The sequence below is a fragment of the Brachyistius frenatus genome, unplaced genomic scaffold (genome assembly GCF_029030835.1).
Source record: "Brachyistius frenatus isolate BFR_SWC_R1_liver_20210118 unplaced genomic scaffold, ASM2903083v1 Contig_136, whole genome shotgun sequence".
Lineage (NCBI taxonomy): Eukaryota > Metazoa > Chordata > Actinopteri > Embiotocidae > Brachyistius > Brachyistius frenatus.
This window is the reverse complement of record NW_027210735.1, coordinates 482,314-1,046,448: the sequence shown is the minus strand read 5'-3', so window position 1 is coordinate 1,046,448 and position 564,135 is coordinate 482,314. Positions and strand designations below refer to the sequence as shown.

The 564,135-nt window shown below is 42.7% G+C and overlaps 43 protein-coding genes across 71 annotated transcripts in view; 21 read left to right on the top strand and 22 right to left on the bottom strand.

The window, feature by feature from the left end:
• The window catches only part of prkcha (protein kinase C, eta, a), a 19,495-nt gene extending 13,431 nt beyond the window's left edge, over window positions 1-6,064 (bottom strand). For both annotated transcript variants that reach the window (XM_069714947.1, XM_069714946.1), the window contains exons 1-2: window positions 5,409-6,064; window positions 1,014-1,077 (exon numbers count right to left, since the gene is read on the bottom strand). In XM_069714947.1, coding sequence (XP_069571048.1) covers window positions 1,014-1,077; window positions 5,409-5,759 — 415 coding nt within the window. In that variant the 5' untranslated portion in view covers window positions 5,760-6,064. The remainder of the gene's footprint in view (window positions 1-1,013; window positions 1,078-5,408) is intronic.
• A 5,596-nt stretch (window positions 6,065-11,660) lies between these two features.
• slc38a6 (solute carrier family 38 member 6) lies at window positions 11,661-24,067 on the bottom strand. Its single transcript, XM_069714938.1, has 16 exons — window positions 23,781-24,067; window positions 21,533-21,663; window positions 21,348-21,421; window positions 21,003-21,055; window positions 20,857-20,896; window positions 18,712-18,790; window positions 16,740-16,825; window positions 16,602-16,660; window positions 16,449-16,520; window positions 15,918-15,974; window positions 15,377-15,456; window positions 15,176-15,276; window positions 13,839-13,963; window positions 13,257-13,401; window positions 12,857-12,951; window positions 11,661-12,773 (listed from the first exon to the last, which is right to left on the bottom strand). Exons 1-16 carry the CDS (start codon window positions 23,868-23,870, stop codon window positions 12,690-12,692), a joined length of 1,371 nt encoding a protein of 456 aa, XP_069571039.1. The 5' UTR covers window positions 23,871-24,067; the 3' UTR covers window positions 11,661-12,689.
• Window positions 24,068-24,177: 110 nt separating this feature from the next.
• On the top strand, window positions 24,178-27,119 carry trmt5 (tRNA methyltransferase 5). The gene is made up of 5 exons (XM_069714953.1): window positions 24,178-24,208; window positions 24,360-24,922; window positions 25,324-25,448; window positions 25,574-26,213; window positions 26,820-27,119. Exons 1-5 carry the CDS (start codon window positions 24,201-24,203, stop codon window positions 26,870-26,872), a joined length of 1,389 nt encoding a protein of 462 aa, XP_069571054.1. The 5' UTR covers window positions 24,178-24,200; the 3' UTR covers window positions 26,873-27,119.
• A 7-nt stretch (window positions 27,120-27,126) lies between these two features.
• On the bottom strand, window positions 27,127-58,079 carry mnat1 (MNAT1 component of CDK activating kinase). Its single transcript, XM_069714954.1, has 9 exons — window positions 58,064-58,079; window positions 56,552-56,648; window positions 50,754-50,906; window positions 50,307-50,380; window positions 49,551-49,654; window positions 49,197-49,337; window positions 47,669-47,800; window positions 39,319-39,440; window positions 27,127-27,412 (listed from the first exon to the last, which is right to left on the bottom strand). Exons 2-9 carry the CDS (start codon window positions 56,638-56,640, stop codon window positions 27,292-27,294), a joined length of 936 nt encoding a protein of 311 aa, XP_069571055.1. The 5' UTR covers window positions 56,641-56,648; window positions 58,064-58,079; the 3' UTR covers window positions 27,127-27,291.
• A 164-nt stretch (window positions 58,080-58,243) lies between these two features.
• six4a (SIX homeobox 4a) lies at window positions 58,244-65,010 on the top strand. The gene is made up of 3 exons (XM_069714952.1): window positions 58,244-59,114; window positions 60,729-61,429; window positions 62,575-65,010. Exons 1-3 carry the CDS (start codon window positions 58,381-58,383, stop codon window positions 63,186-63,188), a joined length of 2,049 nt encoding a protein of 682 aa, XP_069571053.1. The 5' UTR covers window positions 58,244-58,380; the 3' UTR covers window positions 63,189-65,010.
• A 5,986-nt stretch (window positions 65,011-70,996) lies between these two features.
• On the top strand, window positions 70,997-73,365 carry LOC138630536 (homeobox protein six1b). Its single transcript, XM_069714950.1, has 2 exons — window positions 70,997-71,849; window positions 72,672-73,365. Exons 1-2 carry the CDS (start codon window positions 71,290-71,292, stop codon window positions 72,964-72,966), a joined length of 855 nt encoding a protein of 284 aa, XP_069571051.1. The 5' UTR covers window positions 70,997-71,289; the 3' UTR covers window positions 72,967-73,365.
• Window positions 73,366-90,311: 16,946 nt separating this feature from the next.
• Window positions 90,312-94,052, bottom strand: six6a (SIX homeobox 6a). The gene is made up of 3 exons (XM_069714939.1): window positions 94,020-94,052; window positions 92,067-92,899; window positions 90,312-91,043 (listed from the first exon to the last, which is right to left on the bottom strand). Exons 2-3 carry the CDS (start codon window positions 92,636-92,638, stop codon window positions 90,878-90,880), a joined length of 738 nt encoding a protein of 245 aa, XP_069571040.1. The 5' UTR covers window positions 92,639-92,899; window positions 94,020-94,052; the 3' UTR covers window positions 90,312-90,877.
• An 18,955-nt stretch (window positions 94,053-113,007) lies between these two features.
• On the bottom strand, window positions 113,008-134,939 carry ppm1aa (protein phosphatase, Mg2+/Mn2+ dependent, 1Aa). 3 transcript variants are annotated; one of them, XM_069714874.1, is made up of 6 exons: window positions 134,511-134,939; window positions 132,604-133,447; window positions 132,379-132,496; window positions 131,141-131,252; window positions 130,927-130,984; window positions 113,008-116,301 (listed from the first exon to the last, which is right to left on the bottom strand). In XM_069714874.1, the coding sequence occupies exons 2-6, from the start codon at window positions 133,438-133,440 to the stop codon at window positions 116,266-116,268; spliced, it is 1,161 nt and encodes a 386-aa protein (XP_069570975.1). In that variant the 5' UTR covers window positions 133,441-133,447; window positions 134,511-134,939; the 3' UTR covers window positions 113,008-116,265. The 3 variants fall into 3 exon arrangements, with proteins under 3 accessions (XP_069570975.1, XP_069570977.1, XP_069570978.1); XM_069714876.1 differs by lacking the exon at window positions 113,008-116,301 and adding an exon at window positions 121,157-126,293; XM_069714877.1 differs by lacking the exon at window positions 113,008-116,301 and adding an exon at window positions 126,302-128,770.
• Window positions 134,940-137,647: 2,708 nt separating this feature from the next.
• Window positions 137,648-142,199, top strand: dhrs7 (dehydrogenase/reductase (SDR family) member 7). The gene is made up of 8 exons (XM_069714889.1): window positions 137,648-137,879; window positions 138,994-139,146; window positions 139,275-139,381; window positions 139,697-139,936; window positions 140,115-140,237; window positions 140,322-140,537; window positions 141,890-141,991; window positions 142,023-142,199. Exons 1-7 carry the CDS (start codon window positions 137,750-137,752, stop codon window positions 141,929-141,931), a joined length of 1,011 nt encoding a protein of 336 aa, XP_069570990.1. The 5' UTR covers window positions 137,648-137,749; the 3' UTR covers window positions 141,932-141,991; window positions 142,023-142,199.
• A 24-nt stretch (window positions 142,200-142,223) lies between these two features.
• Window positions 142,224-150,720, bottom strand: pcnx4 (pecanex 4). Its single transcript, XM_069714887.1, has 11 exons — window positions 150,573-150,720; window positions 149,241-150,015; window positions 148,967-149,146; window positions 147,790-148,325; window positions 147,594-147,694; window positions 147,344-147,466; window positions 146,530-146,890; window positions 144,891-144,994; window positions 143,708-144,813; window positions 143,432-143,618; window positions 142,224-143,250 (listed from the first exon to the last, which is right to left on the bottom strand). The coding sequence occupies exons 2-11, from the start codon at window positions 149,936-149,938 to the stop codon at window positions 142,999-143,001; spliced, it is 3,648 nt and encodes a 1,215-aa protein (XP_069570988.1). The 5' UTR covers window positions 149,939-150,015; window positions 150,573-150,720; the 3' UTR covers window positions 142,224-142,998.
• A 254-nt stretch (window positions 150,721-150,974) lies between these two features.
• On the bottom strand, window positions 150,975-169,730 carry lrrc9 (leucine rich repeat containing 9). 5 transcript variants are annotated; one of them, XM_069714925.1, is made up of 33 exons: window positions 169,276-169,730; window positions 168,615-168,833; window positions 168,167-168,307; window positions 167,919-167,982; window positions 167,753-167,823; window positions 166,513-166,695; window positions 166,056-166,211; window positions 165,697-165,914; window positions 165,465-165,596; window positions 165,206-165,379; window positions 164,985-165,093; window positions 164,539-164,674; window positions 164,291-164,431; window positions 164,077-164,195; window positions 163,320-163,508; window positions 163,110-163,229; window positions 162,761-162,952; window positions 162,521-162,646; window positions 162,218-162,358; window positions 161,841-162,018; window positions 161,481-161,701; window positions 161,223-161,345; window positions 161,006-161,136; window positions 160,775-160,883; window positions 160,548-160,687; window positions 159,950-160,086; window positions 159,304-159,521; window positions 158,405-158,473; window positions 157,333-157,458; window positions 156,148-156,331; window positions 155,599-155,704; window positions 155,410-155,485; window positions 150,975-152,829 (listed from the first exon to the last, which is right to left on the bottom strand). In XM_069714925.1, exons 1-32 carry the CDS (start codon window positions 169,330-169,332, stop codon window positions 155,452-155,454), a joined length of 4,464 nt encoding a protein of 1,487 aa, XP_069571026.1. In that variant the 5' UTR covers window positions 169,333-169,730; the 3' UTR covers window positions 150,975-152,829; window positions 155,410-155,451. The 5 variants fall into 5 exon arrangements, with proteins under 5 accessions (XP_069571026.1, XP_069571029.1, XP_069571028.1 ...); XM_069714928.1 differs by having other exon boundaries at window positions 156,181-156,331; XM_069714927.1 differs by having other exon boundaries at window positions 164,985-165,090.
• Window positions 169,731-170,351: 621 nt separating this feature from the next.
• Window positions 170,352-190,845, top strand: rtn1a (reticulon 1a). Of its 3 annotated transcripts, XM_069714933.1 has the most exons (9): window positions 170,352-170,655; window positions 178,360-179,103; window positions 179,491-180,180; window positions 187,833-188,040; window positions 188,140-188,278; window positions 188,383-188,452; window positions 188,879-188,925; window positions 189,021-189,079; window positions 189,990-190,845. In XM_069714933.1, the coding sequence occupies exons 1-9, from the start codon at window positions 170,442-170,444 to the stop codon at window positions 190,030-190,032; spliced, it is 2,214 nt and encodes a 737-aa protein (XP_069571034.1). In that variant the 5' UTR covers window positions 170,352-170,441; the 3' UTR covers window positions 190,033-190,845. The 3 variants fall into 3 exon arrangements, with proteins under 3 accessions (XP_069571034.1, XP_069571035.1, XP_069571036.1); XM_069714934.1 differs by lacking the exons at window positions 170,352-170,655; window positions 178,360-179,103; window positions 179,491-180,180 and adding an exon at window positions 182,472-182,878; XM_069714935.1 differs by lacking the exons at window positions 170,352-170,655; window positions 178,360-179,103; window positions 179,491-180,180 and adding an exon at window positions 185,895-186,000.
• Window positions 190,846-191,715: 870 nt separating this feature from the next.
• On the bottom strand, window positions 191,716-211,210 carry tdrd9 (tudor domain containing 9). Its single transcript, XM_069714958.1, has 35 exons — window positions 211,083-211,210; window positions 208,278-208,309; window positions 204,837-204,904; window positions 204,029-204,250; window positions 202,650-202,772; window positions 202,253-202,333; window positions 202,012-202,176; window positions 201,831-201,934; window positions 201,609-201,728; window positions 201,365-201,449; window positions 201,233-201,290; window positions 201,040-201,144; window positions 200,854-200,951; window positions 200,613-200,744; window positions 199,847-200,009; window positions 199,617-199,680; window positions 199,206-199,269; window positions 199,045-199,089; window positions 198,694-198,747; window positions 198,429-198,545; window positions 198,147-198,254; window positions 197,472-197,572; window positions 197,199-197,369; window positions 196,301-196,412; window positions 195,944-196,159; window positions 195,186-195,275; window positions 194,817-195,074; window positions 194,270-194,437; window positions 193,783-193,853; window positions 193,589-193,698; window positions 193,277-193,373; window positions 193,054-193,192; window positions 192,382-192,500; window positions 192,183-192,255; window positions 191,716-192,070 (listed from the first exon to the last, which is right to left on the bottom strand). Exons 1-35 carry the CDS (start codon window positions 211,208-211,210, stop codon window positions 191,972-191,974), a joined length of 3,960 nt encoding a protein of 1,319 aa, XP_069571059.1. The 3' UTR covers window positions 191,716-191,971.
• On the top strand, window positions 205,890-209,405 carry rd3l (RD3 like). Its single transcript, XM_069714941.1, has 3 exons — window positions 205,890-206,220; window positions 206,961-207,303; window positions 207,952-209,405. Exons 2-3 carry the CDS (start codon window positions 206,990-206,992, stop codon window positions 208,313-208,315), a joined length of 678 nt encoding a protein of 225 aa, XP_069571042.1. The 5' UTR covers window positions 205,890-206,220; window positions 206,961-206,989; the 3' UTR covers window positions 208,316-209,405.
• Window positions 211,211-211,726: 516 nt separating the features above from the next.
• kif15 (kinesin family member 15) lies at window positions 211,727-222,575 on the bottom strand. The gene is made up of 35 exons (XM_069714961.1): window positions 222,513-222,575; window positions 222,191-222,221; window positions 221,819-222,005; window positions 221,233-221,309; window positions 221,089-221,126; window positions 220,885-220,982; window positions 220,610-220,789; window positions 220,311-220,520; window positions 220,083-220,208; window positions 219,830-219,952; window positions 219,579-219,720; window positions 219,356-219,447; window positions 219,046-219,255; window positions 218,612-218,777; window positions 218,377-218,518; window positions 217,319-217,460; window positions 217,026-217,193; window positions 216,806-216,934; window positions 216,567-216,672; window positions 216,293-216,458; window positions 216,053-216,203; window positions 215,860-215,945; window positions 215,660-215,738; window positions 215,467-215,553; window positions 215,279-215,383; window positions 215,001-215,123; window positions 214,702-214,848; window positions 214,495-214,584; window positions 214,185-214,349; window positions 213,287-213,390; window positions 213,131-213,197; window positions 213,008-213,045; window positions 212,755-212,887; window positions 212,417-212,548; window positions 211,727-212,320 (listed from the first exon to the last, which is right to left on the bottom strand). Exons 1-35 carry the CDS (start codon window positions 222,544-222,546, stop codon window positions 212,267-212,269), a joined length of 4,128 nt encoding a protein of 1,375 aa, XP_069571062.1. The 5' UTR covers window positions 222,547-222,575; the 3' UTR covers window positions 211,727-212,266.
• Window positions 222,576-223,410: 835 nt separating this feature from the next.
• tacc3 (transforming, acidic coiled-coil containing protein 3) lies at window positions 223,411-230,291 on the top strand. 2 transcript variants are annotated; one of them, XM_069714932.1, is made up of 18 exons: window positions 223,411-223,502; window positions 224,538-224,703; window positions 225,161-225,288; window positions 225,372-225,409; window positions 225,497-226,556; window positions 226,665-226,707; window positions 226,804-226,957; window positions 227,054-227,112; window positions 227,212-227,342; window positions 227,485-227,572; window positions 227,674-227,793; window positions 228,374-228,441; window positions 228,534-228,577; window positions 228,675-228,835; window positions 228,940-229,046; window positions 229,134-229,254; window positions 229,360-229,433; window positions 230,217-230,291. In XM_069714932.1, exons 2-17 carry the CDS (start codon window positions 224,539-224,541, stop codon window positions 229,423-229,425), a joined length of 2,553 nt encoding a protein of 850 aa, XP_069571033.1. In that variant the 5' UTR covers window positions 223,411-223,502; window position 224,538; the 3' UTR covers window positions 229,426-229,433; window positions 230,217-230,291. The 2 variants fall into 2 exon arrangements, with proteins under 2 accessions (XP_069571033.1, XP_069571032.1); XM_069714931.1 differs by lacking the exon at window positions 230,217-230,291 and having other exon boundaries at window positions 229,360-229,570.
• Window positions 230,292-230,424: 133 nt separating this feature from the next.
• Window positions 230,425-259,472, bottom strand: LOC138630524 (fibroblast growth factor receptor-like 1). The gene is made up of 7 exons (XM_069714937.1): window positions 259,240-259,472; window positions 258,423-258,518; window positions 239,429-239,701; window positions 234,234-234,308; window positions 233,646-233,930; window positions 232,584-232,937; window positions 230,425-231,966 (listed from the first exon to the last, which is right to left on the bottom strand). The coding sequence occupies exons 2-7, from the start codon at window positions 258,505-258,507 to the stop codon at window positions 231,530-231,532; spliced, it is 1,509 nt and encodes a 502-aa protein (XP_069571038.1). The 5' UTR covers window positions 258,508-258,518; window positions 259,240-259,472; the 3' UTR covers window positions 230,425-231,529.
• Window positions 259,473-261,028: 1,556 nt separating this feature from the next.
• On the bottom strand, window positions 261,029-283,214 carry zfyve28 (zinc finger, FYVE domain containing 28). Of its 3 annotated transcripts, none has more exons than XM_069714884.1 (14): window positions 282,909-283,214; window positions 269,732-269,872; window positions 267,549-267,686; window positions 267,145-267,347; window positions 266,929-267,018; window positions 266,701-266,790; window positions 266,516-266,617; window positions 264,911-266,428; window positions 264,571-264,666; window positions 263,909-264,072; window positions 263,701-263,817; window positions 263,311-263,415; window positions 263,070-263,173; window positions 261,029-262,983 (listed from the first exon to the last, which is right to left on the bottom strand). In XM_069714884.1, the coding sequence occupies exons 1-14, from the start codon at window positions 282,942-282,944 to the stop codon at window positions 262,852-262,854; spliced, it is 3,036 nt and encodes a 1,011-aa protein (XP_069570985.1). In that variant the 5' UTR covers window positions 282,945-283,214; the 3' UTR covers window positions 261,029-262,851. The 3 variants fall into 3 exon arrangements, with proteins under 3 accessions (XP_069570985.1, XP_069570986.1, XP_069570987.1); XM_069714885.1 differs by having other exon boundaries at window positions 263,311-263,412; XM_069714886.1 differs by lacking the exon at window positions 264,571-264,666.
• A 1,221-nt stretch (window positions 283,215-284,435) lies between these two features.
• cfap99 (cilia and flagella associated protein 99) lies at window positions 284,436-288,649 on the top strand. 2 transcript variants are annotated; one of them, XM_069714923.1, is made up of 15 exons: window positions 284,436-284,732; window positions 284,820-284,961; window positions 285,058-285,152; window positions 285,249-285,355; window positions 285,448-285,625; window positions 285,711-285,791; window positions 285,983-286,051; window positions 286,364-286,450; window positions 286,544-286,632; window positions 286,737-286,941; window positions 287,082-287,223; window positions 287,308-287,459; window positions 287,547-287,752; window positions 288,165-288,345; window positions 288,453-288,649. In XM_069714923.1, exons 1-15 carry the CDS (start codon window positions 284,619-284,621, stop codon window positions 288,522-288,524), a joined length of 1,920 nt encoding a protein of 639 aa, XP_069571024.1. In that variant the 5' UTR covers window positions 284,436-284,618; the 3' UTR covers window positions 288,525-288,649. The 2 variants fall into 2 exon arrangements, with proteins under 2 accessions (XP_069571024.1, XP_069571023.1); XM_069714922.1 differs by having other exon boundaries at window positions 284,817-284,961.
• Window positions 288,650-289,731: 1,082 nt separating this feature from the next.
• LOC138630531 (proprotein convertase subtilisin/kexin type 5) lies at window positions 289,732-295,953 on the top strand. The gene is made up of 9 exons (XM_069714944.1): window positions 289,732-289,938; window positions 291,524-291,697; window positions 291,882-292,020; window positions 292,105-292,193; window positions 292,379-292,442; window positions 293,616-293,704; window positions 293,799-293,911; window positions 294,012-294,168; window positions 294,899-295,953. Exons 1-9 carry the CDS (start codon window positions 289,890-289,892, stop codon window positions 295,054-295,056), a joined length of 1,032 nt encoding a protein of 343 aa, XP_069571045.1. The 5' UTR covers window positions 289,732-289,889; the 3' UTR covers window positions 295,057-295,953.
• Window positions 295,954-297,814: 1,861 nt separating this feature from the next.
• mrpl35 (mitochondrial ribosomal protein L35) lies at window positions 297,815-299,231 on the top strand. Of its 2 annotated transcripts, XM_069714894.1 has the most exons (4): window positions 297,815-297,878; window positions 298,077-298,248; window positions 298,731-298,875; window positions 298,967-299,231. In XM_069714894.1, the coding sequence occupies exons 1-4, from the start codon at window positions 297,848-297,850 to the stop codon at window positions 299,153-299,155; spliced, it is 537 nt and encodes a 178-aa protein (XP_069570995.1). In that variant the 5' UTR covers window positions 297,815-297,847; the 3' UTR covers window positions 299,156-299,231. The 2 variants fall into 2 exon arrangements, with proteins under 2 accessions (XP_069570995.1, XP_069570994.1); XM_069714893.1 differs by lacking the exon at window positions 297,815-297,878 and having other exon boundaries at window positions 297,907-298,248.
• Window positions 299,232-299,294: 63 nt separating this feature from the next.
• Window positions 299,295-307,732, bottom strand: reep1 (receptor accessory protein 1). The gene is made up of 8 exons (XM_069714892.1): window positions 307,614-307,732; window positions 306,067-306,139; window positions 305,887-305,963; window positions 305,629-305,749; window positions 305,106-305,219; window positions 304,673-304,838; window positions 302,895-303,154; window positions 299,295-301,471 (listed from the first exon to the last, which is right to left on the bottom strand). The coding sequence occupies exons 1-8, from the start codon at window positions 307,643-307,645 to the stop codon at window positions 301,400-301,402; spliced, it is 915 nt and encodes a 304-aa protein (XP_069570993.1). The 5' UTR covers window positions 307,646-307,732; the 3' UTR covers window positions 299,295-301,399.
• Window positions 307,733-310,239: 2,507 nt separating this feature from the next.
• chmp3 (charged multivesicular body protein 3) lies at window positions 310,240-312,179 on the bottom strand. The gene is made up of 6 exons (XM_069714899.1): window positions 312,034-312,179; window positions 311,556-311,616; window positions 311,134-311,313; window positions 310,888-311,009; window positions 310,687-310,801; window positions 310,240-310,581 (listed from the first exon to the last, which is right to left on the bottom strand). Exons 1-6 carry the CDS (start codon window positions 312,076-312,078, stop codon window positions 310,442-310,444), a joined length of 663 nt encoding a protein of 220 aa, XP_069571000.1. The 5' UTR covers window positions 312,079-312,179; the 3' UTR covers window positions 310,240-310,441.
• A 1,081-nt stretch (window positions 312,180-313,260) lies between these two features.
• hspa4l (heat shock protein 4 like) lies at window positions 313,261-321,551 on the top strand. The gene is made up of 19 exons (XM_069714902.1): window positions 313,261-313,686; window positions 314,758-314,815; window positions 314,961-315,101; window positions 315,308-315,430; window positions 315,507-315,606; window positions 315,871-316,004; window positions 316,090-316,334; window positions 316,428-316,504; window positions 316,601-316,752; window positions 316,880-316,986; window positions 317,153-317,286; window positions 317,673-317,869; window positions 318,289-318,360; window positions 318,744-318,887; window positions 319,421-319,546; window positions 319,678-319,785; window positions 319,914-320,033; window positions 320,348-320,509; window positions 320,598-321,551. The coding sequence occupies exons 1-19, from the start codon at window positions 313,580-313,582 to the stop codon at window positions 320,784-320,786; spliced, it is 2,496 nt and encodes an 831-aa protein (XP_069571003.1). The 5' UTR covers window positions 313,261-313,579; the 3' UTR covers window positions 320,787-321,551.
• Window positions 321,552-324,330: 2,779 nt separating this feature from the next.
• Window positions 324,331-331,010, top strand: plk4 (polo-like kinase 4 (Drosophila)). 2 transcript variants are annotated; one of them, XM_069714960.1, is made up of 15 exons: window positions 324,331-324,518; window positions 325,407-325,502; window positions 325,835-325,930; window positions 326,800-326,914; window positions 327,014-327,992; window positions 328,080-328,168; window positions 328,300-328,604; window positions 328,695-328,799; window positions 328,936-329,038; window positions 329,135-329,284; window positions 329,378-329,606; window positions 329,720-329,798; window positions 330,132-330,269; window positions 330,360-330,466; window positions 330,643-331,010. In XM_069714960.1, exons 1-15 carry the CDS (start codon window positions 324,489-324,491, stop codon window positions 330,752-330,754), a joined length of 2,733 nt encoding a protein of 910 aa, XP_069571061.1. In that variant the 5' UTR covers window positions 324,331-324,488; the 3' UTR covers window positions 330,755-331,010. The 2 variants fall into 2 exon arrangements, with proteins under 2 accessions (XP_069571061.1, XP_069571060.1); XM_069714959.1 differs by lacking the exon at window positions 324,331-324,518 and adding an exon at window positions 325,148-325,262.
• A 200-nt stretch (window positions 331,011-331,210) lies between these two features.
• Window positions 331,211-362,727, bottom strand: itpk1b (inositol-tetrakisphosphate 1-kinase b). Its single transcript, XM_069714865.1, has 11 exons — window positions 362,643-362,727; window positions 361,920-362,075; window positions 358,013-358,037; window positions 348,301-348,426; window positions 343,067-343,184; window positions 337,160-337,258; window positions 336,900-336,940; window positions 336,359-336,524; window positions 334,581-334,648; window positions 334,332-334,494; window positions 331,211-333,981 (listed from the first exon to the last, which is right to left on the bottom strand). Exons 2-11 carry the CDS (start codon window positions 362,012-362,014, stop codon window positions 333,713-333,715), a joined length of 1,170 nt encoding a protein of 389 aa, XP_069570966.1. The 5' UTR covers window positions 362,015-362,075; window positions 362,643-362,727; the 3' UTR covers window positions 331,211-333,712.
• A 2,500-nt stretch (window positions 362,728-365,227) lies between these two features.
• LOC138630491 (putative E3 ubiquitin-protein ligase UBR7) lies at window positions 365,228-368,795 on the top strand. The gene is made up of 11 exons (XM_069714873.1): window positions 365,228-365,435; window positions 365,752-365,885; window positions 365,990-366,050; window positions 366,136-366,234; window positions 366,311-366,364; window positions 366,448-366,553; window positions 366,640-366,764; window positions 367,590-367,802; window positions 367,955-368,111; window positions 368,237-368,298; window positions 368,424-368,795. Exons 1-11 carry the CDS (start codon window positions 365,319-365,321, stop codon window positions 368,505-368,507), a joined length of 1,212 nt encoding a protein of 403 aa, XP_069570974.1. The 5' UTR covers window positions 365,228-365,318; the 3' UTR covers window positions 368,508-368,795.
• btbd7 (BTB (POZ) domain containing 7) lies at window positions 368,727-391,105 on the bottom strand. Its single transcript, XM_069714872.1, has 11 exons — window positions 390,734-391,105; window positions 384,125-384,345; window positions 380,372-381,514; window positions 375,615-375,823; window positions 374,989-375,064; window positions 374,368-374,528; window positions 374,116-374,259; window positions 373,471-373,660; window positions 373,146-373,324; window positions 372,553-372,957; window positions 368,727-372,356 (listed from the first exon to the last, which is right to left on the bottom strand). The coding sequence occupies exons 2-11, from the start codon at window positions 384,204-384,206 to the stop codon at window positions 371,580-371,582; spliced, it is 3,366 nt and encodes a 1,121-aa protein (XP_069570973.1). The 5' UTR covers window positions 384,207-384,345; window positions 390,734-391,105; the 3' UTR covers window positions 368,727-371,579.
• Window positions 391,106-393,045: 1,940 nt separating this feature from the next.
• Window positions 393,046-394,188, top strand: LOC138630535 (cytochrome c oxidase subunit 8A, mitochondrial-like). The gene is made up of 2 exons (XM_069714949.1): window positions 393,046-393,207; window positions 393,931-394,188. Exons 1-2 carry the CDS (start codon window positions 393,091-393,093, stop codon window positions 394,036-394,038), a joined length of 225 nt encoding a protein of 74 aa, XP_069571050.1. The 5' UTR covers window positions 393,046-393,090; the 3' UTR covers window positions 394,039-394,188.
• A 361-nt stretch (window positions 394,189-394,549) lies between these two features.
• On the top strand, window positions 394,550-426,916 carry LOC138630553 (protein unc-79 homolog). Of its 9 annotated transcripts, none has more exons than XM_069714972.1 (51): window positions 394,550-395,335; window positions 396,934-397,054; window positions 400,335-400,648; window positions 401,388-401,558; window positions 401,750-401,845; window positions 401,935-401,990; window positions 402,518-402,647; window positions 402,767-402,831; window positions 404,048-404,136; window positions 404,479-404,519; window positions 405,014-405,039; window positions 406,250-406,479; window positions 406,693-406,864; window positions 406,993-407,223; window positions 407,376-407,566; window positions 408,338-408,461; window positions 409,191-409,331; window positions 409,844-410,059; window positions 410,414-410,641; window positions 410,914-411,052; window positions 411,380-411,459; window positions 411,562-411,710; window positions 411,832-411,989; window positions 413,318-413,499; window positions 413,771-413,972; window positions 414,065-414,247; window positions 414,903-414,971; window positions 415,275-415,576; window positions 415,675-415,857; window positions 416,056-416,218; window positions 416,619-416,768; window positions 416,902-418,185; window positions 419,739-419,840; window positions 420,418-420,534; window positions 420,932-421,034; window positions 421,117-421,257; window positions 421,384-421,422; window positions 421,548-421,660; window positions 421,808-421,893; window positions 422,285-422,458; window positions 422,778-422,846; window positions 422,930-423,040; window positions 424,226-424,330; window positions 424,429-424,506; window positions 424,628-424,717; window positions 424,816-424,991; window positions 425,324-425,507; window positions 425,593-425,796; window positions 425,962-426,039; window positions 426,128-426,169; window positions 426,253-426,916. In XM_069714972.1, the coding sequence occupies exons 1-51, from the start codon at window positions 395,314-395,316 to the stop codon at window positions 426,439-426,441; spliced, it is 8,109 nt and encodes a 2,702-aa protein (XP_069571073.1). In that variant the 5' UTR covers window positions 394,550-395,313; the 3' UTR covers window positions 426,442-426,916. The 9 variants fall into 9 exon arrangements, with proteins under 9 accessions (XP_069571073.1, XP_069571074.1, XP_069571072.1 ...); XM_069714973.1 differs by having other exon boundaries at window positions 405,011-405,039; window positions 410,914-411,043; XM_069714971.1 differs by having other exon boundaries at window positions 405,011-405,039.
• A 2,759-nt stretch (window positions 426,917-429,675) lies between these two features.
• On the bottom strand, window positions 429,676-442,017 carry LOC138630495 (proline-rich membrane anchor 1-like). Of its 2 annotated transcripts, XM_069714883.1 has the most exons (5): window positions 441,313-442,017; window positions 440,323-440,464; window positions 437,752-437,884; window positions 431,841-431,917; window positions 429,676-431,232 (listed from the first exon to the last, which is right to left on the bottom strand). In XM_069714883.1, exons 1-5 carry the CDS (start codon window positions 441,634-441,636, stop codon window positions 431,222-431,224), a joined length of 687 nt encoding a protein of 228 aa, XP_069570984.1. In that variant the 5' UTR covers window positions 441,637-442,017; the 3' UTR covers window positions 429,676-431,221. The 2 variants fall into 2 exon arrangements, with proteins under 2 accessions (XP_069570984.1, XP_069570983.1); XM_069714882.1 differs by having other exon boundaries at window positions 429,676-431,917.
• Window positions 442,018-446,290: 4,273 nt separating this feature from the next.
• On the top strand, window positions 446,291-447,992 carry LOC138630494 (protein FAM181A-like). Of its 2 annotated transcripts, none has more exons than XM_069714881.1 (2): window positions 446,291-446,588; window positions 446,690-447,992. In XM_069714881.1, the coding sequence occupies exon 2, from the start codon at window positions 446,805-446,807 to the stop codon at window positions 447,585-447,587; it is 783 nt and encodes a 260-aa protein (XP_069570982.1). In that variant the 5' UTR covers window positions 446,291-446,588; window positions 446,690-446,804; the 3' UTR covers window positions 447,588-447,992. The 2 variants fall into 2 exon arrangements, with proteins under 2 accessions (XP_069570982.1, XP_069570981.1); XM_069714880.1 differs by having other exon boundaries at window positions 446,292-446,588; window positions 446,747-447,992.
• A 279-nt stretch (window positions 447,993-448,271) lies between these two features.
• On the bottom strand, window positions 448,272-453,046 carry asb2b (ankyrin repeat and SOCS box containing 2b). 2 transcript variants are annotated; one of them, XM_069714879.1, is made up of 8 exons: window positions 452,888-453,046; window positions 450,504-450,673; window positions 450,195-450,350; window positions 449,861-450,106; window positions 449,599-449,770; window positions 448,779-449,382; window positions 448,528-448,681; window positions 448,272-448,402 (listed from the first exon to the last, which is right to left on the bottom strand). In XM_069714879.1, the coding sequence occupies exons 1-8, from the start codon at window positions 453,007-453,009 to the stop codon at window positions 448,272-448,274; spliced, it is 1,755 nt and encodes a 584-aa protein (XP_069570980.1). In that variant the 5' UTR covers window positions 453,010-453,046. The 2 variants fall into 2 exon arrangements, with proteins under 2 accessions (XP_069570980.1, XP_069570979.1); XM_069714878.1 differs by lacking the exon at window positions 452,888-453,046 and adding an exon at window positions 450,977-451,278.
• Window positions 453,047-454,450: 1,404 nt separating this feature from the next.
• ccdc197 (coiled-coil domain containing 197) lies at window positions 454,451-457,914 on the top strand. The gene is made up of 9 exons (XM_069714903.1): window positions 454,451-454,710; window positions 454,803-454,848; window positions 455,201-455,377; window positions 455,495-455,652; window positions 455,743-455,825; window positions 455,926-456,098; window positions 456,181-456,291; window positions 456,368-456,484; window positions 456,575-457,914. The coding sequence occupies exons 1-9, from the start codon at window positions 454,604-454,606 to the stop codon at window positions 456,758-456,760; spliced, it is 1,158 nt and encodes a 385-aa protein (XP_069571004.1). The 5' UTR covers window positions 454,451-454,603; the 3' UTR covers window positions 456,761-457,914.
• A 360-nt stretch (window positions 457,915-458,274) lies between these two features.
• On the top strand, window positions 458,275-461,815 carry LOC138630483 (ubiquitin thioesterase OTUB2-like). Its single transcript, XM_069714864.1, has 6 exons — window positions 458,275-458,383; window positions 458,450-458,533; window positions 458,621-458,739; window positions 458,997-459,081; window positions 459,852-460,043; window positions 460,139-461,815. The coding sequence occupies exons 1-6, from the start codon at window positions 458,378-458,380 to the stop codon at window positions 460,343-460,345; spliced, it is 693 nt and encodes a 230-aa protein (XP_069570965.1). The 5' UTR covers window positions 458,275-458,377; the 3' UTR covers window positions 460,346-461,815.
• ddx24 (DEAD (Asp-Glu-Ala-Asp) box helicase 24) lies at window positions 460,603-464,978 on the bottom strand. Its single transcript, XM_069714861.1, has 8 exons — window positions 463,837-464,978; window positions 463,280-463,750; window positions 463,024-463,177; window positions 462,295-462,807; window positions 461,657-461,732; window positions 461,194-461,382; window positions 460,975-461,104; window positions 460,603-460,868 (listed from the first exon to the last, which is right to left on the bottom strand). The coding sequence occupies exons 1-8, from the start codon at window positions 464,747-464,749 to the stop codon at window positions 460,603-460,605; spliced, it is 2,712 nt and encodes a 903-aa protein (XP_069570962.1). The 5' UTR covers window positions 464,750-464,978.
• serpina10b (serpin peptidase inhibitor, clade A (alpha-1 antiproteinase, antitrypsin), member 10b) lies at window positions 464,974-467,595 on the bottom strand. The gene is made up of 5 exons (XM_069714862.1): window positions 467,538-467,595; window positions 466,709-467,344; window positions 466,301-466,574; window positions 466,001-466,148; window positions 464,974-465,917 (listed from the first exon to the last, which is right to left on the bottom strand). Exons 1-5 carry the CDS (start codon window positions 467,572-467,574, stop codon window positions 465,726-465,728), a joined length of 1,287 nt encoding a protein of 428 aa, XP_069570963.1. The 5' UTR covers window positions 467,575-467,595; the 3' UTR covers window positions 464,974-465,725.
• A 136-nt stretch (window positions 467,596-467,731) lies between these two features.
• Window positions 467,732-472,252, bottom strand: atxn3 (ataxin 3). Its single transcript, XM_069714951.1, has 11 exons — window positions 472,196-472,252; window positions 471,525-471,689; window positions 471,353-471,397; window positions 471,171-471,256; window positions 471,018-471,084; window positions 470,851-470,938; window positions 470,640-470,769; window positions 470,382-470,545; window positions 469,999-470,140; window positions 469,799-469,863; window positions 467,732-469,663 (listed from the first exon to the last, which is right to left on the bottom strand). Exons 1-11 carry the CDS (start codon window positions 472,217-472,219, stop codon window positions 469,617-469,619), a joined length of 1,023 nt encoding a protein of 340 aa, XP_069571052.1. The 5' UTR covers window positions 472,220-472,252; the 3' UTR covers window positions 467,732-469,616.
• A 157-nt stretch (window positions 472,253-472,409) lies between these two features.
• Window positions 472,410-489,647, top strand: ubr1 (ubiquitin protein ligase E3 component n-recognin 1). 2 transcript variants are annotated; one of them, XM_069714867.1, is made up of 47 exons: window positions 472,410-472,477; window positions 473,155-473,414; window positions 474,242-474,320; window positions 474,704-474,814; window positions 476,789-476,916; window positions 477,007-477,145; window positions 477,274-477,336; window positions 477,447-477,570; window positions 477,704-477,811; window positions 477,922-478,010; window positions 478,090-478,188; window positions 478,687-478,844; window positions 478,957-479,056; window positions 479,191-479,319; window positions 479,709-479,889; window positions 479,982-480,034; window positions 480,173-480,283; window positions 480,385-480,450; window positions 480,537-480,638; window positions 480,730-480,793; window positions 480,879-481,003; window positions 481,108-481,160; window positions 481,247-481,349; window positions 481,429-481,477; window positions 481,599-481,753; window positions 481,860-481,956; window positions 482,075-482,178; window positions 482,292-482,372; window positions 482,538-482,719; window positions 482,825-483,033; window positions 483,128-483,227; window positions 483,370-483,522; window positions 483,605-483,705; window positions 484,732-484,831; window positions 484,918-485,066; window positions 485,150-485,205; window positions 485,296-485,392; window positions 485,496-485,563; window positions 485,803-485,950; window positions 486,082-486,169; window positions 486,518-486,654; window positions 486,738-486,846; window positions 486,943-486,999; window positions 487,093-487,170; window positions 487,247-487,417; window positions 487,556-487,657; window positions 488,620-489,647. In XM_069714867.1, the coding sequence occupies exons 1-47, from the start codon at window positions 472,433-472,435 to the stop codon at window positions 488,759-488,761; spliced, it is 5,223 nt and encodes a 1,740-aa protein (XP_069570968.1). In that variant the 5' UTR covers window positions 472,410-472,432; the 3' UTR covers window positions 488,762-489,647. The 2 variants fall into 2 exon arrangements, with proteins under 2 accessions (XP_069570968.1, XP_069570967.1); XM_069714866.1 differs by having other exon boundaries at window positions 481,860-481,959.
• A 1,473-nt stretch (window positions 489,648-491,120) lies between these two features.
• prph2la (peripherin 2-like a) lies at window positions 491,121-492,935 on the bottom strand. The gene is made up of 3 exons (XM_069714945.1): window positions 492,355-492,935; window positions 491,583-491,829; window positions 491,121-491,393 (listed from the first exon to the last, which is right to left on the bottom strand). Exons 1-3 carry the CDS (start codon window positions 492,933-492,935, stop codon window positions 491,121-491,123), a joined length of 1,101 nt encoding a protein of 366 aa, XP_069571046.1.
• Window positions 492,936-495,346: 2,411 nt separating this feature from the next.
• Window positions 495,347-503,033, top strand: LOC138630542 (uncharacterized). Its single transcript, XM_069714957.1, has 20 exons — window positions 495,347-495,387; window positions 495,688-495,789; window positions 495,892-495,978; window positions 496,218-496,361; window positions 496,451-496,609; window positions 496,699-496,780; window positions 496,901-497,090; window positions 497,189-497,332; window positions 497,664-497,854; window positions 498,273-498,354; window positions 498,439-498,493; window positions 498,579-498,708; window positions 498,792-498,963; window positions 499,066-499,405; window positions 499,485-499,569; window positions 499,653-499,708; window positions 499,793-499,965; window positions 500,045-500,345; window positions 501,121-501,218; window positions 502,628-503,033. Exons 2-20 carry the CDS (start codon window positions 495,699-495,701, stop codon window positions 502,736-502,738), a joined length of 2,691 nt encoding a protein of 896 aa, XP_069571058.1. The 5' UTR covers window positions 495,347-495,387; window positions 495,688-495,698; the 3' UTR covers window positions 502,739-503,033.
• A 3,102-nt stretch (window positions 503,034-506,135) lies between these two features.
• On the top strand, window positions 506,136-508,968 carry LOC138630504 (transmembrane protein 179). The gene is made up of 4 exons (XM_069714898.1): window positions 506,136-506,486; window positions 506,998-507,135; window positions 507,212-507,290; window positions 507,384-508,968. The coding sequence occupies exons 1-4, from the start codon at window positions 506,185-506,187 to the stop codon at window positions 507,555-507,557; spliced, it is 693 nt and encodes a 230-aa protein (XP_069570999.1). The 5' UTR covers window positions 506,136-506,184; the 3' UTR covers window positions 507,558-508,968.
• On the bottom strand, window positions 508,460-522,270 carry cunh14orf180 (chromosome unknown C14orf180 homolog). Of its 2 annotated transcripts, XM_069714895.1 has the most exons (10): window positions 521,809-522,270; window positions 520,829-520,859; window positions 517,714-517,800; window positions 515,941-516,061; window positions 513,933-513,963; window positions 513,714-513,822; window positions 511,615-511,778; window positions 511,337-511,469; window positions 510,729-510,755; window positions 508,460-510,295 (listed from the first exon to the last, which is right to left on the bottom strand). In XM_069714895.1, the coding sequence occupies exons 1-10, from the start codon at window positions 521,959-521,961 to the stop codon at window positions 510,090-510,092; spliced, it is 1,062 nt and encodes a 353-aa protein (XP_069570996.1). In that variant the 5' UTR covers window positions 521,962-522,270; the 3' UTR covers window positions 508,460-510,089. The 2 variants fall into 2 exon arrangements, with proteins under 2 accessions (XP_069570996.1, XP_069570997.1); XM_069714896.1 differs by lacking the exon at window positions 510,729-510,755.
• Window positions 522,271-564,135: the final 41,865 nt, after the last annotated feature.

The window sequence follows — 564,135 nt, the reverse complement described above, 5'->3', positions numbered from 1 at the left end:
GCAAGCCCCTGCAAACATCAGCTGTGGTGGTATGAAGAGGGGGCTTATAGTCACTGCAAGACCTTTATTATATGCACAACTACTCCAGCTTTATTTGTTGCGTTGATTTTTCTTTCAAACATTGGACATTACAGAAGTTATATTATTGTGACAGTATGAACATAGTGTGTTATCATTTAGCAAAGTTAGACTTTACAAATGAATGAATCCAAGGAATCTTTTTGGATTTGGTTTTACTTGAATATTCATTTAAACATGAATTTGATCATATATGTAATGTTGCAGACATTTGCCACATGATGATACACTGTATATCAGTGTCAAAATATATTTTATTAATATCATGATAATGATTCCACCCACATTGCCCAGCTCTATTACTAACAGCATGAGCTTGCGATTTCTATCACTGTATGTTCTGCGGCTGTTGGGAGCACCTGACAGGATCAAATATGAAAAGGAAATATTGGGAGAGTCTTTGTTTCAAAGTGTATAAGAGTAGTGCAACGGATTAGAACAACGTAGCATGCAGGTCATTGTAAAGGTAACCAAACTTCACTTTAAACAGACCTGTGTGGACGGGTCCAGCTCGTCACATTAAAAGGCTTCATGTCATTGGTTAAAGGATCCTCTATGTACTGTATGTTAGCCCGTCAGTGCTGACATGAATAAAGCAAAAACAATTTTTCCTCGAAACAGATTAGCTCCATGGAGCATACCTGACACATACCAGCCTATTGAGACAGCCAAGAGTCCACATTTACATATCCATGCATGCACATCTATTTTCAAAGCCACTGCTATTACATCAACACAGGAATTTCTAATGACTCGCGGATAGTATACGGGAAACAGACGGCTGAGTTTCACCGACGAAAAAAAGAAAAGGTAGTGAGTATGAGTTGGTGTAAATAGCTGCTGTTGTTGAGGAGTGTGAAGGAGAGGTGCCGAGTCAATATTTGCGTGTGAGGAGGAACACTGGGCTGAATTTCAATCCAGTGCAGCAGTCATACCATCAGTGAAGGATCCAGTGAGCGTAATGAGAACATAGACTTTGCCGTCCGGCTCCAAGTCCATCTGCAGACACAAAAACACAACGCACAATTATTTGTGTTCACTCAAATAACAAAACCAAAACCAAAATTCATTCTTAGAAAAAATTTGAATCAAATCAAAATTAAAGATATGAAAAATGCATATTAAACAAAAAGTGACTCCCCCTAAAAAGTTATCAGAAATATGTTGCATTTGAGGGTTTTGAAAGTATATTTGAAACTTGGAGTTGTTTGATTAAAATGTGCTTTAGTTTCAGTGATGATGCTGTGTGACATTTGACCTTCTTTGCTACACTGAGGACGCAGCTATGTGACGACGTATTTTTGCATTCCTCAGTGTACATAATGTCGAAGGAATCTGGACACCGTGGCAAAGACGGGAAACCAGGTGCAGCAGGTTGGGCTGGTTTGCAGAGGTTGCCGTGACCTAATAATCAGCTGTGACTTCTCTTTTAAACATAATCACCTGCATACAGAAGAGGGTATCTTTGAAGGTGGACAGTGACAGGCAGAGCAAGACATTTCCTGCAGCAACCGCTGAGTGGAAACTTAAGTCAATGTATGTTTAAACTAAGACCTGTTTATCTTCCATACACCCCTTCCTGGAAAATCTCGACAGCCAATCAAATGCTTAAATACAAAGTAAAAGATGTCAAGTAAACTGTGACAACACAGTCAACACACTTTAGTGTAAAAATCTCATTTCAAGGAGATCATTTCACTTCATTTCAAAGATCTCTGCATTTGTTTTCAGTTACCTGCTCATATCCTGTTTCTACTGTCTAGACAGCAAGTTTGACATACCTTTGCTATTTACACACTTTCTTACTTTAGACAAGGAACTACAAAGCTGCAGCGCATAAATAGATTTCTGAAATTTCTCTCTCATCTGTTGAAACAGCTCAACTGGAGAGGGAGTCGCTGGAGAGCGATTGGTTGTTGTTTAAATCTATCTTTGAGTTACTATCCCTCCGCTGCAGCTCGGCAAAGGAATTTGTGATTAAAAAGACTTGACTTTACATTTCTAATTATATAATTTAAAAAAAAAGAACTAATACTGTGACCAATAACTCTTTATGTCTAGTGAGCGTTGCTTTGAGACCGATCTGAAGAAATGTGGACTCACGATGGAGCAGAACTGATCTAAAATAGATGTATGCAATGGAAGCTTGATGGTGTTGGTGAAAAGCAGAACATGTATTGCTGTATCATAGAGGAAGACGTTTCTTTCCGTCTTTCTTTTTTAGAATCACAGGCAGGTGATGGGGCCCTTTTTCCAGTCGAGCATGCAGTATACGAGACCTTAGTGGAAAATGATAAAGGGCCACATTTAACCCACTTTCAGTTTCATCACTTGTAAGTCTGAGTAACCACTCCACTAACACAGACCCACAGATAATTCAACATGGATGAGAGTTAACTTAATATAGAATAAATAGCTGCTAAATAATTGAGTAGCAATTGAAAAATGTCATATGTTCTATGTTGTGTTAGCATGTGGGAGGCAAAGGAAATGGCCTTTCTGTCTAAATGTCATGTGTTGAATGTCTCATACCCGAGATGATGTCAGCCCTGAGAATAAAACACTTAAGGTTCAAAGCAGTAGTTGAGTAACTTCCTGAGAAACTTTGTTTAAGTTGTGCTTATGTTGCTTAAGCATGTTGTGGCCGGTGAACTGTACTTCTCTATGGTCTGCTGGGGGAGCAGCATTGGAGCCGGAGACACCAACAGACTTAACAAACTGGTTCAGAAGGCCGGCTCCATCGTCGGCTGCAAACTGGACAGCCTGGAAAAGGTGGTGGAGAGGAGGACGCTGAGGAAACTATTGTCCATATTGGATAATCCTGACCACCACCTGCTGCAGGGACAGAGGAGCACTTTCTCCAATAGACTCCTCCAGCTCCGCTGTCACAAGGACAGATACAGGAGATCATTCCTGCCCACCGCTATCAGACTATACAATAACTCATCCATCACACAACAATGACACCTTTGCACTGCTGTTTTGTTTTAATTCATTGCACTGTTGTTTAGTTTAGTTTATTTGATATTAATTTATTTCATTTTATTGTATAGAATGTGCATTTTTTATTTTTTTATTATATTCAATATTTTTGCCCTGTATATGCTGCTGGAACATACAAATTTCCCTCTTTGAAAGTATATATCTATCTATCGCTCTATTTTATAGTCCACTAAACAGCAGCAGGAAAGACATCCAACGTTTTGTGAATGGAGCAGAAGGAGTTTTACTTCTCGGAGAGGGGTGGACACACTGACAAAAAGGTAAGAGAGGGCATCTGGATGAGAGGCAACAGAGAGGGAGTCTTATAGCAGAGAGCCCTTGAGCAGTGATCAGGTGGTGGGAACACTGCGATAAACAGCAGCGTGGGCGTGTGGAGGCTTGCGTCTTCATGAAAGAAACCAGGCCAGCACATCTTCTGCACAACAAAGCACAAAAACCTCTTCACAGTTCAGATCGAGCCGATAATAACTTGAAGTGAGAAAGCCAACTTCACTAACCAATTGCTTCTTGTAAAACTGCAGGCCAAGCTGCACTTTCATACCACTTCCCCTTAATGCCTGGGGTCTTGTGAAAATGTGTTCAAAGCCGTCGTGAATGATATTTGTTGCCTTAGGTTTTTCAATTGATCTGGCACTCAGCCGGCTCAAAAGTACACAGAAGTACATTGAGGAGTCTTTCTCATGCCTGCACAAAATGAACTAGTTTACTAATTATTGCTTCATAGAATCTGCAGGGAGTGACTGCAATGAAGTGGTGTAAGTATTTATTTAAAAAAAGAAATGTTATAAGAGACTTGGCAAGAGAAAGTGACAACTAGTAAGTTGTGGTGTTTAAGTTACATATTCATTTCTACAAAACTGTACTAATATAATTTGTGGTATTGCGGCATTTGTTTGTAAACTGCTGTTTCATTTTATTGGTCTTAGATTACTGCCAACTCAATTGTTGTGTACTTTTTGACATAGACATAACATTCAGACAAATTGTACTTTGAACAAATGTGACCTGACAGACAAGTAACAATACTGGTTGGAGGATGTGTAAACACCTGCGGTGGCTTACAGTCCTGGAGGGATGAAAGTAAGTCACAGGAGGGAAACTCCAGATTGAAGGGGCAGTTTATGTCTGGAGTGAGACAAACCTGGTACTTTACATAAAGCTGCAATAAGATCAACTTTTTTCATTCACTTGTTCAAATGTGCATGAACACTGTCAAAACGTTAACATTTACAAAGACTGCGAGTTGCTTCACATCTCAATCAACCAAGTGTGAGCAACCTGGAAATCTGGAAACTTGTGTTATAATAATTGGACCATAATAGGTCATAAGGGTACATACAGCAAGCTGAACTCGTTGCAGGCGTGGGCAGCGTGTTAGCCTGTGCACCAAGTGTTCACGAGTAAAATTAACACCTCTTCACAGCAGTGGCATGCTTGGTTTCACACCATGTTTGCTCTTTATCACAGCAACCGCCTCCAAGCCAGCGTTCCGGTCCAGTGCATGCCTGAACCATGCAGATGTGACGGTGTCATGCTTCAGAAAAACCTGCGCACCGACACCGGTTTGATCTCCTCTCACTGAGCAGCAGGGATGTTCAGTGTGTCTGTGCCGACAAGATAGTGTTTACAGGCAGAACAACAGAAAGCTACTCGCAGGGAGACGTCTGGTGAACATCACTCCGAGCTTCGTGACATGTTTTGTTTCATGAAAATACAGTACAGGTGGAAACGGTCTCGGAGAAACTACAATACTGCTGTGAAGGGAAGAGAGTGTTGCTCCTTAGGGAATCTACACCTTTTTCCAATTCTGACTTTTTTTGATGTTGACTATTTTAATCTAAACCTATTTATAGGAACTACATTTTTAGTTGCAGTGTTGGCTCCCCTACAAAATAGTGTTTAGTGGAGCAATTGCACTTATAAAATGTCGTTTTGAAATTAAAACATATTAGTGTGGATGTAGCCAAAGTCTGGGTCGATTTGGGGTGTCTTTGGTTCCGAGTTGAGCCACGTTGCTTGGACTCTGGTATTGAACCCACTTGTAAGTCTAAGTGTACCATTTCAATGCACGTGATGCAATAATAATCCACCTCATAAATCATGACATACTGCTTTACCCTGCATGATATACACACCCATTAATGATAATAAGTATCAGTGGTTTTGTGGTATTGCTCAGCCCAATTCTCATGTCATGTGTAATGAGGTGGGGATGGATGAACCTGCGCCCGGCAGTAAAGTTGTGCCCCATGGCGGCCAGAATTGTTATTCCGGCCATGTTTACGCATGAAGGTTGGAAACATATTGACATGATAGTTTTTACTCACCCAGCCCTCAAACGTCTCCCCTGTGTTGGAGGTTTTGATGAGGTTATCGAACTGAATGGTGCAGTTGGCCACAAAGTCATCATATCCGATTGGAGTGTCGTGGAAAACGGCCAGCTCTATTTGTTTCCCGTTGTTCACGTTGAGGCAGAACTCCTCGTTGTAAGTGGGCATGTTGGTTTTCTGTTTGGTGTGAGTCTGTCCTATTTTGTAGTCGTCCACCTTCACAACCATGTAGGGGTCCAGAGCTGGAGGAGCTTTGTTGAAGATGACAGAGTGGCGGAGGGAGAACTTTGTTGGTTTGAGGTCCACCGCCTCGCCGATCCGGACCTTCAGATATCCATTAAACTTCATTTTAACCGAGCTTATTTACGCGACAATAATAAAAAATTTAAAAAAAAATTAAAAATAATAATAATAATAATTCACAAGAATCCAAAAAGTAAAAACAAAATGCCTAAAAAGGCATTGACGTCCACTTCATATCAACACCGACCAAAGCAGTGCTGTGAGAAAATCATAGTTTACAGTCTCTCCGGTTTTCACTCCTGTACCCGTTGACCTCGCGCCTCTGTCTCCGTACACGCACTTACAGTCAGCGCCCAAAATGCTGAACACTCTCGCTCTGAACCTGTTTCAAAAAGTTTCAGTAAATAGGAAACCACAACATGACATGCAGAGGAGGAGACTCAAGTTCCGCATAACTTGTCACGCAGCCGTGCACACACACACACACACACACACACACACACACACACACTTGATAAACACACTAACTCGCGCACACGCACGCGCGCGCGCACAAAACCTAGCAGCAAAATCTGCAGTTGTTGTTTAGAGAGAGGAGTATGGCACTACACTAACCATAATGCATTGCTCTGTTCATTGTAGGCGTTGTGGCGGCTCACCTGTCATGGGTGAGAAAATAGCGCTCTCTGGTGGCTGATACAGTAAACTACACGATAAGTCTAACAACAAAGTTTACGCCTGAATACAACAAAAATTGCCCCAAAGGATTTGGCATTTTGTCTCATCTGGCAAAATCCTGTGACAGACAAACCAATCACTAATTGGGAACAGGCCTTGCTGGTTTTTAATGGGTCCAATTTGTCAAGTAATCAGCGAGTCTATTGTCACAAAATTCATTGACAATTATTTTGAAAATTAATTAGGATTTTTTTTTTTTGTGAACTGAGCAAGCAAAATGCTCATATTTACTGTTTTTGTCTGATTTATGTCGATGTAAATGTAACCATACATCTTTGACGGTTTGGTTCTAGAAGATTACGACTTATTTTACTAGACCAAGCGTTGAATGAATTCCTTTCAAAAACATTCAGCAGATTTAAACGAATTAGCCAGAGGAATTGCAAATGGAGAATAAATCCTCAAGTGAAAGTAAAAGCTCAACAACTTAATTCCTTTCTTTTTTTTCTTTTTCCCTCACTTCTTTTGAATATATATATTATTTTTTTAAATGCCATTCTCCTCAGTTCTTTCTCTCTGAGGGTGCTCTGCTTGCTCCATCCATAAATGCCATGATCAAAGTCTCCACTTTATTGGTGTTGGACTTGACCTCTCACCCCACTCTGCCAAATGTCAGTGCTCCACATCTCTCTGCTCCAGCTGTCATAAATAAAGAGACGGGGTCCCAGATCCTGCACATCTCTTAGATCCAGCCTGTCTTGTAAACAACCTCTCAGACATGACCTTACTGAACAGAGAGGGTCGTAGTGATAAAGCCTGGGTGCAGGAGTGTGAATACACTCTCTGCTATCAGCAGCAAGGCTTTCTGGCAGAGCTGATAAATTAAAATGAAACATTTTGTCCATGGAATTTATGCTGCAGATCACTTTGACCTACGAGAGCAAACCGTGCTAGAATATGTTCACACTCACTGCCTGCATTATTTGTTAACTGATGCCTTACAGTATTTTAATGGTATTTTTGTGCCTCGGCAGTATAACAAAGGTCAGAAGAGGGTTCCTCTTTTCAGTAAAGCTCCTTTCACATGATGTTATTTTGTTGAATTGTCCAACAGAGGGCAGAGTAAGACCACTAAATTCAGCCTTTTTTTCTCCTCACCTTCCACCCTCCCTCTTCTTCTCTGCTTACCTCTCTCTTATGATGGAGAAACTTTCAAAATCTATATATTTTACCTTTCAGTCTGTCTTGTTTAACTCCACAGCCAAAGTGGCATTTTTACAATCCAGGATGATTTGTTTTGTTTCTTTGTTCTCGCAGCAGCTCCCTTCCTGCATCTCTGCGGCTCTTTGCCCTGCATCGCTTCCTCCTCATTCCAGTCTAACTTTCTCTCTGTAAGTTGTCACGGCCAAATCTGGAATTTATGCACCCATGGGAGGCGTCTCCAGCTCCAGACTGAGAACACACAAACTTGTGAGCTTCATGTGTCCATGTACACATGCAGACACGTGCATGCCTTGGACACACGAGCATGAATACACACTGCTGATGTATCTCCTCAAGATGCCAATATTTTATTGCACACAAGCACAAGGCCAGCTACCAAAAGCCCCCATATTTCAAAGCAGACTGATTCTCTATATACAACTTAATTTCAGCCACCTGTAGAGTTTCCACATTTGCTTCACAGTCACAGCCCCAATTTATGTCTGTGTAACCCAGGACAGCTCAATCCTCTGGCTCCGTGCCCAGGTACACCCTATAGCTGCAGCTAATGAACCATAGCATTGGTGCCAAACAGGGGAGCAGGGACTGCGGAGAGTATGGCCCAGATATGGTGAAGCCCGTTCCTAGCTCTTTTGACCTCGGTGAGAGAAATCCTGCGGGGCCCATATACACCCCCACCACGCCTCCTGCACCAGCACAAACTCAATTACATCCATCAGTCATCGGGTCCGAGCACCAGGACTTAACCCCCATCCTCGAGTCCAGTCACAAGACCCCAACCTCTCCTTAGGTAAGGCTGTGTAGAAACATGCATGCTGAACACACACACACACGCACACACACGCACACACACACACACACACACACACACACACACGGCGCTCCTGTGTGGAAGCAGAGGCACTCCATAAATCACATCTGTAAAAGCTGATTTGGTGCTAAATGTGCTTTATTCACAAATGGTGTTTACTGCCAGCAAAACAAGATTTAAGATGTCACTACTCTGCAGAAATTAGACCACAATAAAGTGAGAGCGCCAAATGAGTTTGTGTGCTATGCTCTTCTTCTTGGAAAAAGCATTTTTGCCATTCTTTTTTTTTATTTGCCTTTATGAGTAGATAGAGTACAGATGGCATCAAAAGGAAGTCCTCAGCCAGAACTAAACAGGGGACAGTGGGATTATTTGGTGTTGCATGAAACCATTATGATCGAATATTCTTCTTTATCAGCTGATTAGATGCAAGAAAAAAAGAAAGAAAAAAAAACAGCTAGAGTGGAGGATATATAAAAAAAAAAAGAAAGGGGGACTGACAAAAATAAAGCATGGTGTTGTGAAAACTGGAGGAATGCAACAGAGTGGTCAGAGCTGCTTTGGACAAGAGGAGCAGAGCGTAGAGGATGGTGGGGGTGGGGGGGGTGGGGGGGGCCTCTGTCACAGCCCCTCCAGTGTAATTGGCTCCAGATGTGAGGCAGCGTGGCCCCTGCGCCAGAAAGGCGTCAGGGCCGTATTAAGAGCTCAGCCCAGGGTTGATGGGATCGCACAGACACAAGCTCACCCCAATTCTCCACTGAAAAACTCAAGAGTCTCAAACTGATGCTGACTGCTATGCCTCGATCAAACCTTCCTACCTCTCAACGCCATAATCTGCCAAAGTAACCAAGCACTGCAGTACTTCTTGAAACATCAGTAAACTCCTCGTTTATTTACAGAAAGCTGCTTTCTCTCTTGACCTTGATTTTGACTCCAACAATATAAATTCACTGTCATTCTTGGTGACAATGGAGACAGCAATCTAGGAGTCTTTTTTTATCCTCTCTGTGTTGCTGCTTTTGTTTTGGCCCTGATTGTGGATGGACAGGTGATGTGCGCGTCAGTCAATTCTTCCCCAGGTTTAAAAGTCTCTATTCAAGATGGCAACATCCTCGCTGCACACAATGGTTCAGCACTGGCAGCTCTGTGCACAAGTCCACAGCCAGAGTAATTGAAGGAGATTGCTCATCTATACATTCAGCAGGGATCATCATGAGACAAATTAAAAAGCAGGGGCCGATCATAATATCAAATCATGCAAAGATCCCTGAAGAGGAGTACAGTCTTGATTATGCTCCTTTTTTTTTTTTTCTCCCGTTGCAAACATTTCTCTCATGGTTTGGTTGGTTGGTAGATAACTAATAGGAAACGTCCCTGCTGATTTTCTGGCCTTTTCATTCTGATTTCACAAAAAGCATGAAGAAATCTGAGTGTAAATAAGGTACATTCTACTCTGACCGGGGCATCTGCTGTCTCAAAAAGAGTCCTCAGAGCGAGGAATGCTCTTACTGTGACACAAAGAGCATGTTTACTGATAGAGCGTGGAAATCGATTAAAAGCAGAAAAGCAGCATGGAGCGAAGGTAGACTGAGGGAACAGAGAGAAAGGCAGGAAAGAAAAGAAAATTAAATGGAGAGCACTTCATCAGTGATGACACATGCGTATCGATGACATTTGCCGAGTTGCAGTCCCTACCATGACTAACATGGAAAACCACTCATCATGCCAAGCAGCATTAAAAAGCTTATGTGAAAAGACCCTTGAAGCACCTTTCAGGGAGGAATGCCTGTTGAACAAGATTATGTGGGTAAACAGAAAGCAGATGTCGCGCATGTGTTCGGCTCTGCTGCAGTTTCTGACATCCACTACCTGCGAAGGCTTGTTGAACTGATGTTGCTGTTGAAACACAAACAGGAAGAGGATGTGGAAAGCTGCACTGGCTCTGCCTTCTGCCAATACTAATCTCTGGCGGGCTGCAATCACCTCACCGCAAAGTCAAACTGGACAACTGTAAATGATGTTTTCCACTGGTTCCCAACCTTTTCTGTCTCCACAAAGACAGGGCCATCAGACAGATAGTAAAGTATGTCAAAGGTCAAGTAAGGACATTGGGATCAGAGCCAGCTGCTATCCTGATTTCCAATAACAGAAAATAATTTTCAAAGAACACAGCCGACACCTCTTAAAACAACACAAAAAGCGAAGGCTGCCAACAGGGGCTTAATTTCAGCCCACCATCGTTCCTCCGCCTCATTCCATCCTTTAACCCTGGGAGATGGTGTTGTCATACTGCTGGACATGGGCCCAGGGTGTGAGTGAGTTTAACTAAACAAAAACACTCCCACCCGCGGGCCGAGGACTCATGCCGCCGTCAGGCCTCCATAAAAGCAGCTCTGGTCTGTGTTAACGTGCACGTTCCAAACACATGATAAAATTGGGAGAAAATTGGAGCATCTGGTTATCTCTTCCCCGTTAGGTTTTCATGAAGCAGGAGGGGAACGTGCATGAAGCGATGGCCGTTGTGAGCACAGTCGAACACTAGGTGGTAATCTTGTGCTGCATATGGGTTTAGCGCGGAGGTCGTCATCTGGAGGAGTGTCTGACTATTCGAATTTATACTTCTACATTTCAGAGAGAAATACTCTGCTTTTGTAATCAACTATTTGCACAGCTAGAATTTCTCATGTTCAGACATTAAAAACAAAGTGTGATAAGCTTAGAGGCTTTTCCTCTCTGAACTTCTTTAGTTATATTTAAATTACAAGCCTGAATGGGTCAAATTAGTCCAAAAAGTTTTAGACAGCATTTCCTCCTTGATCAGTTTGCATTGTTATTTTGGTACTTTTGCTGATGCATCTGTGCACTTGTTCCACCAGTAACTACCAAATACTGTATATTTTCAACATTGACAGTTATGCCCTCTCTTTATGGGATTGTCCCTCAGAGGAGGGGACAGAGGCTGGTGATATTTCCTGCACTGGGGGAACCTCGTTAAGGGGGGTGGGGGCGTGAAAACTGGGCAGCTCCTGCCTTCTGCCGGGACGGCGGGCCGACCTGCCTAATTCCTGAGATTAAAAGCAGCAGTCGGGTGGCCGCAGGTTCCCGAGGCAGCATGAAGACTATCTAAACAGCATCATGATTAGAAACGTACAGGGCATGTGGCTTTCATTAGTTCCAGACCAAACCCACAGCACAACACGGAGGGTCTGAGCGTCAGCGCTTTGCCTGCCAATCAAACACACAGACATGTTTTGACTGTTGAACTCAGATAGTTAAATAGGCAAACTTACATGTAAATACATAAATAATTTCTTTTATTAAATGCTAGAAATGAGAAAAGTGACATCATATTTTACATTATAGACACACGAAGAACATCGTAATGAAAAACAAAAACTGATCATTCAAGTTTTTATCACATTCATTCAAGCAGACAGCGAAGCAGAAACAGTTTTATCTAAAGATTGGACGAGAAGGAGTGTTACATGACTGCATGGATGTAAGGAGAAAAACAAGCTGCTTAAAAGACAATTCCACCCAAAAACTCAAGAGGAGGAAAGTTTTTCATTGTGTTTGCAAAACTGTGAAAATGAACTCTTTTTGCATTAAAGTTCACTCAGCCACTCTGAAAGGTGGACCAATCAGTGACCAGTGGGGCTGGCTAAGTGAAGCTATATGAAGAGTTGTAGCAAATATCAAGCACCTGCAACCAGAGCTAGAAAATAGTGACACGCTCTGGTCAGACTAGGAGAGGGTCTTCGTTGTTTACAGTTTGGTGAGGCTGCATATCAAAATGAACGTGAGGTCCGCAGCCAATAGGATGCAACAGCTGAAAACAATCTCCAATGGAGCGTGGACAGACTCTGGTATTGGATCAGTGGATTTGGGTCTGGGATTAGCAGGCTCAAAATCTATGATCCAGACTTCATCAACAACATTGCCTGTATTTGTAGTTGGTCGTTTACATGATCAGTCACATAAAAACAATACAATAGCAAAGAAAAAGTCTAAATGAAAAAGCAAGCATGTATAATCAACCGGAAGCTAAACAGCACTTTCCACTATCGTTCTGACAAAGTAAACATCACTTATCTTTTAAACATTTGGTCGGCATGTAGAAGAAGTAAAAGAAACTGTGTACATTTTTGGTTTTTGTTTGTGTGCAAGTGCAGAGAAACACCAAAGTACTGTTGAGAACAACTTCAGTGTAAATATTGTGCCTGAGGTGATGCTTGATTCAGTTTCTTTGGTGTGTGTTTCCCTTTGTTTGCTCAAGTTCTTGGTTTGGGAACGGCAGGGGTGGGGGGGGGGGCAGAGGAGGATTAGGAGCTCTTTATCCATGTGATGACAATCAAAACGAAACTGATGACGCCCATAATCAAGCCGAAGACCACAAGTAGTACAGCCTAGAAACAAAAGGAGCATATGCCTAAATTAAGAACTATTTGTAGTTTAATCTCCAAAGATACATTGAACAGTGAGCATTTACCCCAATAGAATCAACGGATCTGAGAGGTTGGCCGCTGATCTTGAGGTAGAAGATGCCCGGAAAAACAAACAACAGGCAGCTGGATGTTGTTGCTCCTGAGGAACAAACAGGAAGGGTATTACTGCTGCAAAGGCAGCATACTGCATGTCTGATAATAAGAGCTTCACAAACTATCTGAGCAGCACTGCAGCATTAATTATGTATGAGCAGATACTGTGATTTAAGACAATCAATAATTGTGGAATACAGACATAAAGGCTGCTTTTAAATGTCTGTAGCAGCTGCAGACATATTTTAAAAGCTCACAATAAAGCAAAATATATACTTTCTTAATTGATAATGACCATTATATGCAGGAAAACAAACATGTATCGTCCCGTGTATCTAAAGTATCACATACCTACTACTCCAAACACATTTCTGATATCCGGCACAAAGATGGCCAGCAGCAGCACCACGCTCAGGATGGTTAGCGTTGCAGTGATGTGGATCAGCCAGGAGAAAGCACGTCCTCCCCACAGCAGCAAAATCACAGCCTTACGGGCCTGCAGTTCACACAAACACAGCTCATTCAAGCCAAAAGTACTCTCAGAGGATTAACTGGAACGAGAAGAGGAACTGTTGGGAGGAGGAGACGAGCGTGAAAGGGTTGTCTGTTTTCCTGAAGTTGTGAAACAGCACAAAACACACACACACACACACACAGATTTAATGTGGAATTTCTTATCATTAATTCTTGCAAATTCATTTTCAAGGCAAGACTAACACTTTTTTTTTCATAATAATTGATAGAAATATTTAAAAAAAGGAATAAACTTAATAATAAATGTAAAAAAGCAGAGCTACAACCAACAAAATCAACATCAAAATGTAACAAATTAAACCATTTCTTTTCAGGTTTATTGAATTAAGGCATGAAATCAAGAGGAAGTGGAAGTACTTACAGAAGGATTCAATAATACACCAGAGCTGGTCTACTCACAGGGAAATGTATTAGTGGTACCGTCAGCAACACAGCGAGGAGGATGGCCAGCCGGACCGTCATCACCATGATGTCCCGAGGCATGTATGCATCGTAACCCAGCAACAGCTCCGAGTCCACATGAGCTACAAGGAACGAGAGTGAAGTTACACTGAGAAGCAGCAGCACAGGGCGACAGCTTCTCTGATGAAGCAGCTTTCACTTCAAGGTTTTTAAGGACAGTAAAGTGAGAAAGAAAAAGAAAAAAAAGCCCAGATATCATTGGTGGCCGTTTACTTGAGGTAAACATCTACGTCCTGTGCTACGTAGTGTCTTTAAAGGATCACTTGCCAAAACAAGGCACAATGGTGCCGACCATTACACATGAAACATGAAATGACCTCAGGCTCTTTACTAATGAAATGTTTTGCTAAAACAAAGAACCTTTAGACCACAACGACGTATCGGAGATGCCAAAACAACTCTGCTGAAGACATTACTGACGCTCTTGGAAGGTAGGAAGACATGTTGGCTGTTATCTATGGATTTTATATCTGCTCTCAACACCGCACGCATACCGTATTTTAGCAGATTAATTCATTCCTAATTTTGTCCTTGGTGTTAAAAAACAAGCAGGCCAGGTTTTAACTTTGAAACAGAAAAAACTGCGAGTGTAAAAATAAATCCACAGGCTCACATCAAGCCCGTGTCCTCTCAGTCCTATTAAATATCTAATACTCAAACAACTGCGCGAGCAAATATAATAATAGACATTCATTGAAATTTACAGATTTACACACAAAAAAAAAGGTGAGATACTGAGTATTTGCAGCAGAATACATTTAAAAAAAAAAAAAGAGAGACGATGATGGATTTTAGAAGTAAAGTTCAAACCATCGAGCTCACACACTTTAAAGGCCAGAAGGTGGAGAGCATGAAACGGTACAAATATTGGGGAAGAACTGTTCATTGTAAACACAGAGGGGTTGCACTTAAACTGTCAAACAAAGAAAGAAGCCTGTTTCTGTTTGACAGAAATGTTTAAAAGCTCTGACTGTGCTCTCAATCAGCGATCACCTTCTGCACCCAGAGTTCACGCTGCAAACTACCAAAGATTAGAAGTAGTCATTTCAGATGCTCGTTTTGTTCCCATTGCAATCGGATTATTAAACCTTTATTTGTTATTTTACCCTCCTCTGAAATCTAAAGGAGGGTTGAATTATATTTATAGTGAAAATCTAGACCATCATTTACTCAGAGCTTGCATGTTTTCTGTGCCGTTTTCACTGTTTCTTAGATGTTTTTCTGTCTGGCACTGAAGGACTTTTACTCCCAAATGTGTGTCCCTGCAGGCTTACCGTAGAAGGTCAGGTAGCCAAACAGCGCAGAAATGAGGTAGAGCAGGAAGCTGAGGCTAATGCCTACATTTGAGACATTCTGCATCCTGGCCTTGGTAGGCCTGAAAGACACAAAGAGATATAAAATGAGCATAATGTTCACGTGTGTCCAGCAGGTTTCGTGACTTTAAGCGGAAATAACGATAAAGCTGTGCTACTGACCGGTCCAGTTCACAGTAGATCGGCAGGACAGCCGTGTGACAGAGAAAGGAGAAGGCCATGGTGGGGATGGCGTAGGCACTCTGCAACAGATCAATCAGAACACAGCTGTCATTCACAAATTATCAGCTTACACTGTTACACAGGAGTGGGTCGAGGTGTGGTTTGCATAGTTGTAAATACCATCTACGTTGCTAAATGTGTGATGATGTAAGAAAAGGTTCCTGAAACCTCCTTTAAATGTAGCCAAAACTACAAGTAAATACACCCAATACCATGTAAACAGCTAGAAGTTCATTTTGCTACGTGTGCTAATTTCTGCGTGTCATGTGTACATACGGCTTTTACATGCAACGTGAATGTGAATGGCAGCTGCACAGTGCGCTCAAGTTCCACATACAGACCAATCCTTCATAGGTGAGAGTGTGACCTGTCACCAAGAGTCAAACAACTGCACCAGACCAACGTTCAACAACTTCTCACCGACACCTCGAGGCTTCATGCGAGTGCAGCGCAGAGAAAAATACCGCATTCATATACGTACCGTACTGGAGATGACGAAGAGTTTGGGTGTACATTCAGAGTCCGAGGAATTTGATATCTGGAGGAACAAGCAGAACAAGAGGGAGCATGTTTTTTTTTTTTCAGAGAGGAGATGACTTCTGCAGTGCTGCTGCAGATAGAGAAGTTAAATTTAACTCCTGGACTTTGTAAAAAAAAAAGAAAAAAGAAAACAAGTTAATCCATGCCAGATCTGATGTTATAATGTGGTCTGTATAATTCCTGAAGGTCAGAGTTCATTTCCAGGATCAGGCAAGGTCACCTGGACTTCCTTTCCCTCAGGAATGGCTTCATTCACCAAACAGAGCTCACTGCAGCCAGAACTGACACAATCAGTGAAATCAATCTCCTGGGTTTGCCTCCTAATCGTGTGGCCATGACCGTCTGGTCCAGACCGCCTTCCTCAGACCGCCTTCCTCAGACCGCCTTCCTCAGACCGCCTTCCTCAGACCTACGCTATCTTGTGTATGCGCGTTTCTGTGCGCTGGCTGAAGGAAAGTCTGTTTATTGTTACCTGTAAAGCAGCTGACCGGGTCGTAACATTGTGCGGCAGTGGGCAGGGGATGGACCACTTCTTCACCACCACCTAGAGACGGGACGATGCAACACGTCAACAAACGGAGCCGATATTGTAACTGGACATTTGGAGGTTTAAGTGAGAGCTTACCACAACTGCAAAGTACAACATGAAGAGGAAGGCGAGGCTACTGGTGTAGCCCAGGAAGCCTGTAGAGAGAGAGAAAAATGCAGCGATTCAAACCAGTCAGAGCAGAAAATGAAGACACTACTAGATCAACTAACTTACTAATTTTAGGCAACATCGAGAGAGGCAGAACGATACAAAGTGTGACAAGGATGAGAAGCAGCCTGCCGTCTTCATACCAGGCATTTCTAAAAAACACAGTGAGCACATGAATTATTAAAAAGGTCGATGTTGATCGTTGTCTGCGGGTCCTGAAATGTCAGGGACAGCATACATTAATCTTCCATGCTTTAGGATGGACCGGCTCTGGAAATTTGTCTCCATTTCGTGCTCAAATACAGAGCGACAGATTCATCATGTGGTACGAATTAAGGGCTTTAGCTCTTGCAAACCATAACAATTATGTAATTCACATGCAAACGTCGTGTCGCTCCATCAGATGAGACCACATTTCACTTGCCGGGTTTTTGGAGAGGGGGAATAATATTTTCCTTCGCTGAGGGATAGCCTTGGCGGTTTATTCGGGATTGGGGAGCTCTAAGAGGAGGAGGGGCGGTGTTCGAGGTGACACATGTGGAAGGCATGCCGGCTCCGCTGGGGTCGGGGTCGGCTGGGAAGGGTGCTGCCTGGCGCTGCTGTATATATTGGACCGCAGCGTGGGGTCATCAGGGACTGGCTCCAACGCTCTTTATGGGGCTCCCAGAGTCAGCCGCACCTGCTCTGACCACATCAACACCCAGTGACCCCTGTTTGGCAGTTTCACAGCTGTGACGTTACTGTAGGCGCTGAAGGATTTGTCTCCGCGTCTACACGGTTTCTGGTCTGTAACTGGATGTCAGGGAGACCTCTGCTCCGACCACGACCCCCTCTCGTCCAATCACTTCTCCTCGAACCTAAGTTTAGATGACTGCAGCATAATTTACTTCCTTCTCCACTCTTATAAACATGGGGATGTTTAAAAAAAAGAAAAAAAAAATCTCCATTAGTATCGTTCCTCAGGAGAATCCATGCTTACTGTAAAGGCGCAGGATACCTAGAAGACCCATGAAATGTGGAACATTTCACGCTCTAACAAGCTGCAGGATGGCTCTCAGTTAAGGTTGGAGTGTGACTGCCAATGAGTCAATCGCCACACAGCGCTGAGGATCAGTATATATCTGGCAAAAGCAGCACAATCCTAAATCCACAGCTGTCCAAGTCTTTGGCCTTGTTACTGGATTTAAACACAACATTCAGTCGGTTAGTATAAAACACAAAAAGGCTGAGCGCAACTTCGCTCTGCCGTACGATGATAAACGAGCCATAAAAAAGGGACTCCTTTTAATATAAAACAACTCGTTTATTTAGGCTTTGATGGAATTGAGTGTGTGTCTGTTAACATCCCAAAGCCGCTCATTAACAGAAATGTTTTGTTTCCCTCAGCAGCAAGCTGTAATTAGAATGGCAAAACTGATATCCCCTTGTATCAGTCTGATTCCGGGGAACATGTGTGAGAGATTTGGGGGTGAAAGGAGAGCACTAATGCAAAGCAGCTGCGTTTGGAAGAGTCAGATGTTGACGGATCGGGCGGAGAGCTGCTACAACTCTTGCTTAAACCAGTGTGGCCAATAATAAAGTGATAGAAGTTACATTCTTGGCCAGGGACTTCTCTGTGAGGGCGAGGAGCTGCAGGCTCGTCCACGCAGACCAATGAAACACGCAGCCTGCTGCTGATAGGTGATGAATGGCTCGCTGTCATGAAGACATTTCCTGTGGGCATGCTTCATGCTATACAACAGACAGAGAGCTTTTAGTAGTCTACTGTGGTTTGGAAAGAGATCTTCTTCCACCGCATTATTCATACATTTCTGGATGCCCGACTAATTCCAGTTTGTGTAGTTTTGCGGTGCAGAAGTGTCAAATTTGACTTATTTGAAGGGCAAAGGTATAATCCACAACATCATGGGAACAGGAATGACTCATTCGTTATCTTAGTGCTGGTAATTTAAAAGAATGACTCGGTTCTAGCCGCAGCTGTGACAGATTTTGGACTACATTTTCTTTTTTGGCAAAGCAGAGAGCTGCATAAACCCACCCTGTGCTGTCTGGGCTCAGGAGGCTGTTGATGGCTGCAGGAAGCTCCGACTTCAAGATGAACAAATAGGACGACATGGCTGAGGGGAGAGAGGGTGAAAAAAAAAAAAAGGTTCAGAAAGTGCGTTTTCTACATAAACAGAAAAAAAGAAAGGAAAAAAAAGAGCCCACAATCATACTAAACTACTAAATCATAAACAAAGAAGATGACTGTACGCTGCCACAAGTAATCCAAAATTGCTGTGTAAGAATGATGCGTGTTTTCCAGTGTGAGGACCACTGCTCTAAATTAATGCAAATGGGTGGGGCATGGCAGCTGAAGGGGATCCCCTACAAAGCCCTCGGTGTAGAGAAGCAGACACAATGCAGGAGACCGAGAGTAGCAGCCAGGATGAAGAAGTGTGAGGGGGGAGGAATGCTAACAATAATGATCTCTGACGCTAATCCAGGTACTTCTCCCCCTTTGTCCACCTCGCTAGGAAACAGGATACTTCCCGGTACGCTCAGTCAGCCAATCAGAGAGGATGAGGGTCACTTCCTGACAGTCATACCAGCCCCCTGAAGAAAAAAAAAACTCCAGGAGGAAAATGAGAAAAGGGAGAGAGTGCTCTGAGAGAAGGCAACATGTTTGGTCTTATAAAAGGGATTCAGATGCAGTGTGTGGTCAGTCATGAAGGGAGACAATGTTAAGGGATTTAGATTTATGAAGCCAGGCATAGCCAGAGTTGGCTGGGACCTCATTGCCCTGGAGCAGGTCTTGCACTCGCCGTTAAATAAGCCTAGCCATAATCCCTCAGATCCTGTATTTGTTTATAAAAGAAAATTCCTCCAATAACCCTCCAGCCCACACAGACACAAGGACACTCTCTCCGAGAAGAACTGCTGCTTTTTTTAAGCCCTCAAATCTGTCAATAAGAGCTTATTCAGCAGTTGCTTTAGTGTCTTCGTCAAAAAAAAAAAAAAAAAAAATTCCTTGCAAAAGTATATCGATCAATTTAAACAAACCTTGAACACAGGGGAGGGGAAAGAAAAAAGAAAAAAAACTTTTAGCAACAACAATGAATGAAGACACACTGCCAGGGGTCACACAGCAGGCGTGATGCAATGGTTTAGTTTCATGCAGTTGGTGACTGTAAAAACAACAACACTTCTATATCCTGGTGGGAAAATACTTACGTGTCTAAACAAAAAAGGGCCCTTGAGTGAAGAAAAATAATTATTATTGGCCAAGTGGTAAGAAAGAATATTCTGATAATAAATATGTATGAAAAGTTCAAGGTAAATTGAGGTAAATCTTGTGCGTGTGGTCAGCAAACAGTGTGTTCAACATAAGACAGAATCGCTTTCATTTCATTAAGAGCAAAGGGGAGAGGCGGGCTGTGAGTGCCCTGGGCCGGCCAGTAATTAAGGTCAATTGGCCCATCAGCCTTTGGCAGTGCAGATGAATGTTTACCCAGAGTGAGGCTAATTGCACTCTTATAAAAGGGGCCCGGGGTATAGACAGATGCATGCTGGAGTGCTGGCTCTCACACTCTGGCACATACTGCCCCCATGCTGAGAAAACCACAAACATACCAGAGGGCACGGCAATAATCCACTCAGCCGTGCCACTAATGACTGCAGAGGAGCCATCACCTCAGCTCTCGGCTGTTGGAGGAGCCCAGTTTGTGGCTGAAGAATGAATGGATGACAGTAGGAGAGATATAAGTAAGGGTGTGTGTGTGTGTGTGTGTGTGTGGGGGGGGGGGGTAAAGGGAGGGTCCCATTAGGTTACTCAACACGCAGAGGGTGGGAGTGGGTTTACCATCACGGCGATCAATTAGAGGAGAAGTCATGTTTCAGGCCCAGGGGAAGGGGCTGAGAGGACAGCGGCTGCAGGGTCAAAGGTTATCAGGGAACCCAGATAATAGCCTTACAGGAGGGTAAACCTCAGCACAGAACGGTCTGACCGCCAGCAGGGGGCACTGTCGGCCTCCAATATAAATTGGCTACAGCCTGACCCTGCAGCCCTCCTCGCCCTCCTCTCCCTCCTCACCCTGCTCTCCCTCCTCTCTCTCAGCCTCTATTAAAACCACAAAATCAGTTTCTGTCCAACATGTCAGAAATAACGTATGTAGCTGCAAATTTGAAATGAAGGCAGACTCACCACCGATATTTTGGATAAGGATAGCAATTCCAACCAAAACCTAAAATTAAATTTGAAAAGGCTGTTAGTGTCCCGGTCATGTTGAAAATACAAGCGTGTGAACTTTTGGACTGGAGGAACTCAGCTATCCAAAAGGCAGCACTTACTTTTCCTGGTTTTTGCAAGGCTTTCCCTCCAAGTTCTTCATATGAATTGATCCCTGGAGTCAAATCAAAAACAATGAGACATGAAAATCATAATTCAATAGCTCATATCCTACTTTTTTTTTTTTTTTTTTTAAATCTCCTTTCTGTCTCCTTTGACCCTCTTTCAAACATAAAAAAAAAAAAACATAAACATAAAACAACATATCAGCTGGCTTCCCTACACACCATGAATCATGAGTAAAGTAAGCGATATACTTCAGGGTGTGCAAACAAAAAGAAACCTAGATAAACCCACAGGGATGTGGTATCTAAAGTTAGACAGTGTATCCATTGTTAGTCTTTCACCTGTTTGGTCACAAAGCTTCAGAAGAAGATGAATGGAGTACGCTGCCAGACTGGACACCAGTACCAACAGGATGCTACGGAGGAGATGGAGTATAAATTACACGCAGCAGTTATGATTATGTCTGAAAAAGCTGTCAAATATTTAAAAAGCATTGAGGTAGAAGGTGCAATGAGAGCACTCTCACCAAAAACCAACTATCCCAGTACTAGCCATAGCATAGGCCAGACCCAGTATACCGCTGCCCATGATTGCATTCATCAGGTTAAACACGGAGGAGGTGAAGGAGGCTCCTGCCGCTCTGGTTCGCACCGCTTCCTGCACACACAGCAGACATGACACATGGATTAAATATAAAGAGGTAAAACTGTGAGTATGACGACAAGGCAGCAGCAGAAACATGATTATTTTTGTTGAAGCCGTGGCAGAATTGCTCATGACAGTATTAAGAACAACTGGTCGGCCCTGATGATGGATGTCATGCAGTGGCACGTAGGATCAGGGAATGGAAATGGGAATGGATGGGGTGGGATTTAAGCTGCTGGCTGTGGGACAGCTGCCTGAGCTCAGGATAAGGGGAGCTGCCCAAACTGCTTGACCTCTCTAATGGGGGATATCCTGGACAGAACGACTGGCAACTCTGGTGTCAGTGTCACAACAAGCTCGGATTGACCTGCAGCCGGCCGCCGAATCGGGTACCCGATGTGTACAATACACAGGCAGCAAATTAAATTCCACAGATTTGGAAAATATCAACAATCTCGAGAATATCTTTGAAAATAAATAGATCAAACATTTTGATATTCATGTGACATATAAAAAAAAATAATAATAAAAAAAAAAATCAATGAATGCATGCAGACATATTTTTAACCAGGAAAGCATAACACACGGTCTCCAGTTCAGCACAGTGCCGAGCAAAACAACAATTAAACTGCTCATTTTGTTTCTAATTTATGTCTTGTGATTGGTGTCAGATTGGTTATTAATCTAGATAACAAGTTCATTGTAAAGTTAGTTCAGATGCGTTTTCCCATGACTCATTCCCTTAAGTACAACAACATGGCAATGAATCAATTAATGCCTCTTTCATCGTGCGTTTCTGGACAAATTAATACAGTAAATAATGCTGGATGACCAATCCACCCACACGATGTCAAAACACTCATCGTTGCTGACGAATCCTGATAAAACTCTACATGGATTCACATTTCTTTACTTCTGTAAATCTTCTGAATGTCTCGTGTTATTCAGGAGAAAATCCACCCAACAATACAATTTCCAGATGTTTTTATAGTCAAAACAGCCTTTGAACCATTTAGTATTTTGTTTGTTCAATATCAGATACAGACTATACTTTATAAACAATTTACGGTCCAACGCTGAAGCTCCTGTACATAATGAATAATGGAACAACTCTGGTACACACTGAGAACACGCACAGAAAACACACAAAAACTCAACTCAATAATTTATGTCGGAGTCTTTTTTTTTTTTTTTTTTCCAACCTCAAACGGCAACTTTTTGAGCTTCAACCACTAATATGGTGTTATTGGAAAAACTACAAAAAGCATCTGAGTCAGTGATTGTGGCATCTGTGATACATGTTTTGAATGAGATGTAACTTCAACTGAGAGCACCAAGCTTACGGCTGGTAGGTTTCTTTAGAGATGCAATGATTAGTCTATTCGTTTACCGACAGAAAATTAAACCGTCTTTGGTTCATAAATAAACTCCTGATTCATTTTTTTTTTAAACGTTTTTATTTTTTTATTCTCAGAATCCAGCTTCTTAAATGTGTTTTTTGTTGTTGTTGTTGTTGTTTTTGGTTTCTTTGATCCTCAGTTAGAATAAACACAATATTTTTGGGAAACACCGGTTGTCATCAGTTTCTGACATCTAAAAGACAAACGAAGTAATCGATTAACTGAGAAAATAATTGACAGATTCATTGTTCATGAAAATTATTCATATTTGTCACCTTAGTTTTCTTTATTTCTTTATTTTTTTTTTACAGGAACAGAAAAATGACACGATGTTTGAGGCAGGTTCTGGTGGTCTTTAAATGTGACTCTTTTCAGGCAAAACTAATCCGAGTGAAATTGAAATAAAATGAAGGAATTTACCGTTTAGACTTTGGAAAGCTTATGAGGCTTAAAAAAAAAAAAAATAAAAAAAATCGGCGAGGTAACTTTGCAAATAATCAAATGACATGCAGAATTGATCTCCAAATTGCATAATAATTAAATAAAAACTTAAGTGCCATTTCCAGTGTGTGTGTCTGGTGGACTTTCAACGGGAAGTGCTGACTTGAGGCAGAAACTGAACACGTGACGTTGAGAAGGATCACGTGACGCCTTGTCATTACGTAACACGATCACGACGGCGTTTCGTCGCAGAAGTTCACCGTTTTTCTGAAGGTTTTAATTACGTACGTTTCTCAACAGAGGTGCCGCCGCGTCGTCGGTGTCTCCGGCGGCGTTTTCACTGCCAAAGTTTGCGTTTGTGCTGTTATTGATGCTCATCGTCAAAAAAAAATCTGCGCGCCAACTGCGAGAAACAAAGAAACAAACATGTCCCGCCTCACGAGCGCTCCTGTCAGCGTGGCAGCGGGAGAAACTGCGGAGTTATGACACCATTTTCTATTAAAACGAACTCTCCTCCAGTCAACTTGTCAGCTGCTGACTTTTGTTTGTTGATTACCTACGTCACGTGCCTTCTCTTTTCCGTCGCACTGTAACCCGTCAGAAAGAAAAGCGTCCAATCGGAATCGGAGTCTTCGCGCTTTTGACCAATCACCGATCGGCTCTGGTCCACCGCCGATGACGCAGTTCAAGCATGCCTCGGGACGGAGGATGTTGAGGTGAGCGCTGCATGCGACTTTTATTGACAGTAATAGCATGTTTACCATTTTTCAGTGGAACCTAACACTTGGTTTAAGGTTAAGATGCGTGTGTTTACTTTTCTACCTTCTAATATTATTATTATTGTTGTTGTTGTTGTTTTTTTTGCAGGACCCTCACCAGATTCTTTGTATACGTACAAACTGAAAGCAACCTAAAACGTCTGAGCCTCTGCTCTGCAGCCCGTACTGGTTCCGCCATGACGGAGCCCAAACTGTACCGGCCCCCCGCAGAGGTCCGGGGTATGACCTCTCTGGACAAAGACGCCTTCACGCAGACAATCACAGTCCCAGCTCTACGGGTGCCCACTGGGGTCTTAAATAAAATAGTGAAGAGCCTGAAAAAATCGACCATCCAACGCCCTGGTGTTCCCAGAGTAGTTCAAGAGAAAGAGGAGGAGAGTAGTGACTCCCGTCTGCTCCTGCTGGACCCCAACAGGGTCGCCACTCCGAGCTCCTTCAGTGAGGCTGAAGCCGAGGCCCTGAGGTCATTCGGCGTGGCCGAGGAGCTGCACCACTATGAGCTGAAGTTGACCTACGACAACCTGAAGAGTGAGGAAGTGCTGGAGGCCGTGCTCCCCCCGGGCCAGGACGTGACCTCCGCGTTCAGCCGGGTGGGACACATCGCACACATGAACCTGAGGGACCACCAGCTCCCGTACAAGAACCTCATAGGTGAGCGTGCCGAGAGATTTCACTCCAAAACAATGCAGAGATGGCGACAAATTCAAGTTTCTACAGCTTCCGTTCTTCTTCCAAAAGAATCGGATCATTTGCGACCAAAACACAACAAGCAGCTATGTGGCATTAAAGCGGAGTATGAATGGAGATCATAAGAAGTCAATGTGTTTTAGATTTAAAGTTACAACTTAAAAATAAAAAGCATTCAATCCTCGGGCCCCGTGTCTAAACTTTCATGAATAATATATTACAAACTGGTCTATGAATGATTTACCACGAACAGTTGTCAGCTTCCCGGCAGAAACAGTTGGATGTATTTTAGTATTTTTATAAATTGACATCGGCGTTATGACGTCATATTTATTTCCACTACTTCTTTGCTGCTTCCGCTGTAGGTCAGGTGATCATGGACAAAAACCCTGGCGTCACCTGTGTGGTCAATAAGCTGAACATAATCGACTCCACGTACCGCAACTTCAAGATGGAGGTGCTGGCTGGAGAGGAGAACATGGTTGCCAAAGTATGTAAAAAAAAAAAAAAAAAAGGATCTCAAGCATATGTACACTGCCTATTTTCACAACTATTCTTACATGTATTCTGAACATTAATTGATTTTAATGTTTGTCGTCGGTCCCCTTGCTGCAGGTGAAGGAGAACGGCGTGACGTACGAGTTTGATTTTTCTCGCGTATACTGGAACCCTCGACTGAGCACGGAGCACCAGCGGGTGGTGCAGCTCGTCAAACGGGGCGACACGGTGTTCGACGTGTTTGCCGGTGTCGGACCCTTCGCCGTCCCGGCTGCCCGCTCGGGCGCCAGCGTGCTGGCCAACGATCTCAACCCGGAGTCCCACAGATGGTTGCAGCACAACTGCAAACTCAACAAGGTGGAAGGCAAAGTCCGAACCTTCAATCTGGACGGCCGAGCGTTCATCCAGGGACCTCTGAAGCAGGAGCTGCCCGGGCTGCTGCGGGGAAAAGCCAGCGTTCACGTGGTGATGAACCTGCCTGCGTTGGCTCTGGACTTCCTGGATGCGTTCAGAGGCCTCCTGCACCAGGAGCCTCCGTGTGACCACAACTTACCCACAGTGCACTGCTATGGCTTCTCGAAGGACGACAACCCCGACACGGACGTGGTGAAGAGGGCTTCCCGCAGCCTCGGATTACCCCTGGAGGACCGATGCTCTGTGCATTTTGTGCGTAACGTGGCACCCAACAAAGATATGTTGTGTGTAAGATTCACACTCCCCAAAGAAGTCCTCTTCTGCAGCGACGAAGAACACGCAGGTGAGAAGTTGATCATGAAAGCCAAAAACCTCGCAAAAAAATGTAAACATCCCGTTTATAGCAGAAGGCCACTGAGCCATCGGGAGATGAACTTTAACATCTTCAGCTTCTCCTGGATTTTGTGTTATTTATACATTTGTCATCCTGAAAAAGCACAGAAAAGCCATAAATACAGAAGGAACAGACATTAAAAGGGGAACAGAAGCAAATTCAAGCACATTTGTTTTTCATTATGAAACAGTTTCCTCCATCTTCTTTCTTGTTATTTTAAGTTTTCTGTTAAATTAAATACTATTTGCTTATGCATGCATGTGGATGATTTCTGGAACCACAATTTAGTCAAGAGTTTGATAGCAAAAACCTTTACAATTTCAAATTAATATAATTTAAATCAATTTTTGTATCAATTATCACCATAACTTTCTCCCGGACTGTCTGCAGCATGTGACATATAACAGGGTTAGGGTTTGTTTTTTTAATTTACATTTTTATTGATATATTTAGAGTATTCATTCTTTTACTGTTTGTGTGCATTAACTGATATTCCAAAGCCATTTTTTTTTTTTACTTGGTGGACAGTAAAAGTGTTGTTTTTTTTGTCCACAGAGGAACCAGCATCAAAGAGGCAGAAGTGCGAGGACACTACAGATTCAGCGTAATAATTGTGCTGACCTTGCACCCCGAGGAATGCAAGGAAACATTTGAGTTTACTTATTTTTTTATAAACTGACTTTTACTGTGCTCTTATTACAGATTTGTGTCATCGTGTCATAAGAAATCATGAATGAGTTTTAGCTCAATATACAAGCTCCTTTTTGTTTGGGCCAAAATCTATTATGTCCTGCGCTGTACATCTTACATCGTGAGCGGTTTATTTTTAAATAAATCTGTAAAATGATGGACAGACACTTGATGTTATTTGTGATTTATTTAAATTAAAAAATTGACAAAAACTATAAAAAAGTCACAAACACCTTGACCACAGAGGAGTCACAGCACTACCCACCTCAGCAGCATCGTGGTAGCACAGCTATATTTATAGTCCATTCAGTCCCATTTCTACGTAGTGTGGGTGGGTTCAGGCTCTCTGAGGGAACAGCCCACTGAAAGCATCCTGGATGGCTCGATGGCAAGCCAAAGCTGAAGTGTATCCTCCGGCTGTGTCCTGAGGCATAGCAGCCCGCACGTGGTTCAGATACCTGAGAACACAGATACCAGCAGTCAGATATTTGGTAAATAATTTGAGCCTGAAAGCTGCTTTTCAAACTAGTCCCTGTGACTGAATCTCCAGTTTAAGTTTTAATCTTAATTAAATCCTCACTTGAAGTAATTTTTTTTGGGCTCTCCGGGACCCTTTGGCCCTTTGACGAGATCAGCAACGACAGACGTACCCGTACACTAACAGTAGAACACCTTGTGCCTAAAAGCCTCTCCAACATGGCTCTATTAAAGTATTATAGGAGTCTTTTATTTTTTAAGTGCTTACAGATGTATCCTGCCAAAGCCTCTTTTCAGTTTCTTAAACAAAGCCAAAAGTCACTGTTTATTTTCATATTGGTGCACAGACAAAAAAAACAGTGGAGCTGTTAATTTAGTCTCCACATCTTGTCCGCTGTGATAGCTGCCCCTCTACTTTAGCATGGCATGTGTTTATTGGGGGGGGGGGTTTGACCTGTGTCCCCACTCCCTCTAATCCGTTCTCCAATGTTTTTGTGCATTCAGAAAGTGGTCCGTGTGCTGCTTTCTTGACGTTTCTTACTACAAAGCTAAAAAAGCAAAGTCCTGTAGCAACCGAGACAACACGTAGCCTTGCCCATCAATATTTCTCCTACCCCCCCCCCCTTCCTACACCCACCCCCTGACACCATAGTCCAGGCTGAGAGGTCTGAAGCCCTCACAAGAGTCGGGCTTCGTGGCCCCTGTTCCTGTGAGCCGGGGAAACATCAAAGTGAAAAGGGAATCAAGAGCACAGACAGCACTCTGTGATTTCTATGCCCATTCAAGCTGCTTTACAGAGTAACCTAACACCTGTGGGGAGGCGCAGACAGACTGACAGAGTGGAGCTGTACGTGAGTGAGGGATGGATAGGGGAGGAAAAGGTGTTGGTGAGACTACATGATGAAAAGATCATATTTTGCTTTGGTGTTTTATGATCCTACGAGGTGCTTTGGTGGTTTTGTTGTAACCCGATAAAACCTTCACTGAAAATAAAGCTGAAACACATTTGCTGCCATGTCTGTGACATAAACATCCACAAAAAACAATCGAGACGCTTCCACCAGGTCGTGAAAGTGAGAAGACGAACAGCGCAAAATGTCAATCAGACTTCGCACACAAAGACCACTCATCACCCACTAAAGAAACAACACAAGTTCAAAACAGGAGGCCCAGTGATTAATAATAACTTCATTAGGCCCAAGCTGCTGTAGCCTGTCCTTCAGAGCACTTGAGGGAGGTCTTCTCATATGGCTTCCTGCATCAGATGAGTGCTATCTATTGATTATATTGTACTGGGCCTTTTTAATGGTGAAAAAAGTGGGCTATTTACAGCTTGGCTAAGTCTGCTCTTCCTGCTAATCTAATCCCCAAGCTACTCATGTGGTCATTCCTTCCAAGAAAGCTGAGAGCTCTGTGTAACTTTATACCTGCCTGCCCCTGAGGAGAGAGAGAGGAGGAGAGAGAGAGAAAGAGAGAGAGAGAGAAGGAGAGAGAGGAGAAGAGAGAGAGGAGAAGGAGAGGGAGAGAGAGAAGGGGAGGGGGGGAGAGAGCAAAAGAGAGCATGAAGAAGGGAGGAAGAGGGGGTAGGTGGGGGGGGGTGTTGGGAAGTAGAAAGAGGAGGGAGGATATGAGGTGAAATCACCTTTGGGTATCATCATCACAAACCCTCTTCTCTTAAACCAACCCTGTCTGCCCTCCGCTCACCCCTAACACCCGAGGTTAGTTCAGTTCTGCTCCATTAACTCAGCGGTTATATCCGCATCTTCCCATTAACAAAGGCAAGTGTGTGTGTACATATGACCGGCTATGGATGTATGTGAAGCAGAAAGATGACCTCAGCCCCCTTTTCACATGACTGTACTTGACAAGTTCAAAAGAGGACTGACAACACCAGAGACGTGCAACGGCAAGAAATGCATAAAAAAAAAATGTACAGCACATGAATCTGTCTACACACACTGCATTATTACAACACACACGGACTGTACTGCTCTGAAACAGACGCTTCCATCCCCTCTGACACTACTGTTTCACTGTGTGCACTAACGCTCTCCCGCCCCACCAAGCCCATTCGTCCCCCCTCTCTTTCTCCCTTTCTCTCCGAGGACTGGACTGCCTTTTGTTCGCAGGGCACTGAAACCCAAGCCGTGTCGGCCGGTAACATCTTTCACTCTCCGGGCCCCACTGGAGCATTAGCTGCAACTTGATATGGGTCTTTTCAAAGCTTCGTATTATTGGGTAAATATGGGTCACTTTGGACTGGCCCATTATGTCGCTTAGGGGGAGCGGGGGAAAAAGACGAGTGCAGGTGATGAAGACGACTGAATGACACATGTGTGTGTGTGTGTGTGTGTGTGTGTGTGTGTGTGTGTGTGTGTGTGTGTGTGTGTGTGTGTGTGTGTGTGTGTGTGTGTGTGTGTGTGTGTGTGAAACTGCAGTTGCCACAAGGGAGTATGACAGGGGCTTTTTCCATTAAACTCAAAGGAGTGGCATATGTTCCCTTGAAATAAACAATGCTGCAACATTCCTCTGAAATCAAGAGCAGTCAGAAGGTAAATTCTTTTGTAGTCATAAAAGCCCAGTAGCTGATAAAGTGCTTGTTACTTTTCAACCTTTCAGTCTTACCCTCTACTGACAGCCTGTTCTTTGCTTTCTGAAGAACCATGTGCATTTGGATCACAACTGTTCAGAACTAACAGCGTTTTTCCACTCGGGTCTGGAGCTGCGAATACCTGGGCAATGTCTCCTGCTTAACGCTAATAACGGTCCGAGATTTTCCTGACGGGACCCCGAAAGTATTCCCTGCTACTGCTGCCTGGAAAACCCTGCAGAGCCGCATCTCTAATTCAAAGTGAAAAGATAAGTGGCGAAATGTTCCGGCGGGTTCTGCGTGATTTCCAGCTGAGAATGCGTGGCTCCTCTTTGTGTTTGGATCTGCGATTGCCGCTACGGAGTGAAGGGTGTTTGGGTTCTTCAGGGAAATAGAAGCGAGGCTGCGACTCCGGAGGGAAAACAGCAGATACCAGACGGAGGTGCAAGGCTGCGTTGGGCCTCTTGTCTAGACTCCATGTGTTGGCTAGAATTGGATTAAGAAGGGCTGTGGAAGCCTGGGCTTGATGGAAAAGAAAAGAGGCCTGTAATGCTACAGCGGCTCTTCCAGCAAGCAGACACTTAATCAACATACAAACCACAGAGCAGAGACACAGGGCAGTGGAGCAATCTGAAGAAGTCTTAAAACAATGCTAACTGCAGAATCACTGTATGTGGTTTGGCTGCTTCCATACATGAAGGCTTTGTGTTCTTGTTCACCGTACAGCAAGTTCAAAGAAGCCACACTGGCTCTTTGTGAGGAACCGAAACCTTTCATCCGCAGCACTGACCTGAGACCAGACCTGAGCTTGGCACCTGTCTGCAGTCACAGCAGCCCCACTGATCCAGGGTCAGCATTTGTTTTTACAGCACAAAAGATCAGAGGCTTTCTGGATTCAGCTTGTCGTCAGCGTGATTCACGAGCCAAACAGGGCACAACGACTTTCGAGCTGTACTGGAGATAGATTCTCTATTCAGTTGAACCGGCAGGGGAAGGAAAGAAATGATGTCTACGAAGACAAATCAATAAACCCGATCTTGTTCCAAGGACTGAGGCTTCATTAGCTGTGTTTAGTAAAGCAAAGGGGCTTAGACTGGTGTGTTGAATGCACAAAGAGGACAAGCTCTGGGCAGGCTATATCTGAATGGAGGCTGCCCTGTACTTCCAAAAGGCCAGTCCTTTGACCAGGGATGACAGTGTGAATGTCCGGAAGTCTTCCTTTAGGAAGTCTTCGCTCCAGGAGCGATTGAGGATCCCTGGCCTGGGAATGATGGGAGCTGGAGGGAGGGAGGGAGGGAGGGAGGGAAGAGATACAGAGCCACACACCTGCCAGATGATTTGTCATTATAGAGGGGTCAGCACTCAGCTGTCACCCCCTAATCACCCATCCTACCCCTCAAGTCACCCCCCTCTCTCCCTCCTTCACCCACTAAACTCTACTCCAGTCCTCCAAAAACACCCCCTGCATTCCTCAGGCAGCTCGGGTTTCACTCACAGTGCTGCTACTCCATCTGCCCCTCCTTCCTACACTCTACCCTGAGAGGAAAATGTACCCCTGTGAGAGACGCAGCACACTGAGCGCATTGTGTGGACGTGCGATGTGTGCTCACGCCCCCCCCATGTGTGTGTCCACACAATTCGCATGTGCGTGAATACATGTTTATCTAAGGGCCGAGCTGTTTGTATCGATACCGGAGGCGAACGATGGAGCAGAATTTTTTTTTTTTTTTTTTTTTTTACCATCGGAGAATGTGTGAATTGGTCCAGGCTGCGGTCCAGAAACAAAAAACCCCGCAGACAAGCCAAACACGGAGAACTCTCACAGGTATACTATATCTGTCAACAGCAGTCTTTCATCACCAGGGGTCAGGGGTCACACTCTTTTCCATTGAATGCAGCTTCCTCTGGGACGTGCGAGTGTGTGAGAGGGATCCTCAGCCATTAGCCTACCCACTGTCCACCAGATTATCTCAAGTTGTACTCTGAGTGGGTTTGAGGTGGAGGAGGAGGGTGAGGAGGTCGCGGGGCTCCGTGTGGTTACATCATATCCTCACAAGCCTTATCCATTATCATGCGTCTTATCATCGCCACTGACAGGCTGAGTCTGCCTCTCTGCAACCCAAAAGAGGAGGAGAGGGAGGTGTGTATCGCTAACACTTACTTACTTGAGGGGAGAACATGTTTCGAGTGTTAACAGAAGGTTTGGGTGACACTTGACATTCACACTTACATACATTCTCACGTGGAGAGACTGACTATCTGTACATGTCCTTAAGTGGGCAGCTTGTTGTTACCAGGGATAATAAAGAGGTGCACTGGTTATGTTCACGAATGTAGAGGTGCCTACAATGCAGGCTTTTTGTGCAACTTGTGCCCAAATTCAACCTCACTTCCTGGTCCAAGCATCACCTGTCACTACTCATCCATGGCTTTCGCGTCTCCAACCCGCACCTCCATTTTCTATCCTGATGGGGGCGGTAGAGGCTGACTGAGTGCCTCGGCTCCTGGCACCTAATCGCAGCAGCGCCTTGGGGCATGGAGGCATCACACAGCCCTCTATGGCCACCTGACACACACACACAGAGCATCTTTCTTTCGTCTTCTGAGCTGTCACTTGATAACTTTGCCCCCTGGAAAGCCCAGAAGAAAGAGGAGGGAGACAAACTGCAGTGTAGCGGGGAGAATAATGACGTGACATCAGTGTCATCGTTAACCAAATGGAGTCGCACACAATGGAAGGACATATGCTGACCAGTGAATGGATACTTGCACAAGGCACACCCATTTACACACACACACACACACACACACACACACACACACACACACACACACACACACACACACACACACACACACACACACACACACACACACACACACACACACACACACACACACACACAGCAAAGGAGCATTGACAGTTAGATGTAACATCCAGGGAATAGATCACTGATACACAGAGGAAGAATAGAGGTTTCCCGGGGGGGGGAATCGCCTCCGCAGGTATCAGTTACCGCAGCACCTCGAGCAATAGGAAAGACAGAAAGGATTTCAATTAGGGAGAAAAATGGGAAAAGAGAAAAGATGGGGGATGGAGGAAAACAAAAGGCAGGGAAAGGTGCAGCAAGGGGGGGGGGAGGGGTCATAATTCATACATCATAGCGGTGAAGTACCTCCTACCCTGAGGTGTACATGGCAGCTCCCCACGGCCAAGCCCCACATGACGGGAGTTTGTTTTGTTTCTCTGGCTCTTAAGAGGGAAAATGAGCCAGCTAATCCCCCCTGTACATTGCTGGGCCCTTTGCCTGGAGGGGGAAGCAGGGGACAGGCAGTCGGTTGGTGTTCATGTGTCTCACACACACACACACACACACACACACACACACACACACACACACACACACACACACACACACACACACACACACACACACACACACACACACACACACACACACAGAGTGTGTGAGGCACTCAGTTTGAGCATAGTTATGAGCACCATCAGGCTCAAAGCACGCAACTCTAGACAGTGTGCGGCTGCAAACCTCTACACAGATCAGCGTGTGTTAAAATAGTCAGGAGACATCACCTCACCCTCCGCTGGGTGTTGACCCTGCTGCCTCTCGGCTGTGATACAAATAAATCTGGAAGCAAGAGAGGCTGTTATCCTTGGAGTTCCCTGCCCACTGGTGTCTCCTTCACTGGCAATAGCCTGGTTTGGCCTGGCCTGGGTTCATCTCAGGAGAAGCCAGCTGGTCTGTCTGGCACACAGCCCACAGAGGGAAAACAATAATACTAAAAGCAGGCCTCTTTCAGATGACCAGAATACACACAAGACAAATGTACATCCCATTCTGTCCTTCTGTCTCTGTTTCCACTGTTCTTTGGGTCAGAAATGACTCACCCACAAGTAAAAAGCCTCTTGTCAACTGCAGCGCGGGCTTATTTTGACTCATACTTCAAGAGAAGATCAATATTTGCACAGACCTATGGGAGGGGAAAACAATAATGATCTAGCCTGTTAATGGTCTGTTTACTGAGACAGCCGGTATATAATAGTCTGGGTGTTGGCTGGTGGACAATCAGACTGTGGCTACGCTCCTCTCTGTTTCTGATCCAGAGTGAGGATCTCCGGGGTAAGAAAGTGAGTATCAAAGTTAGAAGGTAGCTAAATGCTGTGAATAACGACATGGCATCCTGTTGACACAGAGAGGTTTGCAAGTCAAATAGCAAGTCTGAAGGCCCCACACTTGTATGGTGCTTGCACTCTCTTTTGGCTATGCAAATTCTAAATCTGTGTGCCCTGCGGCGGCAGCTAAGCTTTTAGATCTAAACTATGGAAACACCTGAATGGTCAGCGAAGCACTGCATTGGAGTCCAGAGTTACTGGCTATGCTGGCTCTGGTAACACAAGACAGTGGCACGTGGGCTGAGTGTGTAGTGTGGAAGAATGGAGGATATCAGATATCTGAGAAACCAAGTTCAGCTTTAGGTCTTGGTTATGGTGGCAACCCCGAAGTATTTGAGGGGAAGCCCTATTGTTATGCAAGAGCCAAATAAGCCATTCCCCATAAATGGTGCTACTTGGCAACATCACTGAGTATTTTAATTGGCTAAATGAGAGCAAAATATGTGCCTTTAGACTTTATCTAAATGTAGTAAAAGTAGATCAAAGACCACTGCTCTGGAAAGAGTTCATGTCAGGTCACACTAACCGGCGCCTCATACCCCAGCTCATAACTTAACCATCAAAGCTTGCTTGTGTGAGAGCGTGCAAGGAGTGCATGACTATTTGTGGCGGAGAATACAAGACCCGTATCTCCAAGGTGCCATCACTCTGCTCCTGTCAGTCTCAGCACTCTGACGTCCCGGCGCTGCACCTCAGGTCCTCTGTGGTCAGTGACCTCCGACCCTCCGACCTCCCTCCCCGTCCTTTAAGGCCCATCAGATGAATATATGCCTTGCAGGGATCAGAGAACCTGGGATACATGGAAAAGCTATTCATGGCCGTTTTTAGAGATTCCTCTGGAGTGGCTGCCCTCCCCATGTCGAGAGAAAAAGAAGAATGTCATGGCTGACTTGCATTTTCATCACAGAGTCAGAGAGGGGAGCGGGGAAAGGAAAGAATGATTTGTATGCAATTTAAACCTCATATGCTCTAATTTAGTGACGGCAGAAATGGATTCAAGAGTACTCTATGGACCATGTTTAGTGGTCCTGCTAACTTCCAGAGCCAAATCCAGGGTCACTGGTAGTGCTCTTGGCCAGTGAGGCCAGAGCTGGAGAGCTGGAGTGTTCAGACTTGGAGTGAGGCCAACCAGGCAGGGAGAGGCTAGCAGAAGCCGGCTGCCAGGAACTGAGGGCAGTGATGGCACCACTGACTCTCCTGGATATCTCCCTCGCACCAAAGCACTTAACATGCAGTATAAGCCAACACACAAACAAACAAACAGATGCACACACAATTCAAATAAACACGCCGACGCCAATGGATGCGTGGAAAGCTCAAGAACACAGGCAGGAGGAGAGCATCACTCAGAGACCCATTAACCCCTGGCTCCCAACCAGAACAGTTAGCATCCGTCCTTTAAGTACATGTTAAACATAGCGAGTCTATGTGTGTGTGCTCTAGTGATTTATGTGTTACTTTTCTGTGTCCATGTGTATGTATATATATATGTCCATTCAAACACCGATCCACTTCAAATGAAGACGTGGGGTCAGTTTTCAGGGGATGAACATGAATGGTTGTCCTCTGTGTTTATGAAAGAGAATCACAGCAAACTAGCCGTGGCTATTTAACCCTTCAGGCAGTTGTAGTTTTTTTGGTGAGAGAAAGTGCTCCGAGGGCAACTTCCTCGTGCAGAGAGGAGCATCCCCAGGAGAGGAGCTCCAGACTAAACACTCCGTTCATTCAGCTGCTCCCCTTCACCCCGCCGACAAGAGACGGATCCCTGACAAGCCCTCCCAACAGAAAACCTCACTTTTTCCACCAATTATAGAAAGCAATGCAGGGTGGGGGAGGAGGCGAAAACTTCAAAATATTATACACACTGGCATTTGGCAAAGCGCATTTAGCAACCTCTGTCAGAGAGAGATGGGCTAATTTCAGGGCGACCTGTGCCAACACAAACAACTGTTCTGGCTAGCTTTCATTGTCAGCACTTGAGGTTTGAGTCAAATTTTTCAACGCTCCGCAGCCAATTTCTCTTTCCCCTATTTTTCCCCCCGTATGATTTGTCCTTGTCCAAGATCCCAGTCAGTCTTTCATCGCCTACACAGTCAGAGCTTAAAGAGTATTCTGGTAGAGAAGTAACTCAGATCCAGATGCTCATCTAAATACTTAAAACCAAAATAGAATTGTATTTTTCATTCAGGTCACCAGCATTTGTCTACGCGAGCTCAAACCAACTTATATTTTACAACGACTTTGATGTGCTGTGTATTTTGACGTATGCTCCTCTCTGGCACAGCGGCAGCGTGACTTTAACAGCTACTGCTTCAGTCCTGTGCTGGGATTCATATCACAGCCATTTCAACGTAAACATCATATGTTTCTGTTTGTGTCTCCAAAGCAGTATTTACTTCTGCTTTCATTTTGTTTATTAAAGGCTCTTACTGTTCAACATGAAAGCAAGGAGCCATGGCAGGGCATTTGGAGTACAGGCAGTCGTGTTACATTCACAGTCTACTCATAATTCTTACAGCTCACGCACAGTTCTGGGTATGTGCCAGTCAATGAGATGGGCAGCACTGTGTTGCCGTTATAGAAACCTCACACAGTCGGGGTCAGATGCTGTGTGGCAAATCATACACACCTATGCACATCAGGGGAGGAGGGAGGAGCCTATGTGTGTGTGTAGAGGGGTAGATGTTGAGGTGGAAGCTGAATGGGCACTTTTGGAGGCCCCTGTTGCTCGAACATGCAGCCTTTACTCTGCTCCAGTATTGAGGCATCTGTCTTTAATATAAGAGCTCAGCTCAGCCCATATTTATTCAGGTACAGCTGACGGAGAGGGAGAGACAGTGAAAGAGGCGTGGCCTTTCTTTTTCCTGGCAGCCGTGCAGCGCTCCTGCGGTTTTTTGGGGGGCAAAGGGACAAGGCAAAAAGACACAGACGCTGAGACTGAGGAAGAAGGAGAGTGGTGCAGAAGAAAAGAGCGAGTTGACATAAAAAGCATGGCTCCAGTCAGTCCTGTGTTGACTGGACATCCTGTGCAAGAGACGAGCCCCGGAGGCCCCAGGGCCCACCAGGGAGGGGGCGTGTGAGCTCAACTCTCCAGTCTTGCTTGATGGCCGAGTCCAAGACAAATCACCAGTGGTGCTGCTGTCACCGTGGGCCTTCACCAAGACAAACAGCCATGTTTTAAAATAAGTACCTGCCCCCTCGCAGCCCCTTCCACCTCATCCACACTCATGCACATCCATATCTGCTCACACGTTCAGGCGTATTCCCTTCACAGGTCAGAGGACTGGAGCTGTAGTCCAATGCTGTACACAGGGGACTCACTTTTCACTCTCTCAACGCTGTCTGCATACACTCTCCTCTGCACACACACTTGTGAATATTTACCACATCACAAAAGTTCCACTGTGGCCAAAACGCTGTGACTGCAATAACAAAGCTGAGTATGAGTGTGTATGACACAAAATGCGCCGCAGATTTAAGGGACACTATGTGTGTGTGTGTGTGCGCGCGCACGTGTATGTGCAAGCTTGATCGTCTATGTACATCACAAAACCTCAAACTTAGCTTTATCACAAACTGCCAACTGCGCAGAAGTGTCAGCACTATTCCTTGCTTTTACTTAACAGCACATTGCATCTTGGGAGTTGTGGTTTGTCTAAACGGGCCTCGCTGTGTCGCTGCCTGCAGGCTGCACCAAAGGGACTGGTGTTCCTCACTGAACAGAGCCTCATTTATCTCTGTGGCAGAGTCCTTCCTCTCCAGCATCGGTCCTCCTGGACCTCTGAACTGCTGACACTGGGGGGGGGGCTCCTCTTCCTCTCTCCTCTGAGCTCCAGCATGCGGCAAAAATTGTGAGATGCGTTTCATCTGCATATTGATTAGCCTGGCCAAAAGAAGTAGGACCTCAGCACTTCACTGAATACATAATGTAAACAAGTGCCAGTTATTCAGCTTAAACTCTCCTGAAATATTTCACCTCTGTAGGTACTTTTCCAGATAATTAGGCAAATGTGATTGCGCAACAAAAGTCAATGGCAACTTTTATCTGAAGAATAAAGTACAATGAAACTACAAATCCCTTATTCTTAACATGCTGACGGTATGTTCAAATATGCACGTCAGCCAAATGAAGGTTACTATCAGGGGGAAAGCAGTGCTCAAAGTCAAAGAGCTCGCCCAAAAAGAAAACGAGCCCGTTTTGCTTCTGTCACCCAATAAAAGCAGGCGGCTCTCAGTGTGTGAGCAGACTTTAGTGCCAGCCAGTTGCAGTGCAGACGGCTGGGCGCTGGGCTGTCTGATGGATAGCTTACATTCGGCGAGGACTGGACCAATGGCGTCGTGGATTGATTGGCCCAAAGGGGTCGTCGGGGAAAGCTCTTCCTGTGTGTGTGTTAATGGACGCTCCTGCAGATGCACTGTGGCGGCTTGTGGCAGGGTGATGGTTGTTACTACCTCTCTCTCTCCCTCCCTCCCACACCTCCTCCCCCTCATTTTGCTTTCACTCTCCCAGTTAATCGTAGGAGAGTCAAGTGAAACGAGCCAGCTTCCCAGGCAGACCAAGTTTGTAGCAGCTGTCGAACACTTCACCTAAAAACAAAACCTTTCTAACCACCAGGATTTAAATTAAATTAATTATTTTATTTGATCTGTCCCATAGTTTCCTATAATTTCATAATCAGGACCTGATTCAGATCTGTAAATTGACAGGCAATTTCCCCAAAAGAACTTTTTAATTTATAAATGTTATTCTAATTTGGCACCAATTATAATATAAAGTTATATCCGAAAGTATTCCGTTCATATATTATTTTTATTAAGTCCTTAAAGTGACTGCTATTTAAAGACTGCAAGTAACCTATTTACTTGGGTTTAAATGGAGCAGGTCTTTCAAGGAAATTTCACTGGAAATCAAGTGTCATAAATTTGACTAATTCATGTGAACTATCTCTATTTATCGCCTACTAGGCAGCAAATTACGTAATTCTTTCCAGGAAACTTCCAAAGAACTTAATGAATGAAAACACATGGTACGTGTCGGGCTTGAAGGAAATTAAAATACCCCGGTGTCAACAGCTGATGTGCCAACAAGATAAATAAGTTTATACCCAAGTCTGCCCAGCTGCTCCAGTTCAGGCACCGTGGGTCCGTAGATTTCGACTGGAAGGGCTTTGTAGTGGTACAGATCTTCCTCTATCCTGGGTAAAGGCTGGAGTAAGACGTTCTGACGCTGAAGGAAAAACACAAAAGAAGCAGAACATTTAACGCAGGACAATAATCATCATTTTCTCAGTGCAGTGCAACAATGGAAACAATGCCTAGGGCAAGGACATAAAAAAAAAATACTTTGGAATTGGCTTAATGTCAATCAAACTGCAGCATTAACAACTGCTAGTTCTTGACAGACTGGTTTGGAGATATAAGTTTTTTCTGACAACATTTTCACAGACACTGCTGGTTTACTGGAAGAACAGACGCAGGACAATGACTGAGCATATTTTGAGTGGTCAACATAATTGTTGGCAACTGGACAACTATTCCTTTTGGAAATCTGACCAGTAAGAAATGAATATTTTATCATACAGGAGAACTGCAAATCTACTTTATATCAAACTGGCTATTTCCATGAAACCACCAAAAGACAAATAGAGTGATAATGTATAAATGTAGTGTGTAGGGAGTGATTTTTTTTTTGTGGGTTTAACTGAGATAATTTGCTGTTTGTCTGTCCAACCAGCACAAATATGAATGTCACTGAAATTAAGTAAATACTCAGGATTGTTCAGCTTACAAATGTTATTCTGCTGGCTCTCCAACAGTCATAAGAGCTGAACTGTCAAGCATTAAAAACTGTAGTCTGTTCTATAAAAACCTTTAGTCAATAATCACTCAAAGCTGAGATTTCAGTCAGGCTACTCCAGTTCCTAATGCTCCTCTTGACCATAGTGATCGAGTGAGAAACACGAGACTTCTTAAGGACACAGCAGAATTGTTCGATTTGGGGCTTTGCCTTCAAAGGGGAATTTCCGAACAGCATCAGACCACTGTGTTTTCTCCGGCATTAAAGTAATGAGACTCAGAACACAAGCCAGAGTCATGAAACGAACCTGGAATTAAAAAGATGATGTTTAAACAAACACGGACTATTTCAGAGAGTAGCAAAGGAGCTCAGGGACAAAAGGAAGATAAAAAGATGAGAGAAAGCAAAGAAAAAAGTAGTGGGGGGAGTATAAACAACAGAACACAGAGGGGAGCTGATGAAAACCAAACTAAACGAGTAACATGTGCCCTGCGGCCTCAGACTGCCTGCCCTCACACATGCTTTGGCCCATGCGAGCGCACACACAAAGAAATAAAGCAACCAAAGCTGAGCTGGAAGTTACAAAAGCACCAAAGCGATGCACACTGAGACGCCATTAGATGCTTCTTAGCCAAACGCAACACGGATTTATTGTCCTTGCAAGGTCAGACAAGAAGAAAACTAATAATACACACTTATACTGCTATACATTATCAATATGTAGCATTACATGCCACATGTTTATGGATTTATGCTGCATTTTTTTTTTACACTTCCTAGTAGTGTTGGCCAATATGACAATATGTACCACAAGATGCCATAAATTTGTCCATACTCAGGAGGTTCTGTCACAGCAAATTATCCACAATTCAAGATCTCCGGGGTATTAAACCATTATAAGTAAATCAATAGCAGTACTCGATTTTAGGATCATTTTACCAAAACACCTTAGTATGTCCGCTATTAAATTCACTTGTTTGAGCTTTTACAGTTGATTCTGGATTTTGTCGAAATCATACATTTCTATTTCCCAGAAGGACTTTTCAACTATTTTAACAGAACAAGTCTGAACCTGTCGCATCTAGCAGTGGTTGATACATGCAGGTGGGGGGAGCAGCAGGGATTGCAACGGTGGCAGCACATCAACAGCGAAAGAGTGTTTTGTTTTCCACTGAAGGAATAATGAAAGTTGAATGTCGACTCAGAACACAACGTGACTTTTGGCAGTGTTACCTTTTGCTGCTACGATCAGTGGAACAACACCCGACAGCGAATGGACAGATCTTATTTTAGTCCATATGTGCATTCCCAGCTTCAAAGTGGATTGCTAGATGTTACCTTCAAAACACAAAACCCTAGACACACACTTCTCCTTGGTTTTCGCTCAACCTTTAACCCTTAGGTGCCAAAGAGCCGTTATCCCATCCCATCCATTCATCCAGCACAGAGGAGCCCCACCACATGCTAATGAAACCCAGACCAACAAACCCAATCCCAGTCACTTTCCCTTTCTTTCGCACTCCTTTGGTCTGTCCATCCATCTTCTTTCAGACTTTCAGCACGGTTTAACTCCCCTACTGCGCCAGTCAAAGAGATGCACAGGAATGAAGGGGTGAAGGGAGAAGCAGCAGCAGAGGAAAAGTGCACAATGGTGGAGTGGTAGCGAAAGAAAAGCGGCAAATTGTTGCAGATGCAGATGGCTGAAGGGCAGTAAATCAGATTTTTTAAGTGACAGACAGAACAGACCCAACCCCCAGTCTGGAGAAATTTCTGTTGCATTCCTCTGCAAGGGCACCTTGAAAACTGGCACAGACACATCAGCGCTAACAATGACAGCCTAAAACATGTACACACAAAAACAGGCTTTGTGCTCCTGAATATATTTCCAAAAATGTACAACTTAATGATTTGTAGTGGATCAAAACTGACTTTGTTAGAAGACAAGCAGTCTGACTGTCCACAAACAGAGCTGTGCCCTCTCAGAACTGCTCTCCACAACACCTAATAATACTGCTGAAACTTTCAATCATGAACTCATCACCTCCTATTAAAAGCTTGCGCGAATTAGGACATGTGAAAATTGTTTTCCAAATGCTCCTGTGAAGGAAAGCAACAGAAGGGGAGAGAGAGGAGACCCCCAGCCAGGCCCAACAGAGCAGAAATGGCTAAGGGACCAGGGGCCACTGGAATAACACCACTACAAAAGCCAATACAAACATCTGCTTTTATCATCATGGAAGCCCATCCTACTACCTATACAACATTGTGTGCATTACAAGTTTGCGTATGTTACTGGTATTTAAGGCTCTTATAACACCCATGTGGCACTAAAATGAAACTCTAGGGGCCATCAGTCTTAATAAAACCACAGGGAGGATGATTTGAGGAAATCACCATCGCGCCAGTGGGAACGTTCCTACTCCTCCTGCATTTGTGCCTCTGCCTCGAGTCCAGAGAGAGTAATAGTGATCTGGTAACACCAGCATCGATTTCAAGGAGTGGAACCGCTCTAAGCGTTCAAGTAAAGCGACCACAGGTGCCTGTCCTGCAGTTGGTGGAGATGACAGGTGTGCCGGCTCGGAAAACGGCTCTACGCCTCTTGGATTGAATTTGGCTGGTGATGCACCATCACATTACTCGTCTACACATTACTACATCTGAGAAAGTGATATAGCAGAGGTTCATGTTACTTTTATGGGACAGGGGTCTCATAAAAGTCACATTTCTTCGAAGGTATGATAGGTCTGTCCCTAAGGCATAGTACAGACCGTGCCAAATGTACATTAACACGACTCGGTCAAAACCTGGTATATGGCTGAACTGTGCATGAAACACTAGAGGGATTTTAATTTGAAATGAGGGCTTTTAATTTGAAATGGATACAAGGAGTCATGGCATTCATTCAACCAATTGTGTAACTTCATCAGTCAGTCACTTACTCAAAGGCAGATTTTTGCATTCATAAGCCAGGCCAAGCTGCACAATGCAGTCTAGCCAAAAACAAGATCTTGTCGGTCTGTGCCAATTGAGTGCCACGATTTGGTATTAATTTACAAGCAAGTTTAACCTTTTAAAATTAATTCTAAGAACTTTCTTTTCTACATATTTTCATACCATATTCTTGTATTAACTGCCACTGCTTTGCATTATTACTTCTCAGATTGCTTTTATGCTTTCTAACAAAGTACTTTGAGTTAATTTTTTTAATTAAAAACTCAAAATTATAAATTGTTATTAGATCATCTAAATGCTCGGTGTTTCTCTACAAGGACTTTATCAAATCTTCAAAATGCCAATGTTGTTCGAAAACCCATTGGTCAACAGCTTGAATTGAGGGTGACCACTCAAAATGTTATCAGAAAAACATGCTACACTACACCACAGTCATCAGCACTCTCCAGGCCCACCTCCTCTCCCCTGACTTTGCAGCTCAGTAGGACACATCAAGGTTGCAGAGAAGAACCTCTCTATCAGCACCTCCCTACCTCATCAGCAAACACATACACAAAAGTACATATGGTTCCCACGGAGGCCCTCCTCACTAATGCACAAAGTGTTAATGAGAACAATGGAAAGTGGAACTGTGGTCAGCCTTGAATAGGGGATAAAAATAATAAGCCTAGTTAGGGGCCAGCCCAGTGCCATCCCATCCTCAGCCTTCACTTCCACCTTCTGCCCTGGCACTGCCAGTGCTTCTGTATGGATAAAGAGCTTTGGGCTACCCACTGGCCCACTGAGCAGCAAGTAGCAAGTGTAAAAACTGCTGCCCGCACAGTGCCTCCCCTTCTCTTACAAGTTTAAATATAACTGCCTGACCGGTGGCAGCTGCCCCAGTGCAAAGCCCCTAAAGCTGACAACTCCTTTTTCCGCTGGGCCGGGATGGGCCGGCCTGCCTGGCCTGGCAAGGATTGCTGAGGCCAACCTAAACAGGGCCAAGCCAGGGGCAGGGGTAAAGGTGTGAATGCCCACATGTGCTGGTGCCAATCAGGGCTGATGGTTCTCTTTACCCCCTGAGGTGACCCCTTCTCCCAAAGTCCCCTGCAGCGATAAACCTACATGCCAGAAATCCAATAAAAAAGGAAAAAGCTAAAGAGCAGAGGTTATGTACTCTCCAAGATAAAAAAAATAAAAATAAAAAAAAAAAAAAATCTGCCAGATTTGGTTTGTGAATGCTTTAAATGTCAAAATTACAACAAACAACAAACAATGTGTTTGTTATTTTTTTCTTCCCTCAAGACTGTTCGTCAGGGATATGAAGTTAACACTGAAAAAGAGTGAATGGGGGTTTGCGGTAAGTATGTAGTGATAAAGTCTCCGGCAGAACAGGTTCAGCCAGTTTGCCACAATAAAGTAAAGCAAAGCATTTCCTGTGCTGACGAGTATGTCTAGAAGCAGAGGTCACTGTAGAGGACATCTTTACCAAGTAAAACAGGCCTGACAAAATAAGCTCTCAGCATGTGTGTGTGTGTGTGTGTGTGTGTGTGTGTGTGTGTGTGTGTGTGTGTGTGTGTGTGTGTGTGTGTGTGTGTGTGTGTGTGTGTGTGTGTGTGTGTGTGTGTATGCGTGTGCGCGCCTGTGTGTGTTTGTGTCTTCTACATTAGTCAAATGCCACTGCCTCAGTGTAGAATAGACTGAAGCCAGAGAGAACCTGAGGTTATTTCAGCCGGCTACACATCTATGTTTAGGGATAAACTTTCCACCCACATTTGGTTGATTGTGTATGTGAGTTGCACTTTGTTTATGTGTGCGTTTGCGTCCTGCCCATGCCGGCCTCGTCAGGTATGTCAGCTGCTCTGCCGCCTATGAGGAGTGGATTGGGCCCCAGCAGTGCTGGAACCTGGGACCTTTCATTTAAGATGGCGCTGAAAGCTGCCCCAAGGTGAAGAGATTCCCCATCGGTCAACAGCTTTCAGGAATGGGACACTGTAGCAGCTGAAAACAATCCTCAACTGCACTCACACACAACGAACTTTCCTGGAACGAACAAGACAATCAAAGAGAAGAAAAAAAATACTCAAGCTAGAGGTAATTTATATGTTAATTATCTGCTTTGTTTTGATCAGAGCAGGTGCCAAGCCTAATGACGCTTGTCATCGTGACTTGTCATCACGTTTGACACTGAAGCTGGTCTTATGTGTCAGACAACAACAAGCAACCTGTTTAAACAGTGAATAGTCGCCTCCCTCCCACGCAGAGCGTCTCTTTTGATATCAGCGGACATGCATTTTAAAAGACACTTTATTCTTCAAAGGATGTTGACTCAGACTGGGGAAGGGGAAGGGGGTGTATTTATGTGTGTGTGCATGCCAGGCACCCGCACACGAGCATGTGTGTCTCTTAGTTCAATAGAGTGCCTGCAAAGTGAGGGATTAGTGAGCGATTCCAGACCATTCCTCAGGCAAGACCAGGCCCATCCCACCTCGCATCACACCTGGACTGAGACGACTTTCCCTCGGGATTGTCCAACTTCCTCAAGCGTCCATTTGACAGCAAGGTTAACACACGACCAGAAATATCAGGGTCAGGGTCGGAGTCCCTTTCGTCAACTCTGAGCAATTCTGGCAGAGAGCAGTGCCAGCATGGCTGAGATGTCCCTTTATATGTTCCCAGTACACAACATATCACAACTAGATGCTACGTTAGATCACTCTTTAAATAAACTCTGGAACGACTGGGAATCTGAGGAAGAATTGGCATCCTCGAGTTCCATGGATTGGATGGCTCAAAGACAGGCGGATGTTTCATTCCACCAATGATGGCTCACCTTGGCCTGAGGTGAAGCAGCTGCCTGGAGTGCTGTGGGGTAAGGTGGTGGCAGGAGTGGGAGTGGGAGTGGGTACAAGGGGATTAGGGAACCACAAATGACTGCTTGTGTGACTGGTGAACTTGCACGTCATCAAAAACATCCAGATGAAAGCACAAGCGGCAAAAGAACAGCCTCAACCAAAACCATTCATTACTGTCACCATCAAACTATTTCCTTTGGTGAATGCACTTCACAAGAGTTACTGAGGCTTCCACTGATGATTACTTTATTCATTAGACTTTCTAAATAGCTATTGAAAATTGTGTAGAGCTCGAAGAAAATGTTTTCAAACTGCTTGATTTGTTCGATCAACAGACAATAACCCAAAGATATTCTGTTTATAATGAAGCAAAGAAGGAAGAGACATTTTTGCTTAATAGTTACTTAAGAAACTTTATAGCACAAAATAAAATCAGGTTAGGGTAATCCGTTTTGATATAAATGAATGTCATACAAATGTATCCCAGCTTTAAAAATGTCTTCCTTCATGTGCCTCCCCCAATTTCTGCTGAAGAAAAACTGAAACTCTGCAAGGGACCGCAACCTCGCAGATAAATGAATTCCAGCAATCTGCAGGAATCTGCCGCTCTGTGCTGAAACCCCACCAAGTCAAACAGAAGTCATTCTTATGGACTCTGAGGTGAAGGGAAATCCAAACCCACACACTCCCCTGACTCAAGCCTGTCAGTCCAACAGAGCAGATGCATGGTGAGAGTTCTGCTCCAGCAACAGGAGCTCAGGGATGGGGAGATGAAGAGAAATGGGAAGAAAGAGGCAAGGAAAAACAGCCCCAGAAGAAGCCAAGAGCAACATAATCATGCTGTTTCGCTCTCCATCAGCAGGTTTAACTTCACACTGTATATCAAGGGGGAAGAAAGTTGGAGCAACACATTCTTCATCAATTCACTGCTTTTTTTTTTAAATAGCAGTGTACGAGGTCATTGTTTTTGAAAATGGGCCATTTGGTTATACCCGAGTATGTTCAAGCTTGAGTTTAGGCGAGTCCTATAAGTAGATATCTCTCCCACGCACCACTGAACTGTGGGAAGACAACCGTACCTCATGAGGGTTGCTGTGGTGGGGGTCGGGGTGATGACACAGCCTATCTCATCACAGTAAAATGAAAATAAACGACTGAAAACCTGAACAACAGCCAAGTGAAAAGGTCTCTCCAGACACGGTGTGCACAAAGCTGCAAAGCTCGGAGCGGCTGAAGCCCTGAGCCCACATGCTCTATCTGTACGACCAACCGCTCGCCCGGAGGAATGTGATGACATGACTGAAGGGGTGAGGGCCTGCTCCCACAATGAAGAAGAACCAGACACGGAGGAACATGCACGCCTTGAAGGTCTGGACTGTTATCACCGCTTTAATGTCAACAAGCACTCCACAGAAAGTATAGATTAGGACTGAACCACAAAATCATACCATGACCTCAACTGTTCAGACCCACCTTAGCCCCCGTTTTTACAACTATAGGACTTTTTCATGCATAGGCTCATTGGAACAATACGAGCCATTTGTTATTTATAGTATGTATTGCTTCATAAAGTTCTACTGTATCACTGTGTTCATGCTGCTTTCATGTAAAGCTGAAAAAGTCTGATAAATGCATGCTAACAAGCAACAGCCTTCAGGCAGGGGTATCCCCAAAAAGCACTGTATGACAAACAATTGCTTGTTTTTCGTAGCTGTTCTGAAGTTGTAAATAGGGGGAAAAACTCCCAAGAAAACTGCAGGACTTCAATAATAAAAAACGAGAGAAAAAACCCACAGAATTGGAGCTACAGCAGAGACTCAACGTTAAACATATCCACAGTGAAAAGGGAGTCATAGAGCCAATCATACTTACCATATGGATTCCAGTTGAAAATAGATTGGTAGGCTTCACTGCCTGTTTCTGCTGCTCTATCTGGGTCTCCAGCTGGGCGGCACGGACCTTGTGTTGGGCGAGTAGGATGGTGGCAGGAAGCTGAGACTGCTCCTGAAGAAACAAACAGAATTTGGGATTTTATGAGAATGTTAATCTTGGTGTGAGATACATCCAATAAAGAGCCTCATTAGGGAAAAAAAAACAATTTCTCAGCAAAAAATAGCTGACACTTCCTCACATTGTGAACAGATGAGAACACAAGCACCTCCCCCCCACCCTCCCCCGCCCCCAACCCTTTCCCTCCTCCCTCTCCAATCATCCAGACATCTCTCTATGTAACTGGATCACCATCATTTTAGGGTCCTTTCAGGGTAGCTGCCACATCACTGAACTACCACTGCCATATTAACAAAACTGTGGCACTGCAAGGGACACTACTTCAAGTGCACCGCACCGCCTTCACCTCCATTAAATGCAAGGTCGGACGTTTCAATTTCTTCAATGGAGCGGTGCCAAGCACAGAGGTCTAAGAACACAAGCTTGGACACGCTGTTCAATGAGGAGGACATTTTTTGACGGGGTGGACAGCAGCGGCAGGGCAGTCCAGACGGGTATTTCTTTAGCAGTTATTGGCTTCCCACAGTAAGTCCTGGTTTGACTGAAAAAAGTGACACCTTTCACTCACATAAGTTGCACTTATTGTGCATAGACACTGTAGCTGCTGTGTTCGGATGACAACACATAGTTAGCATACTTCTCATTTAACAAAGGTCAAAAAGAAAACAATGTTCCTAAATTTGAGAATACGAAATAATGTAAATGCGATTTTGTTTTAAGTGTGCTCCAAGTTTCCAGTGATGTCTTTTATCCATTCGTCGGCCACCGCTCTTGGAGACAGAAACATGGAATCCAAATATATGTGTTGATGTATGCGCACATTAAAGAACAGCAAGCATGTTGGCCACAGGGAGCTACAGATGTCAGCGCTCAGGAGAGTTCCCTCTGGGGGGTGAGAGCTGATCTCATCTGCCTACAGTCAACAGGCCCTGTGCCTTAAACAAACAAACACACAGCTTAGCCTGCTATCTGTGATGGTCCTTCAGCAGCCAGCTCTGCAGGAACAATAACTTCCAAAGCCTGCAGCTCAACACAATGGAGCCAATAGGCTCTGGAATCACAGAATGAGAACAATGCAGCCTGAAGCACAATGACTGGTAATAAGCTCTTAATGATCTCACTGCCATGAACCCTCAGGCTAAGTGTGTGTGTGTGTGTGTGTGTGTGTGTGTGTGTGTGTGTGTGTGTGTGTGTGTGTGTGTGTGTGTGTGTGTGTGTGTGTGTGTGTGTGTGTGTGTGTGTGTGTGTGTGTGTGTGTGTGTGTGTGTGTGTGTGTGTGTGTGTGTGTCAAAGTATGCGTGTCAGACATGGAACATCTGTCCAAATGTGATTTTCTCTTTGCATCATTGGATCACTCATTGTCTGTACATACAATATGCATGCATCTCACCAGTTCATCCAGCAGAGCCTGTTTGTTCTTCCTCTTGGTCTGTAGCTGCCTCTGCTCCTCCTGCAGCACGTCCAGCCTCCGCTGCTCGTTGCCCTGCTGCTCATGCAGCAGCAGCTCCTCCAGCTCTTCCTGCTCTCGCGTCTGAGGAGGAGAGAGACACAGGACGTTGCAAAGAATCTGTCACAGCATTGACCACACAGCTAGATCCACAGAAGCTCTAGTAATGCACTTGATCCTGCACCTCTTGTTGGAGGACAGCCAGACTAAAAAAAAAATCTAATGTTTATCTTCGAGCCTAATTATTATTATTACTAGTGATATTATTATGGAAAAATACACTTAAAAAGTACATACAAGCTTAGCTTTATTCCTCTGGATGAGATCTCTGTTATCTCTCTGGTACTGTTCCATCCTCAGCCTGGTGTCCTCCAGGTCAATGTTGTTTGTCTGGTTATACACTGCATTGAGAAGACATTAATCACCGTTAACTTCCTCAGCCCAACGGATCCATCAATTTGGAGATAATCATTACAAACTAATGTCATGCTCAAATCCAGAATATTGTCATTTTTAAATTTACATGCTACAAATTTTCAAAGGTTGGTCAAATTGGTCAAACTGAAATTGACAAAAAAAAAACGTGTATAAAATGTATTCAAGACATTAAGAGTTTTGCATTTTAGGGAGCTGTGCAGTCTTTAAAAAAACAACTGAACTTGGTAATTTCATACTTCTCTCAACTGAAGCCATTAACATCCTTGGATGGTGAGTGTTAAGGGGTTTTAAGTAAGAATGCTTGGAAAGAGCAGATAATATAGACGTACTGTACATGCTACCGTTAAACTGTGAAAGAATGTATAACTTTAAGGCTGCTGAAGGACTTTCCAGGAGACATTTAAAGGGTTAAAAATAAAGGTAAATAAATTAGCTCTCCTAATACATCAATGCTTAAAGTCCACTATGAGCTGCCAGTCAAGGCGTGATAACATTGGCAGAGCTGTTCCCTAATCCATGCTCCTGGCTGGCACTAATGCCTGTAAAACACCCCCCGAGTAGATGACAAATCATTCCAGTAGTTTAAGTATGAGGCCTGCAAGCCGGTGGTCATACCCAGTTCCTCCACTTGCTCCAGATAATCGTTATATTCTCTCAGGCTGGGGAAGTCAAAATCTCTCTTGTTGTAACTGCAGAGGAAGAAGATGATGCAAATTTTAAATCTTGATGAGAGCAAATACAGACATTAATAGCTTCCATTAAATCAACCATTTTATAATACTGTGTATGCGTACTGCCTAATAGATGCACATTAGATGTCAATTAGGGGTCTATTAAAGAACAGATAAACGGTAGAGAAAGAAGGCAGGGAGGGGCTGAGAAGTAAAGATTTGGCAGAGAAGGAGCCTTTCTGTTTGAGCCCCCCCTGGGGAGACTCATTGTCTACAAAACAAACAGTGTAATGAGAAAGACAAAGGCAGCTTAAGAAGAGGGAGGCGGTATGTGATGACACGTAAACACGCAGAACCGCACCCCTCACCCCTCACCGTGCCCCCCACTCACATCTTCAGCACCTTCTTGCGGATCTCCACCTCCTTATCCACGGTCGGGTCTTCGAAGAGCTGCACACGGAAGTTGCTCTTCCTCAGGGGCGTGTCGCACTGCACGCAGTTGCCCGAGCCGCGGACAAACAGCATCTCCACACAGTTCTCACATCTGTGTGGGAGAAGACAGCAAAACAGAAATTAGCAGCCAGCTGAGCAGGATGTTTCCAGAGAAAGGTGACCCGCCTGACAGTCAGCTGGAAGTATGCACGTGTGGGCGTATGTGACTGCAATTTTCCTCAGAGTGAAGCAAGTCTGTGCTTTTTTTTTACGTCTGTAAACCATCATCAGGCGCAATGGGTGATAATGGGGCATATGAAAATTTCCTCTGAGTGCTCAAAGATGGCTGGGATTATGATTGGAATGTCGATTAGGCTGCCTCCCACTCTCAGACAAGAGGAAATTAGTCTGACACCCCATCAGTGGAGTGTCTGTCTGTGCTGGAAAAACATTTGCTTTATTGTTTTTTCAACAGACCTCAGTTATCCTGCCACGTTGAATAATATGATAAAATCCAGCTCAGTAATTCACAGTGTAGTCTATCATTATAGGAATGGACTAAGTAATTTGGGAAAAGCAGAGAGATGGAAAACTGTAGTGTTTTGTATATTCCACGCTTTAAATACAAGCATCTTAAGCTGAATCCTCATTCATGCTTCAGGCTTTTCTTACTTGAAAATGTCACTTTAACATTTTTTTTTAAAAAGCACTGAGATGTCCTCATGCTGTTGGAACATTTCTCCCGCAGAAAATTTTGTTATTATTCCTGACATGTTGCCTAAATGAGAAGAAGCTATATTTAACCACATTTTTAAATACCGTGGAAATCTCGGCAGCTAATGATCAAAGTATTAGCTATAAATCTGTTTAATGGGTATGATTACTTTCCAAGGCCAAATATGGAGCAGTGCAGCACAGTCATGATGAGTTTTTCAGGTGGCCTTTACTTACTCGTATAAGCAAGCATGAATCACAATTGTGACATCTTCTGAACAAACAAGCAAAAACACTCTTCAGGTAATGAAGGGAAATTTTAGGTGAAGCCTGGGTTGAAACAGGAAGGTTTACTTCAGTCACCATCATGACAAATTCCATGGCAACCAATCAGTAGACCCACCTGAGGCCACAATCCTGAGCTTAGCCATCAATCACACCTTTATGCAGGTAGGCGTTGACCCATCAGTCACACTGAAGTGAGGAGTGGACACAGAAGACAATGGGTATGTTCCTTTATCTGCTCCGATGGGGTGGAGGGCCTGGATAAACGTTTGCCCAGTACACACTTTTAATTAAGTCTCTGTGGAGCTCCATTTCCACAGGAATCCACCTTCCTGCTCGAGACCACCTTCACTAAAATGGACATCTGGTTTCCAAATGGCACTATCTGCTTTAGAGCACTGACAGTTTTCATAATCAAGTATAGTCAAGCTGAGGGGAAATAGAGAGATTTTTCACCATACGTCATCGATGGTATGGTTGAGTCATTTCTTTCCAGAAGTCAAGAACTGGGCTTCAGACACTGGTGCCAAGTCAAAAGTTCTCTGGAGATGGAGCCTATTGGAATAATCATGACAGACCCATCCTGCAAGACATTTCACTGCATCAGCAGGAACTACAGCTAAAAAGCAGTTAAAGGAGAAACTGCAGAGCCACGGAGTTTGGCTGTTTACATCTAGCGTCTCAGATAAGGGTCAAACAAGCCCAACCTGCCAAGTAGGACACCGAGCTTTCACAACTACAAATAGATGGAGCACTACCAGAACATTTCTTCCAAGCACATCCGTTTCGCTTGGCTGAGATGAAGCAGCAATATAAAAATGAAAGCCGAACAACAGGCAGAAACATCTGCGTTGCCCAGTTGAGGAGCCCCTGCTCAAGTGCACTCTGGAAGAGGCAGATGTTCGCTGTGGCCTCGGGCTACAGGAGATCTATAGGCCTGGCCATATGGAGGTAGATGGAGGGATTCAGCTTGTTTCCACAGGCCCACAAAGAGCCCATTCATCAACACGGGGCGAGGAGTGGGGCGTAGCTTGCCCCCTGCCCCATAAATGGACCACACAACAGAACTCTCCAAAGGGGAAATCCTGTGTAATTCTAGAGCAAAGAGGTGACCGTCTAAAAGGGAGGGAGAAGACTTTCGGAGTCAATTTGCCATCTTTCTTCTAAAGTGTTCCTTCACTAAGTGTCAGCTTTCACATTGTGTCTGCTGCGATTTCTAATCAAAGAGAGACATTGATGTTTCCTGCCAATGCCACGCTACTTTACATAACATCCAGAACAGACACTGGCAGAACAGACAGATTCTCTAGCAGCTTGCCATCTCTGTGTCCCAAGGCTGTTGTCGCCGGGGCTGAGTGCTCCTCCTGACTCCTCCCCCTCTCACCTGTCCTCCTCAGAGCTCCAGGCTGCTATCTCTCCCATCTGCAGCTGTCAGCAGGTCAGGGAGGAGGGAGGGGGGTAAGAGGAAGGTAAACAGGGTCCTGGCTCAGCAAAGAGTCTCTGCCACCGCCACCACCCCTCATTGACATTGCCTGCATCTTTGCCTCTTCCCTTTGCATGAAAGCGCACGAACAAAACCGCAGCGTAGACAGGAGTTTGTTTGTTATAAAGCTTTTTAAAGGTTTCCGTCATGAAGTTCATGATCTTCTCACACCTATGACCGAGTCCAGACAGAGCAGAGAGGGCTTTGTATGAAATGTTGACCTGCTAAGACGCCCTGTCCTGCCCTCAGACCTACAATATCTGCAGCATCACAGAGAAAAAATGCTGAAGCCCAACAGTGGGATTGCTTACACAGGAAGCTCTGTGTGTTATCTAACAAAGTAAACCGTGGATTTGGTGTACTTCATAGAAAGCAAAGCGGGCAGAGACGGGTTCGAAAAGTATTCTCAACACTGTAAACCTGAATTTGATTGCTTTCTTTAAATAATAATCATTGAAATAAAAACACAGGTGACAGCAAACTTAACAATAGTATTGTGAAATACAGGGAGAACCCAATGCTCGTGGATTAAACAAACGCAATGGAACTTTTTAACTTCAGAGGTGTTTGTAGGTTGTTTTTTTAAACCTTTGGTCAGTGCTTCAGTCTTCAAATCTAACTCTGAGAAAGACAGAAAAATAAGTGTACTTTATAACACTTTTTAAAAAAAATTTTTTAATTTAACCATCGTATTTCAATTCCAGAAGTATCGCTGAGGTTTTACTACTGGAACCATAGTTGGCCCGGAAGACATTTCCAAGTGTACCTTTGTACAATTTTCCAACCTGGAACATAAAACTATCGTTTGCAGGAATCTGGTGTTTACTGAATGAGGTGTGTCTGTCCGGTCAGCCTCACTACGTCCACCTTCTAATCCCCATCGTATTTGCTTGCCTCTGCTCAGTGTCAAATGCCAAAGGACACGGGCTCGGTGTCATTGTGCAGAGGTAATAAATAACACACATCAAATGCCCCTGGTGACAGGGATACACAATGTGCTGTGGTGGAGTTTAAATTTAGATGCATAAATTTAGCTTAATAATGCAAAACAACTCTGAAGGCTGGTCAGCTCAGACTGGAATAGCCACTCAGCAGAGCCGAAGAAGAGACAGACGTATAGCTATTTAAATGAATGAGCCAGTGCAGAGTCCAACAGGGCTCAGCTGAGGGTTCATTTAACATGCATTCACCAAATATATATATATATATATATATATAAAATTCCCAGTGACATCTTCAAATTACTTATTTTGTCCAACATCATTGTGTCTTCATGCAGTAAAGAAGGTGCAACAGTATGTTTGCAGAGGAGGGTTTTCGAGGTGTCCAAAACAGAAAGCAAAGTTAATATTTGGCATGACTGTGTCGGGGAGAGCATCAAGCCTGATACATCTCACGGGTTTGTTTGAAAGAAAATAAATATGGCATTTTTTTACGTGACCTAATTTTCTAATTTTACAGTGTGTACATTTTGAAAAGCATTGTATTATTTCATGTCTGCATCTGTCCGAAGGACATCACGATAAGAGTGTACATACTAATATGTTAATTCCACTACAGGACAAACTTAATATGGACTACAATTGGGTGGAAATAAATACAGTATGTGCATATATTGTTATTTGCAATCAGCCAAAATATTTGGAAAACATTTTGACTATTGGGAAAATAAATCCAGTATCGTGTGCCTAAACTTTATATGTATATAGACATTTTCCTTTCTGGTATTTCCTCTTTTTTACTCACTTTTTCTGCACACAGTTGTTAATTACACCAAATGGGAAATCAGTAACTGTGAAATTGAAACACACTCTCAAGCTGGAGTACAGACCTCCATATTGTTCAGCTATTCAATAAGTGTTGCTGCAAACAAAAAGCCAAATGACATCAGCGATGAAAATACTAACACAGTTTGGGAGTCCAGCAGTTTCCAGGTGGTGCATAAATTCTGTGTCGCACCGGCTCTGAGCAATAAACCCAAGGTGACCTGGGCGAGGACATCTCTCCAAATTGCTTCATTGCAGAATCATTTTTAATTTTCAGTGTGTAGCCCTGCATCCAGACAGAGGCGTTGAGTTATGAGCCTGCTGACCTGATGACAAAGCACGATCACTTCCTGATGCTACGGTCAATAAACAGACAGGGTCGAAAAGATGCTCTCATCAGTCTGCCACTGTCACTGCATAATACTCGTGGAGAACACGTGCCCTTCGTTTAAAATGGTGAGTTTTTCCTCACAGATGGCCAAATTAAAAAACAGGGAACTGGACTGCGAAGTGTTACATGAGGATGACGGAGAGCTGCGGCTGGAAGAATAACAAGTAGGAACATTGTAGACTGTAGAGCTAAAAATAGAATTACAATATATTTGTTGGTTAGAGCTGCTGATATTTATTTGTGTATGGCATGTAAATAAAATCAAAGAGATATCAATTTAGGCTCTTGGAACATGCGATTTTCTGTTTCATGCTAAATTATGAATCTCACCAAGGTCAAAAGATCTGAAGTGCTGTGACTGGCCCATCAAACCCGACCGACCCCTTAAGGTTTGACTAGTACAAATCAAAATGGATAATTCGATTTCGATGTGAACGTGGAAAAGGTTGTTTTAGTTGTACCGTTTCCACGGAACCTGTTCTTAGCACATACTCACTCAGTTGTGCCAAAAGAAGTACACGAGTCCTATTGTAATAATGCAGCCCATCCCGATGGTAGCTCGGATTTTGTACCTTTCACTTGGCCCTTTTTAATGCCTCTGAATAATTCATACTCTTTATGTGGTAAAAACGTCAGCACACAATGCTTCCACAGCTTCATATACCTCACCATTAGTCACTCTTCTCCCTGTCTCCCTATTATTATTATTATTATTTTTTTTTTTGCTGTTTTCAATAGAAACTCACATTTCCAGGGACCGACTGAAGGAAGGTCTCAAATAACCAGCGTGGGGTCGTCTGCAAACAAATGTCCACAATGTTTGTGTGCAGCAGGCAAGCACACAGAAGTCACCACCACAATCCGTCTTTTAAAGCCGTGTTTGATGTTTGTGATGGGTGGTCATCAAAAACAGGAAGACTTTACCCACCTTGACTTTACACGAGGGATATACGAAGCTTAATACTTGCTGGAAATTGAGCTAAAAAAAAAAAAAATAATAATAACATTTGAGCATTTGCTTTGGAGGTTTCTTGCGTCTGTCTTTGCACAGTTTGAAGTTTGAACCCGCCGTCGTGTTGCGGATGAATGTGTTTACTCCCGTAAATGTAAATACTCACAGCGTGTGGCCGCAGACGTTCACCATCAGCTTCAGCGACGGATTCCTGTATTTGGTCGTCTTGCATCTCGGACAGCCTTGGTCGTCCATTTCTGTCTCTGCGACAGAAAATAATACACTTCAGGGGGGGGAGGAAAAAAGAAGAATATGTCAACAACTAGAAGCTCTTCTGTCACTTTCAAAAGCGGCGAACCGCTGCGTCACACAGAGTGTGGTCCGACGGGAAACGCTGCTAATAAGAGTAGTTCCTATTTAATGACAGCCTCGAGCAGCGGTGCACGCTGTGGTGCAGGCGCACACAGGGGTCCCCGAGGAGCCCCAGCGGGTCTGAGGGAAAGAAACGGAGTAGTTTAATTTCCCACAAAGGTTGTATTTAGAAAGAGTGTATAAAATAGCTGTTTTTGATTATGGGTTTCACTGTACTCACATTTATTTCATGATCTAAAGTAAGCCTGAAATGAAACATAATTAAGTCAAAAATCAACCCAGATGTTGTTCCCCAGAGCTTCTGACATCATATAGTTTCTGGCTAAATGTGTAACTGTTTGGGGAAAGTAATTTACCTGGGAATATATTAGTCTATGTGATTTATTAACCTATGCTGTAAATATAATAGACACACACGTTCTATTATAATATTATAGTGATAACATGAAGACATATTCAAGGGATTTTGTTGAATAATTTAGTCTCAAATCAATATTTTTTTAGCTCACTACCAGGAACTACTATTTTATCCCAATTAAGCCCAGGCCCACATGTTATATTGATTTATTGACACAAGGCAGCAATTGTCACTACAACTATATACTCCAATGCCCCAGTAGATTCAAATAATTTGCAAAAATGTTATAATTTCAGGTGAAGAAATCGGCTAGTTAAAGTGAATATGATGTTGGACCACAAGGTCAGTAGCATTTGATGTCTGTTTTACAAATATTGTACACTATTAATGCCACCATCTTAAAAAGGGTGAGAATAAAGCTCATGTGCATCTTTGAGGAGATGGTCTAAATTAGCAGAAAATTGGAGCTACTGGTTTCTCTACTGGATATTCTGGTGTGTAGGTTTTGATCTGACTTTGCTTGTTGTGACTTGATCGAGTGTGGCTTGTGGCAGATACAATCTCATAACAAACTCAGATTTGTGCTAAAACGTCAACATTTTTTCATCTGTAAAATTATTGCTTTTTAGAGGATGCACCTAACAGATGGGATGTGAGAGTGTCATAACAATAAATCTTAAATTTGTGGAAATAAAAGTGAAGATTGTGGCATTCACTGAATATGCTAAATTTGGTCAAAATTTTTACTTCAAGTTTTGTTAGTCAGTTCAAAATGGTCAAAATCAATTCACATAAAATACGTAAAAATAAACCTAGGACTCTTCACCATTGGATTTCCACACCTCGATATGAGAATACAAGTGCTTTTATGTATGTATACGGTCAAAGAAACTCCTCACAAAACAGACAACAAGGATATCCCGTTCCCACGATCCCAAAAGCACTCACCTTGCACAGGTGAATACGGGAATATGGTGGAAGTTAGATGAGTGACAGCTGGAAACCAAACATTCATGCCTGAATCCCGCTTGCTCCTCCCTAATGGGGCCCTCGGCGGCCAATAGCGTGGCTCTCTTGCAGATAGACCCCAGTGTGTCTCCCTCCAGCTCCAGTCCCCGCAGAGTAAAAGTCACGTTGGAAGGAAAAGGGGAGAGAGATATCTACTTACAGCTGCTGTCAGATATCCGATCGCATTCGCATGGCGAGGAGGTAACCTGATCGAGCTGGGAGGAGTGACTTTACCAGGGAAGGCTTGAACAAAAAAAATGTCTTCTTCTTCTGCCGGAGAAGTCACAACAGCAAATGACATCAAGAGGGAAAATGTGAAGGAGGTGGATACGCGGGAGTGCATCAAGCTTGTGGCGCTGGACGCGGCGGAGTTGTCCATGGAGCGCACGACTCCCAACACTGACGCGGTGCGCACGGAGCTGTTGGTGAGCGCCGCTTCCTCTCTGGCTTTCTCACCGGAGCAAGTGGCGTGTGTCTGCGAGGCATTGCAGCAGGGAGGCAATGTGGACCGGCTGGCCAGGTTCTTGTGGTCCCTGCCACAGAGTGACCTGCTACGCGGTAACGAAAGCATCCTAAAAGCCCAAGCCCTCGTTGCTTTCCACCAGGCTCGGTATCAGGAGCTGTACAGTATTTTGGAGAACCACAGTTTCACTCCGTCCAACCACACCTTTCTACAAGATCTATGGTACAAAGCCCGGTACACCGAGGCGGAGAAGGCGCGGGGGAGACCCTTGGGCGCCGTGGACAAGTACCGGATCCGGAGAAAGTACCCTCTCCCCAGGACTATCTGGGACGGCGAGGAGACTGTTTATTGTTTCAAGGAGAGATCGCGAAACGCGCTGAAGGATCTGTATAATCAGAATAGGTACCCCTCTCCAGCCGAGAAAAGAAATCTCGCCAAGATAACAGGACTTTCCTTAACCCAGGTCAGCAACTGGTTCAAAAACAGGAGACAGAGAGACAGAAACCCGTCGGAAGCACAATCAAAAAGGTGAGACAGCAAAAGGAACACACGACTCACTTTTTCAACCACGGATCTCTTAATGATCAAATTATTTAAAAAAAAAAAATCTCCAAGTGTTCTGTGCGTAAAAGGCGCATTAAAATGAACTAACTTTAACAAAGTATTTAAAAGTTGTATTTATGATGGAAGGACGCCTATATAGTTCACAACCTTTCACACTCAATTCAGTGACTGGCAATACTCAGTGTATTTCATTATCTCCCGTCGGGCTCACTTTGAGACTTGGCAATGTACGTCATTATCTTGTTATTAAGAAACAAAAAAGTATTGGTAAAAAGATTTGTAGCACGCTTTTAATGTTTTGAAATATGAAGCTGTTGCCATTCAGATCCGGTTTCAAGTGTGTTGGTGCTAAGGGGCATGGAAACCATAAGCAACAAAATAACAGTGAGTTACACACTCCAGTGATCTGACTGTCACGCGCGATAAGGGGGTAACTTTGATGAAACAATTCAAAAGCTGACTTGAAAGGTAACTTTAATTCCTTCTTATCTATTTGTAGTGTGTGTTCGTGCACACTAGTGCGTGCGTGTGTGTCTCCAGCCCGGAACATAAATCATTTTCATGATCAGTTTATTTTTTTTTTTTTATTTATTTTTTTTTTTATCTCTGGAACCAAAAAAGATCTCGGAGCTTCCATCAGCTCCTGCGTTTCATTTTCTAATCCTTCTTTCATGTTCCCCTCTGTGTGAACAAAGATGACGCGCACCTGGTGGAGGTGACCCCTCTGTCTCTTTCTCTCTTTCTCTAACACACATACACACGCACGAATATGCTCACACAGGCGCCCGCGCGCACACACACATTATAGTCTTTAAAACGCCACTAAAATATTTTTTAAACGATTTTTTTTTTCAAATATAAGCTGTAGATTTCTAGACCTCTTGTATACGCGTCTTCTTATCTTTTCCTGGAAGTGGGGGGTGTAGATGTTTGTGTGTGTTGGGGGAGTCGAGGGTCAAAAGGCTGCAGCTGTTTTAATCAATCTTTAAAAAGGAGGCTATTAAACAAAACAAAAAAGCTGCAACATACATGTTGTTTTTAAAATTGTTCCCTCTTGAAAACGGTTAAATAATGCTTTTTATTTAACATCTTAACTTTAGGGGGGAAAACAAACAATTACTCCGAGCCATTTGTTCTGTCGCACCACCAGTGCTGGCATTTTGTCACACCAGAATTTATTGCGCCAAATGGTTGCAAGGTTGTTGACGTTGATTGGTCGTTGTCAGTGTAGCTCTCCATGAGGTAAGAGGGCAATACATTCACAAACAACAGCCTGCTCAGCCTCAAAACTGAGCAATAACACAGCAGCAAATGTGACTGTGTCTCCTTTGGGTTATATAGGCAAGCTGTGGGTGGAAACTAAATTAATGCCATTATAAGAGTTGCTACTCTCTAACTGTAATGGTGTTTATGGAGTGTACACAAATGGGAGAAGAGCACTTAATATCTTCAACATGCACATTTGAAATCACATTCCATTTGGGCTTAAAGTCTCTTTGTAACAGTTCACTACAATTACTCCCTTTTGTTCATTGTTATGTGACACACTATTTGTAATTTTTCTGTTTTTTTCTACAGTGAATCTGATGGCAACCACAGCACAGAGGATGAGTCTAGTAAAGGCCAGGAGGAGTTGTCTCCTCGTCCTCTCTCTAATTCTTCCGATGGGGTGATAACCCATGGGACCCTTCCCATTCAATCAGGACCACTGGACAGTGGGGTGGTCATCCAACAGATCGGGGACATTAAGATGCCCCCTGGATCCAGCAGTAGTGGCCTCTACAACGGAAGTCTAGTGAGCCATAACATGTCCTCCACCGTGTTTCACAATGGTGGCTCGTCTTACCTGCACTCACCTGGTAACATCCTCTTCAACGGGCTAAATTTGGGCATCCAGCCTTTGGCGTTCAACCCTCTGAGGCCATCCGGAGGTGTGCTACTGGGGAACTCTGGAGTGGACATGCAGATGCAGACAGGACAGGAGAAAGGACTGGGCAGTGCTGAGGAGTCCACCCTGCAGTACGCCTCCTACTCTGGCTGTGTGAACGGGGCTGAGGTGAAGCTGGAGGGGGTTCACACCATGGCGGCCCAGAATGGAGGCTCCTCTGTGCTGACGTTCAGCTCGCCTTCAGGAGCTCTCCAGCTGGGTGGCTACAGTCTCGTCCAGGTACCAAGTGGAGTTTCTGACAGCGATGGCAGCTCATTACTCAGCAACGACGTAGGTCTTCCTCCCCTGCAGCTCTCTTCTGCCTCTTCATCCTCAACAATTACACAACAAGGTGGGAACATTATTACATTTTAAAAGTTTACTTATTTGCCTTTAATATATCTGTTATGATGTTTAGTTAAATAATATATAGTAACACACTAAGTTAAAATGGACAAAATGATACACTAAACTATATTTTTTAACAAATATATTTGTGCTCATAATAAGAATGGGAGATGTTGTTATAATTAAGTAGATAAAGGATAAATAGTAAAGGAGAGAAGACATTTCACTGTTCACTTTACTCATTGGATCAGTTAAATTTGCTGTGATGAAATTCTGTAACATTATTGGAGCCTTTAGACCCTAAAAATACAAAAATCACATCCGTCACTAAATTTAATGCACTGTACATTTATATCACACAGTAGATGTTACAGCTTATATCTCCTCGCTTGACAACAGGTCAGTGTTGACCTTCGCCCTCCTTAAATGTTCCAGTGCAATGCTGCATGTCCCTGGTGGTTTGTCAACAGGTCTCTACTGCGCCCACCCAATATATCTGAGCTGCTTTATTGGCTTGTCTGTGTTTGGGCCACAGCCCAAGGGGCTGATTCTACTCATAACACAGAGCAGAAGAAATAGGGAAGGGACACACGCACACGCACGCGCATGCACACACACACACACACACACACACACACACACATATATATATATATATATATATATATATATATAGAAGTGGTGGTCCTTTTAAAACCCCAGAGATGAATAAAAACAAGCTCTGAAGTCGCCATCACTCATCATCATTACACTCTTGATCTCCAGAGCACGGAGGGGAAATGTGTTTTGGACAATCAGGGGCCATGAAACACACTAACAGGGAATAAGTCATTAGAGCACTTACTTTGACATAAAGCAGAGAATCTACACTGGGATGAATACTAAGAAAAAAACCCAGAAAATTGCAGCTTGCTGTTGAGTCCTAGCAGACTATTGTATTTGTTCTCTGGGGCATTTTGGGGCCGAGCTTAAAGAGCAAAAAGTGTGCGAGACACACAACAGCAATCCTGGGGCCAAGGCCTCCTGTAAATGAAACGCATAATACTGTGAGAAGTGAAAAGGGGATCGAACGGGAGGAATGGGATCTACTGTCGTCATATGGAAGGTGGACATGCTAAATGTTTTTCTCTGTTGTTTGGTCAACCACAGGTACCATGGCGCTGAATAATGTAGCAGTGAGCTCCTCCAGTGACGACTCATTCCAGCAGCAGGACAAGCTGACCATGACATCTCTGCATCACAGTACAGTCCTCTACAGCATGAGCAACGCCGGCCAGCCCTCCATCAAGAAGGAGCCTCTGGAGGGAGGTGTTTACTCCTCGTACCACCACGGGCTCCACTTGGACCCCAGCGGTCAGATCAGCTACACCACACCCAACTCAGAGGAGATCTCCTCCAGCCAAGGTCCCACCTCCACCACCGAGGTGACCGCTGTCAGCTCGTCCAGCCCCGAGCCAGAGGTCTACACCACCCTCACTGTCAGCACGCCCCTGATGGCTCAAACAGACCCGAGCAACCACCACCTCCAGCCCTCAGAGTACCTCGGGGGCCACGAGGTCCGAGGGGCCCCGTCCTCACACCTGATGGGCCCCGGCATGAACAGCAACTACATGAACCTTTCGGGGAACAAGGTGGACAGCTCGGGTTCAGCAGGCATGAATGAAATGGTGCGGGCGATGTGCGGGGAGATGGAGGCTGCGGAGGGGAAGGAGCTGGCCAAACTACAGACAGTGCAGATGGATGAGGACATGGATGACCTTTAACCTCAAACCTCTCCCCTCGCAGAAGCACTCATGTCCGCCCGAGCAGCGATATGATGAATCTTTTTACTTTTGTGTGTGCGTGTGTGTGCGTGTGTGTTTTTTAACCATTCATTTCCTTTTAAATGTTAAATTATTTGCGTTCATTTTGACTTCTACAATGCACTCTAGTCAGCGAGGAGCCCCGTGGGTCGGCTTTATCAGTTTATCATAAAAATTTAAAAAGTCTGTTTTAAAATCCCCGTTTGTACGACGAAACATTGTGACCATTATGTGCGAACAGAAGAAGTGGCTGGATGTGTTTGAGCCATGTTTAAATGTGCATTTTTATAGGCAACACCTGCTACTTCCCATTGAGTGGATTTGATCTGCAGAAGCAGGTGCTGGAATGCCTCGAGTCATGTGACCAGGATGTTCCTCCAAACTAAATGCGTCATCTGGGTCAAACCAAAAAGGTCATTCTGTGGGGGGGTGGGGGGGGAGAGAGAGAGAGAGCCTCTATGAAAATGGTCAGTGAAACAGCAACTGCTTGACTGAAGGACTGCGCACACGTCAATAAACACACAAAGCTGCTGATTTAGAAAAACAAAAAAGTGTCCTTCAGTAAGCACTATAAATTCTCTAAATGCCTCTCAAGTCACTGCAAAACCTTGCTTTTGTGCTTTATATCATACCAAATGAAATTTAGAGAGTTGAATAAGGGAAACGAGTTAAGACGAATGTGCCTTTCTGCTACTTAACACACACAATGGCATTGCTCTGTTTTGGCATTTGCACTACCATAACAACATTACAATGGGCATGTTTCAAACAGCCTCTCTGTTGGAGAGTTTGTCATGTGTGACACAACTCAACAAATGTGCACCATCTCAGCAACGACTCCTATTTCAAGTCTCGTCATCAGCCCGTGAGACCAAGATATGAATGATGATCAGAAGGTCACGCTGCCGGTTCACATGTTGTTTATCATGCTGCAGCTCACAATATGTACTAGATGTGATGATGCTGTACTATATCATGTTTCATTTTGATGTTCTGTCCAAATGTTGGCGACCATTAATGATATTTTTCGTTAAAGCCAGATGCAAACAACTACAGTGTGTATGAAAAGTATGAAGAACAAAGGGACAGAAGTTAGACGTGACTAAGAGGACAAAGAATATTTTACAGTCCCAGCTTTAAAACAAAGAGGGATTGTAACGATTACTCTTTGCATGGTATCATAATGTTTTGGACACTAGTGCCTTTTACTTTTGTTTTGTGAATAACACTAAAGGTTAGCTCAGCTGTACTGTAGCCCTCATGTTGGTGTGCAGGCAGCAACACAGCAGCTTCAGAGATTTACCACCGCCGCCATCGCTGGCACATTTGTTGGGTGTCAGTTGAGGGAAAGACATGCGAGCGCGGAGCCCATTTGTCAAGTGTGTCTACCGCTTCTCACAACAGGAGGCTACAAGTTCTTGCTTTCATACATGACCATAATAGAACATTTCAACCTCACAGCCAACTCAAACCACACGCATTTATCGGTGCATCACATGTCTTCAGGCTGGCGGAGCAGGAACACTTTTCTTTTGTCAGGATCCATGATGTGATCCTGTCGAGTGAACATTTCAGTGAAAGTTTCCTCAGTGCTTTAATGTCAGAAACCAAAAATGAGTTGTGGGCAAATAGTCAAATTAATGGTCCTTTTTTTTTTTTTTTTTTTTTTTTTAAATCTTAGTTTGAAATATATGTTTGTTATCTGAAATTATGTGAATGTATTTTTCTAAATCTCCATACTGCAATAAAAGTTTATATTTATAAAAACATAAAACTGATATTTTTGATCACAGATTTAACTTCAAGATGATAATATTATGGAATGATCTCTTTTTTCCAAGATTTTAGTGACACAACATGCCAGTAATGGATGTACGTTTATGACAGACAAAAAGCACATGTCCTCCCAACCTTTTAGAGTCCTATGTAGCCAAATTTTGAGGATGAGGGGAGACTGGCATGCTGTAATCCAGCAAGCCTGGTGCAGCTCTCTGGAAACCTGCAGTGATCGTTTGCACATGCCCGACAACCTGGAGTTCATTAGGCCTCCTTTTCTCATCTCAGCCCCTGTAATTCAAATAAACAGCAATGAGATTTCCAGAGGTAAAGCTCCTTTTGGGTGGGGGGTCTGCAGCTCTCTACAGCTCAGTCCAATCCAATGGTCTTTTCCCTGAGCTAAGGCCAAACTCCCTCCCACCCACCCACCCAACCTACTTCAACATGTGGAAGAATGAATCTGAGGTGCTGTCACTCACAGATACCGAGTCTCTATCCAGAAAAGAGCCTCAGCTTCTCTCGTGGCTTGAGGGGATTCTCTGAGTTCATAAATTTCCACCTAGTACTTGTTCACGCAGTGGGCACCTGGTCAAACCAGCAAGGCGAGATAAGATGCAGACAAAGTTTGACAAATGGATGAACAGCGGGGGATTTTATTTTATTCCCAGCGTGTCTGTGGTGGATTATAGGAGTCGTCCTCTCGGTGGATCCTGGCTACAGGAGTTATATATGATCTAACTGATGACCTAAATAAACAGAGGCTGTTTGTCTGTGCTCACTGTTGAGGCACAGAGAGGGAGGGAAGAAAAAATGGCAGAGACTAGCGGGAAAGGGAGGGAGAGGCAGGCAACCAGGATAAAGTTACCTGAGCACAGGTGACCTCGTCGCCATGGGCAGTGGATTAGCTGATTGTTGGGTATCAGGTAACTCCTCCTGTAATATTGAAGAGGGTGAAAACAGCTTTGTTGGAGCCCGGAACAATATCCCATTTGCAGTAGGAGCCCATGGTCTGTGGGTCTCACGGGGAGGGGGGCACAGAAAACTCCAAATTCCACCTTTGTGTATTGTGCCTACAAATTAGACAGAAAAGAAGCACAACTGATGCCATGGACAATGATGCTGTGTTGTAAATTTTGAAGAAGGATTTCTACAGCGTGATGTTCACAGATTTCAAAGCTTTATTGCTTCCTTGAAAACCTGGACATCCCCATATCTAAGTGGATCATTTTGTCCACAGTTTTAAACATGCAACGTAAAACATACTCGGGTGTGCAGTAAAAAGGAGGGAACTCCCCCAGAACTCTGGCCTTATTAAAAACACTGACCTCTGATCTTTCAGATGGTTTCAAAGCTGACATTTAATGCGGCGCAGCAGACTGCAAGCCATATGTAACATGACCTGGGGAGCACGGTACTCCACTGCTCCACATCCCACTAATGAGAGGGCAGGGGTCAGCGGGTACCAGCCTGCTCACACAGACCCACCACTACTGGCCCAGCTCGGTCCTGACAGAGACAAAGTCTGTGGGCTGCAACTTCGCTATGAGAAGGACGTGGTGGTGTTTATGTGAAGAAGTGAAATAAATGTCTGTCCTTTAACCTTTTTAGTTGTTGCTTGGCAGAGTTGAAGGTTTGTGCACATGTCTGCTCCCTCATCCAGGGTGGCAAGGGGATTGTGCCCTTGCAGCATGAGGTTTGTTCCAGACTACAAGGACAGAAAGCATAATGACAGTTTAAAGTGCGTGCGTGCGTGCGTGCGTGCGTGCGTGTGAGTCTGAGTGTGATGCACTCACACACACACACACACACACACACACACACACACACACACACACACACACACACACACACACACACACACACACACACACACACACACACACACACACACACACACACACACACACACACACACACACACACACACACACACACACAGAGAGAGAGAGAGAGACACACACACACACAGGACAGCAGCTGGGAGGCAGCACCACAGTGGTCAAAGATATTTCCCAAACAGAAAAACACCACTTTGTAACCGGAGCAGAGTAGATGAGGACTGAAATGACCAGTGAAGATCATGGACACACACACCTGCTGCACAACTGTGCGACTTCACAACATGAATAACAACTCATCCTCTCAGGAGTTACATTTGGACTTGTAATGACAGCATTGTCATGGCGCCCCCTCCCTGCCAGAAGGCACACATGGTAGCTGCGCATCCCGTCTGAATTCCTTTTGTTTGTTTATTGTCTGCCAGCCTTGGTTTGTTTATTTGCACAAGCCCTGCAGCCATTAAAAAAGAGAGTTTCTCCAACATAAATGCGCTCATTTATATGCCCCAGGCGTGTTTACCGAGCAGAGCACTGTAAAAGCCAGGGCCGTAATTGCGTATTTGTGGAGGTGGTCCTCTGAGGAAATGCGTAATGATTTTGATGGGGGGCTAACCCCAGTGCACTTGTACCAGGTCTAATTTTCCAACATGACAGGAAACTCTGTTAAGCTGATAATTGCAGCTCCAATTTCATTTAACTCACTCATGTCAACAGTTGTGTTTTGTTTTGAGAGAAGGAGCTGCCTTTTTTTTAACTGCTGTTCACTTCACGAATAAACCGCTTTAACGCTTAATTAAAGACACATTTAGGACATCTTGAATTAAACAGAAACTCCAAGACAATAACAAAGTGTTGATTATATTCATTAATTTGCTGCTAAACACGGAGTTTTTCAAAATTATGGTAAAAAATGTGACTTTTCTCTGAGGCCTATACGTGAGTGTTTTTAAAATCGACTAATAAATTAAGGCTGTTGTTGATTTTTACGTTTTGAATAATATATGCTTTAAAGAATTTTTTTTTTTTTTTTTTATGTAGTGAGAAATTTCCTTTGAATATATGTCACTAAAGTCTACCCTTAAAATAAAACTGAAAGCACACGCACACCCCTGGAGACTAAATGTGACATTTTTCACTTCATTTGAACAGTATCCGCTTTGTTCCACACCATACAGCTGAAATAGCACTTTGGATTTAGATAGAGTGAAAACCAGCTGTCCAGTGAACCATTGCTCGTTTCAATTTTTCTCCATATTCAAAAAAAAAAAAAAGAACAGAAAATCTCCAATAGGAAACAAAGTCTTTTTGATGATGACATTTTTATGAAGTGTTTTCTCCTGTTTTGAGTTGAACCATTTCTTTCTCTCATTCTCTCGTCCTGTACTGGAGTGTCACCGCTTCCTTTCATGTCTTTTTCCCAAATGTGCATACATGTAGTAAATATCGCTACTATGAATATAGGCTAATGAATAAATATTCAGGTCCAAATGCAGTCTTGAGGTGGAATAATTCAAAATGCGTAAAACGGCCTAATTTCTCGCTCAAACACATTAAACCATTTTATTGACAAATGTCAATAGGTTTGTTTTTAGGGTGAAACCATTCTCACTCCTTGATTTTTACAAAAAGGCAATTACTGAAAGTTTGCGCATTTTTAGACGCCCTGAGCAGGAGACAGTTTTGGGAGAAAAAGAAACCCTGCACCCTGGAAGTTCCTTTTTGAGAGGAGTAACGAGTAATAGCTCGCCTAAGTATTGCATTACTTGTCGGGGTCTGAGGAGCCCAGCACTGGCCGTGGCAGAGGCGGAGAGTCCACATCTTGAAATAATCTCGCCCCCCGGGCTGCTCGGGTTAAAGGAGGAGGCGCGGCGCAATGTGGTAGAGATATTAGAGAAACCCGAGAGCCGCTCATCAGACAGCTCATTTACTGAAGCACTGAGGTTTTACACAGCCCGAGAGCAGCTCGAGACCTCAGCCTGTGCGTCCACCTACTTCCAAATTTATATCAGGGGCTTCTCTTTCAGCCTTTTTCCTGCAATATACCACTATTATTTACCCCATGCTGCCTAAAAAAACATGAAAATGAAGTTTAATGGCTGTTGATCGTTACGCCATAATATCCTATAGTTACGTTCTCTTTTTTTTTTAAATTTTTTTTTTAATCCTGTTAAAGCAGTAGGCACTTATTCTAAAAAGTGAAAACAATCTGAATGGAAAAAATAAAAGGTGTTAAGGTGGCTTTCAACCAAGAATGTGATGTTTCCTGTTGCTAAACTTTAATTTCAGCACGACGAGAGATCTGCAGCCCATTCAGGAGGAAATTAGCTTTATTTGTTATATCTGAACGAAATTTGCAAAAACAAAAAGTGGACATATGATCAAGTTTTCCCTGCAGTATTTAATTTTTTATATTTAGTTTTTCATATTTAGTTTACACAACTTAAAATGGACCATAGCCAACAAATAATCGTATGGCCTGATTTGAGCGGTTTAACCGACAGTCTTGATTTAAAATGTATTTTTTTCAGTAGTTTGAACATTTGCTCACATTCCCTAACATTCAAATGTTTTGTTTCTCCAACCAATGTATCCATAAATTCGTACGGGATGAATTACAAATACAATTTATTCAAAAGTGAAGCTCTTGAGACCTGTATTGCTTTGTTTTTTCAGGTGTTCGCCAGCACAAAAACAAAGGCTCAAAGCATTTTATCCTTACAATAAAAATCATTTAGCAAAAAGGCCAACCTTTAAAACGTTTAGGATGAAATTGTTTTCGGTTAAATATTCCTTTCTAAGCAGAATCTTGTTCCATATAACACATTGACGGGGAGTTCAGTTTCAGACTCTTTTGCAGATAAAGAAATGTGATCTATATGGCTCAAACCAACCACTGCCCCACCAAGAACCAGTGTCGCAGAGAACTCATTTACTAATGGATTGGTTTAGTGTTTCACCCCACAGAAAACACTGGAGCCAGTGCGGTGCCCGTCTAAGCCTTGAAATATAAATGTAGCCTACATGCTGGAGCGAGCTCTTCAAAAACATGATGCAGAAATAAGCACGAAACAAATCGAGTCTCTTATTTGTCCTGGTAACAAGACACATTTTCAAATTCACCCGGATAACCAAAATTGAAGCTTTACGCCAAAAGCCTGAATATATCCAGGCTATGTCTAAATTCTGAAACTTCCTCATTTTGTCACTTTATACTTAAAGTGTTGGATTTGTGAGCAGCTGAATTTATGTGTTTGCCTATTATTCCTCTCAATCCTTAAGATGTTTGGCAAATTTTCTTGCAAGCTTGGACCATGTGGCATTTCATATCAGCCCCTCTCTCTCTCGCGAGCGCGCGCACACGCACACGCACACACACACACACACACACACACACACACACACACACACACACACACACACACACACACACACACACACACTTAAGTGGCTGGTTTCCTACCGGTGGTCTATGGCCCATAACACGTTTGGCAGGTAGTAGGTTCCTCATATAAAAATGTGCGTAATGGCACGTAATGGACCCAGCTATCATCGGAACTTATTAAATTATATCACCTCGTAAAATAAACGGCTTCCGTAATTAATAGACCATCAAAGGTTAAAATACAACAAAACGCGTAATATGCATGTAATTATAAGGTGCTCGTCCTCCACAATATGGAGTGATGATTAAAAAAAAAAACACTCTCCAATTGGTAAAACAACACAAAATAAAAACAACACAAAATATGATTTTAAATTTGTATGAACTACTTTTTATGAAAACAGTCCATGTAAGCTGTTGTTCATTACTGATTAATATGCTGTTTGATTTAAAGGTCTTTCACTACTTACTAAACTTAAATAAACTTTCTCTTCACAAAAGCGTTGTGTTTTTGTGGGTTTACTAGTGTGTGGAGAAGCATTGTGTGGGTTGTCCCACGTGGAAAGTCTAGTCTCCATTTAAAGAAGATGTATATTCAGAATACGTTAATACGGCTTTTTAAGAGGTCTGTAATAATTGATTAGTGTTTAGGTGCTGCTCTGCTCCCTCAGCTGAAGCGGGAGAGGGACTGTGGGGGCGGGAGGTGGGAGCGCTCCTATTTCAGCCCCTGACGCACTGCCTCTGGGGAGGAAACGGAGCTGCAAACTCAGTCCTGCTCTGCTGTACAGGGTGCAGGGCAGAGGGAGAGCCAATCACCGAAACGCACAGGCTCCCTTTAAGCCTGACATATCTCCAACAGGAACAAATTGTCCCAACAATCAACATCCCAATCTGCTGCGCGCATCAGGGGCTGGAGTGGAGTGGATAGCCTATAGGCCCGTGCTGCGCGGAAGGATTGCGCTGGATTGGACTGCGAGACGAGACTATAAAACAACTATAGACGAACTGAACAACAGCCATCGCTTTGGATATCAACGTTTCGGGCGGAGCAGCGAGCTCGGACATCATGTCTATATTACCGTCCTTCGGGTTTACGCAGGAGCAAGTGGCGTGCGTTTGCGAGGTGTTGCAGCAGGGAGGAAACCTGGAGAGGCTCGGCCGCTTCCTGTGGTCTCTGCCCGCTTGTGATCACCTCCACAAGAACGAAAGCGTCCTCAAAGCCAAGGCGGTGGTGGCCTTTCACCGGGGGAACTTCAGAGAGCTTTATAAGATCCTAGAGAGCCACCAATTTTCACCGCACAACCACCCGAAGCTGCAGCAGCTCTGGCTGAAGGCGCATTACGTGGAGGCGGAGAAGCTGCGAGGCCGGCCGCTCGGAGCAGTAGGGAAGTACCGGGTGCGAAGGAAATTCCCGCTGCCCCGCACGATATGGGACGGCGAGGAGACAAGCTACTGCTTTAAGGAGAAGTCCAGGGGAGTCCTGAGAGAGTGGTACACGCATAACCCTTACCCGTCCCCGCGGGAAAAGAGGGAGCTGGCCGAGGCCACAGGACTGACCACGACGCAGGTCAGCAACTGGTTCAAAAACAGACGGCAGAGGGACAGAGCCGCAGAGGCGAAGGAGAGGTACGTGGAACTGTCACAGCCTGCAGCTTGTAACTTCTAGTGAAAACCATTTACATGTTTAAGGAGAAAATTAAAGTTTGACAGAGAATAAATATTTTCAAACTGTCTACAAGCAATCAGAATATGAGAAAGTGAATCAAAGGGTGCTCTGACAGCAAAAGAGGAGCGAGAAAGTGAAAAAAGAACCAGATGAATTCTTACACGAAACGTTTTGCTTTAAATATAAATTTGTAGCTATGTATTAACTCATTTTGGATGGGTTCTGCCAAAGTTACCAAATCAGACATGTCCTGATGACAGTGAAGGAGGGTAAACAGTAGCGTGTTGTTGTCAAATGATCAACTCTGTTCAGAAAGGTTTGCCTTGTCTCAATCTAGGTAAAGGCCTTAATTAAATCGACATTATAAGGAGTCAGATATGCAGACAATATGCAGGCTTTTGGCTAATTAATAATAATAATAATAAAAAAAATATTGGCACATTTTTGGACAACAATTGGAGATGTGCGTTAAAGGTTAAATTAGGTTACACTAGAAGAAAAACGCACGTCACACACTAGTTTTATCAGGCTTATCAGCAAATAATAATACAATATAACATCATGTGGGTAAAAGAGGAATACAAGGCAAGGAATTAAATATTACTTTTCACCAATAAGACCTATTTTTTGTTGTTATAGTAAAATAATTACAGTTGACTTTTAAGCAATCTTTACGCCCTTTTTCTAGTCACCAAAAATGTTTTTAGGCCTGCCTCGTTAATCTAATGCCATCTTCTAAACTTTGAATATTTTCTCAAATTTGTCCTCGTTGTTCTTTCCAGAGAGAACAGTGAAAACAGCAACGCAGGCGGCAACAAACAGAACCAGCTGTCCCCTTTGGACGGAGGAAAATCTCTCATGTCCAGCTCGGAGGACGAGTTTTCTCCACCTCAGAGCCCCGACCAGAACTCAGCGCTTTTGCTTCAGGGCAACATGAGCCACCCCGGAGCCTCCGCTTACCCCATGTCCGGGCTGGGGCCCCCACAGCCGGTCCACGGCATGCACGGACACCCACACCAACTGCAGGACTCCTTGTTGGGACCTCTAACCTCCAGTCTTGTGGATTTGGGCTCTTAAAGAGGCTGCCAGATTATTATGTTTTACAGAAACAAAAAAACAGAAAAACGAAGACTGATATAACATTGAATACATGTATGAAATATCACTATAGTAGCCTACCTTATAATATAGACTGACTTGTCTGTCGTTAAATTTGGTTAGAACAAAATTCCTTAATGCGCTTATATGTCCCCCTGACAGGAGGCTTTCTGATCTCCTGCACATGAAAACACAAACAGGACCTTTCTGAAACTCTTAACTCAACGAAACACTTACGTGGACTGCCCATTTGCTTAATTTATGATATTTTGTTAAAATAACAAAAGAATTATATCAACCTCCTGCGATGGAAACTAAGAGGTAACGTTTTCATTAGAGTCATGGTAATTAGTTTCCAATAAAACAAAAGTAATACAATCGTCTCTGTGTTATTTGTGTATTTAGAAAAAGAGAAATAAATAAAATAGCCATTAATGTATTTTGGATTCTGCGCCCCAAACCAAATGAACCGGGGAATAATGTGATATTTTACCATTAATTAGTCGTCAATTTAATTTTCTTATATCACAAATTTTTGGTGATGACAAATGCTGTTGTCTTGAATGATATGCCTTTTAAAGATGCAGAAATGACGTAAACAAATCTACGTTGGTGGGACATGAACGACCATCAGAAAATCTTAATTCTGCAGGAGAGATTAAATCCTGTTCTACAGCTTCTTTGTTTTTTCATATAAACCAAGAGTCATAAAAGGAAATGTAATTATACAAATGGGAGTCAATATCAGCAGCTGTCTGTCAGGAGGCTGTTGTGTACACACGAACCATCTTTGGTTCCTTTGAATTCGTCTCTGCTCATAATAGGCTACATATTTGGCTAAAAAAGCGAAGTTTTTTTTTTTTTTAAACATCATTTTTAGCCCGAGTGCCGCGGATCATTGGCTTTTTGTTGCCGTGTTTTCTTTGCTCTCTCTGAGAGTTTGTTCTGTCGGTTCCGGGCCATGGGAAAAAGCCACCACTCAACCTTTACCAGCTCTGGATTTTCAGAAAAAAATTATGTGGGCAAACATCCTTATGACCCCCCCCCTCTCTCTCCCCCTCCCCCCCCAAAAAAAAGAAAAAAAATGTTTACTGGCTGATGACGTGTAGGCTATAGATAGATAGAATAGAATGAAAAAACAAAACAAAACCAAACAAATCAAATAGGCTTTCATAATAGACTAATAGGTTATAACTATAACATATATAACTAATAATTAAACAACAATTAGATCAGGGTTAGAGTATTATAAGGTATCATAATAATCAACAACAGAAATACCAATAATAACAACAACAACAACAACAACAACAACAATAATAATAATAGTGAACCTATTTGTAGGACAGAATATGAGAATATGGTGGCCTGAGAGCAGGAACCTGGTGAAGACAGCTCTGTTGTCCCCCGCCCCCCACGCTCTCTTTGGGCTCATGTCAGGGTAAATTGTTTTGAGCAGAGAGCACCGAGGATTTCCTGAGCATAATCTGAAACAGTCGCTGCTTGCATTACTGCTTGATTGCAAAGATTGCAGTGCTGCGGTGCCCAGCTTCAGTGGAGGGAACCTCAAGGTATTCTGCATCCCAGAGGCCTCACTCTCCCACTCTTACTGTTGTTCTCTCAACATATCATTTCTACCAAAACAGCTCTCTGTATGGCTGTTTGTCTAGCTGTCCTCGTCAGACCTTCCATCAACAAGGTTTTGGTGATTATCATTGTTACATTTTTAATGTGGTAGCCTATGTGAGAATCGTTGGTGGAAGAAGCACTCTGATCATTTACTTAACTAAAAGTAAACTGAGATATAAAATATACTAAAAGCACGAAGAGTAAAAATGACTCGTCATGCAGAATGGCCCCTGATCACGTTTATTGTTGTTGATGCAGTAACATGTGAGCTAAATTGAATGTTATGGTTGGCTGAAATGAAGATAATATTATACTTAAAATGAATCATATTTTATTAACTAATCATTTAATTTGTTTGTAAAATCTTAAGGTATTGCTGTTAGACAAATGTAGTGAAGTAAAATGTGGCTACATTTTGTCAGCTTGAAATATAATGGAATGGAGGTGGAAAGTAGCATAAAATAGAAAAGTAAAGTATTTTAGTATTGGATTTAAGCATTGCTCTGTGACTCGAAACATTTATGACTAAATAAGCAAAAATAAGTTATAAAAAGTTATAACTAGGAAGATCCCAGACAGGAAATCAATTGTTTATCAAGCATTGCTCACAGTAAAGAGCTGACTGAGGAAATGTGTTTTCAGGGCAAGTTTGGTACTTCTATCCTAGTTACTGTAATAAATAAATAGCATATATAATAATATATGTGAAAAAATTCCTACATTATGAGTGATATTCTTACATTACGTTAAGACTGTTGTGTGAGAAAGAGTCAAAATGTCCATATGACTATTTACACTGTTCAAATTTTCAAATTAAAGGCATCTAGGACTTTTTTCAAATATAGTATTTTGCATTGTAGCACAGGTCAATTTGATTTATTGAAAATATGATAGATGAACATAAATGAAAATACAAAGATGGTTGATGGTATTTTAAAATGTACATATTTGCTATAAAATCATGTTACAGATTTGCCCATATGTAGCATTCAGCAGAGGTCAGCAGAGAGCAGAGGTCCTGGAGACCCTGTACAATTCTGAGCACAACACATGCTCTTCACTCTTGGCTCATAGTGTGGCTAAATATTCACAAATTAACAAACAGGTGATCACAAAGCCACCAAAAAGACTCCTCATACCTGTTAATCTAACGACAACATGTCCGGCAGAGTAGAGACACAGCAAGGATTAAACAGGCTCTGTGCCACATGACAGGCAGAGTCACCTTCAGGATGTGCAAGAGACTAAAATCAATCCGACACGGAAACTCTGACAGTGCTTTTAATCACGCTCGAATCCCTCGCTTCCGAACCAGGAGTAACAAAGTCTGCGTATATAAATGTATCTGCTGCATCAGTGTTTTCCTCCCATCAGTCGTGCAACAAGTGCAAGTGGTAGGCATGCTCCGGCCTATAGACCAGATGACAAAAACTGGAGGTAACGTCAGCCTCGAGCAGCCCAGTGCCAGTAACAACAGCTGCTGATGGCAAACAGAGTCCGAGTCATCAAAAGAGTATTTCATTTGTCATAGGCGTAAGTGGCAGTGGCTCTAAATCAACAGCAGGAAGGGCCCTGACGTGTGCAAATAAACATGGAGAGTAGCGCGCATGAGCCTGCGCCGTCTGCCTCAGCTGGGTTAATGTTTTCTCTGGCACCAGAGCCGGCAGCGAGCATCTCGAAAGAGGACAAAATCCAAAAGCCGAGGAACTTTGGGCTGAATTGCCTCTGCATGGTCTGGTGCCTGCAGGTAGCTTTACTGCACATGGGAGCCGGGTGTGAGACTGTCCCAGGTATCTATAACCGCTGCCTGTGTGTGTGTGTGTGTGTGTGTGTGTGTGTGTGTGTGTGTGTGTGTGTGTGTGTGTGTGTGTGTGTGTGTGTGTGTGTGTGTGTGTGTGTGTGTGTGTGTGTGTGTGTGTGTGTGTGTGTGTGTGTGTCAGGGGAGAGGGAGACGGGGGGAGGTAGGCGGGTGATGAGGGACAAAAGGATCTTTTCAGGTCTGCCTCAGAGGGGCGGAGGTGGTGGTGTGGAGGGTGGTGGAGGGGTGGGGGGAGGAGGGGGCAGAGAGATTTTCTTACCAATGATGCATGGATCTGACAATGTTCCTGCCTGGCTGAACCCAGAGGCAGATACAGGCTGTGTGTGTGTGTGTGTGTGTGTGTGTGTGTGTGTGTGTGTGTGTGTGTGTGTGTGTGTGTGTGTGTGTGTGTGTGTGTGTGTGTGTGTGTGTGTGTGTGTGTGTGTGTGTGTGTGTGTGTGTGTGTGTGTGTGTGTGTGTGTGTGTGTGTAACTCACGTTTACCAGACTAAGAGTGTGTGTATATGAGAAAAAAATATAAGTGATTGTAGTAAAACTCACACTGTTTCTACACGGTTAGAGGTCTACTATATTTCTAGTGAGAGTAGATATTTCAATGCCCTGCTAAAAAAAAATTAATTACAGTGATGGAGGGGCTGCGAGCCAAAGACAGATTCCACTCACAAGAGTAGGAAGCCATTCAGGAAGCTTCTATGTGACAGAGCTGAAAGAAATATTTATCTCCTTCTTCCAGTTGTCTGAGTGATGCATGACCCAGGGTTCACACACGAGGAGCAGGAGGAGGACAGTCTGCAGACGATCCCTAACTATTAGGGTGTTAAATAGCATATTGTGTGTCAAATGAAGGACGCCATCATATACATTACCTGATGAAAGGGGAAAAATTTCTAATGTGTTACGTGGAATGGGAAGAAAAAAAAGCCCTGAAAAGACAAGATAAGACGTGCGTGAAATGTCTACAAAAAAAAGGGGACTTGTGTAAAAGAAATGTGGCCAGAAGGCAGAGGCTCATATGACCAACCCTTCCTGAGACAAAACCCAGCTCTGGTTGCGGAGAATCAGATATCTATATTTTTGGAGCAGGGAGAGAAAGGTGATAGCAGCATTAGTCTTGTGTGTTTGATCAGAAAAGTGACCTCAGTTTTTGGAACACTTTTGTGAGAACTTTCTGTTAATGTCATTTGCAGACATAAATGTGTGACGGGAGGTGTGGATGGTTTATGAAAGGGAAAGGCCAAATGTAACTACGATGGAAGCAGCTCGGAGTATGGGGAAGTAGTCTCTACAAGATCCTGATGAAAGTACAGGTGCATCCCTTTATATCCAACAGAGTAAATATAAAAAGCAAATTTCTTTTAAATTGTCTCCAAAAAAAAATTGCAACCGAGTCATTATTTGATTTCATGTTACAATCCTTAAAAGTTGAAGCTGTTATGTTTATTATTGTCAACAAAAATCCACTGAAATCATCAAAACCAATTTTCTGTTCATCTACTTCTTCATACTCTGATGTCTCTTCCCTCTTGGTTCACCACTTTCAAACTTGCTGGTTTCTATAGTGAAGATGTAAATCCCAAATATATAGTCTAATTTCTTGAAACAGGTTCAGTTCTTTTCCCCAAAACCACTGTAGTTTTTTTGCAAACATTGCTGGAACGGGCGTATATAATTCATATGTTGGTGCTTCGGCAGTAGATTAATACAAATGTCGTTGAGTGGTTGAAGGTTTACAGCAGCGGAACGGCTGGTTATGTGTGTGAGACTAATTCAAATAAACTAGAGTGCCCAACATTCATCATAATGAAGGAACATGTCATCTGACATAATGAGGCTTTGGCTGCACACAATACTTCTTAGTATGATCAGTTCATCTAGTTTTGGTCTTTTCATTTATTGGCATTGAGAAAAATATTCATTATCACCAGATGGAAACTTTAAAGCAGGAAGCTCAACAAATACTTAATGCACTATTTTTGTTTAGTGGAAGTAGAAGCAGTGTTTTTTTTTTTTTTTTTCTTGGTCACATTAACAGAGGACAGATGTCTTCATACCTCTCCATTTGTCGAGGTGAAGGGAAATGCTTTGCAATTAGAGTTTGTCAGTAACACTAAATTAAAGGATAAGTCTGGTAATCCCTCTGCATTTATTTTTTCAACAAATCCAATGATACAAAAAAAACACCTAATGAGGTATCGTCTGTGTGTCTGAACCCTGATATAGTTTATTCCTCTGAGCTGTTGACTTTCGTTAGTGTCATAATTAAAATGAATTAGTAACTGTTATCACGGAGAGCAAGAAACAAGGCAGAGAAGTCAAAAATTATGAAGACACGATCAAACTAGTTTTTTTTGTCTTTTTGAGGATTTGTTGACAAAGAAAAAGTAAAGTTACCGACTTCAATTACAAAATTGCAGAAATTCACAAAAAAACAGCTTAGTTATAAATATTATTTCACTCTTGGGCATCTACTCGATTGCATGCAGAGACCCTCACAGTTTTGAATGATGCCGTCAAGGCTGATTTATGTCCAGATCCACTAAAGGAGGCAGACATAACTAGTCATAATGACTGGGTTAGGTAGTTTAGCATAGGAATTATTTCATAGCAGGATTAATAATTGATAATTCTACAGACTGTTCCCGCCCTGCTGCTTGTTCTTCTGCTTTTATGCCCAGCCAAGAAAGATCCATGGGTCTGAACACACATCTCTGTTCCAGGCTCAAGGGGCTTTGGGAGGGGGGGGGGTGTAGCAGACACAACAAGAGGAAGTGGTACGGGATATGGGATAATGAAATCTACCTCACACTCCCGAGGGGCATCACCTCACCTATCCTGGGGCTCACAAATAGCTCAAGTCACCAGTCTATTCCCAACTTCACACACATGATCCACACCCCCGCTGTGCCCAAACCACACCACAGCTACCCTCCACCAGGACTCTGCAGCTACAGTATATGCAGTTTGTACTTGATTTGTTTGCCGACGTTGGAGTGACAGCAGCCCGAATCTGAGCTGCCATCTCACTCCCCTCGCCCCTCATCTTCAGACTGCAGAGCGGGGTAAAATACCCTTCTCGGTTCCACGCTGAAAAAAAAGAAAAAAGAAAAACATTCAGGAAATGAAAGTTGTAACACGATCCTCTGTGTGCCAAACGTCTCCCTGAGCAGGGACAAAAGACCCAGAGAAAAGCTGCTGGGCCTATTTTAGCCTGCAGATGACAGAAGAAGAGGGAGGGTGGTGGAAGCACAGATAGATAAAGAAGAAAAGGGACGACATAAAATTAGGATGACTGAGGAATTCGAAGTCAGGAGGATAACATGGTTTAGAGAGGAAGAAGAGGAGCTGAGGGTGCTGCACTGATGAACTCCTCTGCTCCTGCAGCCCACTGTGCACAGAGCCCCACATCCCACAGATATGCATACACCAAGCAAAATAAACTTCCCATTCCGGCTCTGCAGTATGTTTTCTAGCGGGCCTCTCATGAGAAAAAGCTTTTATGTCTCCCCGTTCAGTGCTTCAGCTCCAGTCAAGTGTGTCCGAGATGAGGGCCGAGAGAAAAAAATAAAGACTTTTGATGTTCAAGTGGAGAAAATAGGGAGGTTTTTGCTTGCCCTGATGCAGTTGAGGGCAAAACAGACAGTTTTGGTGAAAGAACTTTCTTCCGTCTAACAAGTGGTGTGCCATGGCTGATCACCGGGGCATCCTGGCTGGCACCAGAGGGAGGGGGAAATGCTCCGCTGGTCCTCTCACTGCTGACTGGTGCATTTGCAGCATGGTGTGAGCGGCCGGTGGTAATTACCGGGCTCTCTCTGAGTTACTGCTACACCAACGTGCCACCGGCTCTGGTATGCCAGCTAAGCTCTGTTATTAGGCTTTGAGCTGCCACTGGACAGTATACTCGCTACTTCAGCAGACACGGAGTTAGTGTATCTATCTGTCTGCATAATGACTGATTGTTTTACTACTTACAAAGTACAGGCTGAAGAGCTAAATTAGTAGGAGCTTTGTCATATGTGGGAAACATGTTTATCATGTGGCAGCTGTAATTATGCACAGAAGAGTTGTCATCACACTCTACCAGAATGACTGAAAGGTCTATATGAAGGCACACTGAATTATTTCAGAGTCACTTACCCATCACAGAAGCTGCACTGAGGAAGAAGTCCCTCTCATCATCCTCCTGCTCATGTCTCCAATCAGACTGCTCGTGCCTGCAGTAGATGGAGGAGTCACACATCAGTTCGTCAGATAATTCTCAGTCCAAAAGATTCAAAAGCTGCATTCAGCAACTCGGCAGACATTCGTGTCGATACTCCATCAATAAAGCCAAATATTTTGTTTTAACAGTTGCTTGGCATAATCATCAAATGAAAGTCAATATTCTCAGAACTAGTGTTTGAAACTTTCAAATCCATGGCTCCTTTTCTTACAACAGCATGTGTGATGACTTCATACAGACTATACAGAAAATAATATACTGAAAAACATCTCAATAAAAGAAAGTAAAACAAAAAATGCATGACTGAATTTTATGGTGGTAGTAAAGTAAGTCACTAAGCCTCCGTTATACAGTCAGGTCAGGGATTCATACTTCACTCCAAACTGTGTTTATTAGCAATGATTAGAGCCTCTTGTGAAAAGTGTACATTATCTCTATTTTCTCTTTCTAATGCCAAGTTCTTCTTCACCATAAACAATAGAAACTCAATTGTGATCTGCAAGTGGACATAGCTATTAGGGTTTCCAGATTTGGGACTGAAAACTGTAATGATTTTAAAGAATGTACTGTATATGTCTTTTAATTATTTCGTGTTTGTTCAAAGCATTTACTGTGAAATGACCTGCTATTACAGATTTCTCATAAACAAGCTGTGCTGCTGTACTCAGTGTGCGTGTCAAAGACACAAAATGAGATGTCACTGAGTAACCAGAGGACTAATTATGAATTCAGATCTTTTCAAAAATACAATTTTATTCTGTAATAAATAAGAAGGATTAAAAAGCACAATTATAAATATCTGTTTTGTTGTTAAATTAAACTGACAAAGAATTCAGAAGACACGGCAGTGATTAAAAAGTGCTGTAACAGTGTTGTATTGTGTGGTTCTTTGTTGACTCAGGTTAGTAAAATAAAAGTGTAAAAGATAAGTGTGAGATTAAAGTTTTAGTTCTTTTACAATTACAGGAGGGTAATGGGAAAATTCACAGTGACACAATAAACATGGACGGAAGTGGATATTAGTTGTGGACATACACAATAACTTTTCATTGCATTTCACTGTGCATTAGTCTGACATTATCTATAGGACATGTTTAGGAATTTCTTCAATTTTCTTAAGCCTGAAGACATGTGAACTTTCGGGCAGACGAGATTCTGTGCTTCACTCTCTCCGTCTCAGAGTTTGGCAGGTTTATAACTCTGACCCAAGAGCATGACTGAGAAAGGCTCAAGGTGCTGAACTTAAACTTGGCGACAGCTGCAGAAACTGGAGACCAGATAGTTTAAATATAGAACCTTAAAATCCCAACTGGTGCCCTTACTCTGCCTCAACACTTTCTTACACATGTACATTCACACCCTCCACTTAGTAATGCTGTACACTCATTTACACAGAGGGCAGAACTCCTGAACCCGTAGTTTGTTTGTTTGTTTACACAGTCAGCTGACTGTCTGTTGTATAGTGAAAAAAAAAATATTTTAAAAGCTCTCTGGTCTTATGTTGGACCGTTTTGTAAAAAACAGAGCAAATTTGAAGGCTTCATATAAGATGAAGTTAAAAAACAACAACATGGGAAAACTTTATCTTTGTTGCTTTGATCTGTTGATTAAAGCAATTTTCTTTTTGTTTTTTAAATAAAAGCAAACATTAAAGTTGTTTTTCTGTGAGGCTTTTGATTGTACATGGTTTGTTATGCAGGCTACTTCTGCAGTGAAACAAGATAGATGGCTGCAAAGCCGGCAGCTGCAGTCTTTCCGTCTCACCGTGGCTCTTGTGCACCATCTTCTGGCCAACAGGCAGTACTACAAATATAGATGTCATGCACAGACTAACAGTAACAATGACTGGTCTTTTATTTCTTTAAATGTACTAATGAAAGTCAGCTCGACTTTTGATATTTATTTGAATTCTTTCACCATCATTTTGGTTAAACTGACAGATACAATCAGATTTTCCCAGCACTTGGTTACGGTCCCATAATCGCTCTTTTCAAATGAATTAAATGACTGAGTAGGATTTTTTTCTATTTGAGTAATGCGTAAAATGTATCATTACAGTCTTTCACGAGACAGAGAAAGGATCTTTTGAACAGGCTGAAAGAATTAGCTTAATATTGCCTCTGCATAATTATGTAGTTCATTTTGAACACATCAATATTCGATGTAATTCCATATCAACAACTGATGACTTCCACAGTGTTTTCATTCAGCGAAATCATGTCTGCATAAAGAAATATGTTAAAATGACATCTCCCCTTGTCGGGATAAAATATGGATGTCTTTCTCTGGTCACTGTCTCCATCTAGTGGTTATAAATTGTACTTCACTGACTGACCAAAGAGAAATCCATCCTTTCCTTGAGGTCTAGAGATACTGTATGTTGGAGGCTCGTTAATAAAAATGAAGTAGGCTAAATCGTCATGCACCAGTGGTCTAATCTCTATATTGCCTGTGAATAACAAAGAACAGAGAAAGTGCAATGTGGAGGTTGGTTGATGTTTTACTGATACAAACTTTCAAACTACTGAGGACAGCTTGCTAATGATTTTCTTTTATTCCACGGCATTTCTCTGATAGCAGGACAATGAGGATCCAACAAACAACAAAGATAACCTCATGACACATCAGTGGAGTTGAATCTGGCCACACACACACACACACACACACAAAAAGAGGTTTTGGCAGCGTTTGGGCAAGAATTGATACCAAGTGGGAAAAGTGGGTGACTTTTAAATTTGTGATTATAAACTGAGAGTTGAGGAAATTAAATAACGGTCCTGCGTCTTGTTTTTGCCTCGGAGTTGCTTACTTATCTTGTCCGGCATTTAGGTGAATAATATGACTGAATCTCAAGCCTGACTGTCAATTATGTTGGAGCAAGAATGGGTGGAGAGGTTCACCTGTTGGTGCACAGGGCTAGAGTTTAGTAAAGGGCAGGTTATACGAGAACTGGGCGTGTCCTGATCACAGTCTGAGGTCATGCTGCCACACCAGTTGAAAATGAATCTGCTAATTTGTTTTCAATGACTTCTTGTTTGAGTTCTGTCTACGTGCTCCACATCCCAATTCAATGTGTGTATCTGACTTCCTCACAGATCATGATGCTTTGTTTCGAAGCGGTTTAAAAGTCCTACCTCTGAGTATATGGAAGCAGAGCACACACTGTGTTGGAGCCTCTTGGTACCTGTGAGATTCAGTTAGAAACCTGATCCTGACGAAGCCTTGAAAGATTCCTTCTCTACTGCTCTGAAAAATTTAGCCCTGTTATGGTTTGCATTGACAGGTGAAAAAAACAAATCATCCATTCATCTACTCGCTCACTAGAAAATTAGTTGGATCCTTGTGTTTTGATGGTGCAGTCATCCTTATAATCAAGTAGCCTAATAGTAATCCTACATCACATGTCAAGTATAAAGATTGCAGCCTTTTAATCTTTAGTATTTTAATTCTGCAGCACTAAAGTGTTTTTTTTAATATTTATGATGCACTTTGCAAGATACTCAACGACATAGTTTGACATGAGAGGCAATTAACACAAAAACATCAATAATAGAACAATTCAAATCTTCAAAGTGTTACCAGAGTGAAGGGTTGGACTGCTTGTGGATTCCGTGAGAACGCCAGGCCGCAGGCCCGTACCATCCAGATACCCACAATGCACCACGACTGGAAAGGGAAATGCTGTCTGCTCATAATTTCCTCTTTTTTTATTTATTCTTTTTTTTTTTGTCACCTGGTGTCTGTCAAAATAAAAACTCTAAAAACGCGCAGCTCTAATTACAAGGGGGGGGGGGGGGGCTGACATTATTCCTCTTTGTGCGAACAGAGCAGCCTGATGATATGACCGCACCGCGCCGCATAATTACCTCACAGTCTGCTGACAAACACACGGGCAAGGCTGCAGGGGAGAGGTGCAGGTTGACTGACTGATTCATTGATCTGAGCCTGAACAGATGATACAAAGCAGAACTACACGGGGTCAATCGATATCTTAAATGAAGCTAAAAACCTGCAGAACTCAAACCTAAAAGAATAATCAGTGTCTGGTTTCTTCTTAAAGTTGCAGCAGTCATGAACCTACTGTAGCTTTTTACATTGATCCTGCGTTAGTCTGAACAGAAGAATATAAGAGAATCGCAAACAACTAAACAAGCACTTAGGAGTTATTATGGAGTATAAATTAGGGTGTCCAAATGCTTTCAGTTTTGTTGTGTACAAAACACTGATGTGTTTTTGAAAGGACTTTTTACACAAACTAATTGTGATTAAATGAATCTATCAAGCTGATTTGATTAATTAGAGCAATGATTGATGAATTGGTGGGAGAACACTACAGGTGCTCTGTCCGTGGTGCTGAAACGCTCCTGCGGCACTTCACTGATGATCCCGAGGCTGAGCAGATCTGATCAGCATTCAGTGACAGTGAGTTTAACTTCCATAAAACATATTCCACTACATTTTCATTTTGTTTGAAGACATGTCAGTCTCCAGTTTTACATCTAAACCGGACAACTACCAGTGGGGTACATGGTGGTAGTTTTTTTTGTGCTTTGGGGATTTTAAAGGAGTTTTACAGTTACATGTAAACACAGCTACATAAGGAACTCCACTTCTGAGGACATTTAAAAAAAAAATAAAACTTAAGACATATTTTTTTTTAGCTTGGCTTTATTGTGTTATTTATTGTCTGGCCTGTACTGGTGTTTTGCTGTTTTAATCTTTGTTTTCCAATTGCATTGTTTTTTTCTTATTGTATTTTAAAGTTAAATGAAGAGATTTCAAAGTTTTCCAACTCTGAAGGGTGAATAAATAACAGGGGAAAAACTGAGTGTTTGGTTCTTTTTTTGGGGTGGAGGAATTTGCACACATTTATTTGTTATTTTTATGACCATATAAGTCCCATCTTCTATTCTTTTTTGGAGTCTTTTATAAATTGTCCAACAGCAACAAGCTCCTCGTGAATACTTTCAGAAAGTGAGAAAGTGCTTAACATCAGTGAAACTGCATTATTTTCTTTTTTTTTTTTTTATCCTCTCAACAGAAAAAAATACACCAGTGAATCCTGCTTGAATAAAATATCAAACCCTCATCTAACATTTAATTTCACTGTAGTTTGTTCTGGATTCAATCTTTTTAGACAGCAGCCTCTCCAGCTGGAGGAAATCACCGTCACCAGGGGGCGTCGCTGGCATGTAGATTCTATTTTCAGCTGCTCGTGATGGCGATGGTGAAAAGCCTTCCGAAGGTGAAGCATCTCCACGACACACATTGTTTCTCATTTGTTTGAAAAGAAAACCTCTGAGATGAGAAGAAAAACATATTACGAAGCGTACACAAATAAATCGAAATAGTTTTATTCCCAAGGTTGGAAAACACCAGTGGGAGGAGGAGCGGTTTTAAAATTAATTATTTTTGATATAAATTCACGGACTTTGCACAATGAGCAAACAGAAAAAAAAAAAAAAAAAACGCCCGCATCTCTAGTCTAAATAAACTGTTTCGATGGCGAGTTTTGTGGGATGTGGTATAACCTTGTAAACAACAAGAAACGGGAGTAAAACATAAAAATAAAAATAAAAGTTGTTGGAGTGCAGGAGGGACGATTATTTAGTTGAAAAAACGAGGAGGGTGGAGGACAAAAGCTCCACTGTAAAGGACCCCGCTGAGTGACCTCGAACACTTGAGGGAAAATGTATCCGCGGTAATAATAATAATAATACGACATTATTATTGTTGTTGTTAATATTACTATTGTTGTTGTTGCTGTTATAATCATTACTTCTTGAGATCTCTCACTTAAATAACTACAGCAATACCCTCGTGTAGAAATACTCAAGGAATCCTCAAATACACGTTTACTTCAGTTAAAGGACCAATTAGAAGTAAACTGTAATGAAAGTAGAAGTGGGTTTACTCTTCATGCTGTATTTCCCCTTTAGGAGTAATATATACGTTAAGCTGGTAAAGTAAAAGCTAGTCTTATTTATAGTCTATGATTTGCTGCCGGGTAGTCTAATCTACAATGGCTGCTTCTACACTCAATGCCCTCTTTATTGGATGTACCTGTCATCTCCAATGCAACGGCTCTGAAACCTTAGATCTCCGGTTTCATGTTTGTTGCTGAGGTCACTGTTAAAGGTGGCGAGGACTGCAATATATTGAGAGGTGTCTCCATTTTTTAAGGGGTCACACACCTCTCAGTTTAATGCAGACCAGTGCAACACACAGTACAACACAAATTAGCCAAATTAATACCAGTGGAAATAAAGAAAACGGAAAGCTATAATGCGCATTACGCATGCCCTGGATGGCATCAGACGATACAGGTGTACCTAATAAAGTGGCCACCAAGGGAATTTTGTATTCATAATCTAACACTGCAATAAACTATAAACTGTCAGATGAAGGTACTAGTACAAAGTACAAGATTTGCTTCCACAGTCTAAAGAAGAAGAAGTGTCCGCTAAGTAGCCACCTGAAAATAGAAATAATTTAAACATACTGAAAAACATTTCATAATTGTAAACTACAGAGCATCAGAAGAATAAAATACCCCACCCAGATTATAGAACCAAATTGAACTCTATCGCCAATGTGTTAACCCCCGGATTACATTATTACATTCAGTGATGAAGGGGGGACCTGCGTGGACGCAGCAGGTCCACATCAGGTGTCCGCATTGTCCACACTGAGCTCCTGATATTTCTCAAATAATCGGCTCCTTTCCAGTAGTTTGTTTTTCCACCCAGGAAGTCAAATGTTGAGCTACAATACGATTCCATAGTTATTTTGGGTGCATTAAGATGAACACGTTTGATTTGTTAATTGAACCCAGGAGGTCCAGAGGATGCTCTGATCCGAAACAAAGACCAAAAGACGCTCGACAGGGATTTAGTTTCTGAAAACAATGATTCTATATTTTAAGATCCGATTTTAAACTTGCCTGGTTGTCAGGTTGAGCAGGTAGGCTTCATGCAGTTTATAGTTCCGGGATTACATTCATTTTGAAGCCTATTTGAAGTCTTATTGATCATCTCGTCCTGTTGCACATTAAATTCACAATTCGTGTGAATAAAAACAGGAAGACGAAAACAAAACAAAAAAAGCACAACATGGGGGGAAACGATATACCTTCACCAGTGTGGTTTGGAACAATAAAAACCTGGATTTTCAAAAAGTGTGAGTTGACACTTCAAGGACGCTTCACAGTTTTTCTTATCGCTTACATATTAAAGACTGAGGACACGGTTATTAAAAAACAACAACACACACGCACCAAAAAACAGCTGCTGAACGAAGTGTTGCCTTGGCAGTTCTCCATCACAGGTTGGCACTCAAAGACAGTTTCTACTGCATCTTTAGCCGTGACCCTCTGACTGTTTCCTCCCTGTAAGATATTGCAGATAACAGGCAACCTACCATTGAGATTTTAGGCTCCGATAGAAATAGTATTTTTATGAGTGTTGATTGAAAAAAAAACCCCGATTGTTGCACTTTTATAGTAAATACTATTATTTGCAAGTACTTGTGGACTTTAATTCGAGGCTGATGCATTTCCACGATTATAATGTTATTTAACCAGTTTGAGGCTTCATCCAAAATAGCTCGCGGATCCAATTCAATCAACTGCAGGAAGACACATAGATCTGCAGACAGATAGCTGTGATGTGCAGTCATTTATAAAGACAATTTATGCTGCGCGTCAGAGTGTATGCACGATGAAGGACGTTGACAGATTCAATCACGAGAAAGACGTATAGCTGTGAAGGCTGCGGCATGCCCTTCATGCAGCGGGCTATCACAACCACGGATGAATGAGCCTCCACAGTGCAGCACTTATATTCACATGTCAAGCTGGAAATGTTCTCCTTCGACAAAAAATATGAGTTACAGTGTCGAGGTTTAGTTAAAAGATGCGCGATTTTTGGTTTTATTTACAGTAGCCCACAGACCATGTTAAATCAGTTTTAGAATTACTGAGGCATAATCAATGTCCCGGGCCTATGAGCAGGCTACTACAAGTCAGAGAACAATCAACTGGTGATTAAATCCTTTTAATAGGCCAAGCCATGAGCTCACGCACGCACGCGCACGCGCACGCACACACACACACACATACACACGCACACGCACACACACACACACACACACACACACACACACACACACACACACACACACACACACACACACACACAGAGGAGAAGTTGTTGTGATTTCCGTGCCCCAGACTCTCCTCACAGGAGTCTTTTCTTCGGAGAGGGACCCACGGTCGCTTCCCTTCACAAAACAGCGGCAGGGCCCCTTTTGTCCGAGCTGGGACCCCAGACCCATCATTAGCGCTGATTACCGCTGACCAGTTTGACAACCTTATTGACTGCGAAAAAGACTTTTTCATCTAGTCCCCGGTCGTCCTTATTCTCAATAGAAACGGAAATATTTAGCTATTTTGTCCCCGTAGTTTGAATAGAGGAGCAGCAAAACCGATGGTAAAAAAAAAAGAAGCCTCCAAACCCCCATTTACGTCCCTTCACTCGTTTCCTCTCTCCATCTCTCCACATGCAGGTTTAGCTTCTGTTTTGTTCAAACTGAAAAGCTTTTGTCTGTTTCAGAAGTTACTGTAGCCTAATTAATTTCAAATTGGAGGAAACCAGGTGGTTGTCCCATAAAACAACTCAACTTTAAATCCTGGTCTGCTTTTGCTCACTTTGCTCTTATCCTGTTTGTTACCATGTAAAAACTTAAAGGCCGTTTGTTTGGACTGTAAGTCTATTTATAGCCCACGCATGTTCAGGCCTGTACTAATAAATAATATAATTAATAATAATAATAATAATAATAATAATCTGAAATCGTTTTCATCCTAGAGAAAAAATAAATAACTTACGTTTTGAAGGATGCTGCAAATACACCACACACAAAAAAAGCACTACACCGCCAAATAAATGAAAATTATTGTGCTGAATTTTTATGTGAACATTTAACTAAAGGGATGCCGTATTTAAAGAGCCTAAAGCAATTACAATTACACAAAAATGTATGAAACAAATATTTTGTCCAAACAGAATGTGTAATTTTAAGACAACACAGGATCAATGGTACACAAACTCATCAAATTATTCCATAATAAATCATAAAATGGGTTGAAGCCTCGCCCGTTTTATGTCAATTAATAGATTAATTTGTCCCGTGCACGGTCTGATTACCGATGTCTTGGGAAAATGGACACTTGCACGATTTAAGAAGCCTGTTTTGTTTGTTCTCCTGCATGTGCAACGCAAACCCCAGGTCTGTACAATCTGCCGGGTTTTGATCTCTATGATCTCGGATCATCCGGGTTAGTGAGCCGGCCTCTCTGTGACCTCTCGCTGTCATCCTGCATTACAGGACGCAAAGCATGTTGGCCAATTAGGCCTCGCTCTAAAACGTGTCAGAGGACACAGCACCGCGGCATTATAATCAATTTCTCTTCATGACAAAAGCCGAGAGGATTGTATATGGACATAATATTAATATTTTACCGTTTTATTCATCATTTTGAGTCTTTGTTTCCACGCTACACTCCAAAAAATACTTTAAAACTCTCTTGATCAACAATTATTTTATTAAGTTATCTTTACTTTTTTTTTTTTTTTTTTTTTTTTTTTTTTTACTGAAACACATTTTCACTAAAGCGCGCATGCTCAACAGTTTCACCTGTGCACAAGGTAAGTATTAAAAACACCAAGCAAATGAATATGAAATTCGAAGAGACAGAGCAGATCGTTTTAAATAGGCAAATAAACATTATTTATAAAACTTTGAAAGTAAAGTAAAAATATCACAGTTCTTTTCAACATGAAATACCCACAGAGAACAGCAGGTTATGCGCGTTTGGATGCCCTCATCCCTTTTCCTTGTTTTTCTTTTTTTTTTTCCTTTTGAATTTTTCTTCTTTTTTCATCTCGAAGCGTTGGTTTATTAGTCCGTGAAATGTGGTTCGTCCGTATCAAGTTCAGTTATCCAGACGTGGGTAAAACGTAAACAAAAGTACAGGCCTAAAAGGGTAAGGACGGGCAGTCCGCCGCAGATCACAGATCCCCTCATGTTTTGGCAGCCGTCAAATATCAGTTTGTGTGTGTGTGTGTGTTTTTTTTTAACTCAACGCAGGCACTATGACTTGTTTTATTAGATTGTCTTTCACTCGTCTCCCCTTTTAATTCATTAACACCCTCGATCTACCCGTCAGATGTCACATTCACTGTCGCTGGAGGTGATGGAGATGGCCGAGGCGGCTGCTTTGCTGGACAGACTGGCCTCCGGACTGGACGAGTTGCCCAGCCGGTCCACGGTGCCGTCCTCGTCCGCCAGGGAGCGAACCGAGCCGCCGGACAGGACCTGCTGCTGGAGCCTGGGCAGAGTACACAGAGAGGAGAAAGCATGACATAAAAATATATACTGTGCATGAGGCGTTTGTAATTTACACTTGAATCAAAATTATACTTTTTTTCTGCAATTTCAGCAAAACGGTTGAAAAAAAAAAATCCGGAGACAGACGGGAGTGAAACAAATAGCCGACACAAATCAAGCCGGTTTGATTTCCCTTCTTTCTTTTGTTTACTTTAACATGAAATATTAAATTAAATTACAACGTGCACGGTAGAAAATATCACATTTTTAAACCAATAGCAAATAAATGTTTAGGTAGCCTATTGTGCATCACCATAACATGATACATATTTTGTTTATAATATAACAAGAAAATTACAATTTTTTTTTTTTTTTTTAGTATAACAAGGCTATTTTAGCTTGAATAAACATGACCAAGAGCAGTGTGATTTCAAGGCCTCAACAGATACAACTGGCTACACGTGGAAATCACAACATGGTAGCATTTAAAAACTATTATTCAAAATATTATATTTGTATTGTTTTTCTTGCTATTATTATTATTATTATTATTAGGCTATTGTGCAATAATCAACCAGGCATGACATAACATATTCTAGAGGCTCAAATCGTCATGTTGGTCTGAATGCTCTCCATTATTGTGTTAATCTTACTGCTAACACTTACAAATAAAACTATCCAAAATCCAAATAATCCCAAGATTATACAGTAGAAATGATGAGAAAATCATGTAAAGTCACCACTGCTGGCCGGCATTTCAAGCCCTTTAAAATATTATCATTACACACACCGAGAGCAGCGTGTATAAATGATTTTAGGAGGATTCTGAATCTAAAATGAAGAGAAATGATGTCAGAATTAAAAAAAAAAAAAAAAAGAAGCTCTAACCGGGCTTGTTTTGCGATAAATCGAGTGTCTATTCAACCACATGACACGGAGTCCGGATGGAGGATGTAATTCTGTGTGTACAAATAATTTGCAGCTATCATGATCAGAAAGCACTTCGAGGAGGCATGCAGCTCACCTGTTCTTCGCAGCCGCCGCTCGGTCTCTTTGTCTGCGATTTTTGAACCAGTTTCCTACTTGTGTGGGTGTAAGTCCAGTAGCCTGTGCAAGCTCCCTCTTTTTACTGGGATTTGGGTAGGGATCCTGCAAATACCATTCTCTTAACAAGTGCCGGGTTCTCTCCTTGAAGCAGTGGGTTTTCTGCTCTCCATCCCATATGGTTCTGGGTAGGGGAAACTTCTTCCGCACCCTGTATTTGTCCACCGGCCCCAGCGGGCGACCGCGCAGCTTCTCAGCCTCCTGGTAGTGCGCTTCGAGCCACAGCGCCTGCAGCTTCGTGTGCGACTCTTTGGTGAACTTGTGGTTCTCCAGGATGTGGTAGAGTTCACGGAAATTGCCGGTGTGGAAAGCGACGACGGCCCGGGCCCTCAGCACCGACTCGTTCTTGTTGAGGACCTCGCAGGCCGCTGGCGCGACGGGCAGCGACCAGAGGAAGCGGCCCAGGCGCTCGACGTCCCCGCTCTCCTCCAGAGTCTCGCAGACCCCGGCGACCTGCTGGGGGCTAAAATTCAAGATGGGCAGCTGAAACATGGAGGCTTCTCCTGTGTTTCCCTCTCCCCCTCCTTTCTCCTCTCTCTCCTCTCTCTCCTCCGAGTCGAGTCCTCCGCGTCTTCTTTCCGCGCGCCGAGGCAATCCAAGACACCCAAAAAAACAAGGCAATCCCAAAGTTACCGAACCAATCGTCTGACCAGCCGTGAAAAACGCAAACACCAAACGCCGCGGAGGAGGGACGATGCTACGTGGGGGCCGGCTACCGCATCCTCGGGCTTGGCAAACTTAGCAGGCAAAGGGCTGAAATGTGAAAGAAAAATTAAAGCCGGATTGGCGATGTATTTTTCAAGGTAGTCTGGGATTGAATGTACGAAAGAATTAAAGCCGGAGCTGAGATGTATTTTTAAGGGGGGGAGAAAAAGACAGTCAAGCCCCCTCCGATGATTTCCTATTGGACTTGGCAGATTGGCTGCCCGGTTGCCATGGATGCACGTCAATCACTGTCAAGTTCGGCCAATCAGGCGGAAAGGAGATCTCAGCACCTCCCTTTTCAAAAATAATATAAACATTTTGACCTTTTTGCTTCGCGTCTCCAAACGTTTAGCTGCCCCACCGTGCTTCCCAAACACCCCGTGCTTTTGTGCGGCGGGCAGTGTTAAAGAAAGACTCTTCAGTCTATATAGTGAAGTGCCTGAGCAGACAAACACGCTCAGCCCAGTCTCCCTTAGAGCTCTTGAAACAGGCTTTACGCAGCAAAATGACACATCCCCGCTGAATATAGGCTACCGTGTCCTGCCCCGACGTAAAAAAATCACTCGATATTTTATGTACATTTTAGACAATATCACATTTACAATTATGAGTCACACTGTCTAGTGTAGAATATTTACTGTATTTTGTATTATATAGCAACTTCCTTTATGATGGCATCCTTTTAATCGTACTTTGCAGCACGTACGATCTTATGTCAATGTTGAACTGAAGAAATATATATATATATATATATATATAAAAAAGAAGAAGCTGAATATGGCCTTTATTTCAACGGGATTGTCTACTCATGAGTTGGCTGCAAATTCAGTTTCACAACCTTGAACATGTTAGTCCCACATTTTTCAGCCTCACAAAATCTTATTTTTTATTCACAATGAATTCAATCAGCGCCTCAGTCATGATGAGGCGTGCTCTTTTATATGGGCCGTGAATAAAATGCTCTTTTTGAAAACACTGGCTAAATGATTGCTGTTATTTGACAGTCCTCTCTCTCTTTCTCTCTCTCTCTCTCTGTGTGTGTGTGTGTGTGTGTGTGTGTGTGTGTGTGTGTGTGTGTGTGTGTGTGTGTGTGTGTGTGTGTGTGTGTGTGTGTGTGTGTGTGTGTGTGTGTGAGAGAGAGAGAGATGTGAGCCAAGCTTTTACGCACCTTTTATTTACATTATATTAGCGCCGACAGCGTCAGGAGCAGGGCGTTGGAGTCCAGCTTGAAATGGCTGTAAAACATAGCAGGGGAGAAATATTTGTGTATATAGGATTATCATGGCCCCGCCAGGCTACTCGGTTTTAGTATCAGACACACTCCGATTTGTGCACAGGCTGATCTGGTAAATAAGAGGGCGGATAGATAGCGCAGATGGTTTGAAGTGTCGGGTCAGATTATTTCATGGCTGGATACAGTAGTAAAGTTCATTCTGACGGAAAAGCCTGATATTATTTTCATAGATATCCCTCCGCCCCCTCCACGCACACACACACACACACACACACACACACACACACACACACACACACTCTCTCTCTCTCTCTCTCTCTCTCTCTCTCTCTCTCTCTCTGTCGTTCACGCGCATGCACGCACACACCACACACTCGAGCAGAATCCCCTTCGGGATCTTTTTGCATGAATTATACAGTCTTGATGCGGGGTTATGAAATGCCTTCTTCACAGGAAGCTGTTCATTCTCTGGCTGGTTTACTGGAGAGCCCATCTTCATTACAGATAAAATAATAATAGTCTAAATACCATCACTTATTTTGTTTATTTTTTTTGTCAGAAATATACCAGCTTTGACAAACAAATAGGCCGCGTCATCTTTATGAAACTACCACTTTAAAGCATATAGGCCTAATGGCCACGATGGAGGAGCAATGCACAGAATAGGACACTTTAACTTCTGTCGGGGTCGCCAATCACTCACCCAAATTCTAACACCAACGAGTAGCCTGAATAAAGGATAAGACCTCCATCACATGAAGCAGTGGAAGTAAATTGTGAGGGCGACTGACAAGGTGCTGGTCTGAAATATTTAGCTCCCTGTAAATATTTCATCCCTGCAGGCTTCTCGTCCCAACCTAAATTTACAAGGACTGCAATACTTTTTCGAAGAAGCGCGCATCAATAAAATATAAGCGAGTTTTGGATCTCTTAAACGGAGGGCTGGAAATAACAATTGTAGACCGTGTTGTGTAAGCAACACGTCTGGCTTATGGGCACGCGTAAAACATTTATAACATGAAAAAACGGAGCTCTGGACACGTTTTTTTTCTCTCAGTGAATTTGTGCTTTTACTATTAGTGCACAATAATTAACAGGTGTTTTACGCGTATTAATCTTGCGGGAAAATGGACCCACAATTAGACCCTTTTCCCTCATTTGTTTTTTATTGCTCACCTGCAACCTTCATCTTACCTTTTCTTCATCATTTTACCGTCTTTGTTAAATAATAAATGCAACGCAATCTTAAATATATTCAGCCGAAGTGGTATAAACTTCACTATATGGAGTCTGGGCCTGCGCCTCTGTGTCAGGAGATAGGCCTCCTGACACCAATATCTCTGCACATTCAGCACAGCAACACAGTGGATCTCATTCAAACACGTCTATGATTTCTTTCTTTTGTCCATTTTGTTTCAGGAATCCTTCAGCCATCCCTGCAGTCCTCAGGCAAAACATAATTTCATGCTATTACAGGCTCTATATTAGATCTACTATATGTGTGGACATACAAGTTCTTACTTAAATTCCCAAAGGGACTGAAGATCAGGTGAGCAAGAGTTAAAAAAAACTATGTGGAGGGGTTCAGTTAGGGTGGGAGGTGCACAAAATAACAGAAACACCTGACCATACCTCATAATCCAACCCAGTACAATTTAAACAGTGATCTGAAAAATGACTAGAGATTTAATTTGAACGCTTCTCTGACTGAGTCGCATCAAAGACTGCCCAGAAAATCAGATGGGGCTGTTGCACTGATTTGCATGGGTCTTTGTTGTCAGGTTTCATTGTTATTTTATGAACCCTCTCGAGATGTTAAAAACATAATGGTTAAGAATTAAATAAATTAAAAGTTGTATATTAAGTCTTTGAAGACGGAAATCTTCAATCACCTTTTAGAAAGTTCAAATATTTTGTCAACTGTCAAAGTAAATGATGAACTTTAGGACTGAAAATATTATTTAACTTTATATTGAAGTAAAATAACACTAGAGCCCCCTTTGTTACTTTGCACACGAGTTATTAAAAAAAACAACGACTTTAGTCCAATGAAGACGAGTGAAGGCTTTGTGGCACTTCATGGACAGCAGCAGCTTATGTCGCAGCTGTCACCCTGACAGATACACATTCACTGCATTACAGATTTTGAGAATATCACTAGCAAAGAGAAACAGCTTGATATATGTTTGTTTCTCAAGGTGCACAACAGCTCAGTGACAAACACCCACATAAAGAGGATTACAAGGCAACAGTATCCTGCTGCAGACCAGCGCTTAGTTTCCTTTCATTTTATGATAAGAGACAAGTACATTTACTTTATGTCATCATTAGCATGTAGCTGGGTCGTAGCTTGCCCTAGGCAGAGGGAGGGAAGGAGTGGGGAATAGTTACATGCGAACAGGCTGGAAATGACCCAGATTCACAGGATCACTGGAGCAGACGAGACGCTACAAGAGCCTGTCACCAACAGCAATCCTGCCACTATCCCAGACAGACCTACAGTACCTTTCTCTCTCCATCTGCTCCCCCCCCCTTCATCACTGCTGATCTTCATATCCATAAACCCACTGAGATGTATTCAAACATGCGTGCAGGCACACCAAAGAGTGTGCCCACAGTAAACATCACTGGTAAATAACAATCTGACTCTGAAAACACATAATATCACCTTGGTGTGAACCTTTCTCTGTTAGTGTAAATGTCCTCTGATCCGTCTGGGTAGGAACTGCGCCGTTTTAAAGCACTTAAACAGCACGAAGAGAAGGCAGGCAGTAACAGTGCCACACAATGCTAATGTTCTGTACACTGTTAATTGCCTGGGGCGGGGAGGCACTTCTGCTTGGCAAAGATGGAGGATGCAAACATCACTGTGTACATTCGCAGGCTGCCTGTTTGCCTTGACTACACTCTGCACGACAGACTGTTTTAACTTGGAGTCAGCTGTCCCAGGACGGGATTAACTTTCCAATTAAGATATCATGTCAGCAACACTACCAATAACCCCTGTATGACCCGGATGTATTTAAAGGGCCTTCCTCATGTGGGAGGACTTCAAGAAAAGTCACTTCACTCGTATGTTGCCTCATGGCTCTGCAGTGACAGAAGGGTTAAGCCAAAGCGCTCTCAGAGTTGTGTTTTCAGACCCATTTGCCCCGGGGCCAGTACAAGCTCTCGACGCTGCGTTTAATCTGTGGATTTGTGGTAACAGAGAAGACTTCTTATCCACTGACCCATTGGCCCCCAGTGTACGTAATCCTGTGCCTCTCAGTCACACAGCCCTGCTGACACGGATAGCAGAGAGCCAGAACAGTGCGGCAGTCAGCGTGGGGGCGCACACACATGGCCTGGCCTACCCTGACACACATACTATTCCCCCAAGCTTTTGTTTCACAGGGCATCTACTACACAGCTCAGCCGGACCGCTGCTATTACAATCAGAGCACATGGCATTTGACCTTACAACCACTAAGCCAATTCACACTGGCGAATAGTGTGCGGAGTGTATTATTCTATCATGCTAATGTCAGAGGTGAGACTGACAGCAGCACTGAATATTCCTACTGGAGTGAATGCTCTCAATGCTAATATGAAAAAAGGGAATTTTACCACCAGTGCACCACACCATGAACACTGCGAGGATACGTAAAAGCATTACACTTTGGTCCAAGAGGTTTTTTCTAGTGTAAACCTCTGCAGTGCTCCTCTATATTATTACAAAAGGCTTTACCCACCATCTGTGGCCGATAAATGTAACTTCACTGAACCCTGATATTGTCGCGCAGCATGAAAATGAGATCCTATTTGGAATGTTTTCCAGAATCTCAGTGTTTTATCTTCCCTGCAGCTCGCAAATGCAAATTGGGGGGGGCGACTACATTTGGCTATTACAAACAAACAATACAGTAAGAGCGAACCTTGAATCCTTGACAGAAAGCCATTAGGAATACCTTGAAACCTACCCTGGTTTTTCCTCAAAAAGACATTTGCAGAGCATGTTATAGAGTGCATGCAATTATTACATCCATTCCACTCTTGAATGCAGTCAATTTCTGTCCAGATAAATGGATAAATGAAACTAGGGAGAGTGCATGGTGCACACCGCAGCGCTTTATATAAGATGTGTTTGTGAGTGTTTGCGTAAGATACAGAACAATAGAGAGCAGAAATTGCAAATGAACAAATGCACGCTCCCCCTATAGCACTTGTACGACAAACTGATCTCGTGTACGAGGCAGCATTTTGCTGTTCGAACTAAAATACCAACCTGGTAATTATAAACAGTAAATTCTTTGTTTGCACACGGTCACATACAACATGCCCAGAACTGAAATTGAACACAGCAGTAAGTGCCTTTCCACATACAAAAACATACATGAAATTGGCATCCAGTGGTGCGCTTTTCTTTTCAATCACTCCTCGTTTTCAGTCACACTGAGCCGCAACCATCAAGTGCGCTGGTGAATGGAGGTAGCCTCTCCCAACTGTAGTGTTTTCTGGGTGCAACCCAAGGCGCCAGTTGTCAAACCGCAGTATTGTGTGAGAAGATATTTGACAGGAAAAAAAAGATATATATATTTTCAGTGAATATTGTACTGACGCAGCTACAAACTGTCAAAACAGGTGGGTTGATTGAATGCTTGGTCGTTAAACCTCCCTCGGCAGCCACCCACACACTAGTTCAGTCTCCCTTTATCTATTTCATTCACTAACACGCTTTACAATACATCAAGCTTACAATAGAAAAGGATTAGCAAAACATTTTTACATGACATATCAAAGATTAGAATTTAGTCTTGTATTTCAGTCTATTGTGATATCCGTATATTCAAAAGTTGAACACCTCTATTGCCAGCAATAGAGCTGCAATCTAAAAACTAGCCTCTGTGAATCATTTTCCAATTATTCAGCTTTTGTGTATGAATACATAAAGCAAACCTCTTTCTTGTTTCTTTTCTGGAGAAGCTCATCAATGTCTCCTTCCTCTCTCCTTTCTTCACTGGTGGGGACAGTGGATACCCCCAAACCACCCCCCCCACACACACACACACACCCCCCGCTCCCCCACACCCCACCTAAAATTAAGAAAAAAAAAATACTGTCCATGTCATAGTATCTTGACGACACCCAAAGGTGACAGGAGTCAAAACTCATCACGGTCAGGAGGTCCTCTGGCGCCAGGGAGCTACATGATGCGTGAGTCAGGGCACAGGTCACAACGCCGCAGCCATGCTGCCTGGGCCTCACCTCCACTTCACATTGTCTAAGAGCCCCTGCTCCTCCGAGTCAAAACACACACACACACACACACACACACACACACACACACACACACACACACACACACACACACACACACACGACTGTCAATAAATGTCTCTTCTAGCAACATACTTTGCTCTTTTGTCTGCACTATCACGTTTTTTTTTTTTTTCCAACAGTGACCTTTACACGTATCTCTTTAGGATGTGTGTAATTTTATTTGTGAGTATGAAGGAAGCTCTTATAAAAATAAAAAAATAAAAACATCTTTCTTCCACATATATACCATACAGGATTTATTCTATGTCATCCCCTGATAACCACTTACACCTGCTCAGGCAATTGGGCAGAAATAAAAAATAAAAGCAGAATCCTATTGTGTCCATTGGCTCAGGGGAATGATTCACACGAGTACACATTATAGTACTCCTGTACTATAGTACTCCTGTACTATTATGATCAAAAATACTTTTTTAGGATGGTTAGTATTCCACAAGACAGGATTGATTCTTCGACCTGGTGTTTATCAATGCCAACCAGAGATGAGCAGCAATCTGTGAGCTGCAGCGAGACTCACTTTAGAGAAAAGACACAATTACACTCAGAATCTATTGAAAACTCAGATGTTTTCATCGGCTATGGTTGTCATTTTCTAATGAAAGAGCATAGTGCATTTAATCATCAAATGTATTTTGAAATAAAAAATAATACCTGTGATCATTATATACAAGCTGTTCTATAAAGGGGAATGCTGCACAATCTGCAAAAAACAAAAACTGCACCCAGGTGAATGCAGATGACTTATTTTGGTTGAAATGTTGACTGTGATGTTGTGATGTAATACATTTCAAGTTTTGACTGCTTACCTTCAACACTCGCCATTATCCGACTCCTCCAGACCTTTTTAGACTTTTACCATCCTTCCACAACTTCCCATTCTTTACGATCTTCCTCAGCTGCTCGGCCGGCTGTCCGTGCTTTCAGACTCCTCCGTGGGTGTCAGAGCCTTCAGCTGCTCTGCACCACGACTCTGGAACACACATCACATCCGTAAGCTGGACTCTATTGTACGGATAAAATCACAGCTCAGAACACGTGTGTTTAGATTGGCACACTTTTTACAATTCAATGGGAATCTGCACCTGTCATATTCACTTTGATTTGAACTTTTCCTGTTTAATTATGTGTGTTATTGATGTACTCTAAGGTGTTCAACGGTGTTTTAAAAGGCATCAATAAAAACAACAAAATCTGTGTCAGATCAAAACTTGCATGTAATAATTTGCCTTCTTATTGTAAATGGAGCACCTTGGGAGTTATCTCCGCTCTGAAGGGCCAAGGCCGGGGATATCCTGGATTTCCGGACTCTTTATGTCTGTCAGCTGTCCTTTATTGATGGCTTATGTCAAATGCCATTCTGACAGAGCTCATTAGGATGAAGGGAAACGTCTAGGTAGAGGCAGGAGAAGGCAGAGCTGGCGAGCTGCCGGATCACTGTGTGCACAAAGCTCACCACTGTACCTAGAGGGTGATGCCTCTGACAGGAGTTAGCTGACAGGGCTGTGTGTGTGTGTGTGTGTGTGTGTGTGTGTGTGTGTGTGTGTGTGTGTGTGTGTGTGTGTGTGTGTGTGTGTGTGTGTGTGTGTGTGTGTGTGGGTGGGTGTGTGGGTGTGTGTGGGTGGGTGTGTTGCAGAAAGAAAGTATATGTGTATGTGTTGATGTCATTGCTTGAGTTACCGGGTGTCACTGAGCAGGTCCCCGCTTGATGCCAGGACTCCAAACACAACTGACAGGCCGAGAGTCATCTCGCTTTCGCCACTCACACATACTCAAATATTTATCCGTGCGCAGCCCTCTCAGTGCACTGTGTGGCATCAGCAGTCTTATGCCACAAGGACAAGGCCCTGTGGAGACTTCGGAGACCTTGAGAAGATGAGTCAAATGATTTCCTCACTGGTCCCCGCTCTTCTCCGCTGCATAGTAAATATCCTCCAAGACCTTTTACAAAGACACAAAGATGACATTTTATTAGCAGCTGAATTTTCACTCTTATGGTTCTCATATACATTTTACACATCGTCATTCAGTGATTATTCTCTAATAGCCAGGAGCCTGGGACTAATACTCTAAACAGCTGAATCCATATTTGCTATGGCCAGCGGCGTTGCTGATGAGCTCAGACTGTTATGTGACATCTTAATATACTGATTAAAAATGCATATTGGGAGGGTAAGCAGAGGGGTGCTCTGGGTTCTCCTGCCAGGGGAGATTAAGTCATTCTACTTAACAGGCATGCTGGGGATTCAGGTCAATGTAAATGAGCAAGCTATAAGACACAAAAGTCGGCTGTGGATTTTCTAGCGAGAACAAAATAATAATATCAAAGAGAAGAAGAGGATATGATCGATAGAAGGTCCAGGTCTGAGCTGCTTTAATGGTGATGTGGCAACTCAAGCAGGGTTTGAAGCATCACCGTTTTCTTTTCAGTCAGAAAAAAAAAAATCCACATTTTAAAAGAAACAAAGGTTGGATTCAATCGTGAATGGGAGGTACATTTCAAAATGTATCAAAAAGCTGAATGCAGTTGTGAAAGAGCGGGATACCAGTTTGTTTGCCGTTTCATTAATGGCTTGCCAAATACTTTGGCAAACTGCAGCACATCGGCACTGGCAGCAGCGGGGAGGCACAGCCAGTAATATTCAAGGCACTGTTAATGCCGTCTTATATTAGAAGTTGTATGGAGCCTGGCCAGAGAGATGTGGCTGCTAATCCAATCAGCCAAAACACAAGTCCATTTAGGAATCGAGCTGAGCTGATCAATAACCGCTGCTCTTTCTTTGCCAGACACACACTCACAACTGTTTATTCACAGGTAGACCAAAGACCAAAGCCACATTCAAGACACACCATACAATTAAAAACAGCGTTACGAGCATCAGTTGAAAATATGCACTCTGGTACAACCTGTTAACAAATAAAAGAAATCCCAGAAATCAAAATGAACTGTATCAGTTAATTAAATTAAACAGTCATGGGGGATAAAATAATGTTAAAATATACTGTTTTTTTTGTCATTTATTTATAATGAATTTGTCAAGTCAATTTAATTAAATATCAAATTTATTAAATATTTTCATAGTTGTAATTCTGATGCATTTAAATTACATATCCTACATTAAAAAAATAACAAAATAACACATCAAACTTGACAGAATTTAAATAAATAGCTTCAAGTGTTATCACTTAATATGAATTTTTTTTATCTGTCTGGTTTAATGAAATAGGTCCAATTAATAATTTAATTGTGTCAACTTGCAGTCTTGACTCAACAGGCTAATTTCAGAAGTTGAGGCGATCCCTAAAGTTGCAGAGAATATTTAAAAAGTCCAAAAAATATGAGAAAATGACTGCGATACGGACAGTAAGTGGCTTCACTTGAAAACAACATACAGTGTTCGGCGCTTCTTTAGCTAATGGAGGCTATATCAAGGGTTATTACACTATCAAATGCGAAGCGTATGTCTTGTACCTGACAATCTGTCAGCCTCCCAAGTATAAAGGCCGGCTATTGCATACGGTATCTTTCATCTTTTTGTACCTTGGTGGGTTCCTGACAGTTTTTAGCATCACCATTTACAATGTTCCAAATGCTTTTAGAAACACTGACTGTCATGGCCTTGTGCTGAATAATACAGCTTTAGAGAGAGCAAGGGAATTTTCCTCAGGGCACAGGTGTGCTCTGATAGTCTCATAAGCCCCTGGCAGCACAAAGAAACCAAGATGCTTTCTTGGTGAAAAGGAATAGGGAGGCATAAGGTGGAGAAACAGATCAACAATGGCTTCTTCGTTTGGGTGGATTTGGTTTTGACCTTCAGATAGAGCTTCAAATAAATGCAACACCGAGGGGGAAATAAAAAATCCAGATGACCCTGAATCTCTCCACCCTACGCCGGCTTGGAATGAATACACGATGTTCAAAGATGACTGGGGGAAGAAAAAATAAGTGTAATGTATTTTCAGACAAACAGTCCTCTCCACAATCGGCAGCACCAGCAGCCGCAGTCACTTCTTTTTATGTATTCATATCCTTGAAGACAGAAGTGCTGCGAACATATAAATGACAATGAGAAGTACATTGTGCCTATCATGCATGTGACTAACTCAATATTGACAAGTGTGCCACGTAAATCTATAAAGCTACCTACCGTCTAAAAATGATCTTGTTTAAATCAGAATCTAATCACAGAGCAGAAATATTTTCCATTACATTTAGACGACTTCCATAAACAGTTCTAGAAACAAAGCTACAATCTGCTGGGGTTTTTTTTTTTTTTTTCCGAACTCTTCTCTATCGCCATCGTTTCTACTCTTAACTTGTGTCTGCAGACGGTCCACTGAAAGGGTCAGTGTGGTCGCACACGGCTGAGATGCTTGACATGCACTGACGGGGTTGACAAGGTAAGTGGTCAGGCTGCTAAGTCAGGCAGGAGGGAGGGAGATGAGACACTTATTTAATGAGGAGAGGAGCTGAAGGAAGTGATTGCTCAGGAAAACTCAATGAGTCTGTCAAAACAAATATACAAGAACCTGAATGACATTATAGATCAGAAAGAAAGTGATCATTTGAAAATATAAGTAGGATAAGTAATCATTGCGCATATCTCCGATTGTGTATTAGTGCTTTAAATGGCAGATCTTCCAAGCAGCGATGCCTGTGGGGAGGTGGGTCCTCAGAGAAATCCTGCCTGTCCTTGTGTGTCACTTACCAGCCACAGGAAAAGACTTCTTTCTCTTCTCTTTTGCTGATAGCGCAAAGTGTCTCCAAGAAGCTAATGCTTTATGTCAGATTCTCTACTAACTGTCTCATTAGAAAGATGGGATCCACCTTTACTTTCCTCATAAAAGCATTTTTCTTTTTGCCACAACACTTGGCAGCAGTAAGGTTTTTAAGTATCGACACAGTTGAAAAGCTGATGACTGGGTTCTTAGTTGGTGCTAGAGGTGTAGTGTAGAATCCTCCATGATTCGCCCGGTTTTGTCTATTTTCTCTTTATTTTATTATCAACACTTCAGCAATGAGGAGAGCTGGACAAGTGAATTGATGGGAGGGTGGAGCAGGGAGGGGTGGGGGTTGATAAGGAAAGAAAACAAAACAAAAAGGAAAACAGACAAGGAGTGCCAAGCTCTGAAAACTGGCATGCTGCAGTTGTGTGTCAGTCACCTAGCAACAAGTCCTCCCCATCACTTACCCCCCGCTTCTCTGTCTCCCGCTGCTCTCTCTAATTCAACAAATCTGCTCAGAATGTATGGCTGCTCCTCAAACAAAACATATTCTGCGCTGGGGGCTAAGGATGTGGGCCTCCGCTGAACACGCCACTCAGCTGCCCATTGACCACCGGAGCCTTTCTCTGCACACACTAAAGAGTGAGGGACAAAGACCCTGAAAGCAGGGGCAGCTCTACAGAGAAAACATTTGCTTGTAATTGTGTTTGACTGCATAATGAAAATGATGTTCTTTTTTAATTTGGGCTTGTTAAGGCCACACTATTTTCCTCTGGTCACCTGATTATTGTAAAGAACCAACCCCTCACTTGCCCTCTGGGGCACAGAGGGGGGAAATATTGAAAATGGTCCAAAGACCTCCCCACTCTTTACTTTAACCCCTCTTGTGTTTCAAGTGTTCTCTGGTAAAAAACATAAATATGTAGACTCTGTTCATTACAGGATGAGAGAGTATGCTAGAATGAGGTTTTTTTGAGAGAGAGAGAGAGAGAGAGAGAAAGGATAATGACAGCGAGGCACACAGAGGCGCGCACACATACACAAATGGGAGCGCAGCCATGCTTGCCCTGAGTTGTGAAGCATTGAGAAGGTTAGCATTCCTGGTCCTACTTCAGTGAAACAGACCATTAGTGGGAGCATCGGGCTAGCACCCAAAAGAGTGCTTCAATGAACACATTCACGTACAGTGATTATTTGCACTACTTTTTTTTTTTTTTAGCCCCCAATTTCCTGTTTTATTAACGTGTGTTTACCACATTTATCTGGCTTTCCCCTTTTTCTACTCACCGCTGTCCTGTGGCAAAGGTGAGGCGCATTCAGGTGAATGTCTAGGCCTGGAAAATTTAAAACATCCAGTGGTTTAATTGCTGTTTGAGAAGGCTGCACATATGCCATATTTTTGCATCTTGTAAAAATAGAATACCAGTTGTTCTCTTTCATCATTTTTGCATCATGCTCCTGTATTTATTTATTTTTGGTCACGTTACATGCGATTTATGTCAGAAGCTGATGTATCTTTGAATTCCTCAAGGTTTCCATTCATCCTCCCTATTCACTGATTTAATTGGTTTAAGTTGAGATCCCATTTTCACAGTCATCCCCAGGAAAGGCCTTGATAAAGCACGAGTCTACTGAGAGGTCGCAGGTAAGAAGAAACAGGACTGACCTCTGCCCACTGATATTCGAGCGAGTGTTCTAGATTCTGTCAGGGGGATCTGGATGCAAGGTTGGCTTGTGTGACCCTGATGGTGAACTCCGACCTTCCTGACAAACCACAACACCATTTTTTTCAGCATGTGCAGCATTAGAGCATTTATAGAATCTATAGACCATGAGAACATCCAACAGCATGCTTTCGCGTAATCACATGAGGCTTTGCTAACCATCCACCACCCATTAACTGCTGTCCTGATCATCTTCATATATCAAAGATCTGAACTCTGGCCTGATGTGGTTAAAATCTTTTAAACTGCGGGAACAATAAACACTCTGAACCCTTCCTTTAAAAATTATATTTAAAAGAGGTGAGGATTCAGGGTCATTTTGGTAGCTGCTGAACTGTATTGTTATTCCTAATATTTCATTCACTGCATTGATTTAAGACATTAGAAGATTAGAAACATCTCACACAATAACTATAGCCTCCAAAATTGTCCCTAAAGTTCAATCAGCAGCCCTCTAGAACAGTGACAACTCCAACTGAACAGTACAACGTGCATAAGGCAACACATTTCACAGGGCTTTTGTATTAGACGGCATAAATATTAGCGAGAAATATCCATGATACACATTTAGTGTGTGTGTGTGTGTGTGTGTGTGTGTGTGTGTGTGTGTGTGTGTGTGTGTGTGTGTGTGTGTGTGTGTGTGTGTGTGTGTGTGTGTGTGTGTGTGTGTGTGTGTGTGTGTGTGTGTGTGTGTGTGTGTGTGTGTGTGTGTGTGTGTGTGTGTGTGTGTGTGTGTGTGTGTGTGTGTGTGTGTGTGTGTGTGTGTGTGTGTGTGTGTGTGTGTGTGTGTGTGTGTGTGTGTGTGTGTGTACTTAAAATCAGTAAATGGGAGTATTTGGTTTCACCGAATTCAGTGAATTAACCGGACAATTCACTGTTTACATGCATGCAAAAATCTGCTAAATCTAACATTGCCATAACGCAGTCCTGCTCAGTGAGTTGCACCATTTCGCCTCCAATGGCAACCAGAGATATTAAAAGAATAATTCACTTGGTAGAAAGTATGAAACAATGCCAAGCACATCACACTAGAGTTGAAACGATGAGTGGAATAATTGATTTGCAGAATAAAAAAAAAAAAAAGAATATTCAATATTCAATGACCTTTTGGTCATTTACATTTTTGTCATTTTTAATCCATGCTAAATATTAATAAATGCTAAATATTCTCTGCTTCCTGATTTACTGATATGAGGATCTGCTGCTTTTCTCTCTTATGTCGTTGCTGTTAAATAAACTTGAGTTTTCGACTGTTAGTCAGAAAAAACAAGAAATCTGACGAGGTAACCATATTTTTACTCATTCTTCGGAATCGTCTGATGTAGACTAAACAACTAATCAACAATGCTAAACGTTGGTAAATCAAATAAGAATACAAATTAATGGTCCAGGATCATGCCACCCCAATTTGGATCAAATGCACAAGATGATTTCACTGATGAGATCAATTTTGTCCTCAAGGTGTTTGGTCTGAGCAGGTGTAAAGGTTGAATAGTGTGAGGGGTCAGATGGGACTGACTGAAGTCAAAGGATCCTGTCAGACTGGAGTGGCTAGAGGGTCTGTGGTAACACCCCTCCTGCTAAAGATTAACAAGTTTCAACACCACATCGATGAGGCCGTGTTTCATTTGTCTTTTCTTTTTTTTTTTTTAAAGTGTCAACAAGTGAGCGTGCCTGTCTGTGTGGGTATTTTCAGGAGTTTCACCATAAGGACCCCAACTTTGACACCAATTAAAGAGATTATGTCTTGAAATGAGAGAGAAACTATAGACGTGTCTTACCGCAGTGATTACTTTAGACAAGGTCACAGGGTACCGTGCAACAGTGCATGACCTCAACAGGGAACTGCAGAAAAAGAAAATAATTACTTCATAGACACTGAGACACAAAATAGTCAGTGCTTAGATACGTCAATGTTCACCTTCAGTAACAATGATAATCTGATATGTCTTTGAAAACATGAACATTTGAGTAGTATAGGCTACAAGGGGATGTAATAACCAATAAAGAGTGTCTTTAAGGTTATATGGCTGCAGCTCTCCTCTCAAATGACTTGTATAAGGCACACTAAGAACATGAATTGGAATAAGATTAGTTGTATAAAACTTAATTGTATTAAAGTGAATATATCTAAATTGATTTGCAAAATGATTCTTGAAAGTGCAAAAAAAGATAAAAATATATTTTAGTACACTCTAGAATAACTTGGTGCATAAGTGAAAACTTAAAATGACTGTATATTTTCTATTTTAATAATGTAATTTACCCAAAAGGGTTTAACAGCCGTGAAGTACAGCACATGAAACCGAAAGGAAACTGACTTTAACTTCTGTCGATCATTTTAAGTAAAAATAGTAAAATCTGGTTTATGCAATCAACAAGTAAGCCCTTTTATTTACACATTAATCTCTAAGATTTCCTTGAACTCTTCCTTCTTTTAACTCGTTGTAATATTTATTGGTGGATCCTGTCGGGATGATAAAAAGACATTTCAGCACACACGGATTCATTTTTTAAAAATAAATCAAACGAAATAAGCCTATAGGCTGAAGCCAAGCAGACGGATATGACTCTTTTTTTTTTAAAGGCAAATTTGATTTAAAACGCTAAAGTGCTCACAATGGCAATTTTTCTTAAAGGGCGAAGGCAGCACATTATCAGATTCCTTTTTCAAATAACAGAGAAGATATAAAGGCTTGATATTGTAATGTAGAAAAAAAAAATCGAATGCCACTTGAGAAAAATGCTCACAACGTCATTATTAATTAAGGTATTTATTTGATTAGCTTAAAAGCGCAAACAAGATCAAGTCGCGGCATTAAATGAGCCTCAGGAGCTCTCCTACATGCTGAGACTGCGCTGGATAATTTTCCGGCCATAATCTGGAAGTTATTAATAGTTTCCGATGTCCTACCTGGATGTGGAGGGCAGGTTCATCCTGAGTTAGTTTTGGGCCAACAGGAGGAAACTCAGTGGCCTCCTCCTCCTCCTCCTCCTCCTCCTCCTCCCCCTCTGCAGACCATTTTCCTTTTTTTTTTTTTTTTTTTTTTTTTAATTCCCCTTGTTGTTACGTGTTTTCATGTTAATTGGCAGCAGTTGAACTGTGAGCCGTAAATCAAGAAGTGCAGAGTGTATTAATGAGTCGGACCACCCAGGAAAACTATTTTCTCTGCACTTTCTTAGCAGACAATGTGAGGATACTCGAGTCTGCCATGCCCCGAAAACCATGAATGAACACTCACAAGAGCAGTGCTCCCCTGCTGCCACATTTCCAGCGGGCTAATGGCTGCCATAAGTACTGCTTAAAGTATTTTTTTGTAAAAAGGTGGAACATTCTGGACAAAAATGGATTATTTTGTTGGAAAAACGTAAGTTCCCTGTATATATATTTTTTTCTGACCGGAGTATGAAGCCAAAATATATATTTTTTTTTTTAAATTGAAGCTCCATTACAGTAAAAAAACAAAAACAAATCAACGGTATTCATATTTCACCAAATCATGACATATCATCACAGAGAGAAACCCAACAACCCCTCCCTTAGCCTGGCACTCTGCAACATTGGGGAGTAAAAACTCCCTTTCAATAGAAAGAAACCAACAGAACCCGACTGGAGGTTTGCAGCCATCTGCCCGGGCCGGATGGAGTGAGAGGACTGCAGAGGAAGAAAAGGTGAGCATTGACAAACAAACAATAAACGCTGAGCAGGTTGGTGGGGCCAGTAATCAGAAACTGTCACTCTGGAGCCAGAGATACCTGCAGAAAGGTACAAGGACAGAGAGGACAGAGAGGGGAAAGCACGGACTGCCGAAGAGAAGACAAAAAGTTCATGACGTGCATCTAAATGCCACGGAGAGTGAAAGGGAGAGTGCGAGAAGTGTTCAGTGCATTGGACAGCCTGTAGGCCTATAGCAGCATAACTAAGCCTTATAGTGAAGGGTCACCTGAGCCAGTCCCAACGACAAGCTTTATAGAAAAATTAAGTTTTAAGCCTAATCCTAATCCTGCCTCCCAAAACCAAAGTGGGAGCTGGTTCCTAATACAACAGCGTCAGTTATGTCTGTGTGTAGAATTAGAAAATTACAGATCATCCAGGCATTTATGTCCAGTTTGAGTAAGTGATTTATTTAATCTGTCTGAACAAATACATTTCGCTGGGAGCCTTTTGCATAGCAATGGAGATGTATAGACTGTGTTCACTATTTCCTAGAGGTATTGTGAATAGTATTGGCCTGAGCCTACAACCAGTGGAACGCCATGACTAACCCTTGTGTGCATGGAAGAGTCATCGTTGACATGAACAAATTGGAAGACATCTGATGAATATGATTTAAACCAGCGTAGTGCATTTTCTTAAATCATATTGTCATGTCTCAGTCTCTGTTATAAAATGTCGTGATTAATGGTGTCAAATGCAGCACTGAAATCTAGCAGGACAAGTACAGAGGCGAGTCCCTTCTCTGAGGCAATTAAAAGGTCAATTGTGACTTTCACCACTGCTGTTCCTGATGCATTCTGAAACCTGCCTGAAAATCTTAAAACTAAACCATTCCCGTGTAAAAAGCTTTTTCAAGGATTTCAGAAATCAAGGGGCGTTTGAATATAGGTCTGGAGGCTTTTTAAGTAGAGGTTTAATTACAGCAACCTTAAAAGCCTGATGTATGGAACTGTTAATAAAGATAGAATAATCAGATCTTACATGGAAGGGTTAATTAAGGGTAAGACATCCTTGAGAAGCCTTGTTGGGACGGGGTCTAAAAGACAAGTTGAAGAAGCAATCGTTGAAGTTAGCTTCGAGATCTCAAGAAGTACTTCAGCCTAAATATTAAAAAGCAGGTCTTACGGACGTCTCCAAAGCTACTGGACTTGACGAGCATTTCTGTGACAGAAATGGGATAATTTTTTTCCTTAATATTTACTTTTATTCATAAAAAAACTTAGCAAAATCATTATTACTAAAAGCTAAAGGGATACCAGGCTCATCAGAGCTGTTACTCTTTGTCAGCCTGCTGAAAAGAAACCTGGGCTTGTTTCTCTTCTCCCCTCTAATGGACGATATGTGGTTATGGAGAGCTCTCTGATATGAAATCAGACTATCTGAGGTGAAATTCTTTTAAATCAGTGTATCTCCACTTCCCCCTTTTATGATGTCTGCTTTAAAGTGTGCATATGTGAACTGTATCAAATAGTTAGCCTGCTCTGATTGGTTGTTTTCTTTCCCAGAGGGTTAACATGTCGAGTGAGGCTGCAGCACTATCAGCAAGATAATAAACATATTTCGGAGTAAACTTCAGTTAGCTGCCCTTCTCTGATTTGCCACATGGCACTAAAGCAAATCGCCTAATAGTGGAATCACTTCCAAAATGTTGGTTATCAGATAGACCTCTGCTGTAATGTCTATTTTTTTTTCCCCAAGTGCTGTGAAGTCCGTTATTGTTAATTCATATGTTAATAATTGTCAGACAAAAGACGGTTTTGTGGATATACTAATGTTTAGTTTCTATGCCAAACATCAGAGCAAGCTGGAGGGTGAGACTAAACAAAATGAGTGGGTTTATTTACATTTTGAGAAAAAACAAAAGTCTAAAAATGAATTAAATGCAGTGTTAAGGCCTTTACTGTCAACATTAACATGAACATTAAAGTCACCGCAATAATTACTTTCTTCAGTATTAAGTACTAAATCAGATAAAAAAAAGTTCGTATGAAAACTCATGGGCTAATAAGAGATAAACTAACTGAACACAAAATTAGCCTACTCATCACCACGGAGTTTGGGCTCAATTCCTCTCGCTCTGAAAAAGGGATTACAATTAGGCTATTCATCAAGGATTTTTACAGAATATCTTTTGGTTTAGTTTTTTGCTGGTTATTTGACCAATAATAACCTTTTTTCAAATACAAAATAAGAGTTATTAAATCTTACATTTAGCACAATAGCCACCTGATAGCAGGGTTTATGATAAAAAAAGAGGGAAAAAAACGTTCCCTTTGTATGTCCTTTTTATAAATCTGTCAAAAAATTCTTGCTATAAATAAATGTTTTTTTTCTCCATAAGAGTGGATCCTCAGAGATGAAAGTAGTGCTATAATTGTCTTCCATTATGAAACCTCACAAAGCTAGACCATTGGCTACTAAAATACCAAGGTTAATCTTGATTAAATGTCTTTCCAGGGCACAAAAAGCATGTTTTACATAAAACATCCTTCAAGAGGATTAAAGCATGATGTTGGAAAAATATATAAAATATTGCTGATAGCAAGGCCAAGCATCCCAACTCTCAAATGGAAGGTATCAAAAAGATGAAGGAAAAACCCTTACAAATCAACATACCACTAATATGCTTGCATCTGTCCTATTATCTTCACCTCAATTCAAGTCACACCAGTAGACTGTAACTTTAATCTTTATTCCAAGTACATTTTAAGATTTCAGATGAATGTTATCAATGAATATGTAGTGCTTTAATGTTTTCTGCTTTTGCAGCTGCTGTTCCTTGTAAAAGACAACTTGGGTGGTGTTTAAGAAGCAGCTTACAACAGGCCAAATGTCATTTAAAAAGTCAAAACAGACATTATTCTCCAACCACTTAAAAACAGACTCTCAAGTTAAATATTAATTATACGTTAATTCAAACTGATTCTTCCCCTACAATTCATGTTTGGCGTTACTGGTCATTGCCCAAAGTTATTATCTGTATAAGAGCAAAGATGTGCAATTAATTCTGCGCTGTAGATGCTTCTGCACAACCAGCTGTACCAACGCTTCCGTCTCTTTTTTCCTCTGCTGAGCAAGGAAATCCTCCCGCAGGCTGAATGCCCCTTGCTACTGACTTTTGTTCTCTCACACTTACCCCACACACTACAAACGTAACATCCTTTTGCGGAGGAAAAAAAAATATATTTCCTCCCACACCTGTTGATGAATTGTTTGTGTGTAGGGCCCAGGCAGGGCAGCAACACGTGTCTTTATACAACTGCGTGAGCCCAAAATAGTAGTTTCCTCACATGAATAGTGCTGAATAGGGAAACCCTTTTCACAAAAAGGCTTGAGGCCAAATTAGAGTAATCGCCATTGACAAACAGAAAATAATTCCCAGTTTGGACAGGAAAGTCATAAGATGCCTCAATGACTGCTGCTGCTGCTGCTGCAGAGGGAAAAAGGGCTGCTTGTGCTTTGTGGCTGGTGGCTGAATGGCGCTGAATTTCTTGCCAGCACAGGCTGCCCCCCCCCATGAACTCATGCAGTTTTATTATACTATGAATAAAGAGGAACAACGTAGGGAGTCATGGTCTGTAAGTACAGTTTCTAAACTATTTCATTTCGATTTGTTTAAGTGGTATTTTTTACAGATGAAAATTATGTAAAAAAAAAAAAAAAAAATTTCCAACAGCAGTGAATACAGACTAAGAATAAAAACAGGGATTGTCATTTAAAAGAGAACCACACACACCGCATTGTAGCTGGGCTTTCAAATAACCAACTTACTAAAACAATTGTCAACTTTTCTTTTGAGAAAATGTCAAGGAAATCTGAGAAATTTAAAGAAAACTATACTGAGTATACTTCTTGTTTGCCTTAAGGCATAAAATTCACAAAATAGTTTTTTTATGAAATCAAAATATAATGCCTTTGTACAATGAGGGTATAACATCTAAGAATGACATGCTAATGAAAGGGAGACAGAAGTGGAGGTAAGTTTTGAAGTGAATGAATACCTTTCTGTGCATGACGCCGTTGCAAATTCTAATTTGTACATGTAATTGTCATTGCAAGGCTGAGAAGTAAGTGCGGTATACAACAGTAATTATTCAGTGACCTTACTGTTCAGAAAAAAATCCACCCTGATATACATGCTCTAGCAAAGAAAACTGCTTGAAATAGATTATAGGATTATTTAGCAATTTTTGAATCAGTGTGTGGCTCAGCTTTTGTTTTGTTCTAATATGAAGCTAATTAAGCTCAATAAATGAAGAGAATATTAAAATATCCTGGTATCAAAAGCCTTGATGGCACTAAAGAAACCTCATGTTTGTTATAAAAAGCTATTTTTTTCATTATGTGCTCCAAAAAACTGAGGGGGTGGATTTTTTTTTTCCAAAAGAGCACTAACTTGACTAAATAGCTGGAGTGACAATTAATTTGATATATGACTGTATTGGGGAGCACCACAGACACAGTTTACATGGAAATTGTATATGCAAGCAGGAGTTCACAGACGTGAGCATATGGCGGTATAATGTAAAGCAGGTCAGATTAAAGAATAACTTAATGAATTAGAAAACAATTTAATGACGACATGGAAATGTACACTTGCATTACTTCAGAAGTGTCGTCGCCAGGCTGCTCAGTCCTGACCTTCTCCATTGTTGCATTACGCCTAATTTAGAGCAAGCAAATTGCAATGTGATGAATGACAAAGACTGTATTGATGCGAGGTCAGAAGAAATGCAAAGTGGGAGATAATGACAGAGAAAAAGAGACTGAAGGCACTTAACCACTTAGATTTCAGCTAGTATAACATAATTCAGTGCTGACCTAAAACATATAGCTATGAATGCTCACAATAGCTTTCACATAACACAACATACAAAGGAGTGACAGTTCAAGGCATTATTTATGGACATGAATTTCACACAGAACAATGTTATGTTCCTCAGATAGTAGAGTTGTTTCTATTGATCTCTCAGGATGCGAACATGACAATGAGATACACAGTACAGTACAATGTTAACTGTTGCACTAAAGTGCTGATTGAAAGGCTGTGTTGGTTAAATGATCTGTGGTCAGACGGCAGGAAGAAAAGTACCTGATATCTTCAATTGGAGAGATTCAGCCTTAAAACCAACAACTTAGCTTAGCACCATTGTTAATCAGAGTGTTGAATGTAAAGTCGTGTGGAGAGTTCTGTAAATGACAAAAACACAACAGAGTTGTGCGATGGACGAAAAAAACTGAGGAGTACAACTCACCTGATTTCTTTTTGAGTTAAACATTGTGGCAGGCAGATGACTTGCCTTGTAAAAATTTGCTTAAAGCTTTGCTTAATGCTTAACACAAGCACCTAGAGTTTTAAAATGCTCTTTACATGATGATTGAATAAATGTCACAGAGGAAGCACTAGAATATTTTCTAACAGGGGAAAACAGCTGCAAGAGTTCACCCCGGTGCTTTGGAAAGTCACAGCAAGTATTACTGCTACGGTGTATTTACTGGTTTGATTCCTTTCATAATGAAATGTCCTGCTTGTCGCATATGATATAAAATGAAAAGCAATGTCTGTCTCCTTGACAAAAGCACCAAAAAAAAAAAAATAGAAAGCTTTTAGCAGCAAACTCAAGACTTTTAGAGTGTTAATTGCAAGTGGAGGTACTTTAAGAGCCCAACTGGTAAGATAGCTTTGAGAAAGTGAGAGGTGGTTTTAGAGCCACAATAGAGTAAAATTTAAGCTTACAGAAAAATTGTCATGAAAAATCCACCTGTGCACCTCCATACACTGAAAGGGCATTTACATAAATATCTTAAAGTCTTATGTGGTTTATTTGTCATGTGGCTAATGATAAAAAAAAAAATTAAAAAAAATTGGGGCTTATTCAACTGTTTCATGAAATGAAATGTTTCCTTGCAAGAGCATTATGCCACCGCAGGTGTCTTTTCCTTTATTCTAACTGATGCTGTCTTCTATAATTTCTATTAAACCTGTGAAATTAATTTCACAGGTTCATACTGCTAAACTGCCTCTGTCTGCGCCTCAGGCCTCTGCACCGTCCTGTCCTCTTATCTCTGAACCACATCTAACAAAAACAATCTCTAATAACTAATGTCTGCTTTGCAGGAAATATTCTGAATGTCCTGTAATGTAATGGCCAATATAAGTCAAGAAGTTAAGGCTGGCAAAACAGTTTGAAATGGAGATTCAACACAAATCTTTGTGATAAGTGGCCTGCAAGAGTAACAAACCATCTAAGGTGCAAACACTTTTATGTATAAAACTATCCTGAGCCTGTCTCAGTTGTGTTTTGCCACTTTACTCAGTTTTATATGATTCACAAAATGCTGCGCTTGATGTGTCTGTCTGGCTGCCAGCTCCTTTCCACTCAAATCCCTTCATGTGTGCTCAGATGAAATGAGCTACATGATAAGAGGAGTAGGTAAATTCCCATCCCTGCATCGTCTTCTACAAAATTTAAATTAGTACTTAAGTAACTGTTTGGAACGATGTGACGGCCAAGACAGGTGTGGAGGAATTTAAATTTTAAATGGGTCAAACTACATGGAAGTGAGTAGTTGGGCATATCAGAGGTGGATGTGAACCACATTCAGTAAATGAGGAAGTGAGAGTATACCTAATTACAGTGACGGACAACTATGTGGCAACAAATGCTTGCTTGACATCCTCTGATTAGTTCTTGTTTTAGCTGAAACCACGGAAGAAGAGGATGTCTGGGTCCTGGGGGGGAGAAAAGGAGGATGAAGATGAGGTGAAGTCCAGAGATACAGATGAAGTGAAGTGACGGCATGCGGGAGGAATGACTCAATCACCCACTGGCTGCATGCTACCAGAGGTCAGACAGCATGCAGAGGAGATGAAAAGACAGATCAGAATGAACAAAAAAAAATGATGTGACATTGTGGTTTAAAAAAGAAAAGGGCCATTAATGGTTGAGGGGCCACTGAGACGGCAAAACCTCCACAGCCAGTTATCAGCAATTCGATCTCAATGCAGTCCAATGCCAGACAAGCGCAAGCTGAGAAAAGGCTGCACAGGTAGAAAGGAAAAGACTTTTCTGTGACTCAGATTGATACAGTTTCAGAGTAAAGATCAATAGTTGGTCTTAGACAGCGGAGTAATAAAGACAAATTACTGGTATAGATTGACAGAAGACAGCGATGAAGGTATGGAGCAAACACTGTATGCTTTTTGAAACCTTTCAAAAATAACAAAAAGAAAACCTTTAAAATTGTGTTTTTAACCTCCGTCCAAAACTCCGTCTCGTTTTTAAGAGTGTATTGATGAGCTCTGAATGCTGCAAGGCTTGTTCAGACATCAATGATCACTTTTGAGGCCATACTTTGTGGTAAATAAACCATCAAGTGTTTCGGTGTAGGCATCTACTTGTAACCATTGCGCTACTTTCCTACTAGTTATCCTATTTGTCATATGTCATCATGTATTTAGAGACTTCAACCTTACTGTTACTGCAAGTAAGAGTGTAAGGAAAAAGAAAAGAGTGGTTAAAACTGAAGCACGAGACGGCAATGTAACCTTACTTTGAAGCCCATGGGTCAAATCCTAAAAATGCAGGATCCTACATTTCGGAAACTTTTATTTCATTGAATCTTTTGTCACACTACCCCTGCCAAAGGGACAACAGTTGTTGTTTTTTTAAACTCCACGCTTCCAGTTGGCAGCGAGCCGAGCCAAACCTGATGACATCTTCAGTGTCTTAAAGTGCAATACTCCTGATGGTCGCTAGGTGCTGACCCCCCCCCCCCTCACATCCCCCGACCCACCCATTCAAAAAAACATCAAGATCTCACATGAAATACTAAGTCAATGTATTTTTTTCCACAAGTCAATATGAGATCGTTAGCTAAACTAAGTCTGATATGTGTGATGGTGCTCATTTGGAGCATAATGGAGTCGATATTAGGTTTCAAAGAGAGACGGGTTTGGGGCATGATTGGCTTGATTGACATGCTGTTTGGTCGAGGCAGGCCAGGAGCGTCATTCGCCGACGAACACCAGTGACATGTTTTGATTCAGCCGTGATAAAACGTTGGCAAATTTTATCGTCATTTGTCGTCAGTTTTTGGTTCGGCGTAATCGTGGTCCGTTACTTAAATGTACTAGCAGATCCCCAAAAGATCAATTCTGATATCCATTTCGAAAAGTAAATGTTTTTCTATTTTCTTCATAGTCTCCACTTGTAATAAACTTCAAATGCAATATAGCGATTAATACAATGTGCACAATGTACCTCGCCTGTTAGCTAACCTACCGACGATGCCGGTCGCTTTACCTACGAGTCCTTTCTTTATATCCAACAAAAGACATTATTCAACTGTTTACACAGGCTGAAAAGTTCTCTCGATCTCAAGGCAAGCAAGTTTTACTAAAAAAAAAAAAAAGATAACTTGTGTTTGCCTGTTACTCAACAGCTTGTCTGTATCCTTCAGGTTTAACAAATGTGTTGAACGCGAGCAGGCTTCCTTTTCCCTGCTGTTGTTAATAAGTTGGCGTTTCATCAGTTGGAGGCTGAGCGTGTGCATCCTCATGTAGGTGCACAAATCCATACAAAACTATCTGACAATCAAACGGGCAACGTACAAGGAGACTGTTAGTTCACATTCAAAAATAGCCTTCAAGTTGAATAAAAAGCATCCTCACATCAACCAACTGGTCGACTGCAAGACTATGATGTTGTACTGAAAGACGTTCCAGTTATTTTGTCAATGCCCTGTAGCTGTGACAAACAACTAGTCAGCCACTTGCCAGACGAGTTATTCTGAGTTGGTTTTTGTTTTTTTTCCCCCCCTTCCATCACAATGAAGTATGGATACGAGTGGTGGGGATAGTGGGCAGCTGTCAACAAATTCCACAGCTTCCCGCCACCACTGATCAATCAGTTCCATATCTGGACCACAACAGCGCCGACCCGCTGGCTAGACCTGACATTAATCCTAAATCTTCCCGTCAGTGTGGAGGATTGACGGGACACAACGTGGCGGTGGGAGCGAACGCTGATCCGGGCTCTGACAAGGAAAGGTGCTGATGCTAATGAGTGTATCTGTGGCTCTTTAACGAACCCACACGATTTGATGTCCTAATTTACAACGAGCTGTGTCTCAGGGGTGCGGGATAATGAGCTGGACCGGGTTTCCCAGGGCAGGAGCTTGTGTAACCCATCTCATGCAGGGGACACTCACTCCCACCGAGCGTGAGTGAGAGACAGACGCATCGATGAGGGAGCTGGGAAGGACATGTTCCCCGTCTGCAGGAGAGAGGAGGGTGTGAGGGAGGGAGGCGGGGAGGTGGGCTACATGTCACCCCCGCTTGATATGATTGTTTGTACACACCAATCGCCGAATCGCTGCGTCCAAGTGAGAAAAGCTTGTGTTCTCTGTGACAAACTGACCTCGGGCAACGAGAGCACCCACAGAACGAGGAAATGGAGAAGGAAGGCATGGCGGGTAGGGGAGGAGAAGACGAAGCTTAAACGCTGTTCGATTTGATCCCGATAGAGACGTCTTGTCCATAAAACACCCATCTGTTCTTTTGTTTCTCCGCGGTTAGCTCATAATCAACATTTTTCTTCATTTTTACAGAGCAACCCTGAAAAAAAGCAAAGCAAAAAAAAAAAAAATCTGGCTCCTAGTGCACTCAGACGCAAATTAACAAATGTGGAGCTCGGTGACCTCAGTGCAGAGACCATCCACACAGAGTATGCAGTGTGCCCTACCACCCCCACCTCTTACTGCTGCGTCTGCATGGCTGCATTAGTCAAGCTCAAATGGGTTTTTCCGCCATGAGAAGCAGAGCATGACATGCGCTCAACAATGGCAGGCAGATGACGAGCCAGCTCCATTTGATGATGGCCTCTGCCGACGCGGCCTCTTTTTTTTTTTGATGTGGAGGAATACAAGAGCAGCGTGATTCATTATGGGTGCACAGGTGGCCCGAGATCTAATGAGTCACATTTGGTGCCGTTCGAATGTGCAAATATCCTCAAAGAGGGACGTGCATGCTGAAAAATGAGCTCGTCTCGAGACTCTTTCTCTGTTTAGTGAGGACGTGGTAGCTGTTTTTACTAATATCAAATATAATACAATGCTAAATAACAAACAGAGGAACTTAAAAGAGCATCCCGATGGGTTACCACAACCCGAACTCAAAGCTACGGGGACAATTACTTAACAGGAAATATTTGGACTATAAATCTGTGACAAGTGTGCAGCAAGATTTGATCTATTTCAGCAGGAAATTGTGTCTTCACACTTTAAAAGTCCAGAATTAAATGCTGTTACTTTAATGATCTAAAATCTGTCATCAATAATCATTGAACATAAAATAAAAAAAAAACACATGGCTGTCTTGATCAATTAACTTTAAGAAAACAGTTTGCAACAGTGAGAATTCCTCTGATGGTGTTTCCAATCAGTCTTGGCTATTAACACTGCCCCCCTCTGGCTAGCTGGTTGTCTGATTAGGATGTTTTTGCATTGATTAGTTAGAAATTAAGTACAAAGACAAATCTGTGGCAGAGGAAAACTAGAAACACGTTTTATCAAACAACAAATTCCCACTATTCTATCCCAAATGGGTTCAAGACGTATATGAATGCATTTTAAGCAATATTTTAAAAGTGACATCAGTGTTGTTAAAAAGTCTAACCTTGCTTCAGTTTTTTTTTTTAATATTTCACAAAATTATACCCTAAAAATAACTTGTTTTAGCTACTCGTCAATTCATCACAGGAATCACAACAATCCAAATTGTACCTGATCTATTAACTGCTCGCCACTGAGCACCATTTGAACGTTTGACCTTCTAGCACGGCTCATGACATTATGTTGACATTTGAAGTAATCCCTCCCACGGTTCGTAATCCCAGTGGCCGTGGACCGCCGTGACCCATCCCCTGAACTCGAGCCCCGTACATGCTCTCACCACACACTGGCAGGAAAAAAAAAAAAAAAAAGGCAGGGAGACAAACACAAGTCTGATACTCAGACCAGTCAACAACACCCCTCGTGCGCTCGAGAGCTGACGGGACTCGTAACATGCGTCGACGAAAAGGCTCGTTAATTATCAAACACAAACTGAAGCATTAAGTTACCGGCTGGCACCGAATATGTAAGGATGCAGCACCATTACATTTTAGTCAAGAGCTCAGCATCAAATATTCCTGGAAAATAAATACCAGGTTATGTTTGAAGAACCCAGAAGGTTATTCAACAACGTGTACAGCTGTTTAGGCTATTTATAGAATCCACAAAAACGCTTCTAACATCTGGATGAAAACGTATTCTGTCTGGTGCACAGTAAAAAAAAAAAAAAGAAAAAAGATTCATTTAAATTATACCTCTTTTCTTTCCTTCCAAGTGACTTCATGTTCCAACAGACTGGATCTGACTAATTTTTCTGATATTAAAGAGAGTTGTTCTTGATCTTCCAGGCAGCCTTCACTGTTTCAATAGAAACACCGCTAGTTATGTAATTCTCTGTATTTTACCTGTCACGGTCACAGAAAGTTTCACTTGGACAACAGGGCACGACAGATAAAAAGCGATGAAATGAGAGGTACAAGATGACAACCCATTTATTTAGTAATACATTCTGCAAACTAGAAATTTTATTCAAACTTCAAAGGCTAAAAAATGAAAGAAAGGAGGGAAAGAAGGGGAGAAAATTTAAGGAGCAGGGAGAAAAATGCATCTATTCACAAGCAAGGAATGCAATTTGTTCAATCGACAACACAAATAGTACAATTTAGTTCAGGGAACAAAGCTTTTTTAAACATTTCTTTTTTTTTTCTGCCATTCCTTTGGAGCTAGAACATAATACAAAATATACAGTTATTGAACTTTGTAAAATCACTCACAGAGGCCTCCGAGAAGCATTTGAATCAACATTGACAATACTTAACTACAGCACTCTAAAGCTATTCTTGAATGTAATCATAAATAGAGCAGACATGAATGTATGTATGCACATTTTGAATGCTTACGAGGTTAAACACTTGCATTTGTTAAAAGTATGACATCGTCTGCAGTGGAAATTAAATAAGCTTTCAAGACCCAGATTGGAAATGGTAACATGGAAGAAAAAAGAAAAAGAAAATAGCCTACAAACCAGCGACGGCTGAAAAGTTGTACCTTGTTGACAACCATGACAAAGTCACTTCGTTGATAGCTTAAGTACCTTAAATTGGACAAAGTTTTGTAATCTGTACAAGTGTAATGACAGCAGCATTACTCCTCTCATAGTGTTTTGTTGGACAAGTACTTTAGGGGGCAACATGAGATTGGGTAAGGCAAATCGGTGAGCTTATTTATGAGCTGAAAAAGGTCAGCAAAGTGAGGCTCGGGTCGTCCACTAAGGGGACCAGTGAGCCGCCACTGCTGAGGGTCACACAGTAAGACGCCACAACTGAGGTACATCAATATGTACAAGAGGGCGCAAGCATTTAAAATCTCTTCAACTTTTTGCCAGGTAGTCCTCCGTACAAGAATATACAGGACGTTTTCCAGGCAACCAAAGGTAACTCTGTAAATAGCTTTTATAATATTTTTTTTTCTACAATAACAATTTTCTGAAAAAAAAAATTAAAAAAAAATAGCTGATTATACAGATGATCAGTGCATATGACTATTGTCATTTAGCCACACTTATTTTCTCACACATCTCACATTTCTGAAACCCTGAACTCTCAATACAATTAAAGATATGAGCTAAGTGAGCATCACACAAGTGGAACAAGTAGGTGAAATTACACGGGTGAGCGTCTGAGGGCGTTGTTTGGGGTGGGGTGGGGTGGGGTGGGGTCGGGGTAGAGAGGGCAGCTTATAGGACAAGGCCAATAGTGTTCCTAGTTAATAAAACAAGTTGCCATTTACAGTAGCTTCTTAAATCATTACTTGTTTTGTTAACATCAGCACAATTCAGTCAAACACTGTACATGAGCGTAACCTTATCCCATTCAAATAGATCAGTGTTGAAATAATAGGGAAGAACCATAAGAAAACGGCTCTCGTTAAAGTGAACTGCTTAACAAAAGACAAAAAAAAAAAAATCTTCCTATGAAGGTTATGAGGTATTTCAGTTAATGAAAAATTCAAACAATATATGCTTGGGATCGTTGTTTGTTCAGATATGGGGAAAAAGTAACAGGGAAGTGATGGAAATTATACATAATCATACAAGGACAAATCCTAGTCAAGCCACTGTCAGTATCTGCTCACATTCCAGCTACAGCAATTCTCAATATTAGAAGGTTAATTTCTACAATTCTCACTGTGGAATATGTCTATAGTAGAAATGAATAATTCATCAGCGTCATTCAAGAGCCGCGTCACGATTTCTACGGTAAAATGTGGGACAATCCAGGGGCATGAGGTTGTCAACTGCCTGTTTGTTGTCAACTACAATTTACAAGCGAAGCAGAGAAAAATAAATAGCTTACAGATAAAATATAAACTGCTTCGCTAAATTAAACAAAAGAAGCATTTTCACATACATTTCTTTCCTCAAACACACTAAATAAATTAATTGGCTTGAAGTGTTTGACATAATGTGAGCACAGTAGGTTTACAAGTATTAGGTAAGTACTGTGGTAGAAATACAATATTGTGATGTTAAACCAAAAGATTCTAATTAAAAGACATTATCACTGTTTAGTTTTTGTTGTTGTTGTTGCTATTTGTTTTTTTAGGGAGAAAGGGAATTTAGCGAAACCATATTATCATGCAAACACAAGGAAATCAATTTTCCTATTTGACATGTTTACAGCTTCGAGTCATTTAGTAAATCTGATGACTGGTTAAAGGTACCTTATGGAGTCTCTACTGTAAATAGACCGGTTACATTCAATGCTTCTTTGCAAAATGCATTTTGCTATAAGGCCTATCATACTTTTCCATAACACAACATTTTTTATGGGCTTTTGGGGGGCTTTCTACATCATCTTCCATTCATACAGTGCTGTAATGGTTCTTTGGCACTCTTGAGCCACGTTACCATGACACCACCTGTTGATATGCACATTACTGCCCCCTGCAGTCAACAGAAGTACATTACGTCACCCCGTGTGCTTGTTTCGCACGTTTCGTTCTAGTGAGTGCACACATCCAGTGTGGGATTACTCATCAGAACATTTATCAACAACATCAATGGTCAAAAACTCCACAGAGTACCTTTAAAAGCCAACAAAGGGGAACTAAACATGTCTAAATAAAGTTAGTCTCTAATAGCTTTTATCTTTCGCAGTTTTATAGCCATGGTGACTTTGTGATGCACTTTGCAAAATCTTTGGCATTTTTGCCACAAAATCATATTAGAAAGCAGCTAATTTAGGATTTTAGTCAACATTGGTCTGTTTTGTTAACGATTAAATAATTAGCTCCCCATTCCAAATATAAATGGGGTGAAATAGTTAGGATTGTCATTTTGATAAATCAAGAATTTAGTACATTATTACTCTGTATTACACAAGTGAAACTGTTCAAATTGTCAGTGTTGATCACAGGAACACCAAAGTGATTAGAGGGAAACCTTTGCCTGCCAAAACACCAACATTAAACTAACTATCTTGAGACACACCAGAAGCACATTTTGTCCATGGCAAAAAACTAACTCAAGCGACATGATTTATTCCTTGAAAATTTAAGTCAAAAATATATACATACATTAATTTCCAACAATGCAAGATGAGAAAAAAATTGGCAGAAAATAAATCTGAAATAAAAAACCCTTTCTCTTCAAGAAATATATCGACTGTGTGGGCTAAATACGGATTTACTCAGTGACTATCTTTTCAGAGGGGAAATTAACGAAGAGAGGGGGGGGGTTAACCCACAGATCATACACTATAGCAGCAAACTGTATTGTGCTGTGGTTTGCGGTGCCGTGGGGGAGGGTTTCAAGCTTAAGCAAACCTGATGGGAATAAAAAGGTGCTATTCAACCATGAGAACTTACTGCAGTAAGCGGATTTGTTCTTGGTTTGAATATCAAAAATAAAGACCATGTGAAAAAGAAATAGCTCGCAAGTTTTACAACCAACAGTTTCTTCTATATTCATGTTGATTTTTGTCTAAAATATTCAGTGCTTTAACTGTTCACATCAGTCAAATCATCAAATGTTAAATGCAGAAGCTAAAATCCATCTGTACCACATAAAAAAAACGGAATCTCATGGAAAAAAAAAACTTGGCATAGGCTGTCATAAAGCTGCAAAATGTGATCAAAAATTATATGGCACCCACAGTGGTCACTGGTGTCGATGTATGTTTAGAGAAAGATATTTAAATTTGACACAAGAGATGTGTAAAACTAGTCAACACCCGACTAGCTGCCAAATATTGTACACCATCGATAAATTGAACTGCTTGTGTCATCTCAGGGTACATTGAAGTCGTTATATAGCTTGCAGTTGTTCAAATAGATTAACAGTGTGTAAACTCTGTTATCCGAAGATGTGTGGAAGTCGTGAAAGCCTATGTTGTGTTGATATGAAACACTGCCTGAAAAAAAAAAATAAAGCTGACAATGGGTTAAGCGTGGGGAGAGCAATTCCCTTAAACTCAAGCCTGGTTTGTTGTCTGAACCACTTTAGCAAATTGAAATTAGAGTTGCACAAACAGATCTGCCTTCCCACTAACACACGTGCGCACATACATACACACAAGCACCCACGCACGCTTGCAAGTATCTATTTGCACAGACAAACATGTTAACCTGGGACTCATCATCAGATACCTCGCAGAAATGAAAAAAAAAGAAAGAAAAAAAAGATTTTTTCTTTTCTTTTCACTTCATACTTTCAAAATGATTGAGAAACACCTTCCCGTTATTATTTGAGCATGTAAAGGAAACCACTTACAAAAGTAAAATACAATAATAATAATAAAAAAATTAAAAAAAAAGCACAGGGAAAAAATAATTAGGATTTAAATGGTTTGATATAGAGAGCTTACTGTGCTGTCAACTATACAATTTACCCGTTTCTTAAAGGAGCATAGACTAACTAAAAAAAATAAAAATAAAAGAACTAAAAAAATAAAAGCGCAGAGACATTGTGCCTGGAGGACAAGCGGTAATATTCACTGAATAGACATTTGTTAGAATTCCAGAAGAGCAGGAAAAGGCAGATAGTGCATAAAAGATTCTCTTTTTCCATTTCTTTCATTTTTTAACTTAAAATCAAGCTGCATTAAATACAGGCTGTTTGTACAGGACAATTGCACTTCACAAAAACAGAAATATACAAACACACACAAGGAAATGTGAATCAAATTAATTACAGCAAAAAAAACAAAAACAAAAACAAAAAAAAAAAAGAATCTTACTACTGAAGCCGATTATTTAACAAAAAAAAGAAAGAAAACCTTGTGGACTCACTTGTTATGGGTTACTTTAGAGGAGAATATTAAGGTGGGTGAACATAAAGGGGAGACAAGACGGTGGGGATCCTGAACTCCAGAGTGGACTGGTGCTGCACTATTCCAGGTTTGTGTGCATGCAACTCCTCTTCCTCCTCCTCTTCCTCCGCCTCCTCCTCCCATGAAATTCCCTTCTTAGAAACCAAAAGCTCAGAGTGACGGAGAGACAGACTGCTGAGCTGAGCTGCTGTGGGTCTTGAGAGGATGGTGGTTTGTAAACTCTATGCTGTGTTAGTGGTAGGAGGTTGTGTTACCACATGTCGTCTGTGGACGCAGAGTCCTTGACAAGAGAGGAGAGGAAGGAAGGAAAAAAACCCTTCAGACTCTGGCTCTATATCACGAGATCTCCATCAGGAGCTGCACAGGTTTAAGCATGTATGATACAAACTGACATAATACAAAAATCTTCCATAGAGACATTTCAGTAACACCCCCCCCCCAAACATCTGAGGATTTTGTATATGCTACACATAATCTGATGATAAGAAGAAGAAATAATAATAATAATAATAATTTTAGTGCCTCAGTCAAACAGAAAAACTAACAATAGTAATTTATACTGTACATCAAACCAAGTCTACTGATCAGCAGTCAACTTACATTCATACTCGTGACATAATAACAGAGCAGTTATATTTTGATACATAATGTGTCTTTTAAAGAAATGGGAGTTTAACAACTGAAAACAATTTGTAAGTCACAGAACATTTTGCACAATAAATATCTGTACAGTTGAGCTTTGTTTACCAGTTTGTCACACTGATTACGAACACCTAAAGAACTAGATACTACTTTCAAATACCACACAATAATTGGCCAATGATCAAACAAACAATACGGAAAAACTATGTGGGCAAATCGGCACAACAGATTTCTAACCACCAGAGAGGCAAAATACACAAATATGCCAACACTAATAAATCTGCGAGAGAGGAAGCTCCACTTTGTAACAACACTGTACAAAAGAGGGAGGCAAGTTTCTGTAGTTTCAGGAACTCCAACTGAGTCTCCTATCAAGCTCATCTTCTCACGTCAATGTCGGGAGCTGCAGTCTCCCAATTTAAGTCATATTAAACCTGCCAATAATCTTTCTGAATTGATATTTGAATCTGCTCATCACCTGGTTTTTCAATGTTTTTAATGAATACTGCTTATCTTCAGCTTTTCTATTTATACTGAGAACAAGTCGCGCTTTATCTTACCTCATTTGAGGTTGTACATTGTGCCTTAATTTATATAAATATAATTTTCTTATCTGCGCTGATACAGGCAGATACCTTTTGTTAAAAGCACTTGGATTTGGAGCAACAAATTTGATCGGGAATGTTTACAAATGCTGTGATGTTACCAAGTAACAAAGAGTGAGCTGTCTGCAAACAGTCCGGCTGCTAGTAGGACAAACTAGTGATCACCAATGCACAATATGTCTATATTTTCAGTAAACATCTATATATTATAGTGCAGTATTAGGTCTAAATAAAGCAAATAAATATGCATGTTTGTTTTGTCATCGGTAGAGCTGTGCTGCCTTAAATTTTTTTAAAAACCTGAAGGTTTCTCTGCACTCTGACATTTTAAAATGTAGTAATGTACACTGCTTTTGTTGTATGTAACTTGTTTTTAAATGTGGTTTATAAAAAAATTAATCTAAAAAAACCTTAGAATTTCAGTTAAGAAATAAAAGTTTGAGTTACATCTAATGCAACAAAATATGTGTATGAACAGACAAGTATAGTTGGTGATGTGTTATTGTCTTGTCAAAGTTAGCATGTTATATCTATCCATTTCTTTATGAATAAAATGTATTGTTTGTGTATTATTGATATTACTCTCCAAAATATTTTCATTGTGCTTTAAAAAAATAATAATTCTGTAACTGTAACTTAATAAAAACAGACAAAACTGTCGAACGTGTCAGAGCATGACAAAGATGTCGAGACAGATTTAAAAAGCAGGAGGATATTTCCATTTAAAATTCAATTTAGTGATGGTTATTTAGAAAGCTTGCCCACACAATCCGGCCATGAGGTATACCTTCTACCTTCTCTTCCATCATTGTGCTGTTTGTTGTGGACCACAACGTAGAAAACAGCCCATCTAAATCCAAGAAAATAGCTTTGCCAGTTGTTGTTAAATGTGATTATTTCTGGTTCAGACATGATCATTTTCCCTTTGAGAGGTCATATAAAATACCTACCATAGAGTCGCCAAGGTTGGTCACAGATTACATACAAAGCAACAGAAGATGTGTTCAGCTGCTAATTGCCACCTAAAACTGGATGCATTCATGTGATCTTGACTACACCACACAACCTTTCTTGAAGGTTTTAGTTACACAGTGTGCTTTTACACAATACAGACCCGTGTCAGAATGAGCTGAAGTTAACAAACCTTTCTACTTTTAGTTTAGAATTGGACCATTAGTTTTTACAGACAGGCGTCTTCATAGGCGAGTAAATTTGACACTTTTGTACTTGTCAAATATTACATGATAATATGAGGGCCCTGTCTGAAGCATTAAGAGACTGAATGAGCTTGATGGATACATACACAGACGGATCTTAAACAATTTGTAAAGTGCTGAAATTGTACAGACCGCAGCAGGCTTGATTACTAAAACTTTAGAAAGAAACAATAATGGGGCGGTTGTCTATCCAAACAGAGAAACCAGGCAAGACAAACAGGTCGGACCATGGACACAAGCACTCAAGACAAAGCAACAGATGAGAGCTAGCATGACAAATGTCACTACAGGAACTGATAAAAACACAAAAACAAAACGGCATCAAATCGGTTTGAAACGAAGGCATGTGAAGACAGAGCAGAAGGGGGGGGGGGGAAGTAATGAGGTAATGACCACAGAGCTTCTCAGTCACAATGCTAAGTGATTTTATGCATATTTCTGTAGGGATCATGTGGCTGGTTTTTTTTTTCTTTTCTGTATCTCCAGCTAACAAGAGTATTAGAAATAAATGGGGCCAAATGTAGGCAACGTCTTAATGAGAATCTTACACAGAAACACTAACTTAAGGTCAGACAATCATCCGGAGTGACGTTGGACAGTCTGATTGCCACCGAAAGAAAACAGGGGGAGGAAATTCAGGGGAGACTTCATTTTTTTCTATTATTGCTCATATAAATGTCAAAATGGCCATAAAAAAAACAGTATACTGTATGTGCTTGTATGGAGAGACACGCATACACACACACGCACTCATACTCAAACACACAGAGCAACACAACCCGATACTATAGGCACTTGGTATGCAGTTTGATCAGAAAGAATATTACAGATTAAATAGCGCACTTTTATGGATGGTCAGTTGGAAAAAGGATCGCGTATGCTTTAAATCAAAGAAGAGCAACAGCGATTGTTCCTTAAAGCTGCCGTATAGCGGAGGACGGTTAAACATACATGAACGTCGGTTACCTTCAAGCCTTTATCGAATGAGCTCACTGACACACTGATTAAGCCCATTGACACCAGTTGAATCTCTGTATTTAAAAAGGGTTTCAAAATCTGGTGTCTGGTCAGATGGATCCATACTGGGTCGCTCTATTGGCAAAGCATGCGCACCAGAGTCTTCCACTGGCCAAGCTATCTTACTTACGGTTTAGCCCTATGCTAACTTAAAAGGGGATCAAATAATTCATTTGTGCAGCTGTTCCATAGATCCAAATGTTACATCGGACTGAATTAATCAAATCTTGGTGGTGACACAAGTCTTTTTACAGGGGTTGTGATGCTGAAAACAGTTTATCCATCGTTTTACAATCACTACAGCAGCAACAGAGTTGGCTACCACGGAGTTGATGACTTGGGCGTGTCAGCAGTGTTTCTGGAATTACTATGACTGGCAGAAGGCCACTGCAGGTTTAATATAAGAGAAAAAAAGTAATCTGCATACGTGTCTTCAACCGACGATATTCAGTTTGATTGAAGCTCAAACCAAATACTAGTGCTGTGAAAAGACAGTCACATTGCACTAGTGTGGTACAGAATTTTCTTCTCACTCCAAAGGGTAAATATATTAATAAAATACTGTATGACATTTCTATTCGTCACTCTGAAAACATTTGCAAACATTTTTTAGAAGTCAATTTCTCTTTCTACATGGAAAGCTTTGTGTAGGCTGGTTGCAACAAAAAAAAACAAAAAATCTGAATTTATTAAATTTTGTATTGAAATTGCATCACATAATACGAACAAGTCTTTCTGAGGCTTTCTTAATTTCCAAGTTAACTCCGTGTGTGAAAGCAATTTTGAAAAGTCCAACTTTATACAAAACTGAAACCAAATGCCATTTTTTAAAGTCGAGGACAAGATGACACGAACAATTATAATGTGGCCGACGCGGTGAGCTTATCTGATGATATTTTAAAAGGTTGATATCTCGGTGGACATAGGCAAAAGCTCCGTGGTCTACTTGTACACAAAGAACTGATGAGCAACGTTCCCTTTGAACCGGTATGTAAAAGTCTAGAAGTTTTATTACGAAAAAAACATCCGACAATTTCAATTATTAGCTCTTTTTTGATTTAAGAAGAAGTTATGAGTGAAATCAACTCGCGCAATTGTGGTCTTTGGTCAAAAATTTACGAAAATATTGTGTGAAATTATTAGATACTAGAATACTTAAACTAGTGAAGTTTCACTAGAATAAAATCCTTTTGCGCTGGCGTCGCAGGCAAAGAGACACCTAGACGGGTCACTGTCCTTGCAGAGTCCGTATTTAATTAGATTTTTTTTAAGATTGCATTTTGAAAAATCGCAATTGTCAACGAGCCTGTTTTCTTGTTTTATCATGCTGAATACTGATGACGTGCATTAGATTAGCTGGTCACTCGTCAAAACCATGCATTCTCCAATCAAAGCATACCTTCAGGGAGTTAAAGCCCAGCTGGATACTTACTGTGTCATCACTTCGGTAGGGGTTGAGTTTGTTGTACACCGCTTCAATAACACTTCGTCTGAGGGGGGAGGGTGGGGGGTAAAAATATCAAGCGTGAGCGCGTAAATAATGAAAAAAGAAACCCAGTAATTAAAGTGACAATCACTGCGGGAGAGAAAAACTTGTCATTGTGACAATGAGGTTGTCATTTATTCTAACCATGAAGCTGACTTACTTGCTTGCCAGCTCTCCACCAGGAGGGAGGTTAGGGATGCTCTCCGATGCTAACGTCCGCATAACATGTACCAAATCAGGAACACCTTCATCCCCCTGCTTTTTGATGATCTCTGTAAAAAAACAAAGAAACAAAATCATGATTTTTAAGCATTTTGAAATGATGTACAAGGAGCTTCTGAGAAAATCTGATCGATATGTGCGATGATATTGTCTAAAGCGTGTGTATCTATGTACATAAAGGATTTAAAACAAATATTGTGATTAAAACTTCCCTCACTTACAGGTCAATATTATCTTGTTTAGACTGAAGCATAAATGTTTGAGTAGGGTGGGATCTCTTTAATACTTGGAAGCCAATTAATGCTTTCCACATATGCGTGGATCAGCGTGGCTGCCCAAATCCATAATTTCCACCAAAAAAAAAAAAAAAAAAAATCTAAATTTTTGATGACGCACGCTGCCAACATATCAATTGCGTATGGAACAAAATGTATGTTTACTTGAGGAGAGTCTGTGCAATTAGCTTCTCTGTTCAACACCTTTATAATTTCAATATTAATAGAGTTTAAGGACACAGATTGTGTAAAACTCCTGATGAAACAACTTACCATGAATATGGCACAATAACTTTTATTTTGTTTAAATTGTTTGCAATCAAAATTAATAATCAAAACTTTTTCAGTATTTTGTCATATCGGCAAGAATATCGCAAAAATACCCAGATATATCGTGATATTATTTTAGGGCCATATCGCCCACCCCTAACGTGAGATTAGATGCAAATAGAAGAAACATGGAAAGACTATAACGACTGTTAAAAAAAAAAAAAAAAGACAAAAATGAGGTGCAGTGCAGACTCTGCCAGGTAAAGCTCGCCAATCGCAATTCTACAACTGTGCACATTAATTTATGAGCCAACACCGAGTAGTAGGTCCACATCCACAAATCAACACTCAGTTGCTAGTTTTGTCATCAGACAAGTAAGTTTAATGTTAACATGCAGCGCAAACGACGGCCCTCGTCTCACAGATGATAGCTAAAGACATGCTTCTAATCAGCTTTGTCTAAGGAAAGGGTTTTAACAGTTTGATAGCATTTGTTGAACCCCAGTTTACGGCGTGAGCGAGTCTCTCTCTCTCTCTGCATATGTGTGTTTACGTGCAGTAGGTAAGAGGGTACAACGGTCAAAAGGTTCCCCACGAGTAATTTTCCCTGAAAGAAAGTAGGTCCACGTACCTTCTACTCTGCCCTCCAGATATTTGTCCAGCTCGGCCTCTCGTTTCACTGCTTCTGGAGATATCTTTGGGGCCCCGGGAAAGCAGATTAACACGACACTCATATTGTCCCGGCTTCCCTGTGAAAAATTAAGAATAAACACAGAAGTCATGTAAACCAATCATGATGCCAAACAGTGTGAAAAAGAAAAAAAACTTCAGTATAGGTTTTGTGGACATGTCATACCTTGTACAAGCAGGTGTCCACAATTTCATTGCTGACTTTTTCAAGGTCATCTGTAACCTCTAGCCTTGACCTCACAAAGTCACAGAGTTCTTCATTGGCCATGACATCCCAGATGCCATCACAAGCTAGTATAATGAATTCATCTTCCCCCTCGCATCGCTCTATTGCATAAACTTCAGGCTCTGGAGAAACAAGCTGCTCTGTTGGGCCTTTTCCATGTACACACTTGTAGTCGAAGTCTCCCAGAGCCCGAGACACAGCTAGGGACCCGTTAACTCGTTGGATCATGACTGAGCCGCCGGCATTCTGGATCCTTTCCTTCTCCAGTGGGTTGCTGGGTTTGTGATCCTGCGTGAAGAAATGCACAGCTCCGCCCCGGCTGAGGAGCCCCCGCGAGTCGCCACAGTTGATAAAGTAGATATGGCTTGGAGAAATCATCACACCAACCGCAGTGGAGCCACTGCGGTCCACACCGTGCTTCTTCTCAGAGATGGTTCGCATGTGTTCATCAATCTGCAAGAATCCTGTGCGGATCCCAGTCTTCACGCTGTCCACGGAGGTGTCCTCCTGGAGAGCGCTCTGGAAGTCTGAGTTGCTGGTGATGTGCTCCAGCAGATGCTCACAGCAGTATTTAGCCACCTGAGAGCCAGCGTGCCCGTCATAAACAGCAAAGAACGACCAGAGGTCGAGACTGTGAGGCAGACCAATCACCGCCGTGTGTGCATCTTCCATCTCAACCCGCCAACCCTGCATGCTGCTCAGCCCATACCTGAGGTCGTTACCCTCGCCGTGGGAGTTGTATTTTTCCATCTTTGGTTTGTCCAGAAAAGCACCCATCGTGTCCCTTAAAAAACAGCCTGTAACGCAAAATAAGAGACAAATCAGTTGACAAGAAATTGCAGAAATTTCCTTCTTCCATCAAAGCCAATAGTTTGAAAACCCCGGCGATATTCAGATTAGAGTTAAGCCGCCAAGCGCACGAGAATACATCTGAAACCTTCTGTAGAAAGGTAAATTAAAAGAAGGACACGCTTATTATTAAACTGGGTTCAAAAAAACCAAAACATTCAGCACGCCTTTCATCCATTCGTGGGGGAAAAAAAAAAAAATGTGGTAAATGATTAGCATCTATGGAGTTGAGTTCAGGCCCCATGCTCCTGTCTAAAAATAGTAGACCTGCGTGCTTCATATTAGGAAGTGTGGATCAAATTGAAACGCCTTCCTCAACTCCCCGAGTTTAACATTCAATTCAAAAAGGATTACGACTTAAAAACAATAATAAGTTTTTCGTATTTCCAACAATCGAGCCACCAAAACAAAACAAACCCTCCGGGGAGTTGAACGTGGGTGTTCCTGCTGTCGTCACCGACCGACCCAAGTTTTTAAACACGAAATCTCGTCCAACACAAACAACGAGATCATAGTTTACGTGGTAAAACTGAAAACAACAACAACCCTGTTCGTTCGTTGTTGTTGTTGTTGTTTTTTTTGCGGTTGGATTCACAAGACACAAAAAAAAACACCAAAAAAAAAGTTAGCCAGACTAATAAAAACACAAACCCTCCCGGAGCCTCGAGTCGAGGGCCTTGACCCTCGCAGCTAACTTTGACAGGCCTCCTCCTCCTCCTCCTCCTCCTCAACACGACACGCTTCCGTCATTTACTTTTATTTGTATTTATTTGTATTTTATTTTATTTTATTTTGGAGGCAAAGCGAAGCCGTCGGCCTTGCTAATGTTGCTACGATAGCATCGTTCACAGCTAGCTGCTCCTCGACAAAAGCTGCTGGCTTTAAAAAATAAATAAATAAATAAATTAAATTAAATTTTTTAAAAAGTAAACAACGTCCGACTTACCGAATAACACACACACACACACACACACGCGCGCGCACGCACACACACACACACGGAGATATATACCGGTTGACAGCAACGGGAGCTGCGACAGGTGACAAGAACCGTACTTTGGCCGCAGCTCGCACCAGACCAGCCGGGAACACCGACGAAAACTTGGGGAGGAGGAGGAGGAGGAGGAGGTGGAGGAGGAGGTTGTTTGCGGCGGTTTAGCTAGGCTAGGTTAGCCTAGCAACGAGCAATCGTCACTCGAGACTCAGCTGCGTGTAAGTTGAGCAAATGCCGCGGTCCCTCTTTTGCATTTACATTATCTCAGCTGGCGAGCTAAAGGATATTCTTACGGATTTTCGAGCTCAAGCCAGTCGAGGGAGGAGGCGGTCGGTTGGCTGGTCGGTTGGAGGGGGGGGGGAGAAGCTGAAACGTCTGCCCCAGCCTCTCCGCTTGACAGCTTGACAGCTAAGCGTTAGCTTCTGGTGGAGCCACAAGAGCCAGAGGACCCGGATGTTACAGGTTGCGTATTCGAAAAACATGACATCATTATTTTAAAGAGTTGTGGCTGCGCGCGCCGCATCGCCCGAACTGAACCGAACCGAACCGCGCGCAGGGAAATGCGTCTGCAAAGATGTTTTGTCACACAAGTTAATGTGTGCGGTGCAATGCAAAAATTAATCCAAAGAATTAAAATTCAAGATTAAAAACTATGAATAAATGGAAAACTAAAATGAAGTGAGATCCGGGCTAGACAAGGCCAATGATATATAAAGAAATGTGAAAGGATCGTTTGCAAATAGAAATTGCATTACATTTTTTTTCTTTTGTTGTTTCTAGCAAAAGGAGCAGAAGCACAATTTCAGACATTTTGAAGTCATTTAGAGTCCAAGCGGGTGTGAGATTCTTCGGCTTCTTCACTTTCAGCTAATGTTTCCTTGTTTAAATTAGAAAACATAATTTATTAGCTCTTCAGTGGGTAATTTTATATAATAGAAAGGTGTAAAACATGTATATATTCCCCCAAAATAAATTTGCATAAGCCAATTATAAGGCTTATACTAAAAACAAAGGAAAATTGGAGTAAATTGATGCTGCGCTGTTGTGTCAACAAATATCCCACAAAACATTACAAGTCTGTTTTGTCAACTGAAGATAGTAAATATGAGACGACATGTGCTTTACAGACTTAATGCCAATTCCTAAATTAGGTTTGACGTAAACATTTAGTTTTTAAAGTGCTGAATGCACTACTGCAACATTAGGTTGCAATAATGCAGTAATTAGGGCCCGAGCACCGATGGTGCGAAAGCCCTGTTGTTATCCAAGTGATTATTATGATTCTCCGTAAACAACTGCATTTTTGAAGGCTTTATCATATTCAATATTTTGGCGATTCGCACATGTTGTACTTTAACAAACTCCTCCTTCAGATTTTGTCGGACCGACTTGAAATTGAGTCTGTGCCCTCTTGACATGTTTGGAATTAAAAGTTATCAGAAGAATTTGTTTTCGGCGAGCGGTGTGCCCGTGGCGTAGTGGCCAAAAAGTGACCCAAAAGTCATGCTATCGCATGTCATCCAAAATATGATATAAACTTGCATGTTGTTCAAAAAATGACTGGCATTTTCAAAGTCAAAATTGATTTATTATTTTTTGTTTAAGTCATGACAAAGGTGGGGCTCAAACTCCAAACCTTCTAGCTGAGAGGCATCAGTGGTAACCACTGCACCACCAACCCTCCCAGGAGTCAAACAGCATTGTGACAAATCTTTAGCTCACTGCAACCTATAACTCCACCGTCCACAAATATTCATTAAAATGCAATCAAAATTTCCGCAGACATTCTTTGAATAGTAGATATACATGTTTTCAAGGTACATTTTCCTGTAATGTGTAGTGTATGCAAAACTTTTTCAATTTCTCCAAACGTTTCAACTTCACTAAAAGTTGAATCACCATCAACAGGTGGAATCTGAACCATTAATATCAACCTTGGTGAAGGAGAATATTTTACCTGTTGAGTTAACCAGACTGTCGGCTGAGTCACTGGAAACTCTGAGTGAACTCCTTGAACCACTTTCTCCTGCCACGGTTCATCCTCCGGCGCCGAAGATACTCCAGCGGTTTAGCACGCCAACTCCAAGCTGGAAACGCCCTCATGAAGACACGGGCTCGAGCCCCGCTGAGGTAACACACACGGTTCACGGTTTACCCGCCGAGGTAACGCATACGGTTCACGGTTTACCCGCCGAGGTAACACGCACGGTTCACGGTTTACCCGCCGAGGTAACGCATACGGTTCACGGTTTACCCGCCGAGGTAACGCACACGGTTCACGGTTTACCCGCTGAGGTAACACGCAAGGTTCACGGTTTACTGAGGGCGAGTCCCCTTAATAAGCCACGTGGTTCACAGAGGGCGAGTCCCTCTAAGGGTAAGCCACCAGGAAACAGTTTGGGTTTGTACATCATACTAATACCAAACAAAAGTGAATATTTTTTTCATATTTCAGACATGATATAGTGGTGTTAGAGCAGTTGCCTCCGTGAGAAGTAACCTGAGTAGGTTAGGTTAGGTTAGGTAGTTACTTTATTAATCCCCGAGGGGAATTTTTTTCCGCTACAGCAGCATACAGGAAGCAATAAGATAATAATAGAATAATAGAAAGCAATAAAATAGCAGTAAAAAATATAAAATATAAAATGCACAGTATATACAGTACAGTATATATATCTATATATATTATATACAAACAACCAAGAAACACAGTCAAGTGTTATTGTTATGTGAGAGTAACTTTCAGAAAAAGGTCATACTCATAAGTCATGAAAAGTCATCCAAAATATCCAAAGTATGTCGTCCAAAAAGTGACCCAAAATTCATTTTTGTATAGATTATAGAGTATAGAGTATACAGTATATAGTATAGCCAGGGCGATGTGGCTAAGTTTGATGTTTCCCCGTGACACAGGAAGTTGATGTTCAAGGTCAAACGATGCTCCAAAACTCATGAAACTTGCGTCAGGCACCAACTTTATTAGGCACCAATAACAAGGTTATTTTTGAAACAATGATCACTTATGGAGAACCACCAAGTTTCAGTGATCTACTCCAGCACAGGAACGGTTTCATGTTTTCTTCTGCTGCTACTTCCCGAGCTTTAATTTTGAAAATATTAGAGAGGAAGTGACGGTGACATCCTGTAGCTGCAGCTTCGTGTCGGTTGCAGCTCGCACACGAAGGCGGCTCATCAACTTAAATCACGCATCTCTGTGTTGTGTGCTTGATTTATTTCTAACAAATGGACTGCAACATCGTATCTGCGCTTTACTATGTCATACCGCTTTATCTACTCATTCACTTGCTGTGTTTCATTTTGGCGGATGCAGACTTCACTCTGCTGCGGGCTGCTCTGTTGGGACGCAGACCAGGTGAGTCTATAAAAACCTGTCCTCGCGTCACTAATTGGTTATTTATAAAGGCGGCTCTCTGTTTAACCATTGAATGGGTTGTGTGTAACGTTACGGACGGTGCAACCCGCTGAACAGCCGACATCGTTTGCAACTCACATTTCCCTCTGAGCTCAAGTCCAAACTCCACGTGTTGTATATTAAAAGTGATCCTGAAATCTTTCTGACAACTCGCATCAGTTCTTCACAACGTGTTCATTAATCAGTGAGTAGTTGTACTCAGATCCGGAAGTAAAAACAGCAATAGAAGCTCTGTTACCAATAAAAGTATTAAATGCAAAATACCCTAATGTCAAAATACAGAAATACCATCAAAGATATGAAAGCATTAAGAGTAAAGGTGATTCTTTTCTGTGCGAAACTAAATCTGAAAAACAATCTTGAAACTGTCGCTGTAAAATGAATGTTGTAAAGTACCAACAGTGTAATGTTTGTAATATAATGAGCGATACACAACTACATATTGAAGAACATGGAGGGAGCCGAGGTGCGAGAAGTATTCAGGTCCTTCACTTTTGTAAAAGTACTGATTCGACACTGTTAAAATACTCAACTTCAAGTAAAAGTACTCAATTCACAAACTTACTTCACCCAATGCAGAAATGGTCCCTATCAGTGATTTACCATGAAGTGTGATGTTTTAATATCAATATTACCGCTGCATTTGTGCACATTTTACAGCTGTAAAAGGTTTAGATCATTTTAGCTATTTACTGCTGGTTCGTTTAATCTGCAATAAAGCATCATATTCTTGAAGATCATCAAATGTGTGTTGTGTCGCTTTGCTTTGTGCACCAAGTGTCTCTAAAAAGTCAACTTTCCATGTGCTCAGAGAAACAGCTTTGTGAAAATGTATTTGCCAGCCAGCGTTCATTAATTATTTACACCTGTGCTTTTCCTACTTTGACTGGTCAAATGTCCTGCGTGAGAAAGTGAGGGGACATCGATAGAACAACGCGGTGTCGAACCCGTCACTGTCATCTTAATACATACTCTGCTGTTGTAGCGTGTGATGTGATTTTTTTTTTTTTTAAATTTTGAGGAAACATTGACCTTTGTGGTTTGTGTTAACCAGAGACCAAGCTGAAAGGGTTGGTGGTGTGGATCACCGGAGCCTCCAGCGGTATTGGAGAAGAACTGGCCTACCAGCTGGCAAAGTGCGGGTCACGTCTCATCCTGTCTGCTCGTCGTGAGGATGAGCTGAATAGAGTGAAGCGTCATTGTTTAGGTAGGACATTTTTTTTTTTTTTTTTTTTTAATCCTTATTTTGCTCAGAAATCTCCACTTAAAATTTACAAACATTTTAACTCGCTCACTTTTGACCAGCTAAATTCTTTTTGTCATTTATTCTTTAAGAGCACTCCGACCTCCGGGATAAAGATATTCTCGTTCTCCCACTTGATTTGTTGGAGAGGACATCGCACGAGGAAAAGACAAAAACTGGGATTGAGTACTTTGGGCATGTAAGGCCACTGCAGTTGCTCTTCTATAATACAAATTATTTCTCGCAATTACATTAATTACACACACACAAAAAAAAAAAATCTGTTTGATACGAAACTAAATCACAACCTTTAAGCCACTGGTTTTCAGTTACGTAATAGACAACCTCTGATTTGAAATACTCTGTATGTTCACTTATTTTTTATCATGCGTTGTACAGACATGATGACCAAGCCGGATTATTCCGTAAATGCATTGTTAGTTAAAAGACAATAGATCTCAAATTGTGCTTTTGTCCTATATCTGGTCCTGTCCTCTTCCCCATGTCTGATCAGATTGATGTCCTCATTAACAATGGGGGCCGAAGCCAGCGCTCTCTGTGCTTGGAGACCAGCGTCGGTGTGTACCAGGCTTTGATGGAGCTCAACTTCCTGGGTACGGTCTCCATAACCAAGCAGGTGCTGCCTCACATGACGCAGCGAGGCACCGGGGCCATTGTGACTGTGAGCAGCATCGTCGGCCTCGCTGGAGCGCCCCTGGCAACAGGATACTCTGCCAGCAAACACGCTCTTCAGGTGAAGGGATTTTCTGGATTTCAAGGACTCTTTCTTTAAAATTTGATTTACTTAACGTTATGAGCAGATTTAGTTCATCTGGATCCCTCCATAACTTTCTATTAGTTATACATGTAAAAAAAAAAAAAATCTTCAGAAATGAGTTTGTCATGTGGCTGATTGTAACTGTTGTACACAGGGTTTCTTTAACTCCCTTCGAACCGAGCTGACTGACTATCCGAAAATCCTCATCAGCACCGTGTGTCCAGGGCCGGTGCAATCTCAGATCGTCAACAATGCCTTCACAGAGGAACTCAACAAAGTAATGCATTTCATACGATATTCATTTATTTCGTGTGTGGCATAATTGCAGTTTCAGTGGTTTTTATTCCTCACATTGCCTCAGCCAATGGCCACAGTTGGCAGCCAGGAATACAAGATGCCAACCAGTCGCTGTGTGCGTTTAATGCTGGTGGGAATCGCCAACGGTGTCAAGGAAATGTGGATTGCTCAGCAGCCGTTCCTCCTGTTTTACTACGCCTGGCAGTATGCGCCCACGTTAGCCTGGTCCGTCACCAACATGTTGGGCAGAAAGAGGGTGCAGAATTTCAAAGCTGGTCTGGTAGGTACATTATGTTCTTACAGGAAATCAATGTGTGCAGAGTTAAAAATAAATGTCACCATGTCACATCAAAAGCTTCACGAGCACACGTCAGCTGTTGTCGTAAACGTGTAGATATGTAGGACCAGATGTTATGAGTTGACGTCATCATCCCTCCACCTCGCCCACAGCTCAGGGCCTCAACACTGTTTCACAGCACATATTTCTGTGCTGTCGGGTGTAACTGATGTTCCTTCTATTCAGGTTAGCCGCTTACCTTTTCCTGGTATTGTCCATGCCCGCTCACTGTAATGACTGACTGGGTCACCTAATGAAAGAGAGTCATCGTTAATTAAATTTGTTTCAGCTCTGCTAAAGCACAGGCGTAGTTATGATGGATGCGTTCCAGTGAGGGGTGGTAGAATATTTTTTGCGTATCCTGTGTCACTTTCATGGCTTCGTGGAGCACCAAATGGAACCGGCCATCATTTATTCCCCTCTGTGATAAATCAAAATGTCAGGCGTGAAACAGGTCTGTTTGTAGAGTCCCAAGAAATGCCAACCAGCTCTATGTTTACACAGTTCTACGTGCAAGTCTGATGAGCCAAAATGAACACCTGTTGTGGTGGGCCATTGGTGTATCTGAGCCTCGAAGCCAACCCTGTCCATTATTTATCACGTAGGTACAAAGTAATGTCAAGTTCGGGCGAAAAGCCTTTCTTTACTCGGAGTGCATCAGAAAGTTCTCCCATTTAATGGAGGTAGTTTCTGTAAGCTCGGCCTTGCTGCTGCTGCTTTCTGGGAGCTTGACCTTCTTGTATCAGACCTGAGACCGGCGGATTCTTACTGTGTGAACGGATTGAGAACGCTTGAATAAAGCAAAACGTGGCAGACACGATGCAGAGCTGTCTCCTAACAGCTGGCGGGTCTCAGCTTTTACTGACCTTGCTTGAGTCTAACAAGAAGGCGGCGGTGGTTGGGGTATGACAGTGAGCATGACTATTTCCCCGCAGTGCTGGCTGGTTGACTGACTGACCAGTGTGTCTGGTGGCCTCTGCTGGACAGCGACAGCTGAGGGCCATGCAGAAAGGTCATGTTGCAGCTAGCCAGCCATTGTGGTGTCACATGCTTATGCTTCAGAGGGCTGTGATGTATCCTTTAGAGACAAAACAATCGCCTATAAAACCTCACAAAATGTAAACGGTATTTCTCAACAGTGAAGTCTCTGCACTTAAAAGCAATGTCAAGTCATTTTCGTGACCACCACGCAATTACAAATCTCCATTCAATTTTCATCCTTCAATAAAAAAATATTTCGATTTCATTTTCAGAAGTCCAGATTCAATGCTGACAGCGTTTCCTTTCTTTTGTAGGATGTAGACTCAGCATACTTCACGAAACCAAAAACCTCCTGAAAGTCACATCCTCAATTCAACTGCATTCCTTATGTTGGTATTTGGATTTTTCTGCAAAATGTCTGCTTTCATCTGGATGGAAAGATTTAAGGACAAATGCTTTGAGAGCTCGGTGAACTATTGCCAGTTTTTTTTTGTAACAACTGTTCAACTTGTGGTGCATAGCCTTCACAAATATAGAACAGCGGACCTGCAGACTACATAAAGGAATGATTATGTATTAGCACTGACCTTTTGGATTCAATATTAAAATTGAGTTTAGATCAAGTATCTGCCTGGGCAAGTTTCTTCTTTTAAATGTAACAAAACCGCTTTTTATTTTTTTTATTATAAGTATATACAGATACACATATAAAAATTAACAATATGTACAAGAAACTGGACACATTCATTTAACTCTTCATTCTAAATTGTAAACAAGTGAATTGTAAACAAAACAACAGCACTAAACACCATACACATACAGCAAGACATACCCAAGGCACATCCTTGATATCTTTTAACAAAACATTAAAATTATTGTCCCTTCTTTGTGGACATGGAGGGAAAATCACAAGAAAATTGTGAAGTCTAAAAAGTACAATAAAACCAGAGGTATTTAGGAGGTCTCCGAAAGGGGAGGAGTCTAAATGTGTTCACTTTTTGTTTCAGCACAAACATCAATAAACAAACCACAAAACCTATGTGCTTTGGTGGAAACCTATCAGTGGTCAACTCTGTTGCAAGAATCGAATGCTCAAATTCCATTTTTGTTTTTGAATGTGATGTTGTAGGAAGTAGTCCACATTGTCAGATTTTATCTGGAGATGAGATTTTGCAAGTTGTTCCAGAGTCTGGTGGTGTTGCCACTGCTCCTTCCTCTATGGTGCAGGAAATGAAGCACCAAGAAGTAGATTCCCGTACAGACATTACTCTTCACAGCTTGTGAGTCAACAGATTAAAAAGTAGTTTGCGCACGAATTTTCCTAATAAACTTTGGACATTGACATTTTGCTGTGGTAGTACCGACTGAAAGGCGCGCACTTCCCTCTCCAGAGTACGGATAAAAGGGTAGATGGAACCACAGGTCAGAGGCAGGGAAAGTGAAGGGGGGCAGAAGAGTAAATTGGGTATCCTAGAGGGGGATCGGCTGCCTGAACAGTTAAGTTTCTCAGCATGAAAGGGTGTGCCTGGATACTGTACCGCTCCTCGTCGTCATTAGTAGCGTACAGCAGCTCCCAGGAAAGGTTTGCCCACTGGCCACGCACCCCCTCTCCATTCAGGCGGCCCACTTGTACCAGCTGCTCCTGCAAGGACAGGACTCGTCCTGTATAGGTACCCTAGGGACAAGGAAACACAAAATATGACCTTTAACTCAAAACTAACCAAACTTGTAGCTGCAATTCTGAAGAACCAAATTTGTATTCCAATGACAGAGTAAGAATGGGCTGTAGGTGAGGTATCACCATTATGCATATTTTGTGGCTTAAACTAGAAATAAGGACTGGTCTGTGTAAACACCATAGTGAGGTCGTGTCCTAGAGAAAATAGGAAGGGTTTCTCCTGAAGGACACTGTCATGCCAGCCTTTTTCTGTCACCAGGCCGATGAACCAGTCCCTTTCATATTCCTCCAAAGTGCTGAACAGTTCCTCAGGGGACTCCATCGGCCCCAGGCTTGCTTGATCAAACAACAGCTTGAAACTGAACCTGAGGAAAACAAAAACAGAGGTAAAACTCTCATTGATCTTCTGGCACAAAGAAGCTCTCGTGATCATAGTCTTAACTGGTGATTTTACCTGAAAGCCTGAAGCGTGAGCTGGTAAAGCTCTTTACTTGAGGACAGCCAGTCGAGTCCTTCTGTCCACGGCACATCTCCACAATAGAGCCTGTAGACGTAACTAGGACTGGTGAATGCAGACTCTGCCCCCAGTGAGATGAGACATGAAAGTGCAACCTGAACATGCAGTTCTTTCAAGGCTTCATCCTCTTTCAGGGCTTTGGTCATGTCCTCTGAGGTCTCGCCCTGCACAGCAGGCCCAAACCGCCCCAGGGTAAAACGAAACCATTCCTCTGGAAATAAAGGCCTGAGCGACAGCAAGCGGGATGGTAGTAATGGTGCTGTCCTCCACCCTGTCGGTAGGTTGAATACCTCTGACTGGGGGCAGCTGAAGTTCAGATGAGGGAGAGAGCCAGGGCTCTCTCTGAAGACCTCTGGGTTACGGCCTTTATCCACAGCTGGCATTCCGATGCCCAGTCCAAGAGGCTGCAGCGGCTGCAGGGCAGAGAGCGCCATGTTTTCAAAGAGACTGTCCGTCTCCACGGAGCCCGGCAGAGAGGTCCCTGTCTGAAGGGCTGCGTTTCCAGACTGAGCTTCTGCAGTCACTAATGCCACCGTCCGTCTGGCTGGTTGAGGTCCAAATAAGTCATCCTCATCCGACCAATCACCAAAGGAGGTCACACTGGAACTGTCCTGTCTGAACCTGAGGGAGGACACATTGGATTCCACCATGACAGCCTCGGGTGGTTGGTTACAGGTCGTCTGGGCTAACTGTGAAGACTGGGACTTCATGCCTCCAATCCCAGAACCTTCTTCACTGCTCCACAGAATTCCTTTATGTCTCTGCACACAGTATCGGAGGAGCAACCAGATCAGGGCTTTCATGAAGTCATCCTGAAGTTTCCTCAAGTTGTCGTGAGAGTCAATGATACCGGAGAGCACATTTCGGGCATCGGAGTAGACTCGCACCGCGAGTGCAGCGCAAGGTGTGAGGGCGTTGGCCCAGTGCAGGTTAAAGCCCTGGGTGAAGCCGAGCCGCTCGGGGCGTTCGAAAGCCGCCTCGAACACCTCATCCACCCTCCGCGCCTCTACGGTGTGGCAAGATGTCTCCTGCAGCTCCAGGCCCTGGAACGAACCACATCACACTATGTAGTCCTGATGTAATGAGTGACTCTTAATAGACAGCCGGGAAGATGCAGTACCTTAATGTTGACTGTGCAGTAGCCATATCCTCTCTCCAGTATCATTATCCAAACCATACGGTCCTGAAAGCGGCCAAGGAAATGAGAGCCTGGGGCAAGAGACCCTACAAATGGAGAGAAAATTAAGAGTCATCATTGCATCCAGCCTGCAAGGAGATGTGATATGCAAGTTGAGGATGAGAAAGGATTGCACACAACATATAAACACACATAAGGGGCTCTTGGCGCACACTCCTTTCATTTTGTATCAGCTGTGCGTCCCTCTGCTGACTACGCAGATAACATGGCTACTAGATGAGCTGCTTGGAGACGCGTACCGACAGAATAGTACAATAAGATCATGGTACTGTTTTAACTAGCTGACTGCACAGAGATCTAAATATTAAATCTCTTCTTGTGCCTAGCTCTCCATTACTCTCCATTACTCTCTAAAACCTCGCTCCTTCTGTACAATGTGGCCTTTTAATTTTTGGAGACAGAAGACAGATGTTTATTTCAACACAGGTAAAGAGCACTGGCAAGGTGGGGGAGGCTTTTGTCTTACGACGACTAGTGCTTGCTTGGCTCAAGGATAATGTCATGTCCCATAACGACATCTCAGAATAGTCCCAGCCGCTACCTCATGATGTAAAGTGACACACTGAGCAGATTCCTTTCCTGCTCACTGCTCCACAGCTTCCAGTGTGAGCATAGTAAAAGAACACTACAAACAGCCAGCGTTTGACTGAGTCTCAACCTAACAAGCCACTATTCTGAATTATACATCATAGCGACGGCATCCCAAGCTCAAAAAGACAAGAGGGATTATATCACCTCAGCAATTTTATTCCATTTTCATCAATCCATAAATAACGAGTTGCTACTTGCACAGCTTTTTCTCTTGCCCTTTCCTGGTCGAGCAGAGAACTAAATCCTAGCAGCAGCTCGGTTTAGCCTTGGAGTATTACACAGTTAATGTTGTGGAAACATTTGGATGTAATGAATACAGATCAGAGCTTTTATTTTTTTTGGGTCACTTCACAGAATGCTCAACTGGATCACGTAAGCTCACATTACTGCCAGTATTTGGGAAAAAGTCTGCTCACAACAGCATTCCTCCCATTATTTAACCATATCATACGAGGTGATGCTTCAGTGCTTTTTGATATGCATACAGTCCCCACTTGACCCATCAGGAAGTTCGGTTACTGCAATTACAGCCCAAGTCAAAACACACAGTCATAAAAGTAAATGTGAATAATAAGTGACCTCTGTTGACTATTTGTGCTGCTGTGGGCGGTAGGTAGCAAAATTAAAGGAAGAGAGATACTCTATATACATTAACTCAAAGCAAAATCGTCATTTAAGCGAAACTCAATACAACAGATTTAATTTTGGAAGGATATTTTGTCATTAAATTACAATAATCTGTTTAAAATCAAATGATTTATAATTAATTCCAGGCCTTTCATATAAGTACCAAACATTATTGGCAGATCTATTCATACATAAAGAAATAACACTTGAAACTGAATATCTAAATATTTTGGCATACACTTTCTCAAAGCTGCAAAGTAAATATTATATGACAAAATAGATATGCAGAAATACTTTTTTTTTTTTTTTTTGACAGAAAAGATAATAGGCATGAACAACTAACCCAGTGACCCTCTTGCAAAGGCCGTTCTCAGAGCAGAAGCCAGACTTCCACTCATTTGTTGGTAGAAGATTGAGTCCGGGCAGGGACAAGCGGTGCCCACGGGTCCTGGCCAGCTTCGCTGAGGCCTGGGAAACCCCACGAGGAAAATAGGCAGAGTAAAGAGGGGCAGCAAAGGGGCAGAGAGCAGGGCAGAGAGGGTCACCACCGCCAGCAGCAGTGGGCATAGGGAGGCGTTGAGAGCCAGGAGAGTTCCAGCCGATTGACGGCGCTGCTTCTTCTCTGTCCAAGATGTCACCAACACAGTTAGGGTGAACTTTAGCTTGGCCAGGAACTGGGTCAGTCTGTCCATCAGGATGCCCACCTGGATCACAAAGGCAAACGTGAAGAGGGCTGATCTACTGAACCACGATCAGCTGATGTCTTTGCAACATACTGAATGTTTCGTGTTTGCTTCATTCAGTTGTTTTTCTTCCTTTACATTTTAAGGTCTGCTAACCAAATTAAAATTTAACTGCAGCATAATTAACACACTTTTTTTTTTTTTTTTTTTTAATTTTATAAGAGACACCAGTGAAATTTAATGCAATATAATACAACTGCTCAGTTATAAGCGTTTTCTGGGGATTATAATGTGCAGTTTTGACAGACACTGTTAGCGATCTATTGAATCAACCATATGTTTAATTACTGAGACGGTCGTCTGCAGTAGTATTAAACTGGACTCTGATAGGTGTTTCTAATATGGTGGCCAGCCCATTTACAAACTTGAAGGGACAAAAATACAAACACAATTCGATATGAATGTTGATCTAACCAGAAGAAGCTGAACTCCCGTTCCACAGTTGTCCCACCCCGGCAGTACGTTGTTTCCAGCTGCAAGCCGCACCAAGACCACTACCACCATTTGGAGCAGAGCATCGTCTGAGCTCTGCCACACCTGCACAACAACAAAGAGCAACCACTATGCTGAACATGAGGGGCACAAATATCCTGCAACGAGCAATTAATCACTCCTCATTTTAGTAAAAGAAATGATATTTGAAGAGATATCAAAATGAGTTTACCACTCTAAAGGCTCGTGTGAATCCCACACTGAGGGAAACCGTGTGGAGGAATTTCAGAGATTTGTCCAAAGACAGGAAAGCAATCATCGCAAAAGGTGACACTGTGAAGAAAAACACACTCACATTCACATACAGGTGATAGAGATGTGAACACTGTAGAAAAGCAGACTTCAAATACACATTATAACAAGCTCACCAAGATAAAGAAGGACTCTTCTGATTGCAGCAGCAATGTACAATCCTCTGTTCCTTTGCTTGAATGTTTGCACACTGGACATGCCTTTAGGGTAAAGGGGATTGAGGAACACCCCTCCAAATACATATGCTCCCTGGACCTCTCTTAGAGCCCAGCAGAGGCAGAAGAGTACGAGGAGGAGGTAGCTCACAGGAGCCTGTGGTCCAGTAACAAAGCTCTGGGTCTGAGCTGAACCGAAGAAGTGATGCAACAGGCCTGCCTCTGCCATCGCCATCAGCAGCAAGCTCAAATATAGCAGTAGCTCCCTGCAGCCCAGGTTCCAGCCAAAGGAACTGGGAGGAGGTGGTGACACCCCTCTTTGCAATCCCCGGTCCCTAAAGGCCACCCTGGAACCTCCGCAGACTGCACCAACCTGGCTGAGGTCCAGGCTCAGCAGAAATCCCGTAGAGATAGAGAAGAGAACCACACCCAGCGTCGACGGGATGAAGTAATTACACAAAGCCACGCTGGCAGATACACCAAACATCAACAGCAGCCTGTGGGACAGTGTACACACACACAAAAAATTCAGAGCCGATAATACACAGGCGAATGTCACACTTGTCAGTTCAGTGGAACTATTAGAATCTGATGAGGACTAGTTTCTAACAGAAAATGTCCAGGACATTTCTGCTGTACAAATACTGAAGCTACTACTTTAAAACTGGCTATCCAAGTGTCAGGCTCAAATTATGTTTGGATTAATTTGTACTGTGGACACATTTAGATAATGTGCATTGAAGCATTATAAAGATTTGGCATCTAATAAAATAGAATGTTTGAAATCAGATCTCAAAATTTGCAGTGACATGACAATAAATACATTTCATAAGGAAAAGTATAATAAAGTATTACAACTGTTGTGGTACTAAAAACACAAAACAAGTAACATGTATGGACTATTATTGTCTGAGCACATGACTATAATGTCAGTATATAACCAGCACAGACACATGCAGCATATGATATAGCAGAAATGCAAAACATAGTCATACTCTTGATAAGAAACAGATAAGGATCCACTGGTTTCAATTGGAAACACAGTTGTTTATGTAGTTTACTTCTTTCAAAATGTAAAATAAACTTTTCAACATGAGTGTAAACCAGCTGACAAGAGCAAATTATATTCAATGTGTACCTGAGGTTGCTAGACATGGGCGAGCCTCCTAAGCCAAATACAAGAGCCTGCTCCATGCCCCACAGGAGCAGGGCATCCAGGGGAGGCAGTATCCCGAGTGCCCACAGAAGAGGTAGGAAGAGGAACAGCACATGGAGAACCTGGCTGGCCAGCTGGAGCTCAGGGACGGAGTCTGAGAACCTACATCACACAAAGATATTCACAATATTAAAACTGTAAGTAGTCTATAAGATGACTTTTCAGTTCAATAGACAGCTGTTTTGTTGTTGCTCACCGATCAGCCAAGTCCACAGCGATGAAAGCAAAAATATAGAGAGGCCGGGTAATAGGGGTGATCTCGTAAGTGTCCTGTGCCTGGAAAGTGGCGGTCTCTGTCGCCGTATTTACAATGAGGGAATATTGGGCTATACACAGAGTCACCCAACTCAGGACAAAGACGACAAGAGATACCCCAATGCTGCCATAGAGAGCAGTCAGCCTGCCCAGGAACACGTACCATGTCCCAAAACCACAGAGCACCCCGGCTAGTACCGCATGCAGCACCACGTTCAGCCCAAACCGCTTCCCGGGAGCAATGAACCGAACCGTCTCTGGGCTGACGCAGTGGGTAAACTCCACTTCTTCTTCATCAACCAGGACGTTGGGTGCACCGAGTCTCTCCAGCGCGCCGCTCCTCCGAGCCGCGTACAGCGCCAGGGCCTGGACGCCCGCCGCAGCCCCGAACATGAGCACACCGGAGAGCGCGGCGGCATGGAGCTCCTGGAGCAGCTGCAGCCGGCAGAGCAGAGCGCCGACGCCCCCGAAGAGCCACGGCGTCAAGAACAGCACCGCCTGGTTGACGTACACGTACGGCGGGGCGCAGTAGCCCAACTTGAAGCGGGGACCCCCCAACAACGTCTGGGGGAAGCGCTTCCAGAAGAACTCCTGCTTGTACTCGTTAAGAAGGGGCACATCTGGCCCCATTCTGACCATTCCAGAAAGGGTGGCAGGTCATCTCCATGCAGCCGAGGGGGGGTTTCCATTCATCTCCACAGGCAGGGTGAAGAACTCTGCAACGAAGGAGGACGAAGTTATCATCACTCAAACGACAGATTCACTTATATGGAAAGGAAAATACACGAATACTGCTTCTTTTACACATTATACGCATTGTTGTTGTTGTTTTTTGTTTTCTTTGCCTGTTGTTGGATGATTTGTTTTTTTTTTGTTTTTATTTTTTTTGAGGTTACAGGTGTTTTCCCTGTAAATAAAATAATGTTTTTAAAGCCATGTGTCGACCACAGCAACAGATAAAAAGAGTTGCCACGAAAACACAACAGAGCAGCCGATAGCTGTCGGACGCGCTTAACGTGGGCGGAATGTTTTTTTATTTTTATAATCAGACACAAGTCTCAACTCGTTTAAATAATAATAATAATAATAATTTTTAAAAAACCGGGAGATTTACGAAAAGTAAACTGTAACGTACAATCGGGTTGTCTCTTTATTTATTTATTAATTTTTTTTTTTTTTTAGCTAGCTCTATTATTGTTAGCTAAAGCGAAGCCAGCAAGTCTCGCTAAAAGGTAAATAACGGCAGGTTGGCAACCGTGTGAGGTAAACTTACCTTCAACGGCGGAATAGCCAACTGTAGGAACGCTTTTGTGTAGTGTTTGACGACGTGGTTTGGCGATATTATGGTGAAACGGGCGGAAACCGCCAGCGGTAACATTAGCTGCTTGCTAACCGTTAGAAAGCCAAGGCAACGTCGGCATGACGATACACGGTCGGATGGTAACCAATCAGAGTGCAGAGGAGAGGAGAGCGAGTCCTCTGATTGGACCATACTTTCTAATCCCCGCCTTTTACACATCCAACCCCGCCCATTCAAAAAAAAAAAAAAAACTATTACACGTTTCGTACAAAAAGGAAACAACACAAGTCGTTTGGAATAAAGTGCAATATTTTATGGGGAAGAAATATTCATTGTTTTGGCGCTGTAGAAACGCACCAAACTGATGAACTGCATTTAAAACCATAACACACGATAAAAAGGAATATGTATATATATATATTTAAATTGATGAGCTAAATAACTGATGTGACTCTCTCTCGCTCTTTTTATATATGAACAGTTGTCAATATTATTTAACACACAAATATACAGTATAAAACATAAAATGACGTGGTTAGCTCTCTATCAAGACACCGGGGAATGTAATTTGCGAGACTCATAATAAATTACAACAACCAGCTTTATTAGAAACTGTGTTGTATAAAAAAAAAAAAAGATGACAAATTTACATCGGTGGAGTCAACTGTAAAATGCAGATGCCTTCCCCGCCCTTTATTACAAAAACAAAGGATTTTACCACTCCGGCTTGCTTTCCGCTGAACAATGAAAAGAGCATCCCTCTTTGCAATTATAATTATAACAAATGTCACAGCCCACGGGGTTGTTTATGGTCTTTATCCCAAATAGTTGTTCAACTTGGCACTTGCCCGTATCTTTAAATCCTGATTCTAATGCGCTTATCTGACCCTAAAAAACTGACATAGGATTAAGAATATTAATATTACATTTTAAATCCTTGTTATCATGTTCTTAATGCAAAGAGGGCAAATCCTACAAGTATTTCATCATTTCAATAAATGAAAGTGATTGTGGTCAAACACGGCCCCTCCAAAATGTTTAGAAAGAAGGACGGCAAAAAGAAGGATCATGAAGTGATCACTAAAAAGGCTACAATATCAACACAAAGAAAGAGAACAATCTGGGGCAAAGGAGATTAAATTGTTGTTGTTGTTCATTGGGGCTGAGGGGATAAGAGTGGGCGAGAGGAGGTCGTGTTTCCTTGTCATCTTGAAAAGCAATTTCTACGATGTGTAGGACACAATAAACCATAACAACAGAAAAGCCTGTCAGTCCCGACAACATGTATTGCACCCTGAAATCCTCCCATAACGCCACTTATTAAAAAACATTGCTCTATTTTTGTTACAGTTGTCTGGTGAAGAATATTTGCTTGAATTAACTCTGACTTAGTCATTTAAGAAGAAACACAATGAAAATCTGAAGTATAAAAAGCTGAAACCAAATTGCCCAAAAGCAGAGAATCTTATGTGGCTCTGAAAATTGATTTCTGTTAAATTTACAAGAAAATTTGTGTATTTGTCTGTTGTTTGGTTGCTATTAACTTGTTTTGCTTTTTCAACCGAGCAATACGCTTTGTGTGATTGAAATAATGCAATAAATGACACAAGTTCAATAACGTGATGAATGACAAGTCCAGAAATGAAAAGCAGTTAAGATTTAATGCTTCTGTGAGGCGTCCAAAATGTCGACACAAAATAAGAGCATTTTCCTTTTCATTCTAATTGTCACTTTCACTCCATTCTTTTATCTGTATTTTCACTCTCTCTCCATTCGCTCTTTATTCCACAGGAAACAAATTACAGGAAAATGACAGGCGACAGCAATAACTCAATGACAGATTTCAAGAGGAGCAATATGACAAGATAGAGGATGTATTTGTGAGAATGAAAAATGAACTTAGGGCATAATATGCACCTTTTGAAAACAAAATAATTTCTATTTCGTTGATGACTTGCAGTCGACTGTCATCATCAGCCGAACAGCTCATTTTTACAACGGCAATTTCAACTCAAGTGATGATGTTGATGAAATTGTGGCTTCTATCAGAGGACTTGTAAAGTTAATAGAAGCTGGTAAATGTGTAAAGCATTTGGAGTGCAATGTTGTTTATCCATTACACATACAAACCGTAATGCTTCGATAAGCATCGCGCAATAAAGTGTTAACCTTCGCCATCAAACGTCAATCCATGTCGTCACCCCTCCAGCTTCATCCCCAACACAGGAACCTGAGTAGATAGTAGTGAAAACATGGGCCATTCAGCAATTATTCACAGAGTCTTGGACTAATGGTGCTCTGAATGCACAGACACAGAAAATGTAGGGAGTTAGTGGACCAGCAGTAATGGCCCCATACAGAGCGTGTGTGTGTGTGTGTGTGTGTGTGTGTGTGTGTGTGTGTGTGTGTGTGTGTGTGTGTGTGTGTGTGTGTGTGTGTGTGTGTGTGTGTGTGTTTGTAGTGGGGATTCTGAAGGAGGAGGGGGGGAGGGACGTCATCTATAACTGATTCACAACAAGCACAAACATGTCTAATTATGAATCCAGATTACAACCCCCACCCCCCTCCTCCATCCCTTCTCCTTCTCCCCCTCGGTCCCTCCCGCCAGAGCCGGGCTCAGTATCAGGCAGATGAAAACATAACCTGTCACATTCCATCCCATTAAACCAGCAACAAACCATGTGGTCTGCTCACATGGAGGAGCGAGGAGAGGGAGAGACACGGAGAGCCGTGCATCTGGGTTCACTCAGCAGCGATGAATTATTCACAATTTTTATGCTAATGTCATTTTAATGTCAGAAATACGGACAGATATGCAGATTTGAGACATACCGTGTGAAGTTGAATGTTTTCTATAAGCTTACAGAACACACACACACACACACACACAGCAGAATTAAAAATATAACATCCATATCACACATACTGTACACGAATATGAAATGTGTAATTATCCCCAGCAATACCTAATGCATTAGAGCACTCGCACTGAGCCCCCAAATCTGTGCTGTGAATCCATCAGCTGCCATTTGATGTCAGGCAGAGCAAGGTAATGACAGTGCACTCACTTGTGCAGTCATTAGCCCTGCTTAATGCTGGGAATTAACACAAATTAAGTGAAGTTAAGTACATGCATTAGAGGAGCTTGTTTGGGGAGAGCTTTTCCCTTTTGCTGTGTAGAGTTGGCTGTGCCTCAGATGCTGGGCACAGGCAGCAGGCGCAAAATTGAAGTATGAACTGTATATACCCCTTCAACTAAAATTACTACAGGCCAGGGCAAGAGGAAAATTCACTGAGGGATGATTAGCGGTGTTAATGGAGCTCTAAGGACACCTAGTGGTCATGTTAACGCCACTGATGTATCAACTCCACAGCTCAGACTGTCTTTTAAACCGGTGGATTCAAGTTGATATTCTTTGGGGAAATACTGAAGTCTTTGTTGTTACATTTATAGTTTAGGACAAAGAGAATACTTTACCCAGTAGTGGCTCCTCGCTCAATTTGCGTGTGTGTCTATTTGTGCGTGTGCATAAAGAAAAAGTTGTTGTGTGTTTCACCTTCATACTGAGTTATTCAGACATATAGGCCAATTATACCGACTGATATTGGCCTGTAACAGATGTACGGGTCACGACGTATGTTTATAAATTATTCCATTTGTGTTTCTTTAATTTATAGTTATTCATAATTATTACGTTCCCAGTGAAGTTCACTACTTCAATACAATGATGAGATTTTGGACTTTAAAGTTTTTTGTTAAACTGTAAAAAACAAGTATTTGATATTTCAGTTGATATATATCGATTTCAGAATTTTTTTACTTCCGAATTTGGGCATCGGCCCCCCCAAAAAATCCCATATTAATCGGGCTCTAATGTTTATTCATTACATGGGAATGGGTGTCCTTTAACAATATATTTAATGTTTTCACGTTGCGTCACGATGAAAAGTTATTTTACCACATAATACTGGACATATCGTCCATATTCAGGCTGGTGTTTTGTTAACCACAGGACTACTAGACAACACCAACAGAAAGACAGGCAGGATTATATTCAGCGGAGCGATCATCATAGATATCAAGTGGAGCAGGTTCATTTCCAGTTACAAAACACGAGATTTGCCTATTAAGAGAGAAAACTGCAGTGGGCTTTTCGAAAAGAGGCTAACATGATGAAACTGACAATCTCTGAAATCCATTTGGACCTTATTCAAGATTACATCTTTATCTGAGTGACTGCAGATTATTGTCCACAGAGAGGTGTGCTAAAGCTGGATTATCCACTTGTTGGGGATGCATTTGACCTGATGGACGCGGCATGCCAGGCTCACACGCCCTTACATCTGTGGGTGTTTTTCACTTGTTTGGGGCAAAGGATGGGATAGCAGTCGGAATGACACCAAAACCTCTCATCCTCAGATTACCATGGTCAGTGATCCACATATGTGGACAGAAAATGAAGTCACAGTCATTATACTGTAAATGCGTTTGAAAGGACTGCACTACATGCCCCCTTCAAGCAGCCTAATTTACTTTATGTCAAAGGCAGTTTTAGTTTAAACTATGGTATAACTGAGGGAGCAGCAAAATGTGATTCCTTAACAAACTGCTTATATTTTAAACAGCTCAGAGAGTCATTTATTGCCATGTCGAAAAACAAAAGTCAGGAATGCAGATGCTCATCAACATTAAAGCACACTTACAAATATGCCACCATTAAGATAGATATTAATGCCCCGTATGCCCTGACAGGACATAAAAATACTTTGCAATATGACCACACCAATCACAGCTGTCACGTGTGTTCACCTTTGGATTCCTGATCTCTGAATGCTCCACCTCTTCTGGCTGCTACATGGGGGGAGGTTTCCCACCATTTGGGAATCTGGAATACAACAAGTGTAAACAAACCGTCACCTTGCAGCCTTTTTCTGTTTTACAGATTTTCAATAGTTGAAAGAAACATGATCATATCTATACGGTTGTGTCTTCACCAACCTGCTGTCCTGCTGCTGTTTGGTAAATGTCATGATGACTCTGTTCCCATCAGATAGGACACCCGTGGTGGGCAGGGTACTTCCTGTTCTTCGCACATGTCTGAAGGCTAAAGTTATATCAGATAACTGTTTGGTTTTAAGTTGGCGCTACTTCTTCTGACCCTCTAACTCTCGCCCCTGTATTCATCCCCAACTCAACACATGCAACACAAGTATAATAATGTTTCTCGAGGCGCCCAAACTGACAACTTCAGATGCAAAGTTGAAAAGTCATCATTCTCATTGTACTAGAGCAGAAAGGGACACGACTCTTTACCAGCCTTGGGGAGCAACTAACTAGTTTGCAATTAAACATACAAAATAAAAATAAACATAAAATAAACTGTAATCTGTTACACAGTTAATGATGACAAAATATGTGATTAAATTACAGTTACAATCTCAAACATTCATTCTGTTGTTTTACATGTTGTCTGGACAGGCTGCATCCAATTGGCACAATTTTCTTCATGAAACTTAAGATCTGCAACAAGAGAAATGTTACTCTCACATTTGTACGTGTAAAAATCCTCATCCACATTACTTGGCAGGATATCGTGGCCGTGCATCAGGTTCTGTAGTCCTCCGCTTATACTCATTCCTCTCAGAGTGCTGTTATGAGGGACGAGGGGGAGCAGCCCAGGTAGATTAACTTCAGTGGTAAGAAGAGAAGCTCCCGGGTGCTGCGAGGACGGCTTTAAGACAGATGATCAAACAAGAAGCACAAGAACAATTGATGTAAAAAAACAGATTTGAAGCACAGGAGCACATATGTTCACATAATGCGTACAAATGATCTCTTACGCGCCTCCAGGGTCAACTTAAAGTCTTTGACCTCACATCCTAAGTCTGCTGCTGTCGTTGCAATGTGTCCACTCAACCCACACAGTTGCCAGAGGATTTGTGATTAGATTACTTATGGTTCCACATATGTAAGCATCTCATAGGGGAAGAGTAATTATTACTCATCAATGACAATGTTCAAATTCAAGTGAAAGCAGTTAAAGGCATAGATTGAGTGACAGCTGATAACTGGCACTCATGAAAGTCAGTAGGGGGAGGTTTGTGTTTGTGTTTTTGATGAGAAAGCCTCGGATCTCTGCTCTGTCAGTTCCATATCTACGATTAACAAGCAGAGGGGGTCGTGTTGACCTGGCTAATAGGGGGTAAATCCACTGGTGCATTATCGGCCGGGCACATTTCATCTAATCAGCAGGATGATGCTCGCAGGCTTGGACTGCTTTTAATACAGAGCTGCAGGAGAATTACTGCCCCGGTCTCTCATTACATGAACATTAAATCAGTTAGACAGACTTTGATCCAGGCTTTCCTCCTTTTTTTTCGGTGGCTGTGGTTTGGTTATTGTCAGTTCATTACTTTTAGTTGGACTACTGTACATCTTACATGATACAGCCCGCAGTGAGATTTTGTGTAAGCAATGTCTCTGTTCACTTGGAATACATGATTGAAATGCAAGAGGTATACAGGAGGAGAGTGTGGGGATGGCAGATACTTTTCCTGTAGGTTGACCTTCTACCTAACAGTGCTGTATGGGTTTTTGTATGCTGGGCAAATCCTGATAATGCATCCCTTACTATTCAGTAACTGTACTCAGTAACAGTACTCGGAACGGGGAAATATTAAAGGCTAAATTTATTTTTCTCAAGGGAGCATGTATTAAAGGTGCAGCTCTCACAGGTATATCAGCAGCGCGGAGTTCAGCCCTGGTTCTTTCCTCCAGAGTGATCATCACTCCATCTAGGATCTGCAGCTGGGACAGAAGGAGCACTACTGTTGGCCTGTGACGAGAATTTTGGGCCACCTTAAAAGAAAACAAATAAAACAGTATTGGTTATAAAAAAAAAAAAATAAATAAAAAAAAAAAAACCACCATCTCCAAGCTAAATCCCAGAAATGTTAATAGTGAAACATGAATGGAGTTTGTTTTGAGACATCTGGGATAAATATGATGCTATGTGGGTCCCAGTCTATTATCACGCTCTCAGCAGCTATTCTAGTGACCCAGCTGACAGCAGCAGATAGGTCCCTTCCCAGCTGAGGGCTCCCTCTGGCCAGGGCATAAACCCAGCCTGCCCAGTCACAGAACTGCATGTTCCTGCAGGACACTGCTGCTGTGATTAAGTTTTGAGCGCAAGCCAATGGATGTCCGGAGAGGAGGAGATAGACTTTGGCTGGGGAACACGGGTGAAGGAGCTATCTCAAACGGTCAACAGCAGGAGGTATTGTCTCCAGGGTGGCTGTTGGCCCCTACCCCCTGGCAGGATTAACCCCCTCCCCGCTATGGGAAAAGAAGAGGGATGAGGTCGAGCACAGCTGAGCATTACACTGTGGACGATAGAGAGGCCCTGGGCTGCAGGCTCTGCTCAGGCCTGATCCCTGAGCTCCAGATGGGTGATGTAACAGGGCCAACAGCACTGCCATTTGGTCAACGAATTTGTCTCAGATGCTAGTTTGAGGCACAGCAGACGGCCCATCGTGTAATCACTTAATTTGAAATCACAGAGTTAAACTGGGTTTGTGATTCGGATTATGAAAGTGAGAAACTGAGCCTGTACGTATCTCTGTGATCATTTGTTTGCGAGAGAAATATTTCCAAGTGTCCTGTGACTCACAGCTAGTGGATTCACATCTCCGTGCTACCTTATAATAGCGAAAAGAAACGGCACATGTAATGATATTTACCAGCTCACAACACCTAATTGGATTTGATGGACAAATTGTCCAGAAAACAGTGATACTGTACTCACAAGATTCCCAACAATAGAGAGCTCCTTCAGTGAAGGAAGAACTTTCAATTTGTCAAGCTCTGCGATGTCCTACAAAAAGTAGAGAAACAAAGATTATTTTTATTCTTTTTCACTCACTATACCCCTCATGTAAGTATTCTTTCCCACTGGTGTGTTGATAATGGAGACATTAGCATCAGGGCAGAACCTTTCATAATTTTGGTGTAGGGAGCATGGAAGCATCTGATGGGAGAGATTACATGTGTGAGCTCTCATTAATCTCATGAGAGAGTTTGGGCACGCAACAGGCCATGGGGGTATTTTCTCTCATTCCCAGCTTTATGCTCCAACTTGGCTGTGATTCAAGTGAGGACTGACGTTGTGGGATGATTGCTGTATTAGTCTTAATTGAATGCGTGAAAACATTAAGGAAGCGAAGTGATGAGGGAACCGGCAACAAAAGTGCAAATCACTCGCCCTGGATGAAGAGCTGCGGACTGAGAAGCTGATTACATGTTGTTTTGATTGTTCCCCTTCTTCCTTCATTCACATGGCCCTGACCTTCAATCAAACTTGATTCTCCTTAATGCTACCCTTTGCATGCCACAGTGGGTGGTAATGACTCATGATTACTATACTTCGTGTCTTACTTTGCACATGCAGGGAAAAGTAATACCGCTGCACGCTGGATAACATATATTCTTTAAACATCTACTATGTATCAACCAATCAGTAAAAGTTGGTGGTAAATCAAAAACTGCACCAAAGAAGACTGTGACCTCGGTGATGACCTCAGGAAATCACTGTGCTTTGAGTCATTCAGGCACTTTGATTGAATATGCGATTTCTATCTAAATATATAAAAAATAAATTAAAAAAAAAGATTATGTGAGAGGAAAACTGCCGCTGAAGCAGAATACCTGCAGCTTGTTCATGCCGAGGAAGAGCTTGTGGAGCATAATCAGAGGATTGAGATGATTTAGCTCCCGGATCCGGTTCCCTGCTAGGTGCAATTCTAGTAGGACTGTCTGGGCTGTGAAGGAGTTCTTGGCCAGACCTTTAATGCGGTTTTTGTCTAACACAAGCTCTCTGAGCTGGTGAAGCCCCTCCAAGCCTTCCACCTGGCTGATCTCATTACCTAGGGAGAGACCAAACCTCAGAAAAAAGACAGAAAAACCTCTCAAACAGTATTCCCATAAACAAAACAAAAGGGTAAATTGTACACCCTAAAAAATATAAAAGGCAGCATTTTAAGGCTACATAAAAATGCTTTGCGTATTTTTTGTTTGCCCCTGGTGTAAGAAGCACTGAAAATTACACAGCTTCCAAAGGGAGAAATACAAGCAAGGCTGGCTTTGTGGGACAAATCACCCTGACAAAGCAAAACTCAATCAAAAGCCATCAAAAGCTGTTGCAAAGAAGAGAGAGTCAGCCCTTATTTTCTTCAAGTCTCATCACCCACCTGGCCTCTGGTCTATGGGAGACTTTTCTCCTAGTGCGTGCCTTTTCACGGGCTCTATACACTGCACTTTCGAGAGGGAGGGGTGCTACGTCAACCATACGTACCTTGAAGTAAGAGTGCTTTAAGATTGGTGAGCCTGCTGAGCTGCAGATTGGCCATATTGGAGATGCCATTGTGACTCAAATGTAGCACCTCCAGGCTTTCCATCAGTGTTTCCAGGCTGCCAGTGGGCCCAGCATCCCTTAAACACAGTCACAGAAAGACAGTTTGCAACCTCTGCGGTTAAAACGAACGTCACAGTCTCCCTCCCGCTGCCACATTTAACTGCTCAGGCCTCACAGGTGCAGACCACCTCAAGGCAATCACAGTTCAAACTAACAAAGGAAAGCCTATCAAGCACTCTTTGTGTACTGGTTTCTACACAAGAAATATGTCAGCGAAAGATTACATTAATACGCTTACAAAATACTTTTGTTGTGTTTTTTTTAGTGATAGAAACTCATAAATTCATTATGGTTTTTTTAACCTCTGTTTAAAATACTAAGTGTCAAAATGCAGCTCATTATGGCTGGTCAGTGCTGCCCCCTAATGGTCACAGTACAGAGGATGCCTTTGCAACAGCGCAAAATGTAAAAATAAACATATTTATATATAAATATTTTTTTCAATGTAAATTACTGAAATAAAACTGCTTCGTATTACCTGTTGGATTTGGGTGGACGCTGCTGGCCATAGCCGCTGGAATGAACTTTGCTGTACAGTATCTGCCTGTGTGTCAGATGAGTCTGAGTCCTCTGCCTGGGCAGAATGGACTCGATGTGGTTGTAGTTCAGAGACAGGGCCTGTACAAAAGACCATTTAAATAATTAATTTGTATCTGGTGCCGCTACATTTCAAGTCTGCCTGCTGACATTCAGTGTGACTTGTACTTTGATTTTGGGCAGGTAGATGAGGCCTGAGAAGGAGGTGAGGTTGTTGTGGTCTAAGTTGACACGGCACAGGTTACAGAAGAGCTCTGCTGGAGACAGATCAATCATCCTGTGGGAAGGAAAGTGGATTTTTTTTTTAATGCTCTGTCATTCAGCACTTCATATTATCATCCAAATAAATACAAATTTGTAAAGTTTTGTCTTTATCTGCCTTTAGAGCCAGGGTATTACCTAATGGAGCAAGATTGCAGGGTTAAGTAGGTGATATCTTTGTAGTTTGTGTGACCCAGCTTCTCTGCTACTGTGTCAGCAGTGAGTCTTCCCTTAAACATGTGCTTTGCACTCTCACACTCACTTTTGTCCTTGAAAAAACAGAAAAGAACAGCAAATACAAAAAACTGGATATATCCACTAAAATATTGGAGAGCACTATTTTTTCGGCACCTACCACTGCATATCCATCCAGTGCTTTAAGGGAGGAGAGATGGAACACTACGTATATCCGATAGTTTTCCAGTTTTTCCACTAAAGGATTCCCATAGAGATCCAGGATGAGGAGGTTTGCCAATCCCTGCGAAGGACAAGGAGCATGTGAGCTGAGACGACACACTGAAAAGGGGTAGACACCTACTGTGATTATTTATTTTCCATGTCATGGGGTGTGACATCAAGTTGTCCTTTTTTGAAGCCTGAATTAGATTCTCACTTTCAGATAGTAGATGTCTCTTGATGTGGAAATCAGGTTGCTGCCGATGTAGAGCTCAAGAAGAGGCCGAACTCTGTGGATGCCATACAGGGAGGTGATACGGTTGTTCTCCACTGACAGGAAGCACAAGTTGGGCATCTGCTCTAGAACTGAGGGGTCCAGATCAGGCAGCAGATTCCCATCTAAACTCAGTTTATTTAGGCAATGCAGTTTTGCTAGGCCTGAAAAAACAGTGAGCAAAGACAGACAAAGGGATAATGATGGCTACTGTCCTGTGGTACTTGGTGTCAGAAGCAAACTGTTTTTTAAGTACATCTTAATGCTGTGATTTTTGATTGTCAAGTTGAGAGTGTGACTGACCCTTGAGTGTGCTGATACTGTTGTTGTTGAAGGAAAGCTCCTCCAGCTTCAGGCAGCTGCTAAGTCCCTCCACTTTAGAGATGCTGTTATCATTAAAGGAGGCCCAGCGCAGGCTCACCAGCTTATCCAGATTGATCAGCTTGGAAATATTTTGGTTGTCAAGGTTCAGGGTGGTGATCTGGTCAAACGTTTATGGGCACAAACATATTAAAGAATGTGTAAAATATTAAACATTATATCACATGCTATTCATTTCCAAATATATTTGCCACAGAGTCAACATCATGCAGCCTGGTCAGTCTCTGGAGTCAGCATTTTCCTAAAACTTTACAAACACATCTTTACAATTGCTTCTTAGCCCAAACGCTGTGGCTCACCTTTGCAGTCCAGTCTGGATCCAGTTCTCTACCGGGGCCCCAGGGTGCTGCACTCAAACGATATAGGAGATGGGCTGTTGACAGCAGCCTGAGACTCCGGGGACGGTCGCTGTTAGTACGAGCATGTGCAAGAAGAGATGCCTGCAAGTGGGTGTCAAGAGGTGTGAACACTTATCTTAATTAATAAACATTTGATTTGATTATATAAAAAAAACAACCTCTCATCACACAGATCAGCCTCAAAACATTAAAATATGAAGTATCTACATACTGTATAAACAGAAATATTTACAAAATCCTAACCTGGGTAATCTTGGACCAAGCAGCCATCTGAACAGCTTCAGCAGCTTCCTCCTCTGCTACCAGCACACCATCCAGATGTGTGAGGCTCGTCAGGCGGGCAAGTATGGTCATTCTGACTGCCTCTGGCTGGCAGGAAGAAAACACCTTGACTTCTACATGTGCTTCAGAGACCACTTACAGTACACTGCAGCATTTACTCTATGCATACGCTGAGTGGATATTTCAACTTATTTCACACACCTTCTCCCAGGGATTGTATCGGGCGTCCAGTTTCAGCAGAGCAGGTGTGTGTTTGCACAGCACAGCTGTATCGTCTCTGGCCTTGGTCAATTTGTTCCAGCACACATTGAGCTGTTTGAGCCGTTTCAATCCCCAAAGCCCTTTGAGAGTCACAAGGTGGTTGTAGCTGGAATCCAAAAACTCAAGTTTGGGCTGTGATTTAGGTTAGAGAGACAATAGATGTTAAAAGTTTCCACTCTATGCTATGGCCTAAAACACTCTCTTTCATGTGCTACTTCACTACTCAGTTTCATACAACTTTAAATGTACTGTTTAATTCAAGGTGAATAACAAAATGTTTCCTTTTTACCAAGTGGCAAATGTCATCAAGGCGTGTGAACTCATTGAAGCTGATGGTAAGATGTCTCAAGGCCAGGAGGCTGGAAATTTCCTTTATTTTCCTCAGACTGTTGCCATGAAGGTTAAGCACCTGGAGATTCGATGCATCAATGACAGGTCACAGTGAGTCTATAAAAAGGCTTGAAAACCAAAATCTTATTCAAAAAGGAAGAACACTTACAGTGATCATACAGAGGACATTGGCCCTGGCTACATTCAACAGAATTTTATCATTCAAGCTCAACAATTTGGGCACCGGTTTCAGCACAGGTTCAATGTTGAGGGTGCTGTTGTCGAGGATGATCTCATCGGGAGGAGTCGTATCTCTGCCTGTGCAAAGGCTCGACAGCGTATGTGGTTGTTTTTTGTCCTGGTAACAGCACATCAACATGTTTAGACTGTGTATAGCCAGTAGGTGCATTCTTATCCACTTGCTGTTTTTGTTTTTTTAAAGTGTGAAACTGAAGAAAAGGCAGAAGAATTATAATATTTTATCATCTGTCAGTTTTGGTTTAAGTTTTCAAAGCTCCAACACAACTGAACAATTTTTCACTATCCCGATATAACAGGAGGTGATTAGGAAATTTAGCCAGGGAAACCTGTTAGAATTTAACAAGGATTTGAGTTTTATATATGTTTGGGTAAAACAAATCTAAAATCCAACACTTCCACTGAGGTGTGGCCGACACAGAAACAGTTATAAAGACTGTGTGTGTGTGTGTGTGTGTGTGTGTGTGTGTGTGTGTGTGTGTGTGTGTGTGTGTGTGTGTGTGTGTGTGTGTGTGTGTGTGTGTGTGTGTGTGTGTGTGTCATCTGAATAACAGTTAGTGGGAATGACATTTAATTAGAGAATGTAATCAACATGATCCAAAATTGATATATTACTTGTGTAGCATATCAATGATATCAAACATTGAGGAAACAAATGCATTAATTACCTCAGTGATGTATTCAAAATATATTAAGTACTCTGGCAGGATAAACTCGTGGTCAAACACAAACCACTGTCTTCGGCAGGTATTGTCCTCAGGATGTGTTCTGATAGATTGGGAACTCGCTGGATAAAAAAAAAACACACAGAGATGCAAAAAGATTAAAGAATACATAAAAAAATAAAGTAATTGTTGTCATGCTTTTTAATTCACCAGGTACCTTCACACATTGCAGATCTGTGCTTAGTGTCCACATTGCGATACACTGAGTTGGCACCGTCATAGCTGCTTCTGTCCAAAGGTTCTCCATCTCGGAAAGGCATGCTTTTACCCACAAACACTTTGGAAACAATAACCTGACCTACAGGCAAAAACAAAACATTTTTTTTAATTTTAACTATTAAGAAAAAAGCCAGTGGTCCCAACTAATGGGAATATAAGGACATAATATGTTTAAAAGTAACTCACCACTCCTGAAGGAGATCGTATTTGCATTTTGTTTAGAATCGTCATGGCTGGCCTGGCGCAGTGCGTACTCAATTCTGCATTGGTCGGTCACGCTCAAGCTGTTGGATAAAGGTATAGCACCCTCTCTTCCCAAGGCCTAATTCAAAGAGTCAACATGGTAAAAGTCAGCAGGAGTTGGAATTTATGTGAAAATAGGACAAGAAACTACAGATTTAACCAACAGCACCTTTTTAGTTTTACAGACACAAGTCACAAGTTCACACCACTTTCCTTTTAAGATTCACTGCATTCTGCTCAATAAATGAACATAATGGCAGAAATGTACTTTTGCTCATGCAGCTCACAGTATGGTAATACTGTATGCTATACAGGTGTAGAGTAGTAAACTTACATGAAAATCTAAGTGGGAGTCGTGAGAGTGAGATTCTTTCTGGCAGTACACGCACCTTTAGTTGCTCTGCTGTTTTGAAGCCTTCCTCTAAAATACACAAAGTCTCTTCCTTCTCAGGGTCAGTTATGTAGAATAAGTACTCCAGTTGACTTCTGTAATTCCTGCTTAAAAAGGATTTTTCACTGATGGTTACAATAATAAGCTTAACAAACAGTATCTGAAAAGATGTTTAAAAATTTTTATCTTCTTTCTTCATTATGGTCTAGTCTTACTTACTGTGAAACAGAGTCTCTGCCTGGTAGCAGCCTAAGAAGTTTGTCCTCAAAGCGAAGCTTCAAAGCACTGTTGTGGATGCGGATAACTCTTTCGATCTTAATGTCAGTGATGCCCCAAATCTTGTAGTCTGAAGGAGAGAAGCAGGAAAGCAGGAGGTTGCAACAGGACGTAAACCTGTGGGTCAGAAAAAAATATATTTCCCGTCTGTAACTTAATTTTACAATAGTTGTAGTTATTATTCATGACACCAAATAAGTACCAAAGGTCTGTGGAGCAGCCCTCCTCCAAACGGATATTTCCAACACTTTCTAGCTCCATCGACAGAAACTGCACCACGTATTCCTTCCTGTTTGTGGCCAAGGCCAAATTTTGCTTGTACCAGGCTTCAACCCTGAAAATAAAAGAAGAAACTTTTTTTTTTTAACATTAGATGTATACTTCAGCTCAGATGCTTAACGCATAATGCATCTCATACAAATATGCAGACTAACTCATCCAGCCTCTTGGTCCACAGTGTCAGTCTCTCCCTCAGGGCTTCCATCTTGAAGAGTATTTTTTGCTCCATGGCAGGATCTTGAATGACGTCGGTGGTTGAGTCACTTCTTTTAGGTGAACCTTCCTCCGGGTGGGGTGGTGCTGCTGGTTTCTCCTCCAACATGCAGGGAGGCCTCTTGCAGCTATCCGGCAGCATGGAGAGCTCCCGTTCAAGCTAGGAATACATCCAAATGGAAACAAGCTCTCTTAACTATGTACAGAAACAGCAACATGCAGCCAGAGATGACAGCTACAGTGAATAACTTCTGATGCAGCTGCTGCAATCATTTTCAAACTGTCCCATGATTGTACTTACACTTTTGAGGGCATGACTGAGGATCCTGATGCGTTCTTCAGGTAACTGTAGTAGAGCTTTCTTCTTCTCTATCAGACTCATTTGGGTCTCTGTCAGGTTTCTCTGAGCAGTACGTACACGCATGTTGTAGTACATCATTTTCTTCATTGCTGCAGACTACAAAAAAAAGAGACTTTTACTGGAGGTTCAAATATACACAAATTTAATTTTTTTTTTATTTTATAGTTATTATATAGTTCTAATTTTTTTTTACATCTATCTCATTTTAATGCTGTTCAGTATCTCAATGATTCCCTAAAATAGCAAATGGGTCGAGCTAAATTCAAGAGACAATATTAGGAAATCTCTGAAGAAACAAAGAGGAAATTTAAGGGGCGTATAAATAGTAATCAACATAAATCAAGAGACTGTGTGGCCTAACAGACTCAGGTGAGCTCACAGCCCTGCAGGTCCTCACCTCAGCTGCCTCCTTCACCTGTCTGCTGGAGACGTCATAGTTGTCGAGGCGCTGCAGGTCTGGCATGTGGTAGAGGATGTGTGTGTCATAGTTACACAGCAGACACACTGGGTTTGGGGTTGACATGCGGTCCTTCAGCACCAACTCTCTCAGACAGGGCAGATTGGACAGCACGGTCAGCTCCTGTTACAACAACAGGAAACAAAAGTGCCCGAAAGGACACCATTATTCTGAAAGAAGAAAAAGCCTTCAGATTTTTACAATTTAATTGATCATATTTTGATATTCTTAACAAACAGCAGATATAGACCTGACATAAATTCCACATTTTATTCCTCTGCTTCCAGTCTAGATTATATCTTGGTCTCTTGTAGGCTGTTCAGAGGCCAGATGAATGATCTGATAGCGGAGACATGATTTTCTTTCCACACACAATATCAAATTGAATTTAAATCAATTATAAAGAGATCGTAGACTAGACATATTTTAAAAAATCAGATGTAGTGTCACCTTTTACAGAGTGATAAATGATTGCACACTGTCAAAGAAACTGTAACCCCGATCTTGTTGATTGTACATTGAAAAGGATTTCTAAATATTAGACAGATACCTTATTAAGATTAACATCTTTTGAAACATGCAATTTCTTTCTTTTCCCTCTGTATTCACTAAATGGCAGCAAAAAAAAGAGAAATGCAACATTGCGAAAGCAAAAGGGGAAAATACTTTTTCTTTGATCCTGCACTTATCACAAAATATTGAGCACGGTGCAATGAATGACAATAATTTAATTCTTTAAAGCAGGACTCGGAGAAACGGTGGCTTGCAGAAATAACATCAGAGGTTGTCACAAAACTTTTTGTGTCTTTGTCAAAGTGACCTTGAACAAAAACAATGCTTCAGTGTAAATGCTGTGAATGACATCGTCAGCTCCAGCATAAAAAAAGACGACATAGGTTTTTAAGACGAAAGTTTTCTAAATAGTTGCAACCATGAATATATATCACTGAATCTGGGATAACAAAAATTGAAATTATGCAACTTAATTCAATGACAGTTTTGTTCAGCCAGTCCGCTGTAGAAATGATTGTAACTCTGCACTCACCAAGACCCTAACATTTCACAAGACTTTAGAAACTTTCCTTTGTTGAATCAAGGATTTTAATCAGGTTTTACAAAATAAGTGAGAAAACTTTTCACAGAAAGAATTTCAAAAGCATATATTGGTTTTTAAGTTCACCTTAAAGGAGCGGATCTTGTTTCCGGACAAATTGAGATTCTGAAGACTGGCATTGGGATGAAGGCCGTGCCCTTAAAAGGAGTAGAAAAAAAACATTATTTGATGAATATTTCTTTTAAACATCACACACTTGGCATGAAAAACATGGTGGATTCTAATAACCTACCAATCTTTTCAATATTGTTGTCAGCAAGATTTAGTTCCTTAAGCTTTTGAAGTGTGTTCAGGCCCTTTGGGTAAAAACAAACAACCACAAATGAGAGCATGCTACATGACAAAATGTGCAAAATGCACAGTCTTATAAGCTGATATGATAAATTGTGTAAAATGCAGTTCAAGTGAGCTAAATAAACAGAAAATAAGGGAAAAAAAGCCACAATTTGTTCATACGTGAATATAACTTAGAGTTCAAACCTGTATCTTAGTTATGCAGTTATTATTGAGCCACAGAAGTTCTAGGTTGACGTGCAGCTCTAAATTCTTTATTTCACAGATGCGATTTTCATAAAGGTACAGTTTCTCCAGTTGTAGACAGTTCTGTAGTCCAGATATTTCCTGCAATACAAACAATATGGCACTGGTCATAGTATGATATATGTGACATACTATTTTGTACAATTCTCTGATATAGGGGCTTTTATTTTATTTTTTAACTGTAGTTGTGGTCCGCACACAACGCTCCATGTATGCCAGATTTGTTTTGATGAAAACCCACGCAGAGGAAACATTGGGTTTAAGTTCTTACATTAAAAAAAAAAGTAAGTTGCAATCAAAAGACTAACTTTATCTAGACTGTAAAGTTGTTATTAGCAGCGCAGGAATTCATCATTAAAAATCAGCATTAAAAAAAACAACAACTTACTGTCAGCTGGCACTGGACTACCCAGAGTTCCTGGAGCAGAGGACAATACTCAAGTCCTTCAATGTGCTCTATTTTCTGGTCCACTATGGTGAGCTGGCAGAGTCCTGGGAAGAAGGAGAGCCCAACCATGCGGGGGAAACCAGAGAAGAACATCTCTAGTGACCTGATGGTGCTCCCTTCTTTTGTAATTCTCTCGCAGGACACTCCGTTGGCCGTGCACTGTCGACAAAAAATAATCCCCATCTTTTAACAGGGTCTCGACAATCACAACGCATTGAAAATCACGGGAAAATAAATAACATGGGAAAAACAACACACTAATAACTTCCAACTGTTAAATTTGTGCAACGAGAGCCGTTTAAATTGAATATGTCCCCACACACAGTGATGGAAAGCAACTGCAGTATTTCCAGTTGATGCTAATCAACCATTTACAACATTTCAGAGGGAAATATTGCACTTTATATTTCACTACATTTACAAATTTGACCAAAAAAAATTAATAATGCAATGACCTCAAGATGTAGCCGGTGTATATAAAGTAGTTCAAACTTTCTCTAAGTGCAGCAGTAACATGCTGCTGGAGGAAAAGGATCTCAGCACTTCTTCCATCACTGCCTGCATCAGTCACGTTCATAAATGTGTTGAGTTTTGTACTCACCAGTTTCTGGACCACCTGCTCGTCGGTGGGGTCCTTTTGCTCCTCACTCTGCCACATAACCTTTTTTTTTTTCTGTCTGCGGGAAGGGAGGTAGTTTATTTGCCCTCATAATGCATGCTGACTTACTGGAAAACAACAGTTAAACCTACCTGCTTCACCCAGTCACAATCCTAACTGTCACCACCACCCAGCGATGCTAACTCGCTAGCCTCTAAAGAAATGCCTCTCACTGTCTCGCCGGCAAAGCCCAGATTCTGCAGCCAATATATCGCGGCATGCTGGTATTAATAAATTAATACGTTCAATTCAATCTGGCGTGGCAAAGAAAACGGACTTCTTATTTTCCGCGACGGAAAGGCGTAAACGACAACGGACCTCGCGTGGCCCGTCGGCAATGTTTGGCATCAATCTGTTTCTAGGCACGAGCGTCTGGTTGCTAAGTAGGAAACTTTTGAGGCCCCGTTCGTACCCTGAGCTGCCAGAAGAGGGCGCCACACAGCAAGGTACGTTTCCACAAAACCGTAACGCACAGAACAATCTATTAATTTTTTATTTATTTTTTAAATACACGAAGAATACACTTAAGAGTGATTTTTAAAACATCTTTTTTTTATTGACATTATCACGACCAGGCATCTTTATTATGCCCGCGTGGTTCTTCGGTTTCACGAGTGCCATTTATTTCCACCAGCATCATCTTCTGTCACTGACGACTTTTGCGCCTCATCTGCACGCTGAAAGCACCTCTCGTATTGGGCTCCGTCCCAAAATAAAGTGCCAACCCCAGAGTCTCTCGCGTACACCATGACGTCACCGCCGGAGCAGTGAACTACAACAATCACTCCTCTCCTCTCGCCCCCCCCCCCCCCCCCCCCCACCACCCCCCCACCTCCGACCGACCGACCGACCGACCCGCACCGCGCCTCATCCGACTGTGGCGTCTCCAAACCCCGCGGCTCAGCTGACAGACGGCAGCAAGGAGCTGCTGCATTGGTTGGTTGGTTGTTTTTTTTTGTTTGCGTGCGTGTGTGTGTGTGCGCGCGTGTGTGCGTGTGTGCGCTTCTTCCATCTTAGCGCAAACGCTGCCACCGTTCGTTTACAGTGCAGCCCCGCTTATACCGTAGAGAAGAAGTCCGACAACAGGGAGGAAAAAAAAAAAAAAAAGCATGTCTGCTCAGCCCGGTGAGGAGCTCGGCTCGGAAGGGAAGTGGTTTGGGGATGACTATGAGCGGAACGGCCTGTTTGGGAACACACCGACCCGGTTCGACGAGCAATTCAAACCGAGAGGCGGCGACGCGGCGGGCGACCTGGATCAACAATTTCATCCTTTCCAGGACGACGGGAAAAGGCCTCCTGTTGCTATGGAAACTGCATCTACAGGTAAGACTCGCCTCGGTTTAAATCTTCATATTTATCCCCGTGCGTGGTGTTTCAAGGCGCGTTCAAGCCGAACATTTGAGAGCACAACGCGTCGGCGTTAACGCGACGGACGCGGCCGGGTCCATTTGTCGGGAGCTTCAGGACATACGGCCTGTCGGATCTGCTTTGGTCAAACTTGCGCGCTTGAAAACACACACAAAAAAAAAAAAACCAAAGCTGTAACTTCCCACAGGATGTCAGAGCATCAGCTGCCACGACACTGGAATAATCTCTCCAAAACTAAATTCAATCAGCCTTAAATAGTTATGAAACATCACATATCATTGTGGGTTTTGTTTTTTTCCACCCCCCCCACTTGCCTGCAGTTCTCTCCTGATGAGACTGGAGTCTATAGGGAAGGTTTAGACGGGGTACAGCAAGCATTAACAAATAGCCTGTTGATCATTAAATGGCCTATAATTGCTGTAGAAGCACCCACATGTAGGTGAGACCTATAACTGTAACAAATACCTGCTTTTTCATTTAAAGCCCCCGGCTTTCACAAAATAACTTTATTCTACATTTTATAAACAAAGAGACTTCAGACAAATATTCCATCAGTTCTGAAAAAAAAAATAATGATATATATATATATATATATATATATATATATATAATGCACTGAGGAGTCCTGCATCCCTGTTTTTGTATTATTGGATGCTGGAGGCTGTGTTTTTGTGGGAAGATAATGCAGACCATCACTCTCCTCAGCACTGCTCGCCTCATGCTGCTATTTTTAATCCTGAAGAAACAGGGCTCACTATTCGCTTGGCGAGCAAAACTAGAGCCTTGCACTTTTATTCACGAATTCACTGAAAAATTCATGAGATTATGCTTTTAAAAAAAATATATATAAAAGAAGCTGCCCAGCGTCCTCTCTTTGCTGCTCAGGCCTCTCTCATGTCGCTAAAGCTGCTGCTGCTGGTCCAAAACAGTAAAGAAAACATAGGTACTTTGTGTATCCTTAAAGAAAACAACAGCATTATTATATGCAGATATTGGAATTGAATCCTTTGAATTTTTCTTGAAAGAAGAACTTTAGCATTCAAAAGTAAATAGTTCAATGGGAAAAGCCTTTTGCAAAAAACACACAACACACCCGCAATAGTTAAAAAGGATAATCTTGACGCAAACTCAGTGAATATTAAGTGAAATTACATTACGAACTGGCTTTTTTTTGGTTTCCCTTTCTAGAAAAAGTAAACAAAGCGCATGCTCCACTTTCATTATAGTGTGCCAGACAAGCTGGAATATGTGTAGGTGCAGACAGACAAACACACACACACTTTGTTTTGGTTCCTAAAAGAGGAAAGAATAGCTGTCTGTTCTGGCTGCGACTCCCACTGAGCCGTGTCCGTAGCGGTGAAGTAATCCTCTCTGTCACTTGTGTTCTTGGTGGGAACAGTGCCGATCTCATCACATCGAGCAGGGCACAGTGGACATTTCCCTCAGAACCAGACATGTTATTGTCTGCTCTAATCTTTGTCGGAGACATTCATTCCCAGCGGGCCACGCCGAAACACTTTACTTCTCTGCTTTGCTGATGGATGATCACAAATTGCATTTTTACCTTTGTGAAAATGTAAAAATGTTCTTTTTAACAAGGCCAGAAAAGAAGTTTGCTTTTTGACCGGCGCGAACAACGAAACTGTATCCCTGCAAGTTGTCTAGAATTCCTTCTGGAGGTAATCGACCCATGCCTGTCCTAAATCTTGTTCACAACACTGATCTGCCCACAGGACCCCGATAATGCTGATTTCAGCTGTATCAAATTACCACAGGACAGAACATTATCCGTGGATCACAGACAGTGCAGTACAGTAGAGGCTCTCTTTTTTTAATTTATTTTTTTAACTTCAAACGTTTTCCTTCCTTTGAAAGTTTCAAGAGGCGTGAGAAAGAAAGTGGCGGAAGATGCTGCTGCATCGTGACCAGGTCTGATGTGCTGTGAAAACACCACAGTGGAGTTTTGTCTTCAGCAGATGTGTGTCTAACAGCCCTCTGCTGCTCTCCGGCATAGAAGAAGACGAAGTGCATATTGTGCACAAACAGTGACACTGCATTTTGCATCTTTCCAACTTCATACCTCCTGCTGGTGCATTATATACTGTTCACTTTCTATGTCCTGACAAAGAGGTGGATTAGACTGGAGTCTTTCTCCACTTCAGCATATCATTGGTGACAAGGATGAGACAGCAAATTTCTGGCTGGGTCTTTTCCATATCTTTCAGATAGAGAAAGCACTTAGTGGATTCTGTTGAACTGCATAAGGCAGCACAATGCATTTGTGCCTTTAGCTGGTGAGAGCTGTGCTCCTGTTCCCAGGAGGGCATGAAGTGCTACGTCTTTTCAGTCTCGATGATAAAGATGCAAGATAATACAGAGGAGGGGGAGGGGAAGGAGGTTGGGGGGGGGGGGGCAGCAGGCAAATGGCGAGAGAGGCGCGGCCGTGATGAGAAGACCGATCGTTCAAATGGCTAAACGGTCGGGGAAGAAATGGAACTGCAAACGATGGCTTTTAATTTAGTATCTTCTTCCAACGAAGGCCTGTCGTGGTCAGCAGTGCGGCTCCCAGGTGTGAGCCGGTGTCTGCTGCCCAGAACCTAACATATTAAAATCCGTTTGTTGGCAGGGTAACACTCTCACCTTCATCGGTCTCCAGGACCAATTAGCTAATGCTGAGGGATAGAAACGACAGATTAAAGTGTGACAGACCGAGCCCCAAAAAAAAAATCCACTGCAAGGGACAAAAACAAAGCTCTCACTGTATCAATAAATCATCATTCCTAATGTCTTGTGTTCCCATGTGTTTGCCCAGAAAACAATTAAAGGCCAGCATGTGAAACATGATGCTATGTTTATGATCTTACTGCCTCAGTCCAGCTCTCTGGGTCCGGAGTAATCCCTGAGCAGAGTAGTGCAAAACAGCTCATGGGATTAGAGCTACTATCAGCAGAGGCACTCACAACAGTCCTTCAATTTATTTATGGTTTATTGTAACCTTTTGCTCGGCTTGTCATTCTACCTGCACTTGTACTCTTCATGCCAAACTCTTGTCTGTACTATGAAAGTGAATTGCCAATTCAAAGTCACACCAGATTGAGAGCTTTGACCCAAAGCAGACAGCTTGCAGACACTCAGTCTGGATCCTCCCACATCCTCTCCATTCATCCGTAAAGCTCCATCCGAGCGAGAAAAACACGATCAATAGCGTAGAAGACAGGTACTGTACGTAACCACGGCTTCAGAATCCGAATGAGGGCAGATTAGCTTTAATTTAAACCGTCGCCAGATTGATTTATCTTTGACGAGGGCTGCTGGAACAGTAACATTTGTCTCGCGTCTCCTTCGGTGATCTTTTTACGAACGGAGAGAACATAAGAACGTTTCTTACAGTAATTGTATGTCCTCGTTCTCTCGGATCAATGCAGCAGAGCACTTGAATCCCTCAGCACAGCTGCTCCTCCATCGACCTCTGCCAGTAGTTTTGTTGTACCTCAGCTCTCAGTACAGGCTTGCCTTTGTGCCCTCCATTTTCCTCTTCTTTACCGACATTAAAGTGGGGTCGTTTGTGACTGGTATTCATGTATTCATGCAGTCAATCCTGAACATAAACATTATAAACAAAGCTTTTGAAGACAGACACAAAATATAACCTGAAGTGAATCTTAAATTCAACTTCAGTTCTGTCGTCCTGATTAGTAATAAAAAGCAAACACTTAATGTATTTAATTAGTTTTAGAGGCAGTTTGATTATTTATTTAGAATATGATTTGCATATATATATAAATATATACTATCCATGTGGAGTTTGTTTTGATTTTTACCTAAAAAAAAAAAGGACATTTTTACACAGTTTACGCAGTCACTTACCTTCAGGTTTAATACTGAAGTACAACAAAAGTACTGGAATGCAGAAAAGTACCCATTAATGAGTATTTGATTTATTCTTGTGCTGTACCATACCAAACATTTTGGCCCATCCCTACATGGAAGGACACTTCAGTTTATTAAACTGTAACACACAACTTCTGTTAACACCGTAGACTGTATTTAAAAGGAATAACACAAATATAATATACAAATATAACACACAAAACTAAAGGAAACTACAATCCACCTGGCGGTTGTTTGCCTCCGTCAAGTTGCTGTTTACATCCATATCTGTCCAGACTCATAGGATACCTGTAGTTTGAAGGAATCCTTGTATGTGTTTACAAGCTCGGCCAATGAAAGTGATTCTGACCTCTACCATCACCTCCGTTTCAAGGTGGACACAAAAATAGTGTCACCAATCAAGTATCAAATGTGAAATGTGTTCACACTCTCCCCTTCTGTTCCTGAGTTATGGTGCTGAGTGGCGGCTAGAAAAGGGTTTTGCTGAACGTAAAAACATCACAGTGAAGTTGACCTTTGGGATCCAAAACGTCATCACTCCGTCATTTTATTCTGGTAGACATTTTGTTTGAAATGTTGTCACGAGTAGCGCATGAATTCTTCAGTTTCGCCCACGAACATGTTTTGCGAGGTCGCAGCGATTTTTTACCTTTGACCCCTGCCATCGAATTAGTTCCTCCTTTCGTCCAAGCAAACAAATTTTGTGACAAATTTGAAGAAATCGCCTCGAGGTGCTCCCGAGTTGTCACGCTTCGGAGAATGGGACAGACGGACGCGAGAGATGTGAGGTCACAGAGAACTTGAACTTTGACCCCAAAATTCAAAACTGTTCATCTTTGTGCCAAATCTTTTGAGGTTTTCTCAAGGCGTTGCTGAGCTTTCGTGTTCACAAGAACGGGACAGACGCACAACCCGAACACATAAAGCCTGCTGCCACGGCCGTCGGCGGTGCGGAGGCATTAAAACACCCGGGCGTAATCTGTACTTCCAAACACTTTCTAACAGCGTATCATAGACAAAGCCTTTTTTTAAAAAAAAAAAAATCTTATCTCACTTTCTCTTTCTTTCTGTCATTGTGAACGAAGTATAGTATATATATACAGTAACCTGTGAAAATGATTTACACCTAGAATAATAAGCCAGAGCATATTATTTAACATCAAAAGAGCAGATGGCTTTGAAAGAAGAGCACAGTAATCATCTTGATGGATTGGTTTGCACAAGGTCATGTTGTGAAAGAGAACTCCTGAAAGGCAACACCACGGTTGAGAGGGTCATAGCCGGAGTAATGGAATCGTTACAGAGCCGATGCTTTAAGGAGAAGTTGAAATAAAGCCGGGACTATCGATGGCCGGTTCTCAGACAGCACAGACAGGCAGAAATGATTCATAGCTTGTTGTTGTGGTGTTTTATTGAACTGGCAGCATCTCCCGGCTGCAAGAAGCCAGACAACTAAATACACTCAAGACTAGCAAGCAAAGTTTGCGAGAGAAGAAACGGTGAAATTTCTCTTTGCATCACCTCAATCACTGTTAAAGTCCCGTTCTATTATTTATGTCAGTCTCTTTACTTTATTGTACATTGGATAACAGCAGTAGGTCAGTGTCGTCAAGGGGAAAAGCTCTGCTGTGCAAGCTGCTCAGTAAACCTTTAAATCCAGCGGTAATATATTCATTTTGCAACGCCGGCCCCTTTGATATCATCCGTGCTCCCGTGTTTTTGTCTGTTGCCTGATAATTAGGAGCCCATGCCTCGGTGGCGTAGCAGACTGTCAGTCTGCATTAGTTTCAGAGCTGCACTGGCTGCACAGAGGACAACAAAAGGACTGCCCCTTCACAGCACATCCACCAGGACTTATTTATTTAACTGCACTATCCTTTCAGTGACATGATTATGTTGTGTGGCCGCACTGTGAGCAGAGAATTCCTCTGTTGTCATGTCCAATCCCATCGGAGTGCAGTCGAGCATTTGTTTCAGCCTCGTGGGTTTTTCCAGTGTCTGGGTGCTATGCTACGTCAGCAGATTCAAAATGCCCTCGATCTCTAACACGTTTGTGGAGCGTCTGCTCGGAGCGGCTGCCCTCCTGGCAGCTCGAGACAAGAATTCAGCCTCTTAATTGTTGCAGATGCCTTATGCAACTGCTGGTATGTTTCTCTGTGTTGCTACGTAGAGGGGTTTGATAACGAGAGAGGGAGGTGCTGCCGACAGTCCACAAGATTACTAGCAGTTCACAGCCAGAGATCACCTCGACGTTTGTAGTGGCTTTGAGAGCCTCCCACTGCACAGTATTTATTTGTACAGTGAATCAGTGAGTGTTGGATTCTGTTGGTGTTGCCAGGGTGATGGCTGATGGGACCTACACTATGGTAGTACACTAAGAGGATTATACATTGGATCACTTTAGCAGTGCATCGAGGGCAATCATGTCACTGGGCTGAACATAGCTGAACAGCTGTCTATTCCACCTACAGTTTAGGTCTACAGGCAGTTCAGATGTTCATCTAGGAGGCATGTTAGCCTATTTAATACAAAATAACATCAGGCTCAAAAATATCTTGGCCTGCTTTGTTTCTCTTCCATGTCACATCACCCCTTCCCTCGTATCCCAGCCTGGGTGTGTGGTGTTTATCCCGCCGTCCTGCGGTATGATGTATTGTTAATGACTGAGGAAGCAGTAGTTGGAAAGACAGCAGAAGGGAAGGGTGGTGGAGCTTTTTAGAGGAAGCAGAGGGAGGGACGGGACGTCCTGACCTGTTGGGTCTTCTGTCAGTTAGTCTGCATCCTCCAGAACTAACCCTAAGGCTGCTATTTTAAATCTTCCCCCTTGTCCAGCCCAGCAGCTGGATCCAGCCTATTTATAGCGCCACCACTGCCCTGGGAGAAACAGGGCTGGAGAGAGCAGGAGGAGGAGCTCGGTTTGTGGAAGTACAAACTCTGACTAGTACACAGCACAACACAAATGTTAGGATTATATGTTGGTTGTGTTTGGGGACTTTGATGATTGGTATTTTATTTCTACTTTTCCACATGAACCTGAAGCAGAGTGTGTTTGTCGATGAGGCTGCGCTCGGCTTAGACCAGAGGTTGGACACCAAGTCAACAAATGTGAAACCGTCACTTGACCTTGACATTTGATCTGACGTGATCTTAAATTCCTAACAAGTCCATTTCTGCCCACTTTTAACATTTCCCTGCAGCACTGTAACACATTATTCGGTGAGATGTGTGATATTTCACAGCAGAGCACACATAATCTCACACAGATGATAAATACCAACACTCTCGGCCCATTTTTGAATTCAATTCCAAGCTCGCACATCCAGTGTACAGTTCCCATCTTGTGTGTGTGCATGTTCATTTTCATGACACTAATTTCTATCAGGGGAGATGCAGGATTAGTGATTACAGAGCAGAGATGTGACTACAGGCAGTCCTTTGCTTGCATGGTTTTGAACAGACTTTGGTTGTGACACTGTGGGGTTTTTGGGATCTGAACAATCCCCCTTTGTCCCTCTTTGGTTACAAGTACCCTCTGTTATTGCATCCTCGCTGATCTGCACAGCCGGACACGCAGTCTGTCTGTGCTGCTCTCACGGTGCCACAGCCCCTCTCTCTGGCAGCTTGTTTAACTGGATGTTTTCATTAATCAAACTGCTCCAGCACAGGCTGGTTTGACTCAGTCGTGTGACACAGACAGTGCTGCCATTCTTCCTCATCCGTCACCTGAGTTATACGTTTTTCCTCTTTCTCTCTCTGTCTGTTTTGTAGATGATCCCATGTCTGGCCTGTTTAGGAAGCCTATGAATGATGACGGTGATGTGTACACCTCCCTGCTGTCCAATCAGAGCTTCACATCAGGCCGGGAAGCCTCCTACCTGTCGGACGACCTGAAGCCCTCCAACCGCTCCTCTGGCTCCCCTGCCTCCTCTGACCTCGATCCCTTCTCAAGCGACACCTACAGCTTCAGCTCCAGCACCAAGATGACCTCCAACTTAGCCGATGACATGCCAAAATCTCTGCTGGGGCCCGATAAGACAGAATCCTACAACTACATGGACATCAGCCACGGGGATGAGCGCCACGACCAGCACCAGGGGGCTCTACACAGCCTGGTGGACAAACGCTCAACTGGTCATGACTCACTGGGCAGCTACATAGATAACAACCCTGGAAAAGATGTGGATGATGAGTACGAAGAGGAAGAAAATCTGGGTCCAGCGCTGGACTCCCACTCTTTCCCCTATGTGGAGGAGCCGTCCGACGAGGAGCTGACAGACTACCGTTCCTACCGAAACCTGGGCGGCACCCCGCAGACGGCCAGCCCAGTGAAGATCACCTTGACCGAGTCCCATCCTCCAGCTACGAAGGCCGAGCAGCAGCAACAGCCCGCTCCGGTCGCTCTGTCCGAGCGGGAAAACGTCCTCAGCGTGGGCTTGCAGGGCGTTCCCACGGTGACGCTATCGGAGCCGGAGGACGACAGCCCTGCTTCCACTCCGAATGCTTCACCAACACGTAGGCGCAGCACAGACTCACACGCACACACCTGCCACATGTTCAGACACAGGAAGAGGCGATATGGTTAAAAATCTTTGTTGTGTAATATTGCAATATAGTTTTCCGATTCAGGAACGATTCCAGAAAGAAGGAACGGAAACAGAAACTGTTAATGGATAAAATAACCAGATGAGAATGTGCATTTCAATGTTAAATGCTCAAATAAATTTAAAAAAAATGCTCAAATGTAACACAACATTAGCATAAGTCGAATTTAAAACTGTATCTGCAAGATAAAGACAGTTTTATTCCTTCTTTCAAAAGAAATATGTGCACATACTGTGTGTCTGGATTTGTGATTTGTGACACTAATACTAACTTTTCTCTGCATTTCTTTATGAGCAGATAAAGAATTCCCATCCCATGACATGTTCAAGGCCGACGCAGCGAAGCCTGCAGCTTCCAAAGGCAGCGCAGGCACAAAGGCCAGCAGCAGGGAGCATGACGGCGGCAGCAGCGCAGAGTCTGGAGACTCAGAGATTGAGTTGGTGTCTGAGGAACCTCCCAAGGCCAGTAACAACCCCTTTGCCCAGCCGCCTAAAAGCAAGGGCACTTTCAGCCAGCCTAACAACCCCTTTGACAATCCCCCAGTCGCCAAGGGTGGTTTTGGCCCCGCTGGCAGCCACGCTGCACCCACATCCTACAGCATACTGAGGGAAGAGAGAGAGGCAGAGCTTGACAGTGAGCTCTTCATTGAGTCGGCATCTGAAGAAAGCCCAAAGAGAGAGCAGGGCTTCAGCGACCCAAAGCAGGGAGTCAGCCCTCCCTCCCCCCTGGTTCCCAGCGTCGTCCCTCCCCGCAGTACCGCTGAGGTGGCACCGGTCGAGCCCCCGATCACAGAAAAGGTCAAGAACCCAGTGAAAACAGAGGAGGATCGCCCCAGCAAGCCAAAGCCCCCAACTGCTGCTGTGCCCCCAGAGGTGCGATCAGAAAAGACCCACCAGGATGACATGCACAAGTTCACCAACGAGGGCAAGGGAGACCTCGGAAAACCTGATGTAGCAGTCATTCTGGAGGGCTTTGATAAACAAAGAGGTGAGTCCTAAAATTCTTCATTTTTCTATTAAGAATGTAACATTATTAAGGTCTCTCCGTTGGAGCACAAGGATTTACTCGTCGTTTCACTGTTGCAGTGGTTTTATAAACCACTATTATTACGAGTACTATCTTTGCAGAAATAAAAAGCTGTCAGCTTGGGGAACAGGTAAAGTTGTATCTGCTGGTGTGTTTCATGCCCAAATGAACGAGCAGTTGCATGTGCATTGGTGTTTAAAGCTTTACTTATCATATGCAATAAAAGTTTGGATATAATTGACAGTTTATGCTGATTCACTACGTTTGTTTGTTGACCTCCTCGTAGCAACCTGCGAGGTGTTGACAAGGCTGCGAAATGAAAGGTTCTGCTGAGAGAAAGATGGGATGTTCCACTGCTGAGTGCGTGTGTGCCTACGAAGTGGGCGGGTCCTGCTTGTGTTGTGTCCCCCCCCCCAGATCTGCTTCCCCCTGGTGGTAAATCTGAGGAATAGAAAAGCAGAGTCAGGATGCTGTTGATTCACATTTGTGTGCATGCATGATGACTGGAAGTCGACAGCTACTCAGTCTTACCTGTAAAACACGACCTTATCTGGTGTCCGCGGAAACGGCACCAATTATAAAATGCAAATGTTGAGAGAAAAGCTTTTGCAGCATCTTGACGGCATTGAATTCTTACATCACTCTTCACCGTGCTGTGATTAGATAAGTCAGACACGCCAGTCGCAGTTAATGCAGTCTAAGCTGCACATTTGATGTCGGCATGGGCATTTTGACGTGGATCGGCTGCTCTCTCTGTCCTTGTAAATGGGGAAGGGGAGGGGGGGGGGTTACATAATCCTATGATATCAAAACTGGGGCACACTTCTACTTAAGAGCTTTGGAGGCTTTCTCTTAAATTTGTCATAATTGTAATGCAAAAGAAATCATATCTGAATTATATCTTTTATCGCTTGCCTTTGCTCCTCTGTGGCCTCTTACAGAGAGGAGATGTGTTTGCATGGCTTTCTGGAAACTCGCTGCGTTTCCCTGCTGAATCAGGTTAAAAGTTGCATGTTTCAAATGCAAATTCCCGCGACTGAATACCAGCTGAAAACGGTTGTCTTGTTTTGTTTACTCAGACTGAAAGAAGGTTCTGGAAATTATAAAAAAATAAAAAAGCAGGTCACGTGCATTTTATCTTCACCACTAGAGGACGCAGTGTACCTATGTCATCACTGTTCTGGCTGAAGACTTATCAGATATTCATCAGTCAGTGCACTTCCACACTAGTTACCATAGCAACAGTGATGGGGGAACATGTTCAGTCTGGTTCCGAGAAATTAGCCCTTTCCTTTCCTCTTGGTCGGTATTGGCATCGAGGGCTGTGAGGCTTGCATTAAGCAGAAGGTTTGAGGTGTGGCTCTCTGTGGGGTGGAGGGGGAGGGGGGCAGGGGGCAGGAGGAGACGGAAGGAGACAAGGGGGGACAGGAGCCCAAACTATCATGGAATTGTTCTCTGCTCAGCGCCGACACAACAGTGACTGTGCCGTTTCTTTTTTGTGCTTGTAAGCATCCCACTTTGCTTTTTCGGTCGCAGGTCTCGTCATAGTAGCTGCATTTGAATTACAAATTTATTAGGGGGAGGAAATCATAAAGCAACAGCACATCCTGAAGGGACTAAACATTGTGCTGTAATGCACAGTGTTTCTCCTTTTGAATTATTAAGAACAAACACTTTGCCTCTTCAATTACCAGCGAATCATAGCGGAGACAGCTATTTTAATCCGTGGCTGCAACCTTAAATATTGTTATGTACAAATATAGAAAAGCACAGCTGGAAGTTTGCCATATTCTTCCTCAGCAACATGGTATCAAATCCAGCTACGTCTGAACCTTCAGAAAACACTGCTCTTGCATCCCGTCTGGTGTGCTGCATGACATGAAACTATAAAATGATTTATATATTACAAATTACAGCAATAAATGTGCTGCTACACAAAAAAAAAAAAAAAAAAAAAGCCATAAGGGATGCCAGAGCGGCTAGCAAGAGAGCAATGCATCCACCTGCTTCGGTTTCTGATCAAAGTGAATGTGGGATAACCCTCCCATTGCCTGCACCCACACTATCACCAGTCTGAAGCGCTCTTAAAGGCTTTTATTGTGAAAGCGAGTGCACCTTCTCAGCCTCCGTCTATCGCCACCCACCCTCTTACCCCCCGAGGCTCTTAATCATTGCATGGATGGTTTGCTGCAGCAGAAACGGTGGTGTGGTGTTTACAATTTGCCCCCCACCCCCACCCCGCACGCACACACACACACGCACACACACACACACACACACACACACACACACACACACACACACTCTCCTCCCTCCACCAGAACACAGGCGCACTTTCCCTGCTCCTTCTGTTCTAGCCAGCGCCGCTCCACGGTATCAGTCTTTGTGCTCTGCGAGCCGGCAGCACCTTGGAAACCTTTTCCTCCCTCCCTCCCTCCCTTCCTCCCTCTCTGTCATCTCAGCCTCTCTCCCGCATCCTTTTCGACCATTCATGCCTTCCTGGGATGAGTGAGTGAGCAGCCGAAGAGGGAGACAAAGAAGAAAACGGAGACCGTAAAGAGAAAGAGAGAGAGAACAGGGACATAACTGATCACCAGCATGCAGGCCACTGCAGACGTGACCAAGAAGGAAATCTCCTGGAGCAGCTGGAAGGGCCAGGGTACTGATGCGCTTACTGTGATTTCCTCATCAATTGTCTTGTGTTTTGTGGCTGCGAGAGATGGGCGCTGTTATTTCTGCATGTAGGTTAAATATTCATGACGGTGCCAGTGTGTGGTCTGGAGCGTGTGTGTGTGTGTGTGTGTGTGTGTGTGTGTGTGTGTGTGTGTGTGTGTGTGTGTGCATTTCATGTGCATATTTGTTATCTAATAGTGTTTGTAAGGGTTGGGGGATGAAACGGTGCCGTCTACTCGTGCCTCCTTTCATGTGGACACGCCCTGATGTCAGATCCTTTCTGCTTCATGTGTGTACATCCCGGAAAAAAAAAAAAAAGGAAAAGAAGAAGAGGGCGAATGAGAGGCGCTGGTGGGTGTTTTGGAAAATAAGTGTACACACACCAGCGTGCTGGGAGCCATCTGTTTTGGGTGCATGTTAAGATGGATGCCAGTGTTATGGACTAAGGCGTGTCATTGTTATCACCCTCCCCACTTTGATATGGCGTATGCGCCGTTTTTGTGGAACGATGCAGCCAGAGCATCCGGATGGCACTGACAGACTGTCTCCATGGTAACCAGGGCGCACCCATCCTGATTACATCAGCCCTATCTCCTCGGCTGCCATGGTACCTTGCAGAGACTGGGCCGGGGAAGAGAATCCTCCGGCTGTCTTGTTTCCATAGCATTGGTGGCTCGTAGAAGGGGCCAAGAGAGAAAATGGCGCCGCTTCCTCCACACTGCTGCTCCTTTATTATCTGCCATCTTTTTAATTTTGGCAAAGCAGAGAAAATGCAATAAAATAGTCTGCTCCTCTGGTCAGAGAAACTATAACGATGTCCGTTTTTGGTCGTGCAGCTTTGCAAAAAACAAACCCAAAAAATTGCTCATCATTCTGCTGAGTAACTATCCATTTAATTCAGCCTAAATCAATGCTCGACACCGTGCAACACGATAGCCGATCGGACGAGGTCCTTCCACAGCATAAGGAACGCATTAAATTCAGACGGTGTAGTCAGCACAGCAGAGGATGAAGGTGAGCTCATTTATCCTCTGCTCTTCAATGCCCCTACATCATCTTGATCATTTTTTTTGTTTAGTCATCGTAATGCACATCACTGACTCACTGCCCACCAAACCACTCAGGAATGATCCAACCATGATGCAGACTTATAAAAAAAAACAACTGAGTCACGGAGGCAGAATCTTTTGAAAATAAATCACACTTACGGGCCTCAATATAACACAATAACTACATGATCCTGTGATGCGTGTTGTAGATCAAACTATATATTCTACACTGTGCACACCAGCGTGACGGATGCTCAGCATCTTCCCATCTTGATTTATCAAGTGAATATATGGCAGAACATGTCACAAAGCTATACATGTAGTTAGATGAACAAATATTGTTCTTATAGCATCTGGGGAGATATAAAAAAACATACTTTGTATATTAGTTTTTTTTTAAACACATGAACATAACTCTGTGATCTTTATCTGGTGGCTTTGTTTAGTACTTAAGGGGGATTTATTTGCTTGTTAAGTGTCAGACGTTCTTCTTTGACAATCAAACTTTCTGGATCGTTTTGGAAGAGAAGAAATACGTGTGACTGAATCCAACTACTCAAATACTTTCAGTGATATCATCTGAGAGCAGAAGCAGGTTTTAGAAATACGCAACTGATGGTTGAACCGTTGAAGCATTTAAGTGCCGTTTTAGTTTGAGCTGGTTTCGTTAACTTTTTGTTAACTGTTTGTAACCAATACCACCTTATCTCTCCGATAATAAATTTATCATGTTCATGTCACAGCCAAATCTGAAGTTGACAAGTTTCAGTCACCACAATTCAAATCTGTCCCGACTCTGAGCTGTGAAAGACAGTTGGCAACACGAGTCTGTCTGTTTTCTCCGGCTGGCTGATGGCTTGTTTGAGGCCACAAGGATGTCTTCAGTGATTTAATGAGGTCAGGCTAAACTAGTTTCACTACAGAAAAAGGGGGATGGGAAATCACATTATTGTCACCGGTGTGAGTCATTTGCTCTGGTTTTCTGTGCGTCATATGTGAGGAAAGAGTGGTATCAACAAACTGGGCTCCGCGGGCAGCACTTGTACTTCCTCTGTGCTCTGATTCAACATCCTGCGTTCAGTATTGTGTTTTGGATTTAGGTCCTGGGAGCGTTTTCTATTGTCACTACATTCATTCTACGCTCTGCGCATGCGTTCATGTGAACTGCAGGAACACGTCAAATTTAGCTTTTAACGTGGATGTTCTTGACACCTTTTACTCTTTCTTTTATTCACGTGTTGACACAGACTTGACATCTCGCGGGCCTCGTGTTAAACCTGCCACTGTCCTTTTGTGCTCCACAATAAAGGGAGTGGCCGTCTTTATGTGCCGGGGGTGGGGGTTGGAGGGGGGGGGTAGAGACACATTATGTGCTGCTGATTCCCCAGATTCGCAGCAAATGAATCTCTCTGTTCCCAAAGGAACGTTCTTTCCCCTCCTCTCCTCCCTCTCCGGCCTCTCCTTTTCTTCCCTCTCTCCATCTCTCGTTGAGTGGTAGGGAGAAAATGGAGCATGGTAACTATGGTAACTGCATCAGGCAGGTGCTCAGCAGATCCTTGCCACCAAAGCGTTTTAAAGGAGCAGTGGCTACAGTGTGGATGGTTTATTGGCTGCAGGGGTGTATGAGCATGCAATGGTGCAGGAGCAGCCTTGTCTTTAGCGTCTCAAGTCATATGATGCCATCTTAAAAAGCTTTGGTCCTCCATTCTGATCAGCTGACTTACATTTTTAGTCGTTGTCTGACAGTCTTTGTCTCATGTCAGCAGGGCTGTGCTTAAAGGCCTGAGCATAAAAGACCTCAGACAGAGACTGTGTTTGTATGTGTGTTAGTGTGTGTGTGTGTGTGTGTACTGGATTGCAATGTGGTTCTTTGGCAACCACACCCCATACCCCCTCCCCCTGCTCAGATGGCTGCTGATTTGCTGGTGTGGCCGTGGCCCCTCCCCTCCCTGTGTAGAGCGAGAGAGAGAGGGGGGGGGGACTCCCCCCTTTCAGTGCTCTCCTTTTGTCCGTGGATAAAGCAGCTGCCTCTTTCCCTGTTCAGCCATGGGAGCCGCAGGTCAGTACACGCTTCTACTGCAAGCTACAGCTTTTCAGTCTGCATGCAGTCTGTGCAGCACATCACAAGGCAGTCGCTGTCGCCTGTCCAACACCTGCAAGAGCTGTCTGGTGCTGATGCATCTGTGTTGTTCCAGCTGCTGTCTGTGCTACCTGTGCCTGTGCCTGTCTCTCTCTCTCTGTGTGTGTGTGTGTGTGTGTGTGTGTGTGTGTGTGTGTGAGCATCTCCATTCAAATCCGTATCCACACTGAGTGTTTTGTCAGTGTTGCCAGCAACAAAGGCTTCGATGGGGAATGGTGGATGCACAGCAGCTGTGGCACATGGATCCTGATCTTTGATCTGATACTGGTGGTGGGATGGTGGTGGTGGTGGTGGGGTGGGGTGGGCACTGTTTTCACTTTTGGTTACTGAGAAGAGAAGTCTAGATTTATTCATGTGCTTTTTTTAGTGTGGGAACAGGATAGTGTGTGGTGAGCCGCGATTCATTTAGTCACACTGACTGTTGTTTCCCCATCCAGGTTTAGCCTGCCTTTTTGGCATCCACAGATGCTTTTTAGAGGGGAGTAAAGATGGCCGTCATCACTATGCTGCTCACAGCTCCATGGCTAAAATTAGAGCAGGCAGGCAGGCGGACAGCTCGGAGGAAGAGCAAGACACCCGAGAGACCTCAGCAGCAATTCTCTCTTCCTCACTGCCATAAAACTTTACATTATCGCAGCTTCGCCTTGCTGTGTGGCATCAAGGATTTCCTGATGTTGGTACCGACAGATGCGTGGCAAACTGTGGTGGTACTGTCAGACATACAGAGGTGGTGGTGAAGGAGGAGGAGGAGGAGGAGGAGGAGGAGGCAGCTGGTTCAGCAGAGGTGAAACAAGCAGCCAACAGTTCTCATGGAAACAGGCCCATGTTTTCAGACGACACAGATGACTGCCAGAGGAGGACCATGTCGGCCACTGCAGCTGTAATGGTACACTGGGCTAATCCGCAGTCATCACTTCTTTGTCGTCTTTGCTAGTGGCTTTGAATTACAGGCCCCACCGCCCCTAGAAGAGGAGGAATTTTAGAATACGGGGGGATTATAGTGCAGCAAGACGTATGGCTGTCTGTGGGCACAGTGGCGTTGTATATTTCATACGTTTCTAGTGAGGCGGATCAGAGCAATCACTGATGAATCGTCATCCTTCCTCACTGACCCAGAGCTGCTTGTCTGGCCAGGTCACGTTGAGCTATTATCTGTGAACCGCTGATAGAGCTTCTATTTCTGCTTCTGCATTCAGAGAGCCACAGGTCAATCATTAATCCTGCACTGCGAGCAGGCAGAGCAGATGTACCTTCAGTGCACTGTGCCTGTTTTATTGTATACGTATGAGAGCAGGCCAGGTGCTGCTGTAGGTAAGCGAGCTTCAGATGTAAATATGAAGCCCCCGTTGGCCTGGAGCGCGGCCACACGGACCGAGGGCACTTGCTCGACAAGTTGGAGTCAGCTATTATCTTCTTACAAAGGTCGATCTATATATAGGGGTAAAGAAACTAAACGGGCAAATCATTGGACGCCTTCACACTACCACAGCTCACCCTAGACTAATGAGAAGCTAGGTTAGGAAGCTGGGTTAAAGCAGAATCACGTGACAGTCGGAGCTCTCTTGAGGACACTGAGTTGTGAACAGCTTCCAGTAATTTGACCCAAATGTGTGGTGTGTGTAGAGCACAGCAGCCTGATCCACTTTGAGAAGCCATGGATGCCCGGGACGACATGATACGGTACAAGAACCGGGGTCATGCCGGTTACGGGTCCTAACACGCTTTCTCCTTGTTCTGTCCTTCCTCTTCAGCGATTGACCTGCTCTACTGGAGGAATGTGAAGCAGTCGGGGGCCGTGTTCAGCAGCGTGCTTCTGCTCCTCTTCTCCCTGACCCAGTTCAGTGTGGTCAGCGTCGGAGCCTACTTAGCCCTGGCAGCCCTCTCTGCCACCATCAGCTTCAGGATCTACAAGTCTGTGCTGCAGGCTGTGCAGAAGACCGATGAGGGGCATCCTTTCAAGTGAGTGAAACAGGCTGATGAATGAGACCTTACGGATTTATTAACTACTGAAGGGTGTGCGTATTGATCCCTTGTTTCTGTGCTTGTATCTGTTACCAGAGCCTATCTGGAGATAGAAATCGCTCTAACTCAGGACCAGATTAGTAAATATGCGGACAAAATCCTGCTCTACTCCAACACCTGTATGAAGGAGCTCCGCAGGCTGTTCCTCGTACAAGATCTGGTCGACTCTTTGAAGGTTTGCCTCGTCTTTAAATGCCACCGCCGTTTGGCTTTCGCCGCCGCCGAGAGGAGACGTCAGCCGGCTCACGCCTCAACCACACTGTGTTTTCTGTGTTTCAGTTTGCTGTCCTGATGTGGCTGCTGACCTACGTGGGCGCTCTCTTCAACGGCCTGACACTGCTCATCCTAGGTGAGGTCATCCTGACTTACTTCACGTGTGATCTGCAGCAAGTACTGCTGGACACACACACACACACACACACACACACACACACACACACACACACACACACACACACACACACACACACACACACACACACAGAAGCATTTCACCTTTTGGTTCAATAATATCTTTTAAATACTTTATAGGCAGAATACACCTAACAAAGCTGCATTCAACGGTATGAGGCAGTAACCAGGAGCATGTGTTTAACACTATGGCAGAGCCCAATTCACGTTTACTGTACAGTATCCGTTTACTTTCCCAGCTGACCTTAGATAAGAGTCGTGGTCGGGCTGTGCTGCTGACACAAACGCCTTCCTGTTGGAACATATTACCACTTTAAGTCAGAGCACTTGAACATTAACCATAACTCTCCCTGTGCCTCCACAGCTGTGGTCTCCATGTTCACCATGCCTGTGGTCTATGAGAAACACCAGGTACCAATTTTGAGCTTCACGATAACTCAAGTCAGCCCTGACAGTCAGCTCAGCATTTAAACAAGGTGTTTTTTATTTTTTCCTTCTATTTTCAGGCACAGATTGATCAGTACGTGGGACTAATACGGACCCAGGTCAACTCCGTGGTGGGGAAGTGAGTCATCCCCATTTGCATGTTGCAAAGTTCAGAGATACACTGACCATTTGTTACAAACCAGTTTTTTTAGTTTTGTTTTTTTTATCATGTTTGGACACGGCATGAGAGCCACACTTATTCCTGCTGCTCAGTAGCCAGCAGATAAACAGTAATGGTGTGTGAAGGTTTGCGAATCCTTCAGAATCTTCTATATTTTTGCATAAACATCATCACGTTTTCACACAAATCTCCTTCCTGTTGCAATGATGTTTCCACTAATGTGTTGTGAAACTCTTCTCAGACTTTGATCTCTGTTCTTTAAATAAACGGAGCATCCACACACACACACCTGATCATAATAATGATCCAGGAGGTTCACATACTTTTCCCAGATTTGTAATATTGGATCATTACCCTCAATAAATGACTGAATATAATATTTTTTTTAATCTCATTTGCGCAATAGGGTTCTCTTTATCTGATTTTAGGACTTGTATGAAAATGTGACGATGTGTTAAATCATATTTATGCAGAAATACAGAAAAGTCTAAAGGATTTACAAACTTCCAAACACCAGAGTGGATCAGAGTTACAGAGGAGGACTTTCTTTGTTTCTTTACAAATGAATCTATTTGACTGAAACTAGTTTCTATTCTTTAAGACAGAAAAACTAGAGTGAATTTAATCTTCAAGTTTCTATCTTCTTCCAACTGATACAAGAATGTGTGCAGTTTTTGGACAGATCACTGACTTTACCAATTTTAGTCAAACTCGGACTTGTTGGTCCAATGGACTGCCATAAAAAGAGAGAGCGCACACACACAGAAGGTGCTGCTCCCCCTCGAAATGAATTAAATATAAGCAGAGCCTAATCTAGAGTAAATGTCCCGTTGGAAACACGGTATTAAAGTGTGTTTTCTCTGTCCAGGATCCAGGCAAAGATCCCCGGGGCCAAGAGGAAGGAGGAGTAGAGCCGTCTGTCTAACTGAGAAGCTGACAGTCCAGTCCAGCTCGGAGTCGGGCTGACGGTTGAAGAGCCTGGTCGTCATCTGTGGGGCGTAGTGCTATGTCATCTTGGTGTTCTCTAAAAAGCATCCACTGGAGAAGCCTTCACCCTGTCTATAGCAGTCTAAACACTAACACACACAGTCACACGTGCGTACATAATCCCGTTTCTAGGTAGACAAGTACACAACTCGAAGACAAAAAAAGAAACTGACTTTTTTTGTGTTGCTTATTATAAAGTGCATGAAGTCGAGCCTTGGGTAAATATTTGATATCTTTTGTGCAGTTTTTAAATCACGCTCCATTTTTGCTTTGCAGTGCTTACCACAAACTGTACGGTTTGGCACAAAAAGGCTAAATGCCCACAGACGCGCTTCTGCTGCCGATGTTCAATACCGCTTCATGTTTCTGAGTTAGCAGACGGGGCTTCTCTCAGTATATGTCGATATCTATATAAATATCAAAAATGATTTCCTTTTGGTGTTTCCAAGCACAGAATAATTTAACAATATGCGTCTTAGATGTGGTAATTGTAGGGTTTTTGCTTTTGTATAACCATAAGGAACAATACACACGCTCATGTTTTAGGTACTGTTGTACAACTACTATGAAGACAAGGAGTATCTGGTGATATTTAGCTTGTTTGAATAACTGTCCAACTTTGTACTATGTTCAACTATACTCTGTAGTTCTTTAGACCCTGGACTCTTTAACTATTTGCACTTACAGTATGTATTTAATTACAAGAATAAGAAAAATAAATGTACCTTGATGTATAACATCTCCTCTGCCCCTTTACTCACGAGTTCACTTTCGTAAGACGACCTGAAGTTGGAGAAGACGAGTTTCTGTGACACAACGGCTAAGTTTAAGGTGATAACACTTTCTATAAATATAAGCCGACGCATTCTGGCGCTGACACACCTCTCAACGCAGGATTTTACAGTGTGTGTGTGTGTGTAAATGTCTTTCTATTCAAACCATTATTATGGGGACATTAAGATTGGTCCTCACAACTTTAAAAGGGCAATTTGACGGTTAAGACTGGTGCACTCAATACGCCCCCAAAAAGAAGTGTGAAATGCTGGACACTTTTCACCCTAAACGGTCACCATCTTGACTCCGTAGAGGAAGGGGGCGGGGCAACCAGTGTAAAAATTTTTTTTTTGAATTAAGGCTTTGAGGAAGCTGCAGTTGTTCCTGAACACCTCACAAAAGTGTTTCTTTTTCACTACTGCTGCTGGGCAGAAGAATCAGTGTGTTGATTGAGTGTGTGAAACAGAGGACACGAAAACACGTTGATTTCTGGGTTAAATCATTAAAGCTGCAGATATCTTGGCGGATGATGCGCTCACATGCTGAGGTCATTTCCAGTCAGTGCAGAACGGCAGTGTGCGGATTAAAGCAGCATTACGCTGTCAAAATTCCTGCTCTACACAAGAAGGAGTCGTAACATGGTACTGTACAACAGGAAGTATGTGATTTGGAAAATAGCACAGGTGTAAGGGGCGAAGGAAGGCATTATGTCAATGAGTGTCCTCACAAAGACTGAGAGACACGGCCGTCTGTGTGCGTGTGCGTTGACAAATTTAACTTGACTCTTGGGTCACAATGAGACCATTAAAAGACTGATGAGCCTCATCTGTTACACACAACTATTTTTAATGGCCCACGGCTGAGAAACTGGCACAACAAGGACCGTTGGAAGAATGAAATCAGTGAACTTTAAGAAAACAGGGAACTGCAGCAGAGATAGCTAACAAAGAAAGGACCGAGGATTTCACGGCTGACCCTTTTGAACTTAAAAAGTATGCTCCTTGGAACATATATTCAATTAAAACTTAAGAGAAACCACGTCACACGACTTTAGAACGTTCCAGCTCTTATAGAAGGATTAAAGTGTCCTTAGCTGTTGAGTAGAGTGACCGGATGTAGCTGGAAGAGAATCCCTCTGGTATTTCCACTTCCAGGCTCTACAATATCCATCCTCAGAGACGGGTCCACCTGCAGATCCAACACATGCTGTAAAACAGAGAGCTAATATGTGCTAAAACAGAGTCAATGATCAAGTGAAGAGTCCCATTAATGGATGAAGGAGCACTTATCTCCAACATACCTGATTCCACCTCCCTTCTCTCCCATAATACTCTGGAGTGGCAGCTTCCCTCGGTGGACACTTTGTGAACAGTCTGCAAGACATAATGAAGCACATGTTAACAACTGTATTTACGTTACATAAAAATTCAACATCATTGCTGATTTCTGTGTGTGTGTGTGTGTGTGTGTGTGTGTGTGTGTGTGTGTGTGTGTGAGACCTAATGAGTCGATCCCGACAGTCCTCCTGCATCCTGCTGATCACGTCCTGCCCCAGATGCAGAATGCCGTTGGACCCTTCGCACACCAGGCGGTTTATAGCCACTCGCAAAGCATTTATCTGAACAGAAAGAAAACACGATGTAGTGTTTATGACTGCCTTCCTTCCTGTGGGTCCTCTCCAGATTTGTTTTTGTTAATCAGCTGTCATGCTGACAAAACAAAACCACCTTTTCCCTAATAGCTCATGAGGAGGTGCAATATTTAGCCAGCTACCTTCAATGCACACATCACGTCAGAGATCAGAGGACACACACACACACTGTAAGAGCAGAGGGTCGTCCTCATGACACAACAACCCGTTCATTTTGTCCCGTCAGTCAATTTAGCTACAGTCCATTCTGCCGGCGTCTTATGCGAGACGCCATGAGACAAATAAACAAATATGAAATATGACTTTGAAATGGAAACGATTAAAATGTATTATTTCCCAAACTTTCAAGACTTTGTATGAACCCTGAAGAAACAGTGATCATACAGCGTCTCGTCAAGAGTTGAGCCATTTTGGACTTTTCTTATTCAATCCGAATGCAACCCGTGAGTGGCGAAGCTGATCTGTCTTATTTCAACACCGTCTGTTACAACACATCTGTGTATCCGGCGACAGCTGTTACCCCAGTGATGTCCTCAACATCAAACTTGACATCAAAGGCCAGTTCAATGTCGTGCTCGGACAGCACGGCCTCCTGTGTCTGACTGTTGCAGCCTAAACCACAGATTGCACCGGTGTAGCAGGTCCTCTCTTCATTAGTGCTGCCAAAAAACGAGATAGGGGAGAAAACATCAACATGAGTTTGTTTCATATTTGGGTTCAGCAGCACTGTGCCTCCAACGAACCGTAACTCCATGACGGGGGTGAAGAGCATCATGACGAGTGCAGGCAGCCCAGGGATGTCTGGCATGATGGTGGTATCTTTCAGTAGAATGCTTGTTCCTGCAACAAACTGATTTAGGCTGTATATTCATCAACGAGCTCAAAAACTTGCAGCCCAACATAAAAAGTTTTGTGTTTTCATCACTGCAAGGCCCCCTTTCACATTGTAAATAAACAAAATAACGATACAAACTAAAAATAGTCCATGTAAAACTACAGATTAGTGGCGCTTTAAGCTGTTAATGTGCAATATTTTATTTATCTTTATCTGGTACCTGAGGCGTTCAATGACACCGTCCCAGCCACCAGCATCCGCTCATGTTTGTAGTGCAGGTTTTCATTCACAGGCGAGGAGTTGATGCTGGTCTTCTCGATACACACAGTCCTGCAGGACGACACACTCTTCGTCAGAAAAGAGGGGGAGGAGGGGCCGCAAGTTTAATTTAGTCTTGGAGTCTGTCACGCTTACTTATAGTTGGCCTTGTTGCTCAAGCTGTGGAAGCTTATTTTATTAGGACTGGAAGGTCCAAGCAGACGAACCTGCAGCGTCCGAGGAAAGACAGAAATCACACATCGTTTCAAGCATGCACAGATTCCTGTGATTCAGAGCTGCGTTCACCCTGTCGTCATTGTTCTGTTATCAGACTGTAATGGGGTGTGCCCCTGAATAGGCACAAACGCACAAAGCGAGCCACTGAAATGGCGCCATCTACTGGCAAAACTGACAACAGAGAGTGGAGGTGACGCCTTCAGCCACAAACACCACAGCATCAGCATCTCAGATTCAGTCAGTATCTCCTCCAAACTGTTCTATCTTAGCTTCTTCTGAACTGATGTTATTCATATTGTGAACAATATTTTTGAAAAGTGGCACAAAATCAAAGATGATTATATATTATTTTATCATGTTTGTTCTTATTAATCATAATTGTGCTTTAGCCTGCAGCATATCTTACCTTTGTCGAGGAATAAGGTTGCGAGCACTTGGAAAAGTGGGCAAGCAGGCTGTCAATGAGCTCCTTCTCCTCTTTCTTGCGTTCTATCCAGGAGTTGCCGGCAGAGTTGGGGACAAATGTACCTTTCTTCAGGTCCTTGTACACAGACATCAGTGCCTCATGGTTTTGCTGCAAGAGCACATAAAAATCCACAAACTTAACTAAGAAAAAGGAGTCGATTCCAGGTTTTGTCTCAATGCTTCACGTGCTTTGGATTTTTGGCTATTGTTCTTAAGTTCTTTAATGTTATTCTGTTGGCCATTTTGTTTATAATTGTAAAAAAAATTCAAGTTTATCCAATTTGTTTAAATTGTTGGCTGTTGTGCTGCACTTTGGTCAACTTGTGCTATTTCTAAATGTCCGTATAAATAACCTGATTGACGGTTGGTAAACACTACAATTTACAAATGTTTCCTAAACTCCTCACGTGCAGGCTATCAGTAGATGCAGGGTTGATTTACTCCCACATTGCACACTGCCTAATACATTTCATGTATTGTTGTGTCACCTCAGACTTAATGCTCTCCTCCGTCTTCACAGCATGTCCCTCGTCCACCAGTATGTCCACCACGCTGGTGGTCGTCGCCTCTGTGTTGATCAGCAGATCCACACGCATGACACCGTGGAGGATGGAGTACAGGGACACCATGAGCGAATTGCCCTTCACCAGTGTGATGAAGCGGTTGCGGGCGTGGCTGCTCCACTGCTCTCCAGTGATGATGGACTGGGCTGAAGGACGCATCCCAGCAACTTGGAACTCCTTAGCCTGAAAACACGAGCAGAGGTTGTGTTACTCTTGATTCACAGTTTGGACCGTAGAACATGGTGAGTGTGCTTTTACTTTGCTGACCGATGCTGCCATTTATAGTATTGCTACCTGGAAAGGGTGAGACTGCAGGTCAGACGGGAGCTCTTTGAGGCTGCTGCAGGCAACAACTTCTGTGTTACCAAAGTCCAAAAAGAACACCTGCAGAACGACAGGAAAATACAGTCAGTTTTCAAAGTTACCAGCCTAAACAACTAGAGACTTCTTAGCATGTTAGTGGGTTAGTGTGCGACTAGCACTTCTTTGTCTTTGAACATTTTATGTACAAAATAGTCACAAAAACTGCATTCATACAAGGCTCTAACTTTCTAAAACGTATTAACTTTTGCCGTCTTTTTCTGCTGTATTCCCTCACTCTCTATCTCGCTGAACTTCTTTTAATATCTTTATCTTTGGAAACTGGGTGGATAAGAATGGCCTGACTTGTTGTAAAATGCATTAAAATACTATCTCAAACACATCCATGGAAAAAAACAGTGTCGATGTTGCTCCTTAATCCGTTTTACCTCATGTCAAAATGATTGTCTGGTTAAATAAAATGGCCAAGCAAACCATTCAATATCTGCAATCTGGATTTTTATTTTGTTAGGATAAATTTTAGTTACTTGGTCAGCAACACTAAACACAATCATTTATAAGTATTGTAAAAGTTTGGGCTGAATGGGCTTAAATTCCTTCTACCGTGGCCTGATCATATGAGATAAAAGCCCTAAGAAAAGACATTAAAAAAATTAAGTAACATAGGGTGGAAAATTGAACGGGTGCACTACATCTTAACCAGACGACTGGAAGGCGTGAGCAATATTTACCTCCACCGTATTACCACGAATGTGCAGGATCTTGGCCCGGTAGTACAGATTCTGCTCACGGTGCTCAGTATAAGGAGCCAGACACAGCAGGTTGGGGTAGAGTGACACTGGTACAGGATGCAGTGTGCGTTTGTTAATCTCTGCTGTCAGATGGCGCTGCTTCTGCAAACTGGCTTCATCCGCTTGGAACCCCCAGAAATGACCCACCTCCAGCACCTGTCGCAGAGATCAGAGTTAAGAGGATATATTAAATATTCAGATATTTAGTAAAAAAAACAACACCCAAAACAAGATGCAGAGCTTTTTTTTGTCGCATCTCTTTTGAAGTTTAGTTGTCAGACCAAGTTAAATGCAAACCTCTGTGATGTTCACCACAAACAGGGTGTTGGGAGGAATCTTTTCAGGGTCAATGGAGCTGTTCACCACCGCCACTGGGCACACAGACTGGCTCTGGAAGTCGACGTTAACCCTGTCGAGAAACAGCACAACCAAGAGGCCGGGACATTAATGTCACCGCGTGTGACCCTTTGCTTTCATTGTAATCACACTGTCAAACAATGTGGCATGTGTGTATTTATTGCTGCTTCGATGTCATCTGTTATAATATAATGTGTTATTATTTTACTAACTGTCTGGCTGCTGCTCACAAGGTATTCTCAAATCAAACATCCAAACGAGCAAGTAAGCATATATAGTTTATATAGTATGTAGTGCTGATCACGACAACTGCATAACAAAAGCATTATTTATCAGAAGTCACAGTGCGGGTGTTGAGAGAGAGCCTGTACACGGGCGAGGTAGATTCTTGTCAATATGGAGTTTGAGGGGAACATAAAAAATGACACCAAATAAGAATCACAATTAATTGTCAACATTCATGGGTTTAAGAGAATAGAGTCAGTGAACTGTGTTATTGTTGGAGCTAATAATAAAGCAGGCCACCACATATCCCACCTCCCAGAGGGGTGTAGAAGAAGTGGGTACTGTCTCTGCCTAAAACCTCCCCTCTCTGAATCCGATGACGGCTGGAAAGAGCCATGCCGAGTGCTTGGATGTCAGATTACATTAAGGCTCAGTGAAGGCCCACTGACCAATGCAGCCCGTTATGTCCACTTCAAAAAAAAAAGACAATCTCAGCCCTTAAAAGACAAACACAGCCAAACGTGTGTTGCTAAAATGAGATTTTGTCCTTGCTTGATTTGAATTAATAAAATAAACTGTAGTTGGCTTCTGTAATATGTGAACGCCGCCATACCGTGAATATTTCATGTGAGTCGTGTGTCTGTTCCCAGCACACATTTCTATTTGGTCAGTGGGGTAGACAGAGAGCTCCATTGGACGGCTCTGATGGGACAGGAGGAGGGCAAGAGACACTTCAGGCAGCACCCCGGAGTCCTGGGATGTCCTATAGAACTCCACGTATGCTCTAAGTGCACATACATACAGGGACATAATAAAAAGTGTACAAAGGCTGGAGCACACAAAGTACTGAGCGCTGATATCTGATTTGGTATTTGGCCCCCGGTACCTGGAGTTCTCAAAGGAAATGAATTTGACCTGTCCACACAGGCGGAACAGAGACTGCAGCTGCTTGTAGTACAGGAAACTGTACGGAGGGAGGTTCCTCACCTGAAAACAACAGATTTATCTGATGATAAAACTGCAAAATCACAATTTATTATGTAACAACATTACGACACTATGTTCCATACAAGTGGCCCTGAAAGTCGTGGTCATTAGACCTTAAAGCTTTCACAAACATGAAAAAAAAGGAAAACTTTGTTATTTTAAGATCTTTTTCACGAGTTGTACAGTTTGTGAAGTCCATGTTTTATAAATTAAAATGGTTTATCATCTGAATGGTGGCACATCTCAGACTTCAGCTTGTCAGGCTCAGCTATTCATTTTAAGAGTCGTCTTAACTCAGAATCAGCTTGAGTTGTATTTAAGGCCTAATAATGATTTTCAGTTTCTTATAAAAATGTTTACAATTGTATTTATGTTAACATCCTAACATTTACCTAGCATGCAATGCAAACATGAAATAAAATACACTAATGTGCTTGTATCTACAATACACTTCAATCACACACACACTACATTTAGGGTGAACAATCTTTCTGAGAATCAATCAGCAAAATGAAAAGTTCTGCTTGTTCTAAGGGATCACAGCTGTAATGACTCCAAACAATGAGGACAATACCATCACTGTTGTTCTGGGGTTGAAGCCACTCAGCTCTTTGGAAGCCAGGTATTCGTCTATTTCCCCTTGGCCAAAATAGTTGGGGTAGTAGGCACCAGCAATGACCACCTGAGACAAAGAGAGGTGCTATTGATAACAGACTGACAATTAGGTAAAACCACAAAGACTGAATAATTAATTTACTCCAATGACCAGATCTGTGGTTTACTTATCTCATCTTAATAGCACTTGGAACTGTGGTGATCATGTATGTACAACCCTTCATTTTCAGCAAAGATTCACCTGAATTATGAACTTCTGCCTGTTGGCGCTGGTGTAGTCTGAGGATTGGTCGTCCACTGAAACATGCATGTTGAACTGGGACACGCGCTTCTTCAGATCCTCATACATCTCCGCAACCTGGATGGGGAGGCAAACGGGATTTACGCTGTCTGAATTGCATGTCAGATGGTCAAAAAGCATTACAAACCCCGCTGCCTCCTTGTACTCCTCTGTAATGTGTTTCCATAAACTCATATGATTTGGTTCCTCAGCATCATCTCTGTACCTCCCTGATCCTCTTGATTTGAATGAAGTTCTCTTTTCCCCAGTCCAGCTCATCCTAAGAAGAAAAGGCAACAAACTTTAATTTCATGAAAAATAGATGAAGGAACAGAGACCTGCACACGTTACAATTAGCTTTTTATCAAATGTTTTCAAATACACTGTTAATACAAGGGTCGTTTTAACGTCTCAGAATTTCACTTGTAAAAAAGCTCAAGAATCGTCAAACTTTCGAAATATTTCCAGATTTACATGAAAATATAACATAAAACTATTGTTGTGGTCTCAGACTTTTGGACCCGACTCCATCCATGTAGGTTTTTTTTGTGAGGTAATGTTTCGTTGTTGCGAATACCTTTGGGTGTCTCAGGTGTCCTTTCTTTTTGGCTGAGTGCCACGCCTAACAGTAAGAAACAACAACAACAAAAAAGATTTTGCATAAAAAAAAAAAAAGGCCATGCATGTAAATCCATTGGACCCGACAACTTGCTGTTGACTTGGCATCAAATACATTACCTGGAAGGCATTGACCACAGCTATGGCATCACTTGGTACACCACGAGCAAAAGCCAGCTTGCTCCTAGAATTACATGAGCTATTCAATGCACTAAGAAAAATCTTTTAATAAACATGATCCACATTTATTTCTGCCCTGTGAGAGATGTGATAAAGGCATCTCGCAGTTTGCAAAACATTTCATGCTCTGATTTGCCAAAATATACAGATATCTTATGGGGAGAATCAAGACCTTTAAATGAACACGTACTTTCCGTTCATTTCAATATTTTGTGTGTCCAAATTAGTTTTTTACTGCATAAGCCACAAGACACTTTGACAGGACTTGAAATGTAAAAGTGAGTCTGTAAACTGATCTTTATTGACACCCTGAGAGTATGTAAATCAGTGCAACTGCTGGATGCGACTCACCTGTGGCCGGCAAGCTGCTGCATCGAGGGTATGGCAAAGAAACTCTTCAGAGAGAGTGTGGCAGCTGAGGATAAGAGAAGTTGTTGTGCAAACATATTTTCATGAAATCATGTTAAACGCACACGAACACATTCCCAAAAGTACATTCATGACAGATTTGTGGACCAATCTCTGTCTCGACCACAGTTACATGCAGTAGGTCCGTTCCAGTAGCGTAACGACTGACTGACCTATGATGAGAGATTCATCCAGGCAGCCAAAGACGTGGCCCAGGACAATCATCTTCCCCAGGTACAGATCCACAGGCAGGTGGGCCAGCACTCGTCCCAGGAATGTCAGATTGCCGTCCTCATTTTGGCTTTCGCTATCATTTTTCACAGACAGCGCACCCATCTGCACAATGAAACATCCAACTAGTGTAAAGATAACACAGTGCTGTTCTTACCTTTAATAAACGACTAAAATCATCCCTGAGAAAAACTGCTTTCAACATTTTGAATTTTGAAAACTTCTGATTTGTAAATATATAAATGCACTGTTTTGTAATAAAACATTTTTAAAGGCTCTTGATTGATTGCATTTTCTAGTTTATTTTTCTCTAATGCACTTTGTACCCTTCTTCATACCCTTCTCGTTTAACTGAAAAATAATAAATAAAATACATTTGTCAAATGTTATTTTCTCAGTGATAAAAAAAAAAAGAGACAGCAATTCCCTTCTTCCCATTTCCTTTTGGCGAAACACACACAAACACATGACAACACAACACTGGCCTATGGTGCTCTCACCCCAAAAAACAATGACAATGCTAACACTGGCTGACGCAAAGCTCCCATCAGACAACTCACCGTCTAACACTGTGACAAAGCTCAGTGGTCAGCTGCCCGCTCAAATACATAACAGTCATCATTACAGCAACATGTTCGTAGGCACTGGACTACACAAGAATGACTCTCTCAGAGGAAAGTCATTCATCTGCACTCTTTTTTTACTGACCTCTTTAAGTTGGAGCACGGTCCTAACTATGTCACAGAGGTTGGGGGGTGAGAGTGCTGTCGAGAGGAGGGAGCGGGGGTCTCCCATGTCCAGCAGCTTCACCTTCAAAAGGATGGTGGACAGGGGGGCGAGCTGAGGGAAGAGGAAAACAGCAGGGCATAGACTGCTTGTCAAAGGTTGGGTCGAAACCGCATTAAAAAAAAACAAAGCAAGGTATGTGGTCATCAGTACGTTGTCTCACCAGCATCTCAGGAATCATGTAGTCTGGGATATCATTCCTCCAGAACTCTTTGGTAACCAGGTGGTAACAGTAGCCCTTCGACACTCGACCTGCCCTACCTGAGATATTGAGAAGCGATATTAGGTGTGAGGGGACTGAAAGATATTTACACTTTGCGTTTTAAGTTGTGTGCCGTAGTTGTCGTACCTCTGCGCTGGTTGCAGTTGGTCTTGGATGCCCAGGTGAGACGCAGGGACTGATAACTGGTATCTTTGTCACAGACCAAGTGACGAGTGAGGCAGAAGTCAATCACTGTGATAAAAAATAAAAAAAATAAAAAAAATATCAATGAAGATTTTTAAGAAAAATTAAATAGAAGAAATGGAAATTTGAAACCCACCATATTTGACGTCTGGAACAGTCACCGAACTCTCTGCGATGTTGGTGGAAAGGATCACCTGTGAAAGGTGAGGAGATTATCAGTGCAGCAGGTACTGACAACACAGCAGGATAAGATGAGTGTTTTTTTTACCTTCCTGTATCCGGGGACTGGGGACAGGAACACACCGTTCTGCTCCTCCAGAGTCACCGTGGAGTGGAGAGGATAAACCTGCAGTCTGTACAGCCGCAGCGCATTTAGTGTCCAGTTAAATGTCAGGATGAGTAAAACAGTAACACATCAAACATGTCTTGGTGCTTTGTTTTTTTCCTTTCAAAAATAAAAGGGAGCTGGCAACACGCAGAAATGTTCAACGGAGGGAAATTCGATAGCTCACCTTTTGTGAACCAGCTTTGTCAGGGCCTCCTGCATGTATCTTATCTCGTGTAAACCAGGAAGGAAAACCAAAACACTGCCTCTCTCTGACAGAGTCGCACCACCTTCTTTCTCAGCCTTGCTACTTCCACACAAATAAACATACACACAAACAGTTGACAATGAGATGCCGAATATGAGTTTGCCTTTAAGTAAACTGTGCTAAAAAGTACTTCGTCCACACCTGGAATCTTTGCTCTCCATCTCGTCAAAGCTCTGGATGAGACTAATGGCAAGATTGTACATCTCCGCTGAGATCTGAGGGTCACTTGTGTTCGACGACTCAACCTGGTAAGAATTTCACACGTTAACTATTTGGTTTCAATCCAGAGAACCAGTAGCCATTTACTCTATAATCTCTTTACCCTGTATGGAAACAGGCCGTTCAGGTCATCCAGGTAAAACTCCTCAATGCCGTAGGGTGCCCCCTCCACTTCAAACACGTAGGCAGGGTTCATTCTGCCACAAATCGGGGTGGCAAAGTAGTCAGCAAACTCTCTGCAGTTAATGGTGGCCGACATGAGGATTATCTGAAAAGCACAGGCTCTTGTGAGTGAGAGTACAAACGAGGCACAAGGAAGACAAAGAATAGGATCTAACAATTACCTTGACATAACGAGAGTTGGAGTGAAGGAGTTTTCTCAAAACCAGCAGGAGAAAGTCCATCTCCTCTGTGCGCTCATGAACCTTGACCAAAGACAGAGACGTTAAAAGGCGACATTTGGAAGTCAAGAATCACTCATTCGATAATAGGATGTAATCAAACTTGAAACTGTAGCACAACATATAGATTAAACCAGAACAAAAAGAAAAATCACAAAATGTTATGAACTTGATTAAAACAAATCTGTTTTCTTTTAAATTAATATCATGTGAACTTGTCAAGACAAAACAGATCAGACCAAAAAAAAAAATACAAACACATAATTAAAATTTTCAGGTACCAGCTTGTAGAAAAGAAGACATTTACATGAAAAATGATATGTGTGTTATGTTTATGTACCTCATCAAGGAAAATGTGCGAGTACTCTGTGAGGGACTTGGTTGAAACCAGTTTTTGCAGCAGCACTCCTGTAGTCATGTAGATAAGTCGGGTGTGCTCGGTGGCCATCTTCTCCAGTCCAACCTGAAAAACAAATAAACAAGAGTTGCATTCATAAACCTGTCAATTAAAACACATACTTCACCACACTCACTGTGGACTTGTTGGTTTAATTGCCCACTATTCAATGAGGAATGAAATTGATGGTTATAACGCCCCCCCCCCCCGCCTGAGAGAAGCTCAAATTCATCTGTGGCGGCCATTCGTTTGTTTCTTGTTGCCGTTTTACTTCTCAAGAGGATCATTACCGGAAACTTCCGTCATCTTCAAATATCAGCTCACAGATGTGACATAACCACCCCATCTCCCAGGGGGGAGGCCCATCTGCAATGCCATACTCTGTGTGTTTTGCTTTCCTTTTCATTGTGATTAATCATTTTTGGGTGTCATTGCATCACAGCATTAAACAGAATAATTCCAGAGCACATTACAAATCCAAAATTGTGCTATACATTTTCTCAAAACAAATCAAGATATTTTTTTCCTGCCATTTAAAATGCACACACAAACAAATATATTCTCCTATCCAGTAGCTGTTGAGGTTCATATTCTACTGCCTCAGAGAGGCCACAAAGTACAGCGTACTTCCTCTGCAGTAGCTTTAGGCCTCAACTTTTTCCCGTGTCTAATGTCTGCAGTGCCAACATGACTATTTCTGGTTGATATTGGAGAAAATATCAGCGAACTTTGATAAAAATCCATCGCTAATCTGTGTCTGATCTCAGAGAAATACTTTTTGGCTCGCCAACCCACAGAACTTTCACAAATTGTTAAGAAAGTGTACAACATGCAGAAGGTAGATATATACCATGTGGGGGAAAACAAACATTAATGACTGCCTCTGAAAGAATGAAATCAGACCATCATGTTCAGGTTGTGTTGCATAACATAAGAATTATATCTCCTAACAATGACTGTTTATCGTTGCTCCCACTGTCAGTGACATCATTCTCAACTCCAGAGGTCTGCACCGAGCGGAGGAGACAACAGTTATTATTAGACACTGTTTTAGAGCTCTGCACAACACAGCCGGACATCCTAGCAACGAGGCACACAAGAACTTGTTAACACATGCATAAGAATACTCTTTTTAAGTAGCGCGAGAGATGCAATGAATATCTTTGAAACACTACAGGTCGATGCATCAGTACTTTTCGGCTACTGCTACATGACATCTGTACAGGGCCACTCTCTTGTTACCCTCATATATTAAGAAATACGTGCAAACCCTGCACTAAAGAGTTTAGATAAATCTGATTTCGGCTAAATCTTGCACCAACCTGATATCCCACCAGACTACCCAGGGTACACTTTCGCTGTGTTGCAACCCATCGAGCAATACTGGAGGCTCCAATTTTGCGTGGTTGGGTGACCACGATATTGCACGAGGCATTTTTCTCATTGTAATGGTCCAGAATGTACTGTGGCAGCTGGGTGGTCTTGCCACTGCCTGTGGCTCCTCGAATGATCACCACCGAGTTGTTTTCTATGAGGGAAATCAGCTGGAAGCAGCCCAACACACACACACACACACACACACACACACACACACACACACACACACACACACACACACACACACACACACACACACACACACACACACACAAAAAAAGCAGACACATGCGCACAGTTAAGAGAGAGATGGTTAACAAAAAAAGAAACCCCAATTGGCCATTGTACTATATCACTGAAATAAAAGAAATTTAAAAATAAGTTATGAAATTGCAGAGTAGATGGATATGCTAAGCTGATTTCTGACAGGAAGTTGACACTTAATCTGCATTCTGAAAGAGCAGCTAAAATGACATCTTAAGCTCCTAAAATATGCACACACCACTCTATTGCTTAACAGAAAATACCAGACTGGTGAAATTCAAGTTTGCTGTTGTCCTGCAGCATCAAAAACATTGTGCTCATCTTGTGCAATGAGTAAAAGCTAAAGTGCTTCAATGTCCTAAAGACATATTGATGAATTCAGTGTAACTCCAAAACGACCAGAAAAAAGAAAAAAAAATACGAAAGAATGAGAGTGGGTGATAAAAACTATCAGGCTGTGTGGTTGAGTTGGTGCAGCAGCCATCTTACCTCCTTCCTGTTTTTGGTAATTGGCAGGCTCGGGTACTTGTAGCTGGCAAGTAAAGGAGGAGCAGAACCTAAGGAAGCATAATTAAATGCACAATAAATAGTTTTAAACAAATCAGGGCAGAAGATTTCTGTCTGTCTAACAATGTGAGTAAGTATGAGGTAAGTTAAAAGAAAAACAAAAAAAGGAAACACAAAGTCTAAAACTCACGCCTTGCAGCTTCTGGTTTTTGGGACCTTCCTGCAGCAGACTTCACATTTTTCGGGATTCCCTCATCAAAGCCGTCCGCTGGACTAAAACAAAATTAAAGCAACTTTAAGCAGTTTATACAACTTAAGACTCAAATGCACTTTGATGATGCCCAAACTCACATGGCCTTTTATAGTTTTCCTTCACATTACCATGATGATTATATTCAATTCAAAGACCATGAACGATTCCCTTCCTTATCTGTACTCATGAGATCAAAATCAGTTCATAGTGAAGACACGCATTGTGTACCAAGGTGAACCTGTTTGAATTCTTCAGGTGGTTTTACCATAACTACATCTGTTGGGGCTTTAATGCTCTTTGATATACAAACAAAACAAAAACAACAAAAATAAGCCGTTTGTCTGAACTGAAGAAGTTTTTATAATGACTTATAAAAATGCAAATTCTACGCCGAGTAACACAGAGATGATCTCTAAAAGCAAACCTCAAATGTTAGATCACAGTAGCAGCATCTCTGCACAATTCATGACTTAATTCAGGTTGAAAATGTGCTCGCAGGGACGGCCACATCTCGACCCCCCCGCCGGTCAGCCCGACCGGGCCCAGAATGCTTTAGCCTCGGGAGCGTTCCTAGCTGCACTCTTAGTGAAGCGAGGATTTCATCACCACAGCAAGACACAAACCCTGACAGTACGAAGAGGAGCTCAGATACAACACACCCACGGCTCGTGCGCACACATGCACTCTCGTCCTCTCTCTTTCTCACCAATGCACACGTTTTCGTGCGAGCTACAAAGCAGCTGACCTTACAACAACGCGGCACACTGCACGGAGGAGAGTGGGGTGAAAGGAGAGGAGAGGTGACAGCTCTTAGTCAGTTAGCAGTGTGTGACCAACTCTCCTGGGAAAGAGTCTGCATGACAGAAGCAGTGGGAGGACGAGAGAACAGCTACAAGACCAAAAGGAAAACACTTCTACGACCAGGACAGGGGAGGATCGCTGCCGACTTTGGGCATTTGACACCAAGGGACGTATCAAACGAGGAGTGAAGGAGTTCAGTTTACAGGAACGGATCCATGGAGACAAGAAGCTGGAGGCTGCGCTCTGTGAAAAGCTCCTCTTTGCCCAATTTGTAAATAGCTTACAAAAGTGCCAGCGGGGTAGCTTTCACCTGTAAGTATAAATCTTTCCTTTCAATTCTCAGCCAGATGTCAGCAGGATAATTCCTTCCTGCACATTCTGGAAGACTTGCAATTTAAATACTGATTTATTTAATTTTTGAAACATTGGAATCAAATCATAAACACAAAAAGCTCAGTTTTGCAAACTTAAGATATGCGCAGCGACACGTCCAGTCTGTGTTCGGCGAGGCTGACCTCTGACCCTGCAAGCTGCGTAATCCATCTGAATCCCCGTGGAAACTGTGATGGATCCATCAGCTTGAATAAAAGAACCGAATACAAACACCTGGGACTTTGTCCTTTACCGAGTATGACTTGAAGTGCAGCGCCGCAGCAGGCAGAGACCAGAGGTTAGATTGGTTTTGGGGAGATCGTCTTTCACTGTCAACCTTATTAGTTGGAATTTATGTTAACTCATTTTATCACACGATTTTCATTGAAGCTGAAGATACGACCCCACTTCAGTCTAAAGACACGATTTTTGGCAGAAACAGAGTCGGATAAATGTTTATTTTTTTCCCGCAGTAGGACATTTTGATGTATTTTTGACCCATTTTGTCCAAATCTTTTTCAACATACTTGCCATCATTTGTAGGTGCAACTTAAAGGAAATTTTGCACTACATCGAAAACATAAGATATTCCATTTTATACAAATGCATTAAACCAGCGCTGTTGTTGTGGAAGTTGTGGCTTCGTGATCCGGATTAACAAATACTTCTTGCTTCTTCAGGTTTTTACCGGCCACGTGCTGCGAGCGCCATGCCTCTGTTCGGCTGGATGAAATGGTCGCATGAGACAAGAATGCCCGCTCAGGATGAAACGCCGCCTCCGACAAGCTCGGGGGTCGTACCCAGCCGCATGTTGATCGCAGAGCTCCTGTGGCATGTGGAGGAGCGCGAGCGGCTGGCGAGGGAACTGGAGCGGGAGCACCGACTAACCCACAGCACCCTGGGTCTCCACCGGTTTCAGAAGTATCCCCGGTTATGGACTCTCATCCCGTCGTCGGAGCTACATCAGCTGGAGTACCTGTGTGCCCAGATCCCAGCTGTCCACGCAGCCACCGTCCTCTCGAGGTGTTTGGTCGCAGCCATGCCTTGTTCCATCTTCGCATTAGTATGCTGTCAACAGTGGCTAGTTGCTATTGCAAAAACACGAGGCCTGACAGCGGGCATAGCAGAAAAGACCCATAGGGAAAGGGAGGGAGGGCGAGCTGCCAAGAAAGCCATTATGAGTTACTGTCACAGACCGAGGCGATGTAGGGTGTTAAACATGTGAAGGTGAAGGACGCCCTGTAAGGCCGAATGAAGCCAGACTGCTGGGGTTTCCACGCATCATCTCTGTTGGCCAGGATGAAAAAAAATAGGTTGATGAGTTATTATACATGGTTGAGCAAAGTGACCTACTTACTTATTTCCCATAAAATTCACTGCTAGGTCACTATTGTTTGCTTATATAACCACATTGCCAAAGACCAACATATTAAATAAGATATGTGTTACAATGTTTGTACCATTTCCAAAAATCTGTGCTGTTGTCCCAGATATGTCATTCTTGTAAGTATGAGACGCAGACGAAAAAACACAAAGGTCTCACATTTTGCGACAGGGGAACAATTGAAACATTACAAACTGCAGTCTGAAATTGCTGATGCTGATCTGATGAAAACGCTTTTTTTCTTCCAACAAGAGTTTCGTTAACTATATTGTTGCATGCTTCTATAGGTTTCGTGAGGTCCTCGCCACTAACAACATAAGGCCCTGGGAGCTGGCGTCCGTCTTCAAGCAAGTACTGAGGGACTTCCTGAGCCAAAAGGAACACGATGACGAGGACAACCTGCCCGTGCAGCTCGCACAGTTCAGACCGATGGAGGCTTGGACCGGCCGTTACAAAATGAAGCAGGGTTTTGTCACGCCTACGGTGCCCAACTGTGGAGACCGCCCAAAGGAAGAAATCCCTACAGTCTCTGGATACGTAGATCGGGCCATGAGACACTCCAGTTCATTCCCAACCAACAGGGACTGGGACCTTCCATATTATTATCCGGTACCTCTCCGGCCCAAAGGGGCGTACAGCACCACACTGTGAGAGGACACACTCCTTACCACATCTGTAGTCTTGTGATTCACACAAGGAACAACCGTTGTCACATCCATAGCATGGAGATGACATGGCAGTATTTGTAGCGGTAGATATTTCATAGCTTGTAACCCAAATGTGAAAACTAAATTAACTCATTTTTGTTTTTTGCCTGCTCCTTCTGATCCCTACTTCATGGACCGAGAGGTTTAAACAGTCATGATTTCAAGCTTCAGTTAGACTTTGTACAGTCGGAGATGTATTTCAAAAGTGATAGTGTCCGGTAGTTTGAACAATTTCATGTTAAGAGCACAAGACGGGCTATTTTTGGGGGGATTTTGAGCCTTTAGAGTGAAGTCATGTTGACTTTTGACAGCTCATCAGAAGCTGAAAATGGGAACGAGTGTTGTCTTATGTGAACAGATTTTAGCAGCCTGAAGAGGTAAACTATAAAATATTCAACAATAAAAAAAAATTTAAAAAACAAGATTGAGGGAAAACTCAACATAATTTACAGAGTAAAGTTTTTGGTCTTATTTCTTTTGTTGTCGATTCTTCTGCGAATCCATGGGGAGTCCAAAACCTCATGTTGGGAACCACGGACAGAGCTTTGATTGATGTCCAAACAAGAATGGCAAGCGGCAAAAATTTAGACCTAAATATTCAGGAAACTAAACAAAAATTTTTAAGTTGGATACATAACATCTGGAAAACATACACAATTAAAATACTGCACAAACCATTTACTGTATCCTATGTTAATGTTGGTGATAACAGAAATATTAAAAATGATGTAACACTATTAAAAAAATATTAACAACCACCACAACAAGGTGGAAATCTGAAACACATTTCTAAAGGGGAACAGACCTCCACACAACACCGGCATCCACTTTTTTTTTGCCTCAACAACTCCACAATCAAGCAGTATCTTATTTAAACCACACACATTTGGATAAACAGACCGCATTATAAAAACAAAAATTAATAGATCTGTGACATTGAAGTTAAAAAAAGATGTGCATGTAAAATATTAACATTTATTTGGGTTGTCCTGTGCATTCAAAAGTGTTTTACTATTCAGCAGTTAATTTTTTTTGGAACATGTGAATTTATGGTGTAGTATAGTATTGTGCAAATATTTGTTGACATAGATAAATTTTTGTATTTTCTATCATACACAGTGGTGTGAAAAAGTGTTTGCCCCCTTCCCGATTTCCAATTTTTTTTGCATGTCTGTCACACTTAAATGTTTCAGATCATCAAACTAATTTAAATATTAGTCACAGATAACACAAGTAAACACAAAATGCAGTTTTTAAATGAAGGTTCTTATTATTAAGGGAGAAAAAAAAATCCAAACCCACATGGCCCTGTGTGAAAAAGTGTTTGCCCCCTCCTGTTAGAACATAACTTAACTGTGGTTTATCACACCTGAGTTCAATTTCTCGAGCCACACCCAGGCCTGATTACTGCCACACCTGTTCTCAATCAAGAAATCACTTCAATAGGACCTGCCTGACAAAGTGAAGTAGACCAAAAGGTCCTCAAAAGCTAGATATCATGCCGAGATCCAAAGAAATTCAGGAACAAATGAGAAAGAAAGTAATTGAGATCTATCAGTCTGGAAAAAGTTATAAAGCCATTTCTAAAGCTTTGGGACTCCAGAGAACCACAGTGAGAGCCATTATCCACAAGTGGAGAAAACATAGAACAGTGGTGAACCTTCCCAGGAGTGGCCGGCCGACCAAAATTACCCCGAGAGAGCAGCGACGACTCATCCGAGAGGTCACAAAAGACCGCACAACAACATCCAGAGAACTGCAGGCCTCACTTGTCTCAGTTCAGGTCAGTGTTCATGACTCCACCAGAAGAAAGAGACTCGGCAAAAATGACTGCATGGCAGAGTTCCAAGACCAAAACCACCGCTGAGCAAAAAGAACATTAAGACGCGTCCCATGTTTGCCAGAAAACATCTTGATGATCCCCAAGACTTTTGGGAAAATACTCTGTGGACTGACGAGACAAAAGTTGAACTTTTTGGAAGTTGTGTGTCCCATTACATCTGGCGTAAAAGTAACACCGGATTTCAGAAAAAGAACGTCATAGCAACAGTAAAATATGGTGGTGGTGGTGGTGTGATGGTCTGGGGCTGTTTTGCTGCTTTAGGACCTGGAAGACTTGCTGTGATAAATGGAACCATGAATTCTACCGTCTACCAAAACATCCTGAAGGAGAACGTCCGGCCGTCTGTTCGTGACCTCAAGCTGAAGCCAACTTGGGTTCTGCAGCAGGACGATGATCCAAAACACACCAGCAAGTCCACCTCTGAATGGATGAAGAAAAACAAAATGAAGACTTTGGAGTGGCCTTGTCAAAGTCCTGACCTGAATCCTATTGAGATGCTGTGGCATGACCTTAAAAAGGAGGTTGGTGCTGGAAAACCCTCCAATGTGGCTGAATTACAACAACTCTGTAAAGATGATAATTCCTCCACAGCTGGAAAAGACTCATTGCAAGTTGTTGCTGCTGAGGGTGGCCCAACCAGTTATTAGGTTTTAGGGGGCAAACACTTTTTCACACAGGACCATGTAGGTTTGGATTTGTTTTTTTCTCCCTTAATAATAAAAACCTTCATTTAAAAACTGCATTTTGTGTTTGACTAATATTTGTTTGATGATCTGAAACATTTTAAGTGTGACAAACATTCACACTAAAGTATTCCGAGCCAGAAGCTACCGTCCTAAAACAAAAAACCACGTTGTCCATAGTTTACCTGGTGGCTTCCAAAGATGGCTCGTGGAACTTTTCCTCAGTCGCGTCTTCAGTGAGCTTAATGTTCAAAAACGAGGTGCCCGAGGTGAACCAGTCCGATATTTGTTCAGCGGTGAACACTTTCTTCATTTTGCAGGTGTTTTCAGTTGTTGCATCTTACAGGTGAGTCTCGAGGATAACGGAAGGTTGAAGCCTGAAGCGCACGAGGCAGGAAACGCTAGTCTCCCCCTGGCGGTTGGACTGCACATTGCACCAAACATTTTTTTTTTTAATGATTTTTTTTTTATTTTTTTTATTTGAAACGAGTACGTCCTATTTAATATTATTACCTTTTTAATATTAGTAACTCGATGGCCAAATTAAAAACTTGTCACATTTTTGTGGCTTTTATGACATTAGGTCTGAAAAGATTGATAGAACAGTTGACAGAAAATTATTCTATTTGTTTAACAATTAAGGTCCAAGTAATTTTTCAAGCAAAAATGCCAACATTTTCTTGTTTCAGCGTCTTAATATTTTAACCCTAGGCTCTGGGAAATAATGAAGGTCGTCTTCTAACATGGTCCCTGCAGTCCTGAAACATCTTTACTTCAAGTGCTCTGGAAACAAATGCAACTAAATAAGAATTGAGACAATCAGGCTTAGTAGAGGTAGAAACAAATAACCATTTAATTACAGTACAAAAAAAAGAGGTCATTACAACAGGAAAGGCATAGGCTATATACTTCGGTTTGACGGTTAAAACGCAAAGTAAAATCACATCATCTGATATAAGCACCTAAAATCATGAACACACAAATGTCCAGCCTGAGAACAATAAGACTGGATGTTGTAGGTGTTCATCCAAACCAACCAATGAGACCGAGAAAAGATGGCACTGCATTAATTGAAGTTTTGTCACAGTTGGTGTGTGCTTGCTGCTGCCTGAGCACGTAAGATGTAAAGGTACAGTGTGCTTCCAACAAAACTTTGTAAGAAGAGTAAAGATATTAACACATTACTAAAATATGTCTACACATTCAACAACTGGAAGAATAAAATCACAAAGTATTTGTACTTGAGACCATAAAAAGTTTAAAAAAATATATACTTTTTTTTTTTTTTTTTTTTAAAAACCTTGTTACTGGGAAAGATGTTCTCTGTTTACCCCAACAAACCGAGGGTTTACATCATCTCCAGCGGAGGTCAGTCAACGTTGTCTCGCATTAAGCTCATTTGTGTTCGGAGCTTTTCATTTTCCTTGAAAATGAAAGAAATGAACAAGTTTGATTGGTTAACAGCATTCACGTGGCTAAACAAAGAGCCTGCTTTAATTATGGAGGGGATGTCAGTTACCTCATGAAGTTTGGTGTTGTCCTTTTTCAGCTCAACCAGATATTCAATCTTCTGTTTGTGGTTCTTGTGTCCCACAAGTTTTCCATTCTCCTCGGACAGCTTCACGTTCTGCTTACGGAGAACCTCATTCTCCTGCAAGAGAGAAAACGCAGTATATTTCTTAAGTCAGCTAATCAGTACCTGTTAGTTGTTGTGCATGTGTCCTCATTCCTGACTCCAGGAGCAAAACATGACACAATTCAGCTTTAATTGTTTGAAGGATTCTTTTGTTTACACATGGAAACTTAATTGGCCAAAGATTCTCTTGGTAACGACTGTACTCAACTCTTAACACTCACCAGGAGGAGTTTCTCCTCATCCTGTATCCTGTGGCTCAACTCTCTCAACTCTAGACAGCGGTTCTTCAGCTCAGTGGTCAGCTCTTGAACGCAGGTGTGAGACTGAGCCAACATGGACTCCTGTGCCTGCAGTCTAATCCACAGAGGGGAGAAGAAAAAAAACACAGAGCTGCTTGTCAGACGTCAATCATCAATGAAAGTGTGAAACAACACGCAATTACATACACAAAAAACCCTCCATGAAGGTGCTGACCTTTTCTGAGTATCAGACAGCTTCTGTATTGTTTGGCTCTGTAAAAATGAACAGAGAAACACCTCAAACAAATTATTCATTCAAGAGGAAGAAACAAAAACTAGCAGAGAAATGGATACAGACCTTCTCTGCTCTCTCCACCTGCAGCTCCTGAAGCATGGACTGTTTTACAGCTTCACTGAACTCCTCACTGAAATCATTAAATAGCATTATTCATTTGACTCATTCCATAAATCACTGATGGCCTGACAGCAAAATAACTGCATGAAGAAACTCAACCCATTGTTATTTCCCGTCTGTGTAAGCTGGTTTTGCTTGGTGTAAAACGTGTCAAGCAAAGCCTGGATCTCCATTCGAACCATCTCTTTCTCATTCAGCTGCGTCTGAGGACAAATAATGCACAATATGAATGTTGATGGACTTTAAAGTCATTTAAGATGTTAAGACAGGTAAAGCTTGTGTAATTGTGTTAGAGACGGCTCCTGTTGCGCATGAAAAGGAGCACAATCCTGTGATGTGCGTGGAGCAGGGGTAAGAAAAAGCTCCTGTGAGTGAGTCTTCCAAGTTTCATCTGTTCATCAACATCAGCACTTGAATTACACTGGTTTTTGTGACCAGGTTCATTTTGGGGAACAGAAAGAAGTCACAGGGAGTGAAATGCACAGACCTGGTGTCACTCCTGACCCGATGCACCTTCCGGGGCTGCGATCTCGACATTCTGCTCCTCTGAGAATGCAAATGTCACTAAAAACACTTCACCTGGCTAATCGCTTTGTTGCCGAAGTCTTTCTAAAGTTTTTCAAGGATCTCTGTTGCAGACTTCTTGAGTTTGAAACTAAATGTTATATCTTTTCTCTGCTCGTGTCCACTGAGAAATCGTAGATCCCCCCCCCCCCCCGGGTACCATTGGTCACAAAAACGTGTCTAAGTCAGGTGCTGATGTTGATCAAGCAACAAAACTTGGACTATTTACTCCCGAAGGTTATAGCTCCCCCACGCTCAATGCACGTCACGGTAAGGCACTCTGTGTGCAACAGGAGATACTCTGAACTTTTTGATTACCTCTCACATTTGAAAAAAATGACAATATCAGAAACAGTTGAATACGGTGATTTAAATTCAAAAATGTTTTTGTTGAATTATACAAGTTCATTTAACTTTTATCACAAAAATATACCTTGAGCCTTTGGATTTCGTCATTCTTGGCAGCCCTCTCAGCATTCAGCTCCACTAAAAGAATCTCCATGGTAATCATGGAGGAGCGTCTGTTCTCCAGCTCCCGCTCCTGGCTCTCCAGCACCTGGCTCAGGTCCCTGTTAAAGCTTCCTGGAGTAGAGGGTGTCTTAAACAGATAAATTAAAAATAGATGAACACATGCTGCATTTATTAGTGCAAATTAAAACATAATAAATATTGTAAAGTAAGTCAAGCACATTCCATTTGTGAAGGCATAATCAAAGAATAATTAAACAGGAAACAGATTTTACCCAAGATGACTTCGGTGTGACTGTCGGCTCAACGAGGGGTTTGATGACATTTCTGACAGTTTTCTCAACAGCTTCTTGCTGTCGTTGCATCTGGTAGAAAAAGAGAGTTTCGGAAATTAGTAACACTGATAAGATACTATCCTTTTGGGTCTTTTTACATTAGTGAATATTTGTTTACATTGTGATGAGACATTAAATAATCATGACCTTCTGCTGTAGACTCTGTATCGTGGCCTCCTTCAGGGCTGTTTGCTCTTGTGATGCTCGGAGGAGGCAATTCTGCTCATCAAAGACCTTAGTGAGTCTCCCAACCTCCTCAGTGGCGTACGCAATCTCTTCCTGCAGCACCTCAACCTAAGGACACACACATTATATAAAATATAATGCATTTTTATCATTTAACCATATTGACTGCTACCTAAAAAACAAAAGGGTCATAACGTTCATTATGCGCCAATAAATCTACAAAACTACACACAAAGATGTATTCGTAAACATTACATTACCTCTATCTTGTTGGATAACACCGCCTTGTCTCGAGATTCTTTCAGGTCACAGATTTCTGCCTGCATTTTACAGTTCTGCTTTCTGATATCGTCCCTTTCAAGGCAGGCAGCGTTGTACTTGGCCTGGAAGAACAATAACATCGTCATTCAAAACACACTCAGACTAACTCAAACATTAAACCCGTCCACAGTGATTTGGTAATGTAATGGAGAGGGTAAGTGCAGCAGACAGTGAAGTTATGTAAGACAGATAATGGCTACAACATGAGGAAGAGTACCGTGATGTCTTTAATATCTCCAGACAGGTGGCTCATGGTCTGGTCCTTCTGGCTCAGTTCGCTGCGGAGCTCTCTGGTTTGGTTGATCAGATCTAAAACAACGTCCTGTCAAACAACACACGAGAAATTCAGAAGGGCAGCAGACAGACTGAAACTATATTTAAAGAAGATTGTTCACTCAGGCTTACTTTGTCCTGGTCGATCTTCTGTTCAGAGCTTTTAATCCTCTCATTGGCAGAGATTACGTTTTGCTCAAAATGGACAAGTTTGGACACCTTCAAAATAAAAATAAGACAACCAGGTTCAAAAACTGAGCATGCAGTACATTACTGTCCAATTATTAAAAATCTGCAGATGTGCACAGAGTTTCTGAGGACTGACCTGTTGTTGATTTTGTACTGTCAAGTCTGAGACTTGTTTCCTGAGCTGTGTGTTCTGCTCCACAGTTTCAATGAGTTCTCTGGAGGAATATACCAGCGTCACTCATGTTAATATACAAGTGTTTTTAAAAACTGGAATTTTGTTGTTTGCATATCCTAAAAACCCAAAGAGTTTCCACTGTGACACTGTGCAAAACTCACTTTGATGCAATTTCTTTGTTTTCTGTTAACTGGGAGATCAGCATGCTCGTGTGTTCCTGCTCAGTTTTCAGAGAATTATTCAGCTCCTGCAGCAAAAGACGACAAAATTAGAAGAATAGAAAATAAGGACATTTAAGCCATAAAAGGCAACATTTCAAGACAGATCTGGCAGTGTCCTTATGAGATGACTAACCATGACCTCTGCCTTCAGTTCATCCATCTCCTGCTGCCTCTCATGCAGCTGCTGCTTTGCCTGATCAGCCTCAAACTTGGCCTCAGCTTGAAGCTGGTCAAACAAATCCTGCAGTGTCCGATGCTGCTCCAGAAGCTGCTCCCACTCCAGTCTGCAATGAATACATTGTGACTGTGAGTACACGAAGACATTAGACCAAGAAAACCGTACCACCCACTATGTATTAAGACTCCTGCGCACTGGACTTTGTTGAGTTGGAGCTGTGTGCTGATCAGACTGCTGGACAGCTGACTCGTCTCTCTGTGCTGCTCGCTCTGATCGTCTCTCAGCTCCTTCTTCACGGAGGCCAGCTCCTTATCGGACGACTGTAGCACCAAGCGTAGATCACGGATCTCAGTCCTTAGCACTGAAAGGACAGGAAAAGACCTTGATGCTCTTCTCCATCGCTGGTTGAAGTTAAAGCAGAATCTGACAGAAGACTGAAAACCTGAGAGGAGAAACATCAGGGTCTAACCTTCGGCAGCTTGCTGTTCAGACTGAAAGGTCTGTTGCAGGTTGTTAATAGTTTCTTGCAGGGTGAGCTGATCTTTGTTCCTGTTAGTTCTTTCACTAGAAAGTTGCTGTATCAAGTGTAAACAATTAGAAAAAACAAGACATAAATAAATCACATTATGTTTTTTATTATGTTCGAACAAAATTTATTTATCTTAACGTAACATTCAATTTCAGTCAGAGTAAATGACGAATTTCTACCTCATCCTTGCGGTCAGACTCTTGTGACATCACAGCAATCTGCTCCTCAAGTTTTGCAATTTGCTGCAACAACTTGCTGTTCTTGAGCTCCTCTTCATTTAACTGCGTCTGGACACGACTGCCTTGGTCCTGATGGGAAATTAGATAGAGTGGAAGACAATGAGGGGACTCTACTTGTGGTTTTATCCACATGTCGAAGGGACAATGGACATTTCTTTACCTGCACTTGACGCAGCTCCTCTGTCAAGGCCATCTCAGTCATCTCTGCTGGAGGCTGCTCAGCCCAAATGTCGTCTACATTATTGTCATTCCCATTCAGGTGGTCCGGGCTGGAGAGAGACACGAGGCGGGACCGCAAGTTGTATGTTTTGGAGGGTGTTGTGAGAATCTGGTATAATAAATAGTTCAACAAATAAACTGAGTTATTTCTTTTCTACATAGCAAATACACATGCCAGCACATAATAGTCGCATTATGTAGTTGAAGTATTCAAGCGCTTTAACACAGACTCACCTTTATAGTTTCAACATGAATTCTGTTCAGTTCAGACACCTCCAGTTGTTTACAGGCATTTGTGGCTTCCAAAATGTTTTCCAAATGCCTGTTGGACTTCTCAAGGTATCTTTTGTCAGACTCCAACTGAGACATTTGTTTCCTAGAGCACAAAACACCAAATTAAGCTATGCAGAACATTATCTATGAGGCACTGAATGAAAAATGGTGTTTAAAGAACACAGAACTATTACACCTAGCAATTAAAAATACGATCATGTTGTTGAAATAAAAACTGCTTTATCCTGAACCTAGAAATCAGAGCAGTGCTAAATATAAGTACAATAAGTATTAAATAACAAAAACGATCTCCACATAGTTTTACATCTCCTTTCTTTAGCTTCTCTCGAGATCTCTACAGAGAGCAGGCTGTTTTGTGTGTCTTTAAGGTGCTCGTCTGATTGGCTGACTTATTTCTGAGTGAGGCTCATTCAGGCCAACTACAGATTTTCTTTGGTTTTGCAGCTTTTTAGCTCTGCGACGGAACAACTGCTCTGTTTTCTTCCACATATAAGGCTGAACAGTGGGCCGTGCTGAGGGCAGACATATGACATACGAGCGTAAGCTTGTGACATCCCAAACTCACTGAAGTCCAAAAGGTACAATTGCTAAATGCGGGCTGTGCGCATTTCTCAGAGGACTGAGCATTTTGACACTTTTACAGTATTTGCATGACACCTGGACCTGCTTCAGAATAAAAAAAAGAAATGCAAATCTGTATTTATACAATACAGGACCTTTAACATTCACAAATAGTGGATTAAAAAAGCAAGGGGAGGATGGTAACACCATCTTATGTATGAAACAGAGCGAGATATTATTTTGCCAAATAAACCAGCCCAAGATAGAAAACTAAGATGTTTCTTTTCATCGGATTATATTAAAACAAGTATAACTCCTGAAATACATCCAGTTGACCTTATTTCACTGTGCAGACACTTATCAACAGAATCTGCTTTAAGGATAACCACTGCTGTCAATTTGGCTTTAGAATACTTTTTCTCAATAAATAATCTTACTTGGTGACTTCTTTGTACTCCTCAAAGGCCTGAAGGGCAGCTGTGAAGTCTGACTGTTTCTGAAGCAGTTTAGCGTTCAGCCTCTCAACTGTAGCTGCTGAGACAGTATCTGTAGCCACGGGGGTTGAAGAGAATGCTGGAGCTGTGGAGCAACATATATTTAAACAATTGTACGTGAATTATTTTTTTTTATTTTGAAAACCTTTTCTCAATTGTCCAATGACAATCATCTTACTCTCTGTGAGTCTTTCTGCCTCCGTAGCTTTCTGAAAGGCTTCTTCCAACTCGACTGCAACCTCTTCAGCTTTCACCACTGATTCGAGAGAACGTAGTTGAAGGTTCTCCTCCCTGAGGCTGTAATTCTCTGCTGCATATCGAGCCACCTTTGGATTATGTTCAACCTTAAAGGGAAGAAAGTGTGTACGAGAAAAAAGGGGGTGAACAGCCCATCGTAGAGTTTTAAACCATGAACTAGTACCGATTTAATCCTATTCTGCTCTTAGTCTAAGTACCTTGGATTAATCCCTCTTGGGTGTTAGAGGAGAGAACAAATAAAATGATTGGAGTTTCTCCCAGCAACCTTAAAAGGCTAAAAAATGTTCTGGCATCTGAGCGATAGGACAGCAGTCATTGGGTTAGACAGTGTTCAAGGGGTTTGACATTTTTTACCTGATCTCTCAAGATCTTAATCTCTTCTTTCAGCTGGTCAGTCAAAGCCTGAGACTCCTCGTCAGACAGTAAACTTTGTCCTGCCTTCAGTTTTTTCTCAAGGCGAGAGATGTGGTCTTCTCGAAACCTGACAATCATTCGGCTGGAATGGATAAACTTGTCTTTTTGTGTCCAGGCCTCCTCGAGCCGAGCCACCTTCTTTAGTAACATCTGAGTGTAGTCAAATGTAACTGTAAGTTTCCTTGCACCAACATTATTTTGCCACAACAGAATAATTCCCCAAAATAAAAATGTCTAAAATCGCCCTTACCGTCTTCTCCTCGTCTTGCTTCCTCCACAGACGCACAGCAGCCATAAACTTTGCTTTATATGAAACGTCATGTTGGATCTCAGCGGATGGGCCTAGTAAGAAAAAATAAAACTCATGACCTGGCACTCTTCTGGACTCTATCATAGGTTTGTAAGTTTAAACATGTGAGAAAGGTTTAAACAGGATGCTACTTGGGTCAAGGTTAACATATGTATATTGTTACCCATGGGGAGTTCAGGTCCTCCTGGTGCTACATCTCTCACAAAGCCCTCTCCCTGAGAGGCCTGTGCAAGCTGCTCTTTCAGCTTCTTCACCTCAGCTTGTAACTGCCTCACATTTCCCTGTGTGTCTTCATTGATGACAGCCTGGCAAAACAGAACAATTACACCAGGATGAAACAATGACGAGAACTATTTGAAATTCACTAGAATCTTGTTAAATCTGGTCTCCTTTAATAGAGTATACAGCACATACCTTATTTTTGATCAACTTTGCTCTCTGGGCAAACTGCAGGGTGGACAATGTTTCTCCAAAGCACTTTGAGCCGGGGTGTACATTGGCTATGATGTAAGTCTTTGCATTTCCTCCAAGAGAGTCCTATAAGAGCAACACCAAAAGCACGGTTAAAGTGCATGCCACGGTCTCTAAATATACTGCACATACGATGCCATCATTTTCCATGAGGGTTAACAGCAGCAACATGTATTTTGCATCTGCACTGATTTACCCTGAGCAAGAAAGTGAGCTTTGAATCCCTGTAGCAGATGTGGCGGGTCTTCCCATTGGACATGTCCACCAGTGCCATGATCACCTGTCCAAGGCACATGAGGGAGCGATTGATACTGCTGGCCTCCTGAAAGAAAGAAAAAACAGTGCAGACAGCAGCTATTACAAACAAGAAGAACATGACTAACGTGGCACCGCAGAGTGAGACCATTTGGGAACAAAGCTTTACCTTGAGTCTCGAGCCTTCTGTGTGTGTGTCTTTCTGCCTCTCAGATCCCGCCAGATCAACCAGGTTCAGCTGAGACGTTCGGATGTTCACCACTTCATTAACGGACTCTTTGGACTCCAGAGTCATAGTGAACACTGCGTGGGATCTTGACGACTCACGGTTCATGGACGTGGAGGCCACGCGTCGATTGCGCCAGCCCATAGACAGCACCTGGGTGGTTTCAATGCTCAGAAATTAGTGTTACCAAATATTATAATTGCAATGACTTTCCATGAGTGGCAGCAAAGTAGAAAATATACCTGGTAGGCTTCAGCAGCTGAGTTCACAAACTTCTCCACAGCTCCCTCAACAAACACCCCTTTCTTGATGTTCTCCCTGAGAAACAGGCTGGCTGAGGCTGTGTCCAGGAGGTCGTAAATTTGTTCATTGTATATCTCAATAAATGAACATTTGCAAAGGAAACTTTTGGATTGGCCAGACTTTTGGGAAAAAGAAGAAGCACCAAATTCATTAGAAAACAAACATGAAATGTTGGTTTAAAACACCTTTGTGGTGATGATATGTTACAGCTCACCTTCTCTGCTTCTCTGTTGATGAGAAAAAACAGGTACTCAAAACTGCGAGGAATAACCCCCCTCAGTTCATCTGTAAAGTTATCCAACTCAGATGGTCCTGGAGTGAGACAGAAAAAAAAAAAAAAGTATCAGCTAGGCCATACCTTTGCTTAATCTTAAAGAATGTGTAGTAAACACTGTTTGTAATAATATGCAATTCTCACCAAGCATGGTGAAAGTTTTTCCTGAGCCTGTTTGTCCACTGCAGAAGCAAGAGAGGAATCCATGAGGAACTGATTGAGAGCGGTTGTGCCATAGATCTTTTTCTTTAAGTTATATTGGATATAAACAACATATAGACCACTTACTAGGCAAATATAGTACCGTTGTAACCATTCATGCAAGACTCAACAATATTCTTGGCCACACTGGAGAACACAGAGTCCTGTTGAAAATGAGAGATTAAGATCAAACACGGACTACAATTCACTTTTTTTTTTGTCGTCATAGAGGCTCTCGGCACATCTGGCATCACACCTGGGTGATGGACTAAAGGTGGTCAGCTAAAAGTGCAGCTGTAAATGCACCCAGGAGGCCTTCAGATCCAATCTGCTCAGACCATCATTCGGAGAAGGTCTGAGGCGCATGATATGACCACTTTCTTTTAGCAGTGTGAACACTAATGCGTCCTGTTGTACGTTAAAGGTCTACCTAATCACCTGATGTCCACTGAATAACAATAAGAACTGAGCCGAGTTCCTATCTGACCCATTACAGCAGGTTTGTTAATTTTGGATGTTGTTTTTTTTTAAATTATTATTATATTTACACGATGTAAATGACCATTTGCATATCGAGCAGGGAAGTTGGCCACTTGTGGGCATTTATTTACTTAATGTAGTTTTCCCCATTCTTATTGATATGTTTATAATACAATGTCCATGTGTCCCAAACCTGAGATGTGTCCATATCAGCAACATGATCATAGGTGAAGGTTCGTGGCTCTGGTTTTGAGAGCAGACGGATGGTGTTGTGTGAGGTGACCGTGAGACACAGATTCTGATCTCCATCTGTGGTCAGGCCTGCGCCATGGGTCAGGGGTCGCACTCGGACAAACACTTTGATGGAGTCGCTGTCGCTGCTGTAACCACAGAAAAAAAAAGGAGGGGGGGGGGGAAACAAACACATAAAACATCAAGAAAAGTAGATAAGAGCAGGCTACAACTTCATGGTCTTCTCGGTCTGAACTGACAAACCTCTCGAGTAGGAACTAAAAAAACAAAATCCATCAAATACTGACAAGAATGTGAAAGAGAAGCAGATTACCTGGCAGCCAGGCGGCTTGAATCACCAGATCCTGTCAACAAAATTATAAAACGGTTACATGTTTGTTCACCTTATTTTTTTTTTAAAAGTAATTCCTCAGAGCTCAAGCTATATTACAACAGCATACTACACCGACTTTAATTAAAAAAAATAAAATAAAAATGAGTGGCATCAAGCTATTAAAGCAGAGTTTAGGTCAACCTGTGTTTGTTAAGTCAGATCTGCTAAAGTGCCTAAAAACTGCGGAATGGCCGCATTAACAAGTTTAGCTGACGACCTATGCATTTGATGATTAAATTAACCGCTTTGTTTGGTGAGCTACCTTTTCCGCTGGTATTAATGGTTGACAAAGACATAATCGCTGTGCCGTAGTAAAAAAAATATATATATTCTTTAAAGCATGACGGAGTGAGACGAGATAAAAACCACAATGTTTACTTCCTTCGAAATTGGCGGGCAGGCCTGCTTCGACTTTCTTCTTCCGCTGCAGCTTCTTCTTCTTCTGTGTTTCCGGCAGACCGGACGCTTGCGGCACGTTGCTGCCTCCCATCGGTTTGTAGGTAGATTGCAGTTTGGAAATGATTATATTTACATAATGCAGTTTATGGATGTAATCTTTTTTATTACAGTATGATCCGACCAGCTCAAACTCAAACGCCGTTTTCATAATCCCTGGCTGATTCTTGGTGGGATTCAGCAGGCTCTTTATTTGAATGGTCTTTGTGCCACTTGTCTGAGTCGTCCTGAAGTAACTGAAAACAGCCTAATAAATATTTTTTTCAACAAAACTTACAAATTATATATACTGTAAATACTGTATAAATTGTATATATAGATTGATAGATTTCAATGTGGTTTATTAAGTATTGTATGCCTTTAATGTCATTCAAAATCCACTGTTGTAATGTACAGATTATATTATTCTTACATAAAAACTGTTGGATGCTTTTTGTTGGATCACTGTCTAGGGATTTTTGTTGTTGTTGTTGTTTGTTGAAATGTTATTTTTGCTATTTTGGTAGGTAGTACGTGTGGAGTACTCGAAGCTCGCCACTAGGGGGCGGCGCAGTTGTCAATTTCGTCATATCCGCTTTTTGAACGTGATTGGTTGCTTAACCAGGAAGCGCGTTTCCTTTGAACGTTTCTGGTGATTTCATTGGTCCGTTTCAAGACTTTTAAATTCCAAACGGCTGTCTCTCAGAGAAGGAGAGGGGATCTTCAAAAGCACGTCGCACCTCCTTGCCATCGTAACAGTTGGATGCTTTTACGAAAGACTTTTGTGATTTCTGCCAACAACATCTCTTATTTTGAGGTAGGTGGTAAAATACAGGATGATAATCCGGATGTTTCATTTCACTTTCCGTTAACCGTACAACGTTAAATGTTCGCCAACGTTGTGTCAACATGACTCTACTTGAGGTATCGAAACCGGCTGTGTAATTTATAAGTGCCTAACGTTTTTGATTGGTAATGAAACAAATATAGTAGAGTCGTTATGATTACCTTAACTGTCCACGTTGAGTGTTTTTCCCTCTCTGCTTTAAGAGCTAACGGATGGATGGAAAAGTCGACAAATAGGTCTCGTGATGTTCATGAGACAATGACATCATTCAATCAGATTGTGTGTCGTTATATTATCAATTATTTAGCATTTATTAACGGCTGCATATTGTTAATTCTTTTTTGTCTTTTTTTTGTTGTTGCATTGTGCATCTTACATTTAAAAGTTTCAGAGTCGTGTCCATAACGCTGTATGGACATAAATGTCTATAAATGTCTCTATAATAGACATTTTCTTTGTATGTATTTATAAGAGTTGTGACCCAAGATATTAACTGAAGTAGACGTTTTATTGATGAAAAATGAACTTGTTAGTACCCTCTGGTGGACAAACTGCAACTGCTGCAGAGTTTTTAACATTTTGGCATTGCTACAGCAATTTCTTGTCACTCATTGAGTATATATATATATTATATTTATTATTATATATACTATTATTATTTATTTATTTATTATGTATATAACTATAATAAGTTTCTATAACTCCATTACCCTGCAAAACCTTTTATTTATTTATTTTTTTAGAAAAGAGTGTAATTAAATAATTGAAAAAATATCAACCAAGATTCATCAACAAAGGTAAACTGGTCACATGTGCATTGTTGGTGGTGTAAACTTTGTGTCATCTTTCTCAGTCCACAGGCATCAGTAAACCCCCTCTCCCTCCCCCCCATGACTAAACGTGTCTTATCAACCAGATGCAGCTTTCAGGATAACGCCTCCTTTCCAGCGTAGTCGGTTCGTCCCAGCCCTGTGACTTTAGCTTGTGTCTCTGCTTTTTTTACAGGATGAGTTCTGTTGATGTGAATGATGAGAATCGTGGGGTCTGCCCCGGAGGAAAGCACAACAGTTCGAGTAACGACATCTTTGCCCTGGATCAGCCCACCGGGAGGCCCTCCATCCTGCGTCAGACGGAGAACCTGCCCAGCAAGACCGTACCAAAGGGGATAAAGGTACAGAATCTGTTCGAGTTTATTAGATGTTATGTCCTTATTCTTTTCACACAACCTGTTGACACCACTGACAGTGTTGTAGACACAAAGAAGCTAAACCTACAATTATTAGGTCATAGTAACAGGGAGGTTAGGCTTTTTTGAACCTGTGAATTTAAGACATTCAAAATCTTTAATGATGTGACCTCATCCTATACCTCTAGCCAGCTATAATCAGGCAGAATAAACAACAACACCTGTGTGTGTGGACAGAAACACAGATACCTCCTGACATGTTTCTTCCACCAAGTATTTAACACATTTGTATTACAATGTCTATAAAAAAAAAAAAAATTGTTATAATGGAACGACTGGGCACGCAAACTGCTTTCTCTCATCCCTCTTCATTCTTTTCTGTCAAATGTTTCACATCCAGATAACGTTTACTATACTCGCTCATGAAATTATCTGTGTGCAGGTTTGTTTTCAGACTCCAAGAAGAGACCCTGTGACAAAAAGGATTGTTTCTCCCAGCAAGTCTGTCAGGATGTCGAGCGTGGACGAGTGTGCAAAAGCAATGGAGTTCTTGAATTTGGATAAATCAAAGTACGTAATATATCTTGTATTCTGAGAACAAGTCTAAAGAAACGACTTGGATTTAAGTAACCATGCCTGTTTTATATTTGCAGTACTTTGCCGCAGGAAGCCACTGAGCAGCCCGAACAGGGTAATTTATCCCAAATTATTCAATTATTTCCTCAGATGTTTTTCACTGCAGAGAAATTAACTCCAACCTTCGTGACTTCTTCCACAGAACTGTCATCTTATCCCGATGACAACATGCCGATACTAAGCAAAGGTGGCTACCAGCTGGATTTCTACAACCTTGACGCAATCAATCCGTTCGGGGGGTCCGACAGGATGGCCCTCTCTCCTGCAAGGCCTCCCACAGAACAGATTGAGTCTCAACACACAACACCGGAGAATATCACGGAGGAGCCTACAGAAGTAGACGTGGCACTAGACGAGACGCTTCCATTCATCCCATCAGTGGAAAACTCCCTGGTTAACATCAGCTCCACAGACAGCAGTGTGGTCACAGTGGCGAAGGTGTCAGAGGTTGAGGAAGATTCATGCACTGCGACACCTGATGAAAAACAACCTGATGAAATGTCTTTAAGCACGGATCAAGACAAAGCGGCCGGCGGTTTTTCGGAGGACGCTCCACTTCCAGCGAAAGGCTCTTATAATTTTGATTTTGACAACCTTGACGCAATCGATCCTTTCCAGACTGGCGGCTCTAAAATTCAGAATTCACCTGAGCTCGGGAGAAAAGTGTCAAACAATGCTGAGGAAAATAAACCTGAGAAGGTTGAGGTACCTGAGGAGGCCCAAGAGTTGTTTGGGCAGCTTGAGGTGAAACCCACAGCTGCAGTGGCCCCATTATCTGCCAACACAGACAAGCCTCCAGCTGCTGAGTCCCAGCCAGCCGAGGGTCCCGTCAAAGAAGGACCAGTCAGACTTGAGTTCAACTTCGACGATGGCAGTGAGGTGAAAAAGAAGCCGCGACCCAAGAAATTTGGTAAAAGGCCACCTGGTCTAAAACCTAAAGAGGGAAAGCTAGCGTCGGACGTCAAACCACCGAAGGAAGTCCCCGTGAAGCCCGATGCCGCAGAGGTTGCAGATGTTCCCAAAAGTTCCTACTCGTTTGACTTTGAAAAGTTCGATGACCCAAACTTCAATCCTTTTGGCACAAAAACAGACATAAGCAACTCTCCGCAGAGCAGCAAGAAATTTAGCCCTGTGCTCATGGAAACTGCCGCTGCAGAGCAAACTGACAACCCTGTGGAAACTGAAGCTGCATCACCAGTGTGGTATGTTCTCCTATTTATTTGCAGAGGACAATTCACTTTCTAGAGTCGCTGTATTTCACTGTTAATTCTGCATGGTTTTTTTGTTGTTTTTTTTTTCCCCCTCTGTAGCACCGAAGAGAGCTTTCCCACTGCCGAACTCGACCCTGCAGTGGTAAGAGCAATAATGCATCTTGACACAAACCTTGGCAGAGTTTCCCTTCTAGTTTTATGTTTTTCACAAACATACTGCGTTATTATGGAATGACAGATTGCTGAGGACAAGGTTTCCGCTGACCACGACAAAGGACTTGAAAGTGAACGAGTGCAGAGTCTTCCTGAGTTCTTTGAACTGTGTCAGCCGGACCAGACGTCACAGACCGGCCTGGTTGATGGGAACGAAGACTTTGTTCCTGGAACTCTGTGTGAGTAAAGTCTACTTTCACAAATGTAGGATTTTTTTTTTCTTCTTGTTAAATGGAGAGCTCATTTTGATTTTAACCCACGGTCTTCATCTCCAGTCATGGCCAATGACTTCGAAGGACAGATGGACTACCTTGAACAGTTTGGTTCCAGTAATGTAAGTACTTACTTCATTTATGTTTCACTAAATGGTTTGATCTTTTTGGTGCACGACCTGAAGCTATTTAAATGTTGTTTGTTTGTTTTTTGTCAACAGTTTAAGGAGTCTGCACTGAGGAAACAATCACTGTACCTGAAATTCGATCCTCTCATGAGAGAGAGCCCGAAGAAGTCCGCGGGCCCGAGTGCTCAGATCCACATCCCGGGCACGGCTCCCTTTGTTTCCCGGTATGATATACTTCTGTTTTCATTTACTCTGACATTGGAGCGGAATTCGTTCTGCTTTGGACATCCTGTAAAACAAAATCAGATTTGTCTGAAATGGTACATTTCACATGTTGTTGTTTTTTTTCTTTTCTGTCGATTTCAGGCTTGAAACTCCACAGATGGTTGAAAAAGAGGCAACAGACGGACCGCAGAAGGACGGCTTCAGACTGCTTGATGGTGCTCCAGCACCCGTGAGTCTTTTGAGCGACGTCATCTGAATCCTCCTGCTGCAATGCATCACCGTTACATCTCCTGACTTAATATGTTTACATCATACCTACATGTCATCTAGACTCCTATCCTGGAGATCCTCGTCCCTCCCTTCCCCCAGCCGGCGGAGGACGCCATCATCGAAGTGCTGAAGTACAGTCAGAAAGACATGGATGCAGCCATCGCCAAAGTGCAGGCAGAAGTATGTCCTGCCTGAAGATTAGAGATTTGACAAATGACAGCAGTCGCAGTTTGTTTCTTAATTATTTTTTTTTAACAGATCCAGACATCCACACTGCACTCTGATGATGTGGTTTCTCAAACTGTTCCTGGAGTGGTTCAGAATAATCTGCTTCAGGAGAGCGTTGTGGATCGAACACAAAGATTTAGTATCAAAGACAGCTTGTTTAACTGTGAATGACAGTGTTTGGTCAGCTTGCTGGGTTGTTAATGTCAACAGAATTGTGTTTCTAAAGCAAGAAATTAGTTGAAAGGGTTAGTTATTAGTCATTTGAAGCATTTTTCCATTATTTACTAAAAACAACAAGGACTGCAGCAGACACGGTAATGTGATTAGTAGGAACATTGATCTTCAGATGTCATCGATGTTTGTTAAACACTCAAAGTCTGTTCTTAAGCCAAATATGTGATAAAACAAGACTCTAAACAGAGTTTAGAGTTCCTCATAATGAGTTCCTCATTATTAACAAATAACTGAGGTTTTCTAAATGATGCTTATTTTCAGCCTCCAGAATAATCAGCGTAAATTTTTCTCAAAATAGGCAAAAGAAAAAGACGAACAATGGAGTGCGAAGTATCAAAAGCTGCTTGCCGATGGTGAAGAAATGAGGTGAGCTGTGTGTGGTTAAGTTTATTTTTTGTCTGTTTTATACAGTAACATCGGTGGTTCCAGATATTTAACATCTTTTTCCCCCTTCACAGGAAAATGATTGCACAATTTGAGCCTATGATTGCAAACATGATGGGTAAGTTACCTGTGTATCCGTTACGCTCCTCAGGATTGTTGATGTAATGGTGCGTTTTAAAAAATGATGGTTGTTAAATTTTTCTGGGATGGCGCAGCTGATCAAGAGAGGGAGAGGGAGGCGGCCAAGGCGAAGCTCAACGAGGTTCTGCTGGAGAAGGAACAAGTGTCCAATGACCTGAACGCCATGGAGAGATCTTTCTCTGACCTTTTCAAGAGACTCGACAAGTACAAGGACATTGTTGAGGGTTACAAAAAGGTACCAGCTCCTTGTTATACACCACGAAAACTAGACATATTTTATGATTTCAAGAAAGCGGAGGAGATTTGAATGACGTGTTTTTTCCCTTCTCCTTTCCCTAGAACGAAGAGACGCTGAAGGCTTGTGCACAGGGCTACCTGGAAAGGATCAAAAAAGAGGAGCAGCGGTACCAGACCCTTAAAGCTCACGCTGAGGAGAAAATAAGCCAGTAAGAAACATGTGCCTTTTGCACTGGTTGCCTTTAAAGCATCAGGAGACCTGCAGAGACTGACTGCAATTTATTTGTCATCCTCAGTGCAAATGCAGAAATCGCTGAAGTACGATCAAAGAACAGGGCCGAGGGTTCTGCACTTCATGTTCAGCTGCGCCGGGAGCAGCTGAAGGTTCAGTCCCTGGAGAAGAGCCTGAGCCAGAAGGTGAGTGAACATGTTCATTCAGTGGTACATATTTACAGTGTTGCTGAGGATGTCAAATATTATTGGTATATTGTTTCCATTTCTTTCTTTTTTTTTCCCCAACAGGAAAAGGAGGTTGAAGAGCTCACCAAACTTTGTGATGAACTTATATCCAACGTGAAGAAGGGCTGAGCTTATCTGTAAATACTGTTTTAATTCCTTTGATTTTCTCTGTAGTTGGTGTCCAGATTATCTTCGTGTAGTCTATTGTTTGTCTTTGTTAATGTTCTCATAATACTGTAAAGTGTAAAGTTAATAAAGAAGATTTGAGTATGAATGATTTTTGTGCTTTTTTTCTTTCTTTTTTTTTTTTTTTACTGTAGACATTATACATGATTAATAACCAGTAGAGGGCAGTGTTTGCCATTTCATAGGGTTTGTATCCTATCATCTGGGTTTTGGATTTAAAGCATTATTTATGCATATGGACTCAACATGGCTGCTGTGATTCCTGTGAGATTTATTCTGCGTGGAGCGTCTGCTTTAAACAAACAGGCTGCTCAATGTACTCACCCGTCATCTGTCTGGAGCCAAAGCTCATCTTCATCCTGCAATGCATACAACAAAACAAGAGCGCACCTGATACAATGCTCCCCTTCTTTCCTGAGCAATCACAGGGTCCTGTCACATCACTCCCACAGCAGGACAATGCACTTCCTAAATGGTGAAAGGAAATCCTACCTAGATCGGAGTTGAATGAGGTGGTGGTGCGGACCGGGGGGTGTGAGGGAGGAGGGGGCAGGAGAGGGTCGATTCACTTAAATGGGAAAAAGATGCTGGTCATTTGGTGTAGTCTTGCAGGGGCCATCACTCATCTAAAAAGTGACTGAGACTGCTCTTGTGTCTGTGCGGGCTCTATTCAAGTCATTCAACCCTGAAACTTCTGTCCCTCTGCTGGCTGCCCTCTGTGTCACCCTCTGCAGACACTTCAACCCACTCAAAGGAGGAAAGCTGACCTGTGCGGGCCCGGCTCGCATTTTAGGACAGGCGAGCACCGCGGAAATCTTTTAACACCTTCAACAGCGCTCACGGGCTGAAGTCTTCTAGGATTATTCACAGGTACCCTCCTGAAAAACAAGTCAAACAAACAAATACTGTCCCATTAATCCTCATAAAGCATGGGACTCTTGTTTCAGGTCATTTAATCAAACTATCAAACCTTCAAACTTAAAATGTTTTTGTCTTTCGAGCCTTGAACAGAGTACATCATACAAGATTGTCAAATATAACCAATTACATAGAGAAATACCTAAATATTGGCATGAAATAAATGTGAATAAACAAGGTGATGTCATACTCAAAATGTACTATACACAACAACAACAACTGTATACTTTAATAACATTACATAGATATGTAAAATGCCTTACTCTGAAAAATAAACCTTTGATACATTTTTAGCAAAATAAATTAAATATTTCATGACTACAGCTTCATAAACTGTGGTTGGTTAAGGAGGTGGTCGAAAAAGACTGCTGGTTTTATCTCAACATGCTACTGACTAGTGACGGGAACCTACCTAACAAAAAAAAAAAAAAATGTAAAAATGATAACGAAGAACCAATACAGTTAACATGGAAACACAACTCTTCCATCCGTTGCAGTCTTCGGCAACGTTTGCATGCCACAAAAAGACTAAAACCTTTATCAGTTTGTTCAATATCACTTTTAACAGAAGTGAGGGATGGAGAAAAGGTCATATAAAAGGATAGTGGTCAGCATTCCCAGCATAATGCACCTAGAACAAACAAAAGGACGACCTGAGTAGGAGCATGAAAACCAGCCCTTTTGTAAATCTTGAGTACCATTTTTCATCTTCATTAACAGACAGAGCACCCAGAGCCTCATCATGTGAAACCAAACGTCCATTTAGAAAAATGCTGAGGGCCTTTTATTCGGCCTGAATAGCTGCAATTAAAGTCACACTGCAAAAATGTCCTTGTCCTTTTTGTATTAAGTGCACAACAAGGATTAATGGATTTTAGTGGTGTGACAATCTGACAGGGTACAAAAAAAAAAAAAAGCACCAAATATGGAAGTTTTTATGAAGCAACACAACGTGTGCATCACTGGCCAATGTTTGTTTTTCACACATGCACACTTTCCCAACGATGTCCAGCTGTGAGAGGAGTCTGTTAATGCCAGGCGAGTGTCACCGAGGAGCTGCTGTTCAGTCCACGGCTCAGTGTCCGTCTGAGATACCAGAGCAGTCAATGGGGAATATTTGGCACTGAGGCTAACACTGAAAATGAATGTGTTGATGCTGGTGTACTTTCCCGTCCACATGGGAGTGAGTGTGTGTGTGAATGTCCGTGTAGATTTTGGGGTAGATTTTAGGGGGGATCGTTGGTCCTCCCTGGTTGAGGAGGAGCTGCTGCTGGGCCAGGTACTCCTCATAGTTCATGGAGCTCATGCAGTCTTTCTCTGGGCTGGAGGAGCTGGACGACGGAGCCATGCAGCCCCGGTCCCGCTCGCGATACGACGGCCGGTGGGAGCTCGGCAGCACCTGTGCAGCTGGAGCGCTCGGAGGCGGACAGTGTTTTCTGCTCTGGCAGAACCACAGCAGCACAGTGCCGAAGATGAACACTATTCCAGCAGGGATGCCGATGATGACGGGCCAGGGGAGGGAGCTGGAGGCTGGGGGGAAGATGGGCGTGATGGGAGGCTTTGTGTCTGCAAAAGAGGACCAAAAAAAGACATCAACACAGGTTTCTTAAATGCTTTGTTTTACTAAAAAAAAAGTAAAGAGCTTCAGCCCTCATTATCACATGATGTTTTGATTCATTGCTTATAAGTATAAATGTCCTGACGATGGTCCAAAAACACAAAGATGTTTGAACGCAGCTTAAAATCTATGACTTTTTGTTTTCACCAAAATCCTCAATTAAAATTTATTGTTGATCTCCAGCTGCTTGGAGACTTGTTTGATTTACAATGATTAAAAACAGCAATGAATAATATTCCTTCATAACAGACTTTAATAACTGATTGATAAAAAAAAAAAAATTACTTGATTATTTATTGATTACTGTTTGAAACTTCAACTGATAGATAACAGATGATAGCAAAATATTTGTGCTTGTGTTCTTGTCATCTGTCCTTAAAAGATACTTGCCTCTATTTCACTTTTGACTTATCTATTCCTAAAACTAAACCACCACCCAGAAATTGTATTATAATATACAGTATATGATTATGCTGATAGCACAGATGTGTGTATGAGCTGCTGATTTGTTGCTGTACAGTTTACTTGTGGCTCCACTGTAAACAGGCATTCCTTTAGGCCTCACCTGGCAGCACAGTGAGGAAGGCACTGCGGAAGCTGTAGCCCATGGTGTTGGCGCCTAAGCAGATGTACATGCCAGCGTCCTCCTCCTTGGCGCGGGTAATGAGCAGCTTGTTGAGGTAGGAGCCGTCGGGCCTCGACCACACCTCCCCCGTGGGCAGCACCACAAATCTGTGGTCGCCCACCTCGATCGTGGAGTTGTAGCGGCTCTCCTCGTTAGACTCCACGCGCTTCAGCCACTGAATGACCGGCTTAACGTCACTCCTCACTTTGCACTGGAAGGACGTGGTGCCTCCGTAGTCCACCGTCGTGTTGACCGGGTGTGTGCCCGTCAGAATCGGTTTTGAGTTTGTCCTCTCTGACAAGACACACAGAGGGAAACTGTGAGGACGCACACGGACATCTTTTGACATGACAGCTCGTCTGCGGATAGAAGAGGTCTTAGTTGTCCATACCATTCCTGGCTTCAGGCTTAGGACTTATAATTGACAGGGATGGAGGAATACCACATGTAACACAAGAAGTATGTGTGATTAGTTTCCTCTCTTTCTTTGCTCCTGGTTGTAGAGCACACATTTCTCATGGGAAGGGGGGGGCAGTGGGTCTGGCAGACAGCTGGGCTTTAATCAGCTCCAGATTGGGTGGATGGTCTCTGAGTTGAACAGCCTCTTGCTCTCCCCCCTTCCTCTATGCAAACACCAGGGCACAAGCCCTCATTCTCAAGCTTGCTCCTTCAATATGCTCCTCATATACATGATTACACATGCACATTCATCCGTGCAGCAAGAATAAGACCTGCTGATCGCAATCAGATATCAGGAGTAGGTAGATCAGAGAGAAGATTTCTCAAAAGTTACTGTTTTTCCTCGGTCAAAATCAGACCGACTATTACAGTGATTAGACTAGTTTAATTTCCTGCTGCAAAGTACATAAGATCACAAAACTGATCCATACAAACAGCGGGAGTCACTTGAATTAATTTGCTTGACCTGATCTGTTAACACTAATGCTTCCAGGTGAGCATGTTCGGTGTGCGTACGGCTCGGCCTCTCTCTGGGATACTCACGTATGACCTCCACTTTGTACGTGGCGTTGATTTCTCCTGCCCGATTGGAGACCCTGCAGGTGTATCTGCCGCTGTGCTCTGGCATCAGGTTCTTCAGGCTCAGAGTCCACTTCTTCTGCCGGCCCTCGCCGACCTCCTGCTCCGTCAGCGGCCTGTCGTCCTTCAGCCACACGATGTCCGGCCGGGGGTTCCCACTGGCTGTGCATTTGAGCCGCACCGAGCTGCCCACGGGACGAGCTATCACCCTCTTCCTCATCTTAGCGGGTTGGGTGAAGCGGGGCCGCACTTTGGAAAAGCAGAAGAGACATTTATTTACTTTACACGGTTTGGTGCTGTGTTAAATTGATTCATTGCAAAGTAAAACAATGCAAACCTTTTAAATCAACCTGCAATTCAACTTAAATGTAACTAGATTTGATTTTTCCTATCATAGACAGATTAAAAGGAACCCAACAGCTGAAATTAATTGGCCAAAAAAGAAGAATACAGACCAGCAGCATGGTTTTCTAATAGCTGTGAAAGTACATGTGATTGGGAGTAAATATGAAAAAGCATGCATCATTGACAGCATGACAACAGAGCTCTTACCAAGTTTTTCACCTCCTGTCTCCGACTCCGCTCCATCAGCGGCACCCGGTCCAGTTTTATCAGAACCTGCGTCGTCTGTGAACACACCGGAACAAAACTTCAAGTTGTTCATATTAGTAAAGAGAGAAGAAGAATTGCAGCAAAGAAGTCAAACTAGTGTGAAATAGAAGTATGGCTGCATTCCACTTAACAATATTTATTCTATCTGGAATCTGAAATCTGTAAATACACATTTCACGTTGTGGAAGAGCTTTAAGAAAAGGCAGAGTGCTGTATGATATTGTAGGTGTAAGGCTCCTCTTACAGCCTGTTCCAAGTCACCCTTCACCATCCTGATGTTAATTTCTGACACTGTCTCAGCATCTATGGTGGAAACCCAACACTAAACCAGCCCAGAGAAGTGTTGTCGTCCCTCTCCAAGTAAATTCAGCGTTTATCGGCAGGCTCCTCCGAGAGGGTTGCATGCTCGGGTCATACTCTGTAACATTTGGAAGTAATATGATCAGTTTTCATAAGCCCGGTTCCAGGAGACAGCTGTGGAGTTTATGTCACTGGCTGACATCATGCAGCGCAGCTAAGACGGGGCTTAGAGAAAATATAATGAGTGAAACCTAATCGACGGTTTGTGATGCGTATCGGACTTTTCGAGTTAAGCAGTGATGAATTAACGGAGCGGATTGAATTCCTCGCCAATATCTGCCAATCCGTGCAGACGGAGACATGAAGCAGATGATTACTGAAGAAGGGCTCCTCTTAAATGATTTTTTATGATACTACTGATGTGTCACTTTGCATTAGCTTTAATAATCATTCACAGCATTTTTAATAAATGCACCAACACACATAAAAAAATTTAACAAAAATAAATCCAGCAAATGTGTGACATTTAAAAACAATTATTTGAATATCAAAGTATTTGCAGATGACTGACTTTCCCCTCGAGTTTACGGTATGTTTTAATAACACTCCAAACCAGCCAGATTTTTACCTTCCGTGACTCGTTTTGATTTCTGGGTTCAGTGCAGCCTCATGCTGGATTTTTCTACATGCAGTTTGGCACCCTTGATTCCCTCTCACGGTTTGATTGGGTCAGGTAAAGAGACCAGATGTGACTTCTAACCCCCTCGTTCTGCCTCCTTCTGAGTCCCCCCGAAACCCTCAAAGCTCTCTAGGGTTCTCTGGGTACAAACCCTCCTTTGTTTGTCCCCTGCAGCACCAAGCCCAGCCATGATGTCATGGCTATTTGAAGGGGTTTAACTGGCCAACTATAATAACCCATTCCTTTAAAAAACAGCCTCCGCTGGAAGAAATATTTCTCTGTTGCTCACTTAGGCTCTCCACATTCCTCCCGGTTCCTGAACCTCCCAATCCAAACAGAACATGGTCCCACACTGCCGGGGTTTTCTTTCTGACTTTTTTTTTTTTCTTGAATCTATTTCCTCTCTACTTTTTGGCGATTCTGGGGAACAATGGCACCCTTTATACGTCTGTCCTGTTAAAGCTATCCCTTGCCACTATTGTCTTTACACAATGTTGGCTCACTAGACTACAAACGGGGGCGAGGTGGGACATCGCTGTTCTGTAGGATGAAATATGAAATATAACAATCGATAAATGAAGAGCGCATATGAGGCCTCTAAATAAATGAGGAGTGTACTGGATGGTTAGCAAAAGCTGCAACCTATCAAGGATTCAGAGCTCAAAGATCTTATATACAGTATGAAATCAAATTTTGAAAAGGAAATTCAATTACAAGAGTCATGATTCAAGCACACGCTTATGCAACCAAGTGCTCTGACAGAAACTATCACGCTGATCTAAATGCAGTCAACCTTTTTCCATCCAACTTGAATCCATTCATGGCTTCGCTACAGTCTTTGAGGTCTGACGCCATCCCCTCCCATTCCATTCACAAATCCAGGCACCGAAAACGGGTCACTACGCTCTCTCTGTGCTGGCCCCTTGTTGCCAGCTGAATCACAGAAAGCGGCCTGATGATTTGGGGTCGCGGCGGGCTCCAGATGTTGCTGGGGACATTGTAATGTCCAGGGAAAGTTATGCACAGTGGCCCAGCATCACTCTGGAAATCTCCAAACAGCTACCACATGTGATCAGTCAGCCACGGGCCAGTTTATCCAACAGTTGGCTTGGCGATGTCTCTGGAGAGGAGCAACGTGAAAAATGTGCCGCGAGAGCCAACATCTTCATGTGGGAATAATGAGCACTGCCAGCCCAGCGTTAGCGCTGTAATATATGATCTGTGCAGACATAAACGTTAAATCCCACCGCTGTAAATGTTAATATGACAATCCCATATTAATGCTAATATGAAGCCTGATGTAGCCCGAGCAGCTGCAGATGGAGGGACTGCTGCATGCGTCGGCCTATCTTTGTGGGGGTGCTGGGAGGTGATGGGGCCAGTTGTCAGGAGACCACCCCAAACAGGGCCCAAACAGCCAGCTGGAGGGATTGAGGAGGCGCCATGTTGCACTGACTGACCAGATTCTTCAGATAGCTCTTGGGAGGACAGGCTGTCCACTGGCAGATGGGAAGAGGGAGATCTCTCCAGCCGCAGTGGACCCCCCACCTCCCCCCTCCTTACATCAGCCTGCAAAATCCCTCACTCTCTCACTTCCACATCTCACTCTACTTCTGTCTCTTTATTTTACTGTCTTTCTTCTGCTTTACCTCTCTGCTGGGTCCCAGGCTCTCTGCTCTCTGCTGGGTCCCAGGCTGTGTTTTAACAAGTTACGCTCTCCACGTTGAGCCTCGAACTTGAACTTCTGCCAGGATTTAGTCGAAACCTCCACCCTCACCGGCGCTGTAACTGACTGCAAGTTGCTTCTCGAGCTTTTTCACTGTGTGATCCAGTAAAAACAATAAACTGACATGATGGATACTGTATGTTAGAGGCTGCTACGCTTCATTTACAGAATTTCAAATAAATAAACTCTCCTCTCTGATCTTTCTTCGGCAACATAATAGCACCCCGAGAAGGTTAACGGCATGCAACTCAATTAAAAACCTTTCACATTTAGCTGATTCAACGTTAATGGAAAGTGTTGCTCATGATAATTGCAGGCTATTTGGCTATATTAAGTTGACTTCAATGCTGGAAGTATTTTGACAATGAGGCCTCCTAATCTTTGAGGCAAAAAGGCATCCAGAATGAAATGCACCCCTGATGGAACAATTACCAATAAAAACAAACACTGTGGAGATGTGCTGCCAGCGACTAATGGGATGACGGACAAGAGAGGAGCGATGGAGGTGGGAGAGGGTGTTTTTGAGGGCTGGAGTAAGATGGTTTTTCATGCACAAGAAATGAAACAACCCAAGACAGATCAGGATTAAAAGTCAGGCCAGGTCTCTAAGTAACTCCATAAAGGGCAAAAACACTCCTGATAAAAAATCTCATGGAAATATGCTTCCAAGAAAGACTTTTGATTAAACTTCCAAAGGTATTTTTTTCCCTCACAGAAATCAGAGTGGGAGTGAAGCAATGCATGCAGTCAGGTTGAACTGATCCCCCCCCCGACGACCCTGCCAGCTTCATCACCGCAGTCTTAAACTGTTTTCACTGATGTCTTCATTCTCACTCAGTCGCAACGCTGCAGAAGTCAAACCGGACAAATTACCAGTCGTACATAAACGGTTGTTATCTATCACAGGGATCGATTGGATAAATGTGTGCATCTCCAGTGTATGCGTGTCAAAGTTATTCCTTATCTCCCCACTTTGGGTCAATATTTTGAATCCAAAAATAAATTCCACATGCATGTACAGGATTTGGCTGCACTGTAAAGAGAAATACTTCATGTTAAAAAAACAAACTGTCTCACATGTTTAAAGAAAACACTCGTCTGGAAACTTTTATGGCTCTTTTTTATCTACTAGTTTATATTTGCAAGCTTTTTCTCTGCTTGCGTCAGATGTGTCACAACCAAAACCAATTTCTATTTGTCACTTTTAAAATCAATTAAAACTCAAAAACATCTTCTTTTCGTTTTGATGTAAACCATCTGAATAGAACTACAACAAGTAAAGGACAGTATCCAATCAGGACCTTCAAATGTTATCCGATACTTGATTGATTTTGACTATAAAAAGTTCAGAAACTTAAACCTTTGAGTGCAACGCAGACACAGAAAGAGCCACGTCTGACTTTGATACTATAGAGCACCAACGTTCCATCAACCTTGACATTACAGCTGGCTCTGTGCCTCAATCTCCAACCTTTCATTTCAGCACAATCAGCAGACACCCTCTCTTTGAACTCACTCGCAGCTTCATATTGAGGGAAACCTTAAAATAAACTTTGGTCTCATTGCTATACAGAAACAAGTACTGTTTTCTGATGTGTGTTTTCCACTTCTGCCTGATTACGGCTCTTCTTCTGAAGCATGGGTGTCACAAGACTGGGCTGCAACTCCTCCTGTGAGAGAGAGCCGGGCGCAGACTCTGGCCCAAATTAGGCATCTTAGAGTAATTAGACTAAACACAGCCTTTACGCTCCACTCCGCTCATTCATCATGCTCTGCAGAGGAAATGCACTGTATGCACAAACGAGTAACACACTCGATCAGACTGCCCTTAATCCTGCACGCCCCATTCAAGAGCTGTGTGAGAGACGGAAGACAAACCACCGCTTTCACACTGAATGTGGTTCTTATTGCAGAGCTGCAGACCTCCTGCCTCCACAGAGTGTAGCCTGAGGAAAAGGAAGAGCTGGAGATCCAATTGAGTCACAGAGGATGAAGTAGTATGAAACAATATCCCGTGCCGCTGTTGACTTTGGGCAGAGAGAGGTAGGGGCTGCAACACATATAATAGATGAGAGCATCAGCCACTAAACCTCCATAAATCTACTTGTTTCAGACCTCGACCTCTGTGAGTGACGCTGTCTTTTAACATTTAAACTGTGTGGAGATTTTTGGACTGCATGGAAATCTGACACATCTGACCTCGCAACACCACCGCGGAAGATGATGCGGTCGGAGCGTACAAATCAGGGATTGACTCACTGAGGCGGCAGCCTCTGGTTTTAGTTACCGGACAGGTGACTTCATGTTTTATAGTTGCTGAATTGAGCTTAAATTTTTAAGAAGAATGACACATTTTCCAAAAGTCGATGATCTCATCTCAGGAACTTGCAGAGAGGCAGGTTACGCAGACTGAACTCCGTCTGCACTTACTGATGACGATGAGGGTGAAGTTGATGTTAACGCTCCCGAAGCCGTTCGTTGCTTTGCAGATGTAGGTCCCCGTGTCGTCTGCCTCCACCTCTTTGATCTTCAGGCCCATGCGGAGGATCCGGAAGCGAATCCAGCCGCTGTGGATGTTGCGCCCATCCTTGGTCCACATTATGAGGGGTGGAGGGTCTCCTTCCACCGGACACGGCAGCTTGATGGCGCTACCCAGCCGCGCCGCCTGTCTGTGAGCGACTTTCTCAAACGCCCGTGGAGGTCCTGAGGAAACACAAGCACACAAATGATCAATTCTCAGAAACCACCTTTTGTAAACCTTTAGTAAGATAACATTGAACATGGCTTTCTGTGGCTGACCAAAGTCTTTAGATGGTGTTCAACATCTTAAAGAATCTGCAGGCCAAAAATATCAAACGAATTTATATTCCTATCATGACGGAACAGATAATGAAACATCATCTGGACCAGTAATTCATGGAGCTACAACCCTTTCAAACAATGCAACATCTCCATTCATCTTATGAGTAACTAGTTGGTCCAATAAATAACATCCCCTTCTTTTGATCTTATAATTAATTTTACAGGTAAAATCAGGAATAATTCACAAGGAATTTTTTTTTTTTAACAATTCAAACAAATTTTCAAAGGTTTTCAGACGACTGAAAATGTAAAATGACTCATGGCTTTTCCAACTGCTGCTGAGGATCATGAGATATGATTAAAGCTCCGGAACAGCTACTGAATGGACCCTGAGGTGAGATTGTTTTGCCAGCTGACATCAAGATTCAATTTTGAATGTTTTTTCTGTCAAATTTTTTTTTTAAGTTACTCATCAAATTTAGTTTCTTTGAGCATCAGCACACTTATTTGCAGGCTGCTAATAAAGCACAAGTGTACCCGAATAACAACATATGTGAATCCTGATTTGCCTGACTAACTCCAGCCCTTAACGACAGTGTGGCTGTTGGCAGATGAAATGAGATAGAGGTCATTTGTCATCTTTTTTGCTGATTACTCAGAGATCTTGAAGCCAGATTGTAATAATTGGGCAAACCCTGTCCTTCGCTGCCTGCACTGGGAGGGTGAAGTGTTCTGGCTTGGGTTTTGCGTAGCGTGCAAGAGATCAAAGCGATGAGGGGGGCGCGGGTCGTAGTGAGACGGACAGCAGCCTGTTCTCCCCGCTCTTAATTGGCTGAGGTCTGCTCCCTCAGATCTGGTGAAGTGGAGCGGGCCGAAACACCCTGTGATGGTGTTAGGAGGCCTGCGCCGCTGCTCGCACAGCACCGGGCCTCGGACTAACCCCTCGCACCACCACCACCAAAAACCAAACAAAACCCCGGGCAAACTAGACACAGAACAGAAACAGGAGCTGTAGGGAGAGTGGGGGGTTGGAGGAGGGCGGGGGGGGGGGGCAAGAAATGCAACCAGAACCCTATAGCTGCAACAGCCCTCAAAAGTACACAGAGCGCAGTCTGTGCCTCGGAACAAATGGCCAGTCTGGTAGTAGTAAAAACAATGGGGAGGGTAAGTACACATGGCCTCTCCCAACACATACACACATATGTGCTCAAACACACACACACACACACACACACACACACACACACACACACACACACACACACACACACACACACACACACACACACACACACGGTCACATTCCTGTGGTGCATTTCACACATATGGTAAACAAGAAGTTCATTAAACTGATGAGGTTACAGTGGGGGTAGCTGACACAGGTAACTCCATCTGGCCGTTTCATCCATTGCATTGCACCCAGATGTATCTCAGGTGCAGGTACAACATCTGGACTGCTGTGCCAGTGACCTGAGATTAAAAAAACAAAAATTAAAAAAGAAGCTGGACCCACTCATATTTAAAAAAAAAAAAGAATATATATATATATATATATATATATAAATGCTGCACCATAAAAGTCAGTGGAAAAAAGTAACGTGTGAGCAAAAAAACCCAATGAAACCCTCTTTTCTTTTTTTGTTTCCATCTTTCTCAACCATGCATGAACACACACAAACTAAGAGTTTCCCTTCTTCTCTGTGGATGTCCTTTCCTGGTCCACAGCATGCACAGGAAATTGGAAGTGTCATTGTTTATGTCTGTGGAGAAAACGCAACCACAGTCTTTTTGGCTGTTGTCAGCTGGCCCATATCTCACTCCGCTGCTACCGGGAAGTCAGAACAGAGGCGCTCACTGTTTCTCCGCTGCAGGCGCTGCTTTAGGACCACAAACAGGTCACAGCGCTGGCTTGGTGCTGCTGGAGCTCGTATGGTCTGAGTTGATCCTAAAGGACTGAACTGCCTTGTGAAAACATAAATACATTTCTGCCAAATCTTGAACAAATAGGCTTCAGTTATCTCTTCGGACTCGTGCTCCCGCAAGCCACTCAACCATGTGTTTCCTTCAGGATTAATGGAGAGGACGGACTTACAAAAACAAGGCCTGATTCATGTCAGAGGTTTAGTTGAAGCAAAGTGTCAAAACACTTTGACCTTACAGACGCACTGGTGCTGTCAAAGGTGGAAATGCATTTCTTCAGAGGTAAGTGCACCTTTGTAGAAAATAAAAAGAGAAAAGGGAACATCTGAATGCTCTTTTCCACTCATAAAAATAAACAAGGGTGCACTGAAGACTGTTTTTTGCAGTGTTGTTTGCAGGGCATTCAACACTGATGGTCAGCTCACAGCAACTTTCCAGAGAACGATCCTTGTTTGATTCCCTTCCAAGTTACAAGTTCGGGTTTCCTTTTGAATTACAGGTTTATTTGTTTGGCTGATTGTGTTGACCAAACTGAGCTTGCATTGATGTTTGGTTTTTTTACTCACTGAAGACGACTTAAGGGAATAATTTAACATTTTGGGAAATAGGCCTTTTTTGCTTTATGCTGAGAGGTAGATGAAAAGATTAATGCTACTTGTCTGCACACACTAAAAGGACGGTGCTGTACGAGGAGGGCGATGTGCAGAGAGCTCTGCACTAATGTAAATACCTGAATCTTACATATAAGGCTGCAGCCAGCAGCCGGTTTGTTTAGCTGAACATAAATATTAGAAACCAGCAGGAGACAGGGAGAAACAACCAGCGATGACTGTCCAACAGTAACGAAACTCATCTATCACCACATAATGTTTTTACAGTTTTTTTTTTTTTTTTTTTAAATGGATTAAATAAACAAGATAATATGTGTTTATTTCTGAGCTTTCTTTAAACGATACTTCTCATGTCTGTGTGGAAAATATGAGGAGCAATCAAAATGTTCTGGGACAGCTCCTGTTGCGTGTGAATGGGCCGCAGCACCACAGCGTGCATGGAGCAATAGGAAGCAATAACCTTTGTGAGTTAGTATTCCAAATTTTGTTGCTTGATCAACATCAGCACTTGAGTTACATGCATGCTTGTAGCACTGGTATGTTGCGAGACCACACATAAAATGTTGTGTCAAATTTTTGGGGACAGAAAGAAGTCAGTGAAATCCAGCGAGTGGAAGTGGTGGGAAGCAACAATTGTGTTATTGAGGGTGGGAAACTTGTGCATTTTCATCATGCTGGAGAATCCAAGTGCTATCGTGCCGCAGTACAGGTCGTTTGCACCGAATGTTTTCGTTCAGATGTGTCAGAACGTCCTGGTAGAACTCAGTTTTGTCATTCTGACCCTAAGAACGGTGCACAACCCTGCAAATGTCAAAGACAGCCCACAGGCTCCTGAACTGATGCACCTTCTCGGGCTTGGACAGTAACGTTCGGTCCCTCTTGAAATGTGAATGTCTCACTAAACACCGCATTCAATGCTGCAGGCTTTCTCAGGGGTCTCGGTTGCTGATTTCCAGAGTTTGACACACAATTTAATGTGTGCTTTCTGCTCCATTGTCATCGGTGAGACTGCAGATGAGCCCAAAACGGTGCTCACATAAACGCATGTAACTCAGGTACTGATCAAAGAATATTTCCTTACAAAGGTTTTTGCTTCCTCCTGCTCCGTGTACATCACGGTGCTGCGCTCCATTCACACGCAACAGGAGGAGTCTCTGAACTTTTTGATCCACCCTCATAAAGCTTAAAGATGAAAAACAAGGGGAAACAGGAAGCCTGGTTGTGTTTGAAGGCAAGGAAAACTGCATCCCAGCATTAAAGCATCTCACCGTTTACCATCAATCCTCTCATCTAGCTCATTCTTGACAAATAAACAAGTAAATGTATTTCCCAAAATATCAAACTATTCCTTTAAGTGTGATGAAGGTCTATGTGATCTTGAACTTTAGGACGACTCGAGCAGCGCCTGAGTTTTTTGGCTTAATAAACTAAAAAGCTTTGGCTGGTGCTCCAAGTGCGAGGAATGTGCAACAAATGATTTCCTCCCTCCATCTCCGTTCCTAAAAACCTTTTGAAGACCTTTTGAAAAACAAGGCGTGAAGAAGTGTTGAAATCAAGGACACCGTCTGCATAACTTAATAAGTATTTGTGCTGTGTGCATGACCACCATCCTCTCTTCAATGGGGACTCTCCTCTCCACCTCCACCTCCTCCTCCTCCCTCTCAAGGACAGGTTCTCTTAACCTTGGAGTTGAAAGATTTGAAACCACACAGAGGCCCTCTGTAAAAAAATTAAATAAATGAAGTTCTTGCCTTGTCTGCTTGATACACAGTTCAAAATGTCTAAAAAGCATAGTGGAGGTAAAATGTACTGGAGCTGCTCTGTTTAGCTTTAGTCTCCTGGCTGCTGAAATAAAGGTCCTTGCAGATGTTGTGATGTATGGAAATCTGCCTGACTTCTGGAGTGTTTCCCCAAATTGTTAGAATTGTTAGTTGCTCAGTAAATGGAAAATTACACACATGACCATATGGGCATTCCTGTATTGCAGCGTTGGTACTCCTTATTATAGCCGAGCTCCATGTGTGAATGGAATCTTTCATAGTGCAGGAAGAGGAGGAGGAGGCCCGGCGACTCACAGAATTAGCTCTGTTTTTCTTTGCTCAATTTGGTGATGGATTATTTTAAGAGAAAGGGGTACATTCAATCACAGGCATTCTTGTCCTTCTGACTAAATATAGCCTTTTTTTTTTTTTTTTTTTACAAAACCTTGTGAGCTGGTTAATGAGCAGTTGATATGTCGTGCAGGCATCCGTGGAGGGAAATATTTTAGGAAATGTCAGGATGCAAATGAAAGAGAAGGAGGAACACAGGAAAAATAAAAAAAATAATTAAAAAAAGACTACAAAGGCTTCCAGACTTGAGTAATGTTCAGATGTGCTGGCACCTCTCTTCTTTTACGAAACACCTGTGGATTTGTAATGATGTGTACATGCGTTTTTTTGTCTTTACAAAGTGCTTTGGCTCTTGAGTGTCATGTCAATAAAGAGTTAACTTGGCTGCTGACAGCTGTTAGAATAGAGAACACCTGGAAACTTAACCAGCCACAATGAGAACAACTTAATAATGCATGCAACACCGTCTGACCAATGCAGGGTAAAGTTATTCAAACAAAACTGTAAACATCTTCGAATAAAAGGGATTTTCATGCTTAATCTACAGCCAACTGCAAGAATTTCTAATGCATCAAAAGGCTTTTGCACAGTGCCAGACTGTGGTTATTCATTACTAAGATAAACACTGATCTCTGAGTGAATGTGTCTTCAATATGCAGTATTTACATAAAGGATAAGAGACAGATAGAAGCTGGAGAATGCTTCCTCCTACTCAGCAGCACTGTGTTAGCTCAGCAGACCGTACAAGAGCTGACAGACCTCGAACATAAGAGAGGAGGGAGTTTAATGGAGCCTGTGCTTCCAGGGAAATACTCTATCATGCATTTCTTAAAACCTCAGCAGCACTTTTATAAGACAAATCAAAGAAAAATGAGTTAAGTAAGGTTCAAAGAACACGAGAGAGAAGAAAAAAAAGAAAATGCACCAAAAATACATGAAAGCCAGAAACCGAATCCAGAGCCGAAGACTTCACTTGAGACCAGAGGGGGTCGGGTGAAGCCGAAAGGTGAGGCAGACACCGCAGCTCGGGGAGTGTGTGAAAGGCCAGAGCTACCGTTCAGGGGCTGCTGCTGCGCTCGGCTATACATTTCACAAGCACAGATAAAAATCTGCATAAAACAGCGAGAGAGGGGAGAGCCACCTTGGCAATCCAAGAAAGGAGGTGGGGTGAGGGGGGGCGGGGAGGGGGCAGTGATAGGGTGAAAGGGGATGGGATAGGTGGAGTGGCCGGACAGGCTGTTCTGACAGCAGTGGGGCAGCGGAGGGTGAAGAAAGCCGTCTTTTCTTACCAGTCCAGACGTCCTGCCCAGCAGCTTCACCCAGTGTGGTAATCAATACCCGTTATTTTCCCCTCTCAGCTTTCCAATCAATAGATAAGAGCGGGGTAAGACCAGTCGGGACAATGGCTCTTTCTTCGGCACCATCAGATGCGAGCTGAATAGCAACTGCTTTTTGGTGGTGGGAATGGTACAGGAGGAGCTATTGGGTGACATGAGGGACCAGAGAAACAGCAAGAGGGGGTGGGATGTAAAGAAAGGGGAATAAGATGCTCTGGTCCATCTATCTGATTAAAGAAGAATCCCTGGAATAACATCACAGCGGAGAACCTGCGTCTACTTCCTACGCTAAAGGCTCGAGAACAACGGGCCCCTGCCGACTCCTCATCAAAAGAACAGGAGAGAAATTACTCCAGTGTCATAAAGCTCCTGGAAACATCTCCATCACGCGGCCAACCTTTAACGGGCCCTGCTGCGGAGCCTTTGAACTCTAAGCTGCTATATTTCATTAAACATGACTGCCTTCTCCCAGCCCCAGCCGCCTCTGCTGGAGAAAAGAGCATGTGTGCTAGCGTATATGTTTTTCTAGTCTCCTTACTAGCTGCAATGAAGCAACAAACCAGGCTCCACCCACCACAAAATCAATCAATATTTGTTTGTCAATAATCTAGATAGACTGAATATTGGTCACAATTTATGCAGAGGTAGGTCACTTCCAGTCAAACAAAGACAATCTCCTCTAATATCATAAAAGAAATACTTTCTTATGAACGAGAACATTAATTTATTAAGTGTGCCTTTATATCTTTTGAATCACAAGACAAGATGTGTCCAGATAAAGGTGGCAATATCTTGGCAGAAATCTCTTTATTTTCTAACTTACAGACATTTTCATTATGTGAAAGACCTCTTTCACTTCAGGTTAAGGAGTTTCCAGGAGGACTCTGTACTTTTCCAAGCATGTGGAAGTATGTGGAAAAGCATGGAGTCCCTATGGAAAGTGCTTCACCTGACTTAATAGAGGCCTTTCATTTAGTGCTTTCGGAGGTGGTGTTTTTTGTCTGATTACCGCATAGTGACTGAGAGATGTGGTGGAACAGTTCAGAGTCGGGTTTTCCAGTGTGTTACCTGCTCAATCAGCACAGAAAGTGTATATATTCGTTAAGAAAACACAAAGCACACATCACACCGACTGTTTACTGTGTAAATGGGCCTTGTAGTTTATTGTCAGTGAATCCTATAAATGTTTCTTTAAACTTATCTCTAGTGTATGAAATATGTATTAATCTGCAGCAAACAACCATCCATGGAAGTTTGAATATCGTTTACTGAAAACTACAGCGCTAAACTATTTTAGAAAACTATTTAAAAAAGAAATTATGTATAAACAAATTGAATTTGTTTATTCTCTGACTACAAAATCAAAACTTTTCTTTCAGAAAAGACAAATTAGCTTTTTCTTAAATAATCTTAGCAAACTGAACACACTAGTTTCAGTGGCATAGCTTTGCATGCAAATATGAACCAGTATTACACTGGTCTCTCGCTGTCATAAAGAGCACACAGCGAGTGGCACTCTAGTCGCTTTATCTCACTCCATTAAGCTAAGGCCTGGTGCACACACAGGGGCTGAGTGTGTGCTTAGGGCCACTTATCAGGGAAGAGGCAGCGGGAGGGGAGGCTGTGAAGAAAGAGAAAGGCCAAACGAGTGACAGAGATGGAAGGAGAGACCAGACTAGTGGAGAGAAATAAAAAATAATAATAATCGAGCCAAGCAGAGAGAAGCAGAGCAGGGGTTAAGGAGAAGAGGGTTGATTTAGAGAGTGGCAGGGAGCAGAGGCTAAGATGGCAGAGAGGCCTCCTTTAACACACAGCTCATATGGAGAGGAGGGCTGCATGGGGGAGTGAAGGGGGATTAGGTGGGCCCAGGCGGCAGTAACCAGGAATCCCAACAATCTCACACCCCACTCCCTGGCCCAGGCTCAGCCTCAGCCACATGACTCACTCAGACAGACCTCTCACTCTCTCTCTCTCTCTCTCTCTCTCTCTCTCTCTCTCCACTACCAAGCAGAGCACCTGTTTATTACGGTCAGTGTAATACGTGTGGAGATTGACCGACCACTTGGCACTGAATGGGACATTGTGTGAACGCCCACATGTTTGGCTCCTCTCCGGGAAGGACGGGGCGATACAATTTAATCTATAGGCTACTTGATATATAGGAAAATAAAAGTGGGGCCAACGAACGACCGGACCATAAATTTTCTTTACTGAAAGTGGGCCGGCCCAATCACATCTCTGAATCGACCTCAGCCCTCACCCGCTGTCCTGTTTCTCATGTTAGATGCCGAGGAGGGGCGCAAAGGGGTGAACAAGTTGAAACTCTCAAGGCGGATGTCGCCAAATTTATCAAAATAACCAATAAGTTTAGTGGCGGGGCGGCAGGAGCTTCAACATCAGCTGCAGCCCCGACACTGTGCAGCAACGTGAACTTAAATCAGGAGAGCAGAGCCGTGGACACTGCAGACAGAGGAGGAGGGAGACGGGGGGACGAGGAGGGAGACGGGGAAGATGAAGAGGGATGAGAGAGCAGGAGGAGGGAGACCTGGAGGATGAGGAGGGACAGAGAGCAGGAGGAGAGACACGGGAGGATGAAGAGGGACAGAGAGCAGGAGGAGGAATAAAAGAGAGAGCAGGAGGAGACACGAGGAGGAAGAGGACGGACAGAGAGAGACACGGGGAGGATGAAGAGGGATAGAGAGAGCAGGAGGAGAGACAAGGGGAGGATGAAGAGGGATAGAGAGAGCAGGAGGAGAGACACAGGGAGGATGAGGAGGGACAGAGAGTAGGAGGAGAGACACGGGGAGGATGAAGAGGGATAGAGAGAGCAGGAGGAGAGACAAGGGGAGGATGAAGAGGGATAGAGAGAGCAGGAGGAGAGACACAGGGAGGATGAGGAGGGACAGAGAGCAGGAGGAGAGACAAGGGGAGGATGAAGAGGGATAGAGAGAGCAGGAGGAGAGACACGGAGAGGATGAAGAGGGATAGAGAGAGCAGGAGGAGAGACACAGGGAGGATGAGGAGGGACAGAGAGCAGGAGGAGAGACAAGGGGAGGATGAAGAGGGACAGAGAGAGCAGGAGGAGAGACACGGGGAGGATGAAGAGGGACAGAGAGCAGGAGGAGAGACACAGGGGAGGATGAAGAGGGATAGAGAGAGCAGGAGGAGAGACAAGGGGAGGATGAAGAGGGATAGAGAGAGCAGGAGGAGAGACACAGAGAGCAGGAGGAGAGACAAGAGGAGAAGAGACAGCAGAGCAGGAGGAGAGACAGAGAGAGCGGGGAGGATGAAGAGGGAGAGAGAGCAGGAGGAGAGACAAGGGGAGGATGAAGAGGGATAGAGAGAGCAGGAGGAGAGACACAGGGAGGATGAGACACGGGAGAGAGAGCAGAGAGAGACAGGATGAAGAGGAGAGACAAGGGGAGGATGAAGAGGGATAGAGAGAGCAGGAGGAGAGACACGGGAGGATGAAGAGAGAGAGAGCAGGAGGAGAGACACGGGGAGGATGAGAGAGGGACAGAGAGCAGAGGAGAGACAAGGGGAGGATGAGAGGGACAGAGAGAGCAGGAGGAGAGACAAGGGGAGGATGAAGAGGGACAGAGAGCAGGAGGAGAGACACGGGAGGATGAAGGAGAGAGAGCAGGAGGAAAGACACGGGGAGGATGAAGAGGGACAGAGAGCAGAGAGAGACAGGAGGAGAGACACGGGGAGGATGAAGAGGGACAGAGAGAGCAGGAGGAGAGACAGAGAGCAGGGGAGGATGAAGAGGGATAGAGAGAGAGCAGAGGAGAGACAAGGGGAGGATGAAGAGGGATAGAGAGAGCAGGAGGAGAGACAAGGGAGGATGAAGAGGGACAGAGAGAGCAGGAGGAGAGACACGGGAGGATGAAGAAGGACAGAGAGAGCAGGAGGAAAGACACGGGGAGGATGAAGAGGGACAGAGAGCAGAAGGAGAGACAAGGGGAGGATGAGGAGGGACAGAGAACAGGAGGAGAGACACGGGGAGGATGAAGAGGGACAGAGAGCAGGAGGAGAGACAAGGGAGGATGAAGAGGGACAGAGAGCAGGAGGAGAGACACGGGAGGATGAAGAGGGACAGAGAGAGCAGGAGGAGAGAACACGGGGAGGATGAAGAGGGACAGAGAGCAGGAGGAGAGACACAGGGAGGATGAAGAGGGATAGAGAGAGCAGGAGGAGAGACACAGGGAGGATGAGGAGGGACAGAGAGAGTCATTTATCTGCATGTCGGTCCTCCTGGTGTTAAAGATTCAACTTCAGGGCTTTGGATTAGTATTTAACTTCATAATTTCCTCCTCCACAGCAGTGATTCACAACATTTTAGTGAGACGATCCACTGCTTCCTAAACTGGTGGTCGGGAACCCAAGAGGTCCCAAGATCAATCTGACGGGTCAGAGGACTTTCTCTGTGAAATGCAGGATATGTTTACCTGTTCAAGTGTGTAAATTTCCTTCAAGTGGAACTATTTCAAAAAGAAAAGCTCATGTCTAAACCGAGGCCAAAGTCGATGTTTTATTTAAGGTATAAAAGCCAATACAGTTCTGACCCACAGACACATTTGCGTCTGTATCAAAGTAATATCGACCCTTACAGTACAAATGTATCTTACGCTGATTGGACATCGCTCCGTTTTAAGACTAAAAACTCCAGAGCATGCGCACTGGATAACAAACCCAGTTCCACCGTCTCCTCGTAGCAGTTTTTGTTGTTTTCATGGCCTCTATCTGTCAACAGCGAGGTGCATCCTGCCACTGCCAGCATCCCCCCCCCTCTTCCTCCTCCGTACTCCTTCAACCTTGCTGCATTCCTCAGTGGGAAAAATCGAAGTGTCCAGGCTGCGTTTAGCTCAGTGTGCGCGCCGACTGGCTGGCAGAGAAGCGCTGAGGCTTTTTTTGAGCCAGACATGCTGTCACCGGCGGACCTCGGGTGTGTGTGTGTGTGCATGCGTGTCACAGTCACATCTGTGTGATGATGATGATGATAATGATGTTGATGATGATGACGGAGGCCGAGCTCGGCGATGAGTGCCCCTCATTTCTCCATCTTCAGGAACCCGACACCAGCGTACAGACTGAGGATCAGCCAATCTCCATGACACTAGGAAGCGCTTTACACCAGCGCCTTTTGTCAACAGGGTCTTTTCAGGAGAGGGCCAATGACAGACTGTGATGTAGCAGGAGTGTTTGGGCAGAAAGGAGCAATTCAGACAGGGGCAGGAGGGAGGGAGAGGCTGGGAGAGGAGTGGTCGAGGGAGAGAGAAAGGCGGGCGAGACACAGACGAGAAAGAGGAGAGAGGCAAGGCGAGACCGAGGGAGGGGGTGGACGAACTGGCAAAGCTCTCACTGACAGCAATGGGGCCTCTTGACAATCCGGGAATATTGTCTGAAATCAATCTGTCATCATGGAGCTGTTGAGCCTTTCATTATGATGTGGTACTCGCCCTTTCACGGTGACAATTTGTTCAGTGCTTTCCCAGTTCACCTTACTACTCGGCTGTACAAAGGTCACTGCCCTCTATCCATCTCTGTCTGCCGGTCTGTCTGTCTCTCTCTTTGTTAATCAACTGTCCAAACAGAGCTACGCAGTCCTTTTATCGAGGTGACCTGCTCAGACACAGCCGACTGACGACCAGAACAGACGACCGGCTGCAAGGGCTTCTGTTACATCACTGAAGTCCCGTATTATATTTTATAACCGTCTGATAATTGTTTTAAAAAAATGATTTAAAAAATAATGAACAAAACTGAGATTCTCCAGCTATTCACAGCAGCACTTTGAGATACATGTTAACATGCTCACAATGATGATGTTTAGGTTTAATCGTTACCGTATTTGGTCACCAAGCCAAGTTTGGGTCTCACTTTGATTTGATGATGGCATGAGATAAAAAGTAACGTGATACGTTTTTACATCCGCTGAGGACCGTTAAGGTCTCTAAAAATCTACAGCAATGGTTTTAATGGAAACGTCAGAGAATCACTAAAGAACCATGCAGCACCTGGAAACCATGAATATCTACCGATCCAGTTGATGCATCGAACATGTGAAAACCTTGATATGCTAGTAGCATAAAACAAAACTCAAGAGGATCAAAAGTTTATCTTTGAGAGAACTTGTATATCTGCACAAAATTTCATGGCAATCCAACAGTCGTAATCTGTCAATAGGAACCAGCCTCATGGTGTTGGTAGAGGAAAAGTCAGGAAGTTTCCTCCTCTGGAGACCATCCATGTAAAACAAATTATGGCCATCCAACCAAAAAGCTGCTGAGATATTCCAACCGATCAACTAACGTTGCCATTCCAGCTGTTATTCTGCTTGCATGTTGAAAAATAAACAGTCAAGACACACCATCGCAGTATGAATGGAGTAGTGCGCCCATCTGCCAAGCCTTAAAGCCCAAGTACATCCAGGCTGGGGCCAGATCCAAGGCCCAAACTCACATCCCTGTGCATGAGGAAATCAAATCAGTCTCACTGCATGGTGCAGAATTCCTGTCTGGGATCGCAGTAGCTCTGCTATAAAATATGACAGATCATACTCTTTACCCCTGAAATGATTTTTCCTCCCGTTCCCCTCTTTATGTCAAAGTGGGGACATATTTTTCCATTCATTACAGAAGCAATGGGTCCCCTTCATAAAACATCAGGGCCCCTCGGCCTCCGACGCTGAGAGAGATCTTTGCTGCTGAAAGTGTGTGCAAACAAGTTCCACCATGACAGCCTCGCAATAAAAACTCCTATTTTGACGTGTTGTGACGAGCCACCTCCCAGACTAGAATCTTTACAACATCGATCAATAGGCACGATGTACAAAGACTTTCCGAGGTCACTCAAAAGAATCCTTAATGAAAAACAAAGTGGAAGTGAAAAAGCCACAAAGCCATGTGGGGTCTCAATGGAGCTCATCGGAGGTGAACTGAAAGAAGGTGGAGGGGGGTGTGGGGGGGGTTGAATCTAGAAGGAGGGTCTGGAGGTCTGTGTGAGGCAGTGGAGGCCTCATTCAGAGCTCGTTATCCCAGCCGTCCCCTGGCTCGGCTTTCTTCAGGCCCAGCCAGCCATCACTGTTGCCACCACCATAACTTTCAATCAACCTTTTAACTGCAGAGCGGCAGGGTTGGAGTGATTGTGTGTGTGTGTGTGTGTGTGTGTGTGTGTGTGTGTGTGTGTGTGTGTGTGTGTGTGTGTGTGTGTGTGTGTGTGTGTGTGTGTGTGTGATTGTGCGCGTGTGTGAGAGTTTGTCAAGTGATTTCAAAAGAAACCCTGTGGCGAGGAGGACGTGGCAGCAAAACAAAGACAGAGGAAACTTTCCAAATCCTTTCAAAGTGAGGCACCAAAGTTTGGTATCAGATTATGAAGCTCACTAACACTCAAAAATGATAACCAGGAGGAAAACAATGAGAGGCTTGATGTCACACAGAGAAACTAAAGAGGGAAAGCTTATCCCCAAATGATATGCAACAGGTACATCCTGGCTGCCTGATTTGGTATTCTGATAAGTTCATACGAGACTTCAGCAGCACAGCTTCCAGCAGGCTGTGGCAAGTACAGCAAACAAGCACATACAGTAAGATGGAGCAGATAATATTTCTGCAGTTGAAATCAGCCTTTTATTCACTAACATCACAATGACAACTCTTGAACTTGTCCAAACCTGCTCAGTCCAAGCAACGTCTTGATGGCGACCATCATGTAAAGTATAGAGTGTGGATGTTTTCCTGAGGCAACAAAATGTTGTCATGGTAATATGTCTTGTAGGAGATGCATCAAGGAGCAAGAGGAGAAACGTGGAGAGGAAATAAAAGCTGAGGACCAGGTGTGCAGGTCTCATGCTCTGAATCATAAAACGACAAGTTCAAAGTTACAGGAAAACTGAACCGGCTTCTCCTGGTGAGATATGAAAGAGGAGAGCGACTGAAATCTCACCATTTCACTCACTAAAGTGACTGAGTGAACAGCTGTGGAGCACAAAACAGAGAGGAAAGGAGGGTGGAGGGTGGTGGTGGTGGTAGTGTGTGTGGGGGGGGTGGGGGGGGGTCTCTGCGACTTGGCTCCTCAAAAGAAAAAAGAAAACAGAACAGAGCGGGAACTGGAGAAATGAAGGAGGCTTAGAAAGAAGGGGTTGTGCAAGACAAACACTTCCCACTGTGGGGCTGAAATGTTATTGTAAGGTCACTTGTAAGGTTCCAGCAAGGCGGACCTCCCCCCCCGTCCTCCCACCTCCCACCTACAGGCCTCACTCCGTCTTCGGCCAAGGGCGTAACACGGCAGCCTGAGTCTCAACAGTGTCCAGTATCATCAGAGGCTTATTTAACGCCGAGCAGCTGTCAATTAACGAAAATCTGTTCCTCACACGTCTGGAAAATGGTGAAAAGTCAGAGCAGGGAGACGCATAAAGTCGATTATCATCTGAATGGTGACGGTGGGACGCCTCCGTGTGCGCTCTGAGAGAAGCTCCATTGGTTTCGCCAAGGTTAACGGGAGCAAAAGGAATTCTATTTAACTGAACCCAAATCCATTCAGCCAGCAGGAAGAGTGTGTGTGGTCTGAAAACACTCCCGGAGCCAACTGCCCAAACAAACTAATGAGCATTGTACACACACACACACACACACACACACACACACACACACACACACACACACACACACACACACGCACGCAGGGTTTTCTTACAAAAATAAAATGTGCATTTGATCATTAGCATACAGCTGAAAGTGACAAACACTGACAGCAGACCAAGCCTTCTTTAAATTCCACATGAATGTTAATTGAAGTGGCCATTAAAGTCGGTCAATGAAGGGAGTGTTGCTCGCTGGGATTATATGACCCTGCCAAGTAAACACCAACTGACCTCCATTATGACTACTTATCACAGCTACAGCCCTTTCCTTTCGTTCCCCTTGGAGGGGTGAAGCCTGACACATTCCTGCCTCCAAACGTTTCCTCCTGGACTGACAGGGTCAGCACCGTGCGCTGATAGATGGGGAACATCATCGCGTCATCGCGCCGCTAACATTATTTCCGTGACAGAAACAGAGGAATCATGAGGAATATTATTTCCACCTGGTTTAGGGGAGAGGGAGGCGGAGTGGGAAAAGTTGTTGCTGTACCTCTGAGGTTTTCCAAATTGCCCTGCGCTCCGTGGATGTCTCATTATCGTGACTTTTTCTCGGGTCAATTTCAGCCTGCTTAATAAAACGCACCTATATTCAGACGCACGAAAGTGGCGCTCATTCACTCTCGTAACTTCTTCTCACGCACGTCTAAATGGCAGCACCTCGGGGAAAGCGAGTTCCCCTCCCGGTCTACCGTGAGCTCTAATAGATCGCAAATCAGTCCGGCCTACAGGGATGAGGAGAGTTTAAAATTAATTACTGCTGCCCTGTCCAACCTGGGGGACCGCCGCGCGTCATAATCCCTCCATTGTTCTCCGCAAATGGACCCAGACTCAGTAAATATGGGGCTGCGGAGAGCTGAGAAAGGCTCGGGTGGAAGTAAAGGTCAGCTCATGCCTTGTTTTAACGACAGCACATTAACTTAACTCACTTCCTTTGACTTTACACTGCTAATAAATTGGAGGAAATGCAGAGAGAAGCAGGGAGAAGGACGGGGACATGTGTGCTGGATGTATACGGGGAAGATCAGAAGCGGTGCGCTGAACAGTCACACTAAATAAAACTGTGTGTGTGTGTGTGTGTGTGTGTGAGAGGGGGGGGGGGGGGCAAAGAAAATGTGACTTTCCTGGAGCTCTGTTGCTTGGTGTGGGCCGAAAAACAAAACTGTAACATGATACTGATTTTATTTCTCAAACCTAAATGGACCGTTAAAGTGCAAGTCAGGCAAGAATTGTGAAAAAAACAAAAAACATCTTGCAGCGCAGTGAAGCTGCTTTTCTGTGCAATTCTTTCTCTTTTTCTTTCCCTCCTGTCTCACCAGCTTGGGTCACCACTGTTGCACCTTCTTACTATGCAGGAGCTATTGAAAAAAAAAAGAAGAAAAAAAAAAGAGGACTTCGAGGCATTTTGTTACTGAGAAACGAGCCTCATTACGGTTAAAGGAAATGGAAACCTGTCTGGGAGCCAGATAGCCTTGTGATTTTAAAAGCCCTTGGCATACAGTTTATCTCATAGTACCTTGTTGTTATGAAAGCATGATGTAAGTCTGCTATAAAATGTATATTTTCCAGCAGGGCTGCAGAGGACTTTGCATGCTCCAGCAGATAGCTCCAGAGGGGAAGGACACACATGTGGTGTTAAAACACAAGAAGATTCACTACAGGGTGAAACAGACAATTGTTAGAAGCCTGTTTCTAATTAAAATGCAGCAAAAACAGCACCGTTCACACGTGTGTGTGTGTGTGTGTGTGTGTGTGTGTGTGTGTGTGTGTGTGTGTGTGTGTGTGTGTGTGTGTGTGTGTGTCATTGTTAGCTGGTCCTGGTGCATAACAGAGACACCTGGTGCCTCTCTGGTTCTCCCAGGGTGCATTGCTGCAGATCCATATGTCCAGGCTGCTGCATTCCTCAGTCAGTGGAGCCCAGTGGTCCCCGGGCCTGTCACCACATTAGAGGCTCTGCTGGGACACATCAGTGAGCACCTCCTCCAGCTGCTGGGGGTGGCGCAGCACCGGGACGGGGGAGGATGGAAGGCGCTAGGATGGAGGAAGTGCGGAGGTACCTAGGGGGGGGGGTCTTAAGAAATAATTCCTGCTTGGACAGTCGCAAAGTTGTAGCAGTGGAAAGAGGGAGGGTCTCTCTGTGTGTGTGTGTGTGTGTGTGTGTGTGTGTGTGTGTGTGTGTGTGTGTGTGTGTGTGTGTGTGTGTGTGTGTGTGTGTGTGTGTGTGTGTGTGTGTGTGTGTGTGTGTGTGTGTGATGCAGGGGGTCCTGGGTCAGACGTCACCTGATAACTTGACAGCTGCAGGGTTAAAATCGCTCACCCAAATTTACTGTCTTCTCAGGTGCGCCGTCTGAAACGTTTGGATAGCGGCTGTAAAGTAACACTTCCCAAGTGTTTTTACCGTTTCACACATAAGTCAAAAGGGGGGCCCCGTCTTTTACAATTTAATTTACATTTGTCAAAGATGTCATCATGCATTGTTAAATTTTACAGGGACAGTTTTACGGCTCCGTTGGCCTTCGCTTCACTATAAAAGCACAAGTTTCGAGTCTAAACCGCCGACTGTATTTCACAGCGTGTCAGAGCCATTTGGGCTGTAACACAGGACTCACTGTATCGCTGCTTCTGCTGGGAGAGCTGTGGGGTATTTACACTACACATGTTATCCAGCATCATTCAAAAACCATCTCCCTCAGACAGCCCGCCAACTTCATATCCATGATGTTCACATCTGTCTGCGCATCTGCAACCACTTTCACAAAAATGATGAACAACAGGCTGTAAAATTCTCCCTCTCGTCCCACCTTAAATGAGTTCAGACCCATCGGACCGCCGCTCTCCACCGTCCCACCGGCCTCCCCATTTGGGATTTCTCCCTCACGGACACATGTTAATCTGTAAACATACAAAATTGCCTGTCTAATCTGATTTAGCCTTCGCGCCTTGTTTACTTTTGGTTTCGTCGCGCCGTGAAGGCACGGCTGCCACGCTGTGAATGAGGCATTGTCTGCAGACCCACAGACCTAATCTCCCCCCCCCTCTAAACCCCCTCCTGCCCCAGCTACCTTGAGCCATGATAGCCACATGCAGGTATTGTACCTATCAGACGCCTCTTAGATTCACTTCCAGCGAGCGCTCTGGAGCCTGCTAGTTTTGCCAGAGCGTAATCTTCTGGGGAAATGTGTCTGGCTTTCAGATTTCTCTCATTAAAGCTCAAGTGGAGGTTCGAGTTTTGCCTCCGTCTTTGACTCATGCCACTGGATTGCATCAGACATGGTTCAGTAGTCCGCGATGGTGGATGAAATCATAGAAATGGCTTCGAACATTTATTCACGAGCTGTTGACAAGCTCACTGTGAGCTGCATTTATAAAGCAAAGTATTGATACTGGCGCAATAAACAGTGTGGAGAATTGTGGTCAGACGTAAGGTCTCCCACTCTCCACTCAATATTACGGTCACACACGAACACACACACACACACACACACACACACACACACACACACACACACACACACACACACACACACACACACACACACACACACACACAGAGACACGTTGATGTGAGACAGTCCCTTGGCCAGCCACGGGAGAGCTGGACTCTTACACTGACTTGTGTTCTTTCACCCTGGGAAGCTGATGGATGATGTTTGTTTGGTTTAGCTGCAGTGAATGTGCACACACACACAGACACACACACACACACACACTCACACAGCCGTGACTGAAATACACACAAACTAGGGATCGGGGTTGGCCTGCCCTCTCTCGTTCCCCTGCCCCGTGTTGATTTTGGGCTCCGTTTAGAGATTTTCTTTAAGTTTCAAGTTTTCCGTCTCTCACTTCTCAGCGCGACAGCGTTTAAGACCCAACGGAGACTTTCTCCAAGCTCACAGGAAACCATTTAAACTTGGTTAATAATGAGCTATGAATGTGGTGTTACCTTCCACATTTAAACATGCAGTAAGAGTAAAGAAAAAAAAAGGTTAACGAAGCAGCTCTCACCTCTCACGCAGTCAGTCAGTAAAACAGCCTCAAACATGAACAGCACAATCTTCAGGACGTCCATACTGTCCAAAGACAAATTCATCTTCCCTAAATCTGAAAGACACAGGGACACGGTGAGCTGGACAAGCAATAATTGGAAAAAAAAATGTGAGTTTGAAAATGCTTCAGCAATAACACTGTATTAAACATAGAAACAATAGCGGCGTGTGGTAGCATTTACAAAGCTGTAAATCACTTCACTGATAGAGTTTTTCTGGCTGGAGGAAGTTTTTCCTATAGTTGACCTCTGTAAACTAGACTCCTGGGATTTTTTTGTGGGCCATAAAAAAAAAAGTCGACATGGTGTCTAAAATGAACTCTAAATTACTAGTTCTGTTTGAAATTTGACAAATAATTCAATATAAATTCTATTTTGACACAAACAGTGAGGAAGTGCGATCATTGCATGTGTGACAGGATAGTCTGTCACGGTCAAGACACTTTCTGGCACTTGGGTTTGGGGTCTATGTGAGACTTTTTACACTGAGCTTCTAAAGTTTTCATGAAGTAATAAAAAAATAAAAATAAAAAAAAGTCCTGAATAAGGAAGAGAAAAGTTGTGTATCTAATTTACATATTCAAGCAGATAACGGAGGTCCTGAATAGCAAAATGTTCATGAAATCGGTCTCTCTTGTTTATCTTTGCTGCATTTACAGTAAAGTATCATTACTGCAGCTCACTTGTAGCTTGTAAACATGCAAATAAATATAGGCTTTTTAAAAAAAAAAAAAAAAAACAGGGACAAAGGCAAACACAAAAATGACAATAACATACCTTGATTTTCAATGAATTAAGTCAACCTCGTATCAGCCTGTTGATAGAAATGCTTTCAGCTGAAGTCCGTGTTGAGTCCATGAATCAAAAGTGACAGCAGTCGACTTTCCTCCGACCTCTAACAGACCACATGACCGTCCCGGACTTTAAATAACGGACTCGAGGTGGCGTTAAAGACACGCGCTTCCATAAACCACTGGAAGAGTATCGATACGCTGATTGTTCCAAACTGCGGGCAGTCCGGATCCGTTTAGTCCGCCTCGTCCACCAAGTGACTTTTCCAGTGCGCACACAGCGGAGGACTTGTTGTCCGTCCCAGCGCTGCAGCTGCGGGCCAATCACAGCCTGCAGAGACCCCGGACACGTTTAACTCTTTATCTGTCACCCACCGCAAAGCCATCATCTGTCAGGCCAATGTGTGAAAAGACAGGTCACAGCTGTCCATCATCAGGGGGGATATTATACAATTATCACTGAAAAATGACAGTGACCTTATCACAACAACTTACTGTTGTCCCACTACAATTTGTTTTACAAAGTCATCCGAAATCCCCACATTATTGTTAAAGCAGTGACTTTAAACACTGCGAAATGTAGCTGTGATGCTGCAATTTTTGTATTTAAGGTAAAAAAAATAAATTCAAACATATGGCTCAGTACTGTATCTCCCTTTGCTGTGAGGGATTAATGCCATTAGGATGTCACACATGAACACGTGCTGCCACCTATCGGCCGCTGTGTAGATCAGCTCATCGAGTGCCAATCAAGTCAATTGGTGTTTTACTCATAATTAGCAGCTCTGGTGTCCTACTTCTGGTTTTATACCTCTAACAACAAGCACCTCTGACTTTCTTTAACAAAACTCTTCATGAGTTTGGGCAGGATGGTGGATGTATGTTTTAAAGGTCTCCCTGATCTGACACACCTGAATGAAATGAATGAATCTAATGGGCCTCTGAGAGCCTGATAACGATCCATTTATTTGAATCAGGTGTGTTAGAGCAGGTCCAAAACATGCGGGGCAGCAAAAACAATTGACATCAAATCATCAATACAATAACATTTAAAGCAGCAGGAGCTGAGATTAACTGACTTTTAGTCCTTAATATAGCTGAAGATCCCAAATCCCTCATTCCTACATTTCCCATAATGCAGCCAATAGCACATTTTACTAAACAGAAATTCTGTGATAAAATTGAAACTCTTTTAAGTCCAAGCTTCCCTGCGCGAGATACCCTCCTATAGAAAGTTCCCGTCAGCACAGAGGACAATATTTCATAACTGTTTTCATAGACCGAGTTGGTTCCTCGTTAATTATGTGGAAAAATCTGAAACACTGACAGTGTGTTAGTCCAACTCCATAAAAGTCAGAAATTCAGCTGAGCAGGGTGTTGCTCATCAGATGAGTAGGCACTCACTGCCTACTCAAGTGCCAGGAAAAACAGGCACAGAAACTAAAATAGTTCCAGGCTGTAAATGAGCATCTTTACATAATATCTGGTCAAATAAAAAATATAACCAACTGTTACCATTTTTAACCAACTCTGCGCTCTTGTGTAGAAACGGTATCTCTGAGGGCTTGAGACTACTAACGTCATGTTTGAGTTGCACTTCTTAAATCTTCACTCAATGTTCACTCAATATGATCTGATCTGTTGACAAATTCATTTCACTAAACTTCAAAGCCTGTGAAGATCATCATCATAATAAATATATAGGGGGCATCAATCAAGGACACATTTCAATGCGGATAGCTATAAATGTGAAAAAGAGAAGTGTTCAGTCAACATTTTTTAAAGAGGAAAAAGTCATTTATTTCAATATACATCGCATTTAAAACTATATAACATTATTTGTTTGTCGAATATTTTACACAGCTCTTATCATGGAAATGTACTGGAGTTTTACAAAATAAGACCAAGCTCTGAAATAATAATAATAATAATAATGATGAATAATAATAATAATAATAATAATAGCAGGATATCTCATCCCTCCATTACTGCATGATTCCTTGTTGGTTTTTTTTAGCTTTTTTTACATAAAAGTAATTATAGCTCCATATGTTAGTTTTGTTCTTTATAAAAGAAAAAGCATACCTTTTCAAAGTGAGATTATATGATTTTTGATGAAAATAGGACTGATCCAACAGTAGTGAGTGATTCTAAACATGTAATGCCTGAGAAACTGCTTGAAGTCAGAGCAGAATGGACATAAAGTGATATTTCGTCGTTGCTGCTCAAAAGGTCCATGTTGGCCACTTCAGCGCATTCAGATGTCCGAACAGATATATTGTAAGTGCGGAAGATATTTTATATGTTAATACTGCAATGGAAGCAGATTGAAGAGCAGAAAGGAAGTCAGGAAAAAATGATGTCAGTCTGGGAACAGAATATGTGCTCTTGTCCGACGGTACCACCTGGGCCTAAGACGGAAATCATTTAGTGTAAACACATATCAACACCACTTTGCTCTTCAGAAATGGCCCGTTACTGCAATTCAAACAGCAGAGGGTTGTCTCTTAAGTGTGCAGGACCATTGAGAGTAGTAGTCACAATATTGCACTGTAAGGATTGTGAGGAAGAGAAAAATCGATGGGCAATATTTGGCCGGTATTCCTGTCAGCCGGCACCTGAGAAGGCCTCTGGTTCTAAATTATACACATTGTGGTGCCGAATGAGAGCACAGAGCGACGAGAGGTCAACTCTCCACTAGAGGGCCTTCAAGACCTGACACTGATGACTAAGGAATCCCTTTTATCCGACTCAGCGTGCAGCAGAGTCCCCAGAGAAAACTCAGTATGCCATGGAGAAACAATAAGAGCAATGAGCACAGCCCATTACAATCCAGAGGTGAACTGTCGGTCTTGTTGAATCTAGACTTCATTTCACAAATTGATACAGATTTACACATTCATTGCCTTTAAAAAAGCATGAAGGAATCTCAATAGAAAAGTTGTCTGGTGTTCAGTTTTGCTTTAATGGGACTTGTTGGCCTGGTGAAGGCTGCCTTCCAGTTCCCATGTGTAGCAACCGTCACACATTTCAGTCTAGTTATTTCTAGATTCATCCTTATTTACACGGTGATCATGACTTACATTCTTTTGAGTAATCCGAGCGAGCTCGGGCACAAACGTAGGAAGCTCGCTAAAGCATGGGAAAACATGTCACAAGTCATTTCATTTGCACCCTAAAGGAAACAAACAAACAAGGTGGCCTGTTCTGATTTTGTGATGCAAACTGCTACAGAGGGCTGCTGCACGATGCCACTTCAGGATCAGTTATTGCCGGCGTATCCCCTCTCCCATTCGCACCTCGGCAGTCAGACAGACGTTTGTGAATCATTCGTGTTGGGTGGGCACAGAAAAACACTTTGATTCCCACTGACAGGCTGGTGTCTCTTAGAAACTGCTAAAATCACTCTGTGGCTTCTGTGGACTTTCTGCTGTCTCATCTATCGTGGCTTTATTCTGAAGCCGTGCTTAGCAGGTACAATCAGGACCAGTAAGGTTTACCAGAGCAGTGTTGCATTTGATTTGTACACAGCCGCGGATCAGTCCGTTGCATATGCTCTAGTTGTGGCAGACTGTGTGCTTTTGGTGATAACTTGGGGTCAGATTGCCGCCTTGTCACTGTAAAAGGGCGTGACGTGAAACATGTAGCAGTGTGTGCAAACCCTGACAGGCTTCACCTGGCCATATCGAGGCAGCGGAGCCGAGTGGGAAGAGCAGCGGGAGCAGAAGATCTGAAATGATACCGTATGTAATGTTAGTTACCATCCGCATGTTAGTTACCATCCACTGAGAACTCTGTTGCGCCTCGAGAATGTACCTTTCCACAGCTCCTACAGTGATGCTTCCTTCGGATGACAGTGAAGGGAGCCTTGCAGGCTATGCAGGAGTTGCAGGCTTCATCGGGGACCCAGTCAGGAGGGTCTACACGGAGCCAACAAGAAGCAGTAAACACAAAGCAGACCTGTCACCAGCTGAGCATTTGCTGAGCGAAGCGGAAAAAGAAATGGGCTGACATTTCAACTAAACTGCGTGTGGGTCTGTTTGTGGATTTTGCTGACCTTCGAACTGGCCCTCCCGGGCCTTGGCTGCCAATTCCGATGAGGAAATGGTCTCCTGACACAGAGCACAGTCTTCCAGCACTGCACTGCGCAGAACAGGACCTGCTGGACACCACAAAAGAAGAAACATACAGTAAACCAGTGTACTGTGTGATCGATTGTTGTTTATTTTTAAAAGCCCTGTTGCAGGCATGGCCCAGTTTGGGACTATGTAATGCAGAACAGCTGCAGCAGGTGAAAAGGGTTTGTAGTAGTCAAGATGAGATGGGATGTGAACAAAGTACGGCTTTCGCTGCGTCTTTTATTTAAAGGCAGTTCTGAGTTGTGTCTGTATTATGTCAATAAGGGAAACACAACACGAGATATAAACATCTAAAACATGTTCCTCACCTTTCTTTTGATTATCATCCTCTCCCTCCTCACACTTGGTTGCCATGACTTCAAACAGAGTTTTGAGGATGCTGCGAAGGTCGCTGGCATAGTTGGTCTGCAGCTGATCGGCAACACCTGCATCACACCAAAAAACACATCGTGGATGTGAGCCCATGTGACACGCATGGACGCGAGGAGAGTGACTAAAGAGAAAGAGAGCCGTTACCTGATATGCAAACAAAGAGGCGGTGGATGAGGTCGCTGCTGCTGTGGAAACGCGATCGGATCTTGTTCCTGGCCGCCACCTTGGCATTGCGAAGGGCCACCTGGATCTCCTGGTGGTCCAGGTCTTCTGACGTCCCTGAGCTGGGAGTCAGACTGCTGACAGGGCTGGAGGGAGTGATGAGAGACACCATTCACAGGTTCAGTTTGTGTTTCATCAAGAACAGGTTTCAATCTTTCATTTACAGATGAATGCAGAATGTAAAGTGTAAATAACTCCATATATATAGTTTCTGATAAAAAAAAAAAAAAATACCCCAATGCATAAATGAGTAGAGAGAGAAACCTGGCCAGTAAATATTTCTATGCACAATACATTTTTTTAAACATAGTGAATTTACAAAGAAACCAATATTCCAACATCTATCTATCTAATTAAATCGACAAGATAATGAATTCTGTCTCCTGTAGCTCATACAGACGGGACTGACACTTCAATCAATTGGTAGATTTGAACAAAACCCAACAGCTTTGTTCATGTTCATTGAAAATGAACAAAGCTGTCTTTTTTTGATCAAACATTTAAATACTTTCTAGTTACTATCAAAGGGTGCGCAGGAAGCAAACACATGACGGTGACACACACTTGGATGAATGATGAGTTACCTGGGAGTGTATGCACTGCTGGACAGACTACATGTGGTGACCGACACACTCTCACAGTCACTACCTGACACAGAGCTGAGGGGAGAGTTCTGAAAACTAAACACAACCAAATAAACATACAAAAACAAAAAATGTAGGTAATGGTGAGGCAAACACAAAGTTATACATTGAAGGGAACACAAGGTAAAAATGTGTATAATGAAATAAGGCAAGACAAAACAAAACAGACACTGGATGCAGGATTAGGGGTGAGGAGGTCATACTTTCCCTCAGAGAAAACATGGTGTCAGATTACCCCGACATAAACCAAAATGGTGGTAAAATAGAAATCACAGCACACCTGCAGATTCTCCTGCTGTCCTCTTTGGTGTCCCTCTTCATGTCCTTATTTTCTACCTTGTCTTTCTCCATCTCCTTATCCCTCTGTTGGCCTCCACTGGCTTGCTGCCTCTTTTCAGTCCTCAGCTGGTGGTTGCACGGGGAGGCTCCATCCCCCCCACAGCCCTGCGTGTGATGCCCCAGCCCTGGGGCAACCACCAGGCTCTTCTCACAGGAGTTTGAATCCTCTTCAAGGAGCTCTGCAGAGCAGCGGGTAGAAGGGGGAGTCAGCTGGGCAATTTCACCCTTACCGAGAGGTTCGTGACCACGCGTGGGCAAACGGCAAGCAGAAGACTGGATGACAGTGCTGGGCGCTGCGGTTTTACAATGCTTGTCCAATCCTAGAGGGAGGCCCAATCTGAGTCCAGTGGTCTCTGTGGTGATGGCATCCTCGTGGCCATCCTCACAGCTCCCACAGCAGACACAGGAGTTGAGCAGGCAGTGAGTGGCCACCAGGGGGCCACAGGGCTCAATCTCAGAGGGAGCGGGCTTTGGCAGCAGCAGCTTGTCCACAGCCAGCTCTGTCAAGCTGGGTGAGCTAGGGTTGAAGATGACTGTAGCAGACAGCTTCATTCCTCCCATACGATGGGCGATGACCTCAGCTGTTTCAGACGCTGTCCCCTCTAAACCCATCTCCCACCCATTGGTGTAAGGCAGAGGTTCAGAACCAGGGGCAGAGGTGCACGGGGGGCGCTTAGCTGTGGGACAGTGTGTGTTCAGGCTGCGGGGCTGTGGACAAGGCTGCTCCGATGTTGTGTCAGAGTACCAGCCATTCCTAACCGAGTCTGGTCTTGGTGCCGGCTTGCGCTGCACAGGACGAGCGGACTGTTTGGAAGGAGAGACAATAAAACTAGAAGCCTCTCTTAAGATGCTGTCTCCTGCTGCGTCCAAGTCCTCCATGAAGAAGACCCTGTCCTCCTCCTCTACATATATGCCTGTCCTTCCCCGGCTCCCCATCACCCTGCGTGGAGAGGCCTCAGTGCTGGAAGCCCCACTGGGGCCTCCTGGTTCTCCTCTGTTGGGATGATGGGCTGGGGACTGACCCTGGCTAGGAGGCGACAGCAGAGTGGACATCTCGTCTCCGACGCGATACACCATCATGTTGAGCTGCTCCAGCTCCTCCTCATCGTACTGCATGGAGCAGGCCAGCTCAGCCTCCTCTGCCTCCTCACAGAGCAGGCCCTGCTCCTGCTCCTCCTCCCCCCTCTCAGTCTCCACCTCCTCCCAGCCTTTTTCCACTTGCGCCAACTCCTCCTCCTGACTGGGACAGACAGACAGAGCCAGCTGCTCTTCTTCCCCCTCACTCTCCCCTTTGGAGGTATCATTAGCCGGGCTGCAGGATGAGTGATTCTCTTGGACTGGCGCTGGTACGCTGTTTGTGGCCAGCTCCTGGCTAGTGGACAACTCCCCGTCCTGAGATATACACAGGTTTCTCTCCAGCATCAGCAACTCCTCCTCAGTCAGGGTCTGCAGCAGGTCTCTGCAAAAAGTATCACAAAATATCTGAAGAATAGGGATTGAGGCAAAAAGATCATTTCGGGCGATGTTTGATATTCATGGCTTGTACCTTATTTTCTTCAATAAAGTGCGAAAAGGCCTGAAGAGCTCCGACATGTCCTCTGATTTTCGGTCTAGGTTGAGAGGTCCCTCTGAATACACAACCAGCCCACTGAAAATATGTTTAAAATTCTGTAAGAGGGTGGAAATGAGTAGACAACAAAAGAGGTTGACGGAAGGACAGGCAACACTTACCATACAATAGCTAGTCTGGGGATTGTAAACATCAGTGCGGGTTCATAGTCATCGATCATGTCCTGTGTGAGATAGCCCATCTTCAGGGCCCTGAGACAAGAGAGGAAAACATAATTTAAAAAAAAAAAATACAACTCCGTGTGTTGTTTAGATTCTAATAAATTCAAAACAAAGTCAGCATTTCAAGAGGTTGTAATTTTTCAAGAATGTTTGTCCGTGTATATTCACCTCTCCACAGTCTCACAGAAGAGCACAATCACCTCCTGCTGTACATAGTATTCTTTGGGAGACTTCACAGGCACCATGGCTGACACGTAGCTAGCAACGGAAGAACAAGAAAGTGAAATGGGATGGCATATCGCAGTCTTGCCGAACATTTTGGATGATAAATGTGGATTCATCTTGAGCACGTGATTGATACCAATGTCGGGTCTCCGGTTTTACCTGAGTTCAAACTCAGCAAAAAGGCTGTCAAAATGTCGCAGTGCATCCTTCATGCGGTCTGTGTACAAGTTGAGGTCTCTCAGGGCCTGGTCTCTGGTGATGTTGCGCACCTCCTCCAGGCTGCGGGTAAGGTCCTTAGCCAGGGGTCTCATGGCTATGCTCTCTATCTCCCTGTTCATGATGATGGAGCCTGCAGCCAAACACTGGACAAAAACAAATATATCATCCATTGTTGTCATCTTGTACAGAGAAATAAACTGAGACAATTATGTTTACAAAAGCACACTTGACCAACGGGAAACACTGTTTGCAGTGTAGAAATGAAATACAGGATTTGTAAACATGTGTGTAGGACCTGTGCGAGGTTGTTTTCTTGCAGAGGGATGCTGGAGGGAATACACTACCTCAGCCCCAAACCACAGCTGCCCTGCTAAGTTGTCATGACGAATCTCCTCGGGGAACTTGACACAGAAGTCTCTGTTGGCCCGGTTGTTGGGGATACATTCATCCATGATCTGACCGATAATGTTCAACACATTGTCCTGCAGATGAACACAAGAGTGACAAAAGACAAAACTGAGCAAACTAGTTAGAGGGACAGGCATGAGGGAAGGAAAATCTCCTTTTTTGAAAAAGCGATTTATTCAGTGTTTAACTAAGGTAAGCTAAGAATCCGCACATAAACATTTGTCAGCCCTTCATTTCAAGGCCATTGTATTGCAGCGCTTGAGGACCATTGATTAGGAAGTGAATAAAAACAATCTGACTGGTACACGAGACCATTACGGCCCTCGCAGCGACATTTTCCCCTTAATAAAAACATTGAACTAAAGCCCATAATTCCAGCAGTGAAAATGCAGTGTCACACACAACACGAGCTAATCAAGAGCTTATGTGCCGCTGGCATGTACAACAGCCATAACAATGACTTACAATGAGCCTTTCACTCAACTGCAGCTGCACTGTGCACTGTAATCTTGTCAGGCACAGCACTGCGTCTTTCTCTGCTCGCCCCGAGGAGAAAGATTAAAAAGCTTTGAGAAGGGGAGCTTAGCCACTGATTCCTGCATAGCTATGTGCTGCACATGTGTCTTGGCCCGGTCTGAGTGCCACCACGATGTCTGTGAGCATCTCTCCCAGCAGGGGACACCAGTGATAACCTTCACTTCTGTTGGCTTCAGGTCATCCGGGGTGGTAGTGACTCTGACATGATACCTGCATGTCTGTCTGACAAAAGACTGTCTCCGTTTTTCAGCTTATCTCCACCCCTCTATCTGCGACCCTTCTCGTCCTTCTTGTGCACGGCGTCCAACTCGATCTTTGTCCATGTCGAACACACTACATACACCTGTTCCACGCTGTAGGAACAATAATATGAGCAGCATGCCAGAAACCCCCAGAGGTCCGTGAATAAGAGCTGATAGTTGCAGCGGCAGGTTCAAGCACAACATTTTGGCTCAAATGTACTCGCCTTCTATTCTGGGGGCCTCGAGGCTTTGGGGTATCATGCCGCTTCATTCATTGTCCAAAACTCTTGAGGCATCAGAGGCACACCACTCTGACCGGCCTCCTCTCTGGACTTACAAGTGCTTGGTTAGAAATGGCTGATAAACATTTTTGTTGCGACTTGTTGGGGGAGAGAATCTGAGACTAATTTGAGTTCCACAGACTGATCATTCACACCTGCTGAAAAACATCAGCCTGATCGAGAATAAAATGCAGAGGAACAAGAAGGCGACAGCTTGGCGAAGGGAAGGATGGAGAGGAAGGAGAGAGAGAACAGTCAGGGATCAAGTGATGACCTTATTAAGTGGTTCTTCCCGTGTGCCCCGCCGGTAGGTGGGAGGCTAAAACACAATGGGCCAGAGGAGAACCTCCTCCACTACCTCCAGATCTCTCAGCATGACACAGCGTGGCAGCCATCGCTCACCTGCTACGCTCCTCTCAGCCCTCAACTCGTACCCTAAAATAACTGATCCCCACATACAATACATTACCAGGGATTCATACCTTAAGCTTCCTCTTCCTAAAGATTGTAGTTCAGACTCAATCAGATCAATATTCAGATGATTAAAAAAAGAGTCCAAATTCTAAACTAAATTTCTCACTTGAAAACACAATTTCTTCAACCGAAGCTGCAGTAATAAAACGCCTCTTTCTAAAGAAGACACTCTCGTAACCATTTACTAATAGTCCACATGATGCACAGCCCAGTGTTATCAAAGCAAAGAGGACCGTTTCCACCGACGGCTTCCAAACAAAGTCTACTTATCTCACCTTATCAGCAAAATTGCTTTAAAGGAACCGGGCCAAGCACTGTTTGGTAAGGCAATATTCATATCGTCTATTTTTTTTTAGCTTTGAGGCCAAACCAAGGTCCAGTCAGGTGATTATCTGAATGAGTGGAATCACAAATAAACACATAAAATCATGGCTGCGGGGGGTTGACTTAACCCAATTCCAGATTTTATTTGATTGTATTATTTCCACTGAATGAATGAAATATCAACATTGGTTTAAGCATATTGAAATCCATCCTCAGTCAAATGAAAGACAAAAGAAACTTTGTTTGTTTCTGCGTACTGACCTGACAAGATCGGAACTGGTTGACCAGCAGGGTGCATCTCTGAGGGTCCTTCCTGCCGTCCAGGCTGTCCAGCTCGGTGGCCACCTGGTTGAGCTCTTCATCCGCGTAATAGAACTGGGCCAGGAGCTGAGGGTCCGTCCTCTGTACGGAAACACAAGGAAGGTTAATCCTCCTAAACAACACTCTAAAGGTAATACATTTAAATTACGCCGATGACCCATTATTGGGTTTGAAAACACAGTCTACCTGCTCTTTATGATTTGTATGACTGTGTGTGTGCTTTGTTCTCTGGCCATGTTATTTCTTAGCATCTTGTTAAGTCACCAAAAGCCTGACCCCTTTTTACAATACATGTAGCTTTAGATAATTAGTACCCGTGTTTCTGATGATATGACATGATAATGCCATTTTCTGCCCATAGATAAGTATATCTACTCATCTTATGGTTTATTTTACTATTCTGGCTATCAAAATTTAAGCCTACAATCTAATTAATTTAAGATAAAAATAAAAAATAAAAAAAAGTATTTAGGATAAATTCCTATCCTGAGATGCTGAGAATATATTTTTTATTTAGTTTCATTTAATTTCACAAGCAAATGCTGGGAATAAAAGGGTTGAGTGTCCTCACTGGTTCTTAAGCTGTGGACACAAACAGAGCTTCTGCAGCCGTGAACTCACCTGATCTCACAACGGCACAGTATTCACAGAGGAAATTACTGAACATCAAAGCAAGCAGTACTTTTATTTGAGTCATTTGAGTTAACAGAGCACAGGTCAGGTCAGGCCGGAATATGGAAGTCTAGAGACACCATAGTTTGTGTATTCTGCTGTCAGGAAATGACTGGCACCAAATCTCATGACTTAAGATATGCTGAGAGACACGATTAAACTCTGGGTGCCCAAAATGAAGTTCCACTGTGGGATCCATGAAGGGACGGATCTTCTTTTAATATTTTCTCTTGTGTCCTATGGTATGATGTATATAATATAAAGAAAGGGTCTGTCAATTTTAATCTGCAGTGGTGAATCGGTCTGAATAGGATTTCGATTTTTTTTTTTTTTCTCACTGAAGGGGCACACTGGATGTCAATGACATACTTTTAAAGTAGAAAACACCTTTGAAATCAATTGCAAAATATTTTGTCCAGCTCTTGAGTCTGAGGCAACCACCGAGCTCTCCTAATGCCCCAAAACAGCCCCGGTTCCCCTCCCCAGTGTCCAAAACCTGCTTGTTGATCTCATAAAGTGAGTCAATTATTAATTTCAGCTGCAAAATTTAGTAACAGATGTCATGCATAGAGGAAATGAAGCAGCAATAAAAGAAGAAGAGTGTTTCATAATGTGCTCTGTCTTGAACATTTATGGCTCATTGTGACTGGGTGCACAGGAGAGGCACAGAGAATTGACAGAAGTGTATACTGTATTCATTCACTACGCTTGTTTTCATGTGTGAATGCTCGGGGGAATAACAGAATACACAGACATGAGCAGCTGCAGTCTGAAGATATACAGCTTGGTAATTTTCTATGTGGTGGGCAAGTTGATGCATGAATTATGTATTGTGTGAAGTCTCCCGGTTACAATAACACTGGGCTACCACAGCACTTTGGTGTTAACAGGTGGAGCAGAGTAAGCATAGTTTCACCCTCCAATCATATGCAACCAGTGCTGCAAAATAAACAAGTACTTTTTTTTTTTTGGAGTACTGTACTTCAGTAAAAGTAGTGCTTTAAGGTATTCAACTTGAGTATTTCCATTTGATGCTACTTTAAACTTCAACTCCACTACATTTATTTGGCAGCTTTTAAAATGAAGATTTGACACAGTGGATGGATGTAATACGCTTTCAAATACAACACAATTTTCTGGCCCCTGATGTCACACAAAAAGCAGTGTGTATAGTCAGGGTCACATTTCAGAGGTCTTTAAGTTGTTAGCAGCTCCACCAAATAGTGATATTTCCCTCTAATCTTCTCAACTTAATACTTTAGCAGGATTTCTCATTCAGGACTTTAATTTATAATGGAGTATTTCTACATCGCTGTCGTGGTACTTTAAGAAAAGGCTCTAAACACTTTTGCTCTTTTTATCATCTTTTGCTTTGAGGATACAAAACCTCCTCTCGTGCAAATAAACGAACAAAAAACAGAGAGAAAGTGATATTGACAAGGCAATTGAGCACAAACATGAAGGTAAGATAATACAGCAACATACTGTACTGCCGATCTGTAGGGACAAAAATAAAACCAGGTAAGTAGGGCACTGTATAGGTCAGCTTAACAGCAGATTGCACTCCCATTTGCTGAGGAAATTTTAGCGATTTATGAGCAATGACTTCCTATGGATAATACACATACACTTTCACACATACCCACACTTTCAGCAAGTATGGGGGAGTAAATGATCTTAAAAATGGCATTAATCCCGACAAAAGGAGTTAACAAAGGTTAATATAGTGTGAAAGCTCCCCAGAAGAATAAGTGTAATTAGAGAGCCTGGCCCTGCAAGAGGATTTGTGTCATTATCTCCCACCGTGCTCCCCTCAGTGTGAGAACAGCACGGTGCAGCAGATCACTCCACTGTGAAGCACAAGAAGAGCCACAACACACACACACACACACACACACACACACACACACACACACACACACACACACACACACACACACACACACACACACACACACACACACACACACACACACAACATCTGAGACTGAGCAAAACTTTACACGCCTTTACGATCAACGCCAATATTTAAATCACAAATCCAACAAACACTTCTCACACACACACACACACACACACACACACACACACACACACACACACACACACACACACACACACACACACACACACACACACACACACACACACACACACACACACACACACACACACGTATCCTGGGTAGGGCCTAATGTTAACCAAAAGGTTAATGGTTCTGAAAATGCCGACCGCATGCCGACGTGCATCCTCTCTAACCACCGCGGCCCCGATGATGACACGGGGAAAAAGGACAGCATGACTGTGCAGACTGGAAGACGGGAGAGCGGCGCCGGTAAACAGGCGCATTTTTGCTTTGCTTGCCGTGCGTTGACTGTCTGGAAGTGCTTTTAGTTTTACTGTGAAAAGCCACAGAATACTGGTATTTACCGAAACCTCTCGCAGGACCATTTCCCTCAAGTTTGCAGTGTTTCCTGTTGCGTGATGCTTTCCCTGCGGACCCCCGCTTTCCTCTCTGAATACGATACATGGTGCCGTTTCCTCACTCTCGCTCATTAATAATGAAACAAACAGCAAAGAGAAAACATAGAGATACATCCTACAGCTGCGTCGCATTATTACTGTGAGGAAGAAAAGCTCCAACGAACATACCTCCACACAAAGGTTGTTATCTGGATGCAGATACGTCACGACATGAGAGCGACACTGCGGTCCAAATGAACACGTAGTGGCTTATATCATGGCAATTTGTAACCTCCATTTTTTTTTTTTGGTCAAGGTCAAATTTATTTAGGGTGGTGATGCAATCACAAAAAGAAGCTGCAATTTTTTTGACAAATCAATTATTCAGGGTAGTTGTCACCGACTCACGGGTGAATCAGAGATACAATGAAGGAAGTTAAAGAAGCGCAGGAGCTCAGCGTTTCTTTTCTTTGCTCGCGGCCCCTTCACTCGGGCAGATACTTGTCACCGCCAACATAAAACTCAAGCTTGTTTCCCAACTCGGTACTCAACCTTGCAGCGTTTCTACTGTCAAACTGAATCCCACAGAGCAAAATCAATAGCATCTCTGCACATTTTGTTCATGTGTGTGAATTTCGACGTCTCCGCTGTGTGCCGGGGAGCAGAGAAGGCGTCCAATCTAGAAAAACACAGGAAACTCTGAGTCTGTATCACTGTGAGCGAAAAGTTTCACAGTTCTCAAATTTTCTTTATTCATAAGGTCATACAGTAGACGCTCCATTTATCCGTGCATAAGATATTATTGTAAGACCAAAAAATAACAACAGAGAGAAGACTATAAATAATAATATCCATGTGGCATTACGACAATAGAAACAAATGTGTAGGTTAATGGGAAATGAGCACACGTGAAATTGTAATTATAGAGGAAGAAACCAAATCGGCCGCGAGCCAAATTTATTCATCTTTGCATCGAAATGTAGCCTCTGAGAAAAGCAATGATGTCACCAGGCAGGAGGCACATTTGACTGGACAACTCCACAACAATGACAATGAGTGTGTGATACAAATGTCATGATGACCAAACAGGAAACAGGAGTGGGAGACAGTGAAAGACCTTTTTCTAGCCCCGGCACAACACGGCACGCAGACTAACGGCATTCATTGGGAGGTTTATGGAGCATATAGGCCAACGCTGAGGCAGGAAGAGAAGAAGGCTATGAGACAGACGCCATCCTATATTGCCTCCTCCTGCTGCATGCCTCACACAAGAGGGAACATTCCTGCAGCATTGCATCATGGGGGAAAAGTCAAAGACAGGCAATGTTCACGGCATGCTGATTTAGTTTTAGATAGGCAGCAGTGCTTGAGCTGCTCAGGCTGAGTTTCAGAGTCCCACGGAATAATTAGACGTGTAGATGTCGACTTCACTTCCATTTCTGACACCACTGCGAGAACCTGAAGCCAGATTCACCAGCTGTTCAACACACAAACTAGTTCCTACTCACAGATTAGTTCCTACTGGTATTAACACCTATGAACCAATTATATAGCTAAATAAAGCAAATGACAGGCCCATTATTAACTAGCTATTAAACAACCTGTTTAAAGTGAAGGCTAAAAGACGAAATGGGATATGGTCGACACAAAGGTATTTAACTAGAACAACACTACATATCTCAAATTAATAATTTTATACCAACATTGTCACACTGTCAGACCTACTTTCACCACACTAGTCTGGCTTTCACCAATATAACAGTCTGCCACAGGGGGGGAGGGGAGGGATGCTCTAGGGTTTTTTGTATTTCTTTAAAAAATGACGATCGTCTTGGTCCCAGGAGGCCCGGGATGCAGCGATAGTGCCAAATGGCTAAATCCCCAAAAGAACAAAGCCGGCCTGCCTTTTGGCTTGATTTGAGTTTTAGTCAAAACTTGCCATTTCCAGCATGTAACAAAATGGTAACACGAACACATCGTGGAAAAAGAGGGGAAAGTGGACCAAGGTAGTCGACCAATGGAAAGCTTTACACCCACAGCCTCCATCAGGGGAGTCAAACTGTCAGGCCAATAATGTCCGACTGAATGACCGGACAGCATCAGTCAAGTTAGTACAAATCAGGTACTCATTCTAAACTGTATTAAAACTACAAATATTTCTTTATGAATGCATTTATAAATGAAATGAACTCATCCACATTTCCAAAGGATTGGCAGATAACTTTTATATACCGCCGGGCCTCCTAAAACACAAGTGATAAAGTTAAAGTAATCTCCAGCCTCCGGTGGTAATATTTACCTTGTTACATGGACTATGAGTCAGTGATGTCGACACATCATCTGCTTACATAACATTGGTTGGCAGAGTAAAGCACTGGTCTTGACATTTACTTTACAAGTTTAGACTAAAAAAAAACAACTGACAACTATCATTAAAACTAATATAAACTAAACATAAAAAGGAAAACAAAACTTTTAATAATAGCTTCCTATCAGTGTATTCAAGTGAAAGTAAGTGTGTGAACATCTGGGAATGTGACTCCTGAACTTGCGTGTTGTGTCATCATCACCAATGACAGCTCTACCTTGTGTAAGTGAGGAAATGAGTCAGCGGATTCAGCTCTTGTCCCCTGTGGCGTGCCACTCTCCTGTTCTTTCCCTGCTGTCAGGTTGTCCTGGGTGACCCCTCTCTGGGATGACTTTACATCTCCATCCATTGCAGTCACAAACCCGTCATTTCAGACTATTAAGATCCCGCAAGTTCATCCACAGTGACAATTATTGTTAAGCCCCCCCCACACAGCAATCGCATCACTTCACGATGACTCGGTGAAATTTCTGCTCCTTTTTGTTTAACTTGAACTCAATAACAAGCAGCGACAGCGTGACTCTTATTGAAAACGTGTCACCTGCCGCTGTGTGATCGACGTTGTGGGCCGGCTCTCTCCTCCAGCTGCTGATTCCGGCCTTCGTCTCCATTCAGACTGTGCCGATGACGACGTCTGTCGGGCTAATGCTTCACGAGCGTCCGTGGCACCGGTGCATGCACACCGAGCCCACTTAGGGGACTTGTGAGAAACCTTGCCTGTGCCCTCCATACTCTATTCCAGGCTCAATTTGCTGCCTTCTGGCTGCGTTCCAAGTATCAGAGGCAAATATTGTCGGGGGAAACCAGTTCACTCTGCTTCTTTCAGTCAGCTGGCAGACTGGTGGAAAGAAAAAAAAAAAAGCAGCCGGCTACAGTTCTTCACCTTATTTATTATTCAGGACTCAGCATAAAAGCCATGCCAAGAGCGAGCCAATCGTTTTGGTAGCAAACAAGGAAACTTCCTCAACCATTATTTACATTAAATTTGCCCGTATAATCTCTCTGAGAACGAAGTGTTAGACTGAGTTATGTTGGGTCATTCCTTTCGTGATTGGCTTGCGTCAGGAGTTCCTTTCGTACCGCTGTGTAGCAGCTACAGAGTTATTGATGGTGACATTTCAACTATAAACTTCTTAACATCATTCCGGTCACATTGAAATATACTTAAAGATTATCGATTACATAAATGTGCAGTTTAATATTAATAACATAATCGATGGCTCCGGAGTATTTCTGCGCTCACCAGCTGAAAGTTGATTTGGATCCACAGCAAGCACAGATTTAACTCAGTTCATTGACTCAGTATATTCGGGGGAGGGGGGGGGCCCATCTGGCCCTGATGGTATAATCTGTGTGCTTGTCTCCTCTCGGAGGGTTGGCCTAATCTGGCATTTGGACTACGGCGATGACCTGTGCATGTGGCTGGCACATGTTCTGGCAGGCCGAGGTAACAAAGGGCGGCACAGAGGATGTAGGTGGCTTGCTGGTGGTGCGATGATCCATGGGGGACACCCCTCTTCCCAACAATCGCAGGGATGTTTTTATGCAAGAAATAATCTGGTTATACAATCCACAAATCGTGGCTAGAGAGGAGTAGATACAGTTTACATTAACAAATTTATATATTTTTTCCCCCAGTCCTTTTTTTTTTTTTTTTTTTCAGTTTCGAGCCCTAAAGAGATGTAACGCTCTCCACCCTCCTGTCGGGAAATAGAGAGTAAATCTGTTCGTATCTTCCTCCAAAGGGTAAAAAAGTAAAATGCATTTAATAAGGATTGAAACATTTGATCAAATATCAATGTTTTTAAACAATCTCATAACAATTAGTTGATTTCTAATCATCCCACTCTTAAAATCCAGTAAGAAAAACTATGGTGCTGGTGAAGAGCGGCATCCTCTCAACTGTAACCTAATCTCAAAAATAAGGGCCGACTGTTCTCCTTTCCTGCTTTCTCTCCCATCCTCCCCTGCTGGTAAAACCGAAGCACGAGGGGTTACATTTCATTTGCTGGCTCTTCCTAGAACAGTCAAACTCACAGACAAAGGGCACCTTGAGCACATGCTTTATGTTTAGCATCAGTGACAACGGAGAGGGGAATCGAAAATGCCTTTGATCAAAGAGGGCACCAATTATTCCCATTAAAAACAAGAAAAGGAGTGAAACCCTTCGGTCGATACCGGGACTTGCTGATTCTCTGCGGTGCCTTTAAGTCTCACCCTTTTTCCACAGCTACTTTCCTTCAATCATCGCGTCCCCACACCTCGGACGGTGGGCCCTGATTCCTCAATCCTGCCATGAATTTAAAAAGGCTTTCAATCGCCTGGCCTGTCTCAATCTGCGCTGGGGTCAGCGCTCTAAATCCCGGCAGCTGACACCGAATCAATTACCAGACGGCTGGTGAGTAAGCAGAGGGGGACATCCACGCAGACCTCCAGAAACGCCGGTAGATGTGAAGGCCGAGTGGCCCCGCTGCTCAGCAGTTTGCCTTTCCATCGAGTCCGTGCCAACTGTGCAACCCCCCCGAGACCCCCTCCCAAAGAGCAGAGACTACCATAACAAGGCCTTCTATGCTCTGCAGTGATTGGAGCAATAATTACAGATTAAAGAACCAGCCATGATTCACGCTGACGAAAATATATACGACAGGTATCATAATTTCAGATTTTGTAACCAATTAATAGGAATATCAATGATCTGTCTTTTTATTATTAATTAGTCTGACAATTATCTTTTTAATTCACCAATTATTTATTTGGTCTTCGAATAAAATGGAAAAAAAATGGAAAAACTATTTACCGATTATCAAATACTTGCAGATTTTGTGTCTGTTGATTTACTAATCTATTAATTACCGACGTCGAATTAATGAGTATCAATTTTAAGAGTATTTTCTAGATAAATCATTTGGTCTATAACTGTAATTAAATGGTGAAAATGGCAATGTAGTGACGTCATAATGTCACAGAACCCAAGAGGATGTCTTCAAATGATATATTTTGTCCAAACAGACCCAAGTCAAACAATATGCTATTTAAAATTAGACAAAACAAATTTAAGCATCAAATATTTTGCATCTTTTGTGATTTAACATCGATCCAATTATCAAAAATGTTGGAAATCCATTTTTTGACAGTGAACAAATTGTGTCAACGTTAGGCAGCAGGTTCTTCATACAAAACAAGTGATTATTTGAAGTGATTCATCGGTTTTCTTCAATTAAAAGAATACTATATCTAAAACTCTTCATTATTAACCGAGTTCACCTTAAAGTGATCAAACTTTGTCTCTGGTTTTTTTGTCAGCGTCGTCACAGGCGTACAAAAAGCCATAAAGATACAAAATCATGTAACTCTTAACGACCCTGCTTCTACTTCCCAAACAGATGTCAGTAAGTTTGTGTGTCATCACCGCCTCCTCACAGATGAACATTTCTTTTCAAATCAAATTCCACTGATGCATTTTAAGTAGGGCCCACACAGCCAGCCACAAAGACAGAACAGGCTCCTGCGTGGACGAGACGTAAAAATGTGTTTCTTTGTCGAAACCATCAGCTGTCAGAGCGAGTCTGGGTTTCTTTCTGACAGTGGAGACAAACATCTTTTATGGGACTTTGACAATGATTTATGGCCATGCTAAATACTTACATGCCTTGTCGTGTGTCATTAACATGCATGTTAATGATTTTACACCATTGTTTTATGTACAAAACAGATCAGTTCATGAGATTTTACCACAATCGAATATATATGCATGACTTTTTTTCCTTTAATTTATTTAAATGATCATCCCAGCTGTAGTAGACCAAATATTCACTGCTGCAGGCTTATCACATGTAAATATTTGTTGGTTTTCTATGATATTAAACTGACTATCTTTGAGTTCTGATCGGTTGAATAAACAAAAGAATTTGGTGAAATTGTGATGGCCACTTTTTTTTTTACTAGATGTTAACTTTCCAAAACTTGTTTATTTGAACTCAAATACAACTTTTCAGTCAATGTAAATGCAATTCAATCAATCAGGATTGTCGAGAGAAAAACCTTTGAAACTAGAGTTTGATGTTTTACAAGCCAAAATTCAGATTTAGTCTTTCTACGCAAAAGACAAAGCTGCATAGAAAAAAAACCCACATAAACTAAGGTTATCACTCAGTCCGGTTAGATAAGGACGAGAGCAGCATGAGCTACCTACACATTAGCATGTTGGGCAAATGAGTAGCGCCCTGTCGACGGAGCTGGGTGCACCCGGCCCGGTGCGAGCTGCGAGCCCGTCACACTGACAGATGAGGTGGTGTGGAGCTGAAGGTCAGCTCCTGAATGCTTGATGGAGCAACAGCAAAGGCAGGAACACGGGCTGCAGCGGAAGTGTACAGGTTTAGCCTCCTGACATCTCTCTCCCTCGCCATCAGTCACTCAGCAACTTTGCGCTGACGGGTGAGAGGTGAGGAGAAACTGGCCATTTTGGCTGCTCGGAAACCGGAGCCAGGTCTCGTCCGTTTGTGACGGCAGCGATGTGCAATGGAGCTGATCTCAGGAATGCTTCTCCCACAATTTACGCGTCTCCAGTGCTTATTTTCTACCTCGATAACTCCTCCCTGCACGAAAGGCTCAACTTGAGCCATGAAACACATAAAGAATGAGCTCCCCTATGTAGATATTTTGTGGTAGTAAGGGTTAACTATTCACATAAAAAAAAAAACACACAATAATAAGTGTATATTTACTTGGGGTGAGATCCTATGACAGTCCCCCACCCCCCCAACCTTAAAGAAGACCAGGAGGTCCATTCTTAGGAGTTAGCACTTTGATGACAGATAGAGGGAGAAAAGACATTATTTCCTGCACAGATCTGCACACTGCTCTCCCAGACAGAGAGGGATTGTGTAGCAATAGAAAGTCCTTCTCTGTAGGACTTATCTGGGGAGGTAAAGAGAAGCTCTGGAAATATCAATATCTCCGCTTCAGTCAAGAGAACATGCTGATTTAACACTTTTCTATCTCCGGGAGAACATAGTTCAGTGATAAACTGCTTACTGTTGATGCAAAATGACAACGCTAGAATAAATGGTAGACTACGGGGGTCGGACACAGATTCTACTTACTGCACAAATAGTTTCTCTCGAACCAAAAACAAAACTATTTGCTAGCTTATAGCTGCCGTTCGGCGTCGGGAGCAGAAATCTCAGCCCTCCTTTTATTACTGTTGTCTTTTCATGCTGATTGGCATCATTACAGAAGCTTTTAGCACATCTCTTTCCACTCCTCTGAGGCAGAACTAGTCATTTAAATCCCACAGAGTTTATGTGTAATTCTGTTAATTCCCACCATGGCTGTGATTTGGCTAGAAAAGGCAGTGACGCAATAGCTGAGCGCCTCAGGGCCAGTAGTCATTTACCGACGTAACAATCCTCCGGTAAACCTCAACACTTTGACCTAAGCCCAACAACGGACCACAAGAATGCTGCAGCAGCAAACACGGTTTAACGCCCCCCAAAAAAAGGGGGAATGACGCAGGTGTGTGTGTATGAGGTCAAAAGCAGGTGAGTAAGATGTAATCAGAGGCCTTTTGTCTAAACCTCATCGGACATTACGGAAACTTCAAATACAGATGTTGTTTGGTGCATCAGCTCAGCTGTCTTCTCCCACCGGAAAAGGCTGGGTTATAAACTTACTCTGCCAATTTGAAATGCATGTGAAGCAAAAAAAATATATATATAATACAAGTAAAGCAAGAAATGTGCCAAGAAACACACACACGCTGTTTGTGCCACAGCCAACAATATGTTTAAGAGAACTCTTCTGCTTTTAAGACTCACAAGCAGTTAAGATGTCAAACTTTACGCAGCTCTCATGTCAATATACTCAAAGCGCAAAAGGCATTAAACACACTGATCCGTCACACAGGGCTCTTATGAATGTGGGTGTGACGACCAAGTTTCCACACAACCAAAAGTTAACATAAAAGTTTGCAAGAATTTGCACACTGGAGAATTTTTTTTTTTTTTTGCATTCATTCATCCTTAAAGGTGCTGCAGTTGGCATATATTGAACTGTTCATTTAACAAGGTGACCAAGCCTGTAATACTTCCTCTGCTGTGTCAGGCATGTTTCCGCACTCTGAGCTTGATTTAAGGAATCGCAGACAGCACGTCCAGTCCCAGTTCACCCCGAAAAAGTGATGATTTGGCTGACGAACAGTGTATCCGAGGCGGCGCTTGATTGTTTTAAAACCACCGTTTATCCAGTTTCAGATTATGTGTGGCATCGACAAACAAATCCAAATGAATGCGCTACAGAGGCCAAACAAACAGTCAGCTACGTAAACAAGCGAAGGAAAATAATTGGTGACTATTTTGAGAATCAATTATGTGTCAATTTTCAAGCTTAGATGCAAAACGTTTTTTGCCAAAACCCAGCTTCTCCATTTTAAGATGATAGTTTAGTCCTATCTAATGAGCTAATCTTTGGGCTCTGAACTAATAGTAGGAATGTATGTATGTGTGTGTGTGTGTGTGTGGGGGGGGGTGGAGGTGCAATGAAGCACACCTTTGTTAATCGATACATAAATCGATAAATAAATACGTCAATTGGCTGCAACATTTCAGACAGGTTTTTCCATCAGTGTTGGACAGTTTGTCTGCTTCACAACCCCAATAAAAAATAATGGAAGTGTGATGAGCAGATTGAAAACTTCAGTTTATCAGATAAAACGTACGTCGCCAATGTTTTTCTTTCGGGGTATACTTTGCAGTTGGGAAAAAAAAAAAAAAAAGGTAAGAAATCTCAATGTGTATTTTTACAGTAATCAGCATATTACAAATGTTGAATATCACAATCATATCGTAGTGTGACTTAAGTATTGACATTATTGTTCTGCTGGACCTCTGATGGGTCCCACCGCTGACCACGAGTCTGACAAGACAATGTGAATATATCACCCTGCACTTTCAAGCTATCTTTTTTTTTATTTTTTTTTACTATTTTCTGACAATTTATACAGCAAATAATTAACCACATAATTAAAAAAAAAAAAAAAAATGTAATAACCACCTCTACTGTTTATCTAGATTTATTTTTCTTTCAAAATGTATTTCACTCCTGGTTATATTTATATATTCTGGTAACAGCAAAAGTATAACAAACATTATAAAGAGAGGTATAATTTTTTTCTTGTCTGTTGTCATATTTTTTTGGTTATTATGGTGGTACATAGCTTTACCAAATAGTAAAACAAAATCGCATAAAAATAAATAAATAATTTTTTTTTTTAAACCATCAGTGATAAACGTCAGCTGAAGGCAGCAGTGAGTAAATCGGTGTAAATCAGTTAGCCCGGACTGGAGCTTGAAAAACAAAAGCATCAATAACAATAACAACAACAACAACAACAACAACAACAAAGGGAGAGCTGCTGGTTAATACAGTGGAAGATCAGGACCACAGGCTTGTGTGAAGTGAGGAGGCTAGCGAGCCACAGCTAAGCATTACCCCCCCCCCCCACACACACACACACACACACACACACACACCACCACCACCACCACCCCCCCCCCAAAAAAAATTTAAAATAGAAAATGACTGACTGCGGAGCTGACACCCGCGTGCGGAACTTACCTTGGGCTTGTACAGCCACTTTCGAAAGCGGTTCATCGTTACCTCGCCACCTTCCTTTGTCGCCAGCCCCTCCTTCTCCTTCCGCCGTACCTGTGCGTCCGACAAGTAATCGGCGGTTGGCTGCTAAAGCTAAAGCTAACGCTTTTGGTGGAGTCCAAACCGTAAGAAAAAAAACAACAACACACAATGTAAGTTGGTCCTGAACGTTACAACGCGGCTCCGACGGCGCACAAAGGAGATATCCGGAAACAACCACTTATTTCCATCTTTCCTGAATGCCGAGGGGAGGGGGGGGGGGAGGGAGAGAGAGAGAGAGAGGAGGGGGTTTCTTCCGAGCCCGGTTACTTTCCGAGTCCCGACGATACAGACGAACCGGAGCAGCCGCGGCTCCGCTGGTCTCTGCCCCTCCAACGTTGCTCGATGACGGTCACGTTGACAACATTCACCTCCCACTTTCCCAGGAAATGGTGCATTCACGTGCCGCTCCCCAAAAAAACAAACACACACACACACACACACACCCGCGTAGTCAAGAATCGAGGGGGGAGGAGGGGAGCGGGTGGGGGGGGGGGGGAGCACAAAGACGTTTCAGCAAATGAACGTGACACCAGTGAAACTCAAGACAATACAGATACAGCACCTTTTTTATTGATTTTATTTATTTTTGCAGTGGAGGGTGGATTTAATTCAAGTTATTCGGACTTTCTTTGCATCAGAAATGCTTCCTGGTTATTCTGGAGAGGTTTTTTTTTTTTCTTCATTTATGCAAATAGTCTCTCTCTCTTTCTCTCTCTCTCTCACACACATTTAAAAAAAAAAAACAACAACAACATTTCAGTAAATGTAAATTTGTGGCACCAGAATGCCAAACCAATGACTTTGTTTACATACAACACCACAACACTATCAGATTATGTTAATCAGATTAAGGCAGGAAATCAGATGAAATACCGTGAGGCTGGTTTTAAGCCCCGGTTTGCATGTGATTTGTTTAATAATCAGCTCCCCCCACACACACACACACACACCTCCCAATAGCACCTTTAAGACCCAGATGTTTACTGATTCACTTTTCTGTATTAACAATTTCCGTAAAACGATGTATTTGTAAAAAAATAATAATAATAAAAAAAAAATTACACATGGGACTGCGGCTTTCATTCTTTTGCAATTATGTGAATGTACTACATCCTTTCCTTTTGTAGTTATCAAGTCGATTTGTGTATTTGGTGCTTGTTGTAACGTTTCCAAATTTCCAACAGCACTGAAAGGCAACGCACGGCTCGCGCAGACGTCACAAGATGCTACGTCATAATTATTGTTATGGCAGCCAACAAAGGATCAGTATGCCACAGCGTTAATCTGCATGGATTAAAAAAACAAAACATTAATGGTTTTATATGTTAAACAAAACAGCAAAACAATAAAAATAATGGTGATATTTCCTGTTTTATTTTTTATTTTTTATAAAGTATTCAAGCAGGGATCTTCTGTTTACGTCTGTTTTGTGTTGCTAAGCAACGGCGTAACATGGCAATGGTGGAAGATGGACACAATCCGCTCCGTGAAATGAGAAGGATTTTTTGTTGTTGTTGTTGTAATTTCCATGACTCAGTGTGTCTTTTAGCAGCAAGCACGTTGGTCTCCTTTTTATTTTAAAGTTTTGATCGAACTAACTGTATTTTTGCGGGCGTTCCTGGCGGTTTTAAAATGGCATCACGCTATGGATCAATTGTGAAGGAAGCCATTGTCTTGCTCGATAAATTCAGAGCTGGCAGACAATGTCTAGACGACTTTATCCAAGATGCTGTAAAGGATCTTCAGGTGCGTAAACTCTGATCAGAGTCCATGTGTTATCGATTAAACCTGTTTTTCCCCCACACATTATAAAATGGTTATTTGCTGCAGAAGATGGATGCTCCGCAGAAGAAGTTCATACTTGATGTTGTTTCTGGATGTGTTGAGCACAAAAACTTGCTGGATGTAGTTATCAATGCCTTCTATGGCCAGTATGGGAAAAGCTTGTCCAGAGGGGATCAGAGCCAGTTTGACAGTGAGTAAATTTATTAACTAATAAGCCACATACAAATGGTCGTATATACGAATAAAAAAAACCCACTGACGTGTTTATAAAACTATTGCTCCTCAGTTATATGTTACATCGCCACAAATGTTCTCGATGACCTTGGACTTCTGCAGTTCAGCAACATTGTCAAATCTCTGGACATTAGGAAGATGCACAAAGTAAGAAACACAATTTCTGAACATATCAGTGTTGTTTCACTGAAACAGTGATCGGTAGCTCACTGGTGGTGCACTTTGTGTGTTTTCTGTGGTAAGTTCTTGGGTTTCTTCTTCTCAAACCTCACCACGTGGATACAAGATGAGTGGAACAGCCTCTATGATGCTGCTTTCGTGGAGGAGCACTGGATCGGCCCTCTGCTCAGGTGAGAAAAGCAGAGTACGGGAAAATATTTTTTAGGAAATGAACGTTATTCCAATGTCAAACAACAAAAGTTTATACCCACGTGTCCTTTAGATGGCGCCCTGAGATTGAAATTCTTCTGGACCAGCTTGCGGTCAAAATTTCTCAAGGGAGTCAGGTCAAGAAAGCTCCAATCAAAACCACTGTGCACCGGGAGTTCTCCCTCACCAATCCTAAACCTCGACCTCTACCTCTGCCTGAGCTCATCCCACAGCAGGAAAAATCCAAACCAGTCAGCCTCAATATTTTTTCTATTTAGTTTCATTCTGCTGTAAACTGTGAGGTTGGTCATCGCTCACAAAGCTTTTGTTTTGTAGGTACCCAAGAGCACCTACAGGCCTCCCAAAGAAATGCAGATAATTGAAAAGATCAAACAAAAGAACCGTCAAAAGGCGGAGGTACAATATCTGCTTTAATTATCATGACATTTAAAAATGATATACTCTATAAATGTGATAAAAAAAAAAAGAAGACAAGTTCGACAGAGTAATTGTAAATCAACAGCTGGCATATCCTTTTTTAGACGTACCAACCCTACCAGCTTCATTACATGCCATTGCAATGACATCCCATCTGTTTTACACCACAGGAGCATCTGTATGATGCAAATATGAAACAGTTAAGATGCGTAAATCCACAGAAGTCTGAGCACACAAAGGTAGGGGCCAATTCTTGTGTTTTACATGAAGTTCTGAAATAATGTTATTGATTCATGTCCGAGCTCACTTGCACAGATAAAAACAGGTGGAAGGAAAGCCCTTCTCCTCTGCTCTCACTCAGGTTTTAATCTTTTTTTGTGATGTTACACTATGCAAATAAAACTGACTGCATTGACAAACTTAGAGATCACTTATGTTGCATGTATGCAACTGAATTCCAGCCTATTCTTTTAGATCAACTTCTTCTCAGGCAATGCGTACACATTATAAAACCAGTTCACATTTCTGCTGAACCATCATTTCTTTTCCAGAAAGCAATGGCCCAGATCGAGGAAGACTTTGAGGCAAAGCTTAAGTTTAATTTATTTCATTCCTCTGAAACTCCTTCCAGTAATAAGGTGAGCTCTAATAATTTTGTCCGCTTCAACGGATCAGATAATGTAGGTATAATATCCACTGGCCTGTGTGTGTGTTTTCCGATTATGCTGTAGGTTAACAGCTGTTCCATCCAGCTCAACAATGCAGCCATTCTGAGGAAGGAAGCGCTGTGCGATCGGCAGCTGGAGAAGGACCTGCAGAGGTACAGCACTGCATCTACCTGCCACTCCTTCACAGGGATGAAGTTCAAAACAAACACGAGACACTTGTTCCTCTGAAGAACTTTTAAAATTGTGTTTGTAACAGAATAGAGGAGCTGGCACAAGGGGCCCACGAGCCCTCGTCCTTTCTGCATTGGCAGGAGGATTTGCTGGAGAGGGACAATCTGGAGATGCTGGACAGGATGAAGCACAGACACTACGAGGGGCGCATCAGTGATGAAAAGGTAGCACTGATCCGCCATCGGATAAAGGAACACAACCAGAGGACGGCACAGCTGAAGAAAGAAGAGGTGGGTAAAGACCACTTGGCAAGTGATGAGAAAAGTCTCTTACATAAGATTACACAATGCTGTGTGTAAAGAGGATCACACAAAGGTTTTGTGTTCTCTACAAACATGCCTTTAAGATGTTTGTTTGATTTTTTTTCCAGACAGCCCGGCTGATGCAAAGATACGCAGAGAAAAGACTGAAGGAGGAAAATGTATTGAGAGAGTTGGTGCAACAAGTGGCGGCAGGCCACAAGAATTCAAAAATAGCCAAAGAGAAGTTGCAGAACTTTAAGCAAAGCATAGGTTGGTCTCCCCGTTTCACATGATACAAAGAGCGTTTTACATGGTTTCCTTTTCATTCTCATCAATGTCGTGCAAATTTCACAGTGACAGAGGTCTCAGAACAAAGTCAGGAGCTCCTTCGTCAAGCACTGGAGGAAGCACAGGAAGAGATGAGCAGAAAAATTGAACTCATCCATAAAATCCGCGCCACTGAATCGCTGCCTCACATTGGAGGAAAGAATTTTGATGACACAGAGGTGAGTGAAAGAAAGGGAGGATTTTCCCTTCAACATTTCACACACACATTATTATGGATGTCTCGGTTTTCACCTGCCCCATGTCAGACTGCGGGCCACAAGCTGCTGGGGGAGATGTCCCTGTCCGAGCTGAAGGAGCGGCTGGCCCTTCTGAAGGAGTCGCACCAAGCGAAGAAGCAGGAGAAACAGAAGCACATCATGCAGGAGAAGCAGACAAAGAAGCAGCAGCTGCTGGAGAACCTGGACACCATCGACCTCCACAGGAGAGCGCTGGCACAGGCGGCTGCCATCAGGTCAGCAAAATGTTTGGCTCCGACTAGATAATGAAAGCAAGGAAATATGAGCCAACATGCAACATACACAAATATGGACGTGCAATTATGGGATTTGAGGAGGGATGAGATCCACCTTGTCAGCAAAATGACTAAAATCCATCCCCCTTGTTAACCTGCATCCTCCCTCTCCGTCCCTTATTCAGCTGAATACATTCCTCCAGTCTGCCTGACTCATAAATTCTTTACCTGACTGAGGTTTTAAAAGGTTAGAATCATCCCTGAATGGCTGTGAAATATCAGTAGCCTAACTGTGCTGTGTTTTGATGTTTCACTGTATTAATAAAAGCTCCCATTGGTCCATCCCCCTGTTTAAAATACAACAACAAGTCAGCTATGCTGCATACACACTCAAAGTTTTGGCATGTGGCAGGAAAGAGAAGAAGAAAACCAAGCTGGAGTTATTTCAGCAGGCTATGGCTCAGGATGAGACACTTCTGGCTCTACAGAAGCAGCTTGAAGAGATAAGGCAAGAGCGGCAAAGACTGAAGCAAACTGAAAGCAGCAAGCCCATGCCCTGTAAACGGACATCAGCACACACTGGTAGCAACCAAGTGAGTATGAACAGAGGCGACCTCTGTGAGTGAATTGTAAGCTATATTTTGTGCATTTCATTGCAGTAGCAGTAAATAATATTCCGCTCTCTGTCTCCTTTTGCCAGAGAAGTCCAAAAAAGAAAAGCTGGGAGGAAGTGGAGCAGAGCTTGGCACGCCACGTCCAGGACGCTCTTTAGGAGGGAAACACTCAAGATAATTATGTGCACCATGTTCCACAAACTGATGACTGTTCAATCTTGAAGGGATTTAAAAAGTTACAACATTAATTTGACACATTTTCCATTAAAACTGCTGAAACAATGTTTTACTATTACTGTAATTGATTGATCTCTATCCACTCCCGTTTCATCAGTTTTTTTTCTCTGCATTGTGAAACCAACTGAGAGTTTTACAATCAAACTTGAATCTAATGTCAAACTATTTTATGATCATAGTTATAATATTAATGCTGATTATTGCTCGGATGTTATTAGCACCCACATGTGTATGGAAAACGAAAAGGGAAGTTGTCATAATGTCAACAGGAGGAAGCACCCAATGCATGACACACAGGCAGGTGTTCAGTGAACGGAAAGCTAAATTCAAACAAGATTAAATATCCTCTTTACAGAGACTTAAATTCAGGGTCACTAGATTAAAACTTTATATACTAAGAAAGGGACTGCAGCTGGGGCTGATAGGGGAACTGAGAGCAGGTTGAGGTGAGTGTGACAGGCAGGAGTCCAAGCATGGAGAGAGAGATAGACACAGGGGACCTACAGTTGGTAGAGGAAACAGCACATGAAACAAACTACACTTAAAAGAGGCAAACAGCCCAGAAGCATTACACCTTCAACTCATGACGCATGTGGAATTTTCCATTCCCCAAAACAGTGCCAGTGCTGTTTCTGTGGCTTTAATGTTTTGGTAACAAGTTACTGTACTGAATGCGACTCATTATGAATCAGAGCATCAAGAGGTCATCTCTGAGGAAAAACACAGCGCAAAGCAGAACTACTGCCAGCAGAAACAGGAATTTTATGATGCCATTTTAGTGAGAATTTTACATTTACGATAAAACAACATGAAGAAGAAATGTATGGTCATATTGTAATCTGGCCAATGTTAACAGCAGATGTTTATTTTGCTTATTGGCTGTATTAAATAATATTTTAAAAAAATCTGGTATTATTTTAATTTTAACGTAGTTTGAAACAATCTATTTGCAATAAAGAAACAGGAGTAATTCCCATTTGGTGGTTTACTGATAGATTTTAAACCCTGCCTGACTGAAACATGAGATTTACATGGCACAGTGGTGTCCCTGGTGGCTGTTCTTGGTAACAACAAGAGATCTGTCTGAATCAAGTCCATTTTTCCCCTCGAAAGCAAAATCACATGATACGTATTTTGTCATATGACACTGATGAAGGGACTGATTCCTCAGCGAGCTGCTTCACCGGCGTCTGTAAAAAACACAACAACAGGCATCTCGGCTACTTGTCAGGGATGAGATGCTGTAGACAAACATTGCTTGGTGGTAACACTCGGTAATCTGGAGGATGGACTGTCGGGGACTTCTGCCTGCGATAGCTGCCACATGTATCATAGGTAAGTTCAGACTCTTCTACTGGTAACGAAAAAACAGAAGGAAAGGCACCAGTACAGACATGCTACACTAGATAGTTTGAATAATAGGAAGTTAAAACACAATTTAAAATAAAAATCCCATCTGCAGAAAATCTTTCTCGTGTATTAAATGATTGTGGTGGAATAACCAAAGTATTAAAAAAAAAAAAATCGTATGAATACAAATTCCTGCACAAAGACTGAAGGTGCTTTTTATTTGCTTTTAAGACTATTAAAGATGCATTTTATGTCACTTATACCTTTTTTAAGAGTTAATTTTACACAAATGAACGTATTTTTTACCAATGAATATGACTTATTTGCACCTGGACATCATAACAAACTGTCCCCTCTTATGCCCCACAATACAAATTCAGTGCTGACCTACTGTGTTTCTGTGCATATAAATTATGGTGTTGTGGTGCGCCTCACGATAATCTCTGGTGTTATACACTTCTAAACTCTCAGATTTAGTATTCGGCAAAGAAAGCACTTCTTTCAGCCACTTATTTCCAATAGTTTGGGAGAGAAATTCTGCCAACCCAGAGCAGACAGAAGTAGCAAAATCACATGACCTCCTTTCTGAATAATTGCATTTCATGAGGAGGATGGCAAGAAAGCACTTAAGCACATGGCTTATGTGATTACTCCCACAATCTGGGCTCTGTTTTGCAGATCTGCTTATACCTGTTAGCACGGATGAAAGTTATACTTAAGATTTTGTGGAGTGATGTAAGATTTCCCGATGATACACATGAATGAAGACGTTTTCCTTTTGTATAATGCTAATATTAATCTGGCGCGTGACATAGCTGAAGTGGGACGGATCTCAGTCCTCTCACCCACTTGCACAACAGGTTTTTGTTTTTCATATTTCGGCTGCGCTCCAAATGCTGGCTCCATGGTTACTACATGTTTGAGGAGGAGGGAGACGAGTGGGGTGTTGCTTATCGGAAGTTACTGTAAACCTGTGACGGACAAAACAACTCACAGCAGGAGACTGAAACAGAGAGAAACACAGGAACTATACAGGAGAAGTGAAAGCATAGTTATTTTTTACAGTATAAAAGATACTGTAAAAATAAAAGTTCCCGTGTTTTAAAGCCACACTGTAGACTGAGATAAATTGATGGGCAAAAGAATGTCATTTTAGTTAATACTTTATTCAAGCATTGGGTGGAGGAGGGGTACCCAACGCAAAAGACTTCCCTAAAGCCCCCAAAAAGGCCTAAATTTGTATTATTTTGCTATTGTGCTTCCATTGTTGTAGTAATCATGGTAGATTAGCGAACCCACTCTAAAGACTATTTGCATGATCGCATTGTAGCAGTTCAGAATCCGGTTAGAAACAATCTTCTTGCTTTGATTCATTATAAAATAACTCGGCATTGCAGCACAGTTCGGCCCTAAAAACATCATGCCATACTCCAATCACTACTTTTTTCTTCTTTTTTTTTTGTATCCATCAACCATTTTAGGACAATTAAGCTTGTGTTTGCATTGCAGCCCTGTGTTAGTCCACTGCCGGGCGTCACATTTCAAACCATCCAGTGTCCCTCTCTTGCAGGCATGGTGGTGAGCCAGACCACACTAAGTCCTGCTGTGATGAACACCACCCTCATCAACAACGTTACCAGTCCGACAGTAACACCCGTGATTCTCACCAGCACGACCCCAGGCTGCTCAGGCTTAAACATTTCTACTTGTGAGCCCTGCGCACCGGGATCGCAATATGACAACAGTGAGTCACTGACAGTCACCTGATGCGGAGCCTCTATTTTACTCTCATCACAGACTTGTGTTTTTTGTTTTAGGAAAGTGAATATCTCTTGTTTATTAGATACTTCTTCTGTGTTTACTTTCTTTCTTCTTCTACCATAGACTTTAATATTACTCACTCTAACGTTTAACGGTTCTTTCCCCAGACACCCTGCTGTGCACGTGTTGTTCTAACCCCGGGCGCTGTGTATTTCCTGGAGCCTGCCTGCCGTGCACCAGGGGTTTTTATCAGCCACTAGCTGGACAGCAGCAGTGTCTGCCCTGCAGCCGGGGCTTCTACACCAAGTAGGGACGCTAAGTTTGAGTGTTTAATTAAAGAGCTGTTGTCAACTTCACTGGTAAATTTCTTGTACATTTTGTACTTTACAGTTTCACTGGAAGTCCACTATGCCACACTTGCCCTTCTGGGTCCTTCAACAACAACACTGGTGAAGAGACATGCAGAAGTTGTTCACCAGGTGTGTTTGTTCAGCTGTAAATCAGTGTTGTGTTGTAAATCAGTAATTTGTGATGTTATAAAGAACATTTGCGTAGAGAATATTTCCAAAGAGTGATGTATGATTACCGTTTTACATGCAACTGTTTCTACTTCCATCCAAAACTTAATATAAAACTTGAGTGACATTTTGTCTACTCCTTTCAGGTTTCTTTTCATCGCAGCAGAGTTCTACTTCGTGTTCACCGTGTGCAGTTGGACATTTTTGCAAGTAAGCTGATCGTCACCAGGATTCTGTTTATGTTGTTGTTACCCTGAAACCAGGATCCAGAAATCAGAGTGGAACTATCTCTCCGTTTGGAAAATCACTCTTCTGACCACCAAATTGAACATCACATGCTTTCATCTCATGGTCCTGTTTACCAGCTCAGATGCACCCACACCCACACCACACACACACACACACACACACACACACACACACACACACACACACACACACACACACACACACACACACACACACACACACACACACACACACACACACACACCAGTAGCATAGCGGCTTCTTTGGGTAATCGGCAGAAGGCATAAAATTATAAACGGCATGTTTGGTCCGGTCTCAGTTGTGTAAAGGCCTGGCTGTGAAAAAAAATATAACATAGTTTGTTATTTCAGGAGAAAAGATACACTGTCAAGCCTTCCCGGTAGTTTCCCCGAGGCTAGCTGGGATCCATCTTGTGCTTGGTCTGCCCTGGTATCTTTTCCCAGCTGATGCACCCAAAATACCTTTACAAAGAGAAATGCTATAATCATAGCTAAGAAGGAGGAGTGAAGGAGCAGCAGTTTATAGCTCCTTCCATGTATCTGAGCCCATGCGCCCTGTAAGATAAACTGATTTTGGCATCTAGAAATTGGGAAGTCAGTGGAAAGTCAACCATAATCTCTTCCTTGAGCTCACCAAACTCCACCTGAGCTTTTTCCTCGGCGCTGATGAAAGCAATTGTCCTTCTGCTCTGTTTGTCTGCCAAGCCTGAGAGCCTGCTTCTCTGCCGGTGTCCACCAGCAGGTTCCTGGGCTGCTGCCATGATCGGCAGTGATGTCGCTCTAGTCACAGCTCCACAGCTTATTTACAGTGGCTAAAAATAAGTGTTTGGACCTCAGATGTTACTTTTATTCTTTAATTTGATCATCAAAAAAACAGCCCTGAAAAGAGTTTGCAACAATTTTCCAATGATTTACCTTCTAATTTGACAGTAAAATCTAGACATAAACCCTTTTTATTAATATCCAAACCTTTGCTGTGTGTGTGGCAGACCTAATCCAAACATTGTGAAACCAAGCAACAAACAAATCAACTTTATCAAGTTACTCGTGGCAGCCATGAAAACCAGTCATTTATTCTGTTATATTTATGAACAAACATCTTTCAATGTTACAGCTCATCTGGTTGTACCCAGTGCCAGATGTGTCCCAAAGGAACAGAAGCTCTTCATACTGCTGCTAACGATTGCACACCATGTCGGCCGGGTAACTCACATCATCCAAAATGCAAAGCGACAGGGTATCTATGAGTACCTTATAATAGAGATGGGGAATAATTGTGATATCTGGTTTTGAACAGGCATGCACAAGGCTGCCCATCAGACCATGTGTCAAATCTGCGGCAGCGGCTTCTACCAGATCCACTGGGGCCAGGAAAGCTGTGACATCTGCCCGGAGAATCACTACTGCCCTGTGAGCACCGCTCCCTGCACTCTCACACAGCATACTAGGAGGATTAACATGCTTACAAAATACTCTGCATGTTTGGTGACAGAGCGTGTTGTCCCCTCAGAGTCCTGACGTGAACCCCATTCAGTGTCCGAGTGATGCTTTCTGTCCAGAAGGCAGCTTGGCTCCGGGCTACTGCATGGAGACCTTCTTCCGCAAAGAAGGAGACATTTGTGAATTGGCTCCTGTGACTATTGCACTGTTAGTTATTGGAGGAGGAGGTGAGTACTAATGCTGAAAAAGAAAATAAGTACTGTATGGCTCCAGTGCTTTCAGAGTTTCTTCACTTAATGCATCTTGTCTTTGATTCCTCGGCCGTACTGCTGAGCTTTTTAAACTGATTGCCTTTAAAGTCGACAAGCTTCAAGCTGTAATGTCCCGTACTCACGCGCACTGATTACATGCAAAACTGTTTCTTCAAAGTAAGTATAAATAGCTGCTGTTTGATATAGTAATGGTTCACAGGAATGTCTATTTTCTGTAACTTTATGGTGCAGTGTTTTTACTTACTCATATAAGGAAAACATTCAGAGATGAGACAAATTAAGTATTTAGGGGAACTTAACAAAATGGCCATGCTATTTTCCTCTCTTGATTTAGCAATATATATTTAACTAGAGCTGTAATGACAGGGCTACTGCTATCTTCGAACCGTATAAATGAAAATGAAGCTAATTCAAAATTCATCCATCGTCAGCTGTTTTAACGAAATAGTAGAGAAACACATGTGTATTGTAATTGCTGTACCTGTAAGCACTGTAATAAGCATTTCTTACTGCACATTTCACACAATAGCTACATATTTTTGTACACACCAACTCTGTAAACAGATTACACAGACTGTGACCATGTCATGAATAGTCAGGATGTAATAAGATCAAATAAGAATCCTGAAAATGATCATTTCTTGTAACATCTGCTGCCGTTTTCCCGTCTCTCTCTTTTTCCCAGTGGGCGTACTCTTTATCATTTTTATGGTTGTGCGTCGACGGAGAGACACTGACGGAGAGCTGACAGTCGCCCGGACTCCCCTGTTGGGCAAAGAGCGACCTCAGGGCCGATACTACGGGCTGCCCTGTGACGCTGAACCTGTGTATGCAGGCTGGTGAAGCACTGAGACAAAAGAACTGACCGCAGAAGACTGTGTCTCAGAGAACTCTCACAATCCACCGACTTTTCCTAATGTGGTACATTTGAATATATTATTGACAAACAGACGTTGATTCTTTTTGGAATTCTTATAGTTTGACATTATTACGATTGTTCCGCTGCGAGATAAACGTTCCTTTATGAACTAGGTTATTGGATTATGAGAGGTATGCGGACGGAGAAAACGAGATACGTGCCTGGACTTGTTGGGAACCTTTTTCTCCTATGAAAAGCACTTTTTTTTAACGAGGTAATTGATTTGCTTTGCGTTCACGTGTTGGTCAACTTGTGGGTACCTCCATTAACCCGTGTAGTTCCTCCGTGACAGAGACATGGAAGCTATGTTTTGAATGCATTTGATTATTGTGTGCCATGTTTGTAGTTCAATTAATACCATTGCTTAATGGTTTTCATGCGCTTTTTTAAAGTTATATTTGTATGTTTAAACAGAATATAAATAAAAATTAATCTTTGTAATACATTTTTAACTGTATTTCTGACTAGTGTTAATTAAAATGCTTAAGAAAACTCTGTGGCAAAAATAATGGCAGCTTAAATATTTGTTTCCCTCATCATCCCTGTCGAATTTCCATAAATATCATATTTGTAGGCCTAAACCTCAATATTTTGCTAAATTTATTGGAACAAAATTGAACTAATTTACCACATCGAGGGTGACAGTGTGCAACCATGAATCATTTTAGCTTTTTTTTTTATTCCTCAATGAGCCTATTTTACATAACTTCTCTGTCTGTCATTATTAAATCACAGCTTGGATTCAGTTCAGGATTCACCAGAATCACTTTATTCCTTTGACGTCATTAAAGGCCTTACAGCTTTGTCTGTTCTTCCCTCAATGCTGGATGTGTGTGTTTTTTTTTTTTTTTTAAATGTACTAATAGTCATGATAATAGGTCATTTAACAGACAAAAGAAAAACATAATTCCCATCATGTAGATCCAGAATGTTTGGTGACAACTTCCAACCACCAATACACTGCTAACTGTGCACAGTTAGTCCCTATACACATGTAGTATATTACTGATAATGAACTCTAATGGTCCAAAAAGCCCACCGGTTTTATATGGATCATCTAATTAAAAAATATTTAATGAAAATACAAAGGTAAAGAGTGTCTGTAAGACTTTCTAATTTTCCATGTTTTGGTTTGGTGGTATTTTGGCTGTAGGTCAAAACTCCAAACATACACTAATCAAGGACGGCCTGCCTCAAGAAGTCCTGCAACAGACACATCTCGCCATCGTGGAATCAGTCTTGGATTACATGAAGAGACAGAAGACACAGAGACGGCCTGAAACCACAGAAGAACCGTGCCAAATGATGGTCACACCAAATAAAGATACGAGTTACGTTTTCACTGCTTGTAGGGGCATACGGTACAGGAGGTGTCGGGGAGGTCAACAATTACAAGTCTCAAAGGAAGTGTTGTTACAGCGAAGATGACTCAAAAAATCTACACAAATCAGTAGATTATTTTTGAAAACATGCCCACAATACTTTCAGTTCCTCAAACTTGTACAGTACTATATATTGTGAAGATTATTCTGGTGTCCAGTTCCTCCTCCGTTTGTCTAAGCTGTGATATCTGACATTTGACATGTCATAGCAGGTAAAGCACAAGTGCTATCAATAATGTTAATCACTACAACCATCAGTGAATAGGGAAAGGGTCATTATTGATGCTATTAGTTGCATCTGTTGATTTGCTGCTAAGAGAAGTGAACATCTCTGTCATGAAAGAATATATATTCAGTGGCCACTGCAGGGTTAATCAGGCTAAAGATATAAGAAAAGTCCTTTTCTGCTTTGGTGCCACTGCACTGAACCAATTCTCTCCACATTATGTAAACATCCAGCAGCAGACTGTGACAAATGGCACATCTCAAGATCAGATAAACGTGTTCACAGAGTTGTAACCCTGAAAGCTGCATACAACACTGTGAGATCTTCTGATCTGTTGTTACAGCAATAGCTTCATATTCAATAAAAAAAAATATATTCACCGGCACTTGGATCCTTGACATAAATCAAAGTATCAATGCTACAATAATAGCTACACCATTAAACTCATGTAAAAAAAATATAGTGAAATACTTCATATTATTATTTATTATTAATCTAAAAATGTAAAAATAACATCTATCTAGGCCATTCTAATTATTTAATGTTTTAACTGGTCATGCTGAAGTTAATCTAATCTGCCTCAGACTATCTGCTGCCCGGTGGGCTATCGCAGGTCTATGATGGTTATTAATATTACATATATTCATAGGTGTCATCTTAAAAAATAGCCTATAAGTTAAAAAGTAATCAGTAATATGTTAGTAGTTGCTTTAAATCTGTTTTTATGTGAAACACTGCATGTAATTCTCTTGCTGTATAGCACTTTGAGCTGCATTTCTTGTACAAATCAAATGTATTATTATTATTATTAATTTTATTAAACAAATGTAGAGTTAGTGGGGTGAAGAGTACAAATTCACTCTTGGTTTATTTAATCCATGCTGAGTTAACTGGTTGTAACTAGATTAACTTCAGGCTGCGGCAATAATGAATAAAATATTTGGATTTTTTTTTTTTTGTGGGGGGGGGGGGGAATTGCGTAACCAGGTATGTGCACTGCAGTAGTCGCTAGGTGGCGGTAATGTACGTTGGATGCGTATTTAAAAAAAAAAAAGAATTGTCCAAAGAGGACACCGTACATCCGCGAACACTCAGGGGGAAAAAAACATGGCGGGCGCCCTGGCGAGAAGGCTATCCGGTGCGTACCAGTTTGACATTCATACTTTCATTTCACCCTTTGCCATGCTGTAAATATTTAGGGATGTCGTGCATGTGTTACTGTACTGAAAAAAGGGACTATTTATGATCACGGATAGGAGTTGAAATCTGCACAACAGCTGCATGGTTGAGTGTTTGCTCCCCTCACGTGTTGTCATGTTGTCCTTGTGTGCGCCAGGGCTGCTGAGGCCGCTGTCCGTGTCCGGGTCGGTGTGCGCCAGGAAACCACAGACCTGTCGGTTCTCCAGCCTCATCCAGCCTCAGCCGCTCTGCAGCTCCGCTGCAGCCGCTGTCCGCGCTCCTCTCCGGGCTGCGGTGTGTCAGACACCCCGGTGCAACATCCTGGGGCGGTAAGAGCCGGTGGTGGGGGGGGGGGGTCTCCAATGTTTTTACATTGGCAAGGAAGTTTTTTTATATATATATCAGGAGATGTAGTTCACCCAACAAAAAAAACACTGTGAAACTCAGCAGAATCACCAAACAAGACTTTAAATAAACCTGAGTGATATTTCAGAAAAACAACCATGTTATTATTGATTGGGATTGTATTTAGGGTCGAAATATAAACCTCAGAAACAGAAATCTCAAAACCACAATTATCTGCATGATTAGATATAACTAGTGGTAATAGTTTTGTTTTGTTTTTTGTAATTATGGCGCTGCAATGATTAATCAGCTTTTTATTTCACAATTGAGACAATCAATTTGAGTCATTAAAAAAAAAAAACAAAAAAACATGCTAAAGTTCTCTGGTTGCAGCTTCTTTAACAGTTTAAAAGATCGTTTAAATACATGTTCTTTGAGTTGTTCTGCCCGTCTTGTGCGGTCGCAGGGTGTCGGCGCTGGTTCCCGGTGTCACTCAGCAGCCGAGCAGAAGTCTGACGTACCACAGTGTGAAGAAAGGAAAGAGGAAGAGTGTGAAATCAGTGACAGAAAGGTTCATGAGGCTGCACTGTGGCCTTTGGATCAGACGCAAGGTGTGCGAGTTCAAATAATTATCTGCCAAAATCACTGATTTACTTAACTTTAACAACACGGTGCTGACTTCCTGGTTTCGGTTGTCAACAGGCTGGATACAAGAAAAAACTGTGGAAGAAGCTTCCCGCCAGAAGAAAGCGCCTGCGGGAAATTGTGTTCTGCAGCAAAACCCAGGGCAGACTTTTGGATAAAATGACAACCTCTTTTTGGAAAAGGAGGAACTGGTACCTCGATGATCCTTACCTGAAGTACCATGATCGGGTCAACCTCAAAGTCTAATTTCCTGATTCATGTAATGCCACCTCGTCTGTTATGTTGTTCGCATATTTAATAAATCCCGATATCCTAAATGATGTATATATATATATATATTTATTGTTCTTCTAAGACAACTGGACAAAAAGTATTAAAACACACCGAGGTTTTTCTTCATATTTAATGGCTGAAAATTGATTTAACCAACAGAAATATTGAGTGGAACAATAAATTGGTAGTCGTAACTATAATGTCATCACATCGCTGCTTTGTGGTTTTTATAATTCACAATCAAGTTGAAACCAAAGTAGTTTGACATTCTGGCCTGCCAGAAAAAAAATCATTCGTAGGATACCTTAGTAAGATAAGTGGTGTGGCTTCATGAATTAAGTCTGCAGTGGCTAATTTACCAGGAAGTAAGACACGAGATTTGTGTGTGTGTGTGTGTGTGATATAGTCAGCTGATAGTCATAACATTTCATGTTCTTCCTATGAAGGAACCAAAAACAACAAAACAGAATTCATTGTTTAACAGCAGGGCGTCTGAGGAGGCCAACAGCTTCACACAAAATCAAATTTCCATACAAATTAATAACAAACATCATGCAGTTATGAGTTTATCGATCTACTCACAAGAATACAAACCTGTAACTTAGCAACATTTTTTTTTTTCCTTTCTCAGATTTACTTTGCATGAATTTTAAATCGAAGGAAATCACCTCCAACACGAACACTGATACTACTAACACTGAAACACATCATGTGATGTTTCCCGTTTCTTTTTTTCACCATTTATCCATTAAAAGGACATTTCATGTGCATAATAAGTGTATCTACAACATCAGAGTGAATGACGTGTAAACAGAACAGTTGTACCTGAGAAGCTTTTGTTTCAAACTTCCAACCGCCGTAAATGATACAGATACAATGATGAAAACTGCAAATCAATTTGCGCAAGTTCGCACACAGTTTTAGTTTGCGCAGAAGGTTCAGGCTCAGTGAGTAAAGTACAGGATGACAACATACGATGCGTCACCGTGCACTAAAATCAACTTAAATAGAAGTTTGTAAACCTGCAAACCAAAATAGTCACTCTCGTAATTTCCCTAAAATAATTACGGAAGCGAGTGAATGTCGGGTTTAGTGTTGCTTCAGATAACAGCAGAGCATTACACAGTGATTTTTTTAACATGGAAATAAAGCCATGTACGGTTAAATATTTACTCGTATGATATCCCTGTTTCTGCTACAGCTGAAAGTGACTTCTTTCTAATTGGCCTTAAATTGCCAAATAACTTGTGAAATGAAAGAAACTGAACAGTAGATTGTCATAAACAGTCGGCTCCACTGAGAAAACCTCTGGTGTCGGGACTTTTCTTTCATGTGGTACAGATGACATTGCAAGTAAATATTTCTGTACCACAGAAGAGATACACAGTAAGTATTTAAAAATGATTGATGATAATGTCCAGCCACTAAATTAGTCATGATTAATGTCTAATTTCTGGCCGTTTCAGACTACAGAGGGCAGTTATCTATATTCTAAACATAGTGCAAAAATTACTACTCGATGACGACATAGTGTTGGAAATGCTTCTACCCCGTAAAGAGACATTTAAGTATCTGCGGTCTCCTTCTTTAAGGCTTGAAGAGAGAGGTAAATAACAGAATAGCTTCACTGTCACTGCTGTCAGGAGTTTTCACCACCACATATATAGGCTGTCTCGTCGTTTAATGTTGCCGTGTACTTTCACGTGATAACTAAGAAGTGCAGAAACTAGCTGCTCACAGACTCAACCAGGGTGGAAACAGCCTCACCTTTACTTTTCATCCGGGGCTTGTACCACGTCCTCTCGCAGTGAACGCTGCAGTTTTACTCAGTGACAGTACATTCTGTCTGATGAATTAATGACCGGGAAGACACGCATGCAATTGCCTACCCCACACCTGATATAGAAAAACAATCAAATGATGAATAGACGAAGACACAAACTGTACATAAATACATAACCTACAAACTCAAAGTGTCTGTCAGCACGGAGCCCATTCACTCACTTCTCCCATCTCAATGTCACAAACCTCTTTTCTTTTTCTTTTTTTCTTAAATCATGAGCCACTGGCTATATACAGTATATATAGAGGGGTCATCATAGGTCACTTTGGTAATACCTTATTCCAAAGCAAGTCTGCTTCAGTCATGTAGCTTTTGGCCATTCAATATTTTTACTTGTTGCAGCAAAGGCAGCTGGAGGAGTCTTGAGGACAGTTTCACATGGCTTCAGTGTTCGAAGAAAGAGCACTCCTGGATCTGGTGAGAGGCCTAAAGATTCTAAGAGGAGGCTGGAAAGGAGGATAAAGGCAAAAAGAGAGACGGGAGTTTAGTCAGTTAATAGCTGAGAGGAGTTGAAGAGTGTTCAAAGGATACAGCTGGCATTATCTCGTATATTTCTTATTGTCAGCAAAAAACCCAAGATAAGAGCAAACTAACAATGAGACCGTTTGTTCTGATAGAGGACATAAACCATTAAAAGCAGGTCATAAATATTGAGTTTCATTTTGAAAAATAAATCAATGATTTGGAAAACAACTGTGAGGTTGTTTAGACACGTTGGAGTGTAGACAGTGAGTTTGTCGGGGATTATTTTCATCTGGGAATTAATACATATTTGGTTCTCTAAGTAGAGCCTGACTGATACTGGCTTTAGGAGGCCAATTCCAATACCGATATTAGGAAGTACAAAAATTCTGACATCGATATAATGATTGAAACGTGGTCATCAAACATTTGTGAATAAAGCCGAACAAAGTTTAGTGTTCAAAAAGACATCAGTGCACTGAAACAGTGAACTTCCCTGGAAATATTAGTCATAAATAACAAGATAAAAAAAAAACAACAACAACATGCAAATAGAACAATTTTCTAAATACCTCGAGTCTTTTTCTGCATTATGTTCTGTAAAACAAGTTTTCATATCGGACAACCTACATGTCAATACATTTTAAAGGTCATCAGCCAATTTTGGCAAAGAAAAATCAGCCAACCGATATATTAGTCAAGCTCTATGACGACGAGTATTTAGAACTGTTATGGGACTTCCTCAAAGAAACTACAGCGTTAAAATTCCTCGTGATCAAAGAGCACATCACGCAGAGCATGTTATGGCTCATTTTTAATCATTTTAGAACAAGATTACGACACAGAAATGAGCTGTGTCGAGCCTTGGCTACTCGGATAACATTTGCTCATAAGATCCATGGATTCATGAAATATGTTGACAATTAGATCAAAAAAAAAAAAAAAAAAAAGATAATGCCAGCTTTATCCTTCAAAAATGGCTGCTTTATTTTGTTGGCCATTGCTGGTGTCAAACAAACTGTTATTAGATGCTGAAATTGATGAATAAATAGTTCATTCCAGGGAGGGATTCCACTCAAACATTTCCACAAACATCAAAATAAAAATACACTGGAAGACGATTCACATCTAGATGTCACCATGTTTGGATGTTTTCCAAACAAGTGAGTCATCTCACTCACACATTCAAAAAAAAAAAAATCTCCTTTAGTTAAATGCATTATTCAGATTCATCAGTGCAGAAATCCTATTAGCAGTCATACTCCACATTTGCATAGGAGCTGAACCGTGATGATTCATTTAACCACGCGGCAGTGGGAATTAGTGAATCAGTGAGTAAATCACCACTCTCAAGGGGCGGTTAGAATCAGGCAGCGGCTGAGCAGCCACGTTCACAAGGCAGCGTACCTCAGGAGCCTTCCTCTTTACCAGCCTGAGCTGCGGAGAGCTCGACGCTGCCTCCACCTCTTTCCCCACCCCCTCGGGCTGCTCCGGAGCGGCGGGAGGTGGGGAGCGTGCGGGGGGCGGCGTGGACTGGGGTGTCACAGAGGGTGTACTAATGGGCGCGGACTCAGACTCAGAAGTTGAAATGGTCTGGGACAGAGACTCCTTGGAGTCCCATTGATCCAAGCCCAACACCTCAAACTCTGTCATGTCAAACTCCTGTCCTGCACCGTGGAGAAAGGTCAGGATGAACAACATGTAAATCCTGTCTCTGGACGGTTGACGCGGGAAACCAAACACTTTTTGTGTAATTGCTGTGGAGCTGCAACTCAATTTGGTCAGTTGGGGATTATAAAGGTTGATATCGTAATGCATTATCGTCCTGCAGACTACAGAGCAGACGCCAAACAGGATGATAGAGGAAACCAATTTGTTGCAGCACAAACAGGAATAATGAGGCTGTTGTTATCGAGTCTCCTCTGTTCTTCTTTTCAATATCTGCTGAACTGTCTTATACGTGCTGCACTCATGTCACAACACTGTAGATATGGAGTTTAAACATTTACTAATAATCTATTTGGTTTGGTGAGGATATATTTTTGTCCTTGTCAGCAAATCCACTCCTCTCACAAAAAACAAAAAACAAAGAATGCATTACTTTTGCTAACAAGTATTGTCTGTGTATTTAAAGGCTGATTACATTCCCGTGTGCCACAGAGCTCCACTGTTGAACACAAAATATCAAAATACAACAGTGGGCCAAATCTGAACTCGGAGGGATATTTTCTCTAATTCTGATCCACAATGCCTCTGTAGTTTATTTCGACTCAAGCCCTGCACCACCATACAGCTGTAAACGCTCATCAGTTCACCAAATGTGTATTAATCCACCGCTGAAAATAGTCCCCAACAAATGCGTGTTTTAGCAAAGCTTCCAAAAAAGACTTCAGCACCCAGGCGTTTAGGTTAGTATTCACACATATTGACAAATTACAAATATTTGTGACTCACTTTTGAAGATTTATATCTATAGGAATAGCAGACCTCAGAAACGTCTTTCAATTGGATTTTTGACAATAACTAAAAATTGAGGCTAAGGTTAGACTTCTTCTTAAAGTTGGAGAAAATTCTAAACCGAGTGTGGTCAGAAATACACAGCAGCTATGTTTCAGTAATATACGTCTAATATTAACAAAAGTTCTTTTCACTCAGCGTCCTTGTTCATTAGAAATTGTTTGTGCTACAGATATTTCTGTCTTATTCAAGCACGTGTGTCTGAATGTTCTTTCTAATTTTATAAACAAAGAAATAACTATTATCTGATAAATATAAAACCACATTAAAACAAACAACAACTGTTTTCCACGAATCCCCCCCACCCCAGCTACATGTGAGCTGTGTCACAGGATGGTGAGGAGCCTGGCAGCCCTGCGAGGCCCGACCTGCTCCAGACAGGAAGGCGGAGGTTGGGGGGCCACTCAGGAAAACAGAGGTACCAAACAATATCTGTGGGCTTAAACAATCTTGAACAGGAAGACCGATATCGACATGATCGTCTGTCTTAAACACACCAAACAGGCGTCATAACGACTACATTATGTGCTCCGAGGAGTCATGAAACCGATATTCATTCTGTATGCCTTCATAACACTATTACTTGTTGGCTAATGCTTATTTCTATCTCTACAGTGGTTTTTAGTTTTCAGCGGCAGGTGTCAGCAGGCTGAATAACGTCTCCTCACCTTTGTTGTAGCTCTCCGACTTGCTGCGCATCATGCTTCTGGTCCGGTGTTGGGCTGCAGCTGCAGGTTGCGTAGCGCCGGGGCCGGCGTCATCAGGGTCCGACTGGTAGGACGACAGATCCTGCATGCTGAAACTCCTCAGTCTGTCTGACAGAACTCCTTGGCTCTAAACCAGAAAACACCAGGTTTCATTTCAGCATCACTTCATCAACCGCAATATGAGACCGGTTGTGACATCACATTTTGGGGCATAGAAACTCCACAATAGGTAACTGGATCTTCTGCTTTAAAGATGAATATTCAACGCTTTATTTCACAGGCTCTCTTCATTGTGTGAATGCCCACAAAACAACAGGCTTGACACCTTAACTACAATGACTGTCCACTGTACCCCCCAGCTCAGAACACAACAAATGTTCAGAGTCTGCATTACCTTTGTTGCAGCCATGACTGCAGCTGTGGCGGCAACGTTCAGCCCTTTTCTCCCAAAATGCACCAGCGTGTCATAACTTTTGTCCTTCGCTTGGCAGATATATTCATCAATGTCCTGAAACAAAGGGGGAAAAAATTCAGTATCTCTCATTGCCATTGTGAAACTAATTTTATGCACAGTGTTGAAAGCTGTTTCTTATACGGCTTGACGTTGACTTTTGATCTTCATAACTCAGTTATCTGTTTCCTGACTCACACACAGAGGAAAGAAAGGAAAAGAGGAATGGAAGAGCACCATCCCATTTCCTCCCTCCTGTCCAGCGAACACATGTATAACAGCTAAAGTGAGAAAGTGAACCGGCACAAAGGCACTTTTTGTTCTTGAGACCGTCGCAAAGCGTAAATTCTATTAGTCACCAAACCATGCAGACTAAATTAAAGTCTGGACCGAATATTTTCACCTAAGCCCTTCCTGGATCTGCACCAGAGGAAATAAAGATGCAACAAAGGGGAAAGGATTTCACCTTTTCTTTTGAGGAAAGCGTGGGATGAACAAACTTCCTGTACAGCACACTGGAGCCCTTCGTGTAAGGGGACAGCAGCCACACCACAAAGGCTATCTTCAGTTCATAGTAGAAGGGAAGCCTGAAGGGGGGACACAGCATGGCAGAAAAACATAATGACACAGATCATGGAAAATGTTTTTCATGCCCAGTCAAGAGGTAAACCATTTTCCACAGAGGTTGTATAATTGTTAACACTAAATGTCTGAGGTCACTTACCAACAAAGAAACATATCCGTGAATACTTCCACGGTCATGAATAGGGCAAATATTATCCAGTACATCATCCATTTCACCTGCAATATCATGGAAAAGGGAGAACAGTTCATGTAGATACACAGAAGACCTTGTTGACTCTTTTTATTATTTCATAAGTAAAAATAGAAACAATATACTCACATATTCTTTCACATCTTTTGACTTCACAGCTTTATAAGATGAGTATGCAGGATATAGTGTACCAAACACCAGTCTAAAAGACAGGAAATGAGCCCACGTCAACTCTATTTCACAGTCAAACTGACATTTAAAATGTGCAGGAAGGACATCAAGACATTATAAATGTAATAAATCTGTTTTCTTCTTGTTAGTAAATTCATGTAAAGTCATCTTTGTAATATTGTTTCTAAGTATTTTTTAGATTATTTCAGGTTCAGGAGGTTGTCAGGTGTAGATCAGGGTAAATCACAAAATTGCGATTTCCTCCTGGAGACAAGCTATTACATCTATCTCAGACAATCATCCAGTCCAGCTGGCAAACTTCCCAAGATGAGGTAAAATTAGCTCACATGTGTTGTCCTTTTCTCTAAATTTCTAGGCAGACACCTGTGTTGCTGGGTGTCCGAACAGAGCCAGTTGAAGTGCAATACACAACCGGGCAACAGCTGAGTGCAACCTGATCAAATTACTGACCCACATCAAGTTGCAGCACTGCAGCCCGGCCAGCTAACTGTGTTCTAACAGAGTTAAGAAACACAAGGACATTCAAAATATCAGCTCTGAGCAGCTCAACTAAAAACCTTCTGTTGGACACTGGATCCAAAATGACCCACATAAAGCCTGGTTTTGAAGAACCAGAGCTGAGGCTGTCCAATCCATGTAACAAGATCTGGTCATCTAAATTTAATTGCGTCACTATTTTGAGGTTAGGCCCTGCTGTCAGTATATTCTGGTCTGTCATGGCGCTGATTCACTTTTTGCAGGTAAAAAAAAATATCCATTACATATGCAGTAATAATGTGGGACTATTGTTTGATGTCGATAAAACCCCGAACTAGAAGAGAATATAGCTATAGGGATATATAGACCTGCCTGCATTATTATAAGATGAATAACTCTTGCTTTGTAACATGAGAGGGCTGACCCATCCCTTTTGTTTTTTTTTTTCCAATATGGGACATCAACACAGCAGATTGCTCCACTCAAAGACCGCTCCTGTTGTTCAGCCACCTCGCCACTCAAGTGACATTTGGGCTTCTGAAAGACGCCCTTGATTTCTGGATCTGACTCATTTTATCATCTCATGGATGATGATACATTATTCAGCCAATCACGTCATCTCTTTGTCTGAAATAATAAAGAATCCACTTGATAAACACAAAGATTGTCAGCCTGCTGAGCGCAGACAGCCTGTTCACTAATACAGTCGGTCTGTTGCAGGCCCGGCTCTGCATTCCTGCTCAAAAGACAAAGTACAATCCTGCGGAATACAAGCTGTTTTCAGTCAAAAATCAATAGACCGACACCTGCTCTCCTTTCTCGTACATGTATGATTCTGATTAAATATTACACCAAAATGCGGGGGCTTGGAAAGCGCGCCGCTTCTGCGCCTTCAATAAGCGGCTCAAACATGCAACCTGCAACAACCAGGAGACGCAATGTACCTAAATCCAAGACTGTGACAGACAATAAGGAATTAAATAAAAATAAAAAATAAAAAGACTTACACCACAAGTCTAGAGATGATCCAGGAGACCATTGCGCTGGAAAGGCGACAGGACGCGCTGTCTGCGGGGAGGAGTTTCCTCCAGATGACAGGCGCGTCCAGGCGGCAGCGTTTGGACGCACACAGGCGGCAACGTGATGCGGAATAAACACACTGTACCGTGTATCCATAGATGGCAGTGTTGCGTTGCACAGAGCGCAGACACTCAGCATGCCGGGGTGTAAAGAGTCCGCACGGCAGATCGATTCATGCCGTTTAATTATCAAGTAGAAGGTCCTGGAACAAATGTCCTTTTTGCTCTTTAGCACACCCATCCGACCCTCCTTTCCCTTTCAGATTATTGTTTCTGTGCCCTCCAAATAAAGAGTACATGACAAGACACAGCACAGCTGCTGAAGATCCTGGCCTCCAGGTATTTTGTAGGCCGTGACTCAGCACTTTACTTGGGAATAAATGCACCTTGTTGAAGCAACTAATACATATTTTAAATGCGGATTGATCGACACTTCATACTTCAGCTTGCCTGTAACATGTCAGAAACCAGAGAATATTGTCCATCACAGCTTCACAGAGCCGCAGGTGGCATCTTCAGGGTTTTGTTTTGACCAGAGAGTCAAAGAAATTCACTTAGAAAAACCCCCAAAGAAAACAGGAGAAACCCTCGAAGAATCTCCAACCAGCAAATGGACGGCGTTTTTGCTTGGAAAATTTCTGATATCAAATAATTTTGTAAATTCCTGCCTACTTTATATGATTTAAAAAAAATCTTTTGTTTAGCTCTATATAATAAATCTCTTAAAACTATATTTCTGGCATGGAACCACCTCACATGACAGGGCCTTAACTTCAGCTGATCTTTTATGGTGTAAAGTCTTGCAACTGATCCAATTATCAGAAATCAGGTGACACTGGTGAATTTGGGGTAGTTGACTGGTTAGTAATCCAGCCTTGAAATAAAAATTATTTTATTTCAGAGTAAGAAGATTACAGTCACGACAAACTAATTCAAAAGCTCGATCTGGATCTACAGTTTGCATATCACCACACAGTGATGCGATGAAGCCGTCGTCCAGATCAGATTTTCTACACCTTGTTGAGATTCTTTAAATGATAGTTTATCCTCCATTACTTCTCTAAATTCTGGGCAATTTACTCACTAGATGACGTACAGAAATCCCAATCAAAAAGCTCAGATGAGATTTTTGCCTGGCCTTGAAATCCTTATCCTGCACTAACCTGAGAGCTCCTGCATTATTAGAGCCAAAGTACTTTGGCTTTGTCCAACCTTTGGCCTACAAAGTGAAGCCGGAGAACAGAGGCAAGGTTTTGTTACAGTACTACAAAAGCAGCTGAGGGAGAGGCGAGGCTGGAACCTGATCCTTTTGTCCAATTTAAAGCCAATGGAATGGCTTTCAAACGAAATGGACCCAAAATGCACCAGATCTCCTTCAAAAAAAAGAAGACACTTCTGCTCATTCAACTTATCAACAAGAGTTGTGATTCTACCTCCCATCATGCAACAGGTTAGACATTTATCTACTCATTTAGTTTGAGTCTCCAGTGTGTTGATGACCTCTCAGCTGTTTAACTCTCTCTGTAGTTTATATCTTCAGTACTGCAGAGTAAGCGGTTTCCTCTACCAGACAAGTGTTTGTATCAACTGTCTATGTAGTACACTTTCTGACCTGCTGAGGGGGCTGTTGCTTGCCAAAACGGCCCTTATTCCTGATATCAAATCTGTTGTGACGTCAAAAGACACTAAGTTAGTGTGATCAGAAGCAGGCATCGTAGACTTATTAGTAACTGTCACTTTTGTTCTTAAAAGTTTATTTGTTGCATTTTTTTTTCTCCTTTCACATAGAAAAATTAGACACACAATACGTCCACAATACACGAACCAACTTTTCTATTTCCTCTGCATCTGCCTGTTGAGAAGGAACTCAATTGTGACACAAAGTCAAACATTTTACAAGCTGAATGCAAAAAAAAAATTAAAAAAAATGGGTTACGGTAGTATGCGTGCATTTTTCTGATGAGTGTGCTTAACATATATGACCACATATAGAACAGATACACTTTGCCTGTACAGAAAATTAGCTATCAAAAGCAAAATCCACCCTTCACCTCTAGTGTTTCAGATATCATAGGCTGCTGTTAAACAGAACAGCTGTTGCTTACAAAATGTATCCCAAGAAATTAAAACTATTTCTGAATGGTGATCTATCCAGTTATTCAATCACTTTTTTTTGGATCATAAATACCCAAGTACCTCCACAACCCGTCCATAATTTAGGACAGAAGAAGAATATGATGAAGCACTGTAGGCACAGCAGGCTTTTCATACTTACTTACATTATATACACCTTCTTCAACCTTCTGTTTGACTTTGGATAATAAACACTTACCGAGGGTTTCCCCTGATAATAATAAAAGACAAAAATCAAAACAAACTTTTCTTCTTGCCAAGAAGACCAGAGGTTCTATATATATATATATATATACACACATATATATATACACACACACACATATATATATATATATATACACATATATATCATATATATACATACATACATATATATACATATACATGTGTGTGTGTATATATGTGTGTGTGTATATATATATATATATATACATATATATATATATATAAAAAGAAAAAAAAACTTGTCGTAGCACAAAGTTAACCCCAAATGATTATGTGGAAATATAATATGAAGCAAAAGGGGGGTGCTGAGCACTGCAAACCCTGCACCAGAATAGTCTCTGTCCTTTAAGGAGTGCGCAAACTGACTTTGACAGACAGAGCAGGGGCAGTTCACCTTAGCTCCTCAGAGCTGCCAGTCTTGACTGCATTGCTTCGATGTCCTCCTCCGACTCATCTTCCGAAGCGGCGGCGGCTCCGGCGGGCTCCATCTCCGGCAGGGCGTCCGTGACTTTGCTCGGCGCTTTGCCGAGGGCACCTAACGGAGCACACGGGTCCAGAGGTTTCAGTTTTAATAACTTGTCGTCAAAACTTTTATTATTGGGGACAATGTGTTGCGATTTAGATAAACAAGTTTCATCACCCGCTGTGATCTCAAAGAGGATCTTGTCGACTTCCTCCTCTGCTGCTTCCTCCATCTCCTCTCCGTCTTCCATGCTCTCAAACGTGTCTTCCAGCATTTCTTCGATGATGCCGGCCTGAAGGATAAAATACGAGTGCACTCAAGAGTCAAATCAACCCCGACTGTAAATCGGATCTATTCGCGTTAGGGTTTGCCGCTGACCTTCATCATCTCTTTTGACAGGTCTCTCATGGTGGCCTGGATCTCCGGGATCTTGATGAGACTCTGCATGGCTTTCATGACCTCTGTGCTCTTCTGCAGGGCCCCAGCGACACGCAGTACAGCTGCAAAGAAGACAAAAACATTACCTTTACTCGGGTTCCACGATTGTCAAGCAGACTCTTTTTTTTTTTTTTTTTTTTGACGACGTAAACCAACGACCCAGCTAACCGTGGCCCCCACGCTCACCGAGCTGATTCCTCATGCTGAGAAGCACCGAGTTCATTTGGGCTTTGGAAGCGTAAAGTTTCGTGACGGCCCGTTTTGAATGAATCATCTCCTTCGCGAGGACCACGCACACGTCTTTCTGGCCCTTTTTGGCAGCATCTTTGATGGATCTTTTGACTTTTTCTTCCTCTCTTTGAATATCTGAAAACGAACGGGTTACACACACACACCAGAAATTTAACATTTACACAAGACTTTTACATTTTCCTGGTCCTGCATTCATTTCCTTTTATTGTTTTTGAACTCCAGTTAAAGAACATTTTATGACGCTCTCTTCGTCAAACGACAAGACAGTAAATGCACAAATTGAATGGACATTTTGCTTCTTTTTTTTTTTTTAATTGTATAAATCACAGCATATCTCTTGCTGACTTGCATCTTACCTCGGATTTGTCTGTCAATCACTCTCATCTCCTTCCTAATTTTCTGAGACCACTCATTGATCTGAAATGACACATTACAAGTTATAATATATATATATACATACACACATCACAGTTGTAACTATAGCAACGTATAACAGCTGATTTGTGCCAGAGTCGCGACAGCAGGGGTTTGTTTACATCGACGTGACTGCCAGCAAAACATTTGTTAGCCCGAATGCTAACCGGTACAGAAAACAAGACCGGTTATTGAGGCCTATAAAACACCGCGTGTACCGTTTGAATAATATCGGTTCATGTCACACGGGCTGATGGCTTAGTTTGATCTTTCTTTCTTTCTTCTCCTCAGAAAGTACCAACGGATAGCATGGACAGCTAACGTTAGCGGAGCCAGCTAAAGGCTAACCCGTCGGTTTCTTTCTCACTACGGACCAAAACTGCGGAAGACAGTCGGGGTCTTCCAGCCGCCGGTACTCACCAGGTCTTTTGGTGGTTTCTCCGGTGTTCTGCCGAACAGCCCCATTGTTAAATCTGAGTTAAAAACAAAAAAAAAGAAGCCCGACCGACCGACCGACACTCCCGCTGGCTGACTCGGCTTGTTCAACCGGCACTTCCGGTTCTCCTCTCAGGCCGCTCGCGCTCAGTTCGAATATGAAGAAACCTTTTTAAGTCCTCAGCAGGGAAGGAAGGAAGGAAAGGAAGGAAGGAAGGAAGGACGAGTGTTCAACACACCACCAGTAACACGATGGGTCCTTTTTTTTTTAAAAGGAGTCCACTTTAAATATGAATTTACGGACCGTCAACATCTCTTCACTGCATTTGAAAAAAATAAATAAAATAAAAATGTAAGAAATCGTATTTATTGTTGGCTTGAATACAAAATGTTGAACATCTCATCTTGCTGCAATGTTTTTACATATTTTTGTAATACAATGATATGAAAAAAAAATACGTTAAAAGCTTGTTTTATTGACAAACTCTGATAAAGCTTTCTTTCTTTCTTTCTGAACATTTGATTATATTTGTTTTTAATTATTATTATTATTATTATTTATGCAAAAACAAAATGAAATAATGAAAAAAATATTTAAGTCAATCTTGCACAAGCAAATCCATGTTGTATAAATAAGGTTATTCCATTTGTTATGGGGGGGGGGGGTTACAACATGTACTGACAATTTGTTTGAATATTTACAAATATATAGTGACAATATTTGCAGTATTACTGTTCAGATGCACAGTTCATCATATTACAAAACTTTTACACGTAGGCAAGACCCACGTGTTACTAATCTTCAGGGTTTTTTTTTATTATTTTTTAATTTTTCCCAGCAGCAATATCTTTCAGGCAGCACTTTGCTTTTTTTTTTTTTGCACGCTGTGCATCACTTCTTGCAAGCTTCAGGTAATATTTGCACATCTGTAATGGTACTTGTATACATATATATATATATATTACTGCTGTACACACGTCCACCCAGATGCAGGTTAGATTTAAACGGAGCTGCTGTGTCTGACAGGTGTAATTCAGGGCACAGTTGTCGACCATTTCGCTGCGTGACGTACTCCCAAGTTCCCATTTCATAGAGGTTCTAGAGTTTTCTGTTATCGATTGGTTGTTGCGCCAATCGCGTAAACCCCAGAGGGTGCGACGCAGCCAATCGTGGACGTCCTCGGGGGCGGGGCTTAGAGGGGCATCCGTCTGCTCGAGCCGCTGGGTGATATTAGGGCTGTCCAGGAGGAGTGGGAGAATCCGCCGTGGACATCATCGCTTCCCCGGGATTAACACTGAATGAGTCCGCTATAAACAGCTTGACTTTACGTAACAGCTCGTAATTGCAGTTAGTTCACCCTCAGCTCGCTGTCTAGTATATTGACAGGGCAGAAGACACGCTTGATTTACGTTTAATTTTGGAACAGACCGCCATTCTATCTTTTTTTTTTTTTTTAATTATTATTATTATTATTATTTTTTTCTTTAAACCTCATAAGTGTGAGTGCAGGTGAATTTGAGAGCGCTCATCATGTCAGTGGTGGGCATTGATGTGGGTTTCCAAAATTGTTACATCGCTGTGGCCAGGAGCGGTGGCATTGAAACCATTGCCAATGATTACAGTGACAGATGCACACCGTAAGTATAAATATTGACAGACATCATCATCACCGTGGAGAATGGTCTGGCTTTGCGTTACGCAATGTTTGCGCACGGAGAAGCGCACCGGCCGTGCGGTATAGCAGCCTATAGAGGCGGCTGCGGGGATGATGGTGGTGATGGTGGTGGTGGTGGTGGTGAGGCCTGTAACTACCGGTTATCCGCCGTCACGGCAGGTTATAACAGGTCAAAATGTCGCTTTTGTCGGCTTCTAGAAATGACACGTTTTTCCTCACAGACATGTCTCCTGATAAGAACCTCTGAGCTGCGCAGTGCGCGACAAAGTTGGATGAATTAGGCAACCTAATAAAGACATGGTGTTATTTGTCATTTACGGCACATGTTAACATAAAAGGCTGGAAAGGCAAATGAATAGGTTCTTTTTTTTTTTTTTTTTTTTTTTACATGACATTGCGATCTGATGTGGTCTGTTGAAAAAAAAAAAAAAAAGCTACATCTTTTAACGTCTATAGGCTGCAGGGACCGGCCCGGAAACGACAGTGGATTTAATCCCGGTGGGGGGGGGGATTTTTAACCGTCTTTATTTAAATGGGATAAAATGATTTAACTCATTTTACAAGAACAATACTCCCCGTTTGTTTTCTGCACGTTGTTCCCCCCCCCCCCCCCCCGCAGCATCCTGCAAACGTGGATGTGCAGCTGCAAAGGAGAATGAGCGCAGCATTGTACCTTTAAGTAAATGGGGATATTTTTGTGGCAAGGTGAAACAAGGGAGTGACTTGTCACTGTCGGCCAGTGTGAAATGGAACCGTGAACCAGAGGCATTCATCTTTGTCAGTAAACACAAGGATCTGCTGCTGCTAAAAAAGACAAGTGTAAATGATTTTCTTCCTTTGGACAGGAAGATTTTGAAGGTGAACTGGTTCGTCTCACTGCCCTAGTTTGTGGTTCTTCCACAGACTCCCTTGTGAAATTTCCTCAGTGGCAACATTTCTGATTCAGTCAATTACAGTTCTGCTCATCTGGCACATCTGTTAACAGGATTATTTAGCCTGCCTAATTTTACTGATGTGCTTTTCCTCCATCAAGGGCTTGTGTATCTTTGGCCTCCAAAAATCGCATGATTGGAAATGCAGCCAAGGGTCAAGTAAGCTCATCCATTGAAATGTGTCTTATTCCTGTAATAAAAGCAACATTACACATTGAGACGATGAAATTAATTGTAGTCTCTTTCATTATGATCTTTACAAGTGGCATTTGTGAACTATAACAGTACCCTCTTTTTTTTTCAGGTAATAACAAACTTCAAAAATACAGTTCATGGCTTTAAAAAGTTCCACGGAAGACCGTTTGATGACCCATTTATCCAAGCGGAAAAACCCAAACTGCCTTACAGCTTACATAAACTGGCCAATGGAAACACTGGAATTAAGGTACAGCTTCCAGCCACTTCTTTTCTGCTGCTTTCTGTTTTTCTCAGCTTCCTCTCTGACCCTGATTATTTCCTGCTGTCACTGCACACCTTTGTTCTTTTAATTCAGCCATGATGCTGATCACAATAAGGGAGTGGGATGCACAGATGTTGTTGTTGTTGTTGTTGTTTTTTTACACACACATCACCTTTGCATCCTGTTTACAGGTGCGTTATTTGGACGAAGACAAGGCGTTCACAGTCGAGCAGATCACGGGGATGCTGCTCACCAAGCTGAAGGAGACGTCAGAGAGCGCCCTGAAGAAGCCGGTGGTGGACTGTGTCATCTCTGTGAGTGATGAAAACATTACGGAAGACGATCAACACAATCCAAAGGAAACATACTGACGTGTGCTCTGTTTTACAGGTCCCGGGTTTTTTCACAGATGCTGAAAGACGGTCCGTGTTTGATGCATCACAGATTGCAGGGCTGAACTGTCTACGGCTAATTAATGATACGACAGCAGGTCAGTGTTCTCGGATAAATTGCTAATAGTGAAATTTGAAAAATGAAGGCGTTAGAGTAAGGTGGAATAATATTTGTTGTCTTCGAGGTTTGGAATGACACCAATCTTTGCAAAGGTTATATCTATTAGAGTAAGCTAAAAAAAAAAAAAAAAAGACTTATCTGAGATGTTAGTTCATTATTTCGGATAGATCTAGTAAAATGTTGCATCTCAAAAATGTAAGACATTACAGTGATGAAAAAAAAATGTCTTTCTCATGGACAGTGGCTTTGGCTTATGGGATCTACAAACAAGACCTTCCTACTCCAGAAGAGAGGCCAAGAAACGTGGTGTTCGTGGACATGGGACATTCATCATTCCAGGTCTCCATCACGGCCTTTAACAAAGGCAAACTCAAGGTTAGCCTTTTTTCCTTGTTTTCTGTCCGAAGCCACGCCCACACCTGTACTTTGAAACCGCTAACGCGTCGATCTGCTCTGTCAGGTTCTCGCCACGGCGTTCGACCAGTTCCTCGGTGGGCGTAATTTAGATGAGGCACTGGTGGATTACTTCTGCGAGGAGTTTAAGGGCAAGTACAAGCTCAACGTGCGGGACAACCCGAGGGCCCTGCTGCGGCTGCACCAGGAGTGCGAGAAGCTGAAGAAGCTGATGAGTGCCAACTCCTCCGACCTGCCTCTGAATATCGAGTGCTTCATGAACGACATTGACGTTTCCAGCAGGATGAACAGGTACACATTTTCTTCTTTTATTCCTCATCATGCATTCCTACTGTGGACATATAGCATTGTGAATATGGCTCCTTCCTCATTTGTAACCTGCAGGGGGCAGTTTGAAGACATGTGCGCTCAGTATCTGATGAGAGTGGAGATGCCGCTGAAAACAGCCCTCGAACACTCAAGTATGTCCCTTAAATTTAGTTTAACTTCCAAAGATGTCCAATTTGAACGTTATATAAAGGAAGAATCCTTTCATCACTGTATGTGTTTTGTGGCAGAGTTGAGTCGGGATGATATCTATGCAGTGGAGGTAGTTGGAGGAGCTACAAGAATCCCGGCTATCAAAGAGAGGATCGCCAAGTTTTTCTGCAAAGACATCAGCACCACACTCAATGCAGACGAAGCTGTAGCAAGAGGCTGTGCACTTCAGGTAGTATCTGTCTCGGACACATATTTCGTTTCCAATCTACTATACAATTAACCCGTTGTTCATAATACAACTGCATATAATGGCATGTGTGTGTGTGTGTGTATGTGTGTGGTGCGTTTGGGTGTAGTGTGCAATTTTGTCTCCAGCATTTAAAGTTCGTGAATTCTCCATCACTGACGTGGTTCCCTTCCCCATTACTCTGCGCTGGAAGTCACCAACAGAGGATGGGCTGGGGTAAAGACCTCTAAATGAAGCAGTAACATAAGACAATATTTCTCTTTAGTCATCCCTCTACATAGTAATCCAAGCTAGGTCCGCCAGCTTGAAGATACAGTATGTGCTGACTGTCGATTTTCCACAACCTGACTTTGCTTTTTCTTCTGCTGCGTGTTTGTTGCAGAGAGTGTGAGGTGTTCAGTAAGAATCACGCTGCTCCTTTTTCCAAAGTCATCACCTTCCACAAGAAGGAACCCTTTGACCTCGAAGCCTTCTACAGCAGCCCTCAAGATCTCCCCTACCCGGACCACAGGATAGGTGAAGTATCAAAGTGATCAGTCTTTACTCAGTTTTCATAGAGAGGCTGATTCACAGCAGTTTAACATGACTGTCTGGCTCCTTTTAGCAGCTACACGTGTTTACAGCAACACAGCAGACTGCTGTATGTGCCCTAGTAGCTGGCCCATTTGAGTCCTTCTTGGGATCTCCAGCCTGGATGGTAATTAGGAATAAGGCACAGTCTCCCTCAGATGGGTTGTAGTAACAGCATCATGGCCTGTGTGCGTATGTGCGCTTGGTAGGTGGCTGTGTTCTGTCAGGTGGGACAGCAGTTTGTTGCAACCTCCGCCGGTCGGTCACGGGAACATGTTGCAGTCCTGTTATAGAAGCAGCATAACACTTGGTCTCTCTCCATCTGCTCCCAGGCTGTTTTTCAGTACAGAATGTGGTTCCCCAGCCAGATGGAGACAGCTCCAAAGTGAAAGTCAAAGTGCGCGTCAACGTCCACGGCATCTTCAGCGTGTCCAGCGCCTCGCTGATTGAGAAGCAGAAAGGTGAAGGAGAGGACATGCAAATTGACTCCGAGCCAATGGTGCAAAATGAAGGCAGAGCAGAGGAGCAGGTGAGATGAGTTTTGTCACGGTCGTCAGTCTGTTGGTCCAACATTTTGATCCACAGTCAAATAACTCAATATTTATTTGAGATATCGCCATTAAACCTGGTACAGATGTTTCTCCAGATGATGATCCAATGAGACCATCGCATTTAAACAACTAAAATATGATGTTTTTAATAAAGAAATATGTGCCTCTAGAGACTGTATAGAGCTTGTGGATTAGTTATTGACCATCATCATCAGACTGTGGATGTCTCATTACATCACCGAGGATTTTTAGCTACATTAAAAGCAACTATATCTTACAATAACATTAAGATGTTTGAAAGATATTCTCCCTGCAGTAACCACTCTCATGCATTTTAACATATACTTGAAAAAAAAAAAAAAAATCTAATTTTCTAACTGAGTGTGTTGTTTCTCAGACCAAAATGCAGGTGGACCAGGAAGGCCAAAGCCAGGACCAGCAGAACGAGGACAGTAGTTCCAGCAATAAGGTTAGCTGGTCTGTAGTTAAATGGTGCACTAACACGGTATGTTTTTAAAAACCCAAATCCATATGCTGTGTTATACTGAGAAAATACTGGCATCAGTCAGGCAGGTTTTATACACATGTAGCTTTTCAGACAGAATAATCTAGTCTTTATAGAAACATGATCCACAGTGACTTTTATTCTGTTTGAGATTTAAGCAACATAAACCTAGAAAACGTTGTAAGAATTTTGTAGATTCTAAACTGCGGAATTCACGTCGGAGCTGCTTGTTGATGCATCTGTACTTGAATGACATGCAATCATGTCAATAATCTAAAAAACGGATCATTTAAATTTGCCGACGTGCCCCCATGTTTGAAAGTCTTATTTCTGGTTTACAAATCCAGGAGGGGGCAGCGGGGGAAAAGCAGGACCCAACAGCAGGAGGAAGTAAGCCCAAAGTCAAGGTGAAGAGTGTTGATCTTCCCATCGTGGCCAACAACATCCGACAGCTTGACAGCGATGTCCTGACTGACTTTGTGGAGTATGAGGTGAGTGCTCGGTCTTTGAAAAAGCTGAGTCAAGCTCTGATTGAAATGCTGATTCGCAGAGCCCAAAAAGATACAAAGGAATTAGACCCTGATATGTACTTCATGCATGCATGATGCATGTAATTGTTTCCTGGGGCACTTTTGCTGGTTATTGTTCCAGCCGGGCATTTTCTAAGCAGCTGATTGGTCCAGAGTGGAGCCACGATGTTTGTTTAATGGATACAGAAGCTGTTATGTTTTAAAATAACCAACCACTTATTATACAGGACGCCCATTTGAAAATATTCATTTAAATAAATATTAATAAATAATAAGTAATAAATATTACAAATCGATTACATATTGTTTAATTGGTATCCTGGTAAACGGTATTGGTCGATAAATGTTTCTGGACTGTGTCAGAGGACTTCATTTAACTCAAATGTAATTTTTGATGCTACAGTTTGTTGTTAGATATAATTCTATTTTTAGGTATTCCTGTTATTGTTCGTCTCCTCTGAGATATTTTTTTGTGGGTTTTTTTTCCCCTCCAGCGTCAGATGATTGTTCAGGACAAACTGGTGAAAGAGCTGAACGACGCTAAAAATGCTGTGGAAGAGTACGTATATGATCTGCGCGACAAACTTTGTGGAATTTATGAAAAATACATCACTGAGGAGGTAAGAGACACTTTCCTCCATGCCTCCGTAACAACAGTCACCCTGATGAAGTGAAAACTATTACGACAGAGAGGAAGCACCAAGCAAATGATTTTAATAAGGGCCGTTTTATGGTTGGCTATTATTAACAGGACAGTAACCGGCTGACACTGATGCTGGAGGACACGGAGAACTGGCTGTACGAGGACGGCGAGGACCAACCCAAACACGTCTATGAGCAGAAGCTAGATGCACTCAAGGTCGGTTTGCATTCAGTACAAAGACAATTTCTGCTTTCATTCACGGATGAGATTTTATAAACTATGAGAAACATAAAGGTTTTACAATGGCAAAAGCTATCAACATTAACATCGATGATATTTTCCAGACGCTGGGTCAGCCCATTCAGGACCGGCACAGAGAGCAAGAGGACAGGCCGAGGGCTTTTGAAGAGCTGGGAAAGAAGCTGCAACTCTACATGAAGTTTGTAGATTCCTACAAGCAGAAGGTAAAACACTCCTGAATCTGTGAGGTCTGCCATTTGGTAAATTAAATTAGGTACAGTTTACAAATCCTGCATATCATTGAACAATCAGTCGTTCAGGTCACATCCTGGAGGACTCAGCAGTTTATTGTGACATCTACACACTTTCCTAAATGTTTTTTGGGGGGCTTTTAAACATGTCTATTGGATTTGTGAAAGTTTAGTAAAACCAAAGAGGGGAATTTATTGACAATTAATGGTATGGTAGTTATAAACTAGGTATAAGCTATGAATGAAGACCTGCTAATGATTTTCTTTTTCCCAAATTTTTTTCCTAGGATGAGCGATACCTGCATTTGAGTGCTGAGGAAATGAGCACTGTAGAGAAGTGTGTGAATGAAAGCATGGGCTGGATGAACAGCAAGATGAATGCACAGAGCAAACTTGCGATAACTCAAGATCCCGTTGTCAAAGTAGCAGACATCATCGCCAAAATCCAGGTATGTGATCAACTGAATAAGAATATTTTACTCCATTAGAAAGAATCAGATCTGCTCATTTTCTTCTGCCAACACACTTCCTTACCAGGAGCTGGAGGATGCATGTAATCCCGTGATCAACAGGCCAAAGCCCACAGTGGAGGAGGTCCCTGAAGTGAATGAGCAAAACAGTGGAGCTCATAACGGCACGTCAGCTAAGCAAGGAACAGAAGGGAAGGGAGACACAAAGGGAAGCCAGCAGACAAAGCCTGGCACAAAAGAGATGGAGGTGGACTGAGATCTGAACATCTGTCAGACAAGCAAACTGCACCCATCACTGCATTTACCACCACGCACCATCTAGCCAGTAGAAACATCGATACCTGGGACCATTTCTCAATCCCCAACAGCCACTTTTGTGGATTCGTTTTTTTGTGTGTGCGTGTGTGTGTGTGTGTGTGTGTGTCCTCCCCCCGCCCCCTGCCCCTCCCATTGGACATAACCCGTTGAGGATTTTGCCATCCTTATGTGTGACAACGGTGTGCTTTACTCTCTCAAAGGTTTGACGTCCTTTAATAAATTAAAGAATGATGCAATAGATTAAACTCCGATTCTGACGTACAACTGTTTCCTTTGCGCCGTACAGGAAGGGACGCCTTGTGTTTGCATTCCATGTGTCTCTTAAGCGCCCGGTATCAGCACTGAATCCAATCACCCATTAGAGAAATAGAAAGTTCTGCCCAAACAATTGCTATTGCAGAACTATTAGTTTGTATGCAATAATACAAATTCTATATATATTTGTATTTGATGAGTTTGAAGATATGTCCATGTCTAGAAACTGTAAATATTATTTTAGTAAATAAAAGTAGCCGGCATAGATATGTACATAAAGAACACATTCCTAGTGTTACAATGAAAATGCTTGACACACCAAATTTCTTTAGGAAGTGATTGGTTGCCTGTTTCCTTTTTTTGTTTTCTTGCATTTTTCCATATTTAAGTTATGGGATTTAAAGATTGCAAAAATAAATACATTTGTCTGTAAGACAAACAATCTTAAGTCTGAAATTATTTGATTTTCAGAAGGGGAATATAAGAGAAATTGGCCGCATCTACACTTTGCCTGTGTCTAGTGAGGTCCAATCAAGACAGCACAGAAACAGGACATTAATGAGATTTTAATCAAAGAAAAATTAAAATCAGGATAGACCTTGCCTACATAACTTGAATTTTGAAACAAAAAATTAAAAAAAATTGGCAGAGAACACCTGAAGTTCTGTAAAAACACAAAGCTGTAATTTATTTGCCTTTTCAAAATATTTTGTCTTTGAAACTAAGAATAAAAACATGAAGTAGGCTATATTGAGAAATTAAGTATATATTATTAAATACATATATATTTTTATATATATGACATGTAAGAAATAACCATATGAGCAAATACAGACAAGACATGTCACTTTGACAGACTCTGCAGATCCCTTTGCACAGATTTATATATACACATACAATGCATGATATTAATATATTATAAATACAAACATGCACATCTGCAGAACTAAGATGGCAGGTAAAAAAAAAAACCCGATCGTTTCAAGCACACAAGCAATATTTGGGGCCCGAGCACCGATGGTGCGAAAGCCCTATTGTTCTTCAAGGAATTATTATTACGCGTTATTATTATTCTCCGTAAACAACTGCATTTTTGGAGGTTTTATCATATTGAAAAACTCATGAAAGTTGGTACACGCGTCTCTCCCGGCGAAAAACTTCGTATTTTAGTGGAGTCGCGAGTGGGCGTGGCCAAATGGCTCGCTAGCAGATGCCCCGGCAGCTACATTTACCAACATGCGCAGCATGTCGTCCAAAAACTCACCCAAAAATGACTTTTGGGTGAGTTTTTACTATAATTTCATAACTTGGACGACATGATTCTATTTTAAAATTCATGACAATGGAGGAGTTTAAACTCCAAACCTTCTAGCTGAGAGGCATCAGTGGTAACCACTGCACCACCAACCCTCCCAGGAGTCAAACAGCATTGTGACAAATCTTTAGCTCACTGCAACCTATAACTCCACCGTCCACAAATATTCATTAAAATGCGACCAAAATTGCCGCAGACATTCTTTGAATAGTAGATATACATGTTTTCAAGGTACATTTTCCTGTAATGTGTAGAGTATGCAAAACTTTTTCAATTTCTCCAAACGTTTCAACTTCACTAAAAGTTGAATCACCATCAACAGGTGGAATCTGAACCATTAATATCAACTTTGGTGAAGGAGAATATTTTACCTGTTGAGTTAACCAGACTGTCGGCTGAGTCACTGGAAACTCTGAGTGAACTCCTTGAACCACTTTCTCCTGCCGCGGTTCATCCTCCGGCGCCGAAGATAGTCCAGCGGTCTACGATGCAGCCCCACAGCTGGAAACGACCTCACGAAGACACGGGTTCGAGCCCCGCCGAGGTAACACGCAAGGTTCACGGTTTACCCGCCGAGGTAACACACGTTGCTCACGGTTTACCCGCCGAGGTAACACGCAAGGTTCACGGTTTACCCGCCGAGGTAACACACGTTGTTCACGGTTTACCCGCCGAGGTAACACGCGTTGTTCACGGTTTACCCGCCGAGGTAACACACGAGTTTCACGGTTTACCCGCCGAGGTAACACGCACGGTTCACGGTTTACCCGCCGAGGTAACACGCAAGGTTCAAAGAGAGCGAGTCCCTCTAAGGGTAAGCCACACAACGTCAAACCAAAGGTTAACTGAAACAAAAAAAAAGTCCAAAAGTGACTTTTTTTTTTTAGCAGTTGCTCAGTAAAGTATCAAAGTATGTCGTCTGAAATATTCAAAAAAAAGTCACACTAGTCATAGTCCAAAAAAAAAAAAAATTGTATATAGTATATAGTTTACAGTATATAGTATATAGTTTATAGCATATAATATATAGTATGTAGTATATAGTGTATAGTATATAGTTTATAGCATATAATATATAGTATATAGTATGTAGTATATAGTGTATAGTTTATAGTTTATAGTATATAGTTTATAGTATACAATTTATAGTATATAGTATATAGTTTATAGTATATAGTATATAGTATGTAGTATATAGTATATAGTGTATAGTATATAGTTTATAGTATATAGTATATAGTTGATAGTATATAGCATATAGTATATAGTATGTAGTATATTGTATATAGTGTATAGTATATAGTTTATAGTATACAGTTTATAGTATATAGTTTATAGTATATAGTATGTAGTATATAGTATATAGTGTATAGTATATAGTTTATAGTATATAGTATATAGTTGATAGTATATAGCATATAGTATATAGTATGTAGTATATTGTATATAGTGTATAGTATATAGTATATAGTATATAGTATAGCCAGGGCGATGTGGCTAAGTTTGATGTTTCGCTGTGACACCAGAAGTTGATGTTTAAGGTCAAACGATGCTCCAAACCTCACCAAAACTTTGCACATTCCTCATGCACCAACTTTCATGAGTTTTTGAAGATGTTAAAGCCGCCCAAAAAAAATAAATAAATAAATAAAAAAAATTTTTTAAGAAAAATGAGGAACGAGATCGAGAGAGAGAAAAAAAAAAAAAAAAATAAACCTGCAAGCGGGAACATGCGTGCTGCCCCGAGAGGAAGCATGCGGCCCCGGCCGGATGGATCCCATCGTGCACCGTGCGACGTGCAGCTCGACGTTTTTTTTTAACTCGGATTGTCTTGCTCGAAGTGGGCGTGTCACGTTTTTTGTTGTTGTCATGTGACGCTCTCGTGACGTCAGCGCCGAGTAACGGGCGGATATTTTCAAAATGGAAGAAATGGCAAAGTTTTGGAGGGGAACGCAAGACTTGCATTTATTTACACGCTGAGAGCCGCTGCCCCGACCACCGCTGCGCCGCCACCGACCGGGGAGCACTATCACAAACCCGCATGCACCTGCAAAGCTGAAAACAGGAACCATGAGCGTTTCCATCGGCGACAAGATCGAGGTGAGTGTTTTTGCGTCGTGCTAACGCCCGCCCAGCTAGCGGCTCCTCGTTAAGTTTAAAAACAAAAGGCTGGAGTTATATTCAGATCATCTGGTTCAGAGAAGCAGTATTTGGTCGCTAAATAATAATAATAATATGGATAAAAGTGCATTCAAGTTTGAGATGCGTCAAAAAAAAGAAAAAAAAAAAAAGCCAAACTGTGCCGCGTAACGCCAAATTAATAAAAACCAGCCAGTTGGTCGTTTCATCTTGTGATTTAAATCCGTTACTAAAATAAGACAATCCAGTTTGCGTATAAACAACAACAACAACAACAAAAAAACAACAACCGTGTTGTGATTTTCAACAGTCAGTTTTGATCCGCTTTGCCCCCCCCCCCCCCCCCCCGGACACAAACACCGTCGTTGTGCGCAAGTGCGTCCGTTTGGAGAGCCCGACGCGCTGCCTGGAAACGGCTCCGTTGGCGGTGCCGCGTCCCGTCCGCGGGAAGACGACCGGGATCATTAAAGGCTTCGGGTTGGCCGTCAGGACTGTTGGCCGTCAGGTGTCTGCGGCTTGTTTTTGACAGTTAACGTTTTGTTGTGGGAGGATTTCTCGTCTCCGTGATCGGGTCGACTCGTGTTGTCACTTGTCAGCATGTCGCAGGCTCCAGGGGCGATTTTTGATCACGTTATTCACTATTTCTTGCAAAACCTTGAAAAGGAGAAAGGGAGTTTATGTCACGATCAGGAGCTGAGGATCCAGGTGCTTTTTTTTTTTTTTTAAAGATCCTGTCTGTCATGAGATTTGATTGTTTTCATCTAAATTCTTGATCATACTTCTCTGCAGATTTTTTTTTTTAACTCAATGTTGTTGTTGTTGTTTTTTTTCTTCTGTCTGTGCTTGTAGGATTTTAAGGTCCTCACTCTCCTTGGTAAAGGTTCTTTTGCATGTGTTTACCGGGCAAAATCAGTGAAGACCGGCCTGGAGGTTGCAATCAAAACGGTAAGACCATCCACATTTGTTTTGTTTTTTTTGGCGTGTCAGTGATGTTAATTATAATTATAATTATTTGTAATGAAAGACGCTTAGTCAACACACAAGCTGTTGCCATCTGCTGACAGTTGAAGTGGAAACTGGTGCCCTAGGATTATGAGACCATAGTCACCTCCCCTGGGCTACCTTGTGGTCCCTCGTCTCCTTACAAATGAGCTGTTGGTGGTTCATTGTCTTTGCGGGTTGACAGATTGCGTGTCAGCCCACCGAACCAAACCACTGTACCAAGTTGGTCCTGTGAGAGGCGGGTGTATAATTATCGCCGTGCTTCCCATCTGCAGATCGACAAAAAAGCAATGCAGAAAGCTGGCATGGTCCAGCGCGTGTCAAACGAGGTGGAGATCCACTGCCGGCTCAAACATCCTTCAGTACTCGAGGTAACGTTGGCTCTCTATGTCATTTATTTATTTGTTTTCCTTTAGATTAAAACCGCCAAACACAATTCTCACCTTTTTTTTTTTTTTTTGTCATCGGTCGTTTTTTTTACGCTGAATTCGAATCTGTTTTTAGAATTGGCATGGTTTTTATTAGTGTTTATTTTTATTCATGAATGAGGCTATTGTTGAAATTCACATATTTACAGACTTCAAAAATGTAAAAAATGTATTATTTCTGCCTATATTTGGCCTCAGAAACATGTCTGGTAGTCGTGTGCCAACACTGAGACGCTCCACTTTCCTTGGTGCCACTTTTCCATGCGAGTTTACTGGAACAAAAAAAAGATCGAGAAATTCAGAAAACATAATTGGATTAATTTTACAAAAAAAATACTGAACAAACAGGTATTGTTTTTTTTTTTTTTAGCATAGGACAGAAATCTGTGTTTACCAGTTTTGTCCATGTTTGTGCAGATCAGTCTGTTGTAAAAAAAAAAAAAAAATACACTCGTTATCTTAGATGGACAAACGGCTAACTGGAGGAATGCCGGTGTGGTTTTTTTTGGGACTTAAAGAAAAAAAACGACAGTTGTGTTGGAGTCTGTGTAGATCAGCCTTTTGTGTCGTTGCCATGGTTATGTCAGCCGTGAACCTGCCCCGACTTGTGTTTCAGCCACTCCACCATTTTTTTTTTTTTTTCCCACTTCACTTAATTTTAGATTTGGTCATCAGTGGCGTCGATAATGTTCAACTCCAAACATGAACCAGGAGAACTGCTCGTTTCACAATGAAGTCCAATCAGACGCGTTCTTTGTTTTGTTGCATTAATATTTCGAGTGTAAATATTTTTCACCATTTCCTTTTTAAAGCTCTACAACTACTTTGAGGACAGCAACTATGTGTACTTGGTGTTGGAGATGTGTCACAATGGAGAGATGAGTCGGTACCTGAAAGAGCGAACGATGCCTTTCTCGGAGGACGAAGGTCAGGCGGCAGTATTTCATTCAGAAACCTAAATATTACCGTTTTGTGGGCTGCCAGCCTTTTAAAAAAAAAAAAAAATTCTCTGTTTTTGCTCGACAGCAAGACATTTCATGCATCAAATCGTAAAAGGAATGCTGTATTTACACACTCACGGCATCTTGCATCGAGATCTGACCTTGTCCAATCTTCTGCTGACCAGCAACATGAACATTAAGATAGGAGACTTCGGTTTGGCCACTCAGCTCAAACTCCCGACTGAAAAGCACTTCACTATGTGCGGGACTCCCAACTACATCTCTCCCGAGGTGGCCACCCGCAGCGCCCACGGCCTGGAGTCCGACGTCTGGTCGCTCGGCTGCATGTTCTACGCCTTCCTGATGGGTCGCCCTCCGTTTGACACGGACACAGTGAAGCACACGTTATCTAAAGTGGTTCTCGGGGAATATGAGATGCCTGCCCACGTTTCTCTGGAGGCTCAGGACCTGATCCATCAGCTGCTGCAGAGAGACCCCGCCCACCGGCCCAGCCTCTCCGCAGTGCTGGACCACCCGTTCATGACCCACAGCCTGCTGGTCAGGACCAAGGAGCTGGGGCCGGAGGACGACGGATCCATCGACAGCGGCATCGCCACCATCTCCACGGCCTGCACCTCTTCCACCTCCGCCAGCAGCAGCAGCCGCCTCCAGAGGCGAGCCGGACACGTGATCGACTCCGCCCTGCCGAACCGCATGACGCCCGTTCAAAGTCTTCCACGCCAACCCAGCAGCGCCTGTTTTGAGGACGGAGACAGGCAGCATCAGCACCCGCCGGACAGATTTCACAGGGAGGGCCGGGGCAGGGCGGTACACGGTGGAGAAAGTGGAGAGCCTTATTCTCGCTACCTCAGGAGGGCTCACTCTTCAGATCGCTCCAGTTCTGCCGCACCGGGCCAGAGTTCAGGTCACGCTGAGCTGGGCAGATGTCACTCAGAGGAAACGCTGGTCGGTGTGAGGCGGCCGGTCTTCCTCGTTTCCTCCACTCAACACCCATTTTCAGAGCACGGCAGGCTCCCCTCTCCGCCTGTCAAACAGTCAGCAAAGTAAGTAGTCCGTCTGCTCAGGATCTTTTTTTTTTTTTTTCATATTTGAAATTTGTGGAGATTAACCGATTCCGCTGTCTGTTTCAGTTCTGGGTATTTATCCGCAGAGACAGCACATCCACCAAACTTACAATTTCAGGACCTGGAGGGAGTTTCCAACTGGCTCAACAATGAAGGTGAAATTGCTGTTATCACTGTTATGCAATAAAAGGTTGTAAAAAAAAAAAACAACAACAACTGTCAGACAGATCTTCAGGTTCTTCGATCCATTCAGCTGAGGCAAAGTCTTTTTTTTCCTCTTTCTTAGCTTCGGGACAGAGGCCCACAGACAACAGCACTCACAGCAGCACTGGCAGCTTCCACAGCAACAGAGGACCTTTAGGGGTTCACAATTCCTGGACAGGCGTGAACCCTCACCACAACCAGCACCAGCAGCTTCCCTCTAACCCGGACTCCTACAGGGAGAATATCCCCGGGGCGGAGTTCCAGCATCCTCACGGCAGAGAGTCGAAACCCAACGCAGACAAGCAGAAGAAAACACTGAGAGACATTGTCCCGCCTCTGTGTGCAACCAGGCTGAAGTCTATCCGACAGAAGACCAAAAACGCCGTTGTAAGAGGGTGCTAGTCCTTTTTCGTTTCACCGTGTGAGCAGTTGAGATACCCGTCGGTGTCTGATGTCTTTTCCTCGTCTCTCCTGCAGGTGAGCATCCTGGACTCGGGGGAAGTGTGTATGGAGTTGTTAAAAAGCCAAAATGGCCAAGAGAGGGTGAAAGAAGTCCTTCGGATCTCCTGTGACGGATCGATGGTACGACACTACACTCAGAATATCACGCAGCAGCTCAGCTAATGTTTTCATGTGTCCCACAAGCTTTTTGGCATCATGCAGCCTTATACTTCTCACAATCTTGTGAGTGGTAGCTTCATATTTCCGTGCGTTGCAGGTGACCATCTACCAGCCTAATGGTGGGAAAGGTTTTCCTGTGCTGGACCGCCCTCCAGCTCCTCCAGAAGATATTTTCATTTGTAGCTACGACGACCTTCCAGGTAGTCTGATGGACGAGTCACACTCGAGAGCGTCAGCCGATGTAAAATTAGAAATGAAATCTGAAATGAAAAATATTTGTCTTTTTGTTGTCACAGAGAAATACTGGAAGAAGTACCAGTACGCCTCGAGGTTCGTGCAGCTTGTGAAATCCAAGACTCCCAAAGTGACTCTTTACACCAAGCAGGCCAAGGTCATGCTGATGGAGAACTCGCCCGACGCAGACCTGGAGGTTTGTTTTTATGACGGTGAGTCCGACGTGTTCGTAAGAACGTTTGATCGCGCGCGGGAAGTGCTGCGTCTGTTCCGTGTGACATCAACGCGTCACAACTGTCCCGCAGGAGCCAAAACCCACAAGACGTCAGAACTGGTGCGAGTGGTGGAGAAGAGCGGGAAGTCGTGCACGGTGAAGGGCGAGGCGGGGCTGAGCGGCCTGAGCCCAGAGAGCAGGCTGTACGTGGAGATGTCCGACGAGGGCCACGGCATGTGTCTGTCGCTGGAGGCCGCCGTCGCAGCAGAAGAGCAGCGCAGCGCCAACAACGTCCTGTTCTTCCCCATAACTATCGGCAGGTGAGACCACAGATCTGACCGTCGCCTACAACAGTTTTTGTTCCTTTTTTTCTTTTCCCTTCCCTAATCTCGCATGACAAATTTATATTTTTATATACGTTATCGTTCCCTAGGAGACCTGCCAGCTCGGCCTCCCACCCGCAGCCTCCTGACACAGCTTCACCTCCTAAACCTCCACAAATCACTCCTTCAGTAAGTGTCTCCCAGCCTCACACCAGCAGATGACTTACCGGGATGCCACGATAAAAGCGAGACGTGAGAAAGCGCCTCTGACCGTTTTTTCTGACCTCCGATTGTTTTGATTTATTGGTTTAATGTTGCAGACGGTGGGGAGGATATCTGCCAACAGCAAAACCAGAATGCCAACAGTGATCACAGATCAATACGTTTAGAACATATAAACATTTCACTAGCGCCGCCACGGAAAAAAAGCAACACGCTCGAGTGCGAATCTCAGAGTTTGCGTGGTTTGACACATTTGTGGGCGAGTCCGAGATTTGACTTCTTTTAAACGTGTATTTCCAGATGATTTCCTACGACGGGTCGGATTTCACCACAGCCAGCCTGAGTAAGAAAAGCTCCCCGGTGCGACAGGACCTGCTTCAGAGCAAGGGGAAAGTGGTCAAGTCAATATTTGTACCCAACGTCGGATGGGCCTCGCAGGTAAATGGATAAGTCGATAAACCTCATATTCTATCATCAGCAAAGGAGTCGCCTCCGTGATGAAAAACGGTGTCTTTTTTGTTTGTGCAGCTGACGAGCGGAGAGGTGTGGGTGCAGTTCAACGACGGCTCTCAGCTGGTGGTTCAGGCAGGAGTTTCCTGCATCTCCTACACATCTCCAGAGGGGAGGATCACCAGGTGGGAAACACGTCACACGTGATGGACGAATGTGATCGTCAGTTCTGTGGCGAAGACTGTGGACAGCTGTAATGTTTACCGGAGCTTCAACAGAGCCCAATTAAACACAGCCACACGATTTCACACAAAATGTTGGTGGAAGGAACAGCAGCTAATGAACAATGTGTCCTCCGCAGGTATAAAGAGAACGAGAAGTTGCCAGAGCACGTTAAGGAAAAGCTGCACTGTCTCTCGACCATTCTCGGACTACTGGCGAATCCGACGGCACATCACCTCCAGTCCCATTAACACTGCTGGCCGGCAGGACCCTGAACGCAGCATTACAAACTGGCTTCACTTCTCTTGTAAATAATCTGTGGGGTCTTTTTTCTTTTTTACATGTACAGAAGACTAAGATTATGAAAAGATATATTTTTATTTTAATAAGTGACCATTTTGTATAGTGTAAAGTAGCCCCGTTTGTAATTTTTACTGTCTCCATATCTATGAAATGTGCGACTGATGAAACAATAAACATCTGCAGGCTGGCTGGAGAATCGCTGCACTTTGTTTTGCAGTCTTCTCTTTGTGCTCAATATATTCATGAAGGAATTTTTGTTCAAAAGAAATTAAAGTATTTAGAGCTAACCTGTGGTTTCAGTAATACAAAATTTACAACCACCAACCGACTACATGTGGAGAATATAACAAACTAAACAATGAATAACCCAGGACAAAAGAAGAGCTGTATTCAATACAGCCAGATGAGGTTTGACATGTTTATTTCGCCCTGTTGAATTGGCCCTTTAATTTAAAAAAAAAAAAAAAGGTCACAAAATTGTTGATTCTTCCGAGTTACAGAGCTGATACAAAACAACAAACGGTACGGATGTAAGCCCAGGCGCATATACACGTACTGTACAAGACACCCAAGAAGTAAACATTCAGGTGGAAGCTGGGAGCATGATGACCAAAGGGTGGGGTTAACCATTTATTTCCCATTTAAGAAGCACGATAAGGAACACGAGATAAGACACAGTATAGTGGCGTATACAGATATCAGCCTTTCCGACCTAAACGGGGACGCGCCCTCCTCTTTGCCCCTATTCCCAGGTGAGGAAACACCCCCATTCCCCTGAATCTACTCTTGAATTAATTGCTGCTTCGCTACACTCTCAAAATTGTAGAAATAGTCTCACTATGTGACGTCCAGTGAAAAACCAATTTCCAGAACGGTTGCTGCGGTTCTTTTGTCCCAGAGAGATGCTGGTGAGATGGCTGCGGCCATGGCCGTTATTTACCAAGCGGGAGGACGATCGGCTCCCTCTGACGCTGATGGAAGAAATCAAAGCGGCGCGGAGGAGCTCTCTGGGACAAGAGAAGAAGAAGCAGGCTCACAGGAATGCAATAATCCGTACGCACCGCAGGGTGCCACTCGCTCCCGCTAGATGCTAGAGGGAGACAACAGCATCAGCCACCAGCTCCTCCGTCCCCTTTGACACCACCTGTACAGCCAGACCCAGCAGTTCACCGGTCCTCTAGTACATATCACTCTTTCAATTCATTCATTTATATAAAACACTTTCCCCATAAAATCTCAATAAAATAAAGTTGCTCTTAGTAGATGTCAGGACAAAGAAGATATTAACAAAATTGGAGTTAAAAAAAAAAAAAAAAAAAAAGAAAAGAAAGAAATCTCACAGTGAACACTGGGAACACGAGCTGGACCTCCTCCCACCACTTCCCCTCCCATTGATTTTTAATATGTGACACAAATACAGCAGCTGGAAAAGAGAATTAAGCTTGAAGCGAACAAACCGACTGGACATTTTGGAAGAAGTGCAGTGAGACAATGAAGCTCAACAAGCGACTCCACCATCTCGGACTGTTGTTGTTTAATGATCGCGGAACAATTATTACCCAATTTAGGTATTCACGTACAGTTTACCCTCGTTTTAGTAGAATAAAGGAATAAAAAGCTGTTGATCGCTTCAGGAGAGTAGTTTGCTCACATTACAGACACAAAAGCACTGAAGACACGTGGAGAGTCGGTTTAAGGAGACTACAACCATCCCACGAAGGGATGTGAGAAATCTCACAAGATCCCACTGGAATTCTGGAAAAATCAAGGAATTTCTCTGTAAACGTCCACAAACACAAAAAGGGAATGTGATCCTCGTCTTCCTGCGCTGGAGCGACTCAAACCGGGACACGGAGGACGTGGTTAGCTTGATCAATACCAAACATCCGGCATCTGACACGCAGGAAAACACTCAAAGACCAAGACAGTTGCAACAATAGTTATTTCAAAAAAAACAACAACAACAACAACACCACCAACAACGAAAAACTTGGTCATGGAGATTCACTTTCTTCTTTTTAAGCTTCTGCAGACGTCCTTCCTACACTCGCCGTAAATTTGATGGCACTCAGAATAATAAACTTTGTTCAAACTTAACAAAAAACCCGAAACTAGTTTGTCATCGGTGTTCGGACTCGTGATGTCTTCTGCCGTCCGTCGGCCGCAGTCACAGAGCAGCCTGGGATCTGTAGTGTTCAAATGCCCGGCCACCTCGTCTCCCCGCGACTTTGTGCAGAGGAGGCAGTGGTATTGACCACGGTACACACACACACACACACACACACACACACACACACACACACACACACACACACACACACACACACACACACACACACACACACACACACACACACACACACCGCTGGCACCGGATTTGTCGCAGTGTAAATGTGCCTGGGTGTGTAAAATGTATGTGTGTGTGTGTGTGTGTGTGTGTGTGTGTGTGTGTGTGTGTGTGTGTGTGTGTGTGTGATCATACATTGCACATCTAGTGGCACCTCTTTCTCCAGTCCTGATTGGGCCGTTCCCATTAGCTACCTCATCTGGACCCTTTCATTACAGACACCTCACACACGGAGAGAACAAAATTAAAATCAGCTATTAGGCAAAAAGTTCCCAAAAGTTCACATTACAGTACTGTTAAGTCTCATTAGACGAAACCCAAAATACAAAAGGCAGAGAGAGAGAAAAAAAAAAAAAAAAGCTTACACCCAATCACCATCATTTTCAATAACTATATAGGAAAAGTTTTTTTTGTTTTTGTTTGTTTTTTTTGATTAGATATATTATCATCAATAACATCATAATTACTATGATTATTATTCATTATTATTGTCACCATTGCCATCCGTTTTTTTTTGTTCAGGGGTCAAACGGAGTCGGGGCGGGGGGGGGGGGATCAGTCACTGGGAGGAGGCCTTGGTAGCTATCGTGGAGACACAGTGCTGCTGGAAGTTGGGGGACATGGCCGAGTTGCAGCCGAGTCTCTGCAGCTCTTTTCCCAGCATGCCGCAGCAGCCCGGCGCCGGCGGGGCAGCATTTGGTACCATGGTGCTCACCGGCAGGCCTTTGGGCTGCTCGCCGGCGGGCACGAAGTCAGCGCTGTGGCTCTGGAGCACGCTGCTGATGTGGTTCAGGAGGTCGTTGAAGAACTCTGGGACACCTTCGTACCCTGGAGACACATTCGGGGAGGATTCTTAGAGACAACTAAACATGGACAGAAAGAAGCCAAGCAAGAAATTGGCTTTTGACTTGATGCTGGGTAAAGAACATGATGCTTTTAGACCCGAGTTACACAAGTTTTTGTGACTTGTGCGCTTTTGGCAATTTTGACCTGAAACTACGATCGATAAATTTAAACCAACCGAGACCAGATCTGATCAGAAGATGCAATACACGAAGCGTTGACCTCACCGTGAATATCCGAGACCCTCCATCGAAACTGAAGCTCGTATTCCTCTTTATGTGCAGATAATATGAAGAAGCTTTAAAGCAGCCACGTGAACGGGAGGCTGCACCTACCAGGGAATGCATTGATGTCAATGACGGCGTGTTGGCCTGTTTGGTTGTTGATGATGACGTCGATGCCGAACAGGGACACGCCCAGCGCCTGTCGCAATGACCGGGACAACTCTCTGATGACGTCATCACTGGGGGGCTGAGACACTCCCTCCACGTTCTCTCTCTGAGGGGCAAATTTGAAAATGTGAGTTAAGAGACTCATCTCAGAAAAAGCAAACCGCATTTGATTCAGTGAGGCCGTGGACGCACCGAGGTCAAGTCCGAGGACGACTCGGGTTTGGAGACGTTGTGGCTGTTGAAGAAAATGGCTTTCCTGTCTGAAAGAGACACAAAGAAGGGAAACAACAACAACAACAACAACAAAAAAAGGTGAGGTGGAATTTTGAAGAGCTTTTCCAACACATTTCCTCAAGGGGTCTTAACACACCACCCGCAAAACAAAAAAACGTCCAAGCTGATCTGTGAACGACGTGCAGGAGGAGCCACGCAATACCAGCAGTTCCATTTCTTACGACTCGGCATTGTCCTGCCTCTGGGGGATCCCAGACCTGTTAGTCAGGTGTGCTGTCCCAGATCCTGAATGTGTCCCGCAGAATTCACAGGTGGGTTTCTTAAGTTTCCCACTGACCGAAACCAAGTCCGCTGCTCATCACAGAAGGAGATGAACCTGCTGATCGGTGTTTGTTGGAAACACCTCACCCTCCGTCGCCTAATATCTTGCCAACTTCTCATATTTTCATCTAATGATCTTTTTTTATTATTTTTATTTTTTACCCACAGCATCGACTTCCTCGCTGATAATCTCCCATACAGCGTTTTATTCTTGTTATATTAATACTTATTCATTTCAAAGGGATCAGATTTCCTTTTGCTTTTGCGGTTGTTCTGAAATCACTTCAACACACACAAACACCTCATTTAAATACAGCGATTTGCTCCTGATATCAAAGACGCAATTACTCGCAAAACGAGTGCAAAGTAAATGTGCACATTTTTTTTTCATAAACACGCAATTTAGTACCCTTTATTTGAGATCTGACTTAATCAGGCCGTGACATGCTTTCTCAGTGCATTCATCGACGCGTGTTTCCCGTCACTGGGCACTAGGTGGCAGCAGAGCTCTACTGGTTACAGTGAAAACAGGCAATGATATCTTTATTAAATGTCATTGTTTACCGACTTCAATACAAAAACCTGAAACTGAACCGCCCTGAGTAAAGTCTTTTAATCTTCGGTCGTAACCATGTCATGTCAAGTGTTCACTACTGTCAGCGACATGTAACTTGTTTGCCTCAGGTTCGGGATTTTCTTTGAAGCACTGATAAATGTGACAGTTTGGATTGCTGACTTTTTTCTTTTTCTTTTCTTTGTCATCACTGTAATGATTAACAGTGTTTGAGGGAAGAAAGAAGGAGAAGGGCTGGGGAGTGGAGGGGAAAATCATAAATTCCTGTCACTGTCCAAATAAATACGGCCCCCGGCTCATGGAGGGTCGTGGTAACGAAATGTTGGGCTGATTTGGATGGAAAAAAACACAAGAGTTTAACTGAGGCACGAGAAGGAGACGGAGGGCTGAACGGAAACACGCCGTCTCTCTCGGTGATACTTTCAGTATCTCCACACCTCCAACCTCTTTCTGGACACCGAACCGAAAGCTTCAAGCTCTCTGAACTGTTACACAAAGCGGACTACGAAGCCAACAGTGGCTGTGGTTTTGCATGAGGGCCTCTCGCTGCAGCACATGCAAATACTGGAGTCTTTGGTGTCATGGGGACAGCCCTGCATTCAAAGCCACGTCAGGGGGAAGACTTCTGACACGTTTATGGAGACAAACGTCCCTCCTCGCGTTTATGTTCAACAGCATGTTCCAACAGGGCAAAACCCGATTGCACTCAACTGTAAACCCTTAAAAGGGCAGATAGGTCCAATCACAGGGACTATAAAGGCCTTTTATGAGGTCTTTTATTGGGTAATTAGGAGAGGCTGCCTGGATTGTACTGTGTGTGTGTCTCTGTCTCTGTACTCACCTGCAGGTCCAGCAGGGAAGTTCTTCAGGGAAGGTCTTTCCACCACCGTGTAGGACTCTCCCACCACAAACACCTTATAGAGCACTGCGTTGTGGTTGATGAAGCTCTGGATCACACACGGAGGCTTCACATCTTTCAGGTCCTCCTCGCTGAAAATAATGGCCATCTATGGACAGGAAGTACATGACACACACACGCACACACGCACGCACACACACACACACACACACACACACACACACACACACACACACACACACACAAAACAACCATTCAGGTGATCTTGTTTCAGACCCTGCAGGCCGTTTGAGTCAAGTTAAACTTTAACTTGATTCAATGGCGTCAGCGAGGAGGAATGAAGACTGTTTGGTTGGCTTGACGGGGCTATCGATCTCCGCTGACACATACACGAGGTGCAGCACTTTATCTGATTTTGTTGTTTGGACTTGAATGACAGTCTTGTAACGGGATCAAATGTTCCTGCTTACACAAAGCAAACTGTGAAGGGTGTGAGCGACCTCCGACCCCTGCGGCCTCTTACCTCGTGGGAGTTGGTGCCATGAGCCACCCGTGTTTTGCAAACTGCAGAAGAGATGAAGGGGGGGGGGGGGGACAAACGGAAAACTTAGCTACGAAATATACGGCGGGGTACAAAACATCTTTTCTAAACACTCCAGACTGTAAACAAAGATGAATCGATTGATCAAGACAAAAACTGAAGAATTTACACACAAAATTAGCAGCTAACAGAACAATATGAGATCTGAACGTTCCCACAATGACTCGGTTGGAGGTACTTACTGAAGGGGAATGTGAGTCCTTGCCTCTTGATCTGCTCCAGCACATCTGGGCTGCACTCCGAGTTCAGGACCATGAATGGAGGAGAGCAAATCCTCTCATCTAATAAAAAGGGAAGAAGAAGATTCGAGAGATGACTCCAAGATCTTCAGTTAGACAGGTGCACCGTCATGATGGAGAATACCTGTCAGATATGTTCACTAGGAACAGCACTATTATTCCCATATCGCTTCTTTTTTCTTCCCTCATATTTAAGTAATTTGTCGATGAGATTTCAGAAAGTTGTGACCGACACTCATCCCGATTTCCCAGAGCCGAAGAAAGCCCTGTACAAATATTTCATCCAAAGATATCGTAGCAAACTGAAATATAAATAGTTATCAATTAATTTCTGTTCTTTTAGTTATAATTTACACCTTTTTACAGACTTTCACTTGATTTGCGAAGATTTAAAAAAAAAAAAAAAAGGCCACAAGCTGTTGTGTGATACATTTATCACGGCTGGCTTTAGAAATGAAATCTTGTTTCATTGTGCGTCGTGTGCATTATGCAGATGAATAATAGTGTGTATTTGCGTATTGTCGAAGATGTTTACGGCCCGTTTCACTTGAAAGGCAGAAGAACACGCGCACACATCTTACTTAACTGGGTCAAAAATGCATATTTATATTCCATCTTTGTGACAGGTTTACACAACAAACACAAAAGGCCATCGAACACACACACACACACACACACACACACACACACACACACACACACACACACACACACACACACACACACACACACACACACACACACACACACACACACACACACACCGGAAGACATCCAGTTCTGAGGAAGTACAAGTCAGCTGAGGACATTTGAGAGTCGTCAGATGCATCACCTGACAGGCCTGATTGATATTTATTAGAAATGTCCACGTGGCTGTGGCATCATTATTAAACCCAAACGTTGTCCACCATGTTTTCATATCACACACGCGTATGTTTACATCACGTGTTTACATCACATCCTGGTCGGCCACTTCTGATAAGTGAAAATAAAAAGAAAACATCCTGCAGCTTTTTCATCCCATTTCACCGTATCAGGGCTCAGGATGCGTCTATATGACTGTTCTGTCTTCCGTCACTTCCCCTCGACAGCAGGGAGAGAAATCAGCACAGGAAATCAGTGACTGGGCCAAAGCAAGATCAGGCAAATTGCTAATGACAAAAACACAATGGAAACACGCCGGTCTTTGTGTGCTGTGGGCCTCAGCAGTGGCTCGGCTCTCTGCTCCCGCCAGAGCTGCTGATGTCAGGACAATTTCATCTGCCTACATTAAGTCCAGTGCTGAGTGCTGAGCTCTGGCTGTGGTCGGGGCCCCACAGACATCTGTGGTCGGGGCCCCACAGACATCCGTGGTCAGGTAGCACACAATATCTTTTGTTTATGTTTTTTGTTGTTTTTTGTTTTAAACATGTCAGAGGCCCTAAAAACATCATAGAAACGACTTCAGTGAGATTGAATTGTGGACCTGGTTCCATGAAAATCAACAAAAACACAAACATGGATTTGGGAGATTATCTGAATGACAAAACTATTACTGTGCCGACATTGTAGTTTCAGATTAAATTGCCAAGCCACATCTTCATTTGCAAATTGCAACCCACTTTGTTCTAAATGTATATTTGCATACACATTTTCTATCCCTATACGACAGGTTTAATTCATATAAATATAATTGTACATGATATAAAGTACATAGGATACTATTTAGGTTATAATTTTGCAACGTTTAGGAAGCGACAAAACATCTTTTGGGATGAATAAAGTTCTACTACTAAACATAGAGAACATAAGACTTCACATATCAAAACCAGGGTTCAACTTTGACCCCCCCCGCAGTTATGCAACCAGTTTTTCTTTGCAATTTTTCTATTACTGACATTAAAAATTGCAATCAGTTTTAAATGTACCTCCGTTTATATAATCTGGTTGAACTGCTGCTTTGTTTACTTGGTTGTCACAGCGTTGCCGTGTTTCCGTTTCTCGGCAACGACTGGCGAGTGCACTGTTTCAGTAAACCGATAGAAATCATAACAACTCAGAATAATCTGCTCGGCATCTTGTGCTGCGTCTGCAAACAAGAAATGAAATGCTCCCCAACATGTGCTTTCACACTATTTGCAAAACAAATGTGCAAATAGAAGCACTTTTATTTTTCAGTCTGAGGAGAATTATTTCTGCTTCTTAAAAGTAAGCCAAAATAGACCCATCGCGGTTACAGTTTGTTTAGTTTTTGCTGTTGTGTGACGGACGAGCACTGAATCCCCTTCTTCTCTTTCACAGGCAGATACTTGTCCTGCGCTCTGTAACCTTTCCCCGTGCGGCTGGGTCTGGGCCAGCGCCGGCTCTGGAGCCGGGCAGCGTCGGGAGCAGGAAGCCTACAGGGTCACCCATCAGTTATGTCTGCGTTGCCTGCAACTGCGCTCTCCTCATACTGATGTTATTTTACCAGGACAAGAATAGCAGCATAATGTCTTTCAGAAAACAGTCTGATGGGGGAGGGGGGGGAAATAGCCCCATTACATCACCGAGTTCCCAAAGACTGATGGCGTTACAGTTTGTCAAACAAAAAGCATCAAAAGACCTAAACCGTGTCGAACGGGGAACACTTCAAGCTCCGACTCAAGGATTTATAATGGAGAGAGCGGGGAACAGTTATAAGAGCAAGTGGCCAAGTTTGTAATAGTGTGCATGCTTGGCTCTGGTTGACAGTTTAGGGATAAGGCGGTGGAAGAGAAGGGGAAGAGGGGGGGGGGGGATCAATCTCTGGCTCTGTCTAAACACTGTGCTCGCGGCAGACCCAGCGGAGCCGAGGACGACGTTTACAGGGCTCGACAACGAGATGCTTTTGAAATGTCATTATCCAGTTCCACTGTTGTTGTTTTTCTTTAGTGTCATCAGGACATCTGCTACGATTTCGTTACATTATGTTCACGCAACCAGATAAATCAACTCCGACTTAAAGACCTCGACAGGTGAAACTGAGAAGGAACAGAGAAGAAATTCCTCAACAGGATTGTTAAAACACCTCTGAGTCAGACGGCATCTTCCTTCTGGTTCCAGACCGACATTCAGCCAAGTTACAGTAAACTTGATAAACTTGAGGGGCTGTTTCGGTAAAAGGCTAAAAGTTTGTTGCTATTTCGGGCTGGTTTCCTAGAAACCCCGGCGTCCTCTCTTGATGCTCTCGCTGTGTCCCTCCGAGGTAAAGCAGCAGGATTTACAATCTTTTAAATTGAACTCCAAACACGTCTCTGCCTTAAGAGTGTTGCCTTTCTCAATACTCTAAGAGGCTTAAGCTCCAGTTACAATTATGAGTCATGTATTTTTTTTTTTTTTTTAAAGAAAAGTGTGATTGTAAATCCAGGACTTCTTTGACCAGATATTCATCAACAGGAAGAATCAAAGTTCAGCTCAACTTGGCCTGTTGGAAATCTTTAACCCGCTTATTGTTCTTAGACGAGTGCTCAGGACTTGCAGCGTCTCGGTGTTTGTCTTTCTCAGGCCGCAGATACGATTAAACATTGATCACTTGCATAAACGGGACACTTGTTCTGTTGGTGCGTGCCGAGGCGAGGATTAAAGCCAGCAAAAGGGGCCTCGCGACAATTTTGATTAATATACAAGTATCCCGGGAAGGTTTCCGTTTGATCCGGAGGAATCCGCTTGTATTCATCAGGAGAATCCTTTTATCTGGAGCCGGAGAGGAATAAGCCCGAAGACACCGAGCGAGGCTTTCGGTTTTATAGAGGAGTTGACGTGACGACGGTTTCTGTCTACAGAAACAGTGCCACTTATCAAAACTCACATATACACAGGAACTCGTGGATTCCACCGAGTAACATAAACAGCTTCTTTGCTCCGGCTCACAGAGGAAACACAAAACCAGGTTAGACAACAGAGCAGCACCGGCTACGAATCAAGGACACTGATCCATTAACGCTCACGTGGCCCGAGTCTGGCTTTTCTATTAAACCTAAGATAAAGATGAACCAATACTTTTATAATAATTTAAACAAATGAACCGTGAGGCTGCTCGAATAATAAAATAAGGTTTGCTTTTCCAGAGAAAGCACAAGTGCACCTCAAGTGCTTCCTGCTATTGAGGACTATTCTGAGTCATGCAGGCTGAGAAACGCGGCAGGCTCTGTGTGGCCTTTCGGTACTGGGTTGCCTTGGCAGCTGCTGATAAGCAGGAGGAAGTGGCTGCGTCTATAAAAGCAAGGTAGACACAACCCGTCTCACACGAACCTCTGTTTTTACCGCAACCTTAACCTCATTAGCTGCTCATATTTTCCTGCTGACAGACAAAAAAAACAGTTACCCTTCGTCACGCGCTGCTTTTTCTACAGTCACAGTGGTACGTTAAGGGATTATAATGTCTCACACTCCCCGTGACCCTGCTCAGGATAAAGCGGGTATAGATAATGGATGGATGGATGGATGTCTCACACTCCACGCTTGCGTCTTAACTATTTGCAATTGCCAGGCAGGTTTGGTACGCAGGCCCGAGTGTGAGCGGAAAGCTTCCGATAAATGCAGCCAGTGAGCCGTCTTCCTCCTCGAACCAATCGCACGCAGGGAGGCGAGAGTGACGCGGCTTACACTCCTCGTTACGCAACGGCCATCGAGTGCGTTTGGATGAAAAGACGTCGTCTTCTGGTTCTATTTTAAGAAAGCCCCCCGACGCGGCCGCCGCGCCGAAGCGTCTCCCATCCGCCGCTCTGACACCCGACTGCTCTCAGTCGCGCTACAGCGAAGCAATAATTAAACAGGTTTATGTTCCCTGCCATGTATGGGGCTGAAGGAGATGTGGATGAGTCACAGGTGTGCTTACAGTGTGTGTCGGAAGGGAATGCGTCCCAGTCGTCAGCGCTTCCAGCTAAAAGGACGCTGTGCGCTGATCAGTTTATGGGTTCGCTGAGGAATCCAAAATTCAAGAGACACACGCAGAGAGAAGGAAGAGAGGAATTATGATATCAGCAGAGCGCTCAACCGGCGAGAATTAAACATCTGCTCGGAAGCGTTAAGTAACATAATTCAAGTGCGCAGCGACGGCACTGTCGTATGTTCCCGACGTGTCCCCTCAGGAAGTGGAGAGGAAAGACAGAGATCCTGCAGTTAACTCGACTCCACCCGATCCTCTCAATAATATCAGACATGTTAAGCAAGGCAGAACGCTGCGTCCGTGGACACAACCCCCAGTTTATTATTTTAGACATCTCCTGCTTTCATGTAATATTAAGGCCTGGGAGAAGGAACAGAGACACTAATGGTCTGTACCGTCCCCTCTTGTCTAACAACTGCCAGCGAACCGAGCTCTGTTGTAGAGCAGTTTGTACCGAGTACAGCCGGGGTTCGGGGAAGTGGATGCTGCAGCACCGCTAATATCAATTATTTGAATGGTGTGCGACTGAATTTCATCACGTTTGATCTCCACACGTTAGCACAAATTTGACTTCATGAATGAGTCCACTAATCCTCTGAAATGACCTGATTTGCTCTGAAATGTGTCCGTTATAACTGAGCCTTTATGGGTCCCTACGGAGGGAGTAAATAAATATTATGTTTGTTAATCAGCATTTCCTTCCAAAATGACAGATTTGTCTCATTAAAAGTGCAATAACTTGGGAGCCAGATAAACAAGTTGTGATAATAAATGTGAAATATCGTCGCCGATCATTGATTACCGTCGTTAACATTCTACGTTGTTTACAGTCGTGCTTGCAAGCTGGCGGTCTTCTCTTGATCATTGCACATTTCTTGTTGCTATATTTTGGCAAACTGGTTTTTGTTTACTGCATTTTAAACAAATCGGGGACACAAACATGCAAAGTGCTCGAGTCGTCTCACCTTTCATACAGCTTTCTATTCTGTGGATGAGCTGGTAGGACTTCCAGCGGTCCAGCAGAGTCCGGATGGCTGGTAGAGGGTCCAGGACAATAGTTTCAGGGTGGGCGTCGATGTAGTCCTTGAAAAACACAAAACACATTCTTTAAATGTACTTCTTTTTTTTTTTTTTACAGTATTTATGTCCTAATAGAAAATTCAGTCTGTTCCCATGCTGGTCATGACACACGACCCAACTTAGTGGCAGCATCTCTTCAAACTGCAGCGACAGGCAACGATTAACACTCAGGATTTATAAAAAATAAAAATAAAAATAAAAAAAGCTACAACCACTTGGACAAAACAAGTGATCTGAGAAGGTTTTCAATGTGATCTGGAAAACAATGAAGCGTATTTTATTTTTTATTTTTTTCATTTTCTTAAACTGTTTAGTCTCCAGAATTTATTAGCTGATTAGAAAAATAACAGATTTATCAGTAATGGAAATAAAGGCATCGGGTGGCTTTGTTACAATAACATGTAGGTCTAACTGTGCAAAAAGGGGCAAACATCTGCCATGATACACACAAACACACAAATACAGACACACTGATTAGAAATGTTAAACAAACATATTGAAGTAGGCAAATACAAACACTGAGGTAAAGGGTCAGCATGCCTAACTGTCTCTCTCTCTCTGTGTGTGTGTGTGTGTGTGTGTGTGTGTGTGTGTGTGTGTGTGTGTGTGTGTGTGTGTGTGTGTGTGTGTGTGTGTGTGTGTGTGTGTGTGTGTGTGAGTGAGCTACAGAGAGCATGAGATGTATGCCAGCGGGTCTGTGGAGGTTACATCACTACATCTCTGCATGGCCGGCTGTTAGGTCAGCGTGAGGTTGGCTATTTTACATAACTGCACTCCCCTTCTCCTCTCGTCTTCTCTCGTCTTCTCTTGTTGGCTCTCCTCTGGCTCCGTCCTTGCACCACCACCACCTCCTCCTCCTCCTCCTCCACTCCCCGCCACTCTCCACATTTCAGTCTCTCTTCTACCGATCTCTCTGCCAACCGTTCCTTCCGAAGCAATTTTTTTTCCTGACTCACAAACGACTGTCAGTTGGAGTCGGCTGGAGCTGCAGAGTGCACAAACAGCCTGCCTGCTCACATCACAGCCCGTTAAAACACACCGCAGCTCGCCTGTCATACACGTTTGTATGGAATTAAACACATGCTGTGACGTTAGGGTGTCAAGCACAGATGCACGACGGGAAGAAATATGCCCAGTTGGGAACCAACTCAAAAGTACACACACACACACACACACACACACACACACACACACACACACACACACACACACACACACACACACACACACACACACACACACACACACACACACACACACACACACACACACACACACACACTCTGACGCACAACGCATGTAAACACACGCCTTCGCTTCGACTCTGAGGACCCATCTGCAGGATTTGTCGGGATCTAACGGGCAGCGCTGATCAAAGCCTGTTGAGCGGTTATGCAAGTCAAACATGCTGTGACCCCCAAAAAAACATAAAAGTTCAAACTAATCTTCTGGGAGTTTAGAGGAATACTCTGCTCATAAAGAATTTCACTTGCTGATTTCTGCATCTCAGAAGAAGAAAGGCAGTAAAACACAGACAAAGAGGGGGAAAGTGAAGAAGAGCTGAACGCTCTTCAGCAGGTGTTGGAGAGGAAAGAGACGTCAGACGTATGTCAGCGTGGGTGGAAGAGAGCACATTTTCTGCTCAGTTTTCGGAGCAGATTTGTTTCCATAGGAGATTTAATGATTTGAAGTCAAAGGAAATATGGTCAGAAGAGGATCTAATCTGTTCTACTGACTGGAAGCCATGTCTGATGCCGCAGGCGTCAAACCTACAGCAAAACATCATTTTTTAACACATATTACCCACAACCAGATGGGTGTGATTTACCGCATCAGTTCAATTTGCACAGGCTGTTGATCAAAAGGGAAGTCTGCTCAGCCGAATTTATGTTTGTAGCCATATATACCTATTAGCAACAAAAAAAAAACTACTTCCACAAATGCCTAACATTTTTTATAATTACTAACAACTGCAAGTTTACCTTCAAAATGTGGTTAAATATCAGTATACAGCATTTCATTTCATACATTAACTAACCATGCCAAATGCTAATAAAAGATACAAACTGATTACGGTCCTAAAAATCACATCCTCTACACAAAATACTACTGATGACTGACTGGATTAAATTGCAGACATATTCCTGTAGCCCCAAAGAAAAAAAAAAAAAAAAAAAAAAAAATCATGCAAATGATATTTGTCCTGGGTCCCCTGTGCATGCAGCTCACACCTCAGGCCACTGAATCACCAGAGCGCATCCCAGGATGACATTTTGTTTTAAATAAAGAGCTATTTTAGAGAGAAAGGCTTATTCCCTCCACCGCACAAAAGGTTATTTATGATCACAGCTGTGGGGTTTCAGAGATGCGCCGGCGCTTATATTTCCAACGGAAATGTAATCACAGATGACAGTTGTGTTCAGGTAAATAGCCAAAACTAAAAAGATCCAGACGGCGCTGAGCAACAAGACTCAGCAGCTGACATTTAATTCAAGTGTCACGGAAAGGATGGAAATGTTGCACTCCATCCCTCCACAGCACTGAGAAAAAGGCCTGCCAAACATAGTTTGGGCATTTGTTATTAATGCTTACAGGATGCCATCTTTTAGAGAGGTAATGTACACAGCCAACTGGGAGGAGACCGTTAGACTGTAGCTCAAACCGTTAACGGAATAAACATTTAGTCCATCAAATGTGAGAAAACGGTGAAAAAAAAAAGTATTGTTTGAAAGAGTCTTTCAAACTGTAGCAGTGAATGCACGCAGCTGAGTAGATGGACATATTTGGCATTTCTGAATGATAAATTACTCCAATGATTCATAAATTATAAATAAAAATGGCGATGAGGCTCGGGGTGAAGAGGACAGAAATCACCACCGATGCTGAAACCGACAGCCGGGCACATTTAACTTAACGGCGATACATTTCCTCTGTTATTGTTGTAGACGATCACCAGGAACCAGTTCTCGTCTATCTGCACCACGTTTATGTCATTTAGTTCTTTTCATGGGAACTTTACAAAATGGCCCTGAAAAAGTGTCAAAAACAAGTATTTGTTAACATTGACCAGGTTGTGCAGCTGAACTGATTGCGCCACTCTGACATCCTGCCTGTCTTTCCAAATTGAGCAGTCGGGAACATGTTGACAGAGTAGCATGACGCTGATCACGATTACAGCTCCTCTGGCTCATTCACACACAGAGAGAGAGAGAGAGAGCGATGGAGCGGGAGATGATAGAATAAAATGAATTTTCACACCATCTGTAACGCTGCCAGATTAATGAATACACAGGCACGGAAACACACCGGTTATCTGAAGTGTTGTTCACAGTGCCACATTTGGAGCTGATCTGCCGCCCATGTGAGACCTTCCTCGCTTCAGGACTGACTAGAAAAAAAAACAACTCCTCAGGAAGTTCCTGCGACACCATTTCGGTTTAATAAGTCACTGCGAGCTCAAATCCTGCTGCTAATGTCTTCACGATCATGTGGGCTTTGCTGGATTTTTTTTTTTCTTTTCACACACTATCTGATTCCCTGAACTGGAACATTTACTACTCTGAATGTCACATTCGGTCACGCATAAATGTTTATTGCGTGTGACAGTGTTCAATTACAACAGCAATCACAGCTTCTACACTTTTATATCCTCATTTAAATGGAGGAACTGGCAATCTTCCATATTGTAATTAAGCTGACAATGGAGGTGCTGTATGATGACTAAGTCATATCAACACGCTGTGCAAGGGTGGGGATGGAAAACCTTTGAACTTTTGTGTTACAATACTTTGTGAATCATAAACACACTGACCTACAAAATCCCTTTCGTTATCTAACAAAGAAGACGCTGCAGCGGCTTTGCAGGTACGCTGCCTGAATAATACAGTTTTTATCCAAATTTGGAAGTATCTACTCAAAGAATTAGTGATAAACAATAAAACACACTGTATGACATGTTTTAGTGCAGTACAGTACTGTTTGATATTATTTATTGCTATTACCAAGTTGTAAGTTGATGTTGAGCGATAACTCATTTTGGCACATCAACTCTTCCTGAAGTCAAGAATGAACTTCCACGTTCAAATATGGAGCAAATGGACCAAAATAATTTAATATTGATATATTTGACACATTTTTGAAATCATGTGTAGATACATGCGGCACAACATCAGGAGAATACGTCCTCTTCTCACTCAGAAGGCGGCCCAGGCTCTGGTCCAGGCTCTGGTCCAGGCTCTGGTCCAGGCTCTGGTCCAGGCTCTGGTCCAGGCTCTGGTCCAGGCTCTGGTCCAGGCTCTGGTCCAGGCTCTGGTCCAGGCTCTGGTCCAGGCTCTGGTCCAGGCTCTGGTCCAGGCTCTGGTCATCTCACGTCTGGACTACTGTAACTCCCTCCTGGCAGGTCTACCTGTTAGTGCCATCCGACCTCTGCAGCTCGTCCAGAATGCAGCAGCTCGACTGGTCTTTAACCTCCTAAATTCACTCCCCCTCCTCCTCCTCCGCTCCCTTCACTGGTTACCAGCAGCTGCCCGCATCCGTTTCAAAACATTGGTACTTGCGTACTGTGCTGCGAACAGGTCGGGTCCAGTCTACATCCAGGACATGGTCCAACCTTACACCCCAGCCCACTCCTCCGCTCTGCTTCTACCAATCGGCTTGTCGCTCCCTCGCTGCGAGCTAAACACTCTACAAAATCACGACTGTTTGCTGTCCTGGCTCCTAAATGGTGAAATGAGCTCCCCAACGACATCAGGACAGCGGAAAGTCTGTACATCTTCCGCCGCAAACTAAAAACACACCTCTTCCGACTTTACCTTGAACAGTAGAACTTTAGTAGCTTAAAATGTAACTTACTGATAGATCTTTGTAGTTTGGCTTTCTTGAAGAAATTGTATTTTCTTGATTCCTGTTGTTCTGGGTTTTGTACCCTCATGGTTGTAATGCACTTATTGTAAGTCACTTTGGATAAAAGCGTCAGCTAAATGAAATGTAATGTAATGTGCACGGCCTGCCACCTACACGTCTGCCACTTTACTAGATATGTGTTCTTCTGCCTGTGTGTGTGTGTGTGTGTGTGTGTGTGTGTGGGGGGGGGGAACGACGAGTGGACGACAATTCGTACCTGTACTCTTTGCACCAGCAGCACAGCCTGTGAATCGTTCTGGTCAGCCTCCAGGATGAGGTCAGTCAGTTTGTGGATGATGACATCCAGGGGACCCTGGTCCTCCAGAGGTTGGCTGAGGTCCAGCTAAGGAGAGAAGAACAGCCAATGATTATGGCGCAACGTGGGCATCCTATAAATGGGTATTCATTTACTCAAAACTTCAGAAATCATTCACGAAATTGGAAGTAAAAAAAAAAAAAAAAGGTGACTTACTGCTATAAAAAGTACTACCATTGCAATATAATAAAAGTAATAAAAGTGCTACCATTGCAATATAAAAAAAAAATTTGATTCTTGGTCAGTGACATTCATTAAGAAATTACTGAGCGTTTCAAATGTCATGTTTGTCTCTTGAGTGTCAGATGATGGGGAGAATCTTGTTAAACCAGCTGTACATCAGTATGCCCAGTCAAAAATCACACCACTCTGTAACACCCCCAGAGCACCATGACTTTTTAGACACGCGACTTCCGGGCGCATTGTTTTCTGTTTAACCTCCTGTTTATTCACAGCACTGACTTTTTCCGCCGCTCACTGGGGAACGCAAAAAGGTAAACGTATCATACGTATTCGTCTCCAGCAATACGGATGCACTTTGCTATGCTGTCGTTGACTGACCAGACCGGCCTGGTAGGAGGCGGTAGTGGATGTACAGAAACCTGTAATTACCATATGTATGAGTTTGGATAATGGCTGCCCTTCACTGCCCTGTTATTCAAAACAACCCGAGTGATTGAGGAAGTGGAAATAATCTACAGTATACACAGTAAACTGTAGAAGTCTGATAAATGTAGTAGTTCAGATGGATTTTGTTGTATCTTAAAATACTTTTTGTTTTTGTTTTATTCTTCTCTGCTTGCTGTCTAAACAAGATGACAAAGTATTTCAACGAAAAGGGAAACTAATTTTGGTAAGTCATCAATCTGCCATCGTCCTCCTCGTGTGTACACCCATGCTGTCGATAGCAGAGAGCAAATCTCTGTTTCCCATCTCATCGTTGCGCTCTAGGAAACAAACATATTTCCTTTTCTGCTTTTTTGGTTATAAAACCAGCATCAAGAACGACTCTACATCACCTTCTTCCTCTTAATTTACAGCTGCTACTTTGGTGCAGCCAGAGTTTAAATTTTCTTTGTTTTGAATTACACCAACGCGATCTATTCTTGGCTGTCATCTATTTAACGTTGAGTTACATCGCACACTCTCCCTCTGGCCAGACCTCCAGTCTCGCCCAGCAGACCCGGCAGCCTCTGAGAAAACGCCACATTAAGCGTTCGTTTGAAGTTTTAACGTGCTGAACGTCTGTCCCAGGAGTTCACAAGTAGTCAAACCGGTGATCCAAGTTTGATAGGACTTATGTGGGTCAGCATTAGCATGCAAGCGCACGCACACACACTCAAATGTCGCAACATCACAAGAGGAGAAATGCTAGGCTTTAGCAACCAATGTTGAGTCCTCTGCTGATGAATATGCTGAATGCAGTTCACAAGGGACCTCTGTTCTGGCTCGATGTGTCAGACACTGTTATGACAAAAGGGAGTCGAGTTAGGTCAGTGTGAGAGAGATAACTTTTAGAGTTAGAAAAGTTAGGGCTTGGTGTTGTTACTGTGGTTTTTTTTTTGCTTTTTTTGTTGTTGTTATAACAAAGGTCCTTTTCAATTTAAAGAGGCAGATTTGTGTGAAAGACGGACAGAGAGACAGACAAAGTAGCCTTCAGTATGTATCTCCGGCAAAGACCAGGATAAATAACTGCAGAAACAGGTCCGTGGAGGAGTGAAAGTATATTCTGATGCACAGTAATCATCAGAAATCTCTGGCTCGACCCTCAACAAAGTGTTTTCGAACTCCGGCAGTAAGCATTTTCACTCTTCACTCCATTAATGTGTAAAATTAAAATATGAGCCTAAGAAGCCGCAGAGCGAAAACCAAAGCAAACATTTCGACATTGTACTGATAGCGGTGTCAGAAAGAGCGAACCTGATTAGTTGCAGTTCTGCTGTTGCATAACGCAGCTGCACATGATGTCCTGAGCTAATCAGCAAATGGGGATCTTCTGATTATGACAGACAAAAGACAATTCAGAGACACCTGTGTAAATAAGGCAGTGGTGGGAGGAGCCCGCTTTCCTTTGTGCTGTCCAGACAGTATGCAAACCGAGAACGGCTCCACCTTAGTCACACAGGTGTGGATCAATGCCAGGACTGTAAAAGTTTCAGTTGGTTTAGGATCGGCAACAGTCAGAGGCAACTTCCTCCAGTTAATGATTGCGAGAGGTGTGATGTACAGATGACTGATTAGAGTGCAGCCTGGCAAAGTCAATTACACAGGAGTGGTAAATCACATAAGCTTTATCACAGAGAACAAAATGTTCAGTGACATGGTGAATGTTCTCATCTCACCCTGGCATGTTTTTTTTTTTTTATGTTTAGCAGGCACAATCTCTCCCCCACGTCTCACAGTCCGCACACAGTATACCAACGCGCACAAAAGAAATGCCAAAACGCTCCGCTGTGTTGAAGTCCAGCGTTTAGTCCCTCGGGAGCTCGTTACGCTGCATCAACATGGCATTTCTTTCTCTGCCCATCTTAGATCTCATTCTCCTGCTCCCTCCGTTCCTCCCCCGCCTGCAGCAACACGCCCTTCAGCTCGAAGTAACATGCCAACAGCAGCTGTGAAAAAAATTATACAGAGCAACCAAGCTGAAGGTGTCCAGCGAGTCTTTTCTCGAAGTGATAAATACAGCGGGCAGCGATTTAAAATTGATTGTCGCTGCGTGATACGGAGGGTCGGAGCGTCGCTGAAATCATGTATGATCATTTTATTTCAACATATTAATATGTAATGTCCTAAAAAAAAAAAAAAGTTCAGTTTAGGAAAGGTAAATACAGCTAAATTTTATGTACATACATACATATATATATACAGTGGTGTGAAAAAGTGTTTGTCTACTTCCTGTTTTCTTATTTTTTTGCATGTTTGTACACTTAAATGTTTCTGATCATCAAACAAATTTAAATATTTGTCAAAGATAACAAGTAAACACAAAATGCAGTTTTTAAATGAAGGTTTTTATTATTAAGGGAGAAAACAAATCCAAACCTACATGGCCCTGTGTGAAAAAGTGTTTGCCCCCTAAAATCTAATAACTGGTTGGGCCACCCTCAGCAGCAACAACTTGCAATGAGTCTTTTCCAGCTGTGGAGGAATTTTGACCCACTCATCTTTACAGAGTTGTTGTAATTCAGCCACATTGGAGGGTTTTCCAGCACCAACCACCTTTTTAAAGTCATGCCACAGCATCTCAATAGGATTCAGGTCAGGACTTTGACAAGGCCACTCCAAAGTCTTCATTTTGTTTTTCTTCATCCGTTCAGAGGTGGACTTGCTGGTGTGTTTTGGATCATCGTCCTGCTGCAGAACCCAAGTTGGCTTCAGCTTGAGGTCACGAACAGACGGCCGGACGTTCTCCTTCAGGATGTTTTGGTAGACGGTAGAATTCATGGTTCCATTTATCACAGCAAGTCTTCCAGGTCCTAAAGCAGCAAAACAGCCCCAGACCATCACACCACCACCACCATATTTTACTGTTGCTATGACGTTCTTTTTCTGAAATCCGGTGTTACTTTTACGCCAGATGTAATGGGACACACACCTTCCAAAAAGTTCAACTTTTGTCTCGTCAGTCCACAGAGTATTTTCCCAAAAGTCTTGAGGATCATCAAGATGTTTTCTGGCAAAAATGAGACGAGCCTTAATGTCCTTTTTGCTCAGCGGTGGTTTTGGTCTTGGAACTCTGCCATGCAGCCATTTTTGCCGAGTCTCTTTCTTCTGGTGGAGTCATGAACACTGACCTTAACTGAGACAAGTGAGGCCTGCAGTTCTTTGGATGTTGTTGTGGGGTCTTTTATGACCTCTCGGATGAGTCGTCGCTGCGCTCTTGGGGTGATTTTGGTCGGCCGGCCACTCCTGGGAAGGTTCACCGCTGTTCTGTGTTTTCTCCATTTGTGGATAATGGCTCTCACTGTGGTTCTCTGGAGTCCCAATGCTTTAGAAATGGCTTTATAACTTTTTCCAGACTGATAGATCTCAATTACTTTCTTTCTCATTTGTTCCTGAATTTCTTTGGATCTCGGCATGATATCTAGCTTTTGAGGACCTTTTGGTCTACTTCACTTTGTCAGGCAGGTCCTATTGAAGTGATTTCTTGATTGAGAACAGGTGTGGCAGTAATCAGGCCTGGGTGTGGCTCGAGAAATTGAACTCAGGTGTGATAAACCACAGTTAAGTTATGTTTTAACAGGAGGGGGCAAACACTTTTTCACACAGGGCCATGTGGGTTTGGATTTTTTTTTCTCCCTTAATAATAAAAACCATTTAAAAACTGCATTTTGTGTTTACTTGTGTTATCTTTGACTAATATTTAAATTTGTTTGATGATCTGAAACATTTAAGTGTGACAGACATGCAATATATATATATATATATACACACACACACACACACACACACACACACACACACACACACACACAGATAGATAGATAGATAGATAGATAGATAGATAGATAGATAGATAGATAGATAGATAGATAGATAGATAGATAGATAGATAGATAGATAGATAGATAGAGATATATACACACACATACATACATGTATATATTAAGTTGTGCTAAAAACAGCCTAATTCGTTAGAGCTGTTAAAGGGCTAGATACCTCACTATAAAGTTTATGGCAGAATCTCAGGTTTATTTGATTTTATGGTATACCGTATATCCTCATATCTCCCAGGCTGGGTCAAAGTACATCACTAATATGAAGAGTGAGACCTTCCTGACAAAATGTTACGTAATTATCAGTCATATACAACAGTATTTAATGTATATGGACGCGCTGTTGGACCGAATCAGACTTTCTGTGATACTCAACAACCACTTTCAGGAAGCAATCTTCAACGCTAACAAAGAACAAGTACAAATTTATAAAAACAAAAAAACAGGTACGAAAACAAATGAGGTTTTAGTGACTCTGCAGTTCAGCAGGTTTATCAGGAATCGTGTGGTTGTGAGACATGTAGACACGAAGATGTGAGCACATGGCAGAAGGCACGACAAACACAAACATGCTGGCATGACCTCAACAGCACTGCTGTAAGTCGTTCTCCAAAACACTGTTATTAACTAACTTGTGCCCAGTCTGTAACGCTGGCGGTTGAGAGCATTAACGGTGGTGGTGACGGGGCCGCAGCAGCGGCACGAGGTATACTCGTGTTTTCTGTCAGCGTTAGTGTGACGAGGCCTGCTGGACGGGAATTTGTCTGTAGTCCACAGAGGCACAGCTTTTAATCTCTTGCTTACACAACACAGAGGACCCGTCCGTCCACAGTCTGGCCCCCCTCCACAAAAAAAACAGGAATCACTGCAACGCGGGGGTGGACACCCACTGGCAAAGACACATCACAGAGGATGACGCTCTCCTCTCCCTGCGTGCAGACAGAGTGACCCTGCTTCAGAGGCTTTTCCATAAAGCCAGCAGTAAAGTCACTGATGTCCCGCTAAATGCTAAAAGCAGAAATGTCAGCTGACGTCTTTGTGAGTCCCCCCGGGACTGAGAGCTAGCAGTGGCCAACGGTGGGGACGGACAGCATAGAAAACACGCTGGATCCTGGTGGGAGAGGGGAGGTCAGGGCCATTATATTTCCAGCTTTGATGTAGATTAACAGTGGGGCCAAGCTCGACCCCCAAAGGGAAACCAACAACAGCAAGGACAGACCTCACAGACCGCTCCTCACAGAGCACTTCGCTTTGCAACAAGTCCAACCGAATATACAAACTGTATGTGGATCAGTTATTTGTCTGAGCCTCTGCTTCATCCCTTAGATGTCTCTCTGTAGTTGTACTCAGCTGGATCTAATCTCACCTGGGTCTCGCTTTGTTGTCGGGCTAGCCCCCAGAGACGGCGTGCCGAGAGTGTAGACAGACATGTGATGAATGATTTATTTTGTATGCCGTGCGGCAACTGACACCTCGGTGTGTGTGAGCGAAACATACGCGTCCGAGACAGACTGAGGCTGCTGACCGCACCTCACACCACGTACGACACTAAACGCCAACACGAAGGTGAGTCTCCAGCCAAAAACCATACGGAGGGTCAAGCAGGGAGCTCATTAGGCTAATGGCCGTCTCCTCAGCATCCATCAGAGTCCACAGAGCGTTCAGACCTTGTTTTTTTTTCCCTCTCTCTCTCTCTCTCTCTACTGACTTTGTTTTATGCTGTGCAATGAAACTGTCTTTCAGCTGGAGATCAACATTATTACTTTGCTGAATAAACGTTAACCATTCCTTAACAAGTGAGCCTGCAGGAAGCTCCAGAGCCTTTTTAGAGAACGTAACGAGTCGACATAAATCATGTAGGATGAGAATCAATGGTGTTTCAGGAAGGTTTTTTTTTTTTAAGGCCTGATGAAGAAATGAAGAACCTTTCATCACTCCACTAACACTATTGAGAAGGATTTTTAAAGCGGTAAAGGAGTCACTGTACAGTCCATCCTGGTCATATGGTTGAATGTGTCATTCATCATCCCCACTGAACTCCTCCTGTGTTTAGAAACACAACTCTTAAAGCAGTCACGGGAAATAATTTGTTGTAAACCGGGTCAATGTGGTCACAATTAATAAAAGCAAGTGTAAAAATGACCAATATACTTTTGTAAACACAATTTTTTTCCATGCTTTCTGTGCGTTTCTAATGTTTTTCTCCATCCTAAATTATGCTACTTCAGTCTAATTGCTATCAGCCACAAATTAACCGTCTTTGGATCGTGGTATTTTAGACGATAAATAAATACCTTCTGTAGACAACGTTTGTTCGATATGTGGGCGAGACGCAGTACAATGCCGGAAATTGAACGACCGTCTAATAAAAAAACAGCAACACTATAACTTTCCTTGGACAGCCCACTCAAACGATGACCATTTGCTGTAATGAGTTTCTCTCTGAGAGCGAATATTGGCTTCCTCAAGACCGAGCCTGGCGAGTTAATCCCATCAGCTGTGTGATATAGACAAGCTAATGTACGGAGCAGAGGGAGGGCGGCTCTCGTGAGCTCAGGGATGAAGGGGTCAGTATTGATGAGTTGCAAAAACTGCACGGCGGAAAGCAAAGGAAAGATGGGGGTGAAACAGGAGACAAGGTGAGTGTAATGAGCCTTTATAAAAAAAAAAACAACAACAACAAAAAAACAGCTGGAGTGTAAAAATCTGCTAGAGGCTTGAGGAGCAATCATAAAAGTCAAACAAAGTTCTGTGAGTCCTGAGGGGTATACATGTGGATGCTTTTCCCACACTACAAATGGAAATATAAAATGAACTCCCTGCAGGCTGCCAGATTTAGCAAAGATCTGTTCACACAGGGTGACGTCATGACCACTGCCAACCACCGGCAGAATCCAACACACTCAACACTAAATATATATACGTCACTTCAGTTCCTTCTTGTTTCAGTGCATTGTACCGCTGCAACCAACGATTATTTGCATTATCAATTATTCTGTTGTTTTTCTCTGATAAATCAATGAATCAGTCGGCGTGTCGTAAAATCCAAAGCAAAGCCTTTAGGTGGTTTTGTTCAAAGAGCAGTTCAAAAGCCACAGATGCCGAGTTAAGCATTACATAAGATCATGAAAAGCAGTCCGAGAAGCTAAAACCAGAGAACATGTGATTTAAAAAACTGAGTGATGAACACATTTGCAGATGATTTGTCTGTTGACTAATCGGTTAACAGTTCCTGCTCTTGTTCCACAGCACACAATAAATAAGCAGGTTATCTTGTAAGAAGGCTGTAAACAACCTGAATGAATGGTATACATTTGCCAGAAGGACTCGTTTATCCTTGGATATCCAGTGTTGAGTGGTTATCGCCGGGGTCGACTGTTCTGTCAGACCGCAAGGACGAGGTCAGGTGATTACATTGGGTGAAACAGATAAATCTGCAGCTATATTCTCCTCTGGCCTTCGAGAGAAGGTTAAAGGGACTTGATATCCTCATAACAGCTGCACTCGCCCCCCTTTCTTAAAGCTTAAAAAAAAACCTCAAATGAATAAAACAAAAACAACACAAGCCGAACGCTGAAAAATGATATCAAATATTTTCTGTTTAATATACAACAACGTCCCACACTTTCCACAATGTCCCGTTACTACCATCTCTTCTGTTGTCATAACCCAACTTCACGCTTATTCATCATGATGAATTTGTTTGCCTGCTTTATTGGCGCCGTGCAGAAATCTTCTTCAGGCTTCAGACATAATTTACAGAGGGGAAAAGACATAACAGCGAAGCTTCCAATAAATAATCTGGCATCAAAATTGTATCATTCATTGCAAAACAAGCGAGCTCTGACGAATTCAATCAGAGAAGACATCTTTGTGCCACGACTGGGACAACGAGGCCAAAGCGAGACAATAGAGGGTATTCTCTCTCCTCTGATGTGTGCATGATAGTACGGGCACTGGCTGGTATTGGGTTCATCCCAGGCAGCCAAATCACTGACGTGGACTCAAAGACACATCTATACTGCTTTGTAGGAGGAGAAAGATTTCTGTGGACAACAGGTAGTCCTGTAAAAAGAGAACCAACAGGGCCACAGCGCCGCTTCAAGCTGTGGGTGCTACTACAGCTGAGGGTCTTTGAGCATCTGCGGTCTCCCGGGACCGGCTGAATGCATAGTGGGAAACAAAGCCTTGCTTACTTTGGGACTATTCCCAGGACAAGGCTCTTTCTGGGTGCGCTGATATCATCAGAGGGGGAAAGACAAAAATAAAACAAAAAAATAGCTTAAAGTGAAGGAACTAGGAACCCAAGAAGAAAAGAAGCACAGAGGAAAAAGACAGAGAAAGGCAGGATAATTCCCTCCTCAATTACAGAGAGCACTTTAACTGACAGATACTTTTCTGCACTGAGCTCCTAGGACTTAGTGATAACCGTTACTATGCTGCTGTATGTGCTTTGTTTACTTACAGTGTAATATCCATTAATGAAAGCAGCCTTTACTTGCCTGAGTCCTGTATTTATTGGAAGATAACGCAGCACTACCGACTGGAGATAAATAATTACTAGAGACAGACCATTACTTCCTTTAGCAGCATCCAAAGTCCCCAGAAGACATTAAAATTAGAAGTAATCTGTGAAGAGCTGCCGGTCCTGGAATTTGATATGATAATAAATATTCCTATTGGTTTAATGTGACCAAGCATTATTTCAACCCTCCACACACACACACCTCTTACAAAATGAGTAACCGTGTCACATGTAGACTTTCCTGACATACAATTGTGGTAACAGAGTTGAGATCCGGTGTTGAAACGTTGTGTTGGGATGAGTTGCATCACAGCATAACAATGAACACAGCTCGCTTTGCCCTACTGCGACTGATGACGCTTACGTACGGAAAAAGCAACACTGTGAGGCAACTACGTCCTAAACGTAGAGGAGGTTACAAACTCACTGCAGTGCGCAGTAGAAATATTTAAAAAAAAAAAAAAAATCTAAGTGTACTGAATGGTTTTGTTTCAACGAAATAGTGTCTCAACAGGAAATTTAAACATACTGCAGCTAAAATAAAGGACTATTACAAAGAAACTGTATCAGACAAAAGATGTTCTCCACTCACCTGAACAACTTCTATTCCTCTTTTCCTGAAAAAAACACAAAAAAAAGGAAGTAAGTTATTAATTGTATTAGACATAAACAGACACTAAAGGATCAAAAGCTAAAAGATGTGTTACATGATGTGTGAATGTACGTCAGGTACTGAGTGTCTGTGCTGTCTCAGTGTCAAACCACAGCGTCTCAGCCACACAAAGATTCAGAGGAAGAGAAGGAACTCAAAAGCACTAAAAGAAAATCAAAAGCTCTCTAAAGCAAAAATGTATTTTAATGGTAATATTTTTTTATTATTACAAATTATCTGTACTTCTATACTACGACATAAAAGCCACATAAAACATGTTTTTGTTATGTTTATTTGCTCTCACTGGATTTTTTTTTCTTCTCCCTTTATAACATGAGAGTTCCTTTTACTATTTATGTAAAGATGAAATGGTTCCTCTCCATAAGAGGAATTAAACAGAAACTAACAAAGCTCTTCCACAGTTTGATGAAATAAAGAGTCTAAAGACATCTAAATGTCAAAAAGCACATTCTGATTTATTCTGTAAATTTGTCTGATCGCAGGACAGGAAGGTCAGATCATTATGACTCTGCAGAAGTGGAGAAAATCCTTCTTTCCACAAACAACAGAGGTCGCAAGTCTTTGGGATAGAAAACTGGTTGTTTGGCAACCAGCAGACAAGAGCGGAGTTCAAATCTTCCCTCTTGTGTGAGTCTGGACAGACGTCTGGTCCTCGTCTCTTGACAATACGCAGCAGTATTTAAGAAACGGATCATTCATGCGTGAATAAAAACGTGAGATGTAGAGATGTAGTCCTCATTTGAAAAACACAGAATGTGTCTCGCATGTTTAAACCTGCAGGACTTTTACTGGTCCGAACCACTACTCTGGGAGAAAAACAAATGTCCATACGGAGAGAAGAGAGGACATTTGCACAATCCTGGTGGAGCGGGACTGTTGAGGGTCCTCTCAAGTTTGCCAAAAGAATTCAGGAAAGAAAATAACAAGAAAAACTTGAATGGACAAAAAACAAGCAGCTCCTAGTTTGGGGGAGAACAAAATGAGAACAAAAAGCAGCCCGGCACTACCAGTAACTCAGCCTGTCCGGCCCAGTTGTTTTTTGAGATTGCAGCCCCATGGTAACAGCAGTGCAGCCATTCACTGCTTCACAACAATGTGGATATTTAATACTGCAGCTGGCGCGTTTCATGTGAAGTGAATGGGGCCTTGTGGTTTCGTCCCATCTCAGATATGGAGATTGTCCGCTTTCCTATTTTGTTACGCAAGCCAGCAGAATGAGAAGGGACGGAGGAGAGGACTCAGCAGACAAGCAGGCCGGGGTCAGAACTTTTTCAAGATCACAGAGGTGTACAGAAAAACAAGAGATTTATATTGCACCGTTTGGTACTGATCATACAAGCATAATGTGGAAACCCTCAAGTTGTGGTAGTTACGGTATACAATATCAGTAACCACTGCATGACTAGTATGTGAACAGGAGTTACAAAGTTTAAAAGTGGGTGTATTTGTAGATTGCGTCAACAATAAAGAAAAATAATAGTGAGACAGTAAAAGAGTCATTTCAGTGAGTGGCTAATGATCATTACAGGAAACTATTAGTGTTAGATTTAGTGTGGCGTTCTCCTGGATAGCATGGGACAGAGACATAAAGAAAATGTACCAATTTAAATGTCTGTTAAAAATGTATGCAATGCAATCACGACGCGTTATTTTTAGTGTGATGCTCATTTACACACCATTGCGGCAAACTGCATCATTTGGGTGAAATATAACAGTATATACACGGTGTAATTTCATTAGGTTGGTTGGCGTAGAACGACCTTGCCTTGACGGGACAAAGTGATAATATTTTTATATTATCCATCCAATGACGCTCAAGACTGGCTGCTCCCAAGGGCATCACATTTTTCCAAATAAAGTACATCCAAATCTGTGCGAAGCCTCTAAACTGCCGTGCAAGCCTCTGTGAGACAAACATAAACCCAAGTGGCTCTGACCAGCAGGAATCCCTAAAGTCCAGGCAGCTGCATGAGACAGGAGAGACTCTACAAAGAAGCACTCACAATGTCAGCTGCATGCCACATGATGATGGGGGAAAAACCTGGCCAGTCGCTGTTTGAACATGAAAGTGATGCACGGTTTATCATTGATGATACAGACTTAAAAAAAAGCCTGAAACCATCACATGACATCAAAATCATGCATGAAATGAGTCTCAAAGGGTGATTATTATGTTATTACATAATACATTTTTCCTGGCCTGAGGTTTCACTAACAGAACATCAGGTCCACAAGAAGTTCCCCACCGACTCCAAGAAAAGTCATGATGCCTTTTCATAACGGCACATACAAGGGTACAACGTTGAAAGACTGTTTGAGCGCCCTCATTTCCTTCCTCATGAAGATGACTTTTGTTTTCTGTATGACTGGAGGATTATGTGGCAAGTGACATTGACGGGAGTTGAAAGAAGGAAGCAGATCACATGAATGCATCATATGCAGCTCATTTCCAATAATATGCCATTTGTTATTGTTCTTAAAGGCTTCATCCTCTTGATCTTCTGTCACAAACGCCACTTCTTAACAGTTGGCCCCCGCCCTTCATGTTAAACAGGCCCGGGTCAAGCTCCCAGGGAAGAATGGAGTTGAGGCAGGATGACGAGAGGAGGAGGAGGAGGAGGAGGAGGAGGAGGAGGAGGGGGGAGGTTCACCGGTTGCTTGGTGATTTATGAAGAGATTAAAAATGTTTTGTGGATTACAGGGTGGTAATCTCTACTGGCTCAATCAGGTCACTTTGTTAAGCAACAACCCAGGTGGAAAAAAAAGAAAAGAAAAAAGGTGAAAGTCCTTCTGAGTACACTGTCAACACACCTGACCTACTGAGGCACCTTCGCTCCTTTTCCATGTTACCTGCCGTCATTTAAACATCCGTGTTATTTTCAGTGTGGCTGCAGCCCGTCACACAGAGAGATGATGAAGTCCAGTCCAGTACACTGTACGGCAGCTATTGTAAATCAGTGAGGGAGAGTTCATATCTCCTGAATTCATGTCTGCTTGGAAAATAAAGGCCCCTCTAAACTACAACAACATGATATACGTATAACTGACGTGGCTGCCACTCTTAAGGCGGGCAGATCACACACTTAAACAAATTAATGTCAAGACATTTGGACAGATAAATTATAAAAGTCAACATCCCAACTACAAGATACTGTAGAAGTCACCACACACAACTGACGTAAATGTAATGCTCCAGCACAATACACTCAAATAAAACCACCTGTTTCAGCTGCTTTCCCTGTTACAAGTGTACCTCAGGCCCCTATCAACAGTCCCACCAACACACATTCCCCACTTGTGCCATGTCTCAACAAGCACACCCAGTCAAGACATAACAAACAAAACCTATGAACGCCTCTCCTTTGGAGGTATTCATACTAGCACTTGTTGTTTTTAAAAAAAAAGAAGAAAGAAATGTCTTGGGAGGGGGGAAAGGGGAACAGCCAGAGGCCTGACCAGCAAACTAAAACTGCTTAGCTGGCAAAGGCAGGGAAGGCTGTGATGCTATGTGAGTATATGCAAGGAGGGGGGGAGGGAGGGAGGGAGGGGGGGGGGGAATTCACTGTAAGAGGAGAAGGAGTGATAATAAGTCCCTTTTGTCACCAAGTCCTTAAGAGGAAGTTCACTGTCTGTCAAAGCAGCTCTTTATTCACTGTGACATTCAATTTTTTTTTTTTTTTTTTTTTAAATGACGCATGCACGCTGTGGGAATGCATGTCTTAACCCACCCCAACCCCCTCACCCCAACCCCCACCCCCAACCCCCACCCCAACCCCCCTACTCCCTCAACCTGGACGCAGGGAATCAAAGTGTTGTGGTCACGTACCTGCACAAATCAGCAAAGGCCTGGAAATTCAGCTTCTTCATCTTCTTCTCGCTGAGCCAGTAGCCGACTCTCCGGCCTTTGAGGAAAGTCTGCATCTCCACCGCGCTCCTCTTCCTCCTCTGGAGGGAAATGGTGCGACTGAAGGCTCCAACCGACCTGCACAGAGGAGAGAGGGAGGTGGTGGGGACCCGGGGAGGACCCGGGGGTTGGATCCCCGGGAGGGGAGGGGAGGGGAGGGGAGGTGAGTCTCACCACAGCAACAAAAAAACAAAAAAAAAATAAAAATACCAGGAAGGACAAGATCACGTTTGTGTTTTGTTTTTCTTGCTCCAGAAGTGACGCTCTTCTACCAGCATGCCAACAAAAACCTCGCGGTTAGCATGGTGTGCTTTCTGACTGTAATACAGTGTGTGTGTGCGTGTGCGTGTGTGGTTCAGCATCACACACACACACACACACACACACACGCGCGCGCACACGCGCGCACCGACCCCCTTTAGCTAACCTGGGCTGCTAACGTTAGCTGGCTATAAATCTGCATAGCTAACCGATGGCATGCCATTTTGGGAAACGTAAGCTAGCTCGCTAACAAACGTTAAACAGCGGAGCCGCGACGAAACGGGTTAGTTCAAACTCGGGTTAGTTCAAACTCGGGTTAGTTAAAAGATGACGCAACTGACTTAACTAGTTGCAAATGAAGCCGGCAGCGGTGAGCTAACTAACCTGGTAGTTTAAGCACAGTCCTCCCTCCTCCTCCTCCTTCCCTCCTCTTCTTCTTCTTCTCCTCCTCCTCCTCCTCCTCCCCCCCCCAGATCCCCCCCCACCCCACCACACACACCCCCCCTGGTCCTCCTCAATATTCGTGTCCTCTTCGGAAACTTAGCTCGGATAGTTCCCCATTCTCGGTCCGAGCCGCCGGAGAAGGAGGTGACAGACGGAGGTGACAAGAGGAGCAGCTTTTGGAGGGGGGGGGAGGGGGGACTCACGCTGAGATGGTCCCGGTGTTTTCTCTCTGTGTCTCTGGGCTGAAACTGACTGCACACACACTCATATATATATATACACACTCTCTCACACACACACACACACAGGATCCAGGAGACTGATGCTGCCTTCACGAACCCCTCGGAAATTATAACCACCACCCGCCCGACGGTCGAATCACAGCGACTCGTCCTGGTTTGGACACGCCCCCTTTTAATCTCTCTCGCGCTTTCATTAACTTTCTTACTATCTTATCGAATAGTCGATTCATTGTTCGGCTATGAAACGATCAATGAAAAAAAACAAAAATATATAATAAAAAATAAATAAAAGTCCTTTACAAAATATTTACACAGCTTATTTTAGTTTTTAGTAAAATCCACAGATAGCTTTTCTTTTTTTTTTAATTATGAAATAAAACACGACTTATTTTGCTTTCAAGAAGTCTCAAACAATAAATTTTGCTACTTATTGATTGAGTGACCAACAATTATTTGTCTTGTCCCTTCAACATTTCTCCCCTCTTTGGTTTTCTCGTAGGTAGGTAGTTACTTTATTAATCCCCAAAGGGAATTAAAAAAAATAATAATAATAGAATAATAAAAAGCAATAAAATAGCAGTAAAAAAATATTAAATATAAAATGCACAGTATATATATATATATATATTTCACCCCACTGATCTCGACACAGAGACGTTCAGTGTTCCTGTAATCCACTCACACTCAGTCCACACATGAAGCAGTTTGACAGCGTGTGGCTCAGTGCACCGCATTTGTGAGTTTGTGTGGAAATACATTGGACTTTTGGCAGAGGACAGAAAGGTGTCACATTGGCGCCACCCACTGGAGAACCACTGCAACAAACAGCTGTTGTTGTTGTTTTTTTTAATTGTGCATTTACAGCAAATATGGCTAAAATAAGGTTAAATAAAAACGTTGTTTCTGCTTATAATGGATAGAAACCGAGGACTTCTATGTATTTCTATTTTACTGAGCACTTTAAAGTGGCTGAATATTCACACGTGCACGTTTGAATGAACTAACTTTAGTTATATATTAGTTTTATTTTGAGCCTATTTGGTGTTTATGACATCATATTTGCCCTGCGTTCATGAGTGAGGGAATTTTTTTTTTGTAGGCTACATTTAGAATTGAATTAACCTTTGCAGTTGTTGTTGTTGTTGTCGTACAAATTTTTATTTTTTTTTAAAAAAGGAGAAAGAACAAGAGGAAGCATAAATATCTCAAAAAATACACAACAGCACAGAAGTTTCTCAAGTGGCTGAAGAGAGGACAGACCACAGATTTAATCCTTCGCCTTTCTACCCAGAACCAGGACAGGTAAGACTTAAAACCTGAACTCTAGTTTTATTCTATTTATTATATATTTATTCTAGTTTTTTTTTCTTCTTAATTTCTAAATTTTAGTCTTTTCAGTGATGTTTCTGGTGGGTGTTTTTTTTAGGATGGATAATCCCCTCTCCTTCCTCAAAAAAAAAACAAAACACGAATGAATATTCACAATACTACACAACTGATTTCTATGGTGTTCTATTGTGAAGCCAATGTTATCACTGCTAACGATGTGGTTAATACCATAAACATATGTCTATTGGTTAATACACCCGTCAGACAAATCATAAGATGCTTAATGCTAATTTAACACAATCAGTGTATTTTATAGATTCAACAATTTTACAGTTTCAATAATATGTCTGATAACGCTGCTTGCTGAAACTTAAAATCATTGCCGGAAAAAAAAAAAATGATTGAAAGCTAATCAGAGATTTGTGATCTTGGCCAAATAATGTTTGTGCAACAGGTAAACTGTAAAACAAGAAAAGAACCCAAATAAAAAAATATTTAAAAAATTTTTCATTCCATTTAAAACTTAAATTGTTCCGAGAGTGTAATTTATGTTAATTAATCATGATCTAAATTGTCTAAATGATAACAAATTATTGGTTGCCAGGTTGTGAAAATGTCTTCGGCTGATGATTTTCTCGTATTTGGTAACAATGTTGTTGTATGTTATAAAGACCGATAATTCAAACTTGAAAGTAAACAACAACAGTATCATATGAACCAGTCGGCAAAAAAAAACATGTTTTGTTTTGTTTTTTTGCAAGTTGTTTCTTATTAATAGTTCACAACTGATCTATAAATCAAATAATGAATCAATTATCTATGATGGTACCAAAATAAGGGGTTTTAATTAAAAAAAAAAAAAAAAAAAAAAAAAATCTATTTATGATGACGACGACGATGAGTTATAGTACCTTTTTGCGTCACTTCCTCCACGTGGTCTCAGCCCGGACTCCCGCCCGGAAATAGTCATTTGTCAACAGTGTTGAGCGCCGCTGCTCCGTCCCCCGGTGGGTGATTGTGTGTTCGTGCCCCGCCGATTCGCAGAATGGCTGCAAACAAAGAGGAGTCCAATGTGGACGACATGCTCGCCAGCGAGGAGGAGCTCCTGGAGGCTTTGTGCGTGCTGGCTGGAAGTGACCCGGAAAACTGCTCTTATTCCCGGGTAGGAATGACTTCCTGCTGCCCTCGCCTTCATGCGCCTGTTGTCGCTGTTTAACATCGTAGCGTCGTGCAATTAATTGTCAGGACTGTGCACGTTTTACCTGAGAGTTTCTCTTGCATTTGAATTCACGTTTCTCCTCGTGGCTTTTTTTGCGACGTGGCTTGTGTGCATTTTCGGTGTGTCTGCAAGTGTTTCACGTTTGCTCTGCTGCCAGGGGAAGCTTAAAGTCTGCAGTGCTCCGTCACACCGGTGCCTGTCACACATGGTTTGCACACCGCTGCTGTGCGCTCACGCCTTCCTGTGTTCACCGATGCAGGGTTATGTGAAGAGACAGGCGGTGTTCTCCTGCCACACCTGCACTCCCAGTGCTGAGCAGCCCGCCGGGGTCTGCCTGGCCTGTGCCAACAAATGTCACGATGGGCACGACGTCTTTGAGCTGTACACCAAAAGGTAAAATAAAATATAGCACTTTTAGCCCCCCCCTACCTCCCCAGTTTACTCTGTCATCCAAGTCGTTCGCTTAATTTGTCAATCCTTCTGCTCTTTCCTGGTAGGAACTTCCGCTGCGATTGTGGAAATGGAAAGTATGGTGACTTCCAGTGCCAACTAAATCCCGTGAGTCCTCCTAATCTCTGGCTTGGCTCTCTGTGTGCCGTCCATTTTGGGGCTGTTGCTCTAATGACATCTCTCCTATTCACAGGACAAGGAGGAGGAAAACGCCAGAAATGACTACAACCACAACTTCAACGGCTGCTACTGCACGTGTGACCGGCCGTACCCAGAGACGGACGGCCACCAGGTGCTCCTTTTGGTTTTAATCCCTGAGTTCTCGTGTTACTTGATCACTGCGTAACACCCCAAATCATTTTTAACAGGACAACGACGAGATGATTCAGTGCGTCATCTGCGAGGACTGGTTTCATAGCAGGGTAAGCGTCGCTCGGATACACATGTGATCTCCTTCCGTGGCGTCTTCTGCTCATCATGCGCTCATTTTGTGGGTCTCAAACAGCACTTGGGCTGCACCACGGACGAGCCCGAGGAGCTGCAGGAGATGGTGTGCGAGGCCTGCATGAACAAGGCTCCTTTCTTGTGGACGTACGCCGCTCGATTTGCAGGTAGCTCGCAGCAACAACAACAACAACAACAACAAAACAGGTCGCAGTAAAATTCAGAGGGTGATGAATGTGTCTTCCCTCTTCAGTGGCGCCTGTCGTCGGCCGTTCGGAGGAGGAGGAGGAAGAGTCGGAGGTCGAAGTTCAGGAAGAAGAGCTCGGTGGGAGCAGGGATGAGGAGCCGTCCACCAGTGATGAGCACATCAAGCAGGAGGTGAGAAAATTCTTTGATGATTAATAGTTTTGGCAGACAGTGCATTTTTAAATGAATATGGTGATAATGATGATGATGATGATAGTCCAAAATGATGTAAAACTGCAGAGTTTTTAGTTAAGTAACTGCCCCCCCCCCCCACTGCTACCACAGCACCGAAGCCTTCCAGAAAGTGCTGTATGTGCACAAGCAACACGTGACATTTAATGTTTGTGGGAGGCTTTGTATTTGCAGATAAAAAGAACAGAATATGTTTTGGTTTGCTTTTTGAAACTGAACCATTTTACAGCTTTTACAGTATTTGGTTTTGTGCGTGGTGTGCATCTGTATCCATGGCGATGGATGTTTCCTGATTGATGAAGGACCCATTTATCCGTTTGTGTGTTTTGCCCTCCACAGTTGCACACTGCGTAACGGAGGGGTACTGGGAAGTATTGGAGTGCAGTCGTTGCTGTTTTGTTTTTTTGTTTTTCTATGCCAGTGTGCCACTAGGTGGAGCTGGAGGGTGGTGAGCAGATGACAGGCAGAGGACAGGCCAGTTCCTGCTATCCTGCTTTCCCCCTCCTCTGGGTAATTAGAGGAGAAATGACCCGTGAGGCACTGCTTCTCCTGCTCTGTACACGGCATTGGCCAGGCTTCACAGGGCAGCTTACTGTAAACTGGTGATTTTCATCACCCGGCCATCTCATCGTGTCAGTCGCCTTGAGGCTTACTGGGGATCAGTCTGCGCTGCCGCATGTGGAGATGTTTTACAAAGCCCAGGTGTTGTGTGCCGTGTTTCTCCTGCCAGTAAAACCCGTCTTTCTTTTATTCTTTGTATCGCAGGAAGCAGAGAGCAGGACTTTCCCTTGCAAACGAACCCATGAGAAAATGACGGGCAGCCCCGCGAAGGCCACAAGCAAAACTGTGGAGTGCAAGCTGAAGGAGCTGCAGGAGCTGCAGGAGCTGCAGGCGCAGCGGCTGGAGAGGCAGAGGGAGGGAGCGGTGTTCTGGCCTTACGGTTGGCGCTCCGAGCTCTGCACCTGCACAAGTTGCAAGGTAGGCTACGAATGCTCACTGTAAGATTACAAAGAGACCAGACGACACTCATGCCGGCGTTTACCTCTGAAGTGCATGTTTTTAATGCGTGTTTGTCCCTCCCCCTCTCCCCACCCCCTTCTCTCCCCCCTGTATGTTGCACTGGTGCACAGAGGGCCTATGTGGCTGCCGACGTGCAGTTTTTGATGGATCAGTCCGACACCGTCCTGGCCTACGAGAAGAAAGGCATCGAGGAGCCGTTTGGGCAGCACCCACTGATGGCGCTGACGAGCTCCATGGACCGCGTACAGCAGCTCGAGGTCATTTACGGTGAGCGTGGGGAGGGCACCGGTCAATTTTCCTGCAAGGATGCAATCATGTAAAGTGAACCTCGAGGGAGTGGCGATGGATTGAGACTTTAATGTGGACTAATTAATCATCTGTTCCTCCCTCAGGTTTCAACGAGCTGACAACTTCGATCAGTGCATTTTTAGAGCAGTGTTGTTCCGAAGGAAAGGTGAGGAATGCTTGTCTGCATGAGTTATATCTGGAGGACATTTGTCTGTCCTTGTTTTTTTTCTCTCTCTCTCTCACTTCCTCCAAATCTCACCCCTAACACATTTCTTTCCATGTTTATATCAGACAGTCACAGTTGAAGCAGTACACGAGTTATTTGAGGAGCTGCGGGCCAGAAAAAGACGCAGAACCAATGCAGGATATCAGTAGCGAGTCCACGCTGCTGCCATCACACGCCGGTTCGGGTGCTGTGAATGATCGAGTCACTTGGAAAATTTAATAAAGTCTGTTTTTTTGCTGCAATCAGTGTGATCCCAAAGCTTGAACATGTGAAAAGAGTACGTACACATTTGTAGTTATTGTTCTTTTGAGGTGAGTTTACGGTTTCATGTCTTTTTTGTTGTTGTTTATGTTAAGATGATGCCTTAATTTTGAAGCTTGTGATTAAAGTTTCAGATATTCATAGATGTTGCACACTAATAGATTTTTTTTTTTTTTTTTTTATAAAGAAAACAGAGTTTCAGCACTGGATGTTTTCAAGTTGTTTGGCTTATAAGGTTTCAAATGACCACAATGTGACCACGTAACTTCTTGTTAACATTTCTCCTCAGTCATCTTGGCTGACCTTAAAGTCATTGTGTTTACATTGTCAAGAGGTTTAATGCCAAGAAAAAAAACACAAAACTTGACTGTGGAAGTGATAAGAAAAAATATTACTTGTGATGTGAATGTGGATTGATGTTCCAAATAAACACGTGGACAAACAACTCGGCTGAGAGTAAATTAATTCCATAATATCAAACCAGTTTATTTTGAGGATGCCCAAGTTGACCACTGTTATGCACCTTTTGAGGTGACAGTAGAAAAATAGATTCAGTGAAACTAAATGCAACTTAATATCAATCTACAAACATGGTTTCTATGATACCATACAAGTACAATGTACCTGTTACAATTCAACACAAGAAATCACACATTTCAGATGGTTCAATTTCAAAAGGTGCTAAATAACACTATGTACACAAAACAAGCTACATGAGAATTCAAAGAACTATTTGATGCAGGCTGGTAAGCTGGTAGAAAAGAGCTTGCATAGACATCAAAGTCACTTCTCCAATAAAAGCCCAGCCGCAGGCTTGGGAAGGCACTGACTTCTCTACAGCAAAGAGCAAAACAAGGACTTTTTATTCAATGGAACATTGTCCTGGAAAATAAAACAACTACCCAACATGAACATGGGGAGGAATCCGGAGTTTTGCATTTTTTCCCCATGAAGCAACTGAGATGGAAAAATTATTTTTCTGCTTGGCAACTCCATCACCGCTGAGCAGAGAACGAATATCTTCAGATCCTCTACATATTCCGGTTACTTTTAAAGTGAGGGGAGGGAAAATAACAAAAGTGGGGCAGGGGGGGACATCTCTACAAACATGGTAATCCACACCACCTACTATATTGAACAAACTGCCCTAAATGCATTACATTGAATAACAAAATGGATTCTGAGACACAATCTTTTAAGTTTTACACCACACATTCTTAGTGAGTTTTCATGACGAAGACGAGTACACAGTGTTGTCCACTACAGTAAAAACACAGACCTTCAACGACCACTAAAATGTGATAGAAACCATTAAAAAAATTCATCAGAACATGTGGAACTCAATTAATTATATACAATTTCCATTGGAGATATGAGCCAGCAATCGCCAACTTTTCTTCAATATAAGATTCCTTTTTGTTCGGGATTCATTTGTTCCTTTTCCCTTCGGCTGATAAACAGATGGCTCCTACAGTGCAATGAAACTCGTATGTGAGGTTGTACGCCAGCTGTCGGCTGAAACAGGCTTTTATGTGTGCACTTGCAGGGTTGTGGGAGCTACAGCTGACTCTTTAACAGTATATTTAACAGAGGTGGTGACATGGAGGCCTGATGTATATACATGGTTCTAGTGAAGTGCACCTCTACCACACAGGAAAAACTGCAGTGTATGTGTCTGTAGTGAAGAGAACAGTCAAATAAGCAATCAAGAAGGGTTGCAATATAATGACATCATACCTAACTCAATAAAGGCTAACTATAACTGAATATTCCAAGCACTAGTTAAGGCTTACGATTTGAATACTTGATGCTAAACAGAACAAGGGGGAACTCCAACACACTGACCACTGCAATCTGTGCCATCCACCAGTTAATCACCTCAGACTCTGATATGTACAAACAGACCTGACCGAAGAGGGGAGTGTACAGTACTGAGATTGTCTAAACACCTGTGTGTATCAAAGTCATCCTTGCACACAGACACACGCACACACACCTGCTCCAGCTGCAAAACCAACAAATCCGTAGCGCTATATTTGATCGCTGTACGTCAGTTGCCATGGCACCCCTATATTTTTCCACCGTATACTCAGTAATGATCCCGCCCCATGATCCTCCTGCCCAGGTGTCCCCCCGCCTCCACCGCCCACCCCTCCATCTGAAAACCCCAGGCTTCTGCCTCTGAACTCGACAGAGAGGCTGCGATAGTTAACGCCTGACAAAATCATCAGACACGGTTGCTGGAGAATGAGGAGCCCTGATGACCTACTTCCTGTCGGATCCAATTCCTGCTTTGTGTGACCGAGCTGTGGCCCATTACCCATCAGCAGTGCAGAACCAGGGATGAGGAGGTGGAAACTAGTCAGGTGGGTTGCTAAAGGAAGATATGAAATACAAGTCATAGGAGGAAAAAGAATAAAGCCAGACATATTTACATATGATTTCATCACAATACTCTGTGCCAGACTGTGTGCCATTGTTCACTTGTGTAAACTTAAGATTTTTATCCTGTGATCCTCCCATTCTATGCAAGAGACAACAGAGCCAACCAATACACTCTTTTTTCAACCATCAGTTCATAGCTGAGATTCATCGAGTGTCGTGACCTCCTCGCAGCATAACCTCTTTCTTAACAATCAAACTCTCCAGACCAGTCAATCCCAGAAGGGCCCCAGTAATCCTCCAAACCAGCAGGACTAGGCAGACATGCATCGAGAGCTAACCTACAGATTCGACTCTTTCCATACTCTGACTGTGTGATGGATAGCACAGTGTGATAGAGGTAGGACAAAAGGACAGACTATAAATAGCAACCATCGACCACCCCTTTTCCCTGCCCCTATCAAACACACACACACATACACGCAGGCACACATTTAGTGCTTTGCCATCCATTATGACGGACAGAAACTCATCACTTTTTCCCTTTTCTTAACTCAACCCCTGGTCCTGAACTGGGGTTAAAGTGCAGATTTCTTGTAAGGGTAGTCAGGCTTGTTGGGTGACCTGCGGTCTCTGGCAATCTCCTCGCTGACACTGTTTCTGTGATGCTGCTGGAGAGACACGGCGCCTGATGATTCTCCAGCTACAACCATGTCTTCTGGTGTGTCTCTAGGTCCTATGTGCCTCTCCTCATAGCTGTCCATATTGCCACTGGGGGAGCGTAAATGGCCTAAGCCATGAGTCAGGTCTGTCTCATTTGATCGCCCCTTGGGGATATGTCCCATCCTAGAATGCGCCCCAGAGGGGCTGGCAAGGACTCCATCGTGCCTCTGAGAGGTTATAGTGAGGACATCCAGTCGTAATGGGTCTGGGGCAGTCCGTCCCTGCATGTGACCCTGGGACTGACAGTCAGAAACGTAAGGGGGAGGATAGGAGCTGGAAGGGGTGCAGCTGTGGCTGTAGAGGTCTGGTCCTGCAAAGGAGGGCAGAGGGTGAGAAGAGGTCGGGGTGGCAGGTCGACAGGAGAAGTCATACAGGTCAGGGAACTCGGCTTGAGCCTCCAGTTTGGGTTCAGGAGCGTGTCTCTTGCAGGAGTGGCCATGTCCAGGACCGTGGCCGTGGCTGAGGCGGGCAGAGGGGCAGGGCCCATGGGGCAGATGGTGGCCTGAGGGGCCCATGGGGCTGTGAGGGCCTTCCCTGTCCATCTCTGCCATGTGCTGCTCCCTCAGGGACATGACTGACACACCCAGTGCAATGTCAGGCATGAACTCCCTCATAACAGGCTCCATGTTCATCTGCATTGGAAAACGGATACAAACGTGTAACATTACTTGCCAGTCAGGATATCCATGACCGCAGTGGTAAGCCAAGAAGTAACATTTGAATAACACTCACTCACTCACTCACTCACTCACTCACTCACTCACTCACTCACTCACTCACTCACTCACTCACTCACTCACTCACTCACTCACTCACTCACTCACTCACCGCTTGCTGGTCTGAAAGCAAAGCTCGGCCCATAGCCTGTGGGTTGGTGCAGTCCGGGGGCTGGGGCCTGGGCACAGAGGAGTAGTCGGAGCTGCCGTGCTTGGTGCCTGCGTGGCGCTGGATCAGGGTGCGATTGCAGGGGTAGGAGAAGGAACGGGTGGGGGTCGGCATGGGCACGCGGGGTCGCCAGGCACCCTTGAGCTGGGCATGACTGGGTGTGGCAGGTGGGTGGTAGGGGGGAGGCGGGGGAGGTAGGGGAGGGTGGAAGCCTGCTACTCCTTCCAGCTCTGTGAACATGCTATCCATGGCCGGGCTGCTGTTTACCCGACAACGACCCACCTGGCGCAGAGCCAGAATTGGACTCTCATCTCCGAACCGTTCATCTGGGAAGAACTTGTATGGGTTCTGAAAAGAGAGAGAAAAAAAAGGAGGAGCTAAAGAGATCTATAATCACCGAGGTGCTGATAAAGCAAGCCCATTCCTATTTTTCTTATGATTGATTCGTCTTGGGTTGTAAAGGTCCGCGTCTTCTGCATTGCCGCCATCTCGTCCACCTCTAACCTCTGTGGACAAGCAATCTTTTTTCTGCTAACCTGCAGCAGCTCGGTGGCTCCGTCGGCCAGACCGAACTCCCTCAGCACCCGCAGCTGCAGCTCGTAGCTGACGGTGGCTCCCTCGCCACAGTTGAGGCCATAAGCTCTCTGGACCTGCTCTGTGTGTCTCAGCTCATGCAGCCTCCGGATCATCTCCTTCACCACCGACAGCTGAGGCACTGAAAAGAGCAAAGAATCCAAACACGTACATTAATTGACTTTTAAAACAGCCTCAGGTTTATGGAGGAGTTTGTCTATTTCCTGATGGTTACTCAATGCCATTTTAGCACATTAAAGCGTGTGGCTTCCTCAACAATTCTCCTACCTGGAATCTCGTTGGCCACAACCGATGGAGCTGCGGTGGAGTTGCCCACCATTTGCTGGTGGTTGATCATGTGACAGCACTGCGGCACGGCGTTGTTAACCATGTAAAGTGTGTCCGGGACGTTGGACATGCGCACGAGTCGCAAACGCACCAGGTCGGTCTGCTCCACCATCATTTCATCAAACACAGACTGAGGACATGTAAAGAAAAAAAAAAGAAAAGAAAAAAATCCAATGGGCAACTCAAGGACATGGAGAACATTTTGCAAATTAGTTCCACTTGATTGACACTTCATCTAATAATGACTCTCTGGTCTATGGATATGTTCATAAATATTCATGACCGTCAGAAGGCATAAGTTATGAGGAAAGTTTGCAAATGGACATAAAATGAATTTCTGTCAAAATGGTGGCGACCACTATTGAATACTAAATGGGGAGTATGCATAACAACACATGGGTATGGATAGCTTGAGCACGTCTGGGCTATAAACAGGTCCACAAATTTTCCCCAAGCGTTTGATGGGTAGCCGGCCCTCTTCACAGAACCTTGACTCTCTTTGGTGATTCCTATGTGGGACACAAATATTCCACTGCTTCCTGCACTGTCTGTAAGCACCATCAATCATAAGCGTATGAGCCTTACCTTGGCCTCCTCCACATAAGGAGAGAAGAGGCGAGGACGCACATAGATGCCTGTGTTCTTCTGCCGTAACCAGGCATTGGCTTTCCCCCCCTCAGCTGTGGGCAGCATGTCTGAAGGAGGGGTGCTTATCAAACCCCTTTTAAGCTGTGAAGAGTGAGAGGAATGTGGATCAATGCTCGGCCTATGGAGGTCACACCGAGTCAGATACACACTCGCAACGCAGCAGAGCAAAGGTAGACAGGAAGTACTGACCGCGTCAGCCAGCACGTCACTGTTGGGAGGTAAGATGTGCTCGGTCCGGATGAAGGGAAGGAGGGGAGACAGGATCTCCTTTAGCTCCTCCACATCCAAGTCTCTCCTTTTCACTCCCCTCTTGTTTACGCTGTGGGCTGTGCCGCTCAACAGGTTGGGCTCTGGGTAAACAAGGACAGAAACAGCCATTGGCAGCTTTTTAATATGATGCATATGACCGTGACTATTTATCTAACTGTAATTATGCTGTTAATGCTTTTGAGTCAAGCTGCTGGCTGTTTTTCACATTATTTGGACAGGTTCAGTTGAACAAATTATAGATGAATATCGCATAGCGTGCTGTGTGGTTCATATTTCTGAAGCAGGTTGTTCGCCCTTACAATAAAATGACTAATAACCTTGACAAGGAACCCTACAGAACACCATTGCTTACTAATAAGTCAGAGCACAATATGACATGATTAATCAGATAGAGACACTTCCTGTTAATTTCATTTCTTGGGCAATGTTCAGCTCCCATTTTGCTTTTAAGTGTATTTTGGAGGCTTTGGTAAGTGGGCAATTTCCTCAAAGCAATTAGGGGGGCTGCTCAGAGGATAATTATAGAGTGTATTATCTTACCCCTGTCTGCCATCCTCTTAATAAGCTGCTGCTCGCCCCACTTAACAACATACTTGAGAATGTCCTGCTCACTTGCCTGTGAATGAGACCACGGTACAGAAAAAGAGCAAGACAGAGATATAGGACAGGGCGAGAGAAAGACACAGAAATAATATTAGGACAAGGTTAGCTATTGTCGAGAACAGAACAGGGAAGCTGTTAAATGAGGATACGGTGAAAACACAATATGTTCGGGCAGTGTCCCAGCAAAGCTCGGGCCTGCTTGCTTTGTTTGTGTAGTTGGATTTACAACACATCACCTCAACCATCTGGTCTAATGCCCGCGTCGCTTGGCAGTGCAGATGACAGCTCAGCTTTGATTAGGTTCTGGGTTTGAAAGCATTGTGTTTCTCAACTCTGAAAACTCTGGAGACTCGGCGTGTGCATGTGTACATGTTGAACATGTGTACAGTGTGTGAGAGTGAATTTGTGCATTTGTGTGTGTTTATATACTGTATTTTCAACAAGCAATCCCTGTGAACAAGTCAGGCCCCCATTACAGGAACTTGGAAACAAGCAAATATATTCTCCAATATCGTGGGGTGTCACAGAGGACGGCAGGAGATTGACAGGTCGCGTTTCCTTACCTGAAGGTAGTCAGACTGAATTGCGCTGAGAAGGTGCTCTTTGCTAAGCTCGTAGAGAACATCTGAGGTGACAACCTGACTGAACTCCTCGCAGAGGAAGTGCATGGCCTGCCTGTGGACCCACTTGGAGCCATACGGCTGGGAGCTCCACTTCAGAATGGGCACGAGAGAGTCCAGAGACAAGCTTTCCACAACAATGTCCTCGCAGCCTGGAGAGTCAACGAGATGGAGGAGCTGTTTACATCTTGATATTAAATTAGGTCACTCAACTGGCACAAGTGTATCATATTCCAAAAAGAAGCACTGTGGTTTATGCCAGAAATATAAAATGAAATAAACATAAAACAAAAATTTAAAAGAATAACCACAAGTGAAAATGATATAACAATATTTTTAGAATACAGTAGGTAATTCTGAAGCCACTGCCAAACCATCAGTAGTTTTGACTTGTATTCACTGACCCAGGGAGTCTCCCTGTAGTAGCCCCCACATCTTCCATGCTGCGTTTCCTAAATCAGAGCACATACCAGAACAGCAGGCAGTGGCTTTACTCTGCAACACACCAACCCACAGAAATGCCTTTGATACCTTGATGTGTTTCAGTCTCAAGCTGCCTTTTCTTAACCATGATAAGTAAACACAGCAGCCTGAGGAAATGTGCTGCCGGTGCATTGAGCACACACACTTTGCAAATGTGTACACACTTGTGTGCATAAATCAAAAATGCATTAAAAGTCCATTGGGAATTATGTACCTGCTGCTCTAGCCATTTAAAAAAAAAAGAACTACGCTTTGAAAACTCAGCCTACACTGGCACTCAAACTCACACTTAATCTAAGAGAGATCCATTTAGGCAGAAATGCCCCCCCGCCCCTCCACCCCCTCCAACCCCAACATCCACTCAGATTAACATACGATTGGTTTGGTCAGGCTCTCATCGCCATTTCCCACAAAGCCAGAGCTTCAGTGGCTCTTATTCAGAGTCCTTCTCCGATCGTGAACTTTTAGTATAAACTGGACATCCATGGCGATAAAGACAGACTGACTGACGTCGAGTCTGAGATGCCCTGAACTGAAACACAAGCTTGCCAACTTCCTCATTGCAGGCTGTCCTGTCCATCAGCTCATGCTCGGGCCAGTAGCATTGCTCCTCTGGGAAAATCGTATCTTAACTAGAAAATATAAGTTGCGTTTCTTGTCTCAAACCACCACTTAGGGAAATTGGACCTCAGACTCGAGTGCAATGACCCCAGTGATGTATATGAATCTGAGGCTTCATATGCACACATTTTTTAGATGAGAACATACACACTTATATGTAATGATCCACATACACATAAATGCGCATGCATTAACATTTACGATGCACTTCCCCGCTTTGGGCGTCTTTAGATGTAATAGCAAGTTAAAGGAACAAACGCCCTCAGTGTTTTCAAATGAGGGTGGAAATCCTGCATCATTAAGAAGACGGATGAAGTTGAAATGTGGATCCCGGCTCTTCGCCTTTTTTATCCGCTATAAACAGATTGGAAGAGGGAATGTCTTCCAAACAGCTGTGTCTGCTTGTCAACCACTGGTCCCTGTGCTGTCGGTCTTCTAGAAAGTGCTTGAGCTCACTTTAGTCTGTCACCTTTGCATCTTTGCCCTCTCCTGAAAGGAGACACACGGGCATACATGCACAAAAGCTGGCAGTCCCCCATGTGGGGCCGGTGGCAAACAGGAAAGGAAACAGCTCTGCTCTGTGTTCGCACATTAAAATTCACAGCGACAGGCAGTCTTTTAAGACGCAGCACTTTTATCATAAGGTGGAGATTGAAATCAGCATTATATCTAATACTAACCAGCCCCCCTTCTCTTCCTGGGTGGTACACCACATTCACTGGAGCTGAGACAACCGACAAGAATATCAACCCAACAGCCGGAGAAGCAACAGCCTGCTCTCGACTCCACTAACTTTGGAGGATGTATGCATTTTGTCTTGCTGTTATTATTTAGAGCTCTGTGTTTATGGAGAACGCAGTCTCCAAAGCCACTTTAAACATCCACTGCACTCAATGGCCTTTAAAAAACAAGCATGTGTATGTAAACCGTTTGTCTGATGTTCACTCAAGGACTAAGACTTCATTCAACACACACAAAACATAACACAAGACATGCCATTGTAAGCACGGGTCGGTTAGCAAGCACGGAGGGAGAGGAGGTACTACACTGCACACGCTGAAACCACACCGACCGGCTAACATCTCTGCGGCCCGCTTGAAAAATTAATAAGGCTTTTAATACTGGTAACCATTTGAGTGAGATGTAGTCGTAATGGGAGGCACATCTCAAGAATTAATAAGGTAGGAATGACAGAGAGCTCTGCCAGAACCTCGACGGGCCAAAACTTTATATAACCGGGGGGAAGCGAGTCGAGGAGCACGCAAAGGGAAAGACAGTGTGACAGATGAGAGGGTCTCTCCATAAAAAAAACCCGACAAGCCTCCCTGCTGCCTCATGAAGAGACGTGGCAGCTACTGAGGTCTGAAGCGGTGGGATGGACTCAGACAAATTAATAGGTTGGATAATTAACCCACAGACGCCAGAAGTTTGCGAGATTTAGCATTCAGGAAAACAAAAAAAAGCATTAAGGAGGGTAGTAACAGGAAGTTACAGCGCAGGATAAAATGATACCAGGTCAACCTCAAACATCCCACCACATTCCACATAACCGTTTCATGGGAACTGATTAGAGCTGTGCAGCACAGAGGGAGCAGAGGGGATAAAAATACCCGGGAGAAAGAGCTTGTTGAGAAGGGCGGGGTGGGAGGGAAGAGGAGGTGATGGTGCGTGGGGACGACACCATTTGCCTGCTTGCTGGCTTAAGAGTGACCCTGAGAGTGACACGCTAAGCGAGAGGGAGGTTGTGTCCAACCAGCTGTGTGTGTGGTGTTAGTGTACAATGCTGTTCAGATCAGTGCGAAGGGTGTTTGATTCTCAACCCTTCACTCAATACGGTCAATTCAGCAGCCGTACAGAACTGAGCCCGTGCTTTTAATAGATTTTCTACAACCATGCTTATTATTATTATAGAGGGAGCCTAGTACAAAAAATATGTCCTTATACCTTCCTCTCTGAACGGGATGTTTTGTTGTTGTTTTCAAGCTCGAAGAGTCACACATTTTTACCCCATTAAGGCTGCGTCATGTATTAAATTAGGATCAGTGCTGCAGCATTAATTTGCACATAAGAGAATCCTTCGCGGAGAGCCGCATTATCTGCATACTGATGAATCTATATGTTCGTGGTGAATTCAGCTTTATGAATAAGTGTGCTAACATGACATACACTGGAGCAAAAAACACCTCTGACTAAGCCTCGCAGTCGAAGGGAATCTGATAAAAGCAAGGTGACACGTGAAGGGCTCTTATTGTGGAACAACTGCAGCGAAGCGTTTGAGTCACGGCAAAGTCTCATCGGGCCTCGTTCACTAATACGTGCACAAAGTGAGTGCGCGCGCAAAATCACGGCATGATTCATGACACACATTGTTAGTGAATGAGGCCCATTGAGTGCATTTCGAATGTGCTGAATATTAGTGTCATTTAAGTGTTTTGATTTGGAAAATAATATATCGTTTAATGCATCCCATATCACCATTTCAATATTTGACAAACTAATTCCCATGATCATGGCTCTATGAACGACAAGATGGTTACAGGATATCGTAACACGCACTATAATTTGAAAAATTGTGTCGAGTCATACAGCGTCTGACTGAATGCATCTGTTCATCCGAATTAGACTGCTTGAAGTATTTTATGTTGCAAAGATGATCCTAATTAAAGGGGAGCTTTGTTAGGTGTTTTGGAAAGCGCGCCGTGCTCAGACACGCCACCTTGGAGGAGGTGCAGGTGACAAAGTGACTGGCTCATGTCAGAGCATGGCTTTCACCATGTTACTGGAGCAAATCTGAAACAGTGGCGAGACTCTGAGACAGTCTAATCTGAGTAAACGTAGACCGACGATGAAGCGCTGACAGAGGCTCAGATGCTCGGCGTGTATCAGACAGTAAGCTGTCTCCCCACGGAGACACAGACAAACCCTCCAGCCGATATCAACTGTCACTGCCAGCCGCGGTTCGAACGCCCATCACAGTCAGTGAATCTGGTGAACTCTAATCTGATCTGCCACATTAAAAGAGAGAATATCAAGACACAGAGTGAGAGACAAATTATATTAATGCACGGAGGGAGAGATTATAGCAGCCGAGACAAGCCAAGAAATTCATGCCAATTATGGTCAAATCCAGCTAATATTTTTGAGTCTATAGAAACAGATTCCATAATTATGACACACCGGACAGGCAAATTGACTTTGAAATTCACGATCAAGGCTATTTAACATTATCACAGCTGGTGCTGAGGGTTTTTAGCACTTTGTCGAAGAGACCTTTGCAGCACTGAGAGTCATGTAGTCAGTAGACAGGAAGGAAGGAATTATTGAGGAATGAAACTAAACATGTTCGGCAGACTACGCTTAAAAACTACAGTGGGTCAATAACACAAACTTATCAACACGTTAGGAATCACTGATTGTGTTATATTTACTCATATCAAAGGTTTAAATCTGATGTGTCTTGTTATAGATTTAAAGCCATATTACTTACAAACAACATAAAGTGTTTACAACGTGACTGTAATCACACCATATTAAAGAACAACATTTATGTTTGTGCCCTCTTTTGTATTGTTGCTTTGTGTTGGGTAACGACTTACCTTGAGCCAGCATGCTGAACTCCAAGAACAGTGCGATATGGTACAGCTCCATGGCCTCCTCGGTGCGTGTGCTGGCCCCGCGGCCCCCTGACACCAGGGCTTGCACCTCGCCAAGGCTGCCTGCGGAGGGGCTGCCACGCAGCACCAGCCCGAGCTCGACCACATCCGTGTACATGCAGTGGAGAATAACCTGCACGTATTTGCGTGGGATTATGGACTCATCCAACACTATGCGGGTGGGTGTCTGTAATGTGCGCTCTGTCATTTCCTCTCCCGTGCGAATGCGCCTCTGCAAAAGGTTCCTAAAGAAAGGAGAACGGGCAGAGAGGATAGGCTTGTGGGCCCTCAGGTCCTCGTCTGGGGTCCCCGGGCCCCCGCTGCCACCTGTGCCGACTATTGGTGCTGTGGCCACAGCCCCTCTCTCATTGCAGCTCTCTATCATCTCGGAGTCCGAGGAGAAGCTGAGTAGAGCGTCGTAGTAGCACATGTAGTCAAACAAGCCCTTCATATCTGCCTCCAGAGAGTTCGGCGTCCCAAACTCCTCACTTAGCTGCACCAGTACATCCACGTTCTGTAGCCTGGAATCCTCGGCTCCGCCCACCCCAAACTCCCCGGTGTACAGGTAGTGAAGTAGGGCAGAGAACATGGGCACATCAATGCCTGCTGTCTCAATGTCCATGAGAACCTCTGCCCCATAACCAGGCGACGAGGACAGCAAGGTCTTGAAAAAGGGGCAGCGAGCGGCCAGGATGGCACGGTGAGCCGGAAAACAGGTGCCTTGAAAGATGAGGTCCACATCAGTACAGTACTTGTGCTGGTAGAGGGCAGCCAGATCTCGCTGCAAGCTGGGAGCCTCTGCACGTGCCAAGCTGGCCTGGAAGCTCAGCTCCTTAAGGGCTGCCGTTCCCTCGTACTCCTCCACCAGGGCGTTCGTGTCGCGGACGTCCCACCCCGATAAAAGCTCCCGCATCTGCCGTGCATGATCTGCTGAGCGGCTCGATTTCCTCCTTTTGATGAACCTCCGTTTGAGGGTCGCCAGACCAAGGCTCTTCTTCTTCCTGTCTGCAGGCCGCTCGTGGCCGTGCTCCAGGCTATATAGCTTCGACTCCCAGCCATATCCCTGCTGAGAGTAGGATGAGGTCCCTGGAATAAAAACACATGAAGTAATTAACCTATTAACATTATTAAAAAGCTGCGTGCAAAATTCTGGGCAACCTTGAACAAATGACTATGTTGCTGTGTTTTGAAGTGAAAAGTAGTAAATTAGACAAAATTACACTTTAATCAAATAGTACTGCACCGTTACATTTTGTTGTACGTGCAAAAGTTCAGGGCATCCTATCAGCAGAGAGCACAGCTTATAAACACTCATCTTGATTTATGAACTGTCTGCTTCTCTTGCAGATTTCCGAGATGTTTGAAGGCTGCCTTGCACACACAACGGCTTAAGATCTACCGACAGATTTTAAGTGACGTTGGCCGCACAAAGAGCTTCTGCTTCGTGGTCGATTTTTGGAATCTGCTTTGGATCATTGTCTTGTTTTTTGTTGACGTCTGTGATGACGCCGCAGGTTTCCATTACAATGACACTTCCATGTAGGCCATGTTTGTGTATCAATGCGCCCGCCGGTCCTTCCCGCCATCCTTTTGCAGTAATACAGGCGGTTTTCTTTGCCGTTCTGCCCAGCAGACGTGTAGCTTAGTCTGGAAGTTTTCTTGGGTCTTCGAGGTCTCGTTGTGACTTTCACAATTCCCTTTAACTGCCATATCTTAATGACATTCTGGACAGTGGAAATTGTAAGCTGGAAGCGCTTTGATATCTTTTTATAGCCTTCTCCTGCTTTGGCTGACAGTTAGCTTCATTTTCAGATCCTCTTATCAGCTGCTTAGAAGAGCCCATGATTGTTAAGCGTTGTGTAGGTCTGATGAGAGTGAGTTTATTAAACTGGAATTCCCAATGATAATTCTCGCTCTCCTTTGCCGTCAGCAACAAGCTAACAAGCCAATTAGGGCCTAATGAAATCCTGAGACTTTTCCAGGAGACAAAGTCGTTTTCCTTCACTTTTGTAGATGCCACAATTATTCTATCTTTTTTTGTTTTGCTTTCTATTTTTCAAGTTCTTGAAATAAAAAGCAAAACTGCATAAAACATTGCGAAATTTCACTTTAATGCTTATTTGCTTCAAGGGTTGTATTCACTTCTTTTCACTCCAACACATGTTTGATTTTTCCAACCCTTGCATGCTAATATATTCCATTTAAAAAATGCTTTTCCAGTGAGACATGAAATCTCCTAACCCCAACACCAGTTTACTGTTGCAGGCCAGACTGCTAGAAACACAGTCTGTCTCTGGCCCCCCCGTGGTGTGCCTGGCCCCGTCCGGCCGAGCACACTCTCCCCTGACCCAGCTACCAAAGCATCTGGATCTGGTTCAACGACAGAAAAATACACACAGAATCCCTTTATTTTGTTTTGCTTCAGACCAAACCGTGGCCCATCACAGTAACAACCAATTATAATTCTGTCCTACTTTGTACTCCTTTATGAACCTGGGTCCATTCACATATTTGGGCCCAATCAATTGCAGTAAATAGCAGTTATCTTTGGCTTGAGACTGGATTCGAATGTCAGAGGAAGCTCTGCCAAGGAGATCCTCTCTGCATGCCCTTCTCTCAGCATCCATCACTGTGACCCAAATAGTAATCATTCTAACACTGAGAAACTGTGGCCCAGGCCAGCTCAACCGAGCAGCTACAGGGCTCAAAGCGAACGCAAGAGGTCTCAGGGGCTACTGAGATAATTTGGCTCCTTTCAAAAACTTTCACTTTGAAGTAGAAGTCCACAAAAACCTCAGACCCAAGTCATTTCAAAACCGAAATAAACATTTTTTGTTACGGAAAGACTTATTTAAATTAATCTCTGAAGCAGTTCTCCAAACTGTCTGGCACCGAGGACTGCAGGGAAAGATTTAAGGGCCATAATCCAGACTCTCTCTCGCTCTTTCTAACAACCAATCCAAAATGCTTCCTAAATACCTATACAAGCAACAAACACACACAAATGAATATAACCTATACCGTATGTCAGACAATTTTTTTCTACACGCTGACAGAGAGAAGATACGTTCTCAAAAAATAACATCAACATTGCTGAAATTGGAATAAAAAATTAAAAAAAACACATTACAATTAAGTGTCACACCACTCGGTAGAAAAACGTGGCAGTCCATCAGGCTGCCTATAGCTGGTCATCATGACATCTGATTAGCTACCACTCTGTCTACGAAATATAATTAAACGCTGATTAAAAAAATACTTCATGGAACTTTGGTTAACAACACATTATGGACACAGGTTTCTTTGCATATCTGCCTTCAATAATACTTCATGAAGTCCATATGGCGGAGAGAGCACATGCATTGTTTTTTTGTTTTTTTTTATGCATTTGTGCCAGTTGTATGAGTCCAGTTCAAGAGCTCTCATGCACAAAAATATTCACCTCTTTCACCACGAGTTTCCATGGAAGCAGGTTAATCTAATCTGAAGTGTGAGTTTGGCCATGCTAGACTCCCATTATGTGTTTGTAACAGGGGTGGAGAGTGAATTAGGTTCACGACTATAGTTTTGACACACAGCAAATGGAGCAATTGTGTATTTGACCAATAGTTCATGGAACAGATTTTCATAATATGCCAACAGAAAATACTAAATCATGTATTAGAGCGGATCATAACACACGAAGTTATAACGTACCTATAAAAGTCTGCTGTGCCTGTGCGTTTCCCCCGAAGCGTGGGGAGCATGAGTGTGGATAGCTGGATCCATTGGCACCCATCCTCACTTCTCTTCACTTGCTATTTGGGGGTCCCCCCTCTTGCTGAGTCATTCTGCTCAGACCACGTATTCCTCTCAGTCGTGGGTCCGGCGCGGGTCCTCTGAAGCCTCCTCAGAGCCCCAGGCCCAGGCTGCCATGCCTGGAAGAAGACAGATGAAAGAAGACAGGCAGAGAGACATTTAAGCCAAAGAGTGACTGTGTTTTAAATGTTGCTAACTAACATGTCACAGGGATTACAACGTGACGGCTGCGGACTGTTTGGACCCGATAAAAGATAATGAACAGCCAGAGGTTGAGGACGCTGAACAGAGGGAGATCTATTGCTATCTATAACACTGCTCCAGCCATATCGATTTCAGTACAATTATGAATCATAGCTGTCTTAGCTATTTTACAGGCCTGAAATGCTGAAAATTGTTTGAGTTTACTTTTTCTTTTTTAAGAGTGTCTTCATCTGGAGACTGCTCAGCCGTCTATCTATAATCTTCAACGGTGACTTCGGTTAACAGAGACTTCCTTTTCCTCCCCTCAGGAAACTGACTGGCAGTGAACTACAAATCTAATGCAGATGTAGGGTGATTCTCAGAGTGACGTACGACTCCGCACAACCCGCTCAACGTTTGCCCATTTCAGTAGTTTAACCATTTCTAGTCTAATGAATAATTTAGATGTGGTTCCAGTTCTGTTAATATAAGCACGGTGCGGTTATACTGCACTTCGAGTGACAATTGGTTAACCATATCAATCATATCAGAGGCAAGGAGATAATATACACTCATTTATTTAATACTGAAGTGTCTCAAGCGAGCTGTCAGTGCAGTCAAACTGAGCACAGCATCATTGCTGCAATATCTCGTAGTTGTTCAGGGAAAACAATGAACTCTGAGCAGTGCTTAGCAGCAGTGTTTATGGGAAATGTTTGAATGCAACCTCAGTCCAGTAAGTAACCCAGGCAATATATAACATGACAATATATAACAAGAGACAACATAAATCTGTCTGCACTTGGCAATTTTGCCATACAGTTTAAATAGTGATGGGCTTTCCTTAATATTTGTGGCTGTATTAGGTAATCGTGGAGGTAATCAAACACAAGCAGACTCTGCCAGCGCTGGACAAGGTCTGGTTGCACGAATACAGTATTATTCGGCCAGAGGGACTATTGTCTGAGGTAGCACTTATTTTCAGAGAGATGGGACAGTGCTTTTGCAAAATATTGTTGGAGGAACTTAATTTGATAGGACATGGGGAGGCGACCCCTTGAATGAAATGGCTAAATCCACACACAAAAGGACTGAAAATAGCCAAGCAGTCCGCCTTATTGCATCCAAATCTTCATCAATACTTGCCATTTTCAGCGTGCAGGTTGCTCGGTTGCAAGTTGTTGTTTGAAAAGTGTAAAACGCAGATAGTAGAAAAGAACGCGAATACAGCCTGATTCAATCAGACATCTTTAAATCTACCGTCTACATTTGCTGAGCAGAACTATTCGGCAGGTTGCTGCAATTTTCAGAAGAGCTCTATGGAAATATTGGATTTTCATATTATCTTAATAATTTTTGCATCTATGTGATATATGGAATATCTTAATCAGTCAGGTATTCAATTGATTGGATGAACCACGAACAGACATTCAGATTATTTTAAATGAATGAACAATTTCTCAATCGATTTTTTTGACACAAGATATTTTTGAACTCCGGTAAATTTATTAAAATGAATCATGGCTGAACATTACGGATAGATGAGAGTTATTGTGAATGTTATTAGTAGCCCCTGTGCTTTTCCTACCGAGTCAAATGTCTGCAGTAAAAAGACCTGTCAGAATCTATCTTAATATTTTGACATAAAATTGCATAAACCTTGAGAGGCTTTTATGCATATCACACTTCACTGGAGAAAAAAATTCTACAAGACATAACATTTGACCATTCAAGTGCTTATTATTTTTCATGGTTGGGCGACCAATACATGATTGAAGCACAGACATTGTGTTGAAAATTCAGAGAGAGCAGAGCAGCTTCCGGTGGTGCCATACAGTCATTACCATAACACATTCTCGTCAGCAATGGAAGCAGCCAAGGCGCTCGTTTTCCTGCTCTCTCTTTGTACTTTCACAAGCTATGATCTAAAAGAAAAACAGGGCACCTCATTAACTAAGCACACTGTCAACTAATCAGGCTAATAACTGCAACTCCACTATATCCGACACCATTTCTACAAGCAAGTAGACTGAAAATCACAATTACATGGATTATTTTCCAAAACAGAGGGCCAGCTTAATACGGCTCCTTATAAACATTATTAAGAGGTTTAGAGATGTGATTTGCATTGTGGATCTTTGTAGAATAACTCTATATAAGAGCAGTCATACGGATATATACACATCTAATATCTTTTCTATGCAAAACCAGACTAAGAACTGGAGTGTGATGGGAAATCTGTTTTATCTCAGCCTGCTCGTTTTTCCTGCCTACCATACTAATAAATCATTGTGTCTGCCCCTGTAGAGCAGCTCTCCACAGCCTCCCAAGGGTTCAATGCAAAACCACAGCCTCTTACTCCACACACAAATAGTCACCAGGCAGTCACAATGGAGAACTCCAATAAAAATGTTGGTTGATCTTTATTTCATTAGACTGCTTTAAATAAGCCCCGTCTTCACAGGGAATTCATTTGGACAAAATTAGAAATTGAATTTGAATATGTAGGAGGGAGGAGGAAGCCCTTGAGATATATGCTGTCTTGTTTACAAAAGGCGGCAGTGGTGGAGGTGGAGGTGTGGGGGTCCTCAAAGGAGCACAGCAGAGGAAGAATAAAAGCAAAGCAACCGACACATCTCTTGAACAATACGCCGACTTCCCAGCGAGGCAACTTTAACTCATTCAAATGAGTGAACCAAATTTAACTTTAGCTGCAGTGCAGAATTCTAAAAGCATAATTTAGGACAGCTATCTCCTTGAGACCTGACTCACAACGTTCAATAAAGCATCATCTCCACCGTTATCTCCCCGACGATAAACATCGAGGCGGTTTTCTGCAGTTTGAAGTGAAATGGTGTGCAGTTCTGCGGCGCTCGGACTCGACGAGGGCAGTGCCACAGACGGGGAAGGCAGACGCCGGGCCGAGCTGGACAATGCGTCCCTAATGAGAGGTGACAGGAGACACTCCCTGCCCCCACCTACCCCTCCACGCACACACACACATCCACACACAGACATATGCGTCCTTTCAAACCGCTTCACTTTGCCTCAGTCATCTGGTTCGTTTTATTTTATCTCAAAATCATCCACTCGCCTTGGTTTAGAAGACAGAAGCCCAGACTCTCCCGCTGAACAGCACCACACAGAAATAGTTGGCAAAAGAACAGGACCAATCTATTATTCAAATGACAGTCGGGGCCCTTTATCAATCATTTATGTGGATTTCCTCATCATGGCTAGAGAAAATGGAAGAGGTATATACACGGGCCTCCTTTCCCCAAACTTTCAGCAGCACATTCCCTATTATTTCAGCCTTTTACAGCTTGTCCCCGTAAAACAAAGCTCATCTACTGGAACCCACACAACAAATATTTGAAGTCAAAGTGTTAATGAAGCTAGACAGGCTCGATGAGACTTCAACAATCATAATTTATGCTAACAATTACTTGGACAATGGAGCAGATGATTGAGAAACGAAAATGTCTTCTCTTTCTGGCATTTATAACAATTTATCAATCTGAGAGATGCACACTGCTCTGCTGAAATAAACACATTATGTGATGTGACCTCTGTTGGTCTGACTGTGAATTCTATGAATTACATTCCCCCCTCCCCAAGTTTGGATCGGCATCTTTGTTAAGCTGAGTGAGCCGGTGGATGAAAAGGCAGAAACAGCAGCAGAAACACTGAAACACTTCCCCCAAACACCTTCCTGTTTACAATTACGAAGCAGCCTCCACAGAGCCCGTTATGCTTCAACGCTCTCTCATACGCACATCTTCAATTTCATGTTTTCTACATGAGGGATTTTATTTAGTCCACCGCTGGTGTGGTATGACGTCCCGTCACAGAGTATACTTTTCTGACTAACGAAAAAAGAAGATGCTGGCCTCGGAGATAAAACTAAAACTATCATAAAACCTGTTAAATGGCTTCAGGGCAGAGTTGGCCTTTATGTACTTTGCTAACCAAGCTGCATAGAAATACAGCTTTCAGATTGTAATTACAGACTGCTGGACTCTTTGGATATTTGATACAAAGGGTCATAATAAGCGATGCAGAATTGAGCTGAAACCAGAACTTTCTAGCACCGAGTGACCTCCGTGATATTGATGCGTCTGCGCACATCCCACAGCAAGATTTGCGACTGGAATTTGGTGGATTGGAAACAAAATAAATTGCTCCCTCTTAAAAATAAGTCATATTTCTGTCTGAAATGATAACCGGAAAAACTAAATTGAGAGGCAGAGCGGACCGCTTGCGTCAGCACTGTTTTTGCCAATCAGGTAAATTAGTATAACATTGCATCGGGCTATTGGGCTGATTACAGACCGCCAGAAGGGGCACAGGAAACGAAAGGAATCAGAACGGGCTGGAAAACAGACGACGCACTGAAATGACAGAAACAGATAGAGGAAACAAAAGTCCTCACAACGATGACTCACTGTGAGCAGCCTCTGGATTAGCCTGTGTCAACCAACACTATGAACGTGGTACTGCATATTTGACATTTCACTGACTTTGCTGTCAGCTGATTACATTTCGCTCTGGACGTCAGGATACACAAACAAAACAGCGGATATCACTCTTATTGTTTCGTAAGCATTTAACATGTTTTCTTTTAGACGTTTGGCCGCAATAACGAGTCTATTAATGAAATAGTTGATAGACAGACAATTGTTTAGAGTGATGTTTGTTGTTGTTGTGGACTGTTGGTCCGGACACAACAAGACATTTTAGGCTGCACCTTTACCTTTGGGAAACACTGGTAAACATTTTTCACAATTTTCTGACTTTTTAAAGACCAAACAGCTAATGAAAAAAACAACAACCATGATGACACCGAAAAGAACAAAACGACTACATCTCATCCTGTAGGTCTGTTTGCAACGCTACGCTGCACAGGACCATGTTTTCAAGAAAGAAAGGACAAATGTGCACACACTCATGACTCCACAATCACAGTCTGGTGGTCGATCTTCAGACGACGAGTGGCAACTCGAGGAAACAGTGAGTGCTTATTTGAGATGAGATGTCAGTGTTTGTTGTGCTCTCTTTCCGACTGGTCAGGGTAAACAGCATTCAGGTCCAAGTCAGGCTCAATCAGCTTCTCTGTGGCAAGTATTTGCAAGCTTTCATGCCAGTCATGAACTTCAGAGCATGTAACTCCGATAATTATATGTCATTATATGGCCCCGGAGCACTGACACAAATACTTAACCTGGTAAAATGAGAAACCTAAGTGCTGGCAGGCACAGTGAATGCACTTTTTTTTCCCCCCTCCAAATGATAAGACCAGACAGACACTCACAGCTCACCTTTCAGAGGAAGATGGGGTTAAATAGCCTGATGAGTCTACCCACAATTTCAGTGAGATTACCTCAGGATTATCACAGTCTGCATATGGGTCCTCAGCACTTAAATAGACGGTGACAGCAACACACATTATGGAGATGGTTGGAGAAATCCCCCCCGAGATAGCAACACAAAAACTGTTTTTTTTTTTTTTGTGAGCTGTCTGGTAATGACTGTGAACAAAACAGTTTATATATATATACATATATATATATAAAGCAGAAATTATACCTGCATAGATACAGCAATTACTAAACCTCTGAATTAATACTGGAAATGATTATATGACACTCAAAACACCAATAAATGCTCATCAACACATACAGATTGCAGTGACAGTCCACATTGTTGTCATAGCACAGTCTAACAACAACACAGCAGCAATAACCAGCAACACGTAGGTCGACCCGCAAAGTACAAAATCCACATTTATCCTGAACTTTTCGGTCAATCAAGCTTCATAAAAAAAAATAAAAAAAAAAATAACTAAACCGTGTTTACCAAAGCAATCATTTGCAAAGGCTTTGTTAGCCTGTCGTTATCACGGAGCTATTGTTGCTCTTTTTGTGTGTGTGTGTGTGGGGGGGAGAGAGACTACAACTGGTGGGCTATCACTGCTCAGCGGAAACCTTGGTTAGAAGTGCCTGCAAGAGGAGGAACACACAAAATAAAAAATAAATAAAAAAATCAAGTAGGATTGTTACTCTAAAAGATGATTAAAAAAAAATAATAATAATAAAAATAAAAAAAGGAAAGGAGGAGTAATGCCCAGATATTTCGAGACATCCCAGCCAGAGGAGTCATATTCACCACAGCCCTGTAATTAGTAGCATATCCTAAGAGGCTAAGGGTGAAGCTATCTCCGCCGCGTCGCTGTGACTTTCCCCCCCGTCGGCGGCGGACTTCGAGCAGGATGCGATGCAACTGTTGGAAAAGCGAGCGTTTCTAAAAAAAAAAGAAGATATTTACCAGAAAGTGGAGAGCTCCGTGGGCATTATTCCTCCTCGTAGTTTCAGCGGTCCAACTTGTCTCTCTCGCAGAGGGAGAGGAGGAGGAGAAGGAGAAGAAGAAGGAGAAGAAGGAGAAGAAGAAAAAAAAATGCAGCTCAACACCTTCTTTTTCCAACTCTGCTCATTACGCACGGCTCGACGTCAGCGTCCACATTTGGTCCCCAATATGCGGCGCATTTGCACTTGCGTTGACTTTCTGGCAATTTTTTCCGCATTTACCTCGATTAAAAACTAAACTAAAACCGTTTTTATTCTCTGTTCGGTTCGATATTTCACCATAGTAGCACAACGCCTTGCTGGGTGGTTGTTATGGCCTATCCCAGCGCTACCCGCTTGAAAGCTACTCAATTTAGGATGGCAGCTTCCGGATAAGGACTTTCAAAATAAAACCTTCGACTATCATCCATCAGCATTTTCTTACAGTAACATCACATGTTTGATTTTCTATTTCGAAAAAGTAATTTTAACACCAAAAAAAAAACCCTGTCGAAAATAAATATAATAATCAATGAAATAGCTGTGAAATAAATAAATTTAAAAAAAAAGGCACGCGTTCGTTGGATGTATGACACGTATTAAGTTTGCAGGTAAAATTATCTTTTTCCTGTATTTAAGTTTACTTGACGACTTCTCTGCTGTATGCCGACTGATCAAAAGGCTCGTCACTAGTTGTGCAATAATACATTTCCGAGCGCCCTCTAGCGATTTATTTGTGGCAGTAGGGCTACGTACGTGTCAAGATAACTGCTCTCAGCCTTCCTCTTATTATTTGATGACATTGTAAGTAGCTCTGTAGAAAGCTAAACAGACAGTCACAGTACTGGCACCACAACTGTAGTGTTGGCCTATATATAAAACCATTTAAATCATCCCCAAATGACAAAACACCCTCATCATTATTATCATTATTGTTATTCAGGCTTATTAACGTTGACCTTTTTAATGGAGAGACACACCCCCATGAAATAGACTATCACCAGTTTCAACCTTTAAAATGTATATTTGACAGCACACATCTAATCTATGCCACATGTTCAGTGTTTGCATGTAGCTAAGAGAACTACCCAACAACACCAATTTGTATTACATTTATTTTTTTGATGTAATTTAGAAGGCCATTACTTTAACAGGTGTTTCGTCATTAAAAGGCTTTAGGGATAAAAGTTTGTTCATTTTCCTTGCTAGATCAAGTTCTTTCAGCCTCCTGTTGAGGGCGACAAAGTTCATATAATACAAGCCAAAAGCATTGGCACATACGTTGCAGTATAGCTTCACAATAAATCATAAAGGTAATTTATTTATCTAAATACAATCTCTGAATTTTGTTAATTGTTATCAAAAATGAACTTGTAGTTACATAAAAGCTGTATGACACTGAATGAGGAATATTTGGGGAAAACACCTAAATGACACGAAAGTCAAGCTGCTTATTCTCATCAGCAAACTATAAATACTTATACAGCTCAAAGCTCTCAATTTGAGGTTTATTCAGACTGTCAGTTGCCTCATTTGTCAAAGGAAGGAGTTTATGAATGATGGATTTGAAGAACTAGATGATGTGCTTATAATAAGGATTGTTTGTGTAGCAAATACGATTAAGGACTTTAAATTAAATATTTTCTTTTTGATCATTTCCCTTTGGATGTCTGCAGCCATGTCTGCAATCATACAATTTCACATGGCAGTTTTTGCATTTCCATTCCCTTCCGTTGTCTTTTTAATGCACACCACCGAGTTTATTATTATTATTTAAATATATAGATATACATATATATATATATGATTATACAACGTTTAGTTTATGGATTCAATATGACATTTGCTGAAAGGCTTGAATCTGCACTCAGGCTGCTTTTGTGCTTGTTTCTTCATGATATGACTGGTGAGTCCTTGATGCATTTAGAAACAGTTCCTTCAGAGTAATTATTGTATGATCAGCATTAATTGAAAGTTTTGTACAAATACAACCAATAGTTAGTTGTTAGCTAAACTAAGGAATAGTCAGTGTTCAGTTAAAAAAAAAAAAAAACACTGGGGAAAGTTTATTATAGTTTAGAATTGCTGTTTAAGCAACGTTTTTTTTTCCCCGTTCAATTATTCAGCCTCACATATAAGACCACATTTGCAATGCTGAACTCAGTGTGTGTGTTTACATGAGTGTCTTTGGCCCATGGAAGTAACTCCTCCCAGGAAGAGTGATGGGAATTAGATGAAAGTAGAGACTATCTGTTAGTATCTCACAGGATGTGAGGAGAAATTTCCAGAGAAACATTTCCCCTCTGTAGGAGAGATCGACTGTGAGCTGACCCAAGAAGGATGTCGTCTGTCTTTAGGAGCCCCTCACTGACCAGGTTGCTGCTGATTAAGGCCATTCAGCAAAATCACAAGTCATCCATCTACAGCAAGCCACCTAAGGAAAAGATCGGGCCAGTGGTAGGAATGATTATATTTGTTAGTATACTTATAGAGATGTTAAATTCGGCAGACAATCCTCACAGGAACTGTAATGCTGTTTTCACCTGTACTTACCGGGAGCTAAATTTCAATTAATCAAACTTTAAGGACTGTGTTTGTGTAGAAATACAAAAATAGGACAAAGTCCATTCTGGGAAACCAGTATCTACTTCACTTTTTTGCCCCTAATGCGAGGAATTCAAGCGAACTGCATTCCCCAGCCTGCAGAGTGGGAGAGATGTTTTATTTATTTGTTATCCACAAGTCAGTGTGAAGCTCTGGTCTCTGTAAAGGGATCCTATCATGGAACTGCAACACAGCAGTCAGTGTTTATGTCACTATAAATCTGTTGATCTGTCCTCGGGGACATGCACGGGGGCTTTTACAAAGCCCGTCTTGGGTTAGGAATACCAGAGTGGAGAGGGACGTGGGGAATATCATAGAAGGAAGATTTAAATGGAAGATGCAGTTTATATCACCCAGTGACTCACTGAGATCAGGGCTCTGCGACGTGGGCACAGGTGTTCAGCCCTCTCCATCCAACCTGTAGCTGATGATGGAGAGGTTTCACAGCTGTCATACAGTGCCTTAAATGTTGACTAAATATCATAATTTGTTCAGTTGTTCAGTTATATTCCAAAAAAACACAATATCGGTTCATAAAAAAGATTGATTTTTATGTTCTCATGGACTTTCTTACAGCAATCTCTCTTTGCCCTGTGTGTGTTTTCTGTGACTCTCCTGGCCCCAGCTGGATGGATCATGCATCACATCCCAGAATACCGGCAGAAATCACCTCCACATGCCTGACATCTGCAAGAACTCTGCATCCACTCACTCAAGCATTGTAACTGTGTAAAGCTCTTTCCGGTGTCTAAAATGTTATGATTGGAAGTAAAAGTTCTGTTGGGTCTGAAACATGCTAAATTTCCTGCAGGCTATAAAGACCAAGAGACACTATCAGTTGTGTACTGTTTCATTTCTGAGATGAGGCAAGTAGGCCATGAAAAACTGACTAATTTTGTTGGCTGTTTTGATGGCAGCATTTGAAAAATTCGAAATATGTGTTTCACACTTTGAGGAATGGCGTAAACAGTATAGCAACAAGATGAAGGCTCTTTCCAGGTGCAGACTGCAGTGAGAAGATGTTGTTCCTTATTCAATTCAGAATAAATAAATAATTCAAATCAGATGGAAAAGAGATAGAAACACTTAGTTCTTGGCAAAAAACAACAATGGGAAGGGTCTATCAGGGCTCCAGACCCTGAAGTTTGTTTATGTTTAGTTTGTGTTTCTAATAGAGGATGCAGGTAATCATTAAAGAAATTTGCATTCAAGCACAGCCTTAATTAATGGCAAGTACAAAAATGTATACACAAAAAGGGTTATTTGATGCTAATTTACACTGTAGGGCATTCAGGGAATAATGGAGATTACAAACATTTGCCTAATTACATACTAGTACTTGCTGCTTGCACGGGGGAAAAAACAACAACAATATATTGCGAATAACAAACAGATTATAAATAAAAATCTGAATTTCCCTCAAACATGAAAACAAAAAAAGTATAGATTTCCGTCATAATTGCTGTGACAACCATCTGTTGCATGTTGCCATTGCAAATACATAAATGTGTATAATTATTGAAGCAAATACAATAGTATCTTCCCCTCCTATGATCAGCTCGAAGAGCGCTGATAGGGTTGTTGGAATTCTTGAATGACAATTTGTCAAAACCGGATCAGTCCATTTGGAAAGGTAAGTGGCGTCAGATGTATATCAACATCAGTCTGCGCCACGCAAAAAAATACATTTCTAAAACTAAAAAACGTATTCCCAAACTGGGTCCTCGTTTAATTTACGTTTAAAGATCACCAAAACCACAGCGCCACAGTTTAAAAAAAAAAAAAAGCCACGGTGTATAAATCCAGCGCGCAGAGTGGTACAATCAAGCCGAGCCTGGGCTGCAAGGGGGTATATTCACTTTTTCACGACTGAGGGAAACACAACGCCGGGGAGGGAAAAAAAACCCATCTAAAACAATTGACTAGTCTTGGTTTTATGTTTCCCCAAGTGTCTGCGAAATGTCTACGAAGGCAGAGCAGTGTAAGTACGGCCGTGCGTGCGCGTGTTGTGTGTGTTTTTCCTGTTTTGTCTTGGATAGGGGGGGAGTGGAGGGGGGTGGAGGGGGGGGTTTGGAAACTGGAAATGTGATTTTTGTTTCAACCATGAAAGCGAATAAGGGGAGCTGTCCTTGGTGATGAAACCGCGGTTGCCAAGGCAGGTTGCAACACGTCCTCTCACTGCGGAGGATGACTGGAGGTCTCGGTGCTCACAGAGAGCCGCTGCACCTCCCCGTGTTTCTCTGCATGTTCAGGGAATACATTTTCATAGCTGGATCGCTCAGTGGTCATGATACGCCTTTTTTTTTTTTTTTTTTTTTTTTTTTTTTTGATTGACGTGGCTGGAAGAGGTGTGCGTGCGAAGAGCGAGGTGTAACGCTGGTCTCAAGGTCGACCTGACAGATTCTGTACTGAACAACATGGTGGCATTAGCTTGATCAATCATGTGCTTCGATCACACAGTATTGAAGACTTCTGTTAATCCTCCCTCATTTCCTCTGATTGCGTTATAACAGGTGGAAACCGGCCACAATCTTCATTTTACTGAATGATACACTTTTAATGAGCTATTGGTCGCTTTAGGTAAATGATAAGACACAATATGGAGTCAAACTTGGTGTGTGTGTGTGTGTGTGTGTGTGGCTCCCATTTCAATTGTAAAAGTTGGGTGTTGCTCCTATTGTTTAATGCCTATATAGGTCAATTAAAGAGACTAGAATGCACAGAAAAAAAGATGAATCCTGCTGATGTGATTACACTTAAATCAACATATCATCAGCTATCATCTCCAGAAATATTTGGCATTTAAATGTTTACATTTTTTTTTTTTTTTTAATCATTTGTCACTAAAGAGGTTTGAATTTGTGAGGGGAAAAAAAGCATGTGTGATACAGTTGCAGCACAGGCTTTGACCACACATGCTCTACGCCTGAAGCTGTTTTTTTTATTTTGGGGTTTGTCATTTACAGGTCAGAGAGGAAGCTAAACACTACTGCCCAAAGTCACAGAAAATGGGTCACCAATCGCCCACTCCAACTTATCTTAACTCTTGTTTACCCAGTCAAAAACAACGAGCGACACTATCTCGCTGCAGGGAGCAGTGCAGCGTGGAGCAGCCAGCTGTGCTCAGAGCTGAAATGTCCCTCAGTATCATTTGTTCGGAGACGATAGTAACCCTTCTCTCATGCTCACCCTGACCACATTTTTCCCAGCATGTCTTGGGACTTTTGTACATGAGCTTGTTTCTGTAAGCAATAGGTTACTGCCTCCTGTGGGGCTTCCTGTGACCTCGCTGCTATACCACAAAGGTCACCTGGTGAAGGCCAGAGCCATGGGAACACAGAGTCTTTGTTTGACTTGATAACCGGAGCATCCATGTTATATACTGCCAAATGTCTGACATGGATCAGAGCCAAGAGGCAGCAGCAACTGTTGCAGCCAAACTCATGCATGTTCAGTTCTGTCATCTTGTGTTTTTGCTCAGATAAAACAGTGACTTGACGTTTAGATTTTTATTTCCAGCCGACATGATTATCTCACTAGTGTTGATTTGCTTGTTACTCTGCTCTTTATTTTGTCTAGTTGCCTCTAAGATACGATACTTGCAAGAGTATCACAACCGTGTGCAACACAATATTTATCCCGTGCCCTCCGGAACAGACATTGCAAACACACTGAAATACTTTTCCCAAACCCTGCTCAGGTAAGTACCCTGCTCTGGAGGCATCAGGTGAAGTAACAGACTGTTTGATATTTAGCTTCCTTCACGACCACATGAGATGAGTTACACTAGATTTTGACACACTTCTGAAAGGGATGTCAGCGACACCCTTAAACGCCTTATATGAATTTAAGACGTCAAAATGGAAGTCAGGCAAGTGGCCAACTTGACTACTGCCTGTTCTGCTTTGGAAGGCAGAAGAGAGGGAGTGAAGCAGATTAAGAAGTTATGGTGTTTTAGAGGAGCAGCAGCAGCAAAGATCGACGGGTCAGTGATGTTTATTGATTCAGTGGTCGGTTGCTAGATGAACACTTCCTTGGGGTGGTCTGTTGTGTCCTTCCCAGAGGGGCTGGCGGAGGGCTGCTCCACAGGCTCTGCAGTTGCGGGGTCAGCCTGCTCTCTTGGGTGCTGTGAAAGCATGAGGAAGGAACAGCATGTTATTTCCTCCTCCAGCACAGGTCAAGTAGGCAGCCATTTTGGAGACATCAAATTTTCTGATTTGCACATTTTTTCCTCCATGTTGAAGCTTTTTTTGTTCCGTATAAAAATACACCGCAGTGAAAGGATATTTCTAGTTGATTTAGCCTTAATATCTGCCGGTTCCATGTAGCAACACTGTATTTTCTTATGAGCTAATTTACAAAAATGTTGGGATTAATGGAGGCTGAACTTTAATGCCCCGCTTTTATCTTTATTATAAGTTTAGAATGCAATCTATTTGAGATTAACAGCTGGCCTTAATTCTACACTTTATTCCTCAGCTGCCTCATAAGGATTATTCCTGCGCTGAGTGGTGCTGACAGAGTATGCTGGCTACTTCATGCGTTGCTGAAGGGCTGTCCAGCACCACCAGTCACTGTGCTGTTTTAAACATGGCCTCTCATGGCACAGATTGAGCGTGACAGGGGCTGCAACTCTGCGAAACTGTGCTAACTCAAGTGACGATTTGTCTCTGAGGGACAGTATCATCAGAGCGAGAGAAGAATCACTCGGTATGACGCCACTGTTAACAGTTCCTTGATATTTTCCCAAAGCACAGTCTCTCTTTGCCTCAAATATGCAGAACAAAATCACTCTGACCACCATTAGAAGAGTCTGGTGTCCTCTGTAGGGACTCCAGGATTACCCATACACCTGTGCCTTTTGAAGCCTGGGGTGAACAAACAGACCAATGAAAATGAAAACAGAGACAGGGGGATTGGGGAAAGATGTAGTGAGCCTTTATAAGTGGAGCAGGCATGTGTCACGTTCCTGGAAAGAAAAACTGAAATGGCCCAAAGAGCTGGTTGCTGATTCACCAATAGGTTCAACATAGGTCTGATTCAGAACAGAAAATAAAAGAAGGGTTAAACTTTCCTATTTACTGACAAATGTGCCTCCTTAAAGATGAGGCACGGCTTTGTCAGACTGAGCTCCTTCCATCAGTGAGCCTCGCTGACTTCCTGCCAAAACGTATCACTCATAAGGATGACAGCAGAAATCATCGTCAGCTGTTGAGATTGGTATTGACGTAGGGCAGTTTTGTTTTTCCTTCACACACCTGTAAACATGTTCATGTAGGATTGTGCTTTGAATCACTGATAAACACGTCGTCAATAATTTTGGAACGACAGTGGAGGGTCTTACAGGAAATGTACGTCATGTGTCCGTACCAGTGCATTTCTACATGTGTTTTATGTGTCGTATATGTTTGTAGTTTTTTCCTGTTGTTCGTATGTATGTGTGTGTGCACATATGTATGCGTCTTTGCGTGTATATGTTCAGTGTATGCGTGTGAGTGTGTCTGTTTATGTCTCTGTTCATTGTTCAAATTAATGATGTTTTTCTATATGAGAATTGGGCAGTGAAAAAGTCATACTCTGAGATACAGTCTGTTGTTGTGTATTAGTTTGAGTTGATGCTGTATAATAACACAGCTTTATAAGTGAATCTGCTGTACATTGACCAAAATCTTACAGAGTATAACTTTGAGGGGATCAGTCACATAATGGTATGTTCTGCTGTTGACATACGAACTTGACATTATGCATCTAATATTATGTTCAAAAACTCTTTCATAAAATCCCCTTTCTCACTCGCCATGTAACTCCAAATGCTGTAACTCTACTTTTTGAGTGACCTTTCAAAAAAAAATAATAAGAAAAAAATGCAATACATCAGCAGTTATAATCTGGGCTCTCATGATAAATCCCAATCATTTGTCTGATAGAACAGCTTAGCTCTTTGATAATGTTTAGTAAAAAGAGCAATGCTCTCTGGCCCCCCCCCCCTCCCTCCCTCCTCCACCCTAGACGCTCCACACTCAACCCAACTAGTTTTTTCCTTTTGTTTTCCCTCTCTTAAAATCGAATATGTCCACCACCTTCCCCAGGGGACAGCAAACACAATTGTCCATCCTGCATTAGCTCACGAACATAATGCTACCAGTCATCTCCCCCTGACAACCTATTCCTTTGTCATTTTAGTTTCTCCTCTACCGTAGATTAGTTGTTACATTTATTTTAGAAACCTGAATCCATATGCCTGTTGGATCTCATTATTTCTCCTGATGATACTGGTATAGTATCATAACCTATGCATACGGACATTATTTCTCTGGTGCAATAAACATGTGCTGTGACCTAGGAGCACTTGATCTAACCTCACACACATGTTTATTACTGGCTAAAGCATGTTTCAAAAGTGTCACCTCTGTATTTTCCCGAACCAATTTGGTGTCACTCCCATCCTTGACAGCCCCACTAAAGACAAGGAAATTCCATTTTACAATATATTCCACGGCTCATTGGCCTCTCTGCATGGTAGCCACTGACCTTGCTGATTGGAAGATGGCAGCCATTGAGGGACAGTGATTTGCACTGTCCCTTTTTGGAGAAGTATGGGGTTGCCACTGAAAACATGCCATTTTTTATATTTTTGCTCCTTGTCACCAGATACGCATGAGATGCAGTGATCATTGCAGTTTGTGCTCATGTTTTTTTTGTTTTCCAAGTGCAAAGATAGACAAAACAAGATAAATTGAACTAAAGTCACTCTGAGCAGACAAAGCAGGGAAAAATTGCCCGTGCCTTCAGTGATACAGTCAACTAGTGAGACACTGCATCCTATGTGGGGTTTATCTGGGTTTGTTTTTTTCTATTTACGCTGTCTCTGTAGTGCCATTTCAATGTAATGTGCTGTTTTTTTGTGTCTTTGTTGTCTCTTTTTTTCCCTTGTTCCCCTCTCCTACCCTCCCTCCCCTTCCCCACCCGCCCCGGAGCAGCATTCTGTCCCGCACAGGCAGGAAGGAGAACCAGGAAGCTTCCAATTTGGCCGTGCCCATGACCATGTGTCTTTTTCCTGTGCCATTCCCACTCACCCCATCTCTAAGACCACAAGTCAGTTCCATCAACCCTACAGTTACTCGCTCCCTCCTTTACAGCGTTCTGCGCGATGCCCCGTCAGACCGCGGGGGGCAGGGGCAGCAGAGTCGGGACGCTCAGCTCTCAGAGTACCCCTCTCTGGACTATCAGGGCCTCTATGTGACCCTCGTGACCCTGCTTGACCTGGTGCCCCTGCTGCAGCACGGTCAGCATGGTGAGTCAAGGCCCAGTGCACCACTGTTTGTCATCATCATCCCCGAGCCGTCTGGCCTGCATGAAGCCACTGCTGCTTTTTTGGCCTCTTTTGTAACGGGAGGAGAGAAGTCCTGCTGAGGATCTTGAGGGATGCATGGGGTGATTGGGAGCACGCTGGATCCTGTCAACTTAATCGTTCATAAGCCATTGGATACACCAGACATAGGCCTCCTCTTCTGTGTATCATACTTGACTGCATGTTTGTTATGCAAAGTGTGAGAAATGTTTAACTGATGTTGTCATGTACAAATATATAAGTTTAAACACACAGGTAATGTTTTTTTTGTTTTTGTTTGTTTTTTAAATACATTAAGAGTACATCTGAGAATGACTTATGTCCACACTGTTTTGTCCTGGGGCTAAAGGCTGCTTCACAGTCAGTGCTCTTATTTTTCATGAATATTTGACCATTGTTAAAAAAAGCTCAAAAGCATGAAAACCCATCCTCTTGACTAGATTGCTTGATGAAGGTTAAACTTTACTTCAGTGGCTTTTAAAAAAACGCTCACTGTGCTCAAAAGATGCTCATATTCAAAATGTTTTGTTGTTTTCACTGTTAAAATTGTTAAATGACTGAAATGTCATGTAACTTTGACATCTGTGGTTGCATACAGTATGTTAATACTGTATGTGCAGTTGATTGAATGAGTGTCTGTGTATCTCTCTTTGTCTTTTTTGCCTTTTCCCTTTCTCTTCAGATCTGGGACAGTCCATATTTTACACAACAACTTGCCTCCTGCCCTTTCTCAGTGATGATATTCTCAGCACTTTGCCCTATACTATGATCTCCACTTTAGCCACATTTCCCCCTTTCCTCCACAAAGACATCATTGAGTACCTGAGCACCTCTTTCCTCCCCATGGCTATATGTAAGTATGACCTATCAGACAGTTAAGACAATGTATTCACCTCCTGTCATAATGAAAGTCAACCTAAATGGTGAGATAATAGCCGAATTAGTGAAAGTAAAACAAAAACGACTTCCAATACTGCAATGAACAGAGTGTAGAAGGGATCTTTCACGTGGTTATCCTTCTTTCTATTGTTTGCTCGTGTGTAGTGGGCTCCACTCGGAGGGAGGGCGGAGTCCCGGCCTATGTCAATTTGTCTGCCTCATCTATGTTAATGATCGCGATGCAGTACACATCAAATCCAGGTAAACCCTCATGTTGGCTGCTTTCAGAGCATGCATACAGATATAGCTGTAATTACTGTCTATTTAATCTGGTCTCTGCTTCACTCTAGTTTATCACTGTCAGTTGTTGGAGTGTCTAATGAAGCACAAACAGGAAGTCTGGAAGGTATTTTCCCCTTTAAATACATAATGTAGATGTAAGTACATTTGTCATTTGTGTAAAGCACAGCTGAAGAGTTTCATTCCAAATGATCTCTACTCGGAAAAATCTGGAATGTAAACTCTTCGATTAAAAAAAACCAGCACCGGCTTTCCTGACTACAAAAGCCAATGAACAATAATAAAACTAGCACAGATTTATTAATTTTTTTTACCTGTAAGGTCAGCTATTTTCCCGTCTTCAAATCTTTTTTCTTTGCTAAGCTAACTGTATTTGGACTTGGCTTTGTATTTATCGCAGACAAGGGAGGGGTATCAATATTTTCAACTAGTAACTTAGCAACAAAAGGCGAATAAGTATCAAACTGTTCCTTTCATTGTAAAACTAAAAATATAGGGGATCATCTTTGTTTAAAAAGCAACATGTAGTGTTTGACTGTAAATCCTGTGAGAATAAAACCTTCAGACTTTTTGCCTGCCATTCACCAATATCCAGATGTCCCTGAATATGTACATTTGATGTTTATACTGCAGGACCTGCTTTATGTCATTTCCTACGGCCCATCCCAAGTAAAACCTCCAGCTGTGCAGATGCTGTTTCATTACTGGCCCAACCTTAAGCCACCAGGGGCCATCAGTGAATACAGAGGGCTGCAATACACAGGTCAGAGTCTCTGAAAGCCACATGCGCTGCTTTATCGGTCCTTGAACTGATGAAAGGTTTCACCTGCCGACCATTTTTCTCTTTTTCTCCTCCCTTACTTCCAATCTCATGTCTCTTAGCCTGGAATCCCATCCACTGTCAACATATCGAGTGCCACAATGCCATCAATAAACCTGCTGTCAAGGTGACTACAGTCTTCAAAAAAACACAGTGAATACGCCCACATCCCAGTGCCTTGTTGCCGTAACGGGGATGATTAGCAGTGTGGTCTGTATTCGAGATCTTTTTCCCTTGAGAGATTCATTGGGAATGCATGAGACATGTGCGACTGGCACGTCTCATGCATTTTTGCCTTGCCGAGTTTAACCGTGTGTGTTTGCTCCTGTGAGTAAATAAATCAGTGCCTGCCCAGGCAGCTGTGTGAGTGGAGAAATGATGTCAGCTGCTATGATACTTTACACCAGTCTCCAGCACTGCAGCTATGTTTTTTCAGCTCCGCCTGCCTTAACTCAACTGCTCTCAAAACTGACAAATACAGTAGGAAAGGGGGCACGGACAGGGGCTGGCTTTCAATTACCAGCAGCAGGGAGGGAGTACGGGGGGAGGGGGGCCTTAATTGGAAGCGGTGACCCCGTCCAGCCCTTGAGGATAGGGTGGCATCAAGTGAGCACAGTAAATTACAGTGCACCATATGAACGTTGAGGCCAGACACAGGTTGTGAGAGGATGGAGTGCGGCATATGCACGCAGCCATCCACACAGAGGCGTGGGGAGACAGGTAAAGATGTCACATGATGTCTTGGGTAAGACCATGATATATATTACCCCTAGAGTGTCGGAGGGACACTGGTAAAATTGTAGCTTCTGTAAATGTACAATGTTATACGGGTGAAGGGGGTTTAGAAAAGCTGCAGGGTTAGGTATTTTTATTTTTGCCGTATGAAGGGTAGTCTAATTTTTTTTATATCCCTCGAGAGCCCTTTATTTATATTTAGCTCCCAGTTTGACTTCAGTCTGCATCTTAACAGAAAATAGAACTTCAGTAAAGTTAAATATGTCTTGAAAGTGACAGATTACGGTTAAAAAAAATAAGGATTAGCTTCAATATTTGGTGATCAGGCTACATATTTCTGTTCTGCTTTTCACAATTTTATTGAACACTTTTGTGGCTATTATTATGTTATTATTCCATTACTATAAAAAGGTTCAAATTTTAGTTAACCATCTTACAAGATTTGTGCCTTTTTGGTCATAAATGACTGAACATAACATCCCCACTGCAATCATTTTCTAATTTAAAAGGGCTGAAATTGTTGCTTTTCTTGTTGTTTGCATGAAAATAAAACATAAAAAATATTGACATGCATCCATATCCTAAGGCTACCTGTATTACTTTTGCAGATGTGTATAGATCCTACTCTTTCCGTCGCGCTGGGAGACAAGCCACCTCCTCTTTATATATGCGAGGAGTGCAGCCAGAGGATAGCAGGGTATGCATCTCTTTCCCCTTTTTTCTCAGTCCTCCCCCTTTTCCAATGAGATGTCATTCCAAACATACATCACCTACTGCCTGCATCATTATTCACCTCTTTAACCCAGGGGAAATATATCGCCATGGTTACGTAATTCCCACGCGCCAATAATGAGATCATCGTCCCAAAACTGCGCATCCACTTGTTTCTCTTTTCTCCAGCATGAAGAATATTAGAATTGCATAACTCTGCAGTTTCATAATGTCTTTCATTTTGAGTGAAGATGTTTTGTGTTCCAGCTCCACTGAGTATTTTGCCTATGAATCACGTATTGTTCAAACATTTCTTTGACCTTCTCAGAGATCATGCTGAATGGCTTGTTGATGTCCTCCTGCCCCAAGGTGAGCTTTCACCACCAAAACAGCTCTTTGAGTTGGAATCTTCATGTATTTCAGTCTGTTGTTCTCTCTACAAAACAACAATACAGTGAAGAGATTATAGAAATACTACACTCAGCACAAAATACAACATACAGAGAAATTTTTCTTACTGCAGAGGCTGGTCCTCTGCTATGAGAGTGAAGGTTTTAATTGTCAGAGCACATATTTTTGAGAGCTTTCCCATAGCACATTTTTCCAAACTCAATGGTGCTAAGGTGAAAAAAGCGACACTTTCTGTAAGGTAGCAGCTTGTTTCTTAATTTTGTAAATTGACATGCATTTCATTGGATTATTTATTGGCTATTATGACTTGTATTTCCTGTCTAGAAGGGGCTATAAACTTTATATAAAGGTTCTACTTATTATTTTCCACAAAATAATAGGGCTAAATTTGAAAACATACTTCTACTGTCTGCAGGTTGTTTTTCATTTTTGTTCATTTTTCTTTGCAGCAGAGATATCTGCCATTTGTCAAAAGAAGGTAAGATGTTTAAACTGCAACATTAATGACAGTAATGGTGCTTGGTACTCCCTGTTTGTTCATATTCACTGTGATCTCGCCCATTACAACATGATAACATATCTTTATGCAGATGTGGTCTACATTTGGGACAGTTTAACCTTATTCAGAAATCGGAAATCAAATAGTACACACGTTTTAATGTTTTAATCACTTAAATGAAAACACATAATGAAGCTGTTGACTTTCTGAAAATATCTCATGAAAAACATTTTATCTGTGATCCACAGCGAGGTCATTTATTCATGAACCTGAAATGTTTTCTTCATTGAGGAGTCCATTCACGCAAGCAGCTCAGTAAAGGCCAAATCATTTCAAATGAAACTGCTGGGGCGTGATGTTTGTTTGCTGTTGTTGAATGCACTGCCGAGGGCACAAGTGCTCCCTGCTGGTTTCCAGGGAGACACTGGGAAAACTGAGTGCGTGATGATCTCAGGTATTCCCGTCAGGCCAAGCAGCCGTACAGAGTTGGCCACCAAAAAAAGCTTCATCCTTGTTTGTCCAGCCGTTTATAATCCACAACCTGCCTCTCTGAGCAGGCTTTGTCCCACTCATTCCAGAAAGCTCTTTAAACTGCCACCTGGATTCACACCATCTCTGTCATTATAAACAGAGACGTTACTTTTCATCCGAGAATAGCTACTTATAAATACACTATGATACCCAAGATAGAACGTACTGTAAAGCCAACTACATCAGTACCGTCAGTGATTTTTGTTGTTGAAAGCCAAACGGGTGAATGAGAGAACTCACTGTCAGAGGACAGATATGTTAATTTGATAGGGAGCAATGCATCCCTCTAATGGCACAAGATTAGAGGCTGATCAGATTAGGATGGTCCTCTAGTGCCATGCTTTTTATTTTTAGAAACCTGAGACACCGTGGGGACACAACGACTTTTTCTACTGCTGTAGATGTGGACAGATCGACATCTCCAAACAAATGCATATTGAAGATGATGATATTCTCTGGTTGCTTTTGAGGCCCGGGAATAAATTTATTTTTAGAGTCTTGCCATTAGGCATTGTTGGCTGATTTGCTGTGTTTGTTGCATGTCTTTATTTTGTTGCCTGCTGCCAAGAATAGAAATAAACTGATTTCTCCTCCTCCTCTTCCTCCTCCGCCTCCTCCTCTTCTTCCTCCTCCTTTCCCTTCTGTCTTCTTACTGTAGAACTGTAGCTCTCATGTTAGGAGGGCCGTGGTCACCTGCTTCTCAGCTGGCTGCTGCGGGCGCCATGGTAACCGGCCTGTCCGCTACTGCAAGCGTTGCCATGTCAACCACCACAGCAGCGAGGTGGGGGCTGCGGCGGAGACCCATCTGTACCAGACCTCGCCCCCTCCCATCAACACCCGGGAGTGCGGCGCGGAGGAGCTTGTGTGCACTGTGGAAGCTGTTATAAGGTATACACCCTGTGTTTACGCCAATACATCACAGCCACAGTTTCAGGGCATACCCTTCTTTAAGGCGCTCCGTAACATGAATGTATAAGCAACAATAATGCATCAAATTAGGTTTAAATTTATACTCGGCGTCATTATCTTGAGAGTGTCTCCATTTCTCTCCTGCTCTGTCTGCTATCCTCTTTTATTCCTCTCATCTGCATGTCTATCCAGCCTTCTGAAGGAGGCAGAAATTCACGCAGAACAGCGGGAGTTTGAGCTGAACAGGCGTCGTCAGATGGGCCTGTCTGCCTCCCACCACTCTCTGGACAACATTGAGTTTGATAACAAGGAGGACGACCAGCACGACCAGCGCCTCCTCAGTCAGTTTGGCATCTGGTTCCTGGTGTGTAATCTCAAGCCGTCGCTTTGTCTGTCAATAACAGAGAAGGGGGGGTGATAAGGATCTCTACAGCACAGGGCCTCTTATCGCTACTCGGGTTTCCTGACTGATTGCTTTGCTCATGTCTGCAGGTGAGCCTGTGTACCCCCAACGAGAACACGCCCACTGAGAGCCTCGCTCGGCTGGTCAGCATGGTCTTCCAGTGGTTTCACTCCACCGCCTACATGATGGATGATGAAGTTGGAAGCCTGGTGGAGAAGTTGAAGCCCCAGTTTGTCACAAAGTGGCTCAAGACAGTGTGTGAAGTGCGCTTCGATGTCATGGTCATGTGCCTGCTGCCCAAACCTGTAGAGTTTGCCAGGGTAAGGTCAACAACCAGGTTGCCGTTCGCATACACGGTTATAGACAATGTTAAAGACTGTTAAATCTTAAACTAAGATTTCACTGAGGATTGAGGTTTATTCAGGGCAGGTCACCATTAAGTCTAAACCGGTCCATGCGTACTTTTCCCCAGGTGGGAGGTTACTGGGACAAATCATGTAGCACGGTGACCCAGCTGAAGGAAGGCCTGAACCGGATCCTGTGTCTGATACCTTACAATGTCATCAGTCAACCACTGTGGGAGTGCTTTATGCCGGAGTGGCTGGAGGCCATCCGCACTGAGGTGCCTGATCACCAGCTCAAAGAGTTTCGGGAAGTGCTCAGGTACATCCATTTCTTTTAAGTGTAAACAGATCATAGAGTACTGAGGGAGGAGTCGTAACATTAACTGTAATGTCTGTGTCCATGAGCTGCATATCAGCCACTGCCTGAAGTGGGAAAAAAAACACATGCCAGTATTTCCTTTATTCACGTTATTGTGTTTACTGGCCGTATTAAACAGATCATTAAGTAGGTTTTTATATTCAGATTTTCTACGGTGAAAAAAAAATATTCTAGCAGATATTCCTGATGTTCTCCCCTTTTTTAATCAATGGGAGAACCACTGCAAAATATTAGCATTACAAGGTCAAATCGTACTACTCTATGTGGCTGGGTACGCTGGGTAATGATATTTTATTTTAGCGCCATTATGAATTGCCCAGATAACCCGATATGGACAGGGGCAGAAATGAGCACCGGCAGCTTGTGAGAAGAGCTGGTGTGCAAGAAAAAGTTGACACCAGAGAGTAAAATGTAGACATGCTGCTATGAGTTTGTGTGAGTATGTAAGTGCCGGCCCACTTTGAGCACTGATATCAACACTTTAAAAGTCTTAAAAAGTCTCTCTTTTCATGGCGTCATTGCTTCCATCTGTGCATCACTCTGGAAAATATTTGCACGAATGAGACCACCAGCTGAAGATAACTACAGCAGAGGCAGTGTGAGGACAGTAAAACTGCACCGCTGCATTATAAAACAACATTAAAAGTAACAGCAGGGAACTGAACCACATTTACATGAACTTATAATTGTTGTTGTGTCCTCTCTATACAGCAAGATGTTTGACATTGAGCTGTGCCCCCTGCCCTTCTCCATGGAGGAAATGTTTGGCTTCATCAGCTGCAGATTCTCTGGCTACCCGGCGTCTGTGCAAGAGCAGGCTCTGCTGTGGCTGCATGTGAGTTTACACACACACACACACACACACACACACACACACACACACACACACACACACACACACACACACACACACACACACACACACACACACACACACACACACACACACAAACACAGTCTTGTGTCAAGTACTCGTCCTGCGGTTCTGTCCACAGTGCGTGTGAAATGAACAGGTTGTCATAGAGCGTGAGAGTCTGGGCAGAGGCCCTGCTGAATATGGATCTGGGTCACAGAACGAGACTGAAAGAGATAGGAGGGATTTTGCCTTTCATTCCCATATGCACTCACAGCTTGCAGCCCTGTATACATGGATCAATTTCAAGTTTTCTGTCACAACTGTGATCAAGAGATTGCAATAATTTACCCTCAGTAAGTAGGTCACACTCACTTCAGACCGAGAAGCAGTGACCACTTTGAAGTCCTCCTCTGCATGTGGTGTGTTAATGTCTTGTATGTAGCGGGGTTTTATTGTGTCACTGGACATATTTCCCACTTGATATCCATGCATATTTATTTTTATATTATTAACTATCGTTCTTAACATATACACTCAACCAACCAATGAAACAAAGGGGAGCGAGATTTTGTTTGCTGCACTTCAAACAAAAAAAACAGGAAAAAATTCCTGATAAAACTAAATTCAGAGTTTTTGTGTTTTAGCATTAGGTGACCATTGTTGTGAATGGATCATTTAAATGTGTGTGTGTGTCCTGTTGGGTCATAGGTGCTGTCAGAGCTCGACATTGTGGTGCCTCTTCAGCTGCTAATTGGGATGTTCTCCGATGGAGTGAACTCGTTGAAGGAACTGGCCAATCAGAGAAAGGCACGCGCTTCAGATCTGACTGGCAACACTGGGGCTCGCAGGGTGAGGAGCACGGCAATGTTAAAAATACTACCCCAAAATTAAAAGATATGAGAGTTCAATGGCAACGTTTTTATCCACTTGAGCTGTCATTGGCAATAAACCAGGAAATACAGCTTATTCCCCACCAAAACCACATGTCAGCGCATTCAAATCATCCCCTGAATAGACTTTGTGTTACCTTTGGGTCATGTTTTATGTTTTAACGTCTGTCAAATGCCTGTTCAGGACTGAGGTTTTAAAATTGTCTGCTCTTCTTGGCTTCTATTTCTTTACTACTCATCGAAATATACTGTAAGTTGCCATGGTAACAGGCTATATCTAAATATAGCTCTCTTAAAGGGCTTAATTGAACTTGACTGTGATGTAGATTTATCACTGATATTTATAACTCTGCACTTGACACATCTTTACTGGCAGTAACAGCTGGAGATCAAAAGACTGTCAGAGGCATGAACGTGCATGAGTTTGAGTTGAAACACACGTCTTTTAGGGGTTGTTGTCTTTTCTCATAGGTGAGTGTGGTGTCAGATCCAGGACGCCGTGGGCACCACAACACCCTCAGCCCGTTCCCGAGTCCCTTCAGGAGCCCATTTCGCAGTCCTCTGCGCTGTAGCCCTTTTAAAAACCTTGGTCACGCCACGGGCCACTGCGCCCTGGACCTCGACTGTGAGGACGACGACATGAACCTCGGCTGTTTCATCCTCATGTTCGACCTCATCTTAAAGCAGGTGACCACCTTCCTGATGAGATGTTTGTAACCATGTTTCCTGGGATAAAGAGTCTGTCTCTGATGCACTTTGTTTCCAAGTGTCATTATTCTCATCAATATCTAATATTCTTGTTTTCGGATATTGTTTATTAGGGTAAAAAAAACTTTTCCGTAAACCCTGTCATATCGTACCACCATTTGCACAGTGTATACCGTAGATCAAAGCCTCTTATTCATCTTTGTCATTCATATAGAGGAAAATGACAGATACAGCACAATTGCAATCAGGCCCACAGGTGGGATCTTGAGATTTGTGTCGTGCTCTACTTTTTGTTCCTCTATTTTTACGGTCGTCTCCCCCCCGCTGTCCCAGATGGAGCTCCAGGATGACGGTGTGATGCTGGGTCTAGACAGCAGCCTGGGGAAGGATATCGTGGGCATCATCAACAACGTCTTCCAGGCCCCATGGGGGGGCTCACACACCTGCCAGAAGGATGAGAAGGCCCTAGAGTGCAGCCTGTGCCAATCCAGCATCCTCTGCTACCAGCTGGGCTGCGAGCTCCTGGAGAGGCTGACCCCCCGGGAAGAGATACGCCTGGTGGTGAGACACACAGCGTGCATTTTAATGCACTGAATATAAATGAACCCTGTTAATGAAGCAGGTATGGCTTTAAAATGAATACCCTGAAGCCCCCAAGTCCCAGACATTCGAGCCAAAGTCACCACTGTGTGTCAGGTTTAGCCTCATTTGTTGCAGATGACTCAAAACATACAGAATCCCCGTCCCTCTATATAAACAAATCTAAAAGACTTATGCATATCAAGCTCAACACTTGATGGTCACATTTTGACAGTGATTGTTTTCCCCCGCAGGAGCCCACAGATAGTTTGGAGGAAACATTGTTGTCACCTCAACCAGACTTCACCCTCACGACGGAGACTCGAAGTGAAGGAGACAACCCGAGAGGGACACACACTGACAACCCCAGCAACCACTCTCCTGGTGATGCATGTGTGTCATCAGTCTTCATATCAAAATTTAACATATGATTTTACCTGCCAAGAGAATATCATTGTATTAATCCTTATAAAAAATTTACTGTGATTCCACTCGCGTCTGTATACAGTAATCTCACGGTAAAAAGAAGACACTACGTGTGACTGTCCGAGAAATAGTCGGTTACATAAATCCCCCAAATGAAAAATCTTATTTGTGAGATATTGTCAGAGCCAGACTAGCTTTTTCCCATGTTTCAAGTCTTTATGCTACATTATATGCCCGCCATCGTACAGAGTAACTTGAAAGGTGAATGGTTTCTAACAGTTTTCTTCGTTCCAGCCATGAAGAACAACTCTGATAAGAAGTTCTCCTACCAGCAGCTGCCTGTGTCGTTGAAGCTTATATACACCATCCTGCAGGTACTTCATCTGAATACCTAAATGATAAAAGTAGATCAAAAATGTTTCTTGTGATTTATTTGAGTGTACGCTGTGAATCATGCATCTCTGCTGTATTGTCAGGAAATGTCCAAGTTCGAGGAGCCTGACATCTTGTTCAACATGCTGAACTGTCTGAAGATCCTGTGTCTCCATGGAGAGTGTTTGTACCTCGCCCGTAAGGATCACCCCCAGTTTCTGGCCTACATACAGGAGAAGATGCTCATCCCAAGGTATGTGCAGTCAACTCGCCTCATATACGGGAAAAGGGAACCTTTCTGTGACAATATTCATTTGCAACTGTTGATTTAATCAATTCCTTCACAGCCATTTGTTCATGTCTTTGTGTTTCAGCCTGTGGTCCATGATGAAGTCCGAGTTTTGCCAGCTTGCCTCCCTGGCTGTGCCGCAACTTCTCCATGCCCTCTCTCTGTCTCACGGAGCAGACATCTTCTGGAACCTCATTAACACAAACTTCAACAGCAAAGACTGGAAAATACGATTTGAAGCTGGTGAGAGATTAAACTGCACATATTGTTTATCTGATATCTCATCACATACAGATCACATATATAGCTTCAGACGCAGATGTGACCATTAACTATTATAATTTGGGGGCTTTTAGGATTTATCTTTGCGGTGGCCACTGTGAGTAAATGAACTGTTATAAGAGGAACCCCCATTCTGCTTATATAATGTGCTTCCTAAACCGCTGCCTGGCCACATCTCCCCCTTGTGTTGCCATGGTTACTGTGTGGCTCAAACTGGCGGCAAAGAGGAATTGTGGGATTAATAAGGTTTTTCTCGCCTTGTGATTGGCAGAGAGGAGCTGTGTGACCTTGAGACAGAGGCAGAGGACGGGTCCCCTGAGTCAATGCATGGATATAGGGAAACAGTAGAGCAGTAGCATGACAGACACACAGTAGATATTTTTCAGAAGATATTAAGTTATTTGCCTATTGTGTACATAAATACCTCAGGAAATCTCAAAAAATAAATTCACATATTGGTCTTTCCATCTTAAATGATGCGCCACAATGTCAACCTGAAATGCGATTGATCTATATCATAACCACGAACAACTGTAATCATATTACACTCTCTTATAATTAGTGTTCAAACAGATAATTGTATAAATGAGAGCATACATTTTACAAAAAGATGTATTTTTTTCCTGAAATGAAACCAACAGGCATCAGGCTCTCACTGCACAGTCCCACACTCTCTCCCACACTGACACCTAGTGGCCAACCCTGGGTATTACCCATCAGCCCGGAGTGGGTGAGCGTTTATGGATTTCAAAATAAAGCCCCTATTTTTAGCTTCTAATCTGAGTCATGATAAATAAAGACACCAATTACTGGAAGCATGTTACTGTTAGAGAGATGACTGCCCCACTGGCAATGGCCATGTGGGATGTTGTGTTGTCTACAGTCACAATGTGTGTATGTTAATGCAACCTTGTGAACACAATAACCAATGAATATTACATGATAGAAACTAAAGCATCACACGTACACCCACAGAACGGATGAACAGTGATTTGATTTAAAATATTGCTCCATAAATATATTTTTTTTTTATGATGCACAGAATATATATGATTTAATTTTTGTAATGTGAATTTCTCAGTTTTAAGGAATATGCTGGTATAGACAGTTGCTAAGTAATACATTAACTTATCTTAATTATCTACATCTCTGACCTCATAGCTGCTTCTTCTTATTAAATCATGATAATCACATCAGGACATCTGGCAGCTCCGTTGACTCTTGGTCATACTGTCTCTGTTGCCAGAGATGGTTCACTTTTGCTCTTTATGTTCATGAAATTTTTCCAGTCGAGAAGGTAGCGGTGCTCTGTCGCTTCCTGGACATCGGCGCGGTGACAAAAAACCACTTGTTGAAGTACTCGCTGGCCCACGCTTTCTGCTGCTTCCTGTCCTCCGTGGAGGACGTCAACCCAGCCGTGGCCACCAGGGCCAGACTGCTGCTGGACTCCATCAAGAGGCCGGCCCTGCAGGTGACCTGCACGCATAGACGCACAGTGAAATTGGTCTGTAGTATATAGGACATTGAAGTGAAGAGCTACACAATGGCACAGTGATGTGACATGTTTGTGTTTATCATTGTGATTTTCACATATTGGCAGATAAATACTTCATGCTTGCTGAAATATGAGTGACTATCTTAAAGAACATACAATATGTTTATACATTGACATTGGAAATATAGAAATAGTCTTCACTTCTGTCCAGAACCTGCTGATAATAATGTTGGTTTCTACTTTACAGGGCTTGTGCCTGTGTCTGGATTTCCAATTTGACACCGTGGTGAGGGATCGTCCCGTCATTCTCAGTAAACTCCTCCTGCTGCACTTCCTGAAGAAAGACATTCCCGCACTCAGCTGGGAGTTTTTTGTCAACCGCTTTGAAACCTTATCTCTGGAGGCTCAGCTGCACCTGGACTGCAACAAGGAGTTTCCTTTCCCTACTAGTACGTACAGCTGCTATGTCACCATTTAGGTTTTTTACACCTGAAAGAGAAGCATTGCCTCAAAATTAAGTTTGCAATCTTTTTTCTGACAGCCATTACAGCTGTACGAACCAATGTGGCCAACCTCAGTGACACAGCGATGTGGAAGATACGACGGGCCCGTTTTGCCAGGAATCGGCAGAAGAGCGTGCGTTCTTTGCGGGACAGTGTGAAGGGAGGCCCAGCAGAGTCAAAACGGGCATTTTCACTCCCTGAGTCACTGAGCAACCGACTTCGTGAGTAGCAGAGATCAGCCAGTCGATCTGTTTGAATCTGAACCTGTGTCCCTTTCATTCAGTCTCTGGTCAAATTCTGTTTGCAAATAACATTAGAGGCTTCTTCAAGTGCCTCATATGTGCTCTGCCCACATCCATTACTGTATCCAGTCCATCTCTTTTCTAAAAACAACCTGCCAGGTTGTTTTTTTTGCCATAAAATGGTGATCAATGACCATTTTGAGTTCCTTTTGGAAAATAAAATCCTCTATTTGCAAATACTATTCGACCAAAGTCTGGTCCCATTTTCCTAATGTTTCTCTCCTCACTTGTTTGGTCCCAATGTTCATTTCACTTAAATGTCTAAACACTACTTTGTTCAAAAACAGGAGGCCTTCCCAACCCTATCAGTCCTTTTATCTGTGGCTCTGCACAGAAGGCTGTCTGAGTTTCTGGGACATGTTATTTGTGTTGGCTTCAAACATGACAGGGCTTTGGATGTTTGTGGTCGGTCCAAATGTCCTAGATCTTGACAACACGTTGGATTTTGCACTGTTTTGTGTGTTTTTTTGTGGCCAGTATGTGTGTATGTTTCTGTGTGCTGTACAATCATGAAGCTCAGACATGTGTCCTGTGCGAACTCTCTTAAATTGTGTTCTTCATATGTGGTTTTTAGCTCTAAGGCTTACGAGGCAGGAGCACTCTGCCCCGACACTGGGAGATATGATAGAGAAAGTCCTGCCAGGTAAATAACAATCTGAATCTGAGACATACAGTATTGCTCTTCATAATTACATCATATTGGAGGAAAGTATAGTATGCCTGCAAAAAAAAGGGTCATATTTTTGTGTTTACCATTTACATATTCCATGAGCACATTGTACTGATGTACTGCATGATGATATCGCCGCCTCTCTTTACAGAGAAGTGGACAAGATAAGATGACTGCCCCCCCCACCCCTACCTCTGTGCTGTTACCCTCCCTCTCCCTCATCTTCTCCCCTGTCTACAGCACGTTTCCTCCCACATTTTAACCCTGACGCTTTAGCCCCTCTTGCAGGCCAGACTCCTTCTCCTGAGGAGGACTCCATCATCAGAGACCTGCTCCCCGAGGACGCCGGCATCGATCACCAGACGGTTCACCAGCTCATCATGGTGCTCATGAAATTTATGGCCAAAGACCAGAGCAGCGCCGAGGCTGACATCGGCAGTGCCAAGGCTTTCAACACGGTGAAGCGCCACCTGTACGTGCTGCTGGGCTACGACCAACAGGAGGGCTGCTTCATGATTGCTCCTCAGAAGATGCGCACCACCACCTGCTTCAATGCCTTCATCGCCGGCATTGCACAAGTGACTAACATCTCATCTATTTTCATATTTTTGGTGTTTGTACCGTTACACAACAGAACATCATATCTACCAGTGAATTAAACTTTTGTTTCCTCCAGGTGATGGACGACAATATCGGTTTGGGGAAGCAGCTGCTCCCTCTGGTGGTCCAGGTGTTGAAGTACTGCACATGTCCCCAGCTGAGACACTATTTTCAGCAGCCACCCCGATGCTCCTTGTGGGCCCTGAGGCCACACATTCGACAGATGTGGCTCAAAGCTCTGCTAGTTATTCTCTATAAGGTAGTTTTTTTTATTAATATGTTTCAGTGGGATTTTATTTTATGGACTATTAGTCATTCAGTCCCTTTAGTTGTTGTTGTTGTTGTTGTTTTTTTTTTACCTCTGATTGCTTCATCTTGCTGTGATATATTGTTCTTCATAAAAAGAGAATAACTGTTATACAAAATAAGCACTTTTTTTTTTTTTTTTGCACCATAGTACCCTTACAGAGACATGGACGGCAGTAAAGTGGTCCTCCATCTGATCCACATCACCATCAACACACTGAACGCACAGTATCACAGCTGTCGTCCTCACGCTACAGCAGGGCCGCTCTACAGCGACAACTCCAACATGAGCCGCTACAGTGAGAAAGAAAAAGGTGGAGCAAAATAACAAATGTTGTTTATTTCAACAGCAGACTTCTGGAGAGGCTAAGATTTGATGAATGGGCTGCAACAAGAAAAACACTTCCATATGCTCGTGTGATTGTGTGTACAATAATCTTCGCTGAAAAAAGTTTGCTTTAAAAAGTTGGAGTGCTGAGAAGAGAACTAATTACTGTATGTTGTGTAAAGGCTACAATTAATTGATATAAATTAGGATACAATTATGGAAGGAACCAAATCGTCGTTCCATTAACATATTTTACAAGATCTCATAAATCATAATGTCAAAATGGGATGGAAGTGACACCCTCTTTAATAAGCTTTAGATGATTTTCTCTATGCTACATAAATGCAGTGCTGATGTTCATTTTTCATATTTTGTCTCCGTATTAGAAGAGGACAGTGTATTTGATGAGTCAGACGTCCATGACACGCCGACTGGTGCAGCTAATAAGGAGTCGCAGACATTCTTTGCCCGCCTGAAAAGGATTGGTGGCAGCAAGTCTGTGAAGTACCAGCCGGTGGAGCTGAATGCTAAGAAAAGTGAGCAGCAGAGACATTCATCGTCAAGTGCAGTATTACCGCACACTGACTGAATCTTTTTCAGCAGAATGTTTTCCTGATTGCTGGATACTTTCACTGCAGTAACGTCTCATTTTTGTCCTCTGTGTATCAGGTGAAATTGAGCTGTCGGAGTACCGCGAAGCGAGCGCCCTCCAGGACAGCATCCTGCACTGCGTGAGGGAGGAGAGCACCAGGAAGAAGCGGCTACAGGCCATGCACAAGCAGAAGTCTCTGGACATTTCCAACACGGACTCCATCCTCTTCAGTCTGGACGAACATCGCCGCAAGTCCTGTATTGATCGCTGCGACATGCAACCGCCCCCTGTGGCCCCATCCTCCGCCACGCCTCACAGCCGGCGTCACGGTAAAGGATCCTCTGATGACTCTTCGGTTCGTGTGGAGGACATTGATCCCGCGGACAGACGATGCTCTCGAGGCGGCCAGTCTGACACCTCTAAGCCCATCATTCCAGAGGTCCGCCTCAGCTGCATGGAGACCTTCGAGGACAAGATCAGATCAGATCAGAGCTCTTTAGGGGAATCGGTGCAAGGCAAGGAGGATCAAGACCTCATTGACCTCTCCTCCGACTGCACCTCAATTCCAGAAAAACACTCGCTGCTCTCCATGTCCGACAGCGACTCCTTGGTGTTTGAACCACTACCTCCTCTGAGGATCGTGGAGAGCGATGAAGAGTTCGACCTCAACACCCTCATAGCCTCCAAGTTTAACGGCAGTCCGAAGGTCTCGGCTTCCCCGGCGAGCAGGAACACTTTGCGGTTGTCTCCTGTGGTTCAGGTGAGTGTGGAGGACTGTTCCAGTGACAAAAAGAGCCCCGAGCTTCTGTTAGGGAAAAGGGGCCCAGATGAAGCACTTGTGGAAAAGAAGTCCAACCGTGTGGCTCACAGCACCTCTCTGGAACTCCCTGACCGCCTGGAGAACATCTGCCATGAAAGCCCCATGACCCTGAAGCAGAAGAGAGATCTGCTGAGGAAGACCCCACACATCCCGGACACCTCACTGGACGACATGTCTATGACCCCCGAGGACTTGAGGATCGCGATGGGACCCGGCACAAGTCCTTCTGGTCGGACTATCTTCCTGGACATCCCAGAAGACAAAGCAGAGCCTCTTTCCTCACCTGAGAAAAGCAAGAGTAACAGCAATGACGAGGAAGAGGACGGATATGATGAAGAAGACGATGATATGGGTGATGAGGTGGACAGCGACCCCAAACCTGGCAACGCGGACGACAATGATGAAGCAGAGTTTAAAATCCAGATTGTTCCCCGACAACGTAAGCAGAGGAAGATTGCCGTCAGTGCCATCCAGAGGGAATACCTGGACATCTCTTTCAACATGTTCGACAAGCTGGGCGGTGAGCAGACCGCAGAGACCGGTAAGGAGGAAGGACCCACAAACACACCTGGTCTTGTTGCATGGGCTTACTGTGGAAAACTTTACCAGTGTGCTGTTCAGATGCTGTTCGATTCGTTTCGAAATAGTTTTTTAAGGGAATCTTTAAGATTTAAGGAGTCATGTGGAGGGCTCCATAAAACCACATGTATCAATGTTTGTACCAGAGTGGCCAAAAGTGCTCATTTTAACAGTTAAAATCACAAGAATTTGAAACGAACTTAGAGAACGACACTGCATTTACAACAATTTATCTCTACAAGGCCACAAAAAAACCATACTGAGTTATAGTTTATGCTCCTCACAAATCATTGTATTCAGCTGACTCTGGCATCACCTGCTCCCCAGTCCTTAAACTACAGCCAACAACAATAGTTTACACGAGTGTGCTGCCACAGAACGATACTGCTTTTTTAATTGAAAACATTTGTAGGTCTTCACTAACTGTATTTAATTTTTTTTTTTTTATCCCATTCTCAGTTTAATTTTAAATAGATTTAGGCTCCGGGAGGAAGATCATTATTGTAGTTATTGGAGTGACTGTTATTGTTTACTACTTACATACTCAATTACATTTACATTGTGAGTTGACAGAATTGAAAGATTTCTTGCACAATTTTTCAAAAAACTAATTGTTTGATAAATGTCATTAAGTATTATTAGTCTGCTGTAGTGCAATCTGTTTTAATTCTCACTAATGGCATTATTGCTTATCATGATGTGTGTGTCATTCTTGATAATCAATAAGTTGCTGTGACCTTTGATGTCAAACACAAAGGCCCACAGTGATGCTGCTTTTGGTTCATACGCACAACGACTTTGGAACAGTTGCTGTGAATTTTTGTGACTCAACACCCGACTTACAACTTTAAAGATAAAACACAAACCTCATCATTCCAGAGTTATTTTTACCCAGAAGCTTCTATTATATTTGACCTTAATTCTATTGCTTTTTTTTTTTTTTTTTTTTTTTTTTCCACTTTCATTTATCTCTTTTTTAAAAAAAAAAATCCTTCCTGCTCTGTTTGTAATGCTCCTTTTTTTCCTGGCATCTCTCTTTTTATGTTTTTTGTGTACGATACTATAGTATCCCATATAAATGAGGTTTTACTGTTACTTTTTCATCATCAAAGTTCATTATCAGTATCATTATCAGTGAGCACCTCAAATCTTTACACCACTGACCACATCAGCCTTGTTTTGTCTATGGTGTGTTTTCTGTGTGTGTGTTCACTTTTCCCATCACACAAACACTTCAGAGTGAATCAATGATGAAAAATTCAAAACTTTAAACTTCGTTAAAAGTAGGAGAACTGATTTTCTGAAACATACTGCAGGTTAAGTTACGTTACAAAGCTGTAAACACAACAAAACTGTCATTAAATTAGCACTAAATCGACTATAACTGCTGTAAACCTCTCCTGATGGGATGATGGACATTCATGCAGCATTTTTGCTGCGTAGACCTATTGGCATAGGATGGCATATATTCTGATGCCAATTCCCAGCCTGTCATTCCTCCATATTGCCTTGCAGATCACAAAGTTATGTCTACCTTGGAAAAGCCTCGAGAATCTGCCTCAGCCCCAACACTCGAAGCTGCTATGCCTGAAACAAGCCATCGCTCTTCAGTATCAAGTAGGATCCAAATACTTTGCTGCACAACCTCTTTACCCACCTCATTATTGTGATTGCCATAAGGAAGGCTTTATGTAATTTTGTTTACTACTGGTGTGTAATCTCATATATTCCCTTTAGTTTCTATATTTTGTTCTTTGAAAATTAATTTTAATAACTTTATATTATTGAATATTAAAAGTATCACATAACATCCATGAAACTAACTAATACAATTTTTGAGAACACAGAAAAGATACCAATCCAATGTTTTATAAATTTGTTTCCTAATTAGTTTCCCTCTAAACCATAATGATTTAATCCCTCACAGGACTGAGCTAAATGCTTGAATTTTGTCTTCGTTATATAATACAAAAGACACTGACCATCTGTTTTCATGTGTCTTCCCCATTTTCATGTAACCATACACACACACACACACACACACACACACACACACACACACACACACACACACACACACACACACACACACACACACACACACACACACACACACACACTTTTTGTTTGTAGAGCTCAAATGGGTTGAACAGGTACTTAAAGCCACATGTTGTTTTCTGTGTCTGACCTCTAGCTCAGTACCGTCAGGTGAAACGAGGCTCTCTGGGAGCTCTAACCATGAGTCAGCTCATGAAGAGACAGCTGGAGCATCAGTCCAGTGCGCCGCACAACATCTGCACCTGGGAGACGGGTCAGTCACTTTTAGCCTTTTACTCTTTTACCTAACGGCCCTTTGAGGAGATGCATGGAAAAAAAAACAAAGACACTTATTGATCACTATTGAACTCTGGGCAAACACGACACAACACAGAACAATATATGTAAGCTAATAGAACAAAATATGCAAATGAACAAGCAAGATATTTCACAGTTTCTTAAAAGTATCTTATGTTTTTTTGGACAAACTCACAGAGATTGGCTAACTCTCTTCATATTTAAGAGCGCATTGGCTTATCCTGTAATATAAATCATTGATGACCAGGACAACTAATTAATAATGAAATGTTTGGCCTTGATATCCTGGAATATAGTTAAGTACCCAGTATCTTCTTTTAAATAGTTATTTTATGACTGATCTTTGTTGGCAGGTCCTACAAAGACCAGTCTTCTCTCAGCACCGAGCACAGTCAGCATGTTTGTCCCTGCCCCTGAGGAGTTCATAGACGAGCAGCCCACCACGATGTCTGACCGGTGAGTGAATCAGTCAGCAGCTATCCCTGTCCCGTAGCACGCCACCTTCATGCTGAATCTGGCCTGCTGTATTTCTATGTAGGTGTCGTGACTGTGCGGCCGTGCTGGAGGAATACGACGAGGAGACTCTGGGCCTCGCTGTGGTAGTTCTGTCCATGTTCATCCACCTCAGCCCTGATTTAGCTGCTCCCATGCTTCTCGACATCATGCAGTCTGTGGGCAGGTACAGCGGCTCCACTAATCTCCATCCACACAGCACTTCACCGTAAAATGAAGTTTCATAACTCACTCTTAGAACTCATGCATAATTCATCCTCGAGTCCTAATCCACTGCTTTGACTTCTTTTAGGTTGGCATCCAGTGCCAATTTTTCTGGACAAGCTGAGAGGTATGAGACATTAAAGCCGTTACACCCGAGTGTTCAGATATTCGCTGTGCTTATAGACGAGTTTAATAATAGATGTGAAGTGTGACTGCCTGTCCAACAAACATTCTCCCTGTGATGCTTTGCAGTATGTTGATCCCAGGGAACGTAGCAGGTGTAGCCAAGCAGTTCCTGCGCTGTATGTTTCACCAGCTGGCACCAAATGGCATCCTGCCCCAACTCTTCCAGAGTAACATCAAAGGTCTGCTCCTGGTGCTGAGTTTTATAATTTTGTTACCTGCAGTAGAGGCACATTATATTTATTGGAGTGGATATTGAATAACAGTACGTTTTAAAATAATAAGTTCCCTCTGACCGTATTGTCACCTTCTTCATCTTTTTTCTATAGATGGGAGTTTTCTGCGAACACTCGCATCTTCGCTGATAGATTTCAATGAACTGAGTTCTGTTGCAGCTCTCAACATGCTGCTGGAGGTGGGATTTTTTTCTCCATGTATGTGTGTTGATTCATTTAACCAGCAGGAGGCACTCTTGTCAAAGCAAAAGCTTTTGTGGCTTCAGCTACATGTCCAGCATAAGCCCATCTGAAACAACACATCATCGGGGCATTTCAAGAAACCTACCTCATTCTGCACCATTGTACCGGTTTATTGTTATTGGTTAGCCATATAGATGGCACAGATAAGAACCTATTGATGCGTGAGCTCATTCAAGGGGTCAGCTGTACTTTGGTGTCCTAAATCCACCGCTCTCATCGTGGCCATTGTGATTGATCAGGACTGCATGATCAGTTAAATGGAAATATCTTCGCTTATAGAATTTCATTATATAACCCTGTTATGGTTTATGCCTCTGTGCCCTCCAGGGCTTGAACAACAAAAAAAGTCTGCCAGCAGGGGGCACAATGCTGCACTGCCTGGACAACATAGCCACCTTCATGGAGGCTCTCCCCATGGACTCTCCTAGCAACCTTTGGACAACCATCTGCAACCAGTTCCAGACCTTCCTCACAAAACTGCCCTCTGTGCTTCCTCTGAAGGTAGATATGAACTCTTTCACTTAGTCATGGTCTGATATTGTTTAATGCGATTACGGCTTCAGGAAAAAGCATCTTGCTGTGCCCTTCTCAGGTTCAATAGGACAGAGTCTTAAAATTGTAATCGATTTGACTCTGACGCTTTTATCCTTGGAGGTCAAATTAGCATGTACTCTGATCAATTTTATTCCTGCACACAAATTTAAAACGCCAAATCCAGGAATATGTCTGTTTACCATGCAGTCGTTTTCAACTTCTGCACTCTAAAGAATGCTGGCAAGTTTATATATGACAACTTTTCTTGCAATGTGTGTCTCATTAGTGTCCCATGGACTCCAGTTTAAGGATTATCATTTGTCTACTGAAAATCCCAACCACAAATGCAACCCGGGTGAGTATGAAGCCGAATTTTTACATATCAGTTTTGTCAAAATTCAGGCCTTTAATATCGAATGTGTTTTCTCCGTCATACAGAGTCTCCTGGAGCCCTTCTCCAAGCTGCTGAGCTTTGTCGTCCAGTATGGCAGTTTCAGCCTCTCCTACCTCGTAGAACTATGTGGACTGTGTTACAAAGCCTTCAACAAGGTACTCTTGAGTGTTTTCCGTAAAACACAAGGAGCTTGCAGTATTTACGCAGACTTTAAAGAGTTAAACCTTTTAAACTAATCTGCAGTGTTAAAAATGTTGAGCCCCTGTTTCCTAGTTTCTCACTCATCACTTTTTCAGTGCTACACTTACTCCCCTGACTCTCCAGTCAGCCAGAATTGTGGCCACGTGTCATGGATGATTAAGTAGGCAATCGGCCAGTATTGATTAACATGATTAGTAGGTGTGCTAGTGCTGAGGATGTACGGTGTGTTTTTCAGTGGCTGTCTCAGACAGAGATGGAGCCAGGGCTGTGTGCACCGTTTGGCCAGACGGACCCTCAGTCCTCCACCACTGTCAGCGCTGCATGCTTTATGTCTCCTGCAGTATCGATTTTCTGCATCCTGTTTAATTCCTCACCTTTATAATATTCGCATTTCAAATCCCAGAGTTGCTATGAGCAATTGCTTCTGGATCCTATCCCGTGCAGTTGTTTTATGGTGAGGTGAGGTTTCTGGGAAGCACAGGGAGGATTTTTCAGCTGGTTCACGCATTGGAGGTCATGTTATAAGGACACAAAGTCAGGCTCTCTAGACAGACTAAAGTTTGTCACACCATGCACCATTTGCCACGCCTGCACCGCACTATATATGTCTGGGCTTTTGATTTGCTATTTACCAAATGGACATGCTCCATTAACTTTTAATTATGAGAGTGCGCATACAGGTATGCGCATTAACAAGCCACACAGTGAGAAATGTCAGAGGCCGCTCTGCATTCTGCATGAGCAGAAGAGCATGTGCCTACTCCGAACATAAGCAAACATCACTGCAAAGAGAAAGAGAGAGGCAAACTGGAAGCCAGAAGATGACAGTGTGGTTTGTAAACAGGCAGCTGAGCTTCGTGTGGAAGGGATGAACAAAGAGAGCAGCCTGTCCTCAGGGAGGTTGAGAAGGCAGCCTGACAGCCTCATCTGAGCTGCCTGGGACTCTGGGAGGAGAGATCTGGACTGGCCTAAATCTACTCCTCGGCTTCACTATTCCCTGTCTCTCGCTGCCTGTCCTTCCCCTTCTATTCAAGCTACAGAGTTTATGGTCTCCGCACAGCATGAGTAAGGGAGAGTGATAATAGAAAAAGGCAGTCTTGCTGCCTCAGTACATTTACTCCACTCTCTATCTCATCCAGGAGAGAGATAAGTTCTACATGTCCCGCATTGTGGTGTTGGAGCTTCTGCAGGCTCTCAAGTTCAAGTCTCCTCTGCCGGACTCAAACTTGTTACTGCTGGTCCAGGTACACAAAATAATGTCTTCAATGCATGCCAGTTTACAAGAAACCAATAAATCCCCATGTTTCACCTTAAATACAAAACCAACTGTGGATTTTACCAGTTTGTTTGTGCAGATATTGGTACACGGCTAGCAGAATCCACCATCATCCAGAAGCACATGATCTTGACGCTGCCGGGGGTGAGACCTAAATCGCTCTGTGTTACGATCCTATTAAAACCAGCCTCATAAAACCGCAGGAAACAAAGATATTCCCCACTGTGATTCCTCTTAAAGGATAAACTGTTTTCGTTCCCAACAGTGTACAACAGCAGCGATGGAATGCATGCGGCAATACATAAGTGAGCTCCTGGACTTTATTGCAGATATGCACACACTTACCAAACTTAAAGTAAGTCTTACTCTTCATGCGAGTGCCACATTGTGCATGGTATCTCATCATATGTAGAGTTTTTACATGTTGTTCCTCACTCTCAATCTGTTGTTCAGAGCCATATGAAGGCTTGTTGTCAGCCGCTGCATGAGGACACTTTCGGGGGCAACCTGAAAGTGGGCTTGGCACAAGTCGCAGCCATGGAGATCAGCAAAGGCAATCACCGTGATAACAAAGCTGTGGTCCGTTATCTTCCCTGGCTTTATCATCCGCCATCCACCATGCAACAAGGGTAAAAATGAAATGACTAAAAAGAGTTCAGTCATTTTTAGTGACTTAAAAGGGGCAGATCACCTCAATGGCATATTTACTAACTAGGTTTCTGTATCTTTATTGCCTAACCAAAGATAGTTTTTTAAACTTAATTTTTCAGGGTTTGAGATCTCTGATTTGATGGATATGATTTGTCGTATTTACAGGACAAAAAAAAATACACACATAAACAATCCTTTCAATATTAGCATGATTAGCCAAAGTAAAAGTGTTACACAAGCATTATAAATGTAGAGACTGTATTGTGAACTGATTTGTTAAACTCAATTTCAACTTTTGATTCCTATTTAGGCCAAAAGAATTCATCGAGTGCGTGTCCCACATTCGTCAGCTGTCCTGGCTTCTTTTGGGCTCGCTGACACACTGTGCCCTCCACCAGGGCTCCACCTCCTGCATGCCCATCCCTCTAGACGCCGGCTCCCACATCGCCGATCATCTTATTGTCATCCTCATTGGCTTCCCAGAACAGTCAAAGGTCTGTCAGACACAAATCCCTTCAACTGGTCATCCATCCAGGTTTTGTTTATACGACCTGTATGATCTTTGGTCTTTGTCCCCAGACGTCGGTGCTGCACATGTGCTCTCTGTTCCATGCCTTCATGTTCGCCCAGTTGTGGACCATTTACTGCGAGCAGGCAGCTGCTGCTCCATCTCTGCAGAACCAGAACCAGACTGAATTTTCCTCCAGCGCCATCCTCACCGGGCTGGAGTTCTGGAGTCGGGTTACACCCAGCATCCTGCAGCTTATGGCCCACAATAAAGTGGTAAGTGCTTTGCCGCAATCGTTTCACACAACGATCTGTCTGAGATAGCTCAGGCAGGAATAGGCCCGTAGAAATGTGCTGTACTCAGTCATAAGCCAGATGTGATTATCTACTTCTGGAGCTATCTTCTGCAAATCACGGGTTTAATTAAAATGTTTTTCTCAGATGGTAGAGATGGTGTGTCTTCATGTCATTAGTTTGATGGAAGCCCTGCAGGAATGCAACTCAACCATATTTGTCAAGGTATAACTCTTGTGTTTCTCTATATGGGCAATATATGGTCACCTTAACATGCAGACTAATATTTATCCATCCTCACTCTTTCCTTTAGTTAATTCCTATGTGGTTACCCATGATTCAGTCAAACCTTAAGGTAAGGCTTTAAAAAAAAAGTCCTTATGCAATTACTCATATAGGTTAATTAACTTGTGACTTTTGACGTTGTTCTTTCCTCAGCATCTGTCTGCGGGGCTGCAGTTGCGTCTCCAGGCCATCCAGAACAGGGTGAACCATCAGTGTCTGCAGGGCCAGACGTCCGGAGCGCCTCCGTTCGCCCTGCGCAAATGGCTACAGTGCACCCAGTTCAAGATGGCTCAGGTGGAGATCCAGTCGTCTGAGGCTGCGTCTCAGTTCTACCCCATGTGACCTGCTCTGTGGTCAACTCTGGCTCATCTGGGTCCTAAGACCTGCATGCATCTGCTCATGCTCAACCTTTGACCAAAAAAAAAAACCAAACAAAAAAAAGGACTCTAAAAAGGACATTAACTGATGCTGTGCGGGATTCGTTTGAACTGAATAATTTTTTAGCACTTTTAGTGTGATACCTGTATATGTACAGTAAATCCATGCTATTTTAAAGTACTAGCACTGGAAGTGATCATTGTAGATTTGGTAGGCCTGTTTGAAATATGTAGGTCAGGTGCCTAACTGTTGTATTCAACAGATTTGAAGCGTCAGGAGATGACTGAGGAGAATTTCTATAGACCCATGTTAGTAAAAACGACAGACTGAAAGCAAATGCTTGTTGAGTCTTAGACATGCTCACTCCGTGACATTCATCCTATCACTTTTGAAGTTGCTTGGTTGCAAGCTGGATAATAAAAGTACGAGTTTTTCTAAACATTGAGTCACTTGTTTTTTTTTATGTGAATTGCAGACTCCTTCAAAAATTCAAATGTGACATTTACTGCCCTTTGATGTCCTAACTGATCTGGAAAATGTCCAGTTTACCATAATGCAGATGGCAGAGCGATAAAATCAGCTTTGCTCCCTCCTCTTCTGGACGAGAAACTGAACCTCAGGTGTCTATGGGAAAATGGCATGACATGCATTACCCAGCTCCCGTCTGAGATCCTTGTCAGACTGTCAGTCATGCTGGCTTATGCCATCAGAGCTCAGATCGATCAGAGTTGCAGCAGCAGCTTTGTAACTCGATAATGTGGAGCCAGACATTGGAGGTAAACAAGACTATTTCGGCTGTGCCCACCCCTCCACCCGCTTCGCCCCAAAGTAGAACCCCCCCCCCCCCGCACCTCCCCTCCTGCTTCATCCCTCTCTTCATTGCCAGCAGCGAAACAGATTGGCCCACGCATATACCAAGCAAACACAATTACCTTTGGCCTAATGTGGTTTGTTGTGATTAAGCATTGTTGTGAGGTCTAAATGTATTACCACGAAGCTCTTGTCTGAGAATAACAGATGACATGACAGCAGGGCTAGAAAGCTGAACAGTACATTAATCTTTGTTTTGATATTCACTGCTGCAAGGATTTCATTATCAAGCTTTAAGATGAATTAGATCTGATAATATAAATGTAATATGCAATGAGAAATTGGCTTATTGGACAAAAATAAGCCAAATTTGATGTGCATGTCATGTTTTTTTAAATATTACTTTTTAGTCGCTGCGTGTATAAAATGGCCCATGTTGAGAGGTGTTTGCCAAATGAGTCACTAGTATAATGATATCACACAATGTGACTAATGAACACACACACACACACACACACACACACACACACACACACACACACACACACACACACACACACACACACACACACACACACACACACACACACACACACACACACACACACACACACACACACACACACACTCCCCGGTGACCTTAAGCTCACTGAATCAGGCTGCAGTGCCCCTTCTCATCAACCTCTAGTCTTGGCTCATCAAAGAGCCCCTCTCCTGCTGTGCCTCTGTGTGTGTGAGTGTGTATTAAAGTGATGCTGGATGCAGGTGTGTATGTGCATGCGGGCCTGCATGTACAAAGGTGTGTGTGTGTGTGTGTGTGTGTGTGTGTGTGTGTGTGTGTGTGTGTGTGTGTGTGTGTGTGTGTGTGTGTGTGTGTTTAATCAAGTCCCCCTTGCTCTGGGGTTGCATCTGTCAGCCACTGCCACCGTTGTGATCGTTTGAACTTGCAGCCCTTTTCGAAAGAACCTCACTCATTAGCAGGAGCTTATGTAATCAGTGTCCCACAGGTATCCAGCACTTTCCCCGCCCCTGCCTGCCTGCCTGCCTCCTGCAGGACCATATGGGAGCGCTGACCCGATGAGCAGGCAGCTGGAGGTACTGAGGGTAATTAACACTGACCAAAGGCCTCTCAGGCAGAGAGGGTGTGAGTGGGTCCTCAAAGATTGTGAAGGTCAGCTCTGAAAGAACTATGCCAGCTCTCATCGACAGTCATGCACCAGCATGATGCATCACCAGGTGTGTGCACTGATGACTTCCCTTGACTAAAGAGCAGCTCGACAGAGGTAGTCTCATCTGGGCAGCAGCAGATCAAATTGACCGGTAGTTTTTGTACAACAAACTGACAAACAACTTTAAGAGTCATAATTTGAAAGAGTCTGTAGTCGCGCCCCTTTTTCCTCCATGGAAATACCTTGAGAACCTTGTAAAACTTGTTGAGACAGTGACAATCCCTGGTACCACTGCCTAGTGCTGTCACATTGCTTTTATTACAGTGAAATCCACAGCGCCTTGGCTGGACAATACATGAATGTTTAAATTGCTCTGAGTGTCCATTGGCATTACCATCAACTGGCACATCTAAAGCAGGGAAGGCAAAGTACTCCAGTGTCCCTCATTCACATTATAATTCATTGACATTCCCCTTCAGTGCTCTTCTACATCAGACCGTATAGTACAGGTTTGGTCCCCTTGTTTGTTTCACATCATTAGCTACAGTTAGTGTTCAATGTGCAAATTAAAACAGAAATGGGAACATGTCTACATGACTTCATGTAAAAATTTAATAAGCTGTTTTGAATCTTTTACCGTCTTCTATTTTGCTTTAAAGTCAAAATTTTGTTATAGCAACCCGTGTTGTCGCTTTATCTGCAGAAATCCTTCACTCACACACACACACACACACACACACGCGCACACACACACACACACACACACACACACACACACACACACACAACAAACCCACATAGGATTTTTGGTGACATTATTATTGATCAAGCTCGGAGCCAGCACAATATGTGACTTATAAGTTTTCTTGTTTGGCGTCATTAAGCCCCATGGAGGCGAATACGCTTGATAATCGCAGTTCATTAAAGATGCACTGTGTGAGACAGACTGAGAACATGTCCTCCACTGCGGGGGGGAGGAAGAGGAGGAGGAGAAGAAGAGGGGAGGCGGGGGGGGGGGGGGCAGGAGGAGACGCGGCCAGCACAGCTCTGCTCAAGACACGAACGGCGCAACACAGCATAGTGCAGACAAGATGGGCACAGGGCTAAATATAACAGTCTCACTTTTATCACCTTCACACAGAGGCCAGCCGGCCTGCCTCCATACAATGCTTTTGGTATATCTGTGTATATATATCTCTTATAACACAATAGACTGTAGGTCTGTTGTTATGTACAGTTTTATTTACAACTGAAAAACTCAGCAATGAAATTAACTTATGCACATCTTTTTATCAGTTTGGTATAATGCATAAATTGTGTATGTACTATTGATTGCCATATATACATTAATGGCTTGCTCCATCAACATGACAACATTGACATAATTCTAAATGGTAGCACATTGTTTAAATTTTAACTATGTATAAACATATGTTCTGTTACACTGTACATGAATTAACAGTCCAGAAGGCAGATATTTAAATATCAATATTTACATTCATGCATCCATCATTTCTCTCATATAGGTACACGGTGGGGTATACTGTTAGCTAATACCTGTGCATGTTTAAATGCAAGCATGTGTTTTTTTCTTTTTTTCCCAAATTTCCAGTTTAGCCAATATCTATGCTTAAATGAATGCCACAGAGTACAGCCCACTCTCACTGAGTACACTCATCTGCATGCACATTCACACAGACGGACACACACTCATCATACACGCGCACACACACACACACACGCATGCTCGCACAGACGCACGCAGAGTTAATGTAAAAAAGCAGAGCAGCTTTGAGTGATGCTCCAGTTCAGCTCAGTTGTGTTTTTTCAGCGGGGATGTGGAGGATGCCTGTGACAGCACTGAGTCACACACATCCCTGCTGAGGCCATCCTCTGTGCAACCTGATCTCTGGCTATTGGCTAAGTCTCCTGTCTCTCACCAGTCACAAGGTCAGCGCTGGGCTCATGTCCCCTGTTTCTATAGTGATGGGCTAAGCCCTTCTTGACAGATAGAAAAATTAAGATGGTCAAATCCAGACAAAACATGGCGAAAGGCATCTAGCTGACCCCAAGACTCTGGAATAACAAGATTTAACCAGATGAGTTGCGATAGCAGGTTTACCTTGTAGGGATGCTTCCATTGTGTTAACAGATCAAATAAATGGGGACTGGCATTTTGATGCAGCACAGACATAATGTTTGGAGTACACACATTCACATAGCACATCATAGAGAGCCCTGACTTGTTGGCCGAAATCTCAGGGAAACAGTGAAAAGCATATTAAACACCCAGAGACAAAACAACTGATACCAAAACTCTTTGCCGAGCAAGCGTGTTTTCTGCATCAGTGTCTCAACAAACTGACAGCAGGCTTAAAGCATCGGAGCATCACAAATGAATTATATGGTTTATAAATTATTTACTTAGAAAACAGAGCTATGAAGAAATAAAATTAATTCATCAAGATGTTCAAGATTTATAAAGATGTGAGTAACTTACAAGACAATTTTTTTTTCTTTGAAGTAGAAAAATAAATTCAAAGATAGATAACTAAATAAATAGAACGAATAAATACATGAATGACTGAAATATATTACATTGAGCCGAAGTCTTCGGTGGCTTTTTTGGCATGGTGAAATAACCAGAACATCCCATGTTGATGTTGCTGCTCCTCTGTTTTTTTTTTTTAATATGGATTTCTTTAAATTGCATAGTCAGATGAATCCACATCTCCGAGCCGGGACCGGCAGTAACATCATGCCTCTCACAAAGCATCTGTCTCAAAAATGGAGAACAAAAGACGGACAGTGTGAGGATTGGAATATAAAAAATGTTGCATTCTCTGTAAAAACTGCATGCATGTTATTTGTAGTGTGTGATGGGCTGTCCTGATGGGCTGTCCTGATGGGCTGTCCTGTCCGACCACCTATGGGACTGCGGGGCTGCTGTATTGTCTGTTGTTCCATTGCAGATGTCAACAGTGTGTGAGGTCTGGATCTGCGGCAGACTGGCAGACAGTCCCTCTCCAGCCAGCAGCCAACCAGCCTGTCAGCAACACTTGCTGTTAGTAAGAGCATAATGTTCAGCCTGCTGTGCCACTTTCGACACCATGGGGGTTTGTGGATGTTTCTCTCCGTCCTTTCTGCCTTGATTTTTTTTTTTTTTTTTTTCCTTCCATCTTTTCAGCTCTTCTCAAGCTGAATGGTGTCTTCAGTCCGGGCAACAAGCAAAGAGGGAAGGTTTACCTATTTGAAAACCTCGGGTAAAACCCTGTTGCATTCTGGGTGAGTGGGGATAGTTGTATTCGGGATAAGGAGAGCGATAACGGGATGTCACCTCCTGTGTGTACCAGGAGACAGTCTATACCACAGTGTTGTTCGTACCCATGGCCTTCTTGTTACGGATGCTCATGGCGTATTCCCCACGACTCGTCCCGTTCTCCTCTTTTCGTAGTGGTTTCCTGCAAATAAACATTTTCACAACGTGAGGATGACAGGAGAGATTTGATGTTACATTCGCCCTCCGCTAAAGGCCATGTCATTAAACAGAGTTTCTGGACTGTTAACCTTCAGGCTGACTGGATTTCTCTCACTGCTCTGGGTGGATGTGCTGGTCTCAGCTATCCTTTCTAATAAGCTCAATGTTCAAAGGTCAATTTTGCAAGTTAGACAGGAGGGGAAGATACATTACAACATGGGGGATAAGGAAATTACCTACTTGGACTTGGAGATGCAATATTCCCCCCTAAGTAATGAGTATGTGTGGCTGTCAAAGCAACTTGGGAATAACATCGATACATAACTTCTCGTGAAATTCCTTTGAAAACCGTTTGCACTGTAATACTCTTTCCTTTCTGTGAGTACATTCTGGTGCAAAATAAAGCTACAACCCAGGATCCCATGCAGCTACCGGCCTCTGAAGAGAAGTATCATTCAATGCAACCCTTTTCATGCACTCCTTGATGCCTTTGTGGCTATTATATTTGTCCAGTGTACTGTGGCTTCTGCACCGACCCCTTCAGCTGCTCTCCCCTGCTTGGGCTTATGTAACTCAGAGACAGATCTGAATACAGTTAGTACAGTCATTGTCCCGCTCAACACTGTACAGTGCCTTCACTGGCACAGAGGACCCTTGAGCTACATCTTAGCTCAGTGTCTCCCCTCCTCTCTGAAAGCCCAGGCTGGCCAGTCCAACTTTGACGAACAGTCTTTCTCAGTCCGGTCCAGCACAAATCTTGTTCTCTTCTCGGGCATCGTGCAGGGAGGGAAGTGTGCAGGCAGGGAGTCCTTACAGGGTGAAATGAGCTCATACATGACATAATGCAATTCAGTCCAACAGCTCTGCAAGAAAAAACTATGGTGAAGTCTTTAGTTAGCTGTCAAAAATTGAGGATACAAATTACTTTTTGAATGAACATTTGAAAGATGATTAATTAATAAACAACAAAATGCACCGTTCACTCCGTCTTTAATTCAGGGATTTTGTTATGAATTTTTTTGGTTTGCATTTTATGTTTTAATACCAGACTTTTTACTGAATCATTATCAATCTGAGATATTAAAATAAAAGTCTTTAAATTTGTCTTGTTGAAAATGTACTAGCTAATCAGATATTTTGATTTCTCTACGATACACACAATATGGATGTTTCTTAGTGGTGTGTCAGTGTACTAGATGTGCAATCAGTGCTTTTTCATGCACATGCTCACTAAATGTTTATTCATAATTTGTATGCTGTCATCTCAATTTGTCGGCTGTGTCTTTTTGTTTGCGCCCTCACGTTTCAGCCAATCAGATTTCGCCACACCTGTTAAAACAGCCATGTTGTTGCTGTCAGATTTTGAAACCGCTCCTGTCTCAGTTGTTTTTTTCAGCTGTCATTTCAGAGCTGAGCTCAACCTTCACCCCTCCACCTCCTGTGTTCATCAACGCTCCTCTGAAATCCTGCTCAGCTTGACGCCATCCAGTTTTTCAGTTGACAGTACACAAGAAAAAAACGTTCACCTGCCACCAAAGTCAATCCGAGGATCTTTAAGGGGTTTCCACTGGATGAAACAAAAGTCATGTCTAAAATAATAAACACTTTGAATATGCCTGCTTTGTGTCTGGGGATGGCAGTTTAAAGCTCACCGCTTTAGTCTACACTGAAATATCTCAACACCGGATAAATGGATCATTTTATGTGTGTTCATGAATCCCAAATGATAAACGCTACTTTGGTGATCAAGTTTTTTTCCGTATCGTCTCCATTAGTTAGAATTTTGTGAGTTTAGCTGAGATGTCTCAACAGCTATTGAATGGACTGTCATTAAATCATCATGATATTTGTGGTAATATTTTGAAGGGCAATGTGATCAAGGTGAATAACTGTTGCCTAAAATAAATGACAGTTATTTAAGTGAGCATTTACTTCGTCGTGATTAAAGACTGTTGGTCATGTAACTAAAAAAAAAGTTCGAAACAAAACGTGGGCCGATGACTAAGACTTCCTGCGGGACTCTGTCAGCTGGGAGGGGTCGTCTGGCTAAGCACACCAGGGACACGGGCTGGACATGTAGGACAGATGCTGCTTGCTGTGTCCCTATGGGACCTGGGGAAAGCCTGAGAAAAGAAAGTGTCCATCCCCGGGGTGGAAACACACTGCTGTGGGGGTGGTGGTGCTTTGCTGACGCAGCCATGGGATTTGGGATATACCAAAGTTTTCTCTAAGGGACGGCTTTGTTTACAGCCAGACTGGGGATTCTTCGATTAAAATATAAAGTTAATTGGGTCGATATTCATTTGACGTCAAGTGAAATGTTTTTTAACAGGTCAGTATTTCAATTAATCAGTCTTTATTGGCCACGAGGGGAAAATTTGCTTTGCAGCTATGTGGTCACCGATACAAAATTTAAAAAAACAACCAATCCAGGAGCCCAGTGAAGCACAGTCAAGATAAGAGACACAATTAATACCTTCCCTAAGAAGGACCGAGGAAGAATCTCCCCGCAGACCAGTCGACCCAGATTCTATAACACCAAAACACTGGAACATTTCTGGAGTCCAGTAAAGAAAAATTATGATAAAAAGTTTTACAGGCCTACAGGCACCAAAACAAAGGAACACTGAGTCCTTGAAACGAGAACCCGAAAGCGACGAGATGGAGGTAACACAAACTTCACGAACAAAGAACAATGTGAACGAGGCAGAATACTTTCCTAAAAACTTGCTTGATGTAGATGTCAAAGATATGAAGTCGACCCACTCCGGTAACTTTAATGGCTAGTCGGGATTTTTACTAGACAGGCTGAGGTTTCCATAATGCACCAGAATGCAAAAAGTTTAATCAGATTCAATGAGACTGATAAAGCAGAGTGACAACTGAGCCACTGACATTAAAAGAGTTTCTCTAACATTAAAAACGCTGTTGTTCTCACCTATAAATGAAATCAACAGGTGTTCGGCAGTTTTCTGTAAGCAACTCTCCCGACATATTACTATATATTTGTAATTGTCTGCTAGGGTGATTTGGAGCCTTGCATGGCATGTGATGTTGGGAGGGATTTCCTGAAACCGTCAGTCAGGTCTTTTTTTCTGGTTTCAGATTTGGTTATTGTTAAATTATGATAAAGGTATGACTGATGACACCAAGAAAAAAGGCTACCAAATATCCGCTCCTGTAAGAAGTATCCGCCACTTCGGTGACCCAAAATATATTTCTGTTTTCTGCAATATTTCTGTGTTAATTCTTTTTTCATAAGGAGAGAAATGGCAACAGGTCTGAAATTGGTCGGTCGATTTGGTGCTCTTTCCTCTGTTACATTGTAAAATGCTGCTCGACACTGGTGATCTACAGGCTGCGTGAAGCTGTTTCTTTCTCCCAGGATGTAATCTCCACTCAGACTGACCATGTCGCTTCGGGCCACCACACAGGGCAGAGCACTGGGCCCTCAAACCGACCTCTACCCGGCCCTTCAATAATAGATGCCATGCTGTTGACACAAGGCAGGTGGCAACACAACACTTCACAGGTTAGATGAATATTTCATATCAAAGCTGTGCAATCACAGCGCACATTCCTGTTTGAAGTTTGGGGAATGGATCATGGTGAAATTGGGACATGTGTTGAGCTGTTTACAATTACTCCCGCCATCTGGAAATTAGAGTAACATGCTATGGTTCAAAGAAAAAGCATTAAAAAACACACTGTAATAATCAGTCAGCAGGTTTGATGGTAGTGGTTTAGAAATTTTAAAAGAAAACAAAGGGGATTAATAATGTATGAGTAAATATCAGATTTAAATCATTTCAGAGCATTTTTCTTTTCTTGTATCTCTGGTTGAGTATTTCGGATATTCTGTGTTGCCCTTGGACAGGATCAGCTGTGATGTATTATCCGTCTTTGGACAGGCTTCCCAGAGCGGTAAGTGATTGGGAAAAGCATCTAGATTCATTAGTCAGTTGGTTTGAGTTTTATTTGTTTTGGCTTCTTGGACGGCTGACAGCCTGGACTGCAGCATCATGTCTTTTGCTTTGGATGGCACAGCAAGACTGAAACGCAGCATGTGTCTGATTCCTGTTCCTGCAAACACCAGCCTCCCTGTTGCTGTGGACTCTGAATAAAATTGTATGGAAATGTTTTTTTCTTCTCAGTCCCCTTTGCTTCTGACAGATGACTGGCAGACAAAGATTATGAAAAATAACAAAAGGCCAGGAGGGCTGGGACCTGCAGAGCTAGCTCCTCTACTGTCTGTGGTGCTTGGGCTTTGGCCCTCGGCCAGCTGATTTTCATTGGGAAAGCCCAGAGCACTAAGGGGCTAGAAGGGCTATATATAACTGGCTGTGTTTTTCTCACTGACAAACCCTTTCTCACAGTTATTGAAGACACTTAATTATTGCCTTTGCTTGCTTTGGTAGTCAACGTTTTACGTGTCCTCTTTGCCGCGTTGTTTCCTCTCCCTTCCTCTAAGGAACGATGGATGACAAATGTTAGGAGTCACATACTTCGTGGGACTGCTCCCCAACTGGCTGGTGACTAATGAATGTCTAAGGCCAGTCTGGACCTGTGTATTTTCCCCTTCTCGTTCAGAGTGGAGGGCATCTTGCCGTGGCACGAAGTCTGCAGTCTAGAACCCACAGAGCTTCAGGACACGACCTGCTTGCATGTATAAAAGATGTGGCCTGCGACTGAATGACTGCGCAAATTAATTCATAAATAATGACTTAGGTTTGGGGCTGGAGCCCGTATTGCAACAACACTTTCCTACCACTGCTGCATTAAAAAAAGGTGCCCCTTGGCTACACAGGGGGCTGGAGAATTGCCATAATGAATTCCTGAGCCAACCGCCCATTACTTCCACTGCCTGACTTTGCCTATTTGTTGTTTAATAGAGTTCTGCTGAGAAAAGCCATATCTGGCGTGCAGGCTTGATATAGTACCGTAAATATAAGATATAATACTAAATCTATTTTAATACGTATGAATAAAACATAGAACTAGCTCCCTAATTCAGCACACATGGCTTTTCTCAGAGTTGTGTGCGAGTCAACGTCTACGCCAGATTTTATAGGGTGAGTAAATATACCGAGATGATGTATGTATATATGTAAAGATGTGCGTTCATAGACGGGCGCACACAAGAATCCTCCGCATGCCTTGCACGACGCCGACGTGAGTGTGCGTTTGTTAAATGTCCGCGAACATTTACGTGGATGTCAGAGTGCATGTGTGACACCGTGCAGCCTGAATGTCACAAAGAGAATTGGGTCTGGTTGTGCTGCAGGCTAAAACCTCACACAGCCCTTTTCTCTAATAAGCCAAATGGGGAAAACACTGCTACAGCAGTGTCTTGGGATTCCTCTGCTCGCCTCTTGCTTTCACATTCATGAGTCCAGCTGTCGTTCCAGGAGGCTTTAGACACTTATGTAAATTAAAATCAACACAGTATCATTAAGTCAGGCCATCACGCACTTCAACAAATTAATTTGGAGTATAGGATCTTTCATCATGACTGTGTAGTGGATCTTCCTTGTTGACACTTACAATCCATTCCATTATTTAACCTCTGACCTCATTGTGACCCAGAAGGCTGGTGACAGGGCCATTGACGCCTGCTGCATAACTCTAACACTCGGGCAGGAGAACTAGTAGCGTCCACCATGGGTCGAATTACATATGATTTGTTGAGTGGCCCGCCTGTGGCTGATTTCTATTTCAATTTATCATCGCTTTAAAATATTATAGAGACTCGTGAGAATGAGAATCTAAGTGAAATATTACAAGGAGAGAAGAGAAAAGAGAAGAATGACATCTGACCTCTTGATAGCCTTGTAGCAGATGATGATGGCTGAGAAGAGGAAGACAACTGAGGCACAGCCCACCGTTCCAAGCACTACAATGTCCATCTCCATCCACCAGGGCCTCAACAAGGGCACCATGGGCTCTGCCACTTAGAAACAGAGAGAAGAGGGAGCAGGAGGAAAAAGGTGTGCAGATATAGAGGAAGAGAATAAACAGAATGTATTAAACCAAATAAATAAAAACAAAATTAGTTCAAAATAAAAATAACATTTAATATGACTACACCTAAGCCACAATGCTGACTCGAGTCTTGTTATTAGGTCCTTAGTGAGTGGCTCAACTCTTATACAACCCAATAACAGTGCAGCATGGAGGTGATTTTCTTCCCTGCATGCTCTCAGAGTTGGGATGCAGTCATGTCCTCGCCTGTTTTGTAGGTCTTAGGTTCAACGTTCAAAGATATCCAACCCGACACCATGAATCATTTAAGGTCCCGTCAGTCCTCCTTACACCAGCACTCTTGTCCACACCAATTACTGTTGCAGGAACCTCCTGCTCTTTCCACATTAGATCTGTGGAGTAAGACCACTCACCAGGAATGTTGTATAACATTATGTGCATCAGCAACTTCGTGTCTGTAATGCAGAACTTCTCTCTTCTCTTATTTCTGCCGCATTTGATGCTCTCCCACCATCTATAAATCAGTTTAGTCATGTGCATTTCTATCTATCTAAGGCAGGTTTATTCCAGTTTAATGCTCTGGAGAAAATACCCATACTGTATATACAATAATAAACTCATAACTCCTGCATGTAATGTTATTTTGTTATGAATGAGACGAAGGGTTTACACCATAGCAACAAATACTCCTTAGTAATGCTGTAGACTATTTTCCAACACAGCACATTTCTCCGGAGCAAATAACAAGGCACGGCTCTCCCTGGTACAGCACAACCACGTCATAAGTCACTATGAATTTAAAAGATCCTCTCAGCCAAACTTCCATTTTAATCCTGCGTTTTGTCAACGGCTGTAGGATTTAATTCAGTCAGTGGTACGGATCTATTTTATTGTGATAAAGCACACTGCTTTGAAGGGACCTCAGATACCATTTTTAGCACACAGACGCTTACTTAACAGTGCCAATTTCCCTCTTTTTTTTTTAGACTTTTAGCAGATAGATAAGGTCTCAGTTATTGTCCCAGTTTTTCACGTTAGCCATGCATATTCATTGCATTTTTAAAGACTACAGTTTAAAGCAAAATTTTAGCTCTAACAGCTCTGCAAATTGGGCTTCTGAAGGAATATCAAGCTAATTATGCGTCTCTATAGATTAAATCGAGATTTTCAAATAAAAAGAAGAGTCTCTTTAAATGAATTATTAATGGTGTCTCCACCCTCGGCAAATATTTCTCTGTAAAGTTAAAATGGAGTAAAAATTGGCTAGTTTATCATAATTGTCATGACATATTGCTGTGTAAGGAGGCATTAAAGCTTGTGGAGGCAGCGCTCAAAGGTCCACTCGTGTATTGTCCATAATTGGGCATAAAACCTCCACCTTAGCTTACAGTCAGATGGTCCTGGCAGTATTCATGCAGTGACCTTGGCAACAATCACAGAAGGGTCTGTAACTCGCGATTCAAAAGGTAACTCCCATGGTGAGTCTGGGAGAAGAGGGCGTCCATCCACATGGACAAGACAAAAAACAATCATTGGAACGGATTGATTGAAACCTTTCCACTGCTTGATGATTAAGTACTCTTCGCTACTCATAATATTAGGGGCTCGGGGTGAGTGATTCTAAAGAGTCACAGTAATAGCTCAGAATGGCTGCATCATCAGCAACGCCTGTCCCATATCTCAGCGCACTGTTCATTAAGGTCCTTGAGACGACATACAAATCATATCAACTTTCCGCAAGCAGGCCAGTGAAATATGTTCGCCTATCTGCCGATGGATTTACCATCTCGGAGTGAGACGAGAGCGGGAGTGTACGGGGAAAACTGACACAACACGCACTGGATCAACACAGATATGCACGCTTGTTGTATACAAGCCCTCACACACGCACTTCTCACCGCCAGCTCAACTTCAAAACGAAGTTGGAACTTGTGGGCTGGTTCATTAGCCTCTTATCTCTATCAAATTAAAGCTAATTTAATTAACTCATCTGTGTTTTAATCAGGGGTCCTCCGGGGGAAACCCTACCACTGAACCACTGAGCTTGGCAGCCCAGCAGGCATGGATTTCACAGGCAGCTGGGTACTCCCCAAGGTCAGACCCGGCATAAATTAGTCCTGTGTTCAGCTGTCAACATCCTGCTGGCTCTATCACACGCACAGATGCACATGTGTGCAACTGCACGCGCACTCGCACACTAATCTCAGGGGGCTGATGGCACATTTTTCCTGTGTGCTTAAATGGAAACACTTCACGTCAAAACAGTTTCTTCAGACTAGCCAGTGGCTTGACACCTGCGTCTGGCTAGGAATGAGATCCAACTGTGGGGCGAGAGCAGACAGTGAGACAAGCAGACTTTGGAGGGAGACAGGTGTGAAACCTGGGAGTGTGAGCTGGGAGTCTTACCTGTGGTGCCCAGTAGCCGTGGGGGAGGCGGGGGAGGCGGCGGTGGAGGAAGGGGAGGGTATCTTCTACAGTGACATGCCAACTGGCACTGTTCACTAACTTTCTCCGCCACAGTCTGTGAGCATGACCTCTGGAGCTCTCCCTTATGGTGAGAGAGAAGCAGAGAAAGAGAGATTGAAATGACTGAGCCTCTGTCCTTCAGCGCATTACTCAGAAGTACCATCAGCACAACACTGTGCAGCACAAATGGAGATGCTTGAACGCTCAGCAGCCTCTCAGTGAGAAGCATTATGGATATCCTCTCAGCATTCTTTTCATATCGCAGCTCCAGTGTTTTTGTCACTGGGGCTGCTGTGTATGTAGTACATGCAGAATAGTATCACGTCGATGGCTGCAGCCCGCTCCCTGTAAGAAACCACCCACCAACAGAGTGGGCAGCAGGCTGCCCCGAGGAGTGTGCGTGGGTGGACTTGGAAACTCAAGCAGATCACATTACACATGAACCCTGGCAACACTGCGTGCGTGTGAACAACAGCTCACCACTATCTGTAGGCAGCAGCACGGGGCAGAGGTTAGAATACTCATCACTAACATATGCCTGCTGCAGGGATCCTGGTGGGATAACTGACTGTTGTTATCATAAAAACATGGTTGGCTACTCCATGTTCCCACTACAAGGGAGCTGAGTGTCTGTGTGTGCGTGTGCACTTGTGCATAGCTGTATTTCTCATGCCTTACTGGAAACTCACAATGCATGTCTGCCAGTATTTCCTAAACACAGGTGTTCCCCGGAGTGGTGACCTCAACATCTGGTGAAAACATATATGTAAGGTAGGCTATAGCATATTTTGTGAAGCTTACAGAACACACAAGTTACTTAGAAAAGATAATCAGTTCCACAGCCCATCAGGAAATCAAACTCAAGTTGCATTAGGGTAACCTCTTCTCATGCGTAAATTGACAAGTGGCGCGCCTGAACGTGATCCTTACCTGGCATGAGAGTAAAAAGAGTGAGAGAAGGCAATGACCGAAGAAAAAAGGCCAACAACTTAAAGTAAATGGCATTAGATCTTGGACCAGCATTCCTCTTGCGCTGTTCTCGAAGATACTAGGCAGCGTTTCCAACAAATGAATGCAGTATACATAGGCTTGAACTGTTTGGGAAATAACCATCCACCCTATCCAGTTCAGCGGCGATATCTGTGACAGGCGTCTCCAGAAATAGTTTATGCCACAATCATATTCCTCTTGAAATCCCGTTGTCGATAGCATAGGACAGGCGAGCCGGTGGAATGAGTAGCATATCTCGATCATTCACATCTCGAAAGTAGTTTTTTTTCTTATTGGCACTCAGATAGCGACCTGAATCACGCCGCTACTCCGTGCAATGTGAGGGCGGTAGATGGCCCGTACCTTACATCCCTCCTCGGCTGCAAGCATGAGTGCAAATGGGCCACTCAAGCCATCGAAGTTGAAGGGAAAAAAAACGAACAGAGAGAGATCCTCAGGAATATCGTGTGGTAGGATTCCTCGCAATAGCATCACACATCCCCTCAACTTATCTAGGCTGAATACTGTATGGGCGAGTCCGGAGGGCAGAGCCGAGGGTTAAAGTGATGCATCCCCCTGTGTGCCAAAATACAGCGGGCTGTTTTATACGGGAGCATCACCACCGCGCACTTGATGCAGCGCTCACATCAGCTCATCCTGACAGCGTGTGCTCAAACAAATCCCCCCTCCGCTTCTCAAAAAGTCCCCCCAAAAACACAGGGGGAAGGGCATGTGGTTATGAAGGCGGTCGGTAATGTCAGCTGGGCTTTGTTTTTCTTTCTTTTTTTTTTTTTGCTTGTTTAGGGGTTGTTGTGTTTTTTTGTTTTTTTTTTTTTAATAGTGGATCAGGCAGAAAGTATAGCCCACAATGCGTGGAGGCGAGTCCGTAAGGATGACGCGTATTAAAGTCAAGTGGAGAGAGAGAGAGGGAGCGAGAGTGCAAGACGCCTACCGACTGAAAACACTGCCATACTGTTGTTGGATGTGCTGTGTGCCTGCTAGAACACTCTTTGGTCCAATGTCCAAAAGTAGGCCGAGATAAACAATACTGATGTAACCTGGCATTTACCGCTACTGCTCAGCAACAAAGAACACTTAACATTTTTATGAGGTGATTTTTTTTTTTTTTTTAAGCCTTACTTTCTTCCCATTGCCACAACACTCCTGACCCTGCACTCATATCGTTTTTTAAGAGGTGATGCTGTAGGGCAGAGAGCAAAGAGTCAGACTCCACTGGGTAGTTTTTAAGTGCAGAGTTGCATAATATTGTTGGTGGTCTTCACTAGGCACAGTTATGAAATTACCCCAGAGCCCACAGTCATGTACACAGAGAGCCAATGTGACATTTACGGTTACCAAACCAGTTGATTGACAGTGTGAATAAAACCTTAGAGCTCATCCTGGTGTCTTTAATAATAACAGTCTGTGATAAATGACCAATTTACAGACCTAGAAGTCTATACTAACGATAGTTTTCTCAGCCAAACACAGTTTAGAGCTGAAACAACTGGTTGATGAAGTGATTAATGACAAAAATGCAAACACTGGCAACTTCAAAGCTGTCAGCTGTGAGGATTTGCTGCTTTTCACTGCTTTATATGAATGTAAACATTTTTTTTTAAAGTAATTGGGTGAACAAATAAAGATATCATTGATATATAAACAATCCACAATAGTTGAATAATTTCCCCTCTAACCACCCAATAAAATCCTTGTTACGGAGTAACAGCTTCACCTCTGAAACTGAAGGCATTGTCTTAAACAAGGTTTACGCTTGAACCTGAGATGTCTACTTGTGCAGGACAGTTTCTTTGCTCACAAAACCTGCTTCCCAGCCTCTGTGTCATTTTCATAGCTTTTTCATGTTTCATAAACCTACAGCGATTGTTGTACTCATGTGACTTGTCTTCTGTTTGAAAGAAGTGGTGGAAATAACAGAACTGACAGCCAATTGTGTCACAGCCTGCTTATTCCGAATAACACAAATACCGTCGAAGCCGCCTATTCAAACAATTTTGGATTAAGATCAGTGGATTCAGCATCGAGCCCGAAAGCCTTTTGTTGCGGCTGAGCATTTATCGCATGTCTTGCCTATCAAAAAGCTCTTCACAGACAGTAATGGGGTGAGCTCATACAAAGAGCTGTGGATGACTTTTAGAGTGGAAAATCTATAGCTGCTGTTAAGCTGTGTTTGCACACACAGTACAATGCAGATATTTTTCAGAGTTTTTGAAGGCTACAACCAGCCTGAATTTGGCATACGGTCTGCCCAGAGGTTCAGCTCGTCCATCCTACCCTACAGTCTGTCCCAGTATTGATTATCTGACAAGAGGAAAGCACTACATCCCGCTGTTTCCTTCCTGCTACCTCACCTCATTCCAACAACCAGCAATCTACCACAACATACATCACAGCCCTTTTAAACTCTGATAAGAAAACCTCTTAACATAATTACCGTGGTCCTTCAGCATTATCATTCTTGCCAAGATACTTAATCTGCATCTCTCTGAGCAAACAGAGCCTAAAAATACTATATGCATCAAAACAGAAAGAGATTTAAAAACCTTCTGTCATTTAAGGAATATTAATGTTCAGATAAATTTAGCTCAGCTGCATTCATCTTTACTATCTGTGTTTCTCCATTATTGTGAGTGGGTATGTACACTATTGGATCTGTATGGCTGCTATGCTGTACCACAGTGGAGGTAGATTGCCATCTAGTGGAAATGTCTGGTAACACATGATTACAAGGTGCTCACTAAACAGTCTCAGTTGATCAGGTGCATCAAAATAATGCAGTCTAAAACAACAGTTCTGCAATAAATGATCTCATTAAGGTTGTATAACTACATTTATAATTTAAACTGTTTTAATCAGGTGTGGACTCGATTTTCTGTTCATTCTGGGAGATGTAGTTTGTCTTACATAGGTGCATTAAACAGGAGGCTGGATTATTTTTCACTTATTGTATTGTACTTTTGAACGTACACTCTTCTGTCTTTATTTTTTTTTTATCTGTATGTAGCTTTTTCTCTTTTTATTCATAACTAAATAAATATATTTTACCAAAGACAAATTTCAAATTCTTGCAACTAAATTTGAGATGTTTGTTGCATCGATAACAACGCCAGTCTGCTGATACTTAGTTCTGATTCCCATTTCAGTTTGAAATATTCCAGAGAGCTATAATCTGTATGAATCTGTACAGTCTACTGTGTTATATATCTCAAATTTTGACTTATGATTTAGCATTCTTTTTTTTTTTTTTTCCCATTTCCTTTCTTGTGGTCTGTTCATTGTGCTGCTGTAACACCTAATTACTTCTCTGGGGATCACAACCATGTTATCTTATTTATTGGAGTTATTTTTGGGCAAACAAGCAAGGCATGTGACCAAAAAAAAAGTGTGCTTATAGAAAGATCCTGTAACATATCAGCTTCTGACAAGACGCTCTGGACAGGATAAGATTTCAGTTAGAGCTTTGCTGAGCTTCTACTCATTAGATTTCTGCAAACAGGGTGAGGAATGGTGGTTAGTTTGTATCACTGAGGGCAGCTTGCAAGTACAGCGAAGATGTACAAATTAGGTGTACATCCTTAGTGCACATGCAGCAGTTTGAGTGACTTGTTTATTTCAGTCTTTACCGATGGTGCAAACGCGCATAGATAGACAAAAATCCCGCAGTGGGGAAATTGTGTAACCATCTTGAGCTGGAATAATGTAATGTAGAGGGAAAACTGTCATGTGTTTTTAAAAAAGTTCAGTAAATCAGCTCAAATAACTAAAATGATCCACAAACATCTCACTATTTAGGGATGCCACTATGCTTCCTCTTCCTCTCTCTCTCATTCTTCCTCACTTCAAAAGCACAGGAGTGGGGTGACAGGCCCGGGGAGAGGGAGCCCCATTGTTAATTGGCCTTTTCAGTTGAACAGAGAGGTTAAAGGAAGAAGAGGAGATGAGGACAATAGGGTCCCATTGCCTCGCCAGAACAAGAGGGATGCACCGCCTAAAAAGATAGACCAGCCAGAGCTCATATAGACCTGCAGGGCTCTCCTCACACAACCCCAAACTAAGTGAATGAGGCAATCAATCATGGAGCCTGTCGTCCGCTCGGAATAAATGGCCCGCAGCCCTGACTGCAGATAACTTCTTCTTTTTTTTTTTTTAAATCTCGCTCCTGGTGCAAGAGTGGTTCAGAGTGTGAGGCATGAGGTGTTACTTACCAGACAAACAGTTTCCTCACATCTCATTCCACTGCTGCTGCGGTTCACTGGAACGATAGGTACTCTTTCTCCACTTCAATAAGGGGATGAAGCTCAATTAGCATTTCACAAGTCCCATTTTCCTCCTCTATTGCAACCTTCCCCGCGGAGCCCATGCTTTCTCTGGGGATTGTCCTGTTTTGGGCCCTTGTTGCCGTTGGCAGGGTGACAGTATTCGAGTGTGCAAACTTGTGCTATTGTCCACGGGCCAGAGGGAGCCATGGAGACCCCATAATATGACACAGGAAAATGTTTGCTGATGGCAATTCTATGGGCTTTGTCCGACTCTTTCTCCTTCATGACGACTCGATTTAAGTCTCTAAATGTTTGACTACAAATGCAGGAGTGCTATCCAGCTCCTTTCCCTTTGTCCCGCGAGGTTTGAATGAGTAATTCAGCTTTTGTGTCGCTCGATTGAGGGGGCAAACAGAAAGACAAGATTCTTGAGCGTTCAAGCCCTTTTCCATGGTTATGCTCTCTTTAGATCCCCCCCCCCCTCACCAAATCCTACAGCTGACATCACTCTCGGCGAGGGTATGATGGGTATCGGTGTTGAAAACTCAACTCGAACCGATCTGATATGCAGTTAGAAAGCGTGCATAATTCAGAAAAGTTTTAACTCATTATTATTTATGCACACGTTGCATTTTTGGAGAGGTTTGACCAACGTGCAGAAATAATCGAGTAGCAGAAATTATCGCATCCCCTCAGCGGCTTTTTCAAGATCTCCATGACAACAATTTGCAATGGTGAAGAATTCGATACCAGGGCGCTTGGAGGCTGATTGGGGTGCATTGTGAGGGGCCTGGGGTCGCTGATTGGTTCAAGGAAAGCACCATAACTACAAGGAGTTTATATTCATTCAACTTGTTGAAGTGCTCCTACTGCAGCCCGGAGAGAAGTCTGGGCTCGGACGGTGGCTTCGAGAGAATCTGGATTCATCCCGTGTTGGTGAGTTATGGGTTATTAATCCGTGACAAAAAAAAATATTACTAAATATTAAATTAGTAATATTAAATATATTAAGATGCATTCCTCTCGTTTGTTTGCAGAATTCCTAAAGCCCGCAATTAAGCACAGCCTAAATTTGCTCTCTGGTTTCTCTCCAGATCTTGACGGCGGATTACACATTTTAACATGGACTGATTCAACAAAGTCAAGACGAAAATGGCAAATGCAGACAGTGAAGTCAAAACGTTGCTCAACTTTGTGAATTTGGCATCCAGTGACATCAAGGCGGCCCTGGATAAGTCGGCTCCGTGCAGACGCTCTGTGGATCACCGGAAATATCTGCAGAAACAACTGAAGCGGTTCTCTCAAAAGTACTCCAGAGTCCCAAGATGCCACACGCACAGGTCTGCGGAGTACAGGTGCGCGAAACCAGTGGGGACTGTTCTCCCGAATGTGCTGGTGTCAGAAAAGGCCAGCTCTGATGCTCAAGATGTGGAGAATGTGGGGAACGCTGTGGAGCAGGTTCCCATGAGGAAACGCCAATTGCCAGCCTCATTTTGGGAGGAACCTAAGTTGACCCAAACTAACAGGGAGCACTCACATTTAGGATTGAAAAGGAGCCCTGTTGGCACATCGGAGGGCGGTGGAAATGAAAATAGGAAAAGGAACTATGATCATGATGACGCAAAGGCCACAATGTCTGCGTCCAATCGGCGCAGCTCTGCGGATAAAGAGGCGCTGAAATTGGACCTGACCTCTCACCACTGTGTGAGTGTGTGCGGCTGCTGCCCATTCCAGTACCACGGACACCAAGTCCTCCACAGTCACATTGTTGTTCCCCATGCGCCCCTGGGACTGTGGAGCAAAGCAGCGGGGACTGAGACAGAGAGATCTGAGCATCCCTATGGACAAAAAATTCACACACACGTTGTGGTCAAGCCCATACCGACCAAACCAACCACTCAGTCACCAATCTTCAGTGTGTTTGGATTCATTTAATTAGCCTGCTGATGAACCCATCACACACAAATGTGTAAATAGGACTAATGATTCTGTTTTGTGTTCTACGCAGTGTCTTTCTCTCTCTGCATTTTAAAATGAGACACTTCCTCCAGCACTTATCGGGATGATTCATCTATTTTTGTTTAATCCTAAAGGACTAAATTGCACTTGCCGAATAATTTCATCAGCCTCACTTTCATGTCAGTCTCATGCCACCTAAAACTGACAGTAAGTTCAAAAGTTTCTACTTTTAGAGAATGACTGTTCTTTTTTTTTAGCACAAAAAGTCATACAAATGAATCCAAACATCCTGTTTTAGTTTCCTCTTTAAACTATGAGAATCACCTTTCTTTGTCAAAGTAATGTTTGATAGGCACATTTGAAACAATGACTTTTATTTTTAAATAAATGATTCAACTCCCCTCAATAAGTCCTTTGGGCACTAGATCGTTTTTACCTTTCACTGCAGGTTTCTGTGAAAAAACATAACACTCCAAAGGACAGATTAAAGAAGCTTATTGTCACATCACATATATTAGATATTTATAGTCTACATAGAGAATTTCTTTTGAGTGGGCCATTTACAGATTCAAGATAGCTGATGTAACTAAAAATAGAACCACAAAAAGATAAACTTAGTCATGTCTCCGAGGACGATAATGCTCGAGGTTCATCTTAAAGTCAGTCAGCCAGGCTCAGGTATCTGATCAGTCTGTTTGGCAGAGGTAAGTTTGTGATAGATCTCAGTCTGTGTCTCCCCATCTGGGACCGAATCCTGAATCTACAGAGGTGCAGCAGTGGACGTGGTGACACTGTTGACAAGATAAATAGAAAAGATGAGGAAGGTTGTCATATTTGTATACCACATTTGTTTTCTACACGTGTGAGGAAGCGGAAAAGATCATGTTCCCTTAGTAAGAATTTATCTGATACTTACATGACTTCCTCTTCACAGTGAGCCACTCTTCTCGGCTGTCCAGTAGTTCAGTGAGCTTGTTGCACAACTGAACTTGGCCAACATGCTCCAGAAGCACGTCTATAATTGGTCCGGCCCATTTAAGCATTACCGGGGTGGATATCCACTCACAGAACTGCAGAAGAAAATCATAAAAGTCTGTATTACTTAAAAAGAACACATATTTGAGCAATTTTAAAATGCATGACAGTGTTTTGGCTCTTTTTGTTCACCTGTGTTGCCCTTTCTGGTGGCTCATTGCAGTTTAAATGAAGCATACTATCACTCTGCAGAACATATCCATTACTGCCGGTAGTTCTTATACTGGATCCTCCTGAAGCTGGGTGAAGGGCACTACCGTAAGCACAGGTAAAACAGGAGAGGGCATCGCAGCCATTGTCCAAAAGGCACTTGAGCAGAGGCAGATTATTCATACAAAGGGCAACAAGAGCAGGGAATGTAGTCGCATAAGAAGGGATTCTGGCATTCACATCGGCTCCTCTCTCCAGCAGTAAGGACACGGTGCCGACACAGCCCTGACGCACAGCCATCAGCAGAGGACTGACCGGGTCCAGGCTCAGACTAGCGCCGGCGTTCAGCAGCACCTCTGCTGTTTTGGTGCTGCCGTTGGCAATAGCAAAATAGAGGGCTGTGGCACGCCGATCAGCGTACTGGGGGGAGTGACTGTAGGCCAGTGTGGCGTTTACATCTGCACCTGTCTTTAGGAGCACAGCTGCCACAGTGTGCCTGTTGTGCTCTGCTGCCAGATGGAGGGGGCTGATCCAACTGTGCCGCAGCCGGGCTCGACTTGTCACCGCGACAAGCAGGGACACAATTCTGAACACAAAGAGAGGATGTTAATAAAATAAATATATACAAAACATCAATTACAGCGGAGTTTATAAGTCTGATCAAGGCACAATTTACAACAACCACTTAATTTCTCATTATATACATACATTTTGAATCTGAAAAGAAATGTTACAACTTGACCTGTGTTTATTATCTCAATAACACTATGACTAAAAAAAAAGTCATACTATCTTAACTTACTCGTGGTGTCCATACTGGGCCGCAATATGTAGTGGCAGCAGTCCTGAGTTGGTGGGTTTGTTCGCATCAGCGTTTTTAGTCAACAGTAAGGCCACGACTTCCTTGTGGCCATGTTTACTAGCCTCATGCAGCGCAGTAACACCGTCACATGTCTGCATGTTCACATCTGCACCTTAAAAAAAAAAAAAAAATTATTTCTTTAGAATATTTAAATGGAGATCAGAAACATGATAAGTACGAATATTTTACTGCAGAAAAGTACCTTTTCCAATAACGTAACACAGTGCCCTCATCTTTCCTTGTTGAGCTGCTACAATGAGTGGTGTGATGCTGTAGGTATTCGGTGGATTGATTGTGGCCCCGGCTCTTATCAGTATCTCGGAGATCTCCGTGTTGTCTCTGGATACGGCCTCGTGGAGGGCTGTCCAGCCCTGGCCGCACCGCTGGTTCACAGTGGCCCCGTATGACAGGATGAGGCTCACCGTGTCCACATTCTCCAGCTCACATGCTGCAGGGACAGACAAGACAGAGGCTCATTTATGTCCAGTACTTGGCCTCCTATACGTTGTTTTTCGAAACAGATTTCACAGCTGTACCTTTGAACAAAGGAGTTTCTTTGTTATTGCTGCTGATGTCGGGGTCAGCGCCGGCTTCCAGAAGACACCGCACACATGACGAGTGTTCACAAGACACAGCGAGCAGCAGCGCCGTCTGCTCCTGCAATGTCCGTTTGTCCACTGAACCCGGATGAGCTGGAGCAGAAAGTGGACAGCTCACACAAACTAGCAGGGTGACTCATTTAGCAGTTAAAAAAATTGGCACACACTGCACCAAAACATTCCCAACATGTGATTCAAACTGACGAATGCAATGTTTGGGACTCATTAATGCCCTCAATGCCGTACCCTTCAGTAGAGTCTTCAGGCACTCAGTCTGTCCACAGTAGGCAGCATCATGCAAGGGTATCCACCCATCTTTGTTCTCCTTCAGCAGGCTGTGAGAGGAGGATGTTGCCAGATCATTAACAGCCTCCACATCCCCTCTGCTGATGGCAAAGACCAGCGGGTCAGCATCACTGGAAAGAAGAAAAATATCAATTTAATAGACTTCAAGTGTGATTTTAGACAGACATCAGTATCATTTGATGGATGTAGTTTTGATTCAATATGGATCTTAAATCTTTATAGTCGGTGATTATTTCTTAATTAAGCAATTATAAATGATGTGGTAAAGGCCAGTTAAAAATGTCTGGCTTTTATTGAACTCAAAAGGCAGAGGACCTCAGTTGCCCTCTAGGATCCAAAACGCACTCTTACAAACGAACACACAAACACATGCAGCCTCAGCGTTAACCAGCCCACAACAACAAAAGACTCACTCCGGCTCGGTCGTGCCGTCGCTCTGATTGTTCCCTCTCCTCCTCTCTCCTCGTAGTCGCGACAGAACAGTGTTACATTTCCGTCCGGCGTTACGGAACTGAGATAAGTAGTCAGAGTAGCTGAATTTCGTCATTTTGAATGTTTTGCGGCAGTGTCTCTCCCTCACCATGCGTCGGCGGAGCGGTGTGCGGCGCCAAGTGGAGCTCAGCTGTGCGCTCTCAGATTATTTTGGGACTGGAGCTATTGTCAGACGGCAGGGTGACGGGTTTATCCATATATGTAAAAAAAACACGGACATCCAGAGATAAGGCTAATTGCAGTGGAGATAAGGCAGCCCAAGCCGAGCTCTTTACTTGCAGCTTTTTTATTTTTTTGGCTGGTGCCAGAACTGTGCTATGAACACTACAGACACTACATAACTGAGCCACAACAATTCACGAGTCACTACTCCCCTTGGAAAGCCATAGACAGTAGTCTTGTACTAGCCCATGTTTCTACAGTGATATGACCTCAATCTGTGAGCAGGTTAAGTCATTTACATTTGCTTAGAGGAGTTCAATGTTTCTAATCAAAAGGTCTGTTTTAGAAATATGCTGCTATGCTCAAGAAACCCCCACATCCTTACAGATTTTCCACTGGTCACCAAAAAAGTTGAAAAACGTTCTCCTTGCCTGATTGTGTAATTATTACTGTCTAAATATATATTATTTTTTTTAAAATAATAATAATCAGCCTTAAAAAATGCCAATATGGACTTTTCAGAATTTAAAAAATGTCATAAACCCTCCAAATTTCCTTAAAAATAGTGAGGCTCTGACCTCTGTGGTAACTATGGCAATGACCTGTTTGATTGTGTTTTCACACATAAGAAATGGAATCCTTTTTATATCCCATTTGCTTTAACCTGCTTCTTAACATGATTTAATTCAGTGCAGTTTTAGCTCTACCACACAGAGGGCTTTTAAATGTTGGAGTGTTGCTCGAAACTTGTCCTGTAAAAACATTCTTGGCTGTATTGCAAACCATCACATTGATTTGTGCCTGCAGAATCACAAGGGCACGGTGACACAGTTGCTCAAGTTCAGGACCTCATGTTTGGCTGCAACCTCATACTGACACACTCACATCCAGCATGCTGCAGTTTCTCCACAAGAGGGAGATATTTTGTGATTGACAGATCCAAGCAACCTGTAGCATCTAAGGCAGGGGTGTCAAACTCATTTTAGTTAAGGGGCCACATACTGCCCACTTTCATCTCAAGTGGGCGAGACCAGTAAATTCATAGCATAATAACGCATACATAACAACAATATTTCTCTATGTTTAAATCATTGGTGAAGGTTGTTGGATGATAAACCCTATTTTAAGGTCTTTCTACAATAAACTACAAACATAAAGAGCAAAAACTCAGACATCAGCCCACTGTTTATCTGCCTGGGCTCTCCTCTGCAGATTCCCTAGCAGCGAGCGCTTCTTCCTCCGGAGCAGACGTCGCACTTACGCTGTTTTTGAAGCAATTACTGGATCGATTAAAAAAAAATTACAAAACGTTTGTACTCATAAACCTCCATATTCTCATAGAAATGCAATTTATGTCTTTCTGTAATTTTCACACTTAGCAAAGTCATCCGGCGGGCCGAGCTGGACCCTCTGGCGGGCCAGATCCGGCCCGCGGGCCGTATGTTTGACACCCTTGATCTAAGGGAAGTCATAGTGACAGTAGACCTTAGAGATGTGTGTTATATATAAAATATATGTTGCTTCCTGCATCCTGCTGATGGTTCACATTTACAACCTTGCTACTTGTACAAACAAGTAATAATGTAATAACTTATAAAATATGATTTTAGTACAACATTTGCATATTATTCCAACACTGTAATGTAATACAGAGCAACAGGTTTTCTCACCTGAGAGAGATTGTTGTGTAGTTGGATGAAGTGTGAAGGGTCAGAGAGAAGACGGACAGCCTGCCTTTGATATCACCGTTCAGTCTCTGGTAAAGAGACCCTGATCTGCTGACTGCATTCATCACAGGAGGAGATCTGTTGTCCAGTCTCAAAACCAGGACTTCCAACAACGAGCTGCTGTCCTCTTCATCAATAAGTGATAGGGATCCAGAAAAGAAAAACAGAAGTCAGAACATTAATAGTGGCACACAAAAGCAGAGTCCCAAAAACAAAAACGCACATTGTACAATACACACGTACTGTATGAATTAGAGACCAAACTCATTTGAAAGAGTTGAAATGTGCACTGGCAGACATCAGAGAGCAGCAGCTCAGGCAACGAGCGTGGATGCCTTTTAAGGGAATGTTCAACCGAGTTTGGTTCCACTTGATCCTGCTGCTCCTGAGTCAACGCTGGTGTGTGTAGTGTTACAGTCAGTTATGCAGCAGAACACATTAGGCTGAGATTACCGCTTATTTTCTTAACTATGATTGACTAAGAAAATATTGTATTTCCATTTTTATTTTCCAAGACCAAAACACACGTATGCGCGCACACACGCACGCACAAAGAGAGATTTGAACAGAGTTGAAGGAGCAAATATTATCTTCAAAGATTGAACCAGGGCTTACCACACAACAACGTTCCTCATCATCATCTGCAGAAGACTATAACACCCCTCTACTGTATCAGCTCTTAATGTGACACGGTGAAGGTTTGAGAACGTGCCAGAGAATGACAATGACGGAGGAGTTTTGTTTCACAATCACTTCTTCGGAAGTGATTGTTAAAAAAAAATGCTTCCTGCATATAAAACTGGAGGTGGCTTCTGTTTTTTTGTCTGAAACAAACAAGTCTCAGCATAATGATGTCCAACTAGGGGAACTAGAAGACCTAGATTAGGTCTGAGGCAAATGTCTGATGAGCCCAACATATTTGCACAACAAAGACGGTTATGCAACTACATTTTTTTTTATTCCAGGAACACAAAGGTCAGCAAGAAGCCACTAAAGAAATTGTAGTTTATTGTCTTTCATGATCAGTTAAAATATTCATCAAATCTTTATTTTTCCCCTGAGGCAGAAGGAGTTGATGTCATAAGAGTTATTTGAATGAGTTAATGTAACTTTTGTCACAAAACAAACAGGCTCAAATTGTTATTCATTGTTGAGTGGGCCTATTTTACCAAGTTTTAGCACATTACTGCAGTTTGGAAAGCAGGAGGATTTGTGCCAGATTTTATATTGTGCTTGTAGCAGAGTGCCAGCTCTTAACTGACTTGAAAACAGGGCATCCCAAAACCCTTCTCGGACTTCACAATCAGCAATCCAAAGTTGTACACACCTGTCGCCACAGCTTCGTTCAAAGGTTCTCTGGAAATAGGACGGACCTCTCAGTCGGTCAATAAAGCAGAACCGACCCCCCCCACCCACCCACCCGTCAGCAGTTGCCATGACAACAGAGAAAACGATCCCGTTGCATTCCTTGTTGTCTCGCCTGCGGTTACCAAAGCAACAGCTACACAAACCCACGGGAACATCCGGAAGAGACCCTCAATCGTCCTTGTGACCGTCTGAACGTGGACCGACTGAGGGACGTGTGTTTTACTCGTCAGAACTCCTGGATGATAAATTTACACACACACACACACAAAAAAAACAAAAAAACAAACAACCATGACGAGTTTTTCTCTTCCTTTGTTAGATAGCAGCGATCCTCGCGTGGCACTCAAGATGGAAAACCGGATAAGAAACATTTTTGTGACACAGACGGAGGACACCAGGTAGGCCTTCGTCTGCCTTCAGCAATTCAACTCATTCCTTTAAAACCACATTCATAAATCATATTTGTGACTGACACATATTTTCGATTCAGACACAGAAAGGGGGAATCTATCAACCTCACATCTGCAGAAACAGAGGTAAGACTAATAAATAATGAGTCTAAGCATATAAAATAAGTGCAAACATTATGTTGTCAACAAAAAAAATACAATAATTTATATTGTGTTGTTTGGGATGATGTTTAACCTATTTTATAATGAAGGATTTCATGCAGTATATTAATACCGCAGCATATTCTTTATATAGCCTATCTAAGTGTATTAATTTAATGCTGTTCATGCTGCACATTATTGCAATGTGTGCTTGAGTTTTTATATTCTCGTCTCTGTTATCAACCTTTCATTTTTATTTTTCCTTTAAAGAACTCTGAAACTTCACTTTCAGCGTTTATGCACCTGAATGTTTATGTTTTTTTTTTTATATGTGCAGACTTCAAGCAGAGACCTCAATGTAGGGGTGAATACTTTGCAAAAGACGCTGATTCTGAGGAAACAAGCAGAGTTGGACGAGGTGAACAAGCAGCTCGCACTCAAATGGCAAGAGTTTACGAGCTGTGCGGCGGCCCTGGCTCAGAGAAGGTCTGAACTGGAAATACAACAACAGCAGGCAAGTTGAGACTTCCCAAATTTACTTGAATTAAATGAATGATTAGAGAGCTTCTGTTACTGATGTTTATATAAAATCTGTATGACACTGTCCTTCGGGTTTGTATTTTTCCCCCAGACTAAAGAGAGGGTGATGAAATTTGAGAAGTTTGTTGCTGAAAATGAAGTGAAGCGACGCAGAGCGCTAAAGACGTGTGAAACTACACGGAAGCAGAACATTTTGAAACAGAGAGCGACAGAAGGTCTGACAGAACAGCTCGAACAACTTCAAGCCAGGTGAGCACTTGAAACCCAGACTTCAATGTGCAGATGTCACTTATTTAGTCACATTTTTTAACCCCGGTTTCCCCATTTCTCAAAATACAGAAAGAAAATCTTAAAGGAGAGGATGGAAAAATACAAAATCTTTGAGGACTACTTGATGAAAACCTTAGATTATCTCCCCGGCAGTAAATTCAAAACCAACTTTTACAGTCCCAATAACCTTTTACATGAACCTCTTCTGTTTGTCTTTGACACTGATGCAACAAACTGCACCATCTTCTTCAGATTACCTTGATAGTGGGTCTGAATCTTTGGTGATGCCCATCATTCGGCGCCACGAGATCCTGTCCGTCACCCACCAGGAGCTGCTGCAGCGTTTGGGGCGCATGGAGGAGGAGGTGGAGCACGGCCAGCGACAGCTGCAGGACATGAAGCAGGAGCACAGCATAAGGAAACTGGTCAGAGATGCACGAGCAGATGTTCCATGTAGCATTTCCTTAATTTGACAGTGCTTGAGTGATGTTTTTGGATCTGTTGCAGATGGCCAACAAGGAAGTGACTGAACTCCTGAGTGAGTTAGAAACCCTCAAGGAGAAGAACAAGCAGGCAGAGGTTAACTTGCAGCTGGAGCAAGGCCTTTCCAGAGAGAAGGTACGCTTTCAAGCTTGTGAGTCGGAAATTAGCCTGAGTTTATTTGAAGAGCCACATGTGCTCTATTATTTCTCAGCTTGAAGAAGTGGGAAGATTGCTAATGGCCATCAGCAACCTCGCAGAGCAGTGTTATCTTCCAGCGTACGGGCCGCTGGAAAGCATGAACGTATTGATGATGATGGACATGGTGAAGGTAACATCCCGCTGATTAGCTGGTTATCGGCATTCACATCATTTGCACTGCTTAGTTTACCTGCCTCTTGACTAACCACTTTCTTTTCAGGAGTACATTCTGGACCAGGCAGACACGGAGAGGAGAGCGAGGAGGCTGAAGGAGTCGGCGTCTGCGATGACAAGTACAACAGTGGTGGCGGACAAGAGAGCGAGGGCATCGATGAAAAGCATCAGAAGTAAAACAATATTCAAAAGTTCAAGTAAAGTCAGCAGAAAGACTGAGACATTTAGTTAATGAAGTGTTTGTTGCCGTGTTGCCTCTGACAGTAATTTAAGATGTTGTCTTTGACCTTGGGAACAAAAAACATCTTAATTCAAAGATCACTTTGTAGCAAAAGGTTAACATGACAACTTCAATACAATGACTTCATCTGTGAAAGAAGACCATGAAATCTGACTGAAAGCTCCAACACAGCTTGTAGGGGGACCCTGTTAAGATTTTGTTGTTGTTAAATCCATTTTTAGATTGGTTTGTGTGTTTTTACACAAATTTCTATTGTTTGAAACAGCGATGCACTAAACTTTTGCACTTAAAATCTCATGTACACTACAGATAGTGACGTGAAAACAGCTGTTTCGAATGAGCGATTTCAGTTCATCCGGCCATCAGAAGTTGCCCAGACAAATGTTTGTCAAATCATTGTTTCATTTTTTGATTATATATACACAAAAGCATTGAACAAGTTGCACAGAAATATTTCAAATGGTGTAGTGATTTGTGGTAGTCTGCGTTTCATTAAATAAACAGCACATGTTTTGTAGAAGAGAGAATGTGACATTTGTGAAATCCTTGCCTCTTGCAACATTTGCATTTTCCGTTCTGTGTCTACCATAAAGTTTGTGTTACGCAAGAAACAAAAGACCGTAGGAACAAAAAGCATCACCTTTGAATTTTCAGATCCAGCCAAACAGGTTTTCTTTCAGCTTTCTTCGACAGACACTAACAGCTGATAATAATTACACTAATTATGTTGCAATACTACTTATCTGGGCAATGTCAAGAAGCAAAATGTTAAGACATACCTTTAAGGGGTTTTGCTGGTAATTTGTGTCCCCTGAGAAGACGTGGGTTGTCCAGTGAGGGAAGGGTGGGGGGGGATCACTGAGGATTTCAAATAGTGTTTGTGCACGCAACAAAAATATCAACGTGACACTTGTTTTTTTCTTCCATTTTTCACAACTTAAAATAAAAGATCTGATGACTTTTTCTGTACAAACAAAAGGTTTGTTTCACTCAAATTCAGTTCACTAATTTGTTAAAATCAGTGTTAGTAAGAACTTCACCTTTGCAAAGATAATTCCTCCACCTGACACACGCACATGCTGATTAAACACAATGATTATTGCAAAAGTACCTTGGACAGGTGCCAATCAAAGTCCACTCTAAAATGTGAGGTTTTAACTTGAATTTTTTTAATTTTTATTTTTTTACACATTACAATAATGTGTCAGCTATAGTAGTGATTCAGATTTTAAAAACAAAACATGACCACTGGATAAAATATTGCATTTGAATTTTGCCTCACCTTTACACAATAAATAATAAAATGATCTATGCAATTCTCAGTATTTAATTTTGATACTTTAATCCACGTTATAGTTTGTGTTATCAGCATTTATCTTGCACATTTAAGTACGAAGGTGGGACTCCAACACTTTATATAAAAAAAAAAAAAAAAATTTAAAATTAAAAAAAAAAAAAAAGCACTGGCCCTTTAACACAAACACGTGGTATCCGCAAACATCCGGTTTTGCGGAAAGTGGAAGCAAAATGTTTTGACACAGCTTCTCTGACGCATGCCGGACCAAACTGTAAAGAAGTTTTCTCACGCTGTTCCCATGGTGTTGAAAGATGAAGGTAAATCTGGTATCCGGTCAACTCCTGAATGTGCGGTTTAGACAGTGAAGCTGTTTGTTTCGACAGATGGAGGCCGGTGGCAGCTTGGTTTCATGCAGAGAGGACATTTCGTCGCTGTTCCCTGCGCAAACGCCGAGTGCCAAACACAAAGTAGGCTCTTCGTCTGGGGTGGGGAGAGCTTATGGAAGCGATCACAGTCCCCCTCCCCCGCTTAACAGACCTCTTGTCCTTTGCTAGGATTTGTGCAGACAGTTTTCCGCCGTGAGAAAGGTGTGCGGTGATGGGAACTGCTTCTACAGAGCCTTCTGCTTCGCACACTTGGAGTCGGTCCGACTTAATGCTCGGGCTTTGCAGAGGTCAGTTTGCATCATTATTGCAAATTATTAGCCTTAATGCAGTGCGGGATTTATTTATTTATTTTACGTATAAATGCGTATGACGTAACCAGGTGTCGACGGTTTTTTTTTTTTTTTTTTTTTGTAATGACACTCACAGGCAGAAGGGGGGACAAAAGTCCCGCACTGCAGGTTAAACCAAAGTCACCCGATGTTCATTAAATACTGTATCGCACATTATATTGGGAGTGAGATCATCTTTTCGATGTCGGTTTTAGATTCAAGGACAAGATAATCCAGAGTGGCAAAATGTTGGCTTCTGCGGGATTTGAAGAGAGTTCCTTCAAGCAGCACCTGAACACGGTAAATAATGCACTTCCAGCTGCAATCACACCTTTAATTCAACAAGTAAATCAAGTCGTGTTTCTAATTACTTAAATCCCTTTATTGAAATACATTTTATTCCCAATTGCTCAGAAAAAAAACAAAACCCTGTACACTTTGTTGCCTGGGAATTTCATTACTCCTACTTGTGGCACATAGCCCATTATCTTGTCCCCGCAAAGGTAGGATCGCTGACATAATACATGTTTAAACGCATGGTGTGGGGTGTGTAGTACCAAAACAAACAGATTAAGTGTTTCCCTTGAGTTAAGAATTTTATTTGTGGGGGTTTAGCTCTGACATTGGACGCTTGAGAGGCCATTACCGTTGATGATTTTACCATTTCATTTGATTTTCAGTTAGTTTGCTCTTCAGTGCAGATTTTGAAAGGAAAGTATTATTACTTTTAAATCTTACATAATGGGGAAAACAGCTGGAAGCAGCTGGAAATCATTTTGTATACATCAGTGACTTGTATCTTTATACCTTCCCTGTGATTCGGCACACAACATCAGGTAATGACTGTCTTGTCGTAATTACTAAAAGTCACTTGCTTTTCTATCTATAAAATGTTTCGGCATTAGAACTGATAAATATCCTGACATGAGTAATGGTCCCGTGTTATTTGTTTAGATGATTTTGGCTGCTTGTAGACTGCGATCTGAGCTCATGTGGCAGAGAATGAAAATGAAAACAAAATGTTTTCAGCCAAACTGTAAGAGTGCCTGATTGTTTCTCTCCCCCTGAAGGTTGTAAATGTTGTGGAGCAGTGCCAGGCTGATGAGCAGGAGCACACACTGCTCAGGCTCCTCAATGAGCCGATGACCTCCGACAGCCTGGTGCAGTATCTGAGGCTGCTCACTTCGGCACACCTGCAAAACCATGCAGACTTCTTCTGCAACTTTGTGGAGGCCCCCAACCTACAGGTCTACTGTCATCAAGTTAGTACCGAAGTGTTGCTGCCACCTGGTGGACCAAAGAGTCGATGGTCTTTACTGACCGGGTTGTGTTTTAAGTCAACGTTCTCTCCGTTCAGGAAGTGGAGGCCATGGCGATGGAGTGTGATCACGTGGACATCTTGGCCCTGTCGCAAGCCCTGGATATCAACATCCATATTGTCTCTATGGAGGGTGATGACCAGCAGCTGGCTCACCACATCATTCCAGAGGGTGCTCAACCTTCACTGCATCTCCTACACCGAACATCTCATTATAATATTCTGTATCCACGACCTCAACTCTGAACCACAGCCCCACTGGGAATCAGTTCAACTCAGGAATATTGACTTCAGTTGAATAAATCCCAGCTGGGCTTCAAGACACTTATGAAAACAGATGTTTATCAAATGTTGCAGTTTACAGGGATTCAACAGCATGGGTAGATTTCATGATTGCATATTGTGCGTCAAGTATTTAGATGAATTGAAATGATTTATGCATTTCTTTTGAACATCAATTCAACAGTTACATAAACCCAGTTAAAGACTAAGCCTTACTTATGTCACTGCTGCTTTTCTTTCTTCTGTTTTTTCCTCTGCGGGGGAACACTTTTCTTTGACCTCTGTTTGTTCTCCTCTACTGAAACCCTGATGAGGGCACTTTCCATCCCTGCAGGAAGCGTGTGTGGGATCTTTCCCATTTGAGTGGGGTACTTTGTCTTTACCATATTCCTGAAAATAGGTTGGGAGATCAAATGCTTCAAATGCTTTTTCATCCCCTTCACCATCTTCTGCTGCTCTCGGTCAGCGTCCTCGTCCCCTGTTTGGCCTGTTGACGTAGAAGGATTTTCAGATGTCTGTTTTTGAACACTTGTCAATGGACTGACTATGTTACAACATAATTTTGTTTTGAATTACTTTTATGTTCAACTTACCAACTAAAAGATCCTCATCCAGGTCCACCTCCAGGGCCTCTGCTGCTTGTCTGAACCAGGAGTTGTGCTGCTTCTCCCTGCTGTTGTAGAACTCAATCTTTTCTATATTTCTAGCTAAGTTGACTCGCTCCTGTGGAGGGACACATTCAACATTAAACTATCAAATATAAACTCCTTAATGTCACACATCAGACAGAACCTGACGCTGACGGAGCTTACCTTGATCGCTTCCATGCATTTGCTCTCTATCGGGAACATAGGAAGCTCCTCCTCCTTCCCCAGAGTCCTAGAAATCTTTTTGAAGTTCATCATGTCGTCAGGGCCGATGAGCAGCAAACTGAGACCTTCTTTAGTGGCTCTCGCTGTTCGGCCGCTCCGATGGACGTAAGTTTCAGACGTTCGAGGAACCTAGTGGGCACAAATGTTTAGATTATTAGAGATAATTACATCAGATATGAGGTACAGTAAAGCTGTCTTTACACACAAGATACAGTAGAGCAACTAGAACAGCTTCAATTACATGTCTATAATCAACGATGTACATATTGATTTTCAACGAAGACTATACATGCAAGTTGTTGACCAAAACTCAGCTTGACAGTAATATGACGTTCCCTGCATAGGTGACCAACTCGCAGTCAAAGCCAATGGAAATGCTTCAGACATCTATCAAAGGGTTTACCTGGTAGTGGATGACATGTTGAACATCGGGGATATCCAGGCCTCTTGCTGCCACATCAGTAGTCAGAAGAAAACAACTGTGAATGAGAAATTCCAGTGTAAAGCATGGAGTCTGTGGTAGTGCTTAATGTTTGAAATTAAAACTTCACATTTCTGAAAACCTGATGTGTTTTCTGTTGTTCAAACATGTCGAGGTGCCATTAAAGAAATGACAAATCAAGAACCTCTTTTCAATCAACGCTGCTCAGATTATAACATGCGACTATCAGCTTGTATGACGATAAGCTCACAGCTACTAGAAAAAGCTAAAGTTACCAAATGAATGTACAGCGGTTGAAATTACAAGTGTGTTAAATTATTATAGTTTTAAGTATTTTACAACTTTCAAGAAGCAGGGCCAATCCTGCTGGATTTCTTTTGCAACATGCTGATATGGAGTGCTATTGAGTAACTTATTAATTAAATAAAACATCTGTCATAACAAAGCGAGCCATGGGAAAGCTCTCCCAGGCCTTTAGGTGCAGACCAGATGAAACTTTTAAACCCGTAGTTGCAGTTCGCAGGTTTTTATATTTCATCATAGACACACAGATCCTGGATGAAGTCCAGACCGAAGGCAAACACCTCTGCAAGACTCACTTCTCCCTCTCGGCAAACCTTTCCAGGTTTTTCAGACGTTGTTTCTGGTGCATGTTGGCATGTAGAGGCAGTGGAGTACAGCCCAAGATAACCAGCAGAGAGTTCAGTCTCTTGATACAGTCGATGCTGTTGGCAAACACCATCGTGCGTCCGGGATACTGCAGCAAGAAGTAATACAGGTAGAAGTCCTTCTCCTCCTTCTGGCAGTGGATTTGTGTCTCGGTCAGCGTCTCCACGGTGGCCTCCTTCCTGGTGAGGTCAATGATTTTGGGCTTAGCTTTAATCCCCACCTTGTCCATCAGAACCTCCAGTTTGCTCCTCTGGTCCAGGTTCTTCTTCTTCTTCTGGAGGAGGCGGGTGGGCAGGCTGCGAGCCATCGTCAGAGTGGCCGAGAACACAAATGTTTGCCTCGTGGGATTGAAGTGCGTGGTGTTCAGCATCTCCAGCAGACTCTCCAGCTCTGCAAAGTGTCCTTTTTCCACCATGCGGTCGGCTTCATCGATGACAAGGCACCTGTGTGGGAAACACATTAGATTGGATTTACTGCATTACTATAAATAAACTTTATAAACTGGACACTGAGCGTTTGTTGATCTACACGTCAGGCTGATCTGTACATTGGGACAGATTTCAGCCACTTTATGTCGCCTTTGTTTGCCATGTCCTATTTACATATTAAAAAAAAAAAAATGATCTTACAATAAAGAAGTTTGAATTGTTGTGTCTTACCGGAGCTGTCGCAGGTTGACCAGATGTGGATGCTTCTCTTTGATTAACTCCCACAAACGTCCCGGAGTAGCAATAATGATCTCTGGCCTGCGTTTCAGCATCCTTCTCTGTTTCTGCTGCGCCATGCCGCCCACCACGATGGCCGTTTTGATATCTGAACGACAGAAACGCCTTCAATATCTTGACATTAAAAAAAAACAACAACAACATAAGAGAAGACTGTCTATTCGTGACTCTTTGTCTAATAATGACTTACCGGTGAATTTTGCAACAGCGTCAATATGGTGTTTGACCTGAACTGCCAGCTCCCTGGTGGGAGTGAGAACCAGACCCAGAAGAGGCTGCGTCCGACCAGCGGCAGGTTTTTCATCAAAATTCAACTTTACATCGTCGATTTCTTGAACACATCCGAGTGGCTCGTCTTCATCTTGTTCCTCAACAACATCATCTTCTTCTTCTTCTTCCTCTGAGCCTCCATCTTCTTCTCCTTCTTCTTCTTCTCCTCCTGCACCTTCTTCTTCTTCTCCTCCTCCTTCGTCATCTCCTGAAGCTTCCACGTTGTCCTCCTGGTCCCCTTCTGCCGTGGGCTCATCCACATCCGGCAAATACAAACTCTCCACCTGTGCGGCCGGCTGAGTGTTGCCGTCAGCACTTTGTTCTGGGCTCTTCTTCCACTCCGTGATGGTGTGGATCATGGGAATGCCGAACGCCAACGTCTTGCCACTTCCTGTAATTACAGCAGCCACGTTAACTTTGAGTAACAGACCAAAAAAAAAAAAAAAACACGCAGGAATGAAAGACTTGTTATCTTACCCGTCTCAGCCGCCCCCAGTATATCCATGCGGTCCCTGATAGCTGGAGGTAAAGCCAGGGCTTGGATCGGTGTGGGGGAACCAAATCCAAGACTGCTCAGTGCCTTCAGCACAGCCGGGGGAACGAACAGGCTCCTCCACGCGCTCACATCAGTATTTTTGTCTTCAGAACCAGAGAGAGCCACATTGGTCCAATTCTTTGCCTGCTTTTTGAGAGGCTTTGTCACTTTCTCTTCTCCCACAGGCGGAAGGTCTGATGGCGACTCCGTGTCTGGCTGTCCTTCTGGGACCGCATCCTTTTCCATCTGCTGCCCCGACTTCTTTCTCTTTTTTTTGTTCTTCTTCTTCTTCTTCTTGTTCTTCTTTGCATTTTTTGGTTGTGCATCATGTTCAGCAGTAGCTGCTGGATCTTTTGCTGCGTCTTCACTTGCTGCCTCATCCTCTCCTCCCTCCTCACCAGCAGCTGAATCCTTCCCTGTCACATCTTCTGTAGAAATATCACCCAGCTGGACCGATGCCTTTGCAGCTACCGTCTTCTTTTTCCTCTTCTTCTTGGCTTTTTTCTTGGCTGGTTCGGTGGTGCTCTCTCCCTCTTTGCTCTCCTCATCTCCAGCCTCCTCACCGGCTTTTCTCTTCCTCGGCTTTTTCTTGTCCTTCTTCACGTCTTTCTTTTCTTTGGCTGCAGCCTTCTCGGTGTCTACCAGACGGTAATCTGTCAGCTCTTCGAAACACACCAGACCCTCCAAGCCCTCCTCGGAGAAGAGACTGGGGTCCAGCTCGACAGCTTTCCATTGACCTTTCACGTCAATGCCCCGTTTGGCTTTTTTCTGCAGCCCGGAGGACAAACGCTTGTTTTTCGGTTTCATCTTATTTACCTTCATTTTCCTACCAGTTGATACAGGTGTATAATACATGAACGGAGTTGAAACAATATGGTGATTCTCCTGAATCCTCCTGAGTGGTTAAAAACGATCCTCCAAACGTTTGCTGAAGTCAGCGCGAAACTACGCGCCAATTATGAAAAGTTTCTTGTAGAAAGTTGAAAACAGACGTCTCACCTGGCCCGAGAGTGGGTTTTTGAAGCATCAACACATGCTTCGATCTGACTACAAGCACGCATGACACGAGGGCGCCGCCATGACAGTGGTGATCACGTGGTTTGAAAAACTTTATTTGTCGGACAAAAGGAGCAGTGCGTCTAATTTCAGCTCCACAGATTTAAAGGAGAAGTCCTTTACATATTACACAGTTACACATTGCCAATATTAATTAATATTTAACAAACCTTTTAATAATCTTGTGAAAAATTTGTCATCCAGTTAATCGGTTTTGGTTTTTTGCATTTAAGCTATTAAATCTGCAGTTACACATATTTTGATAATAACACTAATATACAATAATTTCTGCAGGTATACATGACACTAAATTTCCTTCCACTTTTTGTAAACTATCTGCATGCAATTATTGTATAACTAAATAATTGATAAAGAATTTGAGAAAACACCTGCAGTAGGAAATACTAATAAACATTAGTGGTGAACTAAAGGTCGTCTCTGTAATACGGAGCCCTTTAATGGCGGAGGATGCAATAACAACAGGAATTTAGTCATGAATTTGTCATCAAGTGGTTTAATAACAACTGTTATAGAACCATCACTGCTTTCATTTAGGAGGAGTTTTACACTCATTGTTACATATTTGAGGGTTGGAACGGTTATTGAACTGCATCCAAAAGAAAGATGACCGTAAATTCTTTTTTTCTTTTTCTTTATATTGATCACTTATTGGTAGGCTTTTAATGAACAGACCAAAACAAGCATTTTGTAGCAATCTAAGATAATAAAATACATCAAATTAGCCTTGTAGAAGCAAGCGGTGCAGTGGGGACGGCTAGATTTTGGTGGGGTCGATCACCCTGCCCATGAACAGCAGGCAGTCAGTGTCGTCGTTGTATATGAAGAAGAAGAAAGGTCTGTTGATGGTGAAGGTCCTCGGTAGGGAGTATGGAGTGATGCCAATGGCTGTGGCAGCTCCTGCGGTTGTCCCTGTCTCGTCCACCTCAATCACAGCCTTGTGCAGCACCTGACAATACAGATCAAAGTCTTTAGCTGTAAAACTTTGGGATATACATTATATGTTGTAACATGATGGAGTGGAAAACTAACCTCTGACACTCTGAGGCCTCTGTTCTTGCTGAACCTGGTCAGATTGGCTGAATTACTGAAGACACTGCGCATGCCCATGTCTGGTAGAAGAGTGTGGAGGGAGTACGACTGCTCCATCTTGAATTTGGGCAAGTTGACTTCCAGTTTGCTACGAACAACACATAACTCGACAAGTCAAATAGACTGACTAATCTGCACATAACAAAATACGGACAATAAAATAGTTTCAACAAAAAAAGATAGAAAGACAAACATCACACGTGGATTTAAAACATGACATTTTCCGAGTGATGCACTTACGTTTTTTTCAGCTTTTTGATCCAGCTCAGGAACTTCTTGGCACTGATCTCATCATCAATCAACGTGTAGTCGATGCCTTTGTTGGGTAGCACGATAAGCATGGAAACACCTTCCTGGTATGGCAGCTTCAGCACTCGGGCGCCTAGATGATCATCTGTCATTGTGTAGAATTTATCTTCTATAAACATCGTCGGCACTTGCACGATATTATAGTTGTTGATGTAGAAGGGTGAGTTTATAGTCAAATCAGGGTTGAAAGGCATCTTCCAGGCTCCTGTAGAAGAGAGGATACAACTGTGTTAGTCATGAGCATTACAGGTCAAAGGTGCACACAGAGATAGAAGTCAGGGTGCGATTATGAACACTGCAAGGTGAGGTTTCAAAACTGTACAAAAAGATTCAACCTACCCAGGAAGAAAATGGTGTTGATTAACAGGAGTTGGGTATTTTCATCCAGGTTCGAAATCATATCTGTCACTTTGTCTCCAGTCTTCTGCTTGACGTACTCATTGATGACATTGATGGTCATTTCTGTGTCAGCAAAATCTACAGTTTTGATGTCGGCATCAAAAAACGTCTTCATTTTGTCTTCAAATGTCTTCTCAAGCTCAAAGTCCTGGCGCGTAAAGAGGGCCATGCCTTGGTCCAGTTTCAGGGATCCGTTCTGTGTGATGTTCTCATTGAGGAGCTGGAAGAGTTCGGGGATAAGGTCTGGCTGGTCATCCCTCTGCAGCGACTTCAGGTTGAGTACCGTCAGGATTTCCTCGTGCGTGACACCATTTGAAGCCATTAGGAGAGCAGCAAAGCTGTTCGAGATGCTCAGAGGCGAGAAAAATATGTTCTTGTCGTGGTAAGTGGATATTTTTCTGTAAAGGTTCATGGCAAAGTCCATATTTTTGAATGAGAGGTCTGAGACAGTGGCGCTTGGAAGTTGTGCTTGGTGGACGGGAGCGACGAGGCACAAGTAGGTTAGGATGGAAATGAATACCATCTCCATTTTATGTGGCACCATCATTTTAAACTGCAAAGGTTTGGCTCCACAACCTGAAACATGAAAAAAATACACCACTGAAGAGGAACACAATCACTAACATCTCCCAAAAATTATAAGATTACACCCGTTGAATAACATAGCTTCTCCCTATAAAGTATGTCACTATCAAAAACACTGAAATAGATTCAGTTTTTAGTACAAAAGATAAACATTATTACAAGTTTAACTAAGCGCCAAACGTACCTTTCAGCTTTGGCAAGTTTGTGTCTGAAAACTCCATCTATTATTTGGGGGAACAAAGTGCAAGTGTGCTCTGAGTGTTACACATTAACCACAGCATACAAATGGAATCAGAACGGTGTTTTGTTCAGGGCCTCTTTACCACAGGCGATGTCACAAGAACCGTCAGTAAATAGACGAGACACGAGAAACGCTCGGAGGAGTGAATGTCACTTTAATCCTGGATCAAGAAACAATATATTAAATGAAATAATGTGCTGTGCTAACATGAAATAACAAAAAAGAGGAATTAGAACTTATTGTCAGAATGAAGTGAATGAAAATAATGATAAAAACCCAACTATCAACAGTTTATACTCGTTCACAAGTGCATTTTCTAGTAGAAAAAGATCCAAAGAAAACAAAACAATAATAAACTCCTGGAGTCTTCTTCGAAGTCAACCAGCAAAACTAAGTCCAACTTTGCATGACATCCAAAGAATGGTCATTGCTTCCAGAAAAAAACAATAACTGCAAACAAATGTTAAGTGAGTTAATGCTGTTGTGGTCTATTCACCAGAAACAAAGAAAAGAAATAAAATAAAAAATAAAAAAAAATAAAAAAATCAGTTTTTTGGGACTTTTACGAAAATAGTGAGAGATTGTAAATAAGTCATAACTGAATGAAACACAAACAAATTGTTCAAAGTGTCTGCACTGCAACACCATTTTGATGTATTGTTTATCTCTTTGGATATTCAACTATACAACTTATGTGGTTAAATAATTATTTTCTCTAATATTTCTGAAGGTCATGAATCAGAAAACACTTTGATACCCACGGCGAACTCAATGCAAACCAATGTTTCATTGCTCTGAGGATAATAAGGATACACAATAAGTCAAATCAGTGCAATTAAATAAGTATATCAGGGTCTGTAAGATGCAAGAGTAAAACCATCAACTTGTTTGTGAAGGGGCATCTACAGGGGAATTATCATTTCATAATCTTCTCTTCATAATTACTTCCCGACATGGTTCGTGACAAATACTGATGAAGAGAAACAGAAGAAATGAATACTAGAAGGGTTGGACATTTTTGGTTTTAAGTGATCATACTGTGCTGGAAAAAGGAACAATGTGTTTATCTAACAGCTGCAGTTTCATGGTCTTTACAAATTACTTTTGTTTGTTCCCCATTACATGTCAACTTATTCTGGACACGATATGAAAAATATGCGTCAGTGACTGTCTCAGCAAAAAGCTCAATATAATTCATTATTTCGTTCGCGATTCATCCAAAATGGCCTAAACACCCTTAAATTGTGTTTGTAAGCCGTCTTATCAGAAATGTCCTTATGCCTATTTGCACACTTAAAGGTACTAACAAAGCCACAACATCAAAAATATGTTGCCGTCTAAATACCTTCGGAAATCACTCGAAGACGTTCAAGTAAGATGACTGGTGATGTCAGGAATAAATAACCTGCACACATTAGTGCTGCTGGATGAAATGTGGTTCAGTATATTGTGACAAGCAAGTATTTTAAAACTACAATGGTGCTCTAGTGGGATGTGTCTTACAAAGTCATGTCCAACAGAAAGGTACGAGGCTGTGTCATTATCTATAAAGCTTTGTTATCTGTGGTCTGTGTCAGTCTGGTATGGCATTCATAGAACACCCATTTCAGCATGTTTTCACCCTAGAACACACCCTATGTATGTTTCATTCCATGTTTTCCAGCAAAAAAGAAAAAAGAAAAAAAAAAGAAGAGAATAAAAAACAGTATACAATAGAAATAGAAGGCGCCATGGTAAAAAGGCAATTTCAAACTTGGATTAACTGCATCATGAGTCCTGTGGTTGCCCTTTTTTTCCCCCCCAGTCTCAGTGCTTCACTGAGTCGGATTCGACTAGGTGCCGCCTTTTCTTTGTCAGTGTTCTCTTCTGCCTGTCAGCGCACTAACCAGGGGAAACGTGTCAGCCTTCGGACTGTCCTTAGGTTTGCATGTGCAAAAGGTTAGAGGAGGGAGCGAAGCTAACCCTGTGTGGGGTTGCCAATCCAGGCAGCTGGTAAACAACATTGGCCAACCTTTCACAACGTCACTGGCTGGGCCTCTGTTGTTGGTCCTCCTCAGAGTTTACTGATGCTAGTTTCAAAAAAAAAAAAAAAAAAAAGAAGAAAAAAAGGCAGAGGTTACTAGAATTCATGACATTCATTGATTGAGTATTAGAGCAAATTCATTCTGTAATTATAGTCATTATTAAAAATTGTATTTGCTCACCGGAGCCACCTGTTAATTGTGTGCCTAGTTGTCGAGAAGTGTTTGGCTGAGCTTGTTGCTGCTGCCTAAACAGTCAACAGAGAGGATCTGTATCAACATTCATGCATTTGTTTTCTGTTCACATAAAGAAGGTCGGTGCGTATTGATTGATTATTGAATTACATGGTAATTAGTGTTTCACAGTACACGGTTGAACCTACCGATCAAAGTAGGCTTGTCTCCTCTTCCTCAGCTCCTCAGCTGTGAGAGCCTCATTCTGGCCTTCTTTTTGTCCTCCTGCAGCACTGCCTGATTTCACACGTCCCGCTTCGGACTCTGAAGAGTTGTTGCTCATCACTGCTCCTGTGACATTAACAAAAACAAAAGGAATACAAATTGTAGATTTTATATTTGTCAAACACAAAATGGCAAAACGATGATAAATGCATGCACATATATACTCTTACACAAAATGTAATTACCGTAAGCCTGAAATGCAATTTGTGAATGTAAGATTGAAAACTAACTGCATTTTTAATAAGCTGTAAATAGAAAAAAAGAAACAATATAATATTGTTCAGCCTTTGGATGACTCATCCTTCACCTTGCATGCTGAGCTGTATGGCTCTGCGAAGATCTGCTTCTTCATCCTCTACATCTATGTCTTGTCTGCTGAGTGCCAGAGCTTTCTTCAGTTCTTCATCTTCATTCACAACCTCGTCCTCCACACCGAAGCCCATCTCCGCCTGGCTCAGGGCTGCTGACCTGCTGCTCACAGTAAACAAGTTGGGAGTTGATTTGAAACAATGCAAACATCTTCCAGTCCTTTCTGTATTGGACAGGCTGCGCACACTGTACACACCCTGCACTTGTCTGAGCCTCATCCTCTCCAATCAGCTTGGGCCGCTGCTGCTGCTGGACCCTCATGATCCCAAGAATCTGCTCTGCTTCGCACTCGGGCAGGTTTCCACGGATCACAAATATGGAATAGCCTGCACAAATACTACGTTTAGCATCTTTTCTGCAGCGCAGCATCTAAACATACTGATATCTGAAAGTCAATTTTAAAATACCTTCTTGTTGTAACTGTGCAAGAAATAGGGCTAGATAGGTGTCTGAGATCAGTTCTGGTCCAGTCAACAGTGAATTCAGGTTAAACCACTGCAATAAAAACAGAGTGTCTTTAGTAAACTGAGCTGCATTGATATAGTTAATAAAAAAAAAAACAAGCATCTCATACCTGTTGTCCAAGTTTGCGAATAGTGAACCAGTGCTCCTTGTAGTTGCAAATGAATGCCTTCTCATTTCTGAAACAAGAAAGTCACAATCAACTTCAAGTGTAAATGTGAATATAGATGAGCTGTGAAGGTAAGTGACAAAGGAACTTCTTTACATTGGGTTTATCATCAGGCTCTGGTACTCCCGGCTGTTGAAAAGGATTAACTCCAAGCCCCACACCCGCAGAGCATTGCTGATTACCTACAAACATTAGATGACAGAAACAAAAATTTACTTCCTTACTTTGTTATACAGTGACCATAAAAAAAAAAAAAAAGTGAATTTCTTGAAACTCACTTGTATGGAAAAGAAGCCACTGTCATCCATGTTCCCAGATGGTTGCTAGGAACACATTCACAGAATAATAAAACAACAACAACAACAACAACAACAACAATACAAACTATTAATCCAAAAAAAAACAACCACACACTGCTGCACATGACATTTGACTTCTATCCAGACTCACCTGTAAGAAGGTCCTGTACTCCTCGCTGGCCATCCCTCCCTCCGCCATCCTCATCCTCTCCTCTTCATCCAGCTGGTGAGCGATTGAAGACAGATCCACGGGAGTGAAATACTCCCCCTGCAGAAGGTTGTTGAGGCAGTGCTGCGCGCAGAGGGAGCCCTCTTGCTGCAAATAAAGTGTTGTTATTAGATTAGATTTCTAACATTTGACGGAAACAGCTTAGTTGTGGAGATAATATCAGCATTTATATTAAAAAAAATAAAATAAAAACCCCGTTTGATTTGATGTTACAGCAGCAGTTAAACACAACTCGTCTTATTATTCCACCGCGATGTTAATGTAGTTCGTTTACTACCAGGATCACCAAATCATGTTAAAAAAAAAGAAGCTTTCTGTGATGATGCTGTAAGATGAAAAGAAACTTCCCTCCTAATTCCTAATTTCTGATGAGCAAAGTGTTTTTTTTGTTGTGTTTTTTTTTAGCATTTTTTTTTTTTTTTTTTTTTAGCTGTCTGGACAACAATACTGCCAAACACCACCACAAACCTCTCGGCACCGGCTACGTGATGCGGACAAACAAATCGCCGCCGTTAAAGTCCGCGGGCTTTTCAAACGAACACCGGGAGTTCAAAAAAAATAAAAATAATTTAAGTTAAACGTTTCAAACCTACTTTCTCGTGAAATATGGAATCCATAGTCAGCTTTCTGTCAAACACTCAACTCTGACCTCTGACCCCTTGCTTTGCGTCGCTCCGCCAAAGAGAAAAGAGAGGGGGCGACCGATTGTCGCAGCGCCCCCTACCGGCTCGGAGGGGGAGGGGGGGGAGGCCGAATCCGTGACGTCATCACGTCTCTCTCAACGGAAAACAGTCTCCTAGCGACATCTCCTCCTTTACGGCAAATGGAATATGGCGGCGAGTGAGAAATCCCTTGACGGACTGGAGCTCAGTAAGGTATGTTTTTTTTGGAGATAGCTAATCGGACTGACAGCGGCTACCGAGACTCGGGGTCAAAACACCGAAGCGTAACGTGACAGTTCCTTCGCAAATCGCGGTTTTGACGGGACATCAGACCGCACCAAGACCAGCGGACGGAGCTAGCCGTGCTAGCTCACCCAGCTAGCGTCAAATGTTAAAATGTCCCTCCGGAGACTCCGGGACTTTTTTATTTTTTTTAATTTTTTTACTCTTTTTTAAAAAATTCTATATGTTATTGTGTGAATACCGAAATTCACGCACAGCTGTGATTACAGTCAAATGTTTACATTTGTTTTGTGATCAGAGGAGACCTTTTTCCTCGGTCCACTGGTTCTACAAATTGATTGCAGCCGATCAAATTTTTTTTGTTTACAATGTTTGTTTACATTTTTTTGTTTGCTTAATATGTTTACTTTTATTTCCTTTCACCCCCCCACCCCCCTGATAGGCAAATGTTATTTTTTTTTTGCTCACAGGACTGAAAAATGTAAATCTCTCTGTCCTCGTTGCCCCAAAAAAACACACAAAAAAAACCTGAACTTTTTTTTTTTAAACTTCAACCACTTCGCAGTATATTTCAATATCAGCAGGGGGAGACAGGACAGGTCAAACAGGTCAATCGTGCTCTTCTCTGTCCCCACCTCCTCCCGCAGGAATGGCAGGAGGCCGCAGACAGCAGAGCGGAGCTGCTCCGCTACCTGAAGGAGCAGGTGCCGCAGATCTTCTGCCTGAAGAAGGAGTCCAGCCCTCAGGAAGAAGAGGAGCTCATGCAGAGGCGTCTCCTTCACCCTCTGGAGTGCTTCCTGTTTGGAGAGGATCCTCAGGAGGGTCTGGAGAAGCTCAATCAGGGCGGCAATTCCTCCCAGCTCTGCGGGCGTGTGTTCAAAGAGGGAGAGACCGTCTACTCCTGCAGGTCTGGATCATCCCCCTGATCTTCTGACATATATAAGTTATTACAGCACCATCTTCGGGAGCTGCGGTGAAATGTACCATTTTTTTGTGCCCATTTCTGGTTATTTTGACTTCTAGGTGATAAATGCCAAGATCTCCAGCAACATAAAATCATCAGAAACTATTGTTTTGGTTGTTACTTCAATTCAGGCATGAAATATGCAGGTATAAAAATAAAATTGTACAGTACAGTGGCCTCAATAGGTTTTACTCCTGCAGTGTTCTAATTACACTACAACACCGCAGTATTTAGGCTAAGTGTTAAGAATGAATAGTTGATGAGTAGTGTCTCAGGTTTCAGTATGGTGCAGTCTGTGAATGGCTCTAAATGATGCGAAATAATGTGTCACCTATGTCGATGTGTAAATTTTTTGCAATAGTTTCTCTCATTATTTTTATGCCAAGTTTTATTTCAACATGTCCCCTATTTAAGAAATGATTGGTATGTCGTTGCATAATTAGATAGATAAATGAACAGATGGATAATAATTCGTACAACTCAGTTTAATGTAACAATAATGAGAATGAGTGAAGGAATTCAATAAATATATTCAAGGTTCTCTTTAAAATTTACATTTTTCAGGCAAAATGTGATAAATAATGAGACAGATGTGCGATTGCTGTTGTCTCCTAAAGATGTTTACATTGAAGTAAAAGAGTTAGTTTAAAGCAGGACAGCTGGGCACGCTGTTCTGTTTTGTACCCACAGTGGCATGTGTTCAGTTTCAGACTTTTGTTAGCATTTACTCAATGAAATAAAGAACAAAACCACTTTATATCTGTTTGCAGGGATTGTGCAATAGATCCCACTTGTGTCCTGTGCATGGACTGCTTCCAGGATAGTGTGCACAAAAGCCATCGTTACAAGGTTGGTGTCAGTGTAAATGTTTACATTTTTAATGAATTCCATCATGCTTTATTTTGTCAGTCTGGGTACCCCCTCCTCCCCCACTTTTGGATAAATGGGAATAATAGAAAACCACCCATTGTTGGATTTTTGCTCTGTGATTGGACATCTTTACAAAAGCATCATCCCTGCCTTGTCTTTGTCAAATCACAAGTCCCAGTGATTCCTATCTGCACAATATGCTTGTACTAATTATTGTCAGACTTTATATTTGCTTTCATGTTGGGACCCGTGTTTGACAGTAATACTTTCCCACAGCTAAAGGATATGTCCAACTTAATTGCTGTTGTGTGTATTTCATCACTCGCCCGCAGTGACTCACAGTGTGTGAATTTTTTTCCCAGATGCATACGTCATCAGGCGGGGGGTTCTGTGATTGTGGAGACATAGAGGCCTGGAAGATTGGCCCTTGTTGCTCCAAACACGACCCAGGGGCAGTAACTGCCATGGTAACGGTGAGTTATGTAACAGAGCGGAAAGAGGGATGTGGGAGGGGCGTACTTGTCCCATTCTTTGTCAGTGAACCCTAGAATGCTTATTTTCCCATCTTAGTCCTGGATGCTGCTGCGTTGGCTGCAGCTTCAGCTCCGGAAATAAGAAAGAGAAGCACTTTGTTGACCTGCACTAACTGAGAAAATCTACTGGAGTCTAGGTTAAGGGATCATGAATCTAACTAAGTGAAAGGAAACTGGTGGAAAACATTTGTGGGTGAGACTGGTTGAGAGCAGGATACCTTCATTTTCCTAAAAAGGACCTATAACGCGTTTCCATATTTTCATTATCACATTTGTCACATGTTCATATTGAACTTTGCCAAAGTTCCAAATAATGATGTATATAAAAATAATTCCTGTGACAAGTTGATGAATTTCTTTATGTTCATCTGCTTCGGCCACAGCATGCCATAAAAGTACAGAGTGATGGTGCTGGGAGAGACTAACAGACTTACAGTCGTTTGGTGACAGCAGAATAACTTTTTGACCTGCTACATTAGTGGATTTCCCATATATACACCTGTTAACATATTCAGAAAAAAAAAGTGATTGAAAGACTAATTCCACTTATTATGTCAAACAATAAACAGGTAATGAGTGTAATATTTACCAAACAGAGAAGTTCTGCTGTAATCTTTGTTGCTGCTGCTGTCCACTGTCTCACTCCAGATCGGATTCCGGCTTAAACTTGCACAAAAGGGTTTTGAGAAGTTGCCATCTCCTATCGACAATGAAATATTATGTTAGTTGCTATACTTCCAGATTCATTTTGGTACCCCTAAACCAACAAGAGGATGAGGCAACGGTGGTCACTAGGGGCTGCTGCTCAGCAGGTTTTCTGGAAGTTGACCAATTAAAAGAGATTGGGCCTCAAGGGGGGGGGGGGGCCTTAAAGAAATTAGAGCTATAATGGCTTGTTTCAGAAAGAGGATGACGTGAGGGGCTGAATAAAGGGCCAGTGTAAGATAGATAAAGATTTTTTTTTTTAAACTGAATCATTGGAAGCAAAACAGAAAAATGAACAATGTAGAGCATCATGACATCCTGCTGATGAGTTGCAGGGGTGTATTCAGTTTTCACCTTCTCCTCTTAACGCCGGCTGGTTTGCAGTCGTTTGTCAGGTCTTTCATCACTGACCACTGCGTTGGAGCTCACCTCTGATAAGATCGTCCTCGGGGGGAGCTTTGAGCAGACGTAGAGCCCGACAGCTCTGTGCCTTTTTCCATAAACAGCAGGTGCTTGTGCTAAACAGAGACATCGCAGGTCCCAGTCTGGAAGCCCGCTTTGTGTTTTCTACATGGGAATCTGTGCTCATCAAGCACTCACCCATCACATGACTGAAACGGCATGTCCGCGCCGAACATAACGGCCACGTCTTTCTGTTTCGGACCTCTTGTTGTTTGGATTTTCTTAGATTGCAGTGCGTGTTCTCTCACAGTGGTGTGACGTTGAGATCGGTGTAAATGCGCAGCCTCACTGGATGTTTGGTTTGGTTTGTGTGTTAAATGTCAGACATTTGTATGAAATGCTGTGCTGTGATGTGGAATGTTTGCTCTCAGGCCATTTGATATTAAAGCTTTTAAGCCCGCTGCCTGTTTTGTTTTAAGACTTATTAAGAACAATATTTAGACTAGCTCTCCATCACATTATATACTGTCTGTGATACAGGAAGTAGGGACTTGGTAAATATTATTACAACAAATTTTGACCATGTCAGTGTTGCCTCTGTTTCTGGGAAGTTGCATATTTGTCTTTAAGATTGTTTTGTTGTTTTTTTGTCCTCATCCTGGAAAGTTGCTTCACTGTAATTGTATTCACTTGTAATGATCTGGTATTTTTATTTATTAACCTGAGTTCAAATATCAAAATGACTGGAGAGTTTGAAATGTGTGAGACAAACGTGTGGCCTCTGTGTTCTTCTGTCATTGTGTGCAGGATGAGTGTGTGCTCGAGCCGGACTTATATGAACGTGCCGAGAAGCTGTTCCGGGTGCTGCTGCAGTACGTCACTGATTTTCTGGTGTGGGAGGAAAACTTGGAGCTGCCAGATGAACTCCAGCCTCGGTATGACCTGTCAGATCAGATTACATCCAATGATAATCCATACGCAGAGCACTCATCTTAACTTTAAAAATTTTTTTTTTATCCATGCAGGACTAAAGAAAATGCACACTACTGTGTGCTGTACAATGATGAGCACCACTCGTACGACCATGTGATCTACACCCTGCAGCGCTCTGTTAATTGTGATCAGGCTGAAGCACAGACGCACACAGCACTTATTGACAAGGAGGTAACTTTTAGTTTGACTTTTCCTCTTAAATTACAAAAAAAGGTGCTTATTTTAATAGGTTTCCATAATTAAACTCACCACATCCGCAGCAGATTATCTCTTCATGTAACTCAACAACTTTTGCACAGGGTCGGCGCGCAGTAAAGAGAGGAATCCTTCGTTCCTGCCAGCAAGCAAGAGATCTCATCAGGGTAACCACCATCCACTGACTTATTCCTATTTAGAAGTTCATTTCAAAATTTAGAAGGAATTCATGTTGTTGAGTTTGGTGTTTGAAAGTGAGCTCCAACTCTTTCTGCAGTCCAACTCGGAGCACATTTCCCTGCAGCCGCTGCGTGTGGAGATCCTTCATGCAGCAGTAATGGCTCATCAAACTTTTGCGCTGCGTCTCGGCTCCTGGTTCCAGAAGATTATTGGTTACTCAGGTGCTCCCGTCTTTGGCATCAGACCTGCATCACACAAACTTAATAGCTTTATTAAATAATTCTGCACCTGTGACGTATCTACACCTTCATACACGTACAGCTGCATGACTGGTAACGTATGTGTTTTCTGCAGTGGGCTTCAGGCAGGCCTTCTGCCAGGTGGCACTAGAACCAAACTCGGACAGAGATCAGACTTGCCTCATCAGCAGACTCATGCTGCACGATGCCAGGATGTACAAAGGTGAAGGTTGATTTAAAAAAACTACATTTTTTGAATGCATAGCAGCTTAACTTTATTTCAATTCCTCATGACACTAACATGAAGAAAACCTCTTTCCTTATTTCCTCAAGGAGCTCGCAAGATAGTACACGAGCTGATTTTCTGCAGCATGCTGATGGAGACAGAATTCAAGAGGCTTTTTGCCATTGAGTTTACAAAGGTAAACAAAAATGGAATATTTAACATATTTCAGTAGTTTTTCCACTTACTTAATGTATTCCCCATCTTTCTCTTTTCAGCACTACAAGCAGCTGCAGAAGGACTTCATCAATGATGACCATGAGAGGAGTATATCCATCACCGCTCTGTCTGTTCAGATCTTCACTGTTCCCACACTGGTGAGTGTTGTTGTTTCCTGCAGTAACATAAATGTCATTGGAATGTACTTGGTTTTCCGTATGATCTGGTCCTAAAATATGATCTGATCTGATGTAATTCACAAGTATAGAAAGATATGATGTGCATATACCAATAACACACTCACAATTATAATCTGTGGGGTCTTTTTTGAACACACCTATCAAACAATCGTATTGCGGGTCGAAAAAGTAAGTCAAGCTTAGACTTTAGTAACTGGTCAAACCTCATTTGGCAGCAATAACCTCAGACAAGTGTTTCCACAAGCTACAGATCAGACCTGCCCAACATCCAGGAGGAATTTTGAACCATTCTTTCTCATAGAACTGCTTCAACTAAGCCATATTCTTAGGATATCCGGTGATGTAAACAGCTCTATTGAGGCTATTCCACAGTATCTCTGTTGGGTTAAGGTGTAGGCTCTGACTGGCCTAAACTGATCATCCAAGCCTGTCCTTACGTTCCTGTTCCTCCCCTAGGCCAGACAGCTGATCGAAGAGGGCAACGTCATTAAAGTGATAGTTGATACGGTCATGGAACTGCTGTGCGAACATCTGCATGACAACAATCGTTTCTTCTTCCTTGGCTACAACTCAGACAAGTTCTCACGAATCCAGGTCATCTTCCATGACCTCAGGTGAGTCAAAGAAGCAACAGTTTTAACTCTGTGCTTCGCCAGGATTTTCCTAATTCTTGTTCCTAGTTATTTTTGGTCTGTATCTAAGATGAAACTCACTTGTGCCTCTCAGGTATATTCTCATCAGTAAACCCTCGATGTGGACCGAGGAGCTGCGGGGGCAGTTCCTTGCAGGATTCAAAGTCTTTCTCGGTCTTCTCAAATGCATGCAGGTACAAATGATCCAACCCCGATTCATTCTTATGTAGCATAAAATAGCAGTTGTATTCCACCAAGTATTCGGTATTAGTAACTAGACAAACCAGATATTTAATGAATCCTGACCTTCTTTTTCCTTCTTTATCAGGGTATGGAGGAGGTGAAACGCCAGCTTGGTCAGCACATAGCGGTGGAGCCAGAATGGGAAGCTGGCTTCACACTCCAAATTCAGCTCCGCCACATCCTTGCTATGTTTCAGGACTGGTGTACCTCTGATGTGAGTGGCCATACAATTTGCCCACACATTGTAGTTTTATATCCTAAATCTCTCTCGTGTGTCTCGTGGGTCTAATTTTGTCCGAGCAGCTCAAACCTTTTGAGTGTTAAAGTGCACACATAAATAAATGCATTTATGTTTATTGTCAATTGACTTAATTCAAACAAAAAATTATAACTTAGTTTACATACGCATTTATGTGCATATTCAGGTGAGTTTTTACTCCACAGTGCAGCATAAATGTTGGCAGGCCACATAAACGTAAAAACTTCAAATTAAAAACTGCAGCGCTGGAACATATTAAACCTGCGTACATGAGACTAGAAGATGCCCAGACTGTTCATTTACTTTTGCTGTACTCAGTTCTTGCTTATGTATTCCCCTTTCAGGCAGAGATCTTGCTGCTTGCATTTAAGGAGTGCCACTCATTCCTGATGCAGTGCAATAACCAACCCTTCCACAGGGAGGCTACCGACTACTATATGTGCAAACACATCCTCCATGTTCGTCCATATAAAGTGTCTCAGGAGCCTGTCAGCATACATCTGCCCATTTCTAGGCTGTTGGCTGGTAGGACAATTAATATTTAAGTCTTGCATTGATTTATTATTGTTTGTTTTTGTACGCTATGAACTTACAACTCTGCACATTGTGATCCACAGGCCTGTATGTACTCCTGTGCGGAACGGGGACAGTTGAACATCTGGACAATCCTGTAAGTGACATAAGAAAACACGTTCATTGTAATTTTTTTAATCCCTCGTGATGTGTCTTCTGTGCTGTGTTGTACTTGCTCAATAAAGAATCTACCTCCACTGCCGGCATTAAAGAGGATTCTTTCTGTCTATTGCAGGAATGCTACGACTTCACCCAGCTGGCAGAGCTTCCCCTGCGCTGTGTTGTTCTGGCCGCACAGGTCTCAGCCGAAATGTGGCGGAGAAATGGGCTGTCATTGGTCAGCCAGGTACATCATGTTCATTTGGATGTACAAAGCATTGTTTCTATGTTCTGTTATCGCTCCTCTCTCCTACAAATACTAAATTAATTGTTGTTTCTCATGATCAGGTCTACTACTATCAGGATGTAAAATGCAGAGACGAGATGTATGATAAAGATATTCTCATGCTTCAGGTCGGCATTTCTCTCATCGCCAAATATTTATCTTTTCATGTAAACAGTGTGGTGATGTTGTATGACCCTCTTCCTGTTCTTTACAGATAGCTGCTTCCAAAATGGACCCCAACCACTTCCTCATGCTGATCTTGTTGAGATTTGAGCTTTTTGAATATTTTAATGGCAATTGTTCAAGCAAAGACCAGGTAAGTAACACCTGAGTGATCATTCAGGAGCAAAGTTGTGGTGCCATCAAAACGTTGAACTTATTATTCTATATTATAACTAAATTCACAGGATGAGTTGGTCCAGTGGAACCGACTGACAGAAGAGATGCTGTACCTGCTGATCATCATCGTCGGTATAGTATCACATTCTACTCACTAACTTTACTACTTCATTGAACATGAATGATACTGTAGTATCTGACCAGTGTTGTGTTCTAGGTGAGCGCTACATCCCTGGGGTCAGTCAGGTGAGCAAAGAGGACATCACAATGAGGGAGGTTATCCACCTGCTGTGCATCGAGCCCATGGCTCACAGCAGCCTGGTCAAAGGCCTGCCAGAGAACGTAAGCTTCAGGATGCCACATTTCTAACTTATACAATTATTTTTTTTGTTCGGCTTTCAGTAGTCACAAACTGTTACAAACATGTTCAAATGTTTTCTTTGTAGGAGAGCCATGAAACAGGCCTGGAGACCGTCATCACCAAAGTTGCTACCTTCAAGTATGTAAAGACCGAGCTTATGAGTTTTGCCTTGACAAAGAATTTTCAAAAGAGTTTAATCTGTTTTGTTCTGTTTCTGTTTTTAGAAAACCAGGAGTGTCGGGACATGGGTTATATGAAGTAAAAAAAGAGCTTCAAAAAGAATTCAACCCTTTCTTCTACCATTACTCAAGATCACAGCACAGCAAGGTAGCGCAGTGTCTTCAGTTAAATGGACACTTTCTGTTGAATATTCCTCGGTTAATTGCTTATTTTTCTCTTTTAACAGGCAGAAGAGTCTCAAAAGAAAAGGCGAGCTCAGGAGGGCAACGATAAAGGTAACGGACACGACACCGTATCACAAGCGGCTGTAGAACTAGAAGATGTCATTGTTTCCTGTAGACCGGTTGCTAATGAATCAGCTCTGCTAACATTGCCCCTGTTTGTGTCTGTGCTCAGCTCTGCGTCCTCCGGTGCCTCCACCGTTTTGCCCAGCTTTCTCCAGTATTGTGCGTCTCCTCTGCTGCGACATTATCATCCACATGCTGAGACACGTCCTGCAGAGAGCTGCAGAGGATCGGCCAAGTTACTGGACAGAAGCCATGATTCAGAGGGTAAGCATTACATTTATCTCTTTCTGTACAAGATCTACGCTGCTCGGAATGACCATTTCTTACTCTATTTAAGTGTGGTAACACAATTCACACCTTCATTGCACAGGCCCTGCACCTGATTGGTCAGGCATTGCTGGAAGAGAAAACACAGCTTGAGGACAGCACTGTGGAGGAAGTGACCTTTGATTTCAGCCTGAAGGCCCGTGGTGAGTGAAAACCAGTTTTTTTTTCATTCAACACTGACTATTTATCATAGTTCTCAAACCTAATAGCTTGTGTGACACATTTTTGGGGGCCTAAATGTCTGTTCTTCTTTTTCAGTCGTCGGTTCAGAACAAGGCAAGTCGGTGTTCCTGTTGTTGTCCAATATTAAAGCTTTGCCTTCCCTTGAAGCTCAAAAGGACATGATCATATGGATCCTACAGGTACGTATTCAGTTAATCAATTATCATTACAGATAGTTTCACATATGATGAAACACTCAATACCATCTCTCAGGATTGATATCTTATTCTTATATTAAATGTGTTTCTTCTAGATGTTTGAGATTGTCAAGTGCCTTAGAGAGAAGTCCAGTCCAACAGTATCCATGAGCATGGAAACAAGCAGGCCAGAAGAGGTAAAACAAAACCAATAATAAATCGTAAACAAAAAACAAAAAAAGGAAGGTATTCGGGTTTAACACTGCAATGTGATGTCCCTGCCTGCCTGACTACTAAAAACGAGTAATATTTATTTGAGAGTTGGCCCCTTTACCATCTTTACTTTTGTTCGGTTGATCCAGAGTGCTCAGGACAAAGAAAAAGCGGAGCGGAAACGGAAGGCGGAGGCAGCAAAACTCCACAGACAGAAGATCATGGCCCAGATGTCAGCGATGCAGAAGAACTTCATTGAATCAAACAAGATGCTGTATGACAACATGCCTGAGAGCGGAACGCAGGGAGAACCTGTGACATCTACTGAGAGGTGAGCAGAGCCATTCGAAACTGCCCTGGATGTTCTGAATGAAGACTTGAGGTGAAGATTGACCCCAAATGATTTCTATTTACTGTACTTGGTTTGTTTCTCCAGCTGTGCCATGGAGCAGAGGGAGCTGTATGTAGCCATTGGGCCCCAACGAGGCTGCACCCCAACTGAGAGGGAGGTGCTGACCTGCATTCTTTGCCAGGAGGAGCAGGAAGTGGCGGCTCAGGCTCCGGCCATGGTCCTGACTGCGTGTGTCCAGAGGTCCACAGTGCTGACACAGTGCAGAGGAAAGATCCCGACCAACAGAGCAGATGGTCAGTCTGCATTCACTGATCGTATCATTTCATGGAGAATCCCAGTTCCAAACATCTGACTCGTATGTTTTTGTTGTGTATTCATCACTTAAAGGGCCTGGGGCATTGTATCCACTCTTCATTCCTCCTGAACTGGCTGTGGGGACCCACACTGGGAGCTGTGGACACGTCATGCATGCCACATGTTGGCAGGAGTGAGTCACTAGAAGAACAACATTTTTGCCAATTAAATTGAATCTTCAATCTGACAGTACTTTTATCAACTGTATGTGATCTACTAGAAGGCATAATTGACCTTTTCTGTATCATTTTCTGTCTTTTTTCTTTTTCCCCCAGGTATTTTGAAGCAGTCCAAAATACGACGAGGAACCGGCTCCATGCTGAACTGATCATCGACCTGGAGAATGGAGAATACTTATGTCCCTTGTGCAAGTCTCTGTGCAACACAGTGGTCCCTCTCATCCCGTTAGAGCCACTAACATTTAACTAGTAAGTCCCAGTCCACTTCAGAGTGTTCAGTTAGATGTACAAATGTAAAGAAGTGATTTGAATGTTTGTCTCCTGTGTGCAGTGAAAACGCAGAGATAATTGGACAGCATCTGACGCTGCCTCGTTGGATCCAGATCCTCTCAGCCAGGATTAAAGGACTCAAGTCAGTCACTCAGGATAATGGTAAGAAGACAGAGCACACAATTATTGCACCTTTTTGGATGGATGAACAGAAGTGACAGAGGAAAAGGCATTGCTTTATGATGGACTGGTTACGTGTGTTGAAGGTTTAAGCTTCAGTCGCTGTACTTCTCACTGTACTACATTCATACTGTGTCGCTTGTGTAAATCTGATCCATCAATGGTAAAGAAATACATGAAATAGCAATAATTTTTACGTAGAACATCATGTAACCTGGCAGACTCGCATGTGAATACTGTTTTTAATGTGACCTCAATACTGCTGTTGTTTCATGTTGCTGTCGTTTAGTTTAGTCCAGTGTTGGAAAAATCGAAGCAGCGTGAATTGGATCTTCTCAGCTCGACGTAAGCCAGCTGATGTTGGTGCCTGTTTCTCAGCTTGTCAAATTGCAAGTGGGCAGTTTGACAATGTTACAGCACAACAGTTTATCAATGGAGAAACCATCTCCTCTAAATGACGGAGCTGCTCGGGTGTTGTGATGGAAAAAGTGAGAAACTGACGAGGGAAGATCTGCTGTCTCAAGTTCACGGCATATATTTACATAAGCTGTTAAAAAATATAACCAGCTTTAAAAAAAAAAGTCTGAAGTGCCGGCCGTTGAGATGGAGAGTCGCTGTGGAGATGTTAGACTGTCTGAACTGGCACATTTCTGAACGTGGCAGACTGACAGTTTGCAAATATTTTTAAGTTTCAAATAGTCTCGCAGCGGGTCTTTGGTAGAAGTGGGTCGAAGATGGAGTACGCTTACTGTAAAGTAATAGAAGAAGGTGCTTCAATTTCCATACTATCATATCATGTTTTTCACATCCTAGTCTCTGCAGGCACATGGAAAATATAATATACACCAATAAGTGCCTTTAGCTGCAGCTCTCTAACTTTCTGTTTGTGTAAGTAATTTCTTCTCCTTTAGTTCCTACTTATTCATCAGAGCTGTTGTTTTGATTAACGTGTGATACTCGGGTAAGAATCAAATGCCACGACATAACTGATGATAATGTCTCTTGCAGATTGCAACACAGAAGGCAGTAGCAGTACAGTTACCACAGGTCTGTGTGGAGAAGGCCAGCCAGACTTCAGATCCATCCTGAGCTACGGAGTACAAGAGCCGTGAGTGAAACTCTCAGCTCCTTCCTCAAGTATCTTTCTTTTCCACAGAGCACCGATCTGAATTCTCTGCTCTCGGTTGATTTTAGGAGAAAGTTCTCGGACAGCATCGCAGAGATGCTGGTTGTCTGCGCCACAACGGTCCACAGGGTGGGGCTGAAGACGGCCCCCAACGAGTCGTGTCCCCGCGTGCCCCTCATGGCCTGGAACACATGTGCCTTTACTATCCAGGCCATAGGTACAGGAAGACTTGGCTCGTGTCACTCTTTACCTTTTCATGTATTCATGTATTCTTAAAAATATGATTGCATATTTTCACAGAAAACATATTGCAGGAAGAGGGCAAGCCACTATTTGGGTCCTTACAAAACAGACAGGTTGGATACCTAAACAACTGGTATAATGCATGTAGGTTAGGTTGTTTCTTTTGTTGGATATCATGTTTGTGAAATGCTTGTGTGTTTTAGCTTGCAGGTCTCAAGGCCATTGTTCAGTTTTCAGCATCACAGAGACTGAAGAGCTCTCAGGCCATCATCCAGAGGCACTTCGCAGACATGCTGGGGGGTATGTGGTCCATCCTCAGAGTTCATCATATTTATTCATATACTGCTCAGTCTTATGAGTGTGTTGTTTTCCTGGTTGACAAACCTCTGATGTCTCTCCTCAGTCTTGTTACCCATCATGAGCAGAAAGAACACACCTTCTCTTCTGGAGGTGGACTTCTTCCATCATCTGGTAGGTCTTCTGCTCTTCTTGTCTTCATCTCTCAACAAATTCTTTATTCTAATACCCTAATGTGAATTGATAGTAAATGTTGAATTGTCATAGATACATGTTAGTATTATTAAAGAGATCTATGCATTCATGCTCTCCTGACTAATAATGATTAAACAGGAATTTTTATCTCATTTTAAGTGAGAAAAAAAAATTACCCTCCTAATTTAAAGCCTTTACGATGATGTATGTTTTGTCAGGTGGGGTTGGTGTTGTCCATACCCTCACTGTATCAGGAGGAAGCCGTAAACCTGCAGCCCTCAGCTGTCAGCTCTGCCTACAACCACCTGCACATCTTACATCTGGTCACCATGGCTCACATCCTGCAGGTCCTCTTGTCTTCTACAGGTACAAACGGCAAAAAGCTCCACTGTATAATCTGAGATGGGAGTGCTGCTCATATCTGCCATTTACTGATGGGGCTCGGGAAGCTAGAACCATAATAATGAGGATTAACTGATGGTTTTGTTTCTGTGCAGATTTCCCTGCTGTGGGGGGCGGAGAGGAGACGGAGGAGGCGAGAGCAGCAGCAGAGTTGTACACTACAGTGTCACAACACACTGGAAGGTATCGTCCTATTATTTATATACCAAAGCACAAGCAAAATGAGCTCTTTCTGTCTTTTTCTGTATATGGCAACAAAAAAAAAAATCAAGTATGATATCTTTGAGTGAAATGATCAATTAAATTGGTAGAAGCTTTAATTTGCGTTATCCTTCATGAGGACAGCGGTAAACTCTTAAGGGGTGCATTACGGTTTTTGGAGGTCTGAACGGGAACACTTGGAGAGATTTTCTTCAGATTTGGCACAAACATCAAACAACATTTATCATTGGAAACGCTCAGTAGTGTATTCAGTTATACAAGACTAATCCTCAGCTTGTCTGACAGATTGCTTTGTGGTTCGCTTTTCAGGCTGATCCCTGATGTGTCTGGCTGCTCTGTGGTAGAAAGAGTGAAGACAGGAATCGAACCTTTCCTGCGCTGTGCTGCACTCTTTTTCAATTGCCTTACAGGTGTTCATCCTCCAGAGGAGCTTTGTACGACTTCTGGTAGGTTCAACAATAGCAAACAAGTATCATATCATTTTCACAATACAGTCTGTGTTGAAGCTGATATGTTACGTGTGTTGCAGTTACCTCTCAAGGACAGATTGAGGCACTATGCAGTTACTTGGCTCTCCCCTCCAACGTGTTCCAGCTCTTCCAGGAGCACAGAGACACTGTTACCCTGCTGCTTCAGAGGTGGGTGGAAACATGGATGCATCTTTCGGTATTCACTGGAGAGATGAGCAGTTTTGGGACTGTAAATGTTTTTTTTTTTTTTTTCTTCTTCCTCAGGTGGTGTGGGAGCGCAGCTGTAACCAAAGCCCTGAAAGGCAAAACCCAGACAGTCAGGTTTGCTTTTGCTCTGATAATATTTGACATTTCATTTAGATTTTTAATAACACATCTCCCAACAGTTGACCAATCAACCCACTCTTCCCACAGATACCCGAGGAGAAGGAATCGTTTGATTGATCTTCCTGAGGACTATAGTGCTCTCCTCAATCAAGCCAGCCATTTTCAGTAAGTGGTGAATAAAAGTCCTTTCAGTGGGCGGTGGATATGAAACCCTTCTGATCTGTCTGTATCTTGTCCCAAGGTGTCCAAAATCCACAGATGATGAGAGGAAGCATCCGACTCTGTGCCTGTTTTGTGGGGCGATGCTGTGCTCTCAGAGCTCCTGCTGTCTCAGCCAGCTGGATGGAGAAGATGTGGGAGCTTGCACCGCCCACGCTGCTACCTGTGGTGCTGGAGTGGGCATGTTCCTCAGGTTCGTCAGCTGCTCTGCCCATCGGAAGAATTAGTTTTCAACTATAATAATTAGTTCTCTGTATATTTTGGGGGGATTTTCTTCTTTCTGCAGTGAATTGTGCTGTAAGGTGAATGAAATTTGATTTAATGTTAACAGGATAAGAGAGTGTGAAATCGTACTGATGGCCAGTAAGACTCGAGGAAGCACGTACCCAGCTCCTTACCTGGATGATTACGGGGAGACTGATCCTCATCTTGGGTAAGACTCTGTTCTTTTCCCGGAGCTCAATTATAATATTTCTTCTGTGTCATTTTTTTTTTTTTTTTTAAAGATGTGAGGCATGAGGGAACTGGTTTGTTCCTCAACACATACTGTACCTGTAGGAGGGGTCAGCTCTTTGTCTTCGTCAGATCATTCCTACACGTGCCCACATGTCACCTACGGAAAATATGTTGCCTCGAACAGGTGAAAGTGGCTCCGGCGATGTCGGATCACCTGGAGATGAAGAGAATAACAGATGAAACAGTTGCCACTGCTGTTCATTTTGTCCAAAATGGGGTAGAAATACATTACAGCTATCGTGTGTAACTTTTACATATAGATTAAAATTTGTTACATTCCTCCTCCTTGCCAAACAAAATTACCCATTGCTGATTAAAATCGATCACTGCCAGATCTCTCTGTATTCTGCAGTATACAGAGATTTTAAATCTGGTGGCTGGTGACACATTTAGCCCGATTCTGATGGATATGAATATAATAACTCAATCATTCAGTTCTTTCAGACTGATACGGGAGTTGGGACATGTTTTATTGCATTTATTCACTATTTATCCTCCGTTTTTCAGCTGCAATCAGTAGTGACGAAATAGGTTATGGTGGAACCTGTGATGTAATCTCATGTAAACAAGACTTGTAAATTGGAGAAATAAAAGTCCCACACTGCAGGTTCGACTTAATTGCAGATCTGAAATTCATAACTGTATTTAAGTTAAAGTTTGATGCAGAGTATTGCACAGAAAATATACTCCCTCTGTTCCCTGTTGCATGACCTCTATTTGGAAGTTTTTCACTTTGATGACATCCAGTAGTGAATGAATTCAGGAGGTTGAGGTTTACATAGCCATGTCCATGAGGTATATATTTTTTTTATCGTATCATGTTTTGTGGGTTGGACAAACTGTCAAATGACTTTGACTGTCTTGTGTTTTGATTTCTAGAAGAGGCAATCCATTGCACCTTTGCCCCGAGCGTTACAGGAAGTTGAACCAGCTGTGGCAGCAGCACTGCATCCTGGAAGAAATCGCCCGCAGCCTGGAGGTGGTCAACGTTATGTTTGCCTTTGAGTGGCAGATGTTGTGATGGCTGCTTCCGCTGCGCTGGCCGGAAAATAAAGAGCACAGCCATAGAGTACAGTCGAATCCAGTGCTCCCAAGGCATGCCCACACACACATTACACACACACACACTAAACGCGCACGCACACACAAGCAATCAAGCCCTTTTCCAATCAAAGGAAGTCCAATCCCTCTGAGGACTCTTCCCCTGTTGGGGTCCGGAGAGGTGGGACAGCCAGAGAGGACGAGGAGGGAAAATAATAAGAGCGTGATGGATGTTGATTAAACCCAAGTCGCCTTGTTACAATTTGATTGTCTGCTGTGAGAGTGAGTTTCTCCTGGAGTAATGTTATTTGCAAAGAGGCTCATTCAAATAAAGACAAACATCAGACACACACGAACATGCTTCCGTCATCAGTTTATGGATTTGATCTCAGTTATGCTGTGAATTTTCTGCGTTTTTTTTTTTTTTTTTTTTGGGTTAGAAATGACTGATTTGTTTTTAAGTTATAATTGTTCAGTTACGCTGTAACATTCATCATAAATTCACATGGAAATGTTTAGGCATGGTCAGAGATCCGATACATTTTTGCTTTTGCCCCTTAATTAAGTAGATCGTCTGAATGATGGAACCATAACCTGCTGTCACCTTTACTCATATACAGACATAAACGATATATAATGGATAAAAGATATATAGTATGTAGATTATTTTCAAAATTGCATTAAAACATTCAGTTTTCGAAGTATACAATAAACTGCCTCCACGATTTCCTGCTATAGATGCTCTCAGTGATAAACAGCATTTCCAACACAATATGAAATCCCTTTTATAGAACACGCGTTTTAAGCCAAAATGATTATCAGATGCTCATTGTATGCTTGTTATCATTAAAACATATTGGAGGGGACCATTGTGAGGCCGATTTTTATCATGTGTTGTTCATTCACTTAACATTAATTAAATTTAATTCAAGAAATATTGCATTATTCTACTTAAAGAAACGTTTTTATTGAAAAAAAAAGTTTTTTCAGGTATTTAATTATTTCTCGGCTATTTCAGGAAAGAAAGTGTGAATATAGATTTTCTTCCTTTTTGTGTTTGACAGTTACTACATGACTTTCAAGCTGTGGAAATAAAAACACAAGCAAGTCTACAGACTATCTGTTTCAGTGCCAATATGAAATCAATAAAGCCCCAGATGAGAATTAAGAAATGTAAAAGGAAGACACGACATTGTTAACCTGTAGATTAAAGGACTGACTCTCACTAATAACTGCATTAAACAATATCCCAGAATTACAACTTCAAGTTTGTATTAGTATATGCAAGTGTTTTCTTTAAAGGCTGAAGCATTTGACTCGTCAGCTTTATATTCTGTGAAAGGGCAGAAAGCTCAGACAGTATAGCAAAGACTTTATCACTGAAACAAAGTAGGTTAGTTTGCAGGGACCTCGTCTGAAGTCCTCATAAAACGACGACAGACAAAAGGTTTGAAAATACTTCAAAAGGTTTATTGTCAAGCTTTCGTTCGCTCATCCCAGCAAAAAGTGATTTCATTCGATGATTGAACCGTGTTGGCGTTGCTGAGGCACGTGAGATTTGTCGATGGCTTGAATGTTCCAGAAAAACAATGATCAGTCATACATTGATTTCTATTCATTTCTAGTTATGTCCTTATATGAAAGCACACAGATGCTGTATTTATTGTGGTTTACTACCCATGGTTTGCTAACTCAGTTAGGCAAGTTGAGGATAAAATGCACACCAGGGATCCGCAAAAATGTTCGACAGTATTGCATTGAAAACATGCAGAACCTAATCAACACACAGCTTTATGTGTGAAATGTAACTTACAAACTCAAGTTTTATTTGGTCTAAACGGATTAAATTTAGGCAAAAAAAAAAAAGGGTACTTCAACATCTAACCCAAATCACTAGTTTGTTTTCATCAGACATTAATATATTTCAAACTATATTTCAAGTTCATTTTAATGTTGCAACTGACAGATGTACGCAACTGTTTTGGCCACTTGTTGCAAAACCACTTGACAGACAGGCAACAAGATATCATTTGTAAACGGTACAGTACAGTACAGGTGAACAGAAAAATGCAAACATCTATTATGACTTGTGTTAACGGTGTTTTATGTCAAAGAAAGAGCCCGAGCATTTATGCAAAGATTCATTTTGTGGTGAAAAGTCAACAAGGCATCATCTGCAGAAGACGTACCCCGTCGTTCAACAGATCATACGTGTGTGTGTGTATGTGTGTGTGATAGTCGATATGTTTCATTTTTGCACACGCACACAGACCTTTGTAAATCTATTTTAAGCAGTCTGGATGAATCTGCTCACCGAGGTCTCTTTTGTGTCAGAGGGGTCAACTGGCTTCAGTTAGTTGCTTCGGTGGAACATTGTCTGGCCCGTAGTGCGCTTTGGAGCTGGAGGGGACGTTAATGTTGGGGTCTCCGTTGTTGGCTGTGTCTATCTGGTTGCACTTGCTGAGGGTCTTGATGATGTTCAGGTTGGTGCGGGCGGTTTCCATGAAGCTGTTCTCCAGCAGCCAGCCGTCGGATTCAGAGTTGGGGTCCCCCTGTCTCAGCACATTTTCCAGGGAGGTCTGGAGGTAACGAACCCCCGTCAACACTGAGAGCTGAAACGAGGCGAGAGGATCACACACAACTATGAACACAAATCATCATCTAGGAGAGCAGTGTGCTGTACTTTTGAAAGTGTAGAGATCAGTACAGCAAGTGAAAAAGCTTTATAAAACCTCAAATAAAAGAAGTCCTTTAGTTTCACTAGAAATAGCTTCGGTAGTGACCGACTTGTGTCTCCTCACCTCAAACAGCCAGGTGATGAGCACCGTGAGGCCAATGGACTGCATGATGTGGTTGTAGTACTCCAGCAGCGCCTGGCGACACCCTTTCATCCACAGGTTGAGCTCCTCCGTCTGGTGCTCGTAGTTGAAGTGGGCAGAGTTGTTGGTGATCTGCTGCTGGATGCAGGGCCGCGGCGAGTTGATGTTGCAGCAGCTGAAGGGAACTCCATCCATCAGATACTTCCGCTCCACGTTACTTCTTAATCGGCTAGACGGGGCGGAGAGAGAGAAAGTTCAGAGTGTGTCTTCATTGATTTGGTGCTCTTTAAAAATGATTATTATATCACAACAACAACAACTAACACCCAAGTAGTCACAAATGAGGCTTTTAGTTTGTTCTTTCCACAGAGGACAACAATCCTGTCACTGATTTGGGGCTTCATTTTTTCCATCAGTCATTTAATCAATAGGAGTCAACCACACAATAACCCCTGAATCTTTATGGATAGTGACAGATGAGTTATAACCTGAAAGTCACCATAAATCCTCCTAAAGGTGGCGAGCCACAGACTTAGGTGGTGATTCTCTGTTGACTCTTTACTACTCACAGCCTCTTTTAACACCGGCACATTGTCTTTAAATTGTAATTTATCACACTGTTAAAAAAAAAAAAAATTCAATATCGCTGCATGAATTTTGCTCTCTATTATTAATTTGATTAAACAAAAAGTCATATTCCCCTTTCTTAAAAGTGAATGATGAACGGTGTACTCATCCTGCAGTTTGTACTCACTCCGCCACCTCCCTCTGGGACATGTCCAGATAGCGGCTGCTTATCCACTGGATTTGAAACCAGTCCTTGAAGCCATTGTTGCCGCAGCACTGGAACTGTATCTGCAGCATGTCCACAGTGCGCTTCAGGAAGCAGCGTCCCGGTGTGTCTGTGTCCTTGTAGAACCTAATGGCATCGGTGAGGCCCAGGTTCAGAGACTCTTCCAGCTCCCCACGCATGCTGTAACACATCAGAGCCCCCACCAGCACGCAGAAGGTGAAGAAGAAGGTGCATACAATGTAGGGCAGCATGATCAGCTTCCAGCGCAGAAACTTGTTAGTGTCCACGCAGTCGTAGCAGATCTTCCCACCCAGGAAGTTGATGGTGCAGGCAATGAGACCCACTGCTATAAGCATGTTGGGCACGTACTGGATGTCCCTCTCAGCCATCAGCTCCCCTCGCTTGTTGATCTCCACCTTGAGGAAGAGCCCCAGGCTGAACAGGATGACCCCGGTCACCACTGAGATCCAGTTGAGGATCCACAGCACCTGGGCCAGCTTGTCCCTTTTTGTCTTGGTGAATTTAACTCTTAAGACCGCCATTGTCTCTGTCTCTCCGCTGAGTCCAAGGTGGGATTAGGGGGGGGATACAGGTAGAGCAGGGGAGAGGAACAGGTTATCCTCCAGGAGGTGTGGGGGGACACGGGGAGGGGGATTGGTTGCACAGTTCTCTGAATGTCCTCTCATAAGCAGCTTAGCCTGGTAGTCATGATTGATATGATGTGGACGCTGCATTATAGTTGAACGGTCGGTGCTCTGGGAGACTGCAGTGGGGAAAATATGAAAAAGACATTCTCACATAACGGCACAATTTCTAGGATTGTAAAACACTGTGAAGACAAAATGCACTGACATCAGATCAGCTGTATGCAAACAGAAGCAACGGGGTCCAAATAATGTATAACATGAAATAAGAAAATATTAACAACATATCATTTAGTTTAAAAAAAAACAAAACCACTTCCTTTCTGATTCAGTGATCCTAGATTCTCGAGAATACAGTTTAAGAAACGACTTGCACATTGAAAATATGAATCCCAATAAGTCCACTGTACTCACCTCCGTCTGGTCAGCATCCACCTTGAACATGTAACATCACTCTCCTCTCATTTTCAGCTTGTTTTCTTGCTGACATCCTCATAATTTAGTCCGAACGGAGGCGAGTGGTCGCGTGAAGGCAGCCACAGCAGCATCAGAGTGAGACTCGCAGCCAAGTCCTGACCCACCTCCTAATCCCCTTTAATCATTAATCAGCCCTAGGCCCGAGAAGGGATTTGGACCCACCTTCTGCTACCGATGCAAATCTGACTGTCCCAGCACTGTCAAAGTAATGGTTGATGGCCTTAGTGTGTGTGTGTGTGTGTGTGTGTGTCAGTGTGGGCATGTCAGTGTCAAAATCAAGTTTTCAAAAAGACTGCAGTTGAACTTAAACTCAAAAGTCATACTATAGTATAACGTCCGAAATATGAAAAAAAGTAATACTATAGTATAACGTCTGAAATATGAAAAACAAATCAAATGTCATCCGAAATGATAAAAAAGTCACACTATAGTATGCCGTCTGAAATATGATAAAAAAAAGTCATACTACAGCATGTCGTCTAAAATATGATAAAAATGTCATACTATAGCATGTCGTCCGAAAATGAAAAAAAAATGGCCCTTTTTGGCAGCTTTAACATTCTCAAAAACTCATGAAAGTCTGTGCCTATCTTACTTGCAATGTTTTGTGAGGTTTGGAGCATCTCTGGACCTTAAACATCAACTTCCTTTGTCACGGCGAAATATCAAACTTTGCTGCATCGCCCTGGCAACGCCCTTTCACAAGAAAAGCGCGGGCTTCTCAATATATCATCATTAATGTCTTAAGGCTATTTGAACCTGATTTGATATCGATGTGATCAACCAGCTCGACGAAGCACCTGAAAGTATGAACTTTTGTATTTCCTGTTGCCATTAGCTATGACCATGACCGATTATTACCATAAAGGCGTCTTCAGGGCGCGGCTGTTATCAAAAGCATGTAAAAGTTTGGAGAAGGTCAGTCCACGTATATAAGATTGACAGCAATTTGTATTTTCATGGCGAGACACTCGAAATGGCTGCCACGCCACGGGCGATAAAAACAAATTCTTTCGATAACTTTTCATCTCCCAGGTGTTAAGATAGCACAGACAACATTTCAGGTTGGTACGTCAGCGTCTGTAAGAGGAGTTCGTTAAAACACAACGTGCAAATCACCAAAAATGGCGACTAAATTCAAGATGGCAGACTTCCTGTTGAGTTGTGGTAATGGTGCGATGGAACATTTTTGCACAGGTCCACCGAATTTCATACATGTAGGTAAATGTAGCCGCCGGGACATCAGTTTAAGGGGTGCCAGCGAGCCATTTGGCCACGCCCAGTATGTTAAAGGCGCCAAAAAGGCAAGTCTTTCGTAAGAAAAATCGGGCCCTGATGAATTATGTTGTTACAAAAAAAGTGTAAAAAATCCCGCAGGTGTTTTTTTTAATAAGGACCACTCACACATGATCTAAAATAGTAAATTGGTCAAAAAGGGCAATATTTTTTGGGACATATCCCATTGAATAATGCCTTAGCAGGTGCTTCATCTTTGCCTTACAGAGAAATGGTGACACCATTGAGTGGGCCTGAAAGATTGAAGCTGTGAAGAGCCTGGTACTTTTTTTTTTTTTTTTTAAATTTAAGAACATTTCCACCGTCTGCTATCATCTCACCCCGCTGGTTTTACCTTTCCAGCTTTTAACACACACACACACACACACACAAATATGCACTCAGCCACGCTGCAAATCAGCCAATGAAATGTTAACCGAGAGTGAGATTAGTGGATTAACGTGTACGAAAGTAGCTTGTGTAAGAAGAGAATGTTACCATAGCCACCGGGCAAGTCAGCAAATCCACAAGGCAGACAGGACTCAGACCAAGAGGGAAGTTTAACTGAGGCACAGCTGAACTGCAGTCACTGCACCGGGTGAGTACTGACAACCCAACAAATCTTTAGATCTTTCCAAGGAGTTTCTTCACAATAATTACTATAATCATCATGCTTTAATCTGGTCTTGCACAATCCACCGGTCTAATTATGGAAACATGTCTAAGAGAGGTTTTTTTTAGTCTTAAGAAAGCAAGTTATTTAACCAAGCATTAATATGCATTAAGTACATTACATGTTCTATGGTTGAAACCCCTGTAGAGAGCAGTATGTAAGTAAACTGTAGAGGTTTTCTTTTGCTTTATGTTTCCTTAATATATATTTGATCTGACATTTTAGGCTCAGACATCATGCTGGACACAGAGGGTCAGTGGTCTGAGGCTTTGGCCAGCAACAACATCAGAGCCATCATCCGCTGGCTGGGAAAGCTTACAGCTGAAGGTACAAAAGGAGTATATCCACACCATGAAACTATGGGTCTGCAGAAACACTTGTCTATAAAGAATTTGTTGTTTGACTCAACATTGTATGTCCAACGAGGAGATGCTAATGTGGAGGAAATCCTGCTAACCTTCAGCTGCTGGGCACAGAGGACGTCAGAGTTTGCTAAGAAGGAGTTATTAACCTTGTGTAAGTACGCGTTAAATTATCAGTGACACTAAAAGGACTTCCGGAGAGTTGATGGACAAACAACAGGCAGATTAAAAAAAGAATGGTCAGCATTTCCTGTCTGGTAAATAACCACCTCTTTGAGCCTTGATGGCATCATCAAGGTTATTTCCTAAAATGGATGTATGGAATCAGTGCAGTGCTTCTTTAATCGACAAACCGATATGAGAATATAATTTGTGTCTTGTTTATTCACACAGGCTTCAGCCGCTGCCAGGGCCAGTGGATGTTCCTGGACCGCTCGTCCTTCACCAGAGTGCACATGTTGCTCCAGAGACTGAAGAACCTGCTCACCTTGGCCCAGTGGGAAAGAAGGCAGCTCTGTTCAGCCCACCTCTGGCACGGTACACAGCCGGAACAGCCCTGGTCTTTAATATTCTGACACGCGTAACCTTTTACTTAAGATTTAGTTCTATATGTCTTGTCTGTGCAGGTGTGGGAGTCCCGTGTACGATCTGCAGGGACACGTGCGGCTCCTCGGACGTCAGACGTTCCTGTTGGAACCGAGAACACAGGGCTCTAAAGCAGCACATCTGGTTGGGACGACTGGTTCAGTGGTGGGGCATCATGGGACTTCTGCCCAAGTTACCTGGTACAGATATCGCCACGCACCGATAAATTGGCAGTAAGAGCTGTTATCACACATCTAAGAGTTGTTCTGTTCTCTGCTGTTGCTGTCAGAGGCCCAAGAAATGAAGCGTATCGCTCAGATGTGGAAGGAAATGGATCACAGCCATCAGAGAACTTGTCTTGAAATACCTGAGTAACTCTGAAATCATTTCGATTGATGCAGAGGAATTTATGAGACATTCTGCCATCTTTTATCTCTCTGAATGTTCCCTCTCTGTCTGCTTTTTTTTTTTTCTTTCTTACATTTGGGTAGATGGGAGAAAGCAGAAATGGGAAGATTTAGCTCCTTGATACAAGGCATGGTGACGCAGCTGGACAGACAACACGGGCGCATCTGGACTTCTGAAGTCTGCTCAGATCAGTGCTACCCTCCTCCTAACCTGCAGGCCCTGCTGAAGCTCGTCCTGGTGCCTCGTATCGACAACGTGTCAGTCCAGGCGATTGTATCCATCCAAACGCAGCATCAGCAAATCTCTCTGCGGAGTAACTATTTTATATAAACACGATTCGGGTTGTTTAGTTCTTAACATACATGTCGCAGCTCATGTACTTCATCCTGGACGTGGCCAATTTCCTGCAGTGCAAAGACAACCTTCTGCAGTCTTTCTGCAACGCCTTCACAATTCCTCCCAGCTTTTCCCAACAAATCAGAGCCTTCTGGATGTTTGATCACGGACACGTTAAGGTATGTCAGAAAACTGATTTCATGCAATATAGGAATGAATATTATTTTTTTTTTCATTAAGGCATTATAATGAACATTAGCAAGCTGACAGTGGTACTAAGCTGAAAGGGTCAGTTAACCATCCTATTGATCACATTAGTGTCTTTGTTCCAGCAGCCATAAAAGTCTGCAGGTGACACTAATCGCCCACTTGAGTAGTGCATATGATTACGCTCCACTGTGCCACTCATCAATTATGGAAGGAACTGTAATATATATTTCTTCTTTTATCTTTTTATCTTTTCAACATTTACTCACCAAAGTAATATACATGATGTTCCAACCCACCCAGGCCTCCATGGAGCTTTTACTGAGCCCCAGGGCTACTGTCCCCTGGCTCTCCTGGCAGCACCGCTGCATCCTCCACTCTCTCCTGACAAGGAAGCAGCCTCAGGTGGCATTAAGGTACCTCCAGTGGACCAGACCTGCAACAGAGACCGTGGAGGATGCCAAGCTCTGCGCAGATGTACTTCTTCAAAGTGGGTATGTTCTGGTATATAATCACATTTTTGTTGATATTTAATAAAGTAGAGGTCCAATAGTCCACTCTTCTGCGATATGTAAATATACAACCAAAACAAAGAGTGATCTATAAATCACACGTCAGCCGTTGTACTTGTTGTGGTTGTCCCCGGAGTGCTCCATCAAGACTGAACGCCTTATTAAGTTTGAGCAAGCACACGCGTGTCCCGGAAGGATTACTGCTGCTGTTGTGAATGTGGATTGTGATGTGGAGTCATTGTATTTCTATGCCAGACTTGCTGCTATTTAACTTTACAACCATCAACTGGATTGTGTGTACTTGCTCACACTGTACGTACTCAGAAACAGACAAACAGACATATAAAACATAAATAGTTATTAATGACTTAATGGCTCATTGTTTGTATCCGACCTGTAGTTGTGTTCCTGACGCCTGGGCTCTGTTGAAGAGAGGCCACACAGAAAGTGAAGACATGCTTCAGACGTGTATTGGAATCACTGTGGGTGAATCTCTTGTAACACACGTACAACAAAACACAATGTGAGGTGCAGCCAAGAAATGATGTCTTTGTTGTCGTTGTCAGCGTGAAGAAGACTTCCGTGGCGTTGAGACGACAAAGACGCCGCTGATGAAGAAAGGTCTGACAGACAGCATTTATTGAGAATCAGGACAAAACAGAGTGCATCGTATGTAACGGTGAGAATTGATGATACTGTTTTGCAGAGAGGCCACTCTGTCCGCTGTCTGCCCAGCTGTATCGGACTCAGACAGTGAACACGGTGTCTCCAGAGGAACTGCTCAAACTGGTCAGACAGGCTGTGATGGAAGTGAGAAAACCACGTCCCAAGATAAGGTACTGAGGCGGTAGGCGTCATAATTGGAGTGGATAATTGTATTTGAGTTAAATTTCTGAGATGTGTGTGTCAATTATTGCAGTGAGTTGGTGTGGCCACAGCTTGCAGAGAGAAAATCGAATGGCAGGGAAATATTCGTGTCAGCCGAAGCTCTGCATCATCTCACGCCGAGCCCGGCCCCGATGGACACGGCAGAAGAAACGGAGCAAACAGCACGCATGGATGAAGAACAGGAACAACCCGTTATTTATAATGTGCGTATTTTCGGTCTCCCTGTTAATAGTGACCACACTAGACGGTATGTATATGGTTTATATGGTTTGGAGAAATAACAACCCTTTATATTCTCGTCGCAGCAGCAGCAGCCTGAGACACAAAGCAACATTTCATCTTCTGAGGATCTGAGCTCTCGGTCTTCCTCATCCTTCACCTCAGCCTCATCCTTGCCTCCGTTGAAACAGAATGCCTCTCATGTGTACCAGAGCACTTTGACTCTGCAGAGGATTTCTTCTCTGCTCACTGGTGGACAGAACCAAAGCAGGGAGGAGGAGGAAGAAGAGAGCCGAACCCCTTCATCAACCGATGGCTTGTCAGATTGCCCCGAGCTGATGCTGACACCAGGTGGCGCCACAGACTCTGTTTCCCTCAGCAGCTTGAACAAAGACAAATTGGAGGAGCTGATGCTTTTTGCAGAGGGTGAGTTGTGTGTTGGATTTCCTTCACACAGCGTACACATTAAGAGACTGTCCAATGACATCATCTTACTTTTTATTAGGGGGAGAAGAAGATGTTTTCGCAGGAGAGGATATTTTCAGCGTTGCACTTTCAGGACCTTCCCTGGACTTTTGTGTAGACACAAGGTCAGAGTTCATCATGGCACTCAACACTTACCAGCAGGTTTCTTAAAACTGACTGATAATTGTTTGATATGGTCCAGTTTCAGGTTGAATCTCCAACATCAGCCTCAATCGGTGCCTGAAATCCTCTCACCTGACAATGGTGTGTAGGCACATGGCAAATTTATATCAGGCTGTATTGTGGTCTTCTGAATGTTTACATTACAACATGGACTTTTATCTGCAGAAAAATGGGCCTGCTGTAAAGATGTTGTTGTTCAGGACCTCCCAAGAGTCACTCCTCTGTGCAGCTCCTTAATGCCACTCAACAAAGACAACCAATCAGACGGCATCCCGTCACAGATCAGTCTAAGTGAGGCAGACACATCTGACTATTTCCTGGAAAAGAAACTCAGTCAGGTAATTGCACTCTCTACCGAACCAGTTATGATACCGTATCTGTTTTGCCAATGAGGGTCTTTGTGTCTAATGTTTTCAGAAAGCGTGTGAGCATCAAGAGGAACTACTGGGATACGCAAGTCAAGACCTCTCCTGCACCCCGCCTGGAACCACCCGGGACCTGCTGACTGACTATCTGAACCCCGGCCTGACCTGCAACATCAAAACCACCTCTGCTCCCTCTGACGCCACCGACGAGCGCCTCGCAAAATCCAAATTCAAAACAAATGAACCACGTGTCCCGCACACCTCTGCCTGGCCGGATCATTTCAAAGCGGGCAGCTGGTGGGAACAGAGTGGCCTCTCATTTCCTACAGAGCCACGAGCAGCTATCACATCAGGTAAGAAATTGTGGAGGTTTTATATATTTGTAAACAAATAATATTATACACATAGAACCAAATACAAACTCATAAAACCATATGGTGTTCACGTGCTACCAGTTGTTCATTCAGAGCTCCCAAAACATTGCAAATGGTCATTAACACTGTGCTAACTGAAAAAGCTCCTTGTGTCTTTCCCTGCAGTGGTCTGAGGATGAATATTTAGTGAGTGTGTGTTTTCTGATCAGACATGATTTTATGTCAGAGGAGCTGTTGTCCACTGCAGGGTGCAGGATGCAGGTACTTGTCCTGAAGGCAGGGGGGCTTGGCTGCTAGGAGAGGGGGACAGGGGAGGAAGTGAAGTGTCAGAGATTGGTTCCCTTAACCTTGCTGCGGCATTCAGTCATCCATAAAACAACCCCCCACTCCCTCCCTCCCTCACATACTCTGCGGGGGGGTGGGGGGGGGGTGGGGGGGTGTATACCTTCTACCACTGCAGGCAGACCTCCCGCCATCTGCTAGCTTGGGCTGATCACCGCTGAGCTTCGGGGATCTGTGGCCTGCTGCCCCATGCTGATGCCCCAACCTTGTCACCGAGACAAGGGTTAAAGACATGACAGTGGAGCAATGTTGCATAAGATTAAAAGAATAGTGTCTGATACGCTGTGTCGCAGGTATTCATTTTGTGTGATGTTTTAAGTAATGCATCTTTACTACTCATGAAATCTCAATAGAAAGCAACACGGACAACACTTACCACTTCAGTTATGGCTTTATTTCTGTTTATTTACAGATAATAAGAGGCCTTCCCTTGTACTCCATCAACCGTATACCCAGAGTCAGGTCAGCTTCATGGACTTCACTGCAATGCAAAAAGGAGATGGCAAACAGGTAAGATGCTGTCATGATACATCCTGTACAATGAGGCTGTGATGTGTTCATGGTACGGAGGTAAAATCGGTCACTAGGGGTCAGTATTGTTCCAGTTAAACTGCTTGACAGTGTTCAGATGATCTCATCTTTAGTCCCTGAGGAATTGACTTCATCCCAACCCAGCAGGTGCCCCCTTTCATCCCTCTTTCACCTGTCCTCCAGCATAAACATCACCGCTTTCAAGATCTCCCCCTACAATGATGTCATTTTACAAATATGAAAGCAGGATGAAAGAACTGTACGATTCAGACTGAAGCGTGCACGAGATACCAGTTAATCTAGCTTTTATTCATTTGTCCAAAATACACTAGTCACCTCTTTGTAACCAGATTTCTTGTTAATTGCTGCGTGTGCATTGACCTGAACATTACAGCGCTGAGCACTGTTAGGGTGTGTTATTGTGTGGATATGACCAGGTAATTATTTTACTGAGGTTTCATTGGATAATTGTTTAATTGGGATGTCGTCACTTAATTGTTTTGCTCAGAATTGGGGACCATATGGAGCTTGGCAGGTGAAACGTAATTAGCCCATGTTAATTTATGATGATTATACCCGAGTATGGCTGAGCAGCCCTCACTGTACAAACAGCGTGTCTATCAGGGCCAATCTATTTGGGTTGTACGGTGCATGTTCATAGTGATGGAGTTACAATCATTACCTTGCGTTCTCAATGTGAGCGAGTGTTTCCAGGGGGCTGTTTGGTGAAATAGGCTGTTCGTGTTATCTAATTGTTCATCCCGGGCCAGAAATAATACTTGCAGGATTTGCTTAATTGGCAGATAGAGAGATTAATGACTAATGTGTGAAAATGAGTTTAAGGCAAACCCTTAATGGCTGATAAAACTACTTGGTTCCACAGCGGCTAAAGATAATAAAATCAGGATATTAAACATAGTTATTAGTGCTAACTATGAATTTGGATCTCATCCCATATGACCTCATTCATGACTGTTTATGATGGTTATTGGCGCAGTTATGAAATATTCCCACAGTGGTAAAAACAAAGTCATCCATCAAATCGTAGGAGCTCCCAGAGAGATCATGCCTGCTTAAAAAGATATCACAAAATTAAACACTATCGACTTTCCTGTCTTTATGAAAATACCAATATTTGCACAGAGAGGGGCAGGGAGTGGTTGTGTTGGGTGATGTTGCATGTTGAAATGTTCAAGATTCAAGGGGAGATGAATGGCCTCTATTAGGAGCATTTAATCAGTGGCTGGCCCAGTGCTCCCAGTCTCCCGCACCCCCTGGGGAAAGATTAATGGGTACAGGATATTTCATCATGCCCTCTACATCACTGCGCAGGATATGAGGCTGTAATTGTGTCTCTTTTTTTTTTTTGCTGTTGTCTTGTGTTGCAGACAGAGAAAGAGGAGCCCGCAGGTTGGAGCAGTTTGGGGAAGGCTTCGCAAGGAGTCATAAGGAGCGGAAGAACACGAGCCGGGAAAGGGAAACGAGTAAAGAGGACATGAAGATGCAGCTACGAGACAAAGGACAGGGTGCATCTTTCTTTTGAGTCGGAAATACATTTTATACCAAAATACTGTAAGGAAAAACTAACTTCCAAATTATCAACCATCTTCGGAGCTTGATGATGACCACCAAGAATTTTCTCTTTCATGAGATCCATCTCTTCTTTGCCATCAGTCAACTGGTCAACTAACTGTTCCTACCCCGTGATGTTGTCCAGCCACACCCTTTCTCCTTCACTGTAACATCATGTGTGTCAGAAACACTCACTCCATAATAAATCTCTCAGGAATTATTAATGGCACATGAATTCTTAATATTTTGATAATTAAAACTTCAGTAAAAAAACTGGTTTACATGATGTCTTTTTTACAACCCACTTGTCAACACTACAAGGATGCATGTGGTTCCAGGTCAAGCATAAATGCGCTACATTTGAAATGCACTGACGGTGTCCTTGAAAATGATTCTGCACTTTAGATTCTTGACTGGTTTCCTCTACTTGAAAAAAGGATGTTTGCTTTGCAGCCATTGCATCTCATGAAAAATGGATGACCTCCCGACGCTTTCTTTTTGCCCATCGCTCCCCATATTTGCACAGAGCCCAAGGACTGCATTTGGGTTAGTATCCTCCCCCTCCTCCCACCTACTCTGTGTCTTGTTCTGGGGGTGAATAACTTAATACATATTTCAGTTTGACACACTTGTGCTCTGGGTCTCCCCTGGGTGCCCAGTTCACAAGCCCACACATGCTGTATTATTTAAAAGTGGGGTTTGGAGTTCTGTGCGTGTAATCTCCTCTTTGTGTAAAGCGGGGTGTCTTATGAAGTTGTTAAGCCTTTTCCTCCAAACCTCGCAGCTGTGGCAGCACCTCCTATACCACATGGTGTCTCAGGCCTAACTGCAGACAACGTACAGTCAGCATGTCGCCATAGTTACATGTTCCCTCCTAATTTGTTTTATACTTTTTTTCTTTTTGAAAAAGCAGAAAATTGTGCAAGCACAACAATAAACACTCATGGAGCAGTGTAACATTAAAAAAAAAGGGGTGTAAACTGCAAAGTGATGGATTATAGCACGTAGTCGTCTGAGCAGTTTATCAAAGAATAAAGATCTGCCACAATGAAAAAATACACACGGACCATGATACATAAGTAACAATCCTACTTAATAATGCTAAAAAGCAAGCTGTCTCAGAGCCTTGGAATGAAATCTGCTTTCAGACCAAGACCACACACACACACATATAAACACAATAACTCAAGCTAATCTGAGAGCTGATACCATCATGGAAATCAGAGTGCTGTGGTGCAGCAAAATGACCCATAAATCATGTGGCAGGAAGATGATGCAAAATACTGCAGTTTCTATGATGGATACAAATAGGCGCCTGATGTCTGGAAAGCGCTCGCATAAATACTTGTCTTAACGTTGCGAGGAATGCTTCCCAGAAAAGTGCAGGATTAATAATATCTCCCGAGCTAAAATGACTCGATGGGAGCCGCTGATGATGATGATGATGATGCTGTGTACTTTGAATGCACACTTTTAATGTATTTTCAAAATTGATATTTAAATTCTAACATTCGTTTTTTTTTGACAATTCATTGAACACTTTTCATCTCGGTATTCTGCAGCATCCCTGCATCAATGGACTTTACAGTGATCATCATGTCAACACGAAACATTTAGAGTTGGACCATTGTGGCAGCGGGTGTCTCTCCCACTGGAGGGCACTGTGAGCAGCACAGAGGCCGACGAAGGGGAGAGACACCTTGGCCGGCTCACCAGATGGGCTCAGTGAAGCATGTCAGATGGCTGTGACAGCTACCTGCCCTTCCTTAAGGACTGTCACCATGTATAAACAAACCATTACTCTAATTTGTGTGTGCACCGCCTTACGCATGTATGCATGTACAAACGTGTGTGTGTGTGTGTGTGTGCAGGGGATTGATGGCACCGAACCCACTGAATGAAGATCAATAGCTGTTTCTGCAGGATCTAGCCAATTAAAAAACACATATACCCATAAACATTTTTCTTTTCTTTTACAGATTTGTGCATAGTTAAATCATTTTCCAGGTCCAATCAAACCTCAGACATTGTTCAAACCAAGTGATATTTGTTTTACATTTTTGTGTATGTTATAAAGTTTAGCATTTTGGGGAAATGTGTTTTATAAGAAAATAGTTAACAAGACAGAATATGTTTATTGTGCAGCCATAATTACAAGCCCATTGTGAGGCTGTGTAAAATGTAAAAAAATAAAAACAATGCAATGATTTGCAAATCTCATAAACCCATACTTAATTGCAAATAGACCAAAGACAACTTATCAAATGTTGAAACAGAGAAATGTTGGTGTTTTCTAAAAAAAAAAGTGCTTATTTTTAATTTGAAGCCAGCAACATGTTTCAAAAAGTTGTGAAATGCTAAAAAAGTGTTATTCAGAAAGGCTTTCATCATTTACAGTCCCGAAAATCACAAAGATTCAGAGAATCCAGAGAAATCTCTGTACACAAGGGACAAGACCCAAAACTAATATTGGATAATGGTGATTAAAAACAGAAACAATTGGTAGTGGAAATCACTTTCTGGGCTCAGGAACACTTCTAAAAAATAAAAAAAAAACATTGTCTGTGAACACAGTCCATTGCTGCGTCCACAAATGCAGGTTAAAACACTACCATGCAAAGAAGAAACCAGATATAAACATGATCCAGAAACATCATGTGCTGCCATCCAGACAACATCTCTTTCAGGGAAGGCCGTGCTTATTTCAGCAAAACAATGCCAAACCACATTCTGCACGTATTTCAACTGCATGGCTCTCTAGTAGAAGAGCCCGGGTGATAAATTGGCCTCCTACAGTCCAGACCTGTCACCCTTTTAAAAATTTGGCGCATTATTAAATCTAAAAAGATGAAAATGATTTCTCAGGCAATAATAAGACAACTTTTGACTTCCAATACTCCAAAAACTGGTCTCCTCAGTTCCCAAACGGTTACAGAGCGTTTTAAAAAAGAAGTGACGCAACACAGTGGTAAACATGCCTCTGTCCCAACTTTTTTGTAAACAGGGTTGTACATGAGTCTTGGTTTACACTATGTTTCTTTGTGTAAAAATCAGTAGAGTACTGTAATAAGCTGTACTTGTGTCAAACTGATGGTTTATCTATTATTATTTCTACCTAAGGGGAAATAAAGTGAGGCACTAAAATATCATAATTTACAGCTAGATATCCAAGCTGTTGCAAATGGGAACTCCAGTGTTGAGGAATATCTCCACGGCTTGGACGTAGATAAGATGGAGATCCCTGAAGGCCACAACCCGCTCATTAATTTGCAGCAGAGCGCGTCGTCGGATGCTGCGCCTACGCTGATTTCTGCCTCCACTGCGCAGCCGCCGTTTCTCCAGGACGCAGAGAGCCGAGCACAGAGGCAGAAAAATGGCCCTCGATAATTTGATTTTCGCACAATGCATCCTTTATTTTTTAGCCTTCGTGTTCGGTTTCATCTCCGTGGTGCCTCTGTCTGAAAACACGGAGGATTTCGGGGGGAAATGCCTGCTGTTCACGCGGGGTATGTGGCAAAACGAGAACATCACTGTGTCGAAGCAGCGCTTCATCGTGGAGGAGTGGGGACCCGAGTCCTCCTGCAGCTTCATCACTTTTGTCGGGATAGCGTCCCTCATCCTGTCTGCAGTGCAGGCGTGGAGGCTGCTGTTCTTTCTGTGCAAAGGACACGACGAGTGAGTGACCCTTCACTTTGTGCGCCTTCAATGCAATTTAATAACAGCTCAGCGGAGCATCATGTGCCAGTCAGGGTTAACGCGCTAATGTAAATCTGCTTTTTCAGTCCATCTCCGACGCTCTTATCCGCGTGCTATTCTGTCACAATCAAAGCCTATATGTGTTATAGTCTAGTGTATAATTGTATAAAGATGACAGAGAACAACTATAAAAACGTCGAGTCATCCTCCATGATCAAGATGGGGGAAATAGCCTGCAGTCCAGCTGCTTTAAAAAAACAACAAAAAACATAACCTGTAGTTTACAAACTGTAACCTGTGACATCAAAACAACCTGTGTCATTATATTCACCTGTGATATAAGCTGTCACTCATCTCAGAGCTAAAGCATTGACCTGATAGACCTGTTTCAGTTTTAAAGTCATAAATGCTTCAGAAAAAAAAAGAAACTAGATGTGATTGACGCGCAGGTCAGACTGTTTTTCTGATGACATTCCTTCTCTGCCTGCAGCTCCATCTTTAATGCCTTCCTCAACTTGCTGATCAGCTCACTGGTGGTGTTCACAGTCTTCCTGTCCAGCACCATCCTCAGTGTGGGTTTTAACTTGTGGTGTGATGCCGTCACTGAGGGCGGGACTATGCCCAGCAGGTGAGAGAAGAGCACACTATCGCTACTTTTCAGACATCATATAGTTCTTCTGCATTAAATGCCAGTTTCTGTTTAGCTGCGAGGACCTGCAGGACACTGATCTAGAGCTCGGCTTGGACAACTCCGCTTTCTACGACCAATTTGCTATAGCTCAGGTAAAAACATGATAATATCATCATCATCATCATCCAGATAATCCGGCAAAATCCTGAATCTCAGCCGTAATCACAATAATCTCCCTCTTTCAGTTTGGCCTTTGGGCCGCCTGGCTCACCTGGCTCGGCATCGCAGTGATGGCCTTCCTGAAGGTCTACCACAACTACAGACAAGAGGACCTGCTGGACACCCTGATCCACGAGAAGGAGCTGCTGCTTGGCCGCTCCTCACGCCGCGGCTCCGACTTGAAGACCGGCTTCATCTAGAAACCAGAAGATGCACACACACACACACACACACACACACACACACACACACACACACACACACACACACACACATTCAGTCAACCGTACAGTCCTCTCGCCTGCCATGAGAAACACCAATGTTTGCCTGTGTTGACAATCAGAATCAATTGGCTTTTGCTCCCATTGACCATGTATTGAATCAAATGGACAATTTTAGCTTTGTTCTCCACAGATAATCGATTTCTCCTCAAAGAAACTCTACCGACGGTTGTTCTTCAAGACACAAAATTGCAGCCAAGCTTTAATAGTATTCAAACTATTTAGTAGAAATGTACATCCAGTTTTACCTCTACTCTGAAATTTCTATTTAATGACAAAATATTAATGGTTTGGACAGTTCTGCCGATGGATCATGTCTTTGTGAAACTTCTGCATGGACCTAATGCATGACAAACTAATAGGGTGGAATTTAGGTGTAAAGGGATGTTCTTTTGTTTTATACACCAATAAATGTGTTCCTATGGTAGGCTTTTTTTTTTTTTTTGTCCTGGTAGGATGCGCGCTGCGTCTTGAAGTGAGAATTCTTTGCATGCTGCAGCAAAGTAAAATGACGTATGCTTTTTGCAGTATTTACACTTATCAACCGCTACAAAAAGGTGTTTTATAAAACTATATTTCAGTATTAGACACCAAGTTCGAAAATTCTTTGAGCAATCTGTGCGAGTTAAAAAAAAACAAACACATCCTTTCTTGTGCCATAGAGTAACTCAGGCTTCTTCTTAACACTTTATAGGCTACAAACCAATATACTATATAGGAGTGAATAGACACAAATATCCCTGCATGCATCTCTTCCCCTGCGATATCACATCCCACACTGACTTATTGTCAGAGGTTACAGGAAGAAAGCAAATCGTGTGTTTGACTTTGATAGGCAATGACAGTTTTATTGAAAACAAATGAAATCATAAAATGGTAGGAACTAAGACAACCCTCCATAAAGGCACTTCTTTCAAAGTGACCATAAATGTTTGCACAGCAGTGAAATGCAGCTTTAAGCTAAATGTGCATATACAGGACATGAGTTCACTGGGATTCCTTTTATTGCTAATGATAATTTAGTTTGACAGAACACAGTCAGGTGTTTCTTTCTTCTCTCCAGGCTTTATTAGCCTCATATTGCTTTGACAGTCAAATGTGGGTTCTTCAAAATCCAACGCTTTTCATTTTGAGTTTCCTGATACCTGTTATATAAAGAGATGTGTTTTAATGGAAACTATGTGATGTGTCTTATTGCTCATAGTGAGAGGTATGTGGGATGTGCATCACTGTGCCCTTTGGGTTCCTATAATTTATTTATGTGGTGGTTTGACTGTTTGATTTCTATTTGCTTCATTTGATAAAGGGACCCATTAAATAACATACAGTATCTGGTTCTGTTATGTTTCTGTGTTTGGCCTCAAAAATAGCAATCAACATGATATGAGGATTACAGCCTTGATTTTTTTTTTTTTTATGTACTGCAAACATTTGTTGAGCCCCGACCCATCCATACACTTGTCCAAAACTCGATGGGAATTTGACATCACAATTAAAACCTGAATCTCGTTTTAAATAGAAATGCTACAGGTAACAAAAGGTAAAAAAAAAAAAATTGAAATAAAAGTCGATGCAGATATACAATATAGAAGAATAAATAACATTTAGGACAAAGGATTTTTGTGGGATTCGAGCGGTTAGAAAGAGAAACACTGTCAAAAGCGTTAGCATTCATTCCGTTTGAGTATATTCTCTTTGATGATAGATAATATTGTGCTGCAGATATTCTCCTCAATGGAAGTAGGACAGTCATCCGTACAGACGACCAGACAGTCTGAAAAGAACGAGTTGTTCGACCTGGAACTGTGAAGTGATGCAGCCCTGTGTTTTTCTTTCTCACTCATCATTATCGAGCAGTTTACACGTCGGTGCTTCCTTCCTCCTCCTCCTCCTCCTCTCCTCCTCTCAACGAGCACTGTGCCAATCAAAGCCTCTTCCAAATGTCTCTACATTCATTAATGTGCAATTACAAGGCTAAATACTGTGATAGTCCTTAGTATATCGAGCCATATATACACACACACATTCAGTTGTGTAATATCCAATATACACAAATCATGTACTGTAACAAAATAAATATTTGCATTCCATGGAAACATTCACTCACATACAATAGACTGTGACATGAGCATGGTGGTGAAGATTATGTGAGCGTTATATGTGAGCGTCAACATTGCAGATGTGCAAAATGTCACCACAACTTAAATATGAAGTGGCATGCCGACCACCGGAGTACATATATACATACAGACATGGAAGCTACATATTTCTGGGATGACATTTTCCCTTTTTCACTGTGAGAGTGGTGCAACACCACAGACAGTGCACAGAGCCTTGCCAAATGGCTGAGGTGTTTGTGGGCCCTGGGCACCTGCAAAGATAGGAAAAAAAAGAGGGGTCTGGGAAAAAACATTAAGGAGACTGCATGTCTCCCCCTGTGGTCGGTCACAGTCACTGCATGGTCAGCCATATCCAGCAGCCCCACAGAAGCTGCTTCATGTGCAGCAGGTAGACAGCCAGAGCAGCCTCCAGCTCCTCGCACACCCGCTGCGGGCGCCGGCGGTCTGTGCAGTACACGGCCACGCCCAGGAATGACATCAGCAGGAAGAGGCAGGTGAACAGGGCGAGGTGGGGGCGGGACGGTGTCGTCTCGTAAGCTGCGCGCAGAAAAAAAAGACAGACCAGTTTTTCCCAGTTTTGTTTTGTAAATGACAAGTATTTGAATTGTCACATGCACAGATCTCACTTTCCTTTTGGCCCAACAAAGGCAATACATGGCAAGTGGCATGTTGAGAAGGATTTCATGTGATCTAATACTGTAGTGTGCTGTGATTTCTGTGTTTAAAACACTTAAAAAAAAAAAAAAGGGGTGACAGTGATCGGCCCAACGCCACATTTACATGTGAAGCAAAAAAAAAAAAGTTAATCAAAAGCAACGTCTAACACTTTCCCAACAATTAGCCTAAATCTTCTCCCTTGCTGCTCTTCTACACTTTGTTACATCCATTGGGCCCTTTGCTATTAAAAAGTACAGTGTTGTTGACACTCCCTCATGCACATTAACGTCGTGATTGTTTTAGACGGACTTACCACCTAAACAGTCACAGTAAGGAATGTCTGTGAAGCCAACAGAAAAGAGGCCAGTCAGTCACCAAGAGCCTCAGTGACGTACAATAGCTGTTTTGGAGCTGCTGTGCCCTCAGACTCGACTATCTCTCTGGAACAGACTCTAGGGTGCCTCATTTGCATGCATAATTAATTACAAAGAGTAAATCACTTGCTCTCGTTTGGACGTCTCTCTGCATTACATTATTTTTAAACAGTACAAAATCCCCAAAGGACAACAGTTTATGATGTAATCGTGTGATGGTTTGATACAGTTTCTGTTTTCTCGTCACTGTGAAGTGCACAGCTGTTCCAGATGGTTTGAAGGGACTAATGCGAGAAACGTTTTAATAAACAGTCAAAATCAAATTTGTCACTTTGCAAACACAAGGACTTATTCATGTTCCTGCTAACGTAAACCTGACACGGATATGTTGCTGAAAATATCTGATGTGAAGTAAGTGGACGAGTTTGGTGGAGCTGATGAGGCACCAGAGGGCAGCATATTATTTCCGGTTGCATAAACACATCTGGCCGTCTCTGACTGAGCAGACTGGACTCGCTGCAAGCTGTTTACTCGCATGTTTTCTTACCATGTACTGTGGTCTCCGGCTCCCTGAATCGAACCCGCCGCCCACCTTTCCGTCTGTGGTTGGGTTCTGGGTCTGACCCGTAGCTGGGACTTGGCCTCTTAAGAATGGAAGTGGGGACTTTGCCATTGATGACCTACATTAGGTACAATTCAGGTTGAGTATACTCATTGCAAGCTCCAGGGAAATTTCAAAGGCCTGCAACAAACATCTGGAGAGCACAGAAATCTTAAACGAGCTGCCTCACGGCTGAAGATAACAGCTGTTGTTGTTCTCCCTACCTTGGGTTTCAGGGCGTCCTCCTGTTGGTGGTGGGTGTCCTTTCTGTGGCGTACTTCAGAGTGTTTCTCCCGGTGGGAATGAGGAAGACAGTTGACGGTGTCTCTCAGAGACTCCGCGGTGGCGAAGCGTTTGGACAGTGCAGACACACACTGACCCAGAGAGTCTAGCGAGAGAACCAAGACCAGATGGTGCAGGTAAGTAAAAGACCCAGAGCTGCTTCACACTGGAGTCTGACGTCAAGACAGACAGTGAGCTGAAGTAAAACATACAACGTTAAATATGCAAATGAGAAAAGACTCAGGTGTGTTAACTCTGTCAATACCAGGTACACTTTAATAAGCTCCAGTCATGAACCCTCACTAAAAGACATACAGCGCACTTATTTTGTTCTTACGGTGTCTTTATATTAAAAAGCCTAAATACTGTTGCTAGTAGGGCTTCAACACATCATTCGGGTGATACTCATACAATTTTTAGTTTCATCGAAGGGAATAAAAACAGAAGTACCACTGCAATAAGACATAAGAATGAAATCCTGTCTGCATGGTGCTTTATTTGCATTGTCTGAAAGTATGTTTGGTCGACACTGATGATTCCCCTTCTGTCACATATCAGAGATAAACGAATCAATTCATGTCAATTTATGACTGATCTTGGTCATTATTAACTAGAGTAGCTTCTATAGAGCCGAAAAGGACAGTAAGTGTACATATTCTTCTTTGGAAAAAAAAAAGAAAAAAAAATGTAATACACATTTGAATCTTTAGAACTCTGACTGTACTTTTCTTTCAAAATGCCTTATGCCAATTTGGTTATCCATTAATTTAACAGACATGCGTGTTTTAAAAAAAGATTTTAAGTCAGCTGAAAAAAACAATAATAATCTATATTTGTACATTTGGACTTTTCTTAACAGTAGACTGGAGATCTGATTAGAAATGTGAGACCAAATGTCATTCAATAAAGATCCTGGCATGGCACTGAACTGAGGTTGATGTGTTTGCAGCTTCATCTATTTCCACTTTTATCAGAAAGAAAGATTCTGAGACCAAGAAACCCAATAACTTGTATGGCTGGATGCATTTTCCGGATCATTAAAAAACATGAATGCACTAAATAATCAAAACACACGTGAATACAACCTCAACAAACACATAAATAACAAATGTTTAAACATGGTTGAACCAGCATTCTACAAGATTCACATATTTAGGGAAACACGTCATTATTATTTCACAATATGATCAAACATTACTGCATATTCATTATGTATTACAGAGCAACTAAAACTGATCTACTCTGATTCATCTTGCATACACACAGTGTGTCAGCAGAAGGGGGGAGGGGGGGGGGCTGACCCACTTTATGCTGAAGGGTATCTGGGGGACAAGAGCTGTAAACACTTCAGCATGTCTCTGTAGAAGTATCTTACTGCAGGTCAAACAGGATTCCGTGTACAATACAAAATGAAACTACTGATCTGCAGCTACAAATTCAAACACTCTCGCCTGCTTGACGACTTCTGTTTCACCAGACGTGTCAAAGATCCTCTGAGGTGAACAACAAGAAATGTTGTAAAGTTTTTTCTCTTGATATCGTGTTCAGCATCACTGCCCCTGAGCGCTGACTCAACAACAAGGCTGGTTTCTACATGCAGCAGTCTTTGTAAAAATGCAAAGCTCAGAACTGGGCAGTGAGCGTTGTTCCCTCTAAGTGCAAGCCAAGCATACACACTGTACAACAGAACTATGGCCTCAAACTGTCACAAAACTACTTCTGCTCTGCATAAAAAACTTTCCCGTGTCCAACATGGCTGCAAGTGTTAAAAAAATTGAACATTTTCATGGGTTAACATGGTTTAAAGGTTAACTGAAGTGGTGCTGTGTGCTTTCTCAAGTAGAAGATTAACATCAGGAGACAGTTGGGTCTCCACCCTCCTGATTGGTGACATGTTATACTGTGGTCAATTACATCATACACCCATATTTGTTTTTCACTGGCTATTAATCTGCATATGGTAACTCCCTGTGTGGTAACATGACTTTAGATTGATAGTGATGTTTGCTGTGCGTGTCTTTCAGCCCAGGTAAGTGTTTACCTGAATATTCAGTCTTGCCAATCTCAGCATAGACAGTCGCCATTAGCTCCAGGCTCCTGGCTGTTATTGGATGGTCGTTACCAAAGGCCCTCTGGTGAATCTTTGTAGCCTGAAAGATACAGAAACATGTGAATTTAAAGTTTACACAAAAATCTTAAAAATGTATTTGTTTAATAATCTGGGGGAAAAAAATACAGGTTAATGATGAAATGAACGTACCTTACCGCTGTATTCTAGGGCAAGATGAGGTCTGAAAGAAAAGAAAAAAAAAACAATCGCACTATTAAACGCAGTACCACTTTTTCTGGACTAAAATATATTTTTGTTCTTGCTCAAAACAACTGTGGTATCTTAAAAATGCGTGACTATCTGCACATTTTTAGAGTGAATATTTTCATAGGTGAAAGCAATGCCAGATCTTAATCAAGTGTAGGGGGGGCTTTGTTTCAGTGTCAGAGGAGCGTATCGGTTTCAGTGTTTGGAACACAGCGGCATGACAAATCCAAACACGCGTGGTGCTGTGATTGGACACGGACAGCAGGACTGCAGGCGCCTTATGGAGGAAGTGGAAACCTTCTATTTCTGCCAGCGCTGCCTGCCCCTGTCTATTGTCCAGGGTGAATTACAGAGGGCATGGCGCGTTCAGGTTGGTTTACCGTCTTGTGCCCCTTATCCGCTCTTCTGCTCAGTGCTAAACGAGGTGAACGCGATGTGTTTCACTGAAGATCTGCCAGCTGTGCTTTGCTCATATCTGGCTGGGAAAATCCAGCCAAGGACATTCACCACGTTCACACCCTCGTGTGTGCCTATAGATGTAGCGCAAGCTCTGTTTAGTGTGAGAGATGTCAACTTTGCTGTTCCAAACCCACACTTCCCTTCAATTAGTAATGGCCAGGTGTCAGTTTGCACTGCTGCCTTGGAAGGTCCATCCTAGAGGACATCTGATCAGCAAGACAGAAAAGCCCTTCACTCCCCCAAACGACTTCCTACGACATCGCTGAAAGATTCAGGAACTATTACAACTTCCTGTCCACAGGGAGGGAAGGAGGGAGGGCTGAGGCCGATGCTTACGAGGGCTTTGGGGCATTAAAAACTTCCCCTACATAGAGAAACCAAAGCCAGTTTATGTTTGGCCTCAGATCATTTTTGCACAACTTTTGAAGTCTTTCCAGGGTACATTTCTGAAGTCTACAAGAAAAGGTCAAAGAGCAGAATCAAATTGCTTCTTGTCCTTATTTAGCCAGGAATGCAAGCCTCTGGGTACAGTCATGCACAATCAGTACCATTTCATCCAAGTTTAACTACTGTATGCTCATGGCATTAATAAAGCACTGGGACCAGCCGTCCACCGAGCCGACCTTCCCACCCTCTGTCACCCTCTCTGGGAATCAGGTTAAATGGACTAAACCCAACAATGACAACAGAGGCCCAGAAAATGGGTGCATACTGCAGCCTAACAAAGTACCCCTGCAACAGGACACACCAGATCCAGTTAAGGTGTTCCTCCTGTAACACTCAGGTAGAGTGCGGTGTCTCTTTTCTCCACATCTACAAGGAAATTCAACTCGGGCTAAAAGTTTATCTAGTGCAAGAAATTTCCACTGCAGAAAGGTGAACGTGTTTGCATGCAGGCAGACATGGTCATGCATTTTTTTTTTTTGACTGGGACCAATTTCACATATTTCATAAAGATGGTAGAGATAATACCAAAAGTAGTTTTATGGATTAAAAGTTATTAAATCCTAAAAGTGGATTTAAATTTTTTGTTTAGTTTTTACTTTCACACAAATCAACCCCAGCGAGCCAAATCATTCATTTCTGCAATTTTTAAGAAAAACATTTATTTCAAAATCATCAATAACCTCAACTGAGGCTTTTTCTTTATAAACCGGTGAGCTGGTTATCTATCATTACGCACCGAGCTGCTGCGTACGTGATAAAACTGATAGCAGAAACAAATATATTGTTTGCTTTGCTACACCTGAATCGGCATTCATTTCATTTCAGCTCTGTGAAGTGATGAGAGGCAAAATGCTACAGAAATATAGATCTATACATATAGATAGGCATACAGTATGCTGTGGGTGATTAAACAAGTCATAAAGTGAATGTATTTAACTATAAACTCCCTCATGATGAGTCCACCGAGCCTCTTTACTCACAGAACATGTAACACCTCATTAATTACACCACAATGGAAGCTTCAGCAGGACACAGTTTTACCTACTGTTTGCTCATGATGCAGAGCTGAGCCAGCCGTTCCAGGTGCTGCGCCTGGGAGGCCTGCTCCGAAAGTTCCTCTGGGGTTGTCCATCCCGCAGAGCCCAGTGTAGCCTCCTCCTGAGGCCCTGTTACACAAACACAGGGCATGGATCACAGTCAGCCAGCCAATAAAACACAGTCTTTCCCTCAGTGTGTCGGTCTATCCGCTCTCCTCACTGCTCTTTGCTGTCATTACTTCACCACATGGAGTTTGGAAAATAAACCAAAAGCCTGAGTACGTGGCTATCAGCCAGTCTGGCACTGCTGTGGACTTTAAACCTGAGCAGTAAAGAGGAGAACTGAGGAGATAAGGGCAGGGGAGAGCGGATAAGGGAGTCAAACAACACGCCACGCCCACAAGAGCCCTGTGACACACACACACACACACACACACACACACACACACACACACACACACACACACACACACACACACACACACACACACACACACACACACACACACACACACACACACACACACACACACACACACACACACACACACACACGTCATGAGAACAACAAGCACACTTTACATACAATAGTGGAGATGTGGAAATGAGTTTGGCTTGCAATTCATGCTTCAAATGCAAATAAATCATTGCAACAGGTAAAGACTTTACTCTGCATTAGAAAACCCACAAAATGACATATGCCAGCTGTGAGTGAGGAAATGGAGAGAAGGGCACGTTTGAAAACGACTCAAGAGAAAAAGAAAGCTTGGAAGCTGGCTCTGCCCCTGGAGAAGTCCAACATTCAATCTTTAGTGAGTGCTGAATCAGGGGCTTCAGTATTCTGTAGTGACACACAGCTCCTAATGAGATCGCGTGGCCATTTGTCTTCGACTCGGTCTGTCCCTGTCCCCCTCCACTGTGCCCGAACTACACTGCACTGCTGCCTCAGCATCAGAGGGAGAGGAAGCAGCAGACGTCTGGAGGAGTGGTAGCAGCCGCTGGTGATGAATGAGTGGCCTTGCTGCGAGTGCTCCAATACAGCTCTGCCAGCTATATTGTAAACTAAGATGGAGTCGGATGGAATGGGATGTCATTTCATATCACCATAACAACTTAAAGGAGTTGATTTTTGCAAAAACACACAGTTTATCATCATCTGCTATTTGCAGGTTACACACAAGTCACTTTGGAGAGCTGCCTACTACAAACACAGTCTGTCAGCCACCAAACGGCTTCAGTTCATCTGCTGCTTCTCTAACAAAAATAAATGAAAGATAGAATTACTCTTATGAACCAAAAGTCTAGAAAACCTTTTTAATGATCCTTTAATGAGTTTCTTTAAATACTGAGGACAAACTGTGGGAGAAAACAGTCAAAATTATGAGACTGGTAGTTTAGTTCGATCATTTGTGTTAACTAGTAATTGTTTATTAGCAGAACAATCTGCTCACAAATAACTCGTAAGTTAAAGCTCTAGTACTTCAGAAAAAAGTACTTAATATATTCTGTATTATAAACATACCTGATGACAAATTTCACTGTTTTAACAATTCAGATGAGTAAAATAGTCTACAATAGTTTAGTAATTAACTAGAACAATACAGTGAACATATACACAATGAACTTGTCTTAATTACATGTGCTTCTCCAAGAAATTTACCTAAAAATAAAGCTCTAGACACTTTCAAAGTCAACTGTACTGTAGAGTACATGCTCTGTATGGGAGCTGCATTTCTATTCTCAGAAGAATTGGTTGATAGTATAATGGGAAAATGACTTGCCTGTGCTCCCCTGAAGAGCCGTGAGCTCGATCAATGCCACTTCATAGAACATTTTCTCAGCCTGGATGAACTGGAGGGCCTTCTCATCTGTTTATATGGGTGAAGGATCAGTCTCAGTTGTCACCGGATTAGTCAGTTGCTCAAGTTAAAAACAGCCTTGTTCCCAAGCTCAATGCGTTTTTTTTTTTTTCCCCCCTTGACAACAACCCATATGGGCAGAAGGAGTGTGTAATAACAAATAAGCGCTCGAGGTCTGGAATTTGCAATCCAGACTTCCATGTCTGCGTCATGGTTTTTGTGCAGGTGCCTGCTGTTTTTGTGTCAAACACGTTTCAGACACTGAATCTCATAATACAGATGTATCAGATTTCACCTCCTTTCTCTATTGTATCATATTCCTATTTGAATGTCTGGCTCACCTTTTGATTGATCTGAACGGCAGATTATTATTTCCATGAAAAGACTCTCTATTTAAAGCACCCTAAAAATAGCTCACTTTGTAAAAGCATTCTGCACTCGGTGTCGCCCGGCTGTAAAATGACACCATTGATGCTTGTCAGGTGAATTCAAAGACCAATGGGATGGAGAATGCTTAAAATAAACACTGCCGTGCCTGTTTCAATGTCCTACTTAGCTCCACATTTCTCATGTGTTCCATCCTTTTTCACTTTCCATCACTGCTGTGACACGACTTGCCAATTATTATGTCAGTATATTGAAACTAAAACAATTCTACAACTTTTATATTGAAATTAAAAAGATGAACAGCGAAGCTTAGAGCTGATAAAACAACAGCTGGTTTCCTTCATGTGACCAGGAGAATCGTGTCAGCACTGCACTCTACTGAAAGACTTTAAAAGTAGAGCTACATATCTGCCAGGAAAACCAAGACATAGTACAGTTAAAAATCCTGCTGTAAAAAAAGAAAGATCAAATGTAGAACAGTCCTTCTGATTAGTACCACAAGATAGCAAAACAAGCTGAAGAATGAATGTTAAAAGGCTATTAGTGGATGTACATTTTAATCATTTAATGTAGAGTGCAATAAGAAATAACCAAAGCAACTCGTCATGGAAATCCCTACTTTTTACAATAAAGTCTGCAGGGAAACTTTTAAACAAATCTTTTACAGGATGATTAGAAAAGCATTGTACCTGTCCCAGCCCCCAGGAGTCACCTGGCAGTGGGGAGGAAGGTGAGTATGAGGCGGACCATCTGTGCGGGAGGATGAGGACCATCACCAAAGGTCAGAGCACTACTTCTATGCTATTTTTAGCCAGTCTGGACCACAACAATGCAACAACAGGAATCTCACACAATCCTCTCCTGGGAATGGCCCCCACTCATCTGCACCCACACAGACACACACACAACCTCCACCTGGACTGCACTCAACAACTTGCATCAACACCGGCACCTTCAAAGGCACATCTGCTCACAAGTGCCACATGACCATGTTTGTGCACTGAAATAAACCTCCTGAAGTATTCAATCACCTCCAGCCAGTAGGACACTGGGATTTCCTGTAAAATGATACAACTGTAAATCATGTCATCAAACATACAGTTTCTAAAATATTGATAAGCTTGCGTTCTTTAGCTGCTACTGTCTATTTACTATTTCTGAACTGCATGTCCAATATGACGGGATCTATTATTTGAGATTAAAGTCTGTGTTTGTTGTTTATGTATTCTTCTTGGAAACATATCCGTAAACACTCAGAAGCCAAAAGAGCTTTTGGCATTGGAAAAAGGTCACTTGTGGGTGCTGCCAGCTCTGATAACATTTCATCCAGCCTTAATGCAAGTGCCACTATCAACTGCACCTAATACTTTATATTTGTCTGGCACAAAGCCAGCACAGCAGCATGAGTTGAATAAGTGAATCTGGCTTTACTTCCTTTGATTATACTACGACAACATGTTGGGAGATGCTGCAGATTCTTTTTTGGTAAAAAACATTTGTGTGAAACTCTAAGTTCCCACATCCTGCACACAGATTGAGCAGAATGACCCTTCACCTCTCTCCCTGGGGGAGAGTCGCAGCTGCAACACAACATCCTTGCTGCAGCTGCTCTGATGCACTTGAAAAATACTGAAAGAATTGCAGCGACTATTGAAAGGACTTTCTGGAAAATACTTTCACATCTTTGCAGACAACATAACTCCAAGAAAATCTAACAACTCGAAATACTTTAAACCTGTATTTCATTAATACACTAATTTGAAGCCTGTCTTATTATGGTTATGATGATCAAATGTTTCTTACTTTATTATGAAAACACCACTCCGCTGCTGTTGACCTACTAAACAACGTGGTTACATTTTTCTGGCTGTAATGCTACACTAAAAGTAAAAGAAGGTAACCCTACCGTACATTAAAACCAACACTTTGACATGACAGTGCATTACTATTAATGATCTTGTGTAATAATGTGCTGCATGTCAAAAGATTTGACCCCGTCATGGGAGACGCCCCTCTTAAGTAGTGCTGGGAGGGGCAGACTGGGATGGCTATTGATGGAGTGAAGCTCAGCAAATCGACCTATTTTGGAAAATGGACAGTGAGAGGTAGAAAACCTGAGCTGGCAAGTTAAGTGTTGGAGTGTCTCAGTGACAGGGAGAGGAGCCATGGGGGTAATATATCCTGAAACACAACACCTCTCTATTATCTCTGTGCCCTATAGGCTTCTGCTATAGTTTATAGAAGCAGCGAATTGGCGATGCACAGACGAGTCAGTGCAGATACAGGTTAATTAGTGCTCTCCCACTCTGTTGTGCAGAGATAAGAGCCTACAAATCCTCTTAAGAGACAGACACAGCCTGGGCTACACACAAAACATGTGGTATTCGGGGAGAAATGTGTTATTATGAACTCACCCAAAGACATCGGCTCATCCCCCTGGGTTTATACTGCATTCTATAAAGGGTCTACATCCTCCATTGTGCTCACATTTGCTATGCCTGGCTCCATTGACACTTTTTTTTACACGTTCCTTTCACAGAGCCAAAAAGCTAGGTGCCTTAGCTGCCTGCTAAAAGGCTTACGGGACAGGGAAACTAGGTGACACGGGGTGCAAATATGGACTTTTACAGATTTTGTAGGTAAAGGATACAATTCTTTTCAGTGATGAAGAGTTCTGCAATCTGCAAAGCAAAGAAAAACAACCAAGAGATGTGATTAAGGATTCAATAATTCAGCTCTAACATTGAAGGTGTGTGTGTGTGTGTGTGTGTGTGTGTGTGTGTGTGTGTGTGTGTGTGTGTGTGTGTGTGTGTGTGTGTGTGTGTGTGTGTGTATGATGTACTAAGCTGTCAAAATAAATAACCTATCTCTCCACACAGCACTGCTGGTCTGGTCAACGTAATGCCATACGTTCCAAAGTTGTGGAGTAAAGGCTATGTTTTGACAGTAGCATTCCTTCAGCCACTACAAAAGAGAATCTAATCTGCCTTTGTAGGAGGGCCTTGTAAAGCACTCCAGTGTGTAATCTGCTCAGACTTTGGCCTGACTACACAGTGCCAATACATCATGCCTCTGACCTCGAAAATAGCCACACACAATGGGGCAGACATCATCTGGATAGCACACTATTTCTAACAAAGTGAGCTGTCTAATAACACTGTTACAGAATATTAGTGCTGCATCCAGTTCCTCATATAGCAGCATGCACACCATCTGTCCTACTGGGTGGGAAGTGATCTTGCGGTGTCAACATGGAGACACACGATGGACCGTGCTGTTAAATTTGACATTGGTGTTAGACATAAGGTTGAATGTGTCCTGTGGTGAGTGATGATTTATGACACATGCAAACGTGTCTGTGAAGCTGTGCAAATGCACGATACAGCAGGTTTGGTGGATGCATGTCATGAATATGTGCATTCATTTTGGTGTATGTGTGTAGAAGACAAAGAAAGACAGACAGAAGCACAGTGTGTGTTTGAGAGAGAGAGAGTGTGTGTGTGTGTGTGTGTGTGTGTGTGTGTGTGTGTGTGTGTGTGTGTGTGTGTGTGTGTGTGTGTGTGTGTGTGTGTGTGTGTGTGTGTGTGTGTGTGTGTGTGTGTGTGTGTGTCCAGTCCCCATCTGGCTAACCTGGTGTAAGCAGTTGGGCAGAGAGGTGAAGCTCTGCACATGGGTCAGTCCCAACAGGCAGCTGAGGAAGCAATGGAGGGCGGCCTGGTACTCCCCCTGCTGCTGGAGCTGCTGTCCCAGCTCAAACAGGCCCTCCCTCCCTCCGTTCAGCATCCCCAGTCCCAGCCAGAGTCAGCGCTGCCTCCCATCAGAGCTCCACCAGCCGAGGACAAACGTTCCTCACTCCACTGAGGCACCACAAGTAGAAAGAAACAGCCACAGAGTGAAATATAAAAAAAAAAAAAAAAAAAAAAAAATGCAGCTGCTCACATGAACACAGACAGAAAGGTGGCCGGGGGAGGAGGGAGCAGTCCAGCTTTCTCTCAGTCTCGTCTGTGCACAAGAAGTCAAGGACAGGTGGAAAAGAGCAGGCTGTGGGAGCGCCGGCGACTCACACAGAACATATCCATTCCCCTCCCTCCTCCTAGGCTGCACCAGGAAAGAAGGACAGGGGAAGTCGGAGAGTATTTGCTGTTTGAGTGGCAGAGTTCTGGACCAATCCCTGCTCTGATCATGTACAGTAGCTCCACCAGTGTGGGCTGAGCACACTGGGTCTCTCTCCAATCCTTGAACAGGGAAAATAGAAAGATGCATGTCATGTTTTGATGATGAAAGAAAAAAATAGTGGCACATGTGAAATCCAAATGTACTATACATTCAGATTAACTTGTGCTACAGTATGACCTCATTGTCACTGACAGTGCATTTACAGAGCAGTATATCAGCCTGTATATGTCTACAGTGCGTGACAGAATCATTTCAAGTCTTACTGCCCTGCTTATGATTTATAAATGAGAAGTGCATAAGAATTATACAGCGAGTACAGATGCTGCTTCAGCATGTTTCCCATTCCCAGAGCGTAACCCTGCTTTTGTAAATTCTGTAAAGCAAACCAGACAGCATATGCAAACACAGGGTCATTAAAAACAGCCACTTTACTGTATGTGTGCGAGAGCAAAAACACTCCCTATCCAAACAAGGACAACAAATATTTATTCAAGAGGAGCACCTCCGCTGGATGTTTGCTCCCTTCCCTTCACACTCTGCTAATCAACATTAATGTAAGTCCAGACGGTGCTCGAGGAAAGGGAGAGGCAGAGGACGAGAAGAGATGCGGCCATGGCACTTGATCCACGGATGATCCAGAGGATCATGAATGAGTCTTGACTCAGAGCAGCACTCCCACCCACCCTCGCTCCATTTGGACACAAGCCTAGTGGCTGGAGGAATTGAACGGCGTAACACAAAACAAATGGGCAGAGTCAGTCTCCATTAGTGTCCGATGCACCTAGCTGAGCAAGATGGGATTTTAATGGTTGTGGATACCGGTAGAGGGGAGATCAGAGGGCATTAAACTTACACTTGCAGGTCAGAATCCGGGAACTGTAAACAGTGCTCATTTGGGACTAACAGCATGGAGCTGTGGGATTTGATTATGCTGATGCAGACTACCTTATTCTCCTCCAGCCAGACAACTGGGGGAAAACAGACAGGTAATTGTGCTCGCTTTACTGTGGTGTCAATAAAGTTGAGTCACAATACAGCAAGAAGGTAAGCAAAGCCTCTGATGTGATTGAGTTGGAGTGCCACTGGCTGACTCGGTGTTAAACCCTAATTGAAAAAGTGTACGCTTCATCTCCTCATTACAGGCCAGTCAAGGTTAAGAGACCCACTCAGCTGTGAGGAGATGGAGCTGGATGTTCATCTTATCCTTTTTATTCACAAGACAATAGCTAAGTTTTACTTTGAATTTTGCTGGTTCTGTCCGTTATTCGTCCTGGAAATCTTTTTTCATAGAAGAGAGATTCACATGCACAGCAGGAAAACACACATGTAAATTAAAAAACCTTCAACTGGAGTGCAATACTTTTACGTATACAGTAAAGGAGCCTTTACAAACAAATATCCGCCAAAGAAGTTCAAACCAGGCTAACTTAAACTATTACCGCCAGATAAATCTGTCTGTGTTTTTGCAGAGTTTTTAAATCTGGTGTCTGGTGAGACATTCCCATGCTGGTGATGTGTTTTCCCCGAGAGGGAAGAAGAATACTTGCAAACTCTGCAAACAGCTTCGAGTATGACAGAAAAACCAAGTAAGCAGCAAGACAAGCTTCTGGGGAGGATGTACCTGATGATAAAGAACCTCTGCGTTCAGAGGAAGGATTAAGGAAAAGAGAGAACGTAATCGACAGCACAAAAACATGCCAGTAGTGTCGCGTTTCCTCTTAAGAAAGTGCTGAAAGAAGAGAAGGGACTAAAGGCAGACTGGTATTTGTAAAATATTTGGAGCTGTATTTGTTAAATGCTTTTGTAATGACTGCCAAAAGGGGTCGACAAAAGTTCAGCTGTGGAGGTTTTAGGTTCTGGATTCTGGTATTTTGAATGTTGGCTCTGTTACACATCACTGTCATGACAACAGTAACTCTTATAGTGACTGCAGCCTTTCCATATCAGAGATTAGAGAACTGTTCAGCGATGGTGAATATTTGCACTTTACAAACTCTCCTTTCTGGTTTTGCATTATAATGTAAATCATAGTCTGAGGGACTGCCTTTCTTCTTTTTTTTTTTTTAACCTGCAGGCATCACAAAGCCGTGATTCCTGCTCCCAACAACTTCCTGTACATATGCTGGCATCAATTTTGACAAAGATATTGACTGATGTTCACTATTTTACAGGGCAAGAATGGAAATCTACCTGCAATTGGAATATTGATTGCCTGTCCAGTGAAGTTGGTGGACAAATACATCAGTGTGATCAGTAAACACAGCACCCATTCCCAGGGAGGCCAACACACCGGACTAATGGAAATGAGAGGTGAAGATGAAACGGTGTCATTCACAGATATAAATTCAACATCAGCAGGTTATTGCCGTGCAGTAAACTTCAATATTTTAAATTAGTGTTAATGCTTTTTGTAATCTGCATTTACAGTTCTATATCTTCAGCCAGTGTAAATATTACAGCACCCCCTCAGTACATACGGAGTATCTAACTCTTACTGTGAATTATCAGCAATTAATAAAATTAAAAAAAAATCCTACAGCTCTAGTTCTTCAGAGTCTGATTATTTGCATATTTGTGCTTTCCTCTAGTGGACTTAGCATAAGCACATAAATCTTATATGGTTTAATAAACCCCTTTGTTAGAGTCATGCATTTTGCACTGACCAGCAGGTTTGCAGAAGAACATTGCAGTGCCCTCCTGTCATTTCACGTCACTGAGCATGGCCCTACATCAGCATATACTATTTATATTTCCTGCATTGTGCACATACAGCCATTCTATGCAATTTTGCTATAGCCTAGAGGTCTCTGATGTGGAATATTTCACTCTGTGTGAGTGGCAGCAGCTACATCCCCAGCTACAGTGTGCCTACTCCAGTGACGTAAGGAGTAGATGAAGTTGTCTGAAGCCTGGAGATTCTGCAGGACTGCACGTTTACAAATTTTTTTAAAATAAAAACAAAAGAAAAACAAAACAGCAAATGCCATATGAAACTTTGCATGTTATTATTATTATTATTAATTTTTTTTAAAGATATACATATTGTGTGGCTACATTTTAGATGTTGGTGCCTGTACAGTTGCTGTTTAAACCCCTGCACTCTCCTGCTGGTGCAGCTGCATCCTTCCAGGATTCAGGCTCTGGCAGTTTAATAGGCCTGGTCCTGACACCCTCAGCTACTGAAAGGCAGTTTATGACCTCCATGTAATCAGCAGTAAATGCTGCCACCATCTGTCTCTTTTTACTCAATTATCTGACCCAGTGACTTTTACTGACAAACACTCTGCAGGTAAACACGGTGACACAGATCTCCCAGCTAAGATTATGACACATCTATACATCATCTAACAGTCCATGATTTATTTTTTCTTCAGGTCTCCTTCTTCCAGTACTTTGCAATAAATGGCACCCTTCAGTTATGAGCAGAATATTCAGCATATCAGAGCAGAGTATGAATCACCAAAACACCCTGCACAGTTACGGGAGTGGCGGCGTTATTACTTCAACTCTCATATCTGGTTTTAGTGAAAGGGTCACTTCCAGTATACGTTACACATTTAGTCATGATTAACACCGTCAAGCTTTATTTAAAAGATCCTAATGAAAAGTTCCATTAAACTGGGTTTATAATGATTCATCTCTGTGACAGTGTGCCAAAATGAATTCATTAAGGATCCCTGATCAAAGGTAATGGCCTCATACAACATCACTGCTGAGCTCGTTATCTTTTGCTCTACTCTTACACCCTCTAGTGGACAATTCAAGAATGTTAACCAGTCTGACATCCTGTGACCACGTGGTGCTCCAGCAAAGCTTTGCAAAAAAACCCCAAAGTGAAAAAAATAACACCACCACACTTTTCACTCCATATATTTTTTTCATTGTTAGTCATCTATTAAAAGAAAATAATTTTAACAAAGACTGTGCTGATTAATGCTGACATGATAAGTATTGGTTTTGCAGTAGTTTCTGTCAAGATGGCAAAAAAAAAAATCCATCTGCCTTTTCAGACAGTAGAAAAAAAAAAGAGTAAACAAGTAATTATCTAAAAGAACTGGTTGATACTGCAAACATTTAAAGGCTCTCGTGTCTTGTGACCCTCTTTGCTCATTCAAAACACAGCCATCTGCTGGCAAACACAAAGTGCCTGTGTCTATGTGGGAGGTAAATGGAGACAACAGCAAGTGTCAGAAGACTATTTATTTCTTAATAAATTCATCTAACAATTTCCTCTTGTAGGTCACACGTGACAGAAACTCAGATGTAGCTGCCGGCTGTCATTGTCAGAGACTCCCACTTGTTCTGTCTGCTGAAACTCGTTCGATCGCAAATATGAACAGGATTCTCCTCAAAGCACATTTCTTTTCTTCTCCCTTCTGTTCCTGCTTCTGTCTTCGTTGTTTTGAATACTTATGAGACACCATGTCAGAGCACAAGACGGGAGCGGTGACATTCACAGCTTATTCATTCTAGCTGGGATATCATGATCCAGACTTCTCTGCCACACTCCATTAACATAGCCTTATTTCATACCCACTGTTTTTAACTGCATGCTTACAGCACCACAACCAGGAAAGCACTTGGGTCATTTGTTTGCTATTTGCAACACCAGACTGCTTCATCAATCTCGACTGTTTTATGAGAGGAGAAAATGAGAAAATCAAAACAGTCCTGTTCGGATCAACAGTTAGAAATGAATACAGAATAAGTGAAGGATGATGTGTTGAGGGTTTCTTTTTACGATGTAAATGTTTTGTCCACTCAATCAACTCACATGAGGCTAGCCAAGGGTTTTTCTAGTTGTGAGACAGGTCACTGGGTTAATGTCTGTGTGGAATTCCAAACAGACCACATGCCACCTGTCAATAAGGCTTAAAGTGCTAACGAGACACAAGGGGCCCCGCCGGCCTTGTTTCTGCTCATCATTTCATCATTTTCATTCTGATTTTCCTGCATAATCATGGAGGTTTTCTGCACTTCAGATTGAGTGGAAAAATAGGGATGAGCTCAGGGAGGCTTTGTAACACTGAAATCCAGAGATTTCTCCTATTTCAGCTGAAAGATAGACAAGTGACTAAACCTAAATCTGATAATCAATGAGAAGACAGAGGAAACAAACAAACAAACAAACAAACAAACAAACAAGAGCAGTTGTGGTCCCATTGGGCTCAGTTTTCTCCTGTGGGAACATAAACTAAGCCACAAAGAGCAACTTCAAAGCGACAATGATGCCGCTGAGTGATACATTATTATAAACATCCTTAATGAAAGATCTGTTTTATTAGTATATGAAAGGAAGTCAGTGGCATTGGAAATCAATCCTGAAAGCAACTGTACCAAATCTGGGCCACCTGCCAAGTTATTGTTCACAGACCTTTCTTTTCTTTTTATGCAGGACGAGCATTAACCTTCAAAATACATGGAACTAACTGAATCTCATATTTTAGCTACACGACAGGAACAGATGTTGGGTTGGCAATGTTGTTCATTTCATCAGTCCACAACTGACTGGAACATCTCAACAACTAATGGATGGTTTGCCATGAAATTTGGTGAACAGGGTGCAGCCCGGATAGGCAGCAATCACAGGGTCAACATGAAAAGACAAGACAACCATTCAGCCTCACATTAACTACAAGGGGAAAGTTAGTCATCCGAAACATGCATGTCTCAGGACTGAGGGAGGAAGCCAGAGAAAACCTTTTTCAAACTCCACACAGAGACCACCAGCAGGTTCAAACCCACAGCCTTTTGTGCTGTGAGGCGACAACACACCATTGTATCAGCCTGGTTTAAAACTACATATCTGCAAAACTCAAATCTCATTATCTTCAGCTGTACTGTCGTTTTATGTGCAAATGCCAGAATGCCAACAAGCTAAACTAGCAGGATGAACATGGTAAACATTACACCTGCTAAACATCAGCATATTGTCACTGCAAGTTTAGCATTTAGCTCAAACCACCACCTGTATGTCGAATGTCACAGAGCTGCTACCGTTAAAAATATTTTTAGTGACAAAATCCATTGACTTTTCTATGTTCCACCTGAGATACTAAAGCTCTTTTCAGGACCCATTTATTGTTCACTTTTATCACACGCTGGTAAAACAGTCATTTGTTGGACATTATATTCAGAGTTGCAGCAGTTGAACAAAACTATCAGGCAAAACAGCACAGAGAACAACTGCTGCCTTTTAATGTAACAATGAGGAAAACTTAATCTGATCAGTTCCCTGTGCATGATTTATCATGTCATAAAACAGGCACCAACATCTCACGGGTTTAAAGGCATGCCGACAATAAAATGAAGAGTTAAGTGTTCCCACATCGACTGACCCACAGCTACCGTGACCGTGAGATGCTGCTGCCTCAGGAGGAGCTAGTGTCACGGTCAATCAACCCCCGATACAGGCTTCAGAGACACACACCTCACTTTATGATAACTCAATCGGTGGAGGTGGTGCTATGGGAGAGGGGGATTATTATGGAAGGCCAGAGAAGGCAACTGACCAGCAGGGAGTGACCACACACAGTAAATGTTTATGTGTCATTATTCATCCTCCAAGAGAAGCGCTCCACTTTTATTCTCAAATCCCCTTTTATTGTGGTCCATTCAAAACTGAGCGAAGAGGCATTTAAATTTAATTGGTTGGAAAATTTGGTCATTTTGTTTTTGGTGGCGAACTGGTGCTACTGTACCCACTCAATCCTGGAAACTTCCAGCCGTTTTACATGCGAGTGGTTTAGAGAGAGTCAGGGAAATTGGCTCATCACTCAATAGAGCTGCGTGATTTCTGCCGATGGCATTTCCATTAACAACAGGATATAATATGTTTATAGATCCGTGTTTTCTTGGCCCTTTAATTTCTCCCTCTGCAACAGTTTTCCAACAGCTGCATGGGCGTGAGGAGGGAGGACTTTATAGATTGTCCATCTAGCGGATCTATAGGCAGTAAATTGTGCTGACAAAGCATGGGAAGGTGGCTGATGGAGAAAACTACATGCAGTGCTTAATTAAGATGGCTCGATGTGACTGCTGGACAGTAACAACTGGTCATTTTAAATAACAAAAACATGAATCCTCTTATACTATTGTACCCTTGAACCAGTCCATTGGATGTACTAATGAAGACATTTTCCGATAATGATCCTGAAGTGATGAGGTCATCGTAAAAATAGATTTTCTGAACGTATGAAGGAACGAGAAGAAAATGACTAATGAAAGCTGTTGAAGCCAGACTTCCTGTTTCTGTGTTGCGGCCTAGTTTTCAGCTGCTCTGGTATTAACAGACTTCTGCCAAATGACGTCCATTAATTGGCAGTATTTGATTAAATTCTCTGTGAGCAGGTCTGCGTACGGAGTGTAATTGCATTTGGGAGGCTCTGATGATGTGCTCCTTTCATGGTGTGGAATTCGCTCTATTGTAATTTTTGAGTCTGGATTATATAAAACTAATAAAGTTGTGAGAGGAACCAAAAGAAGCAACATTTTTGTCTAGTGAGCAGGGGAGGAAAAAAACTTTTTTTTTCAAGCAGCCTAAAAAATGGTTTTAAAAGCCAATTATTAACACAATTTATTTTAACCCTAAAACACATTATGGCCATGGTAAAATGTGGTTTTTTTTGTGTGTTGTTGATGCACCAAAAACAAAAAAAATATATGGAACACAAAAACCAACATAAGGCTGTATTGAGAAGGGCGTGCAAAAAAAGGTTGACATTGAATGGACACAGGTGATTTAATTAAGTCTCTCTGGGAGTCGTACACCTGAACAGCCACATCTGCCCTGTGATGATTACAGAATAATAATTCTATTTCTCCCCGGAAGCCGAGAGCACCCACCTCCATGAACTGTTTATTTACGGAGTCATCAACCTCTGGACAATTTCATCATGGGATATAAACAACCAGGGTCACGTCCTTCACTCGTGAAATATGTCAACTCGTCTGTGAGGCACCACGTTAATAAACCATCCTGGCACAGAGACATAAAAGTCAAATATTAGGTGCACACTCGTACTCTAACAAGGTTTAGAGCAGATTTGGCTCCAGTCAAAGAATTTCAAGTCAGTGTAAAACGATTAAATGAGAAGCTTGTGGGGACATTTCAGTGAACCTAATTAACAGAATCCAACAGGGATGCTGTTTTGACAATCTGGATTTTCATCTAAGTAACAGACCTAGAAATGTGTGTGCATACTGTATATGGAGATCTTGAACTTGACACAAAAGAGCTTCTATTCAATTTCAAATATGATCAAAACATAAAAGCAGACAATAAATAGGGATCCTGTATGCAAGACACATTTGATTCATATTAAACCAAGAAATAAGTGAAAAACCTGCTGCTTTTTCAGTGGCGTTATTGGATAAACATTGTAGAGCTACGTTCACTCAGCTGTAAATTTAATCAGCACTGTGATGCTGGTTTAAGACATTTTCTTTCCCACTCTCCAGTACATCCCACTCCTTTGCCACCTGCCTCACTGTTGTCGGTTCAGATGCGTGAATAAAGAGATGGATTAAAATAAAATTTGAGCGTAATTGCTCATCGTTGAAATGAATCAGGGCGTTTATTCAAAAGGGAATGACGGGAATGATCGGCATGTTGATTCATAGCACATCCTCTGGTTTTGTGCTAATAATTGAGCTGAATGTAACCCGTGCTCTCCCCTTCACACAAACCCGCCTTTAAAAATGGTGTTTTAACCGTTTTCATCAGGCTGTGGCGCCCGTAAAGCATGTCCGCTGAGGACGTCGCGCGGGGGTCGGGAGCTCTCATGGGAAATCTCGTAGTTTGTTTGGCAGAAAACAGGAGGCGTAAACAAATGGAGGGCGGCGCAGGATTTACAGCTTCCTGATGCATACATCTCTGTGGTGGGACAATCCCACCTGCTCAGCCATGGCTCATTTTGACAGCCGGCACAGAGGCAGTCGGAAAGACTAACCTGCTGCGAGTGTTGGGATGTACTGCTGCTCTTCTGTTATTCAATACTGAGGTAAAATGTACTAAAACTGCATAATTACCTTCCATGCAGTAAATTCAACTGAGGAGAAACATGTGGGTGGCTGGAAACAGCGAGTAGGGGGTTTGTGCCGGCTATAAACGTTAAAATAAACAGCCACAACTGCCCTACAGCCGGTTTAACGTGTATGTTCTGGGGCATTCCTCAGGATAAAAGATGTGCCATTACTTTAGTAGCGTTGGCCAGGATGCACAGCAGTGATTTAGATTTAAAGCAGTTTAGGAAACATGTCGATCCCTCTTTTGCTTCCATCTTTCCCCAATCACAGACCAATAACACACAAACATGCCACTGACAGGAATGAGAGTTATTGTATAAACCGTGCAGAAGTAACACCACATGGGAGAGGTTCTGTAATATGTCTTGCAGGTATGTGTAGGTGGCTCTCGTACTTGCGGGGGACTTTTAACAATGAAATTAGCGTGATGAAAGCTCTACAATAGGATCCACAACTGTATTTAATGTGTCATTTTACTGGTTACAAAGCAAACAGATGTAATATAACGTCACCGTTAAATCTCACTGTCTATTTGTGACTACTTTTTTTTGTTTTGGTGATAAGGTGTATTTTTTACAACACAAAATTATAGCAGTAACAGATCATAGATTATTTTTAGATTAAACCTCACAGGCTAGCATCATTACTTGTGTCTCACATCTAAAGCAAACAGCTACATACTGTCTGATATGCATTATGTTGCACATTACATTAGTATGCAACCACTGATGCATTTAGTATTTTATTGCAGGTTCCCGTGACAATAAAGCCGGAGCTATCGTATTGCATATAACATAGTGAGGCAGTGTTTTACTGTGAGCTAATAAAAACCAAAATTCATCCGCAAATGCTTGACAGTTTCCCCTCCAGGAGAAGTGCACTGGGCATACTGTAAAAAATCCATGATAATTATCTTGCAATATTGGTTTTATTACTGGAGGATGTATCCCAGCCACATGCTGCTTTCTGGTATAATTTCAATGCTTCACTGCCACAAAGGGGGAGAACGGTCATGAAGGAAACAGACAAATCCAACGAAAGAGTCCAGACTCCCTCTGTATGGTATTTGTTGACTGTACTGAACAGAAAGCCACATTAACAATGAAAACATTTACGTCGCAAATTTGAGATGATACATACTTCCATTTCCTGCTATTTCAAAACCCACGAATTATTGTCTCTACTGCACTGTTGGTTAAAGCATTGAAAAGTCACTGTTGTAGGTTAATGTGTATTTACATTGTATAAAACAATTGTTTTCACACATGGTGTTACTGTATGTGATGAGTGAAATATTCACACCCAAGAAATGTATTTTGGCAGCAAAAGTTGTAAATAATTTGTATTTTTATTAGCACTCCTAAAATTCAGTCTTATATATTTGGATTCTTTGAAAACTTTTATAAATCATCACTTCAATTAAAAACGGAGTCAAAGCTTTCAGAGGCCGTACATATGGCGGCAAATCGAGCCAAATGCTAATATCTGCTGCTAACATACCGACATGGTAACATGCTGATGATTAGCAAATATTCTAATATACCATATAACATATTCTAATTAGCTCTTAGCACAAAGTAGTACAGATGAGGCTGATGGGAAAGCTTTGGTATTTGGTTGTAAACCGGAGCACTAAAGTTGGTGTTGCTAAAAGAAAAATGAAAGATCACCAATACACTTCAACCTGATGGAGGTGTGAATGTTTGAACCAAATTTATTGGTAAATCATCCAAAATCTGTTGAGATTTTACACGACAACATCAGCCTCATGGTGGCATTAGAGTAAAAGTCAGTGTTTCCAAATATATTCAAATTCATTGTCTGGAAAACAGGAATTTTGTGCCAATCCATCATGTAGACTAGATGTTCATATATTTCAGTGTGGGTGGTGGTAGAAGAAAAGTCAAGCAATCACTAATTGGTGATGGATCTGACACCTTCACTCAGCGGCACTACTCTGCTGTGGATAACAATATTTAGGTTTCAACAGGGCTTCGTCCAGGGTTGAGTAGGTCACCATAGTCTGTTGTCTCAATGGGAAATCCTCCTTCAATCACTTTCAAAAACCCTTTCATTGATCCAAAGAGAGACGGAGCACTTTTCTACCTTCTTAAACTACATTTCAAGGCTTGGGAGTTCATTGTGCGCATTTCTTTTGTGTCTCCCACTTGATTTATTTAGTGTCTGGGGAATCACAGAGGGAATCACAGAGGGAATCATCTCTGAGGCGACATGTGGTTCAGTAAAGCCAAACATTTGTCTTTCCAGTCACTTCCTGCTTGCTACACAGAAAATGGAGCTCAGCAGGCCTTTTGTAATACGCCTCTGCCTGTAAAATAGAAAAGGAGGAAAAGCTCAACCTACCCCTCAATGGGGAGCAATATACTGTTTGATCCCAGCTAACATCCTCCTACAGCTGTAACGACCTCTGTGCAGAATGACACAGCTTACTGACATTTTTTGGTTCTCATCCAAACATTAAGGAAGTCTCTGTATAATCCTCTAATTGTCGGGAGGCCTATCAATGAAATAATGCAACATTTTCAGTATTACATGGCTGGAAGAAATAACGGCGCTTGTATTCTGATTTCACAGCCATTCAAATATTTGCCTTCTGACTTACAATGATGTCATTTCTAAATTCAATTTGAAGGGTTTGGAAAGGGTTAAATGCACAGTGGACATGCTGTGCAACACAGGGCTCTGCCTGACTAAAAGCTGTCTGGCAGTGCACTTCAGTGGGGTATTAGGCCTGTCATAATTGCATCCACTGTCTGAGGTTGCAGAAGGCCAGCCAAGTATCGCTCTGAATGAGTATTACTGATGAAACCATGTGGAGTGAGAGGAGCCCCATTCCAAGTCCCAGACAAGAGCGAAAATGAAATGGCTTTTCAAAAATTGGGCCGCTGTAACATTTTGGCGGCACGCAGACAGAGAAACGGTGTCAGGTGCAGTCAGGGGGGAGCTGGTGAAGGAGTGGGCAGCTCAACAGGCTCGGGGAAGATGGAATGATATGAGAGCAAGGTGTAATTTCCTGGGAGTCCCCCAGAGAGTCCCGGCCTCTGGATGGCAATTGTTACAAATTGTAGATGCACTGCAACACCTCCCCCCCCCCTCCCCCGATACCCTTTTGTGACCACATACACACATCACATACATATTATACACACCTACGGAGAACCAGATCTTTGTTTTGTACTTCTTTTTTATTTTTTATTTTACTGAGGGAGTAATTGGCTCTAGCAGCAGCTACAGATGCTGGTGGGGAGAAACGGAGCAAATAAAACACATCTAATTGCAAATAAGTTACCTGGTGAGTTCACTTAGAAATTCTCCTTCAGTGCCTCAGAGGAAGAAAAAAATAAGACGGGGTGGGGGGTGGGGGTGGGGGGGGGGGTGCACCTGCTGTGATACACCCATTTCTGCACCTGCCACACCTGTTGGGTTAATTGGATTTTCTGACATTCAGAGAACATGGAGCTGAACGTGATCATCTACATTACATCGGCGTTTTTAATTTCCAAATTATTTTCCAGGCCTGAAGAGGGCAGACGAGTCTTCTTCTAAACATGGAGTGGCAGATTTGATTATATCCACTGTGGGTTTTCACCAAATGCAAACACAGATGTTTGTTAATTTGTACAATATTTTCACAGCAGTAAAACAATCTGCCAATGTCATACTGTAAAAGGTATTTCAGCTCGTTATGAAGAACTCATTTATTTTTGTCCTCCATTGTACCAGCCATATGATTTATCAGAAGAAAATTTAACACGTGTAGCTCTACACCACAACCACGTAAACCTATGCAGTATATTGTATTCAGATGTAAAGGGCTTGGCAGTCCCACTCCTATCAGATCCATTAGTTCCACCAATGTAACAGTGACAATAGCAGGATAACTGCCCAGCAGGCAACAGCAATCACGCGAAATAGAAGTGTATTTCTCTGTGGCGTGAGCTATAAAAGGCATCCATCCTAAGAAGCGTGTGTGTTCAGACAAAAGCCAACATAGTGGCACATGGCTGGAGAGCAGAGAAAACACCTGTCTCCTTATCTTTATGGTGCTGCGACGCTTCGCATGGCTGAGGCTTTTTCCTACTGCAGGAGTTCCCCTCAGTCAAATCCCTTTGTTTTCTGAGAGTTAACACCAGCAACTGTGTGGCTCAAATACCGTATATGGACACACAAATATGGAAATGCTTGGCTTTCAAATACACAGAGAAACAATTCCTCGTCATACAATTATGGTAATATAATAATAAAATCTGATCTGCGGTTCACTTTATAGTATTTTTCATGCAATGGACACAGAAAAAAAAAAAAAGGTCAATTTTCATTGTAAGGTTGCAGCCTTCATGTGCACCAATGGGAGCAATGAACTGCAAGAAACTACTGCTAATAAACTACCGATTTTGCTGATGAAAAGGAATCTAATAAGGAAACTGGACATCTAATGGATTTTTCATTAAGAACTTGCTGGAAATAGAAAAACATGGCCATCAGTAAAAAAAATAAAATAAAAATATTCCTCCTTAAAAGTGAGGGAGACAAGTTCCTTTGACTGACCAAATGGTTCTTTTATTGAAAATTAGGTTGTTACGGGAAAAAAATTGAATGTAATTTAGGCTGCAGTAATAAGACAGGAATAAACCGTTTTTCCTCTGTAATCTTGTTTATGTATTGTTAAATCCAGTGGTGTGGATGTCATTACTCGGTGGTCACCAGCTCCATCGCTCTCACTGTAATAGTCCATAAAATTCTTGCGTAATCATCTCTCTTAGTACAGTAATGTTGCAATGTCCTTGATAAACAATGGTGTGACTCACACAAGATGATATGTCTTGGGATTGTGCAGCAAGATCGTCTTGCCTCAGACTAAATAATGGCACAGGATGCCGCTCTGCCTCCCTTTCATAGTGGAAATGAAAATGAATCAGGGCGAAAGATAAAAGCTTGACAAGCACTACAGTCAATCCTTCAGTTTAACAGCCAGAGAATTCACTACTGAACAAATGAAAGTGGGCTGCTGGGAAGAGGGGAATAGCATTATTGTGAAAAAGGATGGCATAGTGAAAGCTGAGCTGTTTAATGTGCAAGTCTTTGTTGCCACTCTGCACGTTCTCACTTCCAGAGAGAGAGAGAGAGAGAGAGAGAAAAAAGGATCGGTGCATGTGTTTAGAGGACACAAGCTTTGAACATGCAGGAGATGTCATCCTCAGACCTTCCTCACAGAAGGCAGATTTGACTAAATATACCGCCCTGACTCTCAGAAGTCTGTTGCCCTTCTCTCTGAGGGGATCATTGTGTTGTTCACTGCGGCTCGGTGTGTGTGTGTGTCTGTGTGTGTGTGCGTGCGTGCGTGTGGCTCTGCTTGGCAGTGATGCAGTAACTTATAATCAGTAAGTAAGTCTAGCATCAGCATTTCATAGCAGACGTGTTGCTGTCTCTTGGGCTGCTGACCTAATCGCTGGAGCTAGCAATGAGAGGACTAATCCATCAATGTGACACCAGCAGTGTCCCCCGTGCCCACCACCTTCACCGCAGACCTCTGCACACCTAGTCTCACTTAGTGGACATCAACGAACAGCGACACCAGGATGTGACGTGCGAAACCCAGGGTCAAAATGAGCACAAGACTTTTTGCTGAGGTTGTATTTTGTCACAAGGCATGATAGTCTTGGGACTTTCCAGCACCTCTAAAAGTTACAATGATCTTGTCTTCTAATCCGATCCACACGTTATCACTAATCTCATCTAGAAACCCCACGTGTGGAGGAGGTGTCTCACCTGCTCACACAAAGCACAGCCGTGCACGCTGACCGAATCAGATCACAAACTCATCCCTTATTTGGAGCTCCGTGACTTTCAATGGGATTCAAGTGGACTGAGGTGCTGTGATGTGCATGACGATCGAAGATCCACCACTCTGTCATCTGCGTATCCCCCGGGCTTAGACAGCAGCAGTGAAAAGTGACTTAAAGAAATTAAAAACCCTAAAATTATTTATCCTTAATAAAACTTTAAAGCCACAGTCTAAAGATTTTTCTTCTCACAAGTAATGGCAAAATATGCATTGTGGTGTTTCAATTATATCCGGAGGAAATTGATTATTTTTCTTGTATCATTTATTCCTGACATAAGTGGAGTACATTTTCTTTGTTGAATTATTTAGTTTTAAATTTAGGCACCTCATTTTCTTTCAGTGAAAATGCATTTAATGAGATGATTTGATACTATGGAAGAAGTTTATGAAATGCTTTTGCATATCCACATAGCTTTTAAATATGCATAATGGCACAGAGGCACCGATTACATTGTTTGCTGTATCTGTTCAGCTCCAGCTCATTAACGCCCCCATCACCATCTCTGGTTTTGTGTTTCTGATTGGAGGGGTCGACACATAGCAGGTCTTACAGACAACAGGAGGATTAATAGAGAGTCAGCCTGGCTGCTGATATGAAGTTCAAACAGACAGATGACTGGATTCCTCCCCCGAGGGACCTCGTAATGACAGACATTAAAAATAATTAACAAAGACCAAACCATCCTGTTTGAAATCAACCCTCCTTAAATGCACAACACGTCCCTCTGTGAGCAGCACCGACGCTTTTCAATTTTGATTATCATGATTACTTTAAACAATATAAATGTACTGCCGGGGATTCAGTATGATTTAGCCAAAATATATGATTGGATTTCATGATAGGCTCCATAGCCTTTTCAAAAATCTACAAAGTTTTGTAACTTCTCTCCGTTGAACCCAATATACTACAAATAAAAGGTGTATGCATTTGGATAATGTAGTTTTACAACATCATGGATAGGAAACAAATGCTTAGGGGATCAAATTGGTTTAAAGAAAAATACAGCAGAATAAGCACATTAGCCAGCCATGATATATCCTGTATTAGTTGTTCAGCTTAAAGAGTTAAGAAGGCCTACATTTTTTTTAGGGACAAAGAACAATAATTACAGCGCTTTGTGTTTTGCAAACTTATTTTCCATTTGGATTTAATCCAGAGGGTATTTAAAAAAGAGATTGTTGACAAGTATGAGTCCATGGATTCTCTTCGTAGCGCACCTCTAGTTTTTAAAAGATTTAATGCCCCTGGTGGTTTGCCAATGTATTAAACAATATAATGCATGACAATTTAGCAATAAATCATGGGAATGGTGTTTGGAATGACTAAACTAGTAACTTGTTGCATTCTTATCCAATTAACTTTCAAAATTAAGAGCAGTGTAAAGACACTAATAGATTTTTCAAATCCTCCATGCACAGCATGTATGAGCATGGCATACTAAATGAGTTGGGGAAATCAATAGTGTGTTGCAGAAATGAGACCTGCTTATTGTAATTTCACAGCAGTGGAGTACATAAAAAAGAAAAAGTAGGGAGTAACTAGAGAAGATGGGTGATTTGTGGGACTCTCACAACCATATAATTTATCGGCCGTTGGGGAGTGTTAGTTAGCGTTGCATGTCCAGTGGACAGCAGCTTCATATTTCCTTAAAGCCTCCTTTCAGATCCCAGACTGGGTATGAATGTCAGACATCCTTCTGCTTTGCTCTGGGGAGGAGCGGGACGCTGCCAGAGGTGCAGTGGATCCCTGTTTAAGTCCGGTACTATGGACAGAGAGAGAACGGGTGGGTGGAAACCAGAGAGGGCTCCTCTTCCCCCTCCTGGCCCCAAAAGAGAGGATGTATTGGCACTGGCAAGCTGCAGACCCCCTCAGATAATTAAAAGTGAGGTATAAATCAGTGTGTAAGCAGTAATCACACAGGCTCCTGCCAACTCCCCACAACGATCATAAATCTGGAAGAAAACAAAGCTTCAGCACTAACAAAGACTCTGCGATCCCCATTGATTTGGGGTTGGATATGCATTTCATAGAAACCACAGAGCCCTTCTATTGCTGAAATAATACATCTGTGACTCTGAGGACATGGGATTACGTTTAAGTGAATGTAAATAGATCAAGGAGCATCAGAAAGGCTGTTGTAGAATTTACTTTTAAACATTTTCTTCTTTCAAATAAATGCTCTTCTACTAAAGTACACAATAATTTCAGTTCTAATGTTGCATGCAATCGTTTGATAAATTAATTTTTGTACCAAGATAAAAAAAAAAAAAAAAAAAAAAAAAGGGAAGCTGATATCAATTCACTTGACACTCCGACAAGAAGAAGAACAAACTAAATGAAGACTGTGTTAGTCTTGCATCTGTGTGCGGAACAACACATCATGCATGTATTGATTTGTAAAAAAGAAAAAAAAAGTGAAGAGTGTGAGACATGAAAAGAAGTTATTGATTCTTACTGAAATTATGCTGATGAAAGTCTGGGTAGAGAGGGAGGTCAATAATGGTTCACCAATGAATACATTCTGATAAGGTCAGTGTGAGGTACGACGATACATTTTATGTGCAAAAAAAACAACAACAACCCCGTCCCTTTCACAGACACACACACGCACCCACACACGCACACACCAACAGTATCTAGAAGTTACCACATCCAAGACATGATTTCAATACATGATATGCGATATCAAGATCGTATGAACCGAACGTTTCTTTGTTCTTTAATTTCCCCTTGTTGCTGACAGAGAACCAGGGACAAGAATCTCAGGGGTAAGGATCAAAGAGGCTCTCGTGTTGACTCGTGAACTGTAAAGCACGACGCCCTAGGACTTATAGCGAAGAACTGATTCCCTCCTGCATCTGACATGCAATGAAATCAAGATGAAAAGCTTTACACCTCAAAATCTTATGAAATGAGAGTCAGGAGTTCCAGGAAAAATCTGGTGAGACAGCTAACTGAAGAACAAGGAGCATTAATAAACCTGTTTTAATGAGCAGGCTGTTTTGGGTTTCAGGATACAAAACACCTAATTGGAGTCATTACTTTATAAATCTCACAGCCTGACCTCAAGCATTGAGGAAAGCTGGGTTTTTATTACAGCTAAACGGAGTAAAATACGTGAAAAACTTCACATCTGAGTCCACTGGGCAAGAAAGCAAAGATGGATTATAGCATGTCTGAGCGAACAGAACAAACATGTGTACTTATCCTCCTGCTAATCTGCAGGGATCAAAGCTTGTTACTGAGATTACCTGCTAATCAGCACAAAAAGCACAAGTGGATCCACCAAACAATGATATTACTCTGTGGTGTGTTCAAGCCCCTATGTGATCAATAAGGTTGTAAGCGTGCGTTTAAATCACAGCGCCCTCTGTTCTTGGGTAAACATCAATGTGAATGGGAAAGACAGCACTAGTATAGTCAGTGTTTTCTCAGTCAGGTCCAAGACTTTAAACAATAATGACTTTTTAATGTGGACTTGTGATTACATTGTCACGGTGAAATATGGGTTTTCTTGACTGCATTGGAAATGAGGGCCTAAACGTGAATTACTACATCGGCATAGATTACAGCAGCACGCCAAGTGAGCCAATCTTCATAAATTCAAATCTAATCTTAACGGAGCCGGCAGTGTCAGGACTTTACTGAGGGGAGGCAGTGCCGCAGGACACGATGCCCATACTCAGGCTACTTAGATGAGTGTTCCAAGTTAAAAGAAGGGACCAAACCTTCAAGAAATAGTTTGACTCTTACCAGGAGTTCTTCATTTGTGAATAAGACACAGTCAGCAGCAGCTACTTCAGTTTAGCATAAACATGGCAAACCTGACTCTATCCGAAGGTAAAATCTACCTGTAATCATCTGTAAAGCTCAGGGAATAACAGGTAATATATCGCCAAGGAAGTCAGGCACATAAACCACAATCTGATGTTTTCATACTGTGGCCTTTGTACTGGAGTGTTTTCCAGTCTTGGCTAACCAGCTGTAACGTCTTTGAGTGGATTTTGCTAACCTGTTAGAAATGTGCAAATCCAAAGATATTCCTTTTTTTTTTTTTTTTTAAACTAAAAGATGATGACTTGTTTCACATATTTCAAAAACAAATCTACAAGTGCAATGTTAATTTGTCAATCAATCAAGAATTTCACTGTCAAAAATTCAGTACGAGTTTCTACTGCACTGACGTGGACGTTAGAGGAACTGCAACGAACCAATGATACTGGAAATGAGTGGAATTAGCTCAAAGGATCTCCAGCTACACATCCTCATAGGATCTGTATTCACTATTCATCTGTTTTCAGAGATTGTCCTGAATTATTTGTTGTTTGTCTTTGTCCAGGACATGTGCCAATCATATTCCTTTCCCCCCCGTTAAGCAGTGGCACAATGGTGTCAGTGAGGTGACAAATCACAGGGATGTGGTGTGGAGGAGAGCAGGGTGTCTGTCAGCACCTTGTCAGGGGCAGCTGCCCGGCTTTATCTATCCTCTGCCTTCAACTACAAGTGATCACAGTTTGATGGCTCAAGCCGCCCTCCTCACAGGGACATTTCTTATTCAAGTCACAATGCCGTCATTGACGTCTTGGAGGCTGTGGGGCGCTACGGTGACGGTAGCACGGATCCTATTAGCAGCAAGCGATCTGACATGCTGACAGAATTCTTATTATTCAGTCAACAGCATCAATATCTTACATCTGCAGTACAAATCAGATGTGAGGAACCACTGTGGGAATATGCTACGCTTTCCAACTCCCATCCTCACGCCGTTCATTCTCAATACCCACTTTACATTTAGCACTGAGAGGAAAGTACACTTGAGGAAACAAAGACCGAGAATGTTTTTTACACACGGTGACAATTTTTTTTGTATTATCTTCAGACTAAATTAGCTAAATTTTAAAAGGAAGAGTTTGACATTTTGGGAAATTTTGCTTACATGCTTTGACGAGTTTGATGAAAAGATCCATCTCATTCTTAAATGTATAACATTTTAGGGTACAGCTAGCAACCAGTTAGTTCAGCATAAAGTCTGGAAACAGCTTAACTGGTCGTCTCCAAAGGGAACAAAACTATCCCAAACCTCAAAAGCTAACATGTTGTGCTTAATAAGTGTAAAAATGACGTGTGTATATATATGAGGTGTGAAATAGAAAGCTTTAGAAGCACTGGTAGGTGCCGGTTTCGTTATTTGGACAAAGCCAGACTTTGTGCTAATCAGCTGCTGGTCTTTTCTATTCCTTTAATGATGCAACTATAACACATGAAAAGAGACAAATCATGGAGTACGAGGTGAACATATAAATAATTTCCCACAATTCTTATTGCCTCTCTGCTTATGAGCTGAAACTGAAACAATCACAGACATTGTTCTATGATATTGCGACACATCCCATTTAAAAATGCATCTAATAATCAAGGACACTTCGTCCCTGATGAGTTGAAGAAAGTCACGCTGCATGCAGCTGTTGCCCCAGATAAGTCTTTGCGAGGACAAGAGCGTGAGAGACATGACAAGAGAGATTAGTGGTGGGAACAAGAACGAAAAGAGAGTAAACTTTTAATTGTTCCATAATCTGTCACTGTCAATTTGACGCCCTGTGTGTCTCTCGATGTCACACATCAGCCTCAGTAGTTTTCAAGTCCTGGTTCTAGAACAGCCTTAGAAAAGCTCTCCCTCTTAGAACAATTTCCACTTGGCTGGTGCTGCTAATCGAATATGAAATCTAAGCGAGCTGCTCCCCTAAGAAGGTATATCTATTATAAATTACCCTTTGCTCCACTGATACATCATACATTAACCTTTGCCAGCTGACAAGTCATTAACTGGCCTTGTTAACTGAGATGTATCAGCAGTCGGCGGTGCATTTACCAACCTTTAAATTCCAATATAACTTCAGCTCCTCGAGGGCCTGCTTCAGAGGCTCGGCCGGGGGCTGGACACAGAAGAAATGAAAATAGTTGGGGGATTTTTGACTCTTTCAGTCGCCCCTGGTCTAAGAGAGGCATATATTTCCAAATCCCTTCACCTCATGACACTGACACAGCGAAAGGTCAAAGCCCCTAAGCAGGCCACCGAGCTGGCAAGGGAATTACAGCCCTGCTGAAAACCTGCGGCACCAGCTTTCATGGCTCGCCGCTCTCTTCCCATGATCTCTCCGAGCAAACAAATACATTTGCATTTCATTCACACCCAGCAGATGAGCACTGAAATCCCAGGGCAAAAGAGATTTCGACAAGGGTGAAATACCGCGTTATTGGGTGTGTATGTGTCTGTACAGTTAAGACGAAAGGAGATATTGTAAAGACATTAAAATAAGTCTGGCAATGGGAGGTTTTTACACACCCACTATTGCTCCGAAAGTGCTCCCTCTGTCCATGTTAAGGTATATTGGAGGAAAGCATTGTGAGAATGAAGAAAAAGGAAATGAAGAGCAGCTGAGTGAAAATGCGTCTCGTCTGAATCCCTCAAGCCCTCGCACGCAGCCATTACCCTTCTTGTGTATGATTCTCCGATGCCTCGTATGCTCTGCTAAAGTGCTTCTCTCATTAAAAAACAATGTGATATCTCCAATTTCTAATTAAATAGGGCATTATCTCAAAGACAAGCTGGAGTGGAATGAGGCCCTCAAACGAGTTATGAAAAAGACTAGCTGCTCATTGCCTAATCATGCTTGTGTTGATCTCAATGGTGTCTACGCACTCAGCTGATACTCAGGAATAAAGAGGGGTTATTAGCTTATCTATCCAGGAGGATGGTTTTATTTTTTTCCTCAAAGATATTGGTAATTTGAGAAGTGCTACTTTGCAGAAGATAAAACCCATGTGGCTTGTGGCACTTGATGGAAAATAAGGGCAGTCTAAATAGGCCTTTGTTTCCTCTCTGCTCCTCAAACAGGAGCACAGGCGTATTTTTAACACACAACTCATACTTCATCGTATGAAATGCTTTAGCGAATGGAAAAAAAATGAGATGGAAGAAGACAAAAAAAACAAAACTGTAGCAAAACAGATTAAAGGTGAACAAAAACAGGTGTGATTCACTACAATTCAAAGCAATACACGGTGAATCAGATGTTACCAAGCTAAACCAGGCTCCTCGTCTTTGCTCGTCTTATCCATTATTGATTCAATCTTTGTAAAAGTGCGTGCGTGCGTCAGTCTGTCCACATTGCATCCCCATGATGTCATTTGTTTCCAGCAGCACAACCTGCTGTAGTTGGGAAGCATGCAGCTTTTTCCAGTTTTCCAGGACAGTGCTCTAATACGCAGCAGAAGGAGCGTCCTGTTGCCTCTGCTCACAGAGCGGCTCACTGGCCTGAATATTCCTGCGAACACTTAAGTGTTTAGCTGTCAGCTCACATCACATGCACCCTTCGTGATGGCTGCTTCCCATGTGTGCGTGTGTGACTGTGCACAAAAGGCCAGTGGAAATGGGTGTAATCAGCTGAGATACCAGTTTGGGAAGACCAAAGCTCCATTAAGAAGCAGCGATAGAAAGATGCCCATGTTTACATCTGAGTGCCTGCAGCTCACAAACAGCAGTAAAAAACCCCCCCAAAAAAAACGACTACCCACATAACCGTTTTAAAAAGGTATGCTTCACCATGTGAGGGAATAAAATCTATTTCCCGCAAGTGGACCGCTGTTTCCTTTACTCGAAAAAATATATCGTACAACACACCATAAAAAGGCCTCTCCGATGTGGTTTAGTGATGTGAAGGAAACCTCCACTAACATTAAATGCATCAGTGATTTAATGCTCCATAAAAAGCATAACTACCCTAAAAGGCACCTTTCCTGTCGCACTGCCATGGAGCCACGGTGGCACTGTGCTTCCTGGCCAACATGCCATTCATGGAAAGATGACAAGGACAACGGCCCAAATGACTTCTTCCAGCACGAGGGCTGCCCAGACCTGATAAAGACACATAATTACACAGCTCCATTTATCTCTCCGGGTCAATCCCATCTCTACCTGATGATAGGAGCAACTTTCGTGCACCAAACCAGAGCTCAATTTTAGATAACATTGTCTCCACCATTTCATTCAGTACCGCCCTCACTGTTAATGTTCATTGCAATGAACCTGAAAGTAATGTGCTAAATGACGAAGGGGTTCCACACTGTCGTATTGGCTAACCTCCTGGAGGAAGATCAGAAGAGCTCAGCAATGTCATCACCCAGCCTGCTATTACATCTCCAGGTTACTGGTGTAAAACCGCGTGACTGTTATTGCTGTATTACACATGAGCGTCACTAATTTAAATACATGAATATACACACACTCTTCTACAAACAGCATCATTACCAAGACACTGATTCAGAGGAACCCTGGATAGGCAGAGAGCCGTAATTACATGTTGAGGTTCAGAAAAAATGGTTTAATGTTTAGCTCAATAGATTGCTCGGATTTTATTATTTAATATGTTATTGTCTTTTCTGAGCTGCTTATTCAACAGGAAAATAATCAGAAGTAAAGCGTCTTATAATAAGGAGCGTAAACTCCAGGAAAAAGCTGTTCTTTTTTGAAAGACACTGATAAAAAGAAATAGGCCAACCACATAGCTAGTGAGCCAACCATTTATAGCCAGCTTAGTTTAGCCATTTTCATATCTATAATTTATGATTTTAACCAATTTATGTTTAATAATAAATCAAATTTAGCAAGATGTTCATCAACACTGGAATATTTCAGTAACAGGAAACCATTTTTTTTATTTTAAAGTTAAATGTAGACTTTTTGACAGGTAGCTGTAGCTCCTTCTCTGGCTTGGCCTGTTTTGAAAGTTTACCTATGTCGGACATAGAAAAATATTTTATTGCTGCTCGTTTGTTTGTTTTTTGTAAGAAGTGGCCGTACAGAAATAAGAGGTAAATTATTGATAAAACCTGATGGAGTCCAAATCATGGTGGAAATAAGGGCGAAAGACTCCAAAACGCCATCAAGGGGTGTCAAAATGGGGCCCGATGTTTTTTTTTTAATTTGTAATTTTTTTTAATTTTTTTATAGCCATTCACTATGGAGCATAAACTATTACATTTTCTTACAGTTCCCCAAATGTCTAGAAGTGTTTCACTGTTTGTCCCTGAAGCAGAGATTTTATTGAGGTCTGTGGAGAAGTTGCAGGAAGGAGATTAATATATCCCAGGCCAGATGAGCCTCAACGGCTCTTTAAATGTCACAGATGAGGTTGGAAATATACGTTAAAGGGAGTAAATCAGCAGTTGTTAGCAGTAGCTGACACTTAGGAGTGACACATTAGCTGCTGTTTGATTAAGAAGCTGCTGATTTTACCCTTCACCAACGGGCATCTTTAAAATAATGTACAGCATGTAAGGACGGAATTGTATTGACATGTTTTTTTTAGGAGGTAACCTATGTTTCAGAAACATGACCTGCGTTGTAAATTTCTCCAAAGCTGCAATTTATATTCATAGACCTTTAAAGAGTCTGTTACACCCCCGGAGACAGGTTTTCAAGTCTTATGAACTCATAGGGTTCAAAATCCCTTCACAGATTTTTATTTGACAAAGAGCTTACTGTAAAAAAACACAACTAAGCAGGAACATCTGTCTAGAAGTTCAATTTAAATCACATTTCTGAGACAGAGGTAGTTTTTGTAGTTATAATAACCAGGAGCCACATCAGAAAACATCCTGGCTAAAAGTAACCATCATTTCAACACTTCCAAGTTTTCAGTCTGACTAATTCTCAATGCATTTTTATCTGTAAGGTCATAAGTTAGTTAGGAAGAGATTTAGAGGACTCCTAATCACAAAGACCGACTCACAGTCTGTCTAATACAATGCAACAATAATTAACTTTTTAGATCATGTTTGGATTTTTATTCAACAAATTAAAATAAACCAATTACAATGTGATTTACACACTTCTGTACAACCTCCACACTGAATAAATAGTTTGTAGTGATGATGATATTGAAACAGTTCAGCTTGCTGTGATTATTATTCCTCCAATTGAAAATGTGCTCTTCAAATCAATGTGTCTGACAGTTCATTAAGTGTACATCAAATAATCACATTATGAAATAATCAACATCTAATGAAATTAATAAATGAAGATTCCAGCCATTGACAGATTATCTATAACGTGTAAATTATCAGACAGGATGAAGATTTATTCAGATAAAAAGTCAATTCTTTACTGTCTCGTAAAAAAAATTCATTCAATTAAATTAATGTGAATTCATGTTTTAATATTCAAGTTGATCTACCCTAATCGCCTGTTTCTCAGTGGCTCAGCAGCTTTGTGAAATACCTCTTTAGAAGAAACTGTTAGGAGCTTTGGAGCACCACTTAGCAGGAATGCTAATAGTAATTAATGGATATCATCCCTGATGTTCCCCCCTCAGAAAAACAGGGAGCTTCTGCTGGTGCAGCTGTTTAAATCACAAGTCTTTGCTGATGCAGCACCTTTGAAGGTAAACTTCCCACCAGACTTCTGTCCCCAAAATGAAATGAAACAAGGATCGACTCCACATAAACAGGATGCTCATCCCAGATGATCAATTATACAACAAAGTTTTTCTCCTGGTGCTGAATAAAAAGACATGAATTTGCTCCAGGTGAGAGGTGGTGGGCGTGTAAATATGTGCTTGTGTAACTCTGTGAATATTATTATCCAGATCATCTACTGCAGCATGCAGCACAAAGATCGTCTTCATTTACTTTGTAATCATGTAAAACATTCCACCTTCAGTCCGTTTTACCTTTTTAAGAAAATGTGAATCAGTGTTTCACCTGATTTATCAACACATGAACGAGCCTGAGTCGGATAAAAGTAGTATCAAACGTGCACAAATGAGACATTCAATACAAATGCAGAGACAACAGAGTTACTCGAATAAACTTACTGAAACAGTGATATTCAGTCGCTATGTTTCCACCCCAGTGAGGTGAACACCTCATTCACATGTTGAATCAATGTCTGCAAAGTAAGTCTGTAAATCTAGTGCTCACGTCGTCCACATTACTGTATCTGGGCTCTTTGAAAGAAAACAGATGCGCCACCAATCCTCGTCCTCACAGTCTATTTTCAAATCTCAAGACATGTTGTCGTCTCAGCAGTTGCAGTAATGGGTGTTTTTACAGCAGGTCATGGATGAATCCGATTGGACCGACGTGGTGAGATCTCACTGTATGTGTGAAATGGAATGGAGGTGGATTTCAGCGCTGTCTGTGACAGATTAACAGAAAGTGGAGGCAGACTGACACACTTGTGTCTGGGACAGTCAGGTGTGAAATTAAACAGGAAACAGACATGGCCGAGGACTGTGCAATACAAAAATGGATCGGACCTGCTGCATGTATAATTGATGAAAACATTTCGAGAGTGGAAATGCAACTAAAGGAAAATATTGTGTGTGATAAGAGTTGGCATCGTAAAGTTCACCTTTTCAGTCAATAATATAAACCATTTGTGGGTTTCTTTGCATTTATTTGCTGGATTTAAGCATCATTGTCTTCAGTTTTAAATTAAAGGTATGTATTGTTTGAATTGGTATGTGCATATTTATCATTTCCTTTCTCATTATTTTGTATTCAAATCAATAAATCAAACTGTGTTCAATAATGAATGTATGAATTGTGATTAAATATGCAATCTGGAGGCCAAGTATTGTAATATAGGCAAAACACAATTATGCCTCATGTTGTCATAAAGACAAAACATAGATGGAAAACGTGTCCCCACATTCAAGTCAATTAGATCAGCGCTATGATCTCTGCACTGAGAAATTATGGTCTTATAGTGCTTATAGTGATACCACAGATAAGGGAGATAATCACAGTGAGGAAAATAAATATAATTCAAAACAAAATGTAGGTGAAGATACAAGTCAGCTGTCGGTAGGAAAACACATTCCCCCAGAAGCAACAATCACAGTGCATATATCATGCTACCCTGAACCCACAGAGTGTGCATGTCTGCCCCTACTGTATGTGCATCGAGAAGTGTGTGTGTGTGTGTGGGAGGGGGGGGGGGGAATGCAGAGCGTACTGAATTATTGAGTTGAATTTTCAAGGGCTGAAGGTCAGTGAGCGAGGGGAAAAAAAAAAAAACATCCCTTATGAAAAATAGATGTTTTCTTATTGTCTGCAGTGCCAAGTGGTGATATATAAAAAATTGCTGAGATGATTATTCCCAGAGTCAACACTATCAAAATGATCTCACATGAAAGAATGAACACCAGCAAATATGAGCAACAGGATTGTAAAGAACCCCTCAGACAAAATGGAAGTCCATCACAACGATACACTTCAAAAGACAGCCTGATATTACTCACTAAAAATCTATGATTATTAAATAATAATTATGATTACAGTCTCCATTATCTCATTATAATTGATCTTTAAGGAGCTTCTGAGATTTATACGCCCTCTGTGCAGTGAAACTTTACTCCAATAACAAAGATTTCTCAACCAGGAGAAATCCATTGTGGACTAATTGGATTATCAGCGGAGAATTACAAAATGATCTCCCAGCTTTTGCCAGGAGTCCTCTTAATGAGCTCTGTCCTCATAAACTCAGCACTGTTCTTCTCTTATGGCCTAATTGATATTTCATTGGAACCTTTCTATTTATGATTTTAATGGCTTGTCCTATCCCAGTACATGGCAGGCACGTTAGCGGGACTTGCCGCAGGTTCCTGCTGGTTATATTCTCATATTCAATGTGGTTCGGATGTCATCTAATAAAAAAAATAAATAAAAAAAAAAATTAAAAAAAAGGAGCGCGATTTATGCTTTTACCCTTTGGATAACGGTTTACAAGAGCATGGAGTCATTAAACAGGTCTATATGTCCCGGCACACACACAGTGTACAATGTACATATACAATGTGGTAAATTTCATGCTGATTCTCAACCAGAACAGAACGTATTCACACTTAATAGATTTGTCATCTGCTATTTTGAACTTTCTTGCTCTATCTCAAGCGTGAATGTGACTGTATCAAACTGCTATACTGAGATTATTGTGGCCAAAAATATGACCGTAAATTAATTACATTTAATATCAGCTTAGACAGAGAGTTCCTGTGTTCACGATTTCCTCTGAAAACGACAAAACATTACACTATTAATGGTACGAGAAATTTCCATCTAACATAGTTTCAATATAGCAGAGTAGAACTGGTTACTGGCACAGATTTCAAGTGGTTCATGCTCTCAGGCTTGATTCATCAATGCTTAATTTGATGTAATGTACTGTATCTCCACCCTTGTTAGGAGCTTCTGGTGGACAAATGATGGCTCTCGCTGCCAGACATGACACCAGCTCCAGCTGCAGACCCCCATCACTTCCTCTGTGGAGCCTGATGAATGCTAATGGTGGACACAGAGCTCAGATACGGTTATCGTGGTGGTGGTTGGGGTGAGGGTTAGTGTGCAATGAAGGGTAACTGTCAAATTAGTTAATAGATTTATCCTGCCAAAAGGAGCCTCCTCTCTCCCCTCGTCCTGCACCTGTCCTGAGCCCCCTGGATGACTTGACAATTTGTCAGACTCCTATTTCCATTCTCATTTGTTTCATTTGCTCTGCGGACAACAAGATGGAGGACAATGTCTCCGTGGTAGTTTGGAGAGGCTGCGGGTGGATCTTTGATGCTGCAGGCCTCATTAGGTGTCTATTCATGGCAAAAAAAAAAAAAAAAGCTACAGCACAGTGAGCTCTATAAAGCGTAGTTGCTATATGGCCTATGCTGCACATATTTATTTGAAGACCTTGAAGCATGTTGCCTAACCTCTGACATACAACTGTGCAATATGCAGTCCATCACATAATAAACAAGCGGCACACTAAAGCCTCGTCTGTTGACTTGCATGTAAGCAAACCTATGTTTTGCTTGAACACAGAAGACTTCTGAGCGTGGTTGCAAACAGGGAGGGTCCACACTTGAGTTACAGTGGGGAGTACAGAGCAAAGTATGGCACAGTGGATTTGCTTTGATCAAAGGGAAGGGACTTTGATGAATGCTGTTCATTAGGCACACCCGAGTGGGCTTCAGGGAGAGGACTTGGGGGCATCAAGGGAGGAACTCGGAGAAAGAAAAGGCGATACAGAAGGAGGGAGAGCGAGAAACCAAGAGGAGGTATTCAAGGGTTGGATGAGCAATATCATGCAACAATTTGGAAACACATAATCTATACAGTCAAAGCCATTTCCCATGAAGCTCAGCATTTAAGTGTCCTTTCAGTTTCCAGAGTGGCCACTGGGTGGAGACAGCTGTCCTGTGAGTAAAACCTCCCTCTGCTCCGTGCTTCATTCACAGTCCACGTTCACACGGAAACGCGACAGGTCAGAGTAATCTAACATAAACGGGGTGGCGTGTCAGCGCAAGGAATTACGTGTTAATCTGCGGGAATGAATAATGAGCAGCCATTAAAAAACACAGCCACTCTGTGGGCAAAACTAACTGCCCTACAAGGCCACCTGACGGATTGTTTTATGGATGGAGGCTGACACGCACAAAATGGGGAGTGACAGATGAAGTCATCCTCCACTCATTAATATCTACAACTGGATGATGAGGTTAAACTCGTCCTCCTGTGTCTGTGCTGAAGTTCGGGGCTCTGCCACAGATGCTTGTTTACACCATAGGTGTGTCATTATTGTATAGGAAACTTAGGCTGAAGGAAGAAATGCCAAACAACGATTTTGCCTCTTGTGGTTGCAGCAGCAGTGGACAAATTGATTTGGTATGGTGTCCGCCTACGTCTGTGCTGAAAAATATGGAGAGAGAACCAGATGTCAGAAGAAGTTTTCTTAGATACCTGAGATTCAATTCTGGAGATATGAATACTATCTTCGAATCCGGTGCTTGGAAATTAAATGGACAGATGGCAAATGGGAGACTCTCCGCTTTAGACTGTTATTTTAAGAAGATGTGCTCACAGAGGTTTCTCTCCCTTATATTCAATTCAGTTGCAATGCAATTCAATTTCACCAGGATAATCCACTCAGCATCGACACTACTGTCTAGGGAGGCCAATGGAGATATATAGTATATATGAAAAACAACATGCGACACAATAGGATCAAGAACAATTAAAAATATATCAAGAGCATTAACAGTGTGTAATATAGACATATGTACAGAGATGAGTTCGTGTGTCACAGTCTACCCATTCATTTGTTGTTGATTTTATACATATTAAAGCCAATAAGAAGGCTCACAGAGTACGAGCTAATCCCCAAAACATCCAAATTTGTAGTTTATCGTGGGTTGAATTAGATTAGATTGAACTCGTGATTGTTTCTTTTTCAAGAAAAATGACAAAAGGTGAAAAAGCTGAAGCTCTCGCAGTTCCTTGTGAGCTCGGCTGTTCAGAGTCTGCAAGAATGGAGACTTAATAATAAAAGCGAGGAAGGTGTGAGATGTCTAATATCACACTCCCGTGATGTGCAATGGCCGCATGATATTTTTCCTCATCGTGCGACATCATAGCTTCCTCTGAATCGGTTGATTCAGAACGGGGGCGTGTTAAACAAACAGAATGACAGGCAATTAGCTTCCCATGACTTCAGCTAAATCATGTATCAATTATGTGATAATGAGGTATTAGACTCATTCATAAGTGATGATGCAAGAGAAATTCATGTGAGGGAAGCACATGTCCAAAATGCAGCAAATGTGGGAAAGGAATATGGTGTGAAGCCAAAGCCAAGTAACTGAAAATGAGTTTTGCTTTAAAAGCATTTGTGAAAGGATGTGAGACTATTAGTGGCCCACACAAAAAAAATTGTTGTGTGCGCTAAATGCAAAATTTCCTGGCGAGATCTTTCGACATTTTGTGTAGAGGACGAAGACGGGCATTAAAAGTAAAAAAAACAAGCTAGTTTTCTAAGAAGCTATATCATTTCCACCATAAAGGCCCTCTGCTTTTAAGATGGATCCTTTATATGACAAAAAGGGAGAACCTGAGCCGCCGACGGATAATTCTGCACCTCTTCATTATTCTTTATACGCACAATTAATGGAGGGTCTTTTCCCCCTATTTCTTAAAGGGCATCTCACGAGTGATAAACTCCGGATGCAAAACGCTTTTGAAATCTGCCGAAGTGGTTTGAGGGATGAAGGAGCATGGGGAGGGCGGGTCATAAACTGTAGAGAACTAAATTTGGATGGAAGATGAAGACAGCAAGGGTGAGTGAGAGATAGAGACATCAAAGGAAGGAGGAAGGAAAGAGGAAAGCTCTCCGACTGTAGTTTCTGTCTCTCGAGATGTATTCTTTTACCACTTTTGATCACAAGTCTTGTCTGTGATGTCTGACAGAGGACATATTCAAACGGTCTTTGACCCACTCATACCTAATCGTCTCAGGTTAATTCCTCGTCACCACTCGTTACACGAGACCTCATTTTCAACTGTACTTCCACACATCACTGCAAGGTTGAATACTAAACCTTGCTATATTCAGTTCATTGAAAGTATTCCAATGTTTGCAGCAGAGATTCAACATGGCACACAAAGCAGGAAGGTGGTGTAGTTTTAAAGGGGTTCTTTTCTTTGTGTTGTCGCTGTAACCTTAAGGACTGCTCGAGCAGCCGAGTCAGACGATCTACATTAACCTGCACTGACAGCAAATCTTGTCATTGCATCACTCTGACATGAGAATAATAGTCAGCATTTCACATGAAAAGAACACACTGACATTTTGTGAAATACGGCAGTTTGCCGTGTTCAATGGGAGGATCAATATCCATTTCATCTCAGTCAGTACAAAGAAAGCTCAGGGACGTGTTTAGCCTAGCATAGCACAAAGGCTGCAATGTGGGAAAACAGTTACTCAAGCTCCATGAAAGGAGTCTCTAATGGCAACTTCAAAGTGCTCTTATTAGCATGTACGATATCTTGCGTGACGTGCAGTGCAAAAAACAAAGTGAACTGTTTTAGTGAAGGTGCCAGTTTACACAATGTTAGAGTTGTGTAAAAGAGCTTGATGCTTATTGCACCTACTTGGAGTTACTGTATTTACCTTCATAAGTATCTTCAGAGACATGAAGGATCTAAAAATATCAGAAGGTTTAGTCAAATTCAAAAAATGAACTATTAAATCACGTTTTTGTACTAAGCACAGTTTACATAGTTTTTAAGATGTATAAACCACAAAGCAAATCACGGTATACTGTACGTTGTCAAGAATTTTATACATGTATAACTGTTTGATTCAAAATTCAAAACAAATGTCAGTTTTCCTCACAAACAAATCGCTCAACCTCGTGCACGTATGAATAATAAATGCAAATAACAAGGTCCATGTTGTAAAAGAGAATTTTTAACATCAACTTCACAAATCTATTGCGGGGCACGGGGCTGGGGGGGGGGGGGGATGTCAATTCAAAAATGTCATGGCTCCAACTTTCTTTGAGAAGACTTCAGAAGCAGTCATCTTTGGAAAATGTATTCATCTCAGGATGACTTTGGCAATTACCACAACATGAGCACAAATAAGTATAATTAAGAGCAACGAGTGTTGAATGGTGCGGCAGTCATACCAAGTCCCTGTTGCATCCTAATGGAGGATGTTGAACGTATTTGTTTAGCACTAAGCCTTCTAATTCAGGTTGACATAAAGCCAAGACTCGTCTACAGAGGCAGTAAACATTACAGATGTAATTGAAATCACCCTGCTCTCAAAAGATCACGTCAATGTAAGTCTCAATTCATGTTTGTATGCATCTGAACCAAGTAACCTTCATATTTAAAGAGTAAAACATCTTTATTATTTTATTTACCGTATGCTTTTACCCATCTTCAAAATTTATTTCTAAATAAATACAGCAGCAGCGATCATAATGATCATTACAACTGAATCTTGATTTATTTTCCCTATATTAGAAGTAATGCCAACAAAAAGAAGTAGGCTCGTAGCTGGCAGCTTCTCCTGCTCTGACAACTTCAGCGGTCTCCACATCTATTTCACAACCAGTTCTACCATGTTTTGGTAATGGTTTTTGCTTTCTCCCTTTAATAACTCCAACCGTAGGACACTATGGGCAAATGTACAGACATTTTACTGAGGAGAGTAAAGACTAATAGCCGATCCAACCTGGACCTAGTGATAATGTTGATGGTTTATTGATTGCTTCAGTGAACTTAAATTCTCGGTTTCTTCACTCCACGAGGCAATCAGAGAGCCGACTGGGTGAAACAGAGCTGCAGAAAACCCTGAAAGAACTCACTCACTCTGAGGAGAGCACGTGGAGGAGATCTTTGCAGCAGAGCCTCCATTATTAAGGGTCAGGATTCCTATTCACTGTGATTGTGACTGATATTTTAAACATCCACAGATAATTTCACCAGGGAGCGAGAGTATGAAAAAAACCTGCCAGTCAGGATTATAAATCTCGGAGACACGGCATCTCATTAAGTGCGTATTTTAAGAGACTGCGATCAAGGCGAAACAGACGAGTGTGAATAATGGTGAAGAGTGCAGGTCAACGCCGACTGATAGATGGGCAGATATTCCATTGGAGCTCTATAGCTAAATCTCTGTTGTATGTTTCAGAGCTGAGCTGCTGGTATTGTGTCTGCACTCATTCATTGGAGCGTAATCCCATATTGAGGAGTAATCCACAGGCTGAGCAGTCAAAGTGAGCTCCCCTTCTTTAGTCAGCCAAGCCTAACTGAGGTGGCTGGGGGGATTTTATGGCACTCCCTGCTCTGTCTGCAGGGTCAATGAGAGGTGAAAATAGACTGGAGTGTTCACAAGGTCTTAAAGTGGTTAAAATTCACACACACGTAAAGCACAATGTCAGATTTCAGGGACAGGCATGGAGAAAGGTTGCAGTAGGACATCATCGGAATTTTGATTGGTTGGCATTTGTTGTGTGCTCAGCAGAAAACACTGGGGACCACACTGGGTGTGTGTTGGCGTGTTGCATGCAGACACACATATGCTTGTTTCAAGGCATATGGCAGACTGATTGACTTGTTTCTGCATGCATCATTCATAATTCTGACTGTCTGTAAAAGAAAAATTCTTTGGGGAGAAATTCCCCACATCAGCACTCTGGTGTAATTTCCTGCAACACTTGGGACACGCCACAGTTGAATGGCAAGCCAAATTGCAGCAGGAAGCATTACGTCTGAAAGGTGCCTTGCTAGCTCTCAGACAGGGCTATTAGCACTGGAGTGAGCCCAATGATACGGCGTCCCCCTGGGAGCAGGTGAAGAGAGGCTGTAATGATGACAGTCAACACCGCCTTCCATCTATCTGCGCTTCTGCTCAACTGAGCTGGGAAATGTAAGACGCTAATCAAACGCAATTTGCATGTCCCTACTTTATTTCAAATATCCGTATTTTATATCAGGTGACTCCCATACGAAAGCCAAAATATGAGCCGATGAAAAATCCTATTATTAAACATCAGGTGCCATCACACCTTTAATAAACTGTATGGTATATAAGTGGCTTATATAAAGGCAGCAATTTACAGATAAAATATTTATAAATGTGTAATATAAAAGGAACTGCTTGTCATGAACACGCCTCTACTGGCTGGTTTAGCATTTTTTATGCCATCTTTGTTCTTTTTTGGAGCTAGAAGTGACCACATTTGGATGGACTTGGAGGAGCAAGCGATAGATCTGACTGGACTGACTGGAGAACCCAAAGACACTATGTCCACCTACTTCTAGCAGAAACCTGACTGCACACCAGGCCTGTCAATCAAATAAGACGCGTCCCCAAATATATCGCTCTTTGAGGCCAAATATCAAATTATCATGAACTTATTTTCAGTTGGACCGACAACACTGATCAGAGGGAGTGAAGTGAGTGTTTTTAAATGTTTTTCATCAGAGAAGTTGAATTGGAGTCTATGGAGCCAGAAGCTTTTTGGAGCCAGCCCCCAGTGGCCCTCAGTGGTATTTAACTTCCACCCTGGTCTTCACTTTTCAGACCCAGAAGCTACATCCACTTATGTAAATGTTTTCAGCCTGCAACTTGCCTGTTTTTATACATTTTCCTCATTTCCCATACAAATATATCACTTAACTGTTTTCAGCAAAACCCCCCCCCAAAAAAAAATCACTGCAGATTTAAAGTCTATGTAACCATCCCCAGAAAAGATGTTCTTGTGTCCAACTTTGTACAACCATCCCCACAAAATACAGACACAAAAAAACCCATTACATGCTGCTAAAAAGAAGTTAATTAGTTTTTCTAAATTATCAATGGGAAACAACCTGTAGCACAATATGTCCCAACGTGTTCATCCCTTGCTGCCGTGCCCCAGAAGCCATCTCACCTTGCCTGTCAGTGACTGGTGCACCCGCAACATGCTCTCTCTGCCTTATCGCCATTACCCAGACATCAGCCGTAACAAACAACCTGTAATCCTCTTACAGCTGCAGAAAAACACTGGCTCCACCGACGCACACAACCATTAACAGAGTGAATGAAGAATTCTCTCAGTTAAATGCACCACTTATTTCACTTGTTCATTTAATATCATTTAATTTGTTTGTTTTCCAAACATTTTCTGGCTTGTAGAAACTGGATCAATGGCAATCAGAATCCGCGGATATTGAGGAATATTTTCAGCTCGAATGCCGTGACGTGAGACAGGATGATGAATTTTTCAAGACCTGTTTGCTCTAAATTTGGAGTTAATTTCATGGTGTGAAACAGTATCTTCACAAAGCTCTCTCAGTGCCTCAGACACAAAACGCATGTGTTGGCATTTGTGTGTGTGTGTGTGTGTGTGTGTGTGTGTGTGTGTGTGTGTGTGTGTGTGTGTGTGTGTGTGTGTGTGTGTGTGTGTGTGTGTGTGTGTAACTAATGACCTTGAGTGTTTCCTGTGTGCCTGCCACTGTCACCAGCCTGGCACAGTCTTTGATTAGGAGTAATTAATGCTCTCACATCTGGTGGGAGCTCCCTCATCCCGCCTTACATTTGGCTCTCCAGGTTTCCCCTGATGCTCTATATGCCCCTTTACTTTTAATTTCTGTTTCTCCTTCCAAAACCATACAGAGAATCATTGATTATCTGACGTGCGCTTTGTTTCTGGGTGTCCAAGATATTCTCCGCAGTTGTACTTACTCGGAGGCGTGTCTGTTAGTGCTGATATGAGAAAGTCTCTGTCATTGTCACCCTGGCTAATGCCCAGCTTTTGATGTGCTTTCCAATGCTAACCCGCGCTGCTTCACTGTTCAAGAGATGAAACGGCTGTTTTCTGGCAACCTGAGCAAAGCAAGTCCCCTGGCAGTGATCCTTAACCAGTTTGGCCTCTCCCGGGAATTGTACATCACTTGCTCAGAGGAAAAAAAGACTGAGATGAAAATAAACAGTTGGCTAGAGAACATCTCCCTCCAATTATCAACAACTGATGTGAATTGTGTTAGACACAGGAGAAAGAAATTGCAATAGCACTGCACTTGCATTCACCTCAGTTTTAAGGAAATACATCTAAAATTTGAAGTTAATAGATTACCACATGATGAAAACAATAAAGTTGAAGAAGGTTCTGTTACGCCTGTCAAACTCTCTATTCTTTTTGTAATCGTCTACAAAAATGGTCTTTGATGTCAGACAGTGGGAGGCAAAATAAAGCACCTAATTTGTATCTGGCAAGAGATGTGAAGATTGAAATTATGTGTAGACTGTCTAGGATGAAGAATTCTGTAAAGGAGTCTTAAATATGCACTTGATGGCTACAAACGTGACATTGAGAGGAAAGGTGCCTGTCCAAGTCTGCATTCGTAGGTTCACTTATGATCGATGGCATTGAAATCAAGAGAAAGCCTTGTTCTTGTATTGAAGTGTAGAGCGCAATTTTCTTTTTTTTTTTTTTTTTTTAAGATAAGGAGTCTTTAAGAGTATTTGAAATTACCAACGTGTTTGGACAGGGCGTGCACGCTGGAGGATCCATCGCTGGCTCCCACCCAAAGCTATGATGCTACATATGACTTACTTCTTTTCAATGTAGCCTTAAACGCCTCAAAGTAATGCACTACCAAACGCTCCTGGAAGTAATGCTGTGTTTGTTTAACATACTGTGAGTAGTGCACTGACAGACATTCAAAAGACAGCAGTTTACAGAAACCCACCATATTCATCCATTCCTCACTGCCGAGCCTGCTATGCCGGTTACAGTTTTCAAGCTATGAATGGACAATAGCGGTTTAAGGGAGGGGTATAACAACTGGTTATAACAGTAACAACAGTCAACTGGTTCACACCAGAAGTATGCTAATATTGGTCAAGTAATATTTCAAAAGAATTTTAACGGAACGTGTCCGTCACCATATTCTCCTCCACCCAAATACAGACTCGTTTGTAAATCACAGGGGCCTTGTAGGACAATGCCCTTTGTCAGGTTACCCAAGGTAAACGGGAACTGGCGACCAGGGTTTTGTTCCTGGACAGTGACCAGCTCAGCTGTCAACACCAGTCCATTGACCACTGTACACCGCGCCATGGTCCCTTGGCCCCCCTCCATTTCCATGGCTGAGGACAGAGAGCAGCTGACTGCCTGAGAGACAGTGCCATGTCCAGCCATTATCACTCCCAGCGTGGGGCCACAAGCAGACAGACTGGGCGGGGGAACTCCAGGCGTGTTTATCTGTTAAAAGCACAGTCTTTTTTCTAGTGCTCCGCTTTTCCTGCTCCTCCTCATTCATCAGAAGGAAATAATCATATTTTCCACAAGGGATTATCTTTTTTTTTTTTTTAAGTTAGGGTACAAATACCTGCAGCTACAGATTGAAAATGAACTGAAGGACAAATTTGACGGAGTATCTCTATATTTTCTGTCTGCAGCGAGATTCACCGGGTTTCACTGATACGGACTGACAGTGAGAGTCACGGTGAAGCTGAGCATTTGGGGAAAAATTGCGTCGATATGAATTTAGTCTAGTTGGGGGTTTTCTGTGTCTCTGGAGTTGGGGGATGTGCAGAGATAAAATATTCAGCAGAGATGCACACAGGCGAAAGGCCGTCAATGCCTGAACGCGTGCATTAACATAGGCCTCTGTCCCGCTGCAATTACAGCCCGTAAGCAAGTGGTTGAAGTAATTGATGCCCCAAAATGCTCTCGGAGCCACTGGACCAAACTGTAAATTGGGTTTCCACCTACATGATAACTAGCGGTGTCTTGACCACTGGGCATATTCCCCTTCTTCCCCTCTAATGGTCTGTTCTATTTGGGCTTTCATCCATGGTGGGTAGATGTGTGTGTGTGTGTGTGTGTGTGTGTGTGTGTGTGTGTGTGTGTGTGTGTGTGTGTGTGTGTGTGTGTGTGTGTGTGTAGACAGTACCATTTATGCAATCATGAGGAAAGTTTTGACAGAAGAAGTCAACTTTTCACTGTATTTATATAAGCAGGCTCTAGGATGTTTTGCTTTGGGTTTTGGGCAGGCAGACAGCGCCCTTGTACACCGAGCCCAGCCGGCCGAGCAGCAGGCCCAGTACGTGGGCGGCTCCAGGCCCACAGAGGTTCTGTGGCCCATAAAGAGGGCTGCTGGGGCTGATAAGACCCAAATCTGTTGGAACCCCTGGAGTCAGCATTGGTCCTCAACAGATCTGACCTGCAGTCAAAACACAACAAAGTCTATGGGATGCACAGAGGGACGTGCTACACCACAGCTCTTGCAGAAATTGACAAAAAAAACAAAAAAACAAAACTCAGTTGCCGATAAATTACAGGCATCAGCCCCGAGAAGGATTCGGTTTAATGAAGTGAGTTAGTTCAGAGAAGACAGGGATATTTGCATTAGCATTCATGTTTCAGAGAGAAGAGAGATGACAATTCAATTTGGGAATTCAGTCTTCTCTCTATCACTGAATGATAGCCAATACATCAATAGCATGGCAAGTAATTAGAGGTTCTAGGCTATCTTTGGATGGATCAAGACATTAGCAGCCAGAGGCAAAGGAAATGAGCCGAGTCAAAATCATTTATATTGTTCAAACAAATTGAAGCTGAAAGCAGTCGTCCATAGTGTGGCTCTGCATTGTTCTCAAGTCACACAGTTAAATGAGCAAAGATCTGCATTCCTATTCAGAACAATCCACAAAGACTGCAATTTCATGTCACATTTAAATAGAATAAATAAACCTAGGAAATTTAAAACTAATCAAGCCTGTTGAATTATGCAGCAAGGTGTGCCACATGCTTGAAATGGCCGGCTATTTCAAAAGAGAAAAAAGGAAAATGGGTCACTTTTTCCATCCTCTGTGATTTATTTGATTATATAAAAGGGAGGACAAAGGAGGAGCGGGCATGGGCAGCTGAAGCCCTGATGGGCCCCTATGGAGACAGAAATAAAAAACAGAGCACGCATGGGGATGCAACATTAGTCATGTGGTCTCCGGCTTGCAGGGGCATTAAATAGACACAATCTCTTGGCTTGAAGGAACACAGTACAATAAGCTGCTCCTGTGCATGAAAAACACTAAATCACATTCTGTTCTCCAAATTTCTATAATTCATGGAGCGTTGTTTTCTAATGTTCTTTCTTGTACAGTTTGTTAATCATTGTGTGAAGGAGGCTTTTCCTTTTAAATGTGAAACCGAAGTGAATGCCCACATGACCACAGCACAGTGCACACTTACGTTTCATCTACTCTACCGGCACGTCCAGAAAATAGGGACGCTAACCACTGATCAAAAGGGGAATGAGCCACATAAATGTAGCCAGTCAGGAGAACATCCACACGAGCATGCACACACACAAAACCAACGTGTACATCATCCAACAAAGGAAAGACATCTCCCCAAGAGATTCCATTTCCAACTCCCAGATGGCACCCTGCTGGTTAAACGCTGATTGAAGATTATTTAATCATCTCTCCGAGAATGTCTGTGCATATCTTAAACCAGCAAAGGTTGAAATAAGATTCTGGGCAGGGACTCTAATTATGGAAATCCTGAGAAGAAATATTGAACTAATAACTTGTCATTTACATCTTCAAAGGAAATTACAAGTTACATCCACTTGATTTAACTGGAACAGAATTAGGGACGTATTAACCATCACGAATCAAAGACTATACGTTCAGCCACAGGTAGTGAGGAGGATTTTAAAAGATAACAAAGGCGGTGTTCCTGTCTGCAGGTGTGAATCTCTGGAGCACCTTTGCCTGAGAAGTCCACAACTTGATGATGACTGAATGAGCAGGTGTGAAGCGCTCTATGCTAATTGTCGTGTTTGCTTGATCACTACCCAAATGATTAAAATCACTGTGCCGCAAATTTCCACATATTTTTGCATTTTGATGGCAAGATATTCTGTGTTTTTGTTCTACTTTTTAAACTCCAAAGACACCAGAGGTCCAGATATACAACACTGTGTAGATCAACATGCTACAATTTCAACGGTACACATCTTAACCACATTATGCAGCAGGTGCATGCATTCAAATTCTGGAAGGGTTAGATTGAAATGTGCCTTTTGGGACATCGATATAATTTCCTTTAAAACGTAAAGCTAATTTTGGCTCACTGTCCAGATTTCTAATGCCCGCGACACGCTGCCTGCGTTGCATGCGTGTTGGATTTTATTTGGGCGCTCATGTGAGCAGATTCGAGCAGCCGCACAGACTTTCAACATCCCACCTATTTTTCATCCGACACCAGCGATTCTGATAGACGGGGAATACGTCTGTGATCATGTGTATATAATCATAGCAGAAACCCAACGTAGGCGCTAATTAAATTATTTCAGTAATTTAACAGTGAAGAGCAGCAGTTTTATGTTGTTTGTGATTGGTGTCTTTCTATCTCTTTCTTTGTCTCTGTGTCTTGCTCTGAACTAAACAAAAATCAGGTAATTGTTTTTCAGTTACAGGTTGTCAGATTCCAAACATTCAATTACTGAGGGTTATGGTCCTTTGGAAACTCAAGGTAAAAAGATACGACCGGGAGCGCGGCAGCAGACTCACTTTTAGGTAGCCGTAACACAACCGCCATTGTTGGCAGTATTGTCCAGGCATTATGCTGCTGGGGTTTTAAATCACATCAGCCACAAGCTGGTAATGAAAACAATGTGCATTACAGGTCACGGAGAGTACATCTCAATCTGAAAAATGTTGTACAAGGTCTTTTCTCTTGGAGTGCGCTTTGTTAAAGTAATAAATACATCCCAGTAAAGTCATTATCTATCACATAATGGGGTAACACAATGCTGACTGAGCCTATGACCTGCTGATGAAGAGACTCGCATTTGCTGTATTATTAACTGAACGAGCTGAGAGTCTGGGGCGATATTCCTGGAAAAAGAAAAACACAAACAGGTAGTGACCCCACAGTGGCTCCTCTGCCGGAGAGGGTGGGCGGAGCTAATGCAACAGACGTCGCTGTTCAACTCGCAAACTGACTGCCGTCACACATGCAACCCTGTTTGGATCTCCAGGAAGGACAGAAATATAGCTGCCATCATTGCTTATGGCCAGTAGTGCAGCCCGCTGGTAAACTCCAGGCATTTGTATGAAGATGTATCTTTAAATAAATTATTGAATGAATCACTGCTTGCTGCCTGTAGAGACAGAGCCTGAGGAAACCGATGAGTCATCTCAATACTGGGATGTGTGGTCTCTTTTCTTGAGAAGATAAAGTAAAGGTTTTCAGTCTGTGGTCATAAATAGTGAACTGAGCCACTACACAAGGAGTTAAGATTGAGTCTTTTCTGGTGAATGTGGTCCATCTCTAAAGCCATTCAATGGTAATACTTGACACATACAGGCTATCACAACAAAGTTACTTAAATACACATACTTACACCTACTGTAACACTATCATTTACTCCTGCTTCCAACCAGCGCTTTGAAGCAATGAAAGTCACCGTCTAAAGGGAGAGAAAAGTAATAGGATTGCTCAATTAGGTGCCAAATGGCTTTCTGGGGGCCAGTATTTCATCT

Excerpts from the sequence above, each read along its gene's own strand:
- rtn1a (XM_069714933.1), top strand. The coding sequence starts at position 170,442 with ATGTCTGCTCAGCCCGGTGAGGAGCTCGGCTCGGAAGGGAAGTGGTTT. Across the intron at positions 188,041-188,139 it reads GATGAGGGGCATCCTTTCAA|AGCCTATCTGGAGATAGAAA; the intron begins GTGAGTGAAACA and ends ATCTGTTACCAG. Across the intron at positions 188,926-189,020 it reads TGGTCTATGAGAAACACCAG|GCACAGATTGATCAGTACGT; the intron begins GTACCAATTTTG and ends TTCTATTTTCAG.
- ddx24 (XM_069714861.1), bottom strand. The coding sequence starts at position 464,749 with ATGTATTATACACCTGTATCAACTGGTAGGAAAATGAAGGTAAATAAG. Across the intron at positions 462,808-463,023 it reads GTCAACCTGCGACAGCTCCG|GTGCCTTGTCATCGATGAAG; the intron begins GTAAGACACAAC and ends TTTCCCACACAG. Across the intron at positions 461,105-461,193 it reads AATGCATGGAAGCGATCAAG|GAGCGAGTCAACTTAGCTAG; the intron begins GTAAGCTCCGTC and ends GTCCCTCCACAG.
- LOC138630531 (XM_069714944.1), top strand. The coding sequence starts at position 289,890 with ATGGACTGTCGGGGACTTCTGCCTGCGATAGCTGCCACATGTATCATA. Across the intron at positions 292,021-292,104 it reads AGCCGGGGCTTCTACACCAA|TTTCACTGGAAGTCCACTAT; the intron begins GTAGGGACGCTA and ends TGTACTTTACAG. Across the intron at positions 294,169-294,898 it reads GTTAGTTATTGGAGGAGGAG|TGGGCGTACTCTTTATCATT; the intron begins GTGAGTACTAAT and ends TCTTTTTCCCAG.
- LOC138630536 (XM_069714950.1), top strand. The coding sequence starts at position 71,290 with ATGTCTATATTACCGTCCTTCGGGTTTACGCAGGAGCAAGTGGCGTGC. Across the intron at positions 71,850-72,671 it reads GCCGCAGAGGCGAAGGAGAG|AGAGAACAGTGAAAACAGCA; the intron begins GTACGTGGAACT and ends TGTTCTTTCCAG.
- hspa4l (XM_069714902.1), top strand. The coding sequence starts at position 313,580 with ATGTCAGTGGTGGGCATTGATGTGGGTTTCCAAAATTGTTACATCGCT. Across the intron at positions 314,816-314,960 it reads GAAATGCAGCCAAGGGTCAA|GTAATAACAAACTTCAAAAA; the intron begins GTAAGCTCATCC and ends TTTTTTTTTCAG. Across the intron at positions 320,510-320,597 it reads ACATCATCGCCAAAATCCAG|GAGCTGGAGGATGCATGTAA; the intron begins GTATGTGATCAA and ends CTTCCTTACCAG.
- btbd7 (XM_069714872.1), bottom strand. The coding sequence starts at position 384,206 with ATGGGTGCCAATGGATCCAGCTATCCACACTCATGCTCCCCACGCTTC. Across the intron at positions 374,529-374,988 it reads TAAGAGGATGGCAGACAGGG|AGCCCAACCTGTTGAGCGGC; the intron begins GTAAGATAATAC and ends TTGTTTACCCAG. Across the intron at positions 373,325-373,470 it reads TGTGGCCAACGAGATTCCAG|TGCCTCAGCTGTCGGTGGTG; the intron begins GTAGGAGAATTG and ends TGCTCTTTTCAG.
- LOC138630535 (XM_069714949.1), top strand. The coding sequence starts at position 393,091 with ATGTCGTCTGTCTTTAGGAGCCCCTCACTGACCAGGTTGCTGCTGATT. Across the intron at positions 393,208-393,930 it reads AGGAAAAGATCGGGCCAGTG|CAATCTCTCTTTGCCCTGTG; the intron begins GTAGGAATGATT and ends ACTTTCTTACAG.
- six6a (XM_069714939.1), bottom strand. The coding sequence starts at position 92,638 with ATGTTTCAGCTGCCCATCTTGAATTTTAGCCCCCAGCAGGTCGCCGGG. Across the intron at positions 91,044-92,066 it reads GCGGCGGCTGCGAAGAACAG|GCTCCAGCAGCAGGTCCTGT; the intron begins GTGAGCTGCATG and ends TACTCTGCCCAG.
- LOC138630553 (XM_069714971.1), top strand. The coding sequence starts at position 395,314 with ATGTCTACGAAGGCAGAGCAGT. Across the intron at positions 416,769-416,901 it reads GGAGCTGAATGCTAAGAAAA|GTGAAATTGAGCTGTCGGAG; the intron begins GTGAGCAGCAGA and ends TCTGTGTATCAG. Across the intron at positions 424,507-424,627 it reads TGATCTTGACGCTGCCGGGG|TGTACAACAGCAGCGATGGA; the intron begins GTGAGACCTAAA and ends CGTTCCCAACAG.
- tacc3 (XM_069714932.1), top strand. The coding sequence starts at position 224,539 with ATGAGTTCTGTTGATGTGAATGATGAGAATCGTGGGGTCTGCCCCGGA. Across the intron at positions 226,958-227,053 it reads CTTTGTTCCTGGAACTCTGT|TCATGGCCAATGACTTCGAA; the intron begins GTGAGTAAAGTC and ends CTTCATCTCCAG. Across the intron at positions 228,442-228,533 it reads GCCGATGGTGAAGAAATGAG|GAAAATGATTGCACAATTTG; the intron begins GTGAGCTGTGTG and ends CCCCCTTCACAG.
- LOC138630542 (XM_069714957.1), top strand. The coding sequence starts at position 495,699 with ATGCTGGACACAGAGGGTCAGTGGTCTGAGGCTTTGGCCAGCAACAAC. Across the intron at positions 495,790-495,891 it reads GGGAAAGCTTACAGCTGAAG|ATGCTAATGTGGAGGAAATC; the intron begins GTACAAAAGGAG and ends TCCAACGAGGAG. Across the intron at positions 496,362-496,450 it reads TTCAGCCCACCTCTGGCACG|GTGTGGGAGTCCCGTGTACG; the intron begins GTACACAGCCGG and ends TTGTCTGTGCAG.
- plk4 (XM_069714959.1), top strand. The coding sequence starts at position 325,155 with ATGTCGCAGGCTCCAGGGGCGATTTTTGATCACGTTATTCACTATTTC. Across the intron at positions 328,605-328,694 it reads AGAAGACCAAAAACGCCGTT|GTGAGCATCCTGGACTCGGG; the intron begins GTAAGAGGGTGC and ends TCTCTCCTGCAG. Across the intron at positions 330,270-330,359 it reads ACGTCGGATGGGCCTCGCAG|CTGACGAGCGGAGAGGTGTG; the intron begins GTAAATGGATAA and ends TTGTTTGTGCAG.
- LOC138630495 (XM_069714882.1), bottom strand. The coding sequence starts at position 441,636 with ATGATCGAGATATGCTACTCATTCCACCGGCTCGCCTGTCCTATGCTA. Across the intron at positions 437,885-440,322 it reads ACGGCTACTGGGCACCACAG|TGGCAGAGCCCATGGTGCCC; the intron begins GTAAGACTCCCA and ends TCTGTTTCTAAG. Across the intron at positions 431,918-437,751 it reads TGCTACAAGGCTATCAAGAG|GAAACCACTACGAAAAGAGG; the intron begins GTCAGATGTCAT and ends GTTTATTTGCAG.
- reep1 (XM_069714892.1), bottom strand. The coding sequence starts at position 307,645 with ATGGTCTCCTGGATCATCTCTAGACTTGTGGT. Across the intron at positions 305,220-305,628 it reads CGCTTTCCTCAAAAGAAAAG|GACATTGATGAATATATCTG; the intron begins GTGAAATCCTTT and ends CCTTTGTTTCAG. Across the intron at positions 303,155-304,672 it reads GTCGGAGAGCTACAACAAAG|GACAGGAGTTTGACATGACA; the intron begins GTGAGGAGACGT and ends TCCACGGTGCAG.
- ccdc197 (XM_069714903.1), top strand. The coding sequence starts at position 454,604 with ATGACGAGTTTTTCTCTTCCTTTGTTAGATAGCAGCGATCCTCGCGTG. Across the intron at positions 454,849-455,200 it reads TCACATCTGCAGAAACAGAG|ACTTCAAGCAGAGACCTCAA; the intron begins GTAAGACTAATA and ends TTATATGTGCAG. Across the intron at positions 455,653-455,742 it reads CTCGAACAACTTCAAGCCAG|AAAGAAAATCTTAAAGGAGA; the intron begins GTGAGCACTTGA and ends CTCAAAATACAG.
- rd3l (XM_069714941.1), top strand. The coding sequence starts at position 206,990 with ATGCCTCTGTTCGGCTGGATGAAATGGTCGCATGAGACAAGAATGCCC. Across the intron at positions 207,304-207,951 it reads GCAGCCACCGTCCTCTCGAG|GTTTCGTGAGGTCCTCGCCA; the intron begins GTGTTTGGTCGC and ends ATGCTTCTATAG.
- LOC138630491 (XM_069714873.1), top strand. The coding sequence starts at position 365,319 with ATGGCTGCAAACAAAGAGGAGTCCAATGTGGACGACATGCTCGCCAGC. Across the intron at positions 366,365-366,447 it reads AGGACTGGTTTCATAGCAGG|CACTTGGGCTGCACCACGGA; the intron begins GTAAGCGTCGCT and ends GGTCTCAAACAG. Across the intron at positions 368,299-368,423 it reads AGTGTTGTTCCGAAGGAAAG|ACAGTCACAGTTGAAGCAGT; the intron begins GTGAGGAATGCT and ends TGTTTATATCAG.
- kif15 (XM_069714961.1), bottom strand. The coding sequence starts at position 222,546 with ATGTCTTTGTCAACCATTAATACCAGCGGAAAAG. Across the intron at positions 214,849-215,000 it reads TGTTATCCAACAAGATAGAG|GTTGAGGTGCTGCAGGAAGA; the intron begins GTAATGTAATGT and ends GTGTGTCCTTAG. Across the intron at positions 212,888-213,007 it reads CTGTCTGATACTCAGAAAAG|ACTGCAGGCACAGGAGTCCA; the intron begins GTCAGCACCTTC and ends TCTGTGGATTAG.
- asb2b (XM_069714878.1), bottom strand. The coding sequence starts at position 451,146 with ATGGTGAGGGAGAGACACTGCCGCAAAACATTCAAAATGACGAAATTC. Across the intron at positions 449,383-449,598 it reads GCCCAGTATGGACACCACGA|AATTGTGTCCCTGCTTGTCG; the intron begins GTAAGTTAAGAT and ends CTTTGTGTTCAG. Across the intron at positions 448,682-448,778 it reads CACCAGAAAGGGCAACACAG|TTCTGTGAGTGGATATCCAC; the intron begins GTGAACAAAAAG and ends TTTCTTCTGCAG.
- LOC138630483 (XM_069714864.1), top strand. Across the intron at positions 458,740-458,996 it reads AATGCTCGGGCTTTGCAGAG|ATTCAAGGACAAGATAATCC; the intron begins GTCAGTTTGCAT and ends TGTCGGTTTTAG. Across the intron at positions 460,044-460,138 it reads TACAGGTCTACTGTCATCAA|GAAGTGGAGGCCATGGCGAT; the intron begins GTTAGTACCGAA and ends CTCTCCGTTCAG.
- mnat1 (XM_069714954.1), bottom strand. The coding sequence starts at position 56,640 with ATGGACGACCAAGGCTGTCCGAGATGCAAGACGACCAAATACAGGAAT. Across the intron at positions 49,338-49,550 it reads AGAGGAATAAAGCTAAGCTT|ACGCGAGAGCAGGAAGAGCT; the intron begins GTATGTACTTTT and ends TCTCCTCCTCAG. Across the intron at positions 47,801-49,196 it reads AGGCTCTGCTGGATGAACTG|GAGCAGTCTCAGCTTCCTGC; the intron begins GTGAGATGCATG and ends TTGTTTCTTCAG.
- serpina10b (XM_069714862.1), bottom strand. The coding sequence starts at position 467,574 with ATGGAGTTTTCAGACACAAACTTGCCAAAGCTGAAAG. Across the intron at positions 467,345-467,537 it reads AAACTTGCCAAAGCTGAAAG|GTTGTGGAGCCAAACCTTTG; the intron begins GTACGTTTGGCG and ends TTCATGTTTCAG. Across the intron at positions 466,149-466,300 it reads ATCAAAAAGCTGAAAAAAAC|CAAACTGGAAGTCAACTTGC; the intron begins GTAAGTGCATCA and ends TGTTGTTCGTAG.
- ubr1 (XM_069714866.1), top strand. The coding sequence starts at position 472,433 with ATGGCGGCGAGTGAGAAATCCCTTGACGGACTGGAGCTCAGTAAG. Across the intron at positions 482,373-482,537 it reads AAACAAGCAGGCCAGAAGAG|AGTGCTCAGGACAAAGAAAA; the intron begins GTAAAACAAAAC and ends CGGTTGATCCAG. Across the intron at positions 486,847-486,942 it reads GTTACCCTGCTGCTTCAGAG|GTGGTGTGGGAGCGCAGCTG; the intron begins GTGGGTGGAAAC and ends CTTCTTCCTCAG.
- cunh14orf180 (XM_069714895.1), bottom strand. The coding sequence starts at position 521,961 with ATGCTGAACGGAGGGAGGGAGGGCCTGTTTGAGCTGGGACAGCAGCTC. Across the intron at positions 516,062-517,713 it reads GGCTCTTCAGGGGAGCACAG|GGCCTCAGGAGGAGGCTACA; the intron begins GCAAGTCATTTT and ends TTTGTGTAACAG. Across the intron at positions 510,296-510,728 it reads TTACTGTGACTGTTTAGGTG|CTTACGAGACGACACCGTCC; the intron begins GTAAGTCCGTCT and ends TTCTGCGCGCAG.
- slc38a6 (XM_069714938.1), bottom strand. The coding sequence starts at position 23,870 with ATGAGCATCAATAACAGCACAAACGCAAACTTTGGCAGTGAAAACGCC. Across the intron at positions 21,664-23,780 it reads CGGCACCTCTGTTGAGAAAC|GAAGCGGTGCGAACCAGAGC; the intron begins GTACGTAATTAA and ends CTGTGTGTGCAG. Across the intron at positions 12,952-13,256 it reads AAATGTGTTTGGAGTAGTAG|GAGCAACAACATCCAGCTGC; the intron begins GTATGTGATACT and ends TTTGTTCCTCAG.
- tdrd9 (XM_069714958.1), bottom strand. The coding sequence starts at position 211,210 with ATGAAGAAAGTGTTCACCGCTGAACAAATATCGGACTGGTTCACCTCG. Across the intron at positions 208,310-211,082 it reads CCATCTTTGGAAGCCACCAG|TGTGGTGCTGTACGCCCCTT; the intron begins GTAAACTATGGA and ends GTCCTCTCACAG. Across the intron at positions 194,438-194,816 it reads AGGAGAGCATTAAGTCTGAG|CAAAACCATGAGGCACTGAT; the intron begins GTGACACAACAA and ends GTGCTCTTGCAG.
- zfyve28 (XM_069714884.1), bottom strand. The coding sequence starts at position 282,944 with ATGAACCGCTTTCGAAAGTGGCTGTACAAGCCCAAG. Across the intron at positions 269,873-282,908 it reads AGTGGCTGTACAAGCCCAAG|AGGACGGACCCTCAGCTCCT; the intron begins GTAAGTTCCGCA and ends GTTTCCGTACAG. Across the intron at positions 263,818-263,908 it reads CCTCTTTGTTTGCATATCAG|GTGTTGCCGATCAGCTGCAG; the intron begins GTAACGGCTCTC and ends GGTGTGATGCAG.
- atxn3 (XM_069714951.1), bottom strand. The coding sequence starts at position 472,219 with ATGGATTCCATATTTCACGAGAAA. Across the intron at positions 470,546-470,639 it reads GAGGCTCAGACAAGTGCAGG|CAGGTCAGCAGCCCTGAGCC; the intron begins GTGTGTACAGTG and ends TACTGTGAGCAG. Across the intron at positions 470,141-470,381 it reads CATACAGCTCAGCATGCAAG|GAGCAGTGATGAGCAACAAC; the intron begins GTGAAGGATGAG and ends TTAATGTCACAG.
- cfap99 (XM_069714922.1), top strand. The coding sequence starts at position 284,619 with ATGGCATCACGCTATGGATCAATTGTGAAGGAAGCCATTGTCTTGCTC. Across the intron at positions 285,153-285,248 it reads ACATTAGGAAGATGCACAAA|TTCTTGGGTTTCTTCTTCTC; the intron begins GTAAGAAACACA and ends TTCTGTGGTAAG. Across the intron at positions 288,346-288,452 it reads CACACACTGGTAGCAACCAA|AGAAGTCCAAAAAAGAAAAG; the intron begins GTGAGTATGAAC and ends TCCTTTTGCCAG.
- LOC138630494 (XM_069714881.1), top strand. The coding sequence starts at position 446,805 with ATGGCAAATGCAGACAGTGAAGTCAAAACGTTGCTCAACTTTGTGAAT.
- pcnx4 (XM_069714887.1), bottom strand. The coding sequence starts at position 149,938 with ATGGTCAGAATGGGGCCAGATGTGCCCCTTCTTAACGAGTACAAGCAG. Across the intron at positions 146,891-147,343 it reads CGGGAGTTCAGCTTCTTCTG|GTGGGCATCCTGATGGACAG; the intron begins GTTAGATCAACA and ends TTTGTGATCCAG. Across the intron at positions 143,251-143,431 it reads TAGGACACGACCTCACTATG|GGTACCTATACAGGACGAGT; the intron begins GTGTTTACACAG and ends CCTTGTCCCTAG.
- prph2la (XM_069714945.1), bottom strand. The coding sequence starts at position 492,935 with ATGGCGGTCTTAAGAGTTAAATTCACCAAGACAAAAAGGGACAAGCTG. Across the intron at positions 491,830-492,354 it reads TCCCAGAGGGAGGTGGCGGA|CCGATTAAGAAGTAACGTGG; the intron begins GTGAGTACAAAC and ends CGCCCCGTCTAG. Across the intron at positions 491,394-491,582 it reads TCATCACCTGGCTGTTTGAG|CTCTCAGTGTTGACGGGGGT; the intron begins GTGAGGAGACAC and ends GCCTCGTTTCAG.
- itpk1b (XM_069714865.1), bottom strand. The coding sequence starts at position 362,014 with ATGCAGACTTTCCTCAAAGGCCGGAGAGTCGGCTACTGGCTCAGCGAG. Across the intron at positions 343,185-348,300 it reads TGCTGGTGCAAAGAGTACAG|GACTACATCGACGCCCACCC; the intron begins GTACGAATTGTC and ends GTGTTTTTCAAG. Across the intron at positions 337,259-343,066 it reads AATAGAAAGCTGTATGAAAG|ATGAGAGGATTTGCTCTCCT; the intron begins GTGAGACGACTC and ends CCTTTTTATTAG.
- ppm1aa (XM_069714874.1), bottom strand. The coding sequence starts at position 133,440 with ATGGGTGCTTTTCTGGACAAACCAAAGATGGAAAAATACAACTCCCAC. Across the intron at positions 131,253-132,378 it reads TCTGGAGGGCAGAGTAGAAG|AGATCATCAAAAAGCAGGGG; the intron begins GTACGTGGACCT and ends GTTTTTTTACAG. Across the intron at positions 130,985-131,140 it reads GGTGGAGAGCTGGCAAGCAA|ACGAAGTGTTATTGAAGCGG; the intron begins GTAAGTCAGCTT and ends CTCCCCCCTCAG.
- trmt5 (XM_069714953.1), top strand. Across the intron at positions 24,923-25,323 it reads CCCGTACAAGAACCTCATAG|GTCAGGTGATCATGGACAAA; the intron begins GTGAGCGTGCCG and ends CTTCCGCTGTAG. Across the intron at positions 25,449-25,573 it reads AGGAGAACATGGTTGCCAAA|GTGAAGGAGAACGGCGTGAC; the intron begins GTATGTAAAAAA and ends CCCTTGCTGCAG.
- six4a (XM_069714952.1), top strand. The coding sequence starts at position 58,381 with ATGTCTTCTTCTTCTGCCGGAGAAGTCACAACAGCAAATGACATCAAG. Across the intron at positions 59,115-60,728 it reads TCGGAAGCACAATCAAAAAG|TGAATCTGATGGCAACCACA; the intron begins GTGAGACAGCAA and ends TTTTTTCTACAG. Across the intron at positions 61,430-62,574 it reads CTCAACAATTACACAACAAG|GTACCATGGCGCTGAATAAT; the intron begins GTGGGAACATTA and ends GGTCAACCACAG.
- mrpl35 (XM_069714893.1), top strand. The coding sequence starts at position 298,022 with ATGGTTGAGTGTTTGCTCCCCTCACGTGTTGTCATGTTGTCCTTGTGT. Across the intron at positions 298,249-298,730 it reads CGGTGCAACATCCTGGGGCG|GGTGTCGGCGCTGGTTCCCG; the intron begins GTAAGAGCCGGT and ends GTGCGGTCGCAG. Across the intron at positions 298,876-298,966 it reads GCCTTTGGATCAGACGCAAG|GCTGGATACAAGAAAAAACT; the intron begins GTGTGCGAGTTC and ends GGTTGTCAACAG.
- LOC138630504 (XM_069714898.1), top strand. The coding sequence starts at position 506,185 with ATGGCCCTCGATAATTTGATTTTCGCACAATGCATCCTTTATTTTTTA. Across the intron at positions 506,487-506,997 it reads CTGTGCAAAGGACACGACGA|CTCCATCTTTAATGCCTTCC; the intron begins GTGAGTGACCCT and ends CTCTGCCTGCAG. Across the intron at positions 507,291-507,383 it reads ACCAATTTGCTATAGCTCAG|TTTGGCCTTTGGGCCGCCTG; the intron begins GTAAAAACATGA and ends TCCCTCTTTCAG.
- chmp3 (XM_069714899.1), bottom strand. The coding sequence starts at position 312,078 with ATGGGGCTGTTCGGCAGAACACCGGAGAAACCACCAAAAGACCTG. Across the intron at positions 311,314-311,555 it reads GATTGACAGACAAATCCGAG|ATATTCAAAGAGAGGAAGAA; the intron begins GTAAGATGCAAG and ends GTTCGTTTTCAG. Across the intron at positions 310,802-310,887 it reads TGTCAAAAGAGATGATGAAG|GCCGGCATCATCGAAGAAAT; the intron begins GTCAGCGGCAAA and ends TTTATCCTTCAG.
- dhrs7 (XM_069714889.1), top strand. The coding sequence starts at position 137,750 with ATGGACTGCAACATCGTATCTGCGCTTTACTATGTCATACCGCTTTAT. Across the intron at positions 139,147-139,274 it reads AGTGAAGCGTCATTGTTTAG|AGCACTCCGACCTCCGGGAT; the intron begins GTAGGACATTTT and ends TTATTCTTTAAG. Across the intron at positions 140,238-140,321 it reads TCACAGAGGAACTCAACAAA|CCAATGGCCACAGTTGGCAG; the intron begins GTAATGCATTTC and ends ACATTGCCTCAG.
- LOC138630524 (XM_069714937.1), bottom strand. The coding sequence starts at position 258,507 with ATGAATTTGTCTTTGGACAGTATGGACGTCCTGAAGATTGTGCTGTTC. Across the intron at positions 239,702-258,422 it reads ACTGACTGACTGCGTGAGAG|GACCTCCACGGGCGTTTGAG; the intron begins GTGAGAGCTGCT and ends GTGTTTCCTCAG. Across the intron at positions 233,931-234,233 it reads GACAGGAGGTGAAAAACTTG|TGCGGCCCCGCTTCACCCAA; the intron begins GTAAGAGCTCTG and ends GCTTTTCCAAAG.
- lrrc9 (XM_069714925.1), bottom strand. The coding sequence starts at position 169,332 with ATGTGGCAGAGTGAGGAGCAAAAGGACCCCACCGACGAGCAGGTGGTC. Across the intron at positions 163,230-163,319 it reads ATGTCCTCTGTATGATCACT|GTGCTTAACCTTCATGGCAA; the intron begins GTAAGTGTTCTT and ends TCGAATCTCCAG. Across the intron at positions 161,346-161,480 it reads GAGACATCTACTATCTGAAA|GGATTGGCAAACCTCCTCAT; the intron begins GTGAGAATCTAA and ends TGTCCTTCGCAG.